This window comes from Neopelma chrysocephalum, unplaced genomic scaffold (assembly GCF_003984885.1).
Source record: "Neopelma chrysocephalum unplaced genomic scaffold, ASM398488v2 Primary Assembly neopelma1_45, whole genome shotgun sequence".
Taxonomy (NCBI): domain Eukaryota; kingdom Metazoa; phylum Chordata; class Aves; order Passeriformes; family Pipridae; genus Neopelma; species Neopelma chrysocephalum.
Window position 1 is genome coordinate 10,932,082 of NW_020897704.1, and position 492,368 is coordinate 11,424,449.

The following is a 492,368-nucleotide window of genomic DNA, read 5'->3' on the forward strand; positions in this document are numbered from 1 at the left end:
TGCGCCCGCCCGCCGCGCGCGGTCATGTGCGCGGGCCCGGCCCTGCGAGCGCGGCTGGGCGGCCTCGCACAGCGCCGCGTCCCGGGCCTCCGGCGGACAAAAGGGCGCAGGGAAGCGGCTCCCCCGGAAAAGCGAGGGCAGGCGGCGCCGGTGGTGAACGTTTTCTGATTTTTCCAGAAATCAAGCAGAAGACTGAGCTGCTGATGTCAGTTAACTCTGAGAAGTCGTCCTCTCCAGAAAGGTACGGCCGCAATCCCCCCGTCCGCATGAAACGCAGGGGCTTCTCCCTTCTCCTCCTCCGCGCTGCTGGCATTGTGCGCGTGCTGCATGCTGGATACTGCTCCGTGCCCACCCCACCACAGCCGCTCCTGTTCCTTGAGCTTTTGTGCATTTCTGCCGAGGTTTGTCGGTCCCATCCCTGTCTCCCGGAGCCCGGCGGGCTGCAGCATGCGGATCCCGGCGGGGCGGGCTGGGCTGGTGCGGACCCCGCGCCCGCTCCCGTCACGCGTCGCAAAGACCCCGCGGTTCCGACGGGCTCCTTCCAGCTTAGGTGGATAGGAAATAGAACTTGGCGAAGCGTTTCATGTGGAAAAGGGAGTGTCCTTTGGAAAGTAGCTCAGGAATCGCAAATCCCCCAATTAGTCACATTCTGTTAAGATAGATGTGATCCCCGTTCAAGTCTGTGCTAGGAAATGGAGCAGTCGCTGCATGCAGTAATGGTTCATGCCTGCAGGTAAGGACAAAATGACTCAGAAGTGTTTTTAAAGCAATTATTTTATCTGTCAGTCAGATTAGTACAATTTCAAGTAGCTGTTTCATTTTTAAAGAAATACTTGAGAGGTACTAAATGAACATTTAAATTTTCTGACGTGAAATAGCCTCCTGGTGATTATTTTGTTGATTTTAAATAATCCAGCCTTGCTCACTTCTGTTTTCCTTGCAAGTGAATTTTAGGAGATTTTTATTTTCGAAACTGCTTAAATCCAGAGAAACATATCATATTTTTTCCCCCAAATTATTTACAGTAATTATTTTGCCTGTATGCAAAAGACCCCCCAAATGTTCTATTTTTGCCATTTTAATATTGGACATTGGCAAAAAAATATTAATTTTAGGCACTCAAAACGTGTGTTAGGCTGAAATTATTACCTAAGTACATTTTATTGAATGGCTCAGTACAACATGATAAGGCACTGAATGCTATCTTAAGGAAACAGGCTAAAAGACATCTTTCAAATTGAATGAGTGCTGTGTGGCATGCATGGTTTTAAAAACCAAAATGAGCAATTTAATTTGATTTATAAGTATATTTGTGTAAGATACGAAGAAGCAAACTGCATTGCCTTTCACCAGCTGTAGTTATAACAAAATATCAGCAATGAGAGAGACAGAAAATGGTGGGGGGGAATGGGATGTTAAGTCACCTTTCCAAAATGGAGAAATATAAGAAGAGCTTTGAGAGAGATTTTATTATTTATTTTTTCAAAATGAAGAATGATGAGTGAGAATGTCAGTGTTTATTTGTTAATCTTTATCCCAGCCGTATGCCAAAAATTTTTAAATACAAGACTTATAAAATGGTGGTGTTAACAGAGAGGATGATGGAGTGAAAACAGTAAAGGAAACAGGTGTTAACTTGATTTTTGGAAAGACTTTTGTTGGCATTGCTGTGGGGAAATTTGGTATATAATACAGATATTTATCTTATTGAGATGAATTTTCTGCAGCACCCTACAACTGATCAGTGTGGTTTTGAGCAGAACATGCTCATAGTTGAACTAATGGTAGTCCTAGACGAAGAGGTCCTTGTAAAGGATTGTAACACACAATTAGAAAAAGATGCATTTGTCTGAGATTCATTTGTAAGCCATTCATTAAAAAGTAAGATTTTTTTAAACAGCGTGATGTGAATGAAGATTAAAATTTGAATATTGTATATGCACATAGATTTCTTTTAAGGATTTAAATATGTTATACTGTTCACCTGGAGATTGATTTGACATATCAGCTGTGTGGTTGGTTATAAATGAAAACAACTTCATGTGTTATAAGAGATTTTTTTTTTAATAACCATATTCTTTTCACCTATCCAAAAACAGATTGAATTTTTTTGCAAGCTGTTATGAAACAGTGCTGCCTATCCTATTAGCCTCCAGTTCCTTTCAAGGCCCTTTGAAAATTGATGTGTAAGAATTAAAAAAAAAATAATTTATAATATTGAGTGTCTGAACTGTTGAACTGTCCTTAATCTGCTCTGTAGAAAAATTGTAGTGTGTGCTTGTACCATACAGACATGAGAATATGCATGTTTTTGACAAACACAGAAAGGGAATTCATACTTGCATATTTATTAATTTATTGCCAGTTTTTTACCCTTGCTCCTAGTGGTTGGACTTTATGAGAAGCTCGAGTTGTCTGTGTGGGAATGCTGGGTGGAAGGAAAGAGTCCATGGCTTGTTTCTTGTTTTCCACGCTAGCAGAGGCTGCTAGACAGCACTTGCATAGCTGGAGGGGAGGGGAGAGGAGAGGAGGTGCTCTGTGCACTTACAGAAACCGATGAAATGGGAATAGAGAAGCAGTGAGGGAGAAGCCCATTACTTGCCTCTTTCTTTGGTTGGTCTTTGTTTTTACAAGACAGTTTAGCGTTTGTAGGTTTTCCTGCTCATTTGGCAAGTTCAACATGCTGTCACGTCCTAATGATGAGAAGGAAGCTGGAATATAATGGATGGTTTGGCTGTTATGGAAGCTCAGCGTTTTAGAAATCCTGCAGTGCTCTCTTAGGATAGTTGTTTGTTGTGTTTTTAAGAGGCTTTCAGGAGACATTAACAAGAAAGATGAACCCTTTTGTTGAGGAACCTCTGAGATATTAAAGACATTGGCAGCCTTGAAAAGTAAATTAATACAAACCTGAGACATTGTTCATAGATTCATCTTTCTTCCCCCTTCTCCCTAGGAAAACTGTAGTTGCAGATGTGAGGGGATAAGATACCTGTTTTTTGGTGTGTTATGGGATATTCATTAAGCTGTTATGATCAGACAGCATCTATAAGACCTAAATTTCCGAGTAGTTAATGCTGCCCATGAATGTGTTAGCAGCCTATGACAAAGTCCTTGTTCCTTGTTGATAAGGTAACCCGGGTAACTGCGGATGCGTGTGTGCACATGGACGGGTGTGGTGGATCAGGTAACCTGCTGCAGCTTGTGTCACTGAATTGATTTGTTTGGGTGTCTGAGCTTTAAGTAGACCATGGAAATGTGTTCCTACAACGTGCACACACGTGAGTTCTTTATCTAATAGGCAGTAATTTAACTACTCTCATGTGCTTTACCTTTCACTGGAGGCTGTGTGAGGTTACTGGTCCAAACCTTGCAAATGTCACGAGGAAGCAAGTAGCAGCACCCAGACAGAGGAGGATGGTCTTTCAGGAGTCCTCCAAGAAAGCAAAAATACTTTCATTTCTCTTGTATGAGTTATGCCCTCATCTACAGTACAGTGAACCCTTTGAGCTGCACAGATTTTCTTTTTTGCCTTTTTAAGGGCTTTGTGGAACTGTTGGTAAGTTTCTGTTTCCTTTTGAGAAAAGTCCGTTCTTCCCTTGGATCGCTTTCTACTCTTTAGCCTGCAAACCTAATGTATATAGTATTTTTCTTATTTATATTTTAGGACAGAGAACTAGGTATTTTTTAAGTCTGATTTTGAATTCTAAATTTATGTCATCTTAGCAATGCAGTTTGACTGTGGCATGTTTACTGGTAAAGATTATTAGTGAGGCTGATGAGTCTCAAGTGTTTGACCTGCTCTTTTTCCCTCTCTCTGCAAAGGCTGCATGTGCATGTTTCTTTGAAATGAGTTTCCGCTTCAATGTTTTCCAAAAAAATTAATAGCAGCCACTTATGAGCAGTCTTAAAATAGATAAGTGGTGTGTGTATAATTCAATTTTTATGATTTTGAGGGGTTTTATAAATAACGGTAAAGGGAAGATACTTTCAAGTGACAGTAGGACAGCCAAGTTTGTGTTAATCAATGTGTAGAAGTATTTGGGGTGGGGTGGTGCAGGCAAGGTTAAAGGAATGGTGGTTTTGGTTTGGGGTTTTGGGCTTTTTTTTAGCCTTGGGCTATGTATACCCCTCTCTCTTTGCAATTTATCTTTGCAAAGCAAATTAATGTATTTCTCAGTGCTTTTATGTGGTTTCTTCATCAGATCATGCCAAGAATGCAGTCAGGGATAAAGGAGGAAGAAATCTAAAATAATGAGGAGGAGGAGAAAAGATGGAGACTGAGTAATGTCTGCTTCTTTTTCAAAAAAACCTAATGCTAATTGTGAGAAGAGGCATTGTAAAACAAGTTATGATGCTGAAAGATTCCTTCAGGTTTAGGAACGTGAGGGAATTTTTTTGTTCCACTTTTGTGTGTGGTTTTCTTTTTTTAGTTTAATTTAATTGTGGATCCACTATGTCTCCTAAGGCAGAAATGTAACTTGTACATGTAATGTAATGTAGAAATAATGTTTAAGGTAGAAAAACCATTAGCTCACAACATTCAGTATAAGCTGACATTGCTGTGTGTCAGATAAATGTTTTGTAAAAATTATTAGGTAATAGAGAATTGTAAGATAAGATAACAATTCTATTATTTATGCAACTAACATTGAAACAAAAAATAATTATCAGAATAATGCAACTATTTCATCAGTTCCAGTAAATTTTGAACACATTTTCAAAATATGTTATTTTCTTTAGCTTTCTCCCTGCTTTACTTATTCTTTTTTATAGGGTAAAAGAAATACTGCGTAAATTCCATTTCAGGATAGTTCACATTAGTTTTTAGTAGTTATACAACTATAACTTACCTTTCTGGTTTAATATCTGATAACAGTTAACAGTGTATATTTTTTCCCTCTTTTTTTTTTCAAAATTACAAGCTAACACTATTTGTTGTATTTTATCTCAGAAGTAGAAAGAAAATCATTCTATCTTAATGTGGGCACTAAGCTGTTTGGCAGGGAGGCACTTTATTCCTCTGCCAACTCTGTTGGGTGACCATGTTCTGTGTAACTGTCTTAGGCTAGGTGCTTAATTTTAAATTATTGGTCCTAGACCAAAGTAAATCCTATGTTTTGTGTGCTTTCCATATTAAAGGTTTCACAGTCTCATTGTTTTAGCATGCAGGGCTTTTAAGTGAAGCATGAAAGCGATGTAGAGACAAGGAATGCTGCAACATGCCATTGTCCTTGTGTAGGAAAAAAATGGAAATAGAAGCAACCACTTGTGGAGCATCTTTTTCACTTGAAGTGATATTTTTAGAGGACGTTGCACTCTTTTTAGAGCTGGTAGTGCCTCTGTCAGTTTATCAGTAGGCTTTGAAAAGATTGAGAATTTGAAGTGTATTTTGGTTTTCAGTGATAGACTTTGTTTATTTCTGTGTGTCTGGAATTTCTGCTATAAGTAAGAAAATTGTGTACTTTGATATTTAATCACAAATGAAATACGTTATTAGTATTCCTACTATTCAGATGTCTGTGCACTACTTATTTTTTCTATCATTAAGAACATTTCCTCATGCAGGTATTTGTGAGGCATTCTAATATACCTTCTGAAAACTAAAAATCTCATGTTTTGTCACTTCCTGTTGGAAGTAAAATTAGAGAATTTTAAGAAAGGGAGAGATTGAAGGTTCTGAGGAGTTGTACAAGGTTTTCCTGTATGAGAACTGACTCAACCAATGCAGTGATGATTAGAACACAGCTATTTGATGGCTAAAAAAAAAAAAAGTAAAAAAAATTGAAAACTATGACTTGCACAATCTACTTTCTAAGGTAAATATAAGTATTCTGATTCCGTTTCAGGGTAAAATGTCATGAAAAAAATAACAGGTTGTTTTAAGCAAAGCCTTTTGTATTAGAAATTCAGTCTGTGTCATGACTTGAAACTTTTTGCCTAATCACTGTCTTAGTCATGCTTTCACTAAAATGTCCACTCCAGGCCCCTGGACAGATGGTATGGGAATGTTACCTGATATATGGCATAAAAAATGTGTAACTATGCCTAGTGATTGCATTTCTGTTGTCGCTGTGCTGCCTTACAGGATAAATTAATTTGTGATTTTCTGCCTCTTCACATTATACACATGTTCATATTATATACTTAAAAATCAATAATAAAATATTTAGACATTCTTATAATTCAGTAAATTTATTGTGTTATATGTGAATTTTCACTGATCTGCAGTTGATGTAGTTACCAAGGCATGGTAGCAACAGATTAAGGAAATGGATGCCAATTTAAGCATTCCATTTTGTTGTGTATTTTGTGTATTATAAGCATAATATCAGGAAATTGTGGCATCTCTCAGCTTCTGACTTGATGTGAATTGTAACATGCAGTTTGGAGGATATCCAAATTTTCCAGTTGACTGCAAAGTACCATTTCTGTCCAAAGGGTATTATGACCAGAAGGTCTTTTACTAGTTCTGTCTTCAGGAATTTTATACTCCTGAGGCAGTATCTACCCTAGGTGTTTCTGTATTTTCTTCAAAACTCACCTTTAGTCTTGGGTAAACTGACAAAATCTAAAAAGTCAGTGTTACCTTAAAAGCAAATCTGAAGTTTATCTCATCTAGGATGCCTGCCAAAGTCATGCTGATATTTCTGACTAGATGGATAGTAAATTGGTATTTCCTTTCCTTTTGCTTCATTCTCTTTATCTTTTTTTATTTTTTAAAGCTCCAGTTATGAAACAAATGTGTGCAGTTCCAAGCTTTGCCTGTTGTATGTGCTACAAATGAAGGAATTCCAGTTATTTACCAAGTTTGTCTATACAGCTTTCTTTGTCTGATTATAGCTTTAGGTCAGTCAGGCTGGTTGATTGCTTCTCTTTCTTGACTGGACAATGTTCAAAACCAGAACCACATCCCATGTAGATGTACTATTTTTATGAAATTTTGGCCATTGTGTTTAATAGGATGTTCAGAAGGCACTTTAAATAACCTCTCTGTACTGATAAAAGTGTCCTCATTCTGTCTTGATGTCTGCTAAAACAATAAATGACTGTAAATTGGTACCCTCATTTGCTAAAAAATGGTATTCTCTTCTCTTAAGACATTGTGAACCATCTGTATTTTAGTGTTGTGGTGGTTAATCTTGAAGACTTCTGTTCCAAAACTTGGAGCATAATGCTGTGGAAAGGAAAAGAATTTCTTAAACCTACTTCTTGTTTGGTAAAATGTCATTGGAGTAACATGAAACCTTGTAAGAATTCAGTGCCTTGTTTTAATGAAATTCCAATGCCCAAATCTACTGGGATGTTCACAACCTTCCCAAGAAGGCAAGGACTTGGCCTTTCTTCTGTTGCTTGGTACTACTGAGCATGGTGAGAGTGTACGTCTTTTCTGTGGGCAAAGAAGGTTGTATTACTGCAGAAACTATTAAACTACATGTCTGTTCTGTGTCGTCAAAGCTAAAGTTCTGGCAGAAACTGGGAGAATTGTTTTTGTCATTAATACTGCTGGAAAGAGACAGTATTATTTTCTTTTATAACTGCTGTGACAGAATATCCAGCAATGATTTTTTTTGTGGAGGTGGAAAAGCAGTCTGAAATTCCTGTGGATTTCAGTGGACAGCAGTTCTGTTAGTCTGTACCCAGCATCAGGAGCTGCAGATTCTTCTTGTCTGTCATCTTCAGCTGCTGTAGCCACTGTCCACAAAAGCATTCAGTTCCTGCCATGCCCACATACCAGACAGACGTGTATCCACCTCTGTTTATTTCATGCCATGAACTGGAATGGAAGATGTTTGGAATTAGCTCAGCTCTTTATGAATCCTTCTATAAAAGGATTACCTTACCCCTAGGAGACCACGTGTGGTGGTTTCCTCTGAGTGGTGCTTTGTCATCCCCAGTATGACAGTGTAAAGCCTTTCTGACAGATCCTGTTGCATATGTGACAAGAATCAGGAATTTCCACTGCTGCTTGGTGTCCTAGCTATGAGAAGTGCCAGCTTCTGAGAAGACTAATACAGCTTGGGTCCAAGACTTCCCTAAGATATGAAAAAAATGATCAATTACAGTGATTCTGAAGTACATTTTTCTCAGTTAAAACCTTTCATTCTGTTATAAATAAGAGTACAAACAGTCTTCATGGATTTAGTTAGAAGTCTCACTTGGCTCCTTTCCAAGTAATTAATGTTTCAGAGCATTAGTCTAGAAAGCCAACTAAAAAGAGATACAGCCTTCCTCAGAACGCATTCACAACAGAAGTGAAATAATAGAGAACTTACGAAGAAATTATCAGTGATCAAGGAAAAACTCTTCCCCTTTCTCACAAGTACTCTTAGTGTCTGTGGGTGGCTTACTGAGATGAAGTATGGTGCCCGAGAATGCATTTTTTTCTTTTTTGTGCAGACCAGTAATACTTAAAGGCATTGTTGCTTTTTACGGAAATCTGTTTTTCAAGTTAATGTAGATCTACCTTGTTTCACCTGTATTTTTGCATTGTTTATGTTACTCTTCTGTTGGTGTACAGTGGAATCCTGACTTGAAAAGAAAACATACAGGAAAGAACTGCTCAAGATTCTTTTCCAATGTGTTTAGCACATAGGAATTTCAAGGACTATTAAAAGAACCAGAGGTCATCCACTTGAAGTAGAACAGTGTCCAAGATTGCCAATACATTTTTTGACTATCATTTAAATACTCGGGGGTTTACAAAATGCCGTAGCAAAACTGCATGGAGTGTGTTCCAGTAGATGCCAGGACAGCTTAAGCAGTCTAGTAAAAGACTTAAGACTACCCCAAACTCAAACCTTAGGCAGATTTTAGACAGTTCGCCTTCCAAGTGTCACTGATAGCTTTGCTAAGAAACTTGCTAAAGGTATGTGTCCTTTTAGCCATGCCAGTTGTTCGAGGTAGCCAAACATGGAGGGCTCTGGGTCCCAGGGGCAGTACCTCCTGTTGTAGCTAAATGGGTAAGTGCAAGACTACTGTAGTTCTGTGTCCCCAGGGCCAGGCAGAAGGAGCACTATTCCCAGTAGGGGTATGTGCATGTGCACATGCTCATGTACGGAAAATGCATATGCTGCTGGCCACACAGAGACTCAAACCAGTGCTGTTATTGGCACCCACATAAACACACACACAGAGCATTCAAGCAAGAACTGCATGGACATCCCCTTCATTTTCCTTCTTTCCAGCTCCTCACAATGCAAGTCCACTGGTGGAATTTTCACAGAAACACACATGGGCCCTATGGGTACCCCCAGCTGGTTTTAAATGCTCTGTGTGGTTACTGAAGCCTTTACCACTGATGTCCCCTAGTTGGTGGCACCGTGAGCCCCCGAGGTTTGTGTTCTCACTCCAGTTGCTGACACTTGGACTTCATGTACTTGCTGGCCAGTCTGGCTTGAAGTTGACTTGAGTTCACACATACACACCCCAAATAGAAAGTGCATCCACAAAGACAACAGATTGTTTGATGACAATATAGGGTAAACTGTCGTGATCAAGGGCAGGGCTTAGTCAGATAAGTGCACTGACCAGCCACTCACTTGCACTGGACCTGCCCTATTTATCCTTTCTCCCTGCTGTTTTCCCATGTCTATTTCTCGCTTATCCATCTTTATACCTTTATACCTCTAATGCTTCCCCTAAACAATATCATGGCAAGTTTTACACAATTCCAAAATGTTCTTCCTCCCTGCATCCCATAAGAAATTCCATACCCCTTAAGACAATAACCTTTAGTTTTCAAGGTGTTTTCTGGAGAGACAGTTTCCTCCTTGACTCATCTTGGTGGGTTTCACACTGGGGGAATATGGTCTAATTTATGGTCGTGGGAGTAGCTGATTCACATGGTGCATTGTCACTTTTGAGGTTGTTAGAGTTTACCTGTTGTTTTTCTGCTGATCCTTGCTGGATCTGTTTCTGCTATGATTAGCTTTTAATCAGATAACCTAACACTGGTCTCCTAGGGGCCTAGTAGCACCTCTCAAAACTGGATCTAGGCCTGTTTGGATTTTTGGCCATCTGATTTGGCATCCAAAAGATTGACATCAGCTGAGGATACAAAATGCACGAATGCTTTACTTTTCAGTCTCTTGGAAGCTTAGTATTGCAGAGTTTTGTCTACTGCTTAACTCCTATTCATTTTATAGACCTGTATTTCTGGAAAGGAAAAGTGAGGTATCTTCTTACCATGTGATAGATATGTACTCTGTGCTTCAGACTTGGAGCTGTTAGATGTGTTAGGCTCACACATCTAATGAAGGCAAAGCTCACCAATGACCAGAAGCAAGTAATGCTGCTTACTCTGCTGAAGTGGTATCTGTCCTTGTTGCAAAACCCATTTGAGGTAACACAGCACAGATAATGCATAATAATAGTAAGCAGCTCTGGAGCCTAAACCATCTCAGACTGGACATCCTGCCTCTCTGCGTTTTGGTCCAGAAAAGAGCTGTCTGATAATAGCAGTCTGAAAGTGTGAGTTTAAAAAAAGGCAAAAAGCAATCATATGACTCCCCTTCCATCTAAACAAGGTTATGTCTCCAAGGTAGACTGCAAGGCCAGTTAATTTGACCTCCAAACATCAAGAGATTGCTCAATTCCTTTGAAAGGCAGCTGAGCTGGCAAAAACCACAGAGCCATGATGTGTGTTAGCCAATATCTGGCTATCTGACATTTGTATCCAGAAAACTTGGCATGTATTATTTCTACTCTGAGAGCCCAGAAGATAGGTAAGACTTGAGGCTTTGCCAAGTTGCTTCTCTCTGAAAGAGAAATAGATTATGTGATTCGAAGATAGTGAGATTTTGTGTGTGTCTGTGTGTGTAGTGCTGTTTATTTACACAAAACATGTAAACAGAGGTCTGTTTGTTTGAGCAGAGTAGAAACAAAGTGCAACGAGCAGCTATTTTACTGATATTTTCAAGTCTGCCTGTCTAGCAAGTAGTGTACTAAAAAAACTCCCTTTAAAATTCAAAAAACAACACCCAAAAACCCCACACAACTCTCTCCTGGAATCACAGGCACAGCATTTTTTGCTGGTTTTTTTTCCTGCTTTTTCAGCTGTTGTGTAAAAGACCTAATGTTCCTTTTTTACTGAGACTGAAAGGAGGATATTCAGCCCAACCATCAGCCCTGATTGCAGCCAAATACTGAATGCTTTAGAGAGCGGCTTGATCACAGACATTACTTTTTTAGAACAACAATGCCATACCTAAAAGACAACTTTTATGAAAAATCTTTATGCACACTGTAATACCTTTATTAACTTTCTGGACACTGCAGTTTGTTCTCAGGTCATGTTGTGTGGCATGTGAGGACTCCTGCCCTTTACTGCAAATAGCTCTTGTCAGACCTTTCCCATGGACAGGTGTGAGCTGCTTTAAGATCTGTCTTGCAAGGCTTCTGCCAGGTTTTCACTGGATTTCTCTAAGGCAAGAGTGTTTAGACTTAGTCTGTTCTGGGTTTTGGTTGTAGCTTTTTTTTCCCCTAAATGATTGCTTTTCTTCTAGAAAACCTGACTAGGTTATTGCCTGGTACTTCATCACCCTGCTCCTGTCTAAGCCTGTATGAGTCAGCTGGAGCGGATGTACATACTGTCTTCCTTGACTCCTGAAGGATTTTGAGACTAACTTCTTGGCTCTCTAAACTACTTATGAGACCTTGGTGTTTTGTCCACAATTAGCAGTTCATATGTGTACTGTTGCCTGCAAAATGTAATCTGAGATTGATTTGCAGTTGAGTTTTAAATGCAGATAATACAATAGGAGGTTTATCCTAGAGGCTTACCTTTACCTCCCACCCCGTCTTCATTCTTGTTATCTCTCTTTTTGTTTAGGTACCATTTACTCACAGTCTTCTGTCATCAGTTTTTGTTACCTCATACCTTGGATTTTGTGCTGGTTATTTGAACATTTATATTAAAGTACTGATGCATTGAAAGAGATACTGTATATATGAAGTGAAAGTCAGAGACATGAATATACAGCAGGACTTCACTTCTACATATATATATATATGTTTGATAATTCAGTTATCAGCTTGTAATGGTTAGAGTTCACAAGAGAAATAATAGAATTTATTGTGATACAGCAAAAAAAGTGGTCTAAGTATATACTGAAGGATGAAAATGTTGAGAGGCTTAAATTATGTTTACCATTGCAGAGGAGGCACTCTGTCCTTTCATCCAGGTTGTTGATGAGTAAGTTGAACAAGACTGGACTCACTGACCTCTGGGGAACACCACTGGCTACAGGCCTCCAGCTAAACTCTGCCCCTGATCAGAACTCTGCCATTCAGCCAGTTCTCAGTTCACCTCACTGCCCACTCATCTAACCCACACTTCCTGAGCTTTCCTATGAGACTATTATGGGAGTCAATGTCAAAAGCCTTGCAGAAATCAAGGTAGACAAAATCCACTGCTCTGCCCTCGTCAACCCAGCCAGGCCTGCCATCGTAGGAGGGTATCAGATCAGTCATGCCTGATTTCCCCTGGTGAATCCATGTTGACTTCTCCTGATAACCTTTTTTTCCTTCACATGCTTAGAGATGCTCTAGATATTGGTGCACAAGGATTTACTTGTAAGATAGCACTGTGTTTTTGTTAGGATAGGGACATTAGAGTAATTAGTGGGCTACAGCTATTTTTATTCAACTGTAAACCTCGGTAGTTATACTGTGCATAGGAAGGTATTGATCTATCTAATTTTATTTTTTGTTCCCTAGTAATCTAGTGTGTTTTTAATCTTCCATATTAAGTCTTCCAGAGTTGGAAATCAGAACTTTGTAATTTAAAATATAAGGGAAGATCGGAAGCCTCCAAGTTTCTTTCTGGTTATTTTTGGCATGTTTGTTGCTGTTGTTAGCATTCAGTTGTGTAATTCTACAGCAATGAAAAAGTCTGCTTTCAATTACAATGTTATTTCACAGAAGGTAATAGAAGTTACTAAAACTCTGTGAAATACAGACCAGCTTCCTTGGGCCAGATTGGAGGATTTAAATTGTTGTTTTGTAAAGGTGTGGATGATGTCAACAAAATGTCAATGGAGGTGATTTGTTCTGAGTGAATTGCTAACTGGATAGGAAGGTGTGAACTCGAGAGTTTGTAAGTCATCTTTTATTTTGTATATTGATTTGACTTAAAAATGTGAATTACTAGGAATCATGAAAGACACTATGTTAAACAGAGCGGAAAAATGAAATACAGGGGAGAGAGTAATATTTCCTGGAATCATAAAATACTTTGGGTTGCATCTCGTTCCACCCCCCTGCCGTGGGCAGGGACACCTCCCACTAGACCAGATTGCTCAAAACCCCATCCAACCTGGCCTTGAACACTTTTAGGGATGGGGCATCCACAGCTTCTGAGGGGAACCTGTTCCAGCGCATCGAGACCCTTACAGTGAAGAATTTCTTAATGTAAACCTACCCTCCTTTTTGAAGCTATTCCCCCTTGTCCTGTCCCTATGTGCCCTTGTACAAAGTCCCTCACCAGCTCTCTTGTACATTTAGGTACTGGAAGGTGCTCTAAGGTCTCCCCAGAGCCTTTTTTTTCTCTAGGCTAAACAACCCCAGCTCTCTCAGCCTGTCTTCATAGCACAGGTGCTCCAGCTCCCTGATGATCTTTGTGGCCTCCTCTGGACTCAATCCAGCAGGTCCATGTTGTTCTTACGTTGGGGTCCCCAGATCTGGATGCAGTACTCCAGGTGGGAATAGAGTAGTGGAGTAGAGGGGCAGAATCACCTCCCTTGACCTGCTGGCCACGGTGCTCTTGATGCAGCCCAGGATACGTTTGGCTTTCTGGGCTGCAGATGCATATTGCTAGGTTGTGTCCAGTTTCTCATCCACTAGCACCCCCAAGTCCTTCCCTCCCAGGCTGCCCTCAGTTCATTCTCGGCCCAGCCTGTATTTGTGCTTGGGATTGCCCTGGCCCAAGTGCAGCACCTTGCACTTGGCCTTGTTGAACTCCATGAGGTTCTCACAGACCCACCTCTCCAGCCTGCCGTGGTCCCTCTGGATGCCATCCCTTCCCTCCAGTGTGTTGACCACATACAAAGTTTGATGTCAACAGCAAACTTGCTGAGGGTGCACTCAATCCATGTTGCCAACAAAGGTGTTAAACAGCACCGGTCTCCATACCAACCCCTGAGGAACACCAGTTCTCACTGGGCTCCGTTAGGACATCGAGCTGTTGACCACAACTCTTTGAGTGCATCCAGCCAATTCATTATTCATAGAATGATCCATCTGTCAAATCCATGTCTCTCTAGTTTAGAGACAAGGATGTTGTGTGGGACAGTGTCAAATGCTTTGTACAAGTCCAAGTAGATGATGTGAATCATTTTACTATTGCAATAAATATTTAGTTGGTCAGTATCTATTTTCTTAGTTTTATGGGCTTCCTGCTAATTAAGTTTGGCAAATATGTCTAGATATTACTAATTACTGTTCCAGAGTTGCTGACATTACTAGTTTAATTTTTCCAAAATCTGTTGAATATACTATGTTTTGAATGTCATGTTGTGCATTGCACAGGGTTTCTTTTTTATCTTGTGGGTTGTTTTTTTTTTAAAGTTTTAGTCAATTGCATGTTGTTGTATTTGCGTACCTCAGAACAGTCCAAGCTCTTGTTGAACTGGAATCTGTAAACATAATTAAAGATGATGGTGGTGTTATGGTGTAATTAGATTTTTAACAATATAAACACAAAGGGAGTGTTTTATTCACGGGAGATGCTAACACTTCTTTAATTGTATAATTGTGATGTGTCTATTTTAAAATTGTCTTTCAAGTGATTTGATTTTTCTTAAAGACTGAGGGATTCTTAGTGTAAAAGTTGCATATATAAGTTTCTTCCAAACAAAGCTGGAGATACATGGTATGTATATGCTCTGAAGAGAAGGACTTTTTTCCCCAGTTTTTGCTTTTTAGAAGGAATGATATTTCAGTTTTGAGAAGTTGCTTAATGGGTTCCTGTAAAATGTAAGTGTAAAGGCACATGTAAATGCAGTATATCTTTTAAATTTTGTTGCGTGTTTAACTTAGCTTAGTATCTCTTGCCTTTTTAAAAAAAAAATTCACCTGATCTTCTCTTGCACTTGTTTTAAGTCATTCTTAATACCTCAGCATTGTTTTGGTGACTTTTTATCTCATCCCCAATTGTTGTTGTACTTGCAAGTTTGCAAATATTAAAGCACTACCTGAAAGAAACAGATACTGACTGAGGGTGGCCAAACTCTGCTTTTAATGGGCATTATTAATTTATACCCACATTGATTGAAAGTACCTATCTCCATATTCTGCTGTTGTTTCTAGCTTAGTTTTACCTAGGCTGATGGTTAGAACATCCTTGTCTGAGGAAAGCTTTGATGTATCTCCCTCCAGGACTCATCAATACCTGTATTTATTTGAATTGTCCTTAGGGTTTTAAGCAGAGCACCAAAAGTCATTACTGTCTCTCAGGATCTGATTGTGCTGTGGCTGAAGTGATGCCAGTCTGTGACAGGCAAAGCAAAAGGCCTGTATTTGGTTATCAAACGCTGTTGTATTCATACTGCTTTAACTTCTAGACCGTTTTGATCATTCTTGAGACCAGTGTCATTTTTATTTCTCCATGTTGTATGAAGTTATGGATCAGAGAGGAACTAAGGCATGGTTGTGATGATTCTTTATTGGTTTTAACATACTTTGATGTACCTTTTGATAAAGCTTGTGCTTTCTTGGAATTTTTGGATGCTACAAGAGGAAGCAGCAGTTGCTCCCTGTGTGTCTGCACACCCGTACAGAGCTGAGCAGGCGTGTGTGAGGACTGCTTAGTTACTGTGACAGTGCTGCTGCCCTCCTTGGGCCTACGTAGGATTATTAGGGAATCAGCCTCTGGTAGTACTGGGATTAAGATTAATTAATTATGGGTATAGTATTAGTTTGTTTGCTTTCCTACAGGAAAGCTGATTTCTGGCACAGAAACAAGTATCTAGAGAGCTAGTGGTATCTTACATTGTCCTGGCTGTTTTCTAGGTAGTTCCTGGATTTCCGGTGGGCAAATCCTGTAACAGGATTTTGGTGCTGGTGACATGACAGGTTTACCCAGATTGCTTATGCTTCTCACCGAACTACGAGGGATAAATACCTATTGTGTATGGTTCCGTGAGGAGGGCTGACCTCAGCCCAAGGGTTTTGCAGCTGAGTGGTCCTGCCACAGCTTTCCTCATTAGTGCCAGCCTTCCTAAAGTCCCCTCTGCCCCCACAAGTTTTCCACCACAATGAGCTGAGGTAGTTCACTGGGGCATCAGGTGAGTGCCAGAGCCTGCATGCTGGATGGAAGCATAATGTTCATCTTTAGATTTTAAAACTTCACCTGGGATTCTCTTGTGATTGTTCTAAGTCAGCCCTAGCACTTCACCATTATTTTGTGGACTTTTTTTATTCTAGTCCCCACCTTTATAACTGCAGTTGGCAAACATTAAAGCATTAGCTAAAAGAAGATGATGTAATTGAAATTTTAGGATTTAAGTAATATTCATGCAAAAAAGAATATGATGATCTAGATGAAAGCTCATTTGTAGTAATGTATTAAGTAAGAATATGGAATGTCTTTCAGCATATTGAGTAATCAAATGCCTAATAGAGTTTATACATAGTTCCACAGAACTGAGTTATTTAGTAGTTCTTCAATGTCAACCTGCTATGTAGGCAGACATTTCTTTCATCTTAATGATTAGATAGTGAGATTTTCACCTTAGCATACTGTGTGGGTATTTTTGGGTTTAATGTACATTAAAATGAAAAAGCGGTAAGAAAAACCATGAAGTATTCTTGGATATATGGTTCCCACCCAGGAATTACAAAGTCAGACACTATGTGAAGGTTGATGTGGAAGAAGAACTCGCCTACAAAACACAGGCTCATTTGGTCTTGTAAATCCTTATCACCCAATTCCTTCCAATTTGAGGGGATTGAAAGACTTTCATGGGTTTTTTTCCCTGTATCCTGGTTGTGTGATAGGAACATCAGGAGCGTGACATTTTATCACCTCTTTCCAAAAATGTCTAGGATAGCTGGCTATCCTTGCATTTTGATGGTTTCTGTTTTTACAGTCTCTTTTCAGCATCTTTCTTATCTTCTAATTCACAGATCAACAGCAACCTGTGTGGTGTAAGGCATTTAATTTCTTGTCTCAGCAGTGGAACTGTTAGACCTTTAAAGCATTCTGTTTCTGTTTGATGAAGTTTTGACAATATAGGCATTGATATTTAAAAAACCCTGTGTAAGGTGCAACAGTGCCATCACTGTTTGGGGATGCATTGCATATTTGGGGAACAATAATTATAATTCTCCAGAAAAAGGACTTTATTCTTGAAAGGGAAAGTGTGGAAGGAATAGGATGTTAACATCTTTGGTCCAGTATTGGCTGTGGAAGTCAAGTGAGATTTTCATAGGTAGTTTAGTTTAACTGTAGGTTAGTTACTACTGTAGCATTTTGACCTACGAAGGTTGCGTGTCCAGCACACCTGTCTTGAATTGCCCCCCCTATTTCTAAAAAGGAAAATATTGCTGAGGCAAGAATTGGCAGTCCTGTTGGAATTCATATCAAATAATGTCACGTTTGCAGTGTAACATGTTCCTGAATGTATCATGAATGGCATCAAATAGTTATTTGTGGAACGAGAAGAGGTGTTCTCATCTGTAATCAATACTATAGCTCTTTTAAACCAGTCTTGGAATGAAAAATTTTTCTAAATTCTAACCCTAGTTCAACAGTAACACTTCAGAAAAGTTTTCTGAATTACAAGGGAAAGAAATTCACCAAAATACCCTAGAGAATTATCTTGCATGTGTTTTTGCCCATTTTAGTGATCTGGTTACATCAGCCAGGAGCTGCAGAACTAAATGCCATCAAAGGCTCATTTGATATGTGAAAGTACGTGTTATAGACCATTACAACTGTTTCAAGTTCACTATGTCCGAAATGTTACGGTTTTGTTGCAGGAAAGATGTTTAAGTTTAAAGTTAGAACAGTACATAGCTAGATCACAGTAGTATGAAACAACATTTGATCTAAGGTTTAGTAACCACAGGAGACAGGCCTGCCTTGTTGATGGTCCTGTACGGAGGTAGAAGAATATTTGCAATTCACTGAGCCTTTGACAAGGTGACTTAAGGAGGGTGATGGCATTTGCTCTCTCTGGAACAGTTTGAAAGGAGGGACCTTCAAATATCAGTGACTAAAAATATTGCACGATTTAGTTTCATTCTGAGAAGAAAGGCAACAGCTGGCAAAGGAACCCTGTTAATATAGTAAAAGGTAAGAGCTTTCTACCTCTAGCAAGCATTTCAGCTCAAAATAATATAGCATATAATACCTATAATTATAAAATTTTCACTCATTTATATACCTCCAACATCATTCAAGTCAGTATCTGTTAAAAAATGCTTTGTTTCTTCGTTATCATAATTTACAATCATCATGGCTAGGCTTCGCGAACGAAGATTTGGGAAGGGCTCTACTCACATTTATTGCAAGCGCGTTGGTGGCTAAAAAGGCCAATACAAGATAGCATAATTTACAATACAGAATGTCAAATTAATCAGGTCAGTAAGGCTTAGTTAAGCCTATGTGGAATTCTAATGATTTTTCAATACAAGACCATCCACACTGCACAGATGGAAAATATGAGAAGATTTGTGTGTGTGTATATATATATGTATATATATATATATGTTTGTTTCAGTATTGTTACAGGACAAATGTTGGAGTGAATCACCCAGCTCACCTGAATTTTGTTCTTCATGAGAAGTCCATAATGAACCACATGTATTTACCCTTTAAGTCATTTGTCCTGTATGTGTTACTGCGTAGTTTTTAAGGTTCTGTGTAAAATTTCACAGAGGAGATAATTCATATTGAAAATACACAAGGCCACAGTTTCACAGTTGGCTTAAGCCTAAAGCTGAAGTCTTACCTTGTCCCCAGCTCTTGCTTCTTCTGTTTGTCTTGTACTGGCAATGGTGCTTCTGATGAATTCATTTGGATCGAGGTTTGATCAGCCTGAAAATTGCCACAGGGGAAGGGAGGAAGTTTTCATCTGGATTAGGGAGCTACATGGCATAGCGGTGTGAACAAACACAGGCAGAGGAAATGCCTGGAAATAAGCAGAACACAGGGAAGTCCCTGTCACTCATCAAATTGGATGCAAGTGAACTGTGCAGATTCTAAAGCGATAATTCCTGTAAATATCACTCAAAAGATACACTAAGTAACAGCAAATCGAGGAGCTCATTACCAGTGAAATAACTGAGCCATCCTGTATGCAGTCTTGTCAACATTGTCTTATTCCTGCATTTGCACTTACTTTGCAACTTGCCCGTTATTCTTCAGCTTGTTAGAAAAACTTCCAAAGGATGTAAATAAATGTGTGCTAGAGCTGGTGCAGAGGGCAGGGCTGTATCCCTGTGACTATTGAGAGAAGCAAACTGCCTCTTTCACAGCATCAGCGAGTTTAGGTTGATCTTGTATGTATGACTAAACCACAGACTCACTCTCAGCCCCAGGAATGGAAGAAGGGGAGATTAGTTTTCTGCCACCAAAAACTGGAAGGAAGGGAAGGTGTTTTATTCCTTTTTCTGCTCTGCATATTCTTCTGCTGTTGTTTATTCTGTGCCCTGTCTTGCATCAGCTTCATCACTCGTGGCTGTTCTTTGCACTACCTTGAACTTGTGAGACAGGAAGGTTGGCTTTGCTTTGGGGGATATTTTTGTGAATTTAGCAGGAGAGGAGGCAGGTGAGAAAAATTGGAGTAAGTAGTGTGACTTCCTGCTGTTGTAATGTTATTACTAATTACACTAATTTGGTCTGGATAGTAAAATGGAGGGATTGTTGAAAAATTCAGAAAAAACACTACAAGAGGGAAATAATGTACATAAAAGTATAAGAAATGTAAAATGAAGCTCATGGGGGAAAAACCTTTACATCTGCTGATGGGACCTGCTCCACTTATTATCTGTGGAGTACTGGGTCTGCAGAAGTCACAGCTCAGTGCTGTGATAGGACGATGTTAGGAGGATGTTAAGGACTGTCAGGAAAGGAAATAATTGTCAGTGGATGAACAAGCAGTGTCTTGAGCCTTAAATATGGTCCTCCTCTCAGAAAGAATATAACAAATGATTGAGAGAAATTATATGGAAAATATAAAATGGTGAGTGACATGAAAAGAGTAAATAAGAAATATTTTTCCGCTGTTTCTTCCCAGAGAGGAAGATTGCAGACAGTTTCTGAACAAACAAAAAGGAAATTATTCTTCAGATGTGGTCAGTTAAGAGTGTAGAAGTTCTTGCCACAGGATGTTAATGTTAAACTTTGATCGGTTCAAGAGGCGACTGAGCAAGTTTTTAGAAAAATACTTACTGAAGCCTGATAAATACAGAGATTTTATTTGTGGCTCCTATAGCAAATTGTTGCAGACTGGGCCTATGTTTGGCTGTTGTTTGATCATTCCTGTACTCTTCCCAAGATACCCACTTTCAACCACTGTCAGGAATGGGATAATAGGCAAGATTAGATGCAACTTTGATGTGTCTCACTGTGACTGTTCTGCTAGCAGAACTCAAAAGTGGATTGTCAAGATAAGTTTGGTTTTTGAAAAGATTAAGTTGTAACATGAAAATGGCCCAAGTAAATCTAGACTTTTTACTACTGAGTGCTAATGGACCATACATGGCACTGATAATTTTTGAATTCTTCGGGTTAGAAAAATACTTCTTTGAAGGTAAAAATATGCAACTCTTGATTATTATATCTCTACAACTAGAATAACTGTTGTGCTGTTTTATATTAAAATCGTAGAACATAGGTTGAATCACATATGCAAATATCGAGTACTGCAAATTCTTGTCAAGTTTTTAAAGAACTTGGCCAGTGTAGGTCACTGAATAAAGTCTTGTACATACATAAGAAAAAATTAACGTGTGTGTGTTTGGAAGTGATAAGTAGTACATAGTAAAAATCACAAACTTGATATTCTTTTTCTAGAAAGTATTTCTCTAATAGTCCTTATTGTGAAGACTGTTTTGAAATGGTGAACAGTGAGTCGTTGAAGATATCTCAGGTGCTAAGGAAAAGGCCATAACTTCTCTCCCTAATTATTGTTAATTTGAACATGCCATATACAGAATAAAGAAGAAATAAACTTGTACCTTATTTTTGAAATGTATACAGAAGTTATGAAGGTGTTCTGAACTATTCTCCTCCTACTTGCAAAAATGTTTTTGATACTCTCATCCAGATCTGTACATCTTTTAAATAGAATTTCTAGTCTGGTATCTTCTCTGTTTTGTATGAGTCAGATGTGCATTAGTAGTTCTCACTGTTTTAATTAAAGTGGCAGAGTTGTTGAATTCTTTTCAAGGCAGACTGAGGTGGAGGGGACAAAACAGAATAAAACCTCACATCTCATCTTGATTCTTAAGTTCATCATCCAGAGTGTCTCTAAAGTCATAATTGCATCATTGTTTTAACCACCTACAGAATCTTCTATCGTTGATGGTAGTTTTATACCTAAAGTAAGAACAAGCAAGAAAAGTATTTAAATTCCGAAAGGAAAATGTACAACTTTTCGAGCTTCGTAAAGAAGTTGTAAAAGTAGGGTGTGTAACCCTACATCTATCTTCCTGTTTTCTAAAGTTATTCTTTTTGGTGGAGCATGTGTGTATTTTTTAAGCAACAGACTGGTAAGCAAGTGCAAGGCAATTTTTGGTGGCAGTAGTAATGTAATTACAGTGTATGTGAGATAGATGCAAGGTCATGGGGTTCATGCAAAAATGGACAAACCTTTTCAGTACTTCCCTGCTTTTGTGGTTGCTTTATGTGTGCATGGTATATATTTTATATGTATTTTTATAGAAATAGAAGGACTGGAAGTACATACAGACTCGGTGAAGTAATGGCAGTGTTTTGGAGTCCTCCTTTAACGTAGAGAACCAAAGCGAGAACTTTTTGTTGTGAGAAGAATATTAATTCTTGGAAAATTTTAGTTTTGTCTTCCTTATTTGAACATTTACTGGATTTAACCTCAGGGCTTAATGGCTTTAGGTTGCCATCGTGATTTTAAGTTGGTTAAAATTCAAAACTTAAAAAATTTAACAATTCTCCTTTAGTTTTAATTCAATCTTTTGCATCTGTTACAGTTGAGAAATTTCAAGCTACTCTATAACCTGTTCCTACAGAAGAATGGGGTCCATTTTAAGTCTGAATAGATTCAACTTTCCTGTTTTCTTAACTAGTGTACAAATTCCATTCTCTGGTGCTTGCATGTGGTAGCTAGCATCACATTCATCTCGTCATTTGTGTGAACATCAAATCTCTCTTGATTTCCTAGCTTAGTTTCACTCTCACTCACAGAAATTTGACTAAAGCCTTGCAAGTTAACTTCAGTCTTTGTTTGCCATAGTACTGTCATAAAATTTTTGGTTGCACCCACACTAATTTATTTACTGAAAGCTACAGGCCATGTTCACTGGTACTGATAAAGTCCAGAGCTTTAGCAATGATTTAAAAAGCTGAAAATTACCCTTGTATAAAAATATGTTACACCTCTGCCTTTTTTGTAGCAAAATGAGAAGGCACTTTTATAAGGCAGTTGTGAAATTCTGACACTGTCGTATAGACAAACTAATTATATTTTGCATGGAAAACACTGGTTTATTCTACTCACTTATCTTTTCTAGAACTCCTCATAAAATGTCTTAGCAGAAAAAAAAAGTTTTTAATACTCTGTATACTTTCTTTCTTAAAAGCTACATAGTATAAATGCAACTAATTTTTAGGGTCTGTAAAGACAAAACCAGTATCTCAAAAAATGATGATGATGTAACTTCATAAATGCTTTCTTGGACCCAGACTTGTTTGGGAATCTGGGTTTGAAAGATATATAAATGAGACATAGCATAGCTAACTGAAAGAAGGTCTCTGTGAGGTTTTGTAGAAATCACTATGCAAAGCTTTGTTATTTGGCACGTCCCTCACTTTGGGAATTGTGTGAATGCCAGCTGTGCCTCTTGCATTCCTTCTCCATGCTTAATAGATACAAAGATAGGAGCTTACTTTTTTTCCTTTTCTATGGGAAAGGAAGTCAAAAGTATAGTAGAAGCACAAAAGTCAGTTGTAATTAGAAACTAGAAATAAACATAGAGCAAATCTTTGCCTTGCATGTTACATGCATTTTTCTCAAGTGTGGATTTTATAGATGTTATTAGTGCCTTGTAGACTGCTGAGAATTAGAGTTCCCTTTCACCACTGTGTACGTGTAGCACATGCTGCCTGCATATTACACCCACTTGTCCGTATCTTTTAAACACTTTTTAAAAATCTGAATGACAGTTCATGAGCAGTGCTGAAGAGTAAGACTGTACTCAGCCAGACCATTTGCAATTTTGAAGGCAGATGGTGTGACTTTGGATTGAGGGTACTGTATAAGTTGTGTAACTCTGGGCTGCAGTTTCTTCCTTTTGCAAGAAGGGAGGAAAAAATCCTCATAAAAAGACAATTTAATTCATTGTGTCTCATTAGACTCTTTTTCTCACAAAATTCAAGGTTATTTTTAGCTTGGTTTTTACACAGACTGTTCTACAGTGTTGTTACAATGAGCCTTCTTTCTTAATCAGCCCGTTAACTGTCAGGCCCTGCAAGTGATGCTCAGTTTTAACAAGAACTCTTTGATTTTGGAGAGAGTGTAATATATTGGCAAGTGACTTAAACTCCAGCCTTTGCTTGATATTAGTGTACATTCAGTAATTGTATCAATGTCCAGAAAATGCAATGGTCCTGTTTCTTATGAGAACATTTTTTTTAATCTAAGTATAAAATGAGCCTGAATTGGATGCCTTCACATCATATTTCTTTACTACAGCAGTTTCTCCCTCCTCATTTCTTAATTTAAGAAGGGAAAGAATCCATAATACAAGCAGTAGGTCCTTAAAAAACCCTCAGCTTTTTATATTCAAAGGTGGCATCTCCACTTTTCTGCTAAAGCTCCCTGGTTGTGCTAAGGCTGCCAATATCTGTAGTGGTCTGACCTTACTGTGTGGGTAGAGGGGTAATGACAAGACTTGAGGGCACTCTGGGGTGCAGTGAGGTGACCCCCTTACTGTGCCAGTGGAGTGGAGCCCAGGCAGGCTGTGCCATCATACCCCGGGGTAGCTGTGCCTAGAGCTGGCTGTGCTCATCAGTGTGTACCTGCTCATGCAATCTCACAATTACCATGCTCTTCCAAAATTCCTGGGACTCAGTGCCAGAGGGGAGTGTGGAGCTCCCACCCTGTGGGAAATCAGTGGTTGTACTGGGGAGCAGGAAATGGAGCTGAGCCCGAGCGCAGCGACGGAAGCCTGGCAACCAGACTGGTGGAGAGGTCTTGTGTAGTGAACATGGTGGTATTGCTCTGGAATGGTTGGCACTGAGGAGGTGCTGAAAGTCACCTAATGGAGAAATGGAGATGAAGTGAAATCTGTGAGCCTTTATCTGAACGTTTCTGTGTTGTGTGTGTGCAGAAAGGTTGTTAGAACTATACTTATCTAGTCCATCATCTGGGTGAATACGGGGTTATCAAGAGAGTGGCTTTCTGAAATAACTTTCCATAATGTTAACATAGTGTTTACATTATGGAAAACATTTAGCTTTTATTTACAGTGAATGTATCTTTAGGCTTAGAACTTTTTCCTCAGCTCTTAACAGGAACCAGATTATTGCCAATTTTGTTGAGCAACTCTGAGCCTGAATGCCAGCCTGCTTCTCATTCCCAATATCAAGACCTGTTTATTAACAGATTGTTACTGTTCTTATCTTTAGGCCACTACAACTTTAACACCACCATGGTGCACTTGAAGGTGAAGGCTGAGTCCTATAAAAAAGGATGAGTGACTTTGTTTTGAGGTTTGGCTGTCCTTTTAAAGTTTTCATAAAATATTTCTTCATCCTGCCATTCAGGATAACTTGTCCTTTTTTTAATTAGCTAATTATTTGCAATGGTTCCAAATTATTGTGGATTAGGTGGGAAGAGTAAAGGAGATAAAAGTTTAAGAGCTGTTTCTGTTATGAGTTAGATTTAAGTCTTTTTGAAGTACAACCTATCACAACTTTTGAAGTTAAGTTGGCAGAAGACTGTGCCCACATCTATAAGCTTTCAACGTAGATTAGACCCTGTATTCAGACGTGTTTTGATTTATCTGCAGTCCCTATCCTGGAAGGATTGAGGGCAGATTCTGCTGTTTTGAAAGCAAACTTCTAAAACTGTCACTTGCTGTTCTATTCATACACTCTTGCAGCAGTAGTTTTTAAAATTCCTTGTCTTTTGTGCATGCTTATTTTAGAAGGCTAGTTCTGCAAAACATGGCCTCCTTTGGTTTGAACTGGTTATTGAGCTGTAAAAATGGGATATGCAGAGTCTAATTTTAAGAAAATCTTTTTTATTAGTTAGTTGCTATTTACCGTTTTATTTTTTTCATTATCTTGATTTAGAGGAAAAACACGGAACACTGTTCGTAGCCACATTCTCTCACTGTAGTCACATTCTCTCTTTTTGACTGTAAGCATTTAACTTCTTGCAGAGGAATTAGTCCAGTCTTTATAGTCACTTATGCAGCAGTATACTTAAATGGCACTACCATTAAGTGTTCTTCTAATTTCATTTATGGTGATTTTTCGCTTGTAGAAGATGAAATTACCAGTTTTACTTAAAGTCGTTGCAATTGTACAGTAAAGAAAAAAGTTCTGTGAAGTTTTAAGTTCCTAATCGTTATTTGATCTGAGGTAGAAGTAAGCAGACAGAAGAACTGTGTTTTTATTTTCAGCCATAGGCTAAATAAAACTACTGTGTTTCTAGTACCTACACTTTTAGGTAGTTTGCTTGGTAAATCTGGGGGTTTTAGCAAAGATTTTAACAATTTAGGTACTCTGTTAATGTTTAGAATTGATCCTTCCCATGAGTTAATTACTTCCCATTAGTGAATTTCTTCCACTGTCTTTCAAAGAGCAGTGTAATTCAAGTTAAAAACCCAAAACTTCAGAGTATTGCAATCATTGTAGGGCTTTCTCTAAGTCTATATCCATAAACCTTTTTTAGGCGTGGAATCATATGCTCGGTTATTTAGCCTTGCAGAACTGTCAGAAGCTGAGAAAAAAATATCTAGCAATTCCTTCACTCACGTATGTTGCCACGGCAGTATTCCCTTCTGCATTAAAAAAAAGTATGGCTTTGCAGGCCACACCCCTCCCCTTGCTTCTGTCCTGGCTCCTCCAGCACTGGGAATGGAGACAGGGCAGTTGCAGCTGCCTTTCAGGTGATAGCTCGGTTTAGAGTGCATATGTGAGTAGGAGAATGCTGTAGTTGAGCTCTCTCTCTGAGGTGTAGTCACATGTAACACTAAAAATACACGCATCCAAGTTCTGATTTTCTCAGTAATGTTGTTTTGTTTCACTGTGTAGTCTGTCCACATATGTTTTGCACTGCACATGAATTGCAATGCAAATGATTGCCATATTTTTGTAAAACTGTAGCAGCAGTTTTGCTCACATTGTTTCTGGTTCCTGAGAACTCCCTCAACCTGCATAAAATGCTGTTGCAAAATTTTGTCATCAACAAAATCAGTATGATTATCTTTTGCTTTTGTTACATCTGACAGAACTGTGCTAAAAAGTGTCTGGAGCTTAGAAATTGTGTGGTGGCTGTGTATCAAATCCATTTTTTTGAAAAGGAAACCCCCCCCAAAATTATCTATCTTTTGAAGCATCTGTGTTGTGTCATGTGTACCTGTTCCTTTGCTTGTATATGTGTTTATTCTTGACATTTTTGTTTCATTGCAGTACCCAGAGTGATACTGCATTCAGATCCTTCCTTTACATAGTGGGGTTGAGGGTTTTAAGAACCATGTTTTGCAAATTACTTTTTCATAGGCTGTTGTTGAGAAATAATAAATAAATAAAATTGTAAAGATTGGGTCTCCTATGCAGTCATTATGGAACGCAATGGATATTGAAAAAGTGGAGGAAGTGTTTCCTGAAGCAATTTATTCCTGTTTAGAGTTATTAAATTTTTGCTCGAAGAACTTTGAACCTGATATGTGCCACTGTTTTGATTTCTTTTTTTTTTATTTGCATGCTCTGATGCAAATGCAAGGAATGTCTCTGATAGGTAACATAGGTACAACCATTAACCTGAGTGATAGAAAAGTAGGAGAGAGAATGCTGCAAGGGGAAGGTGCCTTTCCCATCTTGGCAACCAGTAAGTCTGTTCTCTAGCTCTGAATCAGCAGCATCACAGTGAAGGTACTTAGAGAATCTGTAATGCTGTAGAAAATGCCAAAGGAGAACCTCTGCTGCTGGTGACAGGGGCAGGGACTGCTCTCATGTGGTCCTTGTCACTGCTGATATGGCACCCTTGCTTCTCTGTTTTCACTGTCTGACTCTGTGACATGGATGAATGAATATAAAATTCACAGTTGCATTGAATTCTATAAAAATAATTTTGTATATATTATAACACTGTTCAGCAAACCCAGTATTTATGTAACTTAACCAGCCTATACCTTGCAAAACTCCTGACACTTTGTGAGGAAGGTTGTGGTTTACTTTCATGGGGATAGTGTATCACTGAACTAAGTGCTAAACACCATAGGTAAATGCCTGAAATAAAGGTAAAAAAAGGAGCGGCAGAGGCTGAAAGGGCAAAACAGTGTAGGGTTTTTTGCCTCTGAACTGAGGCAAGATCTTTGTACTTACACACTCTTGTTACTATGATTTTCACTCTTGAACCAAAAGCCTTTCTCTGGATGAAGGCCATGGAAGCTGCAGTTCTCAGTCACAGTTCAAACCCAGGCAAGAAAACATGAGCTAAGTCACATTTCTGACGTCTCTGTTTTCCTTTAATTGATCTAAACATTTAGCAGAGTCAGAAAATATACAGGAAATAAGTGAATGTATCTTCCTGTTTATATGTTATGACTGTTTTCTGCTCTGGCTGGGCTAGGTCAGCTGAAGGCTCTGTAAGGAGAGGCTGGAGTGAGCAAAGCCTTGAAGATCAGCAGGAAAGTTTTCCCTTCACCTGTCTTTGTCCTAGCTTAGACTTGTATTTTATTCTACATATTGGGAAAAAAAAATCCGCCAAACACCCCTAGAGCTTAAAACCCACTTTATAATAACAATTTTGCTTCTGGTCATTGAAGATCTGATTATTAGGCAATATCTTTTGAAACCATTTCAACTACATATAATTAATTGAGTGTGTGTTGGCATATAAGATAGTCTGGTGCTATTTCCAGTGGGATCTGATAGTAAGAAAAATAACTTTAAAGTGAAGTCAGAGTAAACTTCCTGAGGTTTACAATGAAATTTGAGTGCAAACAAGTATTTTATATTTAAAATGCAGTTTTCACTTAAGGATTCATTCCAGTTCATTTAGTTGTATTTCTTACAGTGATCTTATCCTTTTGCCTAGTGGATGTTAAAATTCCTGATAGTATTAACAAATGTGTATGTTTTTCATGTGCAGTGGAAGGTACTCCTTTTGTGGAAGGTACAGCTGAGAATGCTGTTGAATGTCAGACTATCTGAAAAATGGTCACTCTGGTACTAGAGTTCTCATTTGCACAAAGGAACAGCTGCTTTCAAACTAGAATGGTTTCATTATTCATTTTTATAAATTTTAATGATTCATAAAGATATTCTGTTTTTTATTTAATGATAGACATAGGTAAATAACAGACTCTCTGAGAATAGCAGTTTGTACAGGAAATAGTGAAGGGAAAATTGCTTTTTTATGTTAATGGATACCCTACTATTTTGTAGGGTATTTTTAATTGAATATATTCTGATCAACTGAAAAATAATAAATAACTGTAAAGTCAGGCCTCCTTGCAATCATAATAAATAAAAATAAAACATACTACACTGCAAAACTTAAAATTTTCAGTATGTTGTCTTGCTACAAACATGTGGAAGACTTCTACTAGTTTATAAATTGCCTGAAGGAACTGCAATCTTCTCTAGACTGCTTAGCGAAAATCTGCTTTAAGCTTGGAGCTTTCTGGCCTGCACTGATTCTAGGCTTCTGCAAACAGATAACAGCAAAGCCCATGTGATTGATTTTGAAGTTGTTTTTGATTACCTTTACCTCTTGTCACTATGATATTTTTAGTGCAGCTGTTTTCAGAGGAGTGTTGTTTTTCTGATCAAAACTTACTTTTGCAACATATTTGGTTCATTTTATTAATGTTCTGGGAGTGTAAACAGTTATCAGTGATATATGTACATAACCCTGTTTCTCAATTGTTATAATTTCCCCCAAAAAAGCAAAATTATTTGTATTAAAGTTTGTTATTAATATAGAACTCATTATTCATTCAAAGTTAAATACCTATTTTTACTACTCACCTAATTTGTGAATTGCTTCTTTTTTTCTGCCGTTGTTGTAGACAGAGTTGAAAATCAACTAGGTTTCTAATTGTCTCCTCACCTTTCTAAACTCAGTAGGTATATTTTATCTTCCTGGCATATGGCTTCAGAGTTGCAATGATGAACACTATTCTCCTCTTTTAGTTTAGTCTGTAGTATCTAGTATTTTCATATTGATACTTTCTTCCTGTCATTGACAATTATTTCTTCTTTAAACTTGAATTCCCATGGACGTGATGAGTATTTTGAAACCCCAGGTTATACCGATAAATTGTGTGTGTTCTTTTCAAGAGAGATGACACCTGAGTAATATCTTTGAGCCAAAGATAAAATTATCTTAGAGAATATGTCTTCTCTGCATTATTTTGCAAAGTATATGTTTTACGGGGCTGTCTGATGGTAACTAAAGTAGAGCAGGAGACTTCGTGTATGACTTTGCTAAATATTTTTAATTTCAGGTCTCTTTATGATTCCAGAATCTTATTTACTTAAAATTCATGAGATACATAATTATTTTTATATAAAATGATATTTTAAAAGGAAATGTCATTTCCTTTCAGAGCTACTGATTAATCTACTTCTATTTAAAGTTCTAAATAACTCTTAACCATAATCACACTCTCATTAGAAAATAATTAGACAGTTCTGGGGAGTCGCAGTTTTATCAGCCAGTCATAGACCTAATATGTTAAAAAAAAGAAAAAGAACTGCGATCTAAAGTAGTGCTTTCTTTTCCAGAAGATACAAAGAAACTTATTTTGGTTGTATTATTTGGTGGAAGCATATGTATTTCTTCTTTTCATTTTTTATCTTGGTGGTTCTTGGTCAAAAAAGCAGATCAAACCTAGTTTGGTGTATTCATACCAGCATTTTGGATGCCAAAATGGCAAATGAAATTCAGCCTAAATAAATGTCGAAGTGACGCACATTGAAAAATAATTATTACTTTTCATATAAAATAATGGATTCTGAGGTGATAGCATTTGTTTAGGGAACTACCATTTAAATAGGTGTTTCATAAAACCATCAGCTTTGTTGAGTAGTGATAAGAAGAGGCAGAGGACAACACAGTAGAAAATGTCATTATATCAAAATTTAAGCTCTTCGCACGTCACCTGTGGAGTGTTGCGTACAAAGGGTACAGCATGACAGGGTTCAGGGAAGAGTGAAGGGGAGGATCTTGGATTATGGAGCAGCTTTCCTGGGAGGAAAGACAAAATTGAGTAGGACTCTTCAAGGCTGAAAAACAGATGGCAGAGGGTGTACAGTAGATGTCTCTAAAACTGTGTGCCAGGGAAAGGGTGACTGCAGAATGAGTGTTCGCAGGCTTTTGGGACAAGAATCGAAGGATGTCAGGTGAAGCTCTGAGATGGCAGGTACAGTACAAACATGGAGATGATCATCTTTTGGAAAATGTGTAAATATGCTCTGGGATTTCATGCCATACTATACAGATGTTAGAAGTTTCCATTTGCTCAAGAGGGAACTGGATAGATAGATTTGTGGAATAAACATCAGGTGGGAGTTACTAAATAGACAGGAATCCCATCAGGTGGCCTCTGAGCTGCCTTTTGTTGGAGACCAGGGAACTGCTTATGGAAGGAAGGATTCCTGTGTGCTTAGTTTGCTCTTATGCTTTTCCTTTGACGTGTGCACGTGGCTATTTTTCTAAATATAGGCTATTGGCCTATGTGGATCTTTACCCTGTCCTAGAATAGCTCTTCTAATTTCATTGTGCTCGAGTTCTTGTATCTTCTTCTTCAATGGATTTCTGTCTCAAGATGATTCATTCTAGTTAATGTTTGAAACTTTAAAACATTTTATTTGGAAAAAAGGCTACATAGGTGAGAAAGAGGGTAAGACTTGACTTTACTAATAGACTTTGGGTGTTGGCTTTATGGCATAGGAGGGAACTAGATACTTGAAGTAAAAATTGTTTCAAATTGTTCAAATTGCTGCAGATCAGTAATTTGAATCAGTCTTTGAGAGTCTTCCCCAGGCTGTCTACATGTGGAGAATGTGTTTGTGCCTTTGTGTCTCGCACTCTCATATTTCTAGTCAGAAATTCTTGCAGACAAAAAAAAATTGTTTAAGTCCAGTAGTTCTTTTCAAAACATATTACCTTTGAAAAAGTGTTCTGAGAAAGTCTAAGAGAGGTGAGGAAATTAGACTTAGTTTTTTTCTTCTATATGCAGCATTTACCACCCCTTTAAATAGACTTGAAAGGTATTTTCCGTTATGTCATTTTACAGTAAGCTGCCTAATAAAGTTGTTATGGTATTGAAAAGGTTTTTTGGGCATTGGCCAGTGGGTTGTTTGCTCTTTAGAAGTTTGAATGTGTCTCTTGATTTCATGTCTGGTGTTGAAAGCTGAAGGTTGAAAGGTGAAGTCTCCATCCTTGGAGATATTCCAAGTAAGCCATCTGGACATGGTTCTGGACAGCTGGCTCTAGGTGGTCCTGCTGAAGCAGCAAGGATGTTGGACCAGATGACTTCCAGAGGTCCCTTCTATGATTCTGGGCATACACAGCTCGTATACAGAAAAAAACCCCACCAATAAACTCAAACCAGAATTGTGGGGCAGTGTTTTTATGGCAATTATTTTTACAGGAAAAAATTTTTTGAAGGGGACAGGAGCGGGGAGAAAAATAAGACAAACCATCCTATTAGAAGAAGGGGAATACTGAAAGTTAGGTTTGCTTTCCTCTGTTTCAGATTGTGTTACAAAAAAAGCCTTTATAGACTTCTATCATGGCTTTTTGGTAGTAAGGCAGAGGGGTTGTCTTACACTTAAAAGAATAGGATAAATTCTAATTTCTTCACACTACAATTCGAGAACACATGATTTTGTTTACTTACGAACTATGGAGCTTGTCTGTCTTTTTGATTGAAAACAAGAGGGAGAAAAGAATATACTAAATTCCACATATGTGTGCATTTCCTATGCTATGAATTTAAGGCTGGTAATATAAGTGTACTTTGAATGTCTGATAGAAACAGTCTGAGAATTCTATAAGCCTCTTCAGCCAGTCTGCAGGCCTCCAATGAAATTATAAATGTTGTATATATGTTCTCTGTTGCGTATTATATAAATATTACTTAAGCTCATTTCCTGCTTACATGGAACCTATGTTGGCAGCAGAAATCAGGGCTAGTTTCTATGGCAACGTGGTGCCACTGGGAGAAAGGCTGATGCTGTGCAGTGCTTGGTATTTTTTGCAAGGGAAGAGATGCAGACCTACATTTTTAGACAGGAAATGTATTTCAAGGCACAAAAACATTTAACAATTTTTATAAATCTGTTGAAAACATAAATCCATATAACAATGGAAATTGAAACCTATTGTCTGCTGTTTGCAATAGAAAATTAATTTTTATTTTTATCTAATGTTACAGAAAAGAACTGTTAAATATATACACAATTATTACTGCTGTATTTACATGGAAATAGCAAGGAGACTTCTGTACTAAGGACAAAGGAAGTTTTGTACTGAGGCAAAACAGGGACAAAACAGACTGAATTTTGGCTTAGTCTCCTGGCCCTTTCATTCTAGTTTTCACCTTCTGAACTCTTTTAAAATAATTTTCACAAAGGTCTTTGAGATCTTACAGAAAACTATTTTCTTTTTTTGAATGACAATCCTGTTGCTTAGATTTTCTTTATTTTCTCTGGATTTCCAAAAGATAATCCTTGCTTGTTTGTTATTTCAACCACCTGTTGTCTTTCAGTGGTACTTAGTATACCTTTTTTTACTTTTGGCATGACTTTAGGGGAGGGCTCTGAGACTGACTCCTGTATTTCCCTCACCCCCATGACTAAGAGTGATGAGGAAGTCAGACCCCTCATGCCCCTTATTTGCTGAAGACTGTCCAGTAGTTCTGCACAATTGCTCCTCCTTGCTTATTTTTACTTCCTCTTCGTGTGTTGTGTCATCACTATTTGTTCAAGAAATGATTGTAGCTGATACACAGATACCAAAGGGGAATTCAGATGAAACTGGAAGAATTAGGGACATGATTTTACAAACTGTTTTTGCAAACTTGTGAAGATTGCTGATAGGGATAGCCTGAGACATCAGTTGGTGTAGAGGTAAAGAAAGTGAAGCTTGTGTTTAAAATAAACAATAAAAGGCTGCTTCTTTACTTCTATAGAAGTTATATTTCTGGAGAATTATATCTACATTTGTTATTAATGAAAAAGAGTGAGGAAAGTATATTTTGAAGGTGTTGGGGAGCTTTCTAGAAACACTAGATCTTCTTTTGGGTACTAGGAGTCATTAAGGGAAGGGATTTCTTAAGCCTGTGGTTTCTCTTTGATGGGACTAGGGTGAAGCTTTGCTCATCTTGAGTGTTGAGTGGGTGGTTGAGTCACCATCCCTGGAGGTGTTATAAAGATGTGTAGATGTGGCACTTTAGGGACATGACTTAGTGGTGGACTTGGCACTGCTGGGTTAACGGTTGGACTTGATGATCTTAAAGGTCTTTTGTGACCTAAACAATTATATGCTCTCTTTGCATTTCCTTATGCCTCCTACATGCAAAGTACTTGCTCCACCTCGATGAAGTGGGATGTTCTGAAAAGTCAGAACCTTCTGAGAAGATGAACTGAGCTGGAAGCAGTATTCTTTAGAAGTGTGAAGGGCTCAGTTCATCTCAGTGAATCATCATCTTTCTTTCCCAACCCTGGCACTGTACAGTTAGTCTGTGTCTGATGTTGCCTAGCAGCAATTCATCAAATGTCTAAAGGGAACTGATTTATCCTAGCTGGGACTCTTGTAGAAATCCAAGTAGATAAAATGTTCTTGGAGGAATATTAGCCTCTTCCTATGTCTGGCACCCACACTATCAATCAGGATTAAGCTCAAAGGCATTTTGCAGCTGCCCGTGGCTTGGCTGTCTTGTCATGCTGATGATTCAAAGATGCCTCATTTTATAGTGGAATATCTCCATCCCATCCTGCAATCAGCATGTGTTTCAGCTATTATCTTTTCAGAGGTTTAGCAAATCAGAACTCTCAGTGATACCCTATGTACACAGTGGCACTTACTGCATACATCTTCATTTAGGACAAGAAAACCAACTTTTGCAGGAACTATAGGTACATAAGGTGAGATGAGCCTGGTGTGCTTTCAGTTCCTCTCAGCTTCTTCTCTTGAAACCCAGTGGTTCAACTCTGAGTTTCCTTCAGCTCTTTTCCATCCATTATTGCTGATAGTCTGCATAGCTTCTTGAAGACTTCTCTGAGGCATGTCCGATTACTGAGCCAGTTGCAGAGTAGACTTTAGCAGCCTTTGGCACTGGCTCAGAGAAAGTCATGGCAGTACATTACAAACATATGTAGTGTGTCAGAGTTGTAGCACCAGTCAGATCAGAAGCTTTGTCGCCAAGATAACACCTTAACATTTCCATTTTCAGCAGTGGTAAACTTGCCATGTTCCTTGGACCTTAGTTTCTGCTTGAAATATGTTGTAGGTTTGAAGTCATGATGTCACCATCCTTTACTGTCGTTAGGATTCAGCACCAGAGTATTTCTGATCTTTTACTGTGCCATGCCAATTATCCTGGACATTTGGCTTTTGAAACCTGAAATAGGAAAGTTCTTCAGTTTTTCAGACAGCTCTGTGTGGTGGTCAGGTGCAGCAGACACCACTGTCCTTCCCTGAGGAACCCTGAGATGGAGTTACCCATGGAAAAGAGGTGAACTGAAGGCTGTAGCCTCACAGAAGTAATAGCTGCTGTCCACTTCATGCTGGAAACTGGGTCCAGAATTCACCTTTACAAGATGAGATTCCTTTCCTGGGCCATTCAATTTACTGACCTGGTAGGGGAACCTTCGTTCACAATGTTCTGGCATCAAGGCATAGGATATGGAAAGACTTCACTCTAGGAGGCAGGTGCATCTTTAAGAGTTACATCTTCTCTACTAGGGAGACGGTTCATCTGGGATACCAGGACAGCTGGGATTCCTTGAATGCTTTTCCACCACTGATGACACTCTGTCTTGCTCTTGGAAATAGGAATATTCCAATAAGTGAGTCATCCAGCATCCATGCTGTGAGGTAAAGCATGCCAAGGCTGGGATGAGTCAGATGGTCTGATAACCCTTATTTTCAGACTTACTGACACAAAAGAGATTCTGAAAATCTCATCATGAATTGTCACAGTATTTGGTATCAAAAACTGCCTCATCCAAGCCAGCTGGACAGGGCTCTGTAATACTGGGGTGACTTTCCTAACACTCCTGAAACAGCTGCTGCTTGTTGAAGATCCTGTCAAATGAAAGGCCTTTCACTTGCAAGCTTCAAAAATAGTGGAAAGCTCGAAAAGGGGCTCTACAAGCCACAGGACAAATGATTGATGGGAATAAGGAACAGAAAGGTGTTTCCCTGGAAACACCTGGAAAGGCAAAGGGCACATGGAGGAATCCTAGGGACTGAGAGTGATGACCTTTTCATTGAGGGAACATATGACAGGAGAGCATGCTGAATGCAAAGGCTTTTGGAAATGTGTTGTTTTGACATTTGAATAAAATAAAATACACTGTGTTCTATAAGGTGGTTGGACAAGAGATCAACTGTAAGTTTTGCATTAAGAATATGAAAAGTGAAAAAAGTATTCAAAGATCTAGGCACCTAAAAAAAGATACTTTGTATCCCAAGGAACTTGGGTTTTCTTCTAGATCAGTTTATCAGAATTATCCAAATAAAAAGACAAAAGGTCAAGTAAAGGGTTAAAACCAGCTGCTCATTATTTTCTGTATTTAGGTGAGAATGTTTTTGTGAAAAACACATATGTGATTTTTCCATTTGCTCGCTTTTGACTGTGCCTGGACTCGGCAGTCTCTTTGCTGCTTTTACTTCCGTTAGGAAAATCGATGCTTAAATTAACATGAAAGAACAGTATACAGAGAGTAACTCAAAGAAGGCATTTCATATATTGCACTTAATGGCCATGTGTACCCAAAACGGAAGAATTTTAGGAACCTTTGAACACTAGCAAAATGTTTTTGAATGATAACCATCTTTGCAACTTATGACTAATAATTAAGTTAAAAAGTTTTAAATTGCTTGTTTTTATTATTTTCTGACACTACAGTGCAGGCATTGGTACTTCCATAAAATGCTAGTAGGAATTGTGAAGAGATTTGTTGAAATATAGAGATGTTCTTAGCATTTGGAATTTTGGGAGGAGGGTTGTGTGTTTTTAGGAAGACTGAGATCAATCCTTTGTTTTGAAAGCGAACTTGTTAGTGAAAAGGAATTAGGATTGTTAATGTAAACAGTTCACGTAAAGTGCTTGTTCCAGCTTCTTGAAAGCAAGGTTAATAAGGTGACGATTGGTATCAGTACAGTTCCAGCTGGTACAATCAGAATTTTTCATTGCAGCAATGGTTTGTATTTGCAGCAGACAGAGAGGTTTCTCTAATTGCTGTCTTAGTCATGCAGCCTCGTTGCTTCAGGCTCTGTTTTTTTCACCTGCCAGTTATGTCCCTCAGTGTTTGTCCCGTCCAAAATGCCTGTCTGCTTACCCTTTTCTCATTGCCTGTAGAATTGAGTTCCCAGACATAATCCAGAGCATGATGCATTTGCACTAACATGGCTCTTCTAAATATTAATTAAGCATGGATGTGAAAAATACCTTTTTGCCCTAGATGATCACTTGACGTCAGGATGACATTTTACCATGGTGTTTTTGGGATCAAAAAAAAGGGCAAGAAGTCCTCTGCTGCTGACTGCATTTGTTGTTAAGTGAAGGGTTACAGTTTCACTGTTCCTATGAAATCTTTTCAACTAGGCTGTTAAATAGGTAAAAAGGGGTGGGAAACCCTGCACTTGTTGATTTATTTTGGTTCATGTTGCTAAAGATTATCACAGTTGTCTTCATATGGTTTCTAACCCATATAAATAGAAGATATACTTCCTTGTAGTATGTGTATGTTTATATTAACTCTAAGGGAGTTGCTGTATTGTGAAAAAGACTAAATCCCATATTTTTTAATTTAGTTGTTAATTCATATATAAGTCTGTATTTGATCTCAAAGGGTCAGTGACTTAAGGGGTTTTGATGCCAAATTATGTTAAATCTGTTAACTGTTCCAGAGGCAGATAGGGCTGTTGGAGAGCAGCAGGTGCTTCTTCCCCCTCTCCTTCAGAAGTTGAAAATTTGTTGCTAGTGGCAACTCTAGGGTACACTGGCAACTCTTGCATACTGAAGCAGCAACAGCATGTTTTCGGAATATATCTTATTAATAGAAAGACTAGAGACACTATAATTTAACATGCTAAAGAGAAAGGCAGAAATTAAATACTACAACACAATAAGCCAAAAAGAAAGTCAAAAATTAATTTCCGTTTTTACACTTGTGAGTCATTCTGTTAAAAGTAATCCATCACACAGCCATAGTGAGAGGAAGAAGTCAGAATAGGGGCCATTTCTGTTACTGCCTGCCAGTGTTTTCTTCAGGTTGTCTTAATGGTCAGAAGTGGAGGTTCCTGCACACAGAGGGAGGAAGGAGTCATGCAGCATGAGAAGGGACTCTTGTTGCAAGAGAATTTGAAGAAGGTGAAGCTTCACGTGTGGTTTATGAGACTGGCTTGTTTTTTAACTAGGTTTTTATCATTGCATTGGAGCGATATTCCTTATCTGACTTACTTCAGGTGGAGGTTTCATCATGACATGTTAGGATACATGTATAAGAAACTGTATTCTCCACTGATCAGTACATAGTCCGTGGATTTATGACAGCTGTGTTTCTCCTCTTTGGCTCTTTGGAATTTCTCAATATTTTTTAGCAAAATCTCTTTTGGGAGCTACTGATGAGGCTTGGGTGTTGCCAGAGCAGCAGTAGGAGATTGAATCACAGTGAAAGCACCCCCATGCCTATAAAATACAGTCCCTAGGGAGTGCAAGAAACCATGGCAGGCGAACAAGGTGAGAGGAAAGGCTCCTCTCCATAGGAGGCCATTCCACTGGCTGAGTGAAAGAATCAAGTACCTGCAACCCAGGAACCGGGCACCAGTTTGTGATGTCTGGGAGCAGCTAAGAGAGGCAGTGGACAGACTCAGTAGTTGGTGCAGAAGGGCACATAGGGCAGCTTCATCCCCAGTCTTGGTAGTGAACACTATGGTCTGGTCACGCTGCAGAGCTCGTTCCCCGGTAGCTGCTGGAGTCACTTCATCAGCCATGTCAGAGGCCTCCACCCAGAGAGAGCTGATGATAGATGTAGCTCTTCAGGTCTCAAGTTGCCTCTCTGTGAGGCTGGGGCTGACAGAAGGTGTGTTGTTGCTGACAAACTGTGTTACTGGGTCAAGGACTTACAGGAGGAGTTAAGCAGGCTGTGCAGGATTCTTGAGAATCAGAGAGAGATTGAGTGAGAGATGTTCTCAGAGACCCTACAGTCTTGGGACTCTCATTACAATGGAGACACAGGTGGGCTCTGTACCATGTCAAGCAGTAAATCAAAAGTCTGTGCGATACAAAGGCTTGAAGCTGGTCACTGTCCATACAAGCTCAAGTGGAGTTGAAGCTGGCCAGCACTGTGGGGGACATTTAAAAGAGCTCTTTTAAACACATCAATAGCAAAAGGGAGTGCAGAAATAACATACAAGAATTCTCAAAGAGCTAGCTGATGTCATTGGAAAAGCTCTCTGAATGATTTTTGAATGGTCTTGGGAATCTGGAGAGCTCCCAGTCAACCAAAAACTGGTAAATGTTGTCCCAGTTTTTGAGAAGGGCAAGAAGGATGACCCTGGAAACTACAGGCCTGTCAGCCTCACTTCAGCGACTGGCAAAGTTATGGAGATGATTCTGGGAGTTACTAAAAACCGCCTGGAAGTCAACACAGTCATTGGTCACAGCCAGCATGGCTTCATGAAGGAAAAGTCCTGCTTGTCAAACTTAATTTCATTTTAAGGCAAGGTAACCCATCTCATTGATCAAGGGAAGCCAGTGGACTTTAGTAAAGCTTTTGGACTTTTTGGACTTTAGTAAAGCTTTTGATACTGTCTCTCACAGGATCCTTCTGGACAAAACGTCCAGCACACAACTGGATAAACACACCATGTGGTGGGTGAGCAATCGGTGTAGAGTGTAGAGGGGGAAGCCTTGGAAGAAGAGGCTGAGGTCACTTGTTCTGCTCAGCCTGGAGAAGAGGGGACTGAGGTCTTCAACATCCTCACAAGGGGAAGCGGTGGGGCAGACACTGATCTCTTCACTCTTGTGACCAGTGACAGGACTCGAGGAAATGGTATGAAGCTGAGTCAGGGGAGGTTTAGATTGGATATTAGGAAAAGGTTCTTCAACCAGAGTAGTAGTTGGAACTGGGGTTCCATGCACCCCAGGGAAGTGGTCACAGCACCTTGCCTTCTGAGTTCAAGAAGAGTTTGGACGTTGCTCTCAGGCACATGGTGTGATTCTTAGGGCTGTCCTGTGCAGGGCCAAGAGTTGGACTGGATGATGCTGGTTGGTCCCTTGCAACTCAAGATATTCTAAGAGTTTAACATTCTCAGCCTTTATAATGCTTTACTGGTGACTAGAAATATGGGTAAGGTGCAAGCTGCTGAGTGTATATCTACATATTTTTTTTTTGTGTTGCCAGCTGGGTCTGTATTTTTTTTTTAACTGTTGACTTTTTTCTCCTCTGCAAGTCTGTAATGGATGACTCGTCTGGAAAGTACAAGTCTGCAAGAAAAACAGTATTTGAGGAGGAGAACATATTACCTTGGCAAGTTCAAGACTGAGGCTTCTTGGATAGAATTGGCTTCATGTTTACTGTCTTAAGAACATTTTAACAGAACCGCATGTGTTTGAGAACAAAATTTCATTTGGGACTCACTTTCAGAGCTTGAAATCAGTTACTTCTGGGAACTTGATGTAACTTAGTGTCAGAGAAAGGCCATAAGAGCTGCCTCCTAAACCTGGCAGACTTTATTGCTTCATCCTGGATGTGATTTGATATAAGGGTAGGCTGCTCCTGGGTCCCCTCAGCTCTGCCCTTGGCCATGTGTTCTTCCTGTGATGCTGGACTGGGGCGGTAGCATGGTAAGACTGCAGTACTTGCTGCGTGAAATGGCATTTATTTATAGTACCCGTTGTTTTGAACAGAAGAAGGCAGTGTTCCTTGCCATTTTACTTGGACTTTGAATGTGCATTCAAGCCCAAGGTGGCCTCCAAAAGGCTAATAAGCAAGATGGGAATGAAAAATTCATTCTCTGTTTGAGGTTACAAAAGCTACTGTGTCTTAGCCTGCTCCGTTCCAGGAGGGGTTTTTACTGGTGCTTCTGTTAGTGTTTGATGGTAGGATGGTATCTTTCAAAGGAATGTTAACAGTCCCAGCAGGAATGATGATTTTGTTTAATAATGACCAGATGTAGAAACTCAGTCATGTGACATGCCAGCACTCTCACTTTTTATGCGTAAGTTTTGTAGAATTGGAGATTGTAGTACAGTTTTGCACTAGAATAAGAACACAAATAGTGCTTTTCGTGTAAAGAAAAGCTGTCCCTGGAAGTTCACGTTAACAATTTCTTGGAGTTAGTTAAAAACATACCTCCTTATGCTCTGTTTCCTTCTGTATTTATAAACTTTGTTTCTAAAAACGGTAAAATGACCTCTGGCATAATTAAAAATAATTATTAAATTACAAATAATTGATCATAGCTATTAAATTTTAAAATTATTCAGAATTATAGCCTATTTAAAATCTTGAAATATACAACATCATTTTGTTCCTTGAGCAAGAACTTCAAAGTTGTTTTGATCTTTCTTCTGTTTTTGTTGCTTGTTTTATGTGTGTGGATTTATTTAGAAAGCCTCCATTTAAGGCTGCCTCCGGTTCAAAGAGCTCACTGTTACAAGGCACCTGTCTAATTAAACTAAATTTGCATTTGGAAAAAAAGAGCAGGCAAGAGTTCAGCTCGTAAAGTAGACACCATTTGAACAAAGGAGAAAGAGATCCAAATAGCTAAGTCTTTAAGATAATTAATAACAGCTGGAGGAAACTTGCATATAGAGATTTCAGATTTGAAACTCTCCAGCACCTGCAAGCCTCGCCCAGGAGCATGAAAGATTTTGCCTTCTGGAGCTGGAGAGCAGCATAGCTGGAGCTCCTTCCCGATGGACCCACACCCACTGGTAGATTTTGTGAAGCTCACATCTCTCAGGAGCCTTACAGCACATTTCTTCTGATGCTCACTCTCCCCCTTGCTTCCTCTTCTTACCTCTTCAAATTGAAATTCCCTAAAGAGCCTCTGTGGACATGTCAGGAGGTTAATAACATTGTTAAATATAGTTTATTCCATATTTTATTTAATTAAATATATGAAGTCATTTAACCTAACTTTAATTGCATTTTCTGTTAGCAAAAAAATGTCTGTGGTTGTGCTCATCTGAAAATCTGAAGGGAAGTTTTGTTTTCCTCTCCGATTGAGGTAGTTCCTAGCTTAATCCAACCAATTTTTGTCTCCCTCCTGATTTTTTTTTGGTTTGACACAATATGTTTTCTTAAAGGTAGAAGAATCAGTTGCAGGTTTTAGCTACATTCAAGGTAAAGCTCTGTTTACCTAAAATTAGTCCCCACATGTACAGTGCAGTGTTCATAGAGAAGGACTCCTGCTGTTACATGCCTGTTCCCCGTGGGGAACATGAGGATTTCTTCAGGTAATCTTGTATAGAACAAATAGCCTGCAATACATTCTTATCCATTACTTGATAATAAAAACATATTTTTTGTCTATGAGACTTTTGGATAAAGAGGCCTGAAGTCTGTTTTGTTTTTTAGTAAAGGAAATAATTTATTTGTTGAGGAAGAGAAAGGAATGTCTGAAGATGATGTGTCTGCACAAGCACAGGCCCAAGGTGCATCCGTGTTCCCTCTGGCCAGGAGCAGTTGCCTGGGGAAGAGCACAGGGTTGGGCCCCCACGTGCTGAATGCTGTTCCAAATCCAGTGGTCTCAGGCTGATGGGCTTCATCCAGGGGGTTTTTGCATTAGCTGTTAGCTGATCCTTCTTCCATGAGTTTTTCTGAGCCCTATTTGAAACTAACTTCTCTTATCCATGATATCCGAGGAGAAAAGGTGATTTTAGTTTTTAACATCGTGTTGCATGACTGGTTTTTTTTTATTTCCATTTTATGTCAACTTGGCTCAGTTTGTGTGGGGAGAGGCAGTGGACAGCTATTTCCTATTTGCTTTCTCTGTGCCTCTAAAGATTTTGTAGCTCTCTGCTGTCTCTTTTCCTGACTGAAGAGTTTTGGTATGTTCAGATGCTTCCCATATGGAAGGCATTTTGTGATTTTAATCGCCCTCACTACTCTTGTTTTACCTTTTCCAGAACAGAAGAATAGCAAATGACCCCACAACATCAACAATAAAAAAACTGAACAGTTCTTCCTGAACTTCTCATAGTATGATTTTCCCAGAATTTCCAGGTTTTAATGTTAGGGAAATTGCTTTTACTGTTGGCTGTTCGCCAGTGGGAACATGGAGCAACATGTCCATGATGGAGAACAGTAAAATTAAGTTGTCGGTAATTTTGTGTTTCATAACAGTGGGCAGTTGATTTTTTATGAGACTCCATGCAGGGTTTTGACGTATTTTGCTTCAACTTCACTGTAGAAGAGAAATGCTTCAACTTTTCTTTTGTCTTTTTACTAAGCATCCCCTCTAAGAGCAGGTTAAAAATAGGATTTAATTGTATTTTGATTGGACTTTGCTGTAAATTTATTTTTTCCGTTGAAAAGGCAGTAGTTAAAAGACAAAACATGCTGATTAGTGTTTGGTAATTTTTTGTAATGTTTCTTTCAAGACAGTTATAAGGTTTGTCATTGTAGCCTGTGGAGATGGTCAGTTCTCTGCATACCTGCTGGCAGAATACTGTGAGTCTAGAAATGGTGTGTCATCTTCTTCTGTTAATTAAGTGTTTATGCTTGGATGGTGATGAATAACCTAATGGTGGTAGACCACAGAGTACCAAGTGATTACTTCAGAAAAAAAGGAAAACAAATTTATTATTTATCTCTGCATGTATGTGTTACCTAATGCATATCATTACCTAACAACATTTTAGGAATAAGAAAGAATAATAACTTGAAACAACACAGGTGTTGAATAGCTTGTTATATTATGATAGTATTTGACAATTGTATTTCTGAAAAGGAAATGGAGTTTACATACATGTTTATTAATCACAGCTTTCTTAATGACTGGATTTTTAGTATAAATGATATTTTGAAGTCCACTTGCAAGAAAAAATAATTCACATTTTTGCAAACTCTATACTGGAAAAAATGAAATCTAAGCTGAATAAAATATATATTCATGCCATAAACTTCAAATTAAGACATTGTTGGAGCATTCATCATATCTTTGTGATTCAATAAAGGGGATACTAAGAAATGGCAAAGCAGTCTCATTGACTGATGTCCTACCTAAAACTGTGAAACTGTGTATTGGCAGAAGAGCAAGATTGGCGATGCCAGGATGAGTTATTCAACTTGTAGCAGAAGTTAAGCAGCCAAGTCAAGTGTTGAAAACTTGATCTTTACTTAGACCCCAGGAAAGTAAAAGTGAACAAAATGAAAGAACAATAAGAATTTCTTGCTAAGAATCCTAAACTGAAGGAAAACACCAGCAAAATAAGGCAAGAGTGCAGAATTAGCAGTCAGGCTGATATAACTCAGCAGCATTTCTTTCCTTCACTCATCTTTCTCTACTAATATTTGATTTTTTAAAAAGGTGCAAGCAAAGCTAAAAGGACAAATCAAAGATTTTCCTCAGTTTAAAGCAGTGTTTTGTTTTTTGCAGATAAAAATTGTAAATAATTCCAGAAGGAAATAAGGTAATATCTTTCCTTCCTTCCCGATGTGCACAAAGGAGAGTAGGAAAACATTCCTGAATACCAAAATCAGCTAGGGTTGGAGACAGGAAAAAAATAACCCTTTTCAAACCAAAATCAAATACAGTAGCTTGAGAAAGACTCAGAAGCAACCCTGTCTTCTTAACCTATTTCCTTAGGAATAAGTTTAGCCTTTTTTTTTTTAGAAATCTTGTGTTGTACACTTCCTTACTCTCTCATAGGGAGATTCTTGGTATGCCTTGATGTTTATTTGAAAATGAGTGACAAAATGTTTGAATGTTGATTCCAGAAATGCTTCTGATTCTCTTTAAAATATTGCTTTTATTGTGTGAATAGAGTAAGTAGTTGTTCTTTTAAAAGACAAAATCGACACAATTTCAGTGGATTTTTGAACTTACAACCCCTGTACTGCATTACCCTACTCTACCCTGGCCTTTTCTATAGTTGTGCCTTCTCATGTGACCAAAATAGCATGGATACTTGTGGTCAGAAGAAAATAAAATGATGATACAGCAAGGAGTCCAAGCACTGTGTTTCCTGGCACACGATTCTTTCAGATATATTGATGAAGTACAGGCTGTTTTACTGTGCATTCTCCTTCTTGCTCATGGAATCATTTAGGCTGGAAAAGACCTTTAAGGTCATCGAGTCCAGCTGTTAATTTTTAATTTTTAAATGTTCGTAGTTCTTGATCTGTGTATCCAAAATCATCTTTAAGATTTGTAATTGTAGATCCTTGTAGAATAATTTGTTTAAGTACAGATTTCTGCCAACATCAAACCAGGCATTGGTGGTGTCAGCTTGCTGACACTATGAAACCAGGCTGCTGGAGGGCCGAAAATCTGGTTTGTAGTAAGAGTAACTGATCAGAGAATCTGCTGTACCTTCCACTTGTGGTTTGCTTGCCTTGCTATGTACCATATAGAGACATCTGTTGGGAGCCAAACAGGAAGGCAAAAAAACAGCGTAATTTATGTAAGTAGGAGCACGTGCAAATATATTTATCGTTTATCCTACAAATGGATCCCTTCTCTTTCTTCTATTCTGTCCAAAGCTTTATGTGGTTAAAAATTATGTAAATTTATTTGTTTGGTTAGATTTCTCATAATAACTTAGTTCAAAATACTCCTTTTTAAATCTAACCATTTATTGACTGAAGAATTTTAGTATCTGGGAGGGGTAGCAGGCACATAAATTTGGAGTGCATACAACTTTCAGTGATGTCCTTTAAAGTAAAGGCATAACAGCAGCTGCTGTGCAGGTGGTGAATGTTGCCAGTGGAATTTATTTATGACCAACTGCGTTCCCTTCGACACCAAATGCTCTGTCTGTCTGTCTTGAACAATTGCAGTGTTTAAAAAGAAAAAGGGGGAATTATGAGGAAGAGGACTTAGGAGTAGGATAAATGCAGTTTTTACTTATGATCAAGGAAGTATTCGAATCTTCTTTCTAGGTGCTGAAAAATTAGATTTCTGGGTTTTTATCATATGATTGACAGAATACTGTTAATATACTCTTTTTCAGGCGTTAGATTTGAAGTAGATATAAATGTAAGCAGCTTTTGATGGTACAGATGTTTTAAGTTACTTTGCAAATGTATTTGGCAAGTATGTCTTTTTTATTTGTAAGAAGTATGAATACAAAAGTAACATCAACCTGTTTGGAGAAGGCTTTCTAAATTATTTGACAAACAGGTACACTTCAACCCTGGACTTAAGTGTATTGAAAGTACTCAGTTTCCAAATGTGAGTTCTTAGGTGTTTAGAAATACCAAGTGCAGCCTTGCTCAGAATAGGGTATAAAATATAAAATATATTTCACTTCTTTGGTTGTTTTTTTCTAAATTGGAACTGCAAGACAGAAGAACATCTCTTGGCTGGGGGTGTTGGGCTTTGGTGGTTTGGTTTTGTTTGGGGTTTTTTTTAGCACATCTTAAAGCATATGGTATATATGGAATCTTACAGCATATGTTCTGGGAGTGCATCATAGGTTACTTAAGAGATTAATTTTTTTCTCTTATTTTCTAATAGCTCTTTTCAGTACTTTGTATACTGATACAGCTTTCCGTAGTCTTGGCAGCAGCTACAGATGCAGAAAAGTGCATTAAGGTTTGGGTCAGTGTCCCTTGAGGATTGTTTCTTGCTCTGTATTAGTGAGATCTTTCTTACTTCAGCTAGCAGGCAGGAGCTTTTCCATAACTTGATATTCTTTGAAAAGTATTTCTTCTCAGTTGTGCTCAAGAAGATGGGTCTAACATCTTATTTGCTTGTCAGGAGTTTTAAAAGCTTGCCAGTATCCAGTTATAAACGTTATGTATCTTTTCCAAGCTGTGTCAGTGAGTAAGTCCAAATTCACTTGAGACCTGCTTTTGGTTTGGTCAGGTGCCTCTCTGTCCACGGCTCCCTGTGGTCCTGTGGGGGATATGAAAAATGGCAGTGAGAACATGAGATGCTTCACTGGTATTTCCCAAAGCATTTTTTCATCCCCTCTGGAGGGCTGGGTGACCCCTGTGAGGAAGCTCTTCACCAAGTGTGGTCTCTCTTCTATTTTCAGGCCAGAGCCTCAACAGAAAGCTCCCTCTGCACCTCCACCTCCACCCCCGCCCCCACCTCCGCCCCTGCCGGAGCCCACCCCACCAGAGCCAGAGGAGGAGATTTTGGGGTCCGACGATGAGGAGCAAGAGGATCCCGCAGATTACTGTAAAGGTGTGTGCAGTTCACCCCTGTTGGTGAGGGTGAACGTTGCAGTGCGAGTCTTAGTTACGGCTCTTGGGAGATTTTTAATTATGGCATTTATTTATACTAGAATTAGGAACAACTACTCATTTCAGGTCCAGATGCATAATTGTCTTCAGCTGTAGTTTTTTACTTAGCCATAGCTTTATGCATTTTGTAATAAATATACAAATACCCCATCCCTCTTCTCCTCCTGATGTCCTAGTTAAAAGAATAGAGAAGAAAGTTTTCTTGACTGATGTGAGTTGTAAGAGGAACAAAAACACCCCAACCAAGACAAACAACCCCTCTCACTCCAAAAAGTTCTAAAATGCCTTGATGCCTTTAACAACATTACTTACATTTATTTTGTAAACTGTATCTTTTTTTCCTCTTCTTTTCTTACCTACACTATCCTGAGATGTTACATGATACTTTTCCACATGCTGTCTTTCACAGCCTTCAGCATTGTCTGAGGCTCTCTACATCTTCATTTTATCTCAATTTCCTTAATTTCTCTATTTGCTGTATTAATTTTTTAATTATTGTTAAACACATAAAAGTGTGACTGCAGTACAATAGTGTTGATACTTAAGTTTATTTTAATGTCACTGCTAAAGTTGTACGTCTGTTCCCATTAGGGTAAAATGTATACTGTACTTAAACGAAAACCCATAAATAACAGGTCTATCAACTCTCGGTTTTCTATCGTTGTAGATTTCAAGAATATAAATATACTTTAGGAAACTAACTTGAAGTTTTATCACTTCAGATTAATGCTTTTGAACAGCCGAAAAGCACTCTATGCACGCTGACTATATCTGGTATTCTGTATTCCTCATACCAAGAAACACTTCCTATGTCAAATATCATAAAGTCTTACTTAATCAGGAGTTTCTGTGCAAGCCTGGAGATGTGCTATTTTAAGAAACCTCTCTCCCAGCCTGGAATAAATGTTTTGTATTTTCAGATTTAACAGTGGAAAGTGACTATTTCATTTTGGTGTAAAAGTTTTATTAATATATGACATTTCAAATGTGTAAGTGGCTTACAAATGCCAGTAATGAAAGCCAAAACCAGCGAACTCCAACTAACTGTTGAAGTCTGCAACAGGGAAAAGAAAAACGTGTCACTAAAGTATGCTCAGGTGTTTTGGTTTTTTTCTATTATTTTTGTTAAAACACATTTGCTCCTTAAGATAACTGTCTTGGTATCTCTAACATCTTCCATCAGTGAGTAAGGATTTGTTTAAACATCTGTTTACTTGTAAAGTCTGTATTTCCTTGAGATTAAGCATTTCAAGGCCTCAACTTAATTCCTTCCTGAAATAGGGGCTGCGTTTAATTTCAAACAATCCATTGTTGTCTCTGTTCCAGTATCTCTTGCAAAATGCCACCATCTGCAGAAGTTAGATCACAAAACAAAACAATAGTCCTAAGTTGACAGCCTGCTTATGAGTTACGTGTTTAACTAGAGCAGGTCAGGAGTGAGATCTGTATGCTTTTAAAATAAACTACGTTACACTAGTTATACTTGCAGGCTTCCTGAAAAATTATATGCATAAAAGTTCTTCTAAATTTTTCTGATCCTGAAGCTTTGAATTTTTTAAAGTATATTAAAGGTAGTTCAAGCTTTGGTTCATTTGGGATGTCATGATTGTTATTTGCTTCTACGAGAGCAGCGCTTTTGTTGTTCTGGTGGATGATTTACCTGTTTTCTGACCCTAATTTCCTGTAAGACTGAGCAGTACGTTTCCTTCTTTTAGTCTGCTGGGGTTCAGCTGACAGGAGGCTCACTATAAGGATCTGAATTGAATGGGATTGGGATGATCTGGGGCTATAGAGACTTTCTGTTTGTATATTTTATATTCAGTATAGGGAATGAATAAGTAATTTGGTAAAGAATTCCAGGGACGGCTTTTAGATACATTATTCCCGTTATTTTTGAGAGATGTTTTATTAGTTTGAATATCTTTTTCTGGTTTGGATAGCCTAATCTGTATTTACAGGGTGGTAGATAAAGATTTGGAAATTATTATTTATTTCTGGAGTGTCTCTTTTATTCCTAATTTTATCTTCAAAATGGCAGCCTTCCAGGGTTTTTGAGTGAAGCTCAGAGCATACTTTATCTCTTCTCAACCCCAGTCTGAAATTTCATAGGAGGGCAATTTTGATGAGGAGTATATAATTAATTTTTTTAATGAATTTAACATATGACCTGTTAACTTCCTGTTGAGTATTTTTGTTACTAATTTTATTTTTAAGGGTATGTTACTGTGTGCTAGGCTTGCATCTTGACCATGTACCATGGTGGTTAGTAAATAGTCACTGTAGGTTTTTTTAATCAGGAGGTTGGATCTGTTGGAATCAGCACCTGATGTGAAAGACTGCTTTTGGCCATCTGTGTAAAACAGACTAACCTCTGTTCCCTGGGTGCTTCCCCCAGGGCCTGTTTAAATCTGTGACGTGACTTCTGTTTGTATCACTGAATTTATATTAAATACTTCTCAAATATTTATTTGTATAAGGAATGGAAATATCAGAAGTCCAACTACATAATTTTTCAGGGGGTACTTAGACAGTGAAGCAAGTTTTTCTTCTTCTGTGTAAAGCCTTGAAACACTTGGCGAATTTTTTCAAGAGCCTGTTGTGTCATGGATGTAATTGGAATTTTTTGCTTCTCTGATCATCTTCCTTGCCCCCTGGAGATGTCTCCCATTCATCCCGCTCACAAAGGGAATAATTCCCTATACAAACATGGAACGAGCCAGCTACAATTACCAATACATTCAGGAGGCATTCAGGAATAATGATCTCATTTTTCTGACCCTCTTCCTTGCGTGCATGTAGCTAGCTAGATGTGAGAGAGACTTTTTTTTTCCTGTGTGTGCTGCAGTGAATAGTACAACAGGTTTGTTTTTTTTGTTACATTATCAGCAGTGCCACTTATACATTGTATATTTTCCAATGCCTGTATTTTTTTCCCAAAAGTACATAATTTTTCCCAAACAGCTAATTTTTCATAGGTGTTTTCGTGTTACTGTTTTTAGAAATACTTTCTGTATCACGAAGAACTGAAATAATTCCATTCATTACATTCAGGATGACAGCAGTTTTTAAAATGCATTTAACTGTGTTACTACCTGATTGTCCACAAGCCTGTAAGTGCATATGTTGCTGATATGAACGATCAGGGAGTAATGTGTACAGGAGTGGTAACTGATTATTTCCAAAACTGCTTCTGTTGTGGCTTAGGACAGTGGAAAGTATCTTCTGAAATATATATACTCAGAGAATATGCTGCCACTGTTGGCATCTGTCACATATGCTGGTGTATTGCTATAATTAGTTGTGACAGTGGTGTGGGGACCAAAATAACGTGGGGTTTACATATATAGTATTGTTACGCTTGCAACACGTAGAGTTTGCTAAAATAACGTATCAACCCTCAATTTATTTATTTGACTTTAGTGTCTTTGATTTCCCCTGTGTGGTGTTTTCTTTTCTGTCTGTGATGGGAAGAAATTATCAGAAGTTTTTGATTACTTTGAAGCACAAGTATGACAAAAGCTGCCTTACAAGGCAGTTGTTCACCGAAACTACTCTTAGAAACATGTTTTTACCTGTATTTAAAGTCTTCATCGTTGAGTGTTATGCTGTTAACATGTTAAAAAAGCATCTGTTTTGTTTAGTGCAAAAAAATTATTTCTGGACATTGTTTTGTATACTTGAAGGCCCACATCCTTCTGGCAGTGAAAAAGACTGCATGAATTGTGAGTGCTTTACATCTGAAGTCATTTAACTGTCAGAGAATGACTTAATAGAACTGGATATTTAGGAAAATTCTCAAGTGTTCCAGAAATAATTGTATTGTTGAATTTTGAAATCTGTTTTCAAACAATAGAGAGGTATTAAAACTAGGTGTTAAAATAATTTTATTTTTTTTAAATCCTATCTGTTTGCAAAGAAAAAGTTATTATATAGAGAATAATGTTTCATACTTCACACTGTTCTCGTGCAATGATAAATGCAGCAAGAACTCAGTTCAGAAGAAATGATCCTGTGATGGTGAATTATGTGGAAGTCTCTTACATAAATTTTGCTATCAGGTCATCAGACTTGATTAATCTCACAAATGCAAACCTTTTCAGTAATGGAAAGGTAGAATTTCTGTATCTTGTCTTAACCTTCCACTCTATGACTTCATAATCCTGGATAGAGTTTTATGGAAAAAATTTACCAAATAGTAAAATTTTCTTTGTTTGTTTTAGAACAGTCAATAGCTGTCTTAAATAATGATTATATTTATCCAGATTGTTAAATATCTTCATCAGCTGTTACGAGAAGGATGGTTAAAAAGACAAAATTCTAATTTTTCTGTCAGTGTGGATTCACATATGTGTGTTTATTCAGCAGAATTTCTCTAATAATTAAACTGCAGTAGACTTGGGCTTCATATGTGGCTGATACTGTTTCTTTTTACAAATGGACAGCATAATAGACAACACTTACTCTCAGTAAGTCCCTGTCCCCCTCCTTTCCTGGAGAGTAACACAGGTGAGGTGTTCCAAAAGTGATCTGTTTTTTTCTTTGGAAATAAGGAGTTCCTGCTTGGCAATGTGCGCATCCTTACCGAGGTTGGCACAGTAGGAGGTATCTTTTTAGGTTGCTAGGTGAGGTGCCCTGGCAGCTTTCATGAACACTTGCTTCCCAGTGATGGAGGAATGGGGAGTTCTTCCCCTGAGGGCGGTCCTGAGACTTAATCCTAGTCTGGATCCCTGTGTCTCAGTCCCCCTGTAATGCCTTGTACTGTTCATGGACCAGGGCCTTCTTTTTCCTTTGCACTTTTTTATCTGCAAATATTGGTGTCTGTACACCAAATGATTTGTGAAATGAAATGTTGTGTGTGATAGTAAGTGTGCAGTTCTCATGGGTTAAGAGTATAAAGATTGTTCTTATATCAGGGTCTTCATAGATTTGTGCAGAATTCTCATGGAAAAGATGTAACTTCCTCACCTTAGTTCTAGGCTAAGGGAGCTGAGAGTGCTCTGTCCGTGCTGCCTGTGCACATCAGACTCATTCTGGTGCCTGGTGGGCAGGGAGGGAGTGGGGACCTGCGCTGCCCTTCTGAAATTGTTGCTGTCACTTGGCTCAGACCTGCCCTGCCAAGACAAACACTTGTGAGTACTGCTTCCCTGATGAAGCAGGTTGGAGCTGTTGGAGTCTCTGGCAGTGGGATCATGTATGGGAGCCTGGGCAGCTGCAGTCATGTTGGATGGGTCAGCTTTGGTTGAAGCTGTGAGCAAGGCTCCAAGTGTCTGCTGTTTGCTAAGCTTGAAGTTACACCTTAACATACATAGATCAAAGCTATGTGTGTTTTAGAGTTTGTTAGACATACCAACATCTAACACAATACTTTATTTAAACTTTATCCTTCTGTTGAATATGTAATCTTTAGAATTCTGTTGTACAGTTGTGTTAAATTTATTAATCTGCTCTGGAAGCATTTGAGAGAAGTTTATAAATAAATCCTTGAGCTTCTGTTAAGGCAGAAGATGTTATTAGCAGGAAAAAAATATAAATATATCCAGATTTGACATCACACTTCCACAGATAAAAGGAGATAAGAGAGACATCCCTGTTTCAAATCCAAGGAATTAAGTTATAAATTCACATTGTTGTCTTAACTGGGTATCAGTTCTAGCAAGATTTTCAGGGGCTTTCAAAACAAATATAGCAACTTAGATTGCATTCTGAGGTTTTCCTGATTCCAAATGGAATAGTCAGTAGTGGAGGATCCTGCCAAAGGACAGCTGGGCATGACATCGTGAAGGACCAGAAAGAGACAAAGAAGTGATTCCTTGACAGCTGCTCTGAGTCTGCTGCTGGTGATGTCCTGGAGGGTTCATAGTGCAGCTTTATTATTTGTTTGCAATTTAGGCAGAATTGTGGATGTTATTGTTGGTGTGTTAAGGTCTGAATAAAAATCCTATGTGATCACTGGCTTCCCTGTGTTTGACTGGGAGGAGGAATGCCTCTTAAGACACAAAGGAAATAAAAGGTTTCATTACACCTCCTCACACTGTCTACAAACCTGAGCTCCAGCCTGCTCTATCCTGTCAGCCTTTCTGTCTCATGGGGCTTTGGAGGACCTGTGTATTGGTGGAAGTTAGGACTGCAGACTTCAGTAATTAAAGAGCATTTCAGACAAAGTCCATAGCTGCCTGCTCTCTCTTCCTCACTGTAAAACCCTCAGACATGAGAAAAATGTGTTGCTGCTGTGGGTCATGAGCCAAGCAGAAGAGCAGCAATAAGGTCTGCATTGTTCTTAACATTTTCTCAGGAAGTATTTTATTGCTGCTTTTATTACTAGAAAGCAAATGGGAATTAAAACAATCTCTGTTGAGATTCTGCAATCATCCAAAGTATGTTGATTGGAGAAGCTTCAAATATGATAAAGAAATAATGTAGATCTCTTCTGTACTGTCTGTGAAGTGGAAGATAAGCCTGAGGAAGTACAGAACAGATGGTAATATTACCATAAATAAAAGCCATAAGAGAGATGGGTGAATAAACTCTACAGTAGTTACAGGACATGAGTTTTTTCCCTCCAGGCCAAGCAAGGCAGAATTTTTGACATTAAAGTTTTCTTTAGATTTTCTATTTATAGTACAGGACAATTTGAGAAGGAAAATTTATGGTACAAGAATGACTTGAAAACCTGGGAATTATTGTTGTTTTCTGAATATTCTTTTTCTACTCATTTTTTCATGAAAGGAGGCTATCATCCAGTGAAAATTGGTGATCTTTTCAATGGCCGGTATCATGTTATTAGAAAGTTAGGATGGGGACACTTCTCTACAGTCTGGCTATGCTGGGATATGCAGTAAGAAAACCATTTATTTCCATACACTTTTTTTCTTAATATGTTACTTTATTTTGTCTACAGTAACTTTTGTTTTACATGCATGATAAAGTTATGTAAATGTTTGCTATTGTTTTATGCAGAGAGATGACTACAGTCGTATTTTGATTAAGGGTATAGTTTATAAAAGCTCTCAGAATAAATGTAATTGTATTTTCTTTGACAAATTAGCTTTGCTTATTGAATTCTCGTGTTTTGAACATGTGAGAATAAGCTAATGTTTTTATATCTGTTGTATCTTTAATAAAAAAATATAATATACTTTGATTAAATGATAAAATGTGTAAGCAGATTCCTCTTCTAAAGACATTAGCACCAAGACAACAAAATATTCAATTAATTAGGCTTTTAACAGTACTGTTAAAAGTTCTTGTTAAGTGTAATTTTGGTATTTTCTGTCAGAATACATAAAACTATGAAGTTTTCTATTTAAAATTTCCCAACCTTCAAAGCATGTTTGTATTAGCTCAGAGCGTGTGTTAAAAATGTTTCTGTTCTTTTCAAGGGGAAAAAGGTTTGTTGCAATGAAAGTTGTAAAAAGTGCCCAGCATTATACAGAGACAGCCTTGGATGAAATAAAGTTGCTCAAATGTGTAAGTACCACTCTTGCAATACAGTGTTCAGTACCAATACTACTAATAATAACCTAACAAATTAGTATTTTAAAGTGAATTTTTTCCTAAAATGTCAGTGTTTGCATTATTGGTTTAGGTTCGTGAAAGTGACCCTAATGACCCCAACAAGGACATGGTTGTACAGCTAATCGATGACTTCAAAATTTCTGGAATGAATGGAATTCGTATCCTTTTGAAAACGTGGCATCTTCATTAAAAATGGTCTATTAGCTCTGGATTTTTTTCTAGTTAGTATTACTTTAAATATGTAAAGTAGAAACACCAAAATATAAGTAGATGCAAAGAGTAGTCCGGTGTGTAATGCACTCCCTGGAGTGAAAGTAGCCTAGCTTTTCTAAACATAATGCAAAATTAAAAAAAAAAAACACATGAATCCTGTCATGGTGTGGTAGAACTACAGATAGTTTGCTTTAAAACTAGAATTTTAATGAAAAATTTGTAATAACTGAAGCTTACAAGAAATATTGTTTTGTTCTAGACTGATAAAGTGTGAAGAAGCTGGTTTCTGTTTTCTTGTGGGAAGTGGGAGGATGTGGAGGTCCTTGTCTTGTTCATGTGATCATCTTTTGGCCAGGTGTTAACGTTGTTTTGGAAAAGTTGTAAAGCTTTACCTTCAAATGCTTCCTTTAAAAAAAAAGGAGGGGGAGAGGAAAGGAGAGAGACAAAAGTAAAATATGACTGAATATTGTTCTTGGGGAAAATTTGTGAATATATTTGATTTTAGAATTGAGCTAAACTGAGTTATCCTTGCTAATTACATATTTTAGCAGCTTATTATATTACTGTGCTTTCATGAACTGTTATAACTGCTATTTATATATATGCTTGTTGTGTTTTGGAGCCCTGATAGCAGACCTCATTGTTCATGGTGTCATACCACCAGACAGAGACAGTTCTTCCTCTAGAGAGCTTCATACTGCATTTTGGTGATGTGCCTTCAGTCTTCAGCAGATCAGATTAAGGTGGCTTTCACCAGCTCTCATCTTCTAGGAGAGGAATGTAGGTGACTTCTCAGTAAATGTGAATGCTCACTAGCAAGCATCCTTCCAAAGTGTGCACAGTTTTCATCTCATTCATCTGTCTCTTGAGATTAGTTATGGGGCCTTTGGGTATGTGGTGAGTGAGAATGACAGTGTGGGGTCAGGTATTCTCAGTTATAGACTGATGTTAACTCCTTTTCCCCAGTTTGATTTGTTCTGTGGTTGCGTCAGTGGTCAGCTACCATGGTGGAAAGGTGCTTAAATGTAAGTGAAATTAGTATAGTCTGCTTTTTTCCCCTGAGTTTTATTATCAAATTAGAAAGAATTAAACCATACAGTTGCTAGTAGTAATTTCAAACTGAATATAAATGGTGATCAAAGAAATAATGCTTAACACAGCAAAGAACTCTGGGTCAGGTTTCTTGATGCTGCTGTTGTGCTACCAGAAAATAGGTTTAATTTATGAGTTTAGATGCTTATGAAGAAGTAATTTATAAATACCTGTATTTTGTCTAACTATTCACAAAAATATAATGTGGCTAAAGTACTTCAGGTCTTCAGCTGACAGCTGTACAATTGAGGAATAATTAAAGTTATTTTTAGAAATCAAAAATTTCTATTAACTGTTTTTATTGTAAAACACTATTATGAAATAGGGAATAAGAAAATGCATTCATAATTATACATAGAAATAACTTTTACCTGTTTATCAGAGCAGTTTCCCAGTAATGTTCTTAAATTCTTGCTAAGATTCACATGTATGTATACAACTGTATTAAAGGTGAGAACCCTTTCTAGGTGTGAAGAGTAGATTTTGTTAGTGATAATATTTTGAAAGCACATCCAGACTTGTATCTTTTTCAAATATAGCACTTACATTGACAAAGCCAAAAGAGATCATGTGCTAAGGGTTCAGGTAGCTTTGTATTAGCAGATTAAAATTGGACACCTGGTGTCGATTTATTCTATTACAGTTTACTTGTTGAAAACTCTGGCAGTATAGAAGTTTTATTGTGGAAGGCAAATGCTCTTGCCTTACTGAGAAGTAGATTTTCCAGACAAGTACCAGTATACAGGATGAGCTGATACTGGACTCAGATTTGAATTGCAGCTGTCTGAAGGCTGCCAATAAAAATAGGATGCCAGGTATCTTATGTATCCTGAGTTATTTGAGCAGTGGTTGTTTGCATTAATTATTTGATCAACTTGTTTTTACCTTCTAGGGAAAATAATCTTTGGTGCATATTCTCTTGGGAGGGAGCAGGTAATTGATTTTAATGTTTTGCTGCTGTTTACATTTTTAAATGCCATATCAGTGCTACATTAGTGTCATTGAGTTGAACAGGTTGAGAGAAATAGAGTAATTTAAGATTTTTTCCATGGTCTTCTGTTTCCGGCTTCCTTTGGGCAAGTCACTAAAGATCTGTTCCTTGACTATAAATTAAAACAACATATGCTTCTTAGAGGCTTAATTATTGGTTATGGATTACATTTAGAAGTTAAAGCAAGACAGAAGAGTGGTGGGTGAATCCTTTGGATGGTTAATATCATGAAATGTCATGGAGCTTCCAAGCAGGGAAAATTATCAAGAACAGTGTAGAACAGAGCTGGGAATGTGCAAAGCCATTGGCCTGCACTGTGTATCTGCAAACAGTCATCTTTCTCCTAGGAGCTGTAATAAGTGTTTATATACAGAGGAATTTCAATAATGTGTGTTATGCTCCATTAGACTGAAAATTTTTTAGTTACTTGTATATTTTAAAAAGATGGGAGTTACGATTTTGTCATGAAATAACAGAATTCCAGAACTTGGGCACTGCGGTGTTTTCAGTAAGGTAGATTATTATGTTTGTTTGCACTGGATATTTATTAGAGCCTTAATAAAGGTTCATTTGAGTGTAGCTTTTTTTTAAGTAAAGATCAGATAATCACATAATGGAACAAGAGTTTGGAGAGACAAGTGACACAATAAAGAAGGAAACATTCCCACATTATAATGATTATAATAAATGCATCTTCAGAGAATATACAGCATTAATTAAATGCCATGGCACCTAAATGCTCTCAATCCAGAAAAAGCTGAAATACCTCCTGAAGTCTTTTGTGTTGGTACTAGAGCGTTATTTCATTTAGCTTAACTAGCCTTTAACCCTCACCTAAATGCTCCTAGAATGTGTGTTTGTAGATAGATAGTTACAGGTAGGATTTGAGTCAAGAAGGAACAGCTCTCAGTACTTAAGCCTGTCAGCTGGTTAATGTTATGTTTGCTCTCACTTTTGCTGCTTTGCTTAGTTTCCCCCTTTCAGACATCCCCCATGTTGCTTTGAAGAGCATTCCACAAGAGGCATGTCCACTGGATGGGTTTATTTTTGCTGGAGGACTTTTTGGACCTACTCACCTGTCAGGATGTTGGTGCTGTAGGAGGGTCCTGAGGCTTGAAAGGCTAGTTTCCTAATAGTTAATGCATAGTATTTCCCAGACTCTTGGTTGTGGACAGTCTGGCTTACAGGTAATGTTTTTGAGAACAGGATAGTAAATCAGACAACAGTCACATTTTCGCATGCCTGCTCCCAACACTGAGCCTGCTCTGTGTCTTCTTCCCATTCCAGTTGTCTCTCCAGTACTGAGTGTGCCTTGACTTTGTCAGAGTCCTCCCAGCAAAATGTTGCAATCTTTTTTCAGGTAGACATCACTTCTCTTTCTTATGACCCTCGTTCTTTTTGTCTGCCATTACTCTTACATCTTACTTCTTGGTGCCCTCCTGTTTCAGTCATTCACTTCCCTGCAGCCCTTTTTCTTCTGGTTACTGGCAAGACTTAACACTTCTGTAAGTGTGAGGAATGGCAGGAATGTGCACTGAAGAATCTGCAGCAGCAGTGGTCTGAAGTACTGTGGGTGGGTGTCCTAAATTTCGTTTCTGAATGTTGCAGTGTCTTGCCTTTATGAAATCTGTGTTGCTGTAGCTTTGCAGCTTCCCTGCGTGGGCTCAGTTAATAAGCCTTGCAGAGCTGATGTGCTCTGCTGATCCTTTATGAAGGCTGGGTGCTCTACTAGTGACTTCTGTTCATTGTGGGGTACGGAAACCAAGACTGCTTCCTCTTCTGAATGAATAGAGTTTTGTAATGTTCTAAGTAGACCTGATTGGTGTGATTGGGAAATGACTATTCAGTGTCTCCTCTAATACAGGAATTCAGGAACATAAAGCGAGGTGAAGTTTAGCAGCAGTTTCGTTACAGTTCTTCACAAGGTGCTTTGACCAGTCTTTAGAGCTTTTACCTTTGGTCTAATTTCAGTATAGGGAATGTGGATTTTAAAACTTGAGTTATCTTTATGTGTGTCAGTAGGTACTTGAGAAGAATGTAAATGATAAACTGACAAGATAAGTCTCATTTTGACACAAGTTAAGATGATGACTCAAGATCATTGCCAAGACTCTAGTTAATGAAACTTAGAGAAGTTAGGTGAGGTTTCTCCACTAACAGTGTGGTTCCATATGAATGGTCTCTGAGATAGTTCAGCTGAATTCATTGAGATTTTCCTGCAGTATACATCAATTAATTAATTTTCTGTTATTTGTATTACATTATTCTTTGCAAGGTTATAGTATTGTATAGTTAAGATTTAAGCATCCTTTCTGATTTCCAGGGACATTAAGGTCATTCCCAGTTTATGTCTGAGGATTAATTCTGTATAGTCATACTGTATAACTTCTTGTCAGTGTTGTGGTTGGTTAAAAGTAAAATTAGCTTTAATATCTGAAGAGCTTCTCAATAGAAAGATAATCTACCCAGGTATAAGTGTAAAATCACTTACCTTAGTAAGCCTTTGAATCACAAATTACAGGAAGTTCCTGCACCTTGTTTTTTTCCTAATAATCTTCCCTAATAATCTGCTGTTGGTCTCTGTCAGTGGCCAGTAGTAAATGCTGGGTCACATTAAATATTTTGGCACTGTAGGTTGTAAGAGATCCATTCCCTTACTACTCTGGTATTTGTTGTCAAGTAATTCTTAATTGAACCTAATAAGGATTTTTAGTGTGGTTCATTTTCTAAAACACTGTTGCTGCGCACTTTTGTTATTAAAACCTCCTATGCAGATAATTTAAAATTTATTAGAAACTAGAGATAATAGGCCAAATCAGTACTTTTAAGTGTTTCAAAGAGAACAAAAATGAATTAGTTACTTTTTACAGTTACTTATTTAATTGTTCATCCTGGTGCTGTTGTTAACATGTAGAAATAATGGATAAGATTCGCGTAATTAAAATGTTTTACTTTAATTTGTTCTGCAGTTGGGCACTGGTTTTGTATGTGTTTATATATAATTGAAATGAGGTACCAAAGCATATACCATGTTCTGCTCACTTTAGGGGTAACTGTTTTCCCTCTAAACCGGGTGATGATTGCTTTAGCCAGTACGCAAGCAAATGTCTGTGTTGATCTCATCAACAAGTTTATTTGGAAATTATCCTTAATTAAATCCCAGATGTCTGTATGGTTTTTGAAGTACTTGGACATCATCTTCTAAAATGGATAATCAAGTCCAACTATCAAGGCCTTCCTATCCGTTGTGTAAAAAGTATAATTCGACAGGTAAGATTTGTTAATAATCAGGTTTATTTAATAAATAGGTTTACTTATGTAACTGAATTAGGTTTTGCCACCATTGTTAACAATTTGAAGGTTAGAATTATGATATTTGAACTGAACTCTTACTAATTAATATCTAAGATAAGATCATTTTATTGGTATTCTCAGGGGTTTGCAAGAGTATCTTTCTGGGTAGCCTGCACTTCCACATGCTGGTGGGTTTTTGGGGAGTTGTGTTGTGTTTTTTTAATCAAGGTTTTCCACTGATAAAGGAGTTTCCTGAGCTGCTTTAGAAAAAAAGTTGAAGCAATGAGTCTTTCTTCATGGATGTAAGGATATTCATATTAAATTGTAGTTTTGGTTGACATGTCATGCTTTTTAAATATATCGTCAGAACTGTGGGAAATAATACATTATGATGATGAGGATGATGATGAAGAACAAAAATTGTATCTCTCTGAAAAACAGATTATAAATGAAAATAACCTATTCTTTGAAAAATTGCTGTCTGTCTGTATTTAAGTTTTTGTAGAGTCAGAGTTTTAAAAAGGTGAAACGCTTCAGAACATTCCACTAGGAAGTGTTCTTTCAAAATATGTTCTTTTGCTATGCTATGAAAATCAAGTTGCTGAGAGATGATTGTAAGGAGAAATAGTGCTTCAGCAAGGAAAAAGCATATGTCATAGAGTCATCTATGTTGGAAAAGAGTTGAAGATCATCAGTTCCAACTGTTAACCCAGCACTGCCAAGTCCACAACTAAACCATGTCCCCAAATGCCACATCTGCACATCTTTTAAATACCTTCAAGAATGGTGATTCCACGACTTTGCTGGGCAGCCTGTTCCAAAGCTTGACAACCATTTCAGTGGAGAAATTTTTCCTGATATCTAATCTGAACTTCCTCTGGCTCAAATCAAGGACATTTTCTCTGGTCTTATTGCTTGTTACCTGGGAGAAGAGACTGACCCTCATCTAGATACAGCCTCCTTTCAGGGAGTTACAGAGAGCAATAAAGTCCCCCCTCAGCCTCCTTTTTTTACAGATTTCACCTCCTTCAGCTGCTCCTCATCACACTTGTGCTCCAGACCCTTCATTAACTCCACTGCCCTTCTCTGGACACGCTTCAGCACTTCAGTGCCTTTCTTGTAGTGAGGGGCCCAGAACTGGACCCAGGAGTTCAGGTGTGGCCTCACCAGTGCCAAGTACAGAGGGACGATCACTGCCCTGGTCCAACTGGCCACACCATTGCTGATACAGGCCAGGATGCCATTGGCCATCTTGGACACACTGCTGGCTCATGTTCAACAGTCTGTCGACCAGCATCCCCAAGTCCTTTCCCTCTGGGCAGCTTTCCAGCCACTCTGCCCCCAGCCTGTAGCACTGCAGGAGGTGATTGTGACTGAAGCACAGGGCCCAGCACTTGGCCTTGTTGAACCTCACTCAACTGGCCTCGGCCCATTGATCCAGCCTGTCCAGATCCTTCTGCAGAGCCTTCCTGCCCTCCAGCAGATCAGCATGGTCCCCCAGCTTGGTGTCATCTGCAGACTGACTGAGGGTGCACTCGATCCCCTCATTCAGGTCATTGATGAAGATATTAAACAGGACCGTCCTAACATGCAAGCCTGGGAAACACCACTGGTGGACCAGCCATCAACTGGTCCACCACCACCACCACTCTGTGGGCCCATCCATCCAACCAGGGTTTTACCCAGGAAACAGTGCACCCCTCCAAGCCAATGAGCCTGGTACCCTTTGATGAATCCCATCTGACCTCATAGACCTGTGTGTGTCTGAGGGCTGTAGCAGGTCTCTGACAATTTCCCCTTGGATTACAGGGGCTTTGTTCTGCTCCCTGTCCCTGTGTCCAAGCTGAGGGGACTGGGTCCCCAGAGAACAACTGATCTGACTATTGAAGGACAAGGGGAAGAAAGCATGAAGTACCTCAGCCTTTTCCTCATCTGATGCCACTATGTTTTCCCCCTGCATCCCAAAAAGGATGGAGATTCTCCTTAGCCCTCCTTTGTGAGCTTAAATGCTTAAATCTGCTGTAGGATGGGCCAGGGTCAGAGAGGAGTCCAACAAAGGTGACATCCTAGTATGTATCCCCTACAGCCTGCCAATTTCAGAAGTAGATGATAAGCATCTTCAGTCAACTGGAATAAGCTAGTTCTTTCAGGGGACTTTTAACCACCTTGATGTCTGCTCTGTGGGGTACATGCACTCAAGGAGGTTTCTGGAGTGTGTAGAGGACAACTTTGTAGCATGGAGTGAGCTGCGTATCAGCAGGGAAACAAGCTGGAGATGCACCTTGCTGGACTGGTTATGAATAAGAATAAACAAGTTGAAAATGTGAAGACTAGATGCCAAGCTTGGTGTGAGGGGTTGTGGCATACAAGCGGAATGTGAGTCAGTGGTGGGCTCCTGTGATGGCCAGAGCTAACCATGTAGTAGGCCAATCAGCAGGATTGTAGGCAGCAGAATAAGGAGTCTGTTTCAGTTCTTTAGGACTCAGTACAGTTTTGGGTTCAAAGTGTAAGACACTGGCCTAATGAAATGAGTTTATTGAAAGGCAACGAAGAGGGTGAGCAGCATATGATGAATGAAAAGTGTTGGGAGAACTGGTTTGGTTGGTTTTAAGAAGAAAAGGCTAAAGGGGGAAGCTTTTCATCTCTTTAGCACAGATAGAGAAAATGGAACCAGACTTCTCTTGTCAATACACAGAGGTAAGACAAGAAGCAGTGTTTATGAGTTACAGGAAGAGAAATTCTGATTACATAGTAGGAAGAAATTCTTTGTAGTGAGGGTAGTCAGGCATTAGAACAGGCTGTCTACAGTGTTATGCATTCTGCATTTTGGGAGGTAGTTAGAAATGAACTGGATAAAGACTCTGAGCAGGCTGGTCTGATTTTGAGATTAAATACAGTTTTGAAGCTGTATGACTTAAATGGTGAGGGTTTGAATCCCACAGTCTTCCAACCTGAATTGCTCTGTGAATGTAAGAAAAGGTAAAAGTTACAAGTAATTCAATCACTTCATACCTGAGAAAAGAGGAACAGCTTAGTCCTGGGAGATTAAAAAGCTTCAATTTTTGTGAGACTGGAATTAACAGTTTGGACTAGTGAGAGTGGCATTGTCTGGTAAGGCTTCCAGGTTGTTGATGTCAGTACGGATAATCTAGATACTTATTCTTTCTTCTACTTGGACAAAATGTGTACTGTGCATGTTCTGAAAACTGATTTATGAAAGTTGAATATGAAACAATTCAGTTATTGCACTGGTGTTACTGTGCCTCAAACAATTTTGTTTCAGAAAGTTCTATAATTCTATGGTACAATGGAAAATTATGTTTTTACACTATGATCTGGAAATATCTTTTTTCCAATTTTTGAGTACTTTTGAGCATTGGGATAAAACTGGCTTTATTTTAAAATGCAGATAAGAGTTGAGTTTCTTAATAAGAAATTTAATTGCAGTTTCAAGCAGGTTTTTTAAAATGCTTTTGTAATTAGGTACTTCAAGGTCTAGATTACCTCCACAGCAAGTGCAAGATCATTCATACGGATATAAAGCCAGAAAATATTTTGATGTGTGTGGATGATGCCTATGTGCGTAGAATGGCTGCTGAGGCTACCGAGTGGCAGAAAGCTGGTGCTCCTCCCCCCTCTGGCTCAGCAGGTAAGACAGTGTATTTAAATGCAGTGTAGTAAAGTTCCATCAGTATATTACTGCTAACAGTATTTTCTTCAATGAAAATCAACATTTTAAGTAATGGCGTGAGAAAAATGAGTGTCTGGTTAATTCTTTTTCCTGCTCTGGAAACCATCAGAGAAATACTTTCTTCCTGGTTTTGCACATTCAGGTTCTCTGGGTCCCCAGATACAGAAAAAGATTTATTGGTATAAACTTACTCTTGTCCCACCCCACATGCTTTAATGCCTGGGTTTTAGTCACACTGGAAGCTTGCATCTCTAATATTGACAATAATTAATAATCTTATCTAAATTATGTCTAATTCCATTACAAGTTCATCAGCATCCTTGTTGAAATTATCTGCCTTCTTGTCAGTTATAACTGATTCTCAAGAGGCAATAAAAAGTTTTAGATTCGTAGTTTTTCACCCTTGAAAATGGAATGTATTGTACCTAACTGAACTCGTGATACGCCCTTCTTCCTAGGGGTGTAAAATGTTCCATGTTGAACTTGCCAAGAGTTTGGATAGGAACTGTACATTATGTTTAGCTAGGAGAAACCAAGGTGAAGAGGTTCAGAGCAATCAGTAAAGATTAACAGGGAGGAAATGTGGCTTTTCTGGTGATCTTTGGTACTATGGTTGCTATTAATTTGCCAGTTGAGCACATCAGTTTTAGGCAGTGGAGAAATTATTACCTTTGTAATATTGTCAGAAAATATATCACAGATTAAAATCTCTGAGGTATAATAAGAATGCCTGCTGTATCAGGGACAAATACAGTGGTCAGAATGCATTTCACAGCATTATATATTTTTAGATGCAAAATCTTATAACTTGTGAGTATATTGTATTGAATTTTACGTAAATCACATAGCTAAAGATTATGTGTTATTTGTGTGGGAAGTAACTTGATTTTGTTCATGCAGCCTTTATATTTCTTGCTGACATTAAAATAAATAGTACTTTAAGGAATATACTGATGGGGTTCTTATCACACTTTGTTCTAATAAAATTGTAATTAAATATATGGCCTTCCACACAGGAGCTGAAGATGTGTTTTCTTGACAGCATTTCCAAGAAGAGATTCTGCATAATTTCTCTTTTTATAGCAGTGATAGTGCTCAGGTTTAAGAATATTTTTGAAAACCTTGCCCTTTCAGGGGCATACAAGCAGGTTTTTCCCTGAACTTACTCAGGATCTGAACCTATAAAATAACTCCGTCTCTGTGTTTTATTTTGCATTTGTTAATTGCCATATGCCTGTTGCCTGAAGAAGTTCATGAGAGGTTCTTCTGCCTTGTTTACTTCCTCCTTTCTCACTTCCACTTTGATTCTGCCTCCCATATTAGGTTATTTCTACTGGTTTTGGTTATTGGTGGGAGGGTTTATGTGGCTTGCATTACTCTTTTCACAGTCAGTATTGTAATCTCATCAGACCTAGTCACTGATGGGATCCTTCTCAGAGGTGCTTAGGAAGAGGCCCTGCTGGAGGTGCTTTTTCTGTGATGTTGTACTTTTTGCCTTAGGCACTTCTTCTTGCCTCCAGCCCTAGCAGTCAAACTGCCTTGTTTCAGAATAAAGGAAACATGAATATTTGGCTTTTCTATTAAATACACCACAGCTGTATCTTTGCTGATATTCCCTCAACTATTTAAATGTGTCTGTATCTGCTCAGTCAGCTGACTACATACATTTAACCTGTGATAACTCTGCAGTCATTTGATGTTTTCTGTCCATTCTTTACAGATTCAGACTTTCCTTTCTGACTTTCATAAACTCTCCACCAACCACAACACATTGAACACAAATTGCTGCTAGCTCCTTCCAGTTCCAGGTGCTCTAGTGGAGACATCAAATGATTTCAGGCAACACTTGTAGAGAGTAAAAAATCTAGCTAACAAAAAAATCACTGCCTTATTTAGTTAAGAATATTTTTACATGATTTCTACTACTTTTTGCTTTCATTAAAGAGTTGTTTTTGTAAAAATATATGTTTATTTTATTTATAATTTTTTTTTCTTTTTAGTGAGTACAGCTCCACAACAAAAGCCTGTAAGTATTGTTATATAATTCAAATTACTATCTTATTTTCTGTGTTTCTGCGGGTATTAATAGCTATTAGACCGTTAGTAGTCTACCTTTTTTAAAGGCTGCCTTTGAATAAAGCTTTTATCTTTCAAAGAACATTTTTCTTTTCATGTCTTTGGCCTTACCAGTTTTAAGCACAGTATTTCTCTGATGGAAACTCTCATAGACATGCGGTTCTATAGCTGTGTCAAAGGAAGTTAAGCATTGCCATTTTCATCTCTTGAGGAATAATCCATTCGTTCAAATCCTGACAAAAATGGGTACATGCACTAAATATCATGCATTGCAGATAGCTTCAGGGCATCAAGGCCTTAATCATCAAGGCCTTAAAAGAGAGGGAGTTTTATGAGGTTTGAAAGATCTTTTTGCCATATGCGTATAGCAAATAACTAATGGTAATACAGCTGTTTAGAAATATTTATGGTCAAACCTGCTTTCTGTGTGTACAGAACATACATAATTTCAATGGGCATACAATATGGATGAAAATTAACAGAACTGTCAAATTAATTGTCTTGTTTTGACTATCCCATGGCTTCTTTTGAAGATAACAAGATCTACAGATAAACCTTTGAGAAAATAATTATGTGAGGATTTCTTGCTGTGATATCTAAACAGTGAATGAAAACTGGATAGATCTCATTTATCAAATAGTAAAAATAGAAGTCACAATTAAGTTAAAATGTAAGAAAGTGTTTCAGTTCTGGCTCAGATGTGTTAATTTTTCATTTCCTTGTTGTTGTACCTGAGTTTTTCAATCCTTATGTTATATAAAATGTGAAACTTCATAATGGCCATCTGTTGTTTGTGACTCATATGTTTGGGGCCAGAAGGGAATAATAAAAATGCTTTCCTTTCACAGGGAAATAGCTGAACAACACAGGATTTGTTTAAAATTTTTCACTGTTTTCAGTCTCTTTAGCTTTCATGTGCCTTTTTTCTCAGCATTCTTTTGCTGGTCATTACCTACATTGCACAGAGAGAGGTTATGTATTAAATTTATATGCAAATAACTAATATGATGGCAGATTATCTTCCATATACAGTATCGTATCCTAATCTAGATTGACATTTAAGATTATTATGCCTGTTTGAGGTTATAGGATCATAGGAATTTTACTATGGCATCTTAGATGTATTTTGCTCATGTAGCTAATAAACAACCATGTAAAAACATGATGAATTATGTAAAATTTTGGTGGCTTTTTGCCTCATATAACCGTAATCATTCCTGATTTGAAGTAAAATGGAAAAAGTGATATAATTACTATATTAATTGCCATCTAGTATTTTCAAAAAAAATCATACTGCAGTAATCATACTGCGAGTTTGGTTTCAGATGCCTTGAGAATAATTGATAAGTTTTTTTTAATTGATATTTAAGGTTGGAAAAATATCCAAAAACAAAAAGAAAAAGCTGAAGAAAAAACAGAAGAGACAAGCTGAGCTGCTAGAAAAACGCCTGCAGGAAATAGAAGAACTAGAGCGGGAAGCCGAAAGGAAAAAAATAGAAGAAAATGTAACCTCAGCAGTACCATCAAATGAACAAGAAGATGAGTACCACCCAGAGGTGAAACTAAAAACAGCTGATATAGAAGAGGTAGTCGATGAAGAACCTGGAAATGATGATGGTTAGTATTACCTGCTTTTATTGACCCTGAGTTTTACTGTTTCAGGCTGGAAAGTAATTGTGCAGTGTTGAATCTGGTGCTAAGAACAAAATTTTCAAACTGTCCTAAATCATTGTTTAATTTTCTCCTGTAGGTAAAATTGTAACTACAAAGCCTAAAAAGATAAAGAAAAATCAAACTTACTATAGAAGTGAAGAAAACCATCAATAGCAGTCTGTAGCTATCAAATACCACAAAAGAACACGTAGAAAATGTGACAGAACAGTTAGTTGTCATACCAAATTGAGTGCAATAACTGCATATCCTGGTGAGGGAGAAGACAAATTAGGCTGCATTGTGTTCTATAACATTAATGTAGTAGTTGGAATCATTGTTGCTTTCTCCTTTTCTTCTTGCATTGTTTGTTTGAATGATCTACGAGGTAATAATGATTGCAGCTTCTTAACTAAAATTTTTGAGATGTCTTGTTAAAATTCCTGTTTAGTCATGGTGAGTTGGACCATAATTGTTACAGTCCAGCTCCATTCTGGCTTCCCTCATTTTTTTGTCAGCTCTTCAGTCCTGATGAGGATTTAACTACTGAGGTTGTAGTTCGATTTGGTTTGGTTTTATTCTTCTCTTACTGATGACTCCATGATTGACACAGGTTGAGTTGTAGATTTCTAAAGCTTGCTTTCAAAGTCTCATCCATTTCCCTTCATAACGTTATTCTTTTCTGCATTGTTTCTTCCTGAGTCACTTTCCATTCTCTGTTTTTCCAACAGCTTTATTAGTTCTTTCTTTTGCCTTTAATTTAGATTTTAAGGTCTTTGTGTGTTTCAGTGATATTCAGTGTTTCCTTGTATGATATGTCAGAAGTCAGGTAGTTACTGAAGAGTTAAAAATGGTGAATGCCTGATTTCAGTCTGGTTTATTGATGTATCATCTAATATGTTGCTCATTGAAATTTTTCAGGTGAAGCAGAAGATCAGGATGAAAAAGAAGACACAGAGAAGGAAAACACTGAAAAGGATGATGACGTTGAGCAGGATCTTGTCAACACTGACTCTACAGACCCTAAGTGGATAGAATCCCCCAAAACAAATGGCCATATTGTGAACGGCCCATTCCTATTGGAACAACAGATTGAAGATGAAGATGAGGAAGAGGAAGAATGTCCAAATCCAGAGGAGTATAATCTCGATGAGCCAAATGCAAAAAGTGATTACTCTTACAGCAGCTCCTATGAACAGTTTAATGGTGAATTGCCAAATGGACGTCATAAAATACCAGAGTCACAGTTCTCTGAATTTTCAGCTTCAGTGTTCTCTGGGGCTCTAGAGTCCGTAGCTTGTGGTTCTGCTGTTTCTGAAGGGTCAACTGTAACAGAAAGAGAGGAGAGCAGCCCATCTCATGACAGGAGCAGAACAGTTTCAGCTTCAAGCACGGGGGATTTGCCAAAAAGTAAGTGTTCCTCTAAGTGACTTCTGTCTAGTAGCATGAGTGTGTTACATTACATGAAACAGTCAGATAAGTGGAATACAAAGGCAGTGGTTAGGTTAAGAAAAAATTGTTAAAGTAAACTGGATGATTTTTCTTGCAGAACTGATTTATGGTTTTTCTCTGCTCTAGAACTTGTTTTTAAATACAGATAATTATAGATAAAATATTTGCATTGACAAGTCAGTCTATACAGGAAAGAGAGAACGAAATTGATAGTTGCCTGTAAGCATCTGGTGGTTTAGAGGTAGCAGGTGATCATGACATCATGTAACCTGACTTGCTTTTATAACAAGTCAGTAATATACCATCTGTTAAGCCCAGTAACCCTTATGTTTGGCTTAAAACATATTTTTCAATTAAATACCTGCTTTTGATTTGGACAGATGAAATTATAAACAATCTAGTGTGGCTGAAGTGTGTTCCACTGCTTGGTACTCTGACTTGTTTCAGAAGAGTTGTAACAAGTTTGAATTTTTCTGGCTGCGGCTTCTGTTACTTCTTGTCAGATCTTTTCTCAGTCATATTGAAAAATTCTGTAATACACTGTGTTTTCATTCATTAATGATTCTTTCTGTGCCAAACAGTTCCTCTCTTAACCTTTTAAAACTCATCAGGGCATGTTGCCAACCATCAACTCATTATGACTTTTCTGTATTCAACCTCTGTTTGGACATTTAAATTCTGGCCATCAGAACTGCTCCGATCCAAAACTTTTGCCTGTAAATCCTGTTTATTTGAAGACATGGAAGGTGAAATCTCTGTCTCATTGTAAAGAGCTGGATTTTTGCCATTGAATTGAGTAGCTTCAGGGTATTACACATAGGTCTTATTTATAGTGCCCATGGCTAAATCATAAATATATGGGTTTCAACTTTAATAAAGAAAATACTGAGAGACTAAATCTGTAAGCGGATAGAAGAAAATGAGATAGCTTAGGGAGAAGATCACCAAGCCTGCCATCAGCATTGTCACAGATGAAGTTACTAAATTTAAAATAGAACTGTATTGAAAAATGCAGCCAAGTGTATTTCTTGGTTTAAGACTTCATGAGAGCAGTTCACACAATTTATTACAGAGTCAGACAGATAAGGTAAAGAAATGTGGAATAAAATACAACTGAACAGAGCTGTATTTCTGGAAGATGCTAAGATCCTGGAAGATGAGGCTTCCAGTCCATCTCCTTACACTCTGAAGTCCCTGGAACAATACACAGGAGGTTCCTGGATTCCTGGTAGTTTCTTCATTTGTTCTGCTAGCTGTATATAGGCAGAAAGACTCTACTGCTGTTTTCCTGGGGTGATGTGTAAAATCCTTATGCCTCCAGGGAGTAAAGCCAGTTTTGTCATCATGGAAGCAGCTTATCTCCATAGCTGGAGAAACAAACCTACTTTATTCCTTCTTGATGTTATCTCATCAGTTCACACACCTTTCATGCAAAGAAAGAGGAAAGACAGTAAATTCAGTGATAGCTCACTTCTTCTGCAGAAAAAGGAAAAGCTGAATGTTATGAATATTAGTGGTATCAATAATAATGTTGGGTTAAACAGTAATAAAGCATATGAAGATATTTAGAAAGAAGCAGCATACAAGAGTTGCAGGCTATTCAGTATTTTTAAATGGTGCTACTTTTTCACTATAACTTTAGTGCCCTTTTCTTGTACTGAAATAGACTTAATTAATGTCTAGGCATTGCTATACATTAATAAGTGACACGGTCTCATTTTTTGGGGGTACGTGCCTCCTTCGGTGCACAGACCAAGTTGTCTTCAGTGGGTGAGCAGTTTTTATCTTTTTAAAGTTTTCACTGCATGGCCAAGTGCCCTGAAGATAGATCTGTAATTTCCTCATGACTCTCCTTCTCCTTCCAGTGTTTGAATGTTTACTAAGTACATTTTTACTAAGTACACCGTCATGCTGAGACTGTGAGAATTAAGGTGATATTTCTTAGGTTTTACGGAATTAGGACACAGAAGTGCTCACTTATTTTGTGCTTAGGTTAAGCTTCTTTGACTGTTTTTTTGCAAGTACTTACTAAAAGGTGTATTCCTTCTGACTTCACTTTCAGTTGTGAATGATCTGTGTTTGTCAAATCCAGGATCCAAGAATTCATCTCTCAGAAGATACAGGACATAAACGTCATATGTTCCTAAAAAAAACACAGACGTTTAGGCACTTGCCTATTACCTGCTCTGTTAGAAGAAAGCTGTTTTCTAATGTCATATTCAGATGTTCTACTCATGAGGCTTTTTCCCCCCCTTTCCACTTTATTTACTGCAGTCCTTCACCTTCAGCAAGATGTGTGGGAAGGATTTATCTATCACTGTTTATTTTTTCTTTATTTTTTGCAAAGACTGCTGAACTGAGAAAGGTCCTGCTATTTCTTGACTAATGCATGTGACTGTGTTAAAAAAAATTAGACTGCACTATGCAGCATGCTTGTAAGGGAAGACTTTATTATTAAGCTCACTAGTCTTACAAGTTCCTTTTCAGTATTTTACTTCTATACCCTATGCAGGTGCTTTTTATAAACTCGAGTCTTGGACTCCATTGCAGCTTTTTTAGAGGACTATTTGTTGAGGTCACTACCCCTTCTGTCTTCTGCCATGTAGTCCTGTATTTTCATTCCTTCTCTCCCCTGGGGCACCCTGCCACTTTCTTTTCTGGTTGGCCAGTATTCAGTGCTCTGATGACCAGTTCAGGCTTCCTGTGCCCACAGTTGAAGATCCTCACCTGATTTCAGTCACTCCTGACTCCCTGTTAGGACATCCAGTGTTTTTTCTCATTGTCTTGTATATTTTCATTGTTGAATTCTTACACCAGTTTAACAGATCATTAGAATCACAAGTGCTTTTTGGATCTAGTACCTCTTTCTTGTCTTACCATTGATTTCCAATTTAGTCTTTGTAGCTCAGGGACAAGGAAACTGAGACCAGCTCTCTGCTGCTCTGTGGTTTGTGGTACCTGGTTCTGTCTTCCACGTTCAAGTCATCTGCTGTCTTTCCAATGCAGTTTAGGAACTAGCAGGTGGTGTGTCAAAACAAAGAGAAGCAGCACCTCCACTGATCTGTGTAGAGGTTGTCAGTGTCCCAGGAGCCAAGATTAATTCGATTGAAGTTCGGCCTTTTCAGTCTGGATCATAGTCGATGCAGATAGGACCTTCAGAGAACTTTGATTCGCTGCTGAATTAATTGTGCAAAGGGTGACAGTCCCCAGGCTCTCAAATCAGCCAGGTTTTGGTGGGTCTTTTCCCCTTGGGGCAGATGAAAAAAAAAAAAAGAAAAAATCCAGCCAAATTTTATTTACCTTAGCCAGGCATGGAAGTGCAGAGTTTATTTTCTCAGCCAAACTGTTCCAAGAATATATCTTTTCATGTGGAGTTCTTGGAGTCTGAGTTTTAACATTTTCCGTCTGAATTCCATCTGAATATGCACTGGTTTTGCTTAGAAGCTACTCTGGATATTCTAATAATAGTTGTTTGGCAGTTAAAAAGTGCAAAAAATGTGCACTTGAACTGTATAAGGATATTTAGAAATCAAGGTAAGAAATCCTATTTATGTTGCTTTGATTTCTTGGAACATTCAGCAAATTATTTTGATGTCTCAGTATATGACAACACTGGATGAAATGTCAAGGCAAAACTGCTTAGAGATAATGAATCGTACACTCAAAACATTAACTATTCTGCATTTTGCTTGTGGTAGCAAAAACTCGTGCTGCTGACTTACTGGTGAATCCACTGGACCCAAGAAATGCAGATAAAATTAGAGTTAAAATTGCTGACCTGGGAAATGCCTGCTGGGTGGTAAGTGTAACTACATCCATTTAGCTGTTCCCTGTTTAGAACAGCTCTTTTTGTTGTCCTCTTTTTCCATTAATGTGGTTCTCTCTGTTTTAGCACAAACACTTCACAGAAGACATCCAGACAAGACAATATAGATCCATAGAGGTTTTAATAGGAGCAGGTTACAGTACACCTGCTGATATCTGGAGTACAGCATGTATGGTAAGAACAATACAACATGTATTTTACAAGAGTAAACCTCCTAAAAACTGGGTTTTATTTAGTGAGGAAACCTGATGGGGATGCTTTTGACATTTTGACACAAATACATTATCATGAATTATGTTGTATCAGGTAGCTACTGATGATTTCTTCCCTTTATCTCAATTTCTCAAGCCTTCTTAATCAAAAGGAAGTATTTTGGAGAACATTTCTAATTTTCTTGTGATGCATTTTAAACTGGTAGTCAAAAACATGCAAGTTCAGAGGGAAATATATGTGTATTTTAAATGACAAAATGTAACTGAAATAGTACAACTGCATATTTCCTTCCAGTCTTAGAATCTATGCTACTGTTTGCTGTGTTTACATTCTTTTCTCTTGTGTAAAGTAGCAAAACAGTGAAATACTTTAAATTCTTGCCAAGTGCAGTGAAAACATGGATCAGATTGGGCTTGCAAGTCACAGCTTCAGGTTCTAAACTTGGAAGAGAAGGAATTTAGTTTATTAGTGTAAAATATGTGGTAACATTCTGTAGAATTAGTTTTAATATGGAAACTGAAATGGCAGATTTTTAAAAATCTTTAGAGAGCAGAAAAAGTGAAAACTTAATCGTGCAGCTTTTTGAAACACTCTTGTTTGTAGTATGTCTTTGAGGACAAACAAGCTACGTGCATCTTCTCATTAAAGCTAGCGTGTATTTCCAAAAAATGCATTAAAAATACCTTGGTCTATTTTAAAAGTGAAAACTTAATCAAATCTTTATATTTTACAAATACATGTCTGAAAAGAGTAAGAGTGTGAGGAGGAGGAGAAGGCTCAAATACTAGACACAGTTTGCAGGCGTGGGTGATGAGAAGAATTGCACAGCTCAGAGGGAGAGGAGGAGGAGGATTGAAAGGAACATAAAATCCTACATATTATAAACTCAGCAGGCCATGTGTTGGAAGTAACTAACCCGTAAGTGAAATTAAAGTGTGTTTTCTCTGGAGTTGAATACTAGCTTTTGCTTTAGTATATAGAAAAAAAAGATCCATTTCCAAATTTACTCTTCCATTTGGGAACAAAATGTAGAAGTTTTCTATTACATTGAAAACAAAGCATAGAAAATATTCCACAGTTTTGTTCCTTTATGATTCTTCACTTAACTAACTACAAAATCATTACAGAGTCTTTTGTTCCTGTTACCTGATATTTTGTAAACCTCAGTTAACTTGATAACTTTTTATGGTATTATATACTATATTCATATTTCTTTAGGATTGTACCTGCCCTTGCTAATTTTATGTACAGTCTTGTAGCTAAAGACACATAAAGAAGGCTGAAATATGTCTAGGATTGTGTCTAAAGGTAGTGGGGTACTTAATAGCAATGTCATACCCGGGGAATAAAATATTCTTAAAATACCTGGGATTGCCCAGCCTCTTACACTTTCTCTTCCATGTTATATAAGCATTACTGCTTTCTTCAAACTCGAGGAAAAAAAAGCCTAAAGCATCATTGCCCCGGAGGTGTCTTAACTCAGATTCACAATTACATATGAAATGGTTTAATCGGGAAATTATATTTCTATTTTTTTGTTATGTAGGTTTTAAAGATAGCAGAGCACTTGAGACAGAAGTGCTTTAATTCTGTCTTCTACCATAGACTTTGGTTTTTTCCCCTTAAAAAATGCAGTAGAAATTTTATACGCTTACAGCACTGACAGAGAGTTGTTGAATTCAGTTGTCATCATTGTATAGTTGTGTGAAAAACAGAGCAGGCTCTCAAGCTCACCCAAAAAATTCATCATTAGAAACCTCCCAGAATCTACTTTCCTTCCTGTGTGGCTGAGAAAATGGGTCAGAGCACTGTGAACACTGATCCTGCATCAGATGGAAAACAGCTCTGAGGTAGGGATTGCCTTGAAGACCTTAATAGCTCTTTCTGCAGAAGACTTGTAACAGAGATTAACAGCCAGGGAAACATTCCTGATGTGGAACTGCAAACTCCCAAATAACTTATTTAAGCTGTCTTTGGAAATTATGATTTTAATCTCCCCAATCCCTAGAGCAGTCAAGAACTGTGAAGTACCAAAGTGTTTTAATGCCACTACAAACTTGCTTTCTCAGATTTGGTTTCCTTGTTGTACCTGCTTGTGATTTAGAAAATGCCTTTTGAAGTTACCGTGCTCTTTTTCGTACTTAATTCAATTTGTTCCATAATTTTTATTGTTAAGTGTGTTTTCAAAAGGATTGTCTGCTGGACCAGGAGGTGTTTATTTTCAGCCAAAATACAGCTCAGATACCCCATTAACCATGTTGTCCAAGACTGTCAAAGGGGAACAAAGAGATGACTTTGTCATGTTTGGTTGCTTGTACAAGTCCAGAGTCATTAAGGGCATTTTTGGAAGCAGTACTATGCAAATGAGTGGTCCAGCAATATAATAAATTTGGTATCCACAGGGTTTCTGTGTCAGAAATTTATGTGTGTGTAAAAAACATCAATCTTTTTATGTGTCCTGGATTTTATGACGGAGTATGTGGAATGTGTTGTACCAGGATTCACCTGGGATCTTAAATTGGTCTTGTGCTTTATGGATCTCCATTTGAGCCTCAGGTTTTCACTGCCTTGTGCTTGCTAATGAAATAGTCTTGCTCACTGAGAATAGCACTGAGGAAGAGAAGCAAAGCTACTGGTTCTTGTGTTGGCTTGTATTTATGGCATAAAGTGTGTTAAGTCAAGCGCAGAGGTTGTGTTTTATCACAGCAGCAGCTGACTGTCTTTTTTTCATCATACCATTTGCCCATCAGTTTTACATAATCTTTAGTAATGAGGATGGAAATTATATTTTAAAACAAAAGCCTCTGATAAATGGGCCTTAGGCATGCAGAACATCTGCGTTCCTGTGTGCACAGCAACTTCCAGAATACCCCCTTATGAATCTTGCTTCTGGGATGTGTTATGTCTGTGTGTAGAGGGTTCCTTACCTGGCCTCTGCTGGTATGGGTTGGCTTCACCTAGGCATGAACTCCATGGTTTCAATGCAGCTTCCAGGAAAGAATAGTCTGTTTTATTTGTACTGTCTTCAGTATGTGAGTAGCCAGAGTTTCTGGTCAGGATTACTTGTGCTGGAAGCAGACTTAATCGGGGACATGTTAACGACTCCACACAAATAGCAGAAGAGGGCAAAATAACTCAGTGCTAATAACCTTACAGTGCTGTTTCTTTGATGTTATGTCAGTGAATAAGCAGCATTGTAAGCCAGCAGCCTCTCAGCTGAATCTTCTCATTTTAGATGGTTTGACGTGGCCCAGTTCTTGTGCCCCAGACTTCTTCGAATCAGATTTAAAGGATGAACATGAGTATCCCCAGGCCAGTACCAGTCCTGTGCTCAGGTGATCTGAGTCTCTGAGTCTTTAAGAAAAACTAAATAAAAAGGAAGGGGAAAAAAAAAGAGGATGATGCATATCTTTGGGAGCTTATAATCAGTGCATGCACAAAGTGCTATGGAATTAATGAAGGAGTTGGATGTCAGTGGGCTTTTCCAGACCACAGCGGAGTTGTTCACTTGTTCTGTGCTCAGCAAAGCATGCAGAAAAGTGTAACATATATTTTTTTCCCTAGACTTTGGTGACCTCAGGCGGAGTGATTGTTGCTGTCATTTTCTGGATGTTTATAAATTTTGCTAGGGAAATTGTACAGTGCTCTTGTGTTTTTCTTTTAACAATGTGGCCTATTTAAGTGGAATACCCAGATGCTCTCATCTAGAGCTAGAAAAAGCTAGACACTGGGATTCACTCTCCATATTTATTAAATTCCAGAAACTGTTCCCTTGCTGTACTAAGCCCTAATTTAATTCTGCCAGTGGGGAGGTGCATCTCTCAGTTTCACCCCAAAAAAGGAATAGGTTTGGAGCCAGCAGTACCTTTGACAGGATTGAAACCACTCTTGATGATTTAATTTTATCAGGCTGAATTTCCACATTTGCAGTATTGAGAGGGTTGCTTTCTGTAGAGCAGAAACCTGAACAGACACTGCATGATTTAGCATTTCCTAAATCCCAGAAAACATGGAACACAGTACGCCACTGCTGCTGCCAAGAAATCCTGGCAAGATGAGGGAGTTAGTACTGGCAGACGGCATCCCTTTGTATTGCTCCTGGAAATGACTGCAAGCACCACGATTCTACCACTTTTCCTTGTTTATGCTCTGGATTTGAGACAGGAAAAACACCTGAAGTGATGAGTCTCATCATGACTTTTGTTGTTCATTATGTGCGCTCTTGTTTGAGCTGCAGGGAGGAGATGACTTTATCACAAGCTGGGACATGAACAAGATATGTTTTTAACACTTTTCTGAGGTGGCTTTTCTGGAGAGTTGTGATTCCTGCAATATCTTGTTTTTACAATAAGAACTAGCAAATAGATCATAGCTGCAGATCAGCAGGAAGTCAGGGAAGGTGAAAATTGTACTTGGTATTTTATCTGCCCAAAGAGAATATAAATGATGAAAGAAAACACTACTGAGCGCGAAGGGAAGGGGATGGGCAAAGAGCTTTCAAAATGAGGGAGGTGCTACTACAAGCAAGCAAGCAAGCTTACAGTGGTGGGTTTTTAGTATGAGCATTTCTGTTCATGTGAGAGAACTTGGAGGAACAGAATGAAGAATTAGCAGGATGTAGTAACTTAGGATGTCAAAATAAAACCTACATGTAAGTGCTTGTAGGTAATTGGGATCTTGTGCCCCTGATTTACTTCTTTGTATGATGTCCTCTAACATGGGGTGGAGAGGTAACTGTCCTTAACTACTCTTACAGTGTTGTAAGCAGGGAAAAACGATCATGTCTCCATGGGATCATGAGTATTATCATGCTAGTATGTGTGAGTGGCACATAGCAAAGGTGTGATGACAAGCCTCAGCCTGCACAGAGGCAGCAGTGTGAGGAAAAATGGAAAATCAAAAATGTGGGTTTGAGAGGAGAAAAACCTGAAGTCGTTATGCCCATATTTTTCAGTAGGCAGATACAGTACAGAATGCTGTTATTAATCACTGTACACCCTTTTTGAGGGTGGTGGGTGGACAACCTGAAACATTTAACAGAAAATGATTTTCCAGAGAAGCTGACTTTCCATGGGATGTTCATGATTCTGAGATAGGAGTATGGCAAATAAAAGAACACTGTTTTCTTTCCAAGCATCCCATGCAAGTGTCTGTTTTGTATATCTGGCCTTTCTTATCAAGTACTAACCGTGCAAAATACCTTTCATATTCTTTCCATTGCTCGACTCTTCAGAGGGAGATGTCCATGGGAAACTGTCAGGAGGTGTACGTGTCTCAAAAAGCTTTTTGCTCTTCTTTCCATGCTCCCACTTACCTGTGGAACAGCATTCTTAAAACCAAGCCTATTTTTAAAGCAGTTACAGTCATCTCATTCACGTCTCTTCATTTCAGCTGGGGCAGAGAAACTCTGGCCAAGAGCCGGATCTCATCTGTCAAAACAATAATTCTGGCCTGTAGCTTGTTGTCCTTTTTCAGTTGGAGCTTCAGTTCAGGGAAGCTGATGCAGTCCAAGTGAATTGTTCTTCTAGTCCTCTCCCAGACAGCTTTCCCTAGGCATGCATCCATTTTTCAATGACCAGATTGAGAACACAGCTGTTACACAGTGAAAATGTAGCTGTTTCCAATTGTGTGATTAGACATGGATCCATAATATCCAATAGTGATGCCAACAGTTCAGTAGTGTGGTAGGTTCATATACAGTCGTGTGGCAGGAAAGAAACAGAGCCTCTCCAGAGCCTATAAAATAGCAGTGTGACTATTGATATGAAAGGTTCTCCATCTGCAGAAGGAGAAAAGCAGTTTAAGTGGTTTTTTTGTGTTAACCTTAGGAAAGTGGTAAGTGGGAATTGCGAGTACAGTCAGTAAGGATGGATGATTGCCTTGGGCTTCTGTGGCATATGCTGAGTGTGCTGCATCTTGTTTTTTATCTCCGTATAATAAATGAAATGCTGGCTTCTGCTGAGGTAAATGTCAACATTAAGTAAAAAACGTAATAGTATTTCGAAATTGGAGTTTCTGTCAAGAAACTAGTTTTTATAAATTAATACTTTCAAAGGGAAACTAAGTAAATTATGGTTAATCTGTATTTGTAGCATCATTAAAAATACAGCCAAATTTAGGTTTAAAGAGATTTCTAGTAGTCTGCCTTTTTCTTGAACCAGGATTGACATGAAAATTAGATGATTTTCAGAGATGAAAATTCAGATGAAATTCAGAGCCTCGTCCAGTTTAGGAGTACATACCTGTCAGGATGGCATTTCCACAACCTTTCTGAGCAGCCTGTCCCAGTACTCAGCCAGTGTTGCCAAAGAATTTTTTTTCCTTGTATTTGATTGGAATTTCCCATCTTGCAGCTCTCGTTTCCTCCCTGTTGTCCTTTCATTGGGAAGAGTGTATCTTGGTCTTCTGTGTTATTGCCTCCAGGCAGTGGAGTGCAGCAACTGAATCCCTCCTCCTCTCCTTCCCCAACCTGAGCAAACCCAGCTGCACCAGCCTCCCATCCTGTATCCTCTGCTCAGAACACCTAAGGCCAGGTCTTCCCTGGCCTTTCTGCAGTTTGACAGGCTCGCCCTCATGCTGGTGGCCCCAGACTGGTCACAGGTCTGCAGGTGCACATGTGAGTGCTGAGGAGAGGGGTGGTCCCTTCCCCCAGGGCTGGTGACAGGATTGTGACGTACAGCACTGTGCTCACCCTGCGGGTCTCGGCCCCCTGATGCCATCGCAGAGTATCAGCGACTTCCCTTACGGGGGCTGGGTGGTTGTATTTATTACAGCTGGGTGTAAAGCGTGGGTAAGTACTGGGAGTAACCAGGAAGTCCAGAGCAGCAGTGTATGGCCAAAACTGTGGTTCTGAGTAACCAGTGACAGAGAGCTGCTCTTCCAGCAGCACTGACTCGCTAGTGGGATGGGCTTTCCAGTGCACCGTGTGTTTGGAGGTGGGTTTAAAGAGCAGAAGAACCCTGACTGATACAATTCAGAGGTGTCATTGTCCTTCTTATAGCTATTTATGTGTTTATTAGGGTATTTTTAATGCTGATTCTTTATGATAAAAACCTAGGTCTGGGTTTTATGCTTTTTTAAATGAGGCTCAATTAATTTCATTTATCTTGTACTGCGTAGCCAGTCTGTCCTACAAATATCTAGGAACATGTTACCAGGTTGCCACAGATGAAACTGTGGGACATTGTCCTCCATGGATGCTAAGAATTATTACAAATATTTATCCCAGCACCTGTCTCTAGGCTGTCCCCGTGTGCATCTGAGTTGGAAGTTTTTCATTCTCAGTGCAGAGTCCTTTAGGGAGAGTCAGGAAGTAAATATGTGAGGTGCCGTGGCTCCAGCCCTTCCTGGGATAGTCAGAACTATACACAAAAGGGAAAAAAGAAGGAGCATCATTTTGAAAACCTTTAGTTTCTCTTCAGTGAGAGGGTGGTATAAATATCCCAAGCCTATGAGAGTTTGCAGCTTTTGCGATACACAAACCGATCTAACATTCAGAGTATCAAAGTGATATGTTACTTCTTGTGCTCCTCTCTGGACAGTTTTTACAGTTTTTCATTTTAATCTTTTTTGTCCCACGCAGACATATCAAACTATTAATACTTCATTTTTTGGGACAGAAACTGTATTCTTATGGAGTCTACCTTTGTGGCTAAATTCAGCTACATTTTCATTGTTCTCTGGGAATCTGTTACAGCAGTGAGTTTCTTAATGTGCTCAGAAATCAGCCCCATCAGCGTGTGTTCTCCTAGGAAAGCTGGTCCGTGAGATACGGAGGGGACACTTAGATCTTCTCAGTCTCATGTTCAAGACAATGACAATGTTCTCTGTGTTGTGTTTGGGGTCTCCCCCAGCCTCTTCTGGCTACTGTTAAAATCTATTTCAGTTTAGAAATCTGGTATTTTATGAAGTCCTTCAGACTTTTTCCAGCTGTAAAATGAAAACTGTCAATGTTGAGCTAAAAGTAGAATAAAAGAAAAAGTGAATGACTGTTTATTAAGTGATAGTGACTTTAGAAATTAAAGGCCCATTTATACGATCAACAGAAATGTCATCAAGGGGCGTTCTTGTTTTCTTGGCTGCTATGTGTGATTGCAGTGAATTATGTTGGCTGTAGCCCACTTGGATGACACTGCAGTTCACAGCTTGAAAAAGACAAGTACCCATAAATAGGCTAAATTTACAGGTGATTTAACAACTCCAGCTTATAAATTGGAACAGAAAACTGTCTATTTTCAGGAGACAGATATTTTGTAGTAAATGTTCTAACAGAATGAAATCCCATCCAGAACTGTGCCAGGAAGTTCTGCCTGATTTTTGGAATGGTTTTCTGGATCAGATGTTTTCCCGGGTCTTGGACATGGAAAATATTTTGGTGTTTAAACCACCTGGAAAAAATAGGATTCCTGTAGCTTCTTGGGCAATTGCTGAGCCAGAGCTGAAAGAGAATAGTTTAACAAATTAAACTAGAGGAATCCATGTTTGTACATGAGGGACTCTCATAGTTGCTTCAGTGCTTCTTGGCCTTTCATATTCATTGCACCCATAAAGAGAAACTCAGGTTTGCCCTACCATGGCACAGGGTTTTCATCCCATTGAAGCATTGCCATGGCCTGGAGGAATCAAATGTCATGTTGTCTGCTCTGGATTCCCCATTAGTGTCAGTCTCACTGTTTACCCCATCATTGCAGTATTTACTTTGATGATTTCTGATTCAACAAAAATACTTCTAAAAAAATTGTTCTAGAATTTGAGTCTTCCAAGAAGCTTACCCTGCGTGCTAATTTCAGGTGGTTAATTATAGCTATAAATGGATTTTATTTGTGATTCAGACTTTTATAGTTCAGTCTCCAGTGTGCAATCTGACAGGTAGAGCCTTCAGATACATGTGTAGCTCTTATTATATATTTAGAAATACCTCTGAGCCTCCATTAACTCACACAATCTTAAGATGATCACCAGACAACACATTAGTATGTAAAGCCACATTGAACATGTTGCCAGGCCTCCAGCCCCAGGCTGAGTGTGGGGCTCTCCAGAGCTCAGGTTCCTGCTGTCCTTGCACTGCAGGAATGATGGTCCCCAGGTAAGATGGTCCCTCTCCTCAGTCTTGACCTTTGAATGTTAATTCCCTCTCGGTTCTGAGACAGTTGTGGTGTTTTGCTGACATCTTACAATCAAAAACGTTATTTCTGAAATACCATAAATATGTCTGTTATGTTATAGGCATTCGAACTAGCGACTGGAGATTATTTGTTTGAACCACACTCTGGTGAAGACTATTCCAGGGATGAAGGTATGAATCTTTTGAGACACAATAAGAGTTTCTACATATTTTCATACTCCTCTTCTTAAATTTCCAGTGAGCTTACAGTGGGGTTAAGTTTTGTGTTTGAGTAGAACTGTTCATACACATTGTTTTCAGAATATAAATATGATTTTTTTTCTTTTTAGTTTTAAGTTCCACCACTAGCAATGGGTGGGCAAAAAGTCCCTTCTGCAGATATTCATCTACTTAACAACTGCCTGAAGGAATTAAACTGCCCTTCTTGTAAGACTGCATATGTGTGGAAACCTGATTGAAAATAACATTTTAGTTTAGAAAAGAAACGACAAATTTGAACTTGGTAGTATTTCCTCTTTATAAGAGTGACACTGGAATAATGTTTACATTGTGTATTCTTATTTGAATTAGGCAATTACTAATTTTTTTTTTTTTAAATCAGAGTTAACTCCTGCTTCCATCTGTATACCTGTCCATTTTCATGCTTGTTTGCTTGTAAATGCTCTTTGCAGTGGTAATGTGGGCATCATTCACTGTTCCTAAATGCTACTAATGATGCCAGAGCTCTGCTGATCCTGGAAACCTCTGCATGGATTTGCTGCAAACATTGTTGATTTGAAACTATTTCTGATTTTTTACTAATTCCAGTTTCTTTCCTCTTCTTTTTTATCCCATCCTTTCCCTGCCCCTTCCACTCCCGTATCCTTTTTTTCTCTCCCTCATAGACCACATAGCACACATCATAGAGCTGCTAGGCAATATCCCAAGGCACTTTGCTCTATCTGGAAAATATTCTCGGGAATTCTTCAATCGCAGAGGTAGTACCTCTTCTTTTTGAAAGGTGCCGTGATGCAGACAGAAGTGGAATTGCTGTTGCTGGTTATAGCACATCCCAGTGAGGAGCATTTCCTGAAATCACACAACAAAATTTTCTTTTTGAAAAGCAAAATGCACAGGAATCTCTGACAAATTTTTTATTTTTTTAACCACGTGTTCTGAAAAATAACTATTGGTACATTTTAAATTACGTGGCAAAACTTGTTTGTGGCAGCTGATACTCAAACATTGTTTTAAGAAGGAAGTTTTGCTGAAAGGATCTTTCCAAAGTAGCCACTGAGCAAGCAGTGTGCACGTGTGATTTTTACCAGGATCAATCTATTTCTGTCTGTACCGGGCCAGTGTTAGTGTGTGCATGCAATGTACTGATTAAACTGTTGTATGTTTCTGTTTTGCTGGCAATGTTCTCCAATGCAGACCACATAGCATTGATCATTGAACTGCTGGGAAAAATCCCTCGAAAATACGCTATGTTGGGGAAATATTCCAAGGAGTTTTTCACCAAAAAAGGTAACGGTATTTATGCAACACTAATTTAAAGCATAATGCTATCCAAAAGGAGAATATGTTCATTTATGGGTACTGAAGAAATATATCCGTTTAAATGGAGAGCTCTTATTGAAGAAGAATTTTGGTGTAAACTTGGCTTTCTGAGAAAAGCCACAATTTGCAGTATTCATTTCAGTATTTCATTTAAAATTCATTTTGGGAAGTACTCAACAAAGTGTGGATGTTAACAAGTGTCTGTGTGAATCTGTTGTCTGATGTTTGTGCAAATGTGAGGACTCTCTGCGTAGTTTGTAATGTGGTGGAAAATCCTCTGTCAGCAACTTTGGATCATACGTGGTGGTCCAGCAGGTGCTGCTGGTAAGAAATAAAGGAGGTGGGAAGGGAATACTTGGGCAGTGGACACTCAGCTGCGTGCAGTCGGTCTCATGGGAGCAGGCAGAGCAGGGGGCTTCTTTGACACGTGAGGGAACGTGGTGATACCTCAAGTGTCTTTTGTCCCCTCCGTGTGTGAGACAGCACTGTGCTGTATCGAGGGACAGGGTGTGTCTGAAGCATCCTCTTACATGGCTGGGGGAATATCTGGGGCTATCAGCTGCAGCTGGTGAGTGCTTTCCTGCTGGACAGGATTCCCTCTTGCCCGTGACTCCGCAGGCCTGAGCGCAGCTCGTCAGCAGGGCCAGCGCTGGCCAGCCAGTGGCATTGGACACGTGGGGTGCTGGGGGGGCTGAGGGGCAGTGCTGGGCTGCAGCAGCTTGGGGTCATGAGGCAGGACATGATCCAGTGATTCATCCTCCCTCCTAGGAGAGCTTCTTGTTCTGTGCGTGGATATTTCTGGTCCGGCAGGGACCTCTGCAGCCTTGGTGTCCTAAAGGAGGCTGTTGATGGTGTTAGGCACAGTGCAGAGAAGGGCAGCAGTGATGATGTAGGAGAGAGCAGCTGCCCTTTGGGGGAGTCTGAAGTGCCTGGGGCTTTTTAGTGTGGAGCAGAGAAGGCTGCTGGAGGAATTGTCGAGGTTTTCATAACTGGGAATTCAGTGGATAAGCCGAAGACAGAGCAGCTGTTTGCCAGCACCCACTGTGTTAGAGCTGGGGGAAACTCAGTGAAATTTAGAGGGGGTGGCTTGTTTTAAACAAGCACTTCCCTATTCAGCAGACAGTAAGCTTCAAGAGCTGCCACAGGGGGCAGAGAGAGAGGCTGTATCAGCAGGCTTAAAACAGTCTCCTGTTAACTGAGATGAACAAACTCAAGGCCCACAGGCATCCCCAGACAAGGAGTGCGGCTGCTGGAGTGGGGCAGGGCCTGCAGAAGGGCTCCTCTGCCAGCCCTCACTGCCCCTTCCTGTTTGTCAGAGGCTGCGACTAAATTAGAAAGACCCCCCCAGCCTGACCCTCCCTTAAAGTATCTCATGTTCCTAATTTTCACCTTACAGCAGATGGGTTGGCATTTTCTAGTGATGTCACAGAACCGTAAAATGACCAAACAGTTATTCAGTAACTGCAGTGTTGGCAGTGCACAGAAGAGGGCAGTTTGTAAAATTCTTGTGAAGTGGAGAGTTTCTCCTGCTTCCATGAGCATCTTCAACTGCAGACTGTCACTGTTGTCCTCTAGGGCCTGAACTTCAGTGACATTCCTCAGAGGCACTGAGGGTGCCTCTTAAATCCCACAGGGTGGATTTAAGCACCTTAAAAGGCTTGGGTTCACCCACCACACAAAACATAAATGCGAGTTTGCTATGGAAGATTAAGTAGACTCAATTCCACCTGTTTCTACTCAAACCAGAAAATCTTAAATGCAAGACAAAGGAGTAATAGCCTAAGCTGCATTTTCAGATCATCCCAGTTATTCTGCTATTGCAGGCTGGGAAAACTGAAGTGCTTTGTGGAAGAATAACAGAGGTGGCAAGTTTCCTGCTCACTTGAGCATCTTTTCTTTGAATTGGGTACGAGGTATCCTTTTCCTTTTCCCTGCCATCCCAGTACTGCCAGCCTCCGGTGCCCCCAGGAGGGATTTGCATGTGGTGGGCTGGCAGAGATAGGCCAGCAAGCTGATGCGTTTTGTATTCATCTGCTTGTGTCCTGAGCACTGGAGATCAGAAGCCCTGTGGCACAGGCGTGAGGCTCTTCAGAGAATTTCTCTTTGTGGTGTAAAGGTGGGCTTAAAAAACTTGCTGTGGGCCCCTGTTTTGAAAACATCAGCCTTGGGGGAAAATAAAAAAATCATGATTTTTGCTCCTGTCCATAAGTTTGACCTCAGAGAGAAGCTTTAAGCATTTCGGTTGAGCTACTGAAGTCACAGGCACAAAAAGAAAGGTGTTAGCAACTAATGAGTTTACAGGATCGAGCCCCTTCTCAGTAATTGACTGAAGCAGTTTGTGACATTCAAACTGGAGGTTGCGTTTTAAAAAGGAAAAGCATTTGCAAGTCACTTCTTAGTCACTATAACACAAATGCTCACATACTTTTTATAGGGTCTGATCTTGATTGAGCCCAGTAATAACTCTCAGGAGTCCTTTTCTCCAGTGTCTTCATGGCAGTTATTTTGACTGTAAAAATGATTAATACATTTTGGCATTAAAACCTGAAACACTTTTATTTTTCTTCTGGTATTTGCTAACTCTGTTCCTTGTGAGCTAAACCTGTGCAAGATGTTAGCCAGGTGCTGGCTTTGCCTTTTGAAAGATGTAACAATGAGAAGTACTGCTGCTCATTTACTATCCTGGAAGGGAAGGGGAGGGCTCTTCTCCACCTCCCTCACTTGCATCTGCTGTACTGGGAGACCTTCCCAGCAGTCCTTGTGTTAGTTCTGGGGACCGTGTCATATGTACATAGCAGCAGAATATATCCCACTGCTGCTTCCCCAGTCCTTCATGTCATCCATGTCTTACTGTTCAATAATCTGTCCTCCTCTTGCCTGGTGACACATCTTAAATTTGTCTTTGGCAAATTTCATAGACTAGTTCTGGTTTTTTGTGTTATCGTCAGCAGAGAGAGAGCTTTAAATAGCATCTCCCCCCCAGGTCCTCCAGCAATTTTTTTAGTGTTTTCCTTCTGACTTAACATTGCACTTTTCAGAGGGATCATTGCTGCCTCTGCTTTGGCAGCAGGGGTTTTACAGCTCTGACAGCTCCATTGTCCTCTGCAGATTATTTCCTGTGTGCTTCACTATAAAAAATCTAAATAAAGAGCTTCTGCTAGGAAGATCTCACTTAGTATTACATTTTTAGCATTTATTTGAAAATTCATGGTAATGCCCTGAATATGGATGGTGTCAGACCGGTGGGGCCTGTGCTTTTAATTTCTCCCTTAAATACAGGTACGGGCTTGCTCTCCTCACCCTGCCTAGTACAAGCTTCATTGAATAGATGAAAGTATGTGTTGGCAGACACTTCCATTTTCTGTGCTGCTCTCTTCCGCTTCAGGATGGAAACGAAAAAGACCCACCACATGAAAATTAATTCTTAGGGTTTTTTGTCCACCTCAGTTGTGTTAATTGTCTTTTACTTAACCTATTTTTATTCTATGGTCAGCATCACGATCCTTATTGAAAACTGAAGCACTAGTTTAATTTGTGGCCCCCACACAGATAATTTTTACTGTATCCTACCTTCTTAAACGCTTTTACAATCTTCACAGAATTTCTTGTGGAAAACTTCAGTCCACAGTGCTAAAATAGTTCCTTCCTCAGCAGAAAAACTCTACAGAATATTGTGCTGGTCTTAGTGTGAGCATTTACAAAATAAGGAGTACTCAAACAGCGTGAACTTGCCTTCCACAGTGACGCCAGGAGCCTCATCATGCAGTCTTACCTTACCAAATCTGAGGGAGGAAAGAAGCTGGAAACAATATAATGAGAATGCAGAGATGAAGACAGTGCTGCATGGAAACACACACCCTCCCCCAGAGATAGCCTAGTTTGGTAAATGATTGCAACAACCCTTGCAATGATTGCTGTCAGCTGGGGAAGCCATGGACACAGCTTGATTTTTTTTTTTTTTTTATAATAATTTTTTGCTTGTACTCAATAATAAGTCACTGTTTTCTATCGCTTTTAGGCAGTATTTGAGTCTGTGCTTACATAAATTACCTGTTCTTATAAGTAGTCACCAGTATACACTTTTGGAAACCTTCCAAAAGGTAAGATTTTCAGCAGTTACATTTCAGAGTTGCACAAAGATTTAAAGGGCTGAGAGTGAGGCTGGAAATGAATATGCTGCTCTGAGATGTGCTGTCCTTCCTGTATGTTCATACTGTGGGACAGTTGTGGGCCCAAAGTGGAGCCTTTTTGTGTTTGACTGGTGGGTACTGATGGGACACATTGGTGCTGTAAATATTCAGACATAAAACAGGAGAAGGCAGCCTCTGCTTACAGTCCCCTCTCAGAAACCCTCCTGCCCTGTGAGATGGAAAGAGGACAGTGGGCCAGCTGTGGGTAGCACATCCTGAGTTTCTCTTACCAGCAGGATTTTTGTTCACTTGCAAGTGATGGATCATTTGCACATTTGCTCTTTTGGGGACCTTGTGACAGGGGCTGGAGTGCTGCCTTTTCAAGCACCTCACCCTGTAGGACCTTCTGCTGAGGGCTGAGCCAGCAGAAATGTGGCCTGCTGAGCCTTTGGGGGTTTTGTTCCATTGCACTGAGATGCTCAGCTTCTTGGGCAGTCTGACACAGGTTTCTTCTCCTGCCCTGGAACTTCTCTAGCCAGAGGAATGTACAGAAAATCTGACTGCGAGCTGATGTCTGATGGCATTTTATGGGCAGTAGGTTACAGCCACGCATCATAACCACCGGGCTGGCAGACCACTTTGCCTAAATATAATACGGCCTGGATGCCCCCTTACCAGATGGTGTAGTGAGCTTGTGAAGCTGTGGAGGAGACATGTTCAGCCTCCTGTTGTGGGTAAGAACCCATCACTCGCCTCAGCAGTTCAGGGGACATTGCAGAAGCACCACAGTGGTCTCTCAAGTTTTTTGCCGTGTCATGTGGAGACTGTCTGGGTCAGACGTACGCCTGGGAAGAAGGGAGATGGCCATGGGTTGCCTTAAGAGTATAGAAATATGGCAGAAAACAACTGCCCTTGTGTTCCATCTGGTCCTCAGAGATCAGAGGGCTGGGTGCAGCTGGGCTTTGTTACTGCTTAGAACAGATCAGGCGCTCTTAAGTCTGGTCATGTTCAGTAAGAACTTTCACAAATGCAGATTTGTGACTAGTGTAGTTTATTGAAACAACAGGCTGTAGGTTCTCGTGTGAGATTGCTGGTGATAAATGTATTAGGTGTACAAAATATAAGTGTATAGCAAGCACTGTGTACAAGTGTTCCTGGGTATGCTCCAACACAGTCAGAAGCACAAATCTTACTAGACGGGTGTCTCTGCTTTGGGATAGAGAGATGAGCGAGCCCATTGACTCGTCTCATTCTCTTCACAGAGGATTTCAAATGTCAGATTGATCCTTTTGGTAGAAGTGGAGGTGAGACCATAGTCAAATTCCCTACTATTGCCATCATAAATGGGGGGGGCAGCCAGGTCATACATAAACAAGGGATATCAAGAGCCTCGATTACACAGGCTGCGGGTCTTGCATAAGGTGACACCTCAGTCCCTCTTCCACCCAGCTGATTGCAGCAATAAGGGTCATCTGGCCTGATAACCTGGTAATCCATGGTTATCCCTTCATCACATACCTCATGGCTTGAGGCCTCATTCCTACGCAGTGGAGGAGCAGGAAACTGAAGAGTCTTCCCCATCATGCCAGATGAGCTGTAGGCAGACCCGGATAATATTGCTGAGTTTAATGGCAGACGGGTTCTCACCTGCTTTGGTCTGAGACACGTTGCCAGGTTGGCCAGATGTACGATTCCCCCCCTCTGTGAGAATTCAGATTCTGCAGCTGCTGCCACCACTTGTCTCAGTGGTTGGTTGAAGGAGACGTGGGCAGCAGCAGGTGCTTCCTTCTCAGGAAGGATTCAGACCAAGCCTCCTGGGGGTGTTTACCTGGGAGATGGAGCAGAATCCCTTGAGTGCCAAACCTCCCTGCTCTGCTTGGTTAGGAATGAATTGCTGCTCTGCTGCATTGCTGGCAAATGCCATGGAGCAAGGCAGGGACCTGTGTTTCTGAGACCTCTGTCTTGGGATCGGAGCAGATTTTGTAAAACTTGGGTTCACTGGCTGATGAAGAAGGAAAGGCCTGCAGTGTTCTTTGCCCACGGTGTGAGCCTGTGTGTGAGTCTTTGTGTGTGGGAGAGTGGAGACAGCAGGAAACATCAGTGGAATCCACGTGTCACATGCTGTCTGCTGTAGGAATGGTTTCTTGGTTTTGACATCGGATATATTCGTCTCCTTTGAGGACCTCAAGCTTGCTGTGTGCTGTCCTTCGTCAGCAATGATTCTCAGCCTGGTCAAGGTGCTGTGAATGCAGAGTGGGAGAAAAACGAAACAGGGATTAGTCGCTAACAGGGATAATGAGGTGTTTTTCTAATGCCATTCACTTTCTGTTTGCAGGAGAACTCCGACACATTACCAAGCTGAAACCTTGGAGTCTTTTTGATGTGCTTGTGGAGAAGTACGGTTGGCCTCATGAAGATGCTGCACAGTTTACAGATTTCCTGATCCCCATGCTAGAAATGGTCCCAGAGAAACGCGCTTCAGCTGGAGAATGCCTTAGGCATCCATGGCTGAATTCTTAGCAGAATCTCCCAGCTGTAAAAAAAAAGCCAGCAACCACTTTCCAATGCGTTGGACCTAAATGGTGACTGTCACAAAATCTTTAGCAGGATCACACGTGAGCTGGCTTCAATCCTCAGACCTTTATTTTGCTTGAGGTACTGTTTGACATTTTGCTTTTTGTGCACTGTGTTCTTGGGGAAGGGTAGTCTTTTTGTCTTCAGCTAGTAGTTTACTCACCCACTTTCTTCAGAAAACACTTAACGTGTCTTTAAGCATTGTTTCTTGTGTTGTGTGACATTCAGGATGTCAGATTTTTGAACAAAGGAAACTTCCCCCCATGTGTTTTGGCAAGTTTTGTAACTATTTATGAAAAAAAAATATTTTAGCTGATGCATATTATATAATTTACGAGTGTAAGAAATTTATCAAGTCAGAATTGAGTTACGGTGAGGAATTGTACAATTTTATCTTCTGGCAAAGGGACATCATTCTTGTATTATAATGTATGTAAATGCACCCTGTAAATGTTTATTTCCATTTAAATATGGGACTGGGGACTCAATTTCAGAGTAAAGCGACTTAAGTTTTAGAGAGCTTTATAGCAAACCAATTGCATGTAGTGGACTTTAAACTGCTTTAAGGAATTATGTAAACTTTCTATTCTGCAGCAGTTCCCGTTCATTGGATTTTAAACAAAGTGGCTCTGGTTTACAGGATTTCATTCCCCAAATGGCACTTTAAAGGAAGGCTAGACTTCTTTCTAATAAAGTATGCATTACCATTTAGCACTCCCTTTTAGAACTTTTGCCTATTTTAAGTGCTTTTAAGAAAAGAAAAATAGCAATTTCCCTACAATGTGATAGTGAAGACATGGTACCATATGGTGTTGCCTTTTTATAAGCACTGTAAGTTGTACTATACCTTAAGAAAAAGAAAAAAAATTAAAAGTAGAGCATGAGAACCACTCTCTGTGTAGAATTACTGATCTTTTATAATAAAAGTGTGTGCTTGGCATCAGTTAAGGAAGGATATAGCTGCAGACATTTACAGGGCAGTGGGTAAAATAATCCAAGAAGTGAGATCATGCTCATTCCATTCATAGCTTTACATGTTTCTAAAACAAATTGCACTAGCTTTATTCTTTCCCATCCGTAGACATACGACTGCCCATTGTAAGTTGCACGCAACAATTACGTGTTTTCTAGGAAAGGCTGCATCGGCTGAAGCTTATAGGCAATACAGATTTTAGAATGTACAGTATGGAGGTGTGTTTGGGCCTCTTTTAGAAGTCAGTGGGATGAATGTAAGCTTACTCCTGATCTTCATGTAACTACGGTGCCACTTTTTTCTTGACTTTGTCCATATGAAATTTATTCACATGCCTTTGCAATAACTAGATTGTGAGAAGATAGCCCCATGCTGTAACAATAACCAGTTGTTTGAGGTGCTTGCAGTTGTCTAATTAAAGTGTTTTGTTTTTTCAGACAGTGTTGCTGGTCATTGGAATCTTTGCCTAGCCACGACTCAGCTGCTGTGCTGGAGGGGTGGGGGGCGGGGGCTGGCGTAGCCTGGCCAGAGAAATGCAGCTTCCTGTGTTCCTTTATGAAATACCTCCCCTGGTGTCAGTCAGAGCAGCCCGAGCAGTCCTGTGGCAGGAGGGCTGGGAGTGGCTGCTGGGTGAAACCTGGCAAAACAGGGACTTTTCCTACCAGCTGTTTAACTCCTGTCACAAGCGAAGGGCTGGGGCAGCCACTCCTCCAGAGAACTGCCAAAGCCCCGGGTAGGAGAAACTCATCCAGTGCTGAGGCCCTGACAGCAGTTGGGTTTCAGGACCATGTGCCTTCACCCGCATCCCTGGAACTGCTTTTAATGGCTGCAAGGACAACACTGGTGTGAAGGATGATGCCACAATGGACTTGAACTGGAGGTAAAAATTATGTTCAACTTCACAGCCAGCCTGGCCCCTTTAGTGCCCGTTGCAACACCTTAGAAACACGTTCTTGAATACACAGAAAATGCTGGCACTGGATTAAAGTGCCAGGTCAAGCCAGGGCAGGCAAGTGAGCACAACAGGCACAGCTCTCCTCTCTAGCCTGGCTATGGCACTGCAGAAGCACTTGAGGCACCAAGGCCTAGTCCCACTCTGCACTCCAGTGCAGCAGCTCCTTGTGCTGCACCTAAGACCTCTTGCCCTGCACAGTGTGCGTTTTACACTCAAAATGATGATGTCACTTCATGGAGGTGTGGAAGCGGGGGCAGACAACCAGTTTTGAATACTGGGCTCAAGAGGCTGATGTAGATTTTTTTCAAAAACAGTGATGAGCAACTCCTAGCTAGAGTGGATTCAGTTTTCTGCTGTTGATGGCCTAATCCTGTCCTACATCAGGCTAGTGCAAAACATAGCACACTCCCCACAGTGTGTGTTCTGCAGAGCCAGCCGGTGTTCAGGAAAGCATTTCTAAGTGTGTGATTTGAACTAATACAATTAATTAGAGGCAAATTAGAATTTAAAGTGGCCCCAGTTTTTGTCTACAGGTTAAAAAGAATTACCACTTTTTTTCAGTGAGTAGGAGCAGCCACTTCCCCTCCTATCCCGTTTCAGCTTTCCTCCCACACTGGTTCTCCTCTCTGGTTCTGAGGTGGAGCCATTGAGCACCGTCCTGTTATGTGAGCAGAATTGAGAGCAGTTACTGCCAAGATAGAAGGACACTGTCACACACCCATTACAGAATAACTGCACCCATAAGCACTACAGCAGCTGCTGCTCTTCTGCTGCAGGAATAAACCCTTAAAAAACCGAAGTGCTACACAGTTTGTAACATTCTGTGCCCCCTTACAGCATCACACACTCAGCTCCTTTAAAGTCTGCACCACCAGCAGGGCCTGAAAAGCTACAAAAACAGAAATAGGAACTACAATGAACTACAGCTGCAGGTGGCTCCACGTCTGTAACCACGGTCAGAACACCTCTAGCACACAACACTGTACCACATCACTGCCCCTGATTAACATCAGTAAACTGACCCAAGACCCTGCTGTGCCTGGGGGGATTCTTCCTCAACCTCCCTTCCTCCAGCCTGTTCCACATCTGTCTGTGCTACAGAAGTAAAGCCACAGCTAGAAACTGCAGGGAAGTAAACAGCCTCGCAGGGAGCAAGAGGGGGTGTTCCACAGACCTAAGGCCACTTCCCTGCTAACATACCACCCTTTCAGGACAAGTAGTTAAAACTGACATAATTGTGATTTATTAACATGAATTAAAATGCCCAACCAGTGCTGCAATGTGACAGTATATTAAAAAAAATTAAAGATCATATACTGTACTACTTTCACAAAGATCACACTTTTTTTTTGCAAAAGACTTATTATATACAATACTATATCAAATGAAAGAAGCTTTAAGCAACTTTACAAGCGAAAGAAATACAGTATTTACAGCACTCGTCAGACATTAGAAACAGTCTATACATTAAATTACAATTTCTGCAAATAACTGATGAAACAAAAAGCCATGTCCACACCAAAACTATAAAAATCTGTATTGCATTGTTTCCTATCTCTATGCACACAAAAAACTGTTGACAGAAGAAAATGAAAAAAAAAAACCTGTTAGTGCCATCACTTAGCCTGTGTACTTATTTAATTACATATGTATAAAAGTAATATAGAAAACTTTCACTAAATGAATTTAACTGCAACAATAAAATTTTAAACATTATGCAGCATCAAACCTACTGCCAGAAAAAACAGCTGGAATGTCCACTTACAAAATAAAAAGAAATACCTAATACTGGCTTAACAGCACATTTTCAGGAATTTTAAAAAGCAAAAAATGGAAAGGATACAATGGAAGAGCACTGGTGTTTGCTTTTATACAAAGTATCATGTACAAGCTTTAAAAAGTACCTCGAATAGGTACATATTAAATATACACAGTTTATATTACAGAACATTTTAAAAATGTTTATAACTAAAGGGATCTGTTTTAATGCCACCCTGACCCATGGTAATTGTTCTGAAAAGTGGGCGGCACCTGTGCTCTGTGGATGGGGATCTGTCCCGGCACCGGCGAGGCCTGCTGCTGCCCTTGCACTCCGTGGGGAAGGGTCACGGAGCCGGGGTGAGGGCAGAACCCGGAAGCAGTAGGTGTTGCAATACTGTTTGGTCCTTGAGGTTGGATGTGAGGACCCTGACCAGGGAGTGGGCAATGAGGTCCTGTGCCAGCAGGCTGATGTTGAGGTCCAGGTCCTAACGTCGTGTGATGTGGGGCTTGCGAGGAATAGGAGGACACGCTTGTGTGAGCGTTTGAAGGGAAATGGGGGGGTCCTTGATGAGAGGGGTGGTGTAACCCTTGTGCTGATGCCGGGTGGTGGCCCGAACCGATAACGTTGGAGGGAGGGGGTGGAGGGGGGGGAGGTGCTGAGTTTACAACATGCTGGTGTTGTGCTTGCAAACCTTGGTGTCCCGGTGAAGGATGGGGAGGTTGGTGGTGGGGGAGAGGACCTGGTGGCGGAGGAGGTGGTGGCAAATGGTGACCAGCAGCTTGAGAATGAATGTGCGATCCAGGAGCCACTGCCATGGCATGGACCGGACCGACAACATGTGCTACAGAGTGCTGCTGATGAGTACTTTGCTGCTGGACAAGGTGAGGCCCTGGCGCAGGCGGTGGTGGAGGCGGCGGCGGAGCAGCGGATGCCGATGCCTGGTGATGAATACTGGGGTTCTGAGACGGCAGAAAATGCCCTGCAGCTACGTGGTGTCCCGGCACTGTTTGCTGACCTGCAGTGCCAGGAAGTGCTTGATTTGGTCCAGATGAAAACACAGTCTGTTGGGGTATGCTGCCCTTCAGCTGGCTGTAGCTCTGAAAGTTTCCAGAGGGCTGCTGGCTTTGATAGTAAGTAGAAGAAGGGGGTGGAGGGGGTGGAGGAGGTGGCGCATTGCTGTTCAAATTTTGTTGGTTAAACTGACTGTAAGAAGCTGAGGATTGTCCTGATGTTGTCTGAGTGAACAGGGGCCCGCTCGCCTGCGGCTGATTACTGGGCTGAAGGGTCGGTGCTGCCGGATAGAAGGTTCGGTGTGTTTCCCGCTGGGGTGTTCCAACTTGAGGTGACTGTGGATGATGAGGTCTGTATGGAGATCCCAACTGCTGTGAGTGAGGCTTTGGTGACAAATAACCGTGCTGCACAGGCGCGTGAGGGGTAGATGACTTGGGAGGATTTTCTACATGAGGCGAAGGGGGACAATGCAGCTTCAAAGGTGCGGAAGGCAACTTCTGTGAATGTGAGAGTTGCTCAGCAGAACTGCGCAGATGTGATTGAGATGGATGATTCTTTGAAAGTGCTTGGACGTTGTTTGTCAGCTGTTTTTGTTGCAGCTCAGATTTTGGATGGTTCGCACATTCGGTCTCAGGTGCATTAGCTGCAGTTTCCCAGTGTGAATCTGGTTTTGTGGGTGTTTTCCCAAGTGACTGCGTTGAAACTACAGGATTCGGTGAAGAGGGCTAGAATGAAAAGAAAGTCAAGTCAGTGCTAGACATTCAAAATATTCAACCATGCATGCAGCAGAGAGAAAAGAAGATCTCAGAATACCCTCCCTGATGGCAAAAAAAAAAGTGTCAAGGTGCAGGATAAGAAAACATGGTGTAAGAAAAATACGAAAACCAGAAAGATTAAGCTTAGAAAAACATTATTTTTAGCAAGTATGTGTCAGTAATTCTTCAACGTCAAAGACTAGCAGTTGTATTTTAAAGTTGTAACAGAAACATGACCCATCAGGTCAAAGTCTGAATCTGTTATGTGTTAAAAGTTTTGGATTTCTGAATCTGAAAGAAGTAATTCCAGAGAAGACCATTTACAAAAATAAAGCCATTTTTAGAGTGATTTAACTTTTTAAAGCTGAGGTAGTGCAAGCAAGCAGACTAAACATTACAACCTGAATTACTTCATTTAATATAGCACAGGCAATTACTCAACATCCTCCTCTGTATTATCAGTGCCCTGACAGACAAAACAGTGCCAAACCCTGGCACGACAAGAGCAACCTTCTGCTAAGGGTAAATCACATCCCTGCTGTTGGTTCTGAGTGCCAGTTCTTCAGCACTCACCCCTCAGAACAGCACTGGTACTGAATCCACTGACACCATCTCTTCTCTGTCTAAATGCAAGATTATCTATAAATAGGTACAGATACTGAAGGAACAGCACACAGACCGACTTTTCAGAGTGTATGGATAAATATTCTTACAAGTGTTTACTGTGTGAAATTACTGCACAGATAGATGAACGTGTATGTATGTAACCTAAGTAGTAAACAATAAGATTACCGTTTTTAAAGATACATCACAGATGTATATGGCTATTCCTATGCTTATTGTGTAAACACTGTTACTTTACCTTGCTTGCTTTTGACGGACTCTTACAAGTCCTTTGTGAAGTATCTGGGGACGGACATTCAGAAGTTGGCTCTGGATTTTCAGAATCAGGTTCTATAAAAATCAAGCAGAGATAAATATCAAAGTGGGAAAATCAAATCTTTTGCAGAGATCACTAAGCTCTTTATATGTGACTTTAAAAGAGCTATTAAAGCTGTTACAAGAGACTATTTAAGTGTCATACAAGGTCATCTGCTTACTGACCTTCCATAAATTCAGTCAAAGAAGGGACCTTAAGCTGCAACTGGGAAATGAGATTTGAATGAGATGGAGACTGAACATGAGACGGTGAGCATGGCCTACAAGGTGATTCTCCCCCTACAGATGAAGCAGACCCAAACACAGTATTAGAATGATTACAGACTACCATGAGGGAACTGGTTAGATTTATACACCATCAACATGATAAATCAACTCACCACTGTCCTTGTCTTTCCTATGATCACTGAGAAGTAAAGCTCTCTGATAACTTCGTTCTCTCACTTGTTCCACAGAGGTTGATGCAGTCCTGCAAGAGAGAAGCACATTTTAAATTTAAGATGTACTCCCACGGACCAAATTTAGGACAATGTATATGCAAATACAGAGTCAGAGAGTTTACAGTGTTGGTTTCATGTAAAACCAAATAACTGGATGTACATAAGGAACATTATTAGTTAAGTGGTTTGTATGTATTTTTTCCCCACTTCAAATACACTGATTTCCTGCAACCCTGTTACTTTACAGGAACTGGTAATTCCTCTCAATAAGGAAATACCTGTAGATCAGTGGGATTGTTTTCTAAACAACTGAAAAGTAAAAAAATAAAGGTCACAGGTACTAGTTCCTAGTGTCCATTTGTAGAAAACTGTCTTCTTCCAAAGCTGGAAACTGGAAACAATCACCTTATTTGTTTGTTGTTAAGAATCTGCTCTTTAATAGTGGATCCAGAATTGTAAATAGTGCACTACTACAAATACACCTCTGTTTAAGCTTCTACATTTACTTGCCAGACAGTGGGTATGCAATGACAGTCTGATCTTCTCTCTTACAATCAATTACATCTCTCAATCACAACCTGATCAAGAACATCATAAATAACACTACTCCACAAAACTCTGCTTTCCTTTATGGCAAGGACATATGGCATTATTCCATGATAGTGGTGCACTGAAATAAATTTTGGTGCTGCTGTGCAGGGTCACTGCAAAATCCTAGTAGTTAACTCTGTTTAGCCTGTTTCCACATCCTTTGATTACAATATAGTGCAGTGTCTTCTGCACAGTGAACTTACAGCCACTTTTCAGTGGAATGCTTAAGACTGCACTCAACGTTCTCTCCCTTCGACTGGCTCTACAAAATCCTTCTGGAACAGCTTCTAGAACAGCTGGAGCATGAGAGCAGAAGGATGTTCAACTCCTCAGCCCATGTTCATCCCCAACACAGTAAGGCCTTCACTACAGCATGAAGAACATCTACAGGGTTTATTTTGCACTAACATTTTGGAAACATTGTCACCACAGCTGACCATCTATTTTAAGGTTACCAAAACCACAGTGAAAAATATGTGCAGTGTTTTATACAGACTGAAGTCACTCTATCTCATCCCCATCCATACTCCATCTCTCCTCAGGATTTTTGGTTGTTAGGAGTACCTGGCATGGCATTCAACTGACCATATGGTCTGCAAGCAAGGGAACCATTTAACCATCCTGAACAACACTGTCAGTGTCATCACACACTCCCTCCCTGAGCAGGAGCTGGTGGCCGGGCTGCAGCCCTGCACGTGGCAACTGAGCTACAGCAAACATTCCACACATGTTCCAGCCACATGACTGGAACACAGACCTCCTAAGGTCTTCCAGAAGTTTTGTTTTGTTAATCAATACAGATTATTCTCCTGTTCCACCCTCTTCCCCTACAGCACTTTTGGAAAGGTTTGAGATTTAACATGAAAAACATTCTCTTCAGTCCACAGACAAAGGAGTGGAAACAAGGAAACAAATGCTCAAATTAACATCTCTGTTGTTCTCAAAAAATAAAAAAGGAGAGCAGAATTAAAATAATTTAACCAATGTCTTATGGGTAATTTTTCATATATTTTAATCTTTATGATGTATCTTCTATATTTCTGAGGAAAGAGGTGAGACGACTCCATTAATCTGAAAGGACTTCCAGTCAGTAATCTGCCACTGCACCCTTAATGGAAACTAATTTCAAATAGGAAAGACTTGGATTTAAGTACATAATTCTTCTGAATTTTAGTCCTATAGTTTTGTGGCTTACCACTGAACTTCTGGTTCATTTTTCTCACTGGAGGAAGATTCCTTAATTGCACAGTTGTTGCCATTGTCCTCTGGAGCTGCATTATAAACAGTAGCTGGCAGTGGTAAAGGCAGGCTTGCAGTGTTATCAGTTTGCTCCCCATTTTCACCACTGTTGTTATACCCATCATTAGCACCATTGTTATTACTTGTATTTCCTCCACCAGCAGCATGAGGAGATACAGTAACCAGGGGGAAGTTGTCTGTCTTTGAGCCACTTTTTCGAGCTTCTCGTTGTCTCTTACGGTATTCTAACAAGGACACCTAAGGAGCAAGAAAACCCAGAAAACAAACATTAGTAGGGAAGTTTTACCTCTTTCATTTCTCAGTTTCAATTAAATGTATTATTTAATTGGTTCTAAAAGAAATTGAGGATAGATTAATTGAAGACATTTCATCACATCTGCAGTGAATTTACAGAGCACTGAGCTACTAAAAACTGTAAAGATGATGTTATAAAAAAGCTTCTGCCAAGAGAACAAGTATGTATTCTGCCTCAGGGAAGAAGCAGATGACACAAGTCAGCAAAAAGTTTACCTGTGGTTGTAGCTACAAGGGACAGTTTCTCCTGGAACTGCAGCATTAGTAAGAGTATACTGATACAGTAAAGCAAATTTCGAGAGGTCACATCCTGCTCTCAGCCTGACTTCCTCGTATGAAAAACCCACTACCCTTGTGCTTCACTCTGCTGCATGTATCAAAGCTCTTCATACATTTTTAACATACAGAATTTGCAACTTAAATTTTCATTCTTTCCCCAGAGTTTATTTTGAATTTCTGTCTTTACTGCATGTTAAAAGAGACTGATTAAGAACATATTTTTAAGCTAATTCTAAGTTTATTACCAAAAATAATGACACATGAAAAGTGGTTTCTACTTTATATATATGTATGTAAAATCCCTACGCAGACCTTCCACAGAATAGAAATCAGTTTAAACAGTAAGTTGTCATCAGTGAGAAAAATAATGTTCCAACATTTTCACTATGAACCTTCAGGATTTGAAGCAAAGAGCTGAAATACTGACCTTCAGACCTACTTTATTCAGAAATTACACTAGTTTGGTGAAAATGACATTTAATACCTATAAATTCTCTTAGTTATCAACAACCTACTCTGAACCATACAACATCCAAACCAAGAAACTAACGTGCAATAATGAAAAAAATTAATGTTTAACTGGCTTAGTCCTCAATAAAAGCCGTCATCCATTTTTACACACAGAGAAAAGCAAGGCAGCCTGCTTTGTTTGCAGTCCTAAGGGTTTTTTCTTTGTTTGCTTTCAAACAGATCTCTATCCATTAGAGACTCAACCACATGTCAGGGTAAAAACAGAAGTACCTGATTTTTCATAAAAAAGTTCAGGTTAAGAACTGATCTTGCTTTCAGACAACTCTGTATTTCCACATCACGTGACAGAGACCCCTTGAAGAATATTGATTTAAAGAAAGCTTAAACGTTAAGAGCAGACAAAGCCTTTGCAGTGTGGCCACTATACACAGGACTGTACTGAAAAGGCAAAAACTTGTGCAATGGTGAGAGAAAACAGCGAAGCAAATGACCACAGGAACACTGAAATATGAAAAAACCTCCTCCAAAGACCTGCCCTAGGTCATTGCTGTCTTATGTGATCCTAGGAAAAAGGCTTCTATTTATTTCCTACAAAATTCCTGAATTCTTGCCTTTCACCTTTGGTGAGATCTAGCCCACCACCTCCTTCTTTTATACTGTCAAAGGCTGCAAATTTTTTTGTGTGTCTTTGTAAAATCCAAAAACCCATTCCTTCAGCGATACAGATGCAATTTTCTCTGGTTGTTTCTTAAAACTGAAAATTTTAGACAGGAATCCTGGGATTCAGGGGTGACAGGGGGCAGCCACACCTTTTTTTTATTCAGGGATTAGTGTAGCATCAGCCCTCATCAGTGACAACCTGGAAGAATCCTTGTCAGCAAGAGAAAGGAGGAGGATTACTGAAGCACGAAGTGCTGCTGGGATTTGTTAAGACCAATTTAGCCTTCAGACAAAAAAGAATGTGAAGTTATAGAAATTTTGGCTTATGTTTTCTTTTTGGGTTTGCCAAAACAGCAGGGCTACAGTAACACACACAGGATCTATAAAATTCTCAGGACCTTGACCAGGTAAGAACAGAACTCCTATCAATCTCGCTCTGTTTATGTCTCAGCCTGAAGCAAAGTAAACAAAAACCCAGTTCTGCTGGAGAACTACTGAAGGAAGAATCCTGAGTGCTCCCCAGCAGGATGCTCCCTGCCCACAAGGGAGAAGGCACATACAAGGGGCTGTAATGTGACCAAAAAACCAAAACCCCATGGGTGCATGTACGTACACACACGCAGAAAATGCCCCCACCCCCCTCATCACTACTTCCATAAAGAAAATAAATCACATCTTTCAAACAAGAAAGAATACTACAGTCTTTGATGAGACAGAACTGGCAAGCTGTTGCTCTGGAGATCATTGCATTACACGTCTGTTGTCCTTCCTGCAAAGGGACTCTCACCTGACACTACAATGCAATCTCAGAGCTATGCAAAGCAACTTCCAATCCTGGTTCGAGTTGCCCGTGACCACACCACTTACCCACAAGAACTGTTTCATGAGTAGCAAATTTAAATTGCACTTATTTTTCAAACACAGTATTTGATAAAAAAAACCCCAAATCAACAACCAAATTAAGTCAAGAAAAATATTCCTTGGAACTAAGTATTTCTGTGCATTTTTGACTTTAAAGTCGGAGTATCCTAAATCTGTTAGTGCAATTTCTTGCAGTAATTCATAACAGATATTCACATATATGATCTCAATGATGCTACTATATATCCTGTATAATAGAACAGTGTAACACCAAATGGCATAAGCAACCATTTTCAAACCTGAAAAGCAATTTATTGAGCAATTAATTTAAGATTATATGAAATAGAAGTTAATTTGTATCTATTACTTGGAAAAAATAAATCTACTGAAGGTTGTATGCAGCTTTACTCTTCGCCCTTCATTATTTCCCATCAAAAATGTCTATTACGCTGTAGTATGTAAAGATGAGCCACCAGCTGGTTTTTATTACATTAGGGCTCTCTCTGTTATGCAAGTATCATTAGCAGTTGATGAAAGACCAAATGATTCTTAAAATTATAACCTTTTTCTTTTGTGGAGGATTCTGAGGTGTGCAATTTCCATCCATCAAATTGTCGTTATTGACAGTCCTTCCAAAGCCAGGTGCAATTCCATCTTCTGAAGTACAAAAAACAGATGCTTCCATGAACATGCCTCTTCCATCATCTTGAATTGGGCACTTGGACTCGCTTATTCTGAATCCACCTCCTACCTCCAACTGATGTGAAGGGGTCAAGTCCCTCAAATTAGAATTCATTGAGAAATTTACACCTGTCCTGTCAGGACTTTTTACCCAGGAAGAGTAAATTGTGCCCCGTCCACAATGAGCAGTTTCTAGTTGGCTGTTTGCATCAGTCCTATCATGTGTGGGGGCTTCCAGGTTTTTATGCAGTGCACTTTGCTCAATTACTTCGAGTCCCAGCTGGAGGTCTGACACAGATTCCATTTCTCCAGTGCACTGCCGTGTGACATCAGTCCTATTCCTTGGACTAGAATATCCAATAGTCTTTATTTCTTGCAGGCCCATTTCTGTCAGGCTGGAATTTCTGAAAGAATTCAGTGCTAGAATCGATGCTCTGTCATAACCCTGTGTGAAGAAAACACACATCAACTATTTTTTCACACTCCATCAAAACTGCAACTACTCTGACAATCAGCTGTGCCTCTAAGTGGGATTAAAAGCCTTAAAGTACCATAAATTTATCTGTTTTAAGAAACAATTCTACAGCCAGACATTTATTTCTACTATTCTAATGTATTAGGTTAAAGCATTTTAATAAAATGCACATTAACCAAAGTAAAAATAAACATTATTTGCCAGATTTTATTTTATGACTGGTAGAAGAAGGAGAGCAGTGCCAACAGCAGCAAGTCCCAGGCGAGGAAGCTACAAAGCACTTGCTTCAACTCAACATAAAACAGGTTCTCCTCAATGTCAAAACATTTATTTCAAAAAGGGAAAAAAGTTTTTCCAAGACACTTTTGAATTTTGAGACAAAGCAGGACACATGCATTCTGCACACTGCGAGTACCCAGGCACATTCCAACAGCACTTGATGCTTCTCAATTAATCTACCTAAGCCCATTTACTACCTTTCTGCTCTGCTCTGTCACTGAGCATAAGTGGGATCAACAAGAACAATTAAGAGTTGCTGGTAACAAGGAGAAATGTTAACCTGAATCTAACTACAGCCTGGAAAGCAAAGTGTTCTTTTTCTGTTCTTGTCTGGAAATTACAGTAGTTACTCCTTTCCATTACAGTCATGAGGAGTTTTAAGTGATACAGAAAAAGAAAGAAACCAGTTTAAAATAGAGAATGTAACAGGTAAAATGGAAATAAAAAGCAGTACGCAAATAACCTATAGGGAGTTTACCCTTTACATTGTGAGAAACTTGCAATGGCTGGTGAACAGCATTTACTAAGAACAGTGCAGCCATACAGGTGAAATCAAGATACTCTTTGCAGGTTTGTGCACGTTTCCTTACCTCTTGACTGTAAGCTCGCCTTTTTATTTCTGGGGAACTGTCAGGTGAAGAAATATTCTAAATAAAGAAGAAATTGCAAGTCAATTTATTTTTTACCTTGGAGGAATATAAATCCCCCCTTTGCAGGAGGAGTACAAATACCGATTTACACTGGAATGTCCAAACACATTCTTTGAACACATTAAAATTCTTCATAAATCTCACCTCAAAGTGCATGGTATTTCCATGTATACATGGAGTTACAGGAGTAACTGGTGAATATATGGGTTTGTAACCATTTCTACAAGCTTCATCTTCTGTTTTTACCCTAGGAGGAGTAGCAAACAAGGATGGCTCGGAGGCAGTGATGTCAGCATGGGTTGGTGTGGCATAGGGAGAAGGAGTAGGTGTGGAGGTTTCTGAGAATGCAGACTCCAACAGCTGATACAGCCTTCGCTTTTTCAGTGGTGTGGTTAGATCTGTGCGTCAAAATTAGAAAAAAGTTGGAAGATATCTAGATACAGCAATCACTTACAGTTGTCACTTTATGTAATGAAATTACGAATTCCACATTAAAAACCTGCATGGTTACAAAAATCTCTTAAGGGCAGGCTTCCTGAGAGATGAACTTTTAACAGCCTACAGACTTCCTGAAAAATAAACTCTTAACAGCCTACGGATATATCAGTAACTGAAATCTGTGTGTTAAGATGCTGGGAAGAACTGTCTGTGTCTCCAGAAAAGGGAAAGTCAACTTCTATGCATTTTTAAGACTGTTCAGCTAAAAAGTGGAGATTGTAAGTTCAGGACTGTAAAAAGCAATCATCTGACAGGTTCCATATCCTTATGGAAGTGTGTTTAGTTTTTAGCGCGTTCCCATTTTCTATTATGCCTACAAGATTACACAGCTTTTCCCCTGTGTGCTACACAGGCCTAATGAGTTTTAAAGGAATCTAAATATACAGAACAGCATGGAAAGTAATTTAACACCTGATCTCTTCATATTAACAGTCAAAAACATTAGTCTTTTGTTGACTGTAAATGCTATGAGATATGGTGGTTTCTCATCTAATATACATTAAAGGGGAGAAAAATCCCAAGCCCTATGCAATGAAGCTTTTCTTTCAAAGAAAGTATCGTCACTTTAAAAAACACAGTTCTCAACATTCAGCTACTTTGATATAACTCTTATGCAGTGCACTAGTAAAAGTTTCACACCTGTTAAGGAACAGCTGTCATTCAGCAATAGAGGACTTTTATGTTCACCATTGATGGCTGGACTTCTAGATCTCTCTTGTGATGGTGAATTAAATCTATCAATCGTTGAATTTTCTTCTTCCAAAGCCTGCTTCAACCAACGCTGTAAGACAAGTTCACATTAGTGACTTAGAAGTTTAATGATGAACATTTCAAAAAGTATATCACCACTGAAATGGTTTGCCAACCAGCTTTTTTTCTGCCTAAATTTATGCTAGCAAATAGACTTCTTTTTAATTAATATGGGATGGGGAACCATAGTGAAGGGAAGCATTACCTTCTTACAAGAGCCAGTAATGTTTTCCACAGGTTCTTTTTTTCTCCTTTTTTCTGAAAGGAATGGTGAAGTAAAACGAATATAGTGCTTTGGAGTTGAATAAACATGTGGACTGTAAGTGAGACCAGGTAAAGAATTCAGCTGAGTAGCCAGAACTTCAGGGTCTGTAGTTATTCGTAGAGGCCTTTCTGGTAGACTGTCTGTAGGTTTCCCTGCTTTATCACTCTTTTCACTTAACCATTCACTGACCAAGTGCTAAACAGAGAGAGAAAAGAAATCACTGTTTTATGAGGGTTTTTATTAGTGGCATTTAAAAATTTTTTAGTCTAATTATTCATCTCGTCAACCATTACACAAATCAGAAACAGTTAGTGTCCAGGCTGCAAATTTAAAAATACACAGCAAGAATGAGGACAGTTTCAGTGAAATAATGGGGATAGCAGAAGGAATCACTACAGATTTATTTACATACCAGTTTAGGGCTTTTTTTTTCTTGTTGTTATTGTAAACTACATTTAGTTCTTCTGAATTTAATTCTCACTGAACATACTGTACAAGTGCCCCTATCAACTGTACTTAAGAATGTCGATTTAGTAATAAAATTCCAAAGCAAATTTTAAACTTGTGCCTGAGCAACTAGGCTGAGGAGAAATACTGTAACATTAATATAACAAACTTAAACTCCTAATCAGATTTCTGTACTGTCAGGACTGTGCCTCACTCAACATCTCAGGCAGGTGCGCTGAACATGAATCTTCAACTGTAGCTTTATTAAATTATAACACATGGACTAAGGCACACTAGTCAAAAAAGGGTATTCTTTAGGTAGTTCAGTGTTTTTAAAAAACATGCCAGTGGATCTGAGTTTCTATTAACAGATAAACTAACCGCCTAAACTTTACAATGATTCAAAATTAAGGACATGTAAAAATAGCACACTAAATAATAATAATGTGATAGTAAGGCTTTAACACAGATTATCATAATATATTTAAGTTGCTTGTCTTTTACAAACCTATTTAATTAATTTTTAAAGCAGGACTTTCTCTGCACTTAGAGTACACTGAGTGCAATGTGATGAGACACTTCACAGATATTCATCCTTAATACTATGAAACAGCAAAGAAGTGCAGTAAAGTTCAGACTTGGGACATCTTTGTTCCTTCCTGCTATGCAACACAGAAGAAAGGAAGAAAGATCCTAGTCTCCCCTCTCATAAGAATTTAACAGTGATGCAATAAGCAGTGTTACAGGATGACTCAGGTGCCTCTTGAAAAAAAAAAATCTAAGGTGTGTTTGGGGGTTTAAGATAAAACCATCTTGAAACTGTTATTGTTCATTTGACAAGAAGTTTCAACCTATGACTTCCTTCCCCTTTCCCTCAACTATATAAAATTTTCAGAACTTCTTGTAAATCAAGCTACAAACACTTTTTAATGCAGTCTGTAGAATTTCAAAGCAGAAAGTTTTACTGCTTTATTCGCACTTGCAGATTTAAGATTTTTAAGTGTCTTTAAATACTGTGCCGTTTCTCAGAAGTTTTTTGCAATGTAGTCCAATGGAAAAAAACTTAAAACAAAGCACTAAAGAATCTTCTCTCCAAAAAGGCACATAAATTTTGGGTGTTTAAACCCATTCACTTCAGAACAGACATTTGAGAAGTACTAGAAGTTAATTATTTCCTTGGAGATATTCTGTTTGCTATCAGAAGCATACAATGAACAAAGGAAGGAAAGGCAACTTATTTCCCTGTTTTTTTTATTTAAATTAACAGCTTTAAGTATGTTTTGGTTATGTGCAGTATTTCAATCCATTTAGAAAGCCCATTTAGGAAACATTTTATTCCAAAATTGCTCTGAAAGATGTATTTTGGATGTCTCTTAAAATCCAAAAGAACTTCTACCAGAGGATGTTACAAATTTTAATCTATTACCAGTGACTGGCTATACAATGGTGATTTTTAAATAAGTGAGTCAATGTTTAAAAAAAAAAAAAAGGAGTTGCATACTGATGAAGCAGTCTGTAATTTTTAAAACTCTGTTGAAGTCCATTCTCTTCTCCCCATACCTCAAGACACATACCTTCTTTGTTTTAGGATACTTAGTAGGGCATTTACTAAGTGCTGGAGCTTCTGTTTCAGTAACCATTTCTGTAACAACAGTTTCCGCTTCAGGCTCAGCTACCAGTGCAGCATTCTCAGTTTCATTATGTTGTGAAGTTACTTCCACGTCAGGAGAAGATGGCTGGATATCTGAACACATGCTGACAGTTCTGTGCCGTCTGCGCTGCTGTCCAATGTGAGTTCTACTCCGTGAGAAGCTTTTTCTCTGTTTAGCTCTATTAACTTTGGCTGGGGTAGGCTTGGTGGCAGTTTCTTCTTTTGCAGGTTCCTGGTACAACACAGAAGTCTCATAAACAGATCCCACACACATTTAGAGCTATCTATCTTTCTTAGATGAAAATGTCAGTTCCCTCTTCTTTTACAGGTCCAAAAAGCCTCTAATTTTTATTGTCAGAACTACAATACTTCAGAGGTAATATTTCTCTCCTTCTTAAAGGCAAATGACAAGATTCATGTATTTTCCTCCCAAGCACTTGCAGAGTACTCGCACACACCATTCAGATCAGGACAGATTTGTGTAAGAACTGAAACACCACATTAATTTATCTGTAAGCTCGAAATCAACTGCTTACATCATGATGTCTTTCAGTCCAATATTCTTCCTGCAATTTATAGTTTACTAGGTATTTAGCATTGTCACAAAAGGTACTTCACAGAATGCTGACAGGAACTGTTCAGGGAAACAACCTGAACTGAGAACCTGTATGAGTATTTGCAAACTAAGAAGCACCCAGCAACAATAGGGTAAATAACTGTTTATAAGACATTAGGTATCATCTGCAAGAACTCAGAAAAAATACACTTTAATAACTTCTTTCCTTTAAAATAACAGAAAGGATTATAATGTGTTCCTGAATAAACCACCAAAGCAGCAAATTGTTCTCCACTGGTTATAGACAGTGCATAAGGAAAGCCCCCTCCTGTGGCTGAAGTCAACACTGGTAAATGCTTCTATCCTGAACTTCAAAGACAGACTGAATTACACAGTTGGGGGATGTGTGTATGTCTGCATAAATTCATGTAACAGATATTCCTCATTAAATAATTCTATACGTGTCTTATTGGGAAAAAAGTTTAGGAGCTAATATAATGTCAAAGAACCACCCAGATTTTGGTCAAATGTATTTGAGTTCAGAGGGAGGGAAAAAAATAAATTCATACATCTTGAAGTGCAGTTCGACATCCAAACTGACAAAATATGCAATGTTAAAAGCTAGATTTAAAATAAAGCTCCAGATAACTACCTGAATAAATTCAGCATCATTGAGAATCTGTGTTTCCTTGCATTCCGATTTAACCTCAGTTTTTGCTGTGCTGATTCTTTCCAAAGCCTGTTCTCTTCTTTTTTCTCGTTTTTCTAGTCTGGCAAAAGCTTGCAAGATAGCTTCCATTTTCCGTTCTTCTCTTGTCTGATGGATTTAACAATAATCATGAACAATTTCGGTCATAATCTTTCATGCATACAAATATGTAATTAAATACTCTCCCTCTATTTTTTAAAGTACTTCAGAACGTGTTAAACATATGCTGACATGAAGATAAAGTTCAGCAGAAACTCAGATTAAAGGCAGATGTTACAATCACTGCAATTACTAGAGACTGCTGACGAAAGGCCTATATTCATACCAACCCTGACAAACAAGAGAGTCCTGTTTCAGATTTAAGAACATATTAAAAATGTTTGAATGCCTAACAAAAACCCCCATATTTTTAAATGCTACTCTTTGTAACACTGTTCTACCAACTTCTAAAAGTCAGGATTTCTGGGGCTTTTTAAGTTGGGAACTCAAACAGAATAGCCAACATACTGATTCCCAACACTCTCTCTAAAAATGACCATCACAAATAGCACACGATAGTGAAGAACAAATAATTAAATCTAAGAGAGACACTGTAGAAATCATCTAAAGGCAGTTAAAAAGTAATATACAGTTGAAGATAAAAGCAGGTTTTGTCAGAAAGCAGTGATCAACCCAGATGAAATGTTCTCAAATAGCAACTCTTGCATTTTAAGGGTAAGTTCATGTAAGGATCTGACTTCACACATACTCAGATTCTACACGCCTACAAAAAGGCAGCAATTAGCATGGGAATAGCAGGTGTCACTAAGCCTTAGTGATGACTTTAGGCAGCTACTTGCTTCCCAACTTACCATCTTCCTTTTCCTTTCTGCAATCTGCTCCTCTGATTCCATTTCTACTTCATTGCTAATGGGAGTTTTTTCTTCTATATCATCAATAAAATCTGGCTCCTGAAAGATGGAAAAGACTGTTTTACAGAAGCTCTACTCCTCTTGCAAACTATGGAAAACTAAAAGCTACACAGAACTAAGACTCCTCAGATCATTACATCAAAAGTAATGTTAAACAGTTAACTTTAATAGCTGCTCTGCAAAATAAGTTCATAATTTATGTGTCACAGACCTCTTCCGACAGCTCTTTCAAATGGATATATTAAAAGAAAGACCAATTTAAAATTTACCATCATGGTACATTACCAGGTGGCTTTACCATACTATCTGCTCATTATGCAGTATTCAGCTTCAGCTGGGAGGAGTAAGGTATGTTTTGAATTAAACACAGAGCTGCAGAGCTCTACTAAACATGGAGCTAGCTGCATTCAACACTTAGTATTCTGGGTTGGAGTTTTGTTACAGGAGCAGGGGTACTTATTGCCATGTTTAAAATACTCTGCTCCTAAGTAACAGAGGCAACTAATCAAAAGGCACTTCAGGATGAAATGAGCTCCTGAAAGCACGACATGAGGCATTCACATTAGAGAGCCACAAAGAAATTCAGAGGAAAAAAGTATAGTTAAAAGTGGTATGGGAACCAACATATTTTTAAATACAATCAAATATTAAGGAAAACTGAGAATAGTATACAAAATTCTGAATAGCTTATCCACCATTCTGATTTTTGATAGATCTCCATATCGCTTTTCAGTGACTTATTAAAATTCCTTTAGTAGCTACAAAAGGAGAGTATCTGTGTTTAAAAGCTTTTATTTCTGAGCATCTTTGCGTCAATACCTGATTATTAGAAATGGACAGCCTGAGGGGAGAGAGCTTTCTCTGCTTATTATCTGTGATTTTCATTTTGGTGGCTGCTCCTTCACAGTCCAGTGTGATGTTCTGATTTTGAGTCTCCTTTTCTCTTGAAACATCTTTCTCCTTCTTTCCCTTTTTCCTTCTGGTTTCATATCCAGTATTGATGTTTTCTGTAGGCTCAGAACGTCTGAGAACTGGACATTCAGGATTTTCTTTGAGGCAAGCACAATCCACTTTGTATTTACTGCAAGTAATTAAATGCAAGAAGGTGTATTTGATTAGGCTGTACAGCAACGAGAGCTTTCAATACTAAATCACATAAGTTAATGTATTTCACATAGACATCTGCTGTCATGTAAACCAACCACATTAAAAAGCAGGTGACTCAAGTTTTCACCATGATATACAATACTGCTCTAACTCAAAAATCCCATCTACTGGTTAACTGGTTGGCTGCCACACAGAATTCTTTTAAATTCAGGTTAGTATTTGCTTGAAAGACAGAAGACATCTAAAATCTGAGTATAATACTAGGTGGAAATACAACCACCACAAAATAAACAGATGCATGAAAGGCAGAGTTTCTTCTTTATGCCAAGACAGACACAATTTACAGAACGAGCACATTGAACTCAAGAGTCACTTGCACAATTTTAAGCTGCACTTGGATACATAGGAAATGTTATTCGTACACATTCAACTGACAGAGCTGTCAGCTGTAGGTACTAAACACAACTATTTTTAAAAGGATAAATAACAAAACCCAAAAAACTATCAACCAGCAATTTCTCAGGTTCTCTTCACATGAGGGATCACAGAGTCATCCAAATGTTCATTTTGGAAGGGACCTTAGAGATTATCTGTTTCCAAACCCCCTGCCATGGACAGAGATGCCACTCGCTCAGGACCCCATCCAACTGGGCCCTGAACACTTCTCTAATTTTTTTAGTTTAGATTAGATATTAGGAAGAAATTCTTTGCTGTGAGGGTGGTGAGGCACCAGAACATACTGCCCAGAGAGGCTGTGGATTCCCCATCCCAGGAAGCATTCAAGGCCAGGCTGGATGGGGCTCTGAGTAACTCGGTCTAGTGGGAGGTGTCCAAGACAGCAGGACTGGAACTGGATGATCTTTTAAGATCCTTTCTGACCCAAACCATTCTATCATTATATTATCTTTTAGTTGAAAACTATTCTCCCCTGTCCTATCACTATCTGCTCATGTAAGAAGTCCCTCTCCCCCTCTTTTTTTTTTTTAAGCCCCCTTTAAGAAGTGGAATGCCACAATGAGGTCTCCCCTGATACTTCGCTTCTCCAGGCTGAACAACCCCAGCTCTCTCAGCCTTGTCTTCAGAGGTGCTCAGACCTCTGACCATCTTTGTGGCCCTCCTCTGGATCTGCTCTAACAGGTCCACGACTTTCTTGTACCAAGGACTCTCGACCTGGATGCAGTACTCCAGGATCTCAAAAACACAGTAGAAGGGGAGAATCACTTCTCTCAACCTGCTGGTCACACTGCTTTTGATGCTGCCCAGGTTGTGGTTGGCTTTCTGGGCTGCAGGCACATGCTGCTGGCTCATGTCCAGCTTTTCACCCATGAGAACCTACAAGTCCTTCTCTGCAGGACTGCTCTCAACGAGTTCTTCTCCCAGTCTGTACTGGGACTGCCCCAATCCAGGCGCAGGGAGACTTGCAGGAGGTTCATGTGGTTTCAATTCTAAAGTCTGTCATGTCCCCCTGGATGGCATCCTGTCCTTCTGTTGTATCAACTGCACCACTCAGCTTCCAGTCATCTGCAAACTTGCTGAGGGTGCACTTGATCTCACTGTCTATGTCACTGATAAAGATATTAAAGAGGGATGTAGAACAATTCTTATAAGTGCCAGGTATCCTGAGGCAGTCTAAACCAAAGCTGATTAATACAGGTAGTACTCTATGGTCATACTTAGTTCAGGTCAGGTAGCAAAGGCAAGTCTACACAGCACTGCATCCAAGTTGGCTTAAAAGAGCAGACCACAGAAGTGCAGTAATAAAAACACAGAAGAAACTCTGCACACGCACACACTGTTCACTGTAAATACAGTGCCTAAGGAGCCTTGTGTTATTAGAGCATGCAAGAAAGTAAAAGACACAAAACCAAAGCCATTCTGAATTGCAAAGTAACCAAATGAGCATTTGATGTATTTTAGAACATCATTCTCAAATACTTACCAATTTCCATAATCAAAATCAAATGCTATAGTAATCTCTGCTCCCTTTGGAATGTTATGGATGGAGTAAATATAAAGATGAATTGTTCCATCTTCAATTACATGCCTCACCTATATTCAAGGGAATATCATATTACCATGAGTTACTTTTTTTTTTTTAACACGTTTATAACAATTGTAGGGATTGCTTAAATTATCAAAGGAAAAAGGGACTTCTAAGTAAATAAAACCTAATTTAACTTCATATATATGCTCACCTCTGCATTTGGCGTACATGAACGCCTGATAAATCGAGCTTCATTCCCGAAAGTCCTTGCATCAACACACATTTCTAGCCCATGGAATTTGGAATAAAATAAAACAAATGGGTAGGGCCTGAAAAACATACAAGAAAACCAGTAGTTTTATCATTTTAAAGATGCTAAATAGCACTTATTCTTCACATTAGTCATGTGTTGTTTGACACGATAACATGCTGTTTGACACAATACACCAAATTTGTGGGTTAATCTAAGAGTGACATGCTTGCATTTAAGCTTCATGATTTTAACTGGTACATTCTCCAAATTTATTCTCAGAATACCTCAAGTTGGAGTTACAGTACCTTCTGCATAGGATCTAAAGGGAGAACAGTAACAGGTCAACCACTAGACATGGAAGACACAAGGTTAAGATTTATCAGATTTCTTAAAACTTCTGACAGGCCCTGAAATGAAACTCAGAAATTTATACACCATGTAGAGCCACATAAAAAAAGTAACACCTCCATGTGCTTGGCTAACACCTACAGCACCACTAGCACCTAACCCTCCTGAAGCAAGGGGGCATTCAAATAATTCACCAGGACATGGTTTAAGTTCTGCTATTGCAAGCGCCAGGGAACCTGTCCATCTTCACTGAGCTAAAGCCATGTGTTCTATCTCCTCCAATCGGCCTCTTGAAAATTCCCAACTAGGTGTGTCCATTAGTGGCAGCATTGAAAACAACCCACAGGAAGAAGGCAGCAGTCACACATGGCTCAGTAACTTAACCAATTAGAGAACTCTGGCAGTAAAGTGACCCCAGGTCAACCACTGTCCAATTTCATTCTCAGCCTGATGGACTTAAAATCTGTTTCTCTCACAAAAGACAACGCCTTTGCCATTAACTTATGAATTATTTTAGGATGGTAGAATCTGTCAACCCCTGGTTTAAGGTACAAAACTACCCAACCGAGAATGTAGGAATCCTGTAACCAGGGAAGAACAAAGAAAGAGGAAATTAGCTCCTGAACAGATCTGTAAAGATATTCAGAAGAGAAAGGGGGAGACCAGATTCCAGCTGCCATTACTTTTAATCAGACAACAGTAAAATGCAAGACAGTGCTGATAACTAAGACCCACTTGTACTTGAGGCAAGAGTTTGGCAAAACACCATTTTAACAGTTACTTTACTAAAACATCTGGAATAAACAAACCTTTTAAAGAAATATCCATTAGCTTCAAATTGTTCTCTCAGCATGAACTTTCCTCTGTATTCAATAATAAGTGCATCGGGAGGCAAGTCTTTGGCAGCTTTTAAAATTTTCTTGTTTTTTTGCACGTAACTCTGCAAAGACATAGATTCATTTATGAAGTATCAGTATAATTTTTCCACTATTATTAACAGCAGATTACACTTTCACAACTACTAAGCAATTTTATATGAATTAAAAACCCTTCTAGTAATTAAACCTCCAGACTGAAGTGACCAAACTGTCCTGTTCCCCTACCAATGTGACTAGTTACGAATTTAGATTAAAGGAATGCTTCAGCCCTAGTTCTCCAGCACATGGCTGAAAACCAACTTATTCACGTTCTCACAATTCAAGCACTATATCCCTTAGTGCACTTAACTCTCACCATGACTAGGATGAATTGCTGCATTGTTTTGCACAACACTTTCAAAAGGCTCCAATTCCTTCAAACAAAACAAAACATGCAGACATAAAATGACGTTCACAATTCATTCAAGGAAAAACAGAACAGGAAAGTAACATAATAAAAGAATCCTGAGAGAGTTTCCAAATTTATTTGCATGTCTTTAGATGGAAGGACGGCTTTTAATTAAAAACCAATACATACCCTGGCAATTAGTGAACTCACACCTCTCATAACTGTCATCACCAACCAAAAAGGAAGTAGCCTCTATGTAGGCAAAAGGCTCTGTAAGTAGGGATATTCCTCTAAGGAGGGTGTCCCATATGCCATGATGGTCTTCAAGAAAAAGAAGCAAAGATGCTTCCATTAATCTGCTACAGTAACTATTCCTCAAGATTTCTGCTACAAAGTGCTATGGTCTTTTACATGGCTCTGATTTTAAGTCTGCAAGTAACTGAGAGTAAGGCTAAAAAAAGACATTGCACATTTTCTTCATGAACCAGAAATCACAGGATCATGTGAGTAAAAAAAAAAATCAGTATAAGAAATATCATTCATGAACATTCAGAACACTTACCACACCTTAAGAAAAATGTAGACAATGATGTTGATACACACAGTAGAAAAAAAAAAAACAACCAAATGGATTCAGCCTCTGTGCTTCTATCTATTTTAACCACTCCTGATATTCCTCACAGAGAAACAGCAACAAAGTTGACTGCCTGACAAAAAACAGTCTACGGACAATCCAATGTTCAGGTTCTGACTAACACCTTAGCTACTTTTTAGGATAAATGATATGCAAATATAAACATAACCAGGGATGATACAGAATGTATAAAAATAAATTTCAAATTCTGAAAAATGTTAAAATTCTGATGTTAAGTCTCTGGAGGTTTTTACTTGTTTTTTTAAAAGGCATCTATATGAATATTTTTTGTCATGGCAAACAGAGCACGTAATAACACAACAAGGCACCGCTCATTACCTCTACTGGAGGTTTGAAAATCAAATTGCTGGTGCTGACTTCTTTTTTGTCATTTCCATTGCCTAATCTCAGAGCTATTTTTTGTGCCTCCCTCTGGACACCTTCACTGTACTGGTTATTATTTGCTTCTTCATAACGATCCATCCATGCCTTGATTTTATTTTCCCATCCAAAGTTTGAAGTGTCAGTAGGATCAATCTCTGGAGCTGAACCCTAAAAATTAAAGTAAGTGACCAGATATTAGGAGGCAAGTTATAGAAAAATTAGAAAAAAAAAATTCTACAAGTAGACACAAAATGAAGGGCAGAGGTATTGACTGAATTGATTTAAGGTTTGGTTTTTTTAGGAAGTCTGGTATAAAACTCTGCATTACTTAAAAACATTCAAGTTGAATTCAGTCACATTACATTTGTTCAAGAATTTTATTTCACAAATATCACCCAAGTTCAGGAATACATTCTCTCCTCAACAAAGATTCTAGCTTTTAGTGGGATGAGAATGGAGTGTGACACTCTTTCCTCCCACAGCTGCACTGCATTACAAATCTATGAGTGCGGGAGTTGGAGGGTCACATCTCCCCGCCCACTCAACTTTTGTGAACATATGCAAATATACAGAACTCCAGCTTTTATCCTGTAATACACAGACTTGGTTTTCCCCTTTTAACTTCAAGGGTCATGCTGTATCTTTTCTTCCACTGCACAACTTACTAAACTTTACTAATCCTACACCTACTACATTAAGGTTGTGACTCAACGTTACAGGCTTTGCACATATTTTTCCCTCCTTCTCTGCTCCTCACTACACAATTCTCTTCTGCAGTGCTTCAGATCCTTTCACTTTTAAAGAAAGTGCCATTGTACCTCCAGACCTCACAAGTAGCAGCCAGGCTGCAGCCAACCAAAGCTCCTTATGGACAGCAGCAGCCAGCCAACGCTCCCTTTTCTATCCACCTGAGCAGAGACACTATTAAATATTAATAAAACACAAGTAGTTCAGCAATTCAAATTACCTGTTTACATTTCTTTTGTGCATGAAGAAAACCATACACACAAACAGCATTAAAAAAGGTGTGATGCTAAGAAAACCATGAAAAAACCCCACAATGGAACCTTAGGAGCACCATATTAAAAAAAATCCCACACAACAGAGATTTTTCTTCCCCAATTCTATCTTCACTACTCAGAAGCTGCATTTTATTTGAAGTATAAATTGCATCCCACTTGTTTTTATATATCCAAGCTTTCACAAACTACAGCAAATACCTAGTTCTCACACCATGCATATTTTTATCTCACAGAAAATTTAAAGACTGCTGTAACACTTAAATCTTACAAAGCAGACCTCCCAGCATGACTCCTCAGACTGTGAAAGTACTAGTGAGTGGAGTCCCATCAGATGTATACACAGAAGGTATGACAGAGCAGAAATGCTAATTTATCTTTCAAATGCAATACAGATATCTTATTATTTCGCTTTTTAAGAGTTATAAAAAGCTGGAGCTACTAAGTTTGAATGAGGTGTATACTAAACTTTACTCTCTTATATAGCACAAATGAGCCCCAATTCATCCCCTAGCTCTTGAAAACCACCTATTCTCAGGATAAAAATTTGCACTGCATTATTTCAGTTAAATTCCAGGACATAAAGATGTAATGCATAATTTAAAATCACTGTGATGTATATGTAGTACATTAGTTATCAAGAAGAGAATATTTTAGTGCTTAATGTATAGTCCCAATTACACCCTTAATGCTTCTTATTATTTAACTAATGTACAATTAAGGTTTGACACAAAACCCAAACAAAATCACATTACCTTTACTCGTGAAGATTTCCTGGATCCTTCTCGAAATGCCTGGAATAAAATTAGATATATATATTCACTGGAAGAAATACAAACTCTCTTAAGGAATTCAAAATCTATTAACAAATTAACAGCTTTTCAGTAGAACATGCGAGATGAAAACAACAGAACAAACTATGGTGAAATCTCAAGAAGGTAAGAGGTTACATCTCACAAAATGCATTTTAAAAACCAATTCAGCATTTCAACGTAAGTGCACAGTAGAGTCCAGGTACCTCTACCCTTCTCCCATATTACAACTTGACTCTCTAGAATTTCAGAATCCAAGCCAAAATATCAGAGGTAACAGAATAACACACGGCAGTAAATTTGTGTTCAGAATTGTCTGTTGAAGAGGAAAGATTTTACTAAAAATTTCTTACAAGACATCAGTAACTAATTCTGACTTCATTTAAAAGACAAAACTCTCATCCAAGCCAATGAAATAGAACTACAAAAAGCAACTTGATTCAGTAGGTTCCATGTACTTTACTTCTTCATATATATTTTGTCTTCACATATGTGATACTGTTTACACCTGTAGCTAAAAATATAATGTCATTATCCTGTTTACCAAAGCAGCTTACTGGCTAACTTTGAGAACACAATTCCACACAATTTCAACTGAAATAAGTGGATATGGAGTCACATCAGGACAACTGATGGGAACCATTTCTGAATGTAAAACAACCACAAATGAACACCTTAAAAGAATTCTTCTTTGGGCATCCCAAAGCCTCTTCTGTCCATCTCTAACTATATCAAATAGTCCAGTAAATGCAATTCCTGATTCTGCCTCAATTATAAAATTAAACTTTCGTAGCTAACATATATTAACTTGAAATAAGTGGGGGGGGCCACCAAGGGAAGACATTTACTGAAGAGTAATACATTTCACGCTAAAACTAGGTGTTAAAATAGCCTGATTTTTAAAAACCAGTGTCCCTCAGTAAGAGATGGCACACAGTTATAATTTATAACACAGAGTAATACAAGAAATTACATTCACTTACTTTTTTACATTTTGCTATGTTCTGTTCTTTCTCCCCACTTTTTTTCCTCTTCTTATCATTGACTTTTGTAACTCTTGTAGCAGTTAAAGTAATTGTCGTTGGTGTATGCTGAAAAGCAGTATACAGTTCCACAGGAACCTCATCACCACTCTCTGTTGCGCTGGTATCCCCATCTTTGAAACAAAGAATATTCTGTAAATAATCAAGTACTGCAGAAAGAACATTCACTAGTTACTCTACATCTGCCTTCAAAACCCCAAAATTCATACTGACAAATGCTCCAAGCACTCATATGCAAAGCTGACCAACAGTTGCAACAGCATGAAAATGAAGAACCAATGAGCAGCTGGTAATTAACAGATGTTTGTAATGTCAGGTAAGAAAAAGGTACCAGATCGATTCCATTTTTTGAATGGAATTATATTACCATATTCCCCTATAAGCAAAATTAGAATCAGAACAAAAAAGGTTAAAAAAATATATTTCTTAACTTGTTCACTTATATTTAGCTTTTACTTGAAATACGGCATTAGGTGACTGTACTCTCAGATGACTGTATTCTAGAAGGGATTAAAATTAATGACTGATAAGCATTTCTTGTGAAGCCCTATTAATTAATCACATGTAAGTCATAATCAACTATTTCAGCTGCAATTTGCAGTATCAAGTGCTTTTTTAGGATAAATATGTCAATTTAGCGAAAAGCCCTTTCTACTCAAAATCCCCTAACAGTAACATTCTGCTACTTGGGGAAGAGAAAACGGATGATGACACACGAACTGACAGATATTTTTTCTTTGTGCTGTGCACTCACAGACCTGAAGGCCAAAGCCTGAAATTTAGCATTCATCAGCATTTATGTCAAACACATATCCTGACCCGAAACAGGATTACCCTAGTTCTGTCAAGATGAAAGGCTGTGAAGGATGGCAAAGACTGGAAGAGAGATGGTGCACACAGATAAGAGACTGCTGTTCATATGTGCTCAGTACAGATCTCTTGGATTTTAGCAGCTTTTCCAAATATTCTGCCTTCAATAAATACACTTCACACTAAGCAAAGCTTTTTCTCAAACTGCACAGATGCCAGATTTACAAATACTTAATATGAGAGCGGAGAAAACATTCCTTCTGAGCTCAGAAGGATGTTGCCTTAATCAGTGCACTCAACAGTCCTAATTCTTGAAACCTTCTTTACTAAATAAAGAACTCCAGCTATTGGTTACTCTGGATTTTTCTTACTTACAACATTCCTTAACAAGATTCTTCTCTGCATAGTAAACAATCCTATTTCACCATCTTGGTTGTTCTTTTGAACTATTTGTCAGGTACATAATTATGTTTTATGAATTAGGAAATGATGATGATTTCTGAATCTGTTTACATTTCTGCTGGGAATATTTTCTAAACTAGACTAAAAAGTACATAGAAAGAAGAAATATTTAACCAAAGATGAATGAACAGCAGAATAACCAAAGCCTGAGAAATGGAAACCCAAAGCCCTCTTGAAATTGTCAATGTCTGTAGTCCATACACTAATGCCTGCAGAATCATGATGTCACCGTCACACACCTCTCCCCCTTGCCCCAAACCCCACAAAACACTGTCTTCCTTAGGGAAGCAACATTTCAACATTGTTGTCTACACTGTGCTCTAACTTACTGTAAAGAATAATTACCTCAACTGAACATATAATTACATAGTTGTTTTGGGACACTCCTTCCTAACCTACATAACCTGCTTTCACTTTGAAGAGCCTTAGTAAAGCACACTAAGTGAAGATCATGAGTTTGTGTGTCGGAAGGCAAGATACAAACTCTCCAAATTTCACAGCATTATGGGCCCAGATTCATTTACCCATAAGCAGCAAGTTACCTCGACAGCAACAATTTCAAGACCAGGCAGCGTGAAGCAACATCCTTGAATAAGTTACACATCTAGATACTTTATCTTAAAAAAACCCAAACACAACAAAAAACAAAACAAAAAAGGCAAAAAAATAAAAAACTAACCAAACACAAAAAAAACCCAAATCCAAAACATCCAGTATTCAGCTGGGTAGGGGCTTAACAAAGGTGCTCCCTTCACTGAACCACAGTACACAATCCAATGGACAGTAAGCTGCATCAGAATTATACTTTTATACCAGAACAACAAAATCAACATCACCACATACAACCACAGGCTAAATATTTTGCCAGGAAAAATTTTGCCAGGTTTTCTTGAAGCAAACCAACTGATCTACTACTTGCTGTTGCTAAACCAGCAATATTTTAGGTATCTTTAAAATAAAACCCACTGTACTGTAAAGAATTCCCATATCTAAATGAAAAGCCCTATATATACACACTCATCAAAAACCATCCAAATAACACAATCTTACCTTTTATCAAACACCTGTAACTTAATAATAAGCAAATTACAAGAAACATTCCGCTACTGTTGAATATTTAAAACATTGAAAAGATGCATCTGAATTGATGTCACTTTTGCTTTTCCTAATTGGAATCCTCTATGAAAACTGGCCCTTTTACTGATGTCTTGTGATAGTTCATACCCAGAATCACTAAGTCCTCCTGAACTGTGTTACAACAGTCAACATGAAGTGCATTTAGCCAAGCTAAAGGTGCAAGCACACACATTCAAGTTACGTATTATACATCACAGTAATCAACACTGCTCTTTGAGTTTTAGACTAAAGAGGAACCAGTATTTGTCTTTATTTTTAACTCTGGATACTTTAGATTTACCACTTAGTAATCTCTTTTCCCATTGAATGCATATGGCAGATTTGAAAGACTGATCATCAGGATTAAGGAGGGTCGAACACTAACTTCAAAGGTACAATCTCCTCAGCTTCTGCTAAGATTTTTAATTTCTCTTCCCTTAAGTTTACTGTAAATGATCAGACAGTGTGCCTACAAATCCCAAGAGATGACTTAAATAGCTCAGATCATCAACTTCTCCTATCCTGTATGTAAACTCAAGTTCATCCTCACAGTATTATCCTACCCCTCAGTGAACGCATTAACTCCACATGAATTATAAACCTACTTGTTCTATTCTTTAAATAGTCAGCAAAAATAATTTTAAATTCTAAAAAAATTTTAGAATTTAAATTTTGTTGACCTAGTAGGTTAACAAAAACTTCGTAAAAGAAGTTTGGTTTCATTAAAATAATGATTTAGTTTTATGAGTAAGACATTAATGCCTTTAACAGATTTTAGGCAGTTTAACCCCAGATAACATGAAGTGTCAACTGCACCAAGAAGCACAATTTAGCCAGACCACATACTTCAGATTTTCTGAAGGCACGTGAAGTCAGCATCAGGACCTTACCTACATGGTATTTTTTTAAAAAAATCTTAAAACACACTCCATTACTTTGGAGACATGATTTAAAAGTAAAACATGTTTAGGAAGATGACTTCCTCCCAATTTATTACTTCTGTAATAGAGACTGAAAGTACCACCGGTCAATCAAGACTTCCACAACACATTTCGGTAATGGTTGGACAGAACTCCTGACAAGTTAGGCTAGATGAGTTTTAAAATTGCGTGAATGGGTAGGAGAGCTAATTTCATAAAACGCATAGACTGAAGTGGGTACTTGCACTACAAGCCTCATCTAGTTATCAAAGGCAAATAAACCCTCAAATATCATATTACCTACATCGTATTACCCAAGCAACTGTTCTCATTGTCAAAACAAACCCAAAACCACACACCAAAACATGCCCTCAATCTACATCCAACAAATCAGAATTAGGATTTCCTCTTAAAACTTCTTTTCAAAAAGAAAGTAGACTTAGAAATCCTCTCACCTCAAAAGAAACCCGAATGATCAACAGATTGAATTACTACAGACTAATACGATAAAAAGTAGTTCTGACAGCCATTAACAAAACACGTGGAACTATAACAATTCTGATACAATATTATTTTGGTAATAATACAGTCAAGTAAAAGGCATTGATTTACTGAACCTTATATGCTGAAGTCTGTCAAAGCTGCAGGAACCATATATATAGTCTTAAGTATATTCAGTTGATTTATACGTATAAGCTTTACTGAGGAAAAAGCTTTTAAGTTTTACTCACCTGACATATTTTCCCTTTTCCTTCGTTGCAACAACACTGCCCTTTCTTTATCTAAACTCCTGAAATCAGAAAATAAATCAGTGCATCTAAGTATTAAACCAGATCTTTACCATTTCCCAATGACTATTACAGAATAAACAGTAAACTAACTGAATGTTCAGATACTTAGAAAAACATCAGTTGTGCACTGTTCCGTTCAATTTTGATGGAAGGCACATACATGTATCCAAATCACTTGAAAACAAATAAAATTTGATAGCTCAGAACAGAGACTGACAGTTGGTCCAGGGATTACAGATAAGCAGGCATTACACCATTTTCCTGCAGATTCTTCAGAACAATCATCACAATACAATACTGAACAAATATTCTACGATGACAAGGTCCAAACTACTTCTCAGAAAGAAAAGAACAATTTCCTGGTATTTAAAATTTTCTGGAAGTGTTTTTTTTGCTGTTTAATTAACAATCTGCAACATAAGCAACAGTGGCATTTTATACTCTACATCATAGGACAGCAACTATGATGACAGTCAGGTATAACCTGCCTACCAGAGTCAGAACAAAAAGCCCTCCTTGCCATGTCATATGACTGCAAGTTGGGGAGAACGGGGGGTGGTGGTGGGGAGAGGGGGAGCACATGCAAGTACTCGTTCCAGAGCAAGAAATCCTCCAAGTGATCCCTGCAGCATATTAGAACAGAGCCATAACCTGAGAACACTGCTGTTAAGAGTTCTTAACATAGGACAGCCATGAAACGAAATATGGAGTGGACTGTCTGTGTATCAATCCACCTGAGAAAGGATCCAGGAATCACCGCTATTTTCATAGGCATTTCAAGGGTTTATTCCTGCTGCCTAGTGAAGTGAAACAGTGACTCCTGTGCACAAGGGAATGGAGGCTGGTAAGACCGCCTATATCAGAAATGTAGCTCTTTAAGTAGAATTGCCAGGACTATGCTACATGGTCTGTTTTATCTGCTGGTTGTTAGAATAACCAACTTTGTTTTCCCTAACAACTCTTTTTCATATCTCTACTCAATCCACTTTAATTTAGAATTCAAAATAAACCAAACTACTCACCTGGGTTGACAACGTTCACACAGATATATGTCAGGAATATGCTGTCTGTCAATCCCCATGCAGTCAATGTGCTGCCAGACACTTTTAGAAAAAAAACAAAACAAAACCTCAACTTTTAAGTGCAATTTTTAAAATTAGGTGCACAACACACAGAGGCAGAAAGCAAGCCGTTCTTTTATTTTTTCCCCATAATTTCTGATCTTTACTCAAATTGAATACTGCCTAAAACTATATCTCAGTCACCATCTTTGCCACCAGTCTGCCAGCTGACCCATTTTCTCTCTTGGAAATTTTCCTCTAACACCAGAGATAAAATGGTAAATTATCACAATAGAGAATAAGACAGACAAATACCCTCAGCAATAACACTTACGCTCCACATAGCAAAAAGTGTTTTGTCTTTAAACAAAAGGATTCAATTTTCTTTTAGGAATAGATATGTACTTTTATTTTTTGTATACAGAAATAAACACAAAGATATGGGTTTATTTACTTACATATTTTAAGAGAATATATAAAACATACACCTGGTACGACTGGTAGTACCGTTGTGCAGCACAGAAAGAGTTTTAACTGATTCCCACAGTCAGGGAAGAGAGGCTGCTTGCTGAAGGCTAACCTAAACCAGTAGTTTGTGCTCATCCCTGCATTGCTAGAAGGATTAGGGACACAAAAATGGTTATCTTCCCAGTTGTGGATTTACCACAATTCTTTCCAACTCCTCACAGATAACTGCTTCTTCAAAGGAAGCATACTAACTGGTGACTGCCTACAATTGCACTGCTGAGAGAACACCTTAATATGTTTCAAAATAAGGAGCAAAGGTTATCAGAATCAAAGACCATGAGAAATTACCAACAAGCTTGTTACATAAGCAGACAGAAAAATGGAATTCAAATTAGTGTTTTAATTAGCTGTAACAATCATAAATACATGAAGATCTAATAAATTCAGCAGTATTCATTAACCATATTGAATGTAAAAACAGAGGCTAATATTTAGTAGAAACATGAGATTTGTCTTCTCCTGATAATTTTTCCAACTCCAAGTATTTAACAGCATTCTTCTATTATACTATGATCAAATAGGTGCTTACACATAATGACAGAAGTTTAAACATTTAACTTCAGCTTCTCCAGTAAGAATCTAGGTTAATCTGTTCATACTTAAAAATTCTTAAAACTATATCCTTTGAAAATTAAAGAGTTCTTATCACAAAAATCACGCACAGAGAAATCAATACTTGAAAAGCTTCTTTCATGTTATTTTGCATCCTTCAAGTTACCTGATTTACACATACATAATTCACCAAGATGCTTTACTAGTACACGCAGATGAAGTGATCCCTAGGTCTTTATCATAATAACAAACAACTTGGACAAAATACCAGAGAGACATCCTTTTCAAAGGGAAAAAAAGACATGCCCTTATTAAGCTGTAGTGCACAAGTAAAGGCATGAACAAAAGAAGGAGTAGTCAAGACGGACTGGAATAAAGTATAAAATACTCACTGGCCTTAATCAGCTATCTTACCTATTAGAAAACCACATAACCTACAAACTCTTTTCTGATGGAAGGAAATTCCCTGTCCCTGGACATAATTAAAACATCATTTAGTTACACTTCCTTCAGCGCAGCTTGAAGTTTTAAGTAATTTTTACCTTTTAAATTATTTTAATATTCATTACCTGCATTTGTCACAACAGATCATATATCCATCATCATGTGTAAAGCCACAAATGCATCTGGTAATATCAGTTCCATAGCTTCCATCCTCTGACGTACTGATGGTAGTAGCACTGGAGGTTTCATCAAAGTTGGGAGTGGTAAATATGCCTACTTCATTCTTGCTTATAAGCACTGATGGAGGAGGAGAAGCTGGAGGCGTTGGAGGAGGCCGAGCACCATAGTTATGGTCCTAGATTTTTGTTAAAAGATAAGTTATAACAACTCATAAATACTCATACACTGATGGTTATTCAAGCCCAAGTGTATGAATTCACTTGGCAAAAAACTTCAGAGAGTTACTTTTTAGTGAAAGGTTAAAATTTTATTCCTATCATTATTCAATCTTATTTTCTAACTTCTTAGCTATGTTTAACATGTAAGTGTGCTATGTTCTGTATTCTACTGCTAATCAACCATCTTTAGTCAACCTACCCAGCTCCCAATAAGATACAGAAATATAAGCATGAATCAGTTTTTCCAGCTAAGAACAGCAGATTTTACGTAATATATTTTGTACAGAATACTTAGCACAAAACTTACTGCATAGGGCAAACCAATGTAACTGTGTGAATGCGAGCTGCTGGTATACAACTGGTGCGGATAACTGTTCGATTTTTCAACTACCACAGGGCTAGCTTCTACAGATTCTGGTCTGCAAGGCAAAAGACAGATGAAGAACAAATGCAATTAGGATGTAATTTATATTAATAAATTGGAAGTATCTGCTGCACAACTTCTAATTAATTCCCAGATGATTCTGTTTAAAGGCGCATAGAGGGGCAGGAAAAAACTTGAACCCTTCACTCAAAAAAAACAAACAAAAAAACCACAACAACCAAAAAAACCAAGAGTGGTAACAGAAAAAAAAAAAACCAAAACACACTGAGCAGTAACAGAATCTGCAGAAAGGAATTGTGACCGAGGACTGAAGCTGTAATTCCAAGCACTGCTCATGGATAGAGCCCTGCAGTGACACACAGCGGCAGTGACAGGGCACCACCCGCACCTACTGTTTCCACAAGCAGAAATCCTAACTAGGGCAAATCTATCTAAACAAGGTAGTTTCTATCGATTTATCTTTAAATAGAAAGAAAAAAAGTGCTAACAATTTGTGAGAGAAGGTTTTGTAATCAAAGGCAGGGCCTTCTTCAATATACAAACTATGCGTCATAAGCACTAAACCACAACATGAAAGACAAGAAAGATAAAGGAATACTAAAACAGGATCAAACACAATTTGAGCACAAAAAATTATAACTTCATTACCTTTCTTCAGCAGTTATATTCATGAGTGCATGCAAGGATACTCTCACGACTGAGAGAACCTGAAGCTTTTTCACTGCACCATACAATTCAATCACAGCAGGACAAATGAATCCAAGTTACCTAAAGTGCCTTTTTTTTTTTTTTTTTACACTGAAAGGCACAGCAAAATACAAACATCTAAAACTAAGGTGGCTTTGACTCCCATCACAAATCAGGCCTGGTTCACTTTTCTTATTTTATTTTTATTACAAGTGAAGTCTATTTCCCATCACATGTATCTTACTAATTCCTTGAGCTGATTTTGAAAACAAATTCGGTATTTCTGAAAAGGAATAGAGATTGATATTTTTTTTCTTAGACATTAAAATATTCAATAGAGGCTTTTTTATGCCATGAAGCTATACTAGCTTGATTTGAAGGACACTAGCAACCTATATTTGTTGGTAATATGTTTTGTAAAAATATAATTAATTATTAGCTTTCTCAAAAACAAAATACAGTATTTTGACATCTATTTGAAAGTGTTCTACTAAAGGTTTTGGTAGGCCCTTTCTTCTTATGAGCTTTTCTCCATGTGAGATTACTACATGACAGAATTGTTTAAAAAGAAACTCTATTTAAAAGCACTATCAGGTAAAGACTTCAGTTTCTAGATTCCAAAGAAAAAAACCTTTTTTAAAAGATCAATGTCTCCAACAGTCATCAGCTGCCTTTTGTAGAGAGTGAGCAAACGCGTGAGCACGCGCGTGAGCACACAAATAATATCAAGTACTAACATTAAAAATACAACTTCTGACTAGCATGAGACTAACTCTGACAACACTTGCTCTTTGTTACCTCATAAACCCCCAAAAATTCTCATTTACTTTCCTAAACCACTTCACAACTTGAAAATATGAATTTATTCGGAGTTTGCTGGAATTAGCTTCTAGAAGCAGCTCAGAACTTGCCAGGTTTATCAAACCCATTACTACAGAAAACCACAAAAGATGAAAAAGCTGCACCTTTCCAACCAATTTGCCTTCACCAACATAACACAGTTGTGTGGTAATCATACATCTCTTCTGTCACCCACTTAATCCTTCTGATGATCAAGCCAAACAAAATGCCAATGAATGAGGCATTAGCTACCCTCCACCATGGTTAAGTCAGAAATCAAGTTCTCTTTCTCCAGTACATGAGGGCCTTGACCACTGCATTGCTTCTACTGCTGTTCTTCACCATCTCCTGAATGGGACGAGTGGTAGCAAAGTTACTCTTACCCACTCTGCCTTCAATGCTCAGCCTTGGTCTTGCTGGGATAAACTCAGTTTTCAGAGTAGGAGGGCTTACTGATACAGGACAGGCAGGGGGAATTCTGGTACAATCCACCCTTCAGCAACGCCACAACTAATTTAGGAGAACTTCCTTCATTAAAAATAAGTATTACTATGACCTAAATAGCAGCTACTTTAACACAGGAATATGCAGTGAAAGATGCCAGAATGGAAGTGTCCTAAAAAGAGAGGTCATGTATTTCATCTGCTATCTAAAAAAATTGAAAAGATACTCTAAATCTCTTGCAAAATCTGAGGCAAGACAGTACAGCCTCCTCCCTAAATCCACTTCTACCTACTCTAGCAATTTATAAACCACTTAAGAGAACAAAGTTTAATATTTAGAGGCATAAGAGTTGTGGGTAGCAGAAGCATTAGGCTTCCAAAACCAAAATACATATATCTATCTTCAACTATTTAAATACTCATAAAACAGATTCAGATCACAAGGTTAATAAGGAAAAAGCACAGCTTTACTTGAACAAGTAGAATCAGGAAAATGGTGGGAGAAAAATCAGGTGATATAGAAAGGCATTTCAGTATTTCATTAAAAGAGTTGTAACAAACTTAGAGCAGAATCGGCTTATCTGCGGGGCACAGATACTACTTTAATTTATAACAGATGCTCACTAGAGCTCTGAACATAACTGCTACTGTTCCACTACACTGCACTGGGGTGGGAAAGGAGGTGGTAGAGCATTCACTGAAGCCAAAAATTAACCATCACAGGTTTCCTTTACAGTCAATAGAAAAGTGATAAGGATCCCATAAGCAGCACAGGATGAGTATCGTTTCTCCAGAGAACCACACACAGAAGTAACTTTGGCAGACAGGTCACCAAATTCCTTATCACCCCTGTCATGCCCACCATGTGCACGACCTTAAAACAGAAAACACAGATTCTATATTATTGTTTGTTCAAAGGTCAAACCCTTCTTCTGAAAGGGGCATCTCAGAATTGGACATTCAGTAAAGGAGTACCTCTTGGTAAAACATTTAATTGTACAGATGATTAAAGCACGAGATGACAATTTAAAAATCAGGTTTTAAATTTTTGGGGGGCTCAAGCAGCAGGGCCCAGGTAGCAAGGCAAAACCACCGTATTATACACCCCCCCCCCCAATCTCACCATTAGTGTTCTTACAGATATCCCAAAAAGCAAGGTTTCAGGAAGAGAAGTGTAAGCATTCAGATCTGTGAGAACACTACAAGGTTTTCCTTGCTTGCATTTTTGGACATAAGCCAGTACTGTAACAGACTGAGGTACTAAGCCTGTCAGCCTTCTGATCATACCACATTTTTCAGCTTCACCTCAAACAACTACAGTCTCAGTGTCTAATTAAGGCAGATATTTGTGTTATTTTTGGTATTCATCAAAACTGAAGTGTCTGCATTACAATATATCTGAAGTTTGACCAAAATACTAATATTATTTCCTAAAATAAACAATCATTACTGTAATAAACTGACCCTCATATTTTGCTAAAATATCATGTTAAGAGCTGTGGTTAGCAATTCAAAACTGTGCAAAATATTCAGAAGGAACAAAATAAAATGCTCCTAGGCTGCAATGATTTAAGAGATTCCTGTAACCTGAAAACAGGAACATAGTATTTTATCAAATCAATTAAAAAAGGAGAGATGTCTGTATTTTAAAAAATCCAAGAAACAAAACTTCACAGAATTTTCATTCTGCAAGTGAAACAACTCATGTTCTGGGTCATTTCTGCATGTTGCCAGCAGATGGCATTAGTGAGAAATTAAAAGCAACATGAGAGCAGTTTACCAAAACAGTCCCTACAAGCTTATACTTAACCTATATTAAGGGAATCAACTGTTAACGATTAGAAGTAATTCTTCCCTAAAACGTGACCTCCCCCACCCCATTCCTTTTAATTACTGCTTTGTTTCTGACCATTTAATAATTTAAAAAAAAAAAAAAGTGTGCCGTTTTTGACTAATACTCAATATACAATCAGTCCTTAGAATTTGGGGCTATTAACGACTTCTATAAAAATGTATGTGTTGAAAATCTCACTAAGAACTCAAATATTCAAAGCCAAGTGGGTATCCAAGCTTTAGGCTATGAACACTTAACTAACAGTACTTTCTGAAAATGTGTCAAAACTCATGGAACCTTCTGCTTTCACACATGCTTCAGCAACATCAATCTGCCACATGCCAGTTGACAGGTCTGATTTTCAAGTTCAGGTTTGCTTTCCACTTGTACCAGCACACTTGAGCAGTATCTGCCTGAAGGTCATCTTAGATAAAGGAATACAATATATTTTGTATGACACTTCATCTAACCAAACACATCTGTCAGGATTCAACACCTAGACAACAAAGAAACAAGCACCGCTTCTCTACCAGGGAGTTGGTTCTGCTACCTAAGCACCTTGTAGCAGGCTCTGCAAGTACAGGCTGGCCCGATATCGTCTGTACGTAAGACTACAACAATGCTCATAATTTTTTTGTAGGGATACTGAACTCAACACAGTGATCTGTATACTGTGACTGTGAGGTTTATTATACAGGCCTTCTCTCTAAAAAACATATACAGATATTAAAACCAGAAAAACAGTACCATCAATGGCATTTCCCAATGCGTAGTTTATACTCATGCTCTAAGCATGAGTACTCTCTGCAGTCAGGAAGCATATTTTGAACTTTCCAAAATGTCTGGTTCTGCTATTGGTCCTTACCAGTTAAGTAGTCACACATATTCATCTTCAGTAAGATCTACAAATTAAAGCAAAATATGTGTGTTCTGACAACTGTGGTATTATGAACATCTATCTGGAGATCCCACTTAAGTACACATAAGAAACAAGAGTATTTCATCCAATTTTTAAGATGTTTAAACCTTTTAATAAGTTATTCTACACATATCTACTTGATACAATTATTAAAATAATATGTGAAACTATTAGTCACAAAAACTATCCACTTTTTTAAGAGGCTTATGCCTTGGTTCAAAGCATAGGGTAGAATCTTTTAGCAGAAACAGTACTAAACAAAGAGCATTTTCCTGGGCTCCTTCTCCTGCATAATCGGGTTTGCCACTCCCCCATTCTTGAGTTTGCTCATGCTTCAGCAACTGATGAAGCAATATCAGACCTGCCAGTCACAGTGGAGAAATTCCAACTCTTCCCTCTTGGGAAAACCCTAGAACTTGCTCAAAGACCATCTATGACTGTTATTAATACAATCTATATCCAACATGCTACTCTCTGGAAGAAAATGTACCAAAAAAAAAAAGAGATATAAGTCATATAGATGGTGATAAAAAAGGTTTACAACAGTGTAAGCTGGTAGGTTAGGGACACACCTTCATGTCACACTTCTTTAGACACTGACACGGCTTCTGAATCAGCGTAAGCCAATCATACAACTACTACACATATTTCGGTGTAAGTACAGCAGAGATGATAAGAATTAATCTAACTGGTAACAGTCACTTAACATCTGAAGAAAAGTAGTTCCCAACTGGGTCGCTCTGCCACGGTATCAAGCAAATAACACACTATGAACTCTATCTTGTTTATACTGACAACTACATTTATTTATTTTAATTTCAGCATGGCATGCTGTGTCTGCAAAGAATGTTAGCAACCTCAGGAATCATGACCTTCTCTAAACATAAAAGTACAGGAAAAGATAATGAAAAGAGCTGTGAACAGTTCACTAAAGTTAAAAAATCTTCTGCAACAAGGTAATTAGTATTCATTATATGAAGAGAGAAACAAAACATTAAACATTTAATGCGACAAAACACTGAACTGCAAATTCTTGGTTCTCTTCAGAGAAATGGTGTAAACTTAGGATAGCCTTATATATAACTGGAAACACAGGAGTGAAACATTCCTTTTAAAAGTTGTTCAGGAGTTCTGTTCAAACTTTTCTTCAAAGTTTGGAAGAAAAACACTTCTTAAACAGATTAATAGTGCTTAGCGCACGTTCTCAAGCAAAGACTCCGTGCAAGCTATTGAAATTTGTTATCCAATACATCTATTCAAATGTTTTATATTTATAAAAAAATCTCAAGCACGTATGTAAACTAAAAGTCTAATCCATTTTTTCAGTATCTAATACAAGCAAATATATGTTTGTGGCAACCAAAGATAGGGACATTACTACATAAAGGCTCAGAGGAAGGATAAGAGTAACACCATCTCAAGTGGTTCAAAAAAACCAAACCAAAACCCAATTCAATATAAATGATGAAATTCACATTTCTGCTAAGAAACTCATGTTGGTTTTTTCATATGTATATGCAAAGAAGTTATATGAGATTGTCTGTGGCTTACATAAACTATCCTGATCCTTAGTATCTTTTGACACCCATCTCTCTTCCCCAAAAAAACTTGCCAGTCATGCACTCTACTAATGCAAAAGCAACAGTCAGTGATCAACAATACCTAAACTGTAGCCCATCAGTACCTAAACTCTGATCCATCAATACAAGTGGAGGGGGGGGGGAAACCACTACAACACAAAAAACCCTCCCACAAAACAAACAGAAAAATCCACGAGTCCTCCCAATCCCCCAAAACACAGAAATTCACTCCATTTATTTCACGCAAAGCAGAGTTTATTGAATTCAGGATTTCACTGGCTCTTTGTAACCCTTTATACACACTTACTAAGTAAATGAATGAGTAGCGAATGAATTTCAATTGGTTTCCAATTAGAAATAACTTCGTGAAGACATGGTATTAACTAATTAAGCTAGGCCTTCAATTTTCATAAATAAAGGCACCCTTGTCTCAATTACTACCACTGTTTTGCAGTTTAACACACAACATTAATTTACCTTTCTAACATGCAAAGCCAAAAATATTTTTACACAGTTAAAAAGGAAACTGAAATGGCAAGTATTTTAAGCATGAAAAACAAAACAAGCAGCATCTTTATTTCTCAGTCTGATGACCAAGAAAAATATGCATCTGCAGTAAAGTTTAGCTTCTTTGCTTTGCTCCCCCTGAAGAGGAAGAAACTAACTTAGGAATAAAGTGACAGTTATTAATTTAAGTAATTAAAGATTCAACAAAACTAAGGAGATTCTTAGGTTCTTTCCAACTGTATTCAAAAAATACTCATGAAGGAAAAGATAAAAATAATTTAAAAATAAGTAAGAACGCTTACAAATCATGTTCACATACTTACTCTGAGCCTGCAGCCATTTCCAAATAAGAAGTATCTGCTGTGTCAACCCCCAATGGGATCACTATGCTCATGACGTTCGTTTCTGATAAATTCGATTACTACGGAGTCCTATGCATTGGTATCCAAAACACTGGGGCATGCCAGCCACAGTGCTCATTGCAAACATCTAAGTGCATCCACAAACCCTGGTAAAAACAAAACAAAACATGCAGGAGAATGAGTCAGTTTATTTTAAAACCAGGCAATTTTACATCACATTGATTTTAATAAAGAATTTATCACCTATATCTGTCACACTTATTTCATTAGTTTTATTTTACACAAGCAAAAGGAGAGGAAAACATTGAATTTCAATCATCTTTAAAAGTTAACTTCCAATACACTTCTTTTAAGACTGTGACAATCTTACTGTCTGAACTTAAAAATATTACAAACTGACAAAAAATATTATCATTCAAATTTGTGATTAAAACCCCCAGCATATTCAGGGAGATGACAGAGACTCGCTTTAATGGCAGATTTACCAAACATGAAGTACATCTGCTTACTACCCTATGCTGTCAAAGCCCAGCTGCTAAACACCTTTCAACAAAAACCTGGTTACAGAATTTTTCAAGCAGGTCTTAGCACTGTTCACTTTTATTTTGTACTTTAAAAAAACCCCAACTGCTAAATGTCTTAACTTCCATTCAGTATTTTTTAAAGCAAAATCATTCTAATGATTCACAATAATGAAAAATTTTCCATCTTATTTTAATAGATTGCCACTAGAAGATGTCACACTTTTGGTGTCACTTTTAGAAGTTATTTTTTAAGTAGTAAAATAAAAAGAATCAGTAGCAGTTTTTAATTGTAGAGCAAAGCTACAATCTTCTTGACTTGCACGAGCACAATGATTTCCAGCTAATACCAGCCTCCCACTTCTCTTAGTGCACAGGGCAGAACACCCCGCCAAGTACAGGAGATGTAAACAGCACCTCAGCTATTCACAGATTAGTAAACTAATGCACTTTTACACACTAATATAGACAAGGTTTTCCACAAGTGACTAGGTAATTGAAGTAAAATAGCCCAATAACTTCAGTACTTACATAAGGAGCAAATGTAAACTCCTTCCAAGACGTCAAATTGCAAGAACACAAACCATTCACTTGCAATGAAGCACATACAGTGCCTACTAAATACACTCATACCACGAAGTCTACAAAAGTCTAATAGTTTTGAGATCAACATATTTTAACATGCTTATCCTTGCCAAACACTAGAAAAAAACTAACAAGCCCCCAGTGTAAAATGAACTTCAGACAAGCATTGTGGAAGTACATTTGATTTCTTCAGGATGATGAAGTGGCATGTACAAGGTATCTCTAAAGTATGAGATGGCAGCAAGTCTTCATCTTACCTCCTAAATTCTGTAATCCTACCAAAGTTTGGCAATTAACATAAGAACATGCAGCGATGTTTGAAGTGCCTAAACCTACAGTTCATTCTCCTTCTAGACAGAAAAAGTTGTGTTTTGGTCCTATTACATGAGACACCAAACAACGAACTGGAAAGCAGGCAGGCCAACCATAGGAATATTTTGCTTTCCTCATTTAAACACTGAGCATTTTCTTACTAAATACCACAGATCACTAGCTATGCATAAAATTAAGAAAAAACATATTATTTTAATGAATAAGCAGAAAGAAAACCCCATTAAACCAAAAGTAGGTACTGAGTATCTTTCATAGCAGGCATGAAAAAACCCCAAGCCCCTCCCAACAGTTTTCACGAGCACTCATTCTGCCACCATATAGGCTCCTCTACTTGTAGGGTGGGACTCTGAACAGCCATATCTACAACCTACAGGAAACAGTTCTCTTCTTCTAAAAAAGAGTAAAAAATATACCCAATAACTGAAAGGAAACCATACCATTTTTTAAGTCCAGGTATATCAGCTATCCCACGGTTAAGGGCTGTTCCATTACTATCTGCAGAGTGACCTATGCTAACAAAGCATTAACATAAGGCAGTTTTTAATTTTATACCTCTTATCAGGTAATTCCAAAAAACCCCAGCTTTAGTGTTTCAAAGTAGGTCCAAAAGACATATTGGACATCACTGCCTGGGATCAAGATCATCACTTAAGATGTTTCTTGCACTTAAAATTGCTTTTGGTGGTGGTGTCATCTTTTTAATAGCATTTTCTTTAGACACTTTTGGCCAGGTAGAGTAACAACTGAAAATTAATGTAGGCAAAAATGCCCAGGAGACCGATGGAAGAAAGAACATGCTTAGACAGCTGTCTCATGGGCTGTGGCATCTCCGAACTTACCTAAAAACAACTGAAGTTACCCAATCATATATTCAAGTGACCTCCACTGTCAATGCAGAAAGAAGAGATCTGGTTACCAAATCTGAGAATCAAGTGAAATTTGACATCTTTCCTAGAACTAATACAGAAAAAGAAGAGCTATGCATATTTTTAGAGCAATGTATAGATTGGGAATTAATTGCTAATGCATGGCCCAATTAATGACAATCTCTGACAAAGCAAATACATCACCATTCTTGTAAAAAAAAGAGGGGGAACACAGCCAAGACTAACTTTTTACCCTATGGCAGGCTATTCTGACCTTTGTCAGAATTCACTCAAAAATTCTAATAGCCTGACCTAAACAAAATAAAGGCAGAAACTTGAGGAATCAGAATTTATTTTGCTAAATAGCATTAAACAGTTGTTTCATCTAAAAGGAAGCAGAACGTGATGGTAATACTACTTCATTATTTTTTACCACCCTTCATCACACACACAAAACCCTTCAATGCTTTTCCTTTACCTACAGTTAAGTATGGAAGAACGGAGGCAGTCACCTGCTCGCAATACCTACACAGGCAATTAATTCAAACGAATATTGCTCGTTATTTGTGAGTAGCCATCCCCAACAAATGCCTCTAATGGGGGTGGAGGGGATCTAGGATAAATTAATTACACTACACCCACTTATTACACAGAACTGTGACCTTATATATAGGCCATCCATTTATGAACACCACAGTGATATCAAATTGAGGATGACAGAAAACAATTATTTTCAGTCAAGTCAGAACCAGAAGCACTGTCATGACATACATACTAAAATACTTCCAGTATTTTTATAACTTCAGAAAGAAAATAACACAACCACTGGGGAACTTTATCTATCTTAAAAGTGACTGTTTATCCTTTGAAGCTTGATATTTTAGATGAGTCATAAAATACTATCTGCTGTCATAATTTGGTACTTTCCAATTTCTGCAAGTACCCATCTATTTCAAGTAGTTATTCTTTCAGAACTCTGACAATCCGTCATCCATGGCCTTTAAGAAACTGTTTTCATAGGTGCATCCATTTAAATAGTTGGCCAGGAGTAGAAAGAAGGGTGCTACAAAAGAAGTCTTCCTACAATCCAAGCAGTTTACACACAATTTACTGTTTAAAAAAAGTCTTTCTTCAACAGTACATGAATTTGAATGTTAGGAACACCACACTGGTTTGTCCAGGTAATTTCAGGGTCATATAGTTAAAAGCCACAATATAAAAACTGCTGGGCCAAAGTTCATTGATCAGCTCTTTACTGGGCAAAGTAACTTATCTACTGTACCTTAATTAACAAGAGTAGAGGTCCTCCCATTTTGTTCTGGTCCACTCTATTCTTTTAGTGATAATACACTCTAGCTTTGAAAGAACTTTGACAATTTCTTAGAGTCACCAAATTTTCTCATTATCACCCTACCAGTACAGTTTTATTATATGAAAAAAATATTCCTTATTCAAATTAATTTTGCTTTTATTTAATTGCAGTAAAAGTTTATCTCACCCTAACAGTACCATTTTCATCTTATACCCCAAAAAGCTTTCTGTTCAGTGTGGTTAAACCATTTATTTTGTGCAAGATCAACCTCCTGCCTGAAACCCATCACACTTCACCATTCATTCACATTGGTTTACACTTCCTATGGCATGTTTTCTCTCTAGAGAATACAAAGGGGCTTCTTGACTTAACAGCTGCATCAAGTCTAAAATATCTGAAGCCTCACCATACTTCTCATGATCCATTTTATGATACCATAACTCTTTTTTAAAAATTAATTGTGCTCTCACAACAGAAGAGCACAATACATTCCAAAATATTAATCTCTGTGGCTTTGTACAGAGAACATAATTTATGCATTAAACAACAGAAAATAACATATATTATCCCTGAGGTATTCCACTTACACAACATTAATCTGTGGTCTAAACAAAGACCACATGATTCCTTTCTGCCACGTCCTTCTATGATCAACTGTGTCACATCACAAGAGAAAACCTTTTCACTGGTACACAGAGGAGGAAAAAACCCAAATACAGAGGGCTCAGCTCTTGAATCAGAAGGTAAATTATAATCACCTGAAGCTACATCAGTAGTTTTGAACCTAATCATACAGGATCCAAACATTCAAAATGAAACCCACTTGCCATGCTCAGATGCTGGCAGAGAGAACTCCAGGCCTGCTTATCAGCATTATCTTTCTCCTCCTACTTTCTTCTTGTAGGACCATCGAACTCTATATACAACAGACTCAGGAAATAAGCAGATGACAGATCACCTAGACAGAAAGCACACTTGAAAAATAAGAACTTGGAAGTGTAGCCAAACTGTCCAGATGACTCCAACAAGGTTTCATAATCCCAGCTATCAATCATCCCTTAAGTGTCAAGAGTCCAGAAAAATTCTTCCAATGCATTTTACATGTAAGTTTCTTTTTGTTTCTTTTAAATTTTTACCCCTAAGAAGGCAGGAAAAATATTTTTTTCAACATTTACCTACTTTCATTTGTATGTTCTTTTAGAGATTTAGAAACTGAGTTCCCAGTACTCACACTGAAACAGAAAGTAACAACATAAATCTAATCAGAGAACTTGAACTTACCTTTATTTTTACTAATCATGAAGCATATTTTTCAAGCCAGAAGAAATCAAGCAGTACTTGATGTACTGTGAAAGGTACAGTCATTTGCTACACTGGTAGCTCACCTCTGCAAGACATTTAACCTTTTTTAAGAAGGGAGAAGAAAGGAAATAGGACTAAGAAGCCTCCTAGAACCCATACTGTATGTCTAAGAATACTAAAGCTCTCATCTAGGTGCACAGACGCAAAACTTTTCATAAAAATCAAAGGTAAGAGGTAGTGGCACCACTAGTAACAACTTGTTTGCCTTGATGAAAAAAAAATCCTGAAAAAACATTAATATATCAAGATAATATTATTTATAATACTTACAATAATATTTTTTATTACAATACAGTGGGGGGTTTTAATCCACAATTACCTCTAACACTACAAAAAACAAAGAAGGGAAAGAAATTTAACGAAAGGTGGTTTTACTATTCTTCTTTGTACATCTGACAGCTTTTTACACAGACAGTGTCACTGCTGTTTTTCATTTGCCATTAATCAATGTTCAGATTTGTCATGTGACAAATACGAAAAGCAAAGAGCATATAAAAGTTACTGAAAATACATTCACTACAGAAATTAGAAACAGAATTCAAGCCAAGGTGCAATATAACATTTGGTTTCTAATTTATAAAGGGACATCAGTGAAATCATGAACTCAGCTTATGATTAAATTACATCCTAGCTCAAATCTAAGTGTTTTCTCACATACACAGAAGACTACACTAATTTGATTGTTAAATCACTTCAAGTTTCACATCACTAGGCATTACAAAAATACTGAGTCTTTTGTTACTGTTTTTATGACTTCAATATACATCTGAAGTTCTCAATGAATTTTTTTCTGTCAATTCCATCCATTAGCCACCACCCATCGACAATTACAAGATGAAAAAAATAGTTTTTGATAGTTTAGATGTTTCAAGACTTGGGAGATTTCATCACAGAATGTCTCTGCAAAGAGAATTAGCACGGCCTCCCTAAACACAGAATTTTAAGGACAAAAATCTAATTATAATTAGCCTATAATTAGGCTATTTAATGAGAGGAAACAGTGCTGGTTTAAGGTAAATTATTATTTAGATTTTATACTGCTGCATGCAACTTTACCTCAAAATCCTTAACTGTTGTCACTACAGAAATATTAATATACTAACCAAAATATTATCTCTATACTCCATCTACTTTGTATTTTCACAAAGTCCATGTAAAAAATACACATAACTAGAGCTGAAAAAAATTAATCAAAACCTTCTAACCTATCTATGTATACCAACTATCTATCCCTTAAACCAAATGCTATGACTTTAAATATCAAGACCATATTATTTATAATACTTACAATAATATTTTTATTACAATACAGTGGGGGTTTTTAATCCACAATTTCCTCTAACACTACAAAAGACAAAGAAGGGAAAGAAATTTAACAAAAGGTGGTTTTACTATTCTTCTTCGTACATCTGACAGCTTTTTACACAGACAGTGTCACTGTTGGTTTTCATTTGCCATTAATCAATTTATTAATATTCAAGATATTAAAAATACATAAAAGGTAGAAGTGATAATTTACCCATATGTAGTAAACTGAGCAATTGAAATGTCCGAGAATGATCAGCCCTGGCCACCTAAAAAGTCACAGCCTTATGCAGTTCCCAACTTATGCAGCAATGGGCAGTGCACCTCATGGATATGTACAAATCTTAAGGGAATTAACTTGAAACAACCAACCAAACTCATATAGTCAATTTTCCACTTGAGCACTGACCAAGGAAGAAGAGGAAGGGGTAGACTTACAAATAAAAGTAAATCAGAGTTAAAACACCAACTATCTGCACGACAGTCTCGAGTCAAGCAAGACCCTCCAGTTCAACCAGCACACAATGCTAATCCAGTTGTAACTTCAAGTCAGTTGGAATGTAAAAGCAATCTACAGCACTAAGCCCAAAACAAAACTCTGAACTTGTATTTGCTCCCAGTAGAAAATTCATAGTACTATGAGTCCAGGCTGGCTCCAGAGTTACAAAGGATCACTCCAAAATTAATTTCCCATCTCAACAGGGTCTTTCAGGCAAGGTGCAAAGAGTTCCAAAATATTACTGCTTTCAGACCTCTGCTGATTTCTGCAGATCTTAGCGTTACTTGCTAATACAAGTCATCTCAGGTAATTAAGACAGATGACCAAAAGGTAGTATTCTGTTTTATTACCACAGCATGCATCTTCTGTGTGTAAGGTGCATTTACTGAGAATGCAACATAAACATTCTCCTCCTCCCTCCCTCTGATTACATCATTTGTGTACACATGTTTTGCAATCATGAGCAAAAGCAATTGTTGTCATGCTTTCCTTCAGATTTACAGGCCAACAATTTTAACCTGTGGTCCTGGGAACCATCCCTGCCCACAAGAAATCCACAGGAACAGATGTAAGGGAAGTTGATACACCTATGCCCTAACACAATCTATACAGGAGAAATTAAGTAAAAATGCACATATCAATAGTTTGTTGGAGTCCACGCACACAGTGTGAAAAGTACTGCCCTGAACTGTCACAGAGCCAACAAACTGAGCCTTCCCACTTGGCTTCCCTTCCTATGTTTTTTTGTTTGTTTATTTAGTTCCTTTTTCATTTTTTATTTAAACTTTTTTTTTTAAATTGGGGGAGGAAAAAGAGAGTAAAACATTAAGATTTTACTAAATAAAACTGTATGTTTTGCTAAACTGCTGCTTTCTATACTGCTCTGAGCATTCATGTCTATACAGTAGTTGGGTTATTTGCAAAAACAGTGATAGAAACTGACATTTTAATGGTATACTCTAAATATCCTTCAAATAGTGAACTACAGGGTGTGTGTATGTGTATATATATCCACGCAGAAGCACACAAATCTGAAAAAAATATGCAGCATACATATAGGTAGCATAAATACATCTATCAAACTAACCAATATATATTCATCGCTGTCCGTTTCTAAGGAGGTAACATCTTTAATCAGACCTAGAAGCAGAATACATGAATAAATGACTAATCTTACCCACAGGAAGTTTTCTCTGTTTCCCCTGACATGCTCCACAACTGTACAGATTTTGCTAAGAGATCAGGATGGATATCCAACTTCCAAATGTTACACCACTGCAGCTGCAGTATGAACTATGCAGGCTTAGAAACAACTTTGAGTCCAAATTCAGATCTTTGCTATTGTTTGCTGCTTTCTATGGTAACAGGTAAGTTAGCAGTTTACTTCTAATTCGTGCTGAGACAAAAAAGAAAGGGGAGTAGGGAAAATAAGACACAGTAAGGACACTCAAATATATAAATTAGGACCTATTAATGACCAACTCCTGCAAATTATACAGAAGAAACAACTTGTTCTAAAAGAAATCTGGTTTCCTATGTATTTTGTAGTTTGTGCCCAAACATTCCCACTGGCCTAATATTCTCTGTATACCTCTCACAGCAGTTATCTTCCTCCTCACAATATTAACTGCTTCGAGCCTCACTCACAAGGCCCTCAATAACCTCCCATGCTCTCACAGCAACCTACACAGTCAGCAATCACACATCCATCTAACTTCCTTCTCAAGTGCCCTGTCAGACAGCCAAAAAACCCAAAAAAATACTGGCTATGTGCTGGTTTGAAATTACACACATGACAGATAATGGGTAAAATCATTAGGTTTCCTCTCCCAACTTCTCCCAGGACACTGCTCATAGCTGCCCCCATCCCCTTTTGGATTTTCATTAAGCTTCAGGCTGCTCCATGGTACTAAGTTCCTAACCCTATCAAATTTCTGTTTTATTACATTACTGGTTGTACTGACACAGACCTAGTGATCATCAGACCAACCTGTTTTAAGAAACATTGCTACTAAAACCAACCACAAGGTAGGACTCCTCCTCCAACTTTGCTTTTGAAACAGTGCCAATACAGAGTAAGAGCAAGCACAGTGAATTAATGAGTTCATTAGCACAGAATCACAGAACAGCTTGGGTTAGGATGTATCTGAAAGATCCATCCCGTTCCAACCTCATTGCCATGGGCAGGGACACCTTCCACATCAGGTTGCTCAGGGCCCCATCCAACCTGGCCTTCAACACTTCCTGGGATGAGGCATCCACAACTTCTCTGGGCAACTTGTTTTGGCCTACATATGAACATCATGAGACAAATGCAGGACCTTAAATTCAAAGACTGTCACGTTTGCAATGACAGCCAAACTTCATGAATTGGTCCTGAGTTTGGGATCTAGAACAAAGAGACAAAAACCCCTGCCTCCTCCACGGTACCCAAGATTCACACATAAAAGCCTTGAGTACCGATTCTTCAGTACACAGGTCATGCATTACACAGACTCCAGTCTATGAAGAGCAAGCCACCCTTTCAAGTATGAACCTAGACTCAGTCTGCCAGTTTAGCCAAGTTTCTGCCATACAGAAAAGCTGGTTTCTGCTGGAGGTAGGCTACTTTCCCTGTACTATCTGATCCAGCAGTGCTGCTCTTGTGCATTCCGATGATGGAAAGCGGTATCTCTTCCTCAAATATTTATGCCAGTCCCTTAAAACACAGAAGACTTGCCCTTACCTCTTCTCTCTCTTCACTCCTTTTCTTCTCTCAGTGGAAGTTAGACAAAATATGGGACTAGGAAGAGAAAAAGAATGAGTGATAGAAGGGAAATAAAGGTAAAAGCAGTTAGAGAAAGTAAGGATTAGTTTACTGAACAGAAATCAAAGAAGCAGTAATCAGAGATACACAGACCAATACCATGCTTAGAGATTTTAGACATCGTATTTACAGAGCTCAATGCCCAAGACTGAAAATTACCAGCCCACTGCTTGATGTCTTTAAGTTTACTAAAGACCTGCAGTACTTTGTAAAATAAATCACACACACAAAGGCCCTTCCACTCAAAAATCATCAGTTATTTGAGCTGGAGAGTCAAGGAATTGCAAAATACAAAACAAGTACCACACATGAGAAGAGAAAAAAAAAAAACTTTTTGATAGCAATATTGCTTATTGCTTAGAGAACTATGTATTAGCTACCTAACATTAGCATGCTATAGTATATCACCGAGAAATGTAAAATTCCTTTAAAGAAAAATTCTAAAGGTAAGAAAACAAGTAGTTTTCCAGTAAAAAGACCTTGGTTTTAAATCATTCTTTGTGTTAGCTATTTTACTCCAAACATTTATTTCACCCTCTACCACAAAATGATAAAAAGCTGTTGATTAAACTTATACAAAATGCCTCTATGTGACTTACCAACTACTCACCAAGAAAACATTTACAGCTATTACCCTAAACTATTATTCTTGACAAACATCCGAATATATAACGCATTTATGCAAGTATATACAGTCCACATTCTTTAAGAATATAAGTCATGACTACAACTGCAATGGCTAAGTAAACTTATTTTTTATTAAATATAACAGTATACCTCATGTGAGTCAATCACTGGAAGCATTTAGTCACCGATATTCCCTCAAGAACCAAGGCTTTTGGGGTGGAAAAACACATGGCTAAAAATACATATTTGTATTACCTTCAACAATCTAAATATTTTGCCAGCTTCATATCATCAAATAAACTAATTAATTTGTTTTGTCTATGCAGCTTAGTAAGATGTGGGAGTCTGCTGTAATTATTAGCTACCTACTACAGAAAAAGTAAATTATTTCAAGTCTGACATTTCAGCTGAGCATGTTTCTGTTTTGACATGTTTTCATCTAAGTAGATTCCAAAAAACAGTTCCCCTGTTTTATCAGTAGCATTTGATTTACATGAACAACTCAACAGTGCTTCTACTTTTATTTGGGGAAGCAATTTGTAGACATTCACCTAATTGCTACACTTACGCCTAGGAATCTAAACATAAGCAAGTCGGAAAGTCACACTCTTTCAAACAAAAACTTTTAATTTTTTCTAGCAATTAGAACTCTTTTGTGTTAATTTAACCAGAGTTCAACCTGGATTGTATTTTTTGATAACAACTTGGCAGTATTTCAATGTTCTTCACAAAAATTTGGGGAGGAAACTGGCAAGTAGTAGTGAGAGAACAGATTGGGGGGAACTAGAACATGTTCAAGGACAGATAAAAAAATACAGAAGGGTAAGATCAAAAGATCTTTCCTATTTTCAAGAAAACAAAACCCAACTTATTTCCAATTGCGAATATCTTGCAAAATTAAATTATTTGGGCTAAGAAATTTAGATTCCATGCATTTTAACTTTATAACTTTGTGTTGTCAATGGAGATTTCAGTATGTTTTTAATTGTAGTTACAGAGACTTAAATACATAATCTTTGAACAAGCACAAAGAAATTCTGCCCAGCAATGGAAGACCAATGCACAGCTTTTAATTTTCAATACTACTGCCACACAGAAGGGGACAAAAAGATACAGCATTTGGCTTTTATTTGTCTTTCAGCACAGTAGATGTGATTGGAAAGTAAGACAGTAGAGAATATGAAAAAAACCAACATCACAGTCATTCATAAAAATCCTGCATAATGATATTACACATTCACATCAAGCATTCCTACCCAAAGCAAAAGAGAAAAAAAATGAAAATAATTAGCTGAATTACTTGGTAAAGCATCTGAGAGAGAAACCGTACCCTTATAACCAGTAAAATAACTACTCTATTGTTTATTGGCTGTATATAAGGTATTCACATTTCTTTCACTGTTCTAGAATTATAGGTTTGGAAATCTCTAAATGAGAGGTGTAATCTCTCTGTACCTTCCTCAAAAGCTATATATAAGTTGTAATTCTTAAGTCTTCACCTTCAGTTTAAGCACAAGCAATTGAAAACATTCCTTATTGGAAAAGTTTCTTTAAAACAACAGTTAAAACAGGATTAACTGTCTAGACAAGGAATATCATCTGTCTTGTGATATGGTTTTAAACAAACCCCATTACAACCATTCTAATTAGGAGTTAGGTTCCTTTGTCTACTCAAGGCGAGCCAAGAGCATCACCGACTGTTAAAAAGTATCTTTAGCCCTCCTCAAATTAGAAGAGTTAAAGTGTATAGAACACCAGATCAATTTTAGTATTCAGAACTGCACAGAGTAAAAAATCCAAACCTACCATCCTGTACACCATTTGAAATTCTCAACTGGTCAATACAGGCTGTTTCATCAGTTTCTATGACTGATACATAACACTGATCCACACAACATCCTTGCCTCTGAATTTGAGAGACATGAATGTGACAGATGGACCCTTTGGTGGACAAGGAACTGGCTGGATGGTTTCATTCTTAAGAGCTGCGAGCTGTCAACAGCTCGATGTCCAAGTGGAGACCAGTGATGAGTGGCATTCTGGCATTCCTCAGGAATCGGTACCGTTGCTCTGTTGGCAATATGGACTGAGTGCACCCTCACAAGAAGTTCTTTGATGTGGTCAACATGCACAAGTGAAGAAATGTCATCCAGAGAGACCTTGACAGGCTTGAGAGGTAGGCCTGTGTGAACCTCATGAAGTTCAGCACAGCCAAGTGCAAGGTGCTGCACCAGTGTCAGGGCAATCTCAAATACTAATACAGGTCAGGCAGAAAATAGATCAAGTGCGCTTCTGAGGACAAAGACTTAGGGGATGTTGGTTGACAAGAAGCACAACATGACCCAGCAATGTGCACTTGGAGCCCAGAAAGCCAAGTGTCCTAGGCTGCATCAAAAGCAGTGTGGCAGTAGGTCCAGGGAGGTGATTTTGTCCCTCTACTCTACTGGAGCACTGTGTTCAGCTCTGGAGTCCACAACACAAGAAAGATGTGGACCTGTTAGAGTAGATCCAGAAGAGGCCGCAAAGATGATCCAGAGGCCTAGGCATAAATCCTATTAAGACAGGCTGAGAGAAGAGGGTTTGTTCAATCGGGAGAAGGCTCTGGGAACACCTCAGTGAAGCCCTTCAGTACCTAAAGGAGGCTTATGAAAAAAGATGGAGAGTGACTTTTCACACGAGTAGACAGTGATAGATAGGACAAGGGAGAACAGCTTTTAACTAAAAGATGAGAGATTTAGATGAGACGTCAGGAAGAAATTCCTTACTGTGAGTGTGCTGAGACACTCAAACAGGTTGCCCAAAGAAATTGCGGATGTCCCATTTTTGGAAGTGTTCAAGGCCAGGTTGAATGAGGCTTTGAGAAACCTGATCTAGTGAGAGGTGTCCCTGCCCATGGTATGGGGGCTGGAACAAGATGATTTTGAACGTCCCTTCCCACTCACACCATTCTACGATAAGGGGACCAACAACAGATTATAGACCTTCCCTTTTAAGTACAATAATGTCATTAAAATCTAGTCTTATCCTCTCGTCTTTGAACTTGATGGGAATTTATTTTTGTGATGAAGATATAAAAGTAAATGATTACCTAGATTATGATGCCATAAAGTACACAAAATGCAACTGCAAACGAGAATAAAATAAAAAAACTTTCCTTAACCTGAGCCTGCAATATGAAATTTTAATATCTCCGCTACTAAAAGTGTTAGCTTAAAACTAAATTCTAAAACTAGGAACAATACTATTTTGGCAAGTGCCTGATTTGCAAAACTGCTGGGCCCTTCCAAGTCTCACCTCGGTTTTACAACACTGCATCACCATCTCAGCAATGTATGAACTATCACAAGAAATGAGATAGCACTCTTGCAATACAATATGCAACCAATACATTCCACTTGCACAAAATGCAATCTGTGTGCTACTACAATATATTCTTCACTTGCACTTTTGAAACACGTAACTTGAATGGACATTGTGATTTACCATTGTTCTTACCATGTTCTAATTTTAAAAAATAAGATAACCAAACACTTAAGTCAGGCATGTTAAAAAACATACATTTTGTTCAAGAAAATTGTCTTCAAAGGCTTACAGATAACCTTAATTATTAAAATTTTCTAACCACCAGCAGAGCTTAAAATCTTGCCTGTTTCATTAATACATTAATATCTGCAAAAGGAAATAAAAATAATCTCAATATCTCCTAGCAAGTATATGAAATCTTGAAAAGGTTCCTTTTAAATAATTTGTTTGTTATGCCTTAAAGGTAACAACAGTTTTTCTTTGAACACAACTGTAGAAGGTTTTTTCTGTAGTATGAAGGTCATGAGCAGAATTTTGGATCTCCAAAGACATTAGGTTAACTTTTGTGGGCACAATTCTTTGGTTACTAAGAAAACGTGAACACTGAAGTAGACAGAAAAATCCATCTTACACCATTGAAAAGCCCACTACAATTACTATTTTAAATAATCCAGAATTTGGAAGAATTTAAAAGTTGGTGTTTTTTTCTTAATCCACATTCTACATCTGCTAAAACTTTTTTTCCCCACAGATATGTCTTAAGTTTCATTCTTAACAATAAATCAATACTACTATTTGCACAGTAGAAACATTTAAACACTGTACCTGTCCAAAAAACACTGTCCAACAAAATTTGCTTTTGAGAGATTCACAAATGCTCATCTGGATGGAAGTCTCGAGGCCAATAACATAGATGCAGTTCTTTAGGATCACTCCAGAAATCTAAATTGGGTTCTATTTTATATCTTCACTCATCTACATCTCTCCCACCAGATTTTATTAAAACGTCACATGACAACAGCAAAATACTTTCATTAAACCTTCACTTACATTAATCTAGTTAGAACAATACCAAGATTCCACAATTACATACACCACTCCTTAAATCAGTCCCACAAATAGTCCTTACTAAAATTAGTATTAGCATGCATGCAAAATTAAGACTGTCCTTAAATCAAACCGAGATCAGACCTGGAGAAACACTACAACCTTAAGTGACACACCGATTTCTGTATTTTTGTTGCTTTCCAACAGAATATTAACAGTGGTCTGTGCTGAAATTGCCCAAGAGGAAATTAGGAGCTGCATTACCTCAAAGTAACCTAAAGAGGTTACTTAGTCCTAAGAGAAACTTTCCCCAGATTTAGTCTAAAGAGTCAGTATTATTTCTCCTCTGGAATTTCCCAGATGGCAAAAAAATCTCACCCAAAAGGCTAAGTGACAGATAAGCAAACTTTTCCTTCAGATATGAAAAGCTTCAAGATACATAAATGGTTTGATAACTCCAGTCCATATAATTCTATTTGTAACACAATGTTTGTGAAACAGAAGCCTGTCTCGAAAAAAAATGAAATTTAGATTTCAAACCTTCCCTCTTTCAAGAAGTTTGCATTAGTTTTGCAGGCAAGGCATGTCATTCTTTATGACTATACACATAAAAACATCAGTGAAGTACAAAATAAAGTAGAATTTGTTTTGAGTGTTGTCTCCTTAAAACAAATCATAGATCTGTTTTTACAAATGGAGAAACTGAGTCACGAAGGCAAACTGACTCATTAAAACTCACACAGGAAAACTCTGAAGATCTCTATAAATTCCCAAGAGGTTTTTTAGTGCATAAAATTTGGCCCTCTATAAAATAAGATGTAAAATTTGAAAATCAGTATTTTTGGTTTATTTCTCCCCCATCACTTTCTGTAAAGTGTACAAAATTCTTTTCTCCTAATTGTGAATCAGATGTCTGCCTGAGAACATGACTGAGGCCATGAAGAGCTGCAGAGCTGTATAGCCCTCTAAGTCATAATATCAGAAAAAAATCAAGAACAGGAGTTTTCAACCTAGGGAGAGGAAAGAAAAAGGCAAAACGTTTCCATAAAGGCCAATACACTCTTTGGACTTTTATATATGTACTCTTAAACAAACAGAGTAAGACATGGTTTATGAAAAAAAAATCATGTCTTTTTAAAGAAAAATGATAGGAGCATGCATTACTAGAGAATTAACAAAATCCCTTAGACTTTGGCCTCAAAACACACTAAAAGCATGCATTAATAACACCCTAGAAGTCCAATTATCTTAGTGTTCAACTTTAGGTACACTTTAAACCACACATCAGTGCTTCTAAATGGTATCTAAATTAAAATTCTTCAGAGATTGAAGACAGTTTTTCCATTTCAATGCCTCACTTTTGATTGCTTAAATCCAGAAGGTTCTAAAGCTATATTGGAATAGGAATTCATATCTCATTAAGTTAAGGATGAGATTAAAGATAAGCATTAAAAAAAAGTGAAAATTTTTTTATTGTTTCGTAAAACATACAGTTGCAGCCTCCATAGTATGTATCAGAGTACACTACACCAACTACCAAATAATAAATCCTTGTGACCTCCCTTCCCCCCACTCAAACATATTTATAGTGGTGATACTAAAAGGTTCATATTTCATTTAGGAAAAAAATTAGAGCTTACGAACTGCACCTTCTCTCAACATTTGGATGTGTATTACCACATACACAATTTATATAGCAATACACAAAATAAATTGAAGAAAAAAACATAATGCCAAGATTACGTGGAAAAAGAAATTTTGCGTCTTAATAAAGTAACAGGTTATAATCCTGCATGCATTATTCCTTTAAGTATTAAGTTCATTTTGTATCCTCACAGTAGGAATACATGGAATTACTACACTGATGTCCACCGAAGGTGTTTCCTGGAAGGTGAACATGACGTTCACGAATGTGCTTCCACAAAGAATTTAGCTTAGTGATCTTAATCCACTACTTGTGTTGATAAATATTACTGATTTTGTGTCGTTAATAGGACGGACAGATGTACAGTGTCTATCACAAACGCAGGAGCTTTTCCAAATTATTAAACTGACACATATTACCTTACAGCAACATATACACACCCCTCGAAGGAGCTGCTTGAGTCTGTTGCCTCTTTCCACCCCCCTTCTCCCCGAACAGAGTGGTCTCGTTCACTTGCCTTTCACACACATAACCAATAAAATTAATCAGCTGGAACACAGCATTTTTAAATCGTAGTAAAGTCAAGAGATGTTTTGTACGTTATTTGAAGGGAACAGCCTTTTCATTTAAACATAGTAAGACTCTAATATGCTGCAGACAAACGCACTGCATGGGGTGTGGAGGACCCGAGCTGATTAGATTACCACAACATCAGCCTGAGGCCGCCATTTTTAGAATCTCTAAAGGACAAAAGAGGGAAATTAAAAAATTTGCTCCACATTTTTTAAAAGTAACTTTAAAAGTATAGTGATGATTATCAATTAATCATGCATTGTAACTAAAGCCATGCATATCTCTTTCTTTTCATCGATCTGAGCCCTGAGTAACAAAAACGCTTCATTATTATTCTTTTAAGGTACTGTAAATAAACAGATTAAAACATTCCTAAATCTAGATGCAGTACTAAACTTCTGCTTTTCACGACACGTAGTATGTACCATTTCAGGGGACCTCAGGGCTTTCAAACACCGCACATTCCCTAATGGCCGAGTATGGGGGAATACAGGACCTTTATAATCAAGCTATATTATGTTTCTCTACCCTATTTAGTACTACACAGTGAACCGTTTGTTTTTCCTCCCCTATGTCTGCAGCAATAGGGCCTAACCCACCAATACTTATCGCTTCAAGAGAGAGACTGAAATATGCCACCCAGGGAACACGAACACCGGCTGCAGAAACTAAAGCAAGAAAGGGATGCACCAGTGTAACTACTTACAGCCCGGAGAAAGGGGGTGGGGAGACTGATCCCCTTTTAAATTGGCACAGAAACTCCTGGGGACTGCTCTCCGTTTGTCCAGGTTACACCACGAAGCGGAGATATTAACAGGGAGGGAGGCAGGGAGGCGGGGGTGTGGAAGGCAGAGAGATTAGGCCTATAACGAGGCATTTTAGTACCACAAAGCAAAAATATACAGGATGGAGGAAAAGAATAGGCTTCCCCAAGCTTCGTAAAACTCAATACGCAGTCCCAATAAGGCACAAACCCGTTCCGAAATCCGCCAGCCCAAGGAAGCCTATGTTGTCACATAATAGCTCCTTTTGGCTCATTTTCCAAGCATAATGCATAAATCTGGCGTAACTGCCAAAAAATTCTCCTCAGCTCCTCCAGTTACAGTAACCCGCCATATTCACAAGATATAGCGACAGCCTGCCATTTTTTAACCAAACCCCCACAAAAGGAAAAGCAAATTCAAGGCAACTTAAACAGAAATTAAACACATTTCATGGTGGGAAGGAGTTACACTCGCACCGAGGGTAATGAGACGTTCCCGTCGCATTTCATTCCCTTTCTACCACCCCCCCCTCCCCCAAAGCACCCACAGCAGAATATGATGATAATAACCAAAGACTCACCTGTAATGGTCGCAGGCCAGGCAGCAGGACCCCTCAGCTGAGCCCCTTCTCTATCCCAACCAAAACAATGCAACAGCCCCACTGCGGATATCCCTACCCTAGACAGGACTCAGCCCTCAGCAGGCTCTAGTAAAAGAAAGAAAAGGGAAAGAGGAGCCCCCCCCTCCCCCCAAACCTAGCTCAGTGCGCAGAACCCTACAGGGACCAGCTCAGAGGCGCCCTTGCCCTGGGACCTGTGTACAAACGCCGCTGCTGCCGCCGCTGCTCCCGTGCCTCCCTCCCTCCAGCCTCCTACGCTCCCTTCTATGTCACTGCCTCTCTCTGGGAAAATGGCGTCCGCTCTCCCCTCCCTCCCCCTGCACGGGGCTCACCCGCCCCGCCTGACAGGGGCAGGGTTACCAAGGCGAAGCCAAACAGCCGCCATTTTACTTACGGGCCCGGACTGCAGCCCGCGCCCGCCGAGACCTCAGTGTCCATTTTGCAACACGGCTGAACGGCTCGGGGGGTCTGGGCGCGGCCGCGGCACCAGACTGCGGCAGGGGCTGGGCAGGGGGGCCGTGAGGAGGGAAGCAGGGCAGCGGAGGAGGGGTGGCTGCAGCGGGGGCTGGCGCCGGGGGCGATCCGCAGCCCCGGCGGCGCAGCCCGCGCGGGAGGGGCGGGGGCTCCGTCCCGGCCTGTTGTGGGGCCGAGCGCGGGCGGGAGCGAGGATGTCTGAGTCAGAGCTGCATCCTCCGATGAACGAATGCCAAAACTCCCTCCTCGGCCGCTCTCCCCCACCCCAACCTCCGGCTTCTTCCTCACGACCGTCGATGCTCTCGGCATGCATGTTCTTTGTGAACCTTAAACTGAGCACATTTTCGCCACAAGCTGCGCGAAAAGCCGGACAGACCCGCCGGATCTCACACACGCAGAGGAACTTACTGAGGGGCGGGGAAGAGGGGGGCGAGCAAAGAGCGGGAGCTTTGGCCGAGACCCGCTCAGGAGGTTTTGACTGAATCTCTCAGTAAGACACTCGAGGCTGAGAATCTTCCCCGAAGCATTTAGGACTCATATATAAGGCAAGTGGGAGAGAGCTTCTTTCCTTAAAGCAAGTGGGACAGCACAACGCGTTCTGCGGGGAACGAGACGAGCAGCGAACGAGCCCCGTTTGCCCTTTAGGGAACGGCGCTCAGGAGCAGGAATAGCGTGCTTCCATCCGGACCAGCGGCGCTGGCAAAGCCAGGAGCTCGCTTAGCGTTTCGGGGCAGATGCAGCTTCTGCCATTTATACCAAGCCCTTCTTCCTGCCACCATATCTCCTCCCAGGTCCCCGCTCTGCCCGCACGCCGCCCTATCTCCCCGGCCCGACTTCAGCCCCTCCAGCGATACGGCTGATTGAGGGAGGGGAGGCGGCGGCTGGGGTTTCATTCGACGCCCACCAGGGGCTGAGCGAGCCTCCTTCAGTGCGCAAACTCGGGGCACCAGATAAAAGCTGGGCTGGCAGCTCTTACCCTGCCTCGATGGAGCCGCAACATTCGGGTGACTGGAGAAGCAGTTAGCAGCAGCGCCATAGACTAGCGTCCCCCCACACCTTGAGCACAGAGAGTTTGGGGCTCTAAACAGCTGCTGCTGCGGCAGGAGGGAGCCGAGGTGAAGGGATCTGCTAGCTGGTTGGACGCAGAGGAGGCGGCTGTAATGGGGCATTAAGTCTAAGGGAGGAGGGGGGGCGATTAAACGTCTTGTGATCATGGCGGAGTCTATGGGTATTTTTTCCTGTCTAACTCTTCTGTGCGTGTGTCTCTTGTTTCTTTCTCTCTCTCTCTCTCCTTAGGGCGCTTGGCTGGGGCTGCTCGCTCGGGTTCTGCCTGTTGTTGCGCGAAATGGCGGCTGGCGTCTTGGTGGGTTTGGTTGTCGGTTTTTTGTGTAGGGTTGCCTTTTTTTTTTTTTTTTTCCTCTTCCCCTCCTCTTCCCCTCCCCGCACTAGTGCCTTGGCTGCGGCTCCGCAGCGAACCGCGGCGGAGCCCGAGTCAGGAGGGGGGCGGGAGCGGCGCGGCAGCCAATGGCTGGGCCGGCTGGGGTGGCCCGGCGCGCCCTGATTGGCTGGCGCTGACATCATCCTGCAGCAGGGGCAGCCGCAGCTGGGCAGGGTCGGGAGTTGCCGGGGGAGGCAAAGGGAGAAAACGGGCGCCATGATCCCAGCGCCAGGGAGGAACTCCGTGGGCAGGGCGTCCGCGAAGAGCTGGTGGAAAAGGAAAGGAAGACCAGGCCTGGGCTTCTTCCCAAAGAGAGCCGGGGCTGTGCGGAGAGGAGCGGGGGAAGAGCGAGAGGGGAGCAACTCGTGTCTGCCTTTGTAACTGCGTCAGTACAAGATGGCGCAGGGTGTCCCTGGAGAGGGAAGGGAGTTGCACGTCCGCCGGAGGTCATGTGACCGCGTTGCATTCCTGTGGGGTTTGGCTGCGGACCAAGCTGGCTTAGGCGGCGGCGGCTGCCCGGGACAGCCCGGGCTTCCCCCCCCCCCTCCTCCCGCACCACGCCGTCGGTCCCGCGCTGGTTCCCTTCCCCCATCAGCCTTGTGCACGAGGGTGTAGCTGCTGCCGAGGAAGGTTCTCGCTTCTCTCCTTACTCTCCACCCACCTCCAGGGTGTAGCTGCTCTTGGGGGAAGCTTTCCATTCCGCCCCCTCTCTGCGCAAGGCTTTACCCACCGCCAGGGAAAGTTCCCCCTGGGCGCCTGCTGGCTCCGCCCGAGCGTGGGAGCCGGGTGCGCTCACGGTGGTGCCCGCCCGGTGCGAGGGCACTCTGCTCCCGGTCAGGCTCCCGGGGTCACGGAGTGGTTCCTACCGAAACAGTCGGTTTAAGCGATGTTTAAATGACCTCATTAAAGCCGCTGAGGAAAACGCACAGGCTATGCGGAGTTGTTCTTCTGAGGAGGAGGTCATGGCTGCTCCAGTGTTGCTCTGCCGGGAGTACTGGGCGGGGGGGCCAAGGGAGAATCTGCGACGTGTTCATGACTTTATTCTGTTTGAACAGGAAAAGTGGATCGCTGTTCTTTTATTTGTGTGTTGTTGGATCCTGTTGTAGGAAGTTGAGCGGCTTTTCTGTGGGGCGATGTGTGTATTCCAAAGTCAGGCCACAGCGGCCTGTTTCTTTAACACAGGAATTGATGTATATACTTAGTGCAGATGAAAACTGTGGTTTGCAAATATTGTGAGGAAGGACTCCACATGTTGTGCTTTCTGAGCTTCATAGGCAAATGAACTCGTTACACAGGTCTGGATAGGTTTGGAAGATTGGCAAATATATTTTCTGAGTCTTCCATTATTTAAATATTTTAAAGCAGGGGAAGTGAAAAATGTATGTTTACCAATCCTAATGCTTTTCTTTAAGGAACGCAACTCTTACTGTTTGGGTGAGGTTCTTGAGCTTTCAAAGCCGTGCAGTGCCAATTCCCATGTCTTGTTCTTTTATGCCATGGTGTAAATTTAGCCACTGCATCTAACCCAATGAATAAATTAACAGTTAAAATTGCTGATGCTTTAAGGTTGGAGGTTTATTCTATTTAAAAATGTTTCACTTTTTCTGTTGTTAGTTTGTCCCCAGATAGATAAGATTTTTTTCTTTTTACTTCCCCAGTAGTAACCTGGTAGGGGATAAATCTTGAATATTTCATGAATGGTGTTTGAGAACTACTGGAATGCAAGTAACAGTGTATGACTAATATAGAAGATTCCTGTATAATAGGTGGTCCTTAATATGTGTTACATAAGTAGTATGGTGAGGTGGAGTCCAGTTATATAAGAACTGACTGGGGCCTTGGGAGCTACTCTAAGTAGTCCATATTGGTTGCTTATACAGCCTGCAGGGCATCCCTGTGTTGTGGGAGGAGGGGTAGAAAAACAGGATTGGAAGCATCTAATAGCACTACATTTTTCCTTTGTAGGTTATATAGAGGATACCAGGAAAGAAAGGGAGAAGGCAGTAATTAAGAATGACACAGTGTGAAGCTTTCAAAAGTCCGGAGTCCAGAGTCTCATTTGAGCTTACCTTTTAGGACATAAGCTCAGTTTCAGCAGCTTCCCCTTTTTTTGAGTGTCTGAAGGTGGCTGTCAGCTGAGCATTGTGCCTAGTTCTGTGCATACTACTCTACTATAAAGACCAGGATTCTTGAGTACCCTAGAGGTTGTGAGGCTTTTTTTTTTTTTTTTTTGAGGGGGGAAAGGTGGCTTCCTGGAAATGGTGTTAGGAGGAGGCAGTTGGTTTGTTGACCACTGGATTACTGATTCTTCTTGTGTAGTCATAGTATGACACAAGGAAAATACCCGCTTTGTAATGGAAGCTTCCAGAGGGGCTTTCAGTGTACAGTGACTCGTTTAATACAGAACAGATCTATGTGTGAATACTCTTTGCAGGTGTGTTAAAGGAAGAATATTAATTTGAACTAAAAGATGAGGAAAACTCCCATATTTTTATTAGTACTTACATTTAGGCTTGTGTTCTATAATTATGAAACAGGGAGTAATTGCCTACCTCACTGTAAGGGGCTTGTTTGAATGCTTATGTTATAGAATACCTGGGAATGAAAAACTTAACAATAGCACCTACAGTTTTAATTCTTAAAGCAGCCTTTTAGGTAGCTCACTTTTGTATCAGATTTTGCTTGAAAACCAAGAAATGAACTACTTTGAGAGTTCTCTGTAACTGGCAGCTTATTGCAGCAGTACTTGAACAGAGGTGTGGCTGTGCTTTCATGAAGCTATAGAAATGAAGACAAGTTTTGATGAAGTGGTAATAATTTCTTGTTTGTTTCTAGGTTGTTTTTATTAGCTGTTCTCAGGGAAGCAGTATTAGTTATCTTGAAAGAAACAGTAGCTCCAGCAGTGTTGCAGTGCAGTCTCAAAACAACGTCTGATATATTCTGAACTACTTCTGCCGAGGGCGATGAGTAAAAACCAAATGCGCATACTTCTCTGAGACGGAAACCTTAGGGGAGGGGATTTGCCCAAAGGCCAGTCTGATGCAAGCTGTGTGTTAATCTGGAAGGAAAGGGGAGGGAAAAGAGCTTGTAGGAGGGGGAGACTGGGTAAAAACGGGCACGTAGTTTACATTTTATGGTCACAGCTTACCAGGGAGAGTAACAGTTTCTACTAAACTACAATTGGTTCCTTTAATGAGGATATTTCAGTTGGCTGGACGTTATCCAGCAGTTACCCAGCAGTTAGAGTTGTGGTTCTGACTTGCCGTGGAAGCCTGTCTGTGCATGTATATGTGGTCTGAGCCTTTGCGAAGACCTGTTATTTAAACATTGTTGTTTACCTTTAGCCTACAAAGGGACTGACAGGATTTCAAGGGTATTTAGGGGAGAAAGGAGAGGGATACTAACAGTGTAATAAATCAGAGTATGCATTAATGTCATAGTTGAAACCGTTGAAGTGGTGCCCATGCTGAAAGATGATCCTACACCTTTTCTCAGCTGTTCATTCTTGCTTCTGTAAGTGGATGGGGGGAAGTAGTAGTGAGGAATGGATCTAACATAAGCCTAATTGTAATGGATGGCTTTCTAATGTGAATGTTCATTGTGTGGATTCACAAATGCTTCTGTTTGAAAAGGAGTAGAAAGAAGCAGCTGCTGGAAAAATGGGGATGTGCAGGTTTTAATTGTTAGTAAAATTAGGTATGCTTCTTCTCAGCAAAGATACAATTATTAGGGAATTTTTAGAGGCATCTCTTAAAGGCTTTTGGCTAGTGTAACTAGAATCACTGCTTAAAGGGGTCGAGCACAATTCTAGATCGACCTGCAATTGTAGGTGGCAAGATCACTTTAGACTGACTGAAATTGTAGCCTACAAAAGTGAAGTGAAATGTTACTTCTTTTGAACTGTAGCCTAGTTAAGTTCAGCTTATTTTGTTGGAACAGGGTAAAACTTGAAATAGGCTTGCTTCTTCCAGAAGTGACTGGTAACCTAATAGCTGGGGTATTCAATGAAGAATTATTCCTACACATTGAGTTCCGAGCTAGTTATAAAATGTGATATTTGTGGGTCACAGTGGTCACTAGTCAAATGAATTTGCATTATTTGCATGTAGTAAAGGAGGTCTTAGTGACTGACAACCGATCAGTTTATCCACCTGCGTATGGAAAGACCGTGTTCAACACTTGAACAGCAGCACAACAGGAACTTCTTTGCACGCCACTTCAGGCTTTGTGTTACAATGAGCCCTTCTGAAAAAGTTGTGACTGGTAAGGTTTTTCTTTAGGAGGAAAACAGGTTATTGGCTGGTCCTACAATTCTTAACAGTTGAGTTCCTCACTTAAAGGAGCAACTTTAAAGCTGTTGTGTGGCCTCCTAATCCTGGGATTAGTGGGAATTTGCACCAGGTTCAGCTCACAGCTATGACCTTTGGGTAGTGAAGTGGGGCAGTGGTTTGTTTTCTCCTTCTAGCCTGACCTTGTTATTTGAAGTAGTCTTTCTGATGAACTTCTGGTTGCTTTGGAGAGCAGTACTAAACTCCATGTAGTTACTTTTATGAGCACTGAGGTAGTGCTCAGACCCAATTATAATGCAGGACAAGCCCTATCAATAACAATTTGATGAAGATGCTGAAAATAACCAATGGTTCCTGAGTAATATAAGATTTTTGAGGATCTCTTGGAAGAAAATGGGGAAAAATACTGCCATTTTTGGAGACTTGGACTGTTCCAGAGTTGGGAAGTTACTGAATTGTGGGCTCCAGCACCCCAGAAGTGCAGCTGAAGGTGCTCCTGTCACAGAAGGTGTTTGTGTTCCTTGTAAGCTTAGAAACCAAGCAAATCTTAGCTGCTGTATTTGTGTGCTTATTAAGTGTTGCACAAAAGAGGTCCCTTATCTCTGCTGAAAATTCTTGTTGTGACTGCTCTGTCTGCAAGGTTGTTAATATTGCATGGTCATGCAGTGGATATTACTCAGAAGTAGAAATGCAGCTTGATTGCAGCAGTATATTATGTCTCTTCAAAGGTTTAGCTTTTGAGGACTGCTGTAGTCCTACTCAGTGTGGTCTGTTAGGGCTCAGAGAGTTTCAGAAGTACTCAACAGGATGAGAGAGCTGGGGTTTTTGAACATGGAGAAGAGAAGGCTCTTGGGGAGACCCATTGCAGCCTTCCTGTATTTAAAGGGGGCTTAGGAAAAATAGAGTAACTTTTTACATGGGCAGATAGTGATAGGACAAGGGGAAATGCATTTAAACTAAAAGATGAGATACTTAGATTGGATGTTAAGAAGAGATTCTTAGAGAGTTGTGAGGCACTGGAACAGGTTGTCTGAAGAAGTTGTGGATACCCCATCCCTGAAAGTGTTTAAGGGTAGGTTGGATGGGGCCCTGAACAAGCTGGACTAGTGGAAGATGTCCCTGCCCATGTCGGGGGCATAGGAACTGTATGATCTTGAAGGTCCCTTCCAACCCAAACCATTCTATGATGTCTGACAGTGCACTCAGAATGGGTAACTTTCTGACATGGAATACCACTGGCTATAATAATGGATTTATTTCCAGCAGACTTAAGTAGATTGGCAACTAATAAAGTTTTGTATTGGTGGAGTTTGATTCTTAGTATCTTGTCTAAAGAAAGCAGTATCTGTCTTTCATCCAGTTGGTTGTCATGTGTATGGATTTTTGATAGCTGCTTGATCCAATTTTAGTACAACTGCTATAGATGAACCAAATATGAGTCCAAAACTACCTTATGTGGCAGATATGGGATGTCAGAACTAGTAGGGAGGGCACAGGAAAACTTAAGCTGAAGAGCTAGCTGGGAAACAAGCATTAACATCCAGTTCTTGTGCTAAACTCCCTCCTCCTGTGTTCCTGCCTTTACTTAGCAGGTTAGGGGACGGTAATGAGATTCCCCAAATTTTAGTGAAATAAGGCAAAAAAACTGGAGATGTAGAACTGTGCCTCTTTATTAGTGCAGACAAAGCCATCCATCGAAGAGACTGAAACTATAGCTGGTCATGATACTGAGATAGGAGTTGAATCTGTAGCCTAAGAGATCTTTTACCAGCTTTATTCTGGGGTAAGTGCTCAACTGTGCTGCTTTTGGTTGTGCTGCTTTGTTTTGGGTCACAGTGTTTGTGGCCCAGTGTTGTCAGGCTGGTGATAGATTGTGCAATGTGGTCTTATCTGCTGAGCCAGGGTAAGCTGTCTCAAATTCCATCCAGAACAACTATGGGCCTTCTAATTAGAGAATTTTATAGGAACATGTTACTAAATGTCATTGTCACAAATATCACAAATACGATTTAGAAGACTAGTCTTCATAAAATGAAACTATTTCTTTTATCAGAGTGGTGCTACACTTTGAATTCATCTCCAAAGCTGTGCTCCATTAAATTCATCTCCAAAGCTGTGCTCCATTACCCCAGCATACGTGTGCTGGAACAAGCTCATAAGCTTATAAAGGCATGCTGGGCAGTTGTCAGATCCTATTTTTAAACTGTTTCTGAGAAACACTTCTGTCTCCTATCTCTGTGTGGTCATAGGAAAGGCTATACTTCATGCAGGAGCCACAATGTCTGGGCTCAGCTAACAATAATTTTTGAACTTGAGTATGTCCTCTTGAGAGATAGTAGAATTGAATCTGCACTGACTTCTCTTGGGAAGGAGTGATGACAATAACTAGGAAGTAGCAGTAATGGGCTATTGAGTCCTTGACTGTCAGTACCAATCATAAAAGATACAGGTTTCTTCATTCTTGTGATCAGTGACAGAACTCGAGGAAATGGCATGAACTGTGTCAGGGGAGGTTTAGGTTAAGTATCAGGGACAAGTTTTTCACCCAGAGGGTGGTTGAGCACTGGAACAGGCTCCCCAGGGAAGTGGTGTCAGCACCAAGCTGAGTTCAAGAAGCATTTGGACAACACTCAAGGCACATGTCATTCTTGGGGATGGTCCTGTGCAGGGCTAAGAGTTGATGATCCTGATGGGTCCTTTCCACCTTGGCTTATTCTGTGATTCTAGGTCTATGGTGCTTGACAGTCTAGCCAAACTTTAGCAGGAATCCTGATGGCTAAGTGTGAGAGCACCTGCTTTGCTATTCTCAAGGGAGGACAAGAAGAGTTGAGAGCTGGAACACTTATGGGGTCTCTCCTTGTGAATCTTCAACATATCATGTTTGCTTGATCTGCTGCTGATTTGCAGTAACCAATTTACTATAATTGTGTGACACTACTGTATGCCACCTTTGAATTTTTGCTAATGTTAGAAAATTGTATAAAAATGCAACTGGGTTTCATGGGCAAGCAGAGCTAGTATTTTAAGGCTTTTTCTCCCTGTGTCTAACATTGCCTCCTTTAGACTATTCATATACTTGGGTCCTCTTTCTGTTCAGTGTAATGGCTCTGCCTTACCTAGTCTGATCAGGTCTATAGGCTTCAAATTTCTTCTATGATTAATCCTCACATCCTTCCAATGTATTTTGTAAATATCATATCACAAATAGGCAGGGATTGAGCTGTCTACAAATGCTGCTTCTGTATAGAAGTGGCTTGCTGAAAAGTACTTGTGTGTGTCTGTAGATGCTGCATAAAGGTTGGATTTTTCCCTGTAGCCCACCTATTTATTGAAAAAAGTGTTTTGCTCTGGGTGCTTCTTTTTTTGCTTGAATAGTGTTGAGCAACATTTATGTACTGATTGCACTCAGTAGAAGTAAACTCTACGTTCTGTTTAGAATGCACATATTAATATGTGTAAAATATCTGTTGCATCTTTCTAGAAATAACATGTTACAGTCTTGGATCACATTTCAAATCCAAAGTCTTTAAAGGGATGTCTGAAGTAACAGTTTAAGTAGTGGGTTTTTCTTGCATGATGCAAGAATGGGTATTGTTTTACAATTGGTATTATTTATCCTTCTGCATCATCAGTCCCTACTATAGTAATAGACAAGTAGAGAGGAACAAAACCCCTGAACTGGGTCCAACAAAGCAGGTCCAGTAGACCTCGTTTTTCTTTATGTACATTTTGAGATTCTTGGTTGAATTGGAATTTTGGATGTGCCCAGTTGGCACTGGAGTGAGGGAGAGGTCTTTGCTGCTTAGAAACACTTACTGTAGTTCATAAGCTGAAATCTTGCTCTATATGTCATATGATAAATAAAGATGAGATGTTTCATTAAACTCATTTGCTTTTCCCTTATGTGAGGCTAAAGTAAGCATTTATTTTAATATGTATAGAGTCCCATTAAGCAGGAGCATGTCTGACATGATACCTTTTTGAAACTCCCTTAGTATCAAATACCTGATGCTCAACTGGAAATGTTCCAAGGGGACTCCTGGACTTTCTGACTGTTAAAGGGAAAAATAAGAATTGAATATATTCTTCTGAAAACAGAATACACATACACAGTAAATACCCATTTAGCCTATTTAAAGTAGCTGTTTTTCAGCACATGTAAGCTAAAACAGTGAAAGCACAAAATACCAATGTATGTGAATGACTGTGGTTATGATTACAGATGACCAAAGGGAGGATGATGGAGCCTCTACAGGTAACTGCAGCTCTTTAAAGGGACGGGTTAAACCAAAGGATGTATTCCTGATGTTAACCAGAGAGCAGATGGTGGAAAAGTATTCTCATCAACATTTGTGGGTTTTCTAAGCTATTGTTTACTTGATGTTTAAAAAAACGGAACTGAAGAAGCCTGAATTTGAGTACATCATCAATAGAGCTAGCTGCAGCAAAAGGGTGGGCTGTAAGAAGGAAACCTGACTGAAATCTGGCTGTCTTGGTTAGAAAATAAGCAGGCCTAACCTGTAGTTCTTGAACATTGTACAACTTTTAAGTAGCTCAGGGCTATGTATGTCTATGATCTACTGATCATAGAAATTATGAAAAGAGGCATTGTCTGCAACTATGGAATTCTGAAAGACTGGTTTAGATGGGATCTGCATGTGAGTAACATCCCTATTTCAAGCAGTTATGCTGCATCCTACATCACATGATTCCTAGCTGTTGTGCAACAGGAAAGCCTAGCTTTTTTCCATTCATCTTCTGGAGCTCGTGGAGGGAAACACAGATTGGACTTGTATTTAACTATAACTTCCTTCCTATGGGGAACTCACGTCTGAACTGTTACGGATTTCTGGCCATGTGGTATACTTTGGTTTCCTGCCCATATGTGAAATTTGAGTAAGCTTCGGAGTCTCAGGATGGGGAGGGTGACTGGGAGACATCTTTATGTGCAAGTAAAGTAATTCCATGATTGTCTCCTTCCCCAGCTTTCTGCATGGGTACAACTAGGTATACTTTATGGTATATCATGCTCAGCTGGTAGTCTGTATGAGCTAACAATCTAGCATGTAAGATTTATTTAAGCTTTCTTATTCTCAAACTTAAGGACTCTTTCTTTAAAAACTTAAGGTAGTTTTGCTATATCCAAATAAGATTCTGAATTAATTCCAAACATTAAAAGAAAATGACTGGACTGGAGGCTAACTCAAAAAATTGCAGTTTTATGCCTGAATTTTCACCTGCCAAATGGACTGCCAGAATCAGCTTGTAGGTTTTCTATGTGGTAGATAGATTGTGAGAAGTACACAAAGAAGTCATGCAAACTGGCTGAAGAACAAGGAAGATTGCTGAAGAATCAGCACTACACAACAGGAAGGTGCTTATCTTTAATTAGATATACCTTTTGCTTTGAATCCTGTTTTGGAACTGTGTGTTCATGCCCAATCTCCTTTTGTAGCTTTCTGAAAGGGAAGTTCTAGCCAGAAAATCAGTAGTCTTTTAAATGCAGGAGAAGCTGGAGTAAGGAAGCCTGTGAGCATGCATGCCTCCAAAGTTCTGCTAGTGCTCTGCATCACTTAAATTTGTCTGAGTAGCATGATCAGTCATGTGTTTTACAACTCTCGATTACTAGGAATTTAACTTCAATGTTTATAGATGGAAGTAGAAAGAACATGATTTAGTGCAGTCTGATTTTTCCATATATAGTGTCATGGAAAATCCATTTGGTAGCAGCTGACTATATGTAATAATTTCTATTTTGTAATGTATGTGATTTTCCCTCCCCCCAGCTGTTTGCTCACTGTTTAACTTCAGGTTTTTTCCAGAATATTGTTACAGAGGTGTTTGTTTCCTTTGTTTTCTAATGTGAGAGACTCTGCTAAATCTGCAGATTTTTCAAGAGAGAGCAAGAGGTGCTCAAAGCGGGGAAGCTGGTGCTCAAGCTCTCGAGTCAGAATAGGCTTGTAGCTTGTAGTTACAGCTTAACTAACTGGCAGGAAAAGAACTATAGTTTAAGAACACAATTGGCAATAGGCACATGTCTGCCCTCAGAAAAGTAAACTTTCCTGCCACATTCTCCTGATCTGTTTGGATAATGATAAAAAAATACTGGGCAAAACCCAAGAGTTCTGTGACTGCTTGGCCAGAGTATAAATATTTCAGGCTTTATGGAGTGCTTGTGTGGCTTAAATGTTGCAGCAAGACTGTCTCAGTTATTTTTAGGTTGGGGGAGCAGGAAGAGTGCTCGTTTCCTGTCTTCCCCTCCCCCAGGAACGTGGGGTACCTTAGATGAGAAGAAAAGTAACAACCCCTGAGCTGGTTTATCAGTTCCAATTGAACAATGTCAGTACGTTTCCTGACCCCGTTTGTGGAAGAGAGAGAACAGCCACAGCAGTTACATTGCAGCACTTTGACGATATTATTCCTTTTGAAACAACGCAAAGGCATCGAGCCTCTCAACTGAAACAAGCTGCATCTTACTTGATAATTGGGTATGAATAGTCCCCAAAACATGGCCACTAAAGCTTGTAACTAGAATTAATCTCCAGAAACTCCAGTTGCTGTTATGGGAACTTTGATGCTGTACACAGCTGTGACTAACATGAGAAATCGGTGAAACTGAATATAACAGTCATTAGAACATTGATACATTTAAGTAACAACCATTAATGTCTTCACATCAGCTGCTACTTCTTGTCTCGTACATAGCTACAAATTACTCCTAATTGTACATATTGATACATATCCACACTATAAAACAAAGGAATACGATAACTTGGTAACAGTACCTGTCTAGTTTGAGCAATACCGACCTACTTCGCTTGGCAGTTCAGGGGTTTTTGTTACCTTAATCCATAGAGGCATAAAGAAATTCATAGTAGTGCCTTCGATTTTCTCCTAAGGGGCAGAGGCAAAAAATGCATATGGTCCTGGTTACTGGTACTGTAAAAATTGTGTAAGACAACACAATTATTTCTTTTCTTGTTGCATGAGTATTGGCAGCAGTACACAGGTGTTAACTTTGGGAGGAAAAGTGTCTGGGGCTGTTGTGTGTATTTCATTATGTTTGTAATCAATGTGCACATACCCTTAGTAAAAATAATCACTCTTCCTGACGAAAATCAATCTGCAGCAATCCCCCTAGAAGTATGAAGCTTCTTGGCACTGTGAAGCATGTGAAGAACAGGCCTAGAATCACTCAGGCAAGAAGCAGTTAAATACTAGCTTTGGCATGCAGAAGTGTCCCCATGTATGGAGACAGGATAGAAACAGCAGACTTGTCCTAACATGCTCCTCCAGCAGCTACACAGCAATGTCACTACTGTGTAGAACTGTGCTTTTTCTCCAGTCTTCTGCATATTTTCCATTTACTTAGTGATGGTGTTTATACTCTCTTTAGGGATATTGATTTGCAGATTGATCTGGGGTTTTGATTCGTTTAAAATCAAGATTTTAGAAAACTGAACAGATCTCGCTTCTTACTGTGATTCATCCTGCTGAAGCAAAATTTCGTGCTGGTATTAACTGCCATGGAAAACCAGCTATGTCTGAGAGGATACCAACCGAGAAAACAATTTTTTAAAATCTTGAACTCTGGAAAAAAATGAGTGTCTGCTTACAGAAAGACTTGCAACCTCTTGCATTGCTACTTAGGCACAGGCAGTCAAACCTTAATTCCCTGATGTCTGAATCATGCTCATTCAGTTAAAAAGACATAGTGTTGTCACTTGACTAGTGAGAAAGTTAAGCAATTCCATTTGGCCTCAAATATATTTTTTACTTGCAGATGAAAATCAAGTTTTTGCTGCTAGTTAAACTTTTTCATCAGCAGTTCTATGGACTTGTGCAGTTTGCACTGCAGCTCCATCCAGGGGATTCTCATTTTCTTAGTTAAGTAATAAACTAAACTGTGTGAACACTAAGCTAGTTGAATATTGATAGGAGTACCCCTATCAAATGATAAAAAGGAGGCCTTGTTATTAAGGACTATGTAAACATAAGCTGAAGTGGTGAATCACATGAAGGACAGGGGCTTAAGTCAACATACTTTCCCTTCAGACCACAGAGTCTGCAAACTGCAGACTAGTCCTTTGTGGGTATGGAAAGGTCCAAACATAAGCAGGGCACCTCCTGTTGTTCTTGATAGAGTTGTAGGTGGTAGAATTGGGGCTTCACGGGGATTCATGCTCCAGTTCTTGGCTTTACGCTTCAAAATAAAGTCTTTTACTGCTTTTTTGGGAACTCACAAAAAAACTTGTCCGACTTATGAACCTTTCATGGGAAGAGTATATCCATGTGGTGGGTGGGGGTTTTTGATGGGTGTGGTGTAAGAAGTTTGTGTTTCACAATGAGCCTTTCACAATTCCTGATGCTGGTCTGATTATATATGCCTTAGACATGTGAAACAGATGTCATTTAGCCATATATAATGTAGCCTGTTCACACATCCCTTGCAGACTGAGAATAACATGAGCTAAATTTAGAAGACTTGGTTAAATTCTTCATATAATGGTCACCCTGGACTGCTCTGAGCTGTGTATGACCATGTATTACTCGTAATTACTTATAATTACACCAACATCTGAATAGAAAGGAAGAAACCACTTTGTTAAAGCTTTTTATTGTTGTTTGAAGATCAAAATAACAGGATGCAAGTAGTAGATTGATATATGTGTAGATTGATATACGTATACCCACACACACATAATAAGGCTAAAGGGAGTGCATTAAGATGAAATTAAGGACTTCCACGTATGAAGGCAGCACTGAAAGCTAAAGAAAGGGGAAGGAGGAGTTGTTGAGGTAAGAGGATATCAAGCAAAAAGGGAAGGGAGCCATCTTTAGCAACAGCAAAAGAACAGGAAGCCTTACGTGAGAACCTGCTGAAACTTAATGTCTGTTAGGTAATGACACCTGTCATCAAGGAGTCAGTGGAGAAGTCTGCTGGATCTGGAATCATGGGATGGGCAGAAAGTACTGAGACAGCTGGTGGAGCTGTTAACTTGGACCTTGGGATGGAGGAGTTATGGGGGTGTTTGGGCTGGTTGGAAGAAAGAATATAACTAGTTGGGTAGTAACCCAACTCAGTAAAAAGTGATTAGTGGTAGGGCCATGTTGATCAAGGTGACTGAACGAGTTCAACTCAATGTTGAAACACTGCCAGCTTCATAATGTGCCCAAACTAGGAATTGGTATGTGGGGGTCCATTGTGGGGGTGCTCTTCACCAGTCCTAAGGGTTATTGTTCTGACACCATAGCGTAGTGCTCCATTGCTTCAGCTGTTGATCATTTGTGGGAATATGCTGTGAACAAGGGAGTGATTTGTTTGACAAGGAGATCACTTTTTTCTACCCTTGAATATAATTTTTGAATTGGGGCTCAGAGTGGATCTAAGATTAGTCAGTGTAGAGGCAGAGATTTGTATGGTGTGAAACAGAGTCCCTCCAGACCTATACTGCTGCAGAAACACCTCTTCCTTGTTTTTTTTCACTACTCTTTAAAAGCATGTAAATGAATTTTCCAAAGCACATCACACATTTAGAAACTCTTGGCTTGAGGACTTCTGTCACATAGGAAGTCTAAGGCAGAGACAGGGCAAAGTCTTGTTAAAGGAATTAAATATTACCATGAGATGCTCTTAGCTGTAGTCTCAGTTTGTCACAGTTTAACAAAACTATTCCTGCAAGAAATGAAGCAGGGATCTTTTACTGATAACATGACAAGAAATAAATTAGGCAACAGTATACAGCATGTTAATGATAAGCTTTGTAAAACAAGGGAATCCAGTGGCCCAGGCAGGCTGTTCTGGCATTTCTTAACTTTCTCCTGCTTGATTTCATGGCGTTACAAAACATAAAGATGAGTAGAACTGGATTTTCTACAAGTGTGTGTGTTCTGAGCATCAAACACTTTTCACTTTCATTTCATGGATTAAAATAATGCAATAAAACCAGTGAGCTTAATGACAGAGCAAGTCCTGCTTTCATAGACCTTTTTCTGCCACCCCCCTTGCCTTACCATGGTAACTTCAGTACCTCATGAGTTACTAGTAATGCTGGCAGAGACCAATGTTTACAACTCAAGTCTATTTTTTGGATACAGGCTTCAATCCTCTCTAGCAAATTAAAGCCAGATGGGAACGGCAGGGAGCAGAATGGAATTTAATTCTGTTATGTGGCTTGTGATGTTAACAAAACTCTTTGGTAATTTTCATTGTTATTTTGCCTAGAAACTGGCTTGTACCTTCCTTCTGTGCAGTCACTGTAATTTGCAGTCTTCTTACAGCAGTTCACCCCAGCACACTGCAAGCCTTCTCTGAGATATGTTGCTTTACTTCCACTGCAGTGACAGACAATGGTATAATCATATTATATTTTTGTGGAGTGGTTTGGGTTTTTTTTCTAAGTGAAAGGATCAAAACTGGTTAATCCAGACAGAAAAGCTTTTCCTCTGTTCTTGCGCAGCTGGTGGAGGTGAAGTGCAGTTGTTTTGCAACATTTAACAAGTCTTCCTCTCTTCTCCCTTAAACTACCCTAGGTGAAAGTACAGTAAAGGAATACTCCTTGAAATCTGAGGAGGGAGGCAGGCTCAGTCACCCAAAACTTCAGTGGTTCCAGGATCTGTATTGCAAACAGGATAAGGATTTTTTTTCAGTGCAGTTAATGCTGGTTTTTACACTGGTTTCTCAGAGGAAAAAACTCAACATGTTGAATCACAGAGACGTTGCTTCCTGCTGGGGTTTGGGATTTCCTTGCATGGCTGCAGGAGCTGTTTTTGCATAGTGCATCCTCTCAGGGAGGAACTTGCTGGAGATGAAGACAGAAGCCAAACAGTTCTGTGCAGAATGTAATAGTTTCTGACTCAAATTCTGTGGTAATTGTCAAAATGTCATAGGGTGTGGTAGGAACTGCTGTGTCTAACATTACTGAGGATTTCTTCCTTCATAATTTGCCTAGATGAATATAATATGCTAATGTCAATTAACATATGAAAGTGGGGGAGAGATTTCTTGATGTTTTCTAGCCACTTGAAACCTGATAGTGTGCAAAAATAAATTTCAGTGTGCTGGAGTATTCATGTTCTGGTTTTTTTTCCCCAGTTGCTCAGTCTTAATTCCCATTCTTTCTGATTTCCCACAGAAAGAAAGAAAAGCTACTTGCTGTAGCTTCAAAAATATGAACTCAGTAAACTGTGAGCATTGGAAATATGATAGAGCTTCTAATTACTGTTTAGTTTCACTAGGAATTAAAAAAATGTAATCCTGGAAGTTACTGTAGTAAATTGATACAGAGTATTTTGACATACCTATCTGCTTCATACAGCTGTTTTTTTCCTAGAAAGAAAGTATTCCTAACAGTTTGTTACAGTACTGAGTTTTAGTGTCAAATATAAGGTGGGCACATTTACTATGAAGACAAACTTCAAGAGAATTCATATGAACTCTAGTTCTTCAGTAATTGTTCTTTATAAGCCAGGTCTTGCAGCTTCAAGAGGCAAACAGGAAAGGGATTGGGGGGAAGGGGTGGTAGTCAAATTTTCAGGAAGGTCAACTCCAATTGAGAGTTAAGCTTTTTGAGTGTGGAATAGTGTGAAACAGTGCATTACTCCTGTATGCTCTTTTTTCACGTTATTTCAGATTTGCTGTCTTTTTACCCTGCAGTGCTAAAGGAGAGCTCTGGAGGACAGCATTTCTCTCTCAGGTTTTAACCTCTGCTATTCTTGGTCTAGGCCTTGTACAGCAAACAGTTTCTTTTAGTGGACCTTCCTGTGGTGCTGTTTGGAAGAAAGGGACAGAGTTGATCTTAGCAGAGTGTCTGAAATAAGGGACTTCAAAGGGCTGCCTGAAGTTGTTAAACCTAATGTCTTAGAGTATCTAGAAAAGCCACTTCATAGGATAATCCCTCCCAGAACATTCAATTAAAATGTTTCCAGTGCCTTTGCATTTTCTTCTCTGGGGTCTAGTGATTCTAGGACATGAACTAGCACCTAAAGCAGTATCAGAGGTGCAACTTCTCACTTCATTTTAAATGAGTGAATCTTCCATCCCTAAATATGGTTCTTACTGGGTTAAAAAAGGCTATCTATTTTAGTTAGATAGAGTCTGTGCATGAAATTTGGCATAATATGATTTTTTCAAGCATTTTTTAATGAAAATTTTACTTAATGGTGAATGACAGATGTGTAAACTAGTGTTAGACTCTGTGTGTGTGTGACTGTTTGTTAAAGGAAAAGCATGTTTTTGTAGTGTGGTTTTTGGACTTCCAGACAGATTACACAAGCTCAAGAAGGCCCACCCCACATCCTGTGTAGAAAACTAGCTCACAGAAATGCCCATTGTTCTTAGGGATTATAAGTCACTGTATTTTCTGCATGCTTTCTGTTTCAAAGTACTGTATGGAAAATCCTAATGCAAAGGAACCACAGCAGCTTAACAAGTGCTTGGTCCTGCCAGGTACTGAGCACTGGGCTCTTACCAAAAGACTGGGGGGCTGGGATTAAAACATTAGGCTCCCTGGATAGAGAACAAAGGTTTTGTGTTGGTAAAAGTAGCTGAGAATGTTTTATTAGCTATGTGAATCAATTGATAATTGACATACTTTCAGCCTGAAAGTTGTTTCTACGCAGCCATGCCAGTATTTACTGTCTTGGGGGAGGAGTCACAGAGTAAGGATTTTGCTTCAGGCGTGGTGAATTCTCCTCGACATTGCTTCACCACTGCTCAGTCATGAACTGCAAAGGAGAGAATGTGGGGTATCTAGATCTAATACCCCTCCAAAGAGATAGTGATTGGTGTTTCTGAATCTCCATGTTTATAGCTCAGTTATGTGTTATTCCATTTGCAAGTTAATGGACCTATCCATAAAGAAAGGAGTTATCAAGCCAAAAATGGTAAAATCTGTTCACTCTTCCCTTTTTTTTGTGTGTGTGTTTAACCTCCATTACCATCTTGGAGCTTATTTTTTAAAAACTGACGTGCTATATTTAATTTTTAATTTTCAAACAGGAGAAGTGTTTCAATGTGAATTTTAAAATCCTCATATTATGGTTTTCTTACTTTAGAAAAAGCAACAACTTGTATTTCTTCCTAGAGTTCAGTACCCATTTAAGACCAAAACATTTGTTATGATAATACAGATGTAGCTAAGCAGAAGGGTGCCATGAGAGTGTTTGAGGCTGTGTCCTGCTTTTCTGCAGTCCTCTGAAAGGAATCACCTCCCTTTAGTCTCTGACTGTGCAGCATTCCCAAAACATGTGGCCCATAAAATGGGATTATAGGGAAGGCATTCAAGTAAACAGAAGTTCCCTCTGGACGAGATTTGCTTTTTCATGCAGAGCTCCTGTGTGCTGTAGCCTGGCACTGCAGCCTCATTCCCTCACCAGGAACAAATTCTCCTCTTTGTGACCCCAAGAGTGAGAGAGCATTTAGGGCACCTCCATATTTTGGAGGTAGTCTCCTCCTGGCTGGCACAATGAAGCCCCCCTTTGCAGTGTTTTCAGAAGGGACACACCCAATTACAAGTTAAGGGAAAATAATCCTTTCTGTGTCTCTTCAGTGTCTGTATATAATAATAAATGACCAGTCTCATGATGTGGCTGTAGCTGCCAAAAATCTGCAGTGAATGTACGGTTGTATCAGTCATTAATTGTACAGTATTGCTAAAGTGGCCCAGTGCTTTTGTGAACTGTGTTAAGGGTAAGTAGCTCCTTGAAGGTAAAAACCTGTGTGCTTCTATGAGTACACAGGTATACTGGTGGATAATAGTGTATTTCTGTGATTTCATGGTCCTGTTCAGCCTGTTCTGTTGAAAGTACACAACCTGGGATAGGTTCAGTCTTCATTTTGAGTACTTTCAAGTTCTTTGTTGAGACTAATTGTATTGGTCTCAGCAGGGAACATTTCCAGACCTGCTTCCTGCACCCAGTCCTGGCCTCAATAACTCAAACTGTCATTGCTACTCCACAGGATTACGCTGTGTGGGATATCAGGGCACAAAGCCTTCTGACTTGGGTTCCTTTCACTGTAGCTCTTTGTCGTAGTTTTAAAAAACTTGTCTCAAATGGATGTTGTCCTTCTACCTTTCCAGTGGATGCTAGTCACCAGGGGAATGGTTCAGTCAGTAGTGTTCCCCTTATCATAGAATGGTTTGGGTTTGAAGGGACCTTAAAGATCATCTAGTTCCGTGGTCAGGGATACCTTTCACTAGACCAGGTTGCTCAGGACCTTATCTAACCTGGGCTTGAACACTTCCCAGTGTGGAATATCCAGGAAGGGATATCTGCAGCGTCCCTGGGTAACCTGTTCCAATGTCTCACCACCCTCACAGTAAAAAATTTCTTTCTAATAGGTGATCGAAACCTACCCTCTTTCAGTTTAAAGCCATTCCCCCTTGTCCTGTCACTATGTGCCCTTGTAGCAAGTCCTTCTCCAGTTTTCCTGTAGGCTGCCTTTACATTCTGGAAGGCTCCTTACACCTGAGGCTTCAGGAGCCAATGGCCTTGTCTTGGCTTCGTGGAGGTGCTGCTGTGTACCACAGCATGGAGGCTTTCATTCCAGGACAAAAGCAGCTATTGTGAATATTGTCCTTAAAATAACAGGAATTCATAAATTCACTTGAGTGACTCTGTTCCAGACATGCCCTGTGTTTGGTCACGTTGTTGATGTGCTACTGAGGATTGGTGAGGAATGTGATAAGAGATCCCTACAGAATGGAAGACTGCCCTCTGCCTTTGGACAGCACAGCCTTACACTTACTGACTTTACCTGTTTTAAGGGTGACTCTGAACAGAAACAGCTAAACTTCTTGTAATTGTGGAGCTTTGACCCAATAGCAGCACTGAGAATTTTCAGTTATCTGAAAAAATGTACGTCAGAAATTCTTGTTTTTTGTTTCTGCACCTGCTGCAAAGAAGTAGAACAGCCCTGGGAACAGGCAAGACAACCCAGTTCCTGCCACTGTCAAAAACAGCAAATTCATTCATTCGTGTACTCCCCATTGTAACCAAAGCAAAGAATTATTTGCTATGGGTTCTAAATCAGGAGTTGCTATTCTTTCTCTTGTTGTTTGGTTTCTTTTGAAAGCCTTTACAATGGGGAGCACACTTATAGAATTAAGGGAGGTAGATTTGGGGCCTGTAGCTCACACCACAGGTGACTGCACTCAGTAATGTCTTTGTCACAGCTGTACACAGCTTTTGTTTCTAGAGGGTCAGATTCTCTGCCCTCATCTATAGGAGGGTATAAATGAGAGAAAGCAGGCTGACTTAATTTGATGGCACACTGCTGATAGGACTAGTGGTTTTTTGAAGGCTGCTTAATCCTGTTTAAGGTTGGGATTTTTTTGGAAGGTCTCTGATTTCTGGGTTTATTTTGTACAGAAGCCATGTAAAAGCTGGGGCTGAATTAATCTATCATTTGCTACATATCCATTGATATTTTCATCGTATTCCAACTGTATGATAGTTAAACAGGATTGTAAATAAAATTTTCAGAAGGTTAAGGAGATTAATTATATTTTCATACCTTCAGGTTTGTAAGATCTGATGCTGAATTATGAGGAGAAGTAACGACATATTTACTGTATTTTCCAAATGTTAGGTAGATGTTACAGATACAACAGCAGGGAACTGAAAATGTCATGTGAGTAACAGTATTTCATTTAGTAATTTCTGCGTGGGATGGTTTATGTTTGTACAAACTGGCAGTTTATGAACAAGCTTTTGAGGGGAATGATACATTGCTAAGGCTGCAATATTTTGTATCATGCTGTACAGATTCAGTATCATAATTTAAAGGATTTGTGAGCTTACTTCCCTCTCCAGTCGGTCCACCTGCATACCAGCACTGTCAGGCAGGTGAACTTGCAGTGAGCCGAGTCAGCAGAAGAAACCTCACTTTTCTTGCAGTGGGCGATTGATGTGAGTGTAGCTCTGTGGATGGCTGGTTACAGAGTCAAATAAGTGCCAGTGCAAGGGAAGCAGGAGGGGAAACCTTCTGTTTTGGCAGCAGTCAGCAATTAGATTGGCTTTGTGGTTTCATGAAGTCCTATCTGTAAGTTATGTGCACATTTGTAACCGTGGAAAGCTGTGGTTGTTGATGGTTTTGCTTCCCCGCTGCCAAGTGTCAACCCTGTCCTGGGTGCTGCCACTCTGTCAGCAGGCAGGTAGGGGACGCAAACTTGGCTGGCTATGAGCTTCTAGGATCTGTTTAGAAATCTTTAGGACTAATGGAAAGAAGTCTTACAGATCAAGTGCAGCTCAGGTGACCCTGTATGTTTACATTAATACAAGATTAAATATGTGACTTGGGTGACAACAAAGAAGCCTTGGCTCAGGCTTGAGGAGCTGCAATTAGGCAAGTGAGCCATGCTGAAGGAGACTGTAGACCTCAGTGCAATTTTCTGGAAAACAAAGGAATCTACATAGTAAGAAGACAAATGCAAGAATGGCTTACCAAGATCATTGGTAATGCACTAGTATAATTAAAAAAAAAAAAAAAAGGCAGAGGGAGATTTAAAAATCCCAGCCAGTTCATCTGATTCATTAGGCTGGTGTCAAAGTACTGAATTTAATTTGAGGACTGGGATAAGACAATAGAGGGTCACCATCACCTGGAGAAAAAAAACGGCCCTTATCAGTGTCTTTCCAAGGACCTATTTTTTTACCATCTACTGTTACTGTTACAAGCGACAGAGATGACTAAAGCTGGAAGAAGTTAGATGAACCAAACCTCTTTTCTCGTTTTCTGTTTAGTGCCATCGTTTGCATTCTTGGCAGCACTTCACAGAATCTTTCAGTAGTTTTTCTGCTTGGTTGCACTTCCTGTCTCATGTATTGGTGTAATGATGTCATTCTTGCACACTGCTGTAGGGGGGTGCATGGCGTAGTCTGCCCAGTACCCCCTGCAAGAAAGGGTTTCTCGTGCCCTACAAGAAGACTTTGCTTCTGCTCTGATGGCTGAAATCCAAATGGAAAGTCCCTTTTTTGAGCCTCCCCTGTATGGAGTGGGAAGCAGAGCAGGAGGAAGAGGCAACCTTCATCGTGCCATCTTTGGTAGGAAGCTACTTACAGGATTGTCTGTCTTGACCTAATGTGGGTGAGCCCCTGGAGCCAGCATAACTCTGTGTGCCTCCATAGCCCTGTCTGGAGCTGTAGAGAAAGCAAAGGTAGGGAAGATGCTTATCCCTAAAGCAAACAGAGCAGTGGAAAACAGGAATGGGAGCTTCAAACATATCCTTGCTCCTTTGGCCAGGCAGTGCTGGTCATGGGAGGAGAGCACTGAGAAAGTCTTATCTGCCCAGTGTTCCTTTCATGGACCAGGAGAGCAACAGGGTTTGTTTCTCTGTTTCTGCCTGTCCCAAGAAGGCAGCATGGATGGAGCAGTTTCTCCTTGGGGATGTTACTGCAGGAGAAGGAGGAGTGTGGCTGCCAGGAGGGAGCAGGCGACCCCTCACCCCTGGGGAGCAGCCTCGTCCTGCTGCTTCGTGAGGTCTGTCCCTGTGCACCAGGCCAGGCTCTGCTGTGCAAGCAACTATTATGTGGGGAACTTTAAAGTGATAGAACTCAGTGTGTTAAAACGAACTTGGGAAAACTTCTGAAATCTGGCTCAAAGGGGCTCTTCCAGCATGAGTCATCTGCAGCTGTAGAGGAGCCATGGGCAGAGCCTTCTTCCCCTCTACTCAATGGAGCTGTCAGAGCGCCCGGAGCCAGGGCAGGGAGAAAAATATCCCGATTCAGTTCCTAACAAGATATGCATGGGAGAATTCCCCACCGGTCGGGGTTTGTGGCTTTGTGTTTTTCAATCAATCGACTCCACATAAGAACATTGCGCAGCTTGGACCTTCCACCCACAGGACTGAAACACCCCAAGTCCATCCCCAGGAAGCAGACAATGGTGTTGATATGCCTGTTGCTGCAGAGGAAGTGGCTTCTGTTATAACCAACAAGCAATCTGCCAAAGTCCATGGTTTGGGTGATTGCCAGACTAAATTTGACATAAAATTATTTAACCTTTTTGGCTTTTGTCTTACTGTTTCTGGATCTGTTTCTCCTGCTTCCTACCATTTAGAGCTCACATATGGCAGGATTTTTCCCCCCACAGAAACCAGTACAGACTTTTATTTAAAAAAGGTGAAATTGTTAACAGAGAATCCAGTCTTTATGTAGTAGATTATGAAAATATTCTTAAATGCTTTCAGTAGGGTAACAAAACTGATGCTAAACCATATGCGGCTATGGTATTGCTCAGGGCTTTGCCCCTTGCTGCAATCATTAGGAAATATAACATACTATTGCAGAAAAGACAGTATGTGGAAGTCAAGACTTCAAATGTTGGAGGCATCAGACGCCCTCTTGTGCCGTTTCTCCGGTAGCATCACAAGGCAAGCAGCTTCCCAGGAGCAGAGGCAGAGCCGAACTTCAGCCTCTGTTTTAGTCTGGGGGAGACTAGTGTGTGCTTGGGCACCTACATCATGATCCAGTGCAGTTCTGATGTGTAGGAGTTATTTGCTGATGGGTCCACAAACTTCACTCCAGCTGTACAGTATGACCATTCAAAATGAAGCTTTGAGTGGAAAAAAATAGACATCTTCCAAAAGGCAAAAATAAAATCTTTAGATTCACACAAAAGTAGCAGTGTTCACTAAATACTAAATTTCTGTGATGGGCCAGATTTTAAGTTGAATTTCAGACTTCAATGACTGTTAATAATATGCAAGTTTAGATTTTTTTTTTGTTTAGATTATACTGTGCATTTAAAATTGTTCACCTCCTTGGGCTGCAATAATATCAGGAAAACATGCTGTGTCTCCGTGGAAGTCAACTCTGGGTCTAGTCAAATACTTTTCTTCAGATTGCTCACTGCAAACATCAGAAAATACTCATTTCTCCAGATATAGACCATAAGCAGAAGTGCAAACTCCAGAGTAAAAGAGGTACATTGATTTACGAAATTAACTAAATAGCTATGACACATCTGAAAACACAAGTCTTCCATGGCTTGCTGCTTAAAGAAATAAATTTCATCTTTTTTTGATATGTGGAACTCAGAGTTGTTCAAAGGACGCAAATGTTACTGTTTTCCTGGCCTGATGCAAAGTCCTGAACTTACTGATATCACTAAGATGCAAACACAACATAACGTGCCTTGGCAGCACTCTTCTGTCTTCCTGACTCTTCAAGGATTAAAATTGTTGCTTATTTCAGGCTTGTTGACCCAGAGTGGTTTTAGACTGGGCTACCTGTCATTCTGTGACATTTCTAGCAAAATAGCAGTTTCTGTCAAGGTACCTCTCTGCCCAAAAAGTCGTGAGGATTACTACTACAGAGCAGTAGCTAGAGTATAAAAGAAGAATGGCCATGCTGGGCCTGGCTGATATCGATCCTGACTCCAGCAGACACTGTAAGTGGATGCCTTGATAAAAGCCTAAGAAGAAAGTAGGTATAAATGCTTCTTCCTTTGCTGCTGTCCAGCCTCCAACAATTTTCACATACTAAGCTGAATATGGGGTTTGTGCATTTAACAAACCTTGACAGATTTAATTTCTAAGATTTTTCCAGTTCTCCATTGAGCTAGTATTAAACTTTTGCATTCTCAGCATCCTTTTTTCACTGATGCATTTGGTCCATGGTGAGCACTGACCATCTTGTCTCCTGTCTGTTATTTTTAACAACTATTTGCCCCGGAAGGACCCTTCCCTCCTGAGCAATGGCTGTTTGGTTGTCTTAAAAGTCTTGTTGAGGAGCACGGTTGAAAGCAGAGCCCTTCTGAGAAGTCTTATAGTACTTGATACAGATTTTCCATTTACCAAAAAAAACCCCACAAACAAACCCAACAAACATCTGGGTTCTTCCAAAGTGTATCATGTTGATCTGTTTATTAATTCTATTCCTTATTATAGTTTCTAGTACTTGCTTATCAGTGAAGCTTTGTACAGATTTATTACTCTGCCAATAATGGTATGAATTTGGCAATGTGACTACATTTTTTAGTACTTTTTTTTGTGTTCTCTCTAGCAGGTCACAGAAATGCCACAGTGTGATGTGTCTGTAGAGGGCAAGTAATGGCTGGGAAGTGTTTTCAAGCAAAAACAAAATGCTGTGGAAATGCACAGGATTAATGTTGCTATGTAAATTTAATGGGAGTTACCACCCATCACAGCAACAGTGTGGATACAACAAAATGGATTAAATAAAGGGTTTGTACATATTTTGAAGTTACTAAAAGTTATTTGCTTGTACCTGATGGCATACTTGAATTTGATCCAGTAAAGACTAGAAATTCCTTTAGTCCACAAGTAGAATTTTTCAGGGTCTGGGGCTGAAAACACACTTGAGCATGAGCAGTTTTGGGGGATCAGATGGTAAGGATTGTTTCCAGCAGAGCAGGTCCAGTCTTAGAAGTTTTCAGTCTGCTCTGGGGGCCATCTACCATGAGTGTTTAACTGCTTTGTTCAGTATGAGGGACCATCTCATGATACCTGATGCTGTGTGAAAAATAGTCCAAACTGCCATTTGGGAATCTGCAGAGTACTGGGGGGAGGGGGGAAGGAAGAACCTTTCCTTTGCTCAGGGAAGTCTTTGTCCTTCCTTTTTCTTTTCCTGAAGAGGATGGGGAAGGGCTCCAGGCAGAGATAAAGAAGGAAAGTTTTCTGAGTAGTTGAGTATTCTGCAAAGTACTGGATGAAGCCATTCAAAAGGCACAGGACTTCACTTGAGTGGTTTGCATAGCTGAAATAGCTAATGTAAATGAATTCAGAGACAAATCTCCTTAGCAAAATCAGCCATTCCTTAGCACAGAATGTTGTCATTAATAATTTGAGCAAAGTGTGTGGTCGTTGTTGTTCTTTCATGAACCCTACCTACCTTAAAATATCAACAAAAGGCTCCTTGTGGCTGCGCAGCTTAACCTCAGTGTTTGAAAATCTGACAGTGCCACGTCTGATGTAGCTGCTGGTGAGAGATGATTTGCAGATTTACTCCTAAACACATTGTAAGAGGCTGAATCCAAATTGATGGTTTACATCCTGTTCATCTGGTGTTTCACAGTAGGTGTGTGTGTATGCTTTTCCCTAAAATACACAATAGTAAGTATGACATAACTGAAAAGTAGCATCTTGTGTTTACAGGAAGAAGGGAGGGGGCAGGTAAGAGGGTGTATGTAGCAGAGCTGCTGGCTTGCAGCAGTCCTTACTCAGTATTGCAGCAAGTAACTCCTGTCTTTTCAAAAATGAATTGTTTAAATTCCATTTAAAATGCTTTCCTAGACGTGCTAGGAGCCAACTCTGAGATCTGACTATTGCCACATTCTGTCCTTGCATGCAAGATTATCTTTACAGATAAGCATGAATAGAGTTCAAATGAATCTATCAATAATCAGTGGAAAGGATGTCATAATGTGAAGTCTGATACTGTATAAAAATATACAAGTCCTTGAAAACATGTGTTTGGAAAGGAACTCCTTTATTCTTAACAAAGCTGCAGGTCTGGCAGCAACAGCTCATGAAGAGGTGTGGGAATTAGCTGAACAGACTCCCTGCTGGCAAGGAGGGCTTGGGAGGCTCTGTGCTACCAATAGGAGACTGACTCCTCATTTTTAAGTCCCTTTGGGTAAAGGATCGTAAATTATTTTTCTTTGCTGATGAAACACATTGTGAGGCAAAGCCACAATCGAGAAGAAAAAAAATAAGTGTTTACTGGAAATAAGATCTTAAATAAATAAAGTCAAAGGAAATATGGTATGTAAGATTTCGATTTCTTTTAGTTTGTCATAATCTCTTAGATTTATCACAATGGGTTCAACTAAAAGAAGAAGATATATGAGGAAGGTGGGGAGAGGAAGAGATGGCTGAAGATGAAACGCACATTTTTAATTACTCCATTGCTAATTCTCTGATTTGGATCTGCTTATAATTAAGTTAAACTATTTTCAGTGGAATTTTTCTTTGAAGTATTTGCAGCAATGCAGAGTATGTGTGGTACCGTGCTGAGTCTAAAGAAAGAGCAAACAGAAATACTCCCTTGTCCTGTGAATGGCACATTCTCTATAAGGACTCCCATGACTATTAGCAGGCACTTTTTCCAAAATCTACTTTTTTACAGCATCAGTTATGTGAAAATTATAAAGCTCTCTGTAATGATGCCCTCTGGTGACTCTGAGAATTTTTGCACTAGAATGAAATAAAAAGCAAGATGGAATTTGGCCTGCTACTGTGAAAGTACTCTGGCAAGTTGGACTATTCATTAAAGATTAATGAGCAAATTAGAGCTCTTCGAGTTCAACCGTGCAATATACACGAGACATACACATACAGAAGTCCAGGACACACTCCAAGTGTTGTAGGAGCAGAGCTGAAATGTGTAAGATAGTCTCTCCCCCTGCCATGCAAGTAATCTCTTGTACATTCATGATAAAAAGAAACCTGCCTTTTGGCACTGTACACTGATAATTTATTTTCTACTGCTTAGAGAAAAGAAAATTAAAAGATTAAAAAAAAATTCTCAAGCTTTTCTTGATGCAGAGATTGTGGAGGATGTTAATTAATTATATGAAATCTTAGAAATAAACCAGCTGTGCAAAAGAATGCCTTTTGTATATTTTACACTTAGTGTGGCTGCTACACAGTCTCTGGAAAGCTGATTTCTACCATGCACTCTTTCCTCTCCTGGATATTGTTTTTTATACACACAGTCTGTAGCCTCTAATGTTTCTACATTTCTGCCCATCATTTCCCATCATACAGACATACATGACTAGTATTGCACTGACTCTGGAGCTCATGTGGTCCTTTCTCTGTTCTGCTTGAAAAGGATTCTTTATTTGCAGTGTTATGTTATTTTACAGCCAGATCCATGATCATATAGTGTCTGCAAGGAAACAAGTATGTGTGGCTGGGCATGAGCGGAGTAGGTGTGGGCACCCCCTTCAGTATCACTTCTGTCCTAAGCAATATGGATGCAACACTGGCAAGGCGAGTAACCCAACAGAAAGCCATCCACAAGCAGATACAAGCAAGGTAATTAATAGGGGATAAACAGAAAACCCCCCAAAACAATCCCTCCTCCGCCCCCAAACCTGTTGTAATAAATTTTTATGAGGTGTGAACTATTATCTTTCACCTTTATTAACTGAATTCCCAAATTAGGCACATACTTCTAATAACTGTATCAAGCTAAGTAACTCCTCTGCTTTTAAGCAGTGTTCCCCCATGCCATGCTTGAAAGAGAATGCATCTCCTCCCATTCATGTCCTTTGCCAAACAGCCCCTTAGGCACAGTGTAGATCAACTGGCTTTAATGGATATTTTCTCTAAGAATAAAGGAGTAAACAAAATATTTGTTTTGACAAGATATCTACTTTGATCAAAATGTTAAGATCAGGAGGTACAAGTATGATTTTATCCTCACTTCCCAAATAATCTGTAGAATCTTCACTAACTTCTTCATTAAGTCAGTTATTTACCTTTCAACTGCAGTCTGTATTATAGGAAAATAACTTGTGTTGATTTTGCAGGCCATTTAGTATCTGTAGAGGAGTTCGTGCTATTGTTTTGAGGCCCGATAATGCGTCAGGAAAGGATTGTTTTTCTCTACTAACATTTGCAATGTTTCACTGTATGTGTCTTGCAGTCAGACAGTGCTTCCTCCTGGCCCAGACAGTCCCAGGTTCTTCTAGGAGGAGAATAAACCCATTGATAAATCCATACACCTTTGGTGCAGTATCTCTGAATGTAGCAGGAACACACAAAAATTAGTACTTTTCCTAGTGACCATGCCCAACTTTCCATTTTTAGCTAAACTGATGTTTCAAAGAGCCTCTGCTTCCTTCCTGATCAAGACTGGAGCTGCTTACTCTGTCTGCTGGCCTGCTCATTCTTTCACAAACGCTCCTCTAGCTCAATCAGTTGTCTCCAAGCACCTCCATCCATTGCAAATTCATGTCCCACCTGGTGTGCTTGGGCAGTGATTCCTGCTGTGTCCAACCATCTTCCTCTGTAAAGGAACTTAATCGCTGTTACATTTAGCCTGAGTGAAGGGTAGCTGTCAGGCCCACTGCCCTGTCTTCATCAGCCTGGGATTGATCAGAGACCTGTGTGATGTCTCGTGCTTCCCACAGTCTGACAGCCTTTGGGATTATAAAAACGGCAGTGGAAGGAGGCGTGGTTTTTGTTATGGTTGCATAACTGGTTGTAGAATATTGTTATGGTAGGTATAGGAATTTTGAACAGAAAGGTATTGGCTACAAGAGAGGGGTTCTATATATACAGAGAGCCATGCAGAACTACAGAGAAATTTCACTTCCGAGGTAGGTGGAGTATTATCCTTAGATCTCATCAAGGAGTGGGAGTTTCCAGTCAGACGGCTCCTCCACTGACATGTTGGGGCAAGTGACTCAGCTCCGCAGTAGAGAAGAATGTCCCCAGTGCTGCTTTCCTGGAAGCACCTTCACCTGGAGATTTCTTGCTCAGGAATTAATTTGCTTATGAAAACTCATCAGTTCACAGAGCCTGGGGTGGCAGAGCTGTGGGCAGATGGCTGTTGCGGGGATGAGGATGCACAGCTGTAAGAAGCCTAATTAAGACCTCTGACGAACTTTCCAGTGTAACTGCACCAGTAATTGTCAGGATCTATGAAGTAAATAGAGGTTAGTTGTTCTCTCAGCCCTGAGAGTAGCAGAAGTTTGTAATCATCCTATCTCATCAGGGATGAAATACGTGAGGCCTATTCAAGGAGGCAGTGGTTGCTATTCACTGGTGATTTGTTACAAAGAAAAGCTTTCAGAAATAACACAAGGTGAGTTGGGCAGCAGTCAACTGACCTGTAATTTCAAGATTACGAAAATTATTAGAAAAAAAGAAGCAGAGTGTTGCAGAACTCACAGCCTGGTAATTTTCATGAGCTTATCTGGAGCTTGAGGTGCTATCACAAATGAGACCCTGAGTGTCCAAATCTCCTGAACTGTACAGGTTTGTACTGAAAGTTACCCTTCTGGGAGAAAAAAAGATATGCATGTTTCTGCCAGAATAGTTTTGTGAGCTGCTTTTTTCCTTCCAAGATATCGGCCTTATAAATAGCACTGATACCTCGGTCTACTTACTCTCGTAGACCTTATATCCTAGCTTTTTATTTTGTGTAAGAGTAACTTGGTTGGAGAAATTGATCATTGCAGGGAGTGGCTCAGTTATGAAGATACTGAAGCCAAATCCTTAACTCCTGTAAGTTTTGCCCGATTCTGACTGCACAAGCTATTTTTAAGCCTGGTTTGAAAAGGCTGGTACTCCTATAAGTCCTCTGCATATGGCAATGGACAAAAAAAAAGTTACCATCCCAACAGGGACCTGCTAGCAGGAACCCAGCTGGCAAGCGCTATGTAGGAGAAGCTGTCTGGAGTCAACACCTGGAAGCTGACTTTTCGTGTGGAACAGGAAATTGTTGAATGTCTGGCGTATCTGCTTTATCTGCTGTCAGCTTTTCAATCTCCTAAACAAGATAGATACAGTGACACATGGAGTTTGTGGGTCCCTGGGCTGGCGTTGTGCACACTCTTCTGCATAGGAGAGGGTGGAGAAGCAGAGTAATTAAGGGCATCCCACTCTGTAGCCAGATGTGTGAGTATATGTCTTCATGTGTTAGCCCCTCACCAAGCAAGGTGAAAGAGGTCTTTCGGGATTAAGTCCAAGGAAGCCAGGTGGTATGTTAATCTCTTTCCTCCAGGTTGGGGTTAACTGCATAAATGGAAGTGCCTTGGCCTTGTTCACCTGATAGATTACTCCGATCTAGCAAACCTTTGAACACTTCAGCCTGGATTCGTTCAAACTCTTATGCAGATATAAAATGAGTCTGTTGCCATGTACCCTGTTATGGTTTGGAGCTGGCTCCCTGCCAAGTCTCCAAACCTCACCACAAGGAGTCCCCCCCACCCCAAACCAAGGGAGAAAAGGGGGAAAAAAACCGAAAGAACCGAAAACGAGAGAGAGACAAAGTAATGTATATAAATATATTTACACTTATATTTACAGTTATATACAGTTGAAATATATAAATATATATAATTTCACAGGGAAAGGGGAAAGGAAGAACAAAAACCAAAATAATATATATATATATATTATATTATCCCGCTCAGTAGCCCAAGGTCTATCACCTAAAAGAATTAACAAAGAAGATCTTACTACTCTCCTTGGGACAACGCAGAATCACGCTGGGGTGACTGGTGGCTGCCGGCGGCCTCCGCCTCCCAAGGTCAACAAGGCCTTACCAGGCCTCACTCTCCAAGCCGGCAGACTCAACACAGGGAGATCTGCACCTCCAAAGCCGCCGGAAGGAAAGAGAGCGAAGGTCTTTCCTCCCTTCTTCTTATACCCCAGTTTACGTAAAAATCGTAGGGAATACCGGGTAAATCTGGGCACTTCCTTGGTTACAAGCTGGTCACCAAGGAAGGCCCAGGCCAAACTACCACAACCCTTGGGATGCAACTTTACTTCCCAGGATTGTCTGTCTTACAGTAATACTTTCAACATGCGCTTCAGAGTGAGGCACAAACCCAAAGTGATTTGCTGGTTGTGTGACTTTACTCTTTCCTGTTTCTGACATATATACTTTGTAGAGTATCTGGTTGATGCATATAGTAAGATAGCAGCATGCATTGATCAAGTATATTCAAAACAGGGAGTTCATTTTCTATTGCATAAGGAAAAAATTCAGCTTGTCCCTTTGAAATACCCTGGCACTGTGCGGACACAAGAATTATTTATTAGGGAGACTTTAAAGTAGGATGAAAGTAAGAAATCCTATGAGAAAAATTTGTTTGTTTCTTACATTTTCTCCACCCTTCCCTCACCCCGGACTGTTCAATATGGTTAGAAGGAAAATCTTTTCCAAATCCTTTCAATCTAAAATACCATCAGATGGAGCAGAAGGAAAGCTGAACTTGCCCCACAAGCATTCCCACACTGAATTGTTAGATGCTCCAGCCTCAGAGCTTTGGGTACAGGGAAAATGTAAGTAGCAAGATGTCCATGCTGTTTGTGGAGGGGTGGATCACAGAGTGTCTCTTGCCTTAGGTGCTTCAGGGAACTGTCTGGCAGAGCTGAAATCATCCTGCAATGTGATGATGTGGCAATTTTGGTGGCAATACCAGCCTACAGACTTCTGTCTTGTTCTCTGTTCCTCCTTTCCTGATTTCCATGCCATGGGGCACCATACTTGTGGCTGGATTAAAGCAGCTTGCTATAAACAGCACTGAAGACCAGAACACTTGTGAGGCAGGCTGGTGATGTTCTTTAAAGCCAGGAAGCCCAACACTGATCTGATTCACAGCATGAATCCACAAGGGGCTGCACGCAGGTGATGTCCTCTCCCATCCATGGTGTGGTAAGTGATGCTTTTGCCCACTGTGCTGAAAAGGTTCTCCCTCTAAGGTTTGCTCTAGAAGGCTCTGCTCCAACTTCGTCAAATCATGAACCATGAGACTGAATGAAATGACCTCTGGTGTATTGTTTGCTCTGATTACTAAAAACTGCAGGGCCCCCAGGCAAAACCAGGAGAGGAGTGCCTGGTTGTAAAGTGTGTTGGATCTTACCTGCATTCAGTGCTATCAACTCCAAGGGGATTGTGTTAGGATTCCTGGGAAAATGTAGTATCATAAAATGTAGTGTCTCTGTGCTTCAGAGCAACTGAGGAGGCTTAGGGGAACTTCAGATGTAGGTAACAATTTGCTATCTGAGCTCCACCAAAGCTGCTCAACGCTGTGTCACCTCTTCTATTGGAATAGCACTGTTACAACGCTGTGTTCAGTAAGGAGACTTTGAGGAGAGTTTAAATTCAAAAGAATGGAAATACAGTCAACTAAACAGCTATAACTTTCTCTTGTCATAATGGACAGGAGAGGAGACAGAAACCATTTCAGGTACTGAAATACTAGGTGAGATAGAACTACTTCAAGTTTTGTAACACAAAACTGCTTTTTTAACAGCTTACAAAAAAAAAATAAGTTAGGCTCTTTTTCTTACTCTAGTCAACTGTGAGTAAAAGCAATTACCTAAAAGCTTATTTTTCTATGCCAGTTATCATTAAAAAGAAAATAAGAGAAACTACATACCAACATTTGTTATAATTTCATTAGTATCCAGGTAGATCTAATTTATGTGGAGGTTCTGTTTCCAAGCTGAGGATCAAATTAATCTCATCTGACAGACAATTGAGTTACAAAGGCTTTACATGAGAACGTTCCTCCAACAGAATGTAAACAAGGCACATGGATTAATAAGGTCAGACATACAATAGGGAGCCAAGTTATGGCAGAACTCATCAGCCAGCAACACATATAGCTGGACCTTCTCAAATGATGTGAGTTAGCATGCAATAAAACAAAAGTTTTAAATTAACCCAGTGTTTTACCCTCTGGGCAGTAGAACAAGCAGTTAGAGGAAATAAGTTTATAAACCATAGAAGTAATATGACTGTGCAGCAAGTTGTAAAGACTTGAATTTCTCCCAAAGACTTACAGATTTTTACAGTGTTAAATATCACTGTAATTATTAAATCCCTCACAAAAAAACCCAGAGAAACAAACTGTAGCATAAATGTAACATCTGAGACTTTAAATTTATGGTCTGGGCACTGGCTGAAGCCACAAAAGCAGAAGAGTCATGTAGCAAAATGGTGAAAGGGCATCCCTGCTAAAATTCTTGTGGAAAGTGCTAAGCAAACTGGAATAGTTCCAAAATATGTAGGTGGGATTGCTTTTCACAATGCTGGGATTTACTCCATTATTGTCCAAGTGACTCATCTGAAATTGCCCACAATCTACTAGACATATTTTATTGTCAATACATTTTGCCCTGGCCTTTTGTCTATGTGGCTACATGACCTTAATTCACCTAAATTTCTAAAATGGTGGCACCAGAGGGTCCTGATAACAGCACAGCACTTTCCATATCCAAATATTATGTAGACTCATCTGCATGTTTAGGAGGACAGTGTGTCATTGCCTTTTATCAACATTTTCTTGGTTAATCTACTGCCAAGAGAAAGATACTGCCTTCCCTGCTATAGGACTGAGCTCTTCTGTGACACTGCCAGTTGCCAAATGACCTTGAAACTGATTCCCAAACATAGAAAAGCACCTATTTGAAGCCATGATGCTTAATTACATCAATCAATCCATGAATCCTGTTTGCACCTACTGTGGCAGAGCAAATAGGCCTTCTTTCATTCAACAGTGGATTATGGCTAGATGGGCTTTGTGCAGATAAAAACACAAGGTTTCCAGATTTGTATCTGGCATCTGTAACTAACAGGATGATATCCCCTGATGCTGTAGTCCACCACTCTTTTTGACAGAAAAAGGGCTGTTCTTCCTGCCTTTTTATCTAGAATATTGTTTAACTTAAATATTGGGTCAGGATTTGTTCAGTCAATTCACAGGAGTTCTTGTAATCTCAAATACAACCCAAGGCATTGGATTGCAGTATTTTGGTTTTAGAGCAGCCAGTGCCAGCTGCTTCAACAGATTTAAGAAGCTCCTTAGTGGACAAATATAAAATAATCTTGAATTCTACCTTTAAGCATTTAGTGAGAAACTGGGCTCCGAAGGATAGTGGTTTATGTCTCCAGCATTTTTTCAATCCTGTCTAAAAATTGTCAAACATCCCCATTACCTGCTTAATCATCTAGTGATGTTTTGGATCCTAAATCTCAACAATACCTATTGACAGGGATTTTGTAGGTTAGCTTAAGGTGTCACCCTTCTCTGCTCTTCCAAATCTGCCATTTGCAATTGTCTTGTTTTCCATTTCACTGTTTTTTCCCTTATTTGCCTGCCATACCAAGATATATGCTGGAGCTCCTAAGCACTTTCTCTCTTCTAGTTTTTTACTCACAAGAGTATGCACTCCCTCTCTCCTGGCTCCCCAGGGAAGGAAACCCAGGCATGTTGGCCAAAAGGGAGATGCTTTACCAGGTACCATCCAGGTCAGAGCATCCAGTTCCCCTAAATCTTGGCACAGCTCTGATGCCCTTTCTCTGTATTCTGTTTAGATACAATTCTCTGTATAATATTGTACTTTAACATATAATTCCCTGTGTTTATCTCTGTTTTAATCAATGAAGTAATTCTCATATAAATACCTTACTATGCTCTTCAAGATGAAGCTAAACATTCCATTGCTCTTTATTGTCTCCTTAAGAACATAGGATATCCTATAATGCCAAACCAGCTGCTCTTTAATGTTACATGAGGGCCACAGAGCCTAGAAACTGTGTAAGCACCTAATTCCTTAAAAAAAATTAGTCACAAAAATAGCTCCTGAACTACATGACCACTTTTATAAATGCAGGCCAAAGCTTTTCTTTCCAAACACAGTGTTCTGAAGCTTGGTTCTTGGGTTGTGAGTTTGCAAGACAAAACAGGACAATCTCTGTGTCTCGCAAGGGTTCTTGTTCCCAAGCAGCATAAGGAAGAGGCCCTTTCTGGGCCAAGCAGCCAGAAAGAGACAGGACTCAACAGCTAACAGGGAAAGAAACCTGTAAATTGAACTCCACTAGTGCTAGCAAGCCAAATTACAGTGATTATAGATGACTGCAGGAGGAAAACTGGTGGCTGAATTTTGAGTTATGGAAGGAAATTTTAAAAAGCATGTTTTATAGGACACCGAATAGCACGAAAGAACTATTGGACCCCAGGCTAACACTTTTCAAACCACTTTACTGACACCATGTCATAACCACACCAGAACACAACTATAAATAACAGTAGGAAACCTACCTACTGGAGGTAGGTATGCCAAGACAGTGAGTCAGTGTTAGTAATTTGGTACTTTTTTTAATAATTGAGGGTTTTACCCAAATCCTACTGAAAATCACTCCTCCGTCTGTAGTACCAGGGGGTATTTTGTGTGTATATATGTGTATGTATTTTTTTTTCTCAGATTTCATGCCATCACTTTGCCTGCCCACAGCATTTAACAAACTTTTTAGCATCCTTATTAAAAATTAAACTTGTTTATTAAAATAAGTTCCCTCAGAAGTTTCTCAGCAAAGTGTCTCAGCCCTATGCAAAGCACAATTAGCACATGGGACAGAAAGTTGTGTGGAGATAACTTGTACTTTTTTGGTGACCTTAATTCCCTTCATCTTTGGCTTGGTATTCCCTCTTCCAAAAAAGAAGTCACATGTGTGGGGAGCTGCCTAAAGAATGGAGCAGAGCCCAGGAGGAGCACAGGCACCATGGGCTATTCTCGGATCTGCTGTGGCAGGTCTGCATTCCCAGAGACTGGTTTCTGGAGAACCAAAACAAGGTGTAAGTTAATAACATACTTTATAGGTCAGCTGCAAACCTCTTTTGTCCCAAATATGAAGAGCACCAGATGGTGCAGTATTATGGGAAAGTCAGGTTTGGTCACACTGTTTGATTAAATTGGATTTTTTAAGACCCAGGTTGATCTGAGAAATCCACAAATAACATACATCCACAGAAGTGTTTTCTCTTTGTTAAGGACAGTGAACTAACAGGGCCACTGAATTCAGAGTCAGACCTCATCTTTGTAGGCATCACAAGTCCAGTAAAGGGAGGTAAATTTGGGTGAGACTAACATTCTGTGTCAAACTAGATACCATCAGGGAGCTTTTTTTGGGGAGTGGAGCTAAGCCATCTATACCAGCACAGTGTTTCCTAGCCTGGCTTTGGTCTGAGGCAAAGAGCGTGGTCCAGATGAGTTTGAGCTAAGATTTGAGAATTAACATGTGCCAGGCTGCCTTCCCAGTGGGCAGCCCAGGTGAGGCCATGCTGCTTTGGAGGCTGCGACTTCAATAGTAAGGGTGTGGGCCTTTCTCTGCCAGAGAATGGTTTCAGACAAATTTAATTTACTTTAATAAGTTAATTTTAATTTGTGTACATGGAGCTGTGGAGTGTAGGTGAAACTTTGGAGAGACGGGCACTGCAGCTGCCTTGGCTTTCCTCCTGCCCCAGGGGATTCAGATTTCCTTCATGTTCATGGATGCTCTGCTGCTGCACAGGAGGAGCGTGTCTCCTGCTCCCAGCTTCCACATAGTGTGGTAGCAAAGGGGGAGGTGTGAGGAAGCAGAGTGGCCATTGCAGGAGTGGTATCAACACCCAAACACATTAGCGTTACCCTGCACTGCTGGCTTCCTGCCAGAGGCCCCAGCTACACATCAGCTTCTGGGAGGGAAGGAAACCTTTCCCAAAGGAGTAGGACCTCTTGTAGAGACTTGCTGTCCTATCTCCATGCTGGTGGGGACAACCTGTGAACCAGGTGTCAATGACTGATGAAAATCACTTGTTAGGCATATTTCAGCTTTACTCTGTGTCGATAAACCCATCACTACTGACCCACATGGGTTGGCAGGATAGGAAAGATCGCGGTACCTATGGCTGCGTATGTGCATGTAAGCATACGAACTGTTTGCCAGGTACAATCCCCCATCTGCCTCCTGCTGCTGTACCTTTGCAGTGGCTGTTTTGAGTCAGGACTAAGAAATCTACTGCGGACCAGCATCTCTCGTGTAAACAAACATGCTTGCAGGCAGGCACTGGGGCCCTATCAGAAAACAAGGTGATTGGAATGATAAAGTACCAGTATGGTCTTGAAAGGGCTGGATTTGCTCAGAATGTGCAGCTTCATTAAGGAGGTTTTGTGGGTTAAAGCATGTTTGAGCTAGTAAAAATAAATGAGGGGTAGGCCCTGATGCCCAGGCTACACTCCTAAGCCAAAATCTTGGAGCCAACAGAGTTCTTACAAGGTGAAGCTGCTGAGCAGAAATTTCTAAAATGCTTTAATTAAACCACAGAGGGGAGCAGGAGAAGGCAGGTATTTCTCGAGAAGAAGAGCATCTTGTGGTGTTCTCTCATGGAACTTGACTGCAATGGATTGGAGAGCGATGCTCGCTTCAGACAGGACCTCTCACCCAAATGTTGGCCATTGGCACCTTCCTGCAAAGGAGAGTAAGTATGCAGAGGTATTACAGAAAAGACTACCCAGAGGAACGGTGCTGGGGGGCTGGGTACTGCTCCCTTGCCATATCAGCCCTCACTCTTGGTGTGGCAGGAGCCCAGTTGGAGGGGTGTCCCCAGCACCTCCAGCCCCTGCTCTCTTGAATATTTTTTACATGCTTAATTTTTTTGGAAGTGTTAAGTTGATTTAAAGTGTGCATCGAGGTGGCACAAAAAGCAAACAAGTTCTCCTCAGAAATCATGTGAGTTCCTGCTCAACCATCCCCTGTTGCAGGCAAGAGGCACCAGGAGATGCAAAAAGGGGATTTTCAAAGCTAATTATTTACTGTTTTATAGACTTTCAGCTACTTCAACCTGGCAGGTTTGATAAGGATGGCTGGAGCTTCAGCAAAAACAATTAGCATGACTTCTGTGAGATACTACTGGGTAATTGGGCCATTGTTTATTTCCTGTAAAGGGATAGATTACTAGAGAGGGATTTGTTTGCTATTTGCAGATTATTTTTGTCAGGGTGGATGCATTCACCAGGAGAATGGCAAGTAGGACTGATAATACTACAAAGACTCTCCCTGTGACAGTACAAGAACGTGCAGTTCTCCCCATCTTGTCCACTGTCTGGTACATCTTCCCTTCCTTTTATTCTGGAGTGTTAATAATGGTGACGATCCTCAGAGCCAGGTTTGTACTGGTATTATTCTGGGAAGACCCCAGGAGGGGAACAAGGGTGACCTGAGTTAATGCCATGCTGGGTTGGAAAGGGACAGACCATGGGGCAGATTTGTGCATCAGCCCCAGAAGACTGACAAGAGGATGGAGGTGTCTGTGTTGATCAGTATTGAAGAAGATAGTGGAAGAAGTAGCAAATGTTGTATTTCCCTCTACTTTCAAGTAGTTTTCCAGTTTATATTGTGTCCTGCCACACATGAAATCGAACCCCTTTGTATGCAGGAATAATTCAGTTCACCTCAAACCAATTCATGTCAGCTCTAAAATTGAAACGTGAGAACTACTAAAAATAATCAGTAACAGGGCAAGAAATAAATAATCCACTGCTTTGTCCAGGGAGAAATACTTTCTGACTTGGTCATCAGCAAGTAATTATCCTTGCTGGAACTGGCTAAGAGGCTAACATATCTGATGTGCATAGCTGACCCTGTCTTGGGGACAATGGTGGCTTGGGATACTTTTTGAGGTCCTTTTCAGGTATGATTTTAAGAATAATGCTATAGAAGTTATTTAGAAAACCTTTCTTTTCAGCAGGGAATGGCTTATAATTTGGCTTTTTTCTAGAACTCCTAAATGTTTGAACACTTCAGAAGTTCTCAAGGCCAATATTCAACTGTTACAACTCTTGGAAGCACTGTGAAAGATAAAGACCAATGATACGAAGATGGATGGGAAACGTACTTTCTAAAATGCTTTAGTCTAAACAAATTCTTAAAACCTGTAGGTACCAGTGCATCCCACGGATGGGATGCAAGGCAAAAATAAGAAGTAGGGCCTCTCAGGGCACTTTTGAAGTGATGCAAATCTGCACCAGGGAAATCGAGATTTCCACAGGCGGCACTGACCCTACAGTCAATTTCAACACTTGTACTTAGGGCTTTTAATTCCAGAGTTTCTTAAAGGTTGAGTGGACTGTATGGCAAAAAAAGAAGTATTTTCTGCACTCCTTCCCTGTGTGCGTGTGTGCTGAACCTCAGCTGGGCTAATTCTTTGCAGCTGCCTAGGCAGAGAGCCAGACCCTTCAGGTAGTGGATTATGGACAAAATGGGAGGAGGAGTTCTGGCATCCTCACAAACAGGATGCGCTTGTACAGGGGAAAGCCCAGAAAATACCAAAGTGCCCAATACTGCTCCCTCACATGGGCTTTGTAAGAGCCAAGATAAAGAGCATCCAGTGAAGCAGTATAATGTAACAATTGGACTCCAAAAGCTAGACCATGGAGAAGGAGAAGGGATGTAGCTCAACTCTGCTCTCTTCACTCAGGACACATGATACATATCTTACATAGGGACTTTGATGTCTGTGCTCAGTAAAATTAGTGTAAGTGTTAAAAACCTCTTTTGCGCTATAATCCTGTCACTATGTCATCCCCCTGTCTTCCCTCCCTCATGCTGAATAAACCTCTAATCCACTGCAGTTTGAGTTCTCCTCTCAGTAATTTTTTTTCTGTTTTCAAATAGTTGGTATCCTTCCGATTTAATTGCTTTATTATTATATTTCTCTTCTCAGTTGGACTCAATTTTGGCACAGCACATTCGCTTCCCCTAACAGATGCTGTCTCAGAATCATAGAATGGTTTGGGTTGAAAGGGACCTTAAAGGTCGTCTAGTTCCAACCCCCCTGCTTGGGCAGGGACACCTTCCGCTAGACCAGGTTGCTCAGAGACCCACCAACCTGGCCTTGAACACTTCCAGGGATGGGGCATCCACACCTTCTCTGGACAATCTATTTCAGTGTTTCACCACCCTCATTGTAAAAAATTTCTTACTTATATCTAGTCTAAATCTACGCTCTTTTAGTTTAAAACCATCATCCATTGTCCTATCGCAACAGGCCCTGCTAAAAAGTCTGCCCCATCTTTCTTATAAGCCCCCTTTAGGTACTGGAAGGCCACAATAAGGTCTTCCTGGAGCCTTCTCTCCTCCAGGCTGAAAAACCCTAACTCTCTCAGCTGCTCCAGGCCTCCAGTCTTCTTTATGGCCCTCCTCTGGACCTGCTCCAATGGATCCATGTCTTTCCTGTGCTGAGAGGCCCAGCTGGACCCAGAGGGTGTCTCACCAGAGCGCACTAGAGGGGAAAATCACCTCCCTTGACCTGCTGGACATGCTGCTTTTGATGCAGCTGAGGACACAATTGGCTTTCTGGGCTGCAAGTGCACATTGCTGGCTCATGTCCAGCTTTTGTCCCACCAGTCCCCCCAAGTCCTTCTGCACAGGGCTGCTCTCAATCCCTTCACCCCAGGCTGTATTGGTATAGGGGGTTACCCCAACCCAGATGAAGGACCCTGCACTTGTCTTTGTTGAACCTCATGAGATTCCCATGGGCCCATTTCTTGAGCCTGTCCAGGTCCCTCTGGATGCCATCCCATCCCTCAGGCATATCAACAGCACGACTCAGCTTGGTGTCATTTGCAAACTTGCTCAGTGCACTCGATCTCACTATGTCATTAATGAAGATATTAATTAGCTCTGGTCCCAGTACAGACCCCTGAAGGACACCACTTGTCACCAATCTCCATCTGGACACTCTTCTGTCATGTGTCACATACAATGTCTAGAAATTCTGAACACAGGTGAAATGTAGAGAATTTAGAAATGATTGAACAAAAAAGCATTATATGTCTTGTCTGCCACAGAGCTAGTGCTCTGCTGCCGTTTACTGGGATTCAGCGTGGATAATCTGTCTCCCAGTCTTTTACTTAGGTTTAATGGCAACAGGAGAGTGACAGTAGGTTGGACTAGATGACCTTTAAAGGCCCCTGCCAACGCGCACTATTGTATGATTCTGTGATTCAGACAGGGATGCTGGTCAGCACTGGCCCTTACCCAAGCCCAGCCCCAGAGCAGGCAAGCTTCCTGCTGGATGGGGCTGCGCAGCAGGAAGGAGCTGTTGTTTCCTGCTTACTTTGCTGGCTGTTGTTCTGCTTAAAATGTGAGGCCAAAAAGAGAGAGATTGGGAAAGCAAAGTCTAGTTGGAAAGTTTCAAGTGTTCTGGAGCTTATGAAGGATTAAGCTTGCCCTTGTCAAGCAAATTACCAGGAGATTTGTGTTTGAACCATCAGGACTGACTGTCACCAGTTGAGGTCTAAGTGTTATTTCTTAAATGAAAAAAGTCTGTCCTCCTGCATGGAGAGTTGGCAGTCCCTCCTGTCTCCCTCAGCAGGACTGAATTTGCCCATCAGTTGGGCCAGGCTGTGCTGGATTTTGAGAGGTGAGGTCTGCAGACTCTGGCTGAAGGCTGCAGGGTGACGAGGACCTCCCTGAAAACTGGTCTGCCAAAATCTGGCTCTGATAAAACAGCCCAACCCATCCTGTAAAGACTTTAACTGAAAAAATCTTGAAATAATCACAGAGGAAATGACAGGAACTCAGGCCTTCCTTCCCACCCTGGCCAGACACTCCCTGGCTCTTTTTCCATCCAGCTCGCTTGACACGCCGGTGTCCCTGGGGAAGGGCCAGGGCTGGAGCTCAGCACGGCAAGGGCAGGCTGGGGCAGGAGGGAGGAGGGATTGCAGCAACGTGCTTGGTGCTATACTCCAGTCCTGTAGGAGCATGGAAATATAGGGGCAAGTTCAGGGATTGCAGCAGCAGGAGAGGGAGGAACAGAGCAATTCCTCTGGCCTTAGTGACATTTTGCTTATTTATGCCAGCTGCAAATCTTATCTGGAGTCTTGAGAGACTTATGTGTGGCTTTCCTCGTTTGCATTTAAGAAGGAGTTCAATTAACGTAAGTGCTGAATGCTGAAATGCCTGCTTTATGAGGGGGCAGGGCTGAACAGGTTAAAAATACATAGGACTTTGGATTATATTACTTTCTATGAAACAGTTTCCACCTCTGCTGTCCCAGACCATGTATCTCTTTCCTTATCAGTGATTAGATATAAAGAAACCACTCTCACTGTTTTTATCAAGAAGGTGAGGCCCTTGTGTTTGATTTTTTAGCTTGTGGTTTGTAACGTGTCAGTTCCTGGTGAGACAGTCTGAGTCTGGCATTGGTTTGGTATCTTTGTAAATTGCTGAACATCACAAGAGCGTAATAAGGAATATGCTGTACATGCTCTACCTGCCCTCCATCCTGTCCATCTTTCTTGGATGACCCCAAATATTATTTTGTGTGCAACATTCCTCTATTACACACTTCTTCTTCAGTGCTGGGTTTTTTTTCTGTTGTGCACTAATGTACTCCTGTCCCACAGCAGTTACAGAAGAGCAAGGTGTCAGTGGGCTGGCATGTGCCTGCATGTGCACATAGAGTGGTCGTTGGTCTGCAGGTACAGTCCTGGGCTGGGAAAATGATGCCCTTGGGAGCCGTGTTCCTAATTCCCCAAAATTCACCTGAAAAAAACCTCCAACTTTTAGTTTGTGGATTGTACAGACCAGTGACAGCACGACACAAACAGGAAACCTGAGAAAACAAGGTGTCCTCAGCAAAGATGCTGTAAGGTTTGGTGGCGAGTAGGTTTCCCCCTTCCCAAGGCCTCCTTCTGGATGTTGCCACCACTACCTCCCACTTGGTTGGTTTCACACCTCTCGTCCTGGGTGGTAGCAGCAGCCAGCAGGACATTTCCTGTACCTATGCACACCTATGAGGTTTGTAAAGCTGCTCCAGACTCCAGAGGAAGCATGTGAAGCCTGTGAAGCTGGTACGGAGAAGCTGATGTTGCCTCAAGGCAGGGAAGGGATGCAGAAGCCACCAAATGATCTGGCCAGCTGTGGGAAGAGTCAGAGAAAGAAAGAAGCGAGCAGGCTTCGCCGTGGTCTTTGGGCATCTGCAGTCGCTCTGGGACTGTAAACCACTCGTGGCAGCAGCTGTCATCTCCTGTGAGGCACAGCGGGTAGTGCAGGCCACGTGAAATGCATATGAATCCCAGTCCAGTCCAGACTGTAAAACTGGTTTAAAATGAAAACAGATATGGACACTTCAGGGATGTTGCAGCTCCCTCAGGGCCTCTGTCGGCAGGTTGTCCTTGCTTGGACTTCCTCCCATCCCATGACACAGCTCCCTGGTTTTTGTTCATTGGTGGGCAGCCTGAGAAGCGAGCGGCAGCACCGTGGTGCCCTCAGGCAGGGCAGTGACAGCTGGGGCCGGAATGGAAACCTCCAGCTGGCACCGCTCCCCACAGAGTGCCGTCCTGTCTGCCACGTTTTTGGTTGGTGCCTGATGAAGACGTGACCCCTTCTCAGCTGTTCGCTGCAGCTGCGATGCCAGGGATGCCCTCATATCTGCTGTCAGGTCAGGGGAGGCACTGCAGGGACTCGCTAATCCCCTCCAGGAAAGTTCCTGCGGCTTATTTCAAATACCCGGTTTGAACTGGTTAATCCGAGCGGGTCGGTCGGTCTGGCGGGGCCGGCTGACACATGCGCTGCTCTGGGTGAAGGTCGGCTGTCGCTCCAGGGCAGTGACAAAGCGGCTGGTTCTGCCGCTCCCCAGCCAGACCTCCGCCTGCAGCTCTGAAAGCCTTTCCTCCAAATCCTGTACAGTTCTGGGCCATTTCCCGCGCAGTTTTTAGTGCTTTTTGTCCTTCCTTAGTTCAAAACAAGACTTCTGTTTTTCCCTGTTGAGACTAGTAAAAGCTAGAAGGACATTCATCTTAAATTTCCCCTTTACACCTTATTATACACCTGGGTTACAAAGTAATTTATCGTAAAGAAGCAGATGGTGTGAAAATGTGAGTGTTCCCAAATTCCACAGCATACTAGCAGATGCCATTTTAACCTTGACCTGTGTTTTGCTGTAGCCTGGTTTATCTGGCTCAGGAGAAATTTCAGGAAGTTGTGCAGAGCAAAAGGGTGCAGCTTGGCTTTTCATTGTTTTCACTGCTCCTGCTTGTATACGACACAGGAAAACAAGGGGAAAATATCCTTTTGCTGGGACTCACTCCCATGTTTCTCATGAATCCTGAGTTCAATCAAGCTTCAATAAAATGGAAACTGAGGGAAAGCAGAACACACTGAGGGAAGGATGGTGCTTAGTGCAATGCACGTGCTTCACATTCGGCCAAAGGTTGTTTGCTTCTCCTGCCTTCTTTGGGTAATTCCACTAGCATCTATACATAAATAACTTGCCATGGCAAACAACATCAACCATGAATCCACAACTCTTTATTGCTCAGGGATGTTCATCTAAAATTGGGTTTGTGTTCATATAAGCTTACTGAAACTCGGAAATACTTTTTCAGCCATATAGCATTAATTATACTACATTCATATAACATATCTTATGTCAACTGAAAGCCAGGCTGCTTTATGAGCTGTTTGGAGGGTGTTGGTAAATTAACTCCAATTAATCCCCTTCCTTCAGTTTAAGTTGCTTCTCCCAAGTCATGGCTCCTCTCTTCCCTCCTAACTCTGTCTGTGACTCTTCCCCTCCTTCCTAACTCCTCTGCTGATGTTAATGCTCTCAGAGGAGTCACTAGATGACCCTGTATACTCATCCTAATTGCCAGTTTCTAACAATCACATGACTTTTTATATGTAAGTGGCAAACTCCCTCCTGTGAGCCCCGTGATGGGCTCAGGAACCCCTGGCAGGGAGGTGGAGGGAAGAGCTAGGGGCAAGCCCTTCTTGAATAACAGCAGGAAGATTTCCTAAAGCCTGTCTGTCAGGGCTGTCTGGGTTTTACGTGCAGTGATACACATCTCCATACACATACCACTGTACTCAGAAATACCCTGATCAAGGACAAATGTTGCTTTGCTGAAAATCTTGAGTCAAAACTTGAAATGGAGGCAGCTTGCTATGTACTAAGAATGAATGACCCTCCTACTTACACATTTTTGTCATATTTATCTGAGTAGCTTTAACTTCCAAGTGTATGGAAGGCTTTGTTGTCAGATTAAAACCCTCTCTAGTCTCTTCCCTGTCTTGGGTAGCATTTACAGCTGACTAAGTGTCTGACTCACCTGATGCCACAGTCCATTGCTTTCAGGACAGTCCTGAGAATAGACAGTGTGTTTTGGACCTCCCATGCAGGTGCTGGGTGAGTTGTTCAGACTGTGCACAGTAACTAAGTGTCATCATGGAATCAGGATGCACCAGACTTACTCTTCAATATGTTAAGCCTTTCAGTCCCCATGTTGGTGCTCCTCAATGCATTTTGGCACTGATTGTCACGCAGCCACAGACTGGGTTGAACCAGTGGTACAGCTGAGTGTGCAGATAGACAAGCACCAGTACTGACACCTGGAGAGGTGATGGGAGCAGGCAGGGGAGGGTAGGCCTGCTCCTCTTGACAACAGCTCATGCTTAGACTGACATAAGCCAGCCATGACACCGCATTCTCAGTGATTCATCTGGGATTTTGGCAAAAATATGGCTGGGGCTCATGCTTTGATGAAGCTGATGAAGACCTGAGACCGGGAGACAAATTTCTCTGTTTCTGTCTGGTAAAGAGAACCCCAAAATCTTTACAAAACTGCAGCATATCAGTGTCTTTGACTGGGCCTTCACTTGACATTGATGGGATTTGGGAGGTATCACCGGTCTTCTCATCTAGCTAACACAATCTGCAAAATATTAATCTTGGTCTGGGCTGTACAGGGGCTCTGGAATACTCTGTCTTCATAAATACTTCTCCTCCCTTGACCTTTTGGAAAGTCATTTCCCTTCACTTCCTGTTGTATTCAATAAATCCCTTTGCTTAAAAAGGTCTCTTGTTGATCCTAACCATCTGGCATCTGGGGGAGAGGAGAACACAAAGGAAAGACAACAGGTTGAGTGCTGGACTGAGGGTCAAAAGCCTCATCTGTAAAATCCTAACGTAGAAACATGCTGAAAAAAGGAGGGAACAGAAGTGAGAACTGGGAAAACTTCTGCTTCAGGCTGTTGTTTTCTGGCACAGTGCCCAGCAGGCACTGCACCAGGCAGCTCAGACCCAGAGCCTGTTTTCCCTGCTGTGTGCTGCCTCATTTTCTGGCCTGGGACGACCTCTGGCTGGCATGTTCTTTTCCACACGCCTGGATGAGTGCTCTTTTTAGCTAGTTACTGCAGTACTTGGCATTAAATATAGTGAATCAGACTACAAAGTAGCATGATACAGGCTTAAAAATAATGAGGTTTAAGTGCAGTTGAGCTTTGAGTACTTAGAAAACTTTAGAATATGTGATGTCCATGTTTTTCTGCATTTCATCATGACTGTGAGTGCTCAGAAGTCAATTTAAGAATTGAAAAAAAGCCCTTCCCCAACATTGCCAAGAAATGCAACAAACCAAACATAATACATCCATATCTTTTTATTGATAAGTCCAGAATAAATTACTTGGGCTTTCAGAATAACACTAGTTATTGGAAACTCTCAATTAAAAAAGTAGAATAATTGGCAATATTCTTGCTTAGGAAGTAGAAGGGAGATAGTGGAAAGAGAAAATCAGAGAAATGGGAAAGTAAACTGATTACCCTCAGGAGACTTGCTTAAGTCCTGGAAGAAACAGGGGCTGTGATGATGTAACACCCACACAATTGTCTCCAGATTTTGAGTATTTTCCCAGTGTCTGGAAAGACTTTCCCCAGTAGCAGAGAAGGGTCCTAGATGAACAGAATTCACGGTCTGAAAACAGACACTGAGTGTAACACTGACTTCTACATCACCAAACCAGCATGTGTGCTCTTATATCCACCAAATTACATAAGCACAAGGAACTTGTGCTTGGCTTCTTTCACTTCATTCTGGGTTTCAACAGCAGCTTTGCATAACAATGTGTTTCAGTTTTCACTGATAAGTGTTGCAAATCTTCCAATCTACCCCTGCAAAACAGAACAGGTTTCACAAAACCTGGTGTTTCTTCACAACATGAAATAGAGGTACTGCTTGCTGGCAGAGTTGTTTAATTTACTGCTGCAGGCACAGGTCTGGTAGCCACGTTAGCTCAACCTTACTTTTCCTGGCTGGGGAACTCTGCACAAAGCACAGATACAATTGTGAGGGCTACAGACCAATAATTCCTCTGTTGGTCTATTACTCTATTATTTCCTAACACAGTAATAAAGCTTTCTGTCTTTAGTTCTTACAGGTAGGATGGACAAGCTCAGGTGAAATACATGCCTTCCAACCACAGCAAGAATACAATTCAGTACCAATGACAAGTTAGCAATAGAAATACATTAAAATCTGATCTCCGTGCACATGCCTAAGAATTAAAAACATTCTGTAAGAAGATTGGAATTGTTTCCCTTCTGACTATAGCCGCACACATAGCAGCTGCTGTGATATCATGTATCAGCATCTCCTGGTTGATATTTACTTAATTATTGACTTATTTGTGACATTAATTAAGCATTGGAGCAGTCTGCCCAGAAACACTGTGTACCCTTCACCACTGATGTCTATAAGACCAGAATGGATAGTGCCCTGACCCCATGGAGCAGGAGGTTGCATTAAAGGCCTCCCAAAGCCCCTCCAACAGGAATGTTCCTGCAATGCTGTGACCAGGCCTCTCAGGCATGGGTCTCAGCTTTTGAGATTCTTCCCTGCGTTTTCCAGTCTGTAAAAGTTTACCCCAGCCTCTTCATCCTCCACAATTCTTGTAAAAAGAAAAAAAACCCACCCTGCTACTGAAAAATAGTAAATTGTGCTGTGTTTGTGAGTTTTTTATGGGTTCTGAATACAGATATTATTAATATTTTGCTTTTATACCTTGAAGGAACCTGAAAGGGTAGAGAAGCAGCAAAAAGGGGAAAGAATACATAAGTGTGAATTTTATTTGGTGACACCTTGAGGTGTGGTCTCCCTGTGAGAACAGAAGCGCAGTCCAAGAACAATTGACTGGCAAACTGAAATATCACTTGGCATGGCAGTTCCTCAGAGCTCAACACCAAACAGTGACTCCTGTCCTGCAAAAGCAGCAGGCAGAGTCATAATTTAAGTTGGCTCACATGCATGCAACGTCATGTTATTTTATAAACTCATTCTGGAGGCCCATTGTCTAAAGCCTCTGAGAAGACTATCAGGTGCCTGCCTTGATATGAAATGCGTGGGACATACGTGTGTGCTGATAAATCTTATTGTTTTGGGAGCTTCTCTGCTAGAAATCCTGTCCAAACCTCAGTGTTGGCTTTGGACTTTTTCCAGTTTACTTCTCCAGGCTTTGCCATATCCTCAGCCTTTTCCTTCCTCAGGCGATGCCTGAGCAGGATGGCTCTGCTGCTGGTTCCTGTTCTCCAGACTCCCTTGGGGTCACCAGGGAGTGGTATGGGCCTGGGACATCACTTAGGAACAGTGAGAGGCTGCACAGCCTCACCAGGGAGTAAGGGCTCATTGTTACTGGTGTGCTCACCACAGCCTGGTCTCACTGCACCCTCACAGCACACTTTTTCTCATGGTCAATGTATTAATGGCTTCTAAAGTCTCTGCATTCTTACTCTGGGATTAGGGGTTTTAGTCACTCCCAGCATTCAGCCTGGTAATCCATAATCAGATTTTAGCATTTTAGCATTTCTCAGAGCAAAAACTATCTAGGACAGCCTAAATCTGATGTCCTGTTCCTAAAGGGACCATCAATTTTCCGTGTTCTGTCACCTTTTAAGATGCTCGTGAGTCTACTATTGCATGACCATAGCTCATCAATCTGATATTTAATATCCTCTCAGTCATTATTTCAGTAACCTCATTAACCTCTGCTTTTGAACAAGAGCAATTTGGAGGGATGCTGACCAGTTATGGTTGTCTTCTGGTGTAGAGCTTTGACTTAAGCTGCCTAACTTTTCCATTCTTTCTGATGCCTCCTACTTCTGCTGTTCTATCCCTCCATTTCATGTTCCCAAACACCACTCAGAGCTTTGGTAAGAGTTGGCCTGCCCAGCTTATGCTGGAGCTGAGAGTGGGTCTGCAGACGGCATCAAGCTGAGTGGTGCAGTTGACACATCTGAGGGATGCGGTGTCATCAGGAGGGATAAGGACAAGCTCAAGAAATGGGCCCATGGGAAAGTCATGAATTTCAATAAGGACAACTGCAGGGTCTTGCACTTGAGCCAGGGCAACCCCCCATATCAATACAGGCTGAGGGATGAAGGGATTGAGAGCAGTCCCGTGCAGAAGGACTTGGGGGAACTGGTGGGAGAAGAGCTGGACATGAGCCGGAAATGTGCACTTGTAGCCTAGAAAGGCAAACATACCCTGGGCTGCATCAAAAGCAGCATGGCCAGCAGGTCAAGGGAGGTGATTCTGCCCCTCTGCCCCACTCTGGGGATACCCAACCCAGAGTGCTGCATCCAGCTTTGCAGTCTTCAGCACTGAAAAGACATGGACCTGTTGGAATGAGTCCAGAGGAGGACCATAAAGATGATCAGAGAGGGATGGAGCACCTCTCCTATGAAGACAGACTGAGGGAGTTGGGGCTGTTCAGCCTGGAGAGAACAAGACTCCAGGACAAGACTTTGAGCACCTTCCAGTACCTAAAGGAGACGGACAAGAGAGCTGGAGATGGACATGGTACAAGGGCATGTAGTGACAGGACAAGGGGGAATGGTTTCAAACTGACAGTAGGTTTAGATTAGATATTAGGAATAAATTCTTTACTTTGAGGGTCATGAAACACTGGAACAGGTTGTTCAAAGAAGCTGTGGATGTCCCATCCCTGAAAGTGTTCAATGCCAGATTGGATGGAGCTTTGGGCAGCCTGATCTAATGGAAGGTGTCCCTGCCCCTGGCAGGGGGGTTGAAACTAGATGATATTTAAGGTCGCTTTGAACCTAAACCATTCTGTGATTCTATGATTCCTTGAGGGGGTAAATAGAGATTAGTGTCTGTCCTATCTGGGAAATGCAGCAGCCTGCCCCTAGGAAGTGTTGGGCTCCATAGCTCTAAAAAATGCTTTTAAAACGTTAAAGTTCTTATCCACACTTACAGAGATGAAGCTTATTCTCTTCAGTCTTCAGAAATTCAAAAAAAAATGTAGAAGTTCTCAAACTTTGTCCAGTGTGGGTTAATACACTGATGGTTTCACCTCTTGGGTTTTGCCCTGTTTCTGGGAGGCACAGGAGGTTATGTGTGCACTGGTTTTGTTACCTTGATCTGTATGAATGCAAATGCAAAGCTGCCTGTAGCTCCCGAGCACCGACTCCCGAACAGGCTGTCTAGCCATTAGATGGCAGCACAGATATGTACAATATCCATCGTGCCTGGTGATGTTCTAGGAAAGCCCCTCCGTTTCTTTCAGCATCCTCAAGGTATCTTGTGGCTGAAAGAATGTTCACATCAGTTAAAGCAAAGTTAATTAAAACGTGTAAATGGTGAATTTCATGTATAATTGAAGCAGATAAAATAAAAATTAAAAAAAAACCTCAAACCACCCTCAAACAGTATTAAGCAGGAAGTTCTTTCAGAATTCCTGAATTATTTTATTCCTTATCCTTCTCAAGCATACATAAAATTCAGCTAGACTGACTAAACCAGCTCCTTTCTTGATGACACATATAGCAGCTTATAGCCTAAAAGCTCTTCTAGAAAACTCCCTCACTTTGTTGCCACCAACCATCTTAGCTCATTGCCTGAGGAGCATAATATCTTACATTACCTTCAACTGCCATTTGAGAAACTCAAAAAATACATCAGGCACTTAATTGAGCCTCAGAATATTCCAGTGACACTTTAACTAATTTCATTTTATTAATGGAAAAAAAAATTGAAGCAAATAGAGAGGAGACCTAATTTTCTTTTTCAGACTTAAATATCTCCCACCTAGCTCATTACTAATTTTGTATTGTGTTGGCATAAAGTCAGATAAAGGAGAATCAAAGTGCTAATTGCATAGCTATAAGCCTGACACTTGTGCTGACATCCCAGAGTTTTGCCTGGTGTCTTGTGAGAAGGCTATGTTTGAGAGTTGTCAAAGTGATGCAATGCAAAGTCTTTGCTATGGCAGAGCAAAACTTCTACCTTTTTTTGCTAAGACCCAACAGGGAAATCCTGAGTCTGTGCAACTGGTGATGTAACTGATAATCTAGAGCATCTTCTGTTGTTAAACTGTAGAAATATTTTTTAAAATATGGGTAATCGTATCAAAGAGACTTCAGTCTAGCACGAAGGATTTTGAAAATCTTTATTTCATTTTTTCCGTGAAGAAATTATTAACAAAATATTAACATAAATAGTTTTCCTTATTCATCATTACAGCTATGTTAGGCTCATATAAAGCTAACTTGCACATGACAAAATCAGGAGTAATAATCCACACTGTTATACTAATTTAAAGCCTGTTTGTAGAGGTAAATTCAGCCCCAGCTCCTAGCTTTTTGGACCATCTTTACTCCCAGACTCTTTTCCCAGGTAACTGAGCTGATTTTCAAACTTTGAGCCTGGTCTTACACTGGTGATCTCAAGAAGTGCTTTGCAGCAACTTTTGGAACGATTTCAAAAGGAGAGGAGTTTTGTAGTGTCTTGTAGGCAATTAGGGGCCACAACTCCTCTTGGGTGTTGATGAGCATGATGTGTCTGCTGATACTTCTCCCCCAGAAATGTGTCTCTTGCACAGAGAATACCTCCCTCCTCACTTTGTGAAGTGGAAAGCTGTGTAACTGCCCACTGTGGGGCTATGAGACTTTCTGGAAGAAAGGAAGGATGTATCACTTTACTTTTTAAAATGCAAAAGGCATTTCAGAAGGCAGTATAAAGTATAACTAAGCAAAAATTTAAGAGAGACAGATGGGTAACAGAAAGCGTCACAGCAGTATGTGATCCTTGCAAGCCTTGGCTTTGTGTACGTGGCACCGCAACACAAATGTTACTTGGTGTAACGGGAAGAGCTTGGATTTTTAAACTACACATTATACTTTCTGCAGAATTCGGGATTTTCTGTGAAAACCTCTTGTCAAAATATTAATGTAAGCCAGTGAAGATCACAGATCAAGGTGGAGTGGCTGCAAGCATCGCTAATGTGTGCAGGTACTGCCAGCTACTCCAACAGCAGGCAAAGCCATTCCCTTCTGCGCTGAACTCTTTGGAAAGGAGGAATGTGTAAACGTCTAGACTTTAGCACATGGGGAAAAAAATGTAGCTTTCTGGCACTACCTCAGAACCTATTCAGCATATGGCTGTCTTTTCAGTGTGTAAACTAGTCAGGACAAATCTGAGGTGGTTTTTAAAAATTATTTTAAATTTTCTAGATCTTATTCCATTTCAAATCCTCAGCGAATCAGTCGAAACTGCTAAAATTTTTAAATGCTTGAAGGACATTGGACTAGCATAGTGAAAATAGACAGAAAGCTGCTGGGCCCAGCATTTTATCTTCCTACCTAGAACAGGGGAAGATGGATGGTGTGAGGGAAGCTGATCTATTACTCCGATCGAAATGTGTCAGAGCCTGGGTGTTTGGACATAATTAGACCCCAGTAACAATAATTTCTAGATCATCTCCAAATGCAGATACTGCTGCATCAGCAGCATGGAGGCAAATCCAGCATCTCTGACAAGAAAGTACTTACCTCCTCTTGGTGCAAGCTCTGAGATTATGTACATTTGTGATAGCCCTTGATGGCTCCAGTGTACTTTCATGTAGTGAAATTAGGGGGGGACCAATTTCTGAGCTTTACTGTGTCCTCCAAATCACTTGTTTGGGATTTCCAATCTATTTAGAAAAAAGAGAAATGCATTGCCTATAAAAATGAACAGGACTTCAGCATCCTACAAACCTGGCATTTCTCTATTTAACCATAATTAACTCATAAATAATTTATGCTCTCCTTTCTCTTACTCTAAACTTGGTTTTATACCAAATAAAGTAATCAGGAACTTCATATTGTTGCCCTTATATATATGTAATCAGGTACCAGAGGGTGGAGATGACTTACCAACAAGGTTCTTATACTATGAATTTGACCCACGCATACAAATTCCTGCACTCACTAAGGGATCTGATTTTGGTTGGACTTTACATACCTGAGGGATCTGTGTAGGTACAGATGTGTAGGAGGTGGCCAGGCTTGTGTTTAGGAGGAGGACAGTAATTCCAACAACAGCAGTTGTTACCACAGATGAGCTGGAGAAAAGCACTATCACACTTTATTTTAGTATGCTACAAAATTCATTGTTGAACTTTATTAGGTAATTTAATACCAAGCATACTTTAAAGTAACAAAAATTATTGTCATTATTTTTTACAGAAAATCAGGTATTTCAACAGTTTTCTTTACAATTTGTTGACTTAAAAAAAAATTACAATTGACAAGTTACAATAGTGGTATGGGAAAGTGGTAACATTTAAAAGGATAAAACATACTATTCTTACTGAATCAACATTTAATGATGTACATCCTGGTATGTCTCTCCTTCTGACTGTGTACAAATGGTACATATTCACTGAGCTGCCCTGACAGGGTTGTGATGTATTGTGATGACACTTTTTTTGAAATGTTTGTGTATATTTAGAAAGGTTTTTACATTACACCGTCACCATGATGCAAAACAAAATAATATAATACAGAGAAACCCTGTTTCAGTGATTTCTGTCACAGCAAAAGTGCCGTGACTGCAATAATGTGGGGTAGAGGTAAACTCAAGGAGCAAATGAAGATAGTGATACAATAGCACATCCAGATAGCAAACCCTTTCACAGGCTTTGAGGTGTGAGTGTGATTGTGAGCCAACAAGAGCAGAGAATGAGGATGGGCTTCACTGAGACACCATTTAACAGGGACTCCTGAATGCACCCTGCTCTTAAGGATGTGCGTTTTCCAGCTGACAGTGGTTGGACTAATCACAGATTTAAAAACCTGTCTGAAGTGGGCCCTTAATGCATTTATGCAGCCTCATGTGTAAACTACTTGATTTTTACCTTCCATTCCCTTTGGGTCAGTAGCAGGTACTGAGAATATGTTTATGGTGGTTGACTGATTTGGGTGGGGGTTTTGACCAGCTCAAATGCTGGTCCTGTAGAATTCAGGAGAGTTTTCTACCCACAGTTACAGGAGCAGTTTTGGATTTAAAAAAGTGGTAGGGTTTTTGTTTGTTTGTTTGGTTGGTTGGTTTTTAATGCTGCCCAGATTCACACAAATTTACTTGGCTAACATCCACATCAGCATTCAGTTTCCAAGACAAGCAGCACCACATTGGTACCTTGGTAGTTAGACAGAAGAGTTATCTAATTCCCTGTATTTGTTTATTGGCAGTTTGCTTAAAGATAAATTTTCATTCAAAAGTAAAATACATTTTCTGAGATTCATGCACTAAATTCCAGAATAATTTGTGTTGTGCAGCCAATAGTTAAAAAGCAGTTTTAACTCATGTTTACCTCATGTTTACCTCATGTTTTCAGTGTATTGCATTACTGGGGATCAACATTAGCAATTAATTATTATTTTAACCGTTTCCCCTGAAAGCCAAAGAATGAAGAAACAGGCTTAAAAAAACCTGAAGAAACTAGCATTGCAGTGTTCATTTTGGGCTGGATTCATCTGTGATACACAGGAGAGGGCAGAAGACATGCCCAGTCCTGAGCCAGGATAGATGTGTGCCTTGCTGGGATGTGCTGGAGAGGAGCAGAGGAGAGGGGCTCCCTGGTTCCCTCTGTTGCTCTGTGCCTGGCACTTGGCATTTTGCTATGAGGTCTTTCCTCGTACTCTGTGCCTACTCCTGTTTTACTTCTCAGTGGCTTCTGGAAGTGAGAGTGTCCTTTGGGACCCGCTGAGCCCCTGTGGAGGGAATCATTAGATCATCTCATCCGATTGGAGTGAGCACAGGCCAGAGAGCATCACTCAGCAGCTACATGGCAGAACAAAGAGAACAACAGAAATGCCCCTGGAATGAACAGCTGTTTGTTACATTTAAGGGGTAAATTATTTTTTCCTATTAAAAAGGAAATCAAGGGCCTTTATTTTGTCACTTCAAATACAAACAATTCTATGCATCTTGGGAAATTATAATATTATGATATTCAGTCAGACATACCTTATAGTATATATGCTTCATAGAACTAGAATATAGGTCAGAAATAATTTTTGAGTCTTAAGTTTGTTACAGACAGATTAATTGGAACACATATGCAGTAAAAATTGAGAAGCTTTACAGTTTTAGTCAACTTATTATACAGTGAAGTAAATGAAGTGCAGCAATGTAGCAGTAAAAGTTATACTTTTTTCCACTAGGTGATGGAAACATTCAGAGTCTATAAATGCTAATTAAAGAGAGATGTCTTATCAGCTTCTTGGCTACTGGGATAGGAATAGTCTGGAGTTAACTGCCTCTCTACTGTGAAAGGTTTTAAAGCTTTTTGCTTTCTGTCCGAATAAAAAAAATGACATTTACAAATCTCTTCAATGCATATATATTACATATGTTTATCTAGCAACAACTACACCCCTTTTTAATTTATTCCCCAAATGTGACTTTTCATGCATGTCTTCTGGATGCTGTATTCAGCAACAGTTTCTAATGAGCTGGTGTGTAATCCATGATTGCATTTCTCTTCTGAAAATCACTTCCACGTCTGGCTGATCTATGTTTAGAAGGTGGTGCTTATCCATCAGGCGTTTTTGCACTCATCAGCATTCTTCTCTGTCAGAGGCTTTCCCAAGCTTCTTCCCATTTTAATGTTGATGTATAAAAGCTGTTATTCGTTTTGTTTTGTGCTCATTCTAGTGAGGATTGGCTTAGTAGGACTGTGCAAAACAGAGAGAAGAGAGAAGCTGGTTTACTGCCAGCAAACATAAAGATGTTCACACTGCGCTTAGCTCAGAGCAAGCCTCTGACCAATATTCTAATGCACTTCATTATATGCATTTCCATTTATCATGAAAAGTGAAAAAATTAATCTACAGATAGGATTTGTAATCTGAAATTCTTAAAAATCATTTTTCACCAGCTAATCAACACAGGGAGTCAAGATAATGAGATTGTTTCATCTAAAGTTTGAGCAATATGAAAACAAAGATACAACGCATATGGGACAAGAATGACATTTACTAGATGAATACCGTGAATTGAGTTAAAATCCTGACATTTCTGCTCGGTATCAATAACTTCTTTCACTCCCCTGAGGACACAATCTACATTTGCAAACATGATAAAATAATACCTTGTGTTAAATTTCAAATGAGGACAGAGGTGCAGAGGTGTTTTCAACCCAATCTCTCCCTTAAAAATTAATTCTCATCCATCCATTTTCCGTATGCTGCAAACAGAGCTGCAGTCGGGGAGAGCGGACACCAGCTGCGGTGGCACCGGGAGCAGGGTGAGGAAGGCTCCCCCTCCTCACTGGAAGTGACTGCGCCAGAGGGGGCAGTGCGGGGGAACAGGGCCTGATTGAGAAAGTCTATTTGCAAGTACTCACGTACAAGCAAATGCCTGGCTGCTCCAGCACCTGGCATTGAACAGAAGGTTCTTGCACCAAATGAGCACTGCAAATTCACCATTGGCTAAACTGTCCTGGATCACCGAGACCAAACCATGAAGTCATTTGGCAGACAATCCCCCCCAGTGCCTCTTGGGAAAGGGTCACTGGTCAGGGGTCCTACAAGGCCACAGGTCATCGCAGTCCCATTCCCCTGTCGTAGCACAGGGGCCTCTGCAGGAGGCTCTTTGAATGCAGAACTAGGGGGAAATCACTCTTTTTGTGAAAACAAAAGAAAAAGAAGGAATTTCATTGTGAAATGACAGTGAACAAAGAATTTCAGAACTAGAAACTCTTAAAAATGTTACTGTAAGGGGACTGAAATATTTAATTTCCCCCCCTGTGTTACACAGAACAACCACCTTCTCCCATTCCCACAAATTCCCCACACCCCTTGACTCTCATGATCACCTTGGCCTGCAGCTAATTCACCCACAGACCCAAGGAGCATGATGCCCCGGAGCAGGATGCCCAGACCCAAGAGCTTGTGATAGTAGAACCACAAACTAGTGAGTGTGGTGGTGGCAAACCCTTTTGCTATGGACTCTGGATGCCTGCTTCCCCATCAGCTTCCAAACAATTGATATTTTTCAAGCAAAGTTTGTTTCGGAGGAAAATTTCTGACTTGTTACAGCCCCCATGTGTTCAGAATGTATCTATAGTCCAGATTTATTTTACAAGACACTTTTAATTGATGTTGCTGAGACTAGAAAGTAAAAAATAAATATGACAGAAGCATAAGGTAAATTAAGGAGGGCCTTGAAAAAGAAAAACGGAACAGTTCTGCTTGTGTCAAAAAATGAATATGAAATATAATATGGTAAGAACATTTTTATGATACAGGTATGTAATGGGGATTGTAGTTTCCAACTGTAAAAGAAGACTTGCCATTGATAGCTCCATGAGCTTCCTTTCACCCTTTAAAACGTAGCAAAAATGAAGAATAAAGAATTGATGAGAAATGGACATACTTGTTATAAATGAAAATTATTAAAAAATAGTCTGAGTCCAGAATTTTGGTGTATTTTATTAATATGGTTACCAATGTAATTAATATGGTTATATAAGTAAGCAGCACTACTAAATAAAATAAAAGAATGAAAAATTGCCTGAGCCTCCAATCTGTTTATTTGCTAAGTGAGATATGGGCGTTTGTGAGCCTCTTAAACAATCCATAGCTGGGTGAGGAGCATATGCCCTGACACTCCTAGGAACACTCTAAACTTAATAGAACTGAATGAGCCATTTCTTTCAGTTATTTTTAATCAGAATTTAATGTAGCTGTGTTATTCAAACCCCTAACATTGTTTCCTGGATTTCCAGCAATAGTCAGTGTTTCAGCTGTAACATACTAAGACCTTTATTAGTTCTTTTGACAAATTTTGCACACAGGTGTTATACACATGGAAATGAAATTTAATAAATACCAGAAGCACCTAGCTGACAAGGTAGAAATAAGTCATTCACACCCAACATCCCTCAGTCTGTTTTGTATCACATTATAGGCTTTTGACTCCTTGAAGTTTCTTAGAGATACTTACAACCTGTTTCTAGTGCTGTTGCTTAGAAATCATTTAATGAAAGCAGTCTTCATGAAAGCTGTATTACCCAAGCACCCAGGTGCTCTGCTGTTAAATTCCCTTTTTAAAGTCTTTAAAGGCTGCCTGTTAGGCTGACATCACCACAACACAGTTACTATTCATGTTTGACCAATTCAATTAGGGCAGTCACTTCTGTTGACTGCAGAGCTGGGGTACAGTCAGCCTGGAGCATTTTAGTGTTTATGTACATTTTCAGAGAGAGGCCACTGATATTCCTTTGTGGTAAAGATGAATCATGGGGAAAGTTCCAGGTTGCTCCCTGACAAGGTATAAAGGATGTACTGAATGGTCCCTTACATGCTGTTACTGTAAAGTCAGTCAAATGAATAGTAATTATAGAGAGAAAGGCAGACCTTCTAAGTCTGACTATATATTATCTCAGACAATCTTACCACTTTATAGCATTAATTGTCACCAGCCATATTTATATGATCTTCTTTGCCATGTATTTGACTGGCATCTAGAAAACAACACCTTTCCAAGTCTTAATCTTTTTTTGCTGACTCCAAACACACACAATTACTGTGCTAAAGACCAACTGGCTTTCATGGTCACACCAAAATTGGTACTGTTACAAAACCACATCAGCTGGCAGAAGCCCATGGGTTAATGAAGCACCAGAGATTTCTTCCAAGCACCTCCACAGTACTCCTCCAGCCTAAGGAGCAACATCATCTCTGTTGAATGCTGGCACTGTGTTTAGTGTATGGAGGAGATGAAGGCTGAAACATTGATGCTGAAGGTCTGCAATTGAAAATAGACATGCTAAGGCACCTTGGATAACACTTCTGCCTGGGCTGTAGGCCAAAAAAAATTGGACAAGTTCAGTCTTAATGAGGTGCTTGGAGTTCTCACTTTTCTGCTTATAGAATAACAGAATCGTTAAGGTTGGAAAAGACTTCTAAGATCATTGATTCTAACCCTTAACATTGTACTGCCATGTTCACTGCTAAACCATAACCCCAAGCACCAGATGCCTTTTGAACACCTCCAGGGGTGGTGAATCCAAGACTTCCCTGGGCAGCATGTTCCAACCCTTGTGGTGAAGAAATTTTTCCTAATATCCAATCTAAACATCCCCTGGTGCAACTTGAGGCCATTTGCTCTCATCCTCTCACTTGTTATTTGGGAGAAGAGACCAACCCTCACCTGGCTACAACCTCCTTTCAGGTAGTTGCAGAGAGCAATAAGGTCACCCCTGACCCCAGCTACTTCAGCTGCTCCTCACAGGACCTGTAGTCCAGACCCTTCACCAACTTTGTTGCCCTTCTTTGGACACACTGATCTGACTCAGCTCTTCACAGCCAGAGGTAGATTGTTTTGCTGGGTTTTTTACTGTTTTTGTTGTTGATGTTTTTGTTTGATGCAATGTTGTGTTAAAATTCCACTTGTATCCACTGGACCCCAAAATTCAAAGAGCTACATGCATTCAGGGCCTGGACAACATCCAGATGTGTCATTAAAAGGCATGAAAGGCAGATAGATGCCTGCACAGGGCATCCAATGTCCCATCTTATTTCCTTGAAGATATTCTCTTCAAAACACATAACAAATCCTATTTGAGTGGCCTGAGAGAATGATTTTGTTTTCTGTGTGATGAGAGAGGAATGATGTGTATTGCCATTTGCCTACCTGCTGTGGGTGCCTTTCCTCCGAAGAACTGAGCATCCTTTGCCCTGGCCTCATGGGGGGTTGCTCATGCATCACCCTGGGGCAAATCTGTCCCTCAATAAACAGTCAGGCACCAACGCAGGCCCTCTCCAGACTCGTAAGAGTCCTAGTGATCCAGTCTGGAACTCTAATGTGTTTTGGAGAAGCCACCCACAGATCATCCTGGAAATAGCTGTGTGGCCAGGAGGTGACTGAGTTGTGCTCTCTGCTGCCTCCCCTGCATCGCAATTGAGCCACAGTAAAGAGGGTACAAGGCTACCCTATGGAAATGGAAAGAAGAACGGACAGAAATTCCCCAGCTGTTTTGCTAGCAGCGCTCTTTCAGTGTTTCACTGTTCAGCATCTTCTCAACAAAACACGATAAATGACCTGTCCACACCAGAGCTGCCCAAGCGTGTTTCCTCCTCCTCCTGCCAAACGGAGTCTGGCAACTGCCTGCTCTGCTGTCACTCACAGCTACCGAAGACTACCTGAGAGGGCAGGGGTTAAAGAGAATACACAGTAAACCTTGAGGAGTTACTAAAACTTTCACAAAATTTTGGGATTGAAATTGCGTGATGTCTTTGTCCATATGGCATTAGAGGAGAAGCTCATCTGAGCAGAAGGGTGTCTGAGCTCACTCTTCTACTGCAGCACTTCCTTGCAATAAAATAGAATTGAATCACATAAAAAATGACAAGGTTTTTACCAATTCGGTTTGCAAGCCCTGTGAAACCAGAGCTGGGGGGAACAGTGGGACTTATTCAATCTGCTGCCCTGTTAACGGCAGCAGCTGAACTCCTGGGCATGGGCTGTAGGGAGTGTTTCTAGGGCTGTAGGAAATCATTTCAGGAGCATTCAAGAATTTTCTAAATGTCTGGCTCAGACAGGCATCATCAATTAAAGTTTTGCCATGAGAAGGCTCAGTTCATGGCTGCACACGGACATTTCTAGCATCTGAGAGGATGATGTGGCAGTGTTCTCCCCTTCTCCACTTGAGCCATAACCACCAGTGGGGCTGTGATGGCTGCATCCAGCTTCCTCTGGACTTTGGGGGGTTGGATGGCAGTATGGTAGCCAAGGGCTGTCTGGAATGGTGACCCAGACGTCTTGGTGGTATGCAAATATGGCCACAGTCACTCTTCTTACTCTATAAATAGTGGTCAGCCCAGGGCCCACTGAGCTCTCCTGCACGGCAGCAGGCTGCATGCCAGGATGTCCCCTTGAGTGGGGACACCTCTCAAGGTTACTCCTTGAGGCTGAGAGATTCCTTGCTGCAACAGATCCTCGCTAAGTGATTAATAGCATGCTATTTGAAATCTTAGCTAAGTGATATAAAGGATTGATTGTGCACATATAATCTTTTAGACATAAACCATTGACCAAGTCTTGGATCCAGCCACACTTACACTCCTCTCTGAGAAGGGGTTTTGAATGCAAGGGGATAATTTCTGAACCTCATGACTCAACTGGAGGGTCCCCCTGGCAGTTTTGTCTGACCTTGTCCTTTACACAGTAAGTAATCAAGTGTACCTTTGAAACAGGAGCCAGGCCTAAAAGAGTTAACTGAGATATCTTGGCCTGCTAAGAAACCTCAATACCTGTTTTGCTAGAAGAACATTTTAGGAGCACTGGTTAATATCATGTTCTGTTCTGCTCACTGGACCAAAGGCCTTATTATAGAAAGAATAGGAGTAGTACACACACAGTAATAAATTAGGTAAACTAGACGTTTGAATAAGATCTAGAAGGCCCAGAGCCAGGATTTTGCAAGCTTGAAGAATTCAGGTCACCTAATTGAAGAGGTCAAATTGAGGAAGACATCCATGGTGACCACCAGAGGGATGAAGGCTTGAGCAGAAGACCCCCACAGTAGAGGACTGCGCATGTCTGGAAAGACTCCACCCAGAGACTAGCCTACTTATTAATATGTATAATAAATGATGTAACCATGTATCTAAAGTGTATAAAATGGCTTAGTTTTGCACTTGAAGTCGAGCAAGTTTGTCCAGCGCAAGCTGGCTTGCTCCCAACGTTGAATAAACAAATACCTTGCTGCTTAAAGATAAAAAGTCTCTGAGCAGTTTTTACGGGCTGATTTTTCGGATTCACCTTGCCACTGAATCTTGTTAAACCACTATAGTATTTACCACTGAAATTTGTTAAATCACTATTTTATATCACTAAAGTACATTGTTGCTTCTCTCTTACAAGTGAAGTGCATTGCTTTCATCCATGACAGAGCCACAGGTGCGATGATGGTCAGAGTTAACCACGGCACAGACAAAATGCTCTTTTATTAGACATCCTTTTTCAAGAAACAGAAAAATGGCTGAAGGATCCAGTCAAATCAATTTTTCTAGGTTTCCAGTATCTGTGTACAACACACAGCTAGACAGAACTTCGCCATCAACTCACATACTGGCATTCAGAAGAAAAAAACTGTGTATTGTCAGACCTAGAGCTGCACTCCTTGAACACTTCATGCACCCAGAGACTGTCCTGCCCTCCCCTGACAGACTCTGGCCAACTCCTGCAGTTTTAACATCCAATTGTATCTTATATTGTTTTTTCCCCTTTTTCTGTTGTTTGTGGAGGCTAAAACATGACAGGAGGAAATGGCAGTTTGGCTGTGGGCAGTGTGCTATGGGGGGAGAATTGTGAATCATTGAATGGTTTGGGTTGGAAGGGACCTTAAAGATCATAGTTCCAACCCCCCTGCCACAGGCAGGAACACCTTTCACTAGACCAGATTACTCAGAGCTCCATCCAACTTAGCCTTGAACACTTACAGGGATGGGGCATCCACAACCTCACTCGACAACCTGTTCCACTGCCTCACCGGCCTCACAGCAAAGAAGAAAAGTGACATGGTAGGGAAACATTATTTTCTACACTGTTTATTTCTTGAGACAGAATCTTTTTTGAAGCTGTTACAACAGTAAGCAAAAATCTAGAGAAAAAAAATGTGGTTGTCAAGACAAATATACTAAAAAAAAAAGAAAGCATTGAATAATTAAGTCTGACCACCTTGTGCCAAGGTATGAAAGGAGACACGTATTTGGAAATTAAGTCTGGAGCCCAGGGTGGCTCAGGGTAGTCTATCCATTTGTGGTCTTGGCTTCTTTAATTTCCTGTTTTCTTCCAGATGGAAATTTTGAGAAAGGTGAGGGGATCCTTTGGGAGGAGAGAGAAGATGGAGGTTAGGCTCAGAGATGCCCAACCTCACGTAACATTAGCTCTCACAGTCAGACACTGGGTGTGAGGCTCTGGGAAGTCCCTGAAGAGGGACAGGGCCCTGCTGGGGTGACTCATTTAATCTCGAGATGGTTCCCAGGATGGATGAGTGCTGTTGGCTCCCGCAGGACTGTAGACCTGGATGAGATGGGAGACCTAAGTCTGAGATGGACAAGGCAAGGTATGTGAATCCTGTAGTTGTAACTATCCTGCACAAAATAGTTAACAGCATGCATTAAAGAGAGAAGATACTGCCCATGCATGGGAGGTTTTCAGTCTGATATACCAAATTATTAGGCAGTTTTGGATTAGTTGTTTATAAAAGGCTGTCAGAGATCTTATCTGAGCAGAGCTTGAGGATGGGTATTTTTAGTCCTTTTGGGGTGTGTAGTTTTCTCCATGACTACCCTCATTGGGGAGCAAATGGCTTTGCAGAAGGTATGTCTAATATTTCAACCCCAGCTCAGGAAGGCTCACTAAGATCAGCTAAACAGCTTAAGGGCTGACTGGCCTAGGTGTAGGGATACAAGGAGCAGGCCAGCCTGATGTGAAGGCATAAGCCAAGCTACACATGGCAGTCAGCTTAGTTGCTCTTGTCAGTGAGACCGTGCCTGGAGGAGCAGGTGAATTTTGACTGCAAATCCTGTGAACTGCGGTTAGAGCAGCTTAAAGAAGGCATCTTTTTAGAGCCTGACGGTTTTCTTATTTCTGAAAGGAGCTCCTTCAAGTACTTCTAAATATAATCCAGTGGCAGTGACAGGCTCCAAAATCCTGGATACGGGCACACTTCAAGTTTCCCTGCCACCCTTCCTAATCCTTGGCTCGGGTGGCTTTCCTCTGGTTTGAATGCAGCTCCAAGAATATGACATATGCGTATATGTTGGTGAGAAGGACAGGAGGAGAGTGACAGGCAGAGGGAAGAGAGACCTATCCAAGGATGGAGCAAGTTGTAGCTGTCACCCCTGTCATCTGCCAGCACCATTCTGGGCTAATGGAAACAGGGCTCCCTTGGGTGATGGCTCTACTACCCATGGCTTGCTGCCAACAGCTTTGGGTCTCTCAACTGGACAGCTTGGTGCTGCACTGTTGTACCATTCCCCTGCTACCATCACACACAGCACAGTGTGCCCTGGACAAGGGAGGAGGTTGTGTGTCTGCTTGAGGTGGGTACTGAAACACTGAGATGTAGTGATCAGATCCTGCTAAACAGTGGGCAGCATTTTCTTCCATTTCAATATTTGCTCTGTGCCTGTCAAGAAAAGGACGATTTTTATCATAATGAATAAACATAGCAAAAGCCTCCTATTCTTTCTCCGAAAGAGTTTTCTTTTACTGTGGAACATCACAGAGATGCTCCTTCCTCTGGTGGTCCCTTTCCAGAAGGTTCATCAATTTGTCTTTTGTACTTGGTAATGTTTCGTTCAAGTTTGAGATGGGAGTCACGTCTCAAGACAGGTTGGCTGGCTTGAGAGATCTACTATGTTGTTGGAAGGACTGGCAAGAGGCTGAAATGCCTTCATCAATAATGTCTTTCACATGAAGTCGCTTCCTGCTCTGTAGAGTTGTAGCAAAATTGGTCACTTGTTGTTCATCTATTTTTATTTCCTCCATGTGGTTTGCTGCAGTCTTTCTTTGCCCAGATGGTCAAATAAATTGCTGTCACTAAACAGGAGTCCCCTAACAGTGATTCCTAAACTCTTCCTGTTCTTTAACTGCTTAATGAGAAAATGTTTCACTTTCTTTACATTCTGCCCATTTACTGTAGTTGTTTCTCAGTTTCTCCCCTGGAACCCAGAGGACCCATAGGTATTTTTGTTTGTTTCTCCAGCCTTTAAGCTGCGTGATCAGACTGCTCAGAAAGCTCTGCATCATCTGTATTTAAAAACTGTTACAAACTTTGATGTGTACTTGTTCACTGAGAGCTTCTCTGAGGATCCAGATGTCTCACTGAGGTACCTTGATAAGGTCCTGGGTAGATTGGCCACAAAATATTTGGATTGTCATTGTACAATCTTATGGGGTTTTTTATTTTGTTAATAACAGTTTATATCTAGCTTTATTAGCTTTATATCTTCCAAGAGTTTTCTTGTGCTAGGCAATGTCAGAAGTTGATGTTGGCACGTTTTTGGTTTGGGAAAACAAATCTTATTGCCATTGATACAAAGCTCTACTTGTCTGGGCTTGGCCACCAGGGTGGGCAGAAGGCAATGCCCAGAGTGGGGGGCTGGGAAGAGCCAGTCACTGACTGCAGTGTGGTGCTCACTTCAGGTTGGTTCGAGCCTGCTTTTCTGTGCAGCAGAGAGAGAGTGGGAGTTCAGCCCTGGGAAGAAGCCAAGATACTGAAGCAGATTGTTGAAGGTGCCAGCCAGGATCTCTGTGTAAGGAAACTGCTACGATGAGGCTTATTTTAGTGCTGTGACAGAAACGGAGCTCTGCTCTTTTTTCAACAGACTGGATTTCTCCAGACGATTTCCCAATTCATAAATGAATGTTTCCTCTTAACAGAAAGGAAGTTCTCTGTCCATTCTGGCATGTTAAAATGACATTTTTGTGAAAGAAATTTCCTGAAAAAAAATTGCTGATTTTTTGTTATACCATAATAACTAAAACATTGCAAGAAGTTCAGTTTAAATGTCTCAGAAAACATAGTAAAAATATCAGTGCTGATGAACCTTAAATGCTGCAGAATAATAAAAACTTTTAAACTCTCTTTTCTGTGTATGAAATGAATCTCCCTGTTCTTCAGCCAGTGCCAAAGCTGTGTGACCTGGGAGCACGGCACAAATCCCACCTGCTTCCACACTGTGCAAAGGCACAGCCAAGGATCTCCAAAAGTTTTCCAAACTTTCTCTTTGTAGGGACTCGTACTGGTAGGAAGAGAAAATTTATTGAGTTGGGCCAGGGCTCCCAGCAGGGCTCTGACTGGGGCTCTGCTGGGGCTCACTGCGGAGGGGAAGGGTCCTGGAGCAGGAGGATTTTGTTCAGAGCACCTTTGGGGCAAGGGCTCATCAAAGCAAGGCTGTGGGTCCTTCACCCTGAGCACACAGTCCTCTCAGACTGGTTGGCTGCTGTAATGTTGTTTCTCAACCAAAACCTGTTAATGAGCTGCAAACATTGATCCCATTTCTGCCTTTGAGAAAGATACAGGTGCCAAGTTACATGTTTATGAGCAACAGAAAGATACAGATCTGGATCAGCTTTGGTCTGAGATTTCAAAACTGCTGCTTAATGATTAGCTTACCTGAGCACAGGAATGTTAATTAGCTGCCTATACGCTCTCTAGGCACGTAGAAAGTATTTGGAACTGGGCATAAGGCCCACGATCATTTCCAAAGGTATGAGATTACATGTTAAACTACTGAAAAAATCTCTGTGGGGTTAGATGATACTCAGCTAGCAAAGAGGTTGGATTTGGGAGTTGGCAAAGCCAGGGTCTAAGGAGAGAGTGAGCTTTTTGGTGAATACCATCTGTCATGGAAGTCTGTCTGATGTGCACCAAGGAGAGTGTTGGATGCTCACGGTCCTGAAGGCATCGTTTCTGTCGTCTTCCTTTTCTTGCTCCAAAACCAATTTATGCAGTCTTTGGACAATGTGTAAGGATTTCTTATTGCTGTTAATTTATATTATTCCCTTTAACATTTTTTGAGTTGATGTAGAGGTGTTAAGAGCACTCTTGCAAAAGAAAAAGAGGACATTCCTTCCCTGAAGAGCTTTCAGTACAGAAGCCAAACTGCGTTTAGCAGTCTGGAGGGAAAAAACCTTTCTCAGAGGAGGAAGGGGAGGGCTGTGTTAGGAAATTGCCATCTGAAAAGCATGAAGACCGCAGGCTGGTTTGCAGCAGCCCTGAATGACAGGTGTGGTACTGTGTCCTGGTTGTTGCTCCTCCTCTGGCTCAGAACAAGAAGGTAACATCCCAGTGTATCCAGCAAGCCCTGTAGTCTTAGGCATGTGGTGCTGTAAATAGCCCACCTTATTCCCTCCTCTGGAAGGATCACACCTCACACAGCAAAAGCTCAGCTCCGCAGCTTAGAATCCTTGGTGGCTTCTTTCCCCCTTCCTCCCTGTGCTTGATTCACACTGACAAATGGACAATTTTCCAGTTGTTTGACTGTTCCCACCAATGACCATAAGACAAGTTTTGTGTGCAAATCCACCTTTCAATGTAAGGATGCCATTGTAACAGCATGAGACAGCAGGGCAGTCTCGAGCAGCAACCAGGCTAGTAGAAAACACTAACAGGGAGGGGGAAAAGCTCCAGCCCACCATCTCAAACCAAACCCCAGTTTCACCAGGATTCCTCAAAGCTCAGTCACCCCTTTCTCAGACACAGCAGTAGTTCAGAACAACCCATTAGATAAAGAAGATGCTGATATAGATGTGCTCAGAAATGCAGTTCATCTGTAAAAAAATGGGGGCAGCTTCGACAAAGGGGAAACAAGTCAGGTCCAGTTACATCTGCACAGTTACATCTGCAGCAGCACTCCCTGAGGAGCCTTTCCCCCCACCTGCAGTCTTTAGTAGGGGGGGTTCATGCACTATCCTGCTGTGTAGCTCTAGCAAAGCTCCAATAAAGGCTTCCACTCTCCCCCCGCAAACAAGTAATTTTTGTCCATTCTTCCCTCTCATTTTGCTCCATCAGGGTACGGCCAGGTCAGCAGTGGGGGCGCGGGAGACCTTGTATGTACTCCTGGTGCCAGGCTGCTCAGGGACTGCTGTCACTCCTGCTGGCCATGCTGGGGCTACCAGGGCTGAGGGTCCTGCCAGGCGTGCCTCGCCTCCAACAGATCCTGTCAGTGTTGACTTTTCGGTGCAGGTGCCGCCTGCGTTTGGTATCCGGCACCAACTGAGACACCTCCTCAGTGCTTAAATAATAATGATGGATTTCTGCTGTGGAGTGATAGCTGGTGTTGTGCAGCTGGGTTAATGTGTGTCAGCTGTCATCGTCCTTGTCAGCCGCTGCTGTCAGCGAGCAGCAGATAAGTAAATCTGTGATGATGCATTTCCCAGAGAGAGCAGGGATTAAATATTTCATCGCCTCAGACACTGAAACATCTCCTAATTCGGAGTCCTTTCCTAGCGGTCACATCCTCTCAGATCGCCCCAGCCCTGGGGAAGAGTAGAGGTTGCCTGGGTTTCTGAGACCACAGGGCAGGGCATTGCCAGCGGCAAAGTCCCTGCAGCCAGGCAGAGCCAAGTGCTGCATCAGTCTTGGCAAATTTAAAAATAAGCAGAACTCAAGGAAAAAGGAAACCTCCTTTTTTTTTGATGTGCCTGATAAGGCAGTTGAGCCTCTCTAATGGAGATAAGGGACAGGTGGCCGGCTGCCCATCTTGGGCTGTCTCTGGGAGATGCTGCTGAGCACCTGGGGCCATGCTGTGGCAGTGTGGTGGCTCACTCCACGTGGGCAACACTATGGAAAGCATCAGCTGTGGTTGTAGTTAGGTAAATGTGGTTGTTTCATGGTGTTCCCAAAGTGATGGGTCATTCCTACAATCTTTACATCATCATGTATTCATCCTCTTTCTTCTCTGAGGTGATCCTCAAAACCCACTGCTAGCAAAGCCTCAGATTGACTGGAGACGGGAAAAAAAAGCTGTAGTTCATATTTCTTCACTCTCCTGTACTTTTCTGGTGTTGCCCACAGGAATTTTATATTGAAGGAATTTTCGGTGCAAAATACCAATTTGTTGAGACTGAAATTTTCTTGGGTATCTCTTTTCTTAACATATGGAAGGAGCTATCCTAGGAGGATGTGGAAAATGCTCTGATAAACAAGGTCTTGGCTACTTTGGAAACTGACTCTTTTATACTACCTACCTACAGAAACATATAAAAATGAAAATATCCCCATTTTTGTTTCACACTATGAACAAAAGACTAGAAGAGAGGGAAGACCCATCCTGCTAGCACTGCTCGTGAAATAAAGTCCTTGTTTTCCAGAAAGACTTAATGAACCACAAACCATTAAAAACCAGGGAGATGTACAAACATGAGCTCCTGAAAAGCCTGATTTCTTTCTTATTTCCTGAGACATAGTGGTTTTCTTTGCAATTATGATGAATAGAAGGTCGTTTTTGGGAGGGGCAGGGGGAGGCTTTTTTTTTTTTTTTTTTTAAGCTGAGATTCAAGTACAACATGTGATTCGGGATTGGAACTGGAAAAACAGAAAGCAGTGAACAGTCACGACATTTCTAAACCTGTAGGTAACTCCACAGGCATTTAATCTTCATCCCTTCCTCCTCTTCATATGGTCTCATCTCCACAGATAGACTGTATCTTCCGTATGGGTATGTCCCATATAGGTCTGTGGTTCCACTGACTGATATTTAGGGACTCAGTAGCTGCACCCCAGCAGAAGACAAGTGTTGAGGTTTTGCAGGTGGATTTTTCTGCTTCCCTGTTATGTAAGGTCCCCAAATCAGTATTCAACTATTCATCTGCGCATTGCGAAGTAGCAGCATTTCTGCCTTTTTTTTTTTTTTAATGCGGGGAAAGTATAGTTTGTGCTGTCTTCTTATAGAAAAATAGCACATTTATGAGATGCATTTCCCTAAGGCCCCACAGAGTAGAATTTGTTCTGTAATAAGAGACAAATGTGTTTTAATTGCCTGTTGTAGACTATTACCTGTTAAATTTGTCTGACAGTGTGACACCAGCAAAAAAACTTCTTTTCTGTTTTGCTTCCTTCTACTTTAGAGCTGTCAAATAACTTCAACATCTAAGGATAAAAGATGATAGATGACTCAAATATGTGACAGGTCATAAAATATTGATTCTTTGTGTTACCTGCTAATGAAACACATGGCATCACAGATAAATCTTAGTTAATTTGGATTCCTGACTTTTAATTGTTATAACTCCAGTTTAGGTTGTAGTCTAAAATTAGAAAGTAATAGGTTTGGTCCCAGGAAATGCTAAAGGCTATAAATAAGGAATCAGTTCTACTTTTCTTTAATTAGTCCTTTTTATCTAGACTCCCAGCCATGTTTTCTGTTAAAATCTACATCTGCTGAAAACCCTTTTGGACCTTTCTGGTTCTTTTTTGACCCAGTAGAACCAAATCAACTCCTAAGACCATATTATAATGAGAAGCACTGAAGATAATCAAGGACTTCCCATTGGGTTTTTTTACCCCAATATAAGAACCTTCTCTTGATCATGTATGAAATAAATAATATTTACTAGATTTTTTTCAGGATTTTGGAATTTCCCTGGTTAAGTTTATAATTTTTAGTCTCTTCAGGTAATTTTCAATTAGCAACAATTTAGACTGAGCTTTCTTGTCTGGTCCTCCATGAAAACTGGGTCCTTTCTGCCAAATGAAGGCAGCATTTTTTGTCTAGAGCTCTGTAGGTAAGATCTTTTGACAGGAAGAAGGGGTGCTGCCCTATTTGAACCTACCTTTCAAGCAAAACCTGGAAAATAATGTTCAAAATTAGATTTGTAATCTCTTCAGTAAGGGTTGTGTCTCATATAAGGTTTGTGCTTCTGCAGTGAAATGGTGGCAACTGCCAGTCTCCTGACTGGAGCCTGTACGAGCAGAATTGTGTCACATCTTCACTTCCAGAACACTTCCCTGTCTGTGAATGAAAACTTCTCACAGAAAAGCTAACACCATCCCTTCCTTTCTAATGTGGTGAGATTCCTTTCTAACTGTGTAACAGTGCGTTTCAATGCAAAATTATCTGGGGCCAGAGGAGCCCCAGTGCAAGGACATGTTGGAGACTGGCAGACATTCAGCCTCGAGAGTAGGGGGTTCTGGAGTCTGCCATGGTCTCTGCTGCCACTGAGGGGGAGATCCCTGGTCTCCATAACTTCCAGTCCAGGAAAACTCACTGGCCCACAGGTGCCAAAGTGGGTCCCTGCTCGAGAGGGGATGAATGGTGCAGGGGAGCAGATGTGCTTTAGGATATTTCATTGGAAGCTGAAGAACATAGCCTCTGTGTGGCTTGAGAGGGATGGGCAAGCTCTTCCGTGATGCACCATGTAACTATTCCCAGGGCAGATCCAACTTCAGCAGTGCTGAGAATCATAGGCCAACACTTCCAAGCAAAAAGACTGCCTCTTTTCCAAGGGCGGGGAGTGCTGACACGGCCAGGGCTGATGGCAGGAGTCTAGCTCAGCTTCGCAGCCGAGTTGCTGCCAGGCATCATTTGCCACACCTTGGAGATTTGGATGGTGCAGCTAGACCTTATGAGTATGTCTCTCTGGTAACCAAATTACCAGAACTGGCAATTTAATACTTCAACCAGGAATTAAAATGAGGTGAGAAGATCAGCCCTTGTATCGCAGCAGCCCCATCAGCGTTGGATGAAATGAAAAAAAAACTAGTGAAAGTACAGAACAAGTATTTGCTGAACACTGGTTGATGTAGCTCCTGTGTGCTTGGAAGGTTATCTGTTTTCCAATTCTATAAGCCAGACTACTAAAAGAGTTGAACCGTGAATCTGAAAAATCTGAAAAGCATTCTCATAGCATTTAGGAAACATTATTTAGATAAGATGCTATGAAAATAAATGCAAAACTTGTTGGAAAAATACTGTTAGAGTGGTGATTAGTAGTTCACTCTCCAGATGAAGGACTGCATTTATTAGAGTTTTATGGGGATCTGTTGTTAAAATACCTTCCTTAACCACTTAAGATAGTGGAAAAGACGATCTCCAATGGAATAAAGGATGTCCTCCATATGTAGGTCACAGCTACTCAGGAGGGGCTTCAAGTGTGTTGTAGGACAGAAATGGTATTCAACATTTAAAATGAATTAGAGAAATGGTCCAAAAAATAGGATATAATTCAATAGCAATAAATGCATGGGCAGAAGAAGGAGTTGTACAAAATAAAAATTAGGCATTAACTGACCACGAGTCCCTGGGGCCCTTCCATTGTGAAAAACAGACAAATGCCCTACCGTTATGAACAAGCAGGAAAATTTATCTGCAAGATGTGCAAAGTGAGTCAACCAGGCTGCTCAGTAAGGCCTCAGCTTCATGGTTGGTTTTTTGGCACTCGACTGTAAGAGAGAAGTGGACCGACTTGGTCAAGACAAGAGTGGAGCAACAAGAGTGTCAGAAGCCTTGGAACTCTTAATGTATGAGAAAACATGGACAATTGATCTGTTTAGTCTAGAGGAAAGTAGACTTACTGGAGATAACACTCTTAAGTACGAAAAAAGCTGCTGCCAAAAGGAAGGGAATAAATCATTCTCTCTGGGAATGTGACAAGTAATGCACTTCAAAGTGCAGCCAAGGAAATTTCACAGACATTAGGAAAACCCTGTCCAGATTAAAGCCCCTTGGCCAAAGAGGCAGCTGCTGAGAGAGGAGTGGGAGCTGGTGATGCTGTGGTGCTCTCCCCACCAAAATTCCCCTGCTCTCTGCAGCCAGGCATAGCCAGAGGCACATAAAAACCCCATATTGCACCCACTGACATCCAACAGGGAGATAAAAACAGAAAAATGCACCGTGTCCATCTTACACCCTTTTCCCCCACAGGAGGTACGACAGCCCCATGAGGATGCTGGACTACAGGGGCTATTTCTAAAGCAGGGCTCAGGTGACAGCCGTGACTTGCTGTTCACTATCTCCCCAGTCGGAAGGACTAAATTCCATAGGAACATCATGTTTTCTCCCCAGGTGACTTACACAGAGGGCACTTCCACTGATCAGGGAAGAACAATTCCCCAGCCCTTATTTCTGTGCCAACTGTACTGTCTATTTTTAACAGCAAGCTGCCATTAGCATTTGTTTGCTAAAAATAAACACATTTTAAATGCAATTCATTACCTAGCACATTAGGATAAAGGCAATTTATTCTTCAGTCAAGAAGAAATATTTTTAAGAGATAAATTGGTTCATGCAAATATCTGTCGCTTGCACTCAGTGCACGCGGTACCAGCAGAGACAGTGCTCTGATTTCAGTCAATTGATGGGATAGATCACAAAATTCAGAAGCTGCTGAGGAGCTCAGTGCAACATCCTATTTTAACTTAATTAAAAACATGACCACAGTTATGTAAGAGAAAAATAAAAAAGGGATGTGGGGCATCAGACACAGTTCTCCCTTACAGCTGCAGCATAACAGAATTGTAGCAAATGATTTTTGGGGAGGGGGTATTCTTTATTATATTGATGGTAATGGCTTCCTAAAACCTAAATATCACTTCTTCTTGCTCACAGAACAGGGGAATATTACAAGGGCATAGTTTTGAATCAGAAAATGCCAGTGCATAAGGATTTTGAAATGGGTTTAGATGAGCTGCTGAGCCAGGAGCTGGACGGTGATCTCTGTTGAACTTGTCCTTCATGAATCGCCCAGTTTCCTTTTGATGAAAAAAATTAGCTTCCAAAATGTTTTGTGGAAATAAGGTATTTCAAGCAAAACTTTTTGGTATTCAGCAGGAAGATTTGGAGGGCATGTAGGGAATTACTGCTCACAAGTAGGTTCACAAGTGTCCCTCTCTCTTTCAGAACAAAAATAACATACCATAAAGAAATAACAAACCATAAAAAGACAAAATTGACTCGGAGTCCTCAGGATATTTGGGGGAAACGCAAAACTTTTACATCCAGCCAGTGCTAATGCAGCAGGTCCTGCAAAATCAGAACAGTCTGATTTTCCCCACTAGAGGGGACTGCGGCACCTGGAGTTACCCGCTCACTCACACCAATACTGGTGATTTCAAAATAGGTGGCATTACTAAGAAAATTAATTACTGCTACTTGTAACATAATTCAAAACAGTGTAAAATTGGAATATGTTAGAAACCATTATTAAATGTTCAAAAAGAAAAGAAAATAACTTCTCGGGTTTAGGTTCCTTCATTAAACAATATTTTGAAGTTACCAGACTTTATTAAAAAATATTAAAATCTCCTAGTTTATCTGAAAAATGTGGTGTTTTTTCTATATTGTTTTGCAATGCACAGATGAAATACTTTAAATTAAAACGGTCTGTTTAACCTCAGAAAACTTATCTATAAAATGCTCCTGATGATTCACAGTAATTTGTGTTAAATCTGCAAAATCCAACACCTTGCTGTCCCAAAAAAGTTTGGTGGCAGGATCCTTAGCTAATTGCAAACACTTGAAACAAAACAAAGAGAGGGAGATAACAGCCCAGGTGTGCTTCCCACCTTGGATGTGTTGCTGGAGAAATGTCACAGCTGGTAGCACAAAAAAGGCTCTGAGAACAGGAGAGAAGAAGTCTCTGATTTCTTCTCATGGTCTCTTATGCACACAGTTTTGGCATTTTAGGAGTTCCTAGGTGCCCATTTCACCAGAAACATCCACCAAAGTAGCACAAGTTAAAGCACATCTGCAGTTATTGAGGTTTTGGATTCCAGGGATAGGGAATCACAGAATCATAGAATCGTTAAGGTTGGGAAAGACCTCCAAGGTCATCAACTCCAACCATTCACCCAGCATCACCATGTTCAACACCAAACCATGCCCCTAGGTGCCTTGTCCACACATCTTCTGAACACTTTCAGAGATGGTGTTTCTACCATTTCCCTGGGCAGCCTGTTCCAATGCCTGACCACTCTTTTAGTGAAGAATTTTTTCCTGATATATAATCTAAACCTCCTCTGGTGCAACTTGAGAACATTTCCTCTCATCCTTTCACTTGATACTTGCTCGCTACAACCTCCTTTCAGATAGTTCTAGAGAAAGATAAGGTCCCCTCTGACCCTTCTTTTCTCCAGGCTAAACAACCCCAGCTCCCTCAGCTGTTCATCCTAAGAATTGTGTTGAACGTGTAATTACGCACTGGTGCCCACTGCCAAGGGAGCTTGTTTTGGGATGGGTTGTCCCAAGACTTGGGTTTGAAGCTGGCTGTTCCTGCCACTGGGCTTTGTTTTAGAGACCTCTATTTGCATCAGCTCTTAGTAAGACAGTGTTAGTGGGAGATACCTCCCACTCCCTGTGATGTAGCCATATGTAGGGTGTGCTGTAACACCTCCCCTGCCATGGTGGTGATCCCCGTGCTCACCACTGCATCTCTCTTGCAAGTCCAACCCCTTGTTTCTTACCAACCTTTTGCTGCAAATCATTAAACCAAAATTCATATTTTCTACCTACCAGTTGCCTGCTGTTTTCTTGTCTTGGTGTCACAGACTCAGAAAACTATAGAGGTTGGCAGGTACCTCTGGGATACCAGGTCCTACCCCACTGCTCAGAGGGTCAGGCCACTCAGTCCCATGTCCAGTCAGGTTTTCCATATCTCCAAGGATGGAGACTCTACCACCTCTGTGGCAGCCTGCTCCAGTGCTTGACCATGCACACTGGTTTTTCCTAAGTTTAAATGAAATTTCCTGCATGTCAGTTTGTGTCTGTTGTGTCTTATGCAGTCCCTAGGCACCACCAAGAAGAGTCTGGTTCTATCTCCTTTACTGGACTCCATCAGGTATTTATATACACTGACAAGGTCCCTACTGAGCCTGGGTTTGTTCCTCCCAAGGGGCGGGACATGTGGTTTCCCAACTTCACAAGGTTCCTGTCCTCCCACTTCTCCAGCTTGTTGAGGTCCCTCTGGATAGCAGGACAATCTCTTAGTGCATCAACACTTCTCCCAGTTTTTTATCTGCCTCATCATCCAGCTGGATTTTGTACCACTGATCACGGTCCTTTTTGCCTGGCAGTTCAGTCACTTTTCAGTCCACCTCACCGTCCAGTTATTTAGCCCACACTTCATCAGCTTGTGGCAAAAACTGTCAAAATGCCTGCTAAAATCAAGATAAACAATGTCCACTTCTTTTCCCTTGACCACTGAGGCAGTCACGTCACTGTACAAGGTTTTCAGGTTTTGTCAGGTGTGATTTCCCCTTTGTAAATCCATGATGAATACTTCCAATCAGCTTCTTGCCCTTTGTGTTTGGAAATAGTTCCCAGGATTATTTGCTCCATCACCTTCACAAGGACTGAGATAACACTGCCATGTATATTTCTCCCCACATCCTCCCTCTTGGAGATATGAGTAACACTGAATGTCTCGTCTATGGTATGCCCAAACATTGAAATTTTTTAATTACTTTTTGATTCAGTTGGTGAATGGAAAAATAATTTCCATGGTCATCTTCTTATTATGAGAGTGGCAATCTTTTCAGGTGCCTTCCCAAGCAAGGGGTTTCCTTGATCACTCCTGCTGTTCCAAACTCTCCCTGCTGTCCTTTTTTCAGGGAGTGTGACCAGGACACCAGCCCAGGGCAGGTGAATCAATGGGATGTTTCCTCACACACTGGGCTGACTCAGAGGACTGAAGCTCTGCCACAAGCATGTTCAGCTGCTATGAGGAGGGAATGCAGCAGGAACTGAGAGTGGCTCAGAGGACAGAATGGGAAGTATGAAGACCTTTTAAAGCTGCCTTTTCTTCTCTCCCCTCCTATCCTAATTGATTCTTGGTTGTGAAGAAACTCCCATGGGCCCAACCAAACAGCAGGATGCTGCTGCCAGAAACTTCTCTCCCTTCCCCCCTTATTTTCATTGCTCCCTCCACAGGTGACAGGCAATTTTCTCCTATTTATTAAGGTTTTCTCTTCCTATACCCATCACAAGTTTCAATCTCCTCTGTTCTTTTCTGCTTTCCATTCTCTTCTTTTTTATCCTAAGAAGAGAAAAGGAGGGAGCACTGGCATCCCAATTATTTATATGCAAATATTTTCTCTACTTTTGTCCTGATTTAGCAAAATTTAGAGTCCTGAAGGAGCAGGCAACAGAGTCCCTTTTATTCCCATCAGGCATTCTTGCAGCTTCATTCCTGGCTAGCAAAGCAGTTTACAAAACCAATGGAAAAACTGACAGTCTTTTATCCCTGCTGCAAAACTTGTTTCATAATTATGTGCCCTATTCTAAAATGTATATGTGGCCTTAATCCTCCTAATATGTAGGGTTTAATATGTATAAAAAGCCTGCTATGTACATCATCTCAGCACAGAATTTCAATTGCTAGAAAGGCTGAGACTGAATTAAAAAGGAAGCACTGTGCATGGCAATGACTTCATTTTGACAGGCTGAATTAATTTTAAATAATAAGGAAGTAATTTCCATCTCACTAAATGCCTGCATTTTTCCGTAAAAATAAAACACTATAGTCAGAAAGATACTCTTAAGAAACATCTCTCATAGAGATAAGTAAACCAGATAGCAATTAAAAAAGTAAATAAGTAATAATTGCAATAGTAAAAGGTAGTATTAAGCATTAATGCACTTCAAGCCCAGCTACTTTGATTGATTTCTGCTTTATCTCATTAGCTTTCTAATCAGGAAAATATAATCATATGAAGATACACAGATTTAAGCACAGACAAATACCTCCAGCAGTTAGACACGGATGCAGTCACAACTGCCTGAATCAAAAGAAAGTACCATGAGAAAAAAAGTCATGGAAAGATGTAGAGAAAAAGATCTTTACACCACCACCACTGTTCTCCACTGTCTGAAAATTTAAGAGGCTTGAAAATGAAATATTCTCTGGATGGTAATGTGGGGGACATGGCTTTCTTTTTTTGAAGCATAACCAGAAGTGATGATGCTTCCTGTGAGAATCAAGACATGATAATGCTCAACAGGAATTGGAAGAGTGATGTTCAGCTCCCTCCTCTACAAGGTAGGATCCACTTCTCTACTCCAGACTAGTCAGGAGAGTTATCCTACCACCAAGCTGGGAACACAATAGGGCACTTGGCACTGCAGTGTCTAAGGTTTGCACTAGAGATTCTGGGTCCACCCTACCACAGTTTGTTTAATAAAATATGCACAGGTAGATCCTAGTAGATCCATGACCAGCGCTGCCATGCCCTGGGTAGGACTGTAACAACCACACACCCTTCACATCTCTCCTTGAACACTTAATTATTTTTTTTCACAGCATCAGGACGGGGATCTAGGTCGTGGGTGTCTTTGTTTGTGTGCATTCTCCCCTTCTCTAGCATAGCCACTGAGCTGGGGTGTAGGGCCCTTTCCTAGGTCTGAACAAAAAAACACACCCGTTTTTCATCCAACAGCATGGTGGTTTGAGCATCTGCCTAGGAGCTGGGAGATCCTGGTACAGCCCTAATCCTTGTAATAGCTGCCTGACTGCAAAGTGTTCTCTAAAATGCATCTTTCTTTGTCCTGTAAATGAAACTGGTAGAAAGAGAATAAAAAAAGCAAGATCAAGGATGACATTGTAGCCTGGTGACAGGGGCACTAAGCTGTTGAAAAGGTAATCTGACTTGCGTTCTCTGCTCCCATTAATATTTAATAGTCATTAAATTAACAGTCAGGGACGCGTAGGATTAACTACAGGTCAGCATCCTCATACTTGTATCTGACTGAATGAGATAGCGTTAGTATGGATGGAAATAAGCTATTAGCAATAAGCACGGCCAGTCTGTCAGTAACAGGCATGAATTAAAGATTTAAACACTGTCCCTGAAAACCAAAACAATGAAATGGCTGCTCCTATACCAAGACCCACATAAACCCTGCACCAGTGCTGAAAACTCCTCCAGCTGAGACACTCACAGAGATCTGAAACTGGCAAAATCAGCCCTTTCTCTCTGCGGACTCGAGGGACTTGCGAGAGACTGACACTGCTGATCACAGGGAAAACAGAAGTAAACAGCTTTTCATGCACTCAATAGCAGTGATCACAACCTGTGAAGGGTGCTGTAACTGAGCCACCTGCATTGCCAGGAGAGGAGGTGAAAGCCTCGTGCAGGAGGACACTGGGATCCCACTGCACAAAGCCGTCAGGCTAATTTTTAATTTGCAGGGTTGGAATGGCTGATGATTGGAGCTGCAGGAGTGTCCCCCGGTACCCCTCCAGCTTGGCCATGACACTGAGGCACAGAAGAGGCTGACTTCTCTTCCATGGTTCCTATTTTGGGTGCAACTTGGGAACGTCACTGATTGCAGCTGTTTGTGCAAGATTTCCTTGTCCTTTCCATTCTCTTTAAAATAAAAAGCAGTCTAATCCCAAATAAGCTTTCCACGTCTGGAGGAACCACATGTGAGGAGTCTGATGAGCAGTTTGTCCTTTTGTCCCTCAGTGGAGAGAAGAACAAGGGGACAATCTCGTTTGTCTGCTTTGGTGGGCTTGTTTGCCACCCTCCCTGCTCTGGGAGGGCATCTACCATTTCCCTGTGTGGATGAGCAGAGAGCTGTCCTCCACAGAGGGATGCCTGCTGGATTTGACCAGACAGCCCAGATCTCAAGCAGCTTCTCTTCACACAGTTGCCAAGAAACCAAAAACAATCAGCTGCTGAAACAACTGTTTAGTACATTTTCCCCTCCATTTGTCTCATTCTGGGTTACAGCAGCTTTAAGAATTACAGGGCTTTCCCTGTACTCCTTGTGATGAAGAGCTGGGCAAGGACAGTGCTGGGGAGGAGAGTTTGGTCTCAGTGGCTTTTGCAGTAGGGCTCCAAGCCCACAGGTTTTTTCCCTATGTGGCCAGCAGGAATTTCCCTACCTTAAACTGTCTGCAGGGGTCTCAGAGACACCTATTCACAGGTGTCATTCAAGAGCTCTTTCAGCTCCCCTTACAGCTGCTGTCAGCATGTCCACCTGAGTCACCAGTAGCTCTAGGCATGACACTAATGAAATCTGTTGTCCAACTCCTATCTCACTGTTTCCATTTATCCCTTTGCAGGCCTGGCTCTGGCTATCATCTTACCTACAGCCATCTGTAGGGTGCCTGGGAGTAGGGACAGTGATGATTGCCCTGCAGGGTTTTGGCTCCCCTTGCTGGAGAGCCATCAAGAAAGACACCACATGGGCATCCCTATGGCTGACAGCCTAGTGGCCAGGGAACCACTGAAGAACAAAATCCCACAGGAAGTTTTACCTGCTGGGAACATCACCCAGGAGAAAACTCCCACTCATGTTTAGCTGCAATAACAGAAACAAATGAGAAAATAGACTTGGGAAAAGGCAGGAAGCTGATCCTTGGTGAAGGCAGAGGTAGGTTTCCAGGTCTACCTTTCGTAGTGGTAGCACAAGGCATTTGTCTCTGGTTGAAGGGGACTGGAAGGCTGATAAAAAACTTTGGGGAATAACCTTCTCTGCATAAATGATTCTGCAAACTTTACTTCTTTATTTCTCTGTGATGTAAGGATTTTTCAAAGCTCAGCTGCATGTTCACTATTCATAATAGGTCCAACTCAGCAAAGACTCATAGTGTCTTGGAAATGTCACCTATCAAGGTACACAAATATAGCTAAAACAACCTTGAAATATTAACTGCTCTGTCTGTTTGCTAATAGTGCTGTGTTGACCATGAGGGCTGAGTTTCTGTTCCCAGTACAATGCCTGTATATTCTGCCAGTTCCCTGGCGGGGTTGGGTTGTTTTTATTAAGTGGTTATGTGCTGTGCTTCCCTCATGTGGAACCCCCTGTTTTGTCATGGAGCTTGTGGCTCTGATAGAAAGTTACAGCCTCTTTTCCTGCAGCCTTGGCAGAAACTGGTTGTTGTACCAGCTCATATATTTAGTAACTCTGGCAAAGAAATCTGTGTGTTGTGTGTGGCAGTTAAACAGAGATCTCTACTGCATGAGAAAGAAGTGACACAGTGTGGGGAGTGAGAGTGACCTGGGCTAGGCTTGTGAACTAAGGATGTTGTGTTGAGCCAACACTCCTGGGAGCTCCTGCTCTGTGATGGGGTAGCATGAAGAGGGATTACTGTGATGGTATAAATATGTAATGAGACAAGTGCAGGGTCGATGGGAGTATGAGGGCATGTGAAAGGACAGGTCCGCCATGGCTGAAGGAGCCAAGGAACAGGCATTCCCTAGAAACAGGCAGGTGTGAAAACAAAGTTCTTACCTTTCGTGCGTGAGGTTTGACCACAGGTCCTATACCTTTTTTCTGGATATGTAGGAGAGGGCATGGAAATCCACAGGGATGTTTCCCCAAAATTACATACCATCCTTCAACAATTTGTGTCATGGGAACTTTGGGACCTCAACAGACATGGTTGCATGTAAGGGCCCTGCAAGTCTTCTGCCATGAATACATCCATCTGTTATCCAATATGTCCAACCAGTTCCTTCTAGCACATATAATCCCAGAGGGGGAACTACAGGCAAGTGAAGTTCAGGTCGCACAGGACATGGCTGCCCCACTGTCCTCAACCTGAAGCCAAGGCACTGTGTCAGCCACTAAACTACTTTCCTCTCCTGAGGGTGAATAAGCACTGACCTCACTTCAAAATCCCCCCCAGACAACATTCACCCAGTCAGTCATTAATTTTTCAAGTGGTGTGTGTGGCTTCAGGTTTAGAAGGGAAAAAAGGCTGGTCCCTCAACCGCAGCAGCATGGCTTACAGTGATCCTGTGTGTGCCCCATGCTAAAGCAGAGGGGGAGATGTTCTACAAATCATGGAAACAGTTTGCTGCACCTTCTCGTAGTATCATGGATGATGAGGAACAATAGGAAAATGACGATTCCTGACTAGCTGGGTAAATGGTCAAGTTACCTAATTGGATTCCTCCAGACAGATGCTAGCCTTAGCAAGAAATGTGACTGTAATATCCTAAAATGGCACAGTGTTTATCAGCCAGAGGACATATATATGGTCCCTGTTTTTTATTTTTCTGAGCAAAATGTTTTTTTTTTTAAATATGTTTCTATCAGAGAGTGTTTAAAAACATATTTGGCTGAGTTTGCTGTTCCTGAAAAGAGGCTGGAATAAATCTTCAGGATGCTCTAATTAGAAAACCAGTTCCTAAACCAACAGGTAGGAAGAGGAAACTGCCACACCCTGCACATCACTGGGATGAAGTATACTCAGTCAACTTGGATGATTTTTATGTTTAATTTTATACCTGGGAAGTGACATTAGTGCTATTTACTGTACTAATGTGAATCCCCAGGCCAGCAGTGGCAAGCTGCTACCTGGTTCACAGGTTTTTCAAGGGAGTCTGAGTGTTACCTGTGCTTTCCCTCACACAGTCTATAAATACTGCCCGTCGTCTTTCATATAACATGCTCATGAAAGGTTATGTGTAGCAGAGAGTTTTTGTAGGACTCAGTAAACTTTACCACTGTCAGTGACAGAGTCCCCTTTAAAGCTGATGAAAAGCCTCTAGACCAAGATCCTGGAGTAACATTTATTATTAGGGGCATGTAAACTACAAATTAATTAAATTCTAATCATGTGAATGGAGCATCATAATATTTTATACAAGTTATAATTAATTAGACATAAAATTTACAAGCAATGCAGTTAAGTTATGACTTGTGCATATTTTGTAACATAATTGAAAACCTAATATAAATTACTTGACAGTCTTTGCTGCAGGATATAATGTCCATCATGGGTGACTTTGGCAAAATGGATTTAGCCCTTTCAAACCCTGTAATTTTGGATGCAATTTTTGTAGCATCTTCATCTTAAAAAAAAAAAAAAAAAAGCCCAAATATCCACACTGTAAAACCTTAACCTTCTAAGTCTAGTGCAGGGCACTCAAAATTGCCAGCCACCTAAAAGCACTCTGGGTTACAGACTTGGATGAATTACTATTGTATATGCTTTCTTAAATCATCAGTACTCTTTTTCTTTCTTGTTTATTAACTTTGATATGTAATTGACAAGTCTATTTGTCACTCTACAATGATCTATTTAATCACAACTAATTCTTGTTATTTAGAAATCTTTGTTGCATCTCTGATCTTTCTAATCTGTTATGAATGTTCTCTTTAAGGAATCTGAAAATGAATTTATTAATTACAAACTACTTTAGAGGAGGCTGCTGTCAGGCAAATAATTTTTTGTAAATCAGAGAGCTGAAATAGCTGCTTGGATATGGTAAATATTTTTAAGACTCATACCCAGCTCAAGTACCACACACAAGGAAGAAGTGAATGAATGTCCTCTGGATGGTGGGTAGTGTGCTAAACTTTGCTCAAGAGAGTCTACTGAGACAGTATCATATAGTCATAGTTTCACTTTCCTTTATTCTTCCCCTGGGAAAGAAAAAAAAGTAAAATCTGGACATAGACATCCCCAGACACTTCCCCTATCCAAACCTCATTCATGGATTTCTTTTCACTTTCCAAAGGGAACTCAGTATAATTTTAATGTAATGCCAGGTCGTTTATAGGCATTTAAAATACTCTCAGTTTCTAATAACTTAGAATGGAGGCAGGAAACATGCAGCAGCTGCACCTCCTCCCCAAAAAGCATATTTTGAATTCAGGATGGTCCCCTGCTACAAAAACAAATGGCAGAAGAAGACTGACGGGTTTACTTTGAGGTAAATTCAAGCAAGGCTAACTTGGGTAGGATCATGGCATTGATTCCTTCTCCAGCTGCCCATACTTTATCTCCGCAGAGGACTCTAAGAGAGCTACTGCATGTGTCCCATTGAAGGCAACACCTCAAAACCAGAGGCAGGAGTAGCAGGTGGGAAGTCAAAGGATGACTTGAAAACAGCACAGAAAAGATTGATTTCCTGAAAACGTCTCGAACCTATGGAAAACCTGAAAACTGGTATGATTTGAAATTTGCTTTGGTGGCACTCTGGGAGGAGGTTTTGTTTTGCAGGAGGACTGAGATGGGAGAAGGAGGCACTATGAAGAGGAAACATAAATGAGCCATCTCGGAGGAAAGGAGGAGATAAGCAGGAAAAGCCATAGAGGTGGTTTTATAGAAACTTTTGAAAGGTTGGACCACAAACTTGACAAAGATGATGAAGATGACATGATTCACTGTGGTTTGCTAAGAAATTGAAGCAAGGAATCGATCTTAGTTGTGACATTTTGAGGGAAGACAAGGTGAGCATCAAGAGGGTCAGAACAGAGAAGGTCGTGGAAACTGAGGATGAAGCTATCAGGGCTTTACTGGGGGAACAAATACTAATAGATAATTTTGTAGGATGCTCTTGAGGGAATGTTAGCAAGATTAAATGACAGCATCAGCCTGGAGAGAAGAGGGAAGATGGTGATAATGTTGAAAACAGCACTGAGGGTGTGTGCTGCTGGGATGCAGAAGCTAATAGGTTTACCAGCTACAATCAAACAGGGCTAGGCATGAAAGATAAGACAAGGGGCTCAGTTTTAGCTACAGCCTGAACAGGAAAGTTGGACCAGGTGACCCACTGTGGTCCTTTCCAACCTTATCCATTCTGTGATTCTGTGATTTTGATATTTAACCCAGTACAACCCCCCATATACCCGTACTCTTAGAATCACAGAATCATTAAGAATCATTAAGGTTTGAAAAGACCTCTAAGATCATTGACTCCAACCATTAACCCATTAATCTGGCTCTGTTCAGAGAAGTTGCCTGGGCAGCATTTGAGGATTTTATATATTTGCTCCAAAAGTTTAGCAGGATGGAGGTGTACAGGCACAGAACCACCCACTGTGTGATCCACGCTCACTTGGTCCAATCCGTATCACACCCTGATCCCATGAGTGTGTGCCTGGGATGTCTCAGACCCAGAGGTCACAGTGCCTATGATCACGTCAGTATCCAGGATAATCACCCCTTTCTCTATGTCCTAACCAAGTGTCCCACATATCTGGGCAGAAGCAAGTTTTACAAACTGAAGGGATTATGTGCTGGATATTGCACATACCATGGATTGTACATATCTATGCACATCTGATCTCAACAAGAAACTATCTGACCCACAGTTTTTTGGGTGGCTTGGTGTGCCGTGTCCTTGAGGCAGGCCCCTGAAGTCTTTCCTAGAAGGATTATATGATCTTCAGCTAGAGGTGAGCATGCTCCCCACAGAGATACGCTATTGATAGGAAGATATAATGCCTTAGATGAAATCATTACTCATCCTTCCAGTAAGCTGTGTCCTGATTTAGTAACATATTCCATTTGTAGATCATATTGTCTATGCTGAGTCTGCTTTACAACAGGAGTGCAAACAAATTAAACAAAGTTTTGATATGCCTTTACCAAAGATCTGTCCCTAGTGTCCTTTGATTTACTTCTTGAGATCTCCTCTGGCATGAACTAGATGGAGGCATATTTTTCTCCCCCTCAAAGCTGATCTGAGCTCAACACCTGTGAGATTATATGAGCTCTGCCTTCGGAGCTGGCTTCAGACATCCTGGAGAATGACTGCCCTCCCCTTCAGTAACAGACTGAAGATAGCTGTATGTCTTCATTTCAGTGAAATTGCTTTTTTCTGCACTTCCTTGGCACCCAGATAGTGGTGCTCTGCGTGTCCCAAGTCAGTACCAAAATGAAAAAAACTCTGCTGCTGTTTTTTTTTGCTGGCTGATGAATGGAGTTGCAAAGGTACATACTGTCCTGGCCTTTAACCACACTTCCCTCTCTAGTGAGGACCAAAATTAATGACAGATCAGATTTGTCAGCAGGGGAATATTCTTGCATTTCGCAATGTTTGTCATTGCGTCACAGAGGTTAGAGATGGGACTGACCTGTTAATTACCCTTTACACTACTTCAAGTCTGTTGAAGATGGTTTTCTACAGCAAGAGGTATATTTTTCAGTGCACATTTTGATATGAAACAGAAATCTGTAATAAGAAAAAAGCTGGTTCCATGGACACCAGTATGGAGTCTTTTTTGTCTGTAGTCTGAATTTCAGAGGATCATTTTCTGCTGAAAATGCTGTCATTAAGAAGATGAGTGCTTGAGGTCTCATGGTGCTATCATGATTGTCAGTAGGACTACAAAAGGGGAATATATCTTAAGAAATAATAAAATGTTCTTACAGATGAGTGTGTTGAATGACTGGAAAATCCAAAATAGCTGTTCATCAGGAAGATGGGTAAAGCAATGTGTGCAAGAGCATCAGACTGCTCTAGCTCAACTCATGTATAATAACTTGCCAGGTTAATATATTGCCAGGTTGTGAGAGGCTACTGGCCTGTCTAGGCTTGTGCCTGTTAAATTCTTTGTGTGGTCTGAATGCAGAGAAGGGATATCACATGCTGCCACTACAAAGGAAGCCAACATTATACAGCAAATCCAACCCTTAAGACAGTGGATAATTTCTGATCCTTTGGCTATGTTCGATGAGCAGTTCAGCTCTGGTTTCCAGGCACTGTGGTTCCTATAGGACTGACAGCATCCACCTAACACGGGAGTCCCCATGGTATGGCAGGCTTTGGGGTTGCAGACACCACCACAAGCCCAGCCAACCTGTGCTCCATAGTAAGTATGGGAGAGGGACCTTGCTCTTGTCTATGAAGAAGATCTTCGTCCTGCTTCAGATCTTCCTAGTCTGTCCAGTGGCTGTTGGCTGTAGGAAAATGTTGGCATTTTGGGGACAGATGATGCAGAAAGGCTGGTCAGACCTAATGAAGGATTAAAACTGCGCTCTGTTGAAGGAAGGAGAGCTTGAGGTCTGCTGAGCTTTTCAATGTCTCTGATAAAGACCCTGCAATTTTCACACATCGGGAAGTTGGATAGTCTTTGGGTAAGAGAGACACTGGTATTACACTGGGCAGATTTTGCTTTCCCAGCTGTCCCATGGGCTTTCAGGAGCAAGTTGGTCTGTGGCTGTCAGCCAGAAAAGCACTTAGATAGGAACACACCTCAGTCCATGGATCATCCTGCTGAATTTGTTAGGGCTCCATATGCACTTCCAGGAAACAACGTGCTTTGTTGGGCTCAGTCCAATGTCTCTCTCAAGTCCCCATTTGTGTAAAGCTCTTTCACATCCCTTGAAGCCATATTAATGTTCTGGATGGGGTAGGGACACTGCCTGGGACTGCACTCCTTGCTTGAGTCATGAACACACTTTCAAAAATGAATGAGTAGAGTATGTTTCTGCTGAAAGTTAAAAAGCACCATTCTTTTGGGTTGTGAGCAACATGAGCATCAGGGAAAGGAGAGCTGTGCCTACACACTAGTCCAGTGCTAAACACATATACTCTTGTTTACTCCCTGAGTAATCTGACTTTGAGATCAAAGTTGGCAACACTGGAGAGGATCAGCACATGGCTGAAAACAGCAGATGGGGGCAGAGGAAGATGTGGTGTGCACCCTTTTTTTTATGGATGGTTCCCACTCCTCACTCACTGCAACAGCAGCATGAGCGAGGGATGGGTCAAGTGGAAATGTCAGGACAGAAGATCTTGTGGAGATGACAGAGGCTAGCATAAGTATCTATCAGCTAAGGACAGCCAGGGATTAGGACATGAGACAAGAAATGTCCTGATGGGGGCATGGCTAGCTCTGTGGTGCAGATAATACCTAAACATAGGGAACAGAGGAAACCCAGCAGTAGGCTGGCATGTGAGCCAGACAGTGACTATTTCAGAGCACACTGACTTTTGCTTAATGCTGCTGTGGGGCAGATGAAGTAGCAAGACAGTAGCTGTACGGACATATTCAGGGCCACCCAGCATCAATGTGAGGAGCTAGATGCCTGCCTGGGAAGTGCAGAGGGTGCCATGGTAAATCCAAAGGCACATGTTCCTGTTACTGAAGGACTTCAGAGAGAAGCCACCAGGACAAGAAACCAGTCTGCTAATCTGACATGGTCAGAGACCATGTAGCTGAAGGTTGAATGAAATTACAGGAGGCCATTTGGATCAATGATGGCATTCTGTGAATAATTTTCTGAAGGATTTAACCTTCATGTGAGAAATAAAACTGCGCTGTAGGTCATTAGAAAAACTATTCCCATCACTTGCTCATAATGACGTAGCTGGAGGAAGTAACTCTGTCACAGGATTTCATGAAGGATTGATGCTCTAAGGCTCTAAGAAGAAGGCAGATGAGACAACAGGGTCTACAGAGGAACACATGAGAGCATGATCCAGTGGGCCACAATGTCTGGCTCTGTGGGCACTGCTGGAGTTAACTAAGTATGTAAATTGGCCTGTTGTTAGGCTAACAGGCAGGGGCAGTGTGCAGTGGACTTGCACATTCAACAGTCTGCAGTAGTTCTTCAGGTCTGTCCTCTCTTACTGGCAAATTTGTGTCCTGGTGGCAGCCACTTAGACATGCATGCAATTTAGAACTGTGATTAAATTTTTTGGTTGAGGCTTTTAACATCATTTAAAATAACAGAATCATACAAAAACACACAGGAGGGAACTTCAGGAGGTCATGCAGACCACTCCTTGTCCCAAGGTAGGCTAATTGCACCAGTGTTGTTAAATAATATATTCCTAAGGCTTTACAACACTGGAAGGTCACAGTATCCTCAGGGAATTGTTTCCTCTGTTTTAATCTCCCACTGCTGAAAAGGCAGTGGGAATTTTGTTCATCATATCTGATTTGAATATTTCTTTCTGGAATTTAAAACATTGTTGCAGGTGCTATTATCCACATATAGGCACTGAAAACAAAACACTCTTGTTTATGGACTGCTCCCTCACACTTACAAAAAAAAGATAACTGAGTTGGAGACATCCTTGCCATAAAAGAAAATCAGTGGGGAAACCAAGCTTCTTCCAGCAGCACTGGACTGACACAGAAACCAGAGGTGGCTGAGTAAGGAGATCAGCATGAAACACCCAGATTATACAAATGAATAGGCTGAAACTTGCAGGACTTAGCAGCTCTTTGCCAGATATGGGTGTCTGAGGGACAGCTGGTTGCATCAAACCTGTGATGGGGCTCAGAGAACCGAGAAGAGGAACGTGACAATCAGAGGCATTAGCCCGGTTCAGGGAATCTGAACTTTGGACTAAGAGTAGTTTAGGGAAAGAAAATGAGAGCAAAAATGCTTAACAGAGTGCTTTAGGAAGAGCATTTCACAAGAGCATTTTACTCATTTTACAAGACTCAAAGGCAAGTTCAGGATCCTTAAGTGGTGTTAGAGACAGATCTGTGAGATGTCTCCTACAAAAAACGGTCTGTGGGACATCTATTATGCACAACAACTGTGGGTAAATGTTGGCCATTGTTTGTTTTGCTGTGCAGGATGAGGGAAGATGGATCTTCTGGTAGTAAGAGGAGGAGGTGTGCGGTTGTGGGTTGGCCTAGCTCTGCATATGCCATGGCTCCAGTATTCCCAAAGAGGCACTTTTCTTGGGGAGTGAAGGGGCCAAGCTGAAGCAGGAGCATGGTGACTTTTTGGCAGATGGGAACAGAGATGTACAGTGCTCCTGCCTCGGTGCCATGGTTGAGTCTCAGAGGCTCTGACTGGTAGCAGGAACTCACTGAGGAGGAGGAGGCAGGGAAATCACAAACCCATCACTGATTCTCTTTCTTTTTTGCAACCCATCCCCAGCACTAACCATATTTGAAAATACAGCTTCCAGGCTTCTTTTACAATGGTTTCAAATAACAATCTTAGCCCTAGAGAGAATTATTTTGCCAGCTCTATTTTCCCCTGGCTTTGAGTTTGCCATTGATGTTAATTAGGACTTCCTGAGCCTCGTTAGCCTGGCGTTTTCCTTTGTTACTGAGAACAGCGAAGGTGACCTTGCTCGCTAGGTGGATTTTCTCAGCTCTGACAGTCTAATCATTAATGTCTTAGGAACAGAGGTAGGGATCTTACATGGGGAAACTTGAGAAGAACTATAAAAACATCATGTAGACAGCTGTCAGTGTCAGCTGGCATAGCTCCAATAATTCAAAAGTAGAGATGTTTCTGATAAGTCATCCTATTCTCACACAACACATGCTATTTAGCACGCATTTTTGTTGCATAATAAGAAAATACAACAAATACGTACATGTGTAAGCTCAGTTGCAAGTGGTTGAACTGGGTATACTGAGAGTAATAACCAGCAATTGATAATCTCCATTTTATTATCCAGAAAAGTGGAACAGTGACCAGCACACTGACATATGGTGATCTGGTTTCGAATGATGGCTTACAGCATAACTTAAGTTATTTTAGTGGCTTCACTCTAATCCCACCTGTACAGTCATGAAATTGTAGAATCATAGACAACTGTAAGTAGGAAGGGACTTCTGGAGGTCATGTATTCCAATTCCCTCCTCAAAGAAGGTTCAACCAGAGCAGGTTGCTCAGGGTCATGTCCAGTCAAGTTCTGAGTATCTCCAAGGATGGAGATGACACTACCTTGCTGGGCAACCTGGCCAATAATTGACCAGCCTTATGACAAAAAAAACCCACTAGCATGCTTAAAATATGAGTGACAATCCTGGGAGAAGAGAAACCCAGGTAGGGAATAATTGAATTCTGTCTCTCAACAATGGGCAGCACCAGAAGACCTGTGTGGATTAAGTATGTTTCAAGCTGCTGTGATTGGTCTCACCTTCACAAGCTTTACATACACTAAGATTAAAGAAGTATATAAACACAGGAAAACATAATATTTGCCTGAATCAAAAATAGTCTTTTTTTAACAGAGACTGTGAAAACAACATTTGTAATCTGAAAGTGTCATCTGTCACATGAAGCAAGAGTTTGACAACAGAGGAGTCGTCACAAAGCATTCACATTGCGAAGGCGCAGATGCTGTAGCAGAGCCAGCTGCACTAGTACCAGCCTTGACTTCTGGAAAAGGCAAACTGGGAGCTGCTGCTTTCCACTAGCAAGCACAGAAAGGTCGATTCTGTTCCTGACCCATTTGAATTCCACGCTTTAACATTTCTACCTCAGATTTCTAAACAACCATATCCAGTGGGGTCCTGATCCTAGCAGGTACTTCTGACGGTTACTCAAGAATGACAAACACAGCTTGCAGATTTGCCACTAGCAGCTGCCACAAGCTACTGAAAAAGGCGGAATATTAAGGCTATACAAACTCAAAGCTGAGCTAGGAATATAAATGAAACACATGTTGCTGAACATGCTGCCTAACATCAGAAACACAAGACAACAGCAGAAAGCCATGCAATGTATTTTGGCAGAAGCGCGCAAACATTTCACAGCTTGTCCCCTGGATGCCATGCTCACACTTACGTTAGTCTGTGTCATACTACCTTAACTTGTTTTAAGCATTTCCATCATCTGTGAGGTAGGGAGGGAAAAACAGAATAGTTAAGGTATAATCAAATGAGATTTGCACATCATAGCATAATTTGTAAACAATCTCATTATTGGCAGTAGTGTGAAGTGTGAATGGTTTCTGTCTCAGTTTATCCAGACAGGGAACTTTCTGAAAGCCAGGTGAGTGATTCAATGGATTATTAAGGAGGCAAATGAAAAAAACAGGATTAACAGAGGAGAAATAGTGACAGAACATAAATGCACACATAAACAAGTGAAGAATTTTTGTGTCAGTAAGATGCATTTTTTTGCTGTCATGTCAGAATGAAAGCACCCAGTAACACCTTTTGATCGATGGGTAATTTTAAACACTATGTTTATCTAGCTACTTAAAAAATATCTGAAAGAAGATGCAAAATTAAGAAACAAATACCTACAAATCATTACAATGAATTAGATCAAAGATAAAACTGTATCAGTTATCATCTCAGTATGTACAGATCTACAAAAGTCTTTCTGCTAGGGGAGAAATTGCAGTAATAAAATAAAAATTATAAATCTAGATCTTGTTGATATACTGCTCATCATTTTTGATTATACTTCCAAAATCATAGGTAGCATTTGAAAGACCCAGCCTACCAAATCCTTATATGCACAAACTTTCCTAATGGCTTAGATGTTAAGGTTAGCCATGCATCGTGCTCTTAATTACGCACCCACAGAAGACTGCTCCAGTGAGATCTTGTGCCCATGATGCCCTGAGAAAGCCCAGGGGAACTTAACTATACTTTGGATTTCAAAGTATCTTCAGTCATCTACTGCAATTTATTGTGAATTTACAGTACTATGTATAGCGCATAAACCTTTCATGTCTGATGAGGACAGATACTAAGTCATCCGGAAGCTGAAGGATTTTTATCAAGAAAAGAAGTGTACTTCTACATCTACACATTACACTACTGAACAGCTAAAAATCCATAACAAGATGGAGGAAACAAGATTACTTCCTGAGAAAGTGGCAGAGTAATCAATTGGCCTAAACTTCTGCTATTCAAGAGGAGCCTCAAAGGAGATGCTAAAATATACAGAATTTGAGACACTATCTTAAAGTAGTAATTTCTTAACTAAGAACACAGACCAATGGTTCTACTATCAGTTGAAAACTGTTTTGAAAAGAATTTAAGGACTTTATTGTGGATTTGAGATATAAATCACAAATAGTCAAAATATCATCAGAATTGTATTTTCTAGCTGGGTCTAATGCAGAAGAGCTGCAAAAAACAGTGGAGAAATGAGACATAGCTGGAAATATCTAAATGCATTGATTACGTGATTGGCATGTCCCTGGTGAAAATAATCAATACATTAACTTTTCTGAAGAGTCACAGTAGGGAGTAAGGAAAAAAACGTTTGTGTATGTGCGTATAAACTTTTTTTTGGAAAAAGAATTTGTTTGATTTCTGTGTTTCTTGAGAGCTGTGACTGTTTTGTATACTCATACTGGAGTGGCTCCATTGGCTTGTCTCTATTATTATTTCAGCAATGAAACATGAAATTGATAGAGGTGCTCAAAGATATGCACCCCAGATGAGTACTGAGATACAAAGCAAAGCAGCTGTCTCATTTATATTGCTGGAAAAAAGTGAGGTAAAATAGCTTATTAAACAAGTGATGGTGATTTTACTATACTGTTATTTTATTTGATCCTTCTGCATTGCGAGAGCAAACGATCAGGAATTTGTAGCGATGTAATCATACTTGGCTCTCTGTCTCCCTCCGGCACATCCTGGTTAAGTTGAACTGATACTGTTTTGTGCAAATTAGTTGGCAGTTTTTACAATTCAGGACTACACCGATTGGATACACTCGGGAAATATCCTAGGAAAACAGATTCCTTATTCAAGTGCTGACAAAGGCTCCCAAGCACTCCATGCTCTGCCATTCATCAGACAGACAAGCTTTCCCCAGGATTGCCCAAGGCTGTCCCTGCCTGTCCAGCCCTGCAGGGGACATAGTCTGTGCCACTGCCTCAGGACATGGGAATGCACAATCCCTTCCCTAGGATGCCATGGAGAAGACTTAGGGGAGCTTGGGCACTTATTGCCTGTCCCATGGGCCTTGGTTTAGGCTCACCATCCCCATGGAGTGGAAGGCTTAGTTATCATCCAGTCAGCATAAAGTACATGTAAATAGAGTCAATCTCATTGCTCAAGTGTCCTGGGGAATCTGCACAGGTTTATTGTCCTGGGCAACATCTCCTCTCTGCAGGAGACACTCCTGCCACTCTCTTAGTTAAGGGCTTATTTAAGTCATTTTTCTCCTTCATGCTTAAGTGTTATGCAGCTGCAGTAGGAATAATTTCTGGCACTTCACTGGTTAATAAACAACATTTTCCTTTCATTGGAGGTAAAACTCTTGTCCACCCTTGAGTTCCTCCTTGGCACCTTTCATTGAGGGATGTCCCTTTCACTGAGCCTTTCTTTCTGCATCAGCCTGGACTTCAAAATACACATATAACATAGGTTTCTAAGCAGGTTAAGTGTATATAGTACATGTCTGTCTCCTGAGCAAGTCCAGCCATGGGAATGACCCAGCACTTGTGGTGCCCTGGGAAGACTGATCCCCAACCCCTTTTCTTCACTAAACTGTGATGATGTGTGTGAGATTCTGGTAGGCTTGTGGCCATTTGGGGATGTGCCCACATCCTTGTTTTTATAAGAACTTTTCTGAAGTGAATTTCCCAGTTACTGTGCTTGTTCCAGCTGCTAATGGGTAACTGTGGGGCCAAGCACGAGCTTCCATGGGCTGTGTTCACCGGGACAAAGGTCACTTCACCACGTCATATCACGAAGTACAGGAGCCTTCGTGACGGTCCCTATCTTCAGGGGATTTAAGCCCCCTTGCAGAGCTCTCGTGCTCTGTCTCAGAGCAGCGGGGGGGGGTGAAGCCCTCCTCTGCATTCTTCTGGTTGTCCCGGTCCAGCTCTGGGAAGCCTTGAGCTTCTCAGCTCCTCTCTCTGCAGTGCATGCTGCATTTCAAGACTTCTCTCAAGGGAGAGTCCACCACCCCTCCTCCTATCTAGGAGGTCTCAGAGAGGTTTGGGGAGTTTTGGTTTTCAGTTCTTACCCCAAACTCTGTCTCTGCAGGGCTTAGTCCTGGGGGGTTACCATTTTATAACTCCAGGAGGAAAACTGTTTTTTTCCCCACCACAACACAATAATGTTCTTTCTCCACCACACCACTGGCATGGACATCCGGCTCCCAGCACAAGCTGTTTCATGCCACAGTGCTGCTTCTATTGCTAATGTAGACATTGCCTGACTGAATCCTGCTGACTTGATTGATTCTACTTAAATTAATGTGATAATATGAAAAAAAGATGATAGATCTGGCTCTAAGTGGCATTTACTCCACCATGCTATTTGGCATATAAATCAGCTGTTTGGGGCAGTGGTAACTGTTTTGTTACCACTGTGAATTTAGGAAAAATCCGTTAAAGTCAATAAAGAAAGTACATACTTACAGTGGAATAACTGGTATTAGCACTTGACTGGTCTTATTTAGAGCAGCCTTGCTCTGGAGGTAGTTTAAAGAGATTTTTCTGTCTTTTGGGATCCTTGAAGTAATCAAGTTCATTATAATCCCTTTCTTCCAAAATATCATATGAATTATGCATTTGGTTACATAGTTGTAAATCTGCATATGGCTGTTTGTACCCAGTGATAAAATATTCTTTTAGTTTTTTTAATGGTTACAGTAAAATTCTCCATGACGTACATCGCAAATAGTAATTTTCAGCTAGAAATAATGATGACATCTTGCCTATGGCAATGAACAGGTTTTAATACAACAATAAAGCATGCTCCTTTTTCTTAATTAGTCTCCATTGATTAAACATGCAGATTATTTACAAAAAGCCTAACACCATGGAAAGGAAGAATAACTAATGCAATGGCTGTATTCCCAGGATCACATGCAATTCATCTCCACTAAGCTAGCTGAGCCTCTATAATCTCAAGGCATTTATGAAATAATAAGGAGAAAGCTTTAGGTTAAGCATATTTAATATAAAAAGTGTTTGTTTAATTTGTTTCTTATGATGAAATTCTCCTATTCTTGAGGGAAAATGAAAGCACTCGATGAGTTAAAGCCATAGACATCTTGCAGTAAGATGTAAGAAGCCTTGTCAGATCACTAATGGAAACAATCTTTATGATGATGAGATTTTGTAATTTATAATTAAACTTCACAGTCCAGCCCCTGTAACCTGTATCATCCTCACATGCCCTGTTTTACACATCACAGCAATTAGTGAAGCAGGCAGTACACATTTAGGTGAAGGCTTTCTGTGAGGAGCTGGTGATGTAGTGACTCAGCAAGGCATCAGAAGGCATTTGCTTGTGCTAAGGCTTTGTACACCTCTGCAGGGGCTGGACCTGTCAGATTAATACAAGGGGCTATTTTTGTAACATCCAAAAAGTTTCTGCTGTACATCAAAGTGCACTAGCTGCTTATTTTAGATGACAGCAACTCTTACATTTGTCTTCAACAATACAGTCTTTAGCAATTTTTTGGTATGTACATCTCCAAAAGGAAACTTTCCTGTGAAACATTTTGTAGAAGGAGGGCCTCCAAATTGAGATCATCAGAGACATTTTAATGTAGTGCTTCAAACACTCCAGTAAATTAACAGCCCACATACCAAAGGTAAGTAGCAGTTGTGGCAATAGGCTACCTGGGTACTGGGGAGTACTCTGAGCATGTAATTTGGGGCAACATGAACACCTGGATTCATGCCCTGCTCTTCTGCTTAGCTGGAGTTTGGCCCCAGGCACTGCCCAGAGCCTCCTGAGAGGCTGTGCTCTTCAGCTGATCCGGTCTTTTATTTACTGTGGTAATTTTTTCTCCCAGCAACAGAAATCTCACCTTCCTTCCTATACACTCAGTTGTTTCCATTCTTGAAACTAACTTGCCTGAAAGCTGCTGTTTTCCCTGCAGGCACTGACGCTGGATCACATGAACGTGGCACGCACAGCCTGCCACAAGCAGAGGGTTGTGTGTTACCTTTCCTTGGCTGCTCTTAAATCTGCCCGTGGTGTTTGAGGAACTAATCCGAGCCCATAAGCTGAGCATTTCACCCCGGCTTCTGTCTCTTTCCCTGTCCCTGAGCTAATGGGATCCTGACTACAGAAGTGCGAAGCAGTGGAAGATGTGAGGCCCCAGATGTGTACCCAAGGTCAGAATCAAGAACTTCAAGCAAGTTCTAGAGAGAGAATGGAAATTGCCACTGAAGCCAGGTAACTTCTCCAAAAGTGTCATCATTAACACTCGGTTTTCACAATGTGCTCTTCATTTGTGTACAACTCAGAAGGATATTGTCAAAGAGGTCGCTGTTACTAACTCTAATGGCACAGTGAAGTGACCTGGAAAAGGTGATGCCAGAGCCAACAAAGGCACTGACATTGGAGTGGGCTTTTCTGAGTCATGGGCTGACTCAGCTCTCCTTGCTCTTGTTGCTCCAATGCCACTGGTGCTGCACCCCCTCCTTGTTTGCTGTTGCCCTTCTGCGGTTCCCTATCAGCTGCCCATCCCTGCTCATCAAAGCACTTACCAAAGTCCCTTAGTTGGCATGTTCTCCCAGGTCTCACTTGGCAAAATGTAGCTACATCTGCACTTTTCTAAATGGGAATGTATTAATTACATTCTTAAAAGCTTTGCTGGATAGAGATCTGCACTCAAGAGCCAGACCCACCTTCCTTGCTGGAGCCTGCACGGAGGAGGAGAAGACATTTCTCTCCTTTTCACATGCTGACTGGGAAAGGGGTGAGCAAGAGAAGCAGAGAGAGCCCTGACTTGGTTTCTGCAGTGCACTGCTGTCAGCAAAGCACTGAGCAGGGAGGGTCTGAGCACCTGCCCAGATCCCAGAGCACCCTGAGGGGAGCCAATAACAAGGCTGAGCTGAGAAGTGTACACATCTTAGTAGTTCTGTCATATTTTTTAATAAAAACATTTGGAGAAAAGGTTTCCCCATTGACTTCTGAAAAAATAAACACCTGAAAACCAAAAATTTTTTTTTATGCAGGCAGCTATTAATAGTAGTGGTAATATTAGTTTTATGCTATATTAATAATTACCCATATAAAATGCATTGTTGGGTTTTTGGTAGGAATTGGGTACTAGCAATAATAATACTTTCATCTGAGTAGCTCTTTTGTGTGTAAAACATGCCAGTGAAGGCATCTAAGTCGCACAATACAGAGGTGCTGGAACCTCTATTAACTAAGCTATTTAAAAGCACCATGTTGTGCCTGTTATTATAAGAACACAGCATTTAACACTCTATTTAAAGGAAACAATTCTTCTTCCATCTTTTCCTGACTGAAGCTTATATCCATTGTTTTCTCAGAGAAGCAACAAAGTTTAATCACACCTTAATCTATTTAATCACACCTTCAATTTTCATCCCTTTATGTTATTATTGTCAATGCATGATTTTTAAAAGATCTTTTCCTGAAGCTATTTAACCCATCAAAAGGTTTGGTTTTGCTTCTTAGGTGCATGTCTTACATAGTAAACTTCCCTGTAGTATGGAAGACAAAGATTTCTTTGCTGAATCACTACAGTCATCAGGAAACTCAATACTTATCTCTATGGCAGTCAGGTGAGGTCTCCTAGTGTCTTTCCCTTTTAGGTTGCTGCTTTTGTTTTGGGTGTCCCTAGACTCTGAGTATGGTAGCATGAGCTGAGGGTTCTCATCATGGCAGCTGTAAGAATCATTTATTTTTTTTGGTTGAGCAGCAGAAACAGAGAAAAAAAAGATTTCTGTCAACCTTTTGAAATGAAATTAATTTCAGATCAACAAAATACACGATTTGAGGGACATAGTATAAAAGTAGAGGAAAAAAAGCCTGGCATCGCAAAGTGGAAGAATAAAGTACAGGAGCTATTCTTCCCTGACCCGGTGTTCAAAGGAGAGATGTTCACTGAGGTCAAAACCACAGTCTGTTACAAGCAGAGATTGGAGCCAAAGCCCCTCTTTTACTAGAGATGTTCTCTAGCTCCAGCCAGAGGTCACCTGAAATAAGATGTTCTCCAGCTCTCCTGCTGTGACTATTTTATATTTCATTGCAACTGTACAAATGCTCAGCAGTGGAGCAGAGACACAGCACCCTTGGGTTGTAGCTTGGTGGCAATAGCCAGTGAAGCCATTTACACCAAACTAAATCATACTGAAAGAACAGATTTCAGAAACATTCCCCAAAACTTCCTTTCAATGTGATGGATGAGCAGCAGTGGTGGCTCCTCTCTCCTGGGCAAGGGAGGGCTAGAGCCACTATTGCTGAAGTTGACCCAAATTCATCAAGAATTGTTATGACCTCAAACTACATTTTTAAATTAATAAAATAACTAAAAATGCTGTTTCTAAATGCTGTTCACCCCTTCTGAACATCAATCTGCACACTAAAAGCACACTTTTTGTGACAGCACGTGCCTGTGAGCTCTGCCTGCACACATAGGAGGGCTGCTGGTGAATCCTTGTGAATCCTTCAGTTCCACCAACACGGTGGTCAAGACAATACCACGATTTCAACTGACCCCCTTCAATTTCCCGGTCTCTCTGTTAACCAGCTCCAAACTGAAGGATCTGCACATTGATGCTACTTCACTAATCTCACAGGTTTAGGATAGAAAGTCCCAAGGCTGTATGTCAGCTCTCTCGTACACATTATTATTTTTGTATCTAAATCTTCTTTAAATATTGGGCAGACTCTTTTCATAGCTGAGTAGTCATTTCAGTAAGTGTGGCAGTAGATTTACAGTTTGTACTGTGTACACTTTCTGTAGTGAAGCATAAAATTGAAAAGCTTATGTCAAATTCATTCATACATGGACACGCTCAAGAACAAATTAATTTTAAAGCACTCAGAGGGTATATAATGTTTCTATGTCATGCTTTACAAATCTATAAAGTAATTTATAACATAAAGTCTACTTTAGAAGAGAGCTGCAGTAGAACAGATAACAGAGTGATTTCAATCTAAAATATCCCAGTGCTATACTCCCCCAGATATCTGCAATTCAGATCTGATAGGAACCATGAGTAATCACTTTCTAAAGCAAAATTATTATACAAGAAAAGGCTCTCAGTGCAATGTCCTCTTACGAAACCAGGCTATTCTAGGACAAATTAAGTTTTCTAACCATCAGTATGCAGCACACTAGATAAGGGGTCAGATTTGGATCTCAAACTAGTACAAATCAGGAATCACAGTCATGCAGGATCAGGATAAACTCGTTTAGATGGATATTGGATAAATGCTGTGTGTAACTGTAATAGTATGGCCATTGTAATTAACTTCAAGAGAGTTTCCACACCATGAGAATAGATGTCTTCATGCTGACGTTACTGTTGTGGTCCTTCTTTTCTGGATGGCACAGCCCACAGAGGGTACGTCTGCACCAGGCATGTCTTCCCTGTGCCATCCGAGCACAGGTTCCTTGAACATCCTTCCAGTGCTTTGTGTTTCGGAGGGCCACCAGCTTCTTTCTGCTTTCTACGGCAGGAGCTGGGAATTGCCAGCACTGCTTGTCACCAACCTCTTGCTGCACGGGACCAGGGGACCCAGAAACCACCTCTCTTTGATCACAGCCAAGATCCTTCTCTGCTTGCTGCAACATCATGCCTGTAAATTCCCCCACAATGAGCACTTATCATTAGCAAATGTAGTAGGCAATCATCAGAAATATTCAAAGACAATCAGTCACCAAAATTCAACCATGGGGTGAGCAGCTATAGCTCCCCTGAAGTTGGAGGCTGGCAGGAATGGTGCTGAGACTAAGGAGCTGGCTCTAGCCAGCTGGTGTCACAGCTACTCCTGCTCCCTCCCGGTATCATTGTGTCTGCATTTTTTTCCAGGGGCATTCCTGCTCTCTGCAAGCAGCAATTTAATACATTAGCAGTACAAGGAGCAAAATATGCAGCAATGTCTGTGAATTGCTGCCATGCTCCTCTTCCCACTATTCATCCCACTTGGCATGTATGTGGCACCTGGGTAGCTAACTCTGTAATTTGGACACAGGTAGTGCGTTCTCTCATCTCCTCAGAAGAAACAGAGACATAATCAGAATTTAGAGTGACTTCTAAAAAGTGCATATTTCAAAGGTAAAATTGCAACATAAAGCATTCAGAGAAACTATAAACCAGGTACCACCTGCGTGCAGAAGCGGGAAGGAAAATATAATTCTTTGTAACAGCCAGTGGTTGCAGACAAAAGGGTCTAACTCAAAGCAGCTGTTCCTAGTCCTTGCATCAGAGGGAGGAAGCCCTAGTTGCAGTCCCCCCATGCAGTGAACTTTGAGATATTTATAAAAAGTGGAACGGCTTCCACAGTGCAGGGCAATTAAAGTCACCCCAGCGGAGCTGGGTAGGTAACCAGTCAGTACAGCACAGCCACAGTGACTTGGGAAGAAACCCTGGCTGTGGGGAGATGGGATCATCCTTCAACACAGACATGCAGGCCAGGGGTCCCCATGGGGCTGGGTGGATGATCACACAGGATGGAAGGGCTGAGCCTTACCCTTGTTTTCTGCTGAATGTTGGGACCAGACTTCTCAAAAATAGCTAATGACATTGGGTGCATTAAACTTCTCAGCATAGGAATTGGTTTTGTTGGACATTCTCTTTTTGAAGGTCAGTGCAAACTGGGCCCCCCAAAAGTCCTTTTGAAAAGGTCAACCATTGCCAGTCTCCTATACTGCATTCCTTCCTCACAGCCTCACAGCTGCCACGTTGCTGACACATGTGGGGGAAGAAAAGTCCTTATTCCAGCAGGAAAGGCCGAAAAAGGAAGAACTATTAGTCTGAAATTCTGCAATGAAAGAGGAAGATTTCAAAGGAACCCAAAGAAAACTTGCATTCAGCTCAGTGGGAATGCCTTAGGTATAGACTTCACCTATTTCTTTGCAGAAAGCCAGTTAGTTCTTCAAACTTAACAACTGCTTTAAACAAAGGGACTCCTAAAATTTGCTTTATCATCAGAAGGACACGGCTGACAGCCAGGAAGCACAAGAAGTAGTGGGGTGCTGGAGGAGCCCTCCCCAGCTGCATTACAGCCACTGCCCCACTGTAGTAGGGAGGCAGCTGTACCAAGTGTTCTGCTGCCTGCTGTGCTGTTTGCCGAGTGTTTTGCACACTCCTGTTTGCAGTTGCTAATAAATACCTCCAATGTTAATAATTTGCACTGGAATCTTCTGTGACTTCTTTCTGCCTCAGGTTGCACTTTTTTCTTTAGAGTTTCAGCACAGCAGTTCAGCAGTTTTTGAGAACCTGTATCATTGCCTAAGGAGTTCCTGACTCTGAGAGGAGGCAAAATTCATCAGCTTTCCTGTGGCTGTCACAGTAGTACTGAAATATTAAATAAATGGTATTTGGATCGAGTTTTTCTGGATTTTGATTGTGAAAATCAGTCATAAAAACCTTGACAATCAGATGTCAGTGTAGACCTATACCACCATTGCTGTCTGTGCAGAGCACTCTGGGGCTGTTAGATTCACAAAGTGGTGATAGTGTGAAGACATGATGCTGCAGCATCAACCTTTTAGGGATCTCACCCTCCTCAAGTATTCACAAAGCAGTATATAGGTAGGCAGCTTGCAGCATGAGGGAAGAGATGGGTTCCTAAGCTTGGGATCCAGGAAAGCCAATACAATGCAGAAAGGCCATCTGTGCTCGATGATAGAAAATGTAAAGGCCAGGATGCATTTGAAATGAAAGCCTGCTGAGCTCTGCATAAAACACAGAGGAAACGCTCAGCTTTTCCTGGTTAGTGGAGAGCTTCTTCTACTCAAGAGCTTTTCTATGGACCCCTGCTGTTTCCTTCCCTTGTATTCCAGGAAGACAGTTATTGTTTGTCCTCCTTTCTACTGTATTAAATCTTTCCAGGTGGCTGTCAAGATGAAAAGTCTGCCTGGACTTCTCACAGCTCCCCTGGAGACCTCTGGAGGGCCAGGAGGGGTCAAAGCCTTGGTCCCTGGCTGTTGTACCTGTTCCTAGCCAAGGCCGCCTCCTTTGGCCATGTGCATCTTCAGATTTGCAGTGTGCTGTCTAGGATTTTGGGTAGAAGGGAGCGCTCCTTGGAAATGGCCAAGTCTCCTGTTCACACCTAAATAAAAGTCTCCTGCAGTTAGATCCTCCCTCTGTGTGGGCGAGGGAATTACCGAGTAAATGGCTGTGTAAATGCCAGAAAAATGCTGATTAGCAAATTACATTTGTTTGTCTCTAACACTGTCATCACTTTCTCAGTGAATTGATGTGGAGGGGTTTCTCTCTTGAACTGGCTCTTTAATTGCTCTGCTAACGAGGCAGGTAGGGCGCCAGAGTAAATAAGCACTCGCAGAGTGCTGCGATTATGGCTGGAGATTGCCTCCAGCTGCCAAACTAACACAGTGAGAGTGAAGCCTGCAGCATAGACAAACATTTTGCTACTGTCCCAGATTTCAGATTAGCTTATATAAAATGTGGACTTATGCAATGTATATGCAATATAAAAGACTTTCTAAGGTGTTTGACTTGATATTGCAGGGTATAACATTGGCACTATGTAGGTTTAATAAAGCACATAGGAAACACAAATGAAGAAGTGCTTTTCCTGAGCACATTGGACAATAAATCATCATCCTTAAACAGCAGTGTTCCTAGTAGGGTTGTAGAGAGGTTGTTCCTAGACCTAAAACTTGTCAGCAGTGCAGATGCTACATTAGATCATGGCTGATAAAATCTGTAGCTTGCACAAGAATCAATGTTATGTTTAAATGATGAAGAGAAGGCAGTGATATGAGACCTGTTGCTTGGTCAGACAAATCCACTGTTTTTATGTACAGCCAAATACAGAGTTAATCTCCACAGAAAAAGAAATAGCAGCTGCTCTAGTTAAGTACATTTTTTTCTCTAAAGGATTTAGAGGCCAAACAAGAGGCCAAAAGCTCAAGTCCTCTAATAACTGAGAAGGCTAATGAGACCTTGGCTGGCTAAACAGGGGATGCTGAGATGGAGGCAGGAGCTGAGGCTGACAGTGCTATCTGCAGTGTTAGCATCCACTGAGGGTGGTGAAAAACTGTGAAAGAGACAGAGAAGAACTGCAAAAGTGGGCCAAGGACTAGAGAAGGCACCTAATGGGGAGAGAGAGGTTTAAAAAGCACTGTCTGTCTAGTTTATAAAAAAGAAGATTGAGAAGTCTTGATTACAGTGAATAACTCTTCATGGGGAGAAATGAGCTCTTTAAATCTGGTGCAAAAGGATGAATGGTTAAAAGCTGAAACCAGATATAAATGAAGTGGAAATTAGGCAAAACATGTTAATAGTGAGGGTTGGAAACAAGCTGCTGAGTGAAGAAAAGGAGTCTGCAGTGCTTGATGAAGATGTCTCAATGTTTTTCCGAGTGACAATTTTCTTATATACATGCTACATTTCAGTCCATGCCAATATAGGCACAACTGGGTGATTTAAAGAGTGGTGAAAACATCTAGTTGTGTCTTCCAGCTTCAAGCTCTGGGACCCTGTATGAGCTGTCTGGAGGAGCATAGGGGTGTGCATGCCAGCTGGGACTCTTGCGGGGTGAGGAGGACCCTGTTTGGTCTTTCTCCCCTTCCATCAGGATAGTCATGCCAGGAACCAGCGCCGGCATTTAAGTCCTAAAAGCCTGGCTGTCTGTGTTTCCAAAATGCCTTGCAGCATAATGAACCCCTTGCTTGTCTGTTGAAACTGCTCCTGGAGCAGAGGGGACAGCAGGGCATTGCAGTGGGGATCACGCTGGCTCCCAGCTGTTCCCAGCAGGGTGGGCAACTTGAGGCACTGAGCCAGGCTGACACAACTCCAGGGGTGCTGCCTTCCTCAGGGGGATTATTCAAGAGAACAACCTGTGTTCTCATTTTGAGAGAGTTTTCTATCTGAAACTCAATATTTTTTCTTCACTGAAATACATATTCTCCCCCTGCTCTATCTCCCCATCTTCCAGAGTTAAACAATTATTTTTTCCCCAGTGGATAACCAACATCCTTCAAACACATATTAGAGAGCTTCACTCTCACTTTTGTGGTGAGCTCAGCTGTGCGTGCTCTGTCTGTGTGTCAGTTCTGCAGCCCAGACTAGAAATGCTGTGCTGTGGCTCTGCCTTTGCATCCAGCAAATGGTTCCCAATACTATTAATTATAATATTCAGTCTCTGGTGGGATTGGACTCAACAGAGCTAACAGGCTCAAAATAAGGTGGGTATGATGTCACCCGAAGCAAAACAATAATCCCCACCTTCTTTGAAGCTGATTGTAGCTACTTTTTAGTCCTTTAAGTTGTCAGTCATGACAAGATGCTGGCAAAAATTAACTCCCACGCTTGGCTTTGCAACAGGAAGGTGAGTGTGCCGTGGAACGATGTTTCAGGCTTTCATCAATTTATCTTTGACAAAATGCATCTCTTCAGTGAGAGGAGATCTAGGTTGGGAAAAAAGCTGAGAATGCTGACACCCTATCATGATGCTTCTAGACTTTTTCAGGATGGAGAGTCCTTTACTCAGCATTTAAAGAATTTTCAAAATCTCCATATGGTTACTATAGGAGAGAGAAAGTCTGAACAGTGATAGCAATGGTGGATCTGCCCTGGGAGAAGAAAGATGTGTGGAGTGTGGTTGAACTTGCAGTGCCTTGCATTAAGCCAGATCGCATGTCTGGGACCCTTGAGGATTCAGTCCTTGGAGAGAGTAGCTTTCTTTCAGTTCATGAATGGTTCCCAAACAGTTACCTCCACTGACAAGCTGCAGATCATGGATGTTCAGCAGGCAATTGCCTGGTTTCGTGATGATATAGTAAGAAATCTAAGATCCTGCTCTCTTCTCAGTCCGCGCTCCTTCCTCCAGAACCCCCTATATTTTTTTTTGCCATTACTTTCCAGGAAAAGCAGTTTCTGTAGCTGCTCCTGGGATGCAAGAGTTACATTCTTGAGTAATACCACTCATTAATGTGTGGTTAGGCACAGTAATATTTCCTTTTTTTTTTTTCTTATTGAGAGGTAGAAAGAGGTAATATGTCAGTGATGTGTTTTCAAAAGGATGGAGAATGAGTTATTTGACAGAAAACTGAAAGACTTGATTGCATTCTCTGTTGTGAGCATCTAGAAGTTTGGCTGTAGTATAATCCATTGACTTTTTTACTATTTTCCTATTTAAGCAATCAGAAGTGAGGTGTAAATAAGACACAAAGTCCACATTTGCCGGCAATTAAAAGCACAGCATTCTGGCTGATAGAGATGAACATTTAAATCAGCTGATTTAGCAACTATTAAACAAAACATTTTGTTTTTATTGCTAACTTGAGCAATAAAGAGATCAATAGAGACATCAGGATAAAATTTTTGGAATTGCTAAAGACAAATGGAGAAGTGGGAATTAATGACAATTACAAAAAAAATCCAAACCCAAATCCCAATGGTTTTCACAGAAAAGAGCCTTCCAGAGCAACCACTCCACAGTAAAGCAGAGGAAAGAAGAACTTATGAAGACATTAATCAAGGTACAAGTGAAAAGAAAATGAGATGCTTCAGGGCACAGAGATGACAGGAAGAATATCTGTGGCAATAAGGGATGATGGAAATCATACAGAGGGAAATACAACAAAGGATACATGAGGAAAGGATGCAAGTGCTGCAGAACACCTACTCTGACAATACAGTCTTTTGCTCTCACTAAAAACAAAAATCAATAAACTCTGTGTAGGAAGAAAAGCTTATTAAATCATTGACTGTCCAAGTAGATATTCCTGTTGGCAAACACATTGCTTTGTGTGATGGATGGACACCCGGGTCAAGAGGTCATTCACTGAAGTGATCAGGCTTCATAAAATCCAGGTTTGCAAACAGCTGAGGTGGCAGAGGCTCAGTGCAGTTACTGATGTCTGAGTTCTGTGCAGTGCAAGTTTCACAGAATGACAGAATATGCTGAGTTGAGAGGGACCCACAAAGATCATCAAGTCCAATCATTATCCCTGCACAGGACTATCCTCAAGAGTCTCACCATGTACCTGAGAGTATCATCCAAATGCTTCTTGAAGTTTGGTTTTGGATCAGTGAGAGGGTTTCAACTGAGGGACAAGCGGGAGGGACTCTTGCAGCTCTGGCCCAGGGTATGCTGGATCTGTGGGCACCTGTGACTGGCCACACTGCAGCACCTGCCCCTGGAGCAGTGTTTCCTTGCTAGTGCAACCTACACCAGCAGTAAGATTTCTGTGGAAGCGGCCTTTGAGGGCAGGCTGCAAGTGTCCATAAATCCCCATCACCCCAGCACTGTGTGTTTACTGCTGTGGGTTGGGATCTACCCAATTTGACCTTGATGAGCAAAATGCTTTTCTGGCTTTTTTTAGAGTTTTGGACTGGAAAAAATACAAAGTGTTTTTTTTCTTTTCTTGGAATACAAAGTGCTGTATCAGGTTGATGAACACTTGGGGCTACTTCTGCTTCAGTTCAGCCTGAGGAATGACAGGGGATCAAACTAAGCATTGGCCCTTTGGTTATTAAAAATTTATTTTGAGATGTCTTCTCTATCCCAAATTCACTACAAGAAAATCTTGTTGTTTGTTCCCTGCAAACTGGGGAGAATGTTTATGTTCCAATGCATTTTGTCCTGAATGTTCCCATATGAGAAAAAAAATCAAAATTATTATGTATGTTAATAATAGAATACATACATAAAGACAACCTTGAGGTGTCTAAACTTTCTGCATATTCTTCTAGATTGCTGATAACTTTTGTACATGCATGTATTAAAAACAAGAATAAAAATTGTGAACTAAATTGAAATATAAATATTTTTGTCTGGAAAAGAAAAATAATTTGTGTCAATAAATCAATCATGATTTGTAAAAAAGTCTTTGTTGTTTTCCATCAACAACAGTAACCTTCCTATCTGCAAGGAATAAATTTCTAACCTTAAGGAGTTGACACTATTCAAATTAGTTAGAGCCTAGCAAAACTCTTTCTTTCTCAAGTTATAATTTTTTTTCCTAATAGAAAATAAAGCTTGATTTTATTCTACTTTGCTCACACAGCATCATTGCCTTGATATTACATTTATTTACCAAGAGAAATGAAAGTTTTAATTCTGTTTCTTCTGGAAAAAAGTATATTTGCAGAAAAGAGAAAATCAACAGTGCTTATAACATGGTTGAGAGGAACCAATCATGGGAAAAAATATCTCCACTTACTATGTTTTTAATTTCTTCTGCATTTTTGGTCATGTTTAGAAGCAATGCTATCTATGATTCATGCATGTGACACACTTTCTGAACCCCGAAAACCAGTGAAAAGTTCTGGGTGCATTCCTCCCATTGTGGGGTTCCATTTCCGAAGGCTTGAGGTGGATAGGGAAGGGGTTACTCCAGCTCCAAGGGTCAGGGTCCTGGACGCATGGAGGGGTTAGGTGCTCACCCCTCCCCCCACCCACACGGTCCCATGGCAGCCACAGACAGCACACGGGACTTGGAGAGGAGGCGAGAGAGAGAGTTGGGGTGGTTACATTTATAGGGTTTTGGAGGATTCACAGAGAGACCAATTATGGGGTCAGGGGGCTTACAGGACGCCCAATCGCAGGAAGGGGTTAAAAGGTCCAATGAGAAGACTTCTTGATATCTTCTCAGGACATTCCTGAGACAGAGATAAGAACTGGCCATGGGGGATTTTGGGAAGAAGAAAGCACGAGCCAGCACAGGGACCACAAAAAGCCATTTTGAAACACACTTAAACCACAGCTTCCCATACAAGGTAGATTCACTGCTACAAAAAGTAGGTGGCCAGAGTGGGCTGTCTCCTATATCAGCCAGCCTCACCAATGTCTGCTGTGTGATGCCATGATTGTTTGCTCCAGTATCAAATTTCCACAGGAACATTCAACCATTGGAGCTTTTGACAACAGTCGCATACTGAGAAAACACAGCACATGCAATGGAATGGCTGGGAAACCTTGTTTGAGATAACCTGTTGAAACAAGTGCCAGACATGCAGTTTGAGGAACTTATTTTCCAAATTTAGTTATGTAACCAAGATGTACAGAATGTATCCAGAAGTTATTCAGATACCAGAACATTTCAAATTATTTGCCTACTGACACAGGTTAAATCAATTAGGGCTGAACTGATTAGCACCTGAGTTATTAAGTCAAATATATCATGGGGCATTTCCTCTGGAATTCGATTGATGTGATGTCAGGGAGGAAGTTTGCCTTTTACAGTTACAGGAAGCTTAACTGTTCAGACTTCTATCTGATCTAGTTACAGATATGGAATATTTAGTAAATGGCATGATCTAAACCCTGAGAAAACTCTGCTGGGGTTCTCAGGAACTAAAAAGGTCATGAATCTGGTTTAAATGAAATCAGTGCAATCCCACAGATGCATCTGGTCTGATTGCAGCCTGGTGTAGTCACTGTCACCTTCGCAGAGCAAAGGAGCATAATAAGTCAGTGGAGAAAGAAGTTTTTCAGACATTTCCTTTGCAGCAATACTGTATGAAAATAGTTTGAGCTATCACTTGCAGAATGACAGTTTAATCTAATTTTGGGGGGAAAGCAGAACTGACACTGATGGATGAACAGGCGGCAGGAGGGGCTGAGAGCAGCCATGGAGCGGGTGTTAATCCTATTGCTGCATCCAAGCCGAGAGAGGACCTCATCCTCCTGCACTGATGACTCAGCAGAGGGCAGATATTTAAGGAAAGGTCTGACTCTGTTTACTTAGAAAACTGGCTGTGGGAATTTAGTTTGCATCAGGACACAGGATCGAGCCCTTGGTTATGCTGCAAGTGTTACAGCTCCCCTGCTTCCTCTTCTGCCCCTGAGAAAAACCCCACGGCAAACAGGAATCTGAAAATAAAGTGCTGCATTTCTCATTTGAAGATCTGCCACTTGAAACCTTCCATTTTTCAATTTTCTTTGTAACAATATATTATCAGATGTATTTGATGCCTAATTTAACTTGGTTTCCACATGTCATTATGTTTATGAAATGTTTTTGTCTTTCAGTGAAGCAAATGCAACCACAAGATCTTGCTCTTTGGCTTAATTTCCAACTACTTGTCACTTTATTTTTTTCTAAATCCAGGCCAGCCTGCTAAACACACTTAATAATTTACAGTTTTCACTGCCTATTGCCCTTGCCCAAAAGGCTAACAGTTTTCTTCAGCTCACGGGAAGCCCTGCAGAGGAAAAGACTGAAAACTGCAAAGGTCAAGAGGAGTTTCAGATTAAGGTTTATATTGTGCTGTTATTTAAGTAAACAAAAGTAAATTCCAGCAGGAGGGATGAATTTAGATCACTCGCAGCGTGTGTATACTGTGGTGAGGTAGAGCTGGAATGGAAGGCTCTTCCCATTGTGAGGCAGATTGAACAGGGGTGATGCGAGAGAATGTAGAGGAAGATTTACCAGAGGATGCTGGGACAGGTAACGAACAGCAGAGACAGCAGGAAAACACCCCATAGCAGAGATTACTGCAGCACACCCTGCCAGAGCAGATTTTTACATTGGAGCCTGGGGTTACATCTACGCCAGTAAATGAAAACAGACCATGTTCTCCTTTCTAGTTCTGAGGGCAAGAGGCACAGCACAGCAAGCATCCATCCTTGCCTCCCCTACCCTGCCTCCCTCCAGTCCCCTCCACCCAAAATGACCTCCTCCCTATGCCTAGTGGCTTTGGGCTATGTTATCTCCCAAACCTTGTCCCAGACATTGCTATCCAGAGTGAGGAAAATGCACAAACAGCATGTTAACAGCCTGGAGAGCCAGGGACAGCGTTTCAGCCCTTGTTCATGTACAGTTCATTAATACACGGATCCCAAACTAGATTTAGAAGATGTGTCTGTCCTTCTCTTATGGATGAGTTGGATGATGTGCTGTTGTAGTTTAATGTAATTGATATTGAAAGGAAGGTTGTAGTGTTTATTAACAGTTTAAAAAACAAGAATTCAATCAAAGCCAGCCCACATGGCCCCTTTAAAAGTCACTGGATGAAAACAGGTGTATCTACATGGTAGTTCATCTCTAGACCACTGTGGATAACTAGCATCCACTTAGGAATCTCAAATGGCAGTGGGCACTTAAATGTGAGCACCTGATGTTCATCTCATGAAGGACAAGTTTACTCAGCACTCAGCTCTCCATTGACACGTACTGACTACATCTCCCTGGATACAAGAGCTTAGGTACCTCACATGTGTCAACATCTATGTACAAGTGTCTTCTGGATGTGAGTCCCACCTGAACTGTGCTAGTGGCTGTGTTGTTGTTGGCTATGCTATTGCAGAAGAGACATACTGGGGATGTAAGGCAAAACCAAATGAAGAGATGTCTATGTTGCAGCTATCTGGTAGAGTGACTGCAGCTTGTAATCAAGGATAAATGAAGATAGCTGTGGCTTATAGGTTACTTAGTGAGGCTTACAGCAGTGGCAGGTGCAATGATGTAGGCATTGTTCATCTACATTATCCAGCATTCAGATGTATTTATTCATGGATACAGTTAGCTCGTGCTACTCCTTCTCCATTGCTTTGCCTTTATAAGCTATCCTGAAGCTAAGTCTGGCCCTTCTGCCTGAAGTTTTCTTGCATCTCTGCTCAGGTCAACAGACATAGAAGCAGAGCTGACCCTGCTGGATGTGTGAAGTGTTGGCCAACAGAGATACAGCTGTAATCAGCTTGATGGTGTTATGTGCCTGAAACCAGTGTATGGGCTCCATATATATGTCAGACACTGCTGCCTCAGCCTTGCCTGAACTTAGGGGGGATGTACAATCATCACTGTGAGAAAAATACAGAGTGTCTTCTGAAGTTTATTAAAATGTGATTGAACGGTGAGAAATGGAGAGGAAAAAGGAGCAGCTTCTTGAACAGAGCAGCCCTGCTGCTCAGGAAAGTAAAAAATAAAGCCCAGAATGGAGTGGGAGATGCATACAGGGAGACACCGATAGAGATATTTTAAATAACCATATGGAATGAATGGAGAATGAAACTATGAAATGAACTGCAAACAGAACAAATTTACATGAAGCTGAACAAAACCACGGAAGTTAGACTTACTATCTTTATCTTGTGTGAAGGTTTTATTGTGCCTTAAGGATAAAAAGGAGCTTGAAAGGGTTATATATCTCATGAAATACATCTGCTGAGCTTCTAATGGTTATGCTGCGAGTAGAAGACATTGCTTATCAAAGCCTAAATAAAGTTCTTGCTTTCACATATAAACAGGAACCATAAAGTCTGGGAGTGGGATTCCCCCAAGCAGGCTCATGCCAGAAAAATACCTACTCATTCACTGCTGACAGGGCTGGGAACCTATCACCAATTCTGCATCAATTATGCTGCTGATCTGCTGTTAATCTATACATAAATCCTGTCAGTGCATTAATACCCCTTAGTGCGTAGACAGAAACAAAGCAAGATACAGACAAACCAAAGAATTTATTGTTTTCTCTGCATTGCGATCATAATGAGACTGTTCCTTAGCAAGGTTTGGGATAAATGACCTGGTCACATTCCCTTTCATGCTGGAAATGTCCCAGGGCTTAAAATGTTCTCAGGTGAGTTTAGTGCTTACAGAAAATATTATATGGACAGCCTTGAAAAATTAAGTCTTTGCTTCCAAGGAACAGAAGCATAATCAGTAGAAACAGATTTCTGTACAATTTCTCACTAATAGGCTGCCAGATGCTCTCTGGAAAATGGGATTTTCCATACAAGACTCAGCTATGCCTACTGTTACCAGCAGAAGGGGCATCCTCGTGCCTTCATAAGGCCCCCCACAACCGAGCAAGGTGGCAGCCATGGTCCTCACTGTCGGGCACCCTGACATGGCAGGACAGAGTGGATGTACTTGCACACCCCTGCTCCTGCTCTGTTATCTGTCTGACAGCCTCCAGCATCCTCCCCTGCTTAGCCTGAGTGCAGCAGGGCTGCCACTAGGACCCCAGCCCAGCCTTGGCTCTGTCTCCCCCATCTTTCCTGGTGGCTGTCTACTTTCTGTCCAGATCTCTTGGTATAGCTGTGCTCTGTACTCTCCCTGATCTCTGTACTTGTTCACAACCATCCTACTTGGTTCTAGCTCGTGACAGATAGGGCTGGGTTCAATCCAGTGAATCAGCAGCCTGACTTGCCATGAACAACCACTTTTTCCAGGTCCTCAAGGCACCAGATCTGGGCTATAAAGCTTTTGCTGTAGAGCAACAATGCTAGAAGGTGTTACAAAATTCTGCTCCAGGTACCTGGAGCACAAAATGGTTATTTTTACGCTTCACATTCCCATTCATCTGAGAGTAAAACAGTACCAAGGTGTTTCTCACAAGACCCAATGGGGTATCATACCATGTGTTTGGCAGGTTTGTTTGCTGCCCCTTGATGGGTTTTTTTTGTTTGTTAGTTGCCTCAGTGGGTTTAAAAATAATTTAATTGATTCAAATACATTCACAACATTTCTGTAATGGTTTTTAACTGTCTAATTAGTGTAAAGACATATAATCATGTAATTAGCCTGTGTAATTACACCATGTAATAATATTGTAGTGCTGTTATGCACACCCTTTTTAAACACAGTGGGAAAAAAAGCACGCATATGACTCCAAAATTGTAAGTGTGACTCCCAGAGTGTCTGTAAATATTTCCTCACATATATTCCTCGTGCAATCATGGAAGTTTAAATACAGGAATATATGCTGTTATAAGAGAGATACCACTTATTTTTGGAAATTAACTCCATTAGATTGTGTGGTACCAACATGAAGTGGTTGTGCACAGGTGGGCATGTCTAAAGGCAGGTGTTGAGGAAGGATGAGGGACTTTAGCTGAAGATGTGATTACAAAGTACACTTAATTCATGCATGGAAGCTCTCATTGCAAAGGATAATGGTGTTTTTATCATGTGGCCTGACTCTCCTTTTCTCATGGAGGAACTGGATGCTGGTCTGATCCAGCTCTCCTTCAGGTCAGTGAAAAAGCTTCCAGTGGCTTTAGCACGATAGGCTTGCTCCACTGTGTGAAAGGCTTTAGGCATCCCTGTACCTATGGAAAATTGGTGCCTTATTCTGCTTCCCTCTGCCCCTGCTCTGGTAAAGTCAGCCTTACTTTCAAGGGTGTAAGGCACTTGGATTCATGTACTTTTCTAAGACAGGGAAATGTGTCTCAAAAAGAAAGAGTCTGTTGGTGTTAAGTTTCATCAGCTTCCAAGTGGATCAGACAATCTGTTCCAGCGTGCTGAAAAGTGTTTTACAATTCACAGAATTAAAGTACAATGGGATTAATAGTTAGTAATTACTGACTTGCTTTGAGGAATTCAGGTGAATGTCTCCAATTTTCATCTACATTTTACTCATTTTAAGAAAAGGATGGTAAATCCACAAATGAGGCAGATGTTGCAGGTTTGTGTATGTGACATCCTTCACCCCCAGCTGTGAAAACAATACTGTGCCTGTCATTGCTTTTGTACAGAATTAATGAAGTTTGAAAACATATCATATCCTCAGCAGTTGACGGACACATTAATAATGCCTTGTTTAGTTTTGCAGAAGTATGACCCAGTTTCATTCACACATTGGCACTGCAGTTAACTACAGCAAATGCAGTGCTTAATGCAAACAGGTGCCTATGCTGGAGGGCTTCTGTGCAGTTACATGAATGGAAAACCCCTCGTAAACTCAGATGAAATAGCACAACTGGCAAATACTTCCTTTGCAATATGTACTGCTCACTTCAGGATGCACCAGTCTTTCCAAAGGGTCCGAGAACTGTTAAGGTCAGCAAGCCGCCACATCAATCTCGCTGCCATCAACAGATGGTTGTTTTACTCTCCCTCTCTCCTCTCCCTCCCGAACCCACAGACCGTGTGCTGTGCAATAACTGTCTGGGTGCCACTGGAGCTGTAGGACATTTCTGTGATCTGATACGATCACTACCACAAGAGGAATGTATTCACTTTTTTTGCTCTGGGAGCTCCAACATGCTCCCCAGCAGCCATGAGGAGAAGGATGGAGCCTGCACCTGGGCAGAGGCTTGAGGAGGGGAAGGCATCTGGATCTCCTTCATTTAGTGAGGATGAGCTGTTGCATCAGCTGCTATACATTACACATCACTAGTAGAGTATCCAAAACATCATACTGTGCCAAAACACACTCATTACTAATGGAGATTATATACTCTAATGGAGACCAGAAGTGTGTATACAAAGGACAAATAAACTTATGATCTAAAATCCTTATTTTAGTTCACTTACTAGGATGGAAATCTTAGTTTTGTCTTGCTACTGTTAGGAAAAAGCTGCTTCTCCTCTCCTCAAAGTGAAAATAATAGTTGCTAGGCAAAAAGCCATGTTGCCACATATCAAAACTGATCCATTTCTAATAATTACATACATTTTTGTTACTTAAGAAAATGTGGACAGAATGATACATATTATAATGCTCTTTCAGGCTATTAAAGATGGAGGTTTCCAGTCCTACTAAAACATTAGTCATGCAGACAACTGTCAAGGAAACCCAGGTAAATACATTTGGTGGCTCGAGGTACCCACTAAAGCTGCTCTATCACTCCCATCCCCAGCTGGACAGGGGAGAGAAAATATAACAAACGGCTCATGGGTTAATGTAAGGACAGGGAGAGATCAGTCACCAGTTACCATCATGGGCAAAATAGACTTGACTCAGGAAATTAGTTTAATTTATTAACAATCAATTCAGAGTAGGATAGTAAGAAATAAACCCAGTCTTAAAACACCTTCACTCCACCCCTCCCTTCTTCCTGGGCTCAGCTTCACTCCTGAATTCTCTACCTCCTCCCCACCAGAGGTGCAGTGGGACAGGGAATGGAGGTTGTGGTCAGTTTATCCCATGTCTCTGCCACTCCTTACTCTGCAGGGGGAGCATTCCTCACACTCTTCCCCTGCTCCAACATGGAGTCCCTCCCATGGCAGACAGTCCTTCATGAACTTCTCCAGTGTGGGTCCTTCCCACAGGCTGCAGCTCTTTACAAACTGCTCCAGTGTGGGTCCCTTCCATGGGGGTCCCTATCCCAGAGGTGCTACCACTGTCACTGATGGGCTCAGCCTTGGCCAGCAGTGGGTCCGTCCTGGAGCTGGCTGGCATTGGCTCCATTAGACATGGGGGAAGCTTCTGGCAGCCTCCCACAGAAGGCACTCAAGTCACCCCTGCAGGCCCCCTGCTACCAAAACCTTGCCACACAAACCCAATATAAAGTGGAGGTACCTCCTGACGGATAGGGCAACATTTTTCACGTTATTCACTTCCTTTATCATAACAGTGTCACGATCACAGAAAGACCAATCTGCTGAAGACAGAGCTGGACTATCCAGCTCTTGGCCAAAGTGGTCTGGGCAGTAGTGGGGTGATGGTAGATGCTGGTGCTCAACAGCATGTTGCAACTTCATCCCTAACTGATCTGGGGGCAGAAATGGCTGCTCCTGGAGAAGCCCAGTCATTTTTCTCCCCGACAAACCGATTTGGACCAAATGCTGACTGGAAAACTGCTGGTGATTTCTGTGGTAATGGGTTTTGATTTCCTCACATTTGCTGTTTGCAGTTCAACCTGCTTGTTCTCTCTGCTTGTGCCACTCTGAGCTGCTCCGTATTCTGCTCGCTGTTCTTATTTGTTTTGGAATATGGTTCCTAATTTCATGTGGTGTGTTTTTCTTCTTCCTGATCAAATATCTGAAATTTTTGGAGAAAAGAGAAAGAAACCCCACGGATTCCTAACTAATGTGAACAGAAAACCTGTGTATGATGTGCAACTTTTTGGTTGGACTTTCCTGGAATTTGCTGTGTGTTAGCTGATCACTGAGATGAATGCTTGTAGCAAACAAAGACTGAGATATCAAAGCAATGGCATGAGTTTTATTTGTGTGTACCAATACTGGTGAATGCTTCTTACTGCTGATCTCCAGCAGTTCACCCAGAACAGTTGCTATGGCAGCTGAAGTTTCCCATGGCAGTCACTCGACACGGACGAGTCCTGCTGAACCCACTGATCGATGAGACACATTTTCCCTGTGCAGTACAGAGTCAGGGGTTGCTGCTTGCATAAGTGGAAAAGGAAAAGCCCTGAGCTGACCAGAGTGCAGAGGAGCCTGGCACAGCATTAATGAAAGCGTGGCATTAATGAGAGCAGCACTCAGCCCCGGCTGGATTCTGCCTGGCAGCCAGGAGCACGGCAGCTCCTGCTGAGCTGCTCAGCACCACGAGGAGCAGGTGTCACCCTGTCCCCCCAGCAGCATCATCTTCCCATCACATCCTGTCCTGCTTGCTATATATAGACACACCTCACCTCTGTGCTTGCCAGAAAAACGTTGGTCAGTTTGAGATGTACAGCCACGCCATGCAGACATGGCACCTGCAGTTCTTGGCCTTGTCCTTCTGAGCAGGACAAGATTTGTGCTGTTCTCTCTTTAGCTCTCCCTTAAATTGTTTGAACAAAACAGCACCTCCCTTCAACTTCCTCAATTTGATGAGTTATTTTTAACAAATTGTTTTTTACAGTAATACACACTTCCATTGTATCTAACTCAAGAGCAGCTCTAACCGTTTCAGAAGTGTTAGTTGAAAAATCCTTGCAGAAGATGCTGGCGGCAAGCAAATAGTGCTGGAGCCTCTGCAGAATGGGCAGGAAACTGAGGCACAGAGCAGCTATGTGCTTTGTCCAAAGTTCCAGAAATGGAAACAGTGTTTTGACTGCCCACTCCTCCTACTCTAGCCTCAAGGCAAGGACTTATTCCAGCCTCCTCCTGTTCTGCTTTTTGTGTGCTTTTCAGCAAAAACACAGTGCTCATTTTGACTCCAGCCAACTGTAGTTATTCCAGCACTGAATTATTTCTCCCTTTCCAGCCCCTAAATGTATTTCTTTTGATTGCAGAGGGCTAGACAAGCTCTCCAAGAGGTAGACTGGGTAGTGATGCTGGGGGATACTTGGTGTTTCTTCATCACAAAATAACACAACTCAGAGGTCCCTGTGCATCTGCCTGTGTCTGAAAGGGGGGATGCAGCTGTAACAGGAGGTTAATTCTCCCCTTGAGCCCACAAATCATGCATGTCAACTGGGTTTCTTAGCTTAGCGAGAACTGCAAATAATGCAGCTACAAGATTGTGAAGACCTGAGCCAGGCTCTGCCTTGTGTGGGCTACTGTGAGCTCTGGGATCTGTGCACTGTGTTACATTAAGTGATATACATATGGCCAAAGATAAAAATATTCAAAATATTCCTTTCCAAATATAAATAGGGAGATATTAAATGAATAAAGGAAATGTCTATGCTAGTGACTGTGTGGGAAAGAGTGCATATTCAATGGAAGATGCATTCCCAACCAGCTTCTCCCCAGAGTTTGGCCCATTGGTTGTCCTGTTATCCACCAAGTTGCACCAGGGAAGGTTTGGATTGGGTATTAGGAAAAATTTCTTCACAGAAAAGGTTGTGAAGAACTGGAACAGTCTGTCCAGGGCAGTGGCTGAATCACCATCCCTGGAGGTATTTAAAAGATGTGTGGATGTGGCACTTGGGAGCATGGTTTAGTGGTGGACTTGGCAGTGCTGGGTTAATGGTTGGACTCAATGATCTTAGAAGTCTCTTCCAAACTAAAGAATTCTGCTGTTCTATGATTCTGTGAAACAGCATCTCAGCAATATCCAGAGGAAAAAACACAGAGGAATTGGAATGCAGAGACCAAACCAGCAGCTCAAAGCACATTCACTTGGCACAAGGTGCTGTGCGGATATTAGCTGAGTCCTAAACCCAATACGGCTGTGTCAGCTCAAAGCTGTGCTGACGTGCGTTGCATCTGGGCTTGGTGCTGGTATGGAGCCATCCTGCTGCAGCTGACTCCAGGCCTGGAGCAAGAGTGTCCCTCAAGGGCCAGCATCTCCAAACCCCACCACGTGTCCACAGCGCTGCTGCAAGATCCCAGGAAGTCACGTGCATGGAAGAATATGCTGCTACAGGCCAAGTTTAGATGTATCAAATGCTCTTCTAAAACTGTTTCAGCATGTGAATTAGTTGAATTAAGAAGACTTTTCCCTTAGGTACCAATAACTTTGCATTCTGTTAATTTTTTTTTTTAAGTGCTTTGAACCAGGAGTTATAATCTAACTCTGGGTCAATCTCTAGGTCTGGTCAGCTGGACAGAGGACAGTGAGGTTTTTTGTTTCAGGAGAAAAAACCTGTCTTCACAGTTTTGTTATAACCAAGATTACAGAGTTGATTCAAATCTTACAGGGTTGAAGTAGTTTGTTGCAGCTGCAGAAGAAATCAGGTGATGTTGGTTTATCCTGGAGGCCCACTCCACTGACAAAAGCCTATTCATGCCCCACACTGTCTGTTGGAGGTGCTGGGTCTGGGTTCAGACTAAAAGGTGACTTAGGCCTGCCAGCACACCCTGGAGCAGTGCCAGCAAAGCTGCATGCTAACAGCACAAGCTTTTATCCCCCATTTTCCTCAGCCATAACAAGAGAAATGCTGCATCTTCAAAACACTGAATTTCCTAGACCAGCTCTTCATCTTCTTTTCTTTAAAGCAAATTGCTGTAAAGTGTTGATTGACAGGGTTTTTGAATATAGCTCTTTGCTTATCTACAAACCACTTATACTGTGGGCACTGCTTGCCTATTGGTCATTAGAAATAGATATTATCTATTTTCTGGAAACAAGAGGTAGTTCCCTAGACATGGCCCGTGGTCGATTCACTTAGTCAGCTGCAGCAAACATCATGTCTTTAATCAGTATTGTAGACTGCATCTCACAAATGTGGTATCTTAAGCCCTGGTAGCACTTGGCACATTGGAACCATAATCTGTAGATGAAAATTGGTTATTTTGTATGCACCAACCTTCAGAAAAGTTTCTTACAGCAGCTGCTGAAATGATAATATCTCCTAGGAAGATTATCATCAGCAGAGGCAGGTCGGTTGGTTCTACTTTGTTTATCTTCATCTGAACAAGGGAACAAATTCTCTGAAGCACAGCCAGAGATCTTATCAGCCAGAATTTAACAGGCAGTGCCAGTTCCCTGGCACGTTTTGTGAGCTGCCCCCACACCAAAGCTCTGAGTGAAAGGTACTGGCCATGCTTCCATTACAAATATTTTAAAGCATAACTGTTAGGTAAATAGCCAATTTTTCAGTTCAATGGCTGAAGCAAGCGGTGGAAAAAATAGTTTTGGGATGAACTGAAACAGAGTTTTTACAGTTTCTATTGAAAAATGGAGTTCCCATGACTTCCCATTGTATCACTTTCCCTAAAGTCAAACTGAATTATTTCATTAAATACCTTGTGAGTTATTTAGATACTCGAATGACCTTTTTATTGGTCAGCTTTAAATAAGTCTAATGTTGCGTGAGTGGTACAAGGAATCAGTGCCTGACTTTCAATGAATAGCATGTGTCCTCCTTCTCTTCCATGGCCAGAGTTCAATGACCCAGGTCCTTTGTCACGGCCCCATGATACCTCCACAGCAATGCCCTTTTTCCTCTTGCACTCCTGCACCTTCTGTCTATAATTCTCATCTTTCTCATGTCCTCAGATCCCTCACCAGTACTTCCAACTCCCTTCATGCCCCAGACATTTCCAAACTCCCATGCTTCCCAAATGCCCCAAATGTCTCTTACAGCCTCTTTCCTACAGGATTCTTGGCTTTACTCCACTTTCCCTACACTTTTGTATACATAGATATATATTTATATACAGATCCACGTATAGAAATACTTGCCATGTTTTCCATGCACTCTACCTACTTAATTTAGCATGAGAGATGATCCAGAAAAGGCAGGAAAGGAGGCATATCTGAAATAAGATTTGTGCTAACTTCATTAACTAAGTGCTGTAAAGAGCTGAATCTCCTTCTTGGCTTTCCTTTAGTAAAATCACTGGCTAATTTTTTAATTCAGCCATTAATCTTCAAAACACTTCTGGGAGTTTTATATTTTTGTGATGTTAGCCTTTGTTAAATTTTGTTGAAATTGGACAATGGGTTTAAAAGTTATTAGAGAAGGGGATTGATAAACACATGGGCAGATAAGCAGAGCAGGAATGCCAAGAGACTGCTGTACTTTCCAAGACACATGACATGGAAAGTTGACCTTTGGCTCTCCCACACAGCCCTGCCAAAATGCAGCAGCTCTCTCCTGACATATTTATATGGCACCCATCTCCATCACATGCCCAGTCTGCAAGGACAGTCCTGTCAGGAGCAAACCATTACCACTGTTCAGAAGGGACCTCACTTTTTGGGTGCATCATATTCAATACTGACAACCGAATGCTCAGAGATTTGAGAGGCATGTCTAGGTAAATTCCAATTCTAGAAGTAGGTAGAAGATAGCTATAGGTAGCAAGCCAATGACAAAGGCATCCAAAGGTACATAAATAATGGCCCATCTTCGTGAACGAAGATTTGGGGAAAGGTCTTTTACCTTTCCAGCCTGCGCAATGGATTTTTTAGGTGAGACACAGCCTGCGCTGAACTGAGCCCACCCTTTAATCCTAAGGTTCATCTGCCGGGGCCAAGCAAGCTTGGACAATGGCAGTGAGGTCCTCAGGACGTAGGTTTGTTTAGAGTGTCCTTCTCATAGATGGATGGCCACACAGGGCTAACGACCTCCATCAGGCCAGAGACCGGGATTTGAACCCGTGGTCGCAGCAGTGAAAGTCCTGCACGCTAACCACTAGGCCACCAGGGGTCTACCCCAAAGGTACATATGTTCTGTATTTCTGAGTCTCCCTAGTTAGAATGTTTACCAGCATAGGGTTAAGGTATATGTATTTTTTTTTTTTTTTTTGTTATTGGCATTTGTCTACTGCCAGCTGAGCAGAAACCAATCTTTCTTACATACTTCAGCCATCAGTCATCCTCCAGATTCAGTTTTCAGTCAATTTTTGTCAAATATCTGCTATACTTGAGTCAATGATCTAGAAATGAAAAGTACCAACTACCTCAAACTGCCAAAGCTAGCCAGTTCACAAATTCCACTCTTATAAAAAGGCAGAAAACATTAACTAGACTGGACAAGTGATAAATTGCTGCATTCTTTTCCTGTTAAAAAAAAAAGGAGTTGGTCAATGCAGCAGGCTATAGCTATAACAGACCACATATACTTATTATATGGTAACATTCACCTCCTCTTTCAAGCAGCCTAAGAATGACAATACTATTTTCAACACTTTTACTGTTAATGTTTAGAAAGTAATAGTAGACATAGATGATTAAAAAAAAAATCCAGGAAAAAAGTCCCTTTAACTCTGGTTTTCATCTGCTTAAATGATGATACAATCTTCCCCCCTCCCCCATAATTATGAAAACATAAATTGAGAAAACACCTAATACTGGGTTTATGAAAGCTGAAGGTCTTAAATAAAATTCAAATAAAGATATTTTCTAAGCAGATTGGATATAAAGATATGCTCTGTGAAAAGAGAGGGGAGAAAGACAGGGAAAAACAAGAATAAAGGAGAACCAAGGTAGAACTGAGACACAGCCCAGGAAACCAAAAAGAAGAAGAAAAATGAATGTTTAATATTATTCATTAAAATGTCTTGTTTGAAAGAAATATACTTCCTCTCTCTGCAACTTTTTTGATGGGGACCTTAATTTACATCAGAAGACAACCTAACTATGGGTCTAGACAAACAAAGGCTGATAACTGTGATTTCAATGGTATGCAGAGCTTTAGAGAACATTCTGAAGAATAATGGGACAGAATGCAGTGCAGCTTTAGCGGGGATAGATGGTGCTGAACTAACCCGATGGGTTTTAGGTGTAGTTCCAGAATATTAAAAAATAATCTAAGTAGCACATAGTGTGCCATAAAGGGGACCAATGTCACTGGCCACCAGGATCTCTCACAGTACTCACCCCATTTCCCTGCCATGGTAACCGCCCCTGTGCTCCCAGTGCTTGGTAAGGTCCTGCATGTTCCTGATGCCCTTGCATGTACAGACACCTATGCTTTAAGGCTTGTAAGAGCACACTACAGAAGGCACTTGGTGAAGTGATAAGCACAGAAGCTGAGGACGGCACTGCTGAAAACGTGTGCTTACATCTGTAGGCATTAAGTAAGGATTTGGGTGGAAAGGAAAATAATATGAAGATGCCACTAACCCTTTCAGGTGAACCAACTGGACCCAGACTCAGGCTGTTGGTTGCTCTTTTCCTACTGGACCTCACAGCACCATGAACTTCCCTCCCTGGACTTCTCTTCATATTTCTTCACTAAGTCAGATCTAGCCTTTGCCTAGAAATTAGGAAAATTAGTCCCTTCCGATGTAGACACCCTATGCGAGCCAGAGCCCAAAGAAGAGCGGCCTTCGGACTTCCTCTTCGCATGGAGCTCTAGCTTCTCCAGAGGTTCCCAGGCTGTTCTTCAGAAAACACTTCCCATAGTACAGAGGGCAAAGGTCAATATTACCCTGTCCAAAGAAGGTTTTTGAAACTAATGTTGGATGAGCACATAATCTGTATATATCTGCAGGCATATTAACTGCACTGAAAAGAAATGGATGAGCTTCGGTTGGACTTAGGGAAGAAGGTGACACCTTGGCAAATTGTTTGTGATCAGGATCTTATATAGAAATTACTCTGAAATATGAAATCCTATCAGTTCATGCTGTAATCCTCAGTACTTAGCATTTTTATAACATTTTTATACCTATATTTGTGTCTGAGTACAACTTTACTGCCTCTAACCTTTGTAAGAACTGCTTGATAGATGAGCAGACACAGGCTCGGATGTCAGCTGCTCACTAATGTATAAATGATTGATCAGTGTATAAACCTGCTCATCTTCTGGCATCATTGTAAACATACAAATTCTAATCACTTCACAGAGCCCTTTTAGGGATTTATTTAAGATAAGCTTGTCAGTCCCCTTCAGGAAAATAGCTGGGCTGATGGTTATATGGGAAGATTTATTGTACTTAATAATACGTCATCTTTGTCCATATGGGCTAAGAATTAACCTCTACAGAGCAGCAGGGAGCATACTTACAAAACTGAGGCAGAACAAAGGAGGGCAGTTTTGTTTTTTAGACAGCTACTGCCTCTGCTTGGAAGTGCTGAGGCCACATGGCAGTGAAAGCTCAGTGGTTTTCAGCCATCATTTTAAATTCAACAATAGGATGCTGCAGGGTGAAAGGGCACAGCAATTCCCCTTTAACACTGATACAAATTCTTATTCTCCCAGAGCAAAGTTGCTCTTTACCCATTTGGCATTACTTCTTTCCATGTTGTGAAATCTAGAATTTTTACTAAGGATGCAAACACTCTTTTTGTGACTGTTTCTCTAAGTACAGCACTTTTACACTTTGCCAGCATGGCTTCTGTACTGAATTTCCAATCAACTCTTTGACAATGTTTTCTGCTCCTTAACATTTGAAGCACGCTGAATGATTTCTAGCACACTTCCACTTTCTCTAGTAGACCAATATTTGTCTCTGCAGGATATATGGTGTCTGATCTTTATTGCTTTATCAGTTTTATTTGCAAGGGATCAGCCAGTTGTTATTGTCAGAGTGCTATGATAGTTCTTCAAAGGAAATGTGGATGTATTTGATACACATCAAACATTAAAACAATTGAAAAATATTGTTTGAAACTCTGTGCTCGGGAATTAGTATAAGTAAGACTCATATAATTAAGATTCATGACCATTTAAAAATTGTATGAATTACTCTAATGGCTAAAATTTACTCCCACCTTCTAAAGTTCTTACTGATTTCACAGGATGAAGCCCACCTCTCTCCTGTGCATAATCATGTCGAACATGCCAAGTGGAAAAGATTTGAGGATTTTGGTTCAATAATCTACTTAAGAATAAAAAGAACAGTAGTAAACATTTTGCATAAAATGAGTCCATTTTAGTTACACCACTCTAATTTGGCTTCTGAATGTGCTCTTTTTGAAGTAACCATTAAATAACAGAATTACTGTACTCTGTAGAGATTCCAGATGCATCCATTTCAGCAGGCATTTACATAACTGCTATTTTTCTCGATTCTTATCCACTGTGCATGTATCTTTCACATATATTGTTACGGTAGAAATGTAAAAGTACAGCTAAACAGCTAGTGCCTCTGTGTTCAGGAACTCAGAAAATATCTACCTTTGCATGTAATTGCTGGTAGCAATGCTGGATTTACTGGATTTATTCAGTATTTCAAGATTGTCCACCTGAGTTGTCCACCTGTTAGACTCTACAGGGCATTCAGGGTCTCTGGCTGTACCAGACAGTGTTCATGTGGCAAAGACCTACCTTTATTGACTGAACTATCCAAAGGAGTGAGAGGTTATAAAACCCTGGAAGAGTGCGGAAGGAAAACAGAGTTACAGGAGGCACAAAATGCCCTGACACTGTTAGTTCCTACAACTGGGCTTATGTTGGTGTGCTTCTGTGTCTGAATTCAGCACATATGTAGAAAATAAAGAAGGTGGCTCCTGGCATCCTCATCTTCACATCTTCTCATCTCCTACTGAGGAAGAAGGAGATAGACTTACAACATCCGGATTTTCTCTGTATTTCTGTGAGCCAGTGGCAATGTCCATTTTCTCTCTCAGATGCTGTTGTGAAGAGGACCAAGGAAATCTTCATGTGTGTTGCCAAATGGCTCATTCTGTAGGCATGGTCAGATGCAAAATGATACACCAAGGAGTAAGAAACATAGACCCACACTGAGAGAACATGTGGAAAGCCAGCTGAGCACGGGCTGGAGCGGTGCTGCAGACAGAATGGCTACTGAATGTCTTGGCTGCAGAAGAGGAAATACTGAGCAGAAGCACAGGGGTGGTAACACCTGTGGGCACAGCAGTCAGAACAGCTCCTGGAACAGTGTCCAGCTCTGATTCCACATTTTACACAGCTAGAGGGGACTCAGGCCATCCTACAGCCTGTGTGATACTGGAGAGAAGTTTAGATGGCCATGTTGATCCTTTCAGCCTCTATCAGGCACAAAGTCATATAAAAACCAGTGAGTTTTGATTTCAACACACACGTGGTAGAGAGGAACAATACACCCTGTGATTAGGAGAGAATCAGTTGGGAACATCAGAAGTCAGGAACTGAGGGAAATAGCATGTAGGGATGAGGGTCTGTCTTATGTCATATGCTGTCACCTACAAGAGTGCAAATGCATGGAGATAAAAGAGGGTTTTAAGATGAATAATGTTGTGCAATGACGTCCTCATTCCAGCTCATTATCATCCTGAAGATTTTCAGATTTACAAAACTAGGGTGAAGGTGGTTTGTAAAATCAAATGTGCTGTGGTGTTGTAAATACACTTAATCAAACGGGATTGCAAGTAAACATCTACTTTCAGTTTTACCATGTCTGTTGGGTACATTTCATGCTAAATGCCCTTGAATTAGGTGCATAAAAATATTTCTGACAGCTGGAGTACTTACATGCCAAATGTCTGAAACATTAAACATAATAACATGGGCCACGTAATATGAATAAAATACTTTTTTAAAAAACATGAATTAAGAAAAAAATGTCCTCCAGGTATAAGACATGGGAAAAACTTTGTTAAAATATCTTTGTATCATAATTTCACTTGTTTTATATTGTGTACATTTCTAGCAACTGAAGTTAGTACACACCTACAGAAATCTTGAGAGCATTACTCATGGATATTCCTGTTTTCTCTTTTGCTTTGTTTTCTGGTATTCTATCGAGAAAAAGTGTACAGACATATCAAAGTCAACAAAGACCTCAGCAGAGCACAACTCTAACTTTCAGTCCAAGCAACCTTGTGCGAGGCAGGGTCATTCCAGAGCCAAGGAACTAAAATATATATGTGCCCTAGTCTGGTCCTGTGCCAGGGCCGGGCTTTCCAGGCATCCAGGGAGAGCTCAGTGAGAACAACAAACTGGAGTCCACCAAGCTTGTTATTCAGGAGAAGATGAGAGACTCAAGAGAAAGTCCAGATTAACTCTTTAACTGGTCTGGAAATAACATGAACAGTTTCAAGGTTTCAGACTAAAACCATATAATAATAACTGGCTAAAAAAATCTACACTGTCAGCACCTAACAGGCCAACTTCTACCTGTTACTGTAGTAAGTTGTACCTGTAACAGAAAGCAGGAAGAGCCAGATGTCTCAAATATCTCATTAGGTATGACTTAAATGTCTCATTGAATATCAGTTTGGGGAACAGGGCTGTTTGCTTTCCTTTCATCTGGATTTTTTGATAGCTCCTTTATTCTAAAGCTACTGACAAGAGTCTTTGTTTCAGCTGACTCTAAGCCCAGAAAGGGAGTGCTTACCTGCATTTATTTTCAGGTGTTTGCAGATAGAAAATTATTCTAGCATCATGAAACTGCTGAAAAAAGTCTCAACAAATTCACAGTGGAATGAGATATTGAAAATAATGACTTTTAAAATAATGACAAAGATTTCAAAAAAAATTACTGGAACTTGCTTCAAGAAGGAACAATTACAGCTCTGGTATTCTATTGAGAAAAACTGTACAGACATATCAAAGTCAACAGACAAAGACCTCAGCAGAGCACAACTCTAACCTTCAGTCCAAGCAAGGCTTCCTCTGTGTGTGAGGCCAAGCCATTAGGGTTGGTAGGAACATATGGAAAGCCCAGACAGCTCTTGGAAATGATATGCTGGACTGGGCAGCAGAAATGTCCTCTAGATCAGCTGTTCCCAGTCATAGTCCAGATTCTTGGCACAACCCTGCCTTCGTTATTTCGTCTGCATGAACACTTTGTCAAAAAACATTTTTGCAAGAGCAGCTGAGTCATGAGCTCTCCCATTCTCTGATATTCCTCTTACAAACATGGTTCCTGTCAGCAAGGAAGAGGGATAGTGGGGTATTATTATAATCTTTCTGCATGACTAGCCCTACCTGGAACGAAATATGTGCCAGCTACTTCCCTTTTCTATTTCTATGTATTGTGAAATATCTCTGATTTTTTTGTTCAAAGTTCAAAACATAATTTCTAATGCAACCTCTAGTGACGGTACAGTCAAGTTGTTGCCTTTTAGCTCAGTAAATACAGTCTTACTTGTAACAGGGCATAGACTTCCTTTTAAGTTAACAACACAGGTCTCCAGATCTGTCCAGGTTCATTACGGACTTGTCGTGACCAGTCTGGAGATTTGTTGGTGGCTTGTAGCAGCACTGTCTAATGACTTTATTCCTCATTCCCATGCATCATCCCACGCTGCTTTGTAACACTCAACCCTGCTGTGGCTTGCTGTGCCACAGAACTTTTCAGCTGAGCACAGAGCCCATGTAATGCATTGAGTTACCTATATCGTTTTTAAGAAGAACTTTTTGAGGCTGCCTTTTTTTGCTACCAGCTTGCCTTTAGGTTCCTATCCTTTAAGTCCCTCATATTATGAGCTCATTAAATGGAATGATAATTTCTTTAACTGAGCTATTGCATGAGACTCCTTACAGAGGGTCACAGCAAGTGGGATACATCTTTCTATGACACAGAGAGCAGTTCACTATGTTTTTCCTTCATTAATCAGTGGGGAACTAGGACTCTTTATTCATGGTCTCCAACTTCCTTAGCTAAGTAATTAATGCATATGTTTAGGACTAATTTTACTTTCTCATTATAGAAAGTAGAGCTGTAAAGGAACTGTTGGATCAGCTGATGTATCAATCAGCACTACTGAAAGATTGACCTTTATTTAATAAGGTATTTTAATCAGCTTTCGACTTTTAGTTTTGATGTCTCATTTGCTTCCCCTTAAGAGTATCATCATTTAGCATATTGGTAAAGTATTTTCTTGATAAAATACTTTTATAAGGGCTTAGTCTTGGAATACATACATTAATAATAATTCCACCATCACTTGCCTTTTCTAATTCATCTTTCATCACTGAACCACAACATATCTTATCAACAAAGTCAGTCTCATTCCTCCCCATTTAAAACACAGAGAAATGAAAAAATCAAATGATAGATCCAGTAAGAGAATCAGGAATCAGCTATTCTGAACACTGTTCCCATGCTTTTGCCTTACTGCCGCTCAATACCAACCAAAAAATCTAAGTAGCTTCTTGCATACATATGAACGTGCTTCTCACATGCTTGTAAACACAAAGGTAGACATTTTCAAAAGGAAGACCTGGAATTGTCTTGTAAGTCTGTATCAAAGAACCCTGACTTCTGGTCTCACTTCCCCATTTCTTCCCTTCAGTTTCTACTAAAACCTCCAAAATACTTCGTTGTTAGAGATCACAGCTGGAATCTGAGAACATTCAACTTAAGGAGAGAACATCCTCAAACCAAGGCAGGCAGAAGATCAGTGTCCTACACAACATATTGTAGACTGCTGTGAAGGGGGAGCCAAAAATTCTCTGTCTGGAGCTGTTCTGTGTCATGGGACAGAATCCAACATACACTGGGCAAAAGAGTGTATGACTCTAAGACACTGCAAAAGAAGATTCTGTATTTGCTCCAATTGCTGTTCATATACTCCTTGAATGAAACTTCCTACTGTGGGCACACATCCTACAGCAGTGCTATGACTATCTTCATTCTGCAGAGATTAAGTTCTCTCTGATGTGAAACACAATGAAATCTCCATGTTTATCTTATTTTTTTTTTTAGAATATTATTTATATAGTTGAAATCACGGGCAAATGGTTGCCAATATTTAAAGAAGAAAATTTAAGGGGGGAAATGTATAAAAAAATCTGTTAGTTTGGCTTCAAGTTGTTTTTAGATGAAGTATGTCTTGTACTACTTGCCTACTGTTCTTTTACTCAGAGCTCCTTGTAGCTCATTGCGAAGGTGATACCTGAAGGAAAATGGATTATAATTGAACAATGAAATGAACAAGTGGATCTAATTGCAGTGGTGGTATGATAGATAAGCCATTTATTGGTTGAAGCTGAAAGAGAGCATGTCAGCTCTTCACAGCTGTGGTAAAACTTCATTCTTGGCTGACATGGCACAGGATCATGTTTTGAAGCTAGAAAGAGGGCCAGGAACTTCCAACATGGAACCCACTACTGTGAGATTCAAAGAAGAGTCTGATTTTTCCTTTGAAAAGGAGGGTATTTCAATACTTTATTTTTGTAATGTACATGCTAACTGAAACAAAAACATGCACACACTGACTTCTTATGTTTCTTGAGGAGTTGTGGGCATAGATCTTTACAAAAAAGGGACTATACAATTATATCAGACAGAGAACATGAGTATACAAGGGTATACATGTTGTTCTGCCTGGCTTTGTGCTCCTTATCACTACTGGGGCTGATGGTAATTCTTTTATGCATTGTAGCTATACGGGAAAACTTAAATTGGGTATCAATATTCATGTTTATTTACCTAATTTTGAACAAGTTGCCCTGAATGTTTGTGCATTCATGCCATGTGAACTACATGCTGATAAGCAGCGCTTTGCAATTTTGCAGTGGTTTGCACATGCCTTGTGACTTGAGCTATTTTCCTTTTGAAGAATGACAGCTGATGTGCACCCTGTCATGTTGTCCCTCCATGGGACAGGTGAGCTGCTGGCCTCCTGTCACTCAGCTTCAGAAACTAGGGCTTTTGCAGAAGGTTTTCTGTTGCAGCAGTGATTCTGTGGTTAGGCTATTCCTGTTTACAGAAGATGATTCTTTAGCCAAAGGTGTGAAAATCTCCATGCAATACTACTATTTTTTTTTTATTTTACTTTGTTACCAAGAAAGCACATTCCCTAAGTTTCTGTCTTTTTCATGTTTACTCAGCAGTGCCTGCAGCTCGGGCAGATGTATGGAGCCAGCCTTCTACATCCTGGAGAGAAATTAAGGTATAAATGTCAAGCAACTGGCAAGTCCTGGGTTGGGCACCCTGCACTCAGCTCTGTGATGAGCTCGGTGCAATGTGGCTGTTGGGTGAGATGTGGTGTAGTCTGAGTCCATGTAAGTTGCAATCAGTGCAAAGTAGATGAATCCCTCAAATATTTTATCTCCCAGCTCCTTTTATTTATTTCAGCTCTAAGCTTGTAACTCCTGGAAATTTTTAGTGTAAATATTTGTGACCATATGGGCCCCAAAGATGAGTCAAATGTTAAACATAAACAGCTTGTGAAGCTGTTCTGTCCATTAGAAAAGCCACAACTATTCACAAAGCGCATCATCCACCTGCTCTGACTGATACTACTTACAGGATAGTGTCTTCTGAATGCTCTTGTATTTATCACTCATGATGCAGACCATATTAACACTTTCTACCATAAATGTAACTGCCTTGCATTCACAATTTCTTTTGGAAACTTCTCATTTGGAGTCCTCACCCTTTGGCCAGAACTTTATTTTATGACATTAAGACATTACAGTTCAAAATGTTAAATCATGTAATTGCACAACACATCAAGGTTTATGCCTGATGTTGATGGCTCACTCAAAACGGTGTTGAGGAAGCTTAAAGCTAAGATGAATTCTAACTATATTTGTTATCACCCTGCATGCCATTAGTTTAATGACATACAGGCCTTTACATTATAACCATTAGTTCCTATAAATTAAAGAAAACCACGCAATACTGATCTCTCTCCTCCTTTTGCTAATGGCATAAAGATAATGGGAAAGTCTTTCTATAAATACATTTTTTTCTTCAAAAGGCAGTTTTTAAAAGAAAAAAGTGATGTATTATTGTGTAAAATTTGCATGATTGGGAAACTGCTTTAAATAGACTATAACCCGAAGAAAGTCTGTCAAACTTGAGTTATATTTCTCAGATGTGAAAGCCGCATGGTAGTTTACTCTCACACCGAAGAAATTAAGAAATGAGTAAGTACTATTTTTATCATGTAGTGAAAAAAGCAAACTTTCATTTATGGCAAAAATACAGCCATCTTCTTCCATGACTAATTTTAGCAGTCAAATTCCTTACCTACAAGCATTCATGAACCTAGGTAAATATACAGAACTGTGGGCTTTAAAAGCACAGAGCAGGCGGACAATTCAGCATGGTAAGTACACAGAGAAGCACAGCTTTTTCTTTTTCAGGCATCTTCTCACATTTTTACCATCCTGTATATGTTTTCCATATACATTTAACTGTTTCTTTGCCACCAATGCTCAGAAACAGGTACTTGCTCAGCTACCACAGACTCCCATTAATGAGCCTGTGGGAGCTGATTTTCATCAAAGTCTCCCGACAGAACTATTACATGATTAAGAAAACAACTGCCCAGATGTCTGATCATTGCCTAGTAATTTCTTGTCCTTGAAGTTTTTTCCACATAAATGAACACTGTTGTGACTCTCAGACTTAATTTGTATCTTACCCCCTACTGAGCTACTGCATAATGTCATCTACATGCACAGGGCCAAGTCCCAGCAGCAGAGGATGAGCTGACAGGGCAAGTAGAGGTTCCTCTCAGGTACAGAGCTGAATGCTCCTCAGGTGCATTCTCTTGTAAAGCCATGATGGAGCCACGACTCTGCCTTAAGGGGACACTTTATTTATCACTGGCTACAGGATGTCCATGCCAACATCACCATGAAGAGGAAGGAGTCACTGGGATCCCACCCAGTGGACAGCCATGACTATCCAGCCATAGTTTTTGAGCCTGGAAGGCACCAGCAGCACAGGGATTCTTCCCTGAGAAAGGGACGTTCCTCATCCATATGTACTAATCCAGAAACAGAAGACAGCATAAGCTTGAAGGCAGTTCTCAGGCAGATGAGGAGGGGGAAGAAAAGATGAGAGCATGTCTAATATTCATGGCTAATTGTTATAAGGACTTTGACTTCACATTGTAAGAGCAGCTTGGAAAGCTGAGAGTAGTATTGCTTATATCCTTAGTCTTCTTGTCTATATGGAAGGCATGCTAATGATATTTGCATTTGTGAGTACTTTGGCATCCTGACCATTTCCAAGAGATGCATGGCTACTCTGCATGTAGACTAATGCTGATGAGTAGTTCTCCACCATCTCTTAACCTGCAAGGGGACAAGGGGACGCAGTTTATGGGGTAAGTGTCAAAGCCTACATGTGTGTTCAGGGCTGGGGCTCTGCCTGGCGGCAACATATGCAGATGGGGAAATGCTGGGGGGCTGCAAGGGGATTTAGACTTGCACTGCTGCTGCTTAGCAGAAGCTTTTCATGAAAGAGAGGGGAGAATGTCCTTTTTAGAAGTCAAATTCACCCTTTTTCTTTTAATTTGAAAAACAATTTAAAAAGTGGTGATCATTAGGCTTGACTGTGAAGGGGAAAGTGGGGTAGGTCCCTTTTTGTTGACTTCTGGTTTGCCTTGAACCCAGTGGTGTGGTATGTTTCTGTGTTTAATCCAAGGAACTTGAGCTGCTGAATGATTTTTTCCGACACGCTGAGGAGCAAATGTTCTGGCAAGGCCCTGTGCCAGCGATGTGAGAGGTGATGAGGCTCCAGAAGCTGTTTTTTCTCACAAGCTGCCAAAAGAGATGAGTTTCTTTGATACAAGTAGTTGTTGTGTACATGAGCTCTGTATGGTGTAGACAAATCAGACACAACGGCGATGCCAAAAGTACTTGTGACATAGCTGTGAATGCCCTTCTGGTAAGTATTTTAATTTTCAAGTGCAGATGAATATTATCCTTACAGAAGGGCCACAGGGGCAGTCCTTGAAACCGATGCCCTCAGTTTACCTGCAGAACAGATGTACACATGCAATTGCAAGTGACATACACTCTCCTAAACCCACAATATTAGTATACTCCACCCAGGTCTGGAATAGTGCATGAAGTTTGATCTTCAAGTCCATATATTTTTAGGCTGAGGGTGCTGACTGCAATCCAGCAAGCAGGGGCCTCTGTGCTGGTGCTGTCAGGTATACAGATAATGGTCCTTCTGGAGCAGGACTGAGACCAGCTATTTTTGTATGACACAGGCTGCCAAACAGCTTTTGATTTCTAATCTGGTGGTGAAAGGCTCCTAATATCTCTGCTATTATTAGAAGCAGCCTACAAAATTACAAAGGTGGTGGATGAGTTGAATGCAGAATCCTGCACTTGGAGACAGCCAGTGAAACTAGCAGGGGATCAATTTGAAACAGATAAAAGAAAGTACTTCTTTAGCAGTCAGTACTGAGCTTCAGCCACGCAGTGCTGGAGAAGCTGACAATATCAGCAGGTTTAGAAGGGATTAGACAGATCCAGGGACAACAGGTCCATTAAAAAGGCAAGGCAGGGACGTGGCCTCTGTGGTATCTATCACATCAGATACTCAGCTGGGATGCTGGGGAAGCACAAGGGGAAGGGGCTGCAGAAATAAGCCAAGCTTGCACACCCCAAAAAACATCTCTCTTCTCACAACTGTGTGAAATACTACTGGTCCAAGCCAGTTTCATGTTCTTAATCTAGAAGTGTGTTTTATCCCCAATGCACTGCATGAATATTCAATTACTACACCATCCTAGATTCCCATGAGCTGACTAGTGAGCTCAAAGCAACACAATCAAACAAGAACTAGGAGTCTTCTTCTTTCCTGGCTCTGATCCTTAGTCCACTGGTGCTTTGCATTATAGGCAGTTCCATTACACATCTCATTGCCAGTCCCCAGCACTCCCTCCTTACTATATACTGTGCTAACAAATATGCCATATCACAGACATTCATATTACAATGCAAAATCCTAAAGGAACTAAATGAACAAATCTTGCATGGGGTACAGAAAAAGATGGAGACAGTGAAACTTAAATGGTAATGAAATACTGTAAAAGTGAGTAACACAATACATCCCATCTATAGCTCTAAAAGCTAAGTCATGCATAGTGCAGCAATTATGGCAATTTCAAGCTTTCTTAGATTTTTGGAGGCTGAAAACCAAAACTTCCTCTTGCCTCTTGCATTTATTCTTTCCCAGCAATGTAGGAAGTAAGCTAGCATGCCAACTTTTAAGCATAAAATAAAATGAAACTGATAATGGTTTTTAAGCAATTGCCCTCAAGGCCACCCAACAATAGTGTTTCTAAAGCAGTCCTACCTTTGTTTTCCAACTTGAGCTCCTCTGCTAGCAAGCTGTCTTGTCTGTTTCCAAGCACAAATGCCAGAAATGAGAGGATCAGGGCATCCAAGATTCCAATAATTGCCAGGATATATGCCCAGCGGACTGAACAAGCCCCCAGCGTGTACTTGTCTGTCTTTTCACCACACATCCGTTTTACCTCATCTGAATCCCAGCCATCAGGAAAAATCATACAACCCAGGACGAGACAGGCAGCTTGGAGAAAAAAGAAAAGGAGAACAATGGGATAATGAGACGAAACTTTCATTTTGATGAGAACCTACACAGTTATCATTAAAGCAATGCACTTTTTCATTCTGAGCTTCAAAGCTAGGCTACTAAAAAGCAAGTCACAGAATTACATGGTGTGATTAAGTATTTAATACAAAAACCTGAGATACAGTATCAATTGCACACCTTGCTTAAAAAAACCTGTTACATCCAGAGTCCCTGGTTAGATTTTGTATCACTACAATCACATTTTCCTGGTGAGATCGATTTCTTCATTTTAATATGAAAAGATCACACAAAAACAAAAGGGCAAAATGGAAAAAGGGCAAAGAAAACACCAGGTTACTGTCAAGGGGTCAAACAAACCAACCAAGTTAAAACAGAGGAAAAAAACTACCTATCATTTCTTGTACTCTAAGTGCTCGTAACACACATAGGTAATACAAAGTGATTTTTTTCTTGTCAGTTGGCAGTACCCCTTTAACTGAAATATGTTTTACGCATAAAAATTGTGCTCCTCAAAACACAACTAATGACATTGTTCTGCTAGGAAAAATAAGGTATCAACATTGCTGTGAGCTTCTGATCTGGTTTACCTGTGGAGCCAGCCCATGACGTCTCAAACACAAAAAAGCGCTGATCCCTTTAACACCAAGAGAAACAAAAAGCCTTTACCTGCATGGAAAGACAGCCAACACTGATCACCAGCTCTGCTGGGCAGGGGCAACTGTACTGTGGCAGGGACAGAGGCCACAGCTGTTTAGCTGTTCCTATGGGATTCTTCCAAGAAGATCCTTGAGGAACGAAGAGGCTAAAGTTAGCTCTCCTGAAGCTGTAATGTCAAGCAGCACACCATTTCTTGTGGGATCCTCCACTACCTATGACAAGAAGTTGTCATCAAGGCTTTCCAGGAACCTCCTGGACTGTTTGTGCTTTGCTGTGTTTCTTCTGCAGCAGATGCCAGGGCAGTTAAAGTCCCCCACAGGAACCAATTCCTGTGACTTTGAAACTGCTTCAAGCTGCCCGTGGAAGACCTCATCCCCTTCCTGCTCATCAGGCGGCCTGTAGCAAACACTCACAACAATGTCACCCTTACTAGTCTGCCCTTTTATCCTAACCCATAAGCACTTGACTTGCTCATCATCCACCCCAAGACAGACCTTGATACATCCCAAGTGTTGCCTGACATAGTGGGGCAGAGACGGTGAGGCCAGTGCCTTCCTGGTCTGTCTGTCCTAAGCAGTGTGTAGCCCTACAAGATAACATTCCAGTCACGTGAGCTATCCCATGCCTCCATTGTTGCAATGAGATCAAAGCCCTGTGACTGCACACAGATCTCTAGTTCCTCCTGTTTGTTCTCCATTCTGTGTGCATTTGTGTACAGGCATTTATAGAACCATTTGATTGTGTCAAGATCCCAGTAGGGGTGCAAAGGGACAATCCATAGTCCTGTCTTGTTTTTAAGTCTTTTTCTGCTTGTGCTTGATTGAGATAGTCTCTCTTAAGCCTCCATTTGTTACTAGTGTGGTTGCTATAGTTCTCTCCTTCCCACACCTTATCACTGTCAAGCCTGGCTATCGTCCCTGTTCCCCTTCAAATCTCGTTTAAAGCTCTCTCAATGAGCTCTGCTAACTCCTGAGCTAAGATCCTTTGAGATGGGTGGGACCCCATTTGTTGTCAGCAGGCTTGGTGGTGTATAAACTGACTTATGATCAAAAACCCCAAAATTCTCCTGGTAACACTAGTCTTGAAGCAAGGTAGAGTCATCTTCAGCAGGAGAGGATGTAAAAATAAAGTAACATAAGAAAAACATAAAAAAAATTATTACGTTGAATGGGTTCATTCCTCAGTTTCTGTTGCATTTAAGAGAGTCAGAAAATCCATATGCTTTCAGCAGCTGTTTGTGCTGTCTTTTCTAACTTGGAAACAAGCACATTTCCAGCATTAGTCATTCTTTCTTAGTATAGCTGATGAGATCCAATGGATCCTAAATCATCTTTTATAAGTCTTAATGCACTGTGCTCTAAATTGCAGGCAAATGTGCTAATTGAAAAGAACACATTGGCCTTCAGCCTTTTAAGCACTTGTTGAGCCAGACCTCTGCATGGAAACCACAGTCGATACACCAAGTAGCTCGTGCAACCAAAAGCTGCTTTCACTGTGGGAACTGTGACAACTTCCTTGTCTTTTCTGGACAAGCACAAGCACTGTCAATTTGCATAGCTCTAGCGTCCAAATAAAAACAGACTTACACTGGATCAGTAAGATGAAATACTGGAAAAGAGATGTGTAAACAGAGCTCAGGAATGCTAGTTTCCTTTTGACAGCTACACAATTGCTGTAGACAAAGCCTTGAAAGCATGTCTGCAGAAAACATCTGACATAGAATAATTCTTCCTGAACAGTTAATTTGTGTGAAAATATAACAGCTTATGATACTTTCAAGGGCAATTAGACCAGAAACAAGGACTACTAGATAAGGACCAATCTACACAGAACATGCAGGTTGGACAAACTGTAAATTGCCTATTGCCTGCCTTAACTCATTTACACAACTACATAAGATCTTCCAAAGATCTTAGAGACAAACTGTAAAATAGTTTTTTTTTCTTGAGCTGGTTACGCACACTTCCAGAGAGATTATTTCTCACAGTCAACACATAACCATTGCCCTCATACTTTCAAGGAACTCCACTGAAATGATGCAGCAAATCTGCAAATTTCTGATATTCATAAAAATGTCCATATTTACCCAGCTAACTGTGGACAACAGTTCTCTTTAGTACATAACAGCACCTACCAAAGCCAGTTTACTTTCATTAATCATCTTCAATATAAGAGGAAGCTTAATGCTCAGTTAATAATCAGACATGGGATTTTTCTGCTAATTGTCCACGAATAATTAGCAAATACTGACATCTCTGTGGTTTTTTATTACATAGCAGATCAGACGTGTTCTTAGTACTTCCTAAAAGTAATTTAACTTTGTTCTTTTCCACCTAAGTAATTAAAAAAAACCAGACCCTTATCTCAGGAATTCAGTGCACTGCTTCCCAGCTGTGTTCCTCAGATTTCCAATTAACTCATCTTTCCAGAATTCTGTTTCTGCATGCTTTGATATACTTGCTTAACTTTCTGGAGTCATTCTGTTGATTGCAGTTGGACTTTTCTTGAAAATAAGACACGCAGCTAAATGGTAGCTGGACTAGATTCCTTTGCATAAAGACAGTTATCAAAGAAAGGATATTATTTTCTCCTTTCCCTATACATTTAAGATGCTTTCTACTTGATGACTACTTGGTCAACATCTTCAGATGCGCGAATAATACCTTACCTGCAAAGCTCAACATAAGTAAGATTAGTCAACCTTGAGTCTTTATTTGTTGAGGGAATATTTTGCACTGAATGCCTTTAAGAATACAGACTTGCTCAATAATATGAAACATTTATCAGCTACAAGACTGAAAAGACAGGTATGAAATCCACCCACAGATATATTCTGCATTGCTAGAAATGTTTACATTTAAATCCTTCTAAAGAGGCTTAGAAGATTTTTCTCTAGAAGGAAATTACTTTCAGTTTTTAATAAATTTGAAAAATCGAAAAAATTGTATGCAATTTCAGTGAAACTGTTAAGACAGTGAAACTGTTTATAACGCAAACATAGGTCCCATATTGTTGTCTAAAATTCCACTGTCTCTAATAGCAACGTGACTGAACTGGAAATATAACAAAAGCTACTACTGTTTTACTACTACATAGTAATAGTGTTCTAATGAATTCAGAAACTTCTGGAATTGAAAAGTTCACCAAATGAATGAAAAGACTTAAAATTCATCAGTTCCTACAGAATTTTTGATCTATATCAGTCTTCTATGTGTGATCTGAATACATCAGATCAGCATTCACCCTCCTGAGCCTGCAGACAGCCCAGCCTAAGACCTCTGTAGCTAATCAAGAGCTTTCATGGGAAGAAGCAGGGGAAATTGATAAATGACTGACTAGTGTCACTGACACCATTCAGAACCATTTGGGCAACTGTAAAACTTAGAAGAATCATATCTGCATCATTTGCCCTTTGGTTGCTTGAGAAAGCTCCTGGCAGGATCATTGTCTGTGTAATGACAGCCCTGGCCTTCCTCCGTTTCTTCCTCTCCCTTGACAATGTGGTGATCCACTTAGTAGATGAGGGAAAGGCTGAGGGTGTTGTCTATTTACACTTTACTAAAGCCTTTGACCTTGTTTCCCACAGTACTCTCCTGGAGAAACTGGCTGCTCATGGCTTGGGCTGGCATAATTTTCACTGGGTAAAAAAGCCGGCTGGATGGCCAAGCCCAGAGAATGGTGGTGAATGGAGTTAAATCCGGGTGACGGCTGGTCACAAGTGGTGTTTCCCAGGGCACAGTATTGGGGCTGGTCCTGTTCAATATCTTTGTCAATGATGTGGGTGAGGAGTTTGAGGGTACCCTTGGTCAGTTCACAGATGATGCCAAGTTAGGCAGGAATGTTGATCTGCTAGAGGGTAGGAAGGCTCTGCAGAGGGATCTGGACAGCCTGGATCAATGGGCCGAGGCCAGTTGTCTGAGGTTCAACAAGGTGAAGTGCTGGGTCCTGCACTTGGGTCACAAGAACCCCATGCAGAGCTGCAGGCTTGGGGAGGAGTGGTTGCAAAGAGGCCCAGTGGAAAATGCCCCGGGGGTACTGGTCAATAGCCAGTGGAACATGAGGCAGCGTGTGCCCAGGCAGCCAAGAAGACCAAAGGTATCCTGGCCTGTATCAGCAACAGTGTGGCCAGCAGGACCAGGGCAGTGACCGTTCCCCCATACTTGGCACTGCTGGAGCCACAACTCAGATCCTGTGTTCAATTTTGGGACTCTCACTCCAAGAAAGACACTGAGGTGCTGGAGCGTGTCCGAGAAGGGCAACAAAGCTGGTAAGGGGTCTGAAGCCCAAGTGTGATGAGGAGCAGCTGAGATAGCTGGGATTGTTTAGCCTGGAGAAAAGGGGGCTCAAGGGGGACCTTATTGTATTCTACAAAGACCTGAAAGGAGATTGTAGCCAGGTGAGGGCCAATGTCTTCTCCCAAGTAACAAACAACAGGATAAGAGGAAAAGGCCTCAAGTTGTACCAGGGGATGTTTAGATTGGATATTAGGAAGAATTTCTTCACCAAAAGGGTTGTGGAAGCATTGGAAGAGGCTGCTGAGGGAAGCGGTGGAGTCACCATTCCTGGAGGTATTTAAAAGACATGCAGTTGAGGTGTTTAGGGGCACGGTTTAGTGGTGGACTCAGCAGTGCAGGGTTAATGGTTGGACTCGATGATCTTAGAGGTCTCTTCCAACTTAAATCATTCTATGGTTCTATGATTCTTACAAAACATGGGGTAAGAATCATGGAACGGTTTGGATTGGAAGAAACCTTAAAGATCATCTAGTTCCAATCCCTCTGCTGTGGGCAGAGACACCTTTCACTGGATCAGGTTGCTCAGAGCCCCCATCCAATATGGCCTTAAACGCTTCCAGGGATGGGGTATCCACAACTTCTGTGGGCAACCTGTTCCAGTGCCTCATCACCCTAACAGCTGCTTTCTCCTCCATGTTGGAGTCTTGTGAAGCTTTTCAAGCTTTTAAAAAATAATTAACAAACACTGGTTAAACATACCTTATACATACTTGCTTGTCCTCTTAAATTTTTTTTTCTCATGTGAACAGCTAACAGAAACTGCCACATGGTTTTCCTTTAGGGCTCTGAATGACAAGACAAATTATTCATACTACGAGAGAAAACCCAGGATTTTTACCTCCTGGGATGAAAGGATGCAGATACAACACTTTCAGAGATTGGAAACAGACACTGAACTGTTGCTGGCACTGGCAGACTTGTGACTCTGACCAAGCTAATATTATCACAGCCTGTGCTCTGTGTATGAGCTTAAATGGTAATTAGCAAACAAGTAGTTCATGATCCTATGGTTGTGCCAAATATGGTGACAGATTAATATTATATCATTGCATGAAATGAGGTTCTATTTATAAAAAGGCTGACTGTTATGCAGGAAAACAGTGCTGAGAAATTCCTGCTAGCAGGACTCCTCTCTCATCTTCATTCTTTTCCTGACAACATACCCAGTCTGCTTGCGTGTAGAATATGATAATGGGAAGTTTCCTGATAAAGGAGTAAAAAAAATAGAATGGGAATTATGCTGGCCAGCTCTTTTCTTTCCATACCCACACATGCAAGAGACTTCAAGACTCTGTGGTTCCAAAACCTGCGAGGTTCTTTGTTTTCTTTTTTCCCCCCCAAATGGTATTTACAAAAAGAGTGACCCATTGAACTCTGGTAAACTGAATAGAGTTTTTGCCAGCCATATTGGTGATTAAGACCAGTCTTTCAGGAACTTTACCCGGGAAAGAAAGAAAGGCTGAATGGAGGTGGCTGAAGACATAGGGTCACATACAGTCCTGAGGGAACACAGAGGCTGCACATCCATGCAACTGAGATTGATCTGAGTGATATGGACTCCACTGATGAGTGGGATAATAAGCCTATGTGTTTACATTTATGTCATGGCTTGGAGCAAATGTGCAATTTTGAAGCAAATGCCGTGATTCTCTCCATTTACTGACTCCATCCACAGAAACAGTTCTGGTGCATGTAAACAGATTATTTCTGGAGGAGCATAGATGTTCATTTCCAAAAGATCTTCAATCCTGGATGTGGACCTTAAAATTCTGACTCAATGTGTGGCTTCATCCCCACAAAACCTGTGCCTAAGAGAAAACTCCTGAACTATGCAAAGCATCCTTAATACCCGAAATAGTTCTCATGCAATAAAAAGAGGCAAATGTCATATAAGACCTCTTATTTGCTACTCTGTTTGAAGACTGCCAGATACAGCATCCACCTTTGAAGAGGTTCTTCAGAGAGCTGAAAACTGGCTCCCCAAGGAGATGACACAGCTTCTTAATTTGTGCACAAGCAGACTGAAAATTCCTGGTGGTACTCATAGAGGGTTGTTAACCCCATGACTGCTGTTGGGTATGAGGCAGTCAGTGAGAAAAGTGGAATGAAATTCAAGATTCAAGGGCAGTGTTTTTGGAGAGCTGGAATGATGAAATCCTGTTTGGACTTCAGCACCCTGGGCACCCATGTGGGACAAGGCAGGTGCCCTATGGAATTGCTCCAGGACACAGACATGATGTTCCCAGCAACCTCTCCCCCACAAAGGAAGAAGCAAAGGTTTGTGGGTTAATCTTCCTTCAGAAAGCTTCAAACAACATATATAATGGGGGCATATGGTCTACGAGATAGAACTAGTTCTGATTTGAAGTAAAACCCTGGAGCCCCATGTGATGAGAGTGCGAGAAGCTTCAGTAGTAACTACTTTAATCTACTTACTTCACATCATCTTACTTGGTGATGTAGAGAAACCTGAATATCTCCACAGGATTAAGAACATTTACAGGTGTTGCTAAGGGGGATAAAAAAGGAGGAGCACTTCCCACTGCATTTCTGTGATAATATAAAAGACTTGATGCAATTATGGCCACTTGACTTATTAAGGCATGGACTTTTTAATGCCAAATGTGGCAAGAATATATACATATACACATATAAAGAGATATCTATATTTCACATGCTGATTTTAAAGAAAAGAGAAAAAGAAGACCAAATATTCAGTGACTGGACAGTAAAGAAGAAGAAAATAATATTGTGGAAAGTGGTAGTAAGGTGTTACAGTCAGGGAGAGAAGACTCACAATAACCTGGCTGAGTTGACAGATAACAGATGTTTTGATGCCTGCTAGTTATGTTAGACAGCAAAATGGAATAATTTGATCAGCTATTGCAAGATGTGAAGCTGGATAACAGAAATATAGTTGACTGATAGCTATACTCAAAGACAAGCACTATAGAGAATGAATTATTCAGGAAGATGGAAACAATTGGGAAAGTAAAGTAATGTTATATGTGAGGAATGTGTTAAACTGTAAATATGCAGAAAATAATAGCAAAGATAGTGCACTCTACTTTAGTTAAGATCACTCGGGGAAGAACTGTAAGAGAAATTTTACTGCACTAAGGGGACCTGCTTTAGACCTCAAGCATTGGATTCATGTTTGGATAGAGAATTCTTTGATATGGTAGAGACAGAAATTCTGTGTGGGGTTGTATCATCATGGGACCATTTAACTTCCAAGTTTTGATCATTAGCCACGATAATTAAACTTTGAGATTAATGTAGTTCTATGAATAATTTAGTTAGTACAACAACTATCTTAGCTTGAGTACAGTGTTAAGAACACCGTAGATTTTTATAAGCGTGTGGTAGGTGACTCACAAGGTGCATCCCAATGACTCCTTGCAAAAGAACAGAACTTCTGGTGTTCCAACCACAGTTATATTCAATAGGTATTTTGTCCAGAAAAAATACAGAAGCTGGGAACAATTAATGGATGCAGGCCTAATCACTATGTGGGCAAAAAACCCTGGAAAAGTCATGACAACAAATTGCTAAGAGCTATAGCAGAGGTAGATGACTAACTGATGAAAAGTGGGTAAACTGAAATGATACATGACAAGAGACAAAAATACTTTACAATGAAGCAGGTATGGAAGGTGGTACAGCTAGAAACCCACAGGAAGGTATATGTCAAAAGTTACATTTAGGCTGTATCAGCTCCTGTGGTATCCAGTGGCCCTGTGATCTAATGATTTTTTTCTTCTCATTTTTCTGTTTAAAGTGTCTAAAATAACATGAGAACTGTGTCACAACCCATTGGAGTTTTTATAACATGTCTTTGTGCCACTGAATGTGTGTTATGAGCTCTGTGTGTCAGCTGGGGTCCATACCCAGAGATCACAGGAATGAGAAAGGTGCTTGCAGATGCATGTACTGAGGGCCATGACCTGGGTGTCAGTCGTCACGCAGACAGGTTGTTTGATGCTGAGGGGATATCCAAAAGGCACTTTTCTCACATGCTAGACTTACCATTGAAAGTGTTTATTTTGAATGCTGTCACAGAGAAGTGTTACAGCTTTCTAATTTAATGTTAACTTCTCTTTGTAGAACCTGTTCTTCAGCCAAAACATATCAAACCATAGCACACTGAAATGTACTAGATCTAATTAATGAATAAATTCAATACTGTGTAGGCTACAGCAGACAGACTGGAGAATTGCTACTATTATGAATGGCATAGGCTACACATTGCTTGAGATATATACAGCTGATGTTTCATCCCAAGTTACTGATCCAAACAGCAAAGATATTTTAAACATGGTTTTGGTAAAGAGAAGGAAGAGCTGCAAATAATCCCACTTTCAATGACCATGAGTCAATTCAGTTTAAATAAAATGAGAATATGAATAAAAATGTTTCTGAAACTGCATTTGAATGCATATTTCAGAGGGACAAACTTTTGATAAGCTAAAGAAACTAGCTAACAAGTTAACTAGACTGAAGAGCTTCATACTCAGTTGTGGGGCATGCCCTGAATTTCTTTTGGACAAAGAAGTAAATTTTCTGAGGTATCTTGACAAGATGAATGACATTCCAGGGCTACTTTCAGCTCTGTATGAATGACTAGCAAACTCGGTTTCATTATACCCTCAATACCTATCTCCCCAAAAAGCCTTGGAAAAAGGGAAGAAGATGTGAGCAGAGACCTTAGAAATTACAGGAAAAGAGACTAATCAGCAAAGAAAGGCACATTCTGAAGGTTAGATAATGCAGGTCTAACAGACAGCTTGCCAAAAGTCAAGCTGTGCTAATTCTTTCAAGACAAATTGAAACAAATAGTCAAATAATCTTTAATTAGGCTAACAAAGAAAGAAGGAAAGCAGATATGGAGTGGGACTGAGGCTAGGACCTAATTCTTTGCCTCATTTTTCAATGACGAGGATGATAGAGGACAGGAGGATGGTGCCATGACAGAAATGGGAACTCCTGCCTCCAAGCCTGTAGCATAGAAAATTATCATAATGTGCTCATGCTGGAGGAATGGACCTTCCAATCCCAAGCACTGAAATAACCAACACATTGAACTGCAAAGATGGTAGGAAAGTTTTTAAAATCAAGCCTCCAGCTTGTTTCTGAAGCTACTGCAATTGCAAGCAAATCTAAACCTGCTGGTGAGAGGGGAAGACTGGAAGTGCACCAGCCACTGTTTTCAGGATAAACATGGCAAAATTCTGCAGGCTTCCAAGGTGGAAATGAGATTCAAAAGCAAGGGATATGAAGATAAAATTTCTACATCTAAGCCTGTAGTAGAGTCCATAATAAATACCAGGTTTAGTCTTTCGTTCCTGAAAACTAACAACTTCACAGCCAGTAAGTATTTGTTTGCAAAAAAGGAGGTGAAAACCTTTAAAAAAACACTAGTGTTGCCTAGAAAACAGATCTGCATGCCTTATGGTGCTGGTGCACTGAAGAATTTTATGATTACTCTGTATAAACACAAGAGAATGGATCCCAGAGAGGGGGAAGAGCTATTTAACTGGAAGGGCAGCCTTGGCATCTGAACAAATGGATATAAACCATCCAGTAATACATTTAGGCTGTAAAGAAGAAGGCAGTTTTGAATTGTCAGGAGAGAGGTTCTGGCACAAACTCAGTAGCTGTAGCCATGCCAAGAAAGTTTTAAGTTTTCCAACTTGATGCTGTTAAATAGTTACTAAAGATGGAGTTTGATCAGTGTATTAAAAAATTATTAGTATGTGCTTCTCTGTGAGGCTAAATTCAACTACTTTGGGCCTTTGACATATGTGCAAGAACTTAGGGCCCTTACATCAAGTATCTTCAGACACCAGAAACCCAGGATCATCACTTTTCTCAGCATATGATCTTCGCAACAGCTGCAGAGTTGGACACACAGACAACACAAACAGCACCCAATTGGGCCCTGGGGCAGGAGTAGCCCTGAAGTCAAACTCCAGGCTTCAGCATTGTGGTCATTTTGCTGAAAAGCTTCAGATTTATTTTCTTTTGACCATAAATTTAGCAAATCTTTCCACCTGGATAAACCCTGCCCTGTACTGTAGCCAGCAGAGCCCCTTGCTGACTTTGCCCTTCTACAGTTACACTCTGCTTCAGAGAAACATCTGCTATGATGTCCTTGTTGTGTTCACACTTTCATTTACGTGACCATTTAAGGGTATTTGACAGTCATAAAATGGAAATTATTGGAAAATGGGTCAACTCACCCATCCAGTACATGAAATAGTACAGGTCAGCACTCAGCAACTGAGACAGTGAATTCAAAGCATTCAGCTAATTGTTATCTGACCTCAACAGAGGTCAGAAACACAAACAATAAAAACAGTTGCAAGAGGAAATGAAATAAAAGGAGAGAGTGGAGGGGTAGTTTTCCTAAATGTGCTGAGTTTTCCTCCATCTGCAGGGCTGCCCTCAGCAACCTGGGTGGCAGATGGGGAGCAGTGAAACAGCTGCAGTACAAACAGCTCCTGGGCAGATACCTGTGCCTGCTCTTGGTCACTGTCCAGCAGGAGAAATCTCTCCTGCAGAAGGTGATTGAAAGATTCAAGAAATTGCTTGGCAGTGGACAAGATCATTAGCCACTGGTCAGGTTTCTCTACTGTAATCTCTCCACTGAGATGCAAGTTCATGGTGTCTGTGACAGTCTCTGCCAAATCAAGACTATGACTCCCAGAATATAACGCATCATGATAAGGAAATGTGATTTAATATTGAAATGAGAAGTGTTTTAAGATCAACAATTTATAGGCGTTTAACCCTCTGTTTGGAGGCATGACAGTCACATAGCCTTTGCCCTCACTTGTATCTTTGTGTTCTCCATGGACTTTAGTGGAGAAAGTGAAGTTTAAGAAGGAGTGACTGAAGTCAAGTAGAAAGACCATAAGATGGACAAGGAAACATTCTGTCATGAGCAAGGAAAAAGTGATTGAGTGCCTTGGGGGAGAAAGGGGAAGGCTCTTGTCTTTCTTGTCTTTTGTGAAGCACTAATGTTCCGCTAGAAATCAGCTGCAGTTAACTCAATGCCATGCTTTCCTTGACATGCAGGAACTGTACTGTAGTACAGTCCTGAGCCCTCTCCTAAAAAGTAGCTCATCCTCCAAGTATTAAAATCTGTTCAGGTTCACCAGTTTCTTGCAAGGCTGGGAATCCTTCCATGTACTCTGCCAGAGGCCTCCAGCTAGTTCTGTATGGCAAGACCTACCTCCAGACAGGTTGCATTCCCCTTTTTAAAATCAGCAGCCTTCCCAAAGCTAGCCTGCACCCAGTTTCCCCTCTCCTCTGAATGAGGGCACCCATGCTTGCCGCTCAGAGTGATTTGTGAGACAGGAAAACAGTGGGACACTTTGGGTTTGAAGCACCTCTATGCTACAGGCAAGAGGGAGTGGGAAATGCAAAGCTAAAAGTCTGCAAAGGGGAGGACCTGAATATCCAGAGATGACAGGCAGCTGGAAGGAAGCAACATGGGGCAGTCTCCCCTGAAAAGAGAGAGGTGGAGGTAGAAGGAGGCAGACTTGTTATTGAGCTGGAATGCTAAGATTTAACTAAAGTCATTACAATAATTTAAATCTGATTTCGCAAGCAGTGCTAGCCGATATTGCAAATGGGCTGGCACAGAAGCAAGACAAGTTCTGAACAGATGATAAAGGCATCGACTTTTGTATAGTTCCTTTCAATGCCCCTGAGGCACACACATACATCTTTATGCCTGCACAGCTTGTCATGTGCTATTCTTCACTTATCTCTGCTATAGCTCTTCCTGATCCCCTAACAGCTTCGCTCAGAAGAAAAGAGAAATGGACAATAGGCCCCAAGACTGCTCGGCTGCATTGCTTCTTCATTAAAGTTGACATTTGGCAGCAAGACTTTGCTGCCTTTCAGGAGCTGATGTCTCATTGAAGCTAACAGCAGCAGAGGTGTCAGTGGTGGCTGTGCTTCCCTCACTGAGTATCTGAGCTTTGGATGGTGGGAGAGAGCCCTGGGGGCTGAGACCACATTGGAGATGTTTTTGTCTTTTGCCTTTTTCCTGTTAGAGGGAAGTCTACTCCTTCACCCAGGGCCAAACCTATGAGATTCTTGAGCCTTCTAAACTCATTGCTTTTGACATGGCAGACTTGATAAAATTTGAAATATTTGAAAAAATATGGAACAACTCATAATCAATATGACTATATCATAATATCTCTCTATTGGCAAACACATCTCATCTTCCACTTGCTATCAAGTCTGTCTGATCAATGATGTGTTATAGTTCAGTACAACTGCAACAGTCCTTGCCTCTGTGTTTTGGTAATCCTGATTACTCCTACCAATGCCTAACTGGAAGGGGTTAATTTTGGAATTTCACTTCTACAGAGGTATATTTCTGTGCCTTATCATTTTTTGAGTCTTGACAATTAACCCCAAGATTTGTGCTATACAGCAGAGTTTACCAGTATAGTTGTCAGCAAATCCTTGTGTGCATGCACATGCAATTTCAAGTCCTAACTAGGTTTATGATATCAAGATTTAATAAATTTTTGAACATTTTGGAAGTCCAGCATGTGTACTATTCTAGTGCTGCAATGCCTCTGAGGTAAAGTAATTCTTAGTACTAACAACACAGCAAATAACCACAGCAAACAAGAGTGTTGATTTTCAGCACTGATGCCCAGAAGTCACAGAAAGTAGGTCTCCCTCCATTTAAAACTTCTGGCATATGCCTATTAATATACCACTGCTGGTGATTTCTGCCTTAGAAATTAAAATGCATGTTCAGACATTGAAAGGACTGCAATAATATAAGGCAAAACAGCAATGCAAGGCAAAGAGAAAAATCTGACAAGGCTAGAGACCCCAGTGAGACTGACGTGGGCTGCCAGAAAAGCTGGGTGGGTACTTGAAAAGCTGTGTATGAAGCTTGAGGGCTTGCTAGGTGACCTCTGAAACCCAACAAGTGCATACTGCCCACTAGCTCACTAAGAAGAAAGAACCAGGAGATGTGTTGTTTTCAAAGGGAGTAAGCAAACTTTAACCCAACTGGATCCAGAGATGGAGCCACAGGAAAGAGGAGTTTAACTGAGACTGAGATGCCACAGTGGTAATACAAAGTGGTGGGGTTGAGAGTTTCTGACCTATTCAAAACAAGTGTGTAGGAAGTATACCAAATTTACTTGAGAGTTCATGAAAACTTCTTTGAAAAACTTTAGTTTGGGGAGGCACATCCTTAAATCTGCTGACAAACCCCTTAACCATGATGAAGAAGACGTGAGCATATGGAAAACAGGTTCTGTAATTCTCTCCATAAGTCCAAGTTCAAACTGTGAAGGAAAGGAGAGGTTTGAGTGCTTAGCTCAGGGGAGACATGAGGACTCCAGAAATGCACAGGGAAGTGCATAAGATGCTATGCAATTCCTGAGACATCAAATATAGACTGTAAAATCAAACTTCCTTAGAATCTGTACAGGAGCATTCTATATGGACTCTGTATATTTGGTATAGAAGACAAAATACCATGTCACAATTTGCCTCTCATGAAGCCGAAAAGAAATATAAAAATCGTTGAGAAAAAACCTGCAATTTGTGTAGGACCCTGTGTAGATGGGACTTTGCAGCAACCCGAGACAAGAGAAATGGTCACCTAACAGTGTCAGATGAAAGTAATCTCAGCTGCAGGTATACTGATAGATAAGATATATAGGAACTACCTTGATCAGAGAATAACACGAAGTACTTTTATTTGGATTCATTGCTAGTAGTATTTTTAGCTAGCAAGAAAGTGCTATGTTGAATTATACTAATAATGTAACCATGGGAACTAGATAATAATTTGTTTGAAGTAATTTGTGTATCCAAGAATTATGTTTTCATGTGTTAACTTGTGTACTCCTGAAAACAAATGCATGAATTACTTAAAAGGCACAATTAAGGACTGGTTCTTTGGAGCTCTGTCTTGTGTACCCTTGGGACTTCTGTGATGTCCCTGTATGAGCCTGGGGGTAACTTGTTTCTGCCTAGCAGGGGCATAATAAGCAAGGCAAATAACTAACCTTATTTTACCAGTTAAAAAAAAAGTAGTCTTTCTGCTTAAACAAACCATTATTTCTGTAATAAAATCCTTGTGGCCAGTCAGAAACAAAACACACAGAAATGTAATCATTCTGATTGAATATAACCAGCTTGATTGGACAGTGAGCAGACTTTCTGGCAGATCCTATGCAAAGCCATACTCAGAGCCTTGTGTGGAAAGACCCACTGATGGCCTCACTTGGATTTCGGCTTCTCTCAATACACATTTGCTGCCCTGACATCCTTTGCCAGCCAGGGATGCCAGCTAATGCCTTCTCTCTTACCCATGTCAAAGTAACTCTCATTTTTTGCAGTACTGAGTGAAACATTTTGTCTGAATTTTTTTTGCCAATAAAGAGTGCAGCAGGTCAGTGGGAACATTTCAAGCATTCAGGTTGATCATTGTGAACTCTATCGACTGAATGCAACCCAAAAGAATTTCTGAGAAAAACTGCAAGTGCTCTGTTTTTATTGAGAATCCCTCAAAAAGAAAGTGCATTTTCATCAGAGGTAGAAAAGATGTAATTTGAGGTTTATCAGCAATTGATTTTTCTTGACAAGTTTGCCACCATTCTTTCTTATCAAATTCCTATATGCTATTAAAATTATTCTTTTATAGGCGAATATACTTTTCTTTATATTTTATTTTGTATTATGTTTTTATTCATATCTATTATACTTATGCTTAACTGGCTGATCCTTCCTGGTCATTCCGTTATCCATATAATGGTTTGTAATTCTGTCATATAGCACACTTTTTCTTGTTCTGTGCATGTTGTCTGATGCAAGGTCTGACTATTCTGTTTTCATATTGACAAGACATACAGTAATTTTTCTTGTAATTTCCCTCCACTCCTGTATCTTATCAATTGCCCTGTCTTCCAACCTCTTATGTTTGTTTTATTGATTACAGGTTTCTTCCTCACCTTCTCTCATGCCTTTGGTCTCTTCTTAATCTTGATTAGGAAACTAATTAGATTAAGGTTATCACTGCTCAGACAGTTATCACGTCATCTACCATCTGTTGCTCAGGATACTTTTTCTCTCTGCCAATTCTCTTTCCCCACAGCACACAATGGATGGGTTTATACATTTTCTACAATGCAACAGATTATATCCAAGATTCAACATTTACCTACATATTTGTCTGAACTGAGGAAGTGAAAAAACCTCTCTCTCAGAGATGGTTGCCACTATTAAATAGTTTTGGATACCTGTACCTTATATGTGAAGGCAAAGACACCCAAGCAGCCTCCAGTATGAATAAATGCCCGCTGAAGACACAATTCATGGCTGAAACCCAGCTAAAACACCATGATTCAAACTCAACCAGTAAGAATCCTCTCAAGTCCCCTCCCTGTACAGGCACATTGACACCAAATAACTGTCTGAGAATAACTGTCCATTTAATCACAAGATTGGTAAATGAGCTTTCAGCTGTCTGCTGTCCATACAGCTGAAGATGACTGTTCTCATTTCTATAGTGGAAATTTTTCCAGAGGTTTCCCAGGAGAAATGTTGGTATCCCATGGAACATTGTATAAGTACCTTGGTTGTAATCCAGAACTGCACTAGAGGATAATGAGCGCACCTGTAATGTGCCCTTATATTGAATTAGGCAGGTAGGTGCACTGGCTGGCTGCAGCTTCCAGGGCTTCCACAGTTATTGAAGTGATATCTCCATCCCTCCAAAGAGGCTGAATGGGGACATAAAATTGAACAGTTTGAAATTATTTTGGTGTAAACAACTATGCACTGGTGAGGACCCAAGGTCCAAGAGATTTAAAAGGGACTACAGTGAACAAATCTAGAGTACAGGAGGATGGGATAAGAGATGGCATCTGATGGTCTTCCCAACTTTGGGGAGCGCTCCTGAGCTCTCATCTCTTTTCAGCCTTCCAGTCTGTTCTTTCATTTTTCTGTTCAAATGTTACCTCTAACCTCTCTGCAAGGATTTGCCCCATTTCTCAGTCGATTGTTTCCATGTGCTCCCTGCAGTTATTTCCCTGTTTTCTCCAGCCTATTATCTTCCTCCTTGAACATGTCAGCAACAGTTGCAAGCTGATTGCTCCCTTGATGTTTTCAGTCATTCAGACACATTCCGGCTTTCCCTTTCTAGTGAGCTGCAGATGCATATTTTTTCAAACACTCAGATATTCCTGTTGGGACCTGGCTTTAGGTGGCTTTATTTGGGGTTTGCAGGGTTTTAACTGTATCTGAATGGTTTACATGCCTACACGTTTGGAGCCCAGGCCCCTCTGACTATCCTTAATCCATGTTATTCATGCATCAAAATCCTCACAAACCAGTAACAAATATAAGTGCTAAAGACTTCTCTAACAGATTCTGTTGAGATTGCTTTTTTTTTCCAAAATATTAGTGCACAAGAGGCACCTCACTGCCTTGCTTACCTTGATGGCAAGAAGGGGTCCCACAGGGACCTACTGGCACTTTTCCAGTGCCAGTAGACAGGAGCGCTGCGTTGTCACAGCTCTGTCACTTCCAATAATGCATCTAACCTCTACAGAGCAACAGCCCTTTGCTGATACAAAACTTCTTTGTAACAAACTCCATAACACTTGAAGATAAGGTCTGTAACCTTCCATTTGAATAAATGCCACTGCTGATGCTACGTTTTAAAGGAAAAGAATTTCTTTAGACAGCAAATGAGTATACATTATTTAGGTGCTTACCACTATTAGACTGTTTCAGCTCCTTTGAAAATCAGCTGGAATGGGCAAGCTAAGTATCTGTACTGATCCAGTCCTCCACATATCTGTGTGTGGACAGCCCAGAAAGACAGTGTAACCAAAATCTCAAAAGAATATAAAAATATAAATCCAGGTGCACCAGGTCATTTTCTCACTTTATCATTGTCCTCGTTCCCATCTCCCCACACCCTGTCCCCAGCAGTAGGCAGCGGGGTCTCCCTGGGGCATTCTGCCAATCTCAGTCTGCGGTTCAGTGGAGGTATCTTTATATTTAGGGAGATTTCATGAATTTTTCCTTCCTCAATTAATTTTCCCATCTGATTCTTGTAAACTTGCAGTGTCCATAATGTCCTGAGGTAGCGTTCCACAGCTTGTTTATCCATTAGATGTCAGGGAAAAAAAAAAAGGAAAAAAGAAAATAGTTTCAAAATTTTCACCTGCTAGCTTCTTTTAGTTGTTCCTAATTCCTGCATTGGAAATTATAGTGGACAACATTCTTATACCAGACTTACCCATATAGCTCCCACTTCTATACAGACCCTTCCTCTATCTCTGGTATGTCACGGCTTTGTAAGAATGAAGAGTCCTGGCCTCTTCAGTTTGTCTTAGTATGGTAGAGATTTGCTGCCTCTGCTCATCTCTGGTGCCCCTGTCTGAGTATTTTGCAGATCTACTCTACCGAATCATAATTTCTGCTTCTAAAACCCATGCTGACTATTCCCAGTATTTATGTCATGTTTTCCAATGTGGCAACTAATTCAACATTTCTATCACTTTACCATCAGCTTACTGTTCTGCAGTTCCTTCTTTCTCCTCTAAATTCTTTGAAAACCGGTATCAAATTAGCTATTGCCCAGCTTCTGGTACCAAGGAAATTTTAAATTTTTAACAAGCAGTTAGACAATGCTGTTGAAATGTTGAATACTTCATCCTTAAATTCCTTTGCAAGTCTGTCTGTTCCCGTTGATTCATCTGATACAGTATAATTCATTTTGTCTATTTATTCCATGAACTTTGCTATCTCCATTTCAAGTTGAAAAAGAGCATTCAATAAGTCTCCTAGAAGAAAGATTTCCAGTGTGGGAATCTCCCCAAACTCCTCCAAAGTAACTGTGTGTACAGAACATTTTAGGTTCTTTTCCTAGAATATCCCTGACTTTCCTGAGGCTTTCATCAGACACTGCTCAGAGACTTTATACTTTGATCATCTCCTTGGACTTCTTGAAGATTTTCTCCTTCTGATGTTTTTTTCCAGAGGGATTAGTAATTTTTATGCCTTTTACTAGATGTTCCTCAAATCTGTTTTGCTCTCTTTTTTTTTTGTGTTCTGCCGCATTATGCTTGAATTAAAAGTCGAATTGCCAGAGTTTAAAGTCATCTTTGTTTCCCAAGATCCAGTGTTCACAGATTACAGCTGTAGGGCTAATTCTGAGGGAAATATTTGAACTTGGTAAGGGCCTAGTGCTCCATTTGCTTTTATGAACAGTCATAGTGAAGGTTTGCAAACTTGGATGCTATTGAGTATTTGCATTTCCCAAGATAGACAGAAAAGAAAAATTAGTAAATTTGCTCTTCCAAGCCCTGTTACAGGAGATGCAATATTTTAGTCCACGATTGCTGCATTTTATCTCTGCTGATGCAGCAGTCATAAATTCTATGAGCCACATTAATAAGTGAGATGTTTATCTTAGAGCATGAGAGAAACTATATATTTTCTCCTGCTGGAGAAGAATCACAGTGCCTTCAAAGACTGCCTCTGGCTGACTGTCCCTAACACACGGGAATGCTGTGGGTCTGATACTTTAGGATTCAACAGCAGCCTTCATTCCATACACTACATATCTATGCTGTCAGCTCTCATGATTTCACTGGGAATCTCACAGTGTACTTAAATAGCTACCTCAATGTGAAAGATTTTGACATTTTCTTAAGAAGTATTGAAAGGACACCTGAAGGGTCATATGAAGATAAAATAATTAAAAGTAAATTAAAACAAATCCACCCCTTCAAGCTTTTTGCTGGGTCCAATGCACACAGGAGCCTGTGCCCAGCATGGTCTCCCAAATCCACAGAGACCTGTGAATTAGATGTTCAACCCAGATGCTCACCACCAGCTGGAGAGCGTGTCTGATGCTGTTAACATCATTCCTTCTCTGGGTGGTAGAACCTGGAAGTCACGTTATAGGGTCTGCTCTACACACTACATCTTGTTGCTAAATCCCACCCTTGTTTAGAAAAGGAAACTTCAGGGCACCATGTTTTTGCACCCCAAACTCTTGACATTTATGGTAGGAAACTTTCTGGGTCCAGCACAGACACATCATCTAAAGACCGCATTTCAGTCCTTGCCCTGGAAAAGCTATCCCTCAGGGCATAGCCTCTTCTTGGGCTGGCAGACCCTCCTTGCACCACCACCAGAACCTGCTGGTGCAACCGTGCTGCTGCCAGCACACAAAGGGCTGGTCTGCAGGAGAGGAATCAAGAACAGTATTATCACAACTTCACTTTCAAACACATGAAATTCACTCATTGTGCTTTTAAAGTTCACCAGACCTGAGCTGACTGATTTAGGCCCTATACATAACACCGTTTCTAAAGCTTTTATGCGAGGAGAAATGTTTGAACATGCACCTTTTTCATTCTGCAATGTTAACCAGTCTTCTGCTGTCAGACTTCTAATTTGACACACTTAAACACCCTGATAGGTTAATAATAGTGTCTGGGATTATAATGCTTCTAACAGCTTCAAACTCCAGGCAACACTTCCAAATGTATCAGTACATTTTACTTACTATGTAGACAATATTGAGTAATTTGCTCAGGGAAGACATATATATGGCTGACACTGATGAAATACATGCAAGATATCTAAAGTTTGTAAATACATATGCACAGGACCTGAAAAGCTGCAAGCATGAATATCATCAAAACATTCTTTCCCTTGTACACTGCAGGTAATATTAGCTACTCAGACTGTGCTTCACAGTGTGACACTAAAGTACTTCAGTACATTTGGCTGGGAAGGAATTTACTAAGTAAAGACGCATATAAACACCCCCTCAACATCAGAGGCTATACCCGAGCTTACATTTTTCTAAGTAAATACATTGTAGAGAAAGACAAAATGTATAAGCCAACCTGAAGTACTGAGTACATTTTGTAAAAATAAAGAAACAAAATTTTTCTTTTTAAATTGGATAAACATTAATTGAAAAGCACCTGGGTGTCATCTCCTCTGGATGTGCATTCACCATGGGCCCATCTTCACTTCTACTGAAGTCAAGTGCAAAATTGATTGAATAGGCACCAGGGTCAGTCCCTCTGCACACATTATGAAGAAGTAGGGAGTTTGATTCATTAACTTTGTATAAAAATTTTTACCATACACTGTTTTCTTCACTGAAAAATACTCAAGGTGAACAGTTGTTCATGGGGACATGTAGGACATTTTTGGTATTTCAGCATCCATGTTGAAGCTGCAGAACTATGATTCTTGTCTCAAACATTGGAGCTTCAAAGGCTCCAATGTGAGCATATTATTTCTGACCCTCGTGCCCTCCCCAAACCAGTGCAGGGAGACTAAAAACTTTTGAGATGCATTTATTCCATAAGTGGAGGGTTTGGCTATAACCTATAGCCATAACCTCTGCTGGAGGTACTTGGCTATGCAGCCACTTTAGTCCTCATTAGTCCATGACCTGAAGTTGATCCATATCTAGTAGCATTAAGGGGAGTGATTAAGGGGAATGACTAGGGGGAAAAAAGTTTTCCCTTGATCTATTGACACAGTAATTATCTGTATTCATCAGAGACTCAGTGTAGATGATTGCTATGGTCCTTCGGTTCTTTAAAAACTTGTGGAAAATAAGGTATGGAAATATATGAAATTGCAACTAGTGATTTTAAGCTCATCAGTTTGGGGGCTTCAAACACTCAGGTAGGTCTGGTTAAGCAGCCAAATTCCCTAGCTACGTAATAGGTTCTTGCTCATAATATTTCCAAATGACGTTGATTTCAGAACTTTTTTAGTTCCATTCAGTAATTCTCTCTGACATGAGTAAGAACAACCAGCAGTCATATCAGCAATGTACACACGAGATTAAGACAGATAAATTGAACTGTTTACACTTCAACTGTAGTCCATGGAGATCTGGTCAATACAGCCAGTGGAGTATAGGTGGCAATTTACTCATCAGTTGTAAGTGCCTGCTTCCAGGTGAGCTGAATAGCTCTCCAGGTTCCACTGACTGCATTGACTACATCTCCAGTAACTATACTGGGACTTACCGGACACTGAGTGTACACATATCGACATTTAAATTGATGTATTAATTTTCGAGTTGAATCCTGCCTTGTGCATCTCCCCTGGTTTTATTAACACTGGCCTTTGAACAAATGAGGGATAGCTCTGACTCTGTTTGGAAAAGAATCAAATTTTGATGAAGAAAAAGATTATAAACTGGAATACATTCCTGTAAATTATCTCAAGTGAATCACAGCTGAGACAATTTTTTGGAAGTACTACACGCATGACAATGAATTAGAAGGTACTTTTATTTTCTTCCAGGGTGTGTTACAGTTTTTTTTTGGTCTAACATAATATTTCTGCAGTGTAAATCCAAACTGCATGAAGTGCCATGAAGAAAGTCACAAGTGCTAAGTGTAGGTGAGGAAGACTAGAGTACACATGCAATACCAACAGCTCTGTATTTAATTAGAAATTTAGTCATCACCCAAAGAGGTTTTGTCATGCCTCTTCCTGTCTCTCACTCCACAGTCTAGGGATTTATTTTCCTTTGCTGTAGAAATAATAAGCCAAGCAGCAAAGGTAGACATTTGCTTTTGTAAAAGACAATATTTTGGCTCCAGCTGTGTTAAATATGTTATCTCTCCTCTGTTAAACTGTGTATAGATCCAAACCAGGGTTTGGATGTTCTTACACTCTGAATAGATCATGAATACCCTAATGAGTAACTATAATCATATTAGAAGGAATCTGTACTAGAAACGGTGTGGCCAGCAGAAGCAAGGCAGTGATCCTCCCCCTGTATTTGGCACCAGTGAAGCCACACTTTGAATTTTGTGTTCAGTTTTGGGCCCCTCAATTCAAGAAGGACATTGAGGTGCTGGAGCATGTCCAGAGAAGGGCAATGGAGCTGTCTGGAACACAAGTCTTATGAGGAGCAACTGAGGTAGCAAGGGTTGTTCAGCCTGGAAAAAAGGAGGCTTAGGGGGCACTTCATCTCTCTCTACAAATATCTGAAGGGAGGTTGTAGCCAGGGGAAGGGGGATTAGTCTCTTCTCCTGGGTAATAAGCAATTGGATGAGAAGAAATGGCCTCAGGTTTTGTCAGGGGAGGTTTAGGTTGTATATTAGAAAACATTTCTTCACTGAAAGGGTTGTCAAACATTGGAAGAGACTGCCAAGGGAAGTGGTAGAGTCACCATCCCTGGAGGTGTCTACAGGATGTGTAGATGTGGCACTTATGGACATGGTTTAGTTGTGGACATGGCAGTGTTCAGTTAATGGATGGACTAGATCTTAAAGGTCTTTCTCAACCATAAAGCTTCTATGGATCTATGATTATGGTGTTATTTCATTTGTAGTTTTTACCTTATAGCACTGTTGAATGGTTTACTATTTCTGAATAAATAATTGTTCATTTTAAAATTTCATTTTAAAGTAAAGCCTACTTAAACCTTCTGAAATACAACTCTCTTTATGTCTTTAGAATTTGGAATTCCCTCAGCATATCTGTTTCCAAAGTACCCGAGTTTCCATTTATACACCAATCATAGAGAAATTCTGATCTCACACAGTGCAGTCACATTGCAGTTAGTGTCATATTTGAAATAAAGCAATGAATGTGCAATAAATTGAATGTAATGTTCACAGAATCTGGGTGACAGAAAAATGATGTAGCTGGAAGGAATTAGACAACATCTTTAGAGATAGAAGATGGTAGTTCAGCTTCTTCAGCCAAGGGATATCTCAGATACTTTTGCTCAAAAATTGTTTTTCTCTTTCTGGCCAAAGTCCTCCTCACTTACAGGTAGACACCTCAGAGGTATTCAGGCAACACACAGATTTCCATCACAAAAAGTGTGATCATGTGCCTTGTAATAATCTGCCTGCTTTTATTCATGCATTATATAGGTTAACACGCTGTCCTCATGGGAAGCAGTATCAATTAAACCAGATTTAAGTATTTGTTTTGGTTAAGCCAATATTTATAATATAGAAACACCATTTTGGTGCAGCATGTCTGAAAAGAAAAATATTACTGCAGGCATTAGCACCATGTTTTTGCAATTTTTTTGTCCGCGATGGAGTTAAGCGGGATATATATTTGTGTGAGATTTATTCTATTATCCTCCAGCCTTGTTAAAATGCTCAATATGGCCCCCAAATGACTATTTGCTTCTGGATAAGTTGTGTCCAAACATTTTAAATGCAAATGTACTCTGTCTGATATTTCCAAATTCAGAAATATCAGCAAAATTGGAGCAGAAAAACTTTGTGAACTTTGGGTTTTCCTTCTTTTGATCTGCCTCCACTGCCCTAGAGCCATTCGTATAATTGTGTTTTCTCTTTAATTAGTACCAAACCATTTATGATATCTTGGACACATCACATCACAAATGCTAAAGCAAATTCAAACAATAAAGCACAATGCACTGCAACTGTAAAGGAGGTAAGATACTACAGATGGGGAGACCATAAACAAATTTCTTAGCAGTTTTTCAGTTCAGATTCTCAAAAAGTATAATTTTCTTCTGACAAATATTTGTTCTCTTTGAATGGAAAATTATGAATAGGAAGTGATTTTGTCTGTGAACAGTGCAAAGGTAACTCCCAGGAGTGGGACCTAAACAATAAAAATCATAGAGATGTCAAGCCAAACAGATGTCTCCCTGCTGACAGTAGTTTGGGAAATCATTTTTTATAAAAAAAGTAATTATACACTCATTACATCAGTGATGCTTTCCCATTAGAAGATACATTTTCTGTACACAATTCTTTTAGATTATGAGTGACTTTCTGTTTTCCAGTTGGAAGAAATTATTTATCTTGGCAACAAATTCTGTCATCCAATTTGTCAAGTGCTCTTTTGATGCTAGTTATTAACTACAACATTATGATTTTGCTTGTAATTCAAAACTAGAAAATTAAAGATGGAATTCAAGCAACATCTCTAACTCTCCAACCATAACACATAGATTTTGAGCTGCCACAGGCAGGTTACTATAGGCAGTGTTTTGCCTACAGCACCTGCACAGCTGCACACACAGAGCTCTCCTGTGGTATATGTGTGACATATGCTCACCAAAATGGTAAATTTAACCTGTAGATTTGTGGATTTAGTGTTCCTTAATTAAAAATGTTTTTTAGTAGCATATTACTGGTACTGATGCATAATGATGCCATTACATCTTTACACATAAAAGAACATCACAGCATCATCAATATATCCATCTGGAAAATTTATTCTTCAGGACATCTAGTCTTATAAAGTGAGATTATGAGAAGTCTGAACCAATTCAAGAGTTGCGTATTCCTTACAAATAATTTGAAATATTTTCATATAGATGTTTTGGTTAATGTTGTAATGGAAAGAAATAGCTACATAAAGTGTTTTCAGAGGGATGGTATATATTTCCAATTTGTCACCTGTAATGGGAATAACTGATGAACTCAGCTTTAGAAACCACTCTTAAATTTATTTGCATTAGCACTTTCCAAACAGACTTTTGCCCAAATATTCTACAACTTACAAAGCCTACTGAGCTACAGCCACTTTCTCTGGCATTCATTTAACTACCTCCAGGTACTGGTTTTTTGTTTTTTTGTTTTTTTTTTTTTTGTACAGAAAATACAAACCTGTGCCAAATTTTCTCTTTGACTAAAAAAACCAGAAACCAGATTTACACATCTACTGCACCATATGGCTAGTTTTCCTTTTGCTTTCTCACCTGGCCCAAGAAGGGTGGTTCCAGAATGAGTTCTGTCCTTGCATTCAAGATCACTGCCTCAATGTGCAGCGTGTTGCTCAAATCGAGTGTGATGACTGTTTACTCTGTGTTATTAAGCTGTTGATTAGGCTGTGGGAATTGACAATTGAGAATTGCACATCAGTCAGTTCAAACGAACTGAGCATCACTTGATTAAACAGTGAAGTCTAAACACACTGTGAGGGGAATAAAAAAAAAAAAAGTGGGTTTCCCTGGTGTTGATTCATCCAATTCAGAGTTTGTGAAATACGTAGTAGTTAGCAGTATGGAATAGGCTCTCACTTACTTTACTTGTCATAGAGCATTGGAAAGGAAAGACACTTCTGCTGATTCAAAGACTTTGCTGCATAGGACTGTATGTGATTTCCCACCCAAGACAAGGCAGGGAGATGGCAGAAGGGAAAGATAAAGAGTGGCAACAAGAAGATGATGGGATAGAAGATATTATCACATTTGTTTACATGTATTTCTTTCACTTTACCTTGGTAAGATGACAGAAATGAAGGCTCAGAAGAGGACTGAGTGAAGACAGAAAAAGCTGACAGTTGACAAACCCTTTGTCCTTTGAGAGTGCAAAAATGAGAGGGTTGCTTGAAAAGAGATGGGGCTGGGTAGAGTGGGAATGAGGAGGAATGAGAAGCTGTCTTGATGGAGGAAGCTCTGCTAGAAAGATTGAGAGAAGACTGGTAAAAGAAACTCAGACAGTGTAGCCAGGAGGAGGTATATGCGAGGAAAGAAAAGAAAAACAGTAAAAAATATTATGCTAACAAGAGAGTACTCCTCAAGAACAGCAAAAGAGAAGTAAAACAGTAATGGGAATATCCTGGCAATATCATGGCTCAATTTTTAAGTCAGTGGGGAATGTAGTTTCAAAATGAACAGCAAAATAATGGCCCTTGCTATTAATCTGCCTGGAAGCTGAGTCACCATTTGGCACTTTCTACCCTTCTGCTTTTTTGCTCTGTATTTAACCCATGTATTATCGTTTATTTGTATCATCTCTTTATCATTTCTGTCATTTATTTTTCCATCCTGTCTTATTCTTTTCATTTCCATAGTTACAGAATTGAAATGATAACTGTTCAAGATAATTAAAATAGATTCTGTAATTCATGCTGATGTTCAACCATTTCAAGCTTGCGAAATATTAATACTTGGGTTATACTGAGATATATGGACAGTGCTTTAAGTAATCATGTCCTGGAAGGATGCTGAATTCAGAGAATTCAACATGAACAATGTGCACACAGATACAAAAGAGGATAATTTGAGAATACTCTACAAACAGCTGTGGGGGCTCCATCATTATTTTGTGTGTTAGTTCTAAGGCTAGTGCTCTGAAGTGAAAATGTTCATTAGTACTTAATCCAGTGGCTCTAAAAATACAAGCTAAAAGGTTTTTTTGGGAGCGGCAGAACAAGGCAATATTTTTATAGCTTTGTCTCCTGTATCACTAGCATCTCTAAGTCTCTTATTCCTTCTCTTCAAATTCTCCAAGCAGAAAGAGATCTCCTTACTTCTTTATCCTCTAAGTGGTGACCAAATAAAAAGCAGAAGATGCTGCAAATGGTTCTCAGCTCTGTGCTGAGAACCATGTGTTTATTGACTTGTCAGTACACAGTTTGTCACCAGCCAACCACGAGGTCAAACTGATAACCACCAAGCTCTCACTGCTCTTTTTCATCCAGTGATTATACTAATTTGGGACTCTTTTGTCCAACTAGTCAGTGTCAGACCTCTCAGAAAGACATGGCAGTTGGGTCTCCTCTCTTGTTTTATATCTGACTGAAATTGATAGTAACATTTCTGAGAAGGACATGACAGATAGGAAGACAGCAGAATTGCATATGCCTGATTTCAAGAGGAAACAAAGGTAAAAATCTTGTTATACAGAGGAGTCCATAGGATATTTTCGTTAAATATCACACAAAGCTAAACTGAAAGCTCTCTTTATCTCTTTTTTTATGTGGCATATCTAACAGAGTGTTTCTCACAGAGTTAGATGATGTTGATAACATGAATGTAACAGCCAAGCCAGGCACTTGTTGGGGAAACCAAAACAGAAGTTCTCCGAATAAGTCGCCCTGCAAGTACCTTTCTCTGTTCCTCCAGTATTTACTAGAGAGAGCCACCTATGCAGCTACAACTAGGAAAAAAGATTCTGATCCAAATTGACTCATGTGACTGAATTTTAAATAATTAGTAAGTGTCTCTAGCAAAGAGAAACTGTTAAGTGTTAAGAAAAAACCCCCACATTATCATATTTTATTTGATGTAACCTTTACTTGTATTGGTTTTAAGTTTATTATTACTTTAATTTATTAAGTTTACTATTACTTTTGAGATTTTAAGAACCTATAAGGCTTTCATCTTGCCAAATAGGTGTATGCAACCGTCCTGATGCCTCTTGAAGACTATGAGTTACTGACCTGAGAGATTGCTCCCAGAGATGCTTTAGTCTCTACTACCATCTCCTTGTTCTTCCCATTCCCTCCAGCTCTACAGCTGAAGCTTCCTCTTATACCATTGCACTTAACACAAACACAGGCAGTCACAGAGACCTCACAGAAACTGTGCAATGTCTGAGGGAAATACAACCCAGCATAGCTGGGCATTTGTGGGTTACCCAATTACACTGCGCAAATGACACTGGGGAGGAAAATAGTGATTCTTAATAGGAGATGCACTTTTTATACTGGCCTCATCAGGCCAGTTTCACAGTTTTCTTGTGAGGCTTCACAGTTGTTTTGTGGCTTACTTGCCACACTTCTCCCAAGGTATGCAGAAGTAGGTTGGGAATACGTAGTACAAGAAAGAGCAGGGCTTCCCCAGATAATGCTGAAGTAGCAAATTCTGAGACAGGGAGCAATGCAGGTTGTCAGTGTGCACTTGTGCCGGGGGTTATTTGCTCTGCTGAGATGCAGAGATGGTGAGCCAGGGCATAACACTGTACTAATGTGGCTACAGTGTACAGGGCCAGCCACTTCCTCTGTGCAGTATCATCCTGTGTTGTACAGGTGAGCTTGTGTGGAGCTCCTTTAGGTGTCCATAAGATATGTTGTAGAACATGTCCATACCCTCTGACTGTCTTCAGAATAGAGGCTTTGCTTGGACTGAGAGGATGGGCAGTTGGCTTTTCACTGTAATATCTTAAATAAAAACCCTTTGTTTACAGGGCAGGGGTTATCTGTTAGTTAAAGATTACCCACTCCTGATCCATCACATAAAAACTCTTCCTTACTACTTCTGGACAGGATATTTTTATTTAAGCCTAAAAATAAACCAACATTAGTTAATAATCCCATGCCAGGCCTAGATTTTGGAATACATTAAATGTTTCCTAATCCAGAGAGATCACCTTGCACTCTCTCAGGTAAGGAAAAAACCCCAAACCAAGACATTCTTTGAAGGCCTATTCATCTTCACTTATACTTTTTCTGTCAAAGACAGGATACCAGACACAAGGAAATTACTTTTTGTTCTAAATGGCAGTTTCTGTCTTCTATAACAGACACATGCCAGGATAGAATATGTTGGTAATGTTGGTGTCAGAATAGCACATAGCTGACAAAACTGAACAGACTAATTTCTGTCTCTTATGGGATTCTGTAATATAACTTGATAAAACTCATAACAAACTGCCTTTTGCCTTTTCTCTTGTACATAGTAGGAATTTCTGTAAAATAAGCAAATTCACAATCTCTAAGTATAAAAAAAGTTGCTGGCCAAAGCAATGCTATCATGGAAGTATGAGGAAAAGAACCACACAGTGCCAACATTTAAGGATGCTTACTTCCAACCATTCTCTTCCAGTGCTGGAATAGATGTTGTAAAACTCTCCAATTTCACGGTCCAAGTGGAATGAAAGGCAATATATGTTAAGCATACATTGTGAGAGGGGAGAAAGAATGAGACTTGTAATATTTTCAGCTGTAACCTTCTAAAACAGGATGGCCTAAATGCAGTCTCTGGGCAAGAGAAATCATTGCATCCACCCTAGCACCGGAAGAGGCAATGTGGGTGGAAGTATAAATGTGAGAAAGTGCTTAACCCTGCAAGCTGCCCCCATTGCTTTCATATGGCTGGCAAAGGGAATTCTGAAACTGTTCCCTAAACACTCCAACCTGGATTACTACAGGTAAGAAATCTGAAACCATTAATCTGTTGCTGAAGCTGAAGCAACATTACAGAATGTAACTTATGGCCACCAAAAGTAAAATTGCCCTATGTATTCAGAATATCCAATTGCTTTGCTTAAGATTACAAAGATGGAAATCAAATATTGATCAAATCTTACATAAAAACTGTATCTTCAGTACCCAAGCACGATAAGTTTTTCCAGTTTCACTTTTCTGTTCTGAACTACTCCTCTGTGCTGGTTTTGACTGGAATAGAGTTACATCTGCCTGTCCGTGGGAAGGGGTGAATGAATTCCTTGTTTTGTTTTGCTTGTGTGCATAGGACTTTTGCTTTACCTATTAAACTGTCTTTATTAGAGCATGACATGCTCTAATTGTTCAAAAAATACAAACATGCACATAAGGAAAAACCTACCATTTTTATGCAATTAATAAGAATATGGTTTTTTGACTCAGACAAAAACTCACCGATCCCCTACAACCTTTACCTCAGTAAAAATGCAATAAGACACCCTGTTTAATATCAGAAATTCACACCTGAATCACAGAAAGTTGCTGTAACCAGGGAAACCGAACAGTGGCATGGACATTTTTTCATTAAAGCATGGATGGGAGGAGAATTAATACAATTATTATAGGATACTAGCTTTTGAACAATAGCAGTTCATTGTAACTTATGTTTGATTTTGGTGGTGAGGAAGAATTCTATGGCTAGGGAGAAGTATTCAAAGGCAAGTATTTTGGCCAGGGCTATACAGAGTTTCTAAATGGATGAGATTTGCTGTAGGTGAAAAAGCCTTTGTCACACACCGTGATGGATGATATTCTTGCCTGACAGGCATGTGGGGATGAGTCTCAAAGCAGAGTCCCCTGATAACAGACACAGGGGCTGGGCTGTGAGTAGGATTAGCACCATGAGCCATTTTCCTTCCTCTATGCAATCCTCAGCTGCAACTGAATCATGAGAATATATTTAAGATGTTCTTGGCAGCCACTTCTACAGCCAGTAATGCAGGGAAGGATGGAGCTCTGCTCTGACAGCAGTTTCAAGAGCACTGTCCATAGCTAGTGATGCTCTCCTGTGGCAGATGTGCACACAGGCAACAATGCTGGCAGCAACTCGACAACCAGAAAAGCAGGATTAGGAAAAATAGGGAATATTGTTTGCATATCATTTCATCCTTCTCGTGGTGAACAAAGCACATTCTCCCCCAGCAACTGGCCGATGTCGGGATGGGGAGACAGACATCAGGCAGTTTCTGCCTCTCTGAGGGCTGACCCAGGGGTCCACGTCTGCTCTCCTGCCACCACAGGTTGCCTACCACCCATTTCACAATGGCCAGTCATCAGTTTGTGGAGGGCAGCTGAGCCTGGGCACCATGACCTCATGTCCTGCTGGGGCTCAGCAGCAGCCTTTTGCCAGTAACTGATGCTGTCTGGCAGAAAACAGAGCTCCTTGTGTGGTTCTTGCCACTACAGAGAACTCCAGCAAGGATGACCCTGCTCAGTGGCATCTTCCCTGCCTCACATGAAGCTCCAGGAGCAGAGCTTCCCATCCAAGCCTGTTGTTTGCCACTCTGTGAGAAGAAAGAAGCAAATCCATGGAGTGACTCATCCCCCGCAGCTCAGGCACTCATCCCAGCATGGCAAACTCACTCCTTGGAGGTACAGGCCTTCAGTCTCTCTATCAACTTTTGAGCAAGACTAGAAGAACAACTTATACTAGATTAATTTTCTGAGAACAAGGCCCCATGAGATGGCTCTAGGCCTTAGCTTTCCAAAATATCAGCTGCTTAATTAACACTGAAATACACAATATTTAAAGGACTATACAGAGGGGTCCCACAGTCTTTGTATCACATCTGCCATTTTGGGACATTTTTTTTCAGAATACTGCTTTTTCAGCAAGGTTGGTCAGTTTGGTGGTCTGAGGAAGGCACCAGTCTATAATGTAGTAACCTTTCTAAAGAACAAAATATATACAGTGAAGCCCTTCTCATTTATGTTCCTCTTTATTAGGTGAGAGAACAGCAGCTGTGTGTCTACCTGTCAGTACATCATTGTAATATTTATATCACCTCAGAGGACAGTAGAAGATAAAATAGATTTTCCCCTAAAAACACACGAACAACGACATTTTCAAAACTAGAATTTTCCAAAGATGCCAAATATTCATGTCAACATTAAAACAAGAGAAAGAGGCACATGGATCAAAAAAAGTTTTGGGCCAGGCATAGGACAAAAGGAGGTTAGACTTTTTTTAAAAAATTTTTTACCTGCAACCTTCTTTCACACGTGGAATCAGAGAGAGGAGAAGAAATTAGAGAGGAATGGCTGAGATCTTGGCCTTGAAAAGGAAGCCATGAATTACAGGATGGGAGTCAAACATTTCTTCATGTAAACTGGCTCCCAGGAGCTCCAGTCCCAGTGGGGGCCTTTAATTGCTACATGAAAGCAAGTAATATTAATTGAATATTTACAGTATGTATTCACTTGCTGTGAGTATCCATGCCCGTAAAAACTCATCACCCAAATGTTTGTGAGAAGCAAACACTGCATGCAAGTCAACGCAAAATGGATCAGTTATTTGAAAGTATTAATTGATCAAAAAGAAATTTTCTGTAATGCTTGACTAATTTTTATTAACTGGAAGAAATAAAAGTTCAGCTGAGTTTTTGTAAGGATAACACCCCATACAAGACCCAAATCTTGAAAAGGCTCTGTAGACATAAGAAAGATTTGTTAGTCCCTAAAAAGAATATCTAAATTGCTTATTTTTAGTTTTCAGTGTTTTAAAGCAGTGAAGAGAAGCAAAAAGTCTTTTTCTCTCCCATGCGAAGAGATAACAAGGGTAATTTTTGTTTGCAATACCCCTCAGAATAATTTGTAGAGGTAATTAGAGGAAAAGGTCTCTGAAGACTTAGATGCAGTATTCTCTAGATTTTCAACAACTAAAACCTTGAAAGTTTCCACTTTTTCTACCATGTTGTTACTTTTTATATCGAAGTGTCCTGAAAGTAAAGTCACAGCTGTGCAATTTGCCATTGAAAAGGTTTTTAATCTGAATAAGTTACTTTTCTCTTTCATTTCTCTTTTCTGTCAACTATACCAACAAAATCCAACAACCAGTCAGAGATGATAACTCCCTGGAAGCACTTGCATTACCGTTCTAGCCTTCCATCAGGCTTTGTGATGAACTGTATTCATCTAGAAACTATTACTTGTAGATTATTGAGCTGAAACTTTTAGACTGGTGTGTCTCTAGGAGAATTTAGTGCATGTGTTCATTTACCCAGACCACATATTAGTCTTCAGTTTATCTTCTGTTCAAGATTCATGTACAAAATTGCACCTCCCACTTTTAGATGCCTGCATGTGAAAAAAAGAAACTACTCAGTAAGGATCAAAACTATAGTATCCTCACAATGAAGTCCCGGGTTAATGCTGCACTGTCCCATAGTGAAGTCTCTCTGTGCAATGGTGTATATCCCACAGCTTTTATGATGTCTCCCCATTGACTTGAGCAAACTGTCGTGCAGAGAAACAAAACTCAAAATTTTCTTCCAAAATAAAAATTGTATTCAGAAGCTACAAGATGATTACAGGAGTCAGAGGACCAGTAGCTCTCTTGTGGGTAGCAATATCTCTCACATTCAGGAAGCAAAGGAGCCTTCTGGAAGCAAGTGCCCTTCACTGTCCCTCTAATCACCCAGCAAAATGGAGAGAACTCTGAAAACTATTTAAGAGGCAAGAAAAAGACCTACCACTCTATGTCGTAGCTTGAAATGTGTGTTCACCTGTTTTTTGCTACCACACAATAACAAGAGCATAGTCTGGGCTGCAGATAACTGTGTTTCTTAGACATCGTGCAATACCACTGCTTTAGCACTGAGAGCACCCTGGTGACTCAGAACATGCACAGCCCAGTGCAGCACATGGTTTACAGGCACAAGCAGTCAGGACCCTGGAGACTCATAGGGTACTTCCTACCACAGAGAGCCAAAGACACACTGTAATCCGGAAGATTTACTTCCAGATTCCTGTACCTTCAAGTGATAAATTCAATATTAGGTTTGCTTAATAGGCATTGGAATTGTGAATGCCACTGCTCACCTTGTGTAATCAGGTTGCATACACTTTAAGTAGACAATGACTATTTGGCTAGAGATTTCAATTCTTACTTTCATAGTCCCCTCATAACACCTGGAATTACACTAGGACGTATAGAACAAGTCCATCCACAAGTGATGGACTCTATAGCTGGAATCACTTTAAAAGAGTCACTAAGAACTCAAGAAGAAGCTTAATTAGCAGATTTTCCTACCACACAGAGTCATATAGGACCACTCAGGATGAGACTGAATTAAAACTCATAACCAAACAGATTTCATAGAGTGAATATCTACCCTTATATTTCCTCCCATATGGAGGATACTGAGTCCAGTTCAGGTTTTGATCTGGAGGACAACTGGGGAGACAGCCTGAGGCATTAGGAGATACCTGCGAGTGATAGGATTTTTCCTGATAATCACATACAATACAAAATTGTGCTTCTTCTAGTCAAAAACAAAATACAGATTTTCATTCCATGATTGCTACTTAGAATTGTGAATCTACTCTTTTTTCTCACAAACCATCCCATTAACCTGAACCACGCTATTTATATATCTGCAAGGCTTACTAGTGTGAGTAAGAGTTGCTGGATTAGGCTGTGTGTTTGCAGTGTGACTTTTATTTTAGGTGTGTGGGAGCAGAGTCCTGAGATTGCACAGAGACATCTTGGTGTGAAACGCTGAGGAAAGAGCATCTGCTGAGCTCTGTGAAAAACAGATAAAGAAATAAGAGAGAGATAGAGTGGATGAATGGGCTGAATGATAAAATAGTCTCATAACAAGCCCCAGACATTTGACTATTTATTTTGAATTATTCTAGTTTTGATAGCCCCCAAAGAGCACTTTAAAGTGCTTAATTTGCTCTGCTCCATTGATTTTAATTAATCTTGCCCTAGGCTTTCAAACTTGATGAGCATGGAGAACTTAGGAAAAGAAAAAAAAAAGCAGCCTACTTCCTCACCGTACAAAATTGCTTAACTGCCTCACATCCCAGGCGACTGCAGCGGGGATGTGCCAGCCCTCCACATGACAACTGTTGTGCCATGGACACCACTCTTGTAGGGATACTACTTTCATGAGTTGAACCTAAAACAGAAAAGAAATATCTGATGCTGAAGCCTTCTAGATGGATGGAGCTGATCCAGTACTTTCCCCTCCAGCCAAAAAAGACACCAAATACCTGCAGACTATGTTGAGGGCATGAGGAAATCATAGAATCATGCAATCACAGAATGGTTTGGGTTGGAAGGGACCTTTAAAAGTCATTTATCCCCTGCATTGAGTAGGGACATCTTCAACTAGATCATAGAATCATACAATTATTTAGGTTGGAGAAGACCTTTAAGGTCATCGAGTTCAACCATTAACCTAATACTGTCAAGTCCACCACAAAACTGTGTCCCTAAGTGCCACATCTACACATCTTTTAAACACCTCAAGGGATAGTGACTCCACCACTTCCCTTGGCAGCCTCTTCCAATGCTTGACAACCATTTTGGTGAAGAAATTTTTCCTAATATCCAGTATAAACCTCCCCTGGTGCAACTTGAGGCCATTTCCTCTCGTCCTGTTGCTTGTTACCTGGGAGAACAGATTTGGCTACAATTTCCTTTTGGGTAGTTATAGAGATTGATTAGATAATCCTGAACCTCCTTTTCTCCAGGCTGAACAACCATTCTCCCTCAGCCATTTCTCGTAAGACTTGTGATCACATTGCTCAAAGCCCTGTCCAACCTGACCTTGAATGTTTCCTTGGATGGGGCATCCATCGCTTCTCTGGACAACCTGTTCCAGTTCACCATCTTAATTGTAAAAATTTTCTTCCTTGTATCCAGTCTGAATCAACTGTCTTTTAGTTTAAAACCATTAGTTCTTGTTCTATTTCAACAGGCCCTGATAAGAAGTGTGTCTCCATCTCTCTTGAAGCCCCTTCAGGTATTGGAAGGCTGCTGTAAGGTCTCCAGGGAGCCTTCTTTTCTCCAGTTTGAACAACTCTATCTCTCTCAGCATGTCTTAATAGAAAAGGTGTCCCAGCCCTCAATCATCTTTGTATCCCTTGTCTGGACTCTCTCTAGCGGGTCCATGTCCTTCTTATGGAGGGATCTCAGCACTCCAGGTAAAATGAGACACCCAAAGTGATGGGCAGCTCTGACAGCAGCTGTATCAATAAACTCCTGCTGCTTGATCAGCTGGCATTGGGAAGCAGAACACCATCCTGCAGTGGGAAGAATGAGTATTTCCATAGCCAAGGTTCCACAGTGTCCCAGAGTTATGCAGACACAACGCTTTTGTATTGTGAAAGGCTCCTGCCAGCACAGAGCCATATTTAAAAAGAAACAAGAGAGAAGACCTACAGGAAGCAGATGAGCTTTTGCACCCCACAGGAGGAGATGCTTCAGCTTGAGGAAGGAAGGATGACTGATACACAAAAAATTATAGGATCCTCTATCCTCCCTGGAATGACTGACTCAAGACAGCCTCTTTGGTGAGAGACCTCCTGGGATCTTTTAAAGGGACCAACAATGACTGATGATGACTGCAGCATAGGAAAAGTGGCACTGGCATCAATCACCTAATGAAGGTGAATTTAACTATTGCCAAGCAGTTCAGCAGTGTTTAACCAGTCGTAAGCACCTCATTGATTTAAAGATCTTGTTCCGGAGTTACTAAATTTGAGATTTAAGAGATATTTTCTTCCAGGAACTTCCATTAAAGAGACAGAAATCCCAGAGAGATAAGGACCTTCTCTCTGACAGCACAGCACTGCCACCATGTAGGGGATGTGCAGTGGGATCAGAGACTGCAGCGAAGATCTGCTGTTTTCATGTTTTCCCAATTGAACAGAAACAGCATCAATCAGGTAACCAATCTGCCCTCATCTCTGCCAAACTCTAGGTGTGGACATGCCAATTCTTGATTCAGCTGAGCGCAGTGATCCCTGAAAAAGCCCCCATTCCCTGAGCATCCCCCCACTGAGAAGGGCTGCTGAGTCCTGAGAGTAACACAGGACTATCACCGTGTGCGCAGTGCCACGGGAGGCAGGGGATCCTCTGGCAGGAGCAGGCTGTGGGAAGGGGCCCCAGTCCACCATGCAGGAGAATAGTAAGGTGAGTCATCAACTGGGATTTATACCTTGTCCTCTTAAAGGGCAAAACACTGACCAGCATTAACTAATCAGTGCTTAAATAGTTACTCAGAAGTCACAATTTAATGTTTGTGACTTCTGTAATTACTACTGTCTAATTCTGCATCTTGCCTTTCTGGGGAAGGTTATTGGAAGGTCGTATGTTTTAGATAATAATTACTTACATCTCCTGCCTATGAATAAGCAACCTCAGATCTCTAACATCCATAATTCTGAATGTGGCTATCTGGATAACTCTCCTAGAAAAAGAGAGCAAAAATAATTTGCTGTAGCAAAGGAAGGTATTGATAATGTATACCCACGAGAAACTTAAAAAAACCCCCACAAATAGATTGAAGTAATTCATTAAGAACATTAATCAGTTTTGGACTATCATATACTGTAGTAATCAATTATTTTAATTAAAAGGAACCATGCATTCTCTCCCTGTCTTTTACCTCAGCACATCTTCGCACACACAAATCATCAAAGACGTCATATTTCAAAGATGCTGAATACAGTCTCTATAATCTTCATTAAAGAATTTCACAAAGCAACAATATCCTCTGTATTGAAACGCCTGCCTTCTTAGGGAAGCTTTTGCTTTTGCTCAGGAGGAAATGATCAGATAATTTTCCAGCAGCTCCAGTTTCCATGTTCTGTGTAAGGGAAAAGAGAGTTCCCGAGTACCTTACAACGAGGTGTACTGGCTCACCCTTGCTTCTCCAGGATAAACCCGACTTTCCATGCACACCCAGATGGGTACCACCACTCAATAACTGTCCTTCCCATGTGTCCCCAGAGAGCAAGACCTCACAGAGGTCTCCATTCTGCCCAGTACCTTTCCTTCAACAGCTGCCAAGGGCAGATATCAGGGAAAGAAAGGAATGCAGAGGGATATTTCCCCACTCTGCAGTGTGTTACACGTCAGGGACTTCTTGAGCCAGAGGCAGCGTTTAATGGTTAAAATGGATTTTTCATACCATGCATTTCTCCTGTCCATTTTTCGATCTTGTAACAAGATGAGATGAATTCTTTCTTTTTAGTATCAGCTGCTTTGTTCTGCAATTTTCAGAGCAATCTAACACTAAAATTATATGAAAGAATGAAACATTTTTCTCTCATAATAAGCAAGGAAAAAGTTTTGTTCCATTCATCAATGTGTTGCAGTCTTCTAAGATCAAAGAGCACTGCTGCTTTCCTTTTAGGAGCACAAGGAAGAATGAAGGAGAAAAAAAAAGAAAATGCATTTATAAAGTAGCTATATCTTCCTTTTCTTAAGTTGATCCTTCTGCTTTGCTGATATCTGCCTCTGCCTATCAGCATGAAGGTTCAAAGGATGTCTGGCTTCAATGGTATCTAATGCTGATTTAATCTAAGATAGAGAAAGACAAGGGTGTAATAGGGAGAATCAGTCAAGAAGAAAGGCGTAAGTCAAATGTTGTAGCAGAGAAGATTTTTCAGCTGTCCTTTTCTAGAGTAAGAGAAACAAATGGCAAATGGATAGGTCACAACTGTGATTCTTGCACTTTTTAAACTGCACAGAGAGAGGGTCTAAGAGGGATTGTTTCATCTTTCACCACCCTACGAGATAGCGAATGGAAACAAGCAGTTGACATGGTTCAGCAGCACTTTGAAAAAGCCACTGGCAGAGTTCTATCTGAGGAAATAAGTAAATCATGGTGTGAAAGATAAGCAGTGATGCGGCCTGCGAACACTGTAGCAATGGATGTATCAATAAAGGGTCGCTTCTGTAAATGATGGAAGGTTACACTTGAGCATGCTGACGTCCTGACTGAAACTAGTGGTGCTAATTATAATTATATATGACCTGAGTGAAACAGAGAATAGACAAATAGAAAAAAATTCCTTACGTTATTCAAAACTAGAAAAAAACAAGATGAAATCCTCAAGAGAGTCCTGCCAAAACGACAGCTGGGACACAGACAAATGGGAGAGAAATGGTCTGAACAACTACTCTGCATTACTAGTTTGGAAATGCAATGCAGCCCCAAAAGAAAAAGCCCGGTGTCCATGCTCAGTATGAACTTCTGCTTACAGAAACAGTCAAAACATTGGGATGCACAAGGAACAGGACAAAAAGATTCTTAACTCATTAGGTCCCAAAGTAAACAAAATGCTTACCCTTGCCTTCAACAGTATGTCTGTTCTGAGCTTCATATCTCAAAAGAACAGAGTTTCAATAGACTGTCTGCTGTGCTCCACCTCACTGTAGGCACACATGCTCAGGGGTGCTTGACGGACTGGGTTATCAGGAAATAAGAACTAGCCTTATTTCATATGATACTTTTTGTGTTTCCAAATTGAAATCAACACTATGTCAATAGTAATCCTACTGCTGGACACAGAGAGCAGTCAGAATCTATTGAGGGCACAATCAGAACAAGTCCAACTTCCAAGCTCTGTTCTATTATTTTATCCCTTTACAGTTTATTTTTGTAATCAAAAATAAACAGCAGACCTCACTGCTGCAATCCTCACTGTAACACAGCCAAAATATTTTGCAATTTAATTCTACGTTCTTAAAATACACTAATTTGAAATGATCACCCTTGGGCTTTCCTGTACGTGAACGACACAGCATTTGCAGACTGCAGAAACCAGCTTGTCTCTGGACAATCTAAAAGAACTCTTAGATGGGAATTCAAGTGAAAAGAAGAATTACTGTAAGAAAAGAGATGGTGAAAGAAAAGAGGTGAAGACTGATGGCTCTTTCATTGTTTTGATGAAAATATCTTGTGGATGACCTGAACATTTGTTTTGGACCACAGTACTGGCTTGAGAATGGGAGAGTTATATTGGGAATGAGCTCTTACAGAAACTTTTAATCCGTCTTTTATTTTGAAAGAAACATTATCACCAAGTTTAATTTAAATAGACTTGAGACATGGCTGCCTTATGGAAATGGGCAGGCTCCCTTAAAGGGACTTTGCATGAAGAGTACCACTCTTTAATATTTATGAGACTGTCCCAGGTTTGCTAAAGTTCAAGTACACATCACTTTTTATTGCACGAGTCACAATATTTAGAGTTAGTTAAAAAAAATTTATTCTCACTAATTCTAACATGAGCAAACAATTTTAAAACAATACAGCCAAGGAAATCTGAGTGCAAAATACTCAGCTTTCCCCATTCAAAAAGCTGATTCATCCATACTCCCAATGCTGCAGCACACGTAGATGAAAGCCTCCTCAGTGCATTAAAACCATCTATTAAAGGTAACCGTTTGAATGTTTAAACCCAGGAAATCTCTGAGAGTCTTGCTCTTCAATTCTCTGTTCTCTGTTTCTTTCTTTGCAAATGAAATAATTAATAGAACTAATAACAAAAATATAGTTGGCAAACCTTGAAAAATGATGTATTTTATGGGACAAGCCTGCTCATGGACAATTTATGGTCAGTTTTACTGGAGCTGTGAAACAAAAATAATAGTACAGGTACAGTTCCCAATAAAAAAATCACCCTTTTCCCTCTATACTTCTTCTATAATGTCTTATCTCTTTCTCCCTCTCTACACACACCATTTTTGTGATGGCAGTTAGCCAAAGGCATGCAAGAATGAACTGCACTGTTGTGGCATTTAAATTATATCAATACTGAAATGCAGAATAGAGCCCTTTTCTATTTTATCTCTAAATTGAATGCTTTCACCGAGAGGCACTGTTATCTGCATTACAATTTGAGAGCTACATTAGTAAATCTTGAACGCTCTGAATTAGAGTATTCAACCTCTGAGATGGATGGTTGAGTTCACCACAAAAAATGTATTAAGCTGGAGATATGGCTTCATTTGGAGTGAACACGTATTTCGAAGAATATATGTGACTCAGAAACCAAGCCTAAATTTCTGGGGGAACCAGCATCCAGATGAATGTTACCCTCTTACTTTTTAAAGTAAATCTTTTTAGATTTTCCTATCTAAAACTATGCCTGCAAAAATGATTCTCAGGTGCTATTTCCTGTCAGATGGGGAAAGTATGTAAATTCCCACTTTTACACAATCATTGGAGCAGTCTGAAAATGCTGCCTGGGAGTGGAGAAGGTTCCCATCTCTTTTATGGCAGACTGTAAGTGCACTAGTAATGCTGCAAGCATATTGATGGAGCATGCAGCTGCCAAACAGTTATAAAGCTTTGGAGAAAAGAATTAAACCCTCTGGGAGGTACTTCAGAGCCTTTATCCTTAGGACTTCAGTGACAGCAACTTCTCAGTGCCCCACAGACCCTTTTGGCCTTTAATCAATTCACAAGTTTTCAAGTTTCTGAGATGCCACAGCTGCTGCATGCGTCTCTGGGATATACCTGGAAGTGCTGTGCTCTCCACTCTCAAGGGTGGGTGCAAAAAAGAATAAAGTTCCCCCCCCTTCACAAAAGCATACGGAGGAAAACAAGTGCATTTACAAGCTGTGTTTGTGGAAAATTATAAAGATCATGATGATCAAATTGTATGATTACCTCATGATAACTGAGCCTGCTTTTGGGAAACACATATTCTGAAGCATAGTCTTTGTTTTCTTTTTTCATATGTAGGTGATATTTGCTGGCAAATATCTGAAGGGCAGCCCATTCCCATTTAAAAAAAAAAAAGCACAGAAAGACTATGTATCTCACTTGGGCTCAAATGATTATTGCTATGAAGCAACTGGTAGTGCAAAAGACCAGTATTCCCACAATTAAAAAGATAAGTTCAGAATAGTTATACCAAAAATAGTCCTTTGCATTAAAACTTCTTTCGTTTGTGAAACCGATATAAGTTCTCTTACCAGTATAAAATGTGCCAAGATTACTTGATAAAGCTGACCCAGAAACCTGTCTGTGCAAAGCAAAGTCCTTCGTTCAAAGAAGCTTGAAAAAGACTGAAAGACTGTGGGGAGGAAAAATGAGCAGGGCTATGTTTGCAACCTCATAACAAGGTGGATTTGAGAAGAACCCCAGAGAGCTCTGTCCATGGCTGGGGAAGGATCAAAAGCACTTGCAGCACAAGGAGTCTGCTTTATGTGGGTGAAGGAAGGTCAGAGCTGGGGCTGGAGAGCCCTTGTGCCAGGGAGAGAGCCATGACCTGGTGCTCAGCTGGGGACCAACCAGCTCTGCCATCTGGAACCAGACAGAAACAGCAAGGACTCTGTCAGTACTTTTAGCCCTTTTCCTCAGTTATCATATGCCTCCAGCTGATTTTCCTCTCTTGGTAGGTCCTTGCACTGAAGGAGCCGTGCTGATCATGGTGCCACAGCTATGCTCCAATGCCCTGCCTGGGAAAGGCAAAGCCATTGGCTCCCAGCAGCACAGTTCAAAATCAATCTGCAGCTCATCCTGGCCTCTCCCCACTGAAATCAGGTTTTTTTGCCAGTGCATGAGACAGTGTCAAATGTTGAAGTTCAAAACATCCCTTTTTTTGACCTGTGGAGAACAGAGGAACACAAAACCTTTCCTCTTTGGCTTGAAAAATCCTGCAAGGATTCATGTCTGCGTTTTAGTTTAATGAAGAACCTTTTTTATTGAATTCTGTCTGCTGGTGATACCCATTAGGGAACTTGTTGGAGGTTTCAGGTGAAGGCTTGATCTGTTTGATCTTGAGTCCATGGGGATGAGGAACAGGTCACACTACTTTGATCTGAAGGAGACAGTATGGCAGTATGGGATTGAATTCATATGCTGCCTGGTCTTCCTGTAACCAGAAACCCTTGCAATTTTTGCACAACATCAGATACAGATTTTTTTTCTCAGACAAAACAATGGAGCCATCTTCCAGCAGAAAGGGTTGGCCCCTGCCAGAGCATGGTTGCAAGTTTCTCAAAGACCTCCTGCCTCATCTCTCCTTCACCTGTTAGAGCCAGCAGTTAAAAAGCAGTATTTTCAGTTGCTCATACCAGACTCAACCGGACTTGTCTATCTCGCATTGGCCTTTTTAGCCACCAGCGCACCTGTAGCAAACGTGGGTAGAGCCCTTCCCAAATCTTCGTTCGCGAAGCCTAGCCATGATGATGACCAGACTCACACTTGAGCCAGAAGGAGACATGGTTTTTCTGATAGGATTGCAGTCTCATTTTCTGTAAGTTTACTGTATGCAAAAAGCACAGTTTTAATGTATCCCTGATATACCTGACCATATGATACCACCCACAAAGTATCTGCCAGAAACCCCTGTGTTTCTAGCTCTGTTCCCGACAGATGCCCTTCAGGTGTGGCACTTCTAGCCCATATGGGACCTGATAGTGTTGCCTGTGAAAGCACATGGAGGATGTGACACATAATTATTTATTTATTAATTATTATTTAATTACTATTTAATTATTAATTTATTATTTAAGATTCACTAGGAAAAAATTCTTCACTGTGAGAGTGATGTTGCACTGGAACGGGTTGCTTAGAGAATTTAAGGATGCCCCATCCCTGGAAGTGTTCAAGGCCAGGTTGGATGGGGCTTTGAGAAACCTGGTCTAGTGGAAGGTGTCCCTGTCCATTGCAGGGGGTTTGGAACTAGAGGATCTTTAATGTCCTTTCCAACTCAAACAATTCTATGATTCTATTTGATTTGATTCATTGCCATTATGGGGCTGATGCTGTCTTGAGTCCACACCTACTCATAGCAGAGAGCTGAAGTGATGTTTATCTACTTGCACAGCAGATAAATTTTTGTCAGGGTAAAGCACTGACCCTCTTAACCCCTGGATGCTTACCTGCAGGAGTCTGCTCTTGTGCACCTGTACAGTCAGTGGGATAACCTTTAGCTGCCTACTAGAGACTGAAGGCAGACACTAAGCCTGCTGCAAAGCTCAGCTGGTTTGTTACCCTTTGCTCTCTTCAGAGTCCCTGGAGAGAGAACGTGACAGACACTCTGGGAATCATTTCGAAACCCTCTGATTGCAAAGAATGAGGCCAGGGGCTTCGAGGGCAGCAGCAGGTCTTTAAAGCATAATTTCACAGCACTTCATACTGTATCTTAAAGGACATATTTTATTATTTGACCCTTATACAGCGGGATATCCCCCGTTTATTCTGAGCATGGGACTTCGAAGGATCCAATGAAGGCTTTGGGCTTTGCTCCTCATTGAATTCCCCTGTTCTGGTTTGCTGTATGCATGGGATCATTCCCCACATGCTTTGTGAAGCTCATCCTGGAAATCAGTTCTGATTTAATCCATTAATTTCCACCCTAAATTTGTCCCTGTTCTCCTGTTTTCAAAGTATTTGCTTCAGAAGTATTTTAAGCAGCTCCCATCTCTCAGCCTTCAAAGCAGCTTTGTCTTCCCTCACTTACACTAGTTATGCCTGAAACGCTCAAGAGAGTGTGGTTCAAGAAACCATTGCCCCCCAGCTTGCCCCCTTCCCCTGCACTGGATCCCACCAGTCAGCTGCAGTTGGGTCTCTGTTCACTAAAGGTACCAGGTCATGGTGTGAACTACAGGTGGTCTGAGGGTCTCTGGCCACTCTCCTTGGTGGTGGTGATGTTCTCAGGCATGGCAGATGACAGATTTGCACCATTTTCCATGCAAGGTCCAAGGCACAGGTACACTTTATATCTCTTGTGCTGCGGACACAGGAGAGGAGCAGTTTCCAGGAAGGATGGGTTGAGTAAAGGGGAAACACAAAATGCTCCTATGAGGCCTCCAGAAGGACATGGCATTTATGGGGGTGAAGCAAGGGCCTTTATTTTGGCTTTGCCTGGTTCCATATGTTATATACACAGCGAGGGAGCAAAACTGATGAGAAAATCACCTCCTAGAGAAAACACAATACTTGGATATAGGCAGATCCAAGACTGAAGCAATCCGGTGTCCTGGGACTGTTAATGCATGGAACCAATTCACTTAATTCGGTACAAGAGCACATGTAGAAATGAGATTAGTGTGGGGCTAAAAATTGGCTATGATCCTCTAACTGAAATTTCCAGAATAGCAGTATCTTTTAGGGGTTCCAGCTACACTGCAGTAACAGAGACCTGAAATTGGACTTAAAAGCTTGAAAGAAAAAGGACAGGTACAACACAGAAGAGAAATGTAGCAATGAGAGTAAGTGAACATAAGGTGTGACTAGTAAGGAAGCACCATGGTCCAGAGGAGATAAAAAATCAACAGAATGTGAGGTCTGAAAGATGAAAGTTATAGCATCATATGTAACACAAGCCAATCAATCTTCAGGATAATTTTTTGTATTTCTTGTGGTCCACCAAAAATCATAATAATTGTAAAAATTGGTTTACCCAAAACCTGTTGGCTTCCTCCTCTTAACAGCCTTATTGAAGCCAACAGATTTTCTTGGGAGTGCTGCAAAGAGCACAACATCCTTTTAAATTGATAAATTATAGAGTATAGTATTCTGCTTTTTAAACAGTACTAATGAAATGCTTTCAACTCTGCAAAATGTGTATCCTCCATTTGAATGGATTCTGTCAAATGTGAATCTGTTTTGGTTGATTATTGCATAAGGAATTGGTGTATGTAAAATTAAGAAGCTAGTCTCTACCTCAGTCATCTCCCTGCCGTGGTTCCTGATGCTCTGATTGCTCAAGTCACAGGTGCTTGCTGTGCATATACTTACTTGTATCAAACTGAAATGCACCCCTCTGTCTGTGTGGAGGGGTCCATCTGCCCTACTGTAGGCAAAACCAATATTCAATTCAAATTTGAACAAAACTTGCTCAAAAAAATGGGTAGATGTGGCACTTCATGGACACAGTTTAGTAGTGAACACGATGGTGGGGGGTTAATAGTTGATGATCTTAGAGGTCTTTTCCAACCTTAATGATTCTATGATTCTATGAAAATACTCAAGCCTCCACTAGTCTTTAGCAGCTACCCTGCCCCGGGTATCCCTGGTAGGTTGGATCAAACTCAGGTGTGTCCCAATGGGCCCCATCTGCAGCTGGGACAATGGCATCCATGTACCCGAAAAAACCAGGATGTTCTGGAAGAACTGAGCTACAAGGAATGAAATGCATTGCACGAGCCTGGCAATTTGTGGGACTATCTTGTATAATTTATTTATTTTTGTCTCTTTTCTTCTTAAAATAGAAGCGTACTACTTTGCTTAGCAGCTTTGTGAAAACACAAAACTATATTCACATTAAGTACACAAAAATTTTGTTACAAATTGCTGTTTTCTTCATGGTTTACTTTGATTTCACAAGAAATCTCTTCTTTATGTAGAGAATCAGAAAGAGAGAACTTTATTTTTTTTTTCCAAAGCAGCTGACATTTTAGAAATCAGGTCTAAGAAAACAAGAAGAGAGTAAAATGTATTCATATTTAAATATAAGAAAATATCCCACTTTGACTTTATTTTGGCTAGGATCAAGAACACCCAACAGGTTAATGACACCTGTGGCATTTATAAGACTGGAGTACTAGAGTCATTTTTGCCTCCAACACTTCTCCCTGCTGCTAAAAGATTTACGAGCATTATATCCTACCTGGACCAGAAGGTCTCTGCTCTCACAGCATTTACGAGCTTTGCAGGAGTGCCAGGGTGTGAGGAGCTCTGAAATCTTCCAGAAACTATTGAAATTCCAGAGACATAGACTGAGAAATTTGCAGTTCTTACAACCTGCTTTGCATAGGAAATAGATTTCCATCAATCAGGAGGTATAGGGGCATTCCTATGGGAGTACCTAACTGAAATTAGCCCAACAATCTCACTCTAAAATAGTAAAAGGCTCTAGTCTGAGCTAACATAACAAATCATAGTTATTAGATGTAGCTAGCTTGGAGATAAGATTTCTGTTGCCTTTCCTCCAGCTATTTATAGTAACACAGAAAGATGAAGGTTTATGATGCTTTTTCCAAAGATGAAAAACTCAGGTATGTGCTAGGGATTGTAAATGTTGAAAACTGCCATTGAGTAGCCCTGACATTCCTCTCCAGCTTCCGTGATTCGGAGAAAAATTTACAATTAATTAATTTAGTTTTCATGTGTGTTTAGGTAGATTTGTCATAATAATAAAAAACCCTTATAATCTTAACTGGGAAAGATTTTTGCCTCTTTGCAGCAAGTCTGGTGAAGCAGTCATAAAGAGAACCTTAAAAAGCAGCACACAGTTCAGTTACAATCCTGCTTACACCACATGCTTCAGTGTCACAGACAACACTGAAGTAACGGGAGACATAATTCTGAAATCCACTCTGACTGTGAAACCTGCGAAGTGACTGATAACCTGGGGAGAGAAATAAATTAAAATCTAAACTGCATCTTAGTTTACTGCAAGAAGACTCTTGAAGAAAACCCAAAGCTTACACTGAGTACGCTCTAAGTAATATTTTAAAATATCCAGGTTAATTTTGTAAATTGAGTGGAATATCACATTGAGCCTCCCATGTGATACAGATGAAGAAAGATCTTGACTACATTAGGGAGGAGAAACCTTCAGAAGAACAAAGTTGTACCTTCTCTGTTAGGATCTGTGTTGACTGCTGGGGCAGCCAGGCTCAAACTAAGAAAAGAAACACCACCATGCAGCAAGGGGGTGGTGAGGCAAAATCTTAAGCCAAAACTTGTCAGCTGCAATCTCATCTTCCCTAACATCAAGGAATGAAAGCAGGACTGAGAACATGTCTAGCAGGTGAAGTGAGGTGCAAATTGTACAAGAAAAACAGCAGATTCATGGGAGGGAGAAACACCTTCAGAGTCCTCAGTCTGGAAAATGGTGACGGGAGTAGAAAACATTTAGAGAGATGAAGGAAGGGTAAGCTTGAGTGAAGCACTGTCTCATCACTCATCTCCCCTGTGCTAAAAATGTATCAAGAGGCACATTCCAAAGAGTCTGTCTGCAAATCACTCAGAAAAGCCAGATGGGCCCCCACGAGCCCCAGAGCACCATCTTCCAAGTCAGCAGCAGCAGCCTCTGGAGGAGGAAGCATGTTGTACTCTGCTGGAGCTACACAGCTCTGCCCTGGAAGGCCCGGTAAAATGTGCCACTGTTTTCTACATCTTGAGTGATCCTGACTATCCTATTTATTTATTTCCACCTTCCAGCAGACATGGGAAATACTCCTTCAGGTGACCAGCTCCTGGTTATTCTCACATCACTCTGGACTGCACTGAAAGGCATACTTATATGGGCCCTCATCTTCCTTCAGTAATGTCCTGATCCATTGTCCAGTTTCACTCATACTGGACAAAAAGGCAAAGGTCTTCAAGAGAGTCAAGATCCTACAGACTTCACAGAAACCTACAGGCTACACAGAGGAGACTCTGTGGGTCCAATACCCACGAGCTTACCCCTGTCACTTGTGAGTCTCGACTGAGATGTGCAGTCAAATGGTTGCCTGCATGTTGCTGTCAAATTACTCTGCAGGAGGAGACTGCACATATATGCAGGGACCACAGAAAATCTCACTATAATTCAGTCATAAAGCCAATCAAGCAAGAGACATAAATCTACAGATAACTAGGTTTTGAAAGAACAGGTGCTTGCAAAGCTGTTTGTTATCTAATTAATTTTTCTATCTGTTCTCTACATGTTGTTAATAATTTCCATATGAATGTTTACTGTCTGCCTGAGTCTACAGACCAGAAACAGTAACTCAAAGTGTTACAGATAAAGTGATCACCAGCACTGCGTGTTCCTCTTGATGGTGTAGTGAAGACTAAATGCTTTAATCAGGATAACCTTGGTGGCTTTTCTTGCCATACTGGCTCAAATAGGAGTTTCATCTATGAAGCATGGAATGGCTAATGAAAACATTAGTAGTAGCTCTGCAACTGCACAGAGCACTTTAGTCCAGAATTTAAGTTATCAAAACCAATCAGTATGTTCTTAAATGTGTGCTTAGGAGTTTTGCTAAACCAGGTAACAATCTTGAATTATAATCTAAAAAAGTCACCACTCAAATAATTTTAAAAAAAGACGGATTGACTCAGGTTGGGCTGAATTAACAATTAAGGTTTAGACCTTACTTTACAAAGAAATATACAACTTGCATTACTTGCCGTTGGACTTGGATTCATCTGAAAGGATTCCTTCCTTGTGAAAGCACATAACTCATTTGGGGAAATATCCTATAATAGTAATGAAGGCAAAATTCCTCTGACTTCAGAAAGTCAACATTTTTCATTGCTTCGTACCAATACTCAACGATTTTGCTGTTGATCACTGGGTGACTACTGATGCCTTCTGAAAAGCGAGAAATTAAAGGTTTCATGTTCAAAAATAAGTAGTTTGTGGAGAGAAAGGAAGAATTTCAGGGAAGTTAGGAAAGGTTCATTGCAAAGTCAGAAAGAAAAGTCATGAAGGTATGATTTTGAAGGCCAAGTGAAAGTGGAAAAGCTAAAATGTCAGATAACTTCTTTTTCAGACTGGGGAGATTAATTCCTTGTGTAGACTCACTAGGAGTAATTCTGGTGTATGGTAGTGTTTTCCCTAGTTATGAGCATCAGAATCAAAACTGTTAGTCATAGATGAATTTATGTAAATTGAATTGGTATTTTCCCTTCCCCACGAATTCTGAAAAGCTGCCAAAAGGTATTTTATCTGTCCATTAGCTCCCATCACAGCCCAATTACATCAAATTACAGATACAGAATTTTTTCATGATTGCATTGAAATAGAAGTCCAATGTGATAAGTTGAAAACAAACTGTGAAAATGTAGGATGAGTACATAATGTATTGTTTAACATACAAAGTAAAATCTATATTATGCATAAACACATTTAAAGTTTCTTAGGATATAGCTTAGGTTCGTGCTAGCTCCTATTTTCTTTCTAAGCCAAAGAATTTAAAGTCCTTACATTGTCTGTCATTTAAATGGGAATTTTAAACAGCCTGAAACTGAAATATTTCATCATTAGATTATCAGCTGCAGACAGCAGAATGAAAGGATTGGCTTCTGCAACACAAGACTTGCTGTGGGTTCTAGTGCAAAGCTTTATGTTTTGGACAACTGTGTCTCTCAATACCTGAAGGCCAGATGTTGTACAGTATTTCTCTCTATTTCAGAGAACTAAGTTTTGCCCTTTTGAAAACATGAGAATTGCTGTCAATCAGAAGCCGAAATGTCTCCAATCTTATAGGAAAAAGACTTATAGAACTCATTAGTAGATATCCTAAAATTATGCAGCTAATTTATTTTGAATGCAAGACACAAATGATTTTTAAAGTAGAAGTTTTTGTAAGATATTCTTAGTTATACAAGTATACAAATTCTCTAACACAAGGCTTTGCTGTTTTCTTGACGAAAATAAAGTTTACATATCTGTACATGACAAAAAAAATTTCAAAACCAAGGTGAATAAATTGCACTGAATATCCATATCTTCTGAAAATGCTCAAAAATAGCCTTTCTAACTTCTAACTTCTAATCTAATTTCTTTCTAAGATAATAGCTTGCTGTTAATTATGTGTTAGATGTGGTAAGGAACACCATAGCTAAAAAAGAATGCAACTGTAGAAATTAATTTTTGTGTGCTTTTCCTCTGTTAGAAATTCCAGTTTTGCCTTTTGCCAATAATGGACCTGAAAGATGACAGAAATGTGCTAGACACAACAGCAACACATCATTACAGAAAAGCCTGGGAAAAGGAGATATGACAAATTACACGAGCTAATTCTGAGCAGCCTGGAGTCCCTGTGGATGCTGTGAAAAATGAGGCATATGGGTTGACAATACAGGTAGCATAATGTCTCTCTCCTGAAATGAAGACTTGATCCAGCTCTCAACAATTTTCATGTAACAGGAGTGTCTTAGTGAAGCCAATAGTTGTGTAAAATACTAACAGGAATGAGATCAGACTAAGGGGGGAGATGTCCTTTGGTTAACTACTGCACTTCATAGGACATATGGACAATCCATGTTGGTGTGGCAGCTCCAGTACAACAATGCTGGTGGTAGGTTGAGGTCTGGGGCTTCAGCTGGCCCTGGGCAGCAAAGATGGGAAAAGGGAAATTGGGCACCTGCCAGTGTTGGAAGCAGGGAACCCAACTTGTTTCCCACACAGGAAATGCTCTTACCCTGCCAGAAGTTCTGCAACCACAAATGTGAAGTAAAGAAGCTCATATTTTATCTGGTACAGCAAAAACCAGGCAAGGAAAGGTGGAACAGCTCACTCAGGATGATACAGAAAGCATATGGCAGCAGTAGGTTTTCGGGGAAGGGCAATTTTCTCTTTAATCCCTCATTTTACTACATCTTTATGGCATAAGGCGGCACGAGTTTATTCTCTGGTGAGGTCTCCTATGCTGAAAAAGAATTAGAGGAAGGAGAAAGGGGAAAGACATGCTAGTACTCCAGAGCAGCCCAGGCAGAAACGCAAACTAATAAAAATGATGATGATGTTAATAATAATACGAGATATGAAATAACTACAGCTGACATATGATCTATTGATTAAAGTCTTTCATATGACAGGATGTCAGCCAGCAGAAATAGGAAATCAATACCTCATTTAACAGCAAAGAACGACTCAACCTCCTCCAGGCCAAAGAGAGACTGACTGGGCTGTTTGAGCAGAGACAGTATGAAATTATTTGAACTATTTTTGTGAAAAAGGAAGGTTTGATTATACTAAATAATGTGTTTCCTTGAGTCCATCAGGGAGGGGTACTGTCAGGTAGCTTATGATCAATTAGATAGTCTAACCAAACATCAGTGTTCATGCATTTCAATGCAAGTTTCTGGGATGTCAGGATTTTTGGATAAAACATTGACTGCAGATTCCAGTAAACATATAACATGTATTATTGAGTATTATTCCCATATTTGCTGCAAAATGCAGAGTCTGCCCCAAAGTCACGTCTGCCCCTGAGAGTTGACAAGCCACAGGCAACATGTCCATGAGGAGGTCCTAGGGGAGCAAAGTTCTTCACACTGTATGTGATCACATTCCTCCAGGGAGGAGCAGATGGATGCATCAATTGTTCCTTTTGGTCTCCTGAGCCACAAAGAGTTTTCTAATTTGTGCTACCAGACATCACACAATTGGGAGCTTTCCGTCCCATCCATTTCTTTTTTTGAGGCAAATACCTCAGTTCTATGGGTTTTAGTTTCAATTCCTATAAATGAATCTTTGGTGAAAACAGAACAAGAAATGCATTTTTAATGGGGAAGACAATCCCAGGATCCCAGGAACATGGGATCCACGGATGGGATAGGTTACTGCACAACATTTTTATAACTGGATTGAATACAAAAGATCTACTGCTTCATGAGCCCAAGCTACTGAGATTCCCGAAGGACCCAATAGGAGATAATTCTGTGGTCTGTGGGTTGTGATTTCTGGGCAGCTTATAGGGAGTCATACTTCCCTTATTTCTCTTTGTAAGAAGAGAATAAAGCGATAAAAAAGTCATGAATACAACAAAGCAATTTGTAAAATTACATGGGAAAGCTCTTCATTGCAGTAGAAATATTGCATTTTCATGCATACAAACCACCAGTGATCTGCAAAGAAAACTGATTCTCTACAGTTCCACAGAAATAAAGGTGTTATACATATAGTTTCACAAGGGAAGGTTTACCATGAGCACTCTTCCCATATAGTACCTCCCCTACCTTTTTTCTGCTCCCCCATAGCTTGCTCCTTTTTGTCAATTCTGAAGGTGGAAATCCTTCAAAGGCAGGCTGCTTACCTAAGGTGCAGGGTGTACATGTGAAAATGCAACACTGAAGGACATGAAAAATATCAACAGAACTGGAGGGGAACTGTGATAACATTGATTAAATTCACTATTTTATCTTTGCCCGTACCACTTAACCTCACCATAGTGTATCTACTGCTATTTAAGCTGCCAGGATGGTGGCACTTTGGCTTCCAGTCAATAAGAGGGGGCTCGGGGAGGGACTGAAGCATTTTCATCACATTCCTTTTTCCTGCCTACATCTCCCCCGAACACAGAGCTCCTCTCCAGAATAAAGTCAATTTCCAGTTGTTTCTTTTCAGGAACTGGAATTAGTGTTTTTTCTTTACTCTGTTTAATACTCCATACCTTGTTTTAGCAATCGTACCAGATGGGTTTTATTTAATACACAATTTGCTACCAATACAATGGTCCCCTGATAACACCCCGTAAGTGATCTTTTCCTGCAGCCGTGTTGACAATCCCAGTGAAGAGCCAAAGATCAAAACAGCACGAATGCTAAATAACCTGTTAATCAAAAATATCGGAGCTAAAATTGACTGGCAAGGTATTTTGGGGAAATCCACAGAGTCATTGCTAATCCTTTCCAGCTCTCTGTTTTAAAAAAGGCATTTGTTCCAGAGCAATAAATTGTTCACAAAAATAAATTAAAAACAGACTATGGAGAATTAATGAATCCATCATTTCAATATGCAGAGATGAGGGTAAGAGCTCAGTATTTGGCAAACATATATATTTTTGTTCTGCTCATTTTTGTAGCTCCCAATGAAGAGTTAATTTATTCTTGATTTAAGCAAAAAATAGAAAAATTGAAGCTCACACTCTTGACTTGATTTTAAAGTTTTCTTATTAATATAACTGTTTTCTGTAACTATCAGTACCCAGTATCACGTCCAAAGTATTGTACATTCTCAGTATGTGGTACAGTGAACTAATTAAACCCTATCCTGTACTCTTAGGAAATGCAATAACCCAACCATGTAATAGGCTCACTAGTTATAAGGAAAACATCAGGTCTTCAGGGACCTTCAAAAGGTTCCAATATCTAACTTGCCTTTCTTTACAAGTAATTAGCTAGAAAAGATGGTGACCTCAGAGTACATGCTCCCTGGTTTCAGGCAAGGCTGTGGTTCAGAGAGCTATCTCATTGCAGCCCCATGCCCAATGCAGCGGCATGAATCCTCATGACCTGCTGGCACAAGTGTGGTGGAGTGTTATGACCTCCTCCTCTAGGGAAGGGTGGAAGGACTCAAGCCCAAAAGGAGCTTTGGAACATCATCACCTGTAAAACCACAGCTTCTCTTGGGATTTGCAGTCTACTAGCTGCAGCACTGCAAAGAGCAACTCTTTTTTAGTCTAATTCAGGCAGAGCTACTGCTTAAAAAAAAACCCCATCCATACCATTATTTTCATATAGGGATACAGAGATTTGGAAATGTAAATGTTGAAGAGTGTGGTGATGTTGCCTCATTTTAGAGAGAAAGCACATGATGCTTTTAGTTTCACCTCTACAGCTCGGGCAAACCAGTGCTGAAGTGGAGGGGCATCAACCAGAGTAGCTAAGGTTGGCATGTCCCAAGCACAGGGCTGATGTAATTGCCCTAAGGGTGACACTGGTTCTGCATGGAGGATGAAAGAGGCGACATTTATTTAGAACAGGAACGTAAACGAAACCTGAGCTATTTCTGAAGGCCTGAAGCCTGTGAACTGCCTGCTGAACAGGTGCTAGTTGGGACGTGGACAGGCAACACAAAGACTTCCCTATCACAAACTCTCCCTGCATTAATGTCAAGAAAGGCATCATTGAAGGACATTCAAGACATGGAAAGCTGTACTTTGCACAGTTCCATAGTACTGTCTATTCTAGAAATTTCTATAGTAGGGTACAGCTTTATTCTTTTTAAACTGTCCATGTGGTAGAGATACTCTCCTCCTCATACAACTGAGGAACCTAAGACATGCAGACTTTTAATCTTGTACTGTGTTTTGCTCCAGGATGTCTGATCTGCCTCCCGAAAAACCTGTCTGCAGCTCTGCTGGCTCCTTGAATATGCAAAAACATTTGGGCAAGTGCCACAGCACCTGAAAGCCCACCACCACACACTGCCCCAAAGATGTCCCTGGTGGCACAAAGGCAGCGGTGGAAGATCCAGTGCATCATCAGAGCTCGGACCAATTCCAAAACATTCATGCCCTTGGTCACCATCAAGTGTTCCCATGCTCAAGTTTCCAGGCCTGGCCTGGCAGGTCCCATAGCTGAGGGAGTCCAGCCACACCTTCACCACAGAAACATCATCTTCCCGCTGCAGAAACACAGCATTGCCCAGTGAGCAGCTATCTCACCCTTTGGACTCTTTGTGACTTTCTAGGATTGTTCTTGGAACTGTATGGTTTGAATATTTCATGCTGTAATGCAGCATACCAGCTGGTATCTCAGGAGGAATTTTTGAACTCATATAAATTAATTATCTCTCCTACCCACAGATCATTTCTTGAGCAGGCTTGGACAATTTGTTCGTTAACTACCGGCTAAAAACTACTTAATTTTTCCCCTCAAAGCTATTTCTCAGTTAATACTGTGTATGAGTGTTTTTTTGTATTATTTTCCATACATCAGCTATTTTATTTACAACTCCTTGAAGCTTAAGTCTCAAATACCAAAGCTAGACATAGAATCACAGAATCACTGAGGTTGGAAAAGACTTCCAAGATTATTGAGTCCAACCTTTGACCAATCAGCACCTTGTCACTAAGTGCCATGTCCATTCATTTCTTGAACATCTTCAGGGACAGTCAAACTAAAGGGCAAGAAGCATATGCACAGGCAATGGAAGCAAGGACAGGTATCCTGGGAAGAGTATAGGGATGCTGCCCAATTGTGTAGGGATGGGATTAGAAAAGCCATGATGCAGCTGGAGCTGAACTTGACAAGAAATGTAAAGAGGAATGATAAGGTGTGTTAACCAGAAAAGGAAGGTCAAAGAAAGCACAGCCCTGATAAACGAGGCTGGGGAACTGATAACAATGGACAAGGAGAAGGCTGAGCTACTCAACAACTTTTTGCCTCAGACTTCATCGGCAACCTCTCTTCCCACATCTCAGGTGGATGGTTCATAAGACAGGGTCTGGGAGAGCAAAGTCCTTCCCATTGTAAGAGAAGATCAGGTTTGCTACCACCAGCCTGAACACACCTAATCTATGGGACCTGATGAGATGCATCCCAGAGTCCTGAGGGAATTGACTGCTGTAGTTGCCAAGCCACTCTCCATGATATTTTAAAAGTCATGTCAGTCAGGTGAAGTCCCAGGTGACTGGGAAAAGGGAAGCATTACTCCCACCTTAGAAAGGGTAGAAAGGAGGACCCCGGGAAGTACTAACATGTCAGTCTCACCACTGTGCCTGTGTGGGAAGATCATGGACAGATCCTCCTACAAGCTGTGCCAAGGCACATGGAGAACAGGGATGTGATTTGGGGCAGCCAGCACAGCTTCACCAATGGCAAGTCCTACCTGACCAAACTAGTGACCTTATACAATGCAATGACTACATCAGTGGACAAAGGAAGAGCTACGGATCTTGTCTATCTGGACTGCTGTAACACCTTTGACATGGTCCTCTGCAACATCCTTCTCTCTTAACTGGAGAGACACAGATTTGATGAGTGGACTGATTGGACAGTCACATCCAGAGGGTAGTGGTTAATGGCTCTATGTCGCAATGGACATCAGTAACAAGGGGAGTCCCTCAAGGGTCCATATTGGGACCAGCACTGTTTAGTATCTTCATCAGTGACATTGACAGTGGGATCGAGTGCACCCGCAGCAAATTTGCAGATGACACCAAGTTGAGTGGTTTGACTGACATGCCTGAGGGACCGGGTGGCATTCAGAGGGACATGGGCATGCTCAAGAAGTAGGCCCATGGGAAATTAATGAGGTTCAAGAAGGGCAAGTGCAGGGTCCTACACCTGGGTTGGGGTAACCCCTGGTATCAATTCAGGCTGGGGGATGAAGGAGCTAAGGGCAGCCCTGACAAGAAGGACTTGGGTGTACTGGTGGCTGAAAAACTGGATGTGAGCAAACAGTGTGCGCTTCCAGCCCGGAAAGCCAATTGTATCCTGGGCTGCACCAAAAGCAGCGTGGTCAGTAGGTCAAGGGAGGTGATGCTGCCCCTCTACTCTGCTCTGGTGAGACCCCACCTGGACTGCTGCATCCAGTCCTGGGGCTCTCAGCACAGGTGTCCTGGTTAGAACGGCTGGGACCAATTCATCCCTGGATGGGTGTAACCCAAAACTGTGTATTCTATAGCCTCCATGCCATTTCCCAAAAACTGCTGTCAGTAGAGGCCTGCAAGGTGGGAAGATGTTCCTGTACCCTTTTATGGAATTCCCCGCTCTGATATCCTTATATGGAATTCCCCGCTCTGATACCCTTATAGGGAAGAGGGACTGAGCATCCGCATGCCCTTTTATGGAATTCCCTACTCTGAGGGAGGGACTGAGCACTCCCGCCTGAACTGGAGAGTATATAACTGGGAGTTTCAGAGCCTTGAGGCTCTCTCGTGGGACCCAGAGGAAGACAGCAGACCACCGCTGCTCCCAACCAGGCTGAGACCACCACCCTCAACTGGACTGCAATCACCACTTCTGACCAGACTGCAGCAGCTCTCCCACCAGCAGGTTTATTCCCTCTCCCTTTGCTTTGGACTCGGGGGGTGGGCCAAGGTACACCACTTTTGTTCATACCCCAGGGTGCTGGGTTTGTACATTTGGGTTTTGTGGATTAAAACCAATTGTCTGTCTGTATAATTGTACTTATTGCATTATTTTAATAAATTGTTATTCTGACTTATAAATCTCTCTTTTGAATTGAGTTCATTTTGCCTTGCTGGTTAACTTTTAAACCAGCACAACAGGAAAGACATGGACCTGTTAGAACTGGCCCAGAGGAGGGCCACAAAGATGATCAGAGGGCTGGGAGCAGCTCTGCTATGAAGACTGAGAGAGATGAGGCTGTTCAGCCTGGAGAGGAGAAGGCTCTGGGGAGACCTTATTGTGGCCTTTCTGTACTTGAAGGGGGCTTCTAAGAAAGATGGGGACAGACTTTTTAGTAAGGCCTGTTGCAATAGGACAAGTGGTAATGGTTTTAAACTAAAAGAGAGTAGATTCAAACTAGATATAAGTAAGAACTTTTTCAGGGTGGCGATACACTGGAACAGGTTGCCCAGAGAGGTGGAGATGCCCCTTCCCTGGAAACATTCACGGTCAGATTGGGCAGGGCTTCAAGCAACTTGGTCCAGCTGAAGATCCCTGCTCATTGCAGGTGGGTTAGACATTTAAAGGTCTCTTCCAGTCCAAACTGTTATATGAATCTATGGTTCTATGATTGATGCTAGAAGGTATATGCATCATACGACAAGAAAACTGACTTTCTGGGTTCAGCAAAGGCAGTAGAAGCAGCTGCTCACGGACTGCAGATGGCACTGGGAAAGCTCAAAATGACAAATGCAAAGGTAGAAAGCTTATGGGTTTTGCTTTCATTACAGATCCAGCCCTGGGCAAGACTGACATTCACTGCTAAGTGTTAAAAGAACTTGCATCATGTTATACAAAGTGTACATGCTGTCATGGCCACGCACAAATCAGAAACGAAACTGAGAAACTAATAAATCTGAATGTACCTGCTCCATGTCTGCACAAACTCCCCTTCAGGGCCCTACCAGCACACCTGAACTTCAATAACTCTGTGATGTTATGCTGAGCACAGGCTGCCAGCTGTGGCAGTGACTTTCTACCAAGCTAGAAAACTCCTAGCTAACCATTAAACTCTGTTAAGGCTGGAGTTGGAAGCATTTCCTCAGGACAGATGTTAATTGTCTTTTTCCTGTAGCAGTTCAAAGGGGGAATTAGCCAAGTACCCACAGGGACTTGTGATCCCTGGGGTGTACTGCCTGCACAGACCCTGTCAGGACTGCCACCCTGTAACATGCCTGGGATGCACAGCATCTTCCAATGAAAGATGGAAAGGGCATGAGTGAGAAACAGATAGCCAAAAGCATCATTACCTTTGCATTTTCTAAAAACCTCATGCGATGTCAGCAGTTAAAGCCGTAAAGCGATCTCAGAAGGCAGGATCTTTTTTCTAAGGCAGAAGCAAATTGCTGGAAGTTTTCTTCTTTTCCATGCTCAGAACAAAGGACTGCTGAGAATTTCTGAGGCGGCTGGTGAACATCCTCGACAAAAGTGTAAGGCTGAGTTTAATGTATTCCTATCACAAGCAGTGAGGATGTTTCCTAAAGAGCACTGAACTCCAAAACCTGCTTTAAAGCTGTTGAATCTGATCTTTGGTTCTATGACACGTCTATGAAATAGGGGGAGCCTATCGGCTGCATGGCAGCTGCTGTGACTTCTCCATGCAAGTTACTCCCTCCCCACCACCAAAGTGCCTTGCTCCAGGAAAAGCACTGTCTGGGAAGCAGTACATAAAAAATGGGCATGATCTGCCGAGACCTAATTCCTTGTAGATCAATTCTTTATTGCTAATGACACAGCAGGAGATGCTTGTATTTGGTCACCTCACAGCCTATGGTAACATCTGGACCAGAACACCAAACTAACCTGCATTACTCTGCAGCACAGTCTCCTCCATGGCTTAACTGCTGCAAACCAGTGCTGGGAAGGGGGTGATGGGAGTGGGGAACAGGGAAGGAGGTATTTCTAACTGGTTTGAAACATATATAGCAATGAAGCATCACAAATCTGGACTTGATTTTGAATTTGGCTAAAAGTATTTCTGTGCTCAGTTTTTTAAAAGAAATTTTATGTTGTCTACAGCCAGTTCTCACCAGAGTTTCAGTCTAGGTAAAAAACTACTGGAAAATGGTTCAGAAAATCCTTCAAATGTTTGATAGCTGCAATAACAAATTTTTACTTGGAAAATCTTATTATATCTTTCAGATGAAATCAGTATAGAAGAGGAAGATAGCATCTGGCCATATAACTATGTGTCACACAAAACACCAACACTTACATTTAAAACTACTGTCTGCCTATGCTGAATATACTCCCTAATCACAGGACTTTGAAGAGTATTTCCACACTTATTCCTTTTGCAAATGTCAAGATCACTAAGGGATTAACTGTAACATTTTATAATCATTTTTCTTCTCAGCAGTTCATAAAGGAATGCTTACACCCAGGGAATTTTCCTTTAATATTTTTTTTTTGCCAGATTGTGAGATCAAACACAGCCAAACCAATTATCTGCAATTCTCAAATGACAAACATGCAAACAAAAATATTTGCAGCAAAGCAAAGGAAGTGCCAAATTTCTTTGTGATGCAACAGAAAAACAAGGGTTGCAGTATTTTTAAGTGCTTTGATTAAAACTCTCAGTGGGACAATATGTCAGGTGTTATTGCAAGGTCAACTCTGCTGAATGAAGCCGAACCATATTCAGCCTCTGATTTTGCAGTTATGTATGTCCTTATGTCAGTACTTGGGACTACTGAAGCACAAAGCCAGAGTACGATGTGCTCAATTTGTCCTTTGGTTGCTTCATAAAGCAGCAAAAACAGCCCCAGGAAGGCACAGCCACATCATGAGATTTGTGGAAGAGTTGGGAGAAGCTCCTGAGCTTTTTCTTGGGAATATTCTTGGAGGACAAAAGCAACAACAGGAGAAGAGTGGTCCTCTACAGAAGCACAAGGACAACAAAGCAGCCTTCAGAGGTGAACCACAGTTGTAATGATGGCATATCATCACAGTTGATATGGCTTCAGGATTCGCTACAGGCTTGGGACAGAGTGGCTGAAAAGCTGCCTCCTGGAAAAGGGTATGGAGGTGCTGGTCAACAGCCATGAACCAGCATATGCCCAGGTGGCCAAGAAGACCAATGGCATCCTGGCCTGTACTCAGAATCACAGAATCGGTCAGGTTGGAAGGAACCACAGTGGGTCATCTGGTTCAACTTCCCTGCTTAAGCAGGGTCATCCTAGAGCATATGGCACAGGATTGCATTCAGACAGTTCTTGAATATCTCCAGTGAGGGAGACTCCACAGCCTCTCTGAAGAGTATGTTCCAGTGCATGGTCACTCTCATAGTAAAGAAGTTTTTCCTCATATACAGGTGGAACTTCCCATGCATCAGTTTCTGCCAATTCCCTCTTGTGCTATTGGTTGGCACCACTGAGAAGAGCCTGGCTCCATCTTCTTGGCATCCCTCCTTTAGATATTTATGTACTTGGCACCTTGAATCCTGTGTTCAGTTTTGGGCCCCTCACTACAAGAAAGAGGTGCTGGAGCATGTCCAGAGCAGGGCAACAGAGCTGGTGAGGGATCTGGAGCACAAGTCTTATGAGGAGTGGCTGAGGGAGCTGGGGGTGTTTATCTTAGAGAAAAGGAGGCGCAGGGGGGACCTTATCCTCTCTACAACTACCTGAAAGGAGGTTGTCGCCAGGTTGGTGTTGCTCTGTTCTCCCAGGTAACAAGCAACAGGACGAGAGGTAAAGGCCTCAAGTTGTACCAGGGGAGGTTTAGTTTGGATATTAGGAAAAAGCTTTTCACAAAAAGGGTTGTCAAGCACTGGAAGAGGCTGTCCATGGAAACGGTTAAGTCACCATCCCTGGAGGTATTTCAAAGATACGTAGTTGTGGTGCTTAGGTACATGGTTTAGTGGTGGACTTGGAAGTGCAGGGTTAATGGTTGGACTCGATGATCTTAAAGGTCTTCAACCTAAATGATTCCGTGATTGCAATGGAGAATCAACCCATGATCAACATGGGCCTCTGGAAATATCCATTGTCAGTGCAACTTTGTGACAACTGCAAGCTGAGCACTGCTGATCTGAAGAGTGCAGGATGTAGTTATGCAGAAACATCATTTGTACCCTTACAGTCCAATTGCATAATCTCAGTGCTATATAAAGAGGTTCTCTGCAGGGGACTTGACAGGCACACTCGATAGTCCCTTCTTACATGCAAAATAAGGATCTGAAGGCTGACATGCAGTGAAGCTTGAAATGTAAAAACAGCACAGAGAAAGTTCAATATGCAATTAACCACAAAGGCAACACTTGCTTAGTTTTTAGGAACATTTATAATATGTTGCCTGAGCCGATCCAATAGTATGGAAAAGACAGCAACTGACAATGTCTCAGAGGAACAGAACAAACACAGGCGTATTTAAGTCACATACATGTGACAAAAATGGTAAATGGGAAATAAATGATCAAGATGCTCAAGATTTTCAAAAATTGACTACAATTTTGAAGATATTTGGATTAGTCATATTATAATAGAGGCCTGTTTTTCAGAAAGTGCTGAGTAGATCTTCACTGACAGCAACATCACTGTATGGTATCTCAAACCACGTACCCAGGAACTGCGACATCCTCAGTGACAGTGGTTTTTGATGACAGTCACCAGAAGGACAAGGTGCTCAGAGGCAATTGTCTTGGGTCACATGAATGCTCAGCTTCACATTTGCTGGGACATGACTGCTCCCCTGCCATTTCTGTGAGACCTGAGTGTAGCCTGAGATTACCCAGACTCAATTTAAGTGGGAGTACATTGAATTAATTTTTAAGAATGTCCTTTAAGGATTGTTCCATTTTTTTGTTAGTGAAAGAACTATGAACTGCATGGGAAAGGACAGTTAAAACCCTGCCCTCACTGAATATTTGATAATTTCTAAAAAGTGGAAAAAATAGGCATGCAGAATGCAGAAAATCAAAAAGGTGAAGAGCCTCAGGGTGAGAAAAAATTGTGCAAAAGCTTCTGTCTTTGAGTGTTGGTAGAAAGACTGACAGCTTCAAATTTTGTGAGATAATCCAGATTAATACCTGTTCATCCTCTTCTCTCCTTTTCTTCCCTTCCTTGACCTCCCTCAATTTGCCACCTCCTCTCTAGCATAGCTTAAACTTCAAATTTGTCCTTTACTTCAAATTCTCACACATATGAGTTTATTTCACTCTTCTGAATGGAAGCAAATGAATTTTATTTTCATGGCTCACTCTCCCTATGCCTTCTGCATGGTCTGATACATTAATTCAGATTATCATTCTGTGCACTTTTTGCATTAATTCTCAACTGACTGACCCTCTTCATCTGTAATTATTGCCATGAAGGTTTTGAATATCATTAAACTCTTCTCACCGACTGCATTAACTTTAAAAGGTAATTTGATTAATTCTGCAAGCCACTGGTAGATGGAGATTTAACGCCTCATGGAATTTCTGCATTATCAGTATTTTGCAGCAAGTAGATCTGAAAGATAAACAAAATCCTTGGAGACCAGATGAAAAAGGTTGGCTGTTTTTGCGAAAGATTTTAAGTAATTTCGTTAAGCTTTAAAAACAGTGTTCTAAATTGTTTTTCCCAGAATTACAAACAGATCATTCCCCTGCATTCCCCCACAGTACTGATTTAATAACTTTTCATTTCTGTGAAACGCATATATTTCCAGAGCTCAGCCAAAGGTTCTTCACTTGGGAAAACACAATGTCTGTGAGGTAGCAAAAGTTATCAACGGATAAATTGTAGAACAATATAGCCTGCCAAAATAGTCAACATGTAAAGACTTTACCTAACTTAAAAACTTCTTGGAGAGCAAAGACGCATGCTAATGCAGCTTCAGCGTCTGGTGTCACATAGAGTTGATGCTACTGTGTTTAAATAAAAGTGCTGGAGGATGGTGATGGTGTAAAATACAGTGCATAGCATTACTGAGCAGCAATATATTGCATTAAGGACCCAGTGCAAACAACTGCAGATGGTAATTCTCTAGCAGAGATTTCCCCCTTCTCCTCCGTAGGCATGTCCGACTGCTGTACCAGCAACCAGCTCTTTTCTGTGTGTGTTTCTTCAAGGGTAGCAGAAAGCAATAGTCATTAAAATTTCATAAATGTTAATAAAGGCTCAAATTACAGATTAGAGTAGGGAATTAGGGCTACATGCTTCTTTGCATGGCATATATTGAAGGGCAGTGAAAATAGAAATGCCCCAAGGAAAAGGCATTAATGGAGAGGCAGCACCTGTAGAAACTGTCCTTCTGACCCATGCCAGAACACATCAGCTCCAAAGACAAATGCTAGCTCAGTGAGGCAGAACTGCTGGAGAAAGAATGAGTTGAAGGGATGGCTGCTCCAGAAGGAAGAGTAAATTTATCCGAATTTCCACTGTACAGGAGGGAAAAACCCATTCTCTACTGCGACAGATGCTAATGAGGAGATTCACAAATATGGCGAGCTGGTACCAGGCAGTGGTAGTGGCCACCACAGGGGCAGAAGTGTCCGATCAGCTCCCAGAAAAGTCTTCCTAACTGTGCATGTAAAAATTTCTGCAAGGGCTGGAAGGTGCTTTCATGACATGCTCCCAACCCTCTGTCCTCACCCTATCTTCCAGGAGGGTAGCACAGGGAGCCTGCAGATCTATGTCGGCATGCAGCTGGTTTCAGAGGCGATGTCTTTTTTCACTGTGGAAAATCCTTCAGAACCTGAGTTTGGATTTTTATGCTGCAGATCTTACAAGTGCAAATACACTCTTTGGTATGTCAGGCAGCTGTAAAAAGCAGATGGCCAGCAGTCTGGAAGGTCCTCTGAGCAGCATGCTGTTGTATTTATTTCATATGAAGTCTCTGGCTACTAATTGCAGTGACCTCTAATGACCTTTAAAACTGAAACATCTCTTTAATATGAGTCAAGGAAACAATACTTTAGGCTACCTCAATACAAGTAAATTAACCACTGGGGCTTGGATACATGCAGTGGCCTGTTACTGTCCACCACTGTTAGTTCAATTCCTGGCACAGTTTTGGTATGACTATCTGTTTTACCGAAATATTCAGAATATGCTGTTCATTGAGATCTGCTTTTCATCCTGGTGGATGTGGTCTGGCAGATTGGCCGTAAGTCATGTCCAGCCAGTTGGCCACATGGGCACAGGATGGTCTCTTGGCTCATTTTAGTTACCAAGACACAACCAGTAATTGTAGGATGCCATAAAAAGAAAAAGGTGATCACACTGGAAGAGACGATGACTTCAGAAAAATCTTTGCAGTCTAGGCCTCATGATTTTGCAGTCTGGTATCAAAAATGAATGAATTTTTTTATCAGTCTTTCTCTGGAAGAACACAATTGCTTTCGTTTTCCCCAAAACTTTCTCCTTTGGCCTAGAAGAATTTGTGGTTTTGCCAGTAAATTGCAGTATCCTCCACAGAACTGAAGTGCTAGGAAAGAACTACCGTGCAGCTCTGAATACCACATCTATAGTTGCATTTGAACTACATGCTAAAGACCCCAACTAGGACTGCAGAGAAAACAAGAGGAAAACAAAAGACTTGGAGAAATTAAATGTTTTTTTTTAGGTATAGTAATTAAGTACATATTTCAGTCTTTCATGGCACAAGTAGCAAAAAAAAGGATCATGACATTATCAAGTGCTGTGATATATTACACACAAGACATTGACTTTTCAGAGGACTGTAGTGAGGGGCTTGGTCTTTGTCTCTCCTTGCATCAGGGCTCTGAAGGCATCCCCCTCTCCCCTGGAGTTTGGTTGCTTGGGCTCAGGCAGGGTTAGATAGGCTGTAGCTGTCCAGCTTCAAAGAAAGCTGTGGGAAGCCTCAGCACAGATCCCTCCACTTTGCTCAGGAGCTGCATTTAGGCAAAGGATCCCACCCTTGGTCTCAGGAGAGCCTTTGTCTCATCTCGTAGGTAGGCTGGGTACAGCAGTGGGAAAGCTCCTGTGCTGCCAAGACTGATGACAATGTGGTTGTGAAAGGCATGAAAAAGGTGCATAGGGAATGATTTTTTTTTTCTGCTTCCAGTAATACAACTATGAAGTGAATACAGTGAAATAATCAAGTAGAAGGTTTATAGAACATAGAAGGAAATATTCTTTTTCCCCTTAAAAAATGAGTAATTGAATTGTGAATGCAACACTACACATATAAAAAATATAAAAAATAAATATACAGATTAGAAAATAGACAAGGCAAATCCATTTACAGAGGATAAATTCATACCCATATTCCAGGCAGTTAGACTAGATGATTGTTCCAGGTACCTTCCAACTGAGCTGTTCTATTCTATTCTATTCTATTCTATTCTAAAGTATTGTTACAATTTATTTTTTTTTGCTATAGAACTAGGGTGAGGGGGCTATGTCAAGTCAAAATCTGTTGTCATATTTATGTTGAACAACAGTTCAGTAATAGCAGGGATTCATGGACATGACTTATCACATTAGTTTTTTGAGATAATATAATTTCTTCCTCCAAAACTTGTACATTTGCATATGCACTGAAAAGGCCTGTGGTAGAGAGTGCCCATCATCTGGAAGAGCACAAGGTAACAGGGTTGATTAAATGCTGGGATGCTTGGCCTGTGGGTCTGCAATGTGAAGGTCCTACTCCAGCAAATCCACCCACACTCAAAGCTTAGATGGTGCAAATACAATAAGATCCAGAGTTTTTCATGCCAGCTGCCCACAGGAAGTTTCAACTCCACCCTCGGCTACCCTCTGCCTGTGTTCAAACTGCTCTTGTAGTTGCTATCTCTACAAGTTGTAGAGCCAATTAAACGTCTGCTAATGAGTTCTATTGTTAGATCAATGAGAGAAACTGATCTACAGAAATAAGCCAGGATTTCTCACCAGTCAGCCTGGCTGTGTTCTCAGCTCAGGAGAAGGCAGCATGCATTTGTTCTGCCCTATTCCAAAGAAACGGTCTGCCTGCTTCAAACTGTGCTCAATGTCCACTTAAATGTATAAACACACCAGCTGTCACAAAGCAGTGTATCAAAATGCATAATCATATCTCATTTATTGTGTGTACCTCACTGGCTAAGCTATATGGCATTATTTCTGCTTCCTGACTGGACCAGTTTAAATAATTAATTAATAGATAAGATACAAAAAACTTCAGAGACAAATTTTTGGATAAATAATGCTGCTTTGTTTGATAAAATGTATTTTTAATTTTCTGTGTCAGTGCAGTGAAACGGACCTAAGTCTTTTCCAGGCCTGCATTTCTATTATTCTGTAACATCTTCCTGTATTAATTAAGTCTTGGAAATAGTAACGTGTCAGACATTTACAGACAAAAATACCTACAGCAAATTTGCACAAATAGAACATCATTACCTTAATTAAACTTCAATGTTGTTTGAAATTCCTAATTTTTTAAAATGTACACACTGTGAGAGCGATGCAACATGCTTACAGGACACAACTTATGCAAAAATATGATGCTCTTGAGTTCTCTTGAAAAATTCTGGATGATATTCATAAGATCTGATTTATCAATAAATATATTCACGAGTGGAAACAATAAGCCCTTATTTTCAGTGCCAATCACTCTCCTTTTTTTGCCAATTCAACTACATATACACATATATGCTCCTTTTTGCAAGCTCCAGCTGTAGTGGCACTCAAATTACACTGCAACTAAGATTCCTCTTGAACACAGAAAGAAAATATAAGAAAATGCTGGTTCCAATACACATTTCATAAGAATCTGTATTAAGAGTGGGCTGGAGCAAGACAGGGGAGGACAAAGGAGAACGGCTGCCTGCAGAAGGCGCTGCAGCAGTGCCTGTTCTGATGTCACAGGGCTGGTGGGACCCACAGTGACTCTGGAGAACCTGCCCTACTGCTGGCCTCTCTCACAGAACATGGCCCCGTTCTTACATTCACCTCTTTATCTCTTTCCTTTTCAGTAAATCAGAAGAGAGATTTTTCAATTCACCTGTTATTACTTCCTGCATTTCTAAAGCCCTTACTACTGCCTGGGCTACCTGACTGCACATCACATAAATTAACCATGGACCAGTTCCCCCCGGTCACCATCAACATGGGTTAGAAAAGGAAGTTTATAATTCTCTCCACAGCCTCAGCATCAGCTGGCTGGCAACAAATCCTTCCCTTACAACCTCTTTGAGCATCATTATTATTTTTTAATATTATACTGTGAGTCATGGATGTTGCCATACTCTATTCCTTCAACTTTAAAGCATTTAAATGTGGAATTCTCAACAGATGGCTCTTTTGTACTGGAAGATAAATGAGCGAGACTTAATTTTAATATTATTGTCAAATACATGTAGAGGAAGGACTGGGCAATGGTAGTATCACACAACCCATAATATTTCTTGATATATTTTGTGATACATGTCTACTTTGCAGACAATACCAAAATCCAAGCTAGCATACACATAAGGGATGCAAAACTGATGCTAAAAATCCCTTTCAAAAATTTGTGTCCAGATGGGTGAGGAAAATAAACCATGTTCCTGAGGTACAATAGTGTCCCTAATCTCCCTTAGAAGTGGAAACAATCTAATTTAAAGTAAGAGTTTTTAAGCGGGTTTGGATACAAGGCAGATGCAAGTAAATGCTGAGAGAACCAGAAGCAGGAAAGTGAACAAAATGTTGGCAACAAAGCATTTATGCAGCAGCTGCACTGTGCTGCAAAACAAGCACAGGTCGTTAATTAGCAAAACATCTTCAACCATGACCAACGCTTTAAAATTTGAGAGATTGTTTACAAATAACTGAAATATTCAGAATACGCTGTTTGTTGAGTTCTATTTTTCATCTTGTTGGTTTTTAAAGCTCTTGTACTGTAAAAGGCAAGGAGATATTTGTTGCACTTCGCTACTAGAATCCGTGAAAGTAAGGTATGAATACAAATACCTCCAGCATTAGGCATTCAGAAACAAGAGCTGCAAGTCATTTTCATAGGAGAGACCTTATCAAGGGAGTCACTGGAACTGACTAGACCCCAAAATATTTTTATCCCTGACCAAGCTCATACACAAACCCTGTGGAAATATATGCAGCAAGTTACCTCAGGTAGGGATTTGAGTGCATTAAGGGATGCCTGTACTTAGACATCACATAAAGTAAAATATAAGTGGCTCCATTTACCTCTGCTGGGATGGCTGATTCTCTCCATTCTACTTGAATGCTCATAAGATTTTTCACCTTAACTACAAAGGCAGATTTTGATGAGCCAGAAAGTGCTCCAACAACCACTAAAAGCTCCTAATCTATACTATAGTGAAGAATGCTGTTAAGCTTAACCAGCCTTTTCTAAACATTGGATACACACAAAAACTGGCAAAAAAACATGGGAAATGAAGAAAATACAATGACTATGGAGAAAGTTTGTTCCAAACATAACCCAGCTAGTAGAAAAAGAGGGAGTGAAGATGATGGAGAAGACATATGATAGTAGACGTGGGTGTCAGACCCTGTCACACCTATCTGTTCATAGTTTCATTCCTTTGAATGACATCATGCTTCACAAAACAGGGCACTTTCTTATTTGAGAGCAATCATTTTTTTTCCTAGAAACTTAAGAAAAGGATTGCCTTTGCTTTGTTCTGCATCTTGTCATCTTCCATTGTGCCTAAAAGTAAAGTATTGATATTTCTTAATCTAATGGCTAAATTTAATAACTGTTGTCTTTTCATACTCAGAACTAGGATAGGAAAGTTCCCTGATTCCAAATCTTTGGGCCTCAGAGGATAATGGCATTATCTAAAAATACGTAGCTTTTCAAAGATAAATGCACTTCACTTTGTCAACATTTTGCCAGCTTTTTCAATGCACTGACACCAAACTTATTTTCCTTAACAAAGTCTTTGCCAGGATGGAAATCAGTATTCAGCACTAAAAAAAGCACAACAGCTTGCTGAGTCCCTTGACAATAAAGGAAAGCACAAAAATCGTATTTTTATTAGTTGTATCTTTACGATAGCATTTAAATACACAGGTGAATTTCCAGTATATAAACAAGTATTTATTACTAACACAATAAAATATTTACAACATTGAAAAGCCATTCAAGAACCTAGAAAATATTATAAGCTTCAATATCAGGGAGCTTGTAAATGAATGCATAAATAGAAAAATTATGCCTTAATTTAAATGCATTCCTAATTTAAATGTTCTGCAGCTTTTAAATCATTTTTAAAAAGCTAATTGAAAGCAGAGAATATTTTAATAATTTAAAAAGCCTTCCTGATTAATGTATAGGATTTATCCCCTTTCATTTTTTGCTGTATACCTTGCACAGGTGAGCTGCTCCACAAATTATTTTGCATTGCTCACAAATGTTTCCTTGTCTGTCAAAGTTTGACAAAGATCAAATGGATACCTTGGATCAGATACAGAACATGAGCAGCTTGCGTTAAAATTTGTGCAATCTTTGTGGTGTTCCAAATGAAGCAGAATTTTACATATGCCCATTTTGAATATCGCTCAGTGGGAAAATAGTTGGGCTTTGCACTCTAGATAAAATTTCCAACATAGGTCTAGTGGTTGCCACTGAACATTCCTGTTGCAGAATCAACTTTTTGTAAAAATAAAGAAACTGACACAGGCAGCAGTTTCAGATATCTTAGATATTTAGGCACAACATTAGCTAAGGAAATTTTATCACATCATGTTCTAAAAATGGGGCAAATCTGGGAAGCCCTTGGAGAGGTCTCTTGTTAAAAGCATTCTCAGCTGCCATTAAGACAGCTGCAAAAAGGAGGTTGGTGCTGGTGGAGCTCAGGACAAGGACCAAGGGAGAAGAGAATGGAAGGTGTTGGGCTATGTTCCTATGCCTGTGCTGGTGACGTGGCACCAGGACGGCAGTGGGGAAGGTGAAAGCAGAGCTGTTGTTTGCCAAGGCCCACCACAGCAGGGGAAGATATTCAGAACAAGACCTGAGAGATCAGAGCAATCCCACTTTGCAGAGGATGCTGCAGGAGCAGGATGCACCAGAAAGCTTTCAAAGAGATTAGACAGGACCATTAATGGATGGGAAGAGGAGTAGGCAGAGATGTTGCAGAAGCTCAAGGCAATGGCTGGACAAATGACCAAACTCATGTGCTCTCCCCAAGCCCTTCTGCCACCACAGAGTTCAGAGGATGGGGTGACACAGACCCTTTTTCTGCCTTGGATGGCATTTCTTATGTTTGTATTTTCACACTTTCACCTCTTCAACCTAAGGCGATTGAAGGCCCATACTAAGACCCTAAACCATCTTGTCCGGGAGCTGCTCTATGCTGATGACGGCGCCCTTGTTGCCCACACAGAAGCAGCCCTGCAGCGTTTAACATCCTGCTTCGCAGACGCTGCTGAGCTCTTTGGGCTGGAAGTCAGCTTAAAGAAGACAGAAGTTCTCTATCAACCTGCACCTCAGGAAGTCTTCCATCATCCCCATATCACCATTGGTGAATCAGAGCTCAAATCAGTTCAGCAGTTTAATTACCTAGGCAGCCTCATCTCCTCGGATGGTAAGATTGACGGGGAGATAGACAACAGGTTAGCAAAGGCATATAGTGCCTTCGGAAAGCTTCACAAAAGAGTTTGGTGAAACAAACACTTGAAGAAAAGTACCAAGATCAGTGTTTACAAAGCCATTGTGCTGTCTACTCTCTTATATGGATCTGAATCATGGGTCATCTACCGCCACCACCTGCGACTCCTAGAACGCTTCCATCAACGCTGCCTCCGTACAATCCTAAACATCCACTGGTCAGATTATGTGACCAATACATCTGTTCTAGAACAAGCAGCAATCACAAGTATTGAGGCCATGTTGCTGAGAACACAGCTGCGTTGGGCAGGGCACGTCTCCAGGATGAAGGACCACCGCCGCCCTAAGATCCTGCTTTATGGTGAACTTGCCACCGGCTGCCGCGAGAGAGGAGTCCCAAAGAAAAGATACAAGGACTCCCTGAAACAACATCTCAGCCTTGGCCATATTGATCACCATAACTGGTCTACTCTGGCCTCCAATTGGGAGGCCTGGAGACACACCATCTATAACGCTGCTGATGCCTTTGAGAAAGCACGCAGGATCACCCTTGATGAGAAAAGACAACGCAGAAAGATTCGTGCCTTGCAGAATTTACCACCTAAGGAGTCTTTCTGCTGTGCCTTTTGCAACTGGACGTGCCTGTCTCGTATTGGCCTTTTTGGCCACCAGTGCGCTTGTAACAAACGTGGGTAGAGCCCTTCCCAAATCTTAGTTTGCGAAGCCTAGCCATGATGATTTTCACACTTGAGATGCCAGAGTGAAATGCTACAGAGCAGAAAAAAAATGATATCGTGGCCTCACAAGAATAATCAGAGTTGGAAACCACAGAAAACAGCCTGGATATTCAGCATTTCAGTGAGGGAGCCATTCACAGAGGCTGGTTAGTTGTGTGTGCTGATGAATGTGATGCCTAAATGAAAATTCGGGGAGAAAAAAAACTCTGAGGTAATTTAGTTTTGGAGGTGAGATAAGGAAAGGGTTTTAATTTTGTGCCTAGGCATAAGATTACAAGACACGTGCGTGCCCCTCCATACAGATGTTACAATTTATAATACTGCTTGTCCAATCCCAGGTTTTGTCCACCCACTGGCTTTTGCCCTGGACCACCCTTGATCACGCCCCCTGGGAATTGAGGCGAGGGTCTTTTCAGGACCCTCTCTTCATCCTTCTAGTCTTCCTCAGAGCACAAAGGGTACATAGTTACCCTGAGTTTGACTGTACTCTGTGGTTTAGGCCAAAGTACAAGTGTTCTCCAAACAAAATAGGCCTACCTTGACAAGAGACTAAACACTTTCTAATGGAATTCAGGGGTAGAATTGATATGGGGAGCATGGAACGGGGTAATAGGGTTGGGGAATGTGTGTAGTTACTATGCTAAGGGTAAGGGAATAAAGGCTGCTGCTTCTAAATCCACTTCTACTATATAACTACTTATAAAGCTTATAAAAATTAGGAAAATCAAAAGAACTAGATGGACCTTAAGGCATCAAATGGCATAGCTGGCCTTGGTGGGAAACTGCTCCTGTGGCAATCTCATCCCACATACTGCAGGATTACTGATACAGACGTCTCATGCACTCATAGGGGACCATCAGCAGCTCAGTTACAGGAGACAACACAGAGAAAACCCTTTTCACTGTAAGAGAAACAGCACTGCAAAATGGCTTTCTACTGCCCTAAAAAATCTACCTCGGGCAAAGGCCAGGCCTAAGGGCACCTCTGCCTGTGTCTAGGTGTCTCAAAGAGTCATATATGTCTCTTTTGCTGTCCATGAACATTCAAGCCCAGTCCAGAGTCACTGGACACATCTCCAGGGATGCTAAATGTGGCTGGAGAGGGACTGCAGCCTGGTTGACTTGCATGTGGTTTCCTCTCTGATCCAGGGACAGGGAAAGGCACTAAAGTCATGCTGAAACCATCCTGCCCCAGACACTCAGCCCACACCAGCTCAACAGCACAGGCCAGGGACACCACCTTGACCCTGGGATGTTTCATCCCTTGAACCCTGGCTGGGTTGTGTCTGGAGGGCTTTGTTGCCAGTAGCTGGAAAACAGGCAGGGAATGGCATGGTGCAGGCAGTACCCAGCTCACCTTCATCAGGCACAGGTCAGCAGCAGTGCTGGCTCGCCAGCTTATTAAATCTTCCTCTGTGCAAGCTGTCTTCAGAAAACACATGGAAAACCTCCTGAAAGACGGCACCAGTGTCACTCCTGTGGGCCAATGCCTTCCTACTCCTGTTGTCCTCCACAGCCTCAGCTGCCTCCTCAGCATAGTGGGAACCACCTCTGTCCTCAGTGCAGTAAGGGTAGACCTTATCTTTTAATGTAAAAATACTATGCTGAGGAGACAACACTTTCAACACTATATATCCTGTATAGAATCTTCACCGGGAAAAGCATTTTGATGGGGTTTAAATAATTCTTTATACTCTGAATATTACCTGTTCAAAAAGACTCACCCTAATCTGAATTTTCTTCCTGGCTGACGTCCTAAATATCTTTCACTAATATGCTAAAGCAGCCTAGGTGGCACTCAAACATTGAAGGCCTTTAAAAACAACTTGCCTTTCTCCTAGTGAAAAGCAGAAAGTGGTGCAGGGCTGAGGAAAGCCTCATACCAGCTCAGGAGAGGTCAAGAAATTGTTTTACCCATTGTTTTATGATAGCAAAGGAGCAGGTTTCTGAATTTAGATGGAATAGAAACAGAAATAGAAAAAGCTGGATGGATCCCTCCAGCAAGCTCAACACACCCTGCTTCAGCAAGTGCTGGGACAGGAGGTCAGACAGCTGCAGAGAGTAAAAATTTTTATTTTAAGGGAGAATTTAACTGGAATTGTAACCATGGATCTGGTGACTTTTGGGTTCTTACTGCATCAGATATAAGATAGCTTGAGATGGGGATTAGACCTCATTGTGGTGTGAGGCTGTCACACCCAGGATCATGTTATCTCCTTGCACAGGGAGGGAAGCCCAGCTCTGCTCCCTGGTGCCAGAAGCAGCCAGCCAGCAAATGATGCCAGACAGTCTGTGGGGACACAAAATTACATTCCCCGACACAAAGCTGAAGAAGTGATAACAAAAGAAGCTTGTGGCTTTTCGACCGTCTTTAAAGGAATAAAAGCCAAGAACCATCAAATTTTCTGTATGGAGTGCCTGTGTTCAGAAGAACAGTGCTGTTAATATTTCCTTGCTTTCAGCTCTAGCTAATTATACCCTCCCTTCTTCTCTTCACAAGGGTGCCTTTGCTGCATGTTTCGTTAAAAAATGAGCTAGAGTAGTTTCTGCTGCATCAGTTGGAAGTTTATCACCACATCTCTGTGAATCTCATGGAAAAGGCAACTTCAGGGGAACTGAAATTGTCTTCAGATGTCTCTGATCCCCAGACAGAGTCCTTGGCAAGGACTCGTCCTGGCCAAGACATGTCCAGCTCAGACACTGGCCAGAGAGAGACAATTACTATTTTTCAGTTCATTTCTCTCCATGGATTACAGAGAGCAGGTGATTTAGACAACTACATCCAGTTGAGCCTAAGCCAGGCAAGACAAATTTTTCCTTTTATGGGGATGTCTCAAACAATCCAACTTGACAACAGCAAGTTGATGAACTATATTATCTTACTGCTTTTTGTCCTCTTCTGAATACAGTCATCCGCTGTCTTACCATGTGCTATACCTGGGTGCCTTCATGCTCCATGTTTGTGCAGTACCCAGTCCTGCCGTGTGATTAGGCCTCCTCCGAACAACAGCAAAGCCAATAAGTAATAACAGGCTGTGTCAGAAACACATTGTTTTAGCAGGGTAGGAAATACCAACCACTGGGAACATCTTTTCAGGTATGTTATAGAGCTCAGCTCTCTGCAGGCTGTGGGTGAACCTATATTAAGTATAAACCTCCCTGTTGCTGTTTTCTGCCACTCCCAGAAGTACAGCATCATTAATTCTCTTCAGACAGCCCAGAGGCCTTAAAACCACCTTTCAAAGGCTCCAGTGGACAAGACAGCAAGAGGTACATTCACCCTTGCTATTAGCTTGCTAGGTACAAAGGGACAGATGCTGCTGTTGAATCAGGTCCGTGGGGCTCTCTTCGCCGCTCCCACTGCCGGTAGCCCTCCTGCAGAGCCCACCAGACCTCTGGAGAGCACAGAAGGATTTTGATGCTTCACTTTACAGCTTTAATTTCTGTTTGAGCACTCAGGAGTCCCAGGCCAGCCTAGAGCTTCTCTTGTGATTTAAGACGTAATATACTTGTCATCCTTTGGGCTTAAATACATCTCTGAAGTTATGCAACTGATCTTTACACTTTTAAAGTCAACTGGGAGCTAAAATCTCGTGAAGTATCCCATATCCATTTGTATTAAGGAGAAATTATGTATGCTTTCAAGTCTGCTTTTGGTTAGTGCAGAATTTATCAGTTGGTCATATCTGTATTATTCATTTTTTTAGACAGACAAACTTCATTTTTTACTTCTCAGAATGTACCAGTCTTTTTCCTTTACTAATTCAGTAGCAGTTAGTAAGTTGGATGTTATTAGAAAGTTGAACATTGTGTGAGTCTTGGAACAAGCCTGCAAAGTGCTTTATTCTTGGAAAAATGCTTCGATATTGAAGTCTGTGGTCAGATCACAGTAAAATATAAAGTATAGAATGAAATGAAATCCAAGGAAAAGTGAAAAACAGGGTTCTGGGCAGAGAAAATATCTTAACCTATGAGTGTAAGTCGCAGGAATGAATGAACAGATGGGAAAAAAAGCCTGCCAAAGCCTTGAAAAGGACAATGTTTTCTTTCCATTTCCACCCTCCACAAATCAATTTATTGCAGCTGGGTTGTTCAGGGGTTAGATTTGCCCTGGAACATTTCTGACCCTGCTAGGCTGCCAATTTCAGTGTCTTTTTGTCACACTCCTGAAGCAAACACATATGCAGAGATTCAAAAGGACTTCTCATATTGCAGAAATACCAAACAAACTTTAAGAAATGAGAATCAAGAGTAATTGTAAGGCACGGGCTTCCTTCCCCTAGCCCTTAACACCAACCACACAATCCAACATAAACACTGTCGCTATTTGTGGAGTACCACCTTCCCTGCTTTTTTTCCCCACGCTCCCCGCCAGCTCACTCTTCCCCAGCTCTTGCCTCTAGTGTTAAACCTCAATTTTTTGTCTCCCCACGGCAGCAAGTTCCCAGCAGGTCTGTGCAGTGGGGTACAACCCAGACAGGTGGCTTAAATACTGCTGTAGTGCAGTGCCATAGGTGTCAAAGATAAAAAGCTACGTCTCTAAATTTTTGCTTCAGTTGTCAGGATGCTCTCTCTGCACAGAAAAATTAACCACAAAGTTACAGGGTTTTCATATTTCGCCTGGGAAAGCAGCCCTGGCTGTTTCCAGGCAGTAATGCTATGGCTCATGGAGTGACTACAGGAAACAGCCAGAAAATCCCTGCAAGGCCCAAATGTTCCCCCCAAAGCCTGAATACTATTTCATTAAAGGTATTAAGCAAGACAGAAATCAAAGGGGAAGTTTCATCTAATTGTAATTCAGTGGTCATAGAATCATAGAATGGCTTGGGTTGGAAGGGACCTAAAAAATTATCTAGTTCCAACCACCCTGCCATGGGCAGGGACATCTCCCACTAGACCAGGTTGCTTTGGGCTCCGTCCAGCCTAGCCTTGAACATTTCCAGGGATGAGGCAGCCACAGCTTCTCTGGGCAACCTGGGACAGTGACTCACTACTCTTACAGTACAGTAAATAATTTCTTGCTAAGATGAAATCAACATCTTTGCAACATATACCAGGGGGAAAAATAAAACTTTAAAATATCTTAAGTAGCAGATTCTGTTTTAATGGAGACAAGAAAAAAACCAACATTAGAGCAAGGAGAACAGACAGTGACAATGGTGGTAGGCAAGACACCTTCTGCTGGTGCTGTGAATCTTGTTGAAAACTAAGTCAAAAGATCAGAGGATGATTGAGGCCATTTGACAGCATGAAATAAGGGCAGACACCTAGATCAGGTAGGGCACTGATCATATGACTCAGTAGTAGCAGTTTCAGAGAGATTAAGAATTTAATGGTGTGGAATTTCAGTGTGCCTACAAAATTGACTTTGTTCCTTTGCCTTTGCAAAGTACTCCTTCAATTTACTCAGGTCCCCTTATTTTTCCCTCTACATTTTCCATTTTCTGCTATGTCCTCTGTTTCACCCTTTCAATTTCTTCCTGACCTATCCTCACAGTCCCACTGGAACCGCAGTTTCTACTAAATTTGAAGAAATAGACATTTCAGACTGATTTTGATGGGATAAATTCTGTATCGATTGAGATCTGTGGAAAACTGCATAAAAGCAAAAAGTTTTCTCAAAAAATGATGAAGTAGGTACCACCTATGATCCTCTGTCCTGTGAGCACAGATTACACCCGCCAGGAGAATTCCCTCATCGTCTTGCACAGAGTTGCCTTTGCTCATTAAATTGGATCTAAATTCTCTGAATTCACGGTGATTCTTTGTATAGAAACTTAATATAACAAAGTCCCTGCAAAGCAGTTGGCAAAGGATGAGGACATTACATGGAAATTCGATGGCAGTATCTGATATAATGGATGAAAAATTGGTTTCTTCATAAACATGGTGCTGAACTAGTGGGAAAGTAACATCGTCTTTCCTGATTTCAAACTCTTGTGGAGAACTTGTTCTCTGTTGCACATTATGGTCCTCTCATCCTCTTCCCTTTAAAGCAAAGACAGTTTCCAAAGAGAATTTGAACCCTGGGAACAGTTTGAGTCTGTATAGTGTTAAGCAACTATCTCTTGTGCCTCCTGTCTTTTGCAGAGGAACTGGAGATACATGACTCTGGGGTTTGGGCATAGTTGCCTGGACTGTGCACCCTAAAAGGTAAGTACTGTAGCACTTAAAATGCTCTGATAGATGTCTCCTCTTCTGGATCTGGTCCAAATCCTTCACTACAGCCTCAGAACTAGAAAAGTTTCTTCTAAGATTAAAATTTATCTCTTGCAGAAGCTCAGCCTTTAAAGAGCGGTGACATGCGTGACCCTAATGCTGTGTCCTTTTTTTGTGTTGCAATACACAATGTCAAAGATGAATCATGCTCATGTGCAAAAGGCAAGAGACTCAATTTTCTCTTATCAGTCCTGCAAACAATACAACTTCACTGTGTCAAAAATACCCAATTAAAAGCTTAACACAAAAATAGGTTTTAAAATAGGCATTACCTGACCACAATACTGTTTCAAAGGCCCAGGAGACTTGCCCTTCACAGTTCTCATGCAGAACAGTAGGGAGGTAGAGGCTTTAAAAACACCTTCAAAAGGGGCAACCATGAGCAGTTCTTGACCAGCAACATGACACTGCTGGTAGAGCCCAGGAACTGTGCCTTTCATCCAGGGACTGCCTCATGGCACCAGCTTGTGGAGAGCATGGCAGGCATCCCCTCCTTAAGGCTGCAGTGGAGTTCTCTTGGGTCAAATCAAATCTCCTTTCACTGACACAGAGCAACACAGCTGCAATTGTGGTGGCACTTGATGGTTCACTCCTGTCCTCCTGAAGATAAGAAATCTGGGACTAAGTAATCTACACTGTAAATTCTGGGAAGTTCTTGAGGGTTTGGTTGTTTGGATTCAAGGATGGCAGCATTATCTCTTATCACAGGAGAAAAAAAGCCATGACAAATGAAACCTGTGTGAAGCCACAGAAGCAGATGTATGTGTGAAGGTGTGGTACAACCCTGCAGTCACTTCAGTCACATAGATTTTGTGTATCTCCCAATTTTTTACAGGAGATGGGCATCAAGGTGCTCCACACTGCCAAGTCCGAAGCCATTCTGGACACGTTTCTGGCTCCAGGGAACCTGTGCATTAAAAACTGAGTTGTCAACAGAAAGACCCATAAAAAAGATGAGACCAGACAAGGAGATTCACACTCTTGGACCCAGGAACTCAGTGTCTGTCTTAATTCCCTAACCTGCCTCTGCATCTTACGTGACTGTTCTACATGTAGCAAAGCTTATTATTTTAAGACATACACAGAGTGTGTGTTTCTCAGACAAAGAAAGGACAGAGGACACAGAGGACAAAGGGAGAGGATACGGAACTAGCTTGAGGAGATGTGTGTTTGAGAGAGACTCCAGTGATCCGACAAAGCTACAGGCTGTACAAATGGGACCTGGGTATCACAGAGGATGCCAGCCTGAGCTAAAAGGATGCATTAAGGAAATGGTGGGAGCAGATATTTATAAACTGTATTATGTCCATATGTTTGCTCAGATAAAGGGAAATGCAAAGGTAAGGAGTAGGTCAGGCAAAACTGGCTTTACTCACAAAGCAAGTTTTGCCTGAACATACATGAACTAGAAAACAGGAGGTACATGGTTATTGGAAATATAGACTAAAAACTTCCCTGATGACCGAGGCCTTTTCAGAAACCAGCACACCGAATAATCCAGACTGCCACCTTTGCCAAAGCTACAAAATATTATAATGGAAAAATCAAAGTAATTTCCCCAAGAAATGTTTGCTCTGCCTCTCCTGTAGTTCTGAATTTCTCTGCAAACCATCGTTTCCACCATAGCTTCCTTCTGCTATCTGTGAACACACTTTGGCTTATAAAGTTGGTATGGCTATACTGCTGCAAAAGAATGAAGTTTAAAGAATCAAGTTTAAAGAATCAAGTTAGACTTACTAAAATCTCTGGCTTACCTCTACCAAGGTATTGTTGGGTTTTTTGCTGATCACTTTGGCCAGACAAACCAAGTCACATGGGCAATTTGAAACTGAAACTGTAACTGCACGCATACAACCAAATACTTTTTGGATCTCCTTCCCCTCATGCAAATTACTACATAACATCACACTGTTGCCCACCTCATTGAACTCTTGTTGACAGTAATGCTAAGTACCAGATGTTTAGGGATTACCTACAAGAAGGCCTGATGTTGAAGAGTTATGAGATGATCTTTCTCCTTGGAAAATTTCCTCCTGGCAATGAAAACAAGTCCTGAAACTCGATGATTTATAGTTCCCAACTGTTTGTTGTTAGCCTTAAATTTCAAAGTTCTACTATTCCAAGTTTCATCCATATAAACATACAATCTGGTTTTGGAACCTGCTAAACTCTTGGCTTCAACAATTTTTAATGGCACAGAAATGTAAATTCTAATTTTTCACAATGCAATAATGTATTTCCTAGTGTCTCTTTTCAACATACTACTTCCAGGTTCATTGCTTCCTTGACTCTTCCCTCCTACTTGTAGTTTCAACTGCTCTGTATTATTTCTATTTTATGCCTTTTTATTGTGATGCCTACTCTTAACTAAACAACTCTTATAGCCTTTAGTGCCTTCCTTAATTGTCTTTAACAAGCAGATCTCCCAAAGGTTGTCAAGGATAATTTATCCTGGAGTAACTTACTCTTGGGCCATGAAGAAACTACCCAATGGTCTGGTCAGGTGAACCACATCTCTTTTAGAAGATTTGTCTCCCTGGAAGCACAGGTCATATGCTGAGCCTGCATCATACTTGTGTTCACTAGGAATAGGGGTAGATCCATGATTTTGGGCTAAATTAGCTGGAGCAGTAGCATCCCTACTTACATGCTCTCTGGAAAAATAATGTGATTCTCTGTAGGACAGCCAACCCTGGTACTAGTTAGCTGATTGTTTCTCTGTATGTTACAGTGACCACCAGTCACTATTGCCTTTTTGTTATCAAATACTATCAGGAGGCAGTAATGAAAAAAGTCAGAAAATATCTTTCCTCAAATGAAAGCCAGTGGAAGGTCTCAGTAGCCTGTGTGTATTATCTCTTGTTTTCTGTTTGTTTGTTGCTATTCTTAATGTCTTAAATGAAAGAAAGATATTCCTAGAAATATTTTTACCACTTTTCATCATTTTTATTTCCAACAGCAATAATGATGAACTACACTGGTTCTTTGAAGAAAAGGAAAGGGCAGGAAAAAGAGGAATGAGAGTAGTGTGTCCAGATGCTAGACATAATTTCAGCTTCACAAGCAATAACCCTGTTCAAATTTTTGTAAGACTGGTAATTACATTGCAAACAGTCTATTGCTGAACCAAGCATCAAATCTTTTCACTTGGCTATAACCACTATGAAATGTGTCAAGAATGGTTGAATACCATAACCAGAACTTGGAGATAATGTATGTTTTCCTTTGGTGAATTTCTACATAAAGGCAAACTTACTTTCTCAGAATTATTTTGCTGGTACCTATTTCTTCATCCAGCCTTTATACAACATGAATATTGTACAGAATAAACAGCAGCTTCTTCTCCACTATCTGTTGCATATAGAACCCAAAATTTTAGTGATGGAGTGAAGGAGGATTGGTTTAGGATTTCTGAATTCTTTCAGAACAAATAATTTAAAATGTCTCCCTCAAACACAATTTCTTTAAGACTTGCACCGTTCTTTGCATTTTCTGCTATCTTTCATGGTGCAGTTGCTCTTGAACTTCACAAATTCATCTGTATCTTTCCCTTTGAGGACTCTGTTTTCCTGCAACATCTTAATTACTCTGCTGGTCTAAACCAGGATTACTGAGGAGCCTGGAAAGGAGCAGGCTTTAGCTGAATCTGTGCGCTTACTACTTGTTAAAATACTCTGTAATCCTTGGTAGGATTACTCTCTGCAGTGTTTCCTGCCGCTAAATGACAAACAAACAAAATTTGCTATTTCAATACATGAAATGTTCTTTCATTTTTAATAGACCTGAGGCACTATTTAACAAAGATACCAGAAGGCTAAACCGGGTGACGAAGAAGAACAAAGGCAAGGGTATTTCAGGTTTGTGGTGAGCTTAATCCTGGACCTTCAAGACTTAGACCACAACAGATCTAACTGTGACAGGTCTGTTTCATGGAGATTTTTTTCTGATCTTGAAGCAGAAATGTGTCTTTGAAGCGGTCAGAAAAAGCTCTCCAACTTCTGTATGCTGGGAATCACAGTCCACACTAATTCAATGGCAGAAGAAACGTCACAGAAGGCAGTGAACATTCATAATAGCTGAGATCTTTAAAAAGGCAGCCGAAGATGGATGTTTTGGGTGAAACTTCAGTGTGGCAGACAGACATTCAATTTGGGAAGACTGGAGGGTGAAATCATGGACTAATAGCTATCAGTGCAAACAACTGTCTTTTTTTCTAGGAAGAACTGAGTTGCAAACTACAGAGAGGTACCGGTGTGATGGTGTTTTACCAAGCTGTGGAGTTATTTTCTCCGCACCAACACCTGCATGGCATTCTTGGCCAGGTGTGCTGCCTTTCTGGCAATTGAAACTCTGGACTAAGAGGGGCACACCAAGAACTGTCACTCAAAATGTTTCATGAGATTCAGAAGGGGTTATAAAAGCACCTCTACAATTTTACTTCAAATAAGTGCTGTGATGAAGCCCTGATGACTTCCCTGTTTGTTGGGAGGGGGAGATCCTTCAGGTTTGCTTCAGTCCATTACCTGGAAGGAGTATGCCCTTCCACCCTCCCCCCACCACGTGGCCGGGGACCCCACAATGGAGCACTCACCAGACCACCAGGGGAGAGAGGACAAAAGAGGAAGTTTATTGAGGGATGGGGGCTTATATAGCCCTTGGGAGGGTCAAAGGGGACCAATCACAGGTGAGGGGTCACAATCAGGTAAGGAGTTTACAGCCAATAAAGAAGGGGTTAACAAAGGACCAATGGGAGCACCTTGGGACATCTTCCCAGGACACTCCTACCTGAGAGATAAGGGGTCAACAGAAGGTATCGGGGAAAAGCAGTGACTCTACAAAGAGCCATCTTAACATGAGTTCAAACAACATTAAAAACTTCTGATTCACCAGCCCATCTTTGGCAGGACTTTTTCCATGTATCCATTGCTACACCTGTTTTTCTGATAACATGTAACACTGATGGGGACCCCTGGTGGCCTAGTGGTTAGCATGCGGGACTCTCACTGCTGCAACCCAGGTTCGAATCCCAGTCCCCCGGGCAGATGGAGCTCGTTAGCCCTGTGAGGCCATCCATCTATGAGAAGGTCACTCTAAACAAACCTACGTCCTGAGGACCTCACTGCCATTGTCCAAGCTTGCTTGGCCCCGGCAGATGAACCTTAGGATTAAAGGGTGGGCTCAGTTCAGCGCAGGCTGTGTCTCACCTAAAAAATCCATTGCGCAGGCTGGAAAGGTAAAAGACCTTTCCCGAAATCTTCGTTCGCGAAGACTGGCCATTACAGTTACAGTAACACTGATGAATATGATATAGAAATCCACATACACACGCTTTTGCAATCTCATTCAGCACATCTTCCAGGCTACTTTTATCTCCCAGAATGGTACAAATGCATTTTCAAAGGTATTTTTTATCTGTTTTGATTTAGGGAGATTTTACCATTAGTGATTTTGTAGAATTCCAGGCTGAGTTTGTCTATATTCTTGGATCATTTTACTGTTGGGTAATCTGAAGAACACTGCCAGAAGGCATGCTGTACCCATTCTTCTGATTTTCAAGTGTTCTGGTAGGATCTCAGTGCTCACGCATATCTCTTTCCAGAGTCTTTGTTAGTGTCTGCACCTGTATGTGCAGCTTGTCTTTCCCTGTGTTAATACTTTCACCATGTTTTCCTCTGTGAAGTCTTCACACAAAAGAATTACAGATTTCTTCCCATGGGTTTTTTTCCCCCTGGAATGCTCTTCTCAGTTCTCAAGTGCTTGATGTCCTGCTTGTGCTTTCTGGCAGTCACTTCTAGACTTTTCATTCATTTTCCAGGATCTGCTTACACCACTGTACTACTCAATTTGTTCCATGACAGCATATGCCAGATGATATTGGCATAGTAAAGTTTTTGGGATAACAACAAAATTTTCTTACAATTTTTCATCCCTCTATTTTTTTAACCATGTTTAAACAAAACCACTGTAGCTTCTGTCTCTGTTTAAGGAGTATGGACTACCTAGCAAACCAAATATAGACTCCAAGTGCATACTTGTGACATACTCAATTCATATGCTTTATATGGTGGTACTAATAAAAGCCACAGATTTTTCCATACTAAGTTGGAATTATCTCCATATCCCTATGGCTAAGCTTAAGCCAGCCCCTACTCTTATAGAGGGGGTGAAGCAAAATGTGTGAACTGCAGCTTCAATATATTATTCTGCATTAAAAACACAACCAACCAAATACTCCTCCTTCCCAACAGCCTTTAAATCATAAAGACACATAGAAGCAGTGAAGGATAAATTCCTGAAATTCTTTAGATAATTCACATCAAGCCCCTTAAATTTTGATCCAAAGCATCTAAATCTTTAGAGCACCCAGCAGCGAACTGTGAACTTCTCTGAAGATTCCTGGTCTGGGTCAGGCTTGCTCCTAATACCTCTTAATAGGCACAGTTACCTGAAAGAAGGTAATTCACTCCATCCATACTCAGAAGCATCTTCAGTTCTTAAACCAAGATACTGATGGAGGGAAATTATTTATTCTACAAATTCTGGTGAAATGCTGACAGTGAACAGAGGTAAGGCTGAGGCAGTCAGTCTCTTCTTTGCCTCAGTCTTCACCAATAATGTCTCCCAGATCTCCATGTAGTGAAAGGGTTTAAGGAGGAGAGCTGCTACCAGCTGTGGATGAAGGAGAGGCCAGGATAACTTCAGAAAACTTGACCATATTGGGATCTTACGGGCCGCACCAAAGGCAGCTGACAGCTGACCCTTGCAAAACTGCTATCTATAATCTTTGGAAGGCTGCAGAGATCTGCAGAGGTTCCCCATAAGTGGGGAAAAGCAGATTGCATGCACTTTCAATAAAGGCAGAGGTCCTTGTGGACAACTACAGACCAGTTACATCAACTTTGGAAAATCATGAAGCAAGTCCTCTAGGAACACATTTCTGTGCATATGAAGAAGGTGGTGACTGGGAACAGCCAGCATGCATTCACCCAGGGTAAATCATACCTGACCAACCTGATGGCCATCTATATTAAAATCACTGGGCTTGTGGACAAGAGGAGAGCAAGGGATGCCATTTACCCTGACTTAAGCAAAGCTTTCAACACTATCAGCCACAATATTCTTGAATCCAAGTAGATACAACATGGTTAGACAACTGTATAGGAAACCAACTGGTTGGGTGCTGAGGTTCAGAGGGTAGTAGTTAATGAGTTGCACTCTACTTGGACAACTATGACAAGTGGGGTAAGAGAGGGGTTTATCCTGGAACACAACCTGTTTAACACTTTTGCCAATGACCTGAAGAAGGTGACAGAGTGCTCTTTGGTCAAATTTGCAGAAGACACTAAAGTGGCAGTCCAGTTGATATTCAGAGGGATTGCCATTCAGAGGTATTGCAACAGGCTGGAGGAATGGGCTAGGAGGTATCTTACCAAATTCAACCTGGACAAATGCAAAGTCCTGTATTTGGGAAGGAAGAATATATTGGGTTTGCAAGGCAACATTTTGGTTGCGGGGGGGCTTGCAGGGGTGGCTTCTGTGAGAAGCTGCTGGAAGTTTCCCCCATGTCTGACAGAGCCCAAGCCAGATGGCTCTAAGACAGACCAGCTGGTAGCCGAGGCCAAGTACATCAATGATGCTAGTAGCACCTCTGGAATAATATGTTTAAGAAACATGGGAAAAAACTGTGCAAAGCAATTGCAGCCGGAGAGAGGACTGAGAGTATGTGAGAGAAACAGCCCTGCAAACACTCAGGTCAGTGGAGAAGGAGGGGGAGGAGGGGTTCCAAGTGCCAGAGCTGAGATTCCCCTGCAGCCCGTGGTGCAGACCATGGTGAGGCAGCTATGTCCCTGCAGTCCATCGAGGTCCAGGGGAGAGCAGAGATCCACCTGCAGACCCTGGAGGATCCCATGCCGGAGCAGGTGCATGCCTGAAGGAGGATGTGACCCTATGGATCCTGCAGGCTTCTGGCAGGATGTGTGTACCCATGGAGAGAGGAGCTCATGCTGGCAGGATGTGACCCGGTAGGGGATCCATGCTGGATCAGTGTGTTCCTGAAGGACTGTGCCCCATGGAATGGAACCACACTGGAGCAATTAGTGAAGAACTACAGTCTGTGGGAAGGATTCATGTTGGAGAAGTTTGTGGAGGACTGTCTCCTGTGGGAGGGACCCCATGCTGGAGCAGGGGAAGGGTGTGGAGCACTTCCCACGGGGAGGAGGGAGCAGCAGAGACAGTGTGGGAGGAACTGACCACAATACCCACAGCCCATACCCCTGCACTGCTGGTGAGGAGGAGGTGGAGAATTCAGGAGTAAAGCTGAGCTCAGGAAAGTAGGGAGGAGTGGGGTGAAGGTGTTTTCAGATTGGGTTTATTTCTTATTATCTTGCTCTGATTTGATTGGTAATAAATTAAATTAATTTTTTCCCCAAGTCAATTCTGTTTTGCCTGTGATGGTAACTGGTAACTGATCTCTCCCTATCCTTATCTTGACCCATGAGCCTTTCGTTATATTTTCTCTCCCCTGTTCAGATGAGGAGGGGAGTGATAGAGTGGCTTTGGTGGGTACTTGGCATTCAGCCAAGATCAACCCAGCATAGGGAATAAACCCTGACAGGGTTACACAGGGTTCACTGAATCAGTGCATTGACTTAGGTGGCTGCTAGTGTGGATCTAAGAATATCTGCCCTAAATTTGTTTTAGCACTCCAAATACTACAAACGCTCATCCCAATTGCTTTCCAAAGGGATTATTTTTCTCCACTGAAAAGCAGCCAGCTCCACAAAGCTGCTTGAACTCAGTTATGTCCTGAGCCAAGTTGATTTTTAACATTAAATAATGTTTCTAAATTGCTTTGGGGTTCACAGATGACAGTTCTTAGGAATTTGTGAAGAAGGGTTTAATTGTGCAAACACCCAAGTTAAACAAGCAGTTCTTACTCAGTGATATTGCCTTTGATTTTCACTGGGACCATGGATTTTTTGTGTGATTATGCACTATCAGATTAGCAGCCTGCCAAGTCCAAACATTTCAAAAACATGAGTAAATCCCATGAAAAATGTCAGCTTGAAATCTACGACATTGTAAAGATTCCTTTAAATATGTTAATATTCTTTTGATCTTCATTTCTTAGAAACTAAAAGTTTGCTTTGGGATGGTCTGCTCCTCCAAGAAAAGAAGCCTCAGGATAAATATAACAGTAACTTAAGTGCTGGTAACACAGCTAGTGTTTAACTCAGGAAAAAAACCCTTTTTCCTGTGGAGAGGAAGGAAAGGTCTTTGAGAGATGGGCTAATCTCTGCCAGATCCAATTAGGTTCAATGGCACTTAAAACCACTCCTGACACACTGATATCTTTGACTTGTTATCAGGATCATCCAGTGATGGAGATACTGCAATATTCCTCAGCATACTCCTCCAGAGATTCAGTATTTTAAAATAGAACCTTCTCTATGTCTTTCCATTTTACCAAATTACTTCTTATCCAGCTTGCAGGAGGTACAGAGCATCTTGTTCCTGGGAGAGGCAGCAGAAAAAAGGATGGGAGATTTTTAGTGTGGAGTGACACATTGCTTCCACAGGCCATCTCCTCGCTGGACTAAAACAAGTTTTCTCTCAAGCTTTCCTATCACACCATATTTTCTGAATCTCTAATTAGCTTTGTTGTTTGCCTTTGCTGCTCTCCAGTGTAACCCACTTGTTTCTGGAAGTGCAGTGCCTGAATCTAGAGATATTACTCCAGCTAAGTTTTCACTAGTTCTCAGTGGCACATTTCTTTCATTATTTATTCAATATCTCATTTATATATCATGGCTCTGCATCCTGCAATGGTGGTTGCTTTTTTTTTTGAACAACGATGACACTGCTGACTCGTGTTCTGCTTGAAATCCACTGCATCTCTTACTTCATTTTCTGCCACTCAGAGGACCCTGCTGCTGCATTTTGGACTATTTGTGTAATGAAGTCACAGTTGAGCAGGTGCTACCTGTGCTCAGTACTTTGCAAGAGCTGTTGTTGCTGCACACAGCAATGCCATGGAGCTTTAAAAAGATGCAGGCTCAATACTGCAGTTGTGCAACTGGATCATGTGCTGACAAGCTGGATATCTGTAGGTTATGAAAAATATGACAGAGGTTTACACAGACACATGTATGGAGGGACATGCACCCGGGGAATGTTCAAACATGATGTCAAACTGGACAAGCCACACAGACAATGTGGCTACTGGCAGAGATTGTATGCATGGAGTATGGCTAACAAAGATATCTGGTTTAAAAGCACATGAGAGAAATGCACGATACAAGGTATGTGGAGCTCATTAGAACTCATTAGGAAGGGAAGCTGTGGCTGGGGTTGGTTTTGTTTCAGACTGCTGAACATTTTGGCTCAGCGTGTTCTGGTCAGTCTCCTGCAGAGAGTCAAGCTCACCATTTGCCACACTGTCTGGATAAAGAAATCCAAGTGATGGGTCCAGTGCCAAGTCAGGGGTTGTGGGTTTTTTTGTGAGCAGGTAGGCCCCCTACCTGGAAGAACTGAATTAGAAAGAGGACCTGGAAAAGGCACCCGTGCCCACAGGGTGAGCAACGTTCTGTGCAGCTGATGGCTAACGGGAGAGGGAGGCTGGGAGAAAAAGTTACAGAAACTTGCCAAGCTGTATGCTATATATTTCAGAATTTTGCCCCAATCTAGAAGACCAGTTTGAAGTCTAAACCTGTCCTCCAGCTTCTTTGTCACATGAAGATTTTATAAGAACCCTCCACAGCTCCCCACTCATATCATCACTGGGCAGCTTTAGGCTCAGGACTGTCTTGTGGAGCTCCATGTTGGAAATTAAACCATGGTCTTCATTCTGTGAGCATGGCCATTGAAGCTGATGTTCACTTGCCCTACCGCAATTTTCCCTAGATGAGATTTCCCTCTCCAGCTCGCTTTGAGATCCACATGTAAGATGGCAATGGAAGACTTACGGGATGTCTCTTTTGCTCTCCCTCTGTCCACAAAATCTCCTGCCTTTGTCCTAGGAGGGAATTATTTCATTTTGACATGATTTGTTCTAGACAAATTGATGCTGGCTTTTTCCTGACACTGTATTATCCTTCTGTAATCCATTTCAAACACACGAAAGATCTTCATAAATATATAAATGAATTAACCAAATATTTCCTACCTAATCTTTAATGCAGTCTACTCACAGTTCATAAAAATATTTATGCAGAGACACATTATTTTGTTTTTCTGATCCTTTCTGAGCCTACATAAATGCTTAACATAGCTGCTCTCTGCACAAATTAAATAAGATAATTCCCTGTAAATGAAGTAAAAAGCCAAGACTTAATTTGTGAGGCCAGTCATTCACAGAAAATCCTCAAGCAGTCTTTTCCAAAGGTTGAGGAGAGTTTGACTTAAAAAATTACAACTCTGATTTTGACCCTGAACTCCTTTGAACAATTATTCAAGTGTTGCAAAAATTTTAAATAATAACATCAAGTACTGCATTATGCAGCAAGGTCTGTAAATCTTTTTGGTGAACTTCAAGAGTTTCATGAGTCTATTTGGAAAGTACGTAGGACATATTTAATAAATCTATTAATTTATTTATAAATCATTAAAAAGGGTCATAGATGGTTTATGGACACATAATAAAGAGATAAATAAGTGTTAAGCAGTATTTATCAAATCAATCTAATCTCCAAAGACAGGGTTTAATTAGCATTTCTACGAAGTCTCCTGCCCTCTCTGCCATCACATGGTAAATGTTGTGCTTCTCAGCAAGGCTAGGATAAGATGTGGTACTCTTTCTGGAGCATTTGTACTACGGCAATAATTCATAGTTTGGATGCCAGGATGCTGGGACTTTGATTAATGTAACTACATACTTTATGGTATCCCTGGCAGAAGCTAGGAGAGATCACGATTTATACTGAAAAGTGAATTCAGAATTCTTATTCAGAGCAGAAGGTTTCAAGATAAATGATACACTACCCTATGGCTTCTTTCAATGGTTACTGATTGCATTTTATTACGAAGTGGCGTAACTTGACCTTAAGAAATACTGCATACATTCAAGATGTAATTTATTAAGTAGTTTACGTACCAAAGGAAAAAAATCTCATGCTAGCAACTCAGACATTAAAATAGGGCTCAGAAACCACAGGCAGACGTACACCAACACACCATCCCTTGGATGCCCTGTGTGTGGGACTGTGAGAAGACCTGCTCCAAGAGCTGAGATTTCATCCCATCTCCCTAGAGATGCTGCAGGAGCAGAAGGATCTGTCCTCCAGTCCTCGACATAACCACAGTGAAGTCACCCAAAAGACTTCAGCCACGGACAGGAACTTTCAAAATAAATCCCAGGCCTCTCTCCAACCTTCAAACCATTATATCTTAAACACAGAAAGTATTTTTGCCTCACATAATAACACAAATGATAATGATGTAGTCTTTTTTACAAAAGCAACTAAACATCATTATGTCACTGCCAAAGAGCTGGGGACTCAATGAAAACCAACACTGAGTATCATAAATTATTGTTTATCATGAGACCAATAAATGGCCGTCATTGAAAAAGGACCTACTTGTATGGTTAAAGTTTAAAACAGCATTTATGGTAGCAATTTAAGCTCTTAAAATACACACTTTAAAAATAAAAAGACCTACTGTAATGTCCCTCAGCTGCATTTCTATGGAATAGCCTTAAATCATTCCAATTACTTAATGCAGCCTGTAATTTATCAGCCCAAATAAGTCAGGCCTGTCAAGCACAGACTCAGATATATGTAATTGTTAAATTACGTAAACTTCATGTATATTATGAATTATTCATATATTGAATGGCAGCCTATAAAATAAATAAGAGGTTTCCTATATGCAAAGAGCATATTCATTACATATCTCTGGGGTTTTTTTCTTGAAGTCCAATGTATTTTTGCAGAGTCTGGGAAAATGAGTGATCAAAACAGGGCTTGGAGTAACTGTTGTAAATTAGGAGTGAAGAAAAAAAATTAGGTGAAGCTATTGCAATACACCAAACCACACATGAAAAGCTCACCCAGGTATGCAGTGAACACACAGAACTCCCCGTGAATTCAGAAGTGGGGAGGTATCTGAGTCATCCCTTTGGCCCATGCAGACAGTCACAGCCCACACAGTCACACTGCATTATACTCCTCCCACGATTTTGGTAACATAAATATTACTATTTAGAACTTGCAGAATATTTTCATTTTTGCATTTCTTTACAGGCATTACTTAATTAATCCACCCACCAGACCAGAGGAGCATTACTAGCTCTGTTAATCCAGACATAATTATCAGCAATAGTCAATTAACATTATACAAGAGGTGGAGGATCCCATTGGGATTGAGGTGATCCAGTGCTCTCAAGAACATGTAAGGGAGTCAGACTGCCAGAGGGCAACTTTGGAGACCATATCTCAGGGGTGATTATGACTTTGGTGTCTATAAGAGATAGTTGTGATGGTGCCAAATGACATATGAGTAACTAAACAAGAGATGAACCTCCATTTCACCTTTTTGTTCACATTGTACTTACTCTTTTCCTGCTGCAAATCATTATACACACAGGCTTTTTTCCAGGTTTCATGCTATAATGTTTGAACACCAGATTTCATTGAAGAAGAGAACAAATTTCCATTTGGTATTATGAAATACAATAGAATAAATAATTTGTGTTGTAATAATGAGTTCTTACCGAAGTTTCCTTTGTGCATAAAATGTATTACAGAATTTTAGGAAACACTTAATTTGATTAACAGTCTTCTACATTAATCCTTTGCTCAGTCACTCTTGAGAGCTGCAATAATTTAACAGAAGCTTTGCCAGGCTTCCTGCATGGTCATGGATCAATATCCCAAAAAGCAACCATGCATAAGTTTTGATTGTGACTTTATGATGAAGTAAGAAAGTTCATCTAATATGAATACTAAATGAAATACCCAAACCTTTATGCCTACTTTTCTAGATTACAATATTTCAAAATGAGCTATCACCAGAGGCTACAACCCTGTATTATACTTTGGATATTGTTTCTAACTATGAATATGTATTCGTACAAAAGTATTTTAAGTCTTGGATACTATCCCAAATTTTAGGCAACACAGATCTACTTGATCCTAGAGGCCATTATGGATTTTGTAGAATGCACAGCAATACTACATAGCTGTACTTCTTTGCAAAAAATACACCTCCATAAAGCCAACAGTACTCTTTATATGGGGGAAAGGAAGTGGGGATATGATCCTGTCTCTTCCGACATCCCTGCTGAACACCTCCACAGGAAGTAGGAGTAGAGCTGCAACCATGTAAGAAGAAATCAAATGTTTTTTTAATTCCTCAGTGAAACAGTGAGCTGCTGGGCAGTCCAACAGCGATATTCCTTCTTCAAAAATGACCTTTTCAGCATAAACAAACACAAATGTAGATTCACAGAGCCAAAACCAGCATTACTGGGACTGCAGAGTCTGTAATTGCAGAATTTAACCCTGCAAGCCCATCATAAAGAGTTCAAACCAATACTGTTGGGTTAAGGACATAGTTAGGAAATTAAAAATAGATGGTGGCTATAAAAACAGAAGAGAAAATGAAGGAAAAAAACTAAAGAAGACCTGATGCTTGCAGAAGAGCATTTAGCTCTTTTACTGAAAAAGGCCTTGGGGAATATTTGCAAAACAAAGATTAGCGTTACTGCCACTGTGCTTGGGATTTCATTATTCACCGTGAACCTCTCTATAACTAACACCTATTTAGTAATGAACTGTATTTCTTTGATGTTTTAATGACTGATATAGGAACAATTATTGCTATTGAAATTTTCTATTAGGGGTTGGAAAAACCTAAAAGGGGAGGGAATGGAGTGCCGGAGTGTGGAAATGCTGTGTTTGAATTCAAGTCTTGGAGACTTATGCTAAAGTGTTTTCACACAATTTCTGCTACTCTATCGCACAGATGGGGATTTAAGATAAAGCACAGACAGAGCTGGATGGACAGCTAGAGAAGAAAGTGGTCAATAAGCTGAGCTTCATGGACCAAGATCCTACTTACAGCAGATGAAAAAGATACTCATAATTGAGGAGAGGGAGAACAGGGTGCACAGCAGGATCTGCAGGCCAGAACACCTGTATGAGCTTTCTCATGATGTATTCCAGAAATGTGAAACTTGACTGCTTATAAAGCTCTTCAATCACTTGACTTCACATTTCAATCGACTGCCTTTTTTTACTGCTCTATTTCTATCTCTCTGAGCACATACAACTTTTGAATGTGGAATAGATAATTTGATCCATTAAGTTTTATTAGCAGATTTGGCTGAATGCTACTAAGCCCAGGAATAAAACTCGTGTAGATGGGCTGTACCATACAATTCTGGTGGATAGCACAGAAATTTCATACAGTCTGCTTCCTGAATCTCATCACCAAACACTACAACTTTCTGGCAGTGCTCTCTAAAACAGCTTGTTCCTCCACAAGAAAAGTCAGAATCTTCTCTACAATTTTTGCCAGGGAAAAAGTCATGGGATCTGCTGGAAAACAGCACTGTTATATCTTGTTGTTTCTTATCCCAGGACGTGACTGCTCTATACATCATCCTCTGGCACTCTGTCATGATGAATACTCTCAGCAGCTAGGAGAGGTGCATCCTACTCCTCCTTTCGCAACCTAGGTCAACAGGAAAGAAACGTGAATGTCTGTTTGCAAGACCACAGTGTGCTTGTACACAACTGTCCTTCATTTTAACACAACCACACTGTGATTTCACAGCTCCTTTCATTTAAATCCAGCTTGTATTGAGACTGCAAAGTATCATAAGTTTTTAAGTGCAAACAAAACATAAAATGGGAAGCTGTTTGAGCTTTCCATCTGCTGGGGTGGGTTATAGGCCTGTGTGCAAGCACCCAAATCAGAGAGAGATGCTGAAGGAGCAATGCAGCACCCCAGCAGGTAAGCAGGACCTTTCTCAGATCTTTGGGCCAATCAAGTACTAACTGCAGAATAAGGACATTTAAAATGGATATTTTCCATGGGATTGACAGTAATGGGTATTTTCAGAAAACAGCTTATTGAAATCACTTACACATGTTTAGGTTTGAAAATCAAGTACGGAGTCTGCACATTGTGAAATACAATGGATGTTGTACCAACTGTAATTGTCTATTTATTTGCATGCCACTGAGTATCATCAGACACTCATACAGCCAGCAGAGCAAGGCTGGGAAGACAATAATACAATGTCAAAACCAAGTCAAACCATGTCAGCACAAATGATACACTACAAACCAAAATAAATTGAACATGAAGCCATAAACCAGAAGGGAGGGCAAGCTTGGAGAGCTCACAAAATCAAGGAGCTTTGGGGATATTCCTAATTACTGTGAGAAATTACATGTTAAGAATATATTTTCTCATTCATGCTTCAGCTCATGCTCAACAGGTGTGTACGGTAAGCAACCAAGGCAATCAGTGCAAACAAAAAAGAGCTACCAGCTCCCATTCTGGTCATGACGTGTCAATGCCATCTAGGAGGAGACAAAGCCACTGAAACTAATGGCTCCATCAGAAGGATTAGCAGATTATTTAGTAGCTTCCTCAGAGAAGCTAGGGTTGGTCCTGCTTGTTCACTGCCAGGCTCTGAGAAAGAGGAGCAATTAACCCAGCAGTAGATCTGACATCCAACATGCTGTGCTCCTACTCATCTACCTAGAGTGGATGCCTATGATACTCCTGTGGTATCAGTCCTTACACAGGAACTGCTTTAACGGATGAGTCTCCTTCTCCACAGCCACTGAAGTTGGAGTTATTAGTGTTTTCCTCCAGGCTGTGATGCAGACAGGCAGGGGCACCTTCCCTTTAAAATAAATACACCTGTCACTGCCTCTACCTTGCAGGGAGAATAAATGCTTTCAGCAGGGAATTTCTTGTATTTGGTTTCAGATCTCAGGGCAATATTTTTCTAAACATCTGAACTTTAGATGTTTTTCTTATTTTTCTGCTGGTTGGAAGGGACATGGAAGGACATCCCTTGAATGCTGAAAAAATATTTTCGCAACCTTTTGAAAGGGAACAGGTCTGCAGCTTGAGGTAAAGAAATCAAACTCTTCCCAGGAATAAAGTGTATTCAATTCAGTTAAAAATACCAATTAATCTTCTTTCCTTCTTGTACAAGAGCCAGCCTCCTTTACTGCTTTCACTTACAAAACATTTATTTGACAATGCATTTTTCATACAGACATCTTTTGCTAATTGTGATGTTGATTCGGTTAGCTGCATTTATTCATGAATCTTTAAAACATATTTTTCTTGTAATCAATTTATTCATCAATTATTGTTATATTTCTAAAATAGTTTTGTTGTTTATTCTCCACTGTACATTGGAAGTCTTCTAAGGGATTTTTTTTTTCTTTAAGGCAAAAAAGTAATTTTAGAAGTTTCATTGTAATTGTTCTATGAAGTGAATAACCATTGATATTATTGCTGTTGTTATTGTTGTTGCTATCTAATTTGCAGCAGTATCCTCCCACTTTCTCTGCCGGACAAGAAACAATTAGTTTATTGTTTTCAGGCCCATGAGCAAAACCTGGGGAAATACCAACATTTTCATGAGAAATGTGTTCCAGAGATCAAAGTAGGGAAGAAATGCAGCATGGAAAACCCTGAAATATTCACTGGTGAGTTGTATGTGCCCTTGATAATCCATGTGAAAGTGCAAAGAAGTGTAGAAGCATGAAAGATGCTTTTTATTACACATTTATTATTTTGCTTATTCTTCTCCACTGTCGCAAAAATGCTTATTTGTCCCCAGGTAACATTTTTTGAGCATAATGGAGGAAAGTAAGTCTTTCCATATGATGAAAATACTAATACTAAAATCAAGTCTGTGAAAAGTCATAATGTGAGGAGGTTCCTAAAAAGATAAATAAGTATATCCAATTTCAGCATTAGACCAGCTAAGGAGTACTAAGCTGCCTCACTTTTCATATTAAGTCAACAGTTCTCATCATTATTGTTTTTCATTAATATCTGACTTGTGAAGTCATTATTCTGAAAAACTCAGTTTCTTTCATTTTAAAATTTGTTTCCCTCTGAGAGCAGGGAAAAGTAAATATCAGTTCAAAAGTAAAGGGTAATTTATTAAGTTATTAAAAACTTGGTTATAATCTCATTAAGCAGTGTAGTATTTTTTCAAGTCCTATGTGGTTGCGAGCTATGCTGGCGAGGGTTCATGCCCTCGGTAGGGTCGCCCATGCCAGACAGGTCAAAACCATAGGACCAGATTCACTTCATTCTTGGGCAGGATGAGCTCATTAGCCTTCTGGCAGTCATCCTAGGAGAAGGACAACTCTCATACCAAACCCGGGCAGATGGAGCTCGCTTAGCCCTGTAAGGCCATCCATCTAAGAGAAGGTCACTCTAATCAAACCTACGTCCTGAGGACCTCGCTGCCACCGTCCAAGCTTGCTCGGCCCTGGCAGATGAATCTCAGGATTAAAGGGTGGGTTCAGTTCCGCGCATACTGCATCTCACCTAAAAAATCCATTGCGCAGGCTTGAAGGCTTTACCCACATGCAAAAAGTCCTGCAGCGATGGGCGAGGGTCGAAACGGTAGGTGAAAGGTGCACTGGGAGCCGCAGACTCAACCCTGCATGCAGGCGGTTCAGGATATTGGTCATTTGAGACTGACGGAGATGAGAGTCTCTTGGGGCAGCACCCTGAACGACCAAGCAGCCTTTTCAAGGACAGCACTGCTTGCTCCACTCGGAGAGGGGCCTAGAAAAGGTGGCCTAAACAAAGCTCATCTCCACCTTCACCCGGTTGGTTAACCGCAGACCAACGGGCATCTTCTTCCAATGCGATCGCACAAAGAGCAAAAGACAAAGGCACGCACCTGCCTCCAAAGGTGTACCTAAATTAACTCTAGCATGCTGGAACATCAGAACCATGCTCGATTCTGCGGACAGCGGACGTCCTGTGCGTCGCTCTGCCCTAATTGCCCATGAGCTGGCCCGTCTCAACATCGACATAGCTGCTCTCAGTGAAGTTCGCCTTCATGAGGAAGGCAGCCTCAGAGAACACGGTGCCGGTTACACTCTCTTTTGGTCAGGTAAGTCCAGAACCGAAAAACATCTCTCTGGTGTCGGCTTCATGATCAAAAACTCTATTATCCCTGTCATGGTTTGAGCAGGCCCAAAATCCAATTCTGATTCCTAGCCCCCCTCCCACAGTCTCAACCCCATGTGAGATGGGTTTTCCAGACAAAAACACGAGACTCAATATGGGGGAAGGAATATATTACAAAGACTATACACATAAATAAATACTATAATACACTGCATACAATCTTAACTCTATATCTATCTCTACCATGACAGTAATATTTACAATGGGCCAAATCTCTTCTCCCTCCAAATAAAAGTCCAGGAGAGAAGAAGAAGAAAAGACCCCTTCCAGTCTCTGAGCAACAGGTCTCTCTCTAGGCAGCAGGCTTTCTTCTTCTCTTTCAGGCAGCAGTTGCAGCTGGATCCTTGCCAATACACACGAGGGGGGTCTCCAAGCCCCTCGGCCCTCCGTCTTCAAAACGGGGGTCTTTCCGTGGACTACGTAACCCCAGACAAGGTCGTTCCACCACGGTCATATCACGAAGCACGGGGGTCTTCGTGACAGTCTGGTATCTTCAGGGGAAATCAAGCCCCTTCACAGAGCTTCTGTGCTCTGCTTCAAAGATGGCTGCCAGCTTCTCTGAAGCTGCAGCAAGGAGGGGGGGGGGAAACCCAAGGTCACCCCCTCCACACACATTCCTTTGGCCATCCTGGCGTAGCTCTCAGGAGGCCATGAGCTTCCTAGCTCCTCTCAGCAGTGCATACTGCACTTTAGGACTCCTCTCAGTCCACCACCCCCTCCTCTTTCTCAGAGGGGTCTCTAGCGAGTTTGGGGGTTTTGGTTTGTCCAGTTCTTACCCTCCGAAACTCTCTTCTTGCTGCTGGCTCGGGTTTCTTGTCTTGCTTTCTGCTGCTGGCTCTTTTTCGTTCCCTCAGACAACTCTGTGTCTGCTTCAGTTGCATACCGGCATCTGCTGCTTCTCTTGGTTCTTATCAGTTGGCTCTTTGCCACTGCTCTTCGGACGCTGCTGTCTCCGCTGCTGCTCCGTCGCTGCTCCCAGCGTCTCCCACTTCTGCTTACAGGGGAGAAAACTCCCCCAGCTCCTAGCCACAGGCACTCAGTCCAGCTAACACTGTTCCAAGTCCCTGCAGCCCCCCAACTGGGGGCTGGGGGGGGCAGAGGCCCCCAAGGGGCCGGAGCCCCTTCTCCTCGTGGCCTCTACAACATGGCCACCTCTTCTTCTCACAACAAGTATCACTGCTTCTTTTCCGGTCTCCAGAGATATGTTTATATTTTGCAGGAGTACTGATTGGGTCAAGCCCCAAGGGTCACCACCCCCTGGGGGTTACCACTTTCCTAGTTTCAGGGGGAGAACCTGGCTCAAACCACTACAGTCCCTAAACTCGAAAATCTGCCGACAGGTCACTCTGATCGCATTATCTCCCTACGCCTTCCACTAAATAACAACCAACACGTTGTCATCTTCAGCATATATGCCCCAACTCTCCAAGCTGACCCTGCTGAAAAAGATAAATTTTACGCTGACCTGCGCTACCTTATCCAAAAGGTACCAGCAGATGATAAGATCATTATCCTTGGTGATTTCAACGCCAGAGTAGGCAAAAATTTTGAAGCATGGAAAGGAATATTAGGCAAGCATGGCGTTGGAAACTGCAACGATAATGGTCGACTTCTGCTAGAATTCTGCGCGGAGCAACAGTTTACCATTACCAACACTATCTTTCAGCAGAAAGATAGCCTAAAGACAACCTGGATGCACCCCAGATCTAAGCATTGGCACCTCATTGATTATGTCTTGGTGCGACGGAGAGACGTCCGCGATGTCCTCCATACCCGCGTGATGCCCAGCGCAGAATGTCAAACAGACCATCGGCTTGTGCGCTGTAAACTCAATTTCAATCTCAAATTCAAACCCAAAAAGGGCAGTATCCCAAGGAGAAGAGTCCAAGTTAACGATCTCCAATCAGCCACAGTAAGAGAAAGATTCCAGGCAAACCTTCAAACTAAGCTTGATAACCATTCCACAGATTCTGCAGATTCCTCTCCTGAAGCAATTTGGCATCATATTAAAAGCTGCATCCTGCAATCCTCCGAAGAATCCTTAGGGTTCTCCCTCAAGAAGAACAAAGACTGGTTTGATGAAAACAATCATGAAATCCAGGAATTGTTGAGGAAGAAGAGAACCGCCCACCAAGCACACCTTGCACTGCCATCCTGTCCCGCAAGAAAAGTAGCCTTTCGTCTTGCATGCAGCAAGCTCCAACAGAAACTCCGTGACATCCAGAACAAGTGGTGGACCGATCTAGCTGCAAAAGCTCAACTTTGTGCAGATACAGGGGACCACAAAGGATTCTATGAGGCCCTCAAAACAGCATACGGGCCTACATACCAAATCCATAGCCCACTACTCAGTGCAGATGGTCAAACGCTTCTGACAGATAAAACCTCCATACTGAATAGATGGTCTGAACACTTTCAGACTCTTTTTAGTACCAACCGTGTAGTCCAAGACTCAGCAATTCAGTCCATCACACAACGACCGGTGAAATACGAATTGGATACTGCCCCCACTTTAGGAGAAACCCTCAAGGCCATACAGCAGGTGAAAATTGGCAAGGCAGCTGGGGTTGATGGAATTCCACCCAAAGTCTGGAAACATGGGGGCCTTGCACTCCATGCTAAATTTCATGAGCTTGTGGTGCGCTGCTGGGAACTAGGTGAACTACCTTCAGACCTTCGTGATGCAGTCATCATCACCTTGTATAAGAAGAAAGGTACTAAATCAGACTGCTCAAATTACCGTGGTATTACTCTGCTCTCCATTGCTGGCAAAATCTTGGCAAGAATACTCCTGAACAGACTAATTCCCGCTATAGCAGAAGAAATTCTACCTGAATCTCAGTGTGGCTTCAGAGCCAACAGGAGCACCACAGACATGATATTTGTTCTCAGACAACTGCAAGAGAAGTGTAGGGAACAGAACAAAGGTCTCTTTGTAACCTTTGTCGACCTCACCAAGGCTTTCGATACTGTGAGCAGAAAAGGTCTCTGGCAGATTTTGGAACGTTTAGGTTGTCCCCCCAAGTTCCTTAAATTGATCACCTCACTTCATGAAGATCAGCATGGCCAAGTCAGATATGGCAACACACTTTCTGAGCCCTTTCTAATAAAGAACGGCGTGAAACAAGGCTGCGTTCTCGCTCCTACCTTATTCACAATCTTTTTCAGTATGATGCTCCAAAGGGCCACGGCAGACCTCGATGATCAGGACGGTATCTACATTCGATATCGTACTGATGGAAGCCTATTCAACCTAAGGCGACTGAAGGCCCACACTAAGACCCTGAACCATCTTGTCCGGGAGCTGCTTTATGCTGATGACGCCGCCCTTGTCGCTCACACAGAAGCAGCCCTGCAGCGTTTAACATCCTGCTTTGCAGATGCTGCTGAGCTCTTTGGGCTGGAAGTCAGCTTAAAGAAGACGGAAGTTCTCCATCAACCTGCACCCCAGGAAGTCCTCCATCATCCCCACATCACCATCGGCCAATCAGAACTCAAATCAGTCCAACAGTTTAATTACTTAGGCAGCCTCATCTCCTCAGATGGTAAGATTGACGGGGAGATAGACAATAGGTTAGCGAAGGCATATAGTGCTTTTGGAAAACTCCATAAAAGAGTATGGCGTAATAAACACTTGAAGAAAGGTACCAAGATCAGTGTCTACAGAGCCATAGTGCTGTCTACTCTTTTATATGGTTCCGAAACATGGGTCATCTACCGCCACCACCTGCGTCTCCTAGAACGCTTCCATCAACGCTGCCTCCGTACAATCCTGAACATCCACTGGTCAGATTATGTGACCAATACATCTGTTCTCGAACAGGCAGCAATCACAAGTATTGAAGCCATGCTACTGAGAACGCAACTGCGCTGGGCAGGGCACGTCTCCAGGATGAAGGACCACCGCCTCCCTAAGATCCTGCTCTATGGTGAACTTGCCTCCGGCTGCCGCAAGAGAGGAGCTCCGAAGAAAAGATACAAGGACTCCCTGAAGCAACAACTCAGCCTTGGGCATATTGATCACCATAACTGGTCTACTCTGGCCTCTAACCGGGAGGCCTGGAGACAGTCCATTTATAACGCCGCTGATGCTTTTGAGAAAGCACGCAGGATCACCCTTGAGGAGAAAAGACAACGCAGAAAGAATCGAGCCTTGCAGAATATACCATCTAAGGAGTCTTTCTGCTGTGTCTTTTGCAACCGGACTTGCCTTTCTCGTATTGGCCTTTTTAGCCACCAACGCGCTTGCAAGAATAGTGGGTAGAGCCCTTCCCAAATCTTCGTTCGCGAAGCCTAGCCATGATGATGATGATGATGATGATTTTTTCAAGTTCCTCAGGGTTAGGCTTAGCAGTCCCCTGAATAAAGGCATTTCTAGGAAAAGAAACTATTTATTGGTGTGTGATCCATCAAGGTACTAATTTTTCAAATGCACATAAAAATAAATCCCTAGAACTATTTAGTACAGAAGCCTGTTTACAGTAAGTGATTTTATTCAACAATAAATGCACCTGTCTATGTGCTATCAAGGGAAAGACAGAGGACAACACCTCAAATGACTGTATACTGTCATGATTTTGGTTTGGTCCCTAACATACCCAAGTCTGTTACACAGTTGGAAACAGAAACCACTGCAGCCACAGTGCTGCCTCTTCTGGGGCACTCACGCACAGGGGAACTAGGATTGTTTAGATGGAGAAAGGGAGTAGGACAGAAAGCACTAGATTTTTTGCAACAAGCATTCTGCAGCAATATCCTACATTCCCCTAGGTCAGATGGGGACCTCTGTCAAGCAAGTAAAAAGGTTTTGGTCATGCACAGAACATCATATCTGACCTGTCACATAACAGGCCAATTCTATCAGGCTGAAGATAGCAAAGCAGTGGAATCACTTTTTGTCTTTTCCAGTATTATTTCACACTCATTTCCTGCCAAACAGTTTTAAATCACATGAAACAAATTCTGGCTCTAACTCCCCAGCTTCCCTTTCCTCTTCATGGGGCCTCAATCCTCAGGACGATTTCCTGAGGTGCTGAGCTCCATCACCTGGAGGCAAACCCTGGGAGATCCCCGCTTCGCTTCTGTAGGTGAACATTCAAAGCTGGACATCAAAGACGAGGGGCTGAGCCCCACACTGCATTACTGCTGTGTTTGGTGCATCTGCTTTGGAGTAAGAGGCAAGTTACACACTGCCTATAACATAGAAACATGACTTTGGCATTGTGTCAGTAAAGCCATGCAGCAGACCCTTCAGATCGTCTGACAATGTTCACAAAGATGGTGAAATGCCTAGTGTGGATAAGAAAGCCTCAGACCAGGTTATTTCATTGTTATTAAATATAAAAATATTGTTATTGAATATGTAATATATATATAAAACCAGAACTTAGATTTCTTTTTGGTCTTATCTGTCTATACTGGCTTCCTGGACCTACCAGAACAGCACCTGATGCATATTTTGCATTTTTCAAGTTCCTCAGGGTTAGGCTTAGCAGTCCTCTGAACAAAGACATTTCTAGGAAAAGAAATTATTTATTGGTGAGTGATTCATCATTTACTTCCACTGTCTGCCCAGTTTCTCCTTTAATTGCTGTGAAACAAGTAACTTTTCACTTCCTTCTGTTGTTTAGGGAATGAGACAATTCCTGTACAGTAAACAGAAACCCAGTAATATGCATTTTGGGGATGAAATTACGTCTTCCATGTTCTTCAGTTACTATGGTTACTATCCCACAGCAGCCCTGCATGCACTGCTGAAAGAAATAGCACATAAATAAATGTCCATGTTAAAAACAAAAGGAGAGTCCTGACCTACTCAAAAATACACAGTATGAGTTGAGGAATCTTAGACTTACTTTCTGTGATGACAATGGAAGAGGGATGTTCCCATAGTCTTGTCGATAAATTTCCTTACTTAGGCTTTAAATGCTGGAGTAAATTTTTGTCCCATGTAGAACTGGGAAGATGGATGAAACACTCTTGTGCTCCAGAAATCAGCCAGTGGCAGTGCATGCCTGGGAAGGGGAGGACAACAGTTGCTTTCCTCCAGTAGGAAGCTAATTCCCTGGAACCATGAACTACAATAGTATTCAGGTTCCTAATGCCAACCTTGGCAGCCTGCCTTCCTCACAGTGGTTAGTGGGACATCAGGGGTTACACTGACAGCTGGAAGCTCAAGCCCTGCTGTGGATTGGGCCCACAGTAACAAAAGGAATTGATGGCTATAGTTGATTTTTTTTGTTGGAGTTCTGTGTCTCAGCCCATGGATGCAATATTCAACATCAGGCCAAACCCTGAGAGGTGCCTGCATCTGGAGTTGTCCCCCACAGTGAGTGCTCTCCTGGCAGATTTACACAGCTTAGTGCCTTCTTTGGACCTAATCATGACCAAGAACCTAAGAGACCCTCCCCAGCCCTGTGCAGAGATGAGTGTAGACAACTTCTCTGGACGCACCTGATCCATCCTGCCTGGAAAGATGCCTGTACAGCAGAATGTGTCTGATGTTGGTGGGGCCAGGGGCATCTCTGACCTCTTCCCCATGCTGAAACATCATGGGGTGACAGCACTAGTCCTGACCATGGAAGAAGAGCTGTGTGGGTGATGGCAATCCAGTCCTCAATAGGTAGGCGGTGCTCTACCCAATGGGAAATGCTGGTATTTGGCAGGAGGTAACTGGAGAACAACCAGAGCAGAGACAGCAACCAAAATGTAATCTGTCTCTCTGCTTGCCGAGGAGGAGGTGACCTGAGTTCTCACCATCTCACAAGGTCAAAAGCTTCACATCACAGTGACCACAGTGAAGGAGGAGGAACCTTCCCTGGGAGGGGAGTGATGTGAGTCTGACCACCCCACAGGCCGAATGGACCTCCAGGCAGACTGGATACCTACTCTCAAACTCTCCCCCATAAACTACTGCACGCTTAGATGAACATTTACTTATCACCTTCAGGTAATGATATCACTAACTGAGAGCCACGACAGCTGTGATCTGAGGACAGACCGTAGGATTGAATCCTATCATTTCAACAACGGAGCAACTAAATAAAAGAGGAAAACAGTCCTACAATAAGCTTTAAAACAAATCCCTAGTATGAAATAAGTCACACGTTTTCAACTTTGGCCAACCACCTGTCCTAGGAAATACATTGAGTTAATGGCTCACAGTCCATTTCTTATGTACCTAACCATTCACTCCTATAAACAACTGGCCACAGAACCAACTCCACTGTTATGTCAGTAACATCACTGGGCAAGTGAATAAACTGTCTTCTTAGTGTACAGTCATTTGGCACGGAAGAATTCAGAGTAAATATAAGTTTGAGAACTGTTGCAAAATAAAATAAAATGCATGCAACAGTGAGTGGAGGGGAAAGAGTGGGGTCCTCCTGGAAGCAGGACCTGCATTGTCCTGAGTCACAGCCTGACTGCCATGACCTGTGCTGGGTTTTACTGCGCACCAACATGATGAAGGCTTCCACTTCTGGTGTAGGTAATAGTCTATTTAGAGTGATGATGCTATGAAATGATCAAATTTATATGAAACCTAGATGGTAGAAAGCAATGGTGTTATTATCCTGCACCTTTTTATTCTTGTTTTTTCTAAGTGAGCATCATTGTATCACAATTTTCAAAGTTTTCACTGGAAAAAATGCAAAATTAATTCTACAGCCGTATGATATTGAAAAAAGAGTTCCTAATTATTTTTTTACTATGTTTGTTGATTTGAGATTGCAGCACCAAGAAGGTCACTGCATTTCACAGTCACCTTCTTTTTGTATTTGATCTACAAAGGTTGACTGAAAGGAGAGGAACATCTGAATGGCGAGTTCTTCCTCCAGTGTATATCTCAGAGGCAAGGTACAATTTCAGAACAAATGACAACAAGGAAAGTCCCTACACTTCATTAACAAATGATTGGCATGAGGTGAGCGAAATGTGAGGGAATAAAATAGAATAAAAGTGTGAAAATGCATCCTGAATTCCCCAACACTTCCCTGCTGTGTCCTTAGGGCATTTTAAGACCTACCTTGGAAAAAGGCTTTGCATAATAATCACTGCTATGATTAGCACAGTGTTTCACATTATATAATACATACAATTCACCTGATAAGCATTGCAAGAAGAATTGCAATTAAAGTTTCAAAATGTTGCAGGTTCTAGGACTTCTCCCTCCCTAACAAAGCAGCCCCATCACTTTTCTCACCAGCTCCTTGGAGAAACTCACTTAAAAGTAAGAGCATTCTTTAAAATTCCCTCTAAATGATCACACATTTGTAACACTTCCATGAATTCAGTCTCCCAAGCTGCAGATAGATGTGGACAGGGCTGATATCAGGGTCCTAAGACAACATATATGCCTGAAATATTAAAAGTTAAGAATCTGGTTCTTTTTTTTGTATATAGAAGGCACCAAAAAGCAATGAGATATAGTTTAGGGCCTCTCTCTTCTCCACCTTATTGATTTATATTTGGCTGAACTGTATTTAGATTTATTTTTGTTCCATATATAGTCCTCCATGAAAAATAAGTATATCAAGTCCTAAATCAATTTCAAATACTATGGCAGATTTAATCATAAAGTATAGTTTTGCAGCCTCTATCATGTACATAACTTGATTTTTTTCTTTTCAGCAGCATTTATTCTTCTAATTTAAAAGACTGTAAGAAAGATTAAGTATTCACAGCAGTAAACTGTAATTCTAAAGTCATTAGGGAATAGTTAGTGCTCAATACAAATGCTAATGTAGTTTAAACTTGATATAACCTTTCTAGATTTAAGACATCGGCAAATAAAATGTTAATAAAAACTTCTGGACTGTATCTAGATTTCTTTTTCCATTAGTAACCTCACTATTACAGAAGGAACAATAACCCAAATCTATTTCTCTCTAACAGTTTCTACTAGAGCAAGTAACAGTATGGGAAAATGCATTTAAGTGAGAAATCCTCATTCAGGACTATGAATTCAAAAAAGACACTGCATTCCTGAATAAGAACAACAACAAATTAGCAGGCAAATATCAAATAGTCTTGAGAAATGTTGAGAAATCCACAGTTATGGAATCAAAGCCAAGTTGGTCATAAGTAACGTATCACTCCATCAGTGACAATTCCATATCAGATTTGTAAACATTTATGCAACCTTTAATCTCAAGCAGAATCCTGACCATCCCGCTGCATACGCAAGCTTCACATGTTTAATATGTTTAGTGTCACTGTTATTTTGTGTTAAGGTAAAATTACAAGAAGTTCATGTATGAAGAACAAATGCCACATGTATTTGAAGAACAAATACCCTACAGAGTCTGGCAAGTGAACATTTGAGATGAGTGGAAACTTTAGAGGTGGCTGTACTGAAGCGCTGCCAGGGACCAGGGAAATCCACACATTTCTCTGTCTGCTCATCCTATTAGAAAAGCAGTCCACTTTTCAGTGGAACTGTACATGGGAACTGCAACTTCAGCCTGCCAGGAATGGAAGGGTAGAAGGGGGAGAGACCAAAGTAGACCTGAGGAACATCTCCAGGGGCCATTTTTTCTCTCTTTCATGTATAAACAGCTTTCTTGCCTGGAGGACCTTGTGTGCTCATTTTGCTGCAAAGACCATTTCTGGGGTTGCCGGCCATGGTGATACTATGTAGAAGCTAGCCCTAGCTGAGCAGCACACTTTTGTCTGAAAATGGTGCTAGCACCCCTTCCTCCAGTGCCAGCTGCAGAGGGAAAGGGTGTTGCATAGTTAGGGAAGGAGAATGCTCAAAGAAGGACCCCATTAGGATAACACTGATGCTGGACACTCATTTTCTAGGTAAAACATTAGGTAGAGCATTTTGTTACTTCTGAAAGGAAAAGGCTGGGTATTTTAAACAAAAGCCATTCCATATTCCATGTCCTTATTCACAGCAGCAATCTCTACATGGTGAGGTGGAAGCTCCGGAGGTTATCTCCTAGTGACTCCAGACTGCCCCCCCCCCCCCCCCCAGTTCACTAGGGGAGTTCAGACACAAACCCTCCACTCGCCATGGCCCCTGTCTATGGAAACACAACTGTTGTGAGGTTTAACTACATAACTGCAGAAATAATTTTGCCTTGTTAATTGAAAATTACTGTGCTTCTTCTGTAGAATGAAAAAGACTAAACTATAAAAGCAGAGGCTCCAATGTATAAATTCTGATTTATATTCACACAGACTGCCTCCTCCTTGTCATATTATGAATATAACCCTGGGCATTCAGGATGTTTTGTTTGCTTTAGTGAATAAATACAGACTTACATGTCTGATGGTTTTTATGACAAACTATACAGGTATCATTCTTCCTGCAGGCCCAGCAAAAATAATCTCTGATACTTTGAGTGAGTATAAATGTATGCACAAAAAAAACCCCTAAAACCTCAATCAGCCACAACACAGAGTCAGAATACAAGTCCCAAGGAATAGATGTGGTTTAGTAAAGTGAAGAGAGGTCATGACCATCTTTCTTTGAGAGGTTGGTGTTGCACTAGAGAGAGAAGCGTAGCTCTGCAACACATAAATTATTGCAGCAGAGACTAAATGGTCAGTTCAGTGGGAGGACAGAAGTATGGGGAATGACATTACCGGATCAATAAAATCTTCCTCCACCTCCCACGCAGTGCATCACCTGCAGTGCTACACAAAATCACCAAGATCAATTGCTCAAGTTTTGCATCAGCTGCCGAAATTTGGGAGACACACTAAGTTTCTGCTCACCAAATCCAGTAATGTAATTAACACAGTAATGGAGAAAATAGGAATAAATCCTAGAAAATCACATTGTCTATACAGAATTTTGAATTAACATATCATTACTGAATTGACATACAGTTATTATTACAGCAGCACTCCTAGGGCTCCAGTCTGCCAGTGAAGCATTGGCTGGGGTACGATAGAAGAGAGACGAAGGGTTTTCTTCCTTATCAATTAGCCTAATACGGAGTTTGTATAACCATGGCAAATCCTATGAGCAACATTATTCCGCCAGTCAATACTCTACTTGCTAGTATGAGCAATCATGTATGGACATAATTTCTTCTGTATTTTCTTAACTCTACAGATGATCACAGTTTTTATTGTCATAAAGGGAAACTTTTTACTGCAGCATGCACTGAGCAGCAACACTAACCGTTAGGAAGAAGTTAGGATTCCCCCATGAAAAAGCATTTTCCCCTAAAATATGCCATTTAATTGCACTCACAACTGTGAAAAACAGATTAATGTGGTTTCCTTCTGTGGTATTTGTTAGTGAAATTCTTAGCTGTTTGTCTGAATACAGTACTTCATTTCACTGCTTCTTGTTCAACAAAGATTTGATTAGCAAGAACTATGTTGCTCTTGTGAAACTTAAAGCTGTATTTGGAATTAGGACCTTTTTTATTAGTATGCATTAAAACCTGTTATTGATCTCCTAGAGGTGCTAATATAAGTGTCTTTTGTAATACAAATCCAAATTAGATTCTGATCAGGTTCAGAGTGTTCAATCAAGGACTACCTAGCAGCATTTTTAAATGAAATGCGGTTTGTGCTTGGCATTGCAGATCAGCTATTTGATTGAAAGTCAGGAAGAATTCCCAACAATGTGGCATCTCTCTTCCTTTGCTGGACAACTAAAATGCATCTATAATTCAGCTGCTGCATAATGCTGACATATTGTGTTGTATAGTCTAGAGCAATTTGACATTTAATGTATACTACAGTGGCTAACTTAAAAGGGACCGCTGCAGTACATTAGCTTAAAAAACATTTGCTAAACATTTTAAACCAAACTTCTCTATTACTAAAGATTGACATGTTCATTAACAGAATGAAAATACGTAATGTATCTCTTCTTCTACTGATCATATAATGAAAATACCAGTCTTCATAGAGAAGTGATAAAGTAGGTGGAGATATAGTGCAGTGACCATATGAGGCCTCAGATAAGCTTAGGCACCCACTGTGCAAGGTGCTGTACATGGGTCTCGAAATGGGCATTGCCCTGAAAAGTTTATAATTTATACTTGAAAAGACAGATGTGTTATTTCTACCATATCCCCAATTCTGACACAAAACAGGGGTATTTTCTCCTCACCCAACTCTACATTAAAGTCTAGAATAAAAGAATCATAGCCTCATTTGGGTTGAAAAAGACTGTCACAACCATCGAGTTCAATTGTTAACCCAGCAGTGCCAAGTCCACCACTAAACCATATAATTCACTCTAGGGATTCACACAGTAGATAGAGAGAAATACACTTTGAGGACACAGTTCATTTGATCTCTGCTTTGAAGAAAGTCATCTTCAGTAGAAAACAGTCCTCTACTTTTGCCAACCTTAACTGCCAGAACTCCTGTCTTTCCAGAGGTGAAAAGCCACCGTATCCAGGTGTGCAAGGGGAAGGAAGTGAAGGAAGCACCATCCTCCACCAGCACAGGCTCACACACATGGACAGTCACCTCAGATGTAGACACAGCTCTCATGTATGATAGTGGAAGTCAAAGGGTTCACTCTGGGGTGAAAACCAGAGCTCAGAGACACTGCGATGGTGTATGGCTGTGAGACCACACTGGGGCAGTGGAGACCAGAATGCAGCTCTTTGGGATCTTCTTTGCTTCATCTAAACTGATGGGATTTTAAATTATTCAAATTTGCAATAGATCTACTTACAGAACAGTGCAAAGCCTTCAAGTTCAACACCACAACTGATGGGCAGTTGCCACATGCAGAGATTACTGCAGCCAAATAATGGTCTCAGTGGTTTAGTCTGTTTATTCAGATTTAGGTTAACTCAACCAAAAAAAAAGCCTATGTGGCATTACAGCCAAAATATAAAATTAAACAATATGTCACATAAAAGTATCTTCTGGTCAAGGAAAGACTCAAGCCCCAGTGCATACCAGGTCCTCTCCTCCAGAGACAGCCGATTCCCGCAGTGATGTCTCCTGCTTTGCAGGGTTGCAGCCCCCATGTCAGCAACGAGCTCACAGTAGCTCAGGACACTGTTTCTAAACGATTCCTGATTTCTCTAGACACCTTGTGGTGCCCGATTTTGCTCACATTTTACCACGTTTTTACAGTAAGTGGCAATCAAAGATGTGAGTTTGCAAGTTTGGCATTAAACTCAGCATACCTCTACCCAGGCATCCTGGCTTGTACCAGCAATAGTGTGGCCAGCAGGACCAGGGCACTGATCATCCTCCTGTACTCAGCACTGGTGAGGCCGCACCTCAAGTCCTGTGTTCAGTTTTGGGCCTCTCACTACAAGAAAGTCATTGAGGTCCAGAGAAGGGAATCAGAACTGGTGAAAGGTCTGAAGCACAAGTCTGAGGAAGAGTGGCTGAGGGAGCTGGGGGCGTTCAGCCTGGAGAAAAGAAGTCTCAAGGGGAACCTTATTACTCTCTATAAATACCTGAAAGGAAGTTGTATCCAGGTGGGAGTTGGTCTCTTCTCCCAGGTAACAAGCAACAGGACAAGAGAAAACGGCCTCAAGTTGCACCGGGGGAGGTTTGGATTGGATGTTAGGAAAAATTTCTTCACAGAAAGGATTGCCAAGCATTGGAACAGGTTGCCCAGGGGAGTGTGGAGTCACCATCCCTGGAGGTATTTGAAAGATGTGTAGATGTGGCACTTACAGACATGCTTTAGACTTGGCAGTGGGTTAACAATTGGACTCCATGATCTTAAAGGTCTTCTCCAACCTAAATGGTTCTATGTAAATACCAGTCCATAATTGGTACGTAGCATTTCTTCCATGTTGTCCTCTAATTTGACACATGCAAAAGCAAAAAAAAAACTAATCACCACAACCACCCCATCAACACCAACAGTGCCTCACCTACATTAATCCTCCTCCATCATTACCTTTTCTAAATGCTCCAGGATAATGGGAAAACTAAAAGACAGCAATTGTGGCAAGTCCCACAGAAAGGTCTAAGCACTAAAAGGTTTTCTTTACAGGTTAAATCCTTTGCCTGTACTGCATAGCAGCCCCTGTGTCCAGGGGGTGAGAGAGAAACAAGCCAAGATCACATCACCCTGCCTGAGCAGTGTGTGAGGCAGCGCCGAGCCTTGCTGGAGAGAGATGCTGCATCATCCCATGTGCAAGCCTTGCTGCCGATGAGATCACCTGGAAAATACAACAGGGTGGGATCTCTCCAGTAGCTGAAGGTCACCAAGCATGCAGTGAGATGCCTCATCCGTGCCCTCGCTTCCCTGCGGGAACAGAAGTAGGAGCCAGGAATGCCAGGGTCAGAGTTCGAAGTATGGGAATGAAGCAGGGAAAGGAAAGCCCTGTATTTCCTGGCACTGGAATGAAAAGGTCTTGTTCCAAGCCTAATCAAACTATTATTTTCAAATAATGAAATTAAGATGTATACCAATTTAATTTGTATTTTTATTAACTAAAAGTCAATCATTCACTACCTCCCAATATTGCACATTATTGCACAAACACAGGTGGTTCACCACGTCAGGCTGGAAGTACTCTATGTACGTAAGCATAAGGCTAAACCCACCCTTAAGCTAACATCATTGAAACCAGCTACTCCAGGATCCAGCTTTACCCAGTTACAGACTTAGACTGTAACTTCCGAGGATGGCATCAATCCCAGGCAAAAAATGGTGCTTACACAACTGTGGTAAAAACTATGTTTTAATTTACTGCAGCACCACTCAGACCTGCCTCCGAATGGCTGATGAAGTTTCGACATTTGAGTGTTTTCAATTGGTTGCCACACTAATAATTTGCTGGGAATCATTCTAAATAATACATATTGTGACTGAACTAATTTGGCAAGCAGCCAACAATTAATTAGGAAAAAGTTAATTACATACTTGTCATGAAATGCACTCTATTTATGGCAAAATGTGTTGACTTTAAGTCAATCTTGATATTTACAGCAAAATTAAAAGTTACCACAAAATCAAAGTATTTATGTAAAGGACGAATTCTCTGCAGGGGAAACCAGAAGAGGAAAGGAGGTGCCCACAAACCCCAGCTGGAGATGAATGGTTGGGGTGGAGCATTCCATCACCTCCTCCCAAATTGCTTTGCAGACTGCCAGCATAGCAGAGAGGGGAGCCAAGCAGGGGCAGCCAATCATTATTAAACACTGCCATAGATCAGATGGCAATATCTGAAAAGATGCAGATAAATTCCAGCAGATGCGAGTTGTGCCTTTGCAATGAAACCTGAGAGCAACCATCTGGGTTACCAGAAGACTTCCTCAAAGATTCATTCTGGGGATCAATCTCGTTAAAGACTGTAACCAAAGGCGAGAGGGTGGTAATAATTTCCTGATGATACCTAGTTAGGAGTAGCTCTGTCAATTCAGAAGAGAACTGGGATTGCACACAGCAATAACCAGCTGACCTTGAGGTCTGAATTAATAGAAATGGATGGAAATCAATTGTGCAAAGTGCAAGGCCATACAGCTAGGGACTAATAATGAGCATTTCTGGCATAAGCAGAGAGCTCATAATCTGGAAATGCTAGGGGACAGACACCTCGGTACCTAGACAGACACTTCTAGATATCCAGAAGCACTGGCTCATCACAGATGCACTGCAAACCAAGATGCAGACATGACAAAAACATATCAGAAGTATTTCCACAGAGACAGGGAAGCATTAACAATATTGCAGAAGAAATGGTGAGACCTCCCCCACAGTGTTGTGTATGCAAATGCAGTATGCTTACAATGTTTAAGAAAGACAATCTGAGAGTGGAGCAAGAACAGAGATGAAGCATTCATGATGCTATGGAGAATTAAGTGTTTGACTTACGAGAAGAGGCTAAAAGAGCACAGTTTGTTTGGATACCAAGAGGCAGCAGAGAGACGATGATTATTCAGTATAAGTACAGTAGGGGGTAAGAATTTGCATCTTTACTATCTGGGCACTAACAGAGACACTAAGGAAATGAAGAGAACAAACAAGTACAGGTGTATTGCTAACACGTTTATACCAAAAGTAAGAAGGGCACTTCTAATCAACATACAAACTGAGCAGTGAGCACACTAAGCCAACTACTTCTCAGACAGAAGGTGATACAGCCAAGGAAGAAGCTGCATGAGACTACTGACAGCAGCCTTTGGGGCTGGAGGCCCCTTCAGAGAATCTTTTGGTGCCTGAGCACCACCACGAGCTTGAGCAGAGCCTTGACATCCACTGGGACTTTTCCTATATGACCTCTTGTAGATGCTACTTCATTTCGTGATTATGGTTCCATACAAAGAAGTTGTTTTGCAGGTTTTTTCCTGAAGGAGCAGAAACACCATGTTTCTGATGAAAGAAATTAATTGAATTTAGCCATTTTGTCCAAGGTAATGATTTCTTCCCTACACCAAATACAACAAATTAGCTGGTTCTACCTCACAGCCGGTGACCTTAGTAGACCAAAATATCACTAATTTATCTATAGGAAGGATTATTTAGCAATCCTTTCTGGAATTATTTGCAACAATGGCATACCAGAACAGAGGGTATCCAAAAATTTTAGGGATGGCAAAACTTAAGATCATCAACTTTTATCCAAACTTCACAACCCTGACAATCCTCCACTGTCTGCAACTAGGCAAGATCCCACAGTGAGAGGCTTTTAGCTTTATTTTAAATTTTCCAAACTTGGCAGCAGAAAAGTGTACCTTCCAGACTGTTATTGTTATTATTATTACTAATATAGAGCATGGTTCATTTTTAGATGGTTATATGAAACCAACTTTTCAAGTCTAATTTCAATATATATCAGATACATGTCTTCCTGTCGATATTGCCTCTAGAATGGGAACTAAAATAACATAATATGCATTAAATCATCAAATCAAAAAAATGCATCAGCATCTTGTGTTGTTACCAGTGGTACTATACAGAACCATTTACAAGGTAATAGGCCTATTCATCATTGGCACATCATTCATTCTGATTTCTCTGCTCAGATGATGCAGAGCAGGAATTTTGATGGACTATTTGTCCTTGCTTTGATTACGAATAAAACATGGCTTGAAAATAAGAAACTTTGCCTGCTGTTCCACACCTCTGAAATACAATTCTTGTATTACCAGCGTAGATCAGAAGTACTAAATATGCTGATCACAACATTATGAAATCAAAGGTTGCACCCAAATCCCATCTTTTCTAAATTCATTGTATCAAACTGGGATAAGGATCAAACAGACATCCATTTATCTTTGCATTTCTAAACCTCTCTGCTTTGACAGATAATCCAGGGGTTGATCAAGGACTCAGTGAACCTGGATTCAGCTCCCTGCTATGGCCTGATCATCCCATATGACCTTAGAGACATGTCTTATACTAAAGAACGTGATGTGCTTAAATGCCTTCAGCAACCTACCTATGGTCTGTGGTAGTCTTCTAGTCCTCTACATCTTGCTGATTACATCTACACAGAACTTGCTCTGCTCTGTTCTTCACTAACTGGGGATGAAGATGAATAAGGAATGCAAGGCACTTGTATATTATGGAAATAAAACCATAAAAAATCTTTTAGCAATGATTTTTAGTACAGTGGCAAATGTGTACCCTGCTTTGTGACATAAAGAGTTGGCCTTTGACTCTCACTGGAAGGAAATGCTCTTGCCTTCAAAGTTCTCAGTAGAGATTTTCCTCCCATGTCTTTCCAATTTTTCCAGAGTGCTCTTTTAATTAGGATATGCAAGATAGCTGAGACTGAAGGGATCCCACAAGCACAGAATAACCTTCAGACAATGGTCTTTTTTTATTAAGATCTTGTTTAGTTGCTTTTGTGCCAGAAGTAGATGAGTTAAAGGCAGCTGAAGTGCATGGGTGTAAGATGCTCTTTGCCCTGGCTCGCTAACTGAACACAAAAACATACTGTACACACAGCTAGAGACAACTGTCAGCAGGTTTCAGGAGTGAAATCCTGCTGGGCCCCACGCTGGTCACCTCTGCATGTGAGCGAACACATCAGACAGTCCCATGCTAACCTGCTGGCTCTAGACCCTGCTTTTTTGTGCCCATCATCACCACATTTCCAGTTTTCTCAGTGTTTCCTAAATAATGAAATATCAAAAGCATTGTAATGTTCCCATGCTGTCGTAGTGATACACTTGCAGGTTTCTTTGGCTTGGTCACTAAACCACTGACACAAGCCAAAACATCTTTGGTCTCTGAAGAAGGCCAAAAGTACTTGTGGCCAGAGCAGGTGTCTGGCTGTCAAACCTAGGACTGCAGCCTGATTCTCAGACTGCACAGCATCCATTGCTTAATTCTGTCCTAAAATAGCTTTGAAATTTTCATTTCATGGTCTGTGGCTTTTTGAGTTTTTCTTTCCATTTTAAATATGCTCATTTCATAAAGTACAAAAGCAAACTTCCTTTCATAATCCTGCACCTCGCAAACACTCACTGCAACTTGTGAATCAAGCTGAACCCTTTCTCCCAGGAACTGCCACCTACAATATTTTAAGGGGCAATGTGAACTTCCTCCCCATGCTTCTCTTGGAGATTTCTCAGATAAATCCTGTAGGTCTGACATCTCCCTTCTTCCAGGTGGTCTGACCTAGGACCTTCTCTTAAAACAATAAACAAATTGCCTCTTGTAAAAGGAATGCCACTGCCATACTCCAAGCTGGAAAAAGTCAGTCTGGTCAACCTGACTCCATTTGGGGACACCCAAAACCCTGCTGATGCTGCTTTAAAGGTATTCATATTGCACAGATCTCCCTTCAAATCCTTTCCAGCTCACTCACAACCATTCATTAAAACTGGCATATACAATAGTCAGTAGGGATCCAGTATTTCAAACCTATTTTTCAGAACAATTTGTACTCTTCCAGTACAGTGAACTGCAAGACAAGAGATGCTTCATGCATTGTAGCTCCTGTTATGGGCACGATCTTCCTAAAGCTGTGAGACAGAGCAGTTGCTGTAAATCATTGTTACTTCCAGCACTTGCTGTGTTACAGGCAGCTGATGACAGTGCCACCATGGGACATAAACCGGGACAGAACGGGATCCCATGGTTGCATCCATGGTACCTTGCAGGCAGGTAAGTGCCTGAAGGAGGGAGAGGCACCCAAGCGTCTTGGCTCTGCTTCAGGCTGGGACTGGCACATGCTGACAAGAAGCAAGAGGACTGAAAACAGGAGGACTGTAGTACAATCAGGGAGGCCTGATAAGCTCTGGGACAGACAGGAGCATTGCACTGTGCAAACAGGGTGTCCCAAGGACGATACGCTACTTGTAGGTGCACCCTCCAATGACCTGATGACCCTCAGGCCCCCTGTTTTCCCCTCACTACCAGAAGCGATTTGAAGGCACAAGCCAGTCAGACAATAGCAAATTAGCTTCATACTGATGAGAAATCTCAGTGTACTAGATAAAAAAATCCACGTTTTTCCAAATTATATATCCAAATAAGTGTTTATTTGATTAATGCAGCAGAAGAGCATTTTGCGCTATCAACTAAATAGTAGTACTTGTTTACAAACCAGGCTGATTATGGAACCATTATATTTACTGTTCTATGAGTTCACCAGTGAATGAGACAGACCCGCTGCAAGATTAAAAATCAGCATTTGGCCAAAACCCACTGCTAATCTTTGACTTCACCTATACATACTCAAAAACCATTTCAGTGGAACACAGGAAGGAGAACTGTGAGAGGACAGACTGATACTTATTTCTCCTTAATTAGGATTTGATCTTCTGTACATTAGGGGGATGAAAACAAGCCCAGGTACACACACTCCTATTCATTCAGTAATTCTAAATGACATGGAATTAAAAGCCAAGTGGTGAATTCTTCACTCAACATGCCCACACAATTCCCATTAAGGATAATGGTTATTTTGCTGTGACCAGCATGTGTTTTGAATGTTTAATTTCCATCACAGGTTTCTATTCAATTAGTTCTACTGGCAGCAAGACTTAAATGATAAGAAGGAGGAAGGTGAACCAGAGGTTAAAAAAAATACTAATTGCCTATGCAGTGTTTTCCAGAACTACAACATTTATGCCCCTCTTCCGCAAAACAATATTAATAAAGCAGATTTTAGTCCTTCATTATTTTTACACATAACTTAGGTGCAACTACCGAGAGCAGTACCAAAGTGTAACAGAATAATGAAGATTGCCAAGGAGGATTGTAAACACCCTCCGGTGACTTGCAGCTGGAGTACTGAACAACACATGTATCATACCAATTGTTGTTTGGCCTTGTGTGTTGGACAAGAGAACACCTGTGTTTAGGTAGCATGGGCCTGTGACAGACTTGTGTAGTGGTTTGAACCAGGTTTTCCCCCTGAAGCTAAAAGTGGTAACCCCCGAGGTGGTGGTGACCCTTGGGGTTTGACCCAATCAGTGCTCCTGCAAAATATAAACATATCTCTCCACCGGAAGAGAAGCAGTGGTACTTGTTGTTAGAAGAAGAGGTGGCCATGTTGTGGTAGTGCCACGAGGAGCCGGGGCAGAAGCCCCTTGGGGCTTTGGCCCCCCCCCCCAGCCCCCGACTGGGGGGCTATGTGGACTTGGAATGGTGTTGAACTGAACTAAGTGCCCGTGGCTGAGAAGTTGGAGGAGTTTTCTCCACTGCGAGTGGGCGACGGAGCAGCAGGGACAGCAGCGTCCAAAGAGCAGTGGCAAAGAGCCAACTGATAAGGACCAGAAGGAGCAACATAAGCCGGTATGCAGCCGGGGCAGACAGAGAGCTGTCCGAAGAGAAGGAAAAGAGCCAGCAGCTGAGACAGAGTTTGTTGGGGTAAGAACTGGATAACCAAAACCCCCGAACTCCCTAGAGAGACCCCTCCGAGAAAGAGGAGGGGGTGGTGGACTGAGAGGAGTCCTAAAGTGCAATATGCACTGCAGAGAGGAGCAAGAAGCTCAGACTGTCCTGAGAGCTCAGCCAGGACGGCCAAGGAATGTGTGTGGAGGGGGGTGACCTTGGGCTTCCCCCCTCCTTGCTGCAGCTTCAGAGAAGCTGGCAGCCATCTTTGAGTCAGAGCATGGGAGCTCTGTGAAGGGGCTTGATTTCCCCTGAGGATACCAGACCGTCACGAAGACCCCGGTGCTTCGTGATATGACCGTGGTGTAGCAACCTTGTCTGGGGTCAAGCAGCCCACGGAAAGACCCCCGTTTTGAGGACGGAGGGCCGAGAGAGGCTTGGAGGCCTCCCTCGTGTGTGCTGGCAGAGAGCCAGCAACTTCCCCTGCTGATGGAAGAGAAGAAAAAGACACAGAGAGCCTGCTGCCTAGAGAGACCTGCTGCTGAGAGACTGGAAGGTGTCTTTTCTTCTTCTTCTCTCCTGGACTTTTATTTGGAGGGAGAAGAGATTTGGCCCATTGTAAATATTATTGTCATGGTAGAGATAGATATAGAGTTAAGATTATATGTAATGTATTATAGTATAAGTATTTATTTGTATAGTCTTGTAATATATTCCTTCCCCCCATATTGAGTCTTGTGTTTCTGTCTGGAAAACCCATCTCGCATGGGGTTGAGATGTGGGAGGGGGGCTAGGAATCAGAATGGGATTTTGAGGCTTTTTCAAACCATGACAACTTGCAAGCACCTATTGAACATGCTCGAGATTCCTGCCCTGCTGTGGGAAAGATCAAAGCACAGTGGTAAACTGCACGTTGCAAATCCCTGAAATGTGGGTGGAAATAGCAGTGTTGATGATCCTCTAACATGGACCAGGTTTTGCTGTGCTGTGTCCCCACCTATATGCCTCTACCCAGGTACTGCTTCAGGGATCTCCTGGCTGGAAAGGCAACAAATATAAATTTACTCTTTGCATTTCATCCGTGGTTTTGTGGTTGTTCCTGTGTCCTGCCCGTTCTGGCTCACGCACAAGGGAGGAACCAGTCCCATGTGCCATGTGCTCTCATCAACACAAACTGCCAAGCTGAGGTGCACTGCTCCTTGGTTTTGGGTCTGTTGTGAAGTGAAGCTGCTGTGCAGTGCCACCAGATTGCCTAAAGATGTCTGGTCACAAAGCCATAACTCTTCATCCTTTTCTCCTCCAACACACAACCCCCTCCAGTGCAGCCCATGGAGAACATGTGCAGCCTCTGACTTGTAATAGCAACCACAAAGTGAAGAGAGCTTTTTAATAAATTTTTCCATGTCCTTTGATTGCTGAGAAGCTGAAATTTGTTAACCACCACTGGAGCAAAAAGGTTTTTATTTGCTGGAAATACAAAGTTTTCTGCTGAAATGCCTTCTATGCACAATGGAATGAGAATAGTTTTCCAAATGATAGATTCAGTTCCTCTTAACACTACTAGGACTCCTCATATTGGGCTCCTTGCTGTCCCAAATCAAAACAAATATAGATAGATGGTGTGGGAAGTGGCTGTGATCATGTGTCCCACCTAAGCCAACCAGGTGGCACAGGGGATGCCAAGACCCTGGGGCAGTGGGAGCACCTACAGAGAGGAGAGAGACCCACTGCCCCTCTGCTTTCACGAAAGAAAACCAAAAATACCCTGGGTTTATTTGCTTTGCCAGATATTTCTACAGGGTGATGCTGCAGCTGCAACAACGAGTTTGTGATTTTCTGAGCCTACCCATTAGACGTAGCTGGAGACCTTCAAAAAAATCTCTCTCTAACATAAAAGCTCTAAAGTCAACAAAGTATACAAAGAGGAGAGAGCCTGCTGGGAGGTATCTGTAATTCACTTTGATGGCTAACCATAGGACATGATTTGGGCAAGGATGTCCCTCAATTCTAAATAGTATTTCCTGGAATATGACTGATTTCTCTGATGGGTTCTTGTTATTTTTGATACGATATGTGAGCTGACAGTGAAATCCTGCTCCTCATCCTCCTGCAGCCCATCCACCTGAACTTCACCAGGTGAATCACCAGGATTTTACCTTCTGCCCAAGAACCTCCAAATATTTAAAACTACAAGTGTCGACTCCCCCCATCCTATATAAAAAGCAGGTATAAAATTCAGAATGGACAGAAATTCATCAATAAAATGAAAGAAAGCTCTAGATAGACCCTGAGCAGGAAAAATAAACCTTTATAAGCCAAGGTGATCACTGATTAAATAAACACTGAATGAAACTGATAAACCAGGTCATAACATTTGCTACCTGGGCATCCTGGAAGGTACATCCAAGGAGAGAGAATAAAGGGAAAAGCAACAAACAAGAAACAAGACAAAACCCAATCTCATTGAGCCAATGACGGGTATACAGAACTATGAGCAATCACACCAGGGAAAGAAGCACAGAATCCTGCCTGCAATTAGCTTTGTCATCCCTTGAAGTCAAGCTGGATGCCTCCTCCCAGGAGGCCAGTGCTGCCAACAGCAGACTCTGCAGGACGCACAGACAACAGGGCTGTGGATGGGGATGTCGCAGTTCAATGCAACCCCTGTGCAGAGCCATGTACCTCCTCACCCCTCTGCACAGTGCCCCCATGACCCCTGGCTTATTCTTGTGCATCAGCAGCATTCAGGGTCATCGTTCAAGTGACAGACTGAACTGTCCATGAGAAGTGCCATCCGCACTGGGTGAAGGGACGGGACAGAAGCAGCAATAACAGGTGATGAACTTTGCCATAATTTCTCTTATTTATGATCCACTGGAAGTCCAGCACAGCATTTGCTCTATCAGCCATTCTGCAGCACTGCAAATGTAAGAGGGACCAGCACCTGCCACATGCCTCCACTTGCAAACCTCATCCCTCATGGTATTGAGGTGCAGCCTGACCAGGTCAGCCCCAGCAGGGCTGCAGGGGTTTATACTCACTGCCTGTTCTGCGGTGACACTGGGTAGAAAGAGAGAAGCATGCACCTGAAAATGCCAGCCGCACTAATCCTGGTCTGTGAAAGCCTGTTTTCCCCAAATAATTAACTGGCATGAATGAAGGCTTGTTGTGGTGCTACACTGGTTATATGTTAGGCTGGTGTTCATTTTCTTGCTTCTTTTTTTCTGTTTTCTGAAGGAGCCTTAGAAATGGAATATATTTTCCGAACCTTACCATTTGTCCTCATTTGAGAAGTATTGGTTTATGGTTCTCGTAGCCCTAACAGCACTGTGCTCCCTTTGGTAGCCTCTTCTGAGTCACCAAAATCAGGTAAAACATCATAAAAATATGCTCATCTGGGGGCTCTAAACTCTTCAATCTCTCCTAATAAAATCAAAGACAGCTTTTCAAGATCTGGGCTGCAAGAAAGTATTTTACTGGTTCCCACAGAAGATGATAAGGAATTAATGATTTATTGATAATTTAACCTAACAATGTGTTAATTTTATTAGATATCTCAGTAAAGAAGTGTGGGCTCTTGAACAAGAATTACTTGGAGAATGCTACAAGCCCAGTTTCCACGGCAGTGAATGTGAGGACTCCAGAGTCATTGCTCTGACTTCATTTGTGGGAGCAGGCTCTTATATAAATGAATGCAAGAAACCACTGCTTGTCATTGTGGACCTGGAGGTTGCTGTGAGATACCACTTTCTGCCTGCAGAATTCTGCTCTCCATGAGCCACTCGCTGCCAAAATACAGCAAATGCTGCCAAAGAAGGGATCTCTTATGCACCCATCAGCATAAAACATGAGCACACAGGTGTTTGTAAGAAATTAAAGAGAAGGGCCAGATGGAAAGTGCCCAGGGCTATAAAATTATGATGGATCTTACTGGTCTCTATGGCCAGGTCCTTCATGTCCTATCATTTACACAGGTAACCTTATCAGAGTCATCTGCAGTAACAACTCAGTAAAATGGACTGGATTTTGTTCCAGAGAGAATTTGATCAAGTTAAATAAACCATTTTCATAGGCAATGAAGACAAATCAGTCAGAATTCTATTTCCTTTTCTTACAACAGTGATCTATCTCTATATAAAACATAATATACTCTCTATGTTTCCCTGCAACAAACTGAAACTGTAGGTTTTGTAAACATTTGATAGGATTACATGATCACACCAGCCTGAGTCAGCAGAAAGTAGGACAGATCTGATAAGAAATTAGATGGGCAAATTATGCAGAAGACTTTCTGTAAAAAATCCTTCATGCTCCCTGTAAATTTTGATAGCTCAACAAACAATTTCAAAGGCAAGGAGTTTCCCTCTGCTTTTGAATATTTATGGAGCTAAAGAAATACTTTCTTGACATCAATGGGGAATCAGGATATGAACACAGCAGCATCATTCCCCTCTTCCTTTAGCCCTGGTCAAACTCTAGATGTGAAAGACTGACTTCTCCAGCTGTGCCAGCCTGTGAGCCAGAGAATGGGGGACACAGGGAATGGTGCTAGACACCCAAACCAAAAGCAGATTTCTAAAGCTGTTGGATTGGCATCTTAACATAGTATTTTGCACAAATACTGACTTCACTTGAAATACAAAGAAAAATGCTGTGTTCAGATAGAGCTATACTGAACCTGAGAGTTCTCAGCACATTTTACTTCATGAACACAAAAATTTGCACATTTTGTGCTGTGCACAAAGAAATGCCAAGTAGGCAACCTAAAATCCCAAATGACACAACCAGTAAACCTAATTTAAAGAGCAGTGAGTACAACAACAAACTTTACAGCACTCTAATGTCACAGTATCTGACCAGCCATAGTAAAATGCTACTACCTCTGAATTTCAAAACTGAAAATTAACTATTATGGGCAACTGTATCTAATACCCGTCTGGTACAAAGCCTATTAAGATATACCATCTGTGTAAACGTCTGTCCCTAAGCACATTTTATTTATAAGATAAAAAATAATGGGTATGATATGAGAAAACCTAAGAAATAATTAGGAATTAAAACTTGGTCTTAGATCGGAATGAACATTTAAAAATGTAAGTATCTAAATATATACACACATCCCATGTTTAGTACAAGGAAAAGCACAATGATCTTGTACCATAAATCAGCATCCTCGTGATAAAACCTCTTTCCTAAGCAAGGATTCTTCAATGTCATGGTTAAGTTACAGTTGCTGCAAGTGAATGGCAGTGATACAGGCCAGGAAGCAGCAAGATTCCTTACCAAAAAGATAACACCACATCCTGATGGAAAGATAAGACTTTCAATATGTGATTTTGGGAGTTTTTTCCCCTCTGACTTTCACCAGTTGTTGCTCACACAATAGCAAAGACAGGCAGGGTGACGTTCAAGGGGAGCACAGCAGCCTGCTTACATCAACTGTAAGATCAAGACCAAGGATTTAAATTTTGAAGTTATATCTTTTTAGTAAGGATGCTACAAAACCATGGCTTTAGAAACCTGGGAGTAAAAAACCACTTGTTTTTTGATTTATTTTTTTTCAACCTCAATATCTTTATTGCTGGTATGGATCAAATAATAAGTATTTTCACATCTCTGAGTGCCAGAGCATTGAGATACACTTATTGCATAGATAATCATCGATCTATTAATTAACACTAGTCTGCTCTCGTGCTTTGGCTGAGTAGTTTTCTTTTTCTGCTGGGAGACCTGCAGACTTTTGTGCAGTCATGAAGGAGCTGGCACAACGAATCCTCAAGTACAATGTGGCTTAGCAGACTGTTGCACAAGAAAAAAACCTGCTATCAGCTAAGGAAAGTAATGTTTAAATATGCAACATGAGGGCAGCCACTTCCTCAGCAGCACCTTCCTCTGGGTCAAATATCCTAAAACTGCATGAGAGTTCAGGCATTAAGAAAATACTGCATTAACTGCAGCAGTGGGTATTGTAAAAGGTGGAGCACTCTAGAAAATAATTTTTCTTTCCACCATCTGTTTTCTGACTGCTTGGCACCCTCAGTGATGCATCAGGTTGCACATCCTGTTCAGATGTCCTCTGGCAGGCAGTGGGGCTTCCAGATGCAGCAGCAATAGTGGTGTTCCCATGGGCATTTAAAATGGAATTGGGTAGCTATTTTACTGATATTCAGTTTCCTTTAGAAACTAATCAAGACCAGGATAAACCCCTCTATCTCCAAAGGAGAGCATAATATAGAGAGCAAAAGGAGAGGATGTCCTCATAGGGTTTGCTTCTGCATTTCCTCCCCATCAGCAGTGCAGGGTTTGCTTTCTCTTTGCATAGATTCAGGCCCCAGCTCACAGGGGGACACACTTCACCAAAGACTGAAAAAAAACCCCAGTTTCCCAATTGGGTTTAGCTCCAGCCTCATCTTTGTGCTGTGTCTGCAGCTTTAAGGTGCTGCAGTCCTGCCCTTGTCTGGGGCAGTGGATGGCCAGGAGAGGACAGCCCGGCAGTGGCGCTTCTCAGTGAATGGCTACACAGGTTGGGGGAAGAACAGCAGAGCTTCGTATTTTTGTGAAATTTACCCATTCCTGTGGGTCTGCAAGATCAGCACACACTCCTGAAAGTCCTGCCCTTGTTCATCTGTTTTTCCACCAGGCTTGCAGTCTCCAGTACCCCTGCCAGAGCAAACCAGCAAACTGTGGGATGCTGAGCTCCAAAGCCTACAGGATCCTGGTAGGATCAGAGACCCCTGCTAACACCATTCAGCTGATGAAGGCACTGTGGCCAGGAGAGTGAGAAGGGAAGAAAGTAGGATCTCTCCTAGAGCATACTAGGTTTGTAAATGTGCATCTACAAATAACGAATTAATGTGACTACAGCTGCATCTTTTACTCACACTGGGGAAAAGCAAGAGTTTCTAATTTGGAGCAAGACGTTGATATTTGCAAAATTGAATATATAAGCAAGAACTTTTACTAAAAATTCTCTGGCAGAAAACTTCAGCAATTTTCTAATTTGTTTGTATTTTTGATTACTGACTGAGAAAAAAATATTGATTGACGGGTCCAGAGATAAGTGGAAAAATGCTCAGAAAGTAGTAACTTATGAATGCTACTTTCAAGTACCATTTTCCCACTTATCAAGTATCTCATATTTCCAAATGGATGAGGTAATGTTAAAATCCTCTGCAATCAGAAAATTGTTTTGCACATAAGCCACATACTATCTTTCTCCCTGCCTGCAATGTGCCCTGATTGCTAACATCCTGTAAGCAACAAAGCTATATATTATCCTTTTTAGTCTTTTCACCATCTTAAATAATCTGCTCCATGTGACATCAAGAATTTTAAGAGCTCCTTGTGCCATTGACACTGTTCTTCGTATGTGAGGACATAAACATTCAGACAACCAGAAGAAAACTCCTGTTTTACCAGTATTTTCAGCAGGTAGTACACAGGCAGCTCAGGTAATTAAAGCTTGTGAGCCTGACAGATCACAGAGGAAATAATGAAATGGCTGAGAGGGATTTGATTAATAAGGAAATAAAGATGGCTAATATAATTATTGCCAGTCAACACAGGCTCATAGCAAGCAGATTTTGTCAAATTAATTTGATTTTTTATGGGGTTTCAAGTTGCTAAACGTAACCATGATGGCATAATAGACTTCTAAAAGCTACTTTAGATGGTGCTTACTATATGATGTTTTGATTAACCTGAATGATATAAAAATCAACATGACATACATTAAAAGGATTAAAATCTGAGTAATTGTTTGTTCTTCAGGGAACAAACAGCCCTACTCCTCCCTAGGTTTTATCACTGATATGCAAGAAAACACAAAATCATCACTAATAAAGTTGGCAGATTAGACAAAAATTGCAGGAGTGGCTGAAAAGAACTGGGGGATACTGAGGGGTTTTCAGCTGAACATGCATTTGAGTAAGATGTTCTGCTAAAAGAATTGATGCAATTCCTGAATGTGGAAATACTGACTGGGATGTGAAATAGTGTGTCCAGCTTTGATGCCCACAGCCCAAGACAGATATTGAGTTGTCAGAGAGAGTTCAGAACAAAAGCTGAATGATAAAACATGGTTAATAAGAAAAGGTTCAAGGTGTTCAAGAGATTTAAGAACAAAAAGTCTCATCTCATAGCCCAAGACACACAGTGTCAAACACAAAGTGGATTTAGAGGGTTCCTCAGTCTGGCAAACAGACCCAAGAACTGGAAACTGAATCAGGAGCATCCATTCAGACATATGGTGTATACTTTCTATAGGAAGGATGACTTACCACTGGAACATCTTTTCAGTTCTTTGACAAATGTCACATCACTAGACATTGAATACTTCACAAGATTTTCTCTAAAAGATGTGTCATAATTCAACCTAAACTCATTTGAGAAAAACATGTGGCCTGTGCTATCTGGGGGTTTACGTTAGCTGATTTTAGCGTGTTCTTGGAGCCTGAAAACCTGCCACTCTACAAGTGTGTCTACTTATAAGGCAAAAATGCAGTAGCGAAGCAAATGTCCCTTGGAAAAATGTTCTCTTTTTTCTTGTTCTCCTTCTCCTGGTAAAGCTTCATTTTCCAGTTAAAAAGCCTTTTCGACTAACATCCTTTTTTTTAACCCAGTCCCAAAGTCTAGAGATGCCAGTTGTAGACCAATGATTCTGAATCCCAATGTCCAAAAGCCTGTAAAGTCCTGATGAAAATAGGCCACCAAGAACAAATGTTGCAAGATTCACAGAGAGAGAAAGCTAATATAAAAAGAGATGCTGTAGACAAGAGACGTCAGTTTGACCCCTGCTCCTAGGCTGTTGGAAAAAAGACTCCTCAACAAGGCTGGGTAGGCTGATAAATGCCCATCTTAAAGCTTTAAGTTACTATTACAAGACTTGGCTGAATTTATATTGATAATCTAGGGATGAAATTCTTTTCATAAATATTCTTTCTTCCTTCCCTATGCTTTTCGTGCATGTGCACCTTTATAGAAACCTTTACTTTAAAGGACCTTTAGCAGCTGAAATAATTACCGTAAAACACTGTATCACTAAAGATATCAGTGAACTGTAAAAAAAAAAAAATTCACTAAAATTTGCAACGTAACCTGCAGAAATTGAGCAGAATAACAGATGGCCCACAGTATTCTTTCTCCAATTAATGGCTAAAGAACAAATAGCTTACTTGGGGGAAAATGACACTTTTCATTTAAACTTGGAGTATTTTAAGGCAACAATTTAGTGGAAATTCCAGCAGGCAATCAGCAGCTGTTATGTCCCTTAATATTTCAGGACTTGACCCTCACAGGGGCCAAACCTTGGCCTTTCTCTCGGGATGACATCTTTATTTTATGCTAAGTCTTGTTCCTTGCTCCAATTAAAGTCACTCTAAACCCAAAAACAGGAGATAAAGAAGTGGTGAGTGAAGATATAAAAAATATGTTGTTCACGGCAGAATAAATTCATATCTAAATTACAGGCCAAGGGAAAAAACAGCTACTGCAGAAGGCTCATCACGTCCACTGCTTTCCTTTTCATATGTATTTTTCTACCTTCATTCCCAGACTATTTACTGTTTAATAACTCATTCAAGGTCTTGCTTGAATGCTTTGATGCTTCTCGATCTAATAGATTTTCTATGGAACATACTCCCTGAGCTGTATGCATTACATTTGCTATGAAATATTTTTTTCCCAACATATTCTCAGAAGAAAAACCCAAACCCAAACTCACACAATTTTCAACTAAGTTTTTTAAGACTGTCCCTGACTTCAGCATACCAAAGTTTATCAAAATGGTCATTGTAGGGGTGAGGATAAATTCTTATTAAGGTATCTCTGATATATTTTCATTTATGCCACTGTTTCATTTTACATGTAGGTTTCTAGACATTCCTTATTTTGCACGAGTAAAAACACTCTAAAACCATCCAGCAGAATTCTGCAGTCCCCATGCAAACAAATTTCCCAGTTAAAAAAATTAAGACTGTGATCTTTGGAGTGACAGTAAGATCACAGCCTGGTAATGATTTATTTGTGACACTGTCACTGGTATCTTTGTCTTATAAGCTTAACTTCTTTTGTGATTAAGGTTTTGTTTCTATTGTTAGCAACGCAAGGCAATTTTATCCACCTTAATTATTCCTAAAGATTTTCACTTTCACAACATTGAATTTCTGAACATTCAATGGCTGTTTACTTTGTTTCTGATCTATTTCTCAAAGACACTTGGAAGTACATTTTTCTAAAGATTTTTTCTTTCCTTTAATTTTTCAAACCCTTCTGGATGGTGTAAATATTTTTCTTCCATATTGATTTTTGTCCCTTTTCTCTTTCAACAAATGCTAATTATTTTACTTGCGTTAACTGAATCTGACTCATTTATGTTCGATTAGCCGTTTTAACACATAAATTGCTATTATACCCCAATAACCTTGCCCACCATTATCATTAACGCAAGCAAATCTACAGGAAGATTAGTTAAACTGTCATTTTAATTAAAGATAACAGTTTCTGTTGAATCTTTTATTCTGGTGTATTCCCTTATGAACTATAATGCTAATTATCCCAAGTATAAATAAGAAGTTCAGGCTTGCAAAGCCAAGCATCTCACAGATAGGAAATGCCAAAACTAAGATAGGCACAGATGCCCAATTTGAGCATCTCAGCACCATTTCAACACAAATAATGGCAGTCATTAAACATAATGATATATTAAACATCCAGCAACAGTAGGATACATTCAGCAGCAGTCCTGCATTTAGCTGTATGGATTAGGATGCTTTCAAGTACCCCATATAAAAAGGGTAATTAATCTCACCTAAACTGGCTGTTTGCAGTGCTGCCCCTGAAGTCCACAGAGACTCATTCCACCTGCTCAAGGCTGGTGGGTGAGCAAGGGCTGGCGAGCTCAACCCCTCCCACAGGATGCAAGCTGGGAAGAAGCCCAGCACCCTCTGTTCCTGTGGAGGTAACAGGGATTGATGTAGCTCAACCCCTTACAAATGCCAGTCTTTAAAGAGTGAAAGCAAGAGTTTGTGTTTCCTTCTCCAGAAGCTTCAGAGAGAGATAATCAACAGACGTACAGAGCAGGTTTTACTAAGCCAAGTACAGGCCTAAGTGTTGTACCATGCTCAATAAACAGAACAAGCTGCACAAATATAGAAAGAGTTTGTCTGAGAATTTATTTGCCTTTTTTTGTTGGCTGTGGCCAATCTCATATGCAGAAGAAAACTACCATACTTCATGGCTGAACATCAGCAAACAAGCTGATGTTCTTAACAGAGCTTCAACCACTGCAATGGCTGTAAGGAACACGGTCAGAAACCTGGAAGGAATGAGCTGGGAATAAGCCAAGCCGGCGTGAAGCCCTGGTGCAGTGTGAGCAGACGACACTACGTAGCCCACGGTTCACTTCACAGCTCACACAGGTGCCAACACAGGAATACTCCATCTGAAGCAAGCCCAATGAATAAGATTTGTGAGGCTGATCCTGTTAATTTTTCAGGATGCAATTTCAAGTCCAATTACAAATAAACCCTATTTATTCTGGATTTTTACCAAAATCATCCAAAGGAAAGCTGCAAGTGCAGAGAAGAATTAGAAACCCCACACCCCATTAGGTGTCTTGATTTACTCTTTTGCTGAGGACACCACAGCCCCTCTAATGGCCACAGTGCCTGAGTACCTCAGGCCCACAAGCACATCCATTCTTTTTAACACAGGAAAAGCTTTGCTTGGGCTCCTACCTACCCAAAAGCACTGTCTGAGCAGATTGTTGCAGCATAAGCATATATTAAAGCAACAGGGCAAATATAATGAACTCAACAACAACAGTATTATCTTCTCTAATGGGAGACAACTACAGATGCCATAATTTATGTGGCCATTTACTTCAAACAAAGGCTGTGGCATGTAAATCACCCCTACCATCCTGTGATCTATCCTGTCACTGGGCAACCCAACCCCTGTGAGCCAATTACAGTGTAAACCCATGGACTCAAAAAAATGTTTTATAGAAACTGAGGTACCACAGTGGAGATGTTGGAAAAGCTCTACCACCCCTATTCCAACAGCTGCCTACTCTCTCCTAACCCAAGTGGTCTATTTTATTTCTTCTTAAATGATTATCTGCCTTAACTGAATGCTGGTTAAATGCTTTCCAAAGGACAATGATTTTGCTGGAAACAAACTAACATTCTCCTTTATTTCAGAAACCATGACTCTTAAAATAGAACATATTCATCCTAAATTGGATTTGCAGTCTCCTTCTCACAACCTCCTTTTTCTACTTTCCCGGTAGAAATCTTAGAGTGTCAAACCCACATGGCAAAGTGTAAGACATGAGGTGGGTAATTCATACAAAGAATATGTTATCTGGCTAGCCAATGTATATAAATTTTTATTCTAGATAGGAGGTTTCCCTCCTGTGATGACTTGTGAAAAGGAGGAATACTCAGTATGTAGTCTGTTAAATGATGTAAATACATACCTAAAAAATACTTTTTGTAGTGGCTTATGTAGTATGAGTTGGAACTTTTGAACTTTGACTTTCTCAATCAGTATTAGTAACAAATGATCCCAAGAAATATCTATTTCATAGCTTAGTAATTGGTTAAAACAAATTTTCACAGAGAGGAGATGAAACAGAAGATACAACTTATGTAAAATGAAGTAAAATGTCATCCAAGTGTAAGGTAATTTTGTGTGAGACTGAAGTTTCAGAACATCAAGCAGGTACACAAGATCTCTTCTTTTTCCTCACTAGTTGCTCTATTAACTAGGCAAATAAAAGTTGTTAAAAGACCTTTACTCTCTTTCTCTTTAAAGTAGCCCTTTGCAAGAAAATTAGATCTCAGACTGAGTATAAAACATTTAGCTACTGACATAGCAGGGGCCACAGACAAATATTTAAAGTTTAAAATCAGCCTCTCAACTCAGTCAAAGGCCCTCACTGCATCAAGACAATAAAGTGACGGCTCATCTGTTTTTTCTCATCTGGTTACAAGGTTACGGGTCAAAATCTGTTATACATTTTCTGAAAACTGGCTCCAAGAAATATGTACTTTTGCAGTCTAAGGCATTTGGAGGGGGATTCACCTGTTCAAATGTAGGCTCCACTGTGGGAAATAGGTATATCTGAGTTGCTGTCTAGGCTTTGCTTAAAGGCTAAATAAAAAAAGGCAATGGAAAAACCCAGACACTTCTGAGGTTTTGGAGTAGATATTTATCCCAAACCAGGAAAAAGCAACTTACTAAGCTATAAAGGAAGCTTCAGATGTAGATGTCTACCTTGGAGATGTATAAAGACCCAAGTTGCCTTGCTGCAGTCACAAGGCCCATGGCCATTCTCTACAACATACAGTGTAATTCATTTTTTTTTATTATTTTTGAGACAGTGGTAATAAAAAAAACTATTCTCATCTGTGGCATTATTTTCCTGTGAGTCATCTGAGAGTAAATCAGTGCATGCTTCTAGGTGAGCATCTTTGTCACAACATTAACAAAGACCTAGTGCATACAGGTCTGTAATTTTAAAGACTGTTACTATATAAAATTAGTCCTGGGCTTTTCTCAAATTTCAAACTTAATTTAAAGGGCTTATAAAACCTTTCAGTCTAAGTTACCGACTTTATTGCAATTGTAATTCTCAAGGTTGACAGAACTCAAAACATTTATTTTTAAATCCTCCAAAGATTTTCTGTTTAATGATACAAACACATTTGTGAGGAACCCTGAAAGGTAGATTTAAATAGATCTAGACTGTCTTATCACATCCTTTCAGTTATTATTTACAAATATCTTCTTCATGATTTCTCTTTCTTGTAGATAAGCTAGAATTTGTTCAGCTTTGATACGCTCCTCACAAAATGTGGTTCAGGTAGTTTTATCTGCTGCACTTTTCAGTGAGCATACAGTCAGTTTTGCCTTTACATTTATGTGACTTGAACTGCTTTTGATTCCTGTATTCTTGTGAAGAATCTTTTATCTTTATTTGCCTTCTTAAGGCAAATAATTATTTCCATTTGATTTTCCCCCCTTCCTACATTACCAAAGGTATCATGAAGTAGTTTCCTTCAACAACTACTTTGGATCCTTCTCTTGATAATTTCTATCTTCAGAACCATTAAAAACCCAGTATTTCCTTTCTTTTTGTTCCCTCATGACTTGCAAAAAAAGGAAAAAAATAATATAATACAATGAACTAATATTAGTACATCCCTTATAGATGTTTGTGCTCGAGAAACATAAAAGGTATCCTGGAATATGACTATTACCAATTCAAACAACATGCACCCTGTTGTCCGGTATGGATCTGGATGCTTTGTAAATATTTCTAGTTTCTATTGTGCCATAGAATTAGAGATAAATAAGAATAACCAAAATAAAATTTGCCTTATTTTCTGTAATTTTTTGAGGGAAAGTGAGTGGGAGAGAGAGTATAAATTTATCCAAGTAAGCATTTTATTGATCTCCATTGATGAAAGCAAAATGTGCGGTTATTTTCTTTATTTTTCCTTTGTATTTCTTCTTGCTTTGACTAGAAATTTTATCCTGCTTCTGAGAAAGCTTCAACAATGAAAGGTCCACTAGAAATGCTAACAGACTCCATTAGGCAACATTTTTATTTCTCTAGGCATTTTTTCTCTTGGCTATAAGCACAATACATTTTTAACTATCTGTTGACACAGTATTTGCCACATTATGAGGGAAAAGAGCATATATTCAAAATATTTGATGATGTTGTGTCTCTTTGCTAATCTAGCTGTTACTTTATAAGAAGCATGCACAATAATAAATACACAATAATAAATTAAATGTGTAAGCCATCCAACATATTATTTTGCTGAATCTCAAAATATTTTCCATGTGAATTTTCTACTTGGTAAATATACAATGACTAAGTAATTAATTTTTTTTTGGTGGATGCCTGAGGTACAAGAACTGGTGTTCTGTGTTTCACTACATTTCAGATGTATCTGATATATTTTAAAAACTAGACTATATCTTCTAGATATTAGTAGTTTACCTCTCTTTCCCATAACAATTCTAATTCAATATCTTCATGATGTTTATCAGTACCCTGTCACTTGCACCTGGCTATTTTTTACTCTTATCAATAATCTTAATTTTAAGAAATAATACTAATAAGTAGATATTGACTTCTGCTGAGATGAATATCAAGATTTATTGACCTCAGGGTAAACATTTACCAAAGCAACCTGCAGTCAATAATTTCCTTGTGGAACCATAAGCCTTGATGTTCAAGGAAATACGAAGACAATCTCATGCACGTGCGTTAAAGTCTCCCTAACCCACACTGCAGTAGGTTGTAAACCTACCCAAAAAGTAGATTTCCAGGTTGCACATTGTGTACACAACAGTACAAGGGTTATTTCTCCTTTAACTGAAAAGGAACTTCACTGAATAGGAAAAGATTAAGAAAAAGGTAAAGAGATTTCATGAATGGCTCCTCTGTTCTCATTTACTCAATAGAACCTTTTCAGGAACAAAGGAAAAATTAATATTCTGTTGCTGGAGAGAATAACTTTTACTCCATTCATCCTGTCCACAGCCACACTTCCAACATAAACACACAAATCAGGACCTCACATATTTTAGTTTGCTTTTTGTTTCTGTCCACAATTTCTCTGGTAATAAAAAAAATCTATAAAATCTTCTATGAATTAGAATCCTCCCTATGAAAAGCAGAAAATATTCAGCACAATCTTTGAAATAACAGAAATCCCGATTATAGATTATTTGTGTAGCAGAACTTTGCAGCACCACATTGCCTGATACAATCTACCACCAGTCCTTCCACATGAATTACAGCTAAAAGAAAAAAGATGGCAAAGAATGGAAAATAATAATTTGGGTTTGTTTTTTTTTTAAATAGAACATCCTAAAATGTCAATCACACTTGAGAGGAAAAAATAAAACACTTTTCCCAGACTCTGATTCAGATAAACACTTCTATGGAACTCAGTAGGACCAACAGGGGGAATATGTATGTGTGTGTGTTAATTCGCCTGTGCAAACAGATGTTCCAGATCTCTGTATTAATGAACTTGGCCATGGCAGTCACTTAGTACTGGAATGTTTACAGCCATTAGTGTAAGCCAGAAAATGCATGACAATGTTTAGATACATAGCTCCTCCTTGGCTAAAACGGCCTCTTCTGAACTCCTTCCATTGCCATCTGAAGTATCCTTGTCTATACAAACCTGTCACAATGAACTCAGATTGTCATGATGAACCCATATTGTTCATATAGAGCCTGATTATCTCTTTTTTCCAGCTTTGTATTAATGCAGCTTTTTTAATTCCAGTTCAGTACCTCCAGGCTAAGCAAGACTCCAGTCTGAGGTTTGTACACATCACTAAACTCCAAGCACTCATTTGCATTTTTGTTCTTTTAGTCTCTCAAGTCTACAGAGCAAGAGAATAAAACAAGTTACCTTCGTTGCCAAAAAGCTTCCTCTTCATACATCTCGTCATTTACTGTGCCATCTCATTTATATTCAAACCTTCTCATTTATATCCTGATGTACAACTGACTTTTCCTCTGCATTTTAAAAGAAATCTATCCACCTACTTCCTTATATTCATCATATTTGAATCAGTAGACAAGTCACTGCCTTATTTTGCTTCCAGAAAAATTACCTCCAGAGCCTACTACAGTGTCTTTAGACACTTACCTCTCCTCTTCATCCACCTCCTTCTTATTCTACCACGTCCACTGCAGCTCTTAATGGAAAATACTTCTTCCCTCTGGCTAGGGAGAGAATGTTTTGACCACCTGTCAATTCACACTTGAACTTCAAATGTGGCTATCCCAACAGGCACAGCTAATTGTGTCCATTTTTAGGATGTGGTTTGACTCTCTCAAGGTAATAAAAAAAAAAAAGAGTATTTTCCTATCAGGTTAAACTTCACTGAAATCAGCAGGATTAGCTACCACCATTCACATAATGAAAAATGACAGAGAAACACACATTTCTAGTTAAAATCTAGGCACAGTGCATCTGAAAGAATCAACAATGTTGAGTATTTTGGGGTGCAGGGATATATGGGGGTACGTGTGCATGGAGTTGGGAGGGCATGGATATTCATGTTTAAGGGAAACCATATAGGTGAAGAAACAGGAGGACAGCCCACAGAAACAACCTCAGGGTATGGCCACAAGAGACAACTCAAGCAAGAGCAGAGCTCTGACAAAAACTCCCAACTGGAACAGTAAGCAAAGCAAAAACATGTGTAGCTACTGCCGACTGAGTTTCTCCTGTAATGCAGATAAAGACTTCAGTCAATCTGGAATCTGTAAATTTGGAAATGAGCTATAGCAAGGATATTAGAAAATACACCACAAACATCATCTCTGGGAAGAAATCAAAGGATATGCAAGAGACAAGAATGGAAGAGAGCCACTGGATGTCCATTTCGGCCACTCAGAGAATTTACACTTTAGGAAGAGACTGAATGAGGCAGCTTGGGATCCTGCCTTTTCTATCACTTATGGAGTTAGTTCCCATATGTAAGAGGAACAGCATCCTGCCAGACATTTTTAGGTATACAGAAAAGTGCTCTAAATCAGAACTGTCTAGGGAGAACTAAAATGGCTAAAGAATGCAGAAAATTTGCCCTGTACCACTGAGAATTTAGAGGATGAAGTGTCAGTAAATCAGCAAGTATTTTATCAGGTGGGCTTGGACTTACAGGCAACAGAGGCCTCCAAGAGGACATTTAATATTGCCTTGTAACAGCATCCCATAACAAGAACGTGGCACTTTTGAGAAAGACCAACTGCCACAAGCCCTGTAAGAACAGCTCTGTGTTTAATGCACATGAAATTAAAGATTTGTGATACTTAGTAGACAAAAAAAAAAAAGCTAAAAGTGGCTTTGTAGTCAAAGGGAATAAGGACTTAGTAGAAAATTACAGAAACTCATTTAGCTAATGCCTGCTCAGTGGAAAAATAGGTGGAAAAATAGGTAGAAAAATAAGAATAGTTTAAGCGTAAGAGAAAAGATGTGCTTATGGACAAAGTTCCTATTCTGTTCGGGAAGCAGGTGATTAAATGGAGGAAGACAGGGCACCAAACTTGAGATATATGAGAATCAGCTAGACAGTTGTTATTTTGTATTGTAAGGGGAAAAAAAAAGAGAAAAAACATAGTAGCTATGTGGGTCAGATAAAACAAATTATACACAATGGTATGTCAGCATACAAATTGTTCTTCAATTCAAGGGAAACACTTGTGTAACAGTTACCCACTACTGGGACATTTGCAGAGGAAAGAAAGATGGGATAGAGCAGCTTTGGGACTTAGGCTTTTGAGGAATTTAGGGGTGCTACTACCTTTGGGTGACCAAAACAGGGACACATTTTTGCTGTGAAGATGATGAAAGATCACAAAAGACGGGAGGAAAGCTGAAAAAAACCCTAAATCAGTTGCCCTGATTGGGTTAAAGGAATAAAAAGAAAGCTTCAAGAGCCTTCATAACTAAATATTGACCATATTGAGTAGATATGACATCCAAAGGTCCTGGTCCACCAGCTTTACAGACAGTATTTCCTTTCCTTGGGAAGCACTGCACTTGAGTCCTACAGGGCAAACCCATTGCAGTGTGGGTTTGAGATGCAGCCAGGATATGCCCTTTCTCTGTGTCATTTAAGACACAACCTACAGTACTTGTTCCAGCCTAGAGGTCTAAGGTGCTTCTGATCAATAACCAGGAATCATTCTCCCAATGCCATTCAGTTTGCCTGTGGAGGGGCAGCAAACAAACAACACTGGAGAACATCAACCCACTTCCCTTCCACTTTGCCAGACAGCAATACCCAAGGAGGAAGGGCACTGCTAGTCAGCAAGGAAAGGCATAACTGAGTTTAACCAGTGTCTGGGCTCACCTAGAGTTTTGATTAAGAAAAAATAAGGTACGATTGGATCAAAATTGAAGAAAACACACCTTATGAAAGGTTGGGTAGGTATCTTTTGAAGTCCCTTCCGACCTAGGTTATTCTATAGTCCATGAAAATTCAAGTAAATTGAAGTAGTTCTTATCCATTATTGCAGATAGATGATAACCTAACTCTGCAGCAGGTTCAACCAAATGAGATATCAAAATGGGTCTTGGCAAGGTGAAGTGGACAGAAAGGCCGTAGGAAACAGTGTTTTCACAGCTGAACACAGACTGCAGTGATGCACAGTGACCCTTCTGGCTTGGGCAGTGTACCTGCCACATCTGACAGTCCTACAGAGGCAGCATTATACAGTTCACCTCTCTCAGCTCCCATGTTATCTGCAAATGATATCTTAAGGCCAGCAAAAAAAGGTTTCTGCAAGAATTGAAATATTTAAACTGGGTCTGAGATAAACTGACAACTGTTAATCTGAACCTAAAGCCAAAGGACTGAGAGTTGTTCCAAAGCCTGGAGGTATGTTACCAGCAAAACAAAAATTTCCATCAGCATAAAGAAAGGAAGCTGTTCACTGAACTGCTCAGCTCTCCAAGTATTCACAAATATGTAGAGTTTTGTAGGACTTTATTCCTATTATAGAGTATTTTAAAAATAAATAAATAACCATTGTTGCGAAATCTCTATGACATGAGTGAAAAATTCTGCACCAGCAACCTGTGATTTGCCACTTTCAGAGTTACAAAGGCTCCTGTGATTGTCCCTGTTTTGGCTTACTCATGTTTCCTATTCTCATACTGGATGGAATAAACTAGTATAAGTTCGGGAAGTAGCAACAATTTAGGAAAGTACAAGAACATGCTGAGTTGAAGTGGATGGCAGCTGACTACAGCAAAGGAGTAATTTCATGGAGGAAAATCACTGTAAAACCAGAAACAAATCCCCGAAAGTGGTGACAATCATGGACTCCTTGCATCTTGGCCTGTAGATGAAGCTGCTCTGATCACAACTGAGCATCCACCCTGCCGACACCTCAAACAGATTCTGCAAACCTGAGGAGTAATTTGCTGCATAGTTGGAAAAACTGTACCACTCTGACTGTGCAGCCTTGCACAAGGAAGCAATGCTGATGCCTTGTCAAGGCAGCCTCGCTGGAGTGATAGATTGCAAACGCTGCTCTAAGTAGGAAACCAAAATCTGATTTCTCAAAGGAGCAAGCATTCTCAGGAAAAAGATTACTGTCTTCTCTCAATCTTGTAATCTGCAGAAAGGGAAATGTTGCTTTTTTATCCACAGGTGATGAAGTGGGATCAAAAAATGTATGCTGAAGCAGCTAGATGCTTCCTATGGATAGGAGCTTCAATTGCAGGACTGCATGGAAAACAGAAAAAATACAAGTGCAACCTCTTTCTCTCTTCTCACAATACTATGAATGTATTTCAAAATTTTAAAATCACTGAATATTTGGGGATTTCTAGAGGGATTCTTTGATAGAGCATCCTCTACTAAAATAAACTAAATGATGGACATGAAGATGGTGAGTTCAAGAGGGTTTTGAAAAGGACAAAGATCCCAAGCTGAAATGAACACTTTTTCTCCATGACCACTGTTAGCTGTATTAACTAAGTTCCATTTTTATAGTGAAATACCATGTTCTATGTGACAATCATGACATCCCCTGGCTCTGCAGTCAGACCAGAAAAGGAATCTTTCACTTCTCTGGAGGCTAGAAGAAAAATAAGCAGGAAGTGAAAGTACTTGCAGAGGTTTCAGTGGTTTGGGCTGTCTGAGTTCACTACAAGAAATCACCTGGCAGACAGAACCTGTCAGCATAACAATTCCACCTCTCAAGTTTTGAACTATTTCTCTGCTTTCTGTTCAGCAAATTGTTCAGCAAAAAAATGATGGAAAGTAAAGGAACAGCCCTAATTATGACATGTGGATTAAACTTTGCTGAAAATGCCAAAATTAGCCACTGTTTTGCCTTTCAGAAGGCAGAGACTGGCTAGCACTAGCCCAGATGAGTTTATCTGCAAGGCTGTACATGGGCACTTGGACAGCCTGGGCAGACCAGCCCTGCACAGCACTGTTCTGGACAGGGATGTGTACAATAAGGAAAGAAGAAAGTGAGAACTCAGATGGAGAAGCAGTGAGATAACCTAAAACAGATGGAAGAAAATTACCTAATCCATACTGATTTTGTCTCTGTACTCAGATCTGAAGGGCTAGTACATTTTATGAGGAATTTCCTCTGCATCCTTTCTGTCTTTTTTCAGAAATATTGTCCCAGTACATGGAAGTTTTCTTATTTTTATAATGTCCAAATCTCACTACATCTTGTTAACCTAAGACTTCTTAGATGTCAAAGCAATTTAATTTTATTTATATTTAAAATTTCAATTTTTAAACAAAATATCTAATGTCTACTTGTTTGGGAAAAAAATAGAAAAGGTTTAACTTCCCAAAAATGCAAGGATCCAGTCCTTTCCTAGCATATCTGTGTTCAACGCCCATCAGCAGGCCTTGTTCCTGGATTCCCTTCAAATAAAGAAAAGCATTGTAGAAAAACATGGGAAGGAATTACACAGAGTTATTCACTTGGCTCTTTATTGAACCCTGAGTTGGTCTGTTTTTAAGAAACCTCACCTTTTACTGTTCTGCATATCTGCTCTTTAAAGAAGTCAACTGATCTAAAGAAGTCAGCTGAATTGATCAGCTCCTTGAAGGTATGCTTTCAGCTAAGACAGCTGAGGTTATTTTCTGAGGATATAATTTCTGGGTTAGCATTTCTAGTTTCTGCCTACTCAGACAGCTAGAGCTTTTCACTAAAAGCATGGAAACCGTATTCATAATCACTATCAAATCCACAGTGAAATATGTATCCACAAACTGAGCAGTTTTATCTTCTTTACCAGCACGTGCCTTGAGATAGGCATCAGCTCAGATGAATTTCTGCATCTGTGCTCCAGAGAGGATGTCAACTAAAATCTCTCTGATCAGTGATTTGGAGTAACAACCAGCACACAGACCACTTTGGAAACGATTACAGTTTCCCAAAAACCACCAGTAAAAATTTGAAGTTTACACAAGTCTTCTCAATGGAAAACAGCAACAGTCACAACTATCCATTGCCATTTATTTTAACTAGCTGGCAGGGTGTGGCTGGCAAGGGTCTCCCATGGGGATGGGGAGCCCCATGAATGCAGGGTAGCCTAATCCCAGAACCCCACCACAACCTTGGAGGCTCCCAGGACTTGTGTCACATGAAAAGAGAGTTACCTGAGGAGCCAGCTTGAAAGGTGTGGCTGTGTTTGATTGATTTAGGAACAGGGACATGCAGATTGGCACCATCTGCTATGTGTGTTGGTGCCCTGTGTGCACCACCAGGCTCTGCATCCCCCTCTCCTCATCCCAGGGATCGAGCTGCTCTGTTTGCAGTCCGCTCTGGCACAGCACAGTGATGTGATCCTGGGTGTGACTGCTGTGAAAACAGCTCAGCTGTGGGAAAAGGATGTGTGGAGAAAGCTTGGCTTAGGATCTGTGTTTGGGCTTAGACCCCTCCTCTTGGCCTTTACTGGGATATACTCTAGGCATGGGAGCATCTGGCCGTGTGGCATGCCGACCCTCATTGACAGACTTCCCTGCTCAACCTTGGAGCTGCTTCCTCACCATGGACATGTCTGTTAGTTGCTGATGGGTGGCTGATCCTGGTTATCCTCCTTTCACTCACTGTATGGATTCTGCTGTTCCAGGTTTCAGATCTACTGTGTCAGCAAAAGAATGTTCAGTTTGCAAGGTAATTAAAAATCTTTAGAAATAAATTGTGTTTGACAACTGTATAAACGGAATTAGCAATGTGGCAAACTGTGCAGTGTCTTCATGGACCACTCTGATGAGCAAAACATCATGGACTTTAAGAGAAGCAGCATTTCTGCTTCCATTTTACTGAAACATTGGAGTGCTTGTGCATCCAGAGACGGTAAATTCTGAAGGATCCTTATGTGCATTCTGAAAATTGGACCTAACGAAAATCCTCAAGAATCCTACAAGTTAGCCCAAAATAGTTACACAGTACCTGGATATGACACCAAAGGCATTTACCTTTACCTGAACTCTTACTTGGTCCACATTCTTAGAATACTTTTACAATTGTGCTCAGATTTAAAATAACAGGAGCTCATTGTCTAAAACACTCATCAATTCTTTTTGTTGGCTTCCAAATTATTCTAATTATTTTTTAAAATTCAAGGATGCCTGTATATATAGCTTTTATATAAAATTACCTCAATCATGAATTGTATTGTAATTAAGTTATCTCACCCTAGCAGCAGAAAGTTATTCGGCCCTAGCAGCAGAAATTATGGTTGCAATTTTAAAGGTCGTAATGAAGTATTAGAATGGTTTTTTCCTTTCTAATATTAGATCACATCACATACCTCAAAAGCTGCAAGTAATTAGACTGTGGCTTCCTTTATTAGATAAGTTATTCTAAGGCAGCCAACAAATCACTAGTTCTGTAGTAAAAACCCCCCACAACCTGCCTTTTAGCTTCTTAGTTGTGGGCTTGGCTAGAAAAATAAATCCTGTTCACAAACCTTTCTGGGAAAGATAACTACCACTGAATTACTGGTCTGTAGCTGAAAAGCTTGTATCTTTTACTCCTGCACGCCTGTGTCGTGTGTCCACTGGAATCAATCTGGGACACACCCAAAAGCATGTTTATTAGTGCACTTCCCCCCTCCACGGCCCTTGGGGTCGTGTGGCTGTTCTCAGGTGGGCTTCCTGCTGACCAGCAGGCTCCTTGTTTCACTGGCTTGATCTCTGTAATCATCAGCATCTTTGAACAGCAGCTGGGCCATGCTATGACTGATGTCACTCAGTCTGCTTCCATCACTCCCTGCTCTGTGTGTGCATTAGGCATGAAATCAAGCACACTTGTTTGCACAAGCAGCTTCATCACCTGTCCTAGATTTCTGGGAATTATAGATTTTCTTCTCCAATTCTCTTCCAGCTTCCTCATTCCCAAAAAGTTTCTGCAAGTTTTCCTCACTGAATTTTTGTTTCTGTATCTTTTCTTAAAATTCAGAATGTTGGTGCCATTCCAAATTTATCTTGATAAATACTTCTGCTTTCAATTCTAAGACTCCCACCCACCATCATTTAAAGGTAGAAGAGATGAATTCAGATGAGTAATAAACCTTCTGAGCTTTTTAGGGTTTGCAGAAATGTTTATTCACCACAAAGACTGACACAATATACAGTAAACTCATCAGTTACATTCGAATTGTTAATAATTGTTAATTTGTGTTTTCACACAAAGAAAGCCAGAGAGATTAAAGTTTGCCCTTTTAATCACTATTCAACTTTAAAATGCCTCTGTATGGAAGTGACAGAAATTAGCTGTATTCAGTAAAACAATAGGGAAGGGTTAAACAAAGAAAACTCTTGTTCACTTTGGCCTCTCATGCCTTACTAGTGCTTATGCTACCCACCACTAATCAGGTTCTCAGGTCAAGGGACAAAGTAGGCAATCATGTAAATGACTGCAGTACAGACCTTTTCTCCCATCTGCCTGCAAACAGAGAAAAAGAGAAATCAAGTTAAAAGCAATCACTGTTATTTCAGCCATCTAATTTTTCTGGATCTTCTCACATCTCACCATGGTTTCAGTGACCCTACCTACTTCAAATATAGTCTCCAGAAAAAAGCAGGGAGTGAAATAAGCTCCAAGGACTGTCAATGAGCACAGAAGTTGCATTGTCCTTTCATAAGTGAGCCTTGATGAAGATGTTAGTTCGTAAGTAGCATGACATTCCAAGAGAAAAATAAAGCTACAAGGCTTTTAAAACACTTTCTGCAGCTTAACAAAGAAACCCATAAATGCCTATCATTACCCTACACCATCTTGCAACAGAAATAGATTCAAATTGTTTTGATATAAAAAGATATAAATAATTAAAAGGAGAAAAGAACGGTTACAAGCAGGAAAGCACAAAGTTGCAGCATTTACAACAGAAATGTACACATCAATAAATAGGTGCATTTGGGCTTTCTGTGGTCACATATGAGACATTCAAAAGTTCCTGTTCAGACTTAGGTGTCATAGACTTAGAAGTTGCTTAGACAAAGAGCAAATGAAGCCAGTCTGGAGAAGACAGAAAAGAGCAGGGGAGAAGTGAAGGCTTGGGGAGGCAACACTCCTTATCAACAGGAAGCAGCAGCTCCTGAGCAAAGCTGGGACAAGCATCCTTCACCTGCGTGCTCAACAACCCACTGCGGCATATGCAGAGCAGGCTAAGAAGAGAGACGGTCTTTAAAACAGCCAGATACAGAACTGGTCAAAGATTTCAGTCCAACAGTAGAAGTTTTGCAGTAGAGTATGGCCTTGAGTGAATGTAGGACAATTGGAAAGCTGAGCTCAGCTAAGTATTAGCGGTTTTGCAGTCGGTGAGGTCTTCTCTTCAGTGAGGTACTTCCCTATCAAAGCAGTGATTCACAATAGTTGTGTCCACCAAAAGGGCTGGACTTAGTTTTCTCTACTCACTGACAAAGTTGAATCTCATCCCTTTTCAGTACAGCCACTATTTTCCAAAACAAATGTTGAGTAAGAGTGAGACAAAAAGCAAATCGCTGGTTTACCCAGGCATCCCTGAGGAAAGACTTTATTAACCTGCCTAACTTGCAAAGAAAATCCCACCCTGCACACAGAGGCCCATGGACGGATCGTTGGGTCTGGATTAGCCACAGCAAAGAAACTTGCAAAAGCAAACTTCTGTGACTCATTTCTGGAACATGAGTATTGCTGCTATGCCTTGCCATTCTTAAGTCAATGCAAATGGGTTAGGTCTGCTGTCCTAAGTTTTTACAGAAAGTTAAATAATCCTACACATAATGTTTGTGATTAAGGCACCATCCTTTGGCTATATAGCAGATTATTAGCCTGCTCTGTAAGGGTACAATCTCATCCTTGAGCCCTCCCTTACACTCATTTCTATACTGACATATATAAGAAACATAGTCAAGCAATGATGATGAAATAAAGAAACCATTAAAATATTTTTCAAAGAGACATCCTTGAAAATATAGTCTATCCATCTCCCTTATCTGTTGTCTGCTGACTTAAAAAAGTAAACTATTTGGGGTAGGTACTGCCTGTACAGTACCCATCACACTGTTGGCATTACTGAAACAGAAGAAAGGAATCATCCAGATGGGGTTTTATAAAACCACCTCATGTCAAACCTTGACAGGTCTGCAACCCAACAGGTTGCTGAATTTATGAACTCCATTAAGAACTTCAGGACTTGCCTTCACAGGACACAATATGATGGGCAGTAGTTAACAGTTCAGTGGCAACAAAGTTTGCTTAATGTGTGGGCCACATAATCAGGCCAACATTCCCAGGAATACCAAATTCATCACATTTTCAAATCGCCTGGGAAATGGGAGGGTATTCCAATTAAATTTCCTATGTCAGTCTCCAGCCAAACAAAATTACCTGAACTGCTAAGGACTGTTAGGCTTGTGTATATTTTTTAAACCCCTTACATGTGGTCTATTTATGAAGAATACGCAGTAATAACGACAAGAAAGAAAAATTCCTAAACCCAAACATAGTCACTCCTATACCAACAGGTAGCTGTCACTGTGGAGCTTCTTAGAGCTGCCCTTAGTGTATCTATAATGTCAGAAAACTCATTGTAGTATTTTTATCTGGAATATTACAGATATTAATGCAAATGGGAAAGCACCGACTGAAACCAAAAATACTATCTAAACAAGTTATGTTAATAATGACTGAATTAATTACTGAACAACCCAGGCCAAACATACTAATATGGATGTGACTTTACAATACATCCACAGCCACAAAAAAGATAAAATACAAAACATTCCTCTTTACAGTTAATCTGACTACATTACCATCTATGTTAAGATATGGATAGTCAAAAAATGGCTACAGGCTGTAGCTCTTAATTATACAGTTACAGGTAATGTTACTCTCTGTGTGATCAAGGAAATTAATTTTCAGTGAGGAAAGTACCCACATCACAATTTTTTTTTTCCAGAAGGCAACAGTAATGAGATGTTGGACAGACGAAATATTGGTTATAGCAATTAACCTCATACAGAAAAAGGCAGTGTAATACACCATAATAACACTCCAAGAAATACTCTGAATTCTTATAGAGGCCAGGAAGGACAGATATTAAATTTTGGGAAAGTATATGAATGCATGGTCTTTAATAAGGCCTCATTCATTTATTAATGAGAATTGAAACTAAAGGGCTTCCTGTAAGTTATGAGGCAGAAGGGGAAAAGAGCCAAACACAATTAAAGAACAGCCATTGAGAAAAAGCCTTTGGCCTTTTCCATTTATTTATTTGGCCTATTTATTTCCTCTATAAGGGGCAAACACAACAATAGCCTTAAGACCTGGTTCCGAGGAGCTGCACAGCAGGGAAGTGCATGCAAGTAAATTTCTCCTCCTTTCCCAACTCACCGGCAGTGACAGGCAGGAATCGGTCCCTGCCTGCAAAGGAATGGAAGGAGCACAGGCGGAGGCGGCACAGTCGGGAGGCAGAGGAGTGGCCAGGACACCATGCCAGGTTCAGCACGTGCATGCCTCAGCAAACAACACCTCAGAGGCTCCTGTGCACTGCCAGGAGTGACTGTTCCGCAGGCAAAGGGGGAAGCAACTGGTTTATGCTGGATTCCAGCAATGCAGAATGGTCTTGTGTGTGCTGTTACCCTAGAGAGGTATTGGCTTTTCTACTAAACCTAAAAGATGCCTACTCCTCATCACAAGGCAATCACAACCTTTCTGGAGTTTTCCATAAAAGGGAGAGGCATCCTGGGACAGCCATGTGGGTGACCATCAGGGCATCCTCCTGGCCAGGGGACAATTTCTAAGATTTAGATATCTAGGCTTTCCGATTCAAGGGAAATAATTGATGGTAGGTGCTCAACGTCTCACACAATGGGCTACTCTGAAGTATTCTCTTGGGTAATTCCTGCCCTAGACAAGAGATGCCTTTCCCCTTATGCTTGGTTTTGCTGGAACTGGCACAGTGCTGCATGTGGTCTGATCATTGCAAATCAGCATCTTCTAATGAAAAATCTTCTTATTAAAATTTCCAATCAGTTTTATGGATCATCTTGAAATTATACCACGAGGTTAGCTCAGAAAACAACCAGTTTTTCTCAAATGTTTCCTCAGATGGATATGAAAATGCTTTTACATACATTATTTCTGAACCAATCTTGTCACTAAATCCTATAAACAGGCACTGGAAATGTCTCCTTATTGCTGTTCATCACTGGGTAAAGCAATTGCAAAGCTTTTACAAGGTGAACTGATAGTGGCCAAAGCCAGAATGCGACTGATTCATGTAAATCAACAGCTCACAGCCATATCATTATGGACTGGGGATGTGAGACATAGCACTCCTAGCAAGCATCTAAGAAACGAAGAAATGAAAAGCATCACCTCTTCCTGAGTCTCAGAGCAAAACAGCAGGACAGATGCCCTAACAAATTGTCTACTCAAGCAGAGAGGGCACCACAGAGCACCATTAATGGGAACGTCCGCACAATTGTGTAACTCTCGCCTATTTGTAAGTGCAGGAGTGCAGCATGCATTATTTATTAGTTGTGCTACATGGTAATTAGCAGGGCTGGAGACTGGAGAGCACGGCCAGTTAAGAGGTTACACGTGCTCTGCCACAACACTGCTAATCCCCAGCAGTCTGCCTCGAGCTGCCAGTGCCATTTCCAAGGGCTCTGTTATCTACTGCAGTGAAGTTGGGCAGCCATGAGGCTCCTTGGGTTTTTTAAATAAAGTCTTCTGTTTCTTTATACAGACTTTGACAGAAAGAGCGTAATACACATGTTCTAACATAAATAATCTGTGGCCTTTTTTGTATGACCTTTCATTGCTTTAGGGATTTGCGAGAAATTATTATCTTGGAAATGGAGTCAGGAAACACAATCAATTTCTGTTTGGGAATTCAGGTCTTCCTTTGAAGTCAGCATTTTATGTAACACTTTTACAGTTCAAGTATTTTTATAAAATACCAGCAATTAATGTTGGACTTCTCTTTGGCATCTCAGCTGGACAGACCTGTCAGGCAGGTAGCTCACTGACCATGGCAGACAGAGGAATGAGGACACAGATCATCAGCAGTGGAAGCAGGATGAATCAGATATGTGGGCAGGTTGAGTGAGTGGCTTGGCACCAGGTGATGACTGGAGAATTTTGGCAGCCCAATAGGCTGGAAAAAAAGGCTGTGTTTTCAGGATATGTTGAACTATAGAAGGAGAAAAGTCAGTTATGATTGATATGGCAGGACAGGAGCTCCCAGCACCCTTCCACCTCTGAGAACTTTGGTTTGCATTCCCATTCCCTGCTGGAAAGCAAACATCAGTGGAAAAAACTGTCCCACACACTGCAATTGAAGCATGTTCATACTGCGAACAACAATCAGATGTTGAGATACTTACCCTAGACAGTTATCTCACATAGTGACCAGACTACAGACCTTTGAGCAGTCTGATCCTCGCTGCTTTCTGTCGAGAGGCTTTCAGAAGCCAAGCCAAACCAGGCACCTTGACCTCAGGCTAGAACGCAACCCTGCCCCAAAGGGCTGCAGAGACATGCTCCCTGAGAAGAAGGGATGGAGAAAAGCAGAAATGGGAAACAGACATCTGACTTTGCAAATAGTCCAGATGCTGTTGGCTCATTCCTACTAGAGCGCAAGAGGAAGAAGCCATGGGTTCTGGGTTCATGGTTCTGAGGCCCATGAGCTTTGGGTTTACCTCAGAAGCCCAGAAGGTGCTGCACTGTGGAGTATCTTTTTCTTAAGCCATCTCCTCTGCTGACTAGCTTCAAAGCTTATCCAAATAAGCTTAAGCTGACAAGCTACTTAGATATCTTCCTTCCACACCTCCAGCTCTTAGGGATGGGAATTCCTGCTCATCTCACTACAAGCACATGCAGCCTCTGTCTTCTCACAGTTCTTTGCACCCAGGCTGTTGTGCAGGGTGTCTTTGCTCCCTTACACTCTCACTGTCAGCAAAGTGAGCTAGATCCATGCTGCCCCTATTCAACTCTCCACTGTTTCTGCAACAAGTCCTTCCTTACAGCCCTCTGCCTATGCAAAGCCTTTGGTGGGAATGGAAAAACCACACATGCAATGGTGTTCTCTAATCCAGATCTGAACTAGGAAGAAACTGGAAAAGAAATCGTAACTACAGTAGAAATAGTAATATTAAAAGTTTTGAAATATGAGTTGGTTAGGAATCTGGCAGACTGGCAGGCAAATTCTGTTTCTGATTCTTTTTTTTTTTTCTTTAATTTAAACCTGAATTAATTCAGGGAAGCCCTGTGGGGCATATTAACCAGAAGGTCACACAGTATGTTCAAGGTGATCCCCTTTGTCCTTCTGGCTTATGAAAATCAACAAAGATGGAATTTCGAGATGAAAGAAAAGGCACTTCACTCTCCAGACCAGATTCTAGCACAGAGACCAGCCTGAACACCAGTGTACGTCTCAGCCACAAAAAAAGGTGCTTCTCCCTTCTTACTGCAATCTCACCCCACTCTCCAGGCTCTCACACTGAGCTAAGGCAAGGTTCTTCCAGCACTGTAGATGGATGCTGTGCTGCTTTTTTAGCCCCCATGCACAACTCCTGGAGACCACACTTCTGGGGTCCCCTGCATGCACACAAGATGAGTGTCATTTGGGAGAGTTCACAGTAACAGGCTTTTCATTACACAGTTTTACTGTAAGATTGTCATCAGCTGTACCAAGCACTATGGTCTTAGACAAACTTGGATTCATCTCCATTTATAAAGAAAGAAAGATACAGAAAAGCTCATTTAACACTAAATAATATCTCATTGAAAAATACAGCACTAAATTTTTGGTTAATCTAGGACATATTATCATGTCAGGGTCACTGGTTATGTTCTAATACAGTGTCAATCTTTCCAGGTTCAAGCAGTTACAACTCTGCATGGAGCTCCATTTAGAGGAATGTTTGGTAGTCATAGCAGGGTAATCTGGTTATTAAGAGACTGAAGCTATAGACTACATACCGGGACATGTCACATCTTTCCCAAGCAACCTTGACCCAGCCTCAGAAAACCAGCGTCTTCAGACTCAGACCCTTGAGTCTAGACTTGGTGTAAGTTTCTCTGAGCCTCAATTTTCTCCTCAATAACTATCAGCAGAGCTGCCCTGCTGCTGCTGGGGTTAAGAGGCTCAGCTCATGGAAGTTTGCAAAGTCTCCAACACTCTTAGATCAGAGAGTGATGAGAGAGTGCAAAGCAGGAATGAGAAACCTTTTCTTCCTGAGGCCCAAACAGGCTTTTAGCAGGTTACGGATTAACCTCTTTTTCTCCAACAGTAATTCCCAAGGAAACCCAACCAATGTAGCATGGTCTACAAGAAATGAAGCTACAGGTTATATCCAAACACACCCTAACTACAAAATAGCATGACATGATTTACTAACTACTTTTAGAAATGTTAACACACGTATTTCTACAACAGACCTCAGCAGCAAGTAGTCCACATAGCTGACTTAAAGAAGAAACAGTATGATATGCTCAAACCCACTAAGAATACTTTTGCAAAGTATCAAAATTGCAATTCTAAACTAGAAAATCTTGACTTTTACCTCACTGTTTGATCTGAGTCTAGGTTGCCTTCCACTTAGAACTGAAACTCCACATGCAAGCAATTCTTCATTCCTACTCAAATTGCTTTAGCTATTTTTAGGTCAGATGAGTAGAATAAATATCATTAAGGATTTTTCAGGCATTTTTAGAATCGCTTCCTAACTAAAAAAAAGAGATCCTTTTCACAAAAATACATTCTATAGTCATCCATAAAAGCACTCAGACCTTTTGATATTGTAAGAATCAAATAATGAAAAAATACTGAGTTAACCACATTAGGAAAGCTGATACTGTACATTTATGGCAGCTATTCAGTATAAAAACTTTTAGCAAGCATAGCTACAGAGATGGACTGGACACAGAGCCAAGCTGTGCTGTCGTGATTTAGAGAAAGAGACCAAGCAATTTGAAATGAGGACTGCAAAGCAAATGACATGCCATTACCACTAATATCTCTCAGCAAAGTTTGGTAGAGTATTCTTTAAAAACACCTCAGCTCAATCCAGCCCTCCCAAGACCACTTTTGGCCAGTGGAGTTTAGTGGCTGGGACTGGAGCAAGAGTCAAGAGATTCCTGGCTCTCAGGCACCATGCTTAAGCCATCTCTATTCTCCCTGCCACTGCTTCCCTTCCTGCCTTGCCTGTTCTGCGCATGGAACTTCCTGGGAAACAGCGGTCTCTGTACCTCTTGGACAGGGCTCAGCACAGCAAGGCTCAGATCCCAGCTGCATACCATGGGTGCCCCAAAAAGGGAGCAGCACAGCTGCACTCACACAGCATCACTCTCTGTGTACTTACCCCGAGATCCCTTACAGACTGCTCTTCCAGGCAATCAACATCACAGGCCTGCTTTTCTCCATGCACATGTTCCTGCTGCCTTATCAGCATGTTTGACACCACCTGTTCTTCTTCATCCAGGTTATCTCAACAACCTCCCCACTACATGGAATCACTGAGCATTGGCCAGAATAACATCCTCTTCTGCTCAGATGACTGATAGAAATAAAATTAGGAATGTTACTTGCCTACAATCCCAGAAGTTGCACATAGTAGATGCAAGCATATGACTGAAAGCTTCCTTGACCACCCCCATCACCAAAGGGTTGCCCTTTCCCTCAGGAAACATTCTTTATCCAGACAGGCTTAAGTAAGTTCCTGTAACAGCTGCTGAATTCTGTGAGAATTGTCCTCTTGGATGTTTGCCACAAATCCTTTTGGCCAACTGGCAGAAAAGAGCCAAAAAGAGATGAGACTTTTTGGGAAGGATTTTACAAAGAAAAAAAAATGGCATGAGATACCTTGAGAACACAAGAGAAGTTCAAGGAGGAAGCAGGGTGTGAGATGCTGTCCTCTCTGCTTCTCCGACACAGCTACTTAGGCTGGAAGAGGTAATGCCGATGTTTCCAGTTCGCAAATGCCAGCGCTGGAGCCAGGTGGCCATTGCAACACATCTGACACAGAACAGCGCAGCCAAGGGGCTCACTCACGCTGCAGGTTGCACCTGCTCTGCTGTCAGCCATCGTTAGCTGCTCCTAACGAGCAAAAGGCAACAATAAAGGTGATAATGGAGATAGGAGAAGTTAATAAGCAATTAAATGTTCTGATCGCAGTTTCACTTGCAGTATGACTCTCAGTACCCAGAGAGAAGCACATCCTTCTCAGAAACCAGGAGTCACTGCTCTGATGAGATCCCAAGTCTGAGTTCTAAGAAAATTGGCCAATTACCAAAAGAGAGAACACAAATCTGTTATTTACTCTGCAAGACACACATGTATTTCTGTACACACTTATCCTAACAGTTCAATTAACTGAGACTTAAGTCCCATGCTTAAGAATGCCCTTCACAGTGCAATGTAATGAAGTCAGTACGGTCAAGTATGACACAAAAGCAAATACTTGGCATTATTTCTGGAAATGAGAAGCCACAGTCGACCCCAAAAGTTCTCTTCCTAAGTATTGAAAAGAAGCAAAGAGGCAGCACTATGTTCACCTCTTTTGTTAACCTGAAGCCCAAATATGCACATTTCAAAGAACTGCTCAACATTTTCAGTATTTTTACACCGTTTGTAAAAAAAGAACATAGCTTTCCAGGGTGTTGTCTGGATCACACTCACAAAAGATTTCTAGTCTTGAAGCCATACAGCCATTTCATCACTTTGTCCAGTGAATCTCCTTCAACGTGTACCAGTGTGAAGAGTAATCCCCAGCAAATGCTGGCTGTAGCAAGGGATTTTCTGCTCCACTACTTCTGAACATCGCCAAGCAAACATTGGACAAATTGCACAAGGAAAGGGGTCAGTACCATCGTGAATATTTCATACAGACAGCACAACAAAATACAGCATAGAGAATAGAAAGGGAGAAAATTCTATGAAAAATCACTTTTCAATTATTCTTTTACTCAGTACTACTTGTTCTTCAGTAAAACACTGCAGAGTGATTCTCTTGCAATCAGAAGGAGAAAAAAACCTCCACTCTTGGCAAACTATTTTTGGAAACTGAAAATCTCATTCTGCTTTTTTCTTAATTCCTGCTTAGAGGAATTTTGTGATAAGGATGTAAGCCTTGTAGCTTATTAGAAGTTATACAATTAAGATTTAAAAAACCCAAAAGTATTGATTTTTTGTATTAAACTTTGGTTTTACAGACAATCATTGCATAGCCAAATTTATCTCTCTTAGACAGGTATTTTTCCAATTTCTAACACTTCTTTACATGCTAGCACTTAGCTGTCATATGTTTTCCTGTAGGCATATTTACCCTTTCTGCCATTTTTCTTTCCTCCACATAAAACCATTTTTTAAAACAGGATTGTCATTCAGCCATGTATTTTTACCTAGATTTCCAAATTTTTGTCTCACTGGCTGGTTTTCCGACTTAGATTAAAGACTGCTCTTCCATCCTAGAAAAGTACATTTGGAATTATTTACCACTGAAGCTCAGGTTGCAGTTTCTGGGGTAGTTGTTATATTGTCCCCATTGCTGCTCACCCTCACAATTTCACCAAGTATCTCAGGTTTATTGTGATTTATTCAAGAGACAGTTCTTGGAGATCTATGAGTACACGAAAATGTCACATCAGTCTTCAGAGTTGTAGACCAAATTCGGGAGATGAAAATCTGAAAGGATATGACTCTAAATGGCAATTAGTCCTTCCCAAACATATTTGGGGTTTGTGGTGTTTTATTTTCATGCAGATTTTTGATCCTAGAGGGTCTTGGTTCATGACTACTTATGGTTAGTTGACTCATGGTTGGTTTATGATCAAATTTAAGAATTCAAGTATCATCCACAGTTGCACCTGAGTCCACATGGCTGCCAATTCTGATTCCCGCTATGTAACGTATATTCCTACCTCACGACTCTCATCTCTGACCTCTCAGCCTCACCACATCATTCCCACTGCCTCCGAGGACTGTGAGGACAACACTCGCATTTCAGAAGTGCCATCTGCCATGGCATTTGAGTCACTGAAGCAAAAGTCCTCCATTCCTTTCAAGCTCAACTACTTGCACGGGCCCTATAATAGGCTGTGCCTGAATTGTACCCGCTTGATTAGACCCAGACAACAGCAGAGCAGAGGAAGACGCTGGATTCTGTTCTGAGCTCTGCTAATGGGGGAACACAAAAACTGGCAGACAGCAAAGCATTTTTCTCTCAGTTGCTGAGAACTGGGCGAGTGATAACCATGCTTATCCTTATGTACAAAATATTTTGAAACAGTTGGTTAAAGTCACTATATAAATGCTAACTATGTATTATGAGACACTGCTCCTACTTTAGGGCACTTTCTCATTCACAGATGTTATGCACAACCATTTACTAAGTCAGCCACAACCGTATTTTTAAAATCATAGGATATCTGGAGAAAATAAACTCAGTAGTCATCTCCCAGAAAGGGAAAAGAATGATCCTGACTCCAGTGGCAAATACACACTGCACCTCATTACAGTTTCTAGCAGAGTAAAGGAACCAATATTAGTATACTGTTCTGCTCTGTACAGCAATAGCTTGGTAAAACTCTATGGTGCATGTCACCCAGTAAAGCTGGCTAATGGATCTGTCTGGCATTGAAATCTGTAGATCCATGAATTCATTTTATAAAGAGGAAAAAGTCTCCGTAAGCACTTTCAAGATTCAAATCAGGATGCTGATGCTCAGACAATCCTCTGACTGGCACTGAGTGCTGGAATATGCCACGGCCCACAGAAAGGACAAATAATCTCTGTTAAATGTACCTGCAAAGGAGCAATTAATAATCAACAATGGGTATACTTGGTGGGACTAAAGGTTCATCTAGCCTGGAATGACACTTTCAACAGCAGATAATACCAGACACTTAGAAGCAAGATGAATTTGAAGTGTTTTTCCCCCATCACACCATTCTTACTCCCACCAACCTGCTCCCCACAGGGTGAATCAGTGACAAATGCACAGACTAGTATATATAATAGGCATCACTGGATCTCTTCCCTCTTAGTTGTCTAATCCTTTTCAGAAGCAACCTGTGCTTCTGCTTTCCACTTCCTTTGGCAACAAACTGGAGCTATCAGCCTGTATCCCCACACTAGCATCACAGCACCATGTATCCTTCAGGGATGGGGAGAAGGACTTGTTTGGTTCCTGATGGCAGTCCAGAGCCAGCTCTCTGTGTCCTACAGAAAAAGCAGCAGGAGGCTGGATTTGCTATGCAGCATGTCCAAAGCACAACTGAAGACAATTTTGTGCTGTTCTGCTCTTTGACCTAAACCACAAATATCCAACAGAAAAGAATATTGCACTGAAGAGCTGAGGATCTTTCAAAGAGGCAACACACTCTTTCCACTTCTAGTGAGCTGTCCTCCCTGTGTGACATCCATACCTTCACCTTCCCCTCTTGCGAAAACACACAGAAGACAAGATCAAGTCACCTGCGGGCAAAATGAAGGCTGATAGAAAGCTGCAACAGTCACAACAAGCTTCAGGGCGTGCGTACAAGCTGGGTTAAGGCGCAGGCCTCCTTCAGGAAGAGCACTTCCTCATGTGCCTCTTCATGGACACTCCTGCAGAGCTCTCTTTCCCTTACATTTATCAGCAACCATTTGCATAACCCGAGTTAGATGCTACAGTCATTCCAGTTATTCCTGGAATTCCAGAGTGCTCACCCTGTACAGTCACCATACCCAACAGAATGTTACCCAACCCTGTAACAATCCCTTGTGAGCCCCTCTGGGCATGAATTTTAAGTCATAAATTAGAAATGACAGCAAAGCAATAAGGAGAGTATCATACTGTGCCTCCTAACTCTCCTGGGCTTCCACTGATTCCACTGGAGAAATCCGAGCAGACACGGAATTAAATCACTTCCCTTACGTTGGACTAGTTGAAGCTGCTCCATAAAAGACAGATTGCTAACAGCTCCCTTAATGACATCACCCAATATGTCATAAAATCTGCTGCCAACACTACGGATTTTTTTCCCCCAGACAGAAGCGTTCTCTGGCTGTGGAGCAGAAGTTTCATGGACAAAATGTGGCTCAAGAAATAACCTATAAAAGGTTCTCAGTGCATAAAGTAAGTAACACCCAAAAACTCACTGAAGAATAAAATTATCCTTCTTGGCACTGCTTTCCTGGAACAGTGCCCCATGTCAGATTTTTCCAAATGTTTGTGATTGAAATTATCCATCCACCATCTCTGCAGGTAGCACTAAAACTCATGGCTCAGGAATAGTATCCAGATCTTTGCCAGATTACTAGCCTTGGGTGAAAACTGTTATCTTCTTATTGCTTTCGTGCTTTTTGGAAGGAAACTCATCCCATATGGGTATTAGCATTAGAGAAGAAACAGATATACTTGTAGTACAATAGCAAGGATTAATAACCTGGAGTTCCCCTATTATCCCTTTACTTCTAGGCTCACATCAGTTTTTTTTGCCAGAACTGCAAGTAAAGGACAACCAGAGCATATATAGCATGAGCAGCCTTTGAGAATTTCTCAGAGACAATTTGCAGGTTCTTCTCTATTCTTCAGACACCAGGAATCTAGCTTGCAGCAATGCACCACAAATGGCTACCCTGTGCTTTTAAAATGTTACAGTGGAACCCATGTGGGCAGCCATCAACCATGACTGCACAAGAGTGGCTAATTATCCATTCCTCTAATTCTGTGCTACCTGCATTTTCTCACCTGCATGCCTTATGCGAGAATTAGCACAGTTTCACAGACTGTTTTATAAATGGGCAAATACATTCATAAGAAAAATATCTCACTAAGTGGAGCCAACAGTGAAGAAGGAGAAACTCCTCCTTATTTATTGAGACCTAAACTAAATTCTGTTTTATAGTGAAGCGTACTGAAAATCTCCAAGATTTTGTCCTTCTGATCAAGGTGAGGTTGCCTCTTTTCACTCAGTTCCACACAGAAAATCTGTGTTGGCTGCTGTTCTTCTAAGTCACTCTGTAAACAGATCCTCTTTATGCATGCCATCTTTCCTGCATCCCATCATCTATCCACTCAAAGCAGCCACAGCTGAACAACCAGAACAAACGTGTGCAGGAAGAAGGAAAAAGTGAAATGCTAAATCTTGTGAGAACTTAAAGCTAGGGCACTCATCTGCAAGGTCCCAGGATGTGGCTCAACTGTCTTTGGTAACTCCTCGTGTATCAAGTGTACTTCTGTTCCCTGCAGCACTTCTTGCCAACAGAACCCTCTGCAGCACACCAGTATGCTGGGGATGCTGAGAACCAGTGGTCTGAACAATCTGTCACTCATGTAAGTTCAGAAGAGAATCACTGTGGTGGCACTCGCTGGCACTGTGAGTAAATGAGCCATGAGCTATATATCTGGCTATGCTGCAGTTCCCTCCTGAAAGAAAAAGCAAGTCAAAAAGGAAGTGTAACACGTCGCTGAATGCTGAAGTGACCAAATAAATAGGATTAGCTAAACCTTGTTTATCTGTCAGTCATTCCTCCCTGTATGAAAGCAGTCCTCTCAAGCCTGCCCATGATGATGATGGCCCCAGTACCTGTTTGGGTTCCTGAACTGATGCATTTCAAACTATGTCATCTGCTTATGTTATGCAGTCATTTAAGTCTTGTCATCCAAGGGAAAAACATGGTTTGGCCAAATGTGTTGCATCACACATACTTCCAGTGCACGGAATGAAAGGCTAAAATAATCTCCCATGAATTTTGTTCTAAAATTCAGATCTGCACTGCCATGACTGCAAAGTGACAGATGCCAAAACCGAGCTGAGTACCTCATTAATGCAGAGATAAACACACAGAATATGTTGTTTGGAATGACAACACAGTGTGTTTATATATATATATCTCACTATTTATCGTCCTACAGATGGCTGCTCACAGTGATGTACATCCACAAATATGTTTAATTTTGCCTTTTCCTTTTTTAGGTAATTACCATTTTTCCTTGTTTACACTGACTACTACTAAGATACCTAGAGATCTCTGAGTTTTTCTAAGGGTAAGGGGTCACTTTGCACAAAGCAGACCAGAACCTGCATGCAATCAGTTCTTTGCAGTAATAACAGTCCATGCCTGTAGAGCATTTTTTAAGAAATTATCTCGCTCTCATTTTACAGCCAGAAAAATCCAGAAAGGTGAAATGACTTACCCAAGGTCGCACAGCAGGCTCTGCTCAGTACATAGTTACTATTGTTGCAAATTGGGTAGCTCATCAAGCTTATGCTACTCACACCACTCAAATAAAATTCAAACCATAATTATTATTTCTACTGCAATTTGCAAGGCAGTCAAGGCTGGAGGCCACAGTCAGGATTCAGCTTATGCTGGGCTCTGTTCAAACACCAAATCAAACCCAGTCCCTGCTCCAGGGGGCTTGCAGCCTCAGTAGGGACGTAATTCTGTGGGAACACAAATAGCAGTGGAAAGGGAAGGAAGGAGAGAGGAACAGACAGAAGGCAGTAACCTCAACATGCAGTTTCACATTGCTTTGGGTAACTGTGAAGTTTGGAAAATTATTATTAATTAAATTATTTAGGTGGGTAAGAAAAATAAATGCATTACTGATAGTCACCTGGCTAGTTACTTACGTAGCAGTTTATCTTCATAATCTTAACTGCACAAATACTTTACTTTCACTCATATGGCCTTTGATTACATTGACAGCCAGCAACTGGATCCTGCTCTTCAGGGGACTGACTCACACTGCACCAACCCGACACTTAGAGTACACTCTACTTTCTAAAGAATGATACTATACTTAATTTTACAACTCTGTCTCCAATCTGCTGCTAGGGCAATTCTTGCTGTAGACCTTTTTATACGATATGTGCTTACACATTTTACAGCACAAGACAATTTGGTACACTAGCTATAAGCTAATTAATTCATTTCACTTGTGCTAACTTAAGACTCCTACTAAGATCTGCAGTAGTAAAGTATGTATTAACTCCCATCTTACCATCTCCCACTGCATCTTAACGTCGCTCCCTGCTAGCAGAATGTTATGTATCAAATGACCATATAGCCATTCCTCTTTAAAAGCTTAACAGGGTACAAGAATTAATAGATTCTCTAATACTCAATGGCATAGACACAATGGGATTATTTTCAAGAGTAAGATTGCTCAGTACTAAGTCAGGACTGCTGAACAGTCCTTAGAAGTTAACCTCTACATTTTCTGGTAGGGATCTGCTACCCTATTATTTATTGTAACGCACATATCTGTATAAATAATGAAAAAGAGTACACAGGAAATATTTGATTGACATCCATACCATCAGATGGGTGGGTATTTTTTTTTTTATTTCATTTAAGCCAAGCATTTAAAACGTGAGTTTCCAGTCCATCAAAGCATGTGCTTAAATCCTTTGCTCAGCTGATGGATTCTGTTGAAACGACCAGACAGTTTTTCACTGATGCTAACAGATTCTAGACCAGGATAATAATACCATAACATATTCTAGAAGAGCTTGAGAAATCACAATTTAAATACATTACTTTACAGAGCAAAAAAATGAGCATTCATTTACAATGACTTTCCTTGCTCCTATTCTCAATTGGCTAAATCCACATGCAAATTAATGACCTATCACAATGTCTGTTGAGGATACAGCATCAAAAACTAAGAAACTGCAGAACTTACATAAAAAATACTAATGCAATTTCATTTTAGACTATTCAAATTTTTCAGAAAATAATGCTAGGTGCACATTATTACCTGTATTTGTTCCTCTCTTCCAGGTATCACTGAAGCTCAGCAGAACTGAGGCATTTACTTAAATTATGAGAACCTGACTTTTAGTACTATGATAAATGGAAGCAATAAATAACAACAGCTTTCTTTAGCAATTGTCAATACGTATTTTGCAGCTCTTCATATGCTATCCACTAATCTCCTTTAGCTTCAGGTAATTCAAATTCCTTAACATATTTCTGATACCTGTATTTATGACACCGCAGCTTTATTTTAATCCCAGGCAAAACCACATTAAGAAGGAACCATGGTTGACGGAATATTGCTAATCAAGAACAAAATATTTGTTTAATCATCCCTAAACTCAACTTTATAAATCCAAGACACAAGCAAGCCTAATGTAATAAAATCCAATGTATAAAAGCATAGCCTATCTACATTAGCAAGTTATATATTAGCAACAGAGTGGATCTAAAAAGTGAAACAGAGCCTAGGACTAATATCCAGAGCATGTGTGCCTCAGAGATTTCATTTTGGATCAGGCCTAGTCTGGTCTGGTGGAAGGCAGACAAATTAGTGGTAGAAGTACATCAGGTGTAATCCTGAAGGACATCTGGGAGAGAAACCCAGTTTGCACATGACAACACTGCTCCACTATGTGAACCAATTTACACTAAATTGGAACAACTGGAAGATTAACTTTAAAAATGTGCTTGTGACCAAAATTAAAATACTCCTAGAGCCAGCCCCATGGATGGTCCCCTTGCAGTCCACTGGCCAAAGCAGTTTTAGCTGGCTGCACTGGCCCTTGGCCAACTCCAGGATCTCTGAAGGCTTGTCCACGTGACAAAACAGCCATGCCACCCATGCATGGTGGCTCCACTCAGAAGAGCTCACAGTCAGGGCTAATTAGTGCCTGAGATCAGGTTGACTTCATAACTACAGAGGGTGGGATTCAGCTCCAGACTGAGAAACCTAAGCAAAAGTTTTACAGGCAAGTTGAGAGTAAAAACAGGGTTTGATTTACTTGCCAGCATGTTGGTGCCTAATATCACTTGAGCTGTTCTAGTGCTTGTGAGACATCTGTGTGCAGATGTAGATGTGGAAGACCTGTGTCCTGCTGAAAATGCAGTTACAGGTCAGACAGGATCCTGCGGAATTTTAAACACAAATAACTGGATGTAGGCAACTGCTTGATGGCTTGGCTACCAGAGATAGACATAACATCTTAAGACCCTGAACACTTCTGGACCTACTGAAGAAACACTTGACTGGCCTTGCCAGAGCCAGGTTAGGTCTGCCAAGGCCGATGGTTATATCACCCTAGTGCAGCCTGACAGGCTAAGCCAGGTATGTGTAGTTGGGCATTTCATTGCATATTCTCTGGCACATCCCTGCCGTTGAATCTATGCTTACCCATCACTTGATGAAGTGTAAAGTAAAATAGAGCTGTTTGTTGAAGCGTGGTTTGCATTTGGTTCAGACTTGATTTGGGAAAAAGCAGCCCCAGGGAATAAAAGAAACTGTCTCTTGGGAAGAAACAAAAATGCAGTTACAATTTCCCAGACAACTTCACTTTTGCCTTGGCACAATTCCTCCAGTGTACCATACAACTAAAATTAAATGAAGTGTCATTTTATATGTTTAATACTTGGGTATTAAATATACCATCTTAAGTTCAAACACAAACTCACTGAATGCAGTGAGACTAAATTTAAACCCAGATACTTGTATCTGCAGATCTGTCCCTACAAGAGTGCAAAATCTCGAACAGATATTTTTAAGTATGCACACCACATGCATCAGCTTTCACAGAAATGTACATGACCAACAGTTTTTCATTTGAAGCTCAGGGTATGCCTTACATAGTCATTTGACACAGTGAACACTGGTTTATCCTGTTGACAAAGTGTTCCCTCCTCTCTCTCCCTCTGAAACTGCCATGGGAGGCAGGAAAAGCAGGCAGCAAGGATGAAGCAAGGAAGCTGGTGTTGCTCTGCTACCCATCCTGTGTGAGCAAGGATCACTTGATGAGCCTGCTCTTTCTTCAACATCCAACATATCTGACACCAACATATTCCCACAAAACATTAAGCATGCAGTTGCACATCAACAAGATGAAGAGATTCTACATGTTTCTTAGCTATTTAGGAAGATGGTTTACATAGCAGCATGGCATCACAAAATACTTAGGTGCATGGAAAGCTAACAAGGGACAACTTCTCCAGGAAACACCCTTAGCAGAACTGCATCTTAGGTTAGTCATAGAACTGATAATTTCTAACCTGTTTTTCCTGAAACCTTGGTATTTTAGAATATTTTAAAGATTCCTTTTTCAACTGCTTTCACTTTTGAACATTGGCATTTAGCTAACATAAATTACGTCACATGAAAATGTTGAATGCAAAGGGAAAATATGAAGCACACTACTGGAACAGTTGTTGTTGCCAGTGTTTACAGTTTTGCTGGGAATTTAAAGAAAACCCCTGCTTCTTTGGTCAGAATGCTAGGCAGGAATGAGCCCCACTTGACAGATCTACAGATCTTGGTCACTGTCTATTTTTAATCCTAAAAGTCACTGAGATAGGAGTGATACTGTTTAAAACACAGAACAAATGGGAGTAGAATAGGAAAGAGCATTTACCCAGATGAGTTCATTTTGAGAAATGAGAGAGGAACAAGGCTTGCTGTTACAAACACTGCATTCTGTTATCTCTTTCAGACATTCATCTGTTTCTAGTGCACAGCTCAGTATTTTACAAAATCTCCTCCCTTCAGAAAGTTGCTGCAGAACCTTCTTGCTCTAATAGTTAGAAACCACCTTTTAATTTCCAGGTTGAAGTGATTTATACCCAGATAATATCCATTTGTTCTTGTCCCACTGTTAGCCACGATTTTAAAATCATTAGTTTTCACTCTACAGTCCATGGATTTCAGAAGGTTCATAAACTACTTCTGAGACTTTTAAAGTGTCATGAAGCAAAGTAGGTCAACAGGCTGCGATTTGCTCGAACAATGCTACATAACATGTAGCATCACCTTTAGAAAAAGTTTAGGAAACCAAATCAACTCAAAGTGAAAATCACTGGCTCAAACAGTTCTTTTCCCTTCCTCTTGTTCTTAGCCCTTCCATGTCTTTTTATTCATCAGACACAGACATCTTAACAGCCTTCCTTTCTACATTAAACTAACCAAGCTTTCCTAGATTTCTCCTTGCAAGAAATGTCACTGGTTTTCCTTTTCACAACTACTGCCATCTCAGTCAGAATTGGATATCAGTGTCCAGAATCCCACAAGAAATATCACAGTGCATTCTGTAATTATGTCAACACTGTCGTAAATCAGCTGGAAATACTTTGCAAAATATGTACCAGGATCACACATGTTCTCTTCACAGCTGCATTACACTGCCATCCCATTGCCATCCTTTGGTGAACAGGTATACTCAGGTCCTCTCTTCACTCACAGAATCACAGAATGGGTGTGATTGGAAGGGACCACTGGAGATCATGTAGTCCGACCTCCCCACTCAAGCATGGTCCCCTACACTAGGTTACTCAAGACTGTGACCCAACAGCTTTTGAATATCTCCACTTGCTGTTACCCATCCTCAACTGCACGGCCTTTCATCCTGCACCAGTGAGTCCATCACACCACTGTCACCTCACTCCTCAAGGCTGACGAACGTGAAGTGTCAGCTTGGAAATGACTGTTTGTGAGCCAGCTGATGATGTCTCACCAACTGATGAATCCAATCAAATACAAATGCCTGGTATGAACTAAATACAAATGACTGTGGCTGGTAAGCCATCTGCATGTTTGGACTATTCTGGACTATATTTTTCTAGCATAATCGCCATGAATTGCAATTTCAAGCTTTTTACTTTAATGATATTCTAATATAACTTCACCAGTAATAGGAAGGCTAAATACTTAGACACAGTAACCAAGTAATAATTAACTTTCTTTGAGGACCATAAAGCTACAAGGATGAATAATTTTATTTTCATGGAAAGTCTAATACTTCTCCTATGGAACTAATCCTAAAACTTTGAATTAACTCTTTAAGAAACTGCACTGAACATCTCTAAAGTATATGCACTCGATGCATAATAGTTTTATAGTGTTCCAATAAGCCTTAGCCAAGCTGAAGATACCTGTGGGAAATCTGATTTTGAAACATGCAGTCTATATCAGAGATAGGACTCATTTATAATTTTTAGGCTCATAGGTAACTTTCTCCCACTATCTCTAGGTGAAAAACTTTTTTGTGGCTTATTCTACATTTTTGATAGCTTCCTCCTCTTGCTGAAGGTTATAAACATCTTTCTTTTTCAAGGTCATTACTAAGTCTAGTTTCAAAGCTAACTTTCACTTCATGTGAATTTTTCATCCAGAGATTATTTACTGTCAATTTAAACAAAGCAAATCAGAAATTTATACTATGGCACTAAGATGCCATAGTATAAATTATAAATGGGTTTAAATTAAAAGTCTAAATCCCATGTCATCTCAACGTTCCCACACAGATAATTCTTTAGCTCCTTATTTTGAACCTTGGCTACATATTGGTTATGTCTACACAGATAAATTTAGCAGTGCCAGGGAGCATTCCCAGGCTTTGAAACTCAACTGTCTACACTATTAAATTGTTAGAATTGTCCCCCAGCATGTGTCACAGGAGTGGTTGTAGTCTGTTCTATCTAACAATCTCCCAAAATATTGCCAGGGCACAGTTTGCAAGTTAGGGCATGCCAGGAACGGTTCCCAACAGGCAGTATGAGTCCAGTGACCCAGTTTTAGAAGGTAAAAAAATGTAATAGTATGGACACTGGCCAGTGTGCCAGCTGACTGTGCAGCAGAGGGTGGTTCTGGACATGTTTAATTTGCAGGTACAGGCATAGCAACTGCATCCCTCTGCTGGGCCCTGGCAAACTGCAATGGCTTGGTACAGAAATGTCTCTCCAAGAGGCACAGGGATGTTTATGGAGGCATTTCACGCCTACATTCTGTCATCTGGGCAAAACAACCCTCTCCAAGGCTCTTGCCCCCATCAAGAGACTCCATGCTTCATACAGCTGAGGAGCATTCACCCTTCTGCAGCCATTCCAGAAGCCTGCTATTCCAGAAGAAGAGGCAAAAGGTCAGATGGGAGAAGGAGACACTGTTCCTAACCCACTTATCCCTACAAAATCTTCCCTGATCTTAAGAGACCTTGTCCTATTTTATTCCCACTTCTGCTGCACACAAAGCTCATCATGACAAATAAACTACTGTAGGTTGCAGAGGTACAGTCTAGCACAGCAGTACAAGACATCCTGGCCACACTCATTGTATGAGATCACTCACCTTATTCCATCAACTTCTGCAAGTAAGGCACATGACTTTTGACTTTTAGTAGTAAACAAAAGAACCTCCCAAGGTTTCACAAGTGGCTTTTTCTAAACTTCTCAACTCAGAATATTTGTCTTTGACCTTGCAAGTACAGCCTGCCTAGCTTTCTTCTCTATAAACCTTTCCTTTCTGAAAGATAACCAGAAAAATAAGGAAAATGGAATGTGTGACAACTCATCAACTGTTTGTAATAATTTATTTCAAACCATTTATTCAGTAGCTCTCTCTTCTGATTCACTCTCAATTACTTGATTGAATAATATTCTCTGAAATAACACATGATGTGCTTGTGTCAAAGAGGCTCTCCACAGAGGCCATCAGCTACCTTTTAAAATCAATGAAATTCATAAATTTGCATCTGGCTTCTCAAGGAGAAAATAAAGGAACCTTTTCCCCTGGTAAGTATGACCTTCTCATTCTAAGGCCAGCTTGTTTCAAGTCTTCTGCATCTCTGAATGCCAACGTGAAGATGGATAATATCTTTCTCAGAATAGACAGGTCTTGAAGTCTATTCCCCTTTTTAAGGATTCTAGCCATAATTCCCTCTTAGTAATTGGGAGCTGCACACCGTTCCACATAGTAATGCATATTCTAGCTATTCACTGTCATGCTGCCACTGCATTTTTAACAATGCTGATAGCAACCGATGTTATCGAATTCTGCAGACTTTCTAGGCTATAGCCTTGTTCACGTCTCTTTTTTCATTTTGCCATTTCTGAGCAAAAATGTTTTTATTTTTTCCTTTGTGATGCCTCAGTACTGTGACCCTGCCATTCCTCACAGCCAGATCTTGTTAGTTTTCAAATATTGAGTCCACACTGTCTGATCATACCACAGATTTTCTGTTCTGATATGTTTGCTGTCTTTATGTTTGCAAGATCAAAGCTAATGCTGTTTATACCACAGTACTAAAAAGGTTCATTTCTCAAAAGGTAAAATAACCTTCATGTTTGAAATCTAGCTGCCTTTTTTTCCATGCCTTTTTACTGCTGATAATATCCATATGCTTCCACTCTTTCTGGCTTCATTTTGCCATATAGCAATTTTCTTCATTACACTTTTAGATGGAATTTTTGAAAGAACTCAGCAGCAGCTGAGTATCCTATGCCACAGATATCCCTTCAGGTGCAAGAAAGTAGAGCTGCACTGACATCAGCCACTTTCCCAAACCCCACTCCCATTTCTCTTTCCCAACTATATCCAAGTTCTCAGCTCTCCACATTTCAATAGGTGATATACTCCTCTTTGAAATTCTCTCCCAGTTTCCCTCTCCCCTTCTTGCTTCCCTCACATATATATTTTTTCCCAGTGAAATGGAATTTGTTTTCAAATCGCCCAGATAACTTTATGAATTTCCTCCTGTATCTTACTGTTCTGTTATCTTATTGTTTTTCAAACAGTGGACCATAGGCCCCAGGATGTTCATAAAAGGCAATTGGGATAGTTATAAGACACTGAAATTTTTATTACACTCTAAACCAAAAGAAAGTATCTCTTCTCCATTCCCCAAACACCCTTATCCTTCAAAACCAAGTTTTGCTATCAAAGTCTCAAATCACTCATACAAATAAAAGATATACACTTTTTACATGATACATTTTAGACAGGTTCCCTCTGGGATCAAGACTGATGTGGCTGTGTGATTTTGAGCCTGATGACCAATTTCAACCAAATTTGACTGATGTTACAAGTCTCCAAGATACTAAACTCCTGCAAGTTTTGTGAAGAAGCTGCTTCCTGGGCAGAGCAGAAAGAATCTCAATTTCCCACTAATGGAAAGCCATTTAACAAACGTAGATGGCAACTTCAGGACATCAAAACAACAGACAAATAGCTTTCTGCCAGGCATAGCACATGCTATGCCTTTGTCCATTGCACAGATGAAGACACTGTGAGGAACTGGGAGAGTTTAGCTACCAAAGGCATGAGGTGACAGGACGCAAGAGAGAACTTTTGGTATTGTGGGCACAGGATATGTGGGGGAAGAAATGACTTAGAGTGGACACATTGGGCACTGCATTTTTCCTTTAATTCTACTGTCCACATGATACACCTTTTACCTTCATTTTTATAGCCAAAGCATGAAATACATTAAAATGTTTAATTCAAAGTAATGAAACTGAAAAGCCTGCACAGCCCCCTCACTCATTTCACCCACAACTTCCTACTAAACTCTTCAGTTCATCTCTCCAACCTACCCAGCTAATCTTCGGACTTCTATTAGGACATGAGCACTTCCCGAGCCAGATTGGCAGTACTCATCATAGCCAGTGTGACAGCAGCAGAGCAGAGGCTACCATGGGGCATTCCCAGGCAAGGATAAGGGAGGCTCTGGGGGTCTCTATTAAGTCCAGTGGGAAGCTTTCTTTTTGAGCTGAATAGACAGAAAATCATACTGGCAGCATGATCTTCTCTGGGAAAAAGAAGCACATGCACCAGGCCTGCTTGAATTAGATGTCCTTATAGCCTTGATGAGACAGTCTCTGGGCAAGGAGAGCCTTGCTACTTGCTCCCTGCCTGCCTGCACAGCTCCAGCATCCCATTTCCCCAAAATGCAGAGGCAATCCTCATTTTACCATGGTCCTGATTTTTCAGAATCCCTGATTTTTCAGAATTTTCTCCCTGATGGTCTGACCGACACCCACTACTGCTCAGAGACCACTAAACAACCTGTCACCTCACCCTGCGGGTGGCATGGAGGGTGTTTATGCTCTTATTAAAGTCAGCATCGGTACCAAAACTCAGCTCAAAAACATGCTCAATGTCCTCGGACTTGACTTCCTCTCCTTTTTGCCTCCGGTGTGCCTCCTGCTTTATAACTGGATACATAGTGGCAACAAAAGCTGGCCGCAGTGTTGGTTAAGGTCCTTTGCTTCTGGTGAGTTAGTAAAGATAATTAACAAATGAAAAATGAAACTTAGAAGGTTACAAATGTACATACCTCATGGCTAATGCAAATTTGTGTAACTTCAGCTTCCAAACACAACATTTGTCAAGTTAAGGAGCACTGCATGACTTGAAATCTCCCCCTGTAGGTCCTCATATGCCATCATCTGTCAATTTTTAATCTTCTTCTGAATAGCAAGAAAATTCATCCTTTTAGATCTTCTTCTTTCATTTATTTAAATCAGTTCTGAGATCCTTTCTACTTTATACTTGAAAGGGAGTCTTGAAAGATGTTTGACCTAGACAGAACAGGCATGGGAACCACAGTGGGCAAAGGCAGTCCCATTTTTTGCATACACATTTAGGAATGACTTTAGACTTCTTAAGTACAGCGCTGCAGTGAGAGCTGACATGCAGATGTCCATCTACCACAGTCTCTAATTTCTCTTCTAAATAACTGTTTTCTGTAACACATAATTTTCATAATTCTCTCATCAATAGGACACCTCCTATATTTTTTGAAGCTGGAACTGAACCTGGCAGTGTATAACAAGAATAACAAGAAGTGCTCCTACAGGTATGTTAACCAGAAAAAGAATGTCAAAAAAGGTGTACTGACCCTATCAGCAATCTTGTAAAACTGGTAATAATAGACAAGGAGACAGCTGAGGTACTCCACAACTTTTTTTTGCCTCAGTCTTCAACTGCAACCTCTCGAGGCAGCGTACTACAGAATGGGGACTGGGGGAGTAAAGCGCTTCCCACCCTAAGTACAGATCACATTCATGATCACCTGAGGAACCTGAACACATGTAAGTCTATGGGACCCTGATGGGATGCATCCCTGAGTCCTGAGGGAATTGGCTAACACAGTTGCCAAGACACTCTCCGTGATATTTAAAAAGTTGTGGCAGCCAGATGAAGTCCCAGGTGACTGGAAAAAAGGGGAACATTGTACCCACCTTTAAAAAGAGTAGGAAAGAGGACCTTGGGAACTACCTACCTGTCAGCCTTACCTCTGTGTCTAGGAATATCATAAAACAGATCCTCCTACAAGCTACGCTAAGGCAAATGGAGGACAGGGAGGTGATTCCAGACAGCCAGCACAGCTTCACCAAGGGCAAGTCCTGCCTGACCAAACTAGTGGCCTTCCACAATGGAGTGACTACATCAGTGGACAAGGGCAAGGCTACAGATGTCATTTTTCTGGACGTCTTTAGAGCCTTTGACATAATCCCCCCACAACTCTCTAAACTGGATTCTGCCCCTCTGCTCTGCTCTGTTGAGACCCGACCTGGAGTACTGCATCCAGCTCCGGGGTCCCCAGCACAGAAGGACATGACCTGTTGGAGTAAGTCCAGAGGAGGGCCACCAATTGGATGGAGCACCTCTCCTATGAGGAAAGGCTGAGAGAATTGGGATTGTTCAGCCTGAAGATGAGAAGGCTTTGGGGTCACCTAATTGTGGCCTTCCAGTACCTGAAGGGAGCCTACAAGAAATATGGAGAGAAACTTTTTATAAGGATATGTAGTGACAGGACAAGGGGGAATGGCTTCAAACTGAAAGCTAGTAGGTCTAGATCACACATTAGGAAGAAATTATTTACTGAGAAGGTGGTGAGGTACTGGAACAGGTTGCCCAGAGAAGTTGTGGATGCCCTGTCCCTGGGAGTGTTCAAGGCCAGGTCTATGGAATTAGCTGTCCTTAACATAATTTATTAAACAAATAACTATCATTTATTAAACAAATAGTTTTTGTGCCACCTGCAAAGTTCAGCAGCCATAAATATAAGTTACTCTCTCAACAAATTGTTAAAGTTACTGAGGGTAAAAACAAGATCCTCGTCTGACTCTACTAGACACCCTGCTCAAACACTGGTGCGAGGCTGGGTTTTTTCCTAGCTTTCTTGAATTTACCCCTATACCAAGATCTGACAAACAGCAGTAACAAAGGCTCCAAGAGCATCAAGGTCAAGCCTCTTAAGACTCTTATATAAAAGTCACCTGGTCCTGCAGACTGATTTCAGGTACAAAGGCAAACAACATAGCTGCAGTGAAGAATTCCATCTTTTCATTCTGAAACAATTCCCTGTTTTAAGTGAACTTTTAACTGTAGCATGTAATAACCTCTCATAGCTTCAAAGAATTGGCAGTTGAGTACATAGGAAACAAATTTTAGAAACAAGTCCAGGAAAAACCTGGGGAACCACAGAAAGACCGACATCTGCACCACATAAATCAACAGAACTATGAAAGAAATAGTGTATGTCAGCACATGTACAAACATGGCATATTTGTGTGGTGAAAGGAAGTGAGTAAGGTAGGACCAACACACCTATTTTAAGTAATTTTTTCACAAAACTATTAGAGTTCTCCAAAGAAGTAAAAAACAACAAGTACCTTTGGAATTTTTGTTAACAAAGTCTACTTGGATTTCCAAAAACCATTTGATGAATCTGTCATTCATCAGTCTTAAAAACCTTAAACTCCCAGAGGATAAAAATAAATGTCCTTGCAAGGATAAATAATTGGAAACAGATGGTAGGAAAATACTGTCAATTTTTCAAGCGGAGAGAGGTCAATGGTGGAGTCCTGCAGGGATCTGTGCTGGAACTTGGGAGCTACTCGCTTATTCATAAATGAGCTGGAAAACAGGGTAAATGGTGAGGTGACAAAGTTTGCTGCTGATATTCATTCAGGGTAGCTAAGATAAGGGCTGACTATGAAGAAAGACTTTACAATACTGAGTGACTAGGAAATAAAATGGCAAATTAAAGTCAGTGTAGATAAACAAATATGAAGAATTTCTTTGAAGGGGAAAGAACCTAAGTACACAAAATTATGTGCTCCAAGGTGACTATTACCACTTCAGGACTGAGATCTTAGGGTTATAATAGGTAGTTCTGGAAAACGCCATCCCATGGTTCACTAATAGGGAAGAAGGGAGTATTAGTAATTACTAGGAAAGGAACAAAGAACGAAAGAGAGAATATTATTAAGTTGCTATATGAATGACTGGTTTGTCTGTCTTGAATATCATGTGTAGTTCTGGTCCTTTGAAAGGATACAATACTGGAAATGGTCATAGGCAGGGCAGCAGGGATGATCACAAGTATGGTACAACCTAACAACTAAGGTCTGACTAAGAACCCAAAGGTCTCAAAAACAGGTAACTGAGGGGATACAGTAAAGGTGGAATCAGAGCCAGCACAGGGAATGCATATGCAAGTCCCCTGTTCACAGCCTCTTCAAATACATTAGCTGAAGGGATCAAATGAAATGGGCAGGTAAAAGGTTTAAAACAAAAAATCACTACTGTATCTTCACACAACACACACTAAGCTGTGGAACTCCTTGCTCTGGGGGCACTGCAAATGCTGAAAGTTTACACAGGTTAAAAAGTGACCATAGTCTAAACAGAATAAATATCAGCAAGAGCTTTTAAATGCCAAGATCCATCTGAGGAAATCCCAGAGTACAAGTGCTGGAGAACAGAAAGTACTGAGGGCAAAGTGAGTTTTAGCTGCTCTGATGCTTCTGTGGGCCCAAGTTACGGACCACTGTCAGAGACCACTGGACTAGATGGGTCTGTGGTTTGCCAAAGCACAGAGGTTTTATGTTTGACTGTCTTCTTCCTGTGGGCATGGCTTAGGCATGTCCTGATTTCATCCTACTTGTCTATGGGACACTTCTATGCCTTTGTTTTGCTTTCTCTACTTCTTTCTTTCTTGTAACATGCAACATCCTAGTACAGAAAAAAAGTAATGACAAATGTCTAATAATGGGAAAAAAATCACAATTACAGAACTTAAGTGTTTAATTTATTTAACTTGTAAAGGAATAAATCTCAACAATTATCTTTATTTGTGAAGTTTCTTGCAACCCTTGGATGTGGGGTAATAAAGAATGGTAATACCTAATTTCTAACGTTTCCACTAAGTGTTTCTGTTCATGCAGCTGCTCAAATTTAAGTGTACGTGCAAGTGTTTGTACATATGAACTTGCAATTGCAGAAGGGGAGGATAGGGGATGGAGGACAAGGCTGCCAACACTGTGTCTCAAAGTATCAAGTATACCCTGACAGCATTATGCACATGCAACAAAACAAGCAGACTAAGCCATGGCCAAATCATAAGGTCACCTAACGTACGTTGTACTCACATACACAAAGGAAATAGCTATTTTCCTAGGATTTTTCTTCTTAATCATGTCATAGACGTGTCTAGTCATAGACATGATTAGACAGCAACAAGGACTGAAAGTGCATGTGTCCAAGATATTGTTTATCTTTTTCTTATTTAAAAAACACCTCTTCAAAACAAGAGCTATATCATGCTGACAATTTATAATGACTCATGCAGGACAGAATGTGATCAAAATCTTCCTTTCAAAGAAATGAGTTCCTAAGTTTTTATTTGCAATCCTAAACCAAGCATGATCCCATGTCAGAACCCTGATTCTAAGAAGATTTAAATTACATCAATTTTAAGTATTATATGATCTAACCGAATGCTAACACTATGAAGGTACATAATAGCAAGCAAAATCAGAGCTATATTCGCATACTTGTTTATTTTACTACTTCAGGTTCAATTTTGTTCCTGTACTACACAGAACTATTTGCATATGTAGATGACATTACTATATTGTTTTTTGTGAAACAAGTGTCTTAAGATTACTATTGTCTATTACTTATGCTCTCAAAACAGTAAAATAATAACAGAAGTAGGTCATATAGCTCATAGAAAACCTACCATTACAACTGTTGTTCTGCACATTGTACTCTAAGTTTTCCTTCTTTCCCACCACTGTTTTCTTCCTCAAGGGATGAATTCTGAACCAATATGGACTTTCTGGTAGTTTTCTCTCCCTTTAAGGAAACTTTTTTAGGTAATACAGAAATGAGTCAAGTAAATGCTGAATTAAGGTAAAACATTCAGCAGACAACAAAGTCAGACTCTTTCAACACCCAACATTGTTCTAGTTCTTCCAGGGCATTCACATACAAATTGGGAAAGATGGCCAATAACCACTTGGCTACACATCTATTCCCTTACTGTTTTAATTTTGGAGGGAAGCAGTCTGAGAAGTGATTCCTCTGCTGATATAAAACTCGTTCTATTGACTTTTAATGCCAACAGTGCATCTACTAGATTTGGCGATGACAAAAATTCTGTGTTGCTTTGCTTGAAAACATATCTTCAGTGTCACACCTGCACACGTGCAGCATGGTACAGACTGGTTGGGCTCCAGTAGATCAGCTGCATGCAGTGGTTTCTAAACATTATTATTAACCTGTAGAGAAATGCAGTAAAGGAATCAGATTCATTTTATCTACCTTGCACTAGTGTCTGTTGGCAGGAAGAAGTGGAACCATATAAATAGAACACCATTATCTCTGATGTTGGAAAGCGCAAGGGATTTGGAAATTGTGCTGTCCTACTGCACACTGGACGTGAACAGAACAGGCTGAAATGCACCAAAGAAGTGAATATTCATGCCACCTTTTAGCAGCAGAGCCATAAGGAGAGGAGACAGCTGAAAGCAGAAGTCCTTAATGAAGCAGAGGAGACATCAGCGGTGCAAAGATGAAGCAGTCTGCCCTGCCTGGAGCCAAGTGACATGACTGTGTACAATTAACCAGACCATATCAGAAGGCATGTCACCGAATGGACAAGAACAGCCACCAGCATCAAAGAGGATTCCCAATGAAGAGATAATGAACCCAAACCCAGACTAGCTGAAACTGGGGAAAAATCTACCACCCTCAAGTGATTGAAGATCAATCCCCAAGTGATAAAGAAAGAAATTATAAGGAAACTTCAGTGACGGAAACAGCATAAAAATATATAATAACATACACAAAAGCATCACAGAAAGAAATGGTTAAAGCTGTTTCATACAAACCAGAGATTTCCACTAAGTCTTATGGACTAGGTGGGAAACTGAGTAATGCTGAAGCTGTTCAGCAAAAAACTCAAAAGAATTATTGCTCAGAAACTGAAATGAATGTAGGTCAATTAAGGGGACTGAAAAAGTGATTGTGAGCCCATTTTGGAGACACTTTGCTCAGTTTCCCTAACAGCTTATTCCTGCAACCCCAAAACTTACAAATTTCGGGGCTTTATCAGGAGGAAATGTAAGAGCTATGTTTTGATTTTAGCCTTTTTCTTCCCAAATGATGGAAGAATTAATATTTTCTGTCTTGCCAAAACTGCTTTTATTACTATCTCAACTCTACAGACCATTCTTTTCTCCTCCTTATCCTCTCAGCTGCACACAAATCACCAGTTCTCTACTAACTCAGAGGGAAAGCCGTGCTGGAAATGCAAAAAGGGATGTCCTGGTGTTCTCCCTCTTTCTTATCATATGCTTTCCCCAGGGAGACACGGGATGTGATGGGGAAAGTCAAATGAATTCAGATCTTCTGAGACAAAAGCAGCAACTGAAAATAATTTTTTTTAACACTCTTATACAGCGGGAAATAAACCTTGTGAGCAAGCAAAACAGTCCCCAACCAAAACTCATGAATGCCACATCCAACGACCTCAGCTGCCCTTCCAGTTCGCCAGCAAAAGATCTCGCCAACCCCTCCCACTGAGCCGAAGTGGGCTCTGCCTTGCCCAGGTGGAAACCTGGGCTCGGGACTAGCCTTCAACAGGCTGGCAGCTGCCTTCATCCCCCGTCGCTTGCTCCAAGTGTCCCCACTGCCATTTTTTCCTGACCTTTCCAGCAGACCACGCGCTGGAGGACAGCCGGCCGCTGCCGCCCGCCCGCCCGGGAGCGGTGTGATGCTCACGGGTCGGTTCACAGACCCAAACTGGACGGTTCCTTCGGGCACCCTCGGAGAGGTGCGACGAGCTGCAGTCTGAGCCTGGTTCGGCCCACGCCCGGTCCCCAGGAAGGCGGCGGGGCCGCCCGGGGCAGCACCGGCACCGCTCTGCGATGCTGCCGAGGTGTCCCGGCACCCCTGGAATCCCCTCCCCGACCTGCCCCGCCGGGGCACCCCTGCTCGCCCGCCGCTCCTCTACCCCCTCCCGGCCCGGGCCGCAAGTTTCTCCAGAGCCGCCCGTGCCCCGCGGGGCCGGGCCGGACCGGGCCGGGCAGGACGGCGCAGAGCCCACCAGTGCCGGGGCCGCTGCCCCCACTCACCCGAGGTCAGCTGCATCCAGGCACAGATCTTGTAGACGGTGGCTGTGTTGCAGAAGAAGAAGAGGATGAAGCAGACGATGCAGGCGATGATGAGCATCATCGAGAGCCCGATGAAGAAGGACGCAGCTTTAAAGGCTCCCGAGGGCAGGCTGGAGAAGTCCGTGAAGCTGCCCCGGCAGGTGAGTTCCCGGCTGAAGCCGTTGCCGATGCAGTAGTGGAAGAGCCCGAAGTAGCCCGCCTGCGGGGTGTCCACGCCGTCCCCGATCCAGTACGGCTGGATGAAGCACACCACGTTGACGATTGCAAAGCAGATGGTGAAGATGGCCCAGAGCACGCCGATGGCCCGCGAGTTCCGCACGTAGTTGGTGTGGTAGATCTTGGCCGCCTCCTGAGCTGAGAGCATCCCCGCTGCTGCTGCTCCTGACGAGCCTGCTCCTGTCGCCGCCGTCCCTGCAGCCGCTCCGGGCATCCTCGCCGAGAAGGTCCCCCCTCCCCTTCCTCCTCCTCCTCCTCCTCCTCCTCCTCCTCCGCCTCCCCGCTCGCTCCGCTCGACGCGACGCGCTCCGCCGCCGCCGCTGCGTGCGAGAGCCGGCGAGCCCCTCTGCCGGGCTTCAGCGGCTCCGCGCCAGCGCCAGCAGCAGCGGCAGCGGCGGCAGCACCGACACCGCCCGCCGCCGCCTATCGGGGCGCAGCGCAGCGCCGCCGGCCGCCGCGCACCGCCCGCCCCGCAGCCCGCCCTCCGCCGCCGGGCGCCACTCGCACACCGCCCGCCGCGGGCGTCCCGCCGCCCTGCGCCACCGCGGCGGAGCGGGCACGGCTGAGGCGCCGTCTCCCGAGGGGAAGCGAGGGGCGAGGGGCTGCCGGCGCCCTGACCCCGGGCAGGCAGGGCGAGCTCTGCGTGCGGCGGGGTCGCTGCGGCCGCGACCTCCCTTCAGCCCCGGAGCCCGCGGGCGCCTCTCCCGGCCGGGGCAGCGGCTGCCGGGTTGAGCCGCTCCCGACGCCGCTCAGCGAAGCGCGTCCAGGGAGACGCGTTCAGGCAGCGGATTTTGAAGTTTAGAACCTGTGTGTGGTGATCCCCTCCCCGCACAAAACATCATCACCTCTCCAGCCGGCGGTGGCACCTGCTGGGTCCCCTGCGGCGTGTGAGCTGCGGCGCCTGCCCTGGCGCGGGGGGAGCCCGGAGACGCTCGTCTCCCGCCTGAAGGAAACCTCCGCGGGGCAGAGCTTGGAGCCTGGAGGAGGCAGGAATCACCAGGGGCCGCTCCCCGCCTCAGGGGTGGGATGGCGGCCGCGGAGAACACCGCTGTAAGAGCACGGCCCAGCCGTGGGGCCGCGGTGGCGGCTCCCGGCGTGAGCGCGGGGCGAGGCGGCACCGTGAAGAGAGAGGAGCAGCTCCGCTCCAGCCGAGTGCCCGCGGCCTGGCTCCCGGTGCGCCGAGCGTGCTGGCATGCAGCAGTGATTAGCATACATTAACGAGCAATTAGCATCTGGTAATAATCATTCCTGTGCCAGTGACACTCGGATTTGCAGTCCCCGACCTGTGCGCTGAGCCCGAGCTCACAGCGGTAAACGATGGCACAGCCGGAGCCCAGGGAGGCTCGGCAGAGCTGAGCGGTCCGGCCGCGCGGTGCCGGCAGAGGCCGCGCTCAGTTAAATACTGGCGCTCCGCCGCGCCGGGAGGAGCAGGGGAGGGAGGGAGATAGACTCCCGTTGAAATGAATCCTAGCATTCCTTAAAAATTTTCGTCTGTGTCAGGCAAAGTTTGATTTCTGTCCCACGACTGCAAGTAACCAGGCGCAGCCCAATGGAGCGGCACGCCAGAACTTCCCAAGTTTCCAGCAAAGGAGTTTAGGAAGAGGCAGCACCCGCCGACAGTTTTTGGCCCCCGCGCTCGCGTCGGAGGACGGTGAGAGCTTGGACAGCTGTGGGCAAAGAGCAGGGGTACGAGGGGAGCCATCTCCGTGCAGTCAGGCTGCGGGAGCGCTGCCCTCGGAGGGCAGTGGGGTGGCACACATTGCATGGGTATGCTTAGACACAGGCAGCATAGGCAGCGTGGACCCCAAATACTCACACTTGCCTCTTTCTTAGGGAAGTGGGTCCAAGCATGCAAAGTACAGCTAAAATTGCTGGCGATTTGGTTCCACCGAGTGTGCTGGTAGAGGTGCCCACGAGTGCTCTGCTGCATGTCATGCTCCTGCTGCAGCTGCTGCACGTGACTGGACTGCTCATATGCGGCCTTCAGGGAATAACTGAACTTGTTCCAGCCTCAAGCACCAGGAGGAGTGGTGGTTCTTCAGTGCTCAGTTCTGTTTTCTTTAGGCTGAGGCTAGCTGAGCCCCAGGGCTCGGTACAGCATGCCTCTCTTCTCTGTCCTCTAAGCAGCCGTGGAGCATGGAGGTGGAGACAATACAAGCCAGATACAGAAGGCAGGAGGAGGCCTGAAGTGGCCCGAGACAATTTAGGAATGGAGGTCAGAGGGAGGGTTGGGCAAGAAGTTCTGAGAGATCTAAAAGAGAGGAGGTAGTGGGGAAGGGATTTGGGCTAAATAGGAGGTTTAGGGGTAGTGGGCCTGTACATGTGCACACATCCAAGAAAGATGAATCCAGGAATTGGTATGGCAGGAGGAAGAGATATGGACTTGGGAAGGAGCCAGGAGAGGAGAAATAAGTTGCTTGTAGAAGAAATGGGCCAATAGAGCTGAGGAGGACAAAATACTGAGATTGGAGAAGAAGCTGGAGAACAAGACTCAAACCATACAGATAGGTAAATGTGGGAGCCAGTCTGGGCAAGAAAAGGAAAAGCCAGAAGCAGGGGAAGAAACTAGGATTCTGCTGACAAGCTCTGTAAAACACTGTGAGAAAGAAGACCTGTGTCAAGATTTTGGTTGTTCTAGTATGTCCTCTCTGGCGTCTGGCAACAAAAGGGCACAGATTTCACATGGGCTCTAGGTGATACCCATGAGTCCTTCAGTTTACTGCATTGAAAATGGGGAAGTGGTACTAGATGTCTGGTTTTTGGGGCATCTGAATCACTATGGTTGCATCCCTCTCTAGAGCTTTGAATCCTCTAGTCTCAATTCTTGGTATGGCAGTTTCTTGGGAATACCTGAAGACAGGCTCTGAAGGTATTTTTATGGTTCTTACCACAGTTATATGTGTGCTTCATAGCATTAGAAAATAAAATGTCTCTATGAGATAGAAGGTTGGCATATTCTGGACAGAAGAGTTAAAAGGCAGCTGAGACCTCATTTCTCAGAGCAGAGCTCCCATGGATTTTGGTTGCAGCAGTTCTGAAAATGAGGCCTCAGAAGGTGAGGTGCTGCTCATACTGAGGTGGTGCTCATCTATAAAAAGTTTAAGCATCTTGCCTGACACCACAGAAGAATTCCGTGGCAGAAGCAGGGGCAGTCCCCAGCTCTTCAGGACAGCTTTCATCATCTTAATCCTCAGATTATCCTTTTTCTCCAACAACCCTGTTGTACTTCCACTGTTTTTCTCCCTGACAATCAGCTGGGTCCCAGCCCTGTGGCTGTCACCTAGTCTCATCTAAAAACATCTGAGTCTTAAGCTAGGATTTTCACCAAAAGCTTCTTCAACAAGTGAAACAGGATTCTCATCATCCTGATCTTTCTGGACAGCAGCTGTTGTCTCCTGCACCTGATAAGGCAGGATCCTGTTTACCAATTAACATATGAGCATGCAATGCAAAACAAAGAGGATGTAAATCAAGTGGCAGAGACAGCTCTTTTTTTGGCACATCCTCTTCAGTACTGAATTCTCCAACAATTGTTTTTAAAAACTTTTTTGTGTGTGTGTGTGGTTAAAAATAGGCAAGTTCAAAAAGAATTTATATAACCTTTAAAAGTACAGTTGTGTACCAAGTTGGCCTGGACCATACTGCTGATCATTTTTTCTAACCACAGAGGTGCTAATTTTTTGTATATATATATCATTACACAAAACACAAAATAAAAGCTTGTTATTTGGTTGATGTTTATAATCACAACATTTCTGTTTGGAACTTGTCAATTATTTACAGTGGTGGAGCAGAGGTAGAGAACTGCTTAAATATTTTGTTTGCAGTGAGAGGCTGTGTGTTATGCCAAAAAACCCTTGGATACGGTGGGTAAGAAGAACAGATGAATTCAGTTGCTGGGCTGTGGGCAATATCTAGCAAGAAATGCACATCTGGGAATTCATTGATATTCACATGGTGGGAAATTAAGAGCAAGACAGAGGGGGGAAGGAGTGAATGTATGGTTGGAGAAGAGTTTTCGAGAAAGAAGACTTACACAAAAAAGAAAGAAGCCTGTGAGAAGGGAATGGGGTAGTAGGAAGTTATGTGTTAATGAATAAATAGCAATAAAGGTGTCTGATAGTGAATGATAAGTTTTGGTGACAGTTGAGGGAACTGGGAAAAACTGTAGAGCATATGAGAACAAGCTCACACAGACAAAGGCAAACTTCCATGGGAGGGAGATGCCCCTGCTCAGACACATGACTTTCTCTTGCCAACCCCTCTGAGCAATTTCTCCCACACAACCCTCTTAAAATGCAGCTCTGGCTCAGAGGCTTTTTTTTTTTTCCTGGTAGACAGAGGGATCTAGGCTGTCAGGAGGTTTTTCATATCTAGAGCTGTGTGAAGGGTACATGAACTGCTCCACCTCTCCGGGACTTTCCTCCCAGCTTTCTGTGGTGTCACTCACTGGTTATCATGTTCACCCAATGCCTATCAACAACTGGTAATTTCACTCTGAGCCCACTTAAATAGCTACATATAACTCCTATAACCTTTTAACAAGGCAGATATGGATATGTACAAATAACAGACTCATTTAATTTGGGCTGGCCTAGACCATGGGTCTCAAAGAGGAGGAAGGCAAGTCATAGTAGACTTAAGGCTGCTCCATCTTGTGTCCCAGGGTATGTAGGGCATCCAAAACAGAAGCTGAAAAAGCAAAAGGTTTCTGCTCTGCTCCCTGCTTTCCATCATTCAGTGTGAGCTGGAGCTCGGAAAACACTAAAGGCCAAGCAGGATTTTTTGTGCCATTTCACTGATGATTGAGATAACCTATGCATATTTTGGGCTTGATTAACAGCCTAAGTGCTGGTAGGCAGCATCTTAAGGCATGCATCAGTCCAGATTAATTTTTCCCTTGTCCTGTCCAGAGCTGGCTGCAAACAGTGGCTGGTATGCTTGCCTAGAGCAGGGTGATTGCCTTTAAGCAGCTCCAATGTGCAGCCCCAGTGATGTGCAGCCCCAGTGTGCAGCCCAGTGTGCAGCCCTGTCGCCGTGGTAACCCACAGCTTCACCACTGGTGACCACTTGCTGTCTATCAAAAAGTATTAACTTTTACATTATGTCTTTTTTTATTATAGTTTCTGCACATTTTGGCTTTCTTTCCTCCCGGGATTCAGCTGCACTGGTGAGATGTTCTTTCTTGGGGAGCAGGAAAGGGCATTTCTTTCTATTTCTGTAGTGTTAACAACCATGGGAGAGGCACAGCAAAGGGCTGGCTAGAATTGCTGTTACCGGTGTCACAGAAACTGCTGCTATTTCAGCCAGAAATTGTCCAATTTAGGCCTACTTTAAAAATGAGGAAGTGAGCAACTTAGAAGATTTGCCCCATTTCTCTTGAATTTAGTCCTACTGTTGTTGGTGATAGCGGAGGGGAAGTCCCATAGGGCATCCATAAAGCAGAACAGAGCTTGAGAAAGCACAGTGTGGTCATGCTGGAGCCACATCTCCAGCAGGCTGCAGGACTCGATATCCCAAAGCACTGTGGAAAGGGGTGCAATTATCAGAAAAAAAGTCATGTATTCCGAAGTCTACCCTGAACCAAGGTGCTTGGCTGCAAATGATAGAAGTCCACTTCAGTAGACAGAGTGGGAACAGGTGGGAGAGTGGTGGCCAGGCAAGGAGCAGTGGCTGCCATGGGAGGAAAAGGATGTGAGGAAGGTGAGAAGTACCTGGGTTGTATGTGGAAGCAAAGACTAAAAGGAAGAAAAGATCCCACCAGCCTTTAAAAGAAAGAAAAGCAGGAGAGGGATTAAGTAGCAGGGTTCCCAGTGACAGCAGAAGACTGGACTTCATAACCCAGGGTAGGTTCACCTGCAAAAAAGCAGGATGAACAGTGGCTGTTGAAGGGGAAAGCAGGTGGGATGAACCTTATGAAGTAAGTACAGGGAAAGTGGAAACACAGTTATTAAGATCCATGGCAAGGAAGAAGAGATCTTAATGCATCATGACACATGACTCAGCTAAGACCTGCTTCGGCTTCCTTCCCTCAGCCTCTCTGACTTGTTGCAGAATGACTCTGTAACACACTGTCTAAAATAAAACATTTTATAGGCCACTTGGGAGCTAAACTTTGCAGTCACCAAGAAATGCTTCCTCTTGAGGTCCGCTAAGCTCTCTTACAATGCCGAGGGCATTCTGCATGGCCCAGTGCAGCTCCTAGGCCTTCTCTGAGGGAGTCATCTCACCCCCAGCAGCAGCCACCCGGTGCAGGGCTCTGCCTCACTAGCGTAGCCTGCTTGTCAGTGCTGCTAATTAACCCAGACAGAGCTTTCAGGTGACTTGCTGTATTGTGCCATTCAGAGACACCACCTGAAATGATGGAAATCTTGCCTTTCTTGCTGTGGCAGCTGTTTGCCAGAGGGTCAGTAGATTTAATACAAAAGGTGCTGTAAGATACTGTGCTGCAGACCATATACTGTACATCTTCAAAGATAGCCATACAGTTAACGCTGGTGTCTAGACATGTGTTTCATATAATAAAAGTGTAGTTAAGTTATATCTGCTAGACTGAAATTCATATGGAGAAGGACTTGTATTTCTCTGGACCAGCCCAGTCTAAGATAAGTACATAAACTCTTCTGCCAACAAGATGCATTTTAGTTTTTCTTTCTGGATTCCCAAGCATCGTGCAGGTGGCTGTAGCTTTACTACCATGAACATTGAGTCATTTGAATAAGGACTACATGATGCTAAACATAATTTTGATGAGGCTCTCAAAAATTGTACCTGCCAGTGGTGAAGTCCCTTTCTCTGCCTTTAACAAGGTAAAATTACTGCAGTCAGGATGTGACTTACAATGTTTTCAGGTAATTTTTTTTTCACAGTGGAGAATGACTTAAATTATTTTACCTCACACTGGCTAAAAAAATCATACTTTAAATAAATTAACATTCTAATCTATTTAAATATATATTACATTTATTTCCAAATATTTCTTCCTGAGTGGTTAAGCAACAGACCAGTGAGGATGTAGCAAGAGGACCTTCTGATCTCCAGTAAGTCAGAAGCTGACCAGTTACTTTACCCTAGCGACAAGCCAATTAGGATGCTGCACAGTGTTTCTGCTTGCTTCTAATTTTAGAACTGTACAGCGGGGAGGCAAAAGTAGGTGATATTAACTCCTCTGGCATTGATCTGCTAGAATCATAGTCCTCCTGCAATCTAATATATTTTCATGTAAAGCAGGAAAATTACCAGTCCTCTAGTGTAGATACTAGGGACTATGCAGACCTTTCTAACACACAGGACCTGATCAATACTTGGATAGAGGAATCTGCAAGGGAGGCTTGGGAGCTGCAGTGTGTGATTTTGATGCTGCGCAAGATGATATTCCAGCATGAAGTGAGCATTACACAACACAGCACAACTGTTTGCTGTTTCCAGGAGGATTTTTGGTAAAATGTTTAAATGTACCTAAGTGACCCACCAGTAAATCAGCATCTTGACCTGTAGCAGACTGTGGAAGGAGATTAAATGGAGAAAGTATGGAATTTGTCTCTTTGAGAGAATCTCTGTGGCATAATGCAGTGCCATTCAGGGATATCACAGCTACCCCAAGCAGTATGGTCACATTATCAAGATGCTAATGTGATTAATTAGCCTTGATGACAAGCAGGTTATACTAACCTGGGCACAGCTTAAGTACTTAAATGCTTTAGTCTCCAGAGTGCCTGCAGCTCACTTAGGTTAATATAATCTAGTGACTTAATAAGCATATAACCTATTTCACTGTTCAAGCCATTAATAACAGTATTGAGTAACACCAAACCCAAGGCAGACTCTTGTGGAACTGCTAAAGATACACACATTCAATATATCAGTGAGCTACGAGTAGCTGCTCATGTAGTGTTCCTTGCCATCTACCTATGCATTCACCTTCCAGGAGCTTCACCTAAACAAGCTTTTCTTGTCTGGATATGAAAATATTACGTAAAAGGGCATTAAAAGCCTTAAAAGTGTCAAGATATAGGGTACCTGTATCTTCATCTTTATCTACTAAGGCAAGTTATCCTGTAACAGAGCAGAATAAATTAAATTTTACAAGATCTTTCCTTGATAAATCCATATTAGGTGTTACTCATCTCAGCTTTATCTTCCATGTATTCATAAAAAACATTTTTCATTTCCATAGTACTCTAAGAATTAAAGCTTACTGATCTGTAACTTCTTCAGTTGTATGCTGCACGTTCATACTCCTCCGTCATCCCTTTCTAAACACAGACATTATATTTGTCTTTTATAATCTTCCTAATATTCTAAACTTGTCATCCCTCATGTACACCATGATATTGTCTCAGCCTCTTGTCTTGTAAGATTTGCCATTCCCTCAGTAATTTGCATGGTCTTACCTAATCAGCAAACCCATCTTTGTGGTCTTAAACCTATTCCAATTCCACACTTGGAGTTTTACCTCTTTATAATGAAGACAATGGCATTAACCATATGATCAAATTTAACACCCACAAGGAAGCAAAAAACAATCCCACTAAATTTCAGTCCTCATGTCATCCATTATAAATTTTCTCTTTCCACTGAGAAATAAAAGAACACTTTATGTAGTCTTTTGGTCCTTCTCCTGATGCTAACGAACTTCTGGAATGTCTCCTTGTTTTTAGCCCCAGGCAGTCATTTGAATAAAGGTTTACTTCACATATACTGCTGAAATCATCTTTGGCCCCAAAAATGTCTCTAAACTAATTTTTCATCTTAATGGTGGTACCAAGGTAAACAGTTGTTAAGTAGAGCCAACACTTTAATAGCTCTGGAAAAAAGTATCAAGATTTTCACAGTGGGAAAAAGACAATATTACACACTCTGCATAAAATAAGCGTGTGTACAATGATGGGCAAAATAGATGGAGATGGCCACTGACAAGAAGAGGCTAATGAAACCAAAGAGACGTAAACATTAGGAGTTTACACAGTATATGCTTTATCCAACATAGTTCTGGCCAGTTAGATGACAATAGATGGGAAGGGGGATAGCATTCTGATTCTGTTGAAGAACGTGATAACGCCTTTTTGTAGTATCTTGTCCAAAATTTTCTAAATTACTTGGATGGGCTCATTACAATGTGTACTGAAAACCTTTTGAAAGACAATGAAAATAATCAAAACCAACACTGGATCAATGTTTAGCCACATACCCAGTGGATCATTGTTAGATACAATTTTAATTAGTAGCTTCATTATCTGAAGAAGGCAATAAACATTACATTAATGAAACTTACAGGAGAGGCTAACTCATTATAATCACAACTAATAGCAGAAAAATTTAAGGGGAAATTATGTGAATGAAAATGTCAGAAGTCATCATCTGGGGAAAACCACAAGTTAATATAACTGGTAAAAATAAGAGTCTCCATAACAGAGGAGAAAACTGTGGAGAGCAGTGTATTAGAAGAAAGGCACTTATTTATACCGAATAGAGTTGTGAGAATAATTGATTTTTCTGTTTGGTGGCCAAACTGGAAATAAATTAGGGAAAGCTAATATCCAGTCAGATACATTACTCGCTTTTCACACATTTTTACCATTTATTAACACTAAACATAGATCAATTTTAGAATGAAACAGTATTAGATAACAAAACCAAGACCATTTAATTTTGAAAATATTGCAACAGAGCACTTCTGGTTTGTTTTTTTTCCCTTGGTACTATTACTCAAAATGAATTTCTCAACATGTGAATTGATTTTTGATTCATAATGTGTCTTTTTGAGAGATTACTACAATAGACTCATTTGCAAAACACAGGTTGTAACAATTCACCCAGAATGCCCTGCCTCCACACCAAAAACTTGGTCTTTATGATAGGTATTTAGGAAAACTTCTTGCAGTTTGGGAGCTCCCCTTGTCAAACTACAAATCCCATTCGGTCTTATGAAAGACCTGTAGAAGTCACCACAGGCTGGAGCCCCCTCATGACAGCACTGCCTTGGTCCTTGCCAGACACCAGAGATGGTGAAGATAGGAGAAAGTGGTCAAGGGCCATCAGCATCATGCAACTCTTCCCTGCTGTACCATGAAGGTTTTTAGCACAGCCACTGAGGATGCCTCTCTGCAGAAGCCCATGGTGGGCAGAGGCCAGAGGTGGTGCTGGCTTTCAGGCCCAAGCACCTCTGTCCCTCCCTTGCCACAGGAAATGCCATCCCCAAGGAGATGTAAAGGGTTGGTGTGCCTTGGCTGGGGAGACCCAGGAGAGAAAGGCTGCCTTCAGGCTTTGGCTGTGTCAAATGTTACAGCTCATAAATGAAAACAATTCTGAGTAAAAAAATAATGTGGTTGTTTCCTCTGTAGTGCTCCTTACTGTGCCTGCCCTGAGGGGCCCCAGAGCTAAGGACAGTAACTTGTCAGAAGCTAAATGTGGGTCTTGAAATCAAGATGCCACACTGGAATGTTAGGTCTGTTATGTAGGTTTACTTGTCCAGAAAACTGTCTAGGGACAGCCTGTGACAAGACCCCAAAGAAGATTTAGAATATCATAGAATGGTAACTATCTGTCTACATGCAGCTCCCAGGTATTAGATTTTGTTGTACCTTTGTCTAATAAATGTGAGAACTGCAATGTATCAGATGATATCTTCTTCTCACGTAAAGACCTTGATCAAGTTACTTCTCGCTCTTTGAAAAAGATAAGCTGCCAGAGATGCCAAAGATACAGATCACTGTAATATGCACTTCCCAGATGCTGGATTACTCGCCTGTCTCACTTTTGAACCTTTGCCAATTTATAAATAGTACTTTGACTTTTGAGGTGGAAGAAACATCTAGGCTGGCTCACAGCATCATTAACTAGGAAATACAGAATGAATGACAGAAAGCGTGAAGCAGCTGGCCTGGGACCAACTGAGCTTTTTGGTAACACGGTGGATGCTCCAGGACCTGCTCAGGCCCAGGACTCCATTTCAGCAAGGCCAAAATGTTCTTCCTTCCCAGTCTAGCCCTGCAGCAGGAGTCTGATCATCAGTGCTTTTGTTCCACTGATTGATTTATGAATATTTTCAGTCCTGTTTATCCTAATGCATTGCCCCAGTGTTCACAGGCACAACTGCAATCTTTGTACACAGGTAGGTTAACCTTGGTCTGACTCTGTTAAAACAAGTCATGTAAAACCTCATCTCTGTCAAAAGCAGCCACAATCTTGTCATTGGCTGCAATAGGGTTTGTTTGTTTGTTGTTGGTTTTGTTGGTTCCTCCCCCCCTACAATATGTACTCAGTTTATAGAGCAGTCCAGAAATCTCATCATGATTTACTATTCTGCTACTGTGTGAATTTTTGCAGACTTTATTAAAAAACAAACAAACAAAAAAAAAGAAGACCAATACTGGGCCAAGCACTTATCACTGCAGAACTTTTCAGAGATATCTTCTATTAAACATTCTGCCTAAGAAATACCCCATAAAACATAACAGTTATTTTTTAATCCACTTAGTACTTGCAATATTGATATTGGACAGTGTTAATTTTTAAATCAAAACATCACACAGTAGGAGGTCAAATGCTGTATGGAACTCTCACTCTGACACACTAATCTGACAAAGACCCATTTCCCATTCCTTTGCTAGGAATCACTGTAACATTGACTGACCCATGATTTGCTGGCCATCCATTTAGCATGATTAAAAAATGTCACAGCAGTTTTAAACAGCATTTCCACTTTTCCAGGGTCTATAAAGTTTGCAGTGTTTGCTGCTTTAAGTATGTGCTCAGTAATCTCAAGAATGTTGGGAAAGCTTTGCAACAAGTATAATTAAATCCCAACTACTCTATAAAAGAGACAGACTTGGAATTAAAGTTTTCACTACAAAATCACTGCCAATTATTTGTAGAGAGCCTCTTTTGTACAGAACTCACTTAGATTTTTGTCTCCTTCAGTCTGCTCCCAGGAATGCTGGATGCATGACAAGGAAAGAGGAACTGTGAAGTCCCACAGTAGGATCTCCTCCTGACTTTACTACATTCTCTGCTTATGCTTTGTGTGGCACAGTTGTGGATGCAGAGTGCAATCCACTACCACCAAGGTCAATGTTGGTGTTGGGATTATTTTTATGCCCGGGGGAAAAAAAGTGAAAATTTTGAAATCACAGAATAGTTCATAAATGCTGATATGACCTTTTTAAACTGCCTCATTTGCACAAAATGAATTAAGAAAAATAGTAAACATGTAGTATAAACATCTAAGTATATCAGCAGCAAAGATAATTGTAAGGAATTAAGCACAAGGAAGATCCCATCTCAGCCTTGAATTTTTATGATTTTTTCTTTCAAATGTAATTGAAATTGATGACATCTTTCAACACATTTCAGCATAACTGCATTTGTAGAGAAAACAGCTTCTAACTTTTTATTCTTTTTCTGTACGTTCTACAAAATTGTAAACATATTATGTTGTTGTTAAAAGGAAGAGACATGTCAGTGTCTGGGTTCCCAATGTTCTCTGCAGAAGTTTAAATCCAACCATTTGCCCACTTCTCCTGTAGGAGTTTTAAAAAGGTTGTTTACTAACCTGTCGGTTACAAATCCTTTGCAAACCACATCAGCTACATAAAATATTGAATAAGGTGTGCCTTCCTTTCTCATGAGACATTTATGAATAAATTATTTTGCTTAAATTGGATGAAGATGTTTATCTAATGCATCCTGGCATCTCTGAGTTGGTTCAAAGGGCAGAAATGCTGAGCGCCGCCGTGCTCTCAGCCCTGGCCCCTCCTTGGGGGCTGATGACCTGCCTGGCAGCAGCAGTTCACCCTCCAGAGCTGCCAGCCAGGCAGGGCCATTGCTGCAGGCAGACTCTCAGACCTGCCACAAAGATGCAGCCACCTTCATAAGCAGCTATGGATGTTTTGTTGCCCTGGGTAACACCTTGTCCCTTCTGTTTGGCAAACCTGACCCAGGTGACTGCTTCACTGCGGCTGCTGGTCCCTTTTCTGTGTTCAGTGGTGTGCACTGCAGAGGAGCCAGACCTTGACCTGCTACTTTCGGGGTTGGTTTTGTTTGTTTGTTTGCTTGCTTGCTTTTTTGGGGTTTTTATTTGGTGGTTGTTTTGTTTTTGCTTCTTATTTGGGAGGGTGGTAGGTTGGTTTGTTGGTTTGGGGTTTTTTTAGGTTGGTATCCTTCCCAGTACATTTGCTTTTCCTTATTCTAGTGTATTTTCATTCTTCTACAGGGCTGTGCCTTCTGTATCCTTTTCCTGCTGGAAAACTTCCTCCCAGCCATCTGGGTGCTCAGCAAAATCATTTCCTGAAGAGTGGGTGTCCTCACCTCAGGACACAGTTGGTCTCAAACCTGCACCTTGGTGGCTTTACACTCTGAGCCATAGTGGCACATCCTGTGCTGCCTCTGTGGCAGCTAGTAAGTGACAGTGGCACCATCCTGGAAAAGAGCAGCTGGGAAGCTGGGGGAGGACAGGGAGGCTGCAGGCTCCTCACAATAAGCAGAACCTGAGCTATCCCTTAGGTCTGCAGGAGGAGTAAGCTGTGCCTCTGAACCTGCCACCGCTCAGTAATTACACATCACATTTTCTTTGCCACCTGGAGAACTGGCTCTCACACATTTCTCCACTCTCACATTTCACACATTTCTCCACTGGTTCTCGAATTGCTGCATGCTGGGGAATCCATACTTGTTGCTGCCTGCACGGGGTGAATGAAGCACACTCCTGAGATGGTTTTCTCAGTAGTGCTGCAGCAGAGCAGCCACAACGTTCCAAGCAGAGCCACACACAGAGCCACAGCCTTTTCCAGCTTGCAGACCCATAAGCATTTCCCAAGGAAGGTACAGAGCTGGTAGTTTTGGTAGACCAACAATAGACTCACTTTTCTCTATCACTGAGGCAGACACCTCAAAAGCAGTTCATGGTCTGGTGGTTATCAGCAGACCACTGTCCAACCTGATCAGGTTGTGACTTACCTAGCATTTACCTTTCAGGAGAAAGCAGAAATCCTGAACCTCCACTGGTGGATCCCAAAAACATCCTGCTTATGCCTCCTAAGACACAGCTGCTACATCAAATGCGGGCCATTTGTCTTACCCAAAAGCCCAAATGTGTGATGTGGGTGGCTCATGACTGCAGAGCTCTGTGGCTCCAGGACCGAGCAGCTCACATGCTGTCAGCTCCAGGACCATGACACAGGCACACAGGACAGGAAAAGGCCTGAAAAAAGAAGTTATTTACCAGACTTAATGCTGACCACAGAAATTGCATTTAGGAGCAAGCTGAGTTGCCTTTCTACATAAATGAATCCTTGAATCCAAGAAAAATTTATATGAGCAAAAACTTTTCTTCCCACACTTGGGGGCTTTTTTTATTCTGTTTTTTTTTCTATTGTCCAGAGGAGAAGAGCAAGGATGATCACACAGAAATCTGCCTGCAGACAGATTGCCTTCAAGTCTTTTTGTCAACTGTGTCTTTTACATGGACAGTGTATGCCATTATCTGGCCCTCAAGCAGAGTTTTAAATGCTTCCTACAGTAATTCAGTGGATAGATGGTCTTTTCTCAGTGTGAAGTATGTCCCTGTTCCTTGAATGATATGATGTTTAAGTATTTCATCTTGTCTGAAAAGGTTGCTGAACCTCTTCTAGTTACTCCTTACTTTTGTTTTGTGCAGTCTGACTCCTGAAACAAAATGGTTACATATTTTTTATCTTATTTTCAATACATAACTATTTTTAATACATAACTATATCAAAGCAAGGTAAAACCCTAACAACTCCTCCTTTGTAAGAGTCCAAAAGAAGCAAAAATCCCTGTTGCAACTGTTCAAAGATAGACAAGTCATAAAAAAAAAAGAGACTGTTCTTAGTTCCTACATATCACATGAAAGCAAAACATAATAATATTTGCTAGTCAGAAGTAATTTAAGTGCATACCAAGTCTAGACTGAAAAAGCCTTTTTTTCCTAAGAAGCTGCTCATTTCTTTCTGTTTGGAAAGCAGACAATGCCAGAATGACTTGGACATTAGAGTAGGTTCTCAATGCTACTCTGGTACAACTCCAGCACAGTCACAGTGACTGCCCTGAACTTTGAAGCATTATGAAACTCAGCTGTAAGTTTTAAGACTCATTGATACAAAAGCAGGGAGCAGCTCCCAGGCAGGAGATTAGCTCATTCTCTGCAGCCATCTTAAATCTGCATCCCTGGGTGCATTTTCTCTGCTTTTCCAGAACCCTCATGCATGGGAAATTGAAGTAACTCTGTTTCAGTGGCTGTTTAGATGCCTCCCTGAAATTTCTGCAAACATTATCTGTCTGTGAGGGGTCAGGTAAACTGAGATGGTTAGCACCTCCCCAGGAGTTGTAGTCCCCCAGGACAGGGGGATAGGAGCTGCCATCTACCACTAATAGAACAACCTCTCCTTGCTGAAGGACTTGCACATTCAGTCTTAGTGCCTGCTTTTCATAATCTCTACACACTACTATATCACTGAACAGGCTTTGTTTAGTCCAATAATTATAAGTCTCATAAATACTACTTAAAGTGAAAAAGAGACACCTTTTCACAGGCTGGATCAGTCTCTAAACATTCCACCTTTTTTCATGTCAAATCTACACACAAGGGTTAACATTTTAATTTTGCATCTAAACCATCTGAGCATTTGATTTCTTATCTATTCTTGTTACATGCCTTAACACCAGAGAGAAAAAATAAATGTGTGGTATCTCTTTTCCATGGATGCCATAAAATTTCATATCTGTCCTGACAAGTAAGAAATAGTATCATCCCAAGGTAAAACTGAATAAAAACCTTGAGGGCACTAAAATATGAAAGATGAAGGCTAATGTCATCCCATTTGATTTGTAGGACTAGCAGCATTAACTGCATTGTGCCAACAAAAGAAACAGGAATCCTCCATAAAGCCATTATCCTAGGATCACTTCCAGAGATCTTTGAAAGCCCCACTCAGAGAATTATACACTCTAATAATGTAGTAGTTGGATATACTTGAGACAGACAAAGCATTAAGTCCAGATAACAATTTCTTATGGGAGCTGGAACAACCTTCAACACACATTTGAAAAATAAAAAAGAGAACTTGTACTTGTATCTTTCCTTCTAAAGGAATATTAATACTATTTACACAGTATTACTTATTTAATTTAGTACTACATTTAATTTTACAAATTGAAGTTATAAATAATCTACATCACATATGAATTATGGGAAACATCTCTATAGATGGGATTTGGGGATGCACATGCAGAAGAAAAACAAGTGAGAGTATTTGGCAGTCATTACACACTGCTATGCGTAATGCAGATTCCTCAGTTAATGAAGGATATTAATTAGTTACAAATGGTTCACATAAAGATCAGAACAGCAGTGAAAGTAGAAGACATGCTTTAGCTGGGAAGGCCCCAACATCCCAAATCTATGTGATTAGCAACGATGAGGCTACAGGAGGATTTGATCAATCCACACTTATATTCACAAGAGAAACTTGGTAATAGATGTCTTCTTACCATTAGACAAATGGAGATGATGATTCACTGGCAAGAAATTGAACTCAAATGAATTCCAGCTACAGATCAGCTAAAGCAGTGGAAGGATTTGAGAGTTGCTGTTGTGATTCCTGCAAGCAAGAACCCTGCAGGTAATGAATAGAGATCTTTCTAGATAAATGTTTTCTCAAATGCAGTTCATTTAAGGAGATATTCCGACTTGAACTATGCGGGTCAGGTAACTCTCATCCTGTTTTGTAGTGGCTTGCAATTCACATATTCTTGCCCAAAGAATCAAGCCACTTTCAAAGACACTTTAATTTGCAATGCCCACTTTATATGGGGTTGAATATCTGAAATGATATTGTTATATTTATGTGTATTAAATAATCTTCAGGACCACAGTGTCATGGCTCGCCCTCATATGCCTCACTGGTATCACCCTGCCAGTGGCACTTCTCTCCTTGTAGCACATGCCGCTTGAGGTTCCCAAACCCAAACTTTCCAGATGGTGAGCAAAACATCCCATTTTCTGAATTTCCAGACCTGCTCCCCTTCAGTGAGTGCCTGCAAGCTACACTCTCCCTCGATTCATCGCCTCTGAAGCAACATGTGCTCAGCTTTGCCAGGTTCACCTCAACTTCAGAAGCTCGGCAAATTTCCTTATGAAACAAGCTATGTGGAAAAGAGAAGGTTAAATTCCTGATTACAAATCAAGTTCTGAGAGGGAAACAATAAAAACAAAAGCAACTTCCAGTGTACTTGTCATTGTGAGATTTCTCTGGGGCATAGAAGCTGAGGAAACAAATCAGCAGTGCTCTGCTCCATCAGTGTTATCTTAAAGAATCAGCATCTCTCTTGCATTTCTGTCCCCCCTCTGACAGTGACAGTTGTTGGGTTGCCTCTTGAGTGCAAATGAAGTACCAAATAATTTCCTAGGGACTTCAGTTCCCCTTCCTCCTTATCTTCTAATTTAGGGGAACTTAACCGTGTCACAGCTTTGATTAGCTCTTCTTCTCTGTGAGAATGCAAACGTTGTCAGGCTCGTCTGGGACCAGGATGTGCTCTCTGTAGAGCCTCTATGCAACATTGACTTCTTATCTGTTCTTTACCCTCTCAGGCAGTTGAATGTGCAATGGATATATTTTCCTTCCTTTTAAAAGATCTTATAAATCACAGTTTATATAAAAAAATATTAATTGTGCAACGCCCTGGGTGGGCTGGCAGGATGTGATGCTTCACTGGCTTTTTGCAAAAATAACACCTAACATAGCCATTGTAGGGGTAACCAAGTTGCCATTTGCAACACCTTCTCCCCATGCCTCTGCCCTTCTTTGGCACTGTTCACCATTTTTAGGGTGTTTTACCACCACAGGTGGTCTCTGCAAAGTATCTCCACGTGGTGCTAGGGCAGGCTTTGGTACATATCCCAAAGCTCTATTCAGGCCTCAGCTCAGTTGTCCATACCTGGCTGTTGTGGACTTTTTAACATCAGCTGGAGAATACAGTTGCACCTCCCACTGCCATCTCAGAAGGGTCTCCCAAGGGTCTTGCCTATGTTTGCCCCCATGTTTCTGATACCATAGGGTATTTTACAACCTATTTGTAGGAAACCAAATATAGACCCCTTAATGCTTATTACTACAAAAGAAAACAAAGTAGGTATCTCTTTCTGAAGATCATGGAAATCAAGGCACCTTTCTAAAGAAACTCATTCCAGTGACTAACATCAACCTCCCAGAAACTTTATTGCTGTAGACTTGTATTCTGAAGACATGTGTGCTGGTTTAAAAGTTAACCAGCAAGGCAAAATGAACTCAATTCAAAAGAGAGATTTATAAGTCAGAATAACAATTTATTAAAATAATGCAATAAGTACAAGTATACAGACAGACAATTGGTTTTAACCCACAAAACCCAAATGTACAAACCCAGCACCCTGGGGTATGAACAAAAGTGGTGTACCTTGGCCCACCCCCCGAGTCCAAAGCAAAGGGAGAGGGGATAAAACCTGCTGGTGGGAGAGTTGCTGCAGTCTGGTCAGAAGTGGTGATTGCAGTCCAGTTGAGGGTGGTGGTCTCAGCCTGGTTGGGAGCAGCGGTGGTCTGCTGTCTTCCTCTGGGTCCCACGAGAGAGAGCCCCAAGGCTCTGAAACTCCCAGTTATATACTCTCCAGTTCAGGCGGGAGTGCTCAGTCCCTCCCTCAGAGTAGGGAATTCCATAAAAGGGCATGTGGATGCTCAGTCCCTCTTATCAGAGCGGGGAATTCCATATAAGGATATCAGAGCGGGGAATTCCATAAAAGGGTACAGGAACATCTTCCCACCTTGCAGGCCTCTACTGACAGCAGTTTTTGGGAAATGGCATGGAGGCTATAGAATACACAGTCTTGGGTTACACCCATCCAGGGATGAACTGGTCCCAGCCGTTCTAACCAGGACAACATGTTATGAATGCTTTCAGTGACTTCTATACGTGAGCAGACAAGTGTTCAGCTTGTAAGAAAAAGTATTTTTCCTATTCAGTAGGTTTTTTAAATTCAGTCAAGATGGTCAGTGTGTTCACTGGAATTGCCTCCACAGAAGTAGTAGTGAGGATGAGCAGCTGTGTTAGACAATAAATCTGAGCTTGAATATCAATTGTTTCCAAAATTCCAACTTATTTCTGTTTACTGTGGGCCTGTAGTCTTTTAAAACAGAAAAAAAGTCACATTCTGATCCTGAACTTTTATTTACTGCTTCACCAGTGTTACAGTTGGAGTAGCTCTGAGTCAGTTTTAAGGGCCCTGATTCATGCATTCAACAATTTTACATCAAAATAATCAAAAGACGTATTTTAAAACAAGGGCTTGATCTTAACAGCACTTAACTGCTTTACACCTTGAAGACAGTATAAAGTTGCCACCAAGTCAGTCTTGGTAGGAGAAATCATTGGTAGCGTATAGGCACAAAGTGGGCTTTTGTGTTATCCCCCTCCTCTGGCACCATTTAGAGCATGGCTATGAAACACCAATCCCCATGATTCTGTTGAATTCATTGATTTAGGTAACTGTAGCTGTGGGGATCAGTGGTGCCCCTTCTCATTTCAGGTAGTTTTTAGGCTACTCTGAGTTGTGCTAGGGGATGATACTGTTACCTCTGGAGGTGACTTTAACATCTGCTTAAACCTGTGCTGTCACTGCCCTCTTCAGTAGCCAAGAGCTGAAGCCAAGTCCTCAGTCTACAAAGCGAGAGATGATAAAGCCAGAAGCAGAGCAAACAATGAGGAATAATGCAATCTGGTTCCAGAGGACATGGATCATTAGGTGGATTAGACCAGCAGACGATAATGGAAGTTCAGTGTAGAATTCTGTAAAATAATTAGTCCAAGATCAAGGAAACAGCCCAAGAAATAGGTGCTAAATGGAACAATCAAATAATACCAGGAGCTTGTATGAAAACAATAATTGGACTTTTCATGCCAAGAAATGCCTCAGAAAGAAAAATACGCCTAATGTTGTATTGATAAAAGACAAAAGCAATGTTTTTTTGTATGAGACACTTGTCAAGTGCTATTTCAAGTACTGAGCACTACATCCGTCCCTGCACACATCAGTAGGTTATTATTACCTTGGAGCAGGTACAGGCCAGGTCAACAAAGATTGCACTAGCTCTGCAAAATAGGCTATAAAGAAAAGTTAAAGGAGCTGTGTTTCTTTTTATTAAAGAGTCTTCCAGGGGACAGAGTGGAAGATTTTTTCAAGTTAAGAACTAGATCAATAAAGTCAATGTAGATAGCGTTTCAAACCATTATGGGGTTAAGACTGTTTTTCAGTAGGAATAAAAAGGTAATGTACAAAATGAGTTATAGGAGAGACTTGTTGATATCTGAATTGTGACATCACCACATCCAAACAAAACAGAATTAATTGTCCGGTTTTGTAAATAATAGTTTATGAAAAAACAACCAGGACTGTGCATTTCTCTTCTCAGTGTATGTGAAAGTCCACCTGACAGTTAATGCTTTTGTTAACTTATGTTGTACTATTTTTACCCTGATGAATCTGAACTCCATAGGTTTGGAGCAGATCCCAGGGTCAGAATTACTGGGATCCTGTCCCTGGCTTGCCCAGACTGATTGACCTTGTAACACTGAATATGAAGCAACTCAACTTCTTTGGCTGCTGAATCTGGTTTGCAAAGTGCTCCATGATAACTAAAGAAAAGGCACCAAAAGAATGTAATGGTTAAGGTTTTTTTGCATTGATTCTCCTACTAGTGAAAGACTAGTGAACAGCTACCTAGTTTCACTGTTAAATCCTTGAACATTCCCACGTACTTTTCATAGGTGCTTGTTTCTGCCTGTAATAAAGGAAACCATTCAGATTATATTCCCACTACTTTGAACATCTTTACTGAATATCACCTCAAAATGGCTAAATCACACAGAGTTCATAGCTGATGACATTTTCCCAAGCCAAAGAGTAACACTCGTGACTTACTCTTTAATAAGGAAACATAACACTTTTATGTTTTTTTTCTTGTTTTACCATTGGTTGAAATAGAACTGGCCCATGATGCCTTTACACCCTATCAGCACTCCATGGGTGCATACCAGCACCTCCCCAAGTACTGCCACAGAACAATTACCTTTTCTTTTTGCCTGTTAAAATTTGCATTCTGAAGCTTCAGATCTCCTGCCTCCTCTGTATCACTGGAGATTGGATGCATTAATAAGTGATGGCCTATATATAAATCATTTCACTGTCAAGTTTCTAATGCAAACCCTAACTAGGGTTGAATATGGCCTGTGCAAGTATGGTCAGGAGGACAAGGGCTGTATGAGACCAAGAGCCATTGAAGATTTGGGACCCAGGTTAATAAAACTAGAAGCAGTGCTTGATATGACCTGGTCTAGAACTGATTCTGTTTTGAACAGTACCAGTAAGAGAATCAGATGCCTAGAAAAAATATATGGGATGTACCTTGTGCTCGTCTGATGCTCAGCGAATGTATAAAAAAAAGTGTCTTGTGTGCTGGAAGGATAGAATAATGCTGTGTCGGTGGAAATCTGTGCTTAATAAAGTAGACCCTTTGCAGCTTCACAGCAATGACCCAGAGCATCCTGGAGCATGAATTCATGCCTGGCAGAGGTACACTGCAACTGCAGGCAGCTGTGAACAAGAGGTGATGGAAAGGGAAAGTTTCTTGCAAATTACTCTCCACTGATCATGATCTTGTCCTCGTTTTGCAAAACTGGACTCCTGTTAAGGTTGTTGGAAGCTTTGCAGTGCCATTCACGCAAGATACTTTTCAAAATATTCATAGTTGAAACAAGAGCCAGTCAATGATGAAAAGGGCACAGCCAGGTTTTTGATCCCATGGGCTGAGCTGCTGTGGCTTTGCCTTGATTAAAAATATCATGATGTAATTTATTCAAGAGGATATAGATTGACAGGAACAGGATTTAATTAAACTAAGTTTAAATCCGTTTTGTATTTCCAACTCACACCTACATAGCACAAAACCAAGTCAGGAAGAAAAGGACACTGATCAAGAATGGTGGACATGTTCACCCCAGTAATATTTCAGGAGAGTTCCCTCCTTTCCCCTCTGTTTTGTACTTATTTCTCATAACATCCATTTCTTGGAAACCAAGTTATGTGCATAAGTGGATCTTCAAGGTTGCTTCTTCTCTCTCCAATTGTTGTTTGTCTGTCTCAATTTTCAGGTTAATGTAAAGTAGGCTTACTCACTTTGTTCTTTAAGTAGTTTTTTTCCATCCTCAATTCCTTTTGGAATTAACTTTGAAGTTATGGAAAATAATTTAATAAAAGCAGTATTACCAAAAATTAAATGAAGAACTTGAGGTCTGTTGAGAGGAAAATCCTTTCCATTTCTGCAGCATTTTTAATAGTATCTGCACACCCTCAGTCGTGTTATTTGCAGCAGGCTTATCGCTGAGGACTGGGGAGGTTTAAGTAAAGAAACAACCTGCTTAAAGAAATAAATCACTTTACCCACACTTCTTATAAAAAATTGTGAAATCTTGTGGTAGCAGAGCTAGAATTTCTCCTGTTCAGTTTTTGCTTCTGTTGTGGGTTCCATGACAGTGAGATTTCATCCTTTAAGACTTTTATGCGATTTTGTTTTGCATAAGCATATTTCACTTTATACTTTGTGAACCAAATTCAGGCTTGGTGAGCTATGTGTTGTTTCTTCTGAAGTAGCTGGGCTATTAACTCTCATGGAAATGAGTAGTAAAACTAGATTTTTGTCTTTATCTCTCTGAATGGGATCTCTGCATTGAAGAAAATAAATAATGAAGTACAGGCACAAATAATAATGAAATCACGTAAGCAGTTCAAATTCTTTGAGTTATTCCTTGGATATTAAAAAGGTTCTAAACTCTGATTTTGGTGGTTCAGGTTTTCACAGGGTTTTGCATCAATGTCATTATTGAAGCTTTGTGCACTTGCAGCAGAATTTGTATCTTAAAGGTTCTGAACAGAAATGCAGATAGCAATTTTTCCAGCTACTTGCAAGTATGGTCTTATGATCCCCAAAAGTCAACTTTTGTTAACCTTTGTACAGAGGATTTAACAAGAAAAATATCCTCTTGCAATAAAGTATCTCCTGTATTTCATGTAGATTTAGGAAAGCTAATAATTAAAAGAAAAATGTGTTTAATAATGTTACAGGCTGTAACCTTCAGAATTGTCCCTTCTGAAGAATTTCTCTCACTGCTTCAGTCCTGCTCCAGGTTAGGAAGGCTCCTTAAAACCAGTTGCAGTTCCCAGAGGTGAGCAGCTCCCAGCACAGCCACAGTGTGCTCTTCTGCAGCCTCCAGCAGCTGCCTGGGCTGTTCACCCAGGAACCCACGGGCATCTACTGATACATCCTCTCCTCTGCTTCTCAGCCTGAAGGACTGAGTGCCCCACAAAGAAAAGGGAATGAGGTGGGGGGAGGAAGAGAGTCATCTCCTGAGTACCCAGATCCTCAAGTCTACACAGATGATCCCACATCTTTTGGGTATGGTGACATGATCCCCACATACTGTTTTCATGTTGATCAAAGTCTGCAGTGCTGATGGATAGATCTCCCCCTTGTAACTTCCAAAATTCTGCTGTGCTCCCAAAATGTTTTACTGGAGAAAGTGGAAGGAAATATAGAACTATAGAAATAGTATTTCTAATAGTATTTAGCATAATTAATTAATACAAGTAATCATTCCTGTTGATATTGAATACAACCCAAACATTTTAATTCACCTGAAGATACTGAAATTTCTTTTTGTCCCAGAGCTCATAGTTTTTCTGCCTCAAAGCCCAGTCTGACTTTGGTGTGCTACAGCCTCCGTAAAGCCAGACTGGGAAGGAATAAAAGTTGAAGGAATCTTCCAATTGGCCATGCATCGTAATTACTTCTTGTACTGCCATCTTCTGTAATTAATACAAACTGCAAATGAAGTTGTGCACAATTCCTGCTGTGAGAGAGGAGAGCAGCAACTGATGTAATGCCTCCTGGAAGGATTACATTATGAGCAACTGATGTGAAAAGATGTCATAAATAATTTAATTTTTGAGAAATAAAATGCTGTGGGATTCAGCGTAAAAATTTTTGTAGGTTTGGCTATTAACTGTCTTCATACTCTCCTGCATTCTTATGTAACTGCCCTTTGAAAATGTCTTTTTACACGTTTTGAGGACATCACCATAAAAGCAGAGTTTCTTTGGGTTGAGACATAGAGAGCAGAGGGGTTAGAGATGTGAGTGTGCCATTGCTGTTTTTCTGATTCCTGAGGAAAAGGCAAGAGCACTACCCTTAGGCACTTCTTTTCTAACAATACCAAGCTGTCTGTTGTGATTCACTGAGGAATAATTGCTTTGGGACGTTTCAAAACAAGTTTTTAAGTGAAGGATGCAAAATTGCTTCCTTCCAGAGGTGCAATGAATCTAGCTGACGCTTTAATATGTTTATTAAAAGGCACGTGAGGCAGATGAAGCAGTAATAAATATCCATACAGAGAGAGATCATGCATATCTGTGGCATGCTATCCAGTTTAAAGCATCTTTGAAAAATAAGAGAAGATTCATAGTTTTCTCCAAAGTTTTATTTCTGATTTATTATTGAGACATTTTTGAAAATTACTATATTTGATAAAGTGTCACAAACTGAAGGGAAATACATACAAACCAATTTTATTTCTAACTTTAATCTCCAAATGTCTGGAAAAGTGCTTGGAGAAACATTTTATCCTGTCTGCCTTTCAGCAAAGTGTAATCTGTTTTAGGTTTGAGGAGTTTTGACCTAGTGCTGGTGCCTTCTCCACACCCCTTTCCTCAGCAAATGAATTACTTTCCCCTATGGGTAGAGAACAGTAAAAAGAGCAGAGGTTCAATTTATTTTTATAAGGCATTGTACATAGAAAAGCTTAGGAAGCACAATAATTGTAGCAAGGGAAAACGTAAAGTGTAGCAGTATAAAATCAGAGGAGAATATGGGGCCATAAACTAGGGAATGCTTTGGTAGGAGTAAAGGCACAGCGTGGGGCACAGCCTGTGAGGCTGTAAGCTAAATAGACTGGAGCAATCCAGAGCTGTAATTTTGAAAGAGATGATGTGTTAATAGGGGAGATGTATAATGGGATAAAAAACAATCCTGTTTTTAGCTGGTGTGACAGCAGCAGTGAACCCTGTAATGGGAAAGAAGATCCTGGGTTATGGCTCAGGCTGGTCTGAGGTCTGAGAGCCATGGCATGGAGATCCGTGGGAGTGACTACAGCAATGTGCACAGATACCACCATTAGACCCATTAAGGGACTTAGGGATGATCAGGGTGATTTTGTAGCTGGTAGGAAGCCAACAGAGGTCTTTCAAGCGAGGAATATAGACCTGAAACTATATTGATAGGTCTTGCAATAGTGCAGGCAGAAGGAGAAAGCATGTGCATGTGCACAACCGGGGACAGACAGAAGTGGTTTATTAGGAGGCAGGTTAATGGGGAATCATGCAAAATGCAGCAACTAGGAGGGTAGAGACCATTTTCCAGGTGAGGGTGACTCCAGAACGGTAGGCTTTTCTTAAGATGTGGGAAGAAATTATTTAGAAAGGTGATGGATAAGGGTGTGATGGTGGGGATTTCTCTTGCCAAATGTAAAGTTCCTTTCTTGGTGCAGAACTCAGGGAAATGAACCCATCGTATCTCACAGTGAGCTTAGTGTGGGAGAGGGAACAGACTTATCTGAATAAGATTTCAAATTGGTTAGTGTCAGCAAGTGGTAATGAGAAGTGGATGTGATAGTAGATATCATGATAAGAAATCTGTCCAGATAGGAGATGAGGAAAAGACATTAAGACACAGACTAAATTTTCTGATTTACTTCAGCCACTTTTTACCATGCTAATGCAAATGAAATGGAGAATTAAACCCCCACTGTATGAAGCAGTCATTCTCAGAGAAGACCAAAATTTCCTGAGGGACAAAAGCAGATCTGAGTATGGAAGTAGAATCATCAGTATGGACTTCAGAATAATAGGAAACCAACCATATTACTGTACAAATGAAGACAAATGGTGCACTTCTGTCTGGAGCATTCCATAGTGCCAGGAAGGCCTGTTAGCTGGTGGAAATGTCCTTTGACTTGCCTGAGAAAAGTCTCACAGTGAAGTTCTTGTACCCGGAAGCAGATGTGTTGGGATGTGGTGCTACGTCAAGAATCTGGAAGGATGTAAGAAGACTTCCTCTGTTGTCCTGCAGGTGCAGGATAATTTAGTTAGGATGTGGTGTTAACTCACTAGTGTGGTGGTTTGCTTGGACAGTGTGTTTTCACAGACCACTTTGTGGTGCTCTGCTGTATTTGACAGCAGCTAAAAATAGGTAAAAGCAGGTGAACTGGTCCCTCATCCCTTGATACAGGGGAGGCAGGGTACACAGGCAAACTAAGTGTCAACATGCTTCTGCAGATAAAGCTCATGTTGCTGCTGCAATTCCTCTATCAGCTGATAGCACCTGCTTCCACAGCAGAAGACCTCCCAGTGCCAGAAATCTTTGGTAGCATTCATTGAGTTTACTCGCCCAGTTAAGCTTTTCCATCCTCTGCTAGTTGAACCATTTTGCTTACCTTTGGCAGTTCCATTCCTTCTTTTGCTTTGGAGAAGACTGCAAGCAGCCAAATCAAAAAGCGATTCCAACAGTGAAACAAGTGACTATAAGCTATATTTGAGCTGCAGATGGCAGACTTAGGTACTCCACACTACCAATACTTTATGAAATTGGTACCCACTGCAAAATGGGGAGATCTGGTGATGTGTTCTACTTCTGTGGACCCTAATTTTTATTCTGCATTCACACGACCCTTTGTACACAATGTGCACATTTGTCAAGTTCCATGGCAATTTCAAAATCAGATTTTCTTCTCAATTAAGGAGGCATATGTGCACTACCTTAAGTGAGTGAAAGCTGGCAGGAATTCAAAGATACTGTCACTTTTCCATGAGGATTCTCTTTAAATGTTTGTCTTGGTGATCCAGGCTGTAGCAGCCATTTTCCAGGGAAGGGGCACTCCAGATGGATTACCTCTGCAGACATCACCAGAACAATTGGATTAGGTAAGCTGTCAGCACATCTGTTCATTTTACTAAACAGCTCCTAGAATTAAAGGATCCAGACATATCCTAAAATGTTTTTCCTCACCATTAGACTCTGCTGCTGACTTGTGTTTCCAGGTGGAGAGGGCATTGTCACCTGCAGCCCCCAGCGTGGAGGTCAGCAGGGGTGCACAGAGCAGGAAGGACTCATCTGGCACAATCCCTGACATTCAAAATCAACATGCATAGACTCTAGATCAAGAATGGCATCCAAAATATTTAACATCCCCTTTCACAGGGTGGGTGAATAACCTTCCTGTAAACAATTAACTGAGTATATTTTATTTCAGACAAACAGGCCATTACTTCTTGTGCTTCTCTTCTGAAGCTTTTCTCTTTCTTTCATAGTGTTTCTAAAAATGCTTAGGTTACAGAAAATCTACAGCTCTCCTTTAACAGAAAGTACATCTCTAACACAGATGGTACTCCTGGTTACTGGATTGCTTTTTTTCCCCACAAACCCTTCTTCCCCCCTGCTTCCCTTTTTTTTTGTGTCAGACTTACTGGAAGCTTTACTGCTTTCTCTCTTTCTTGGGAACATATCTTTCTTCCTCCAGAAGGAAGATGTATCAGGGTGTCTAATTTATCTTTTATTCTACTAAACACTCTCTTTACCCACCTTTGCTACTCCCTTTTTCTCTTCCTAACCTCCATTTCTCTGTTAATTCTTCCTTCCACAGCTGATTTCAACTCTCTTTCAAACTAGCAGACTTCTGTTTTTAATTCCTTACTGTCTAATCTCTTCTCCTTTATCCTCTTTCCTCTGTCCTTCATCAATGTCTAATGTCCTTCATTAGACATTAAGAGGAGGTCTGGAAACATGGGGAAGACCATTATGTCCTTTTAAAGTGCAAAATAGTGTCCACATATGAATATTGAGGAGAACCACTGCAGAGAATGAGATAATCATGGTGTGGGAGCAAAGAGATATGAAAAAAATAATCAACTACATTGATGACTTTGTAACATTAGTAATAAAATTGGATGTTAAAAGTTGGAAGACAATGTGCAGATTTAGTCTCAGTATACATGGATTAATCCACTTACATTCAGACAGAGTGTGTCTGGCAGTTGGATATTAACTGTGTTCAGAAGGAATATTTGGATCAAGCAAGCAGACAACAAGAGGTGTTGGCATCCTCTCAGAACTACTTCCCAGATTGGTAAGAAGCCCTGGGAAAGGACTTTCTCCAGACTGACATTATCAGAGTGATTGAACCAGAATGGGGAGACATCACAAAAGGTCTTTGCCCGGGGATCAAAGTAGGCAGGAAGTTAGTGGAAAAGGGTAAAGGTGTAATCTGCAAGGAAGTGCATGTGATGCTTGAACTGGGATGAGTTTTCATGAATGTTGCAGAGATGGAAGATGAGTCCACATCTTATCACACATCCTACTGAAATTATCACATATGTTTATGATATTTTTTCTGGACCGTAAATATAAAATCAATCAGACTGGGATGCCAGTATGGTAAATGCATACAGTCTTGAAACCAAATATAAAATTAGACTAAACTTTGCACTGAAAGGAATGCTAATGGCCATATGAGACAGCAAGTTGTGACAGCAGTAGGGTTACTGGATGGATTCATGGCTATTTTTAATAGCCTTAGTTAGAAAAAGAAAAGTATCGCATAAGTGGCAGCAAAATACCACAAATGCTTGGCAAAGGACAGATCCATGGTATTTTTAGAGACAAAATTATTTTGCCAGCTGCATTTGGCATTAAAAAGGGCAATGGTAGCTGGACATCATCGTTTTATGGTTCTTTCTCAAAAGAAAATTGAAGTAATTCAAATTCAAGCTTCTATCTGGAAACCTGAGGCTCTACCTTATAACTTTGAGAGAGGAGGAACATAAAATAAATTTTACAAAGCCAATTAATAAAATAATTCTTAAGCAAAACTCCACCTAAGTGGGTTGCATTTTGTCTATGAGCAGCCTCCTTGTGTCTCCTCTCACACAGCTCAAGGACACTTCTTCCTTACCCACTCATGGTGATAGCAGTGACTTTCTGACCCTCTGAGACTCCAAACCAGCAGATATGGTGCTTTTCAGACTACTAAATGAAAGACCACTAAACTGAAAAGAATCCACAGACTGCCCTGTAGTATTGCTGCAATTGTAAACATTTCCAATCAAATAAAAACAATTTGCATTTGGAATGCCCAATCATTGCTTTTCTTCTAAGCCATTCTGTTTGCTTCCTTGCATGTACACCAGTTTTATTCTGGAGAGGTGGTTTTTGTAAGTCCACCTTCTGTTTTTACAAGCAGATAAAGTACTCTGTGCTGCAAAGAAAATTTTTCTTGGGCTGATGGTTTCAATGCCCCTGCAATCAGGAAGGGGCATGTGCCTATTGCGTAGGAGCTCAAGTGTGTCCTAAGCTCTACTTCAGAGAAACAAATGAAAGAATCAAGATTCAGGTTTTCGTTCAAGGTCTGAAGTCACTAGTCAAACCCCCAAAATCAAGAAATAAGCCTCGGAAACCATGAAAATTTTAAAAGAAGAGTGTTTGGTTGACTTTTTAATTATAATTTGGACATACATATTCTATGTGAAGCAACCAGATTTTCCCAGTCTCCTGAAATTATGCAGAAAGATAAACTGACCTTTTGCTGCTGCAGAAATTCCTGTCATTACACACACTGGCCTCATCTTTCACTTTGGTATCAAACTCCTGTTTTCACCAGAAGTCTGCCAGTTTACCAGCAGCCTACCAGTTTGCAGGTACTCAGCATTTCAGGCAACCAATCACCTTGAAATCCTGGATGAGCAATGTGTGGAAGCCGTCCCTGAGCCATCCTTCTGGCTGTGAGCACCAAACAGCTTCCTTAGCAGCTCTCACTGCCAGGTCCTCTCACAGAAAGTGGGCGTTTGAGGCACACAAGGAACTTTTCCTCCAATTCACAGTAAATGCTTGTGAGAGGGTTTGCAATTATTGTTTTACAGCTAAACTGGTTCCAACTCCCACTAAAATTACAAGAATATAATAAATATAATAAATAATTATCCTTGGCTGTCATTCTTCTGGAGTTGTGCACTATCTGCACCATTCAACAAGTTCGGCATAACAATTCAATATCTGCATAGTACATTTCATATGTGCATATGTTTTCATGTATTTCTGTTTATGCAAAGAATAGAAAATCAAAGTACCACTTAACCTATCTCTATATTACCTCCTACCAACTAACGCCATGTTTTCCACCATTTTTGTTTTATTTTGTGCAGCAGCCTGTGCCATCTAGTTGCCTTTGTTTTTGTGGGCTGTTGATGCCACAGGTACTGTCAGTGCTGTGATGGATGTGAGCTATCTGTAGGCAAAGTGTGAGCATTGATTTGTGTGCAGATGAATGAGCTGTGCAGGGGGGCAGTTGCTGGCAGTGTGTCTGTACACAGTGGAGAGACCTTCCTGCCACAGCTTTCACAGTGCACAGTAGTGCAGATCCCACCCAGAGAAAACTGCTGGGCAGACTTGATTGCCGTCTTCTACCCCACGGTCAGTGGGGCAGTTCTTCTTTTTTCCTCTTTGCCTCTTCATATGACCCACATTTGAGGTGAAAACAGCTAACGAATCTGCTACATCACATCAAGGTCCCAACATACAAAGTCAGAATACAAGGTCAAGTCTGTATGCACACACAAAAAACCCAAGCTCTCCTATCCTTTCTGGACATACTCCTACTCAGGCTTTCCATCTCTCCTATCTCGAAATGCAGGGTTTTTATGTAGGTTTTTACTTGCCAAGCTCTTCTATATTACTTTCAGGCTGACCTAGCCAATCCCTAACCAAAGGTCTCCCTTCAGCAGCCAAAGATGCAATTGTGCCCTGTAAGGACATCCTCTCTACAGTGAGGCTCTTATGGAGATGCATTTGCATTGTAGGTATTTGTTAAAGACAATCAGATCTAGTGCACTCCAACATTCCATACTAAGTCCTTTTGGCAACAGTCCCCCTTTGTTCACAGA

General features: G+C 40.9%; 3 protein-coding genes and 1 long non-coding RNA gene across 20 annotated transcripts in view; 1 reads left to right on the top strand and 3 right to left on the bottom strand.

Annotated features, from left to right (window-relative positions):
* SRPK2 (SRSF protein kinase 2) overlaps positions 1–91,835 on the top strand; it is a 139,416-nt gene extending 47,581 nt beyond the window's left edge. The window contains exons 2-17 of one of the 6 annotated variants that reach the window (XM_027679372.1): positions 178–241; positions 46,834–46,985; positions 53,771–53,879; positions 54,424–54,511; positions 54,630–54,717; positions 60,019–60,125; positions 63,633–63,798; positions 65,841–65,866; positions 67,287–67,533; positions 68,488–68,976; positions 72,717–72,817; positions 72,911–73,018; positions 82,283–82,352; positions 83,066–83,158; positions 83,595–83,687; positions 90,186–90,370. In XM_027679372.1, the coding sequence (XP_027535173.1) occupies positions 204–241; positions 46,834–46,985; positions 53,771–53,879; positions 54,424–54,511; positions 54,630–54,717; positions 60,019–60,125; positions 63,633–63,798; positions 65,841–65,866; positions 67,287–67,533; positions 68,488–68,976; positions 72,717–72,817; positions 72,911–73,018; positions 82,283–82,352; positions 83,066–83,158; positions 83,595–83,687; positions 90,186–90,370 (2,160 nt within the window). In that variant the 5' untranslated portion in view covers positions 178–203. Of the gene's footprint in view, positions 1–43; positions 242–677; positions 734–46,833; positions 46,986–53,770; positions 53,880–54,423; positions 54,512–54,629; positions 54,718–60,018; positions 60,126–63,632; positions 63,799–65,840; positions 65,867–67,286; positions 67,534–68,487; positions 68,977–72,716; positions 72,818–72,910; positions 73,019–82,282; positions 82,353–83,065; positions 83,159–83,594; positions 83,688–90,185 lie in introns of those variants that run through there. The other 5 variants (XM_027679371.1, XM_027679370.1, XM_027679369.1 and 2 more) reach the window with 5 other exon arrangements.
* Positions 88,885–151,469, bottom strand: KMT2E (lysine methyltransferase 2E). 8 transcript variants are annotated; one of them, XM_027679362.1, is made up of 30 exons: positions 151,165–151,469; positions 142,545–142,601; positions 137,935–138,056; positions 132,998–133,182; positions 125,787–125,898; positions 125,207–125,436; positions 123,519–123,599; positions 122,437–122,495; positions 118,338–118,510; positions 117,298–117,336; positions 115,479–115,691; positions 114,049–114,179; positions 112,850–112,967; positions 112,594–112,703; positions 110,367–110,628; positions 109,488–109,586; positions 108,580–108,744; positions 107,295–107,603; positions 105,214–105,468; positions 104,898–105,039; positions 103,905–104,158; positions 103,701–103,757; positions 102,238–102,801; positions 99,046–99,347; positions 97,200–97,288; positions 96,985–97,098; positions 96,743–96,834; positions 94,384–95,850; positions 92,901–93,010; positions 88,885–90,090 (listed from the first exon to the last, which is right to left on the bottom strand). In XM_027679362.1, the coding sequence occupies exons 4-29, from the start codon at positions 133,066–133,068 to the stop codon at positions 92,939–92,941; spliced, it is 5,580 nt and encodes a 1,859-aa protein (XP_027535163.1). In that variant the 5' UTR covers positions 133,069–133,182; positions 137,935–138,056; positions 142,545–142,601; positions 151,165–151,469; the 3' UTR covers positions 88,885–90,090; positions 92,901–92,938. The 8 variants fall into 8 exon arrangements, with proteins under 8 accessions (XP_027535163.1, XP_027535162.1, XP_027535166.1 ...); XM_027679361.1 differs by lacking the exon at positions 137,935–138,056; XM_027679365.1 differs by lacking the exons at positions 137,935–138,056; positions 142,545–142,601 and having other exon boundaries at positions 92,905–93,010.
* A 54,617-nt stretch (positions 151,470–206,086) lies between these two features.
* On the bottom strand, positions 206,087–461,512 carry LHFPL3 (LHFPL tetraspan subfamily member 3). 5 transcript variants are annotated; one of them, XM_027679377.1, is made up of 4 exons: positions 461,027–461,512; positions 286,712–286,948; positions 243,718–243,745; positions 206,087–208,677 (listed from the first exon to the last, which is right to left on the bottom strand). In XM_027679377.1, the coding sequence occupies exons 1-3, from the start codon at positions 461,493–461,495 to the stop codon at positions 243,729–243,731; spliced, it is 723 nt and encodes a 240-aa protein (XP_027535178.1). In that variant the 5' UTR covers positions 461,496–461,512; the 3' UTR covers positions 206,087–208,677; positions 243,718–243,728. The 5 variants fall into 5 exon arrangements, with proteins under 5 accessions (XP_027535178.1, XP_027535177.1, XP_027535176.1 ...); XM_027679376.1 differs by having other exon boundaries at positions 243,698–243,745; XM_027679378.1 differs by lacking the exon at positions 206,087–208,677 and adding an exon at positions 235,817–235,839 and having other exon boundaries at positions 243,698–243,745.
* On the bottom strand, positions 390,036–391,335 carry LOC113965657. Its single transcript, XR_003533594.1, has 3 exons — positions 391,255–391,335; positions 390,725–390,820; positions 390,036–390,162 (listed from the first exon to the last, which is right to left on the bottom strand). It is a non-coding gene; the product is annotated as an uncharacterized LOC113965657 (long non-coding RNA).
* Positions 461,513–492,368: the final 30,856 nt, after the last annotated feature.

Coding starts and splice junctions, on each gene's coding strand:
- KMT2E (XM_027679365.1), bottom strand. CDS start 133,068: ATGAGCATAGTGATCCCATTGGGGGTTGACACAGCAGATACTTCTTAT. Junction 110,629..112,593: donor GATTTTGATTATGGAAATTG/GTAAGTATTTGA, acceptor AATTACTTGCAG/TAAATACAAAGTGGATTGTG. Junction 99,348..102,237: donor ATCCTCCACAAAAGAAAAAG/GTTATAATTTTA, acceptor CTTGCTCCTTAG/GTGTCCTTGTTAGAATACCG.
- LHFPL3 (XM_027679375.1), bottom strand. CDS start 461,495: ATGCCCGGAGCGGCTGCAGGGACGGCGGCGACAGGAGCAGGCTCGTCA. Junction 286,949..461,026: donor CTGGATGCAGCTGACCTCGG/GTGAGTGGGGGC, acceptor TTTTTCTCCAAG/CTGCCTGTCTCGTCCTGGGT. Junction 208,678..286,711: donor GCTCAAGTTGGAAAACAAAG/GTAGGACTGCTT, acceptor TGTTTTGCACAG/TCCTACTAAGCCAATCCTCA.